Source organism: Phodopus roborovskii, unplaced genomic scaffold (assembly GCF_943737965.1).
Source record: "Phodopus roborovskii unplaced genomic scaffold, PHOROB, whole genome shotgun sequence".
NCBI lineage: Eukaryota > Metazoa > Chordata > Mammalia > Rodentia > Cricetidae > Phodopus > Phodopus roborovskii.
The window spans coordinates 7,267,463-7,844,178 of NW_026126408.1; the positions used below are offsets into that span (position 1 = coordinate 7,267,463).

The 576,716-nt window shown below is 43.1% G+C and overlaps 6 protein-coding genes across 6 annotated transcripts; 3 read left to right on the forward strand and 3 right to left on the reverse strand.

Moving 5' to 3' along the window:
• Nucleotides 1-88,933: 88,933 nt before the first annotated feature.
• Nucleotides 88,934-119,066, reverse strand: Hs1bp3 (HCLS1 binding protein 3). The gene is made up of 7 exons (XM_051181677.1): nt 118,990-119,066; nt 114,077-114,242; nt 110,637-110,844; nt 108,343-108,562; nt 96,866-97,020; nt 95,473-95,608; nt 88,934-91,023 (listed from the first exon to the last, which is right to left on the reverse strand). Exons 1-7 carry the CDS (start codon nt 119,019-119,021, stop codon nt 90,786-90,788), a joined length of 1,155 nt encoding a protein of 384 aa, XP_051037634.1. The 5' UTR covers nt 119,022-119,066; the 3' UTR covers nt 88,934-90,785.
• A 5,391-nt stretch (nt 119,067-124,457) lies between these two features.
• LOC127220023 (growth/differentiation factor 7-like) lies at nt 124,458-125,170 on the forward strand. The gene has a single exon (XM_051181683.1). The coding sequence runs from the start codon at nt 124,582-124,584 to the stop codon at nt 125,065-125,067; it is 486 nt and encodes a 161-aa protein (XP_051037640.1). The 5' UTR covers nt 124,458-124,581; the 3' UTR covers nt 125,068-125,170.
• A 40,871-nt stretch (nt 125,171-166,041) lies between these two features.
• Nucleotides 166,042-215,079, forward strand: Ldah (lipid droplet associated hydrolase). The gene is made up of 7 exons (XM_051181678.1): nt 166,042-166,087; nt 175,321-175,476; nt 180,988-181,128; nt 183,387-183,556; nt 201,837-202,071; nt 208,065-208,147; nt 213,955-215,079. The coding sequence occupies exons 2-7, from the start codon at nt 175,323-175,325 to the stop codon at nt 214,144-214,146; spliced, it is 975 nt and encodes a 324-aa protein (XP_051037635.1). The 5' UTR covers nt 166,042-166,087; nt 175,321-175,322; the 3' UTR covers nt 214,147-215,079.
• Nucleotides 215,080-225,387: 10,308 nt separating this feature from the next.
• On the forward strand, nt 225,388-229,272 carry LOC127220025 (growth/differentiation factor 7-like). Its single transcript, XM_051181685.1, is given in 3 exon segments — nt 225,388-225,618; nt 225,620-225,887; nt 228,318-229,272. Coding segments are annotated over 3 exon segments (1,305 nt in total). The 5' UTR covers nt 225,388-225,522; the 3' UTR covers nt 229,259-229,272.
• Nucleotides 229,273-240,732: 11,460 nt separating this feature from the next.
• On the reverse strand, nt 240,733-412,528 carry LOC127220144 (lipid droplet-associated hydrolase-like). The gene is given in 6 exon segments (XM_051181876.1): nt 240,733-241,202; nt 256,382-256,458; nt 267,779-268,013; nt 300,618-300,787; nt 300,981-301,054; nt 412,290-412,528. Coding segments are annotated over 6 exon segments (987 nt in total). The 3' UTR covers nt 240,733-241,010.
• A 56,925-nt stretch (nt 412,529-469,453) lies between these two features.
• Apob (apolipoprotein B) lies at nt 469,454-507,324 on the reverse strand. Its single transcript, XM_051181687.1, has 29 exons — nt 507,125-507,324; nt 506,741-506,779; nt 505,706-505,821; nt 504,432-504,577; nt 502,351-502,504; nt 501,541-501,696; nt 500,045-500,169; nt 499,321-499,406; nt 497,760-497,979; nt 496,752-496,979; nt 496,413-496,530; nt 496,159-496,305; nt 495,253-495,464; nt 494,763-495,000; nt 494,110-494,286; nt 492,887-493,078; nt 491,183-491,350; nt 490,505-490,716; nt 487,601-487,783; nt 486,763-486,884; nt 484,554-484,764; nt 483,909-484,084; nt 483,609-483,796; nt 482,732-482,877; nt 480,950-481,323; nt 473,026-480,459; nt 472,406-472,520; nt 472,118-472,301; nt 469,454-471,253 (listed from the first exon to the last, which is right to left on the reverse strand). The coding sequence occupies exons 1-29, from the start codon at nt 507,252-507,254 to the stop codon at nt 469,673-469,675; spliced, it is 13,578 nt and encodes a 4,525-aa protein (XP_051037644.1). The 5' UTR covers nt 507,255-507,324; the 3' UTR covers nt 469,454-469,672.
• Nucleotides 507,325-576,716: the final 69,392 nt, after the last annotated feature.

Consider the following 576,716-nt stretch of genomic DNA (forward strand, 5'->3'; position numbering starts at 1 on the left):
AGCAGATGCAGAAATCCATACAACTAACCATGGTGTGGTTGGGACAATATATGAGGCCACTGGCAGTGGGTTCAAGATCTAGCACTAATGCACAAAGTGACTTAGCGCCCATTCTATATGGAAAGATACCTTGCTCAGCCTAGGCACAGGGGTGTGGGGTTGGAGAAGTGCCTTGGTCCTGCCTCAAGGATGGGACAGACTTAGTAGACTTCCTAGGGGAGGTCTTACCCTCTACAAGGAGCAGATGGGAGGTGGGAGTGGGGTGGAGGGAGAGGGAGGAGAAAAGGGAGGGGGAACTGGGATTGGAATGTAAAAAATAATTTTTTAAAAAAAATCTTCATCCATAGCAAGCGTCAATCACATGAACCTTATCAAAGTTCATCACTCTTGTGCCAGCAAAAGACCCTGTGGAACCCTGGTGTGGTGGGTCTATAATCCCAGAACTCAGAGAACTGAAGTAGGAGGATTACCACAAATTAGAGGTCAGCCTGATTTACACAGTGAGTTCCAGGGCAGGCTGGGCTACACAGTAAAACATATATACTTAAAGGGGGAGGTGGTGTTTTGCTGAGGGAGGACAAACCACACCCTGGAAGAAAGTATTTATGGGCCACAGGTGTAACCAAGGAATAAAATCTAGAAACTCATCTCACGTCCAAAGGTTTAAAATAAATAACAAGCAAACAGTCCAGTGGGTAAAAGATGCACCAGAGAAGACCCAGAATTGGGAGGTGGGTGTGCCAAAAGATGACCATAATCGTCCCAGGGAGAGTTGTATTAAATCACAGTGGGATATTATTACCTGCCTGTGGGAATGGCTAAAATGGTACAGAGTGATCTCAGGGATAAACTAGGCAGTGGTGGCACATGCTTTTAATCCCAGCACTTGGGAGGCAGAGGCAGGCAGATCTCAAGTTTGAGGCCAGTCTGGTCTATCAAGTGAGTTCCAGGACAGCTAGCACTACATAAACCACCTCAAAAAACAAAACAAAACAAAAACCTCAGAGCTAGAAACAGTAACTGGTTCCTGGCCAGTGCTGTTCTGAAGTTGACTGGGAGGACTCAGTCCCCACCATGGACTCATCCAGTGTTCACTACCTGCTGCCTCCAGCCTTGACCCTGGCTATCAACTGCCATCCACGGTGCAGGGCTGGCCAGGGTCAGGCTGCTCTTGCCCTGGTTAGGAAGCCAAGCCCTGCTCTACTCCTCTGGACAGCTCAGGACAAACTGTTACTAAAATCAATTATTTTGAACTTTCTGAGTCTGGAAAGTTAGTCTAGGGCTTTGAGTGATCAAAGTGGCCACTTTCTTTCCTCTGTTTATGCTATTTATGAAATAAACCAGGCAATCTGAAACAGATAAAAGTTTTTTAAAGAATTAATCTCCTAAACTGTTTTTAACTTAATGTAATAAGAGCAGTTACTATTTATATGCTTGACTCTGCGCCAGGCCCCATGCCAAGAACTTTGTGTGAATCACTTAGTTGAATTTTTCACAACCTTAAATGTGAGGTTACTCCTTTTTCATAGATGAGAAAACAGATTCAGGAAGGTTAAGTGATTTGTCTAAGATCACACATCTAGAAAATGGCGTGACTGATACAACAGCCACAGCCATGGCCTTGCCCATTGGCCTTCCAACAGAGTGAGTGTAGATTCTCGATTCACTCAGCAAAGTGCCAGGGTCACTGTTATTAATTCAGGACTGGCTTATTGCCAGAACCTCACATCTCAGTGAGTGACATTATTCCACTGGTCGGAACCTACTTGCATGTACTTCACTAAATGCAAAGGATGATGAGAAACGAAGTCCCACTGTGTGCCTGGGAAACAGAAAATGATTAACACATAGTAGTACCTCATCAAAGTCTACCTAAAGGGACATTAAAGCATACACACATACATACACACACACACATACCTGGTATAAGAGGGTGGGGGATGGGAGTGGGGCGTGCCATGACAGGTGTGTGGAAGTCAGAGAATTTGCAAGGCTTGGTTCTCTCCTTCTATTGTGTGGGTCTGAGTTTACCTCTTCCCAGGGCTAGCCAAGTACATTCAAGTTCAGCTGAGTGGAGGCCTCCACAGCCCAGACTTCTGACTGCTGCCACCTCTCTGGCCTCTGTCTTCCCGACCAGCCAAGGCAGCCCATCTTGTAGACAACTCACCAGCTCCAAAACAGCAGGAATTTGCACTGATTCAATTAAGCAATTAGCCTCGGAGCTGCAGGAGCTGCCTGGACTAACTCCCTTTGCACACAGCCTTGCCTTCCTGCCTTTGGCTCTTCCACAGGCAACCAGGACCTTGCCTACTGCTGTGGCCACCTCCTTTGTGACAGTGTGTGCCAGCAATGCTGTTCTGTCTCGGAGGACTGTACATTTTACCCTTGTTTCAAGAAGGAGGGTCACCATGAATCTGTCTTCAGCAATGCCACAGTGGCCCTTATGAGCAGTCAGTGGGCTCGGAGAGTTCTGGGGAGGATATACTCTGTGTTGTAAGGGGGGAAACTCAGTACACAGATTATCATGGAGATGGGCACCGACCTCTTCCTGGGGGACACGGGACAGCCTTAGCCATTCAGGAAGTTCTCCGTGCTCTCTTGCTCAGACAGAAACTTAAGCAGTGAAATGTGAAACTCCATAGAGAGACCCTCAGAGAGTAGGGGACAGGGCTGAGAGTCAACTAGAAGCCACGTCTGCTCTTTCCCCCAACCCCACCACACATGCAGTTTTCTGGAGAGCTCTCCAAGAGGATGACACCTAAGATTTCAAGCAAGGAACTCTTTGGTAGATGTAGGGCCCTGCCCTGATGCAGTGTGAGGTAAAGAAAGGCTTCTGGAAGACCATTTGTTGTTCTAAAGTAGTGGCTCTCAATCTGTGGGTCAAGACCTTTTTTGGGGGGGTCAAATAGCTCTTTCACAGGAATTACCTGAGACCATCAGAAATATCAGATGTTTACACTATGATTCATAACAGTAGCAAAATTACATTTATGAAGTAGCAAAAAAAAAAAAAACAAAACAAAACAATTTTATGGTTGGGAGGGTCACCACAACATGAGGAATTGTATTAAAGGGTCACAGCATTTGGAAGGTTGAGAACACTGTTCTAGCCAAGATGCCTTCTGCTGTTTCCCTTACCCAGGTCACGTGGTCTTGTCCCAAGACTCAGCAGCATCCCATAGGCTGCACTCCTTGATGGCAAGGACAGGAAGTCAGGCTCAAACCCTTTCCAACCCTTTCCTCACAGGTCACCTGACAGTTGGAGCAGATATCTGAGATACACAGGTACTAGGGTCACCTTTCAGTTGTGGAGATGAACTGGGCTGGGCAGAAGAAATCGTGTATGTAAGTATCCACAGGTCTTCTCTGGAACAGTAGAGAGAGGTAAAAAGATACCTGTCTCCCAGGAGGGCATCAGTGAGGTCTCCCCATCTTGAAACTGCCCAGTTAGGGGTCTCCTGAGCTTCTGGGTCCTGCTGGGAGCAGGGGTTCTGCAGGCTGCATGAGGGACAAGTCTCTGAAACATCAGACACTAACGAGGCAGAGACAGCTGGCCTGCTAAGCACGGAGGTACTTTGCAACTGGAAGGCTGATTCATCCCAGCAAGTATTGATTAAGCAGCTGCCATCTGCCCAGCATTGTGGTTTGTGGGGTGGTGGGGCGAGAGCAAGAGGAAGTGCCAGCACATCCCTACAAGGAGGACCAAACCCAACAGTGAGAGAAATGGCAAAAGGAGAGTCTTCTTGCTCCATAAAGGCTGTGCTGCTGGTCTCTAGCAGAAAAAGCAGCCAGCACAGCTAGCCCAAGATCATGGAATCTTAACTTGATCTTAGTAGATAGAACTAGGTCCTTCTGCTCGGTTGCTAAGCACAGTCCTGCCAGGAGGCAGAAGACTATGGGAAATGCCTGCAGTGTCCTTCCCTGGGGTGTTTGTGATTCAAAGGCACAAACAGCCTCAACCCCATTAGTCCTGTGTGCTACCAGTGGTCCCTTCATCTTCCTTGGACAAGGAGCTCTTGGAAGAATCTGGGGCTCACTTCTTAGCTGAAAATAATACAAAGAGGGTTTCTATTTTGGAAGGTAACTCTTACATAAGGTGGAACCTTTGAAAATGTTCAATTGGATCCTATTTAAGGAAATATCAAAGAACCCCACAGACACAGCTGGGAGGAGGCTGCTCTGTCCTCCTGGCCTCTGTGGGTTGCCATGGTCTGCACAGCTACCTCCCATCTGCTTAGATGGTCATCTCATTGTGGGTGGGCATCATAGCCAGCCCTTTGGGTGGGAGACACCTACTCTGGGCCACCACCTGCCTCTGGCTGAATGAGTCAGGATGCCTACTGGAACCTTGCCTGGGTGTTCCAAAGTTACTGCAGGTACCACCAGGCTCTAGTAATGTTTTGGGGTTTTGGTCCAGGTTGCCCAGCATCAGTCCTCTGTGCCTAATCTTTGCACCATGGTTTCTTGGGAACAGTGAGTGCATATGTTGAGAAGTGGGGAGGAGTAGTTCAGACTTTGCTAAATACCTGCTTATTTCTGCTTGCCTGATCTAACTTCGAAATCCCAGAAGGAAAAAGAAGGCATGAAGAAGAAAATGCCACTTTCATGTCTTTCTCACACTAACCAGTAGCAGAGTTTTAAAATCAATCTCCTCTCACCTTTGAGGGCATAGGCCTTGATTGCCTTGAGTGTGGATCTGATCTCCTCAGCTCCAAGAACCAGAAAAAATTAGCCAAGGAGCAGCTCTCCTTTACAGCTGGCTCCGAATATACAGAGATCCACCTGCCTCTGCCTCCTGAGTGCTGAGATTAAAGGTGTTTACCACCAACTCCCGGCTAGCAGAAATTCTTAAAGGATTTTAAAGGGAAAACGAAGACTTAGTTGGCAGAGTACAGGCTCACTCTACATGAAGGCCTGAGTTCAATCCCCAGCACCTCATTAACCTGGAGTAATAACACAAACCCATAATCTCAGGCATAAGAGGTGGAGACAGGAGGATCAGGAGTTCAAGGTCATCCTCAGCTACATAAAGAGTGTGAAGTCAGCCTGGGATATATGAGATCCAGTCTCAAAAAAAAAAAAAAATATTAAAGGGAAAATGAGCTCCTGAGATTGACATTTCACATGTAAGAACATTCCTACAACAGAATCCTTGCTCCATCTCAACTATGATTTCCTGCTGACCAAGGATGCCTTTTAATCTCAGTGGGGACTGTCCCTGCCCTGGCCTGGGACCCTGAAACAGATGCTGTTAGACACAGAGCCTTACCTGAACTCTTTGTGGCTGTGCCCCACCCACACCCCACCCCACACATCATCTTGGCGAAGGGATGCCTGAGGGTAATAGATAAAAGCAGAACCTTGAGGAGGGGAGGAGGGGAGAAAGAGATGGACCCATGGAGTTGATTTGGTCATGGACTCAGGCAGAGTTTGAACTCGGCCAGTAAGACAGCCAATGTGGAGAGAAGAGAAAGCAGAAAGTGGCCCTCGACATCCTTGAAGGGGTTTGAGGATCAGTCTCCTCTCTTGCTGCAGCCCCACCTCAGTGTGTGTCGACATCTTGGGCTCCTTCCTTAGACTGACTTCCAAGCCCCACATTAGCCCATAGTCCACACAGTTCCTGCCATGTGCCATTTCAGAGGCTGTTGCTGGTGCCACTTCAAGCTTTCTGGGGCCCAGCACCGAGTGGTCACAGACAGGGAATCAAGTACAAGTTAGCTGACCAACTAGATGGGAAGAACTCTTTCCTTCTCTGAGCTCCTGGTTCCTAAAACCTTTTGGGCCACAGGACACAGCTGAAGACTTAGTGGTTGGAAGTCTTTGTACCTCTTGTTACCTTGACTAGGAGCTACCTATTACCCCTCTCTCGGTCTCACTCCTGCACTATGATGCCTGCCTTCTTGTTTTCTTTCCCTTTCCCACTGCCAGAGCCTTCTCAGGTCTCATCAGAAAGAAGCCCTTCTGTCCCCTTCCACCGGACCCCGGATGAACCTTAAGGTCTAACCAGGCCTAGTCAAGGCCCATGCCTGTGCACTTCAGCTCTGTCCTGGGAGAACTAAGACCCTAGCAGAACTCTGTAGCCCCAGTCTCCTCCAAGGCTTGGAAACCACTTAGGTGGGTCATTATCCCCACTCCAGGACCAAGCCAGGTGTCCCTGACATTAGTGACTGCCTTCTCTTCGAGCAGGGTAAGCTCCTTCAGAAGCAGACAGCACAGGACATCTGAGTGGCAGAACTTTCAAGATCAAAGTGGCTCCTGTCTTTTGGAGGGGAGAAGAGGGAGATCACATTTCAAAAGAATTCAGAGAGGAAGGAATTAATCCATTTGCTGACATCAGGCCTTTCATTCTGGTACAGAGATTCCCAGTCCTTACTGGTGAAGCTACTCCCTAGCATAAAGAAAGTTTGGCTTGGTTTTCTTAATTAAACCCCACACTTTTTTTTTTTTTTTAAAGTCAAACCCTAAGTGGGATGAAACAACATATGGAAAGGGCTACTCCATGCCATCTCCATGGCCACTAGTCAACTACCCAATAGTGATGCTGTGACCACTGGCTTCCTATCCCAAGTACAGCCAACCCTGGCTTCTGTTACCTGGGGGAAGAACTCAAGGTCAAATTCTGACCCTCATATAATCTCTGGGAGCAAGAGTCAGCTGTTGACTCCACTCAGAGGATGCAGTGGTCTGGGACAATTCAAGGGACATATTGAGAAAACAGCAGACAGATAAACAATCGTAGAGACAGTAAGAGGACAGAGTGCATGGAAAGAAGAGCCTTGGGTACAATGATGGTTCTGCCACCTAAGGACCTGTATGACCTTGGGAAGACTCCTTCACTTCTCTGAGTCAACTCCTTATCACCTTTATAGTCATGTAGGTCATTCAATGAGTGTGTACAGTATGTCAAGCTCCTTTCTTATATCATTTAGCCCTTTTAACAATTCAGTTGAGTAAACATTATTCCTATTTTAATCATCAAGAAACTAATGTTTGGGGAGATTACCAAACTTTCGGAAGACCTGCTTGGCAAGTAATGGGGACAAGATTTCAACGGTGTTCCATGAGATTCCAAAGATTGTGGGTGTGTGGTAGAGTGGCAGCAGCCCTTAAGGAGACATGCCCCTGTTCTAGGTCCCACACCCTGTGAATGTGCCCTTACCTAGCAAAAGAGAACTTTGTGCGTGTTGGTGTAGCTCTTGAGAAGAGGTTGCTCGGGGTCATCCGCTATGAAAACAGACAGAAGGAAAAAGGCCAGGGAACATGGAGTCAGGGGAACACCTTGATTTGCACTTCTGGCCTCCAGAGCTATGAAAAGATGAATGACTATTGTGTCTGTCGGCCACTTTGTTTGTGGGCATTTGTGGAGACAGTCTTCAGAGGCTGCCAGCATGGAGGTGGGGTGGGGAGGAGGGAGCACGGACAATGGGTTCTGCTGCATTGTGATGCTGGCCCTTGGTCCTAGGAGACTTACACACTGGAACAGTGGTGGAAACAGATGTCATGATAGTTAGATTCTCCCAGGCTGGATCATACTGTTCAAAACCTTGGTCCTGGTTAGCACATCCAAGTGGCCTTGAGCCACCTCCCTTGGGAAGCCACTCTGAAAGGACAGTGTGAGATTCCCATAGACTAGGGTAGGGCGATAGGGTGGGGACAAATCTGCCTCCTCAGCTGGAGAAGCCTTCCTCTCTCCTTCTGGCAGCTGCCCTGCACACATTTGTGCTGTGTGTGGTGCCACTCAGGCTTCCCACCTGCTCCCATCCCAGGCCAGCTGGGCCAGGAGAACTGGTACAACCTTTGGGGAAAGACCAGAGGCTGGAAGTCCTATAAATGGAGTTGGCCCCTTATGCTGTCTGGGCTGGGTCTTGAACACAGTCACTGCCATGCTTGTCCTTCAGTGACCTTGAGAAGTGCTCAAGGCCACTGTAAAATGATGTAAAATGGTATGGGAAATGATAAGGCATGTTCACCATTCTTGCTGCTGTCTACCCAGGTGCGCTTTGAATATCTTCTGGAGGGACAAACAGACAAATGAGTCTGTTGGGTTCCTTACTAACAGTTCCTCACTATTTCCTGTTAGATTCCTGAATACATCTTTCTGGGAGAGGAGAGGGGCAGCAGCCATGACAATTCTTTCTCAAAGCCTTCTGGATATGATGGAATAGTACAAGAGCTGGGCCATGTCCAACATCAAGAGAAAAATAACTGAGAAACTTGGAGACTAAAGTGGAAGCGAGAGTGGGGACAGCCATGGGGCTAACAGCAGGGGAAGGGAGGGAGGCAAGAGAGATCTACTGTGTGACTTCAGAGAAGGGGCTCCTTGATGGGCATTGGTAACACACACCTTTAATCCCAGCACTCAGGAATCAGAGGCCAGCAGATCTCTGTAAGTTTGAGGCCAGTCTCCAAAGCAGTACAAAGAGACCCTGTCTTGAAAACCAAAAAACAAACAAACAAACAAGAATGAAAAGAAAGAAAAGGGGCTCCTGGCTCCTGAGATTGTGGCAGAGGAGGTCCTAATGTAGAATGTAGGTAGTCCATGGATCTATCTGGGTCCCCTAAAATCTGTGTGTGAAAGATCCTGTTCTGGGAGGGAGGCTGTCTCACGATGGGTAGGCAGTGAGCTCAGGGACGCTGAGACCAGGATCCACAGCAGCCTGATGATGTTTGGATGCAGCCATCAAACAACAAAGGCTCCGTAAGATCAGGACAGTGGTGGTTTAAATTTATCTTTTGCACTGTGTATGCCAGGAGAAGGGAGCTGTCATAGACTTCCAAGAGACACTCATACAGCCAGGCCAGGAGCCAGGCAGGAGGGCAGGGTCAGCAACAGTTTCTGATAATTTTAGCCTCATGGGGAAGAGGCCATTGTCTTGGTTTAAATGAGTCCAACCCAGGGAGGGTCCCTTCAGGAACAGGAAGGCCAGCAGAGGTGGGGTAGCTCAGGGGACAACAGCCTCTGGACCACTCTCCACCAGGAAGAAGTAGCCCAGGAAGAAGTAGCCCCAGGTCCAAGCAGGAAGACAATTCGACTACATCCCCTAAGGAGGCCCAGAGGCCCACTTTCTGATGGGGAAAGTAGGGGAAGGAGTGGGTGGGGACAACAGATCACGGGAATGGAAGGGCTGGGAACATGGCCAGAGTTAGGAGCATAGGTCCCTCTGGAGTCAGTTGCTCATCCATCCTACTGGGGACTTTCCACAGGACAAACAAATGTTCCCCGTCCAGGATAGGGGTCAAAGGCCCTTAGGACACAGAGAGTCTTCTGTTTCCCTGCTGCCCCTCTAGCCCTACTGTGTGACCTTGGAGGGGGCTAGGATGCCAACTCCTAGACAGTATTTTCTTGGGGAGGGGTACTACAGTGCTACCAGTGTTGAAAGGGTTGTGGCACAACATTAGGGGATGGTTTCCAGCAGTTGTGACCCCCCCCCAGAACCCAGTAACAAGGACATTGTCCCAGAGCATGGGTGCATTTTAATAAAGGCATTCTGACATAATAGGCTTGTCTGTTCTCAATTGTTGCTTGTATATCTTATGCTCTAATGCTCCTGCTTTGCCTGTTTTCTACTGGCTCTGACAACTCAAGGTTCTCATGAGACACCATGCACTATGACACTGAAAGCTCTATATACAGGACTTATTTGACTCTTCCAATATTCAGCTGAAAGCATGCCCAGGCAGGATTCTGGGACAAGATCCAGAATTGGAGTTTGGACCCAGCCAGCCTGGCTCCAACATCCATTCTCTACCCCTGGGGGTGACCTTATGGGACACTCTTAGGGGATGACCCTTGTTACCAGGGACTCCCCCTGGCTCCTCAAGCCTGCCACCTGAATAGTTCGGATACTGTTAAAACAAAGCCCGGAGGTTTTATGTGGATCTATGTCCTGATAAGGTAGCACAAAGCGTTTGATGAAGGCTGGTGTTCTGAGCCAGAGAAACCCAGGGTCACCATTTGCCAGGTGACCTCTGCCAGCTATTTGAACTACTTGAGGTTTGTTTTTCGCACTTGTTAAAAATGATAGTATCCGTTTCTGAAGTTTCCCAGAGAGTCACATGAAATATGTTTGGAAAGCTATTGGCGCAACCTCTGGTTGGTAATTTTTAAATTTTCTAAAAATATAGTTCTCATTCTGATATAGTGATATCTCTTGTTCCTCTGTTACTGGAGACAAATGTATTTAACTGGCTCCTTTGTGTGTGTGTGTGTGTGTGTGTGTGTACATGTGCATTTGTGCATACTCCTCAGTACCACTGAACCCTAACCACATGATTTGGTCTGTCTGCTAAAAAGAAACAAGCCCTTCATGCATGCATTCATCTGGTTACTTTGAAGAGTGTTAATAAATACACTCCACAAATTGGCAAACCCAGGTTGAAGAAGGGCAGGGCTTTTTCAAGATTGTACATCCAACTAGACACAGGGAGAGTAATTCGAGATTTTTAAAATTCATTATTATTATGATTACTATTATTTTTATTTTATGAGCATTGGTGTTTTGCCTGCATATATGTCAGACCCCCCTGGAACTAGAGTGGTGGGCAGGTGTGAGCTGTGTGTGGGTGCCTGGGAATGAACAGCAGTGCTTTTAACGACTGAGCCGTCTCTCCAGCCCAAGGGTGAGATCTTACATGGAGGCATGTCTGGAATTTTATAGGAACAAGGCTCTGGGCTCTGTTCCTAGAACTGCATAAACTGGGCACATGGGCACATGCCTGTAATTCCCGCATTGGAAAAGTAGAGGCAAGAGGGAGAGAAGTTCGAAGTCATCCTAGAATACATAGTGATATTGAGGTCAGCCTGGAATGCAATATGTATGTATGTATGTACTGATGAAACCAGGACATCTTTCCAATCTGACTTGACTATGGACCTCAGCAAAGCCTTCTTTCAGAAGGTTAGAAGTCCCTGTCTGGGCTTACTGGAATCCAGGACAGGGAATGTTGCACCACTAAGACAGAAAACCTATTATGGTACTGGCAGTCCTAGGCACTCCCGGGTACTATGTGAGGGGCTTTGAGATTCATGCTTAGGATGCTGGGTTTGGCCTGATAGGGTGGGGTTCCTGCCCCAGGCCTTACAAGGAAGCTGGACAGAGCCTTCACATTCATCAGGAGACTGCCAGGAACTCTTTTTCCTAGGACAGAGGGCCAGATCTGGGGTCAAATGTTGCTTTTTTTTTTTTTTTTTTTTTTTAACCTCAAACCTGATCTCAGCTGAGCCTCACAGGTTTCAGGGATTGGCTCATGTGGCCTGAGGAAACATGCCCAGAGCATTTAAGATTCTGGATTTTTACTTTGTGTTGTATTATGTCCCTGTTTCTCTGTATTACCAATAGAGTAATGATAGGTAGCAGACTTTCCTTAGCTTATGTAAATGAGTTCCAAGCTGGGCACAAGGATTGACTAACTCACTTAAGCTTCTCAGTGGTTGCGTGTTCCTTATTGTGATGGTTTGAATGAAATGGACTACACAGGCCCATAGGGAGTGGCACTATTAGGAGGTCTGACTTTGTTGGAGGAAGTGTGTCATTGGGGATGGGTTTTGAGGTTCCAGATGCTCAAGCCAGGGCCAATGTCCGTCTCTTCTCTTCCTGCTGCCTGCAGATCAAGATGTAGAAGTCTTAGCTACCTCTCCAGAACCAAGTCTGCCTGCATGCCGCCATGCTTCCCATACTTATCAATCTGTTTTCCAGCTAAGGAAACAGGAAGTTCAATGGGTCACACAAGAATACTTAGCTAGGAAGTGGTAGTACTTGGTTCCAAAGCCACCCTTAGGCTCTGGGTAAGTGCTTGCCATACCAGACTAAGTGGGGAGTGGGAAGTTAGTGGATAGACTCCTGCCAATGACCATGTACACTGGTGCCATTGTTTTCATCCTCACTGTACCCTTGGGGAAACTGAGGCTGGAGAAGGGTTTTCATATCCATCTGTAGTCATACAGCTAAACAGCATCAATAAGAGCCGATGTACTTCTTTCTTCCAAGACCCGGAGAACAGCACCAACAGATAACAGAGCAGCCAGACACTAGAAAAAAAAATGTCTGCCTTATCATTAGAGAACAAGCTACCAGGCTCAGACCCTCAAGCCCTGTGGAGAGGAGTGTCCAGGAAAGCCATGGCTACTGGCTCTGCTAAGGCTAAACAATCGGACTGGGGAAGCTGTGCTTCCTGCATCCCTCCCACAGCACAACCAAAAGTGGCCTGCATCTAGGATTTGGATTGCAACCCTGGCCTCACCTGGGGACATGCTGGACTAGACAGCTTGACCTGACACTTCTCCAGGGTCACATTGCAGCCTTGACATCCTTGGCTTGAATCCACAGGACTCGGTCCCACTCTGGTAATGTTCCTGAGGTAAAGATGAATCAGGAAGCACATAGAGCTCTGCCCCAAGGCAGCTAGCACATCTGTGGGTCTTGTTTCTTCTCCTATGAGAAAGCTGCAGATAAACACCCAGGATTGATGGTATTCTCTCAAAGTATGTTCCAAGAAATATGGCAATATTACACCAGGGCTTCTGTAGTCAGGTAAGTCTGAGAAACACTGTCTACCATGGTCCCCCACTGCCCCTAGAGAGCCACACCCAAGTCAGCATGTGCTTGGAGAAGCTCCTCTCTGAAGGTCCACACTCAGTTTTGTTTTACCTGGTATTGCCCATATTTGCTCACCCTAAGAATGTCCTAAAAAGCTTTCCATAGTGAGCTTGTACAGAAACTCTGGCCTCCTGTTCCGTGCCCTTCTTACTGGAGCCAGGTCCAAGGCAAACCACTGTGGGTACCTAGGACCCCCTACCTTCCTGCCACCCCTGCCTCCCACAGTGTGGTTTGTGCAAAGCTCCAAGCAGGAGCAAGTTCTGGACTAGCCTACTCCCTTGGCAGCGCTGCTAGCCTTTCCCCCCTGAACCCTGCAGAAGAGACAGCTGTGATCCGAAGCAGCAGTGGAAGCCTGAGGGGTGGGGTCCCCTCTGCCAAGGGAATCAGGAATCTGAGAGGAGACACTTGTAACCAGGTACCTGAGAAGGTTTCTTGGAGGAGGTAGTCGGGAAGCTAGGCCTGATGACCTGATGGAATTGCATGGGGTGAGGGCTGGCCATGGGAAGCCAGGCCTGGCAGCCTGGGGACCGCGTGGGTATGGGAAAGATAGAGAGGGCACTGTGTCTCGTCTATGGCTAGAGAGTCTACACCAGTAACTGCACAGTCCACTGGGGACAGCAAAAGCCTTCTGGCTAGGTAACTCCACTCCCAGGGGGCAAGGAAAGATGAGACACTTCCTGTCTGTCCTCAGTCTACAAGGGGCTATCAGTTTTGAGCTTACACATCCAAATATCTCACTGCAGTATTCCCAACAACCAACTGCATGCCCTTTTATACTTTAAGAGGCTCTGGTGTGGGTGGAGTGCCCTCTTGTGTGTCCCCTTTCACACCAGTGATAGCTTAGCCCTGCACACTGGTACCTGTGTGTTACTGGCATAGCTGTGGTGGGGCAAAAGGTGACCCCTGAGGTTTCAAGTGTAGAGATCTGTTTATTTTGTTTTTTTCCTATCAACAAACACCAAGCACTTGTCTGGCCAGACTTTGGTGTCGCACACACGGGAGGCAGAGGCAGACAGATCTCAGTGAGCTTGAGGAGCTTGAGTGCAGCCTGGTCTACAGAGTGAGTTCCAGGAGGAAAAAAAAAAAAAAAAAAAAAAAAAAAAGAAAGAAAGAAAGGAAGGAAGAAAGAAAGAAAGAAAAAAAAACAAAAAGCATTTGTCTGTTCCAGGGACCCGGAATGCCCTGTCACCCAGAGAATCCTACAAGTGTTAGCCTTAGGAACTCAGGAAGACATCACTCTTGCCATTTGCCTCCCCTCCAAAAAAAGCTTCCAGATGTCATGAATAAGATGCTTGAGGGGGGAGGTTGCTGTGTCAGGAGGTGGGACTGTATGTTTCCTAGTATTCTCCCCAGGAGTGTCAAAACACCATGTAGCCCCTGAGAGAGGTCCCTGGAGCAATCCCAGTGTTGGGAAACCTCCTGGGGAGACAAGGCATGCCTGGCTGAGGAAGAGTCATCCGCAGGCACTGTGGCACCAACCACACGGATCTGTGACTGACCCCCCCCCCCAGAACTGCAGGTCACAGTTGGAAGTGAACCATAAAGTACCACTCCTGCCATGCTGAAGGTCTGAACTATTTACTTGAGGGCTCTTAGAGGAGTTTGTGTCGCTAAGAAGTGCTCTTGCTTTTGCTGGGGGGAGAAGGGACAGAGGGCCTCATGTAGCCCAGGATGTCTTCAAAGGTTTTTGGTTGTTATTGGGTTTTGTTTGTTTGGTTTTTGTTTTCTGTTTTGAGACATGGTTTCTCTGTGTAGCCCTGGCTGTCCTGGAACTCACTCTGTAGACCAGGCTGGACTCCAACTCAGAGATGCATACGTTTCTGCCTCCCAAGTGCTAGGATTAGAGTGTGCCACCACTGCCAGGTGGCTTCAAACCTAAAATGCAGCCAGGAGGATCTGAATTTCTGATTCTCCTGTTTCCACCACTCAAGTGTTCAGATTCCGGGCATGTGCCACCACACCTGATTTTATATGGCACTGGGGTGTAAACCCAGAGCTCTGTGTATACAAGGTGAGTAGTCTGCCGTCTGAACTATATCCTCAGCCCCTTGAAAACTCCCCCACCTTATGGCTGGAGTGTAGAGGCCAGCAAGGCAAGCATTGCCAAAATACCCAGGCTTCCCCAGCTGGTGGGAGCCCAGCATAGCTGGGGACCATTTGGCTCCATGAGGTGGGGCAGACCACTGATGTGGGGGGAGGCTGTGGGTTTATCTCCAGAACAATTCCTCACCAGAATTCTCAGTTACTGGAGTGAGGGGCCCGAATGGAGATCTCACTCATCCTTCTGTTTACATTTTATGTTGCTTCGTGTTCTGAAGAGGGCAAAGAAGACAGCAGAAATAGAATGTGCCCTTCTAGGGCCTAGGCCAGTTGGTTTTGTTCCTTTTATTTCTGAGTGGTGGGGACAAGGAGGGATGGAGTAGCCTCTTGTCTGGAAGACCTGGAAGAAGCAGGTACCCTTAAGGTTGTGCATGGAAGCTTGTAACCACCAGGGATCTAAGAGCTCTGACCAACAACACCCCGGTCCAGCTTATTCTTTCAACCAATTGAGAGTCTTTACACTAGGGAAGAAAGCCTCTCCTTCCCTTGCCTCTCTAGAATAAGGGGAACACTCCTAAAAAGTAGTATTGCTGACCCTGGCTGGACTGCTGACCCTGGATGTATAACCTGAGGCAGGTCAGGCCTTCATTGATCTGGAGGTGGCAGAAGACAGTTGCATATTGCCTGATGGCTAAGAGGGGACACTAAGGACTGATACGGACTCATGCAAGGCTGCCATAGTCCCTGTCATGATGATAATGGACTGAACCTCTGAAACTATGCATGAACCACCCAATCAAATGATTTCCTTTATAAGAATTGCCATAGTCATGGTATCTCTTCACAGCAGTAGAAATCCTAATTAAGACAGCTCACTACTGTGTCAGCTTTCTCAGCTGCAAAGAGAGCCTGCCCCTTTTAACAAGGTCCCAGGGAAATGCCCAGGGCAGCTCTTTTAGCTGGCACACAGGCCTGCAGAAAATGAACAATGAACTTCTCGACCTGGCCCTGGGCTGAAGTGTGGTGGGGCCCCTGGAAGGTGAGGGCTTTGTTAGTAAGCTGGGCTCCAGGATTTATGCAACCTATACCTCCCCGGAATGGCAGGCAACAACCACTCTTATGCTTTGGTGGCTTTAGAATTTCAGATGGCACCCGTGGATCCCTGGAACCTGATGCATTAACAAACCCTAGAAGGAAGGACTGTCCAGCATGAGTTGAAGTTCTTGGGTCTGTTTCCTCTTTCTCTACATTTTGGCTTCCTCGTTTGTAAGATGGGGATGTTAGCACTGATCCCATAGGCTGAAGCAAGAGAAGAGTAAATGAGAGGACTTGGGGGCCTTGTTTACATTGCTCATCACTATATCCCTGATGCTTAGTTGGCCTTCATTAAATGTTTGTTGAACAAACCAAGCTAGCAAAGTACACATTTGAGTGACAGGCTCAGAATCCAAAGTGGGCAGTAGCGATATGCCAACTGTCACTAATTGGCCCGGAGTTGTGTGCTCATTGTCCCCAGTTCCAGACAACTCAGATGTTCCAGACTGGGATGTTCCACACACTCAAGAAGATAGGGCTACTGCCAGTTCTGGCCCAGCTTCATAGAGAGGGCCATCACTTCTGTGTGACCATGTGCTGCTCTCTGTAGTTCCCTGTCAGGAGCCTTCCCATTGTCTGTCCTGTCCGACGCTGAGACGCCCTATGAAAGGAAGTAGGATTTCTGGATACTCAAGAGGTCATCACCCACATCTGCCCTGTTCTGCTTTGTATTGTACTTCTAGCCCAAGACAGAGCTTGGTTCCTGCCTCCCATCTCCCCTCAGTGCCAGCCTGCCTGGCCTCACCCACTTTTCTTCCCCCCTCTGGCTGGGGACCAGAGTCCTGTTCTTGCATCTGTTTCTCGGCTTTCCTTTCACACCCACGCCATCTCCCAGAAGGCCCAGTTGCTGATTTAGGAATGCACAGGCCCACTCCTGACTCTGGCTGGCCATTCTGAAGTGTGAGAGCAATGGTCAGATTTCTTCCACTCACTCCACACTGGCTGTTTCAAAAATAGCTCCAAACCCACTGCTAAGAGCAGCCATCTGTAGCATGCGTTCATTGGGCACTTCCCACGGGTGAGGTCAGGCAGTGATGAACTGTTGATTGCTGGAAGCACAGAGCCCAGGCTAGGACTCTTGCTCCTGGGGTACTGTTACAATGGGGGCAACCAACCACCCCCGAGAAACTGATTCCTCCCTGTAAGACTGAAGACTGTCCTGGCTATTTCTATAATTGAATCACCCCTGCCTGGGAAGGTATCTATTGCAGAAGTTACCTGCAGAGCAAGGGTATGAGGAGGGCAGGGCCAGCGAAGCCAGCTGGAGGAGGCTGTATAGGATCAGAGCATGTATGGAGTACCTATTTTATGTAGGGGACAAAGCAGGCTGGCTGCACTCATTCCTGTTGCGGTCCCCCTCCCCGTTTAGCAAGAAGAGCACGATGGATGGTTTATCTTAATTGTCAAACTGACTTGACTGAGAAATACCTAGGAGATTAATATAGCACTGTTGCTGTGATAAAACACTATAACCAAAGACCACAGGGGGGAAAGGGTTTATTTCATCTCACAGTTCCAGAAAACAGATCAACACTAAGGGAAATCAGGGCAGAAACCTGGAGGCAGGAAGGGAAGCAGAGACAACAGAAGCATACTACTTTCTGACTTGTTCCCCTGCCTCAGCCTTCCTTATATACCCCAGGCTCTCCTGCCTAGGAACAGCACCACCCACAGTGGGCTGGGTCCTCTTCACAGACATGGCCATAGGCCAATGTGATCTGGGAAATTCTGCAGTTGCGGTCTCTTCTTCCCAGGTGATTAATTGATTGCGTATGCCCATGAGAGTAGGGTACAGTCATGTTATGTTACATGTGGGGGTGAAAGGATAACTTCTGGGGAGTCTGTTCTCTCCGTCTGCATTGTTTTGAGGCAGGGCCCCTTGTTCTGCTCTGTGATGTGCATGCTTGCAAGCTGCATATGTGAAATTCCCATTGCAGGATTACAGACGTGTATCACCACATCAGGCTTTCTACAAGGGCTACAGGTCATCAGGCTTGTTTGTTGCAAGCCCCTTTACCCACTGAGCCATCTCACCAGCCCCAGTTAGCTCTGTTTTTTGAAAATGGGGTGAGGCCAGGTGGTGTGGGTTCAGTCCTTTAATCCCAGAACTCTGGAGGCAGAGACAGGTGGATCTCTGAGTTCGAGACCAGCCTGGTCTACAGAGTGAGTTCCAGGACACGCTGGGCTACCCAGAGAAACCTTGTCTCAAAGGAAAAAGGATGTGTGTGTCAAATCCTTTGTTACAGGTTATATAACAGCAATAAATAACAGGTCTGAATGCTGTGGAATATTGCTATACAATGTGTAAATTATTCTCTGATTGGTTTAATAAAGAAGCTGACTGACCAATAGCCAGGCAGGATGAGATTAGGTGGAAAAACCAACTAAGGAAGGGAAGGAGAAGGGCAGAGTCAGGGGAGATGCCAGCCAGCCCTGGCAGTTCAGCTTTCTTAACCTGTGTTCCCATTGTGCATTGTAGGGACTGCTCAGGCAGGCAGGCAGGCAGGCAGGCAGGCAGGCCTCTGTGAGCCCTGTGGAATGAACAAGGGTACTGGGCCTGGCTGGGAGGAACCCTAGGGGTCTGGGCAGCCAGCAACCATTCTTAGTGGGGATTGACAGCATTGTATGCAGACCCTAGGATGGAGGAGGACCTTGCAGGGTAGAAAGGAAGCTCCATGGTGGATCAGGTAGTAAGTGCAATGTCTGGTAAGATTGAGCAAGAACAGGCCTGGGTTCCCCTTCACTCTTAACCTGCCCAAATTGCTTGTGGGATGAGCCAGGCACAAAAGGCTAATAGGCTGACTGGAGGAGGCTTGACCTGCAATAAGACACAGACAGTAGGGTGGGGGAGGAGTAGACAACAGGAAAGAGGCTGACCAGACATTTGGAGCCAGGGTTCGAGGGCGCAGTAGCAGCTGCGGTGAGTAGCAAGCATGTCCAGTTGGAGGGCATAAGTATCTAGACAGGTGGCTGGACACCAGTGACAAGACTCTGGCAACGGGCAATTGGATCCGGCATGCCCTGAATCTGTGGCATGGGAGACCTTGCAGATGGTAGTTCAAAGGCTGCTATTGTGGGGCAGGAAGCCAGGCACATTGATGTCTCATGCACAGCATGAGACCTTGGCACACATACCTGTCATAATGGCTGTTATCTATTCAATATGTCCTTGGCTGTTAGGGCCAGCCCGCTGAGGAGGGCAACCCAAAGCCAGGACTATAGCAGTGACACAATGTCATGTTGTTGCTACAGCCAAGGCTGAAGCTGATAAGGGGAGCGCCTCTGTTGGAATAGTTACCCACAAGGCCTACTGGGTCCATGAAGAAAAGGGCCAAGGCTGGTGCTTTGGGCTGCTGCCAGTGGCTATATTGAAAGAGGAGTTTCTACCATCTTTGTAAGAAAGCCTACGTGGAGGACTAGGAGATGGCTCAGTTGGTAAATTGATGACTTGCATGAACACTTAAGTTTGATCCCCCAAGTTAATGTGCAATAAGCCTGGCACAGTGGCATGTATGAGCCAGAGCCGAGAAGGAAGAAGTTAGATTTCTGGGGCTCACTGGTCAGAAACCCTAGCCTACTTGAAAAAACTCTAGACCAGTGAGAGGCTGTTCCAAAACAAAGCAACTTCACTAAAACCAAAACTCCAATCAAATAAACAAGGGCCCCCACAAAAACAAACTCAAGGTGGTTGGCATCTGAGGAATGGCAAAGAGTGTCTTCTGGCCTCCACCACACACACACACACACACACCTAACCAGAACAGTTCCCAGAGAAACAGGGCCCAGATGAAAATTCTGCGGTTCTTTACCTTAGAAACATGCATTCTGCTATCTATGGAATGTAAGTGTATAGCAGGGACTCCCACTGACGGTTGAGCCATGTGATACCCTGGACTGATTCTGGCCAGAAGTGAGCCCCTTCTCTCGGTTAGAAGGTCAGGGTGATGGCTCCTCCAAGTCTCTTCAAGAGACCTGGAAAGGAGAGGAAGGGAGGGTCATTGCTTAATGAGTATAGAGTTTCTTTGGGGATGATGAAACCATTTTGGAAATAGTGGTGTTGGTTGCACAACATTGTGAGAACAGTAGTGATGCCACCAAATTATTAGCAAAAGGTCAAAACAGCAAAGCTATGCTCTTCTAAGTCCCTCCCCCTTTAGTGGCTATGCATGTGCATTTTATACTATATACACATGCATTTTAAATAATAAAACAGGGAGACTGAGATTGTGGCCAGTTATCTAACATGCAGGAAGCAGCCTTGGGTTTGATTCCTAGCTCCGTATACACTGGGAATAGTGGTTTACGCCTGTGATTCCAGCACTTAGGACATAGAGTCAGGAGGCTCAGGATGTCAAGGTCAACTATAGCTACATTCAAAGTATGAGACCAGATTACAAGAGACTCTGAAAAGAAAGAAGGATCAGGGAGAGAGAATGGGCATTGCCAAGGTCAGGGGAAACAGGGAAGGACTGAGAAGGGGCTGTAAGATGATAACTAAGGGAATTGGAGCCTGAGCAGAGGAAGCAGCATTAAAATGTGCATTACAGGAAACCCGATGAAAGGCATGTGCTGTCTGCAGCTGAGGCGACAGTGTCATGCCAGTGTCACGCCAGTTGCACGCCTGTGTTCATTTCTAGCTTTGCCAAAAGTGCCTGCTTATGTAAGATGTTTGTATTAGCAGAAGGTGGGTGAAGGGTACCCGGGAACTCTTTGTGTTCTTTCCAACTTCTGTGCAAATCAAAGACAAGGGGGAGCTTGGACAGCTGGATACGGGCCTTAATGTGTGTATCTTTGCTCTTCCCAGGGCTGGCTCTTAGTCTCTGAGTGGGATCTGTTCCTAGGTCTGTGGAACCCAGTCCCCACTGGAGAGACAAAAGCTTGGAGGGGTGGGTGTTGGAGCATGGGTTGGGCATAGGGGAGCAGTGTTGAGCAATGCCTGTGGTCACCCTGGGGGCTCTGAGCTGGTCTGTGTTGCTCCCCTCTGGTTGGAAGGTTCTCTCTTCTCTAAAGGAGGGTCCCAATCATCCTTGTGATGGTGAAATAAATATATCAAGAGACCAAAGTTGTGGATCTGATTTGTGCTAGGTCCTGAGAGAGACACTGCAGCTAGAGAACTGTGGCTAACTTTGTGTGTGTGTGTTGGGGGAGGCAGGGATAATAATGAGTCAACAAACAGAGCTCTAGGGGATAGGGCTGACCAAGACTGTGAAAAAACTGACATAATATTGAAGAGGTAAGTCAAAACATAGGAAAAGAAAAACCCAAGTGTATGTGCAAAGGCATGGAGGAAGACTGCCAAGTCAGAGCCAGCTGGTGGTGGTGGCTCAAGCCTTTAATTCCAGCGGGAGGCAGGAGGCAGAGGCAGTCGGCCTTGGGCAGCCCCTACTGAGAGAGGTGAAGAGCAAAGCTTGCCACTCCCAGTAGGCTGGGAGTTGGGTAGAGTCAAACAGGACCCCCTGCAGTTTCTAATCATAGCACCTGTCTATATTTCTTAGCTTCCAGTTTTGCTGTGGTCCTACCCAGGGCCTTTTTCATCAACAGTGAAAACCTGGATAGAGAGATGAGCATCTGAGATGTGCTTTCTTGTCACAAAGTGGTCAGGCATTCAGCATTGACCTGGGCTCTGCAGGCAGCTTCAGCCAGAGGCTTCTACAGTGGAAACCACAGGAAGATGGAAAAGGGAACCCATCATTTAGTGAACATTGACTTCCTTGGCAGACTGATGGACAGGTAGGCTCCTGTGTCTCCTAATACTCTGTTGTTTTAAGACAGGATTTCACTGGGTGGTGGTGGCACACACCTTTAATCCCAGCACTCAGGAGGCAGAGGCAGGCGGATTTCTGTGAGTTTGAGGACAGCCTGGTTTATAGAGTGAATTCCAGGACAGCCAGGGTTACACAAAGAAACCCTGTCTTGGGGTGGGCGGGGGGGGGGGGGGGGAAGACAGGGGTCACTTTGTAGCCTGGTAGGTCTTTGAATTCCTGATCCTCCTGCCTCATCTTCCTGAGTGCTAGCATTACAAGGGTGTACCACCACACCTGGGTCCTTGAGTAGCCTCAAATCCTAGTAGCAGTTGCAAACTGTGCTCAGCTCCCTTCGAAATCAAGAGACTAGGCTGGGGCCTGGTAAGGAATGAACTGCCCAAATGTGTCATGTGGCTGGGACCCCATATTCTGCCTTCTTTTCTCTGTACTGGAACAGTCTCTGTGATGAATCTAAACCAATAGGCTGGGTCACTGCCTATGCTGAGTGATAGTCCGAGCTTCCTAGAAGATCAGGGCACAATTGATGGTGTCATTCCCAGTGGGGAAGGCTATGTGGTTAGATGGCCAGTGTTTTTATAGACTGGAGCAGGTCTGGCCCAGGAGAAGGCAATGCAGTATGTCATGCTTGGAATTGTGGGAACACAGCTGTGGGGTAAATAGACACCCTCTTCCCAATGCACCTACACTCTACCATGTGGGTCCCTTGCTTGTTGTATAGTCCTTGGAGAGGTCATAAGTGCCCTGAAGGAGGCCTGGAGGCATGTGCTTCTTTGCCTGTCTGTATCTCTCCATCCTTTCAGACCCTGCTCTAACAGCTTCCTCACCGTCACACTTCCAGGACTCTCCCCAGGCTCAACCTTCCTCACCACAGTGAACAATTCTCACTTCCAGGCAGTGTCCACAGCCTTAGAAGCTAGTCCCTTCTGTCAGATGGATGGCTGCTCTGCAGGTGCCACAAGCTCTCAGAGAACCCCATGGTCTCCATGTTCTTTGGTCCCCACCAAGGGTGGTATTCTGTGGGCTCTGAGTTTGAGACAGAGTCCAGGCAGCAAGGGACACCCCTGTTTTCCCTGATCTAGATCTGTGAAAGGTTCATTTTGCATTCAGTCTACATCCTGTGCTCTTCTGGGTACAGCATCTATACTGAGCTACAGTTTCCCAGGCCAGAAAGGAGGGTATGCCCAGAACATTCTGTGACTGCAAGCTGTGAGTGCTGGGTAGGATTGAACAAAAATACCCAGTGTGTCTAGTAAAACACAGTGACCTAAAAAGCCTAACTCCCCCCACTGACCTCAGAAATCCTAGCTGGCTGGCTTGCCCTTGGAAATGGCCTTGGCAGGGCACAGTGGGAAGGGGAGTAGAGTATTTCAACTGAAGCAATCCCTTGCTGGCTTCCAGGGAAGCTAGTGGAGTCTTCCCCAGCCTGGGACAACCTCCAGGATCTCTGGTTAGTGTGGAACACGGAGTTACAGTCATCCTCCTACAAGAAGCCCCCTTCCTGCTCCAGAGCCTTTTTGGGAGTGCCAGTCTAACTCTATACTCCCTTCCCATCTCAAGTAACTTCACCTGCCTTTCTCTGATGGTGTCTCCCTGTAGCCCCAGCCCTTAGTTTCTTGTCTTAGGTCTCAGAGAGGCACGGGCCAGAACACTGCTACTGTCTCCTATCCATTAGATATAGGTTCAGAGTGAGAAGTACCTAGGGACTGAAAGATTGACAGTGTTTGGTAGAGTAAGGTATGCAATAACTACAACTGTGGCCAGGAATGTGATGCAAAGGACTACATAATGGGGAAAGACAGGCCTGGCAGGCTTCCAGGATGAAAGGGCAGTTGCCACTCAAAGGACAGTTAAGACAACCATGCCTGGAGTTGGTGAGGAAAAAAGAACGGCTGTGGTTGTCATTCAATGACACTTTCCCAGCATGAGTGAGGATCTAGTCATACCCACAGCACTGGGATAAGGGGCTAGAGAGAAAAAGATGGAAGCTAGGCAATGTCCTTGGAGGAAGAACTGGCTACAGACTGAGTTGAAAAAGGTCCAATTCCTTGGAAGATAATGAGGCCAGTGAGGCCATCGTGCAATGAAACATGTAAAAGTGCCCAGCCCCATGTGGTACCCAGCATGGTGCTCAGGTCATGCTCACTTGTGGCTGAGTCTAGTGACGAGTTGGCATACAGTTATAGAGAACCAAATTCCATTGCTTTTCTGAGCATCTGTGAAGACAGGGACTTCTACACCTGGCTTAAGCTTGAAAGTATCACCCTGAGAAGAGATGGACACTGCTATACATCTTCTTCAGTGGGCAACCGGGCCTGCCTTTCACATGGCATAGGGCAGACTACTAACCAAGTCCAGAGAGCTCCCAGGAAAGGTCCTGTCCATAGGGGAGACTGTGCCCAAGGTTATGCTCCCCCATTCCACGTCTCCCCCCACTTCTTGAGAAGGATTCCTCCCAGACTTCACAGAAAGCTACACAGAGCCCACATGGACACCAGAAGGAATAATTTACAGAAGTTATATGCACATCTGTTTATTCTTTTCTTGGAGTTAATTGCTCAACCAAACCATCCTGCCAAAAGCAAGAAACATCAAAGTGTCCTGGGATGCTCACTCCTACACGGGCAGTCCTTTTTGCTGTCCCTGGTAACTAGGCCAACCCAGAATCGGCTATAGTTTGCAACAACTTCCAAGCAGAAAAACATACCGAGGCGTCCTCATCTGCCTCCTATTGCTGTGATAAACATCAAGAGCAAAAGCAACTTGGGGAGAAATGAGATTATTTTGTCTTACAGATTCCAATCCATCATGAAAGAAATCTGGACAGAAACTCAAGGCAGGAGCTGAAGCGAAGACCATTGGGGAATGCTGCATACTGACTTGCTCACTATAGCTTGCTCAATTTGCTTTTTTATGCAACCCAGGGGGTGGCTCCATCCACTGTGGGCTGGGCCTTTCTACATCAACCATTAATCAAGAAAACACCCCCACAGACTTGCGTACAGCCCAGTGTTATGGAGGCATTTTCTTAATTGAGGTTCTGTCTGCTAGGTTTGCTGACCAGTCTGGCCTCAAATTCATAATTCTACCTTAGCTTCCTGGATGCTCGAATTATAGGTGTGGAGCATCACTCTCTAACAGCAAATATTTGTCAAAGGAAAATAAACAAACACATACGAACTGGAGTTTGAGAAAAGGGGCCACCTTGGAGGTGGATGGCTGAGCTCAGGAGAAATGGCCAGGGAACAGTCACATAAGCATAGGCCCACTCTGGGGAGAGCAAGCCACAGGCTTCAGGCCAGACAAAGTGTGTGAGCCCGGTGACTTTTGAGCCTAGCAGAGGTGAGCATCCATTGGTAAGAGGTAGGATTTGGGAGGTGTTAGAGGGGGAACCCAAAGCCAGAGGGAGGGAGAAGCATAAGGAAGACCCTGAAACCTTCACCCTCAGTGACTGTTGAGTAGGAGTGAGAAGGCCAGGAGGGATGTTATCTACTTATGGCCCATGTGAAAAAGCTCTCGCTGTGACAGGACATGTCAGCCATGCAAGGCCAGTGGGCCCTGAGAGGGCCCTGTGTCAGCAGCTCTTTTCAGTTCCATAGGAAAAGATTAGACTCTGGGTCTGGATGCAGACAGGGAATCAAAAGCCCATGAGGGCATTTAATGCCGTTCAGGGCTGTGCTGCCTGCAGCTGGCTCAGGGGCCTGCACCTCTCCAAGCTATCTTCACCCTGACCCCAGAATAGTAAGATTCAAAAAGATGCAGTGTGTAGTGGGTACTGACAGCACTCCTAGCCCTGGGCAGGTGGCTGATGATACACAGGGTGGAGATGAAGCCTGGTTGGTAGTGAACTTACAGGAGAAGGGAGCTCAGTACAGTAACACAGGCCTGCAATTTGCATGCATGAATTTACCAGTGTCTGAGACAGACCAGCACAGTTAAGCTTCTCCCTACTTGCCAACGCTACTTTGCCAGATCTCCTGACTTGCTGAGACACCCTCCACATAGCCAAACCTCAGTCCTGCTTCTGCTGACTCCCTCCAACCCTCAATGTGTCTAACACGGCACTCAAAATGCCTTCCTGTGCAGGGCCCTGGGCACAGACATCAACCAGACACTGTCTAGCTCTTGAAGGGCCAAGTCTGACACAAAGACCAAGTGGCCAAGCCTTCCAGGTGGCATCTTTGGCCTGGCACTGTCAAGGACAAAGACACATTCATGCCTGGGCAGAGACACTGGCATACTTATGGTCATGCTCTGTAAGATCTGTTTCGAAATTTGTGTCCAATGTGAAAAAGCTAAATTGAACTCTGCTTTTTTCTTTCATTTTTATTTGTTGATTGACAGTGGGTTTTGAATCTGTGGTTTTGTGCGTTCTAGGCAAACACTTTGTCACTAAATTACCATCTCAGTCCCCTTGAGACACATGTTCTTAGGGTACTGAGGATACCTGCCCCTGACTCTGTGGCCTCCGAGAGGAATAGGGGAATGGACAAAGCCTGCTCAGGTCTCTGAAGCCAAGTTTCATCAATATCCCTGCTGGTGTCTGTGTTGGGTTGGATGCTGAGGAGAGCATGGGGAAAGGGTACACAGGAGATGAGTGCAGACAGACTCTCAGTCTGTCCCATGCTGTTCTTAGCTCAAGTTGGTAAAATGGGGCATCATCTCACAAGGCCAGCGAAGATTAGCCTTGTTTGTGCTGTGGCAGGCTGCTAGAAGGAGCTTCTAACACAGAGATGATGCAGAAGTGGACAGGATATTCTAGAACAGTATTTCTCAACCTTCCTGATGCTACACCTGTTAATATAATTCCTCATGTTGTGGTGACTGCTCCCCATGACCCATAAAATTAATTATTTGTACTTCATAACTATAATTTTGCTACTGTTACGAATTGTAATGTAAATACTTGATATATAGGATATCTGATATGTGATTTCTGTGAAAAGGTTATTTAATACCCCCAAGGGGTTGCAACCCACAGATTGAGAACCAATGTTCAAGAAGGAGCAGCTGTACCTCATACCTCTCAGATTTTGGGACTAGGAAAACAACAGCAGAGAAGGAAGAGCTGGGCCCAGGAGCTGAGGTGAGCACTTGATCTGGTCCATAAGGCCCATTTTACCTACATGACTGACTTAGCATCTCCTGGGCTCACAGGTAGTGGAGACAAAACCAGAGAAGGTAGGAATCCTGTCAGGGCTTATAGCCAGCAGCCAGAAGACCTCAGAATCTCAGCCCAGACCCCAGGTAAAAACTCGCTAGAGAAGACGAGAGTGAAGGCTGGGTTGCAGGGGCAGCTGCTGAACTCGGATGAGACAGTTCTCATGGTGGTGTTGGCTAAATGCTCCGATTTCTCACATGATGGGAACGTATTTCATGGAATGACTCTCTCAGGACCCTCCTTTTTGCTTTACTTCTAAAGGGCCTCAAGGAAACAGCTGAACATAATAGCTCAGGTTTCTCTCTGGGCCCTAACATGTCTTAAGATCCTTAGTTTCCTCAACACTGTAAGATTATTCTTGCTGTTGTTTGAGACAAAGTCTTACTATGTCCTGTAAACTCACAGTCCTCCTGCCTCAGCTTCCTGGGCACTGGATTACAGGCATGCACCACTACACCCCATTCACTGTAGGATGATCTAACAATATACTGCCAGTTGCTGCAAGGATTATCAGTGCTATATGCAAGGGACTAGACATATGAATGTGCATTGGACAAGGAGCTATTAATATTATGGCAGCTGGCAGCTGCAGCCACCTCCTCCTCTTCCGTGGTCCTGGCTTTACCCCGGCATGTGTTGTATGGAGGCAATCTCCCCAAGATGCAGGACATCCCCAAAGAAACCATGGACATAAGGAAATCACATGGCTTCTCTAATCCTGCATCCTACACTTTTTACATAGTCTCTGAAGGGAGCTGCTGATACAGACAGCTGGCCCTGCAGTGTTGCCTCTCACAGGGGTGATTAGCTGTGTCATGCATCCATTTGTAATGAAATAGAATCGTTTTGATTTCTCTAGGAAGCCAGATTTTCTCCCAAATCCTTGCTGCTTTCATCTTTGAACATGAAACAGCCCATTCTAATCTCATACCAGGCAGCCATTATCAGGGGCCCATGAAATCTGGTCACCCTACTTGTCTCCCTACTCCCCCACCCCCACCCCTGCAGCAGCTTTGATGGCTGGGAGTGAGCCAGTTATCCTCTGCCTGCTGCTAATAGCTCTATGCATTATTGAAGAGCTGTGTTTGCAGGGGCAGACCCATCAGGGAGACATCTCTAGTGAAGGTTGAGATTCAGCTGCCTCCCCTGCTCCTCATTGTGGAGTTTTGGGAGCTGGAAGAGCTACTAGAAGGAGGCACCTACAGTTAGGAGAGATGGCTCAGCAGTTAAGAGCACTGGCTGCTTTTCCAGAAGACCCAGGTTCCTTCCCTGCACCAACATGGGGTCTCATAACCACATACAACTCCAGTTCTGGGGGATCTGACGCCTATGCCCTCCCTGGGCACCAGGCACAAACATGGTGCATAGATGTGCAGACAGAACTCCCATACACATGCAAATGAAATGAAAGTAAAAAACAAGGGGAAAAAAAGAAAGGAAGAAAGAAAGAAAGAAAGAAAGAAAGGAAGAAAGAAAGAAAGGAAGAAAGAAAGAAAGGAAGAAAGAAATTGCCAGGCACAGTGGATTCCAGAGAATTCAACTCTGTCTCCTGGCTTCTATGGGCATGCATGTGATGCACAACACATGCAGGCAAAACGCACACACACGTAAATTTTTAAAAGGAGAAGAAAAAGAAGGTAAAAGATGGAATAATGGCTTGGCTGGTAAAGCAACCCTGACAACCTGGACTCAATCTCCAGGATTTACGTCATGGAAGTAAAGAACGAACTTCCACAAACCATCCTCTGATCTCCTCATGTATGCTGTGGAGTTTGTACACACACACACACACACACACACACACACACACACACACACACACAAAATACAATACAGAAATAAATAAAATACTTGTAAAAATAAAAGAGGTGAAACCAATAGTTACCAATTTGCTCAACTGTCCTAGACTCAAATGAAGAATTTCTTAAAAGTCTCCTTAGGAGGGGATGTACTCTTGAAGACATGACGTTTGCCCTCACCTGAGCAAGGCTGAAGCAGACAGTGTTTGCATAACCTGCTGAGCAGAATTCTGGCAAGAAGAGGGCTGGGACTTAGCTATCCCTGAGAATGTTCTGGGAATATGGACATTGTTTGCCCATATTTACTGTTTGAATTGAATAACCTAATCAAACTCCTTTCATTTGTTTTAAAATAATATCTCAACTGGAGCGATGGCCCAGTGGTTAAAAGCACTTCTTGTTTTTGAAGAGGACCTGAGTTCAATTCCCAGCAGCCACATGGTGACTCAACCATCTATAACTTCAGTTCCAGGGGATCCAATGCCCTCTTCTGGCTTCCATGGTACCAGGTGTGCATGGGGTGCACATACATATGAGTAAGCAAAATACTGATACATAAAAAAAGATACAATAAATAAATCTTTGAAAACAAACATAAGTTAGTTTTCAAATATCTGCAATGTGCCATGTACTGAGTGAAGGATGCACTGGGGATCTGATCATGAGAGAGGACAGAAATCAAGATGACCCATGACCCCTGCCCCCTTCTACTCATGCCCTTACACAGGGCATGTCTCTCACACTGAAGAGTGCTGACCTAGGTGGTAAGTAGACTATTCCATGGAACTAAAGAGATGGCTCTGAGGTTAAGGGCACACATTGCTCTGCCAGAGGACCCAGGTTAGATTCTCAGCACTCATGTAGGATGAGTCATGACTATTGTGATTCTAGCTCCAAGAGATCCAATGCCTTCTTTTGTCTTCCATGGGTACACATATCACATAACACACACACACACACACACACACACACACACACACACACATTCCCAAATGATGGACCCAGGGTAGGGGGTGGGAGTAGCAGGTGGGCTAATGTCCATGCCTTCCTTGAGTTTCTCAGAGAATTAGACATTGAACAGATATCACAACAATAGTTTAAATTTTTATAAATGTCTCTATTAGGAGGAAGGGACCTAGACACAGCAGTCGGGAAGGGAGAGCCATACTCAATCTGCCACTACAGAGTAGTGATGATTAAAGAGGGTAAAAAGGGCCTAAGGAGGGTAAAAAGGGACCGAATGGTGGTGGTGTAAGCCTTTAATCCCAGCACTCAGGAGGCAGATACAAGCAAATCTCTGTGAGTTCAAGACCAGCCTGGTCTACAGAGCAAGTTCCAGGACAGCCGGGCCATACATAGAAACCCTCTCTCGAAAAACCAAACCAAAACAAAATGAAAACAAATAAACAAAAAACCAAGAGAGTAAAAAGGTGATAAGAGAACTTAGCTCAGAAATGGAGTGAGCCAGAGGCTCAGGAGACCAAGAGTTAGAGAGCATGCTTGGTGTCCTAACTAAGCAAATGAGTCATGTGCTGAGGTCTATGTTTCCAAAGCTTCCTTTGGTTCCCATGGAGCATGGTTTGGAGAGACCCAATGCAGGCTGGTGACAGAAGCTCAAGGAAGAGAGAGATGGGTTGTTTAGAAAAAGCAGCAGAGGGGACAGATTTAGGTGTAGGAGGCTAGACAGATGACACGTAGTGAACAAAGATCCCTAGGGAGCCCTGAAAATGTCTTCGGAAGTCCTGAGGTTAAAACTATTTATATAAGAATATTAAGACAAAACAAACAAGCAAAAATCAGATGTGGTGGCACACATGTGTCATCCCAGCACTTGGCTCAGAAGTCTACTGTCATCCTTGGCTACACAATGAATCTAAGGCCAGCCTAGGTTACACGAGACCCTGTCTCCAAACAAACCAAACAAAACACAAAGACTAAGATAGTCTCTGCCTATTTTTCACTGTCATTCATTCAGTGGAATGTTGTAGGATCCAAGTGGAATGAGGTATTGCAGTAGACTGAAGGGGAGAACAGATATCAGAATCCATTCACTAAGGCTATTCTTCACACTGTCTACTTTTGTAGACATTTTCATAAACACATTTTACCCATACTAACATATAATGGGTACATTATTACTATTTTAAATAAGTTACTAGTAATGTGAAATATGCTCAGATTCAACTGCCAACATGGTAAATATTGAGAAATACAACCAATTGATTAAAAGAAAAGATCTTAGGGAAACTACTTACAGTGGTACACACCTGTAAATCCAACCCATGGAAGCTCATAAGTCCTGGGTTAAATGCTGGCTTCTCTTCTGTCACTTAAGGAATTTTGGCCACTCCAAGATCATACTCCCCTGTTGTTTAGAATATAAATAATGGAAGTAGGAGAAAGAGAAGGGAGGAAAGGAAAGCATGTGCGACTAGGAAGATTGAGTTGGGTAGGAATAGAAGACAGAAGAGAGAGAGAGAGAGAGAGAGAGAGAGAGAGAATGAGAGAGAGAGAATGAGAGAGAGAATGAGAGAGAGAGAGAGAGAATGAGAGAGAGAGAGAATGAGAGAGAGAGAGAACATAAAAGAGGGAGCCATTATTGGTTTGAAGAGAAAACTGAACCTAAAGAAAGGTCTAGAGACCTACATGCAAGACAGCCAGCAACTAACAATTTGAGCAACTGTGGAAAGGCTACCATAAATGCCCTTCCTGGATAGTGAGATCAACAACTAACTTATCCACCATCATGGAACCCTCATCTAGTACCTGTTGGAAACAGAAGCAAACACCCATACCTAAACACCGAGTCGAACTAGAATCTAGATGCAGAGGTAGAGGACAAGACCAGGATGCAGAAACACATAGAGACAGCTGACCTGAACAAGGAGGAGCTAAGGGCCACCAGACTGATAGCTGGGAAGCCAGCATGGGACTGACTCAGGCCCCCCTGAATATGGGTCTCAGCCAGAAGGACTGAGCAGTCTAAGGGACCTCAGACTGTGGAACCAGGATGTATCCCTGGTGCACAAAAGGACCTTGCAGACACATTCCCCCATGGAGGGATACTAGTCCTAGTCCCTACTTCAAATGACTTGACAGATTTACATGACCCCACCTGGATGGCATAGCCCTACATGTGGAATTGGGGTGGGGGGATGGGAAGGGAGGTGGTCAGGGTGCATGTGAGGGGGCAGAGAGGGTAAGAGAGAGGGAGGAAGGGAGGGAGGGAGGGGGAACTGGGATCAGCATGTAAAATAAAAAATAATTAAATAAATATTTTTTTTTAAAAAAGAAGATAAACAATGATCTTTCCAAAGAAAAACTAACTCCATCTCTTTCCGATTTGAAATCTTTCCACTTCCCCCAATCAATTGGAAATATTAAGGCTCCCATAAGGACTAAGGAATTGTCAGGTCCTCTGTGGCTTCCTAATGTCATTACTCCTGACCAGCCTCACCCAGCTACTAGAAGCTCCCTGGAGTCTAAGGGGCTCTCCCGCTGTGGGATTGTGTGTATGTGCCATCCAGAAAGCTCCCTGGTGAATTCTGAACTACCTTTCCCCTCCCCTCTGCAGCTCTGCTCCCACCGGATGCAGCCCAGAACCATCTCTTGTGAAGCTGCTGACAGCCCTCTCTCCAAGATTGCCAGAATGTGGCAGACTTTTGTGTTCCAAGGCTGCTTCTTCATGTCTGCTGTACGGCTGAGGTCACATCTCCACACATCGGAGTGTTTTGCCTCTGATTGGTTAGTTTCTCATTCCGACTGCTTGTTGCCCTGGTTGTTAAAATATTTTCAGATTCTCCCCTTCCAAAGTCCTTAAGAGAAAGCATTCAAATATTTGACAAATGACTCAATGAACTAAGTGCTCTGGGCTCCAAAGGGAACAGGGGAAACTGCCCTCAGAGCCTAGAAGCCTTGGCTTGTGATTAGGATGGCCTCTCTAGAGTTTGGGGTTGAACCTGGAACATCACACATCCTGAAGCTATGCCCCAGGACTGAACTTCCCTACCTCCTGTACTCCCCGGCCCTTGTTCACCAAAGGCCTTGCATGGAAGGCAGTTCTGAACACCTCAGTCAATCCTCGGCTTTCTCTGAACCACAACACAGGAAATTAGCAGGCTTAAAATCTCAACATTCTCTTTCCAGCCCCCTGGTTGATCACCCACCTCCACCAAAGAAGATGTATCCTACAGACTTGGGTCTGTCCAATATCCTTGGTTCAGAGGTATCCCTGCTGAGGCCTCAGTCACTACAATCCTGAATTACCAACTCATTGTATGTTAAGTTCCCAAGGGAGTAAGGGGCCAAATATTCCAACTACTTGAAACAATTACGCATTCGAGTCAATATCCATTTATTGCTGGAAAGAATTATATTCTAAATCGAATCCAATCATTCCCTCCATGGGTGGGATACTCAATACAGGCTGCGGTCAAGACTGTTTAACATGGTACCAAGTGCTGTTTGCTGGAACAGTAATGGCTGGAAGATAATAGGTGCATTTCAATACCATTTACTTCATTACAAATTTAGATTCTAAGTCTGCTAGTGTGTTAGGATTTGTGTGGATGCAGATTGAAGTTTATAACACAAGCACACACAGAGATACATAGACACAGACACAGACACACACAAACACAGATTCACATACTACTATTACTTAACATCAGGAAAAGTAGCATCACAGTTGTCAAACATTCAAAATTATCCAAGGAGGAATCAGAGAGAAACCTCACTCTACATTGTTCTGCAGGGACAATTAAGGTATAATAAATTCCAGGCCCACAGTGAATGGGGAGCTGGTACCATTGGGCATCTAAAGACTATGCTCAAGGGCAGGCTTCAGGACTTTCCCTGGCTGCTCTCTTCTGCTCCCAGCTATCATCATTGGCCAGGCTGTCTGGAGGCCACGGGACAGTGGGGATGCCCTGTTGGTAGCAGAGACTTTCCTGGGCTGAGATAGCTTAGGAGTAGCCATCTATAGCCCACCACAGGAAGACCTTTCTGCTTAGCTGATTTGTCCTGCGGCTGTCTAGAAAATAAATAAATAAATAATGAACCAGGGAGATCAGAGCCTGGGGTGATTGATGGGACTGTGTGTGGCTTTCTTTTGCTCCTGTGGAATTTTCCAATCAGGGAAGGAGAAGCTTATCTCTCATTTTTAATTGATTTTAATGCTGCTCAGCCAGGCTAGATCAAATCTTAGCATCTCCATGGCCTATGAGGAGTGGTGTGAGGAACTGCCTGAATGTTAATGAAGGCTAGAGAAAAGCCAGAGGAGGCATAGAGGCCCTTATAGGCTGCTGGGGCCTCTGCAGCCCAGCCTTGAGCTGGCCTGTACATTTCAGAGGTGGTATAGATATGGGAATGTGGTTGTCTGACCTCCGATATGTGGAGGTGATGCAGAGGAATGAAAATGTGTGGTTGTAATTACAATCTGAAGGACCTCAAACTAGGACAGGTTTTGGATTTGGACTGGTCAGCTTCATGTTACCGTAATGAAATGTATGAGGCAGTTAATACACAAGCAGGAAAGGTCTAATACAGTTAGCAGTTCTGCGGTTCCAGCCCAAGATTCCTTGGATCAGTGCATCACAGAGGAAGGAAACTGCTTACTTCGTGAGACTGAAAGACCAAAGAGACAAAACTAGCACTCCACAACTCCTGTCATTGGCATGCTGCAGTGACCTAAGGACCTTGCATAGGCCTCTCCACTCAAATACTTCACCATTTGCCACCCTGAACATCAAACCTTTACCATGTAGACTGTTGAGAAACATCAGTCTCAACCACAGCAGGACTCCAGTGAGCTGAGACACCCACTCTTTCCCCCAGTCTCCCTCACCTTCTAGAATATCTTCAGGTGCCTTTGTGGCTCTCCCTGGCACTGTCAACACCTTCTGGGACCAGGTTGCTCTTTCTACAAGCTGTTATCATTTCCCAGTCTCCACCCCAAGCCTCACCGGACTCTACCTCTACATCAACTTACATGGGTGGGGAAGTCCTGGTCCTCACTCTCTGCTTTCAAACTGGGATACTTGCATTGTTTGGGAAGTTAGAAAACAATGGAGCAGGCTGAGCACCCAGGGGCTGGTATAGCCCACCTCGGGGATGATGCTGACTCTTATTCCCACCCCATGGTGAGACATCCATCCAGTTTCCTTGAGTGAAAAGAGCCAGTGGGTATGCCATAAGATAGGATTTCAAATTCCTTTCCTAGAGAGGAGCAGTAAGAATTGGGCACTGGGATATTCTAGAAGGTGGTGAGATTGAGATGGGCTGGGAAAGAAAATTTCATTTCATAAAGCAGAAGCTTTCTACTTCTGGATTTTGATAGGCATTTTCCTGTGGTCACCATGGTCATCTTACCTTCAATCTAGTTCTAGACTCAACAGAGCATCCTGGGGCCTCACAAACCCAGACAGTGCGTAGATACATGGGGTGGAGGAGGGTATCTCCCAGATCCTCTTTCTTCTTTGGCATTTGATAAGGAGAGCTGGTTCTGTTTCTCATACAGACTCACACAAGCCAAAAGCAGATTTTCCCAATGTGTACCAACTCTGAAATACCTTCTCTCTAGATACCACTACTTACAATTGGTGCAGACACATACAAATGTGGTTAAAGATATGGCCACTGAAGATTCTTTTTCTTTCTTTCCTTTTTTTTTTTTTTTAACTAAAAAAAAAAATTGATCCTCTGTGTAAGAGACCTAATTACGTTCTTGTTTTGAGGATACTGTCAGAGGAGATGAGATTCCTGGCCCAGCGATGAAGGACAGTTTAACATTCATAGAAGTCTTAACAGCCACAGTGCCAGCACTCAGGGGCCAGTACTCCCATACAGTAATGTCAAGAGGGTTGAATGACAACTGAGTTACCATATACGGGAGGCACCAGAATATACCATTAAGCAGGAAGCAGGACTGTGCTTCATTTATAAGGGAGACAACTGGATCTACCAAGGCTGTTCATTGTCAATGTCCCTGAAAAGATAATCTAGTGCTTACTTTGCAAGATCTGAAAAAAAAATGCAAGAGATCTATAGAGAATTATCTATAGTTCACTCTGAGGAGACACACTTCCAATGCACACTAGTGTAGCATGTGAACACACCCAAGGTCTGTACAGAAATATCCATATTTAGATTCCTACTCCTTGAAGGTAGCCTGGGATCTGTTCCCTAGAAGCTAAGATTCTTACATTGAACTGCTTGGAATTTTACAAAGATACTTCAGGGCTGGGACTTTCAGATAAAGTCTTCCAACCAGGGCCACTCTTTCTTCTCGCTTTTTCTAGGACTCTTGATGGTGAAAGCAAGACTCCTTGTCCTGACTTTCTGTGGAGGGTCTTCACTACTAACCTCTGCTGGACCCCTTTTAGTCTACTGTTTCCCAGCTCTGCTCTAGCTACCAGTTCAGTCATTCCCCTTGTCCATGTACACCATGTTCTGAGATCCCCAGATGCCTTGAAGCCATTGATAGCACTGTTCCCTAGAAGACGCTGTTTTTTCCCTACACATGCATTCTTGTGATAAAATTAAATTATTGAGCAGACATGGTAAGAGATTAACAATTACTAGTAATGAAATGGATTACTGTGATATAATTTTATTTAGCAATTGTGAATTTTTTCTTGAAATTTTCATTTAATATTTTGAGACTGTAGTTGTATAGCAACAGAGGCCTGGCAGTGAAACTTCAGATAAGGGAATCCCTGCAGTCCTTTTCATTTTCCAAGAAACGTTATGAGGGGAGGTTTTGTTTTGTTTGTTTGCTTGCTTGCTTGTTTTGGTGTGTGTGTGTGTGTGTGTGTGTGTGGTTAGCCCTGGCTGTCCTGGAACTCACTCTGCATCTGCACATCAGGTTGGACTTAAACTCACAGAGGTCCACCTGCCTCTGCCTCCTGAGTGCTAGGACAAAATGTGTGGCCCACCATGACTCAGCTCCAGAGGATTTTACAGTGTAGTTGTGTAACTCAATTGTGAGATTTTTAAGCATTAACTTTGTAGATGGCAATGTTGTCTCTCAATGTCAAAAGGTTGGCCATGCCTGGGACAGCAACTATGTCAGCTCCATGGAGACCATTCAGAATCATTTGAAGTTTCTCTTATCTCTGTTTTGTCCATTTGGTGCCTGAGTTTCCTTGCTTCTCATTCACATAAAACTCTTATTATTGGGCTTCTTTGGAGTCAGGGGAATAGTTCATTGGTCTTGGCTCAGGCAGCAATGTTCTTTGCCACCCAGTGCCCCTCTTCAGAAACTCAAGTGAGGAGTAGGTAAATCAGTGGGGCAAGGGATTGTGAAGAGTCCTAAATTCTACCCTTTGAAGAGAAGGCAAATCCACAGGGACAGGAAAGACACAAGGGCAGGGCCCTGAAGCTCATAGCATGGGCCTCTGGAGCAGAGTCACTGACATGTCCTCTGGAGAGAGGCTGTCTGCAAGGAAAGAGCTTCCTTGCTGGAGAGCCCCTGGCTATTTTAGCAGTTGGCAGCTCAGGTCCACAGATAGGACTGACTTTGAGCAGAGTCAATGGGAGTGGTGTGTCCAGGGTGTCCTGGGAGTCAGAGAGTGAGCAGCTGGGACTTCCTAGGCTGAGAGGTAGATCTGAAGGCATCCTGGGCTCTTGGAGTGTAAGGAAAGGTGGAAAGAGCCAGAGTCATTAGATATCTGTTCCACTGTCACCCAGGCAGGTGCAGAGCAGAACTGGGGAGGAGCCATGCAGAAAGGACTCTTCTTAACAAGCTTGGGGCTTGTGTTATCTCATCTATTTCTTGATGTGGGAACTGGGTCACAAGTGGGAGCTGGAACTCACTCATCACAGCTTAGCCCGGTGTTTCTTCCAGAAGACCAGTTATCTGAAAGTCTCCTGCCCCAAGACCTACCCACTCACTATCTGCCTTCCTGAGCATGCTGGATTCAGCCCTGATTCCTCTACCAGCCCACATGCATGAGGCCTGAGCCTACATCCTTTGTCGCCTGGTCTGCCTTGCCTAAGCACTCAAAGGTAGAACCAGCTCCTGTCTTTGGTGTCTCTCTGGGCCTGCAAATGACTAAAGAACTGCACTGTTTTAGGTCTTTCTGCTTCTTCAAAGCTTTGCCCTGGTCCTATGCTGACTTCCTCCCCAGCCTGCAGCCTTCTACCTAGGAGGCTGCTCTGGTCTCTCTCAAACCTGAGTTCCACAGTGGTTTTAAACTGTGAATTAAGTCCTGGAAGCATCTTGGAGGTCATTTGAGGGAAGGAGAAACATCAGACCCTCAATCTCAGAGTTCTTGAAAGTGAGACTATGGAGGCTGGGGACTGGGGTGGGCCCCCATCTAAGTTCAGCTCATATTTGGAGAGCTGCCTGTGCCACAACACTGGCTTTTGCCTGGCAGCCTGGGGCTAGAAGGAGCCACCGAACCCACAGGCTTTGGTATCTGTGTCTCAAATATGAGTACAGGCCAGGAAAAGTAAGTAGAGTGGGTGGCTTCCAAGGTTTATCTCAGGCAAGTGTCCCAGGCCTTAGAGTCAGAGGATGACCAGTCTCCTGTCCCAGTGGAGGACAAGTAAGTGACAGGACTCAAGGCCACACACAGATCAGAAGATCTGTTCTCCTCTCCCTGTCCCAGTCTTGGTTTGCCTACAGTAGCCCCATCTCCTTGGTTACCCCAGGCAAGAATCTTGCGGAAGGGGAGGCTGGGTAAAGCCATAGGGTCCTGTCAGGTGGGATTCCTGAGGAGGTGAAAAGTAATTGCTTTGTTCTTGGTGAAATTCCCTTATGGCTGTGTCCAGCAGAAGTAATAACAATGCTGGTGTTTATCAAATGATTTGCCCTTTATTATGTTAACTGCAAGAGAGGCAGGGAAGTTTCATATACACATATATTTTGTTTTTGTTTTCTTTTCACTCTATAGCCCAGGGTGGCCTTGAACTCAGAGAGATCCACCTGCCTCTGTCTCTGCCTCCCAAATGTTGGGATTAAAGGCATGTGCCATCATCCCAGCTCATATTCTCTTGTTTGATGGCAGGAGAAGGGGAGGGCTTACTCAAGGTCACTGAGCAGGAAGTGCTGGTGTCTGGCTAAGCCCAGCTTCCTCCTGCATGTCTCATTGCGGTGCCCATGGCAGATAGCACAAGTCACCTCTTTCTCCTTCCTCACTGTTTTCCTGGGGACTGAATGCTGAAGAGCAGTGATGGCAAGTGATGGGCTGGGGAGAGGAAGTGGAGGCTAGAGTGTGGAGGCTGTGTGTGCTGGCAGGGTATGAGGACCTCTTCAGTCTCCATGGGATAGGCAGGGACCTATGCACTGCCTCCTCCAGGCCACCTGTATGGTCTCAGCTGCCTCTTGACACCATGTGTACTTGTACATAGCATTCTTAGTCACCTTCTCAGTTCTGCCACTCAAGGTCCCAAGGGCAGGCATTCATCTGGTTCATCTCAGGTCCCAGTACATGGCTCAGGGAACACACAGAGCAAGTACTGGATGTGCATTTGTAAGAGTGTTAAGTACATGGGCCTTGGGCTGAGGATGTAGTGATGTTAGATACGTACTTACCTGGGCCCTGGGATAGATGCTTAGCCCCTCATAAACCATGAATAGTGATGTTGCCTCTAATCTTAGTGCTCGGAAGGTAGGGAGGAAAGAGAATCTGAAGTTCAAAAATCATCCTTGGCTACAGAGCCAGCTAGACTATGAGACTCTGTCTCATAACATACTGCCTACGAATAGTAGGGAACAATAGGTACTTACTGGAATAGAGAAGAAAAAAAATATATCCCCAAACCTATTCATGATGTCCTCATGCCACCATTGGCTCCCTGTCTATTACGCATACATATATATACAAGAGCATCCTTCCAGAACACTTTAAGGAGATCCTGCCCTGTAACAGCCAAAGAGTCTCACCCAGCACACCAAGTACCTCACTCTGAGTGCACACTCCCGGACTTCCACTGTGACACTGTGATGTAAGAAGAACTAGATATGTTTTCGTCTCGTTCACTGATACCCAACTCAGAAAACCTTTAGCGTCTCCAGAGTGACAGAACATCTTTGTACAATAATGACATGACAGGTGACTGCTTCCTAGACAGAGTCAGAGTGGAAGCTGTCACCAGCCAAGACCCCAACCTCTGGGGAAGGACAGAGGAGCTGAAGGTCAAGTTGATCTCTGATGGTAATATTAAATTGGTTACACCAACTACCAAAGCCTCCAAGGGACCCAAATGAACTGGGTTCAGGAGGCTTCCAGATTGCTGGTCACAAGGAGGCATGGGGGCGAGGATGGGTGTCCAGGGAAGAGGTAGCAGCTCCCCACCCAGTGCTCAGCCATAATTGGACATGTGTATCACCCTCACTAAGGCTCAGGGAGAGACCACCGTGGAAGCAAGTGGGGAGGGGGGAGATGGTGGTGGAGGGGGACAATGATTTAAGAACCAGAGACTAAGCCGGGCGTTGGTGGTATATGCCTTTGATCCCAGAACTCGGGAGGCAGAGGCAGGTGGATCTCAGTGAGTTCGAGGCCAGCCTGGTCTACAGAGCAAGTTCCAAGACAGGCTCCAAAGAAATACAGAGAAACCCTGTCTCAGAATAAATAAATAAATAAATAAATAAATAAATAAATAAATAAAAGAACAAACCAGAGACTGGGGAACACCGGAGAGAAACTGTCTTCTGGACATGTCCAGACTGCTACACTCATGAGCTGAGCTGGTGGCACCTGTGGTAGCCTGCACCGGACATGCGTGTGTATGATCAAGCCAACACTCTACAGGAGGAGCCCATACCTGTCACTGATGAGCAATCCACAGTTGATCACTTCTGAGGGGTGAGACAGACAGTGTGTAGCTTCTGGAAAAGGTTGACCATGCACTGCAGTGGATGCCCCCATCCCCACATGAGCACTAACAAGGCTTGATGAGTTATAAAAATTAGAGGATTGATGGGGGAGGGGGGAGGGGAAGGGTGGATCTGGGAGGAATAAAGGGAAGGAAGCGGGGGTTGATATGATTAAAATACATTGTATGAAAATTTAAACTATATATATATATGTATATACATATATATCTTTTTAAGAAGATCCCTATTTCCAGTCTTGCCTTATTCATCTCTCTCATCCGGTTGTTCATTTGAATCTGTCATTTATCCTGTATAATAAATGAGCAAACCTAAGTGAAATGTTTCCCCGAGTTCTGTAAGCTGTCTTCGCAAATTAACTGAACACGAGGCAGGAGCTATGAGAATCCCTGATTTATAGTTTATTGGAAGAAGTACATGCTACCACCCTGGGGTTTAGGATTAGCACCTGGAGTGGGGGAAGTGTCATGGGATTGAACCCTCAGTCTGTGGTGAATGGACACTATCTGCAGGCAGAAGGCATCAGAACTGAATTGAGTTAGAGCACACCCCATTGCTACCCCCTAAGAACTGCTTAGTGTGTGTGTGTGTGTGTGTGTGTGTGTGTGTGTGTGTGTGTACAAGTCCCTGCTTATTGGCTGTTGGACATGCTGTGATGAATGAGAGCAGGAAGATACCTTTCCCTCTTTGACACCCCGCCCCCAGTGGCTTCCCGGTGAGCACACAGCAGTTCCAGATAAGAAACTCAGAGCACACAGCAGTTCCAGATAAGAAACTCAGAGCACACAGCAGTTCCAGATAAGAAACTCAGCTTTCCCACACCTTTGTCAGCTGTGTTAAGGAATCAACCTGGAAGGTGCCAAAGCTTCCTAAAAATACCCGAAAAGCCTTGTTGCAGAGCTGCAAGGGTAAGCTCAAAGTGCACATCCTCAGACAGCCTGCCTGACTCTGGCGATCCCCACACCCACTTCTGCTCCCTGGCCTACGCTTGTCTGCGTGAGCCTGGATCAGTGTATACAGACTCCAACGCTTAACACCTCCAGAGAGTATCTCCAATGTACCCAGACACAAAGATGGGGCAACTGGGGCCAGGAATGAGGCCAGCCAAGGCACCCTGGATACCACTAAGGGACTCTGTAGAGTGCTTGTCTGTGGTCAGAGGCAGACAGGAATGAGGAAGGAAGCAATTCCCTCTAGACCCCAGGGATGGAATGTTTTACCTCAAAGGCCTCCACAAAGGGGCAGCTTGATTGTGCCCCCTCCTTGCCATGTCATTTGAGATCTCTTTTATTTCTTTTCTAATTAAAGAGTTTAGTTTATTCTTTGAGACTGTCATTCGTGCATGTACACAATGTACTTTAATCATATCCACCCCCGTTTCCCCCAGGAGTAGCTATCTTGCATGCTGGGTGCTTGACATGCAATGCTGTTTGGGATGGGAGAGGGAGGAGAAGAGTGGATGGTATGATCTTTCCAGTTGGCTAATGAAGAAAGTTCCCAGAATGCCCCAAGTTTCAAACTAGAGAATGGCTCGTGTTCCCTGTGGGATCTCCAAGCTCCTAAGGCTGGATATGTTTGTTCCCAGGGCAGGGATGCTCTGACTATAGTCACCAGCTGTCTTATCTCCTGGTGACTGCTGACCACAAGTCCTATCCTTGGACTCTTGGTTGGTCCTGCAGGATGGTGTGCTGGTCAGAACTGTGTGAATTCTCTTCCTGGGAGACACATTCTCCCTATGGCTGGTACCAAGATTTCAGTTTTGCCCTTCCCTGTGGATCAAGCTCTTGGAGGCCCATCCTTTCAACAATCTGACAACCAAAAGGGAGCTGCAGGTGTCTCTTCTTAGGATATCTTTGCTCTTTCCAGGACCATCATAAAAGATGCTAAGGGTTTAGTAGCCGGCATGGGCGAGATTCAAACCAACATGGTTGACCCTAGGTTCAAGTTCTTTTCCAGGCCAGCATGCTGATTCTTGGAATGGGAGACAAATGCTGAAGGATCTTTAGCTTTGTTCTGAACTTCCTAGGCAGGGGGCTCTGTGCCTGCAGGGTAACCAGGGGACAGGGACCCCCGTGTCCCTCCCCCAATTACAGCCCCAGCTGGTCAGTTAGACTAGACAGGAAGAAGGCACATGGTGCTGGCAGCCAAACAAAGGGGTCTGTGGGTCAGTCAGATACTTCCTCTGCAGCACAAAGCCCTATCCCTCCCCCAGACTCAGACCTCAGCCTTCAGGACCCCAAAGAATGCCTGGAATGTAGTGGAGCCAGACAGCCCCTGGGCTCCTTAGGACAGAGGAGAGACCAACAGCCTTTGTGCTAGCAAGCCTGACCACAGCCTAGAAAGGTCACTCCCTGACCTGTAGCCCCCTCTTACCCAATTCCCTGGGAGTGACTGGGTTGCCCCTTTCCATAGGATCCCCAGTGCCTCTTGCTTGCCCCTAGTTTTACAACAGCTTCAGGAAAGAGAAGTGAGGTGTTCCAATTGATAATAGCCCCCCACACCACGGGTCTGCATTCGGCCTCCTCCCCCATACCTGTCTCTGAGCCCACAGGCCCCATGGCTCCCCAGAATTCACTTGAATGGCCAGCCCCCCTCCCCACTTTTAATGTGCTCCACTGGGCTCCACTGATCTGTGCCCCTGGACCTCTCAATATTGCTGAGTATCCCAACTGTCCTTAGGAATGGGGCTCTGTCAAAACATATGTGAATTCCATTATGTCAGGAGATGGGCAATAAACCTGAAGCTAAGACATAAGGTAATGAGGAGCACCGAGAAGAGAGTGGGGGTAGGGCTGGATCTAGACAGGGCTGAGGTCTGTGTGTGACCACTTGATGGTGGTGAGAAGTAAATTGTTTTTTTTTTTCCCCAGTGCACGGAAGGTGGAGAGCTACAGAAGTGTGCACACTGCTCATTCCAGGCCTGAGGAAACAGCAGGGTTGGAAAGAGAAGCCCTGGGAGCCAATGCCAGTTGAATGGAGACGGACAGTGAGCAGAGCTAAAGCCAGGGTAAATGATACAGCAGTGAGATTCAGCAACCTGGTCGTTTTGCTACTGTTCAGGTTAGAGAAGTGGACGAGGAGGAGGGAAGCATCTGAGCAGCAGTATAGCCATCCTGGAAGGAATAAAGACAGTTTGAAGCACTGGTTTTCAACCTTCCTAATGCCTCCACCCTTTAATATAGTTCCTCACAATATGGTGATACACACACACACACACACACACACACACACACACACACACACACCACAATAACATTATTTTCCTTGCTACTTCATAACTGTAATTTTGCTTCCATTGTAAATGGTAACATAACCATCTTTGTTTTCCAGTGGTCTTAGGTGACCCCTGTGAAAGGGTTCTTTGACCACCCTCACCCCCAAAGAGGTAGCAACCCACAGGTTAAGAACCACTGTTCTAGAGCCACTTGACTCTCCTCCTGTGGCTTTCAGGCTATTGAAACAATGGTCCTCAAGAAAGTGGAAGCCTGGTACAGCTTCCCATTGTGGCCACACTGAATATATTTGCTTTTCACTAGTCTGTGTCTGCTCAATGGGTATGTGGAGGACCAGCGGGCAAGCCTACCTTGTTAAGGCTATGTAAGGACTTCAACAAGAGGTTGCTGCTTCAGCCAGGCACCTCTGCCAGTCCCAGCAGTGGCTCCTCAGAGGGAGCAAGACCTAGGCTGGGCAGCATCTGTCACTGCCAGTTCATATTCAGTGGTATAGGACTGGTCCTGGGCAGGGTGGGGGACCAGGATGGACAGCATGAGACATGATGGTTTATACACAAATATATTCCCACCTAGTGGGGAGGTGGGAGGCTTAGCCTAAGGTGGTCATCCCCACACAGTGTCCCCAGGTCAGAGACCAGCAGCATTCTCTCTGCCTCTGCCTCAGAGCGGCCCTTGGTTCTTATTTAAACCTTGGCCTACCATCTGGACTGCGACTTAAGGCTTTCATGGGTTGGAGACCCTTGGAGGTCACTAGAGTATAACATCCATATCAGGTACCCATGGAGCTGGTGACAGAGTAGCTTGGTCAGCGGGGTTGATGATGAGCATAGCCCCAGGCTGGCTTACTCTCGAAAGCCAGAGAAACATGTTCAGCTTGACTGTGACTCATACTTCCTTAGAAGAAAACTTTGTTTTTTCCTTCAAAATCTCAGACTTCCACCTTCAGACAATAGCATGTTCTCAGGAAGTCGTGTATTTTGTTTTTCTGTAGAACAGGCTGGGGGTTGGTTTGTTTCAGATCAATTTACTGGAATTGGACCTACAGGCTACCTGTCTCTCAGACCAGGCTGATGCCCAAATAAGGTCCCCAAAGCTGCTAAACAGAAGTGCAGGGCCCCCCCAATGCCACACACACACACACACACACACACACACACACACACACACACACACGGCCTAACTATGTACTTTGAAATATCTAGGACATACTTAGACTGGGTGGAAAGTTATTTATCTGAAAATCAATTTTAATCTATAATCTACTTAGTAATCCTGCTCTGGCCTGAAGTTCACAAACAGCCAATCCTACTGTGTATCCATTCCTGGCCCTCTGCTTCCTAATGTCATTATCTGAAGCCACCACAGGATCCAGTGAGTCTCCTACTCATTGGTCCCCCTCTGTCTATGCCCTTACACTTCGGTCCCAAGTCAAAGGCCGTACCCGAGGCTGAGCTTTTAAGTTCCTTGGCCCTAAAACCCACTTTGCCTTGCACTTATCACCCCCTCTCCACTTTAAGGAAAGTAGTGTTCCCTGTCCTCTACTGTCACCCTCCCTGGGAGGAGTCCCCCTTACCTGGTCATTGTAGGAGAGGCTGTGCCCTTTCCTCCAGCTCTTTCCAGGGCTTTGTGTCTGTAGCGAGGAGATAGTATCATTGCCATCAGTCTGAGGAGTTCCCCTAGAATTAGAGGGGTGTTAACTCAGGCCAAGTCAGGATCTGACTTTGATGCTTAAATTCTTTATTATTTATTTTGTTTTCTCAAGACAGAGTTTCCCTGTGTAGCCCTGGATGTCCTAGAACTCCCTCTAGAGACCAGGCTGGCCTTGAACTCATAGAGATTCCCCTGCCTCTGCCTCTGGTATTAAAGGTGTGTGCCAACACCATCTGGCTGAGACTGGAAGTTCTTTGGGCATCTTAAGCAAATGCCTGGGTGAGGGGCTCTTCTCCCTCTCATGTCCCAGAACCTTCCCTGCCTTTTCTATCCTGCCTCACTCCACCATCACCTCAATCATCCACAGCCCTGCTCCCAGATGGCAGAGTCTCCCATGGCTGTGGACACCCAGAGCCAGCTCTTCTCACTCCCAACATCTGCTCCTCACAGCCATGTTTAGAAGTGGAGCTGAGCTGGGTGGTGGTGGAGGCAGCAGTGCACGCCTTTAATCCCAGCACTTGGGAGACAGAGGAGAGCAGATCTCTGAGTTTGAGGCCAGCCTGGACTACAAAGTGAGTTCCAGGACAGCCAGGGCTACACAGAGCAACCATGTCTGGAGTGGGTGGGGGTGAAGGATGAGTCTGACTTTCTCTTCAGTCTGAGTCACCAGGACACAGACTCTCACTTTAGTTTGAGAGCCTCATCTGCAGCTCTTTTCGGGACGTGTGTTTGTTCTGTTTGTTTCTAGTCCACGGCCTCAGAAGGTCATCTCCAGACTTGTCTCTTTGTTCCATTCATCTGACAGTTGCCCTCCGGGTATGTGTGTCGGGCATGGCCCCCGAATGTATATGGAAACATAAGAGGTTCTGCTGCGGTTTGGCAAGATAGGAGAAAGGTGGTGATGTCCAATGTTCACCCTGTGAAACTCTCGGGCATTGGGGCCACCAATGGCAGAAGCGCAGGGGCAGCTTCCTGAACAGCAAGGTCTGAACCAAAATTCCACAGGTGAGCAACGCTCTGCCGGGAAAACCCTTGGGAGAAGAAATTTGGGTTTCATAAAGTCAAATGATGGGTACGGATGGCCTGAGGCTTGGGAACAAGCACCTCTCTGCATGGAGGGGTGGCAGTGCCTGAGTCCCAGGACCACTGTACTCTTTTAGACTTCTGGAGCCATGGCTCCCTGTGACCTAGGACCCCAGCTGCCCTCCCTTCATGCTGAACACTCACCATATTGTTTGTTTTTTTGTCTGTTTTCCTGCACCCAGATTTATGTCTCCCTTAAGGGTTATGATGCCAAACTGGAGTTGGCACCATGCATTAGAGAACAGGCTTGAGAGCTGCTGGGTCCTAGGGGGAAGCCAGCAGCAAAGACCATCTCCTGTCTGTCTCCTTCCCTTAAGCCTGTTGGGCCTGGCAGAGCGTGGCCTGCCCATAACATGTCTGTGACCTTGCTCTGGACATGTGAGTGGAAGGGAGGTATGGCCCTGAACCCTTCCCTGAAGGGCAAGGCAATCCCTGGGGTAGATCTAGGGTATCCTGATGGAAGTCCTGTTGACATTCTTCCAGGTTTGGTTGCTTCCTTCTAATTCAGAGCACCAAGATTTGTATAAAACAGATAACAAGAACCTCCCATAACTCCCTGAGCTCCTGTTTTGTTTCCATCCCTTACTGGCTATGACAGATCGGGTGACTTGAACTCATCAAACACTTGTGTCTTTAGTTGTAAAATGATTAGAATAATTGGGAGGATTCAGTGTGATAATGAAGAAAAGACCTAAAGTCTCTAATACAGGGTTGTAATGGTTTCAACCCTCCCCCACCTTCTTCCCCGTCTCTTTAACAGAATCTCAAACCTGGGCTGGCTCTCAGCCTGTCTCATTAAGTCTTTCAGGGTGCTCGTGGACAGGCACAGGTAAGTAACCGCGACTATATGGCTTCAATCTCATGCTTGGCACTTCAGATATCTCTTTGTCTGCCGCAAGGGAGCAGAGAAGCTAGGGCAGCCCAACTGTGACTTGACATTCCCCTGGGCCAGAGCTTGGTGGGAGCCATCAAAGCACATGAGAGAATAATGGCTCCCTAAGAAGTCAGATCTGGTTCTTGGGACCTATGAATGTCCCTGCAGTACATTGAATGACATGCATCCAAAAAAGATAGCTTCCAGACCCCACCCTTGGTATTGGGAGATTGGACCTTACCTGGAAATAGAGTTACTTTGTCATTTACTTAAGACTCTTGAGATGAGACCATCCTGCATTTCAGAAGCCCTAAGTTGGATGAAGGACTCTTTATAAAAGAAAGGGGGGGAGACAACGTGAGGACAGATACCATGAGAAGGCAGAGAGGTTGGAGTGATGCTGCCAAGGCAAGGAACACTAGGAGACTGCAAAAGATAGATGTCGGAGAGGGAGGGACCATTCCAGAGTTTCCAGAGGAAGTGTAGCCCACAGCACTATGATGCTTTGCTTTAGGCCCACAGCAGTGTAAGACTGGATTTTTGTTGGGTTTTATGTATTTATTTAATAAGCTTTGGGGACTGGTAAAGGTTATGCACTAGATGAAGTTAACTCAAGACAACACAATGGTTCCTTCTGACCTGGGCTGGCTGGAATGGCTTTTCTCATTGTTGTTTCAATGGGAGGATGTGATAACTTGTTTGGGCCCCTTTCAGTCCAGAAGAGGGAAACAACCTAAGATTCTGTGTGAGGGGGAAGAGGAAGATGAGGCCTGCTCCGTTGGAGATAAACTTTAGCTTCTTGTGGGACACAGTACTTGTCATCAATCCCCAGCCCTGTGAGAATAGACAAGGGATTCCCTGCCCTGAATGCTGGCCTTGGTCACTACTGAAGCCATCTTCAGGAAGGCCAGCGTCAAAATATGAAAGCATATCACATACTTGACATGGTTTTGAAAGCTTCAAAAAATGCAGAATCAGGTCCTTCCCTCAAGATGTCCTCAGAAACCCCTGGGAAGTATCATGTTCACAGCAGGGGGAACAATCATACTGATTAATTGTGCTTCTGCTGATGTCTGCTGACTTCTGTATGTGTTGCAGTGATGTGGCCATCTGCCAGACAGAAGCTGGTACACACGGCATCTTGATGCAGAGTGTAAGGCCTGGAGACTGGAGCAAGCTTGGGAGAATTTCCATTTACTAACGACCATAATCACTAAGCAAGTCATTCATCATTTAGCAGTGTGCTTCGGAAATAGGCCAGTGTGTAGGCCAGAATCCACGAGTTCTGCTGAAGATGGTAGGACATATTCCAGCTTCCAAGGGACCCCACTAGTTGATAATTTTCTGCAAGCCTGTCATCTGTGGCTGCCTCCTTTCACCTCTGCAGAAAGTCCCACGCTTGGGTCACACTGGCTCCAGAAGGTGGTAAACAGCAGGAAGACATGAGAGCTGTACGGCCAGGGAAAAGGGATAAGTAAGTATCAAGTTTTATGGGCTAATAACCTGGCTAGCCAGGTTCTGTTGATATCCAACCTTCACCCAGCAGATCTAACAGGCATTGCTGGGCAAGCCTGACCTCCTGGTCTGCCTCTTTATCTAGCTGTTTCCATACTGCAAGGCTTAAGGGAACCAGGCCTCTCTTTGGATGAACCAAATTATTTCACCACACTGGCCTGGAAAAGAAAATAGAAGTCTGGATTCTAGTTCCAGCTCAGGACCTAGCTAATCTCAGGACCCAGCTAATCTCAGGACCCAGGGGAAGTCATGGTGGTCTTTGGGCCCTGGTTCCCTCGTTGGCACCTACAGTGGACCACAATGCCTGCTTTGCCTGAGTTTTGCTGCATGAGAATACAGAAGGGGAAGTGTTTGTTATTACTGGCATAAAAAGTACCCTTTCCCAGCTCATTAATGTGAATAATATAAACGGCTGGAAGCCTGAGACAAATACCAGGCCCTTCCTGCATTCCCCACTCACTCCCATATTGTGACTGGGAATTTGTTTTGGTTCCTCTGGTACTTTCAGAACTGAGGAGGTGGTGTGTGGGTGTGTGTGTGTGGGGGGTTGGTTAGTAGGCAGTTATCCACAGCCCCTCAGGAAGCATTTGCTGAACTCAAGGTCACATTCCAAGGGCCAGGAGCCAGGATGTTTACCTGGATCAGTGGATGCTTCAGGCAGTGGCATTGCTGGGGATAGGATGCCCAAAGATACCCACTAGCCTCTGGTCCAAAATTTCCCAGGCTCACTGAAGCAATCAGCTGACTGTCTGAGACTGGAAATGTAATCTCCCATCTCTCCTAGCTATTTGGTCTCAATGTTGACTCTAGTTCTCTGGCACCTCTTTGTGTAGGCTCCCAAGGGATGCTAAATGATTCTGTTTTTTGTTTTGTTTTGTTTTTTTGGTTTGTTTGTTTGTTTTGTATAACTCCTCAATGTCCTGGAGCTAGCTTTGTAGACCAGGCTGCCCTCAGAACTCAGAGATTAAAGGCATGAGCCATTGACACCAGCAGCACCCATAGAAGTCTCAGGATGGTGTCAGGTGAAAGGCTGGACATAACTGAGGGAGGAAGGCAAGGTTTACCCAATCCTGTGGTCTCAAAGTCTGAGCCTCAGCTACATGTTCAAATGCTTGGCCCTTCCACACAGAGCCTGGAAAATGACCCTTCTTTACCTTCTGGGATAGCCACTCCCTTTGGTCAGCAGAACTAAGGAAGGCAGGAGGCTCTGATATGAATTCATGTCCAAGGAGGGCATGCTTTTAGAAAGACAGAGGCTTATTTTCTTTATTTTATTTTATTTTATTTTATTTTATTTTATTTTTTGAGATAGAGTCTCATGTATCCCAGGCAGCTGGGCTTGGTTGCATTGGGAACTGAAGCCAGGGCTTCCAGAATGCAAATGAAACTCTCCATGCACTGAGACACCTCTCCAGTCCCAGAAAAGGCAGCTGTTATAAAGAGAGCTATTCAGGAAGTTTCTAGAAGTTGGTGGGGGGGCTGGCACTCAAAGAAAGGGAACTGAAACCTGCTTCATTTACACAGAATCTTTCTCCATGGTTTCCTCTGCTCCATTTTTGCTCCCATTACTACTGTATGAATTCTTCTCTTTACTTTGGAACTTTGTGGTGTGTGTGTGTGTGTGTGTGTGTCTGATTTTTGCTTGTTGAGACAGGGTCTCTCTCTGTAGCAGCTCAGACTAGTCTGGTGCTCACTATGTAGCCAGTACAAGCTGGCTTTGAACTTGTGGACAAACTGGAACCTCACCTCTTTTGAGGAAGCCTCCCAGACACTAGTCCAGCTTTCTATGCTGGATAGTTTTGTCTTTCAACTGCCTTGAAGCTTTGTTCAAACCCAGACTGGTTTTAGAGGCTGTTGACACTGCAGTGGAGCTGGGTTGGTGGCCAAGGGCTGCCACATTCTAGCTACATGGCCTCCTTCCGAGCTACACATTATGTCGTAGTGTTGGAAAGTGTTTGCTTCACAGCTGATGCCAATAAATAGCAATGACCCCAAAGTTCTTCAGAGGCCAATGCCTCAATAGTGCCTTCAGTTTGAGTGGGGTTTGTACCACTATCCAAGGTCTTTTATTCCACAACAGAAAAAGAAGCAGATCTGGCTCCAGCTTCTTGACTCTAGCCTGTTTTCTGGGAAGCAGAGTGTATTGTCAGAGGGACACTTGAAGCTGAAGTTGCAGTTTCTATTACTCAGAGCTTCTCTTTTCCAAGACTCAGAGGATACACAGTTACATATATCCTCTTGGTCATGGAAAACAAATGGCCAGGGGACCAAATTCCCCAGGAATGGATCTACTCAATTAGAAGTCTAGCCCGGGTGGCTCTCAGGAATTCCCTGGGGATTTCCCTGGGGTCATCAGTCTATGAACTGAAGTTTAACTCAAGATCTGAATGAACTACAGGGAAGGCCCTGCCTGGACTTACATAATAGGCAAATGTTGCCAGTCCTATGGTAGCACCTATCTTAGATGACTTTGCCACATGCTCCTGATTCACATCTAAGCAGGCAACAGAATACATGGCTCTGAAAATGTCATGAGATAAATGACCCACAGACATAATTATATGACATGCACTGAGATTGTAGACAGTCTAATTCTGTGGGATAATCCATCCACAGGAACGTGGGTGAATGTGTGATCATGGGTGCTGGGTAGGTTTTGAAGGAAAACCAGGTGACTGAGAACTAAGCTTGGCCTTGGAGACAACCAGGCCAGCAGTGTAGGAGAAGAAATTCAGCAAGCAGAAAAAGATCAGGCTGAAGACCTAGGTGACAGAAAAACAGGAATTGCCAAGAGGTCACTGAGAGTATGTGACAGGGAGGACAGACTGTGGGACAGACAGGTCACAAGGGCCTTCGGTGGGGATATGTCTGCCTTGGTCTGGGAAGCTGAGCAATGTCACAAGAAAAGCTAGGCTGGGGTAACCATTTGCCTGGCTGCTCCAGGGCTGGCTGATGTGTAGGTTGCCAGGAGGCCAGGGGTTCTTCATGGAGTGGATGGGGAGATGGTCTTGGGTAACGAGGCTAAGGAGGATGGAGGGTATGCCGACCTGGTGCCTGCAGTGTAGAAGAGTCTGTTGAGATGGGGCAGAGGGAACATTGGGGTCAGGACAGGTGTGAGTATGTCAGACAGTGATGGTGAACATGCCTATTCATGAGAAGAGAGGGCTTTGTGCCACACACATAGAATAGTTGTGTATATATATTTCTTTTAAAATGCTTAAAATAAGATTTATTAAATTTTAAATTCCATGTGTGAGTATTTTGCTGGTGTGTATGTATGTGTACCACTTGTGTGGTGCCTGATGCCCGAGGAAGTTAGAAGACAGTACCATCAGATCAGATCCACTGGGACTGGATTAGATAGTTGTGCTTGGAATCAAACCAGAGTCTCCTGGAAGAACAAAACCATCTCTTCAGCCCTATGTCACACATATTTCTTGCACATCCATCCTCAAGATGGGGAGGGAACCATGAACCGTGCCTGTAGTGTCTATAGCCAGCCGAGGAAATGGCCTCAGTGCCCCACATTCAGCAAACACTACTGCAGGAGGTAAGCGCTGTTCAAGCGATGGAGGCAGTGTTTATTTAGTGTTACTTTGTGCTGTGAGAAAGAGCTGCTAGGGTTGGGTGTACAGGAAGAGTAGGGCTTCCCTTTGAGCATGGATTGAGATATGGGGCCGTGCTTTTTTGAGGAGGTGGGGGGGGGGATGAAGAAGGCATGGAAGCCAGAGAAGCAGTGAGAAGGTCCTGAGTGTCAGAGTGCCAAGCTGAGATGGAGTGGACAGGGTACCCAATGTAGGAAAAGCACCGCACCAGGGACACATGGTTAGAGACAGCTTATTAAGAAGGAGAAAGGCAAGAATGGGAGTGGGCTAATGAGTGAGCTGAAGAGAGAGGCCCTGTGGTCCAGAACTCTTCATACAATGTTTACACGACACCCTCTCTGCTCATCTGTATTCCCCTGGCGTTTTCCACAAATGCTTTGTTCCCCAGATGGAACTTATATGGGGAAGGATTTCTAGTCTTCCCCTGGAAACTGACTTCTTGCACATTAATCTTGATGTTTCAGTCTTGGGTCCCTAGTCTCCTGTTACACGTAGGTGGGTACTTGAACTTCAGGCTAGATTGAGATCCTAGGGGAACAAGTCTTCCTGGTAGACTGAAGGTTGTAGTGTGAGGGGCTTTTTCCAAGTAAGACTCCACTCCCAACAATGGGCCAGGCTGAGTGTGTCATGCAGCTTGGTTACAGAGACACTGGTGTATTTGTGAAGGCAGACAGAGACCTGTCTATGTTTGCCCTAGGATGGCCTCTTCTCTCAAATTTCTTCATTGTGTCTGAAACTTCCTTCACAGCTGTGCTGTGTTGTAGCCAGAAGCAATCATGGATTTACACAAGCCAATAGGATAGGAATGTACCTGGTGTCTTATGATGATCCAGCAGGCCAGAAAGCTCGGTATAGAACACTCAGAACTGTGTCACTTCCCCTCAGGTAACTTTCTGGACCTCAGGTGTGGGCTAGAGTGTAGGCAGGACAAAGTTCCTGTTACAAATCAGGGCTCAGGAGGGAGGCTTGGCCCACAGGTGGGGGATGTGTGGAAATAAAGCTGGGCCCAGCTCGAAGTTGTATGCAACAGAAGCTATCCTATCATGCTGTACCTTGCCCTATGTGACTCCATCTTACAAAGCAAACACAGAGGCAGAATAAGTCTACCTCTCTGTGCACGTGGACAACATTACATGTACAAAATAAGCCATGGGCACAGACTGATAACATACATACAGCTAAAAACAAAAACTCCTTGGAACTTATTGAAGTAGATCATAGGGGCACATGGGTGTACTAAAGCCATACAATAAAACCCCAAACCAGACCACTTTAAGACACAACAATTTTTCCAAAAGGTGGCAATAATGGTGCCATCAACCTGTCCTATTCTCTTGTGTATGTGTCAGGGGACTGATGGGCAGAGAACTCACGGCTGTCTCTAGGGCTTAGCTTATACAGTCTCAAGTTGTCTGTCCAGTCATGTATTTGTTCAGTCAGACCCAATCTTATACCTTGCCCTGAGTGATGAAGGTCTTTTGTGTGGACCCATGGCTCAGGCTGAGCTCTGTGTGTTCTCACCTGGGTTCATTTGTATCCAACCTCACATAGCTACTTCCTTTGTATTTATATCAGGTCTCTGCATCAGCCTCTCTGAATTCTGTGGCCTCTTAAACCCTTTTGTAACCATGCTGTAACACACACACACACACACACACACACACACCCTTCCATGTGAAGTAGTGTTTGGTTTGAGAGTTAACAGTGATAGGACTAGAATAAAAGAATGATTACCAGTGACCATGCTATCAAGTAAAACCCAGACTATTCAGTAAATTGTAACTAATGAAACCAACATAGCTTGTGGATTTATTGTTCTTCAGTAAATTCGGACACTGTGTGGAGGGACACTAACATAACGTCTATGTTTCTGACATACAATTTCATGACATAATGGCTTCTCTTTACCAGTATTTGGTGACCTACCTACTCTGAGAGGTAAGACAGGATATAACTGAACAGAAAGGCCTTGGTTTCTGTGGGCTACAGGGCAAAGTCCCACAGCCTATTAGTTGGAACCCAGGGATCTAGACTTTCCCCATCCAGATCAAAGCTCTCTGGGATAAGATCTCATGGTCAGTAACTAATATAGGACCCCAGCCAACGCAGCTACTGCCCCATCCTTGATACTCAGACAACCAGGGCAACTCCCCAGATGTCTGGAGGTGTTCCTTAGCCCCTGTGTCCTGAGGAAACACGATATTCCTAAAGAACGTGTTCAGGAGGTGAAAGAGCTCTGATACATATACAACATAAGACCCTCAGTAAAGTTGTGGGAAAGGGAAAGGAGAGAGACCGTGGTTTACTGAGGACAGGCTGTGAACCATGTGCCTGGCCTACATAATCTTGTCCGTGTTTATTATTGTTCTCTGACCAGGACGGCTGTCATCATCCCTCAGGAGTGGAAACCGAGGCTCAAGAAGGGAAAGTAAGTTGCTTATGGCCGCCACAGGTGGTAGGTAGGTCCTGCTCTATGCTGACCAGTGGGATGAACACTCAAAGACAAACAATAGCAATGTCCATGTCCAAAGAATTCAAGTGGCCTTAATGCCCCCATCATATAGATCGTTGGGTCCCGTTCTCTTCCAAGCTGTCCAGACAAAGCCATGTCAGAGGCCAGCCTTTGGTTTCCTGTCACTCACAGGGACACTCCTAATTACACTGAGGGGGTGGTGTGGTGGTGGTGTGGTAACTTCACTTAAGTGCAGGAAACTCCACAGGACACAGCTGAAGCTGGGTGGCCACCAGATACAGGCTGGGTCCAGACAGAACAAAGGGGACTTTCCTTCCCAATCCAGCTGAAGCTTCTGAAGCTGCCCGGTGCCCAGCCCACCACCTCCAAGAGGAACTCTCTCAAGGCCAGGATCAGTGTCTGAGCTGATTGGAGGAGGAGGGTTTCCCTGGGGCTGAAGAGACAGGGTTTCCCCAGCCCCTGCCGATGAGGTCATCCTCTGTTTCAGGCTTGACTAAAAGATCTGCAGGCTTACAAAGCTGAGCCAGGAGATAGCCTGGCATGACTCATCAGTAGGCCAAGCACTGGGGGCTTCCGGGCCTCATAAAACATAGACACAGAAGCTATTGTTTGCTCCGGAAGACCCCATGCTACATCGAGCTCAATGGGTCATTTGTGTTTTCTCCCTAGTTTTCAGTCAGTGAGAGTCCTCTGGGCGCAGGGGCTCCCCTGGGAATACACCCCTCCCCAAACAGCAAATCAAGGCCTGGCCTGACAGGCAGAAGCTTGACTCTTAGCTAGTTTAAGATTTCAAGACTCGGGCTTGGGAGAAAGCTCACGGGGTGAAGGGTATACTGAGGAAGCCTGACAGCCCCGAGTTCAGATCCCTAGCACCCATGTAGAAACTAGGTGTGGTGGCCTGCTTCAGCAATCCCAACACTGGGAGTGGTGGGGAGCTGAGGCTCCCCAGCTAGCCAGTCCAGCCAAAATGTGAGCTTCAGTAACTTGTTTCAAAATACAAGGTGGAGAGCAATAGAGGAAAACATCCCATGTCAATCTCTGAACTTCACAGGTGCACAGGCACACATCCCCCCTCCACACACACACCCCACAATCTCTGAAACTCAAGTGTCTGCATCTTGCCAGTGGAGATAACTTTCAAAGACAAAGCTATTGTGAGGAAGATGGGCCAGAGCCAGCAAGGCACAGATGTGACCAGCCCAGGCCTTGAAGAAGCATGATATTTCCATACCTAGACTTCTTATCTCACTTCCCAACCTCCGAGCTTCAAAACAAAACAAAACAACAACAAACAAAAAAGCAAGGAATAAACTTCAGGCCAGGAGAGGAAGCAGCTGATCCACATCTGTGATGATATACAGATTGCTACCCAGAACTGAAACTCTCTGAACTCACAGACACTCTCTGTCTCCAAATTGGGCCTACCCTGGAGGACACGGCACAAAGGGGACAGACCACAGAGCCCAATGGTTGCAGCTGGGCCCACATGTGGGCATTAGGCAGGGTGACTGAGGTGCTGTCCCCCAGCTTTCAGACAAGTTAGAGGCTTGTCATATGGGAGGAGGGAGAAGAAACAACACATCTTAAAGAGTTAAAAGGAGCCGGGCAGCAGTACTTGGGAGGCAGAGGCAGGATCTCTGTGAGTTCGAGGCCAGCTTGATCTACAGAATGGGTTCCAGGACAGGCTCCAAAGCCACCCTGTCTTGAAAAACAAAACAAAAGGTAAATAGAGGGATGGGGAGACTGTCTGCTCAGTGGGTAATCTGCTGTACAAGCATGAGAACCTGAGTTAAAATTCCCAGAGCCTACATAAAATGCGAGGTATTCCGTGTGCCTCTATAATCCAGTGCTTAGGGGATGGGCAAGGGTGGGAAACACAAGAGAACTGTAGGTGCTTGCTGACCACAAACCCATCTCCTGCTTCAGTGCGAGACTCTGTCTCAAGCGAACAAAGTGGATGGCAACTGAGAAAAGAAGAAGGAGGAGGAGAAGAGAAACACAAGTGACTAACAATGTCAAAAACAGGTGACCAACTTAACTCATCACCAGACATCACAGCCCACCCATTGTCCAACTGCTGACTCTGTTTTGAGGAGAGCTTTGGGCCAAGGCCCAAGCCCTGGAGAAGATGAAGTACCTCAAGTCCCAGTATGACCTTGGGTAAGCCTTTCACCCTCACTCCCCCACCCCCACCCCTGGCCAGTGCTAGTCTTATACTGTGTCACTCCCTGCCTGTACTGGTGTTATATTGTGTTGCAAATTACCACAAATGTAGCAGCTCAGGACAACAGGTCTTTGTTTTCTCACAGTTCTCCCTCAGGGCCAGGAGCACCACACAATTTATCTGGATCCTGTTGCCCACTGACATACGAAAAGTGAAGCTATTTGCTGGCCTGTGATATGGTCTGGAGGCTCCTGTGGGGAAGGCTCCTATGTCCACATTCATGATTTTTTCTGCAGTGATGTGATGGGAAGGGGACTAGTTGAGGGGATGCTGTCTGTTCCTTGGAGTTTCTGATTTCTCCTCAAATTCAAAGCCTGCCTCGCAGACTCAGGTCCCATTATGTTTTAATCCTCTGGTCATATGGCCACTCCCTGAGCTATCAGATGAAGGGATTTCTTTTGTGATTGTAAGAGATTTGCTATTAAATTTCTTGGTGCAATCAAAAAAGGACAAAACTGTGTCCCTCAGAGGTCATGGGAGTTATAGCCCTATAGTGGTCAGCCTCTTGTTATTGGAGGGGGTCTTGGGGTGTCCCATGATGCAGTATCCAGGTACTTTATGTTTGGAACAAAGAATTGAGGAGGACACAAGTTACCAGGGAATCAGGGTTCCCAGTGCAGGTGTCTTAGCCTTGTTGATAAAATAATTTTAATATGGACTGGGAAGCAAACTTTAGGATCATTTTGAGTTTGAAAAAGCACACTACAGGCAAGCCTCTGGGAAGAGGGGGACAGAGGCCTGAAAGCAGCCATGTAGACAAGAGAAGAGGGTGTCTTCTTTGAATAAGAGTGAGATCCCTGAGTGTCAGGACAAGCACTGCTGGGATTGCCAGCCCTTTGCAAAGAAGCAATAGAAAGCGGGAAAGAAAAAGCACTTCTGAGTTAGAATTCTCAGAGTGGGCAAGCTTAACAGTGAAGTTCTGTAAGTAATTACCTGGGGGGAGGGGCTTCTGGGGTAAGTAAGTTCATTATCTCCTTAAGGAGATAATTACTCCCCCCCCCCCCATCTCAGCATGTCATCAGGGATGGTCTCTTGGCCAGCTGATGGACAGGTCTAGTTAGATTAACTGCAGAGAGGGGATAGTAATGGGTAATAGTGTCATCTTTGAAGCAGAACCGAATGTCATGCCTCCAACCCGGGGCCAGTGGAGGAATGTAGATGCTGTTTAACAACACCTTAATACCTTTTCACATGGCATTTTATTTATTTATGCACTATTAATTAATTAATTATCAAAACAGGGTCTTTCTATGTAACACTGGCTATGCTGGAACTCTATACAAATAGGCTGGCTGCAAACTCACAGAGATCAGCCAGCCTTTGCCTCCCAGCGGTGCTGGGATTAAAAGTGTATGCTACTGTGCCAAGTTTCATATGATGGTATTTTAAATCTTTTTTTTTTTTTTTTTTTTTTTTTTTTTTGAGACAGATTTCTTTGTAGCAGCCTTGGTTGTCCTGGAACTCACTCTGAAGACCAGGCTGGCCTTGAACTCACAGAGATCCACCTGCTTCTGCTGGGCTTAAAGGCGTGGGCCACCACTACCCTGCTGGTATTTTAAATCTTAAGGAGGTTTGATGCTTCCTTTTCTGCAAATGAGTATTGTTGTGGAAATGAGAGGAGTCATCATAATCTTATCATAAAGGATGGGTCTGTCGTTAATGGCCTTCATGCTTGCTAATGGGGCCTAGCTACCTACATGAAGGCAGACCTCATCCTGGAAGTTTCTGGGGCCTCAGAAGGCCTGGATGGCCTGGCTCAGGCAAGCTTACAGGGGAGAGATGGCTCCCAGCTCTAGATCAAGGGGCACCTGGTCTCTAGCTGTGCTCTCGGGCTGCCCAGGGAAGTCCTTGACTGACCAACCATCCCTACAACTATTTAGCTCTCAGTTCCTGCCCCTGTTGACTCAGCTTGTCTGCTCTATTCTCTGGAGCACTCAACCTGTTCTTAGAACTCCCTCATCTCTGCCTCCCCTCCCCAGCCCTTCCCACCCACACATCAGGCTGTAGAGTGTGTGGGGAAGGAGCAGAGGTAGGACACAGCAATCGCACAAAGCTGTCCTCCCGGGAAGCTGGGCCAAGGACAGTCATTGTTGCTTAGGGAAGCACAGGTCCCCTCTGGCTTCTTAGTTAGGCCAGCTGTGAGCTCACCTTTGAGTGAGGAATTCACCCCTGGGAAGGGAATCAGATGATTACACATTCCTGAGTCATGACTGGCTGGGGCTCCAGCTTCTGGATTGTATTTGGGCCACTGGGCTTCAGGGAAAACAAGGGCTTCTGCTTACTCTTTATCAGGTTCCCCCCAGGGCTCCTTTCAAGAAGGAGGGGTCTGGGCTGTGACCCTGAAGCCACTCAGACAGTGGTTCTCTCTACCTGTGGGCCGACACCCCCCCACACACACACAATTGAGTGCCCTTTTCACAGGGGTTGTACATCAGATATCCTGCATTATCTGTTATTTACGTTATGTTACGATTCAAACAGTAGCAAGTTTTGAAGTAGCATGGAAAATAATTGTATGGTGTGGGGAGGGTCACCACAACATGAGGAACTGTATTAAAGTGTCACAACATTAGGACTGGTAAGGATGGCTGCTCTAGGAAATTGTCACAAGACCTGTCTAAGGGAGGATCAGCCCAAGCTGCCACAAAGTTTCTGCCTTGTTTAGAGCTGGCTTTAATTGCTCATAGGACCAAGGATGAAGAGGAGTCAAGCCTATATATAGTAAAGGTAGCATTTCCCTCCCCTCCTTTCACAGGCTACCAGAGATGTGGTTTTGGCGAGGCCCTGGCAGCACTGGCTCTCCTCAGAACATTGCTGTTAAGTCTGAGTCCCCATCCCTACCACCTATCCCATCCAGGAATTTGCTGGTAAGTCCATGCTTTGTTTTAATTTATTTACTGTTATTTTATGTGCATTGCTGGTTTTTTGCCTGCATATATATCTCTGTGAGGCTGTCAGATCTTGGAGTTAACAGATAGTTGTGAGCTTCCATGTGGGTGCTGGGAATTGAACCTGGGTCCTTTGGAAGAGCAACCAGTGCTCTTAACCACCAAGCCATCTCTCCAGCCCAAGTCCATGGTTTTAAAGCTACATACAGCATTGGCCACTGCTGCTGGGGAAACACTCCCCCATGGCTGTCATCACTGACAAGTTGGGAAGGACTGATCCTTTCACAGAGTGGCCACATGCTCTGGCTTGCTGGGACAATTCTGGGCCACTAAGGTGTGTGGAGAAAAATGCAGCCCTCACCTTGAGGGAATAAGATTACTCTTAGTCAAACACCAATGGCCCAGGAATGTGGATTCAGGTTGCCCTAAATAGCATGTTCCCCAGCAGAATCAGTTACATGTGCATTTATAATCACAGAATGACAATAGTCATAAAGGAAAGCATTTTCCAAATATAGTTAAGAGAATTGCAGGTGGGTAGGTCACAGCAAAGTGAATCTCCTCCATTACTGGTTTCAGATCTATCTGGTAACATTCTTAGTGTTTAGGCTGGTGGAAGGTAGGATCTGTTAAATCAACACATTCCAAAGGTTTATCTGATAGTTGAAAGGATGTTGGATCAGACCAGAAGTAGGCAACAAATTGCTACTAGAACTTACAGACAGTCCATGATAACTTGGAATCTCTAACATTCCAATTCTCCACAATCAGGAAGTGCAAGTCAATCAGCCAGCCTTGTGGTCTTTTACATCGGTGTAGCTTTACTCTGGGAACTTCAGTTCATGGATGATTTTCACAGTGTTCCAACTAGAATGCAATTCTACACCTGCGTCTGTTTTATGGGCAGCCTTAAATTATTTTGTATTCAAGCCACACAGTACCTGACAAAGAGGGACATGAGAATGATCTCCCATTCACAAAGAAGAAACAGTCTATGTGAAGCGACTTGCCCAAGAGCACACAGTCAACAAGGGATACATCTGGAAGTGGTCGGGAACTCACTTCTTGACTTCAGAGTTGTTGCTAGCCAGGCAAGTGAACTTCCTAAGGTTTTTCACTTGATGCTTTGAAGGACCTAGAGCGGGTTTCTCCAAATGCTGGAAACATACGGTCCTGTAGTTAACTCTCTTCACAGCCCCAACCCTTGGCACTCAGGACAGCATGGGCAAAGGTGCTGCTTTGCTCAGCAGTGGCAGCATAACACAAGAGGCATCACTGTGCCCATCATGTGGCAGGTGCTGCACAAGGCCCCCTCGCCTCATCTCCACACCAACCCTGCAAGCTGGGTGTAAACAAACTCCTGGAAAGAGGCAGGACAGGACAGAGGCTGGCTTTCAAGACAGGGTTTTGTGTGTAACAGCCCTGGATATCCTGGAACTTACTCTGTAGATTAGGCTGTCCTTGAACTGCCTAGGGAGATCTCAGCTTTGAGTGGAGTGAACGCTGTGGAGATATGTAGAGTGATGCACTGTGGAGCTTGGCAATGGATCCTGTTTTGGCCCCAAGGGGTAAGGCTCTTCTGGCACCACAGCAGAGATACAAATGGCTTTATATACATGTATGGACCCCTAGGCTTCTTCTTCTACAGAGGAGCAGGGTCCTGTACCTTTTGAGCCCCTCTTCTTGGAGAAGAGGCTTGGATAGTGAAGGGTTCAGACGTCGTTCAGAATCTCCAAGCAGCTGTGGAAAGGGCAATCAATTTCTGAAGCCTAAACCCCCTGTGGTGGATCTACCCACCCCCCTCCTGCCGCAACATACAGGCCTCTAGGGAGGAGGATTAAGCAAGCACATTCCAGATGTTCCCAAGAAAACACATTTAGGAAAAGGATGTTTTCTCAAAAGTTACCAAAAATAGAGAAATGAAGAGGAAAAGACAACCTCTGACCCACTTAAAGAGCCATTTCCCAGTACAGATTTTCTAAGTCACAGACATGGCAGAGAAGGAAAAGGCCATAGCTTTGCTGTAAAAATGTAAATCTCTAGGACACCAAAAACTTTTGAACACAGAATGACAGTAACACATTAGTAAAACACAAATATAAGACTAATGACTAATAAGATGCCTCAGTGGGTAAAACCATGTGCTGCCAAGTTTGACATTCTGTTCTTTGGAACCCACACTGTGGGAGGAGAGAATTGACTGCTAGAAATTGTCCCCTGACCTCCACATGTATGCTGCGCATGTGCAAGTCCACACATACATACACACACATAGTAAATAAATATAAAAAGAATGATTGTAAACAAATATCAAAAATGGCAATGCATATCTTGGAAAATGATTTTTCAATAATTCCATTGACACCTGGCTAGAGGGGCTAGAATGATGGATGAGTCAATGATGTACATTCCTTACAAGCATGAGGACCTAAGTTCAGCCTCCAGCACCCACACTGGGGAGGTAGAGTCAAGTACATCACTGGGGACCAGCCTTGCCTGCTCAGCAAGGTCCAGGTCAATGAGAAACCCTGCCTTAAAAAGCAAGGTGGTTGGCTTCAGAGAAATGACAATGAAATTGACCTCTGCCCTTCACAATTACATGCACACACATGAACCCATACCTACATACCAAAAACCAGGTTAGACAAACAAGTAAGGTATGTCATCCACCCCCCATACTTCTTCACCCCCTCCCATATATGGCCTTAAGCATGTAAGACAAGGATTCTATCAGGGACTACAGCCCCAGGCCTGAAAAGTAGTGAGGGTTAGAGGATATTAAAAAAATGTGTGTGTGTGTGTGTGTGTGTGTGTGTGTGTGTGTGTGTGTGTGTGTGTACTTAATAATTACCCCCTGCCAGAGACAGGGTTTCTCTGTATTGCTTTGGAGCCTGTCCTGGAACTAGCAGTGTAGACCAGGCTGGCCCTGAACTCACAGAGATCTGCCTGCCTCTGCCTCCTGAGTGCTGGGATTAAAGGCATGTGCCACTAATGCCTGGCAATAATTATATTTTTATTTTGTTGTTGTTGCTTGTCACACAAATTATGGTTCTGAAATACTATTATTTGCTTTTTTTTTTTTCCTTCACTGATATTACCCTAAGCTGGGACAGATAACAATCCCCTCAAATGGAGGCATGCAAGCCAGGGGCAGCTCTGAGGAAACCATCTGACAAATGCATCTTAGGAAAATTTAACTAAAAAATACCTTGGAATTGTCTCTGAGGAAATAAGACTTTCAGACAAAAAAATCATGTTCAGATATGATCTATAAAGACAATGTTGAATACCAAAAAGGTAGAAACACAGATGTTCTAAAATATGTAATTACATGCATTATACATCTGCAGGATTACATTGCCATTTCAAATACTATTTTCTTTCTCCCTTCCTTCCTTCCTTCCTTCCTTCCTTCCTTCCTTCCTTCCTTCCTTTCTTTCTTTTTCAAGACAGTGTTTCTCTATATAGCTTTGGAGCCTGTTCCGGAACTCCCTCTGTAGACCAGTCTGGCCTCGAACTCACAGAGATCCGCCTGCCTCTGCCTCCCCAGTGCTGGGATTAAAGGTGTGCACCACCGACGCCTGGCATAATTATGGCAACTCTTATAAAAGAAAGCATTTTATTGGGGTTTGCTTACAGTTTCCAAGGATTAGATCATTGTCACCATGCCAGGAAGCTTGGTAGCAAGTAGGCATTGTGCTGGAGAAGGAGCTGAGAGTTCTGCATCCAGATCTAAAGGTATCAGGAAGAGAGAAACAATGGGCGTTGCTCGGGCTTCTGATACCCCAAAGCCCAGCTGCAGTGGCATATCATATGTCCTCCAACAAGGCCACACTTTGTAATCCCTCTCAAGTAGCACCACTCCCTAATGACCAAGTATTCAAATAGATGAGTTTGTGGGGGCTACTTCTATTCAAGCCACTTCAGGCATGCCATGCAGTTGAAGTATCTGGCCTCTCCACGGAGAGAAGCCAGACAGTCCATGGTTGTCTTGTGACTGACTGCTCATGGAGACCAGATGCTTGTCAAGCAAGCATGAGGTCTTGAGCTGAGACCCCCAGCATCCACATAACATCTGGTTGCAATAGCTTGGCTCCAACAGTTTGCAGCTGGTCATACAAGAGCCAGAATCAAAGAGGGTAATCTGTATCAGTGTCTAGTGCCTATGACGTCACTGGTGCCCTCCCTCCTAGGAGCTACCAGGTGAAGAGAGCTCTTTGTCACCTCCCTGGGGAAGCACCACTCAAGCTACATACTTCAAGCCTCTCCACCAGACAGGAGCAAATCTATCTTGGTACTGATGGGAGATGTCATTCTGTATATTTGTTTCTCTTATTGGTTAATGAACAAAGCCCTGTTGGCCAATAGGAAAGCAAGATAGGCAGGGCTAGGAGACAAGGAGGATTCTGGGAGATGTAGTAGAGGGGATTCAAGATATAGGGCTTGAGAAAAGAGGTCTGGACCCTCTCTCCGGTAAGATAAGACCATGTGGAAACACTTAAATTGATAAAAATGGGTTAATATTTAATACAGAGCTATCCAATAAGAAAAGCTAGTAACTGGCCAACAGTTTCATATTAATACATTGTCTCTGCATGTTATTTGGGGCTGACATGGTTCTCGGACCAGGCTGGTGAGAAAGTGCTCGTAACATGGTATCACTCATCACCAGGTATCATCAGGCTCCAAAAAGCCTCAGAGAAAGAGCATGCCTTCTCACCCATCACAGGAGCCACGGCCACTCAGAATCTGGACTCCTCAGGAGTTAGCAGCTGCCATGGTTTAAAAAAAAACCATGAGGCCTGTCACCTCTTTTTCTTTGAAGCCTTGTAAAATGCAACTGCAGTTACAGGCAGCCAGGTGGAGGAAGCTGTAAATCTGATTCCAGCTAGCAATTGCAGGGAACACATTTCCCATCATGTCCTTATATAGTCAAAGGACACAGGATCAGAAATTGATCCTGGAGGAAGCTTGCTTCCCTTTTACTACTCTGCTTAATGGAGGGTTAGCAGGTTTGTGGGAGAGCCCATGCTGTCCCAGGGTAACCCTGCTCTCACAGACCAGCAGATCTCTGGGTTCCCTTGGGTCTCAGGAAGTTGTTCTGCTGACCTCAGGCCTAGAACAAGTCTCCAGCAGGCATTGGAGGAATGCACACAGGCCAGGGACCTTATATCACTAATTGTAAAAGGACAACTCTCCTCTCCCCTGCTTAACAACCCAAAAGAGAACTAGTTTTAGAACATGTAAGATCACAGTGATAGTAGCATCTTGGGCCCCAAGGTAGAGGACACTGCTGATACCATATACTCACAATCTCTTTTCTAGTGCTGGCCTCCCATGAATAGAGGAGACATTCAATCAACAAGTGTCTCAGCAGCCTGAGAAGGAGAACCCCAATACTACTAGACCTTCTTTCCTATTGAAAGTGCAGGTCATGGGGTTGGAAGAGCAAGAGGAATCCAGGAAAGGAATAAGACCTATGCAGGTATGGGTATGATCTTCTCAAGGGTAGTCACAATAAGCAAGCTGTCTTAGCAGGAGACAAGCATACCATGTTGGTGGCTCACAAATGACATCTGAAAGGGTTGCTAGGAAACTCTCTATGACTTTCTAACAAGTGAGATTATGGGGTGGTTCACGAGGTGTGTTGGGTGGGACTGTAATCCATTCAGGTAAAACCAGGAGCCCGCAGGGTTGCACAAGGTGTTTAGGGTGTGTCTCTTTACTGTATAAGGGTTTTCGGGTGAGATTCCTACAAAATTGCAGGTGTTTATAGTTAGGGAAGGACAAAGGTTAATTGTGACTGAATCTTTGATTATCAGCAGGCAAAAAGCTTTAGCCACACTCTGGTGTGTGAGACCCCTTTCTTTTCTCATGCCCTTGAAATATTGCATCTTTCTCTCCAGCCTCAGCACCTCTGTCTAATTTACATAGCAATGACCCATGTATTACAGGTCTCCCTGGCTCCATACCACTACTCTCTCAAAGCCATCATTCTCCTTCTCTGCCTACTCCTCTCCCTCCTCCCTCCCATGGTCACTAGAGGCAGGTAAGCACAGAACAAGGAACAAAGACGGAGAAGGAAAGTTACGGCAACCACTGACTCTGTAGCTTGCCTGGGGGGCATGTGATCCTTCCTAGCATGGCTGCCCTCCTTCCCACATCTGAGCTTTCCATTCTCCCATTGCTCTGCAATGTACATGCAAATGAAACAGTACACTAACTTGAAAGCCAAAGAAGCTTCGGATAAACTGTCCTCGAAGTCCCCTGTCAGGTAGAAGGGTGACTTTATCCATAAGCCACAGTGCTCTTTTAGGCTTGGGCAGGTGAAGAAACCTGTGGCCAATACCTCAAACTGGCAAGGAGATGCCATTGCCTGGCTAAGGCATAGACAATTAACATGAACCCTGGCATGCTTACAGTTGCTTTTCCCAAGATGTACTTAATATCTTGATTCTGGAGTCTTCCTATGGGGAGCCTGGGATATTGAAACCTAGTATTCCTTTCCCCTTTGGGGCCTGTGGGAAGCCTTTGGGATCTTGAAGCACTTCTACCAATCCTAGACTTCATGAGTATCCGTACCCTTAAAACTGTGACCAGTTGCTGAGCTGGCTCAGCTGGTAAAGGCACTGCAAGCCTGACAACCCGAGTGAGGTTCAACCCCTGGAATCTATATAGTGGGAGGAGAGAATCAATTCCTGCATGTTGTCCTCTGATCTCCATCAATCACACACACACACACACACACACACACACACACACACACACACACACACACACAGTGCTACTGCCTGACTCTTTTTCTTTTTTTTTTCTTTTTGGTTATTCTTTCGAGACAGGGTCACTCTGTAGACCAGGCTGGCCTCAACCTTCCAGAGATCTGCCTGCCTCTGCCTCCCCAGTGCTGGGATTAAAGGCGTGCACCACCAACACCTATGGGGTGGCGGTGGTAGCAGAATGGTCACTTCCTTCCCTGCTTGTATATCCTTATCTCTCTAGATTTTCTCTTAAATAACTTTGGTGTTATTTTGGGTCCCAATGTCTTTTTTTCCTCCACAGTCCCTGGGATGGATCTCCATAGAGTCTCCTTTTGGGACCTTTGGTGGGATTTGGATCACATGAGTGTGTTTAGGACCCAGGTCTGGGCTTCCTTCAAGGCCACATCAAGAGGACTGAGCTGGAGTCATCTGTCATCAATTCCCTCCAGAGGCCCAGGACAGACTTGGGCCATCTCCATCCAGACTGTTACCATACCCTCATGGAGTCTACAGTCAGGAGCAGGGTGACGCTGTTGGCTACTGCCCAGCAAAACATAGGCATCTGCCTATTGACTGGAGTCAAAGGTCACTTCCTGGGTCCCCAGCAGCCCTACACAAGTAACATGTCCCCAGCAGTTCTAATTTGCCCCAACTTTATAGTTGATGGTTTGGAGACTGAGGAAGGTCTTGTGCAGGTTCAGTGGCCTGGATGGATTTCCATGTGACCCTGATCTACCACCCATTTTCCAGGTCACCACTATACTGCCAGCCTTTTTTTCCACGGTGCCAATGATGGGAGTTAATTTTAAAGAGAAGATGGAAGGAAGTGGCGGGAACCCTAAGGATTCTGTGGAACACGGATGTACTGCCAAGTGGAAGCCCTCTTAACGGATTTTATAGATCACAGATGTCAGAACTGTGGATAAGAACTGAAGCAGGGGAGACCAACTAACCAACCAACCAACCATCCCAAACCTGCTGGATATGATTTCTCTGCATTCGGGAATCTAGAGCATGTTTTGATATCTCAGTCTGTTCTGAGAGTAGGAGTGGGGGCATGTAAGAGCTGACTGGCTTTCTCTTTCCTAGAAGGCAAATCCTATCAGTGTCTCCAGGATTCTCCTGGTCTTCTATGACTATGCTCTGGCCCAAGGGCTGGGAGGGGAGCAGGCTGCCTCTTTAGCTAGCTCAGTGCCTGCCTAGTGCCAGGCCAAGACTGGGAGTGAGGCAGTGACCTAGCCAGGAAGTTCAGCAGCTTGTTTGAGGGTGTGGTAGTGATTTGCTGTGCCAGGGAAACCTTCTGTGACCTGTCAGAATTAATTCCATTAGGATTCATTTCTCTGACCATCATCATGGTCTTTAAATTATTCTTGGAAACGTTCCTCTTTGTCTTTCATGGGTTCGAAGATGGCCAACTGAGTGTCTCTCTGGTGAGGGGACAGAGGGATCAGGATGGAAGAGACAGACATTAGGAAAACAGTGTGTGTGGGAGGGGGAGAGTGGTCAGTTGGGCACAGTGAGTTTGTCTGGAACTAGTTATTATGCCTGGAACTGAAGGTGTCATCACTGTCCCAGGGGTTCTGAGGCTTGCTGGAGAGGCTGCTAAACCTAGAGAAGGCATTTCTGTTTATCTGTGCAAACTCCCGTCGTCCAGTCCAGGCAGAGGCTGTTGGGATTCTGAAACCACAACTAGGGCAAGAAGACTGAAGAACTGTCAGGGCTCCAGGCTGAGTGAGGACATGGCACAGGAGCTCCACACATCCCTCTCTCGTGGACACCCCTGGGGGCAGGGAAGGACATCCTTGCTGACAAAGCTGCTGACTCTGGGCAGCCAAAGCAACACCCACAACCCAATGAGCTGCCTGGGCTCAGACCCAGCTGGGGACATTAGATTTGCGTCACCCCAATCATCCAGGCCACTTGAGTCAAGCAAATGAGATTTAGGCATTTTAAAATCAGATTTGAACATGGTCCAAGCCAGGCTTCTGTCTGGAGAGGGAGGGTGCTGGGACTGTCAACAGAGGCCAACAAGTTTAGCCTTTCTCTTTCTTTCATTTTTTTTTCCAAAGGAAAATATACTTATGGACAATTTGTGCAATAGGACACACACACACACACACACACACACATTTTCCCCTTAAAGATCAGATTTAAAGAACTGCCAGTAAAAATACTAACTTCTTTTAAACAGATTCTAAACAAGGGCCTTTTCAGAAGAGTGAGTGAGAGAGAGAGAGAGAGAAAGAGAGAGAGAGAGTGTGTGTGTGTGTGGTGTGTGGTGTGTGTGTGGTGTGTATGTTGATGTGTGTGTGGTGTGGTGACTGTGTATGTGGTGTGTGTGTGTATGTGGTGTGGTGTGTGTGCGTGTGTTTGTGTGTGGGGGTGTGTGGTGTGTGTGGTGTGTGTGTGTGTGGTGTGTATGTTGATGTGTGTGTGGTGTGGTGACTGTATATGTGATGTGGTGTGTGTGTGTGTTGGTGTGTGTGTGGTGTGGTGTGTGTGTGTGTGTGTGTATGTGGTGTGGTGTGTGTGTGTGTGTTTGTGTGTGTGGGGGTGTGGTGTGTGTGGTGTGGTGACTGTATATGTGATGTGGTGTGTGTGTGTGTTGGTGTGTGTGTGATGTGGTGTGTGTGTGTGTTGGTGTGTGTGTGTGTTGGTGTGTGTGTGGTGTGTGTGTGTGTTTGTGTGGGGTGTGATGTATGTGATGTGGTGTGGTGTGTGTGTGTGTTGGTGTGTGTGGGGTGTGATGTATGTGATGTGGTGTGGTGTGTGTGTGCTGTGTGTGTGTGTGTATGTGGTGTGGTGTGGTGTGTGTGCGTGTGTTTGTGTGTGGGGGGGTGTGGTGTGGTGACTGTATATGTGATGTGGTGTGTGTGTGTGTTGGTGTGTGTGTGATGTGGTGTGTGTGTGTGTTGGTGTGTGTGGGGTGTGATGTATGTGATGTGGTGTGGTGTGTGTGTGTGTTGGTGTGTGTGTGTTGGTGTGTGTGGGGTGTGATGTATGTGATGTGGTGTGTGGTGTGCTGTGTGTGTGTGTGCCGTGTGTGCTGTGGTGTGTGTTGGTAGTGAAGGAAGAGTTCTGGATTCAGATTGTGCTTCTGAACTGCTGATTGGTTTGGAATCAACTCACTTGATGAGTCTTAGTTTCCCCATCTATACCATCTCCCTGAGAGACAGCAACAAAGAGCTTCACTGTATTCAATAATGAGTAGCTTGTCTTCCCAGGTTCCTTGTGAACGTCCACTGTGGGCATGAAAGAGCATCTCAGATACAGTGTCCTCTTAGATACTTGCTGGGTATGGGTATAGCTCCAGGGCTGTGGGCAATGGTGACGTCACACCCTTTTGTACTCTCCAGACAAAATCAGCTGTGCTTCCTTATAGGACAAGTTATTCTGGGCCCCACAGAGCTTCACCAGCCTCAGCCCTGTCAGACCCCATGCTGTCCCTACTGCTTGGATTGTCACACCAGCCACTGAGCAGCCATGGTCTGAGGGTATCATTAAGACAGAATTTGGTCTGGTTAGGGGATATTGGCCTAATGACCCTGCCCCCATCCTGCACTGATCACTATGACAACAGCTCAAATAGGCCCCAAGGGCTTAGGAATCCCACTTCCACAGAGGGTGAGGTTGGCTGAGGTCAGACAAAGAGGGATTAATAGAGCCCTGTTCTCATTAAGCCACAAAGTGCCATTATGACAAGCTACAAGGGCTCTACCAGAAGATGCATCATGCTTTCAAGTCACAGAGAACCTGGCAAACTAAAGAGAACGTTCCCAGCATGGTTCCCCAAGTCACCATGGTACCTAGAATCAGAAAAGGACAAAAACAAATAGAAATAACCTGAATACCAAACGAACAGCCGTCTCGTCAAAGCATAGGCTTTAAGTGAGTGTCGATTAGATTCGTTAAACTCTTCATACTCATGAAAACAAGTTCATGTATCATAAGATGACGGTTTGTAAAAAATACGTATACAGTAAAGTCTAAAACACTTCAAAGTTGTTAGCAGTAGTTGAGTCTGAAAACTGAGATGATGTATAATATTGTTCTTTATCTGTATTTTCTATAATGAACATGTATTTCTGTTTTTCTTGTGTGTGTGCTTATATATGCACGTAGAGGCCAGGTTGACATTAGGGATCTTCCTCGAATTATTCGCTATCTTATTTGTCAGATTTATTTTATAATTATATGTGAATGAGTGCATATGTGCACATGAGTAAAGGTGTCTGAGATCAGTGGCTTTGGATCACCCTAGAGCTGGAGTTACAGCAGTTGTGAGCTTCCTGATGTGGGAAGAACTCTCAACTTCGTTCTTCTGAAAGAGTAGTAAGCTGTCCTGACTCCTGAACCATCACTCCAGCCCCATCCTACCTTAGTTTTTGAGGCAGGGTCTCTCAGTAAAGCTAGAGCTCAGAATTTGGCTGGAGTGCCTGGTCAGCATGCCCCAAGGATCCTGTTGTTCTGTCTCCCCAGTACCCTGAGTCACACGAGTGTTTGGCCTTAGTCACAAGTGTTCTAGAGATCAAGCTCATACTTCCTCTATAAGCATTTACTGGCTGAGCTATGAGCTATCTCCTTGGTCCTTCTTATGCACGCGTGCATGTGTGTGCACATGTGTGTGCGCGCACGTGTGTGTGTGTGTGTGTGTGTGTGTGTGTGTGTGTGTGTGTGTATTTCAGAACATGGTTTCTCTATGTAGCCCTGGCTATCCTGGAACTAGTATTTGATCAGGCTGGCCTCAACCTCTGAGATCTACCTGCTTGTGCCTTTGAGTGCTGAAATCAAAGGCATACACCCACTGCCCAGCAGCTTCTCTTGTATTTTTACCAAAACTTAGTTCCTTACAAATTGGTGCAGAGAATTAAGAGGATGTCATTCACTTCCTCTGGAGTTTAGCTTCCATTAGTGAAACTCCACAAAAAGGTCCTGTTTGAAAAGTCAACATTTTGGTCTCAATTTTTATTGGATCAAGGACTAATACTTTAAAAATTATTTTCTTAGGTTGGCAAGATGGCTCGCTGGGTGAAAGTGCTTGCTGTGCAAGCCTGATCGCCTAAATCTGGAACCCAAATTGAAAAAGAGTCAGATATGATGGTGTGCACCTGTAATCCCAGCACTCCTACAGCAGGATAGAAGGCAGAGAAAGGATGATTTCTTAGGAGTTTATAGACCAGCCAGCCTAGAGTTTAAACAGCAAGAAAGACCCTGCCTCAAAAGCAAGTTGAAAGGCAAGAACCAATTCCTGAAAGTTGCCTTCTGACCTTTACATGTGTACACACAAGAATAATGTTCTAAAAATTAATGTTCACATTCATACAAAACAATTAATGGTATTTACAGAGAGATCCTGGAACTAACCCCCATGGATAATGAGGAATGACTATGTAAGCATATTACCCTAAACAGCTCTGCCAGCTTATGCCTGATAATAGCGTATTATAAAATAGTTCATCATAAGCTTTACCATGGTGAAGGACCCAATCCTGACTCTATCATAGAACATATGGGTCTCAAGGCTATTGGGTGACAAGAACAGTTTGTAACTACATTGAATGGCCTGGGATGACTTGACTCGCTGAGCTAGATCATGGAATACCATGTAAGTCATGTTACAGACATGAAATCCTATTGTGTTTTATCTTGACAGGAGCTGAGAAGTATTGAGAAATTTCAATAAGGGAAGCAAGGGAGCTCAGATTTGTGGGTTTTGTTTAATTAATGTTTAAGTCTTTGGTCCTGGGGAGCAAAGCTGAGCCCCACACATGCTAAGCATGTCTACTACCTGTCTATACCCTCAGCCCTTATTTCATTTTTTAAAAGATGACCAGAGACATCCATGGGAATGGGCTGTGAAATGATAAGTTATTGGGGGCCTTGCATGGATGCTCTCTTTCAGCTCGTAAACCCAAATGCATGTTCTATTTAAGAGGAGGTAGGGAGAAGAGGCTTTTCTGGCCTTGGTGCCAGAGAAAGTGATGACTCCTCTAAATTTTAGATTGATTTGTTTCTTTTCTTTCCTTTCCTTTCTTTCTTTTCTTTTTTTTTTTTTAGACAGGGTTTCTCTGTGGCTTTGGAGGCTGTCCTGGAACTAGCTCTTGTAGACCAGGCTGGTCTCAAACTCACAGAGCTCCACCTGCCTCTGCCTCCCGAGTGCTGGGACTAAAAGTGTGTGCCACCAACGCCTGGCTGGATTGATTTGTTTCTATGTCGTGGTCCTGTGGAATCTCTGTGTGTATAATTTTACTTTCTGCTCAAGATTATCTTAGATACATACTCTCGATGTGCCCAGGATTCTTCCTTGTTCTGGAGGCATGGTCTGGTATGCAGCCAAGGCTGGTCTTAGACTCAGTCCTCCTGCTCCAGTTTTGTGAGCATGAGGGATCACAGGTGTGAACCACTATGCCTAGTTCATAACTCTGTATTTGTGGTATTTTGTTTCTCCTAATGTTTTTTTTGTGGCACAAATTCTCTCTGGGATGAAGCAGAATATAATGAAAGGATGTTTGAAATGCCTGGGCTTGCAAAAGCAAGGGTTCTTGGCTAAGCACTCAAATCCTTCCAACTTCTCATTCAGTAATCTTTTTTTTTTTAATCCAATAATTGTTTCAATGTGAGTTTATGTCAAATATTACTTTAAAAATCTTGGAAGTCCATGATTCTAAAAGCAAAGCTTGTAAAGAAAGATGTATCAAAATTGAAAACATTTTGGACTGAGAAAAGTCCCTATTGAGTGCTGGACCCTAAACAGGACATCACTATCACCCCCTCCAAGAATTCAAGGACCAGAGACTGGGAAAGAGTGCCATGAAATGCTGTTTTCCAGAAGTGACATGTGACTCAAGAACCAAAGCAGATATGGTTAACTGCATAAGACCATGCAAGATTGGGCCATCAGCCTTCCATCAGTGGGAGGAGGGCCATAAGGTTTAATCTCTTTTTCTGGGCTACCTGTAGTAAATGGTTGTTTTGGGGTAGAGAGTAACTTTCTTTGGTGCTGTAATCATTGCTAAGTTGCCTTTGCTTTAAGTAAGAAAGCCCATATACATGATAATAAAATCAACCTTAATTAGAGTCACATACACACACACACACCCTGGGTGGCGGTGGCACATACCTTTAGTCCCAGCACTTGGGAGGCAGAGGCAGGCAGATCTCTGAGTTTGAGACTAGTCTGGTCTACAAGAGCTAGTTTCAGGACAGCCTCCAAAGCTACAGAGAAACTCTTTCTTGAAAAGCCAAAAAAAAAAAAAAAAAAAAAAAAAGGGGGGGGGCACTTGTTGGGGAAAAGAATGGATTCAATGGGAGTAGGAGAGGGGTGATCGAGGCTAATTTGGGGTGAACATGACCAAAATCTATTATATACATGTATGGAGTTGTCAAAGAATGATAAATGAAAAATTGTGAATGTATACATAAAAGCAATAAAAAGTTAAGTCTTTTGGTTTCAAAGGACACCATGAAGAAAGTGCAAAAATAGCCCACACAATGGGAACAAATATTTGCAAATCCTGATCAATGATTTATGTATAATATTTACAAGGAATGCCACAAGTCAAACTAAAAGGGCACATAATCCAATTGAAAAATGGGCACAAGATTTAAATAGAGGTTTCTTCAAACATGACTTGCAAGTATCTAGCAACGTTTACATGACAAGACAGTCAACATCATTAGCTCTTAGGGAGATGTCAACCAAAGCCACAATGAGATGCACTTCAATGGCTAAGATCAAAACACAGATCAAGTGCCAGAAGGGGATAGATAGGAACCTTTGGGGTTCTCTGGTGGGAATGTTAACTGGTGCACTTGAGAAAATGATGTGCCAGGTCCTTCCAACATTAAGCATGAAGTCACTGCATGCCCCAGGAAGTCTTCTTCCAGGCACATAAAATAAATGAAAGCATAAATGCATACAAAACCCATCAACAAGGTTATTTAAGAGTCAATAGGTGAAACAACCCAACAATTGAAGAATGGATAGAAGGAATAATATTTAGTCACAGAAAGGAATAAAGCACTTTACTCTGCAAAGATGAACCTTGTGATCTGTATGTGATGTGGAAGTGGCTGGGATTATCTAAGGCTGTGTGTAAACACCATTCTGTTTGCAGGAAACGTCCATCGGGGACAGAAAATGTCCACTTAGGGCTTTGAGGATGGGGGTTGAAGTGTGATAGGTCAGTATCGAGGATTCAATCTCTCTCCCTTCTCGCTCTCTTGTTCTCTCTGGCCCTTACTTTTCTCTTTCTTTTTGAGACAAGTTCTCAGCATGTAGCCCAGGCTGGCCTCAAACTCATTCATGTGCCCCATGATCCTGCCTCTGAGCATTGGGATTAGAGGTCTGTGTTAGCATACCTGACTTGGGGGTTTCTTTCTGAGGTGAGGGATGTTCTAAAATTGTGGTGTTGGTTGTGTATTCTGTGAATGTAATAAAACCCATTGAATTCACAAGGGTGTGCTATATGGTGTACAGATTATATCCTGATAAAGCTATTGAAAAGCATCTGGTAGATGGGTGTGATGGCACACACCTTTAATTCCTGTACTTGGTAGGCAGAGGCAGTCAGAGTTAAAGATCAGTCTGGTCTACAGAGTGAGTTCCAGGACAGCCAGGGCTACACACACACACACACACACACACACACACACACACACACACACACACACACACACACACACGAGAGAGAGAGAGAGAGAGAGAGAGAGAGAGAGAGAGAGAGAGAGAGAAATCACATGTTGGAAGGAAATCCAGTCTCCCAAATTTGGAGTTGGAGCCTTTGGGAGCTAGTTAAACACTAGGTCATGAGGGTGGTGCCACTATGATAATCTGAGTGGTTTTATGAGGAGGGGAAGAAAACTGAGCTGGCATGCTTGCTTTGTCTCACCATGTGATGCCCTGTGTCCTCCAGGTCAGATGCCTTGGAGATGACACAGCACATGCTCATATACTTCCCAGCCTCCAGAAGCATTTGCCAAATAAACATCTATTCTTTACAAACTACTCAGCCTCAAGTACTTGGTTATATAGCAACAGAACAGACTAAGACAAGTTGCTCTAAGGCTCCTGTCCTGGGAAAGTGTTTAAAATAAGTGGGGCTAGTAGATTCCCTTTATAGCAATAAACTACCATTGGTTTTGCTAATGTTTAAATATCAATGTAGGAGGCCTGAGAGATGGTTTATAGCTTGCTGGTAAGCCTGACCTCAATTCCCAGAATCCACGCTGTGGAAGGAGAGAACACTCTAGCAAGTTGTCCTCTGACCTTCACACACACACACACACACACACACACACACACACACACACACACACACCATTGGCATATGCACTCCTCTGACAAAAATCAAATAGCAATTCACAAAGTTTATGGGAGTAAGAACCTCAGAGAGGGAGGCAGGAGCTGCCCCTGTTGCACAGGAAGCCCATGAATGGTAGTGAGGCAGCTGTGCATACATCACTGTCCATGTGAGTGCTTGGGCTCTTAGCTGGAGTGGCAGTAGGTTTTTAGTCTACGCTCATGTTCTATTTTTCTGGGCCCTTGATTCAGCAACTGCATTAGTGCCTGACCAGATGGCCCTAAGTCTGGAGGCCTTAGTTATAGTTAGTGAGTCAATTCCAGGCCCCCTGATGACTGGAGATTAGAAGGCAGAGGACACAAGGTACTTGACTATGGTGGTCTCTCTAGGACACTCTTCTGGAGGCTCCAGGGAACTTTTCCCAAACCCATCCAGCACACTCAACTCTGTTCATATTTCCGGGTGTTCAACCCCTGAAGAAGATGTTTTCGTTTCTACACAGCGACTTCACATATGTTATTAAGACAGTGGCATGCTGGGAATCAAACCCAGTTTGTCTGAGCCAGAAGTCTACATGTACCCCAGCCCATCTCCAGCTCCCTCATTTCTGTACCCCAGCGCTGACTTCTCTGTAACTCAGTCTTCCTGCCTGTGACCCCTCTAATCTGAGGCTAGGGAGCTTCCGTTTAAAGTCCCACAACAGAAAAGGAGAAAAAAGCACGGCCCTCCCTACTTCCAAGCCCAGAGTCTGTCTCTCAGGATGCCTGTTGTTGCCAAGAAAGATGAAGCAGATGTCTTGGCAGTAGCTTCAAAAGCTTCCTGCCAAACCAGAGGAGAGCTTGTCTTCAGTCTAGCTGCAGCCAAGACAGACAAGTCCCAGCCCACATTAGTCACAGGAAATGCGTGCACACACGAGAGAGTCTCAAACCTGGGAGGCCTTTCTTCAGCAGGATTTCAACACTGCCTGCAGAAGTTGCTTGACAAGGCTGTGACAAGCTTCAAGTATCTCCTCCACTCCCCTAGTCCCTAGACTTCCCCATCAAGCATTACTCCATGGCATCCCGGCTTGGCAGAGAAGGAGACCTGGAAGAGAATACAACCATAACACTCTAGGTTTATACTTTGGGGGGGCATTTGGTAAAATGCATATTACATAAAGTTTACCATGCTAACCATTTCCAAGTGTCTAATTCAGTGGTATTTAGTACATTCCCCATGTCTTGCAAACATCACTACCACCCGTTTCCAGAACTTTGTGTTACAGCAGGAAGAAGCTTGTATCAATAAGAAATCTCTTCTCATTCCCCCCCCTCCCCACCAGCCTCTGGTAATTTAACCTCTCATCTCTCAGTCTGTGACTTTTCCATGTTTATGTAACTCATATAAACAATATTCTATAACATGTGGCCATTGTGAATGGCTCTTTCACTTGGTTTAGTGTTTCCAAAGTTCATTCATATTTTAGCTATACTTCATGTACTTTATGGCTAAATAATATTCTATTGTATGGATATATCACATTGTTTCTGTCACCATCATAGGCATTCACCCAAAATGGGCATTATGGTTGTTTCTACTATTAGTTTATTAAAAATAGTATTATGGCATTTTTTATATGTTTCATTTATTCAGACATGTGTCTTTGGACATCTTTCCTGTATATTTAGTTGTGGGATTGCCAGGTCATATAATTTCTATTTAAAAGTCTTGATGAATATTTTGAGAACCATCAAACCAAGCTAGGTAAGGTGGTGCATGTCTTTAATCCCAGCTCTCAGGAGGCAGAGACAGGTGGATCCCTGAATTCAAGGCCAGCCTGGTCTACAGAGCAAGTTCCAGGACAGGACAGCTAGGGCTACACAGAGAAACCCTCTCTCAGACAAAAAAAAAAAAAAAAAAAAAAAAAAAAAAAAAAAATCATCAACTGTTTCATTTCCTTTCCTAGGTTGTTTGCCATGCTTTCAATGAAGAACTTGGATGTCCAAATGTTTCTCTATTTGATTAAGTTTATGTTTTTTTCTCCTTTGAGTAGATTGTGCCTAGCATGCAATCAGGCATGGTGGTCCACACCTATAACCCCAGCACTTAGCAAAAACTCAGAGTCATGCTTGGCTACATAGTAAGTTTGAGGCCAGCCTGGGCTATATGAAGGCCTGCAGGGGGAAGGGGGAGAGAATCAAGTTCCATAGGTCTACAAACTTATATCTGAATTCTCATTTCCATTCCATGCATCTGCATGTCTAGCCTTGTGCCAACACCACAGGGTTGTTTTCATTAGTCTAAGTATGTAACAAGTCTTGAAATCAGGACGAATAAGGCCTCCAACTCTGCTCTTTTATCAAGGCTGCTCTGACTGTCAAAGAGTCCCTTCGCATTCTATATATTTTATTCCTTTGAGACAAGGTTTCCCTCTGTAGCCCAGGCTGGCCTGAAACTCACAGAGAATCTTATGCTTCAGCCCCAAAATACTAGGATTAAATATGAGGCTCCATGCCCAGCACAAATGCATTTTAATATTAGCTCTTATGTTTCCTCCTTTTTTATGCCACTGGGATTTAGATGTGGATGACATTGCCCTATACATCAAACTGGGGGTTATTGCCATCTAACAAAATGAAGCCTTAAGATAACTTAGATTTGTTTGTTTTACGTGTATAAGCCTTTAACTTGAATGCATGGATGTGTACCCTGTGCATGTAGTGTGCTCAGGGGCCAGAAGAGGCATAGGCATAGGAGCCCTTGAGACTAGAGTTAGAGATGGTTTGAGCTGCACTGTGGGTGCTGGGAATTGAACCTGGGTCCTCTTCAAAACAATAGTACTCTAAATGGCTGAGCCAAGTCATTAATCCCAGTTAATAAGACTTATGACCCAACGCGACTACAAGTGTTTTTTCACTCCCCTGGGTCTTTAATTTCTTCTTCCTTCCTTCCTTCCTTCCTTCCTTCCTTCCTTCCTTCCTTCCTTCCTTCCCTCCCTCCTTCTCTCTTGTTTTTTTTTTTTTTTCGAGACAGGGTTTCTCTGTGGCATTGGAGCCTGTCCTGAACTAGCTCTTTTAGACCAGGTTGGTCTCGAACTCACAGAGATCTGCCTGCCTCTGCCTCCCGAGTGCTGGAACTAAAGGAGTGTGCCGCCACCACATGGCTTCTTTTGGTTTCTCTGTGTTGCTATGGAGCCTGTTCTGAAACTCACTCTGTAGACCAGGCTGGCGTCGAACTCACAGAGATCCACCTGTGGCCTTCAAGGTGGCTCCCACCCCTGCTACCTCTCCAACTTCTGCCACATCTCTAGTCCCACTTCTGTCCATGATTTCCTCAGGAAAACCCCATTTTACACAGAAGAATGTTTTGAGGGGTTTCTGGGTCTAGTTCACATGGCTTCATCTAGTTAGTTAGGTCAGATAGTTAGTATGAGTTTTCTTGGGCCCTTCCTTACTACACTGAACATGCAAACTCAGGGGTATACCATAAGTGCTGGGGGACACGTGGGAAGGTTTTAGACTTTTTTTTTTTTGAGTCCAGGTTTGCTGTCTTAACATGCCTGGCACAGAAGAAATAAATCCCCAAACCTTTCAGCCTAGGCAGGAGAACTGATTGTTGCCTGTCACAGAATCACAGGTGTTCTAGGGCAGGTAGCACCTGCTAAGCTACAAAAAAAAAAAAAAAAAAAAAAAAAAAAAACAAAAACAAAAACAAAAACAAACAAACAAAAAAAAAACTGAAAGCATGTTCCTTTGATCTTGAGGAGGCCAGGAGTGTCCTATATGTGAGCCAAGTACCTCTGTGAATTAAATGGGTAGGAGGGATCTATATGCTAGGTTAGGGTAGGAGGGATCTATATGCTAGGTTAGAGCACAAAGCCAGAAGGAACCTAGGACCATGCTCACTGCTCTCCTGCTTCCTGCTGGAGGCCCATGGGAGGCACAACATAGATACATTGTCACAGAGGTCCTCAGTCCTGCTCAGGGATGAGGCCAGAGTCCTCCCCTCCGACCCTTAGTCAGACTGGCACCAAATGACACCCAGAAGCATTTGGCAAAATTACCACAGTGAGATATATTAATAACCTCTCTCAGAGATGGTGGGCCAAGTAATCCACAGCAAATTAGAATACAAAACCCTCAGAAGCATAACCAATAAATCTGAAATTATATAACATCTCCAAACAACGTATAATTCAGTGAAATTTAAAAAGAATTATCAAGGGATAGCAATACTAAGGAGAAAACCTGGGAAACAAGCACAAACACACAAAGGTTATGAGCATTTTAAATAGCTTTCTGTATTTTAACTAAGAAAGACAAGCTTTGAATTTATACTTGTTGAAAATCAACAAAAATGAGACATGCTAAAATGATAAAATGTATAGGATGTGGCATAATAGTGGGGGATGTCCTTCTGTATATATGTTTCTCTTATTGGTTGATTAGTAAAACACTGTTTGGCCAATGAGGCAGGAAATAGGCGGGACTAGGAAATGAAGAGAACTCTGGGAAAGGTAGGTGGAGGGAGCCTGCCAGAAGATTTGGCAGGTAGACCACAAAGGAGTAAGAGGTCCAGGCATTCTCTGGTAAGCCAAAACCATGTAGAAATACATAGATTAGTATTTATGGGTTAATAATTAAAAGAGAGCCAGCAACATTGTAAACTGCACTTTGATAGATTAGGTAGGAAATACTGGATGCTGAAGAGGTAGCTTCATAGTAAAGGCACACACACAAATAAATTAATATAATAAGAGTAGAAAAATGTAATATACACATTTAAAACCCAAACTGTTTTTTTTTAATTTTTGTTTTATTTATTTATTTGAGACAGGGTCTCACTATGTAGCTCTGGCTGACTTGAAACTCACTAAATAGACCAGCCTTATTATTGTTATATTTATTATTTATCTTGTTTTGTTTCTTCTTCTTCTTTTTTTTTTTTTTTGAAATAAGGTTTCTCTGTGTACAGTTCTGTCTGTCATGGATCTTGCTTTACAGATTAGGCTAGCATTGAACTGACAGGGATCTGCCTCCCTCTGCTCCCAAGTGCTAAGATTTAAGGCAAGATAAAAGATCAGTGTAAGGGCTGGAAGATGGCTCAGTTGGTAAAGTTTATAAATCTGGGCATAGCTGGGTACACTTCTAACCCCAGTGCTGGGTGGGGTGATACCAGAGAACTCCTGGAGTTCACTGGCCAGCTAGCCTAGCTGAAATGATGAATTTTAGCTTCTGTGAGAGACCCTGAGTCAAAAAATAAAGGTGGAGAATGATTGAGGACAGATATACAGTGTTGACCTCTGACCCCCACAAACACGTACACACATATATTAACAAGTCCATATACCACACACATCCATCACACTCACATAATGCACACTTAAGTACACACTCACACACACACACACACACACACACACCACCTCTATACACATTTAAAAAACAGAAAGAGTAGAGGCATTCATTTCTCACAGATACAAGTGCCAAAAGAAAGATAAACAAACAAACAAACCAAAATCCCAGACTGAAAACTGAATTGATTAATAGCACAAAGATAATTTTAGAGTTATAGGAGAAGAATGTGCACTTTTGAAATCTAAAGAGTAGGATGATGCTTTTCTAGAAAAAACATAAAGGATCAAAGTTAACTGGAAAAGAATTAGAAAAACATCCACAGAAGAAACAGATAAGGGCTCAGGAAGGTTAAGGCTGTGTGACAGACAGGTGAAGATGGGTGGGCCTGGGCAGCTTGTGTAGGGACCTTGTTAGTAGCTTATTATTTTTGCAAAGCTCTCTTTGCTGTCCTGATCCCTACAGGAGCCTGAGAACCCTATTCTTGAATTCAGGTTCTCACACTTGATCCTTAGACCCTTGAGCCTTAGGTCTAAGGGGTGTACTCAAGGCCATCTCAAAAACAACAGAGGGGAAATGATCTCAGGCAGGGGCAGTGGCAGGAGCCTTCCACTTATTTATTAGCAACAAGAACATCTCAGACTTAAAGTAGGGGGACAGGAGATGACAAGCTTAGCTTGCTTCTTGTAACCATGAGACAAAACAAAACAAAGCAAAGCGAAGCACCCACTTCTTGGTCACTGTCAGCAGCAGAGTGAGTACTGCCTTTGGGAGGGGGAGGCCCTGGGACTCACCAGGCACACCCCCCTTGTTGTTCTCATAGCAGTGGGCAGTGTGAAGTCCTTGTAGACAAAGTTATCACTCTTTGCTTCCCAAGAGTCACACAACAGCACTTCCTGGGTGCTAATAAGCAAAGGTCCAACTCTTTCTGAACCAAAATGGCTTCGTGGAGACCTTCAGCATGACAGGGCTTCACAGCTACTCCAGAGGGCTTCACTCCCAGGACAGCCTGTCTTCTCAACAGTCATGTGGCCCAGGCTCCTGGGACTTACTGAGGACATATTTTTCCCCCACCCTTGCCTGACCCTGGATAACTTCTGGAAGTGACAGAAAGCTGGAACACACACATACACACACACACACACACACACACACACACACACACACACACACACACACACACACACACACACACACACACACACACACACACACACCACACAAAGCTAGTTAGTGTCCAGGGTTTCCAGGTCTGCTGGGGATTTGTCCTCATATTTCTCCAGGGGGCTCTGGAAATTTTTTTTCTTCCACAGTTGCCCCCAGATCCTTCCTTCCATGACATTACCTGCTGGACCACCACAATCGGGACTATGTCTGCTATGCTTTATCTGAGATGTTAGAGAGCTAACATCTAGGTGTGGCCCGTATCTTCTGAGTTAAGAGACCTGTTCCTGGTGGTGCCTTTATGGATTTTTGTTTTCAAATAGACTGGTATATGCTTTATAGGTGTGTATACAGGCAGGTGTGTGTGCACTCATTGGGAGTGTGCATCTGGAGGTCAGAGGTCGATGCTGTTGGATGTCCCTCTCAATCATTCTCCACCTTAGTTTTTGAGACAGCATCTCTCGCTAAATCTAGAGCTCATCAATTTTCGTAGGCTCCTTGGCCTGTCTGTCTCTGCCTCTCCAGGGCTGAGACTATCACTGCCATACCTGCTTTTTTATAGGTGCTGGGGAATCTGAGCTCAAGCCCTTTGCTAATGGAATCATTTCTCCAGCCCCTGTTTTTAGATGGATTGTATATTTTAGAGCAGTTTTAGGTTTGTAGAAAAATAACAGGTAGTGAATAGTCCCCAAATTCTCCTGCCTTGCCCCCCCCCAATGCATAACTCCCCCACTGTGGATACTGTGCTCCAAAGAATGACCAGGGGTCCTATAGAAAGTCTAGATCTTACTATGCTCAATTGCAGTGTGTAGACTACATGTTTAGACAAATGCATGTATGTATCTGCCATAGCAGTGGCTCTCAACCTTCCTAACACTGCAGCCCTTTAATATAGTTCCTCTTGTAGTGATGCCCGACCATAAAATTATTTTTGTTGCTACTTCATAACTGTAATTTATGGCTATGAGTCATAATGTAAACATCTGATATTTCTGATGGTCTTTGGTAACCCTTGTGAAAGGGTTATTCAACCCTAAAGTGGTCTCGACCCATAGGTTGAGAAGCACTGCATGTAGAATTGAGTAACTTCCCTATCCTTGGTCCACTTATCCCTCCTTCCTCTTGAACCCTTGGCAGCTGGTGATGTTTTCACTAGCCCTGCACTGTGTTCCTGTCTGTGTTACTGCATCGGCGTGGTTCACTTCTGTCTTTCAGATTGCCTCTTTCATGTAGCAATATGCATGCCAGGCTCTCCCTAACCTTTCAAGACTTCCTAGTGCATCTCTTCACAGCACTGGTCCCCTGCCTGGGTTCCAGTCTTCATCTGTTCACTCACAGAAGGGCAGTTTGATTGCTTCCAGGTTTGAGCAAGTAGGAGTAAAGCTGCTACCGTGAACAGTAGGCTTGTATGAGGACTCCAAACTTTCAGCTCCTCTGGGTAAGTATCAATGTGCACAATTGCTGGACCTGCTGGGACAGGGTTGGTTTGGGACCGCGGTTCCTCTGTGAACAGCTTTACTGAGATAGGGTTGAAAAGCAGTCAAAGCTCTCCATGTAAGGCGATCAGTCTGGTGAATCTGAGTGACTGTTTATAGGCACACTCACGTATAGATCATTTCTCTACTCTGAAATGTAAATGTTTCCTCATTTTCCTCATGGCTGCTGGCAGCTGATTTTCTCCCCTACCCCTCAATCCCCCAACCACTATCATCTGCTTTCTGCCCCTACTACAGTTTTAGAACAAATGGGGCCCTGCAGTGCTTTTGGGTCTGGCTTCTTTGACTTAGCATGCTTTGGAGGTTCGCCCTGCCATAGTCACTGGAAGCTCTTCCTCTCCTGCTGAATGGTTTAAAACCATATATGGATACACCATGGTTTATTCACCCACCAACCTATGGATATTTGGGTTGTTTCCTGTGGACAGGAAGCTGTTGGGAGTAACCCGCTGTGAATATCCGTGCCTAGGTATTTGCATACGGCTTCTGGATAGAAGGGAGAATGATCGCTCTGCTACCCAGGGGGTGCAAGGCATGGAGGAGCTTAGAAGAGAATGAGGAAGACATGCTCTGTCCACAGGCTCTGTCCACAGCCTCCTTCCAGCGGCACCCAGCCTGCAGCTCTGAACAAAAGGTCAGGGGCTGGGAGAGAGAGGAAGATGTGTTTATTTCCTCATCTCCATGGTGCTGGGAAAACTCCTTTGTCTCCATTGTAGTGAACTGGGATGAGGTCTCTGCTCCCACTGACCTGCTGTTCCTAGTGAGTCTCATCAGAATGGCTGGTTTCCAGTGTGTTCCATCTCCTTCCCACATCCCTCATGGCCCACACCCACACAGCAGGGCAAGCTCTGGCCTCAGTGGGTCAGATGATTCTGTGCTGCTATCTTTCAAGGTCCTCAAGCCGCAGCAAGGGAGGGGAAGCATGTCACTACCCAACCCTGCAGACCAATAGTTAGGCTCAGGAGGGAAGCTGACAGGCATACAATGATACATCTAATGAGATGAGATTTTCAGGCCTGCGCTCTAAGCATCACTACAGCTTCTGTTTCCACCCAATACCTGCTGCTTCCTCTTAGGGATTTCATAGTCCAGAAGGCCTCGGTTCGAATCCTAGGGCCACTCAGACAACCATAAAGAAGTTCACTAGAGTTGTACATCAGGCTGGGGCAGGAAGCAAGGTTATTGTACGGTGGCTACCTAGCTTCTCTGAAGTTTTGGATGCTGGGGAAACAGGTGGCCAAGGAATGCTGTCCTACTTTCTAATGTAAAAACATAGCCCTCTGGGACCTGGTGCACTTGTCAGAGGAAGTCAGCAAAGTGGCCATTAAACCAAAAACGAAAAGAGAAGCAAACATGTGGAGATGCCAAGAGCCTGGGCCCTAGAGGCAGGAAACCAGTGTGGGCCAGCTAGTTCTGAGAGGCCAGCTCATGGCCTCCATGCTCCGCTAGGCGCTAGCTTCCATGGCCTCCTTAGAGCCTCTATTGACCTCCTCTGAGCTGAGTGAGAGGATCATGGGGAGATGTCAGGACAGATGCCCAGGAGCCAGCTGCCTGGGAAGGCTGGGTCATGCAGAGCCACACAAAGACAATGTTGAGGATGGCAGGTAAGGCTCCAGAGAAGGCTTCCTGTGGCCTGCCCTGGCCTGTAGGAAGGAAGGCAGTCATGTCACTGTCCCCACCATTAGCAGAGGCATCCTCGGGGGTCACCAAAGCTTAGTCAGGCAGGACACACAAAGAATAGATGCCAAACTATGGGCTCAGCATAGAACCCGATTCAGTACCAGGACCTAGTATGACAGGACAAGGAAAAGTGGATACAGTTGCCCAGTCACACCTGTGAATGCCAAATGTTCAAGGCAGGAAGTGGACATAATGGGTCAAAGAAAGTCTCCTCAAATTTCAAATCCTGTGGGTCACTACCCGTTGGGGTTGAATGACTCTTTCACAGGGGTCCAATATCAGATACCCTGCATATTAGATATTTACACTACGATTCATAACAAAATTATACTTATAAAGTAGCAACAGAAATACTTTTATGGTTGGGGAGGTCATCACGGCATGAGGAACTGTACTAAAGGGACACAGCACAGGGAATGTTAAGAACCACTGATTTAGAAGCCGTGAGGATGGTTTTTGAGGGAGAGATTATAAATATGATTAAGAGAGAATGATGAATATTATATACTATATGAGGCAACATAATCTCCTGGCTAGAGTTCTTATGAAGGGCAATTAGGGCACAGGGATGTGAGACTATGTGACGACAAGAGACACACAGGGCACTTGTCACATGAAGCTGAAGGCAGAGACCAGAGTGATGAGGTTATATGATGGTGAATGCCCAGGGCTGCTCAGCAGTTCCCAGGAGCCAGGAAGAGGGAGAAGGTAGTCCTTGGGGACTATAAATGCTCAAGCATTATGTTAAGGAGGGATTTTTGTTTAGATACACTTTGTTAGATACACTCAAAGGGACTAAATACCAGGGTCAGGCCTCACACAACATACTGTATGTGCTGGCAGGTGGCACAGAGGGGGCAACATTTTAGTGGTGTCAGATGTTGGGACATGAGCCTAAAGAATGGAACTGAACTAGATGGCTTCTGGGAGGACCAATTTGAATGACTCATTCTCCATCTTCAGGTCCATTTCCGTGCCTGGAGCAGGCCCTGCAGATAGTCGGTCAACAGGAATGTTCACTATCTACACTGCCTGTTCTTTCTGCCTGTCCACTGAGCCCCAGAGCTGTGCATGCCAAACTTCTGCCCCCATCTCCTCTGCTCACACTGTATGCTCTGTGCCCGGATGGCTTGTGTTCACTTTCCCAGCTCTACTACTGCATGTAGCCCTCCTGTAAAAGGACTGACTTGTTTCCCTAAGACACCTGATGCCTTGTAATTGATAGGACACAGTTCTGCACACAGTAGGCACCCACTAAACACTGTATGGATATGGGGAATTGGGCATGACTGGCCAGCTCTGCGGGAGGAATCTAGCCAATCCAGATTTACTGAAAGAAAGTGATGGGAGGCTGTACTATTTGCTGAGTTGGCAGAGAAGCATGTGGATTTTCAGATGAAAGTTATTAACAGAGGGAAAACCATTTGCTAAGCTCATGATGTCCACACTAGAGGCTATAACTTTATTTCAAGTATGACATGAGAAGCATGTTCTTTCTCTAGCCCCTCACCAGTTGCCAGAGCCAGGGAAATAAGAACCAAGGGTCAATAGATGGGGCAGGGACTGATGTTTGAATGTTGTGTTTACATACTCCACAATGCCCAGCGTGTATTCAATGGCCAGTGCTGATGATAGACTTCCTAAGGTGAATCCACAGGCCTCTGACCACCCTGCCTGGCCACTGTCCCTTAGTAGGCAGCTTGTTGAGAGCAGACGTCCCTCTATGACCAGACCCTGAAGCTTTAAGCACAGAGATAAGACTTTTTGGTCACGGGAGTCCAGCACTATGGAGTAAGGGTCATTCTAGAGCCTGGGTGGATGGACATTCAGATGCTTCCATGGCCCCAAGCTGACCACCTCCTCACCAAGGTATTGTGAGTCACAAGAGAACTGCTAGCTGTTCATGCCACTGCTCCACCAGTCCCAGGACACCTTTCCCTAGTCAAAGGTCTGCAGGGTACAGAGTGTGCTGGTGGTGGCTGCAGATAGCAGTCTACAGTCCTTGGGGCATCTAAGGCTAGAACTGAGAGTTCAGCCACCCCAAGGGGCCTGATGCATCTACCAGGTCTGCTCTGAGGAGTCATCCATCCGTGTGGAGACACAGCTGCACTAGGAAGTGCCTGCCATCTAGGCAGGAGACACACTGGTGGCTTTGGATGTGTATAGCTGGGCGGTGAGTGATCCAGAAAACTAAGCTCAACCTTCCACATCAGCCTCACACTGGACTTTAGAGCCACAGCAGTTTGTGGATACAGAGTCCAGGTGACTGCCTAGAATAGAAACCACAGGTCCTGAAGAGCAGCAAGACTTGGTTAGCATCTGATGCAAGGGTTCTGGACTCAGAGCACATGGGCATGCGCAGAGCTGGAGAAGTGGTCCATTTACTTGGTAGATGGGCACTCTCCAGCAGAGCCCAGGATGCAAGCCTGGCCAGGATTAGCCCTAGAACTGGGACTTTCCAGAACTGTCCCAAGTTCACGATGTTCTAAGAACAATGATGGGAGGAAGGGAGCAGCGGATGCAGCCACTGGCAACACATCCTGCCTACAGAGCCTATAATAGCCTTCAAAAACAAACACAAACTGCTGTTCAACCTTCAGTTTCTCTTGCATGGAGATATTTGGACAGAAGGCTCCTGAGTCTGTCTTCAGAACATCCAGATAGTTCCTCCTCAGGAACCAAAGTTCCAATTCAATCCTGACTAAGAATTCAAATCAAAGTGATAGGGGAGGAGAGGCTATGGGTGGCTCAGGCTGCTCTCAGCTCATGCCCAAGATGCCATTGGAAGCTGTTGGCTCTGCAGTGAATAGCAGCCTTCAGGGCTGTTTGGTGCAGAACCCCAGGCAAAGCAGCACCTTAGAGTGCTGGGGTATAAGGTCCGGCTTATGTATGCCCACCATACAGGGCATGCCTGAAATCATGACAATTCCAGCCCCATGTGGTACCCAAGATGAGGATCTGGAGAGAAGGGCTTCTCCTCTTACACAGGGCTTGGCTGAGTGATTACTGGCCAGAAGCTCCACAAGGCCTGGGCCTCTGGTCCCTCAGTTTATACAGTGGGAAAGACTAGAGCTCTTCCTTCCTCCCAGTTCCAGCTAAGAGACAGCAGACACAGAATACCTTCCCTGGTTACAAAGGACAATCCTAGCTCCCCACCACAGAGAGAGAGAGAGAGAGAGAGAGAGAGAGAGAGAGAGAGAGAGAGAGAGAGAGAGAAAGAGACAAAGACAGAGAGGTGGGGGAGAGAGAGAGAGTGGGGGAGAGAGGAGAGAGGGAGAGACAGAGAGATCACCACCACCACCACCACCACCAATTCTGTCCCATCAGCCCAGGCATGGAAAAGAACAACACTAAAATTTCAGCTTTGTTACACACAGACTTTACTGGATAACTGGAAGACATAGACTAGCTATGTAGGTCACTGACCTGTGATCAAAACAAGTCATGACTGGAAAACTGTTATCTGTGGAGCAAAACACCAGTGCCAGGGTATCCCAAAAGTTCCACAGCAGACAAAGCCCCACTAGTGGGCAAAACCACACTAGAGAATGGAGGTCAGGTCCTGTTAGGGATCCTAGCTGGATTGGCCCATGGTCATACTTCTCCTATGTCATCTATCACCCAGAGTGGGTGCAAGGTTTGTGTGTGTGTGTGTGTGTGTGTGTGTGTGTGTGTGTGTGTGTGTGTGTGATGAAAGAGAGGTAGAAAGCTGGCAGCCAAGGCACCGAGGAATGGATATAGAGGGAGAAGGGTTCAGTGAGACCCAGGGACACAGTTGGGTGGCTCTGCAGAAGATTGGCCCATGTGACCTCTCCCCACCTATTGAGTCTTCTTTTGCAGTTTGTGAGGAGAGGGCTTGGAGAGGGCTTCTGGGCACTGGGCAGGGTTCTGGGCACTAAGAGATGGGAGGGCATGAAGGCCTGCTGGTGAGAGAAAGAGTTGGGGTAAGGCTATCTAGAGTCAGTTCTAGGCTCTGGGGAGACCCTCAATCTGGCAAGGCAGAGGAGTATTCTGTCCTCTGCCTAGAACCATCTATGCCTTCTCATTCAGCACTGACAAGGGACATGGTAAGATGCAAGACAGGCCAGACCTGGTACTCCCAGCCTGGTCTTGTAGGTCTTACTACAAGGTAGGAGCTGGGGACCCCAGACATGGACAGCAGCCAACAACCGGATGGCGCTACTTGGGGGCTCCTGACAGTGGCTCTTGGACCCAGCTGGGCCCTTTTAATGCCTCTGGGCAAAGGGAAAAATGGCTGCATTATGTTAAAAAACATGTTTCTTAAAACAAAACAAAACAAAAACCCCCAAACAAAACAAAACAAAAAACCAAACTAGTTCCTAACACAAAGAATATACTCTAGTATTCTTAGCTCTAGGAGCCACCATCTACTGGAAGGCACAGGATCGTCCTGGTACACAGCTTCCTCTCCTTGGCTGGTGGCTCCACAGGAGAAAGGTTAATGAGTTTACATCCTGAGGTCAGATAAGGCCTCATACATACCCCATGGGTCAAGCTCTGGGAGATGCTAGGACCCACTTTATTGATAGCTGCATTAAAGGGGCCATGGGCTGGCCAGGCCCTTCCTGGGAAAGGAAATGGAAGACCTGGGCTCATGGAAGCCCTCCATGCCCTAGAGAGAGAACAAGGCTGGGCCTAAATTTTTCGTATTAGCATCGAAAGTCCAAGGAAACTCAGAAGGGACTTGGTTCTGGATAGCTGGGCTTTCTGCTCAGAACACGCCTTGGCTGTGGGGCCTCAGCAGCCATGCTAAGCAGAGACTCCAGAGCGGCCTGTCACAGGAACCCCCTTTAGCTCAGGTAAGCCTTCCTTCCCGCACAGAGCTGACAGAGACAGTGGACACAAGCATCATAAGGTGTCCCTTCCTTGGAAGACTCTGATCTTATTCCAAACTTGAGGTCAGGCTCCTGCTGAGCAAAGCACGCCCACACCTACTCTCCTCTTTCCAGCCAGCTGGGCTGGGATGATGCACTTTGATTCCTATGATACTCCCAAGTCTACATTCTGCAGAAAGTTCTTGTGCAACCCATAGCCCAGGAGAAAGGGAAACAGTGTGGTACTGGGGCTGGGGGTCCAGGCTTCCACTTCCATTAGTGTTCATCGCTTGGCAGGAAGAACCCACACACTCTCATACAGACCTCTTTCCTAGGAGCAAGTGCTGCTGTAGGCAGAGTATCAGTAGGGAGAGGGTAAGTCAGAAGAGGCTGGGGGAGGTTTGGGCGAGCATGTCTTGCTCTTGAATGTATTGCAAGATGTCCATTTCATCCATGGCTTGGATTTGCTGCTGCTTCTGTGGTCCAGCGCCGGTTTCAGATGGGCCCACAGAAGGGGGCACAGTGGGTTTCCTTGGCAGTGCTGGCTTAGCTGGGACTGGAGGCTTGGGCTTAGGTCCAGATCCTAGGTTCAGGATGTGGTCCAGGTCCTCTTCGACTCTAGGGAACCAAAGAGAGCAGTCCTGGACTATAACTACAGCCATAAAGGAACAAGAGCCTGGAGCAACATTGTTCCCCACATGGGCATTGAAACGCTCCCAGCTTGCCTCCTGTCCAGGCCTTGTTCACTGTACCATCCAGCCGGCACTGAGGAGAAGCCCAAGGGCAGGAGGGCAGGTCCACCTCCATGTCAGCCAGGGCAAAGCAGTCCCTTGGTGGTGACTTCAAACCTGCTGGTGTCTTCAGGGACTTCCCTCCCATCCCCTTAGAAATCACCACCTGTTTGCTGTCTGATACCAGACTCCTGACCTCCACTGAGCAATTTAGAATCACTCTTTCTTTTTCAAATTCCTATTTCCAGGAAGACATACATGTGTCTATTTTACAGACAGGAGCTATAGTCTGAGAGGCTGGGTAGCTCACTGAGAGGGCACTGGGTCACAGCTGTGCCTGAGACACATAAAGGATGCCTGACCTGGGAGGCACAATATGAAGCTAAGTCAGCTCCACCCAGACAAGCAGTAGACATGGATGTCGAGCTGCTGTGGGATGGGGTCTGCTGGCTGAGGTATACCTCTGTGAGAACCCTTTAAAGGCTGTGGTGGACTCAGCCAGGATTCATTAAGATTGGGCCATGGGAGTCTGGAGCAATGACTCAGCAGCTAAGAGCACTGGCTGTTCTTCCAGAGGACCCAGGTTTGATCCTCAGCACTCACTTGAAGGTTCACAACTACCTGTAACTCCAGTCTAAGGAAATCCAATCCCTCTTCTGGCCTCCGAGAGCACAACACATGTTGTATATAGATACAAATGCAGGTGAAACAGCCATTCACACAAAATAATAATAAAAAAGAATTAAAAAGGATTGGGTACAGCCTTTGGATTGCCCACTGGCTGATGGGCTGAAGCTTCCGTAGTGATCAGCTGGAGGAGAACATGCCTGGGTACTACTGAAAAGCTGGACTGATGGTGTGTGTGAGGGACCTTGGAGGATTCCATGGTGGGTTAGGTTGACAATTCTTAGCCTAGGAGAACTTGTTCTGTGAGTTCCCAGTGGAGGAACTCGAGGTCAGGTCCTGAGCGCAACACAAACCTCCATTAACCCACTCCACCCTCCAGCCCTCTCAGTGCTGTGGCAAATGCCACAGGCCAGACACTTCTGCATTCTTCAGTCCCTATGATGTGCTCTTAAAACACTGGGAGCAGAAACAAACCCATTTTACAGAGGCAAAAACTGAGCTATAAAGGAAGTGAAGGGCCTTGTCATAGGCTCCAGGGTTAGGGTGAGGACTAAAAATTACCTGACCCATAGGAGGCGGGCTCCCTACAGGGGTACCCTTCTCCAGTTTCATGGAGGAGCTTTTCCTAACTGCTGACAGTTATTTCCACAAGTGTCCTTCAACCATGTCAGGTTAGGTAAGCACAGCATAACGGGGAAAGCAGATGACCTGTGGGGGTGGTGGTGTAGCTACTCCATGCTCTACTTCACCTCCAGGAAGGGGAGCATTAGTGTTAAATAGCTGGCTTCTACTTCTTATCCTGTAGCCCCTCAGCAGGTGGCAGGTGGCCTTGGGCCCATCCACCTCTCTGGCTCTCTCAGTCTGCCCATCTGTAAAGGAGGGGTGATTCGTGTTCCCCTAACCTCACAAGGACCAAATAAAACAAGACACAGGAAGTGCTTCGCAAATCTAAGGTAATGCTGCACACACTGACTTCGACTGACAGCTACGGAATGTTAAACAGAGCAGGCATTGGCTATAATAGAACCATTCATTGCCTAGATCCTCCCGCAGGGCACCCCCAACTGAGCTGCTCAGAGAGGATCTGAATAATACAGGGGCCAAGACACTGATGGCTAGAGAAGGGTGTGGCCAGAGAAGATGGGGAAGGGTTCCTAAGGAAAGGAAGAAGAAAGGTGGCCCTGACATGAATTGGCAGGATCCCGGAGAAGGGAATGACAAATAGCAAAGGCTGGGAAGTGGGAATGAAAAGGATTCAGGCCAGTGTGATGGAGGCTCTCTGCCCTGGGTAGTGTGTCCTTGCAGAGGAACAGGAGTATCCCAGCACGACTGGGGTGGGGTAGGGGGACAGGAGTGGGCAGAGGAGCATTTGGTTGAACAGTGCCTTGGCCCTACAAGGCCTGGAAGAGGCCTGGGTGAGCTCAGAGCTTCACAGTGCAGGGTCCCAGAGAACTAACCACCTGTCAGGAACCAGCTGCTTGGGAGCTCAGGGTTCCCAGGCCTGCTTTCTGGACTGTTTAGGGCTTTCAGAGCCTGCTTCGGTGGCAGAGCAGTGAGGGAAAAGTCTAGCTAGACCCAGAGGGAATGGGTAGGCCAGTTCCTAGAAAGACCAGCTACTATGGGGAGATGTTGGGAGCTATCACCATCCATGGGAAGTCTGGTCCTGCCAGTCTCAGCTTCGTAATGTATCATCTTTCTCCTGGCAGCCATGGTGTCTTGACTCACTCTACCAGGAGCTGGCTTCTTTACATCCTCTAGAGGACATCAAGGGTGCCCACAAAGGCAGAACTATGTTCAGAGTTCTTTAGGAAAGCCAAACAACAGCTAAAGGCTTGAGACCGATTTCAAGCATAGCCAAGATTCCTTGGAACAAGTCACAGCTGGGTCTTCTAAGGTTGGGAGTGATGCCCTGGGTGGCCAGCATCACCACTCAGAGTATGGATGGTTGCATGGGCTCATCAGAACAGGCCTAACATGAGAATGAGCTCCTTTCTCTTCCAGACCCAGGTGGCTTGATATCCACCAGAGAGCAGTTGAAGGTTGTCCTCAAGAGTTCCATGCCCCAAAGCTGTAGCTTCCTCCTCCCTCCTAAGCTCCTACTGAGGGCAGAAGCCAGCTATAGTTCGACTTCTTGAACCCTTGCTTGGTTCTCTCAACAACTCTAACATTGCTGCCTCAGGAGAACTGAGACTGAGGTAAGTGGCTAGCAGAATGATGGAGGAGTGAAACCCTGCTATCAAGAAGAAGTCCAATTACTGCCTAAACAGGAACAAGGTAGGCACAAAGAATAATAAATTCTGGCTCCTGCTCTCAAGATGCCAATTCTACACCGCCAGATGTCTGTTAATGTAGGGAGGCAGGGATGCAAAGCCTACATTCTTTTTAAGCCGTGATTCCCAGGGGCTGTGCACGATTGGGAGGCACAATGAAAAGGAAGGGTCCCAGGGACCAATGAGGCTATGAAATGCTGCGTGGCCGTGTTTGCTTGTGCATGACAAGCCTGCTTAAAGCTGATGTCAGCTGGCCACGGAATCCTGTGAAAATTGCCTTGACACACCCACAGAACAGTGATCCGTGGAACATGCGGCAGGAAGTAAAGGATTTATAATATGCGGCGCTGGAAAGGCCCCATGGCATCTGTCCCACAGGCATATACCCTGCTGCCAGACTTCCCTGTGCCTCAGTTTCCTCCCTAATGGGATAACAATGATCCTGGCTCCTCCCAGACAGCAGGATGTCAGGATTGAGCCCACAGGATGAGAGTGAACAGATGCCAGGGGCCTCTGGGAGATGTAAATACAAGACGCCATGGAGGTGACTCAGGCTTGGCGGACACTTAGAGGGCTGTGTAATAGCCTGGGGCTGCTAACGAGGGGTGCAGATGACAGCCTCCAAGGACCACAGGCCTCGGTGCCATATCAACCATTCCTGGGAAGAGGCAGCTCTGCTCCATGAACATCACCCAGAAGATGCTGCATCCTGGGGGCATGGCTTGGGAGGTAGGGATGTCACAATGGAAGCAACTGGAAGCAGGTGGTTGCATGTAAAGTCAGGAGAACCCACAGCCTGAGGCAGGAAGGCAGGCTCCCAGCCTCTTCTCCAAGGGGCTTCCACTGGAGCACAGAGGTGGCGACAGAGGTTGACAGGTGTGGGTGGCTTGGGCAAGTGAGCTTTCCTATACTATTTTCTGTGAGTGCAGAGAACAGCACCCATCGTAGGGGCTGTGTGAAGGATAAGTTCATCTGTGGTGAGGCAAATCTACAATGCTGGACACCCAGCGAGCTCTAAGGAAGTAGCCGGTATGCTTTCACATCTGACATCAACCTGCAGGGAATAGATTAATCTTGACTTTCCCTTCCCTCTGACATGATCCTCCTGGTGGGCGGGCCATTGTTGTGCTCTGGTCTCTCTCTGAGCAGGTAGCATATCAAGGGTTAGTTTTATCTGTTCCAAAGCCCACTTATGCCAATTACACTTGCTCATGGATTATATAATTTAGTTATTTAATTCCCTTAAAGAAGCTATCAAAATAGAAGTGTGAAACCAGGGTGGCGGCCCTGGTTGCTGATAGCCTTCCCCCATGAGTGGGGTGGGCACTCATGGCTACAGGACTTGGCCAGGCCTGGATCCCTCCCTTGTGGGCTGAAGCTAGTGAAACACTCTCACATTTGGGTAAGAGCTACTGAAGTCTTCCTGGGGACAATAGTACCTGAACAGCTCCTTGGAGGCATCCCTGTATTCTTGGCTGGATGCGGGCACTCCGCTCTCATGGGCAGCTGGCAGCAGTAAAGGGTCACCCAGGGAGACGGCCCCACCAAGGTCAGGGTCATCAAACAGCTTCAAGGCTGTGGGAAGAGGGAGCAGATGGGAAAAATAAGTGCTGGTCTATCCTCAGAGGCCAGCGAGCAGGCCTGCTAAGCCTCCTGTTGCACCCAAGTGAGCAGGCAAGAAAAGCAGGGTGGTGGAAGCCCACAGGGCAGGAGGTTAAGAGTCTATCAGCTTTATAAAGGTGTGAGTTGCCTGTCCACCTTGGCCTGGCTCTGTTCCAGCCCTCAAGGGATTTTCACTGCTAGGGTAAGCGGCTTCTCGGTACATTGCACCAGCTCCAATCTCCCAGAAGTTCTGACTGAACTGGACCCCTGAGCTTGCCCACAGGTACAAATGAGCAGGTACAGAGCGGCATCTACAAGATGCAGATCTTGCCAAGGTGGTGAATGAGGAGCAGAGGCAACAGACATGAGCTGACCATAGGGCCACCCCCAGTAAGCCCAAGTCCTCCCAACCTTCTCCCACTTGAGCCACTCACTGCTGCGCTTTGGGAGTATCAATCATGTCTCTACTTGAAAGCATCTTTCCCCAGTGGAGCTAGCTAGGCCTCCTGGCCTTTTGGGGTCCACTACTGCATTCCCTCCTAGGATACCTGCTGGCCTATGGGAACCCCTGTTTCTGCTCAGCCCTGAATGAGATTTGTACTGTGTTAAATTTTCCAGTGATGCTATCTACGTATCTCTAGCCCCTTGTGGGCTCTAGATTTAAGGCTGAGGATCTGAGCTTGACCTTCCCTTGGTGGACCCTCACCAAGCACAGGATGAATCAGTAAGTTACCATCCTCCTGGGGAGGAGGACCTGGGAAGGCATGAGGAAAGGTCAGAGAGACATGTGGAGGAGTGCCAAAGCTAGTGAGCATTCCCTGTGAACCTTGTAGCACACCTTGCAGTAGCATATGTGTGGGTGGCATGCAATCATTTAAATTAAAAATTGTACAGAGTTGTATACACACCCAAGGTGGACCAGCATCTTTTCCATTAAACAGTTCCAGGGAGCTCTAGTGCCCATGTTGCTACAGATATAACCAGGGAACTTGGTCTCTAAGCAACAAAAAAGGTTCACTCCCTTCCTGTATAAGACAGTCAGAGTTAAGTGTATAATGCCAAAAATGTTCCAGCAGGTATGAGGCTCCACACAAATTTTTGCCCAACAGAAAATATCCACATACCTAATCTGTATTCTGTCTAAACAGGACAAGGATGAGACCCACTCACTCAGGGTCACAGGTAGTCACCAAGCTCTAGGCCAACACCAGGAATATCACCGGAACTTACAGTCCTGTGTTGTCTCCAGAGGTCTCCTGGGAGATGCTTTCTTGCCTGGGTTGAAGAGTCCTGCGTCAGGATCTACCTCCTCATCAAAGATGGTGAGCCGAGGTGAGGGCTTGGGCCTCACTGCCACTTCTTGGGGTTTCTTGGGCTTCTTGGAGCTGGAGATAAAACACAAGGTGCACAGGTGGCCTGTTGGTCACCCAGTTCCTAGCTCAGCTGAGGCCTTCTGGATGCCAAGAGCCATGGAAGAGCAGGTCAAAAGAGGACCACACGAAGGTCTGGGACAGCTCAACCAGAGCGATCTTAGCAGGTGGAGCAACCTCAGTGATCCTCAAATCTCTAACTCACAGGTCTTCCTGACCCAAGGGGATCAAGCAGGCAAGAGGAGGGAGATGGGGGGAGGAGAAGGAGAAGGATGTGAGCATGTACTAGCAATGAGCTTCGTCACAACTTGACAACAGAGTGGAGAGATGCCAGCTACTGAAGCAGTCACATACTGTACTCAGGTGTGATGGGCATTGGGAAGGGCAGGGAGAAGCAACGGGCTATTTGGACTAGGCACTGAGGCCAGGCAGGTCCTAACCCAAACAGTCTACTCAAGTGTCGTGCCATCACATGACCATGGGCCTGATAACATGCCTTTCTTCTCAAGGTGGGGGGTACTCGGTACCCCTGGGGCCTGAGCTCAGAAAGCTGCACTTCATAGTCACTTGGACATGGGGCCAATGTGGTCTATGGCTCAAAGTTCAAGGGGCAGGGCCCAGAAGAGAAGGGGGAAGCCCATTAGTGACTTTTCTTCTTTCTGTAACGAATACACAATGACAACAACACAACACAAAACAACTCTAGGAAGGTAGGGAATATTTGGGTTTATGGTTTGAGGGGACAGTCCACCAAGGCGGCAAGATCAGGGTGACAGGAGTATGAGGCAGCTGGTCACACCACAGTCTTAGCCAGGAAGCCGAGAGAGATCAATGTGGGTGCTCAGCTTTCTTTGTCCCTTTTATGAAGTGAGGGGCACTAGATCATGGAATGGTGCCACCATATTTAGGACTGGTTTTCCAACTCAGTTAATCTAATCCAGAAAATCCTTCACAAGTATACCCACATTGTCTTCTAGTTAATTCTAGATCCCATCAAAAACTGACAATAGTAACCATCACACAGCCTAAGCCTTTGTTCCCCCACACATTCCTCTCCTCTGAGTAGTGTACCTGCCAAACCCCGTGGGTCCCCAGGGTAGCCTACTCCTCTGTTCCACCCGTCCACTAATTGGTGAGCTCTTGTCCTGGGAAGCTTGCAGCAGGGAATTGGGGGTCACTGGGAGGCCTCTGGGTTGTGCCACAGTTTTATTTCTTGATCAAGGTGGGCAAGGCATCCTCCATGTAGCTAGATCACAAGACCTGTCTTTGTGACACTGTCTCCAGATCACAAATTGATTTTAACAAGCTGACCTCATGCCTGGGGGCTGCTGCCCACCATTAGCCATTATAAGATTCCTGCAAACAGCAAGTTGCTTTTTTTTTTTTTTTTTTTTTTTTTTTTTAAACTGGAAACAGGGATTGTTTTTGCCTGAATGCCTGGCAGCCAGTTCCACTGAACTGAGGTCATCTCTGAGCTCATGTTGGCAACACTGTGGCAAACTGCACAGAGGCTGGCCATTGCCAAAAACTGTGGCAGTAGCAGGTCCTTGGGTGCTGCAAGGCCAGGGACTCTGAGCTCACTATTCCCTGTGTCTGGAGGCACAGAGAGAGGCCCCCAAAGAACAAGGGAAGCATGAGAGAATACACAGAAAGCCAGTCGAGGTTTCAACGTTTCCCTACGTCTACCCAGTTTGGCCTTGACAGCACAAATGACACTTGCTTGTCCCGGGCAAGTTTCCCTCTCAAATTAGACTCACATAGTTATCCTCCTTGGTGATCTCTGTGATTTTGCTGAACTGAAGAAAAGCAGGAGTGCTCAGACAGGCACTGTATGCACTCTGCCCACACCATCGAGCTGGCCTGTCACCACTTCTTCAGACCTCCCAAGGGAAGACAAGGAACATCAGGAGATACAGAGCTTTGGGACCGGGAAATCCCTGGGTCTTGTCTGATCAGTCCTAAACTGAAGAAAGGTGTTCAGCAAATACTAGAAGAAAGGAGGCAGGTAGGCAGGCAGGCATGCATGCAGGCAGGCATGAAGGCAAGCAGGCAGGCAGGCAGGCATGCACACATACAGGCATTTGTTCTCTGTGTAGCTGGATAGTCATCAGATACAAGGGGGGCAGACTGGCTGAGTGGATAGGAGGGAAGGAGGAACAGGCATGCAGGCAGAAAGATAGGCAGAGAGTTATAACACATCTCTAATTCAGATTTTTCTACTTGTCCAGGGAGGAGATGGGATCAGGGTGTCACAGCATCAGTTTCGGTTCTCATCTTTATGAAACCCTTTCTCTATCCCATCACTGATAACCCAACAATGTCCCCTGCCAGTCTTTCAGCTACACGCTTCATTCCTTCAGAGAACCTCTTATGACCAGCCCTCACCAAGTGCCTCCCACACAAAGGTGCCTGCGCTAGGTGATGTAGGCAGACATGCCTGAGATATGCCTCTGTTCCCAGAGGCTGTGAGCAGAGCAGTCAGTCATAGGCACCGGCCATTCCAGAGAGGAAAGGACAGGGTGGCATCAATGAGGGCTGGGGAGGAATCCCCGGAGGGGGCAATGGAAACGGGCTGACCTACTGCCCTGAGGCTACAAGAGTGTCTCTGGCAGGCCAACACCAGGAGCATATACCCTCTAGATGATGGTGAGGAAATGAAGGGGAAGAGGTTCCTCATGGAACTTTGCTCATAGACCATGGTCTGGCTTGAGGAACAAAGCAGCTGAGTGGCAGGCAAGGCCAGCATAAAGACCAGAGGAAGCTAGCTATATGACACCATCACAAGATCTGTAACCTAAGTGATAGATAGATGTGATCAATCACTTCATCTGGGATTTGAGTCACTGGAGCTCTGAGTGTCCCTCCCTCCTATGCTTCCCTAAGCTAACCCCTCTACCCAGCTGTACACACACACACACACACACACACACACACACACACACACACACACACACACACAGAGCTCACCCTCAGCACTGACAGGAGACAAAGCTTCTAACTGACAGGAGGTTCATTCTCTTCTCATCACCAGGGACTAGGCAGGGTCAGCAGTTCCTAACTTCCTGGTGAACCTATCCAGAACCCGAGGGCTACCTAAAGAGAATCTTGCCCAGCATAGGCCGTGTGAGGTGGGCAGGGGCCCCGGGATGGCTGCAGCCATGTGTAAGCATGTTCATGCCAGTGTACAGACTTCAGTGATTCTGCTGCGTGCCTGACAGGAGACAGATGCACAGCCGGGCCATGTTCTGAGGCAGGCATGAAGCACACACTGGGATATGCGGCAGCTGCTGTTGACAGCTCCAAAGCGCTGCCTGGCCAAGAAGTGTCTCACTCCCTGTGGCTCAGGCACTTCTGGTGACAGTGATTGACACGTGAGAGCAGCCTCCCCTCTGGCCACCCAGGGGCCTTGTGGAGCTGTTCCAGATTCATCCACCTCCCACAGCAACCAGTGATGGGCACCAGCTGCCCTGGACTGGAGAGCAAGGGAGTGACAGAGAGGGTCTCTAGACATAGCCAGCCCGCCTGGGTCTGGACAGAAGGCTGAGAGTCCACAGCCAAGAACATGGACCACCTTCAAAGCCGGAGCGATGCTTCACCAAATATGGCAACAAACCTCTTTTCCAATGAGGCAACTCTTCTGCTTCAAAATGAAACATGTTTCCTATTTTCACCTGAAATTTGGCTATTCATTCCAATTGTAGAAAATCCTCAGGATTCCACTACATGATCTTTTCCTGTGTGTGAAGGTACACACGTGTGCATGCCTGTGCATGTGTGTGGAGGCCGGAAGAGAACTTCGACTGTCATTTCCCTGGCACTGGCCATCTTGTTTTTTGAATCAGGATCTCTAGCTGATCTGGAGCTCAAATAGGATGGGCTGGCTGGCCACTGGACTCCAGGGATCCACCTGTGTCCACCACCCTCCTCCCAGGATTATAAACATGTACCTGCACTTCAGGCTTCTTTATGTGGGTTCTGGGTTTATTTGAGCAATCTCCCCAGTCCAATAAAGACTTTCTGAACGCCATCCCCCGACAGCTTTACCTGCAACAGCTCTACACAGGGCTTCCCCAGTGCAGCAATTGCCAGGAGAGGTGACTCTGAGGGTCAGGTAGCCTCACGGAATAGAGGCAGAGGCCTCAGGAAGTGCAGGGCTGAGACAACTTGGTACACCTGGGTCAGCAGCACTGCCTCTGAGCCCATTGTCTTAACTGGGTAAATGAGGATTAGGAGGGAGATCTATGAAAACACTCGGTAGGTAGCCCGTGTGCAGACAGCAGTGGGGGAGGCCAGGGACTTGATGCTGTTCCATGATGTCAGGCTTATGATTATGAATTTAACAAAGGCACAGGTCCCAGGGTGAGGAGCCACAGTGGACAGCCCTCATTGCTATGGATCCCAATGTTATCCTCACAAAAGAAACAGCCTAACTCTCCAGGTTTCCCAGCACCAACCCCTACCCCAGGGACCAGTACCTCAGCATGATCCCTCGTCTTAGATTATGGGTGACACTTTCATTTTCCGTTATGTACCCACCATGTACCACCAGGACACCATGTGGTGTTGCCTGCAGTTGTGTACACACACACACACACACACACACACACACACACACACACACACACACGAACTCTCTGCCCTGAGGTGAATATCCAGCCCTGCTCATGCTGCAATTATTCTAAGAGATATAATCTGCACAAGGGGACAAGGGCCACCTTACATGGATATTGACCAGAGCCTGCAGCAAACAGCCCAGGAAGCCAAACCAGCAAACAGCTTCTGCAACAGTCAGTCCGCAATGGTGAACCATGACCAGTACTTGCCAGGTTGTCTAATTCCAATTTAGTGGGACCAGTCAGAGAAAGCAAGCCAACACACACCCTTAATGGATTCCCCAAGATCCAAGATGTCCTGCTTTTACATGCCCATGCTGACAAACCCCCAATGACAGTCCAACCTTTACATCCCTTTTGCCTACTGTGAGGCTTCTCCTCGCCTGCCTGCCTGTCTGCCTGCCTCTGGCAAGTGCAGGTGCTGATGGTCAGTTCCACCCTGGCCATTGCAGAATGAGAAGCAGCCTTTGTTTGCTCTTATTTGAGTACACTGTCTTTCTGTCCCTATCAGCATTCCACAGCATCCTAGCCACTAGCATGACTGAGGAAGGTGGCTGTCACTGTTGAAGACTGTCCATCACCAGCATCATCCAAGCAGATAAAAACAGAGAAGTCAGCCAAGCAGCTGTGGTGCAAGATGTTAATCCCAACATCCAGGAGGCAGAGGCAAAGGTAGGAAGATCTCTCAGTTTGAGGCCAGCCTGGTCTACAGAGCAAGTTGTAGGACAGCCAGGGCTACACAGAGAAACCCTGTTTCGACAAGCAAGCAAGCAAGCAAGCAAGCAAGCAAGCAAGCAAGCAAGCAAGCAAGCAAGCAAGCAAGCAAGCAAAAAAACGGGAAGTTCAGGCCTGGTACAAGCAGTGGTCTCAGTTGGCCATGATGAGAAAAGTCCTGTACTAGCCATCAGGTTGCTGAAGTGCCTACTCTCTGGATGCTCCTGGTTTCTTTCAAATGTTTCTCAACTCTATTACCCAGAACACCTGGTCCAACCTCCTACTGGACATAGGCTGTCATGCTATGAATGTCTGATGTTGGGAGCAGCTTTAACCAGGAGAATGGTAGCTATGGCCCCTCATGATTCTTTCCCTAAGGAATCAGGGAAACATTAGTTCCATCAAGAGCTAAGCCTAGCCAGCGTTTTTCTTCCTAGGGACAGAGCTGTGGAAGGCAAGCCTGCCACCTCCAGGTGTACAGGTGCACCTGGCAGGAGGTACAAGCTCTGCATGCACACAAACTATTACCTGGTGCTGAGATTTGCATAACAAAAGTAAGCAGGTCCACAGCCTTCCATAGTCCAGTCGATGTCACACACACACACACACACACACACACACAGAGGCACACACACAGAGGCACGCACACACGCACGCATGCACACACTCGCACGCAGGAAGGCCTTAGGAGGAATACAAACTGGTTACAACATTTTACAAAGAACTTTCCTTTCTTGGTTCTGGACTCTTGGGCCTAGACCCTTGTGGGCTTTGGTGGGAGTGGTGAAAGCTGCTTGAAGGCTAGACAGCCCTCCCTCCATGCCACTGGAGACCCCTTTGCTTTCGAAGCCCTAACTGTTTCACAACTGAAGAAGCCACAGCTTGAAGTCCAGCAAACGCCCTGTAGCCTGCTTCAAAGGTAGGATTTGAAGGCTGAACCCGACTTTGGGGGCAACCATTCATTTTGGAGTCCCAGCTTTCCCACTGGCGTTCAAACTGTGCTATAAGAGGCCCTACCTAGCCTTTTCCGGAGCCATCTAGGACTAATTTAGAGGAGAAAGATCTAGTTCCCATGTCTGTTTGAATGAAAGTAATTCTACTTGGGTCTGTGTTTTACATTCAGGGTCTGTGTGAGGCTTTTCTCTTTGTTACTGAAATAAAGAGGGCAGAAACCACTGTGCTACTCATAGTCCTTGGAGCCCTTCACTGAGGCTGGGCCAGGAGCAATGCGTACTTGCATGGGAAACACAGTTGCAGGGGATAGCCGTGCCCTTGGGGAAGGGTGGCCAAATGTTTTGTTCTGCATCCTTCACTACTTCCGGGCCAGCTATGGCCTGGAACCAAGAAGGCACTGCTGGGGGTGTCTCTACTGCTCTCAGAGAGCCTGTTTAGTAGGGCGTTGACAGCAGAGAGAGTTCAGAGGAGCAGCAGGATTAGGAGAAGTGGTGTTATGGACAGGGTGCCCTGTTCACCCCTCCCCTCTGCACTATGCAGGGACATCTCTCTGACTTCTGCATACATTGGTGCCTGGGCTGCTGCAGCGTGATTATGAGTAGGACTCACACACAGGGGCTGGTGACAGAGTCTGTGGCTACATGGAAGGGTGGAGGGGTCTGGGAATCTGTATCCTCACTTGGTGAATCAGGCAGAAATATCCCCTAACTGTGCTCTGCTGTTATTCAACAGAGGCCTGGGTCTCCTGGCTCAAAGTCCCCAGGATAGGAGTGATGCTAGTGCTATTTATTTAGCAAGAGGCACCCAGGGAAGGGCATTCTAGGGTTACTGGGGGGGGGCAGCATCAAGGCTAACCCCCCCCCAGCTCCTGCCATGGATTCTATATGCAGGGAGAGCAAATCTAGGAGCACTAGCAGAGGTTCTACGGACATTCAAAAATAGATGGATCATCCCAGAGCAGAAATTTCAGCCAACTACAAAGTGAAGTATTATTTTTATACCCAACTGTAGCAGTTATCTCGTGGAAGATGAAGCAAAATCTATATAAAAATAATGATAAAACATAGTCTCCAAGGAAAAAGACCTTCACTTGAGTCCTAGGCCCTCTCCTTTGAGAATCTGAGAGGCCAGCCTCACAGACAGGCAGAGGCAGGAGCCAGCTGTGTCCTCTGTCACTAGGAAGCAGGCTGGAGAACAAGAGGCAGGCAGTGATGTTTTGATGGGCAGGGTGGAAGAGAAGAGGGGTCTCCTGCAGGGCAAAGGTGTAGACTCCAAGGAACCTTATCAGCCGGAGCCCCTGCAGAACCTTCAGAGACCTTGCCCTGGGGCTATTACTTAGATGAAAAGTTACAGAATGAAAACACTGTATTCACAGTTCCTCCCATTACTGCCTGTGATAGCAAAAGCTGGGGCCTGACAGTTGCCACTTCCAGTGGCTGGACCCAAAGGGCTGGCTCAGAGTCTGGGGGAGATGCAGTATTGATCCGGAGAGAGATCTAGCAAAGACGTGGAAAACCCACACTGTGGAATCATAGATATGAAATAATCCCATTGTTAGGGAGATGTGAAGGTTAGAAACTATCTGTATTCCTGGGGGGAAGACTTTTGCCCATGTTTCAGACTGTTTAACTGTTCCCAAATGACCGACCAGGCTTCTTCTTTTTTTTTTTTTTTTTTTTTTTTTGAGTCAGGATGAAAAATATCTCTAGCACAAAGCACAATTTTCTCAGAGCCACAAAGACACTAAAATGAGTTAAATATGGAAAGTCTGCATGACAGAGAAACACGCCCAGGATAGAACGTTAATTGGAAGAGCCGAGTGTGAAACAGTATGTACACTATGTCTAGAGTCCAGATGGCACGGGCCAGGGTCTGAGAAAACCCCCAGAAAAGACAAGGATCGATGCTATTTGAATGAGCTAGGGTGTGGGCTTTTCTCTGCTCCCTAACAGTGTGCCGAAGCTGACTTTTCCCTAGTCAGAGGCAGGTTGAAGAGACAAAGAAAAGCCAGGCCAGTCGGGCTCCGGCTTTGTGCCAATTGCTCCCACCCTTCCAGACAGTCCTGAAATGGAGTCTGAGCGCCTCCCTGTGGCCACAGTAGGGAATATCTGAGGTTGAGCACAAGGAAGGCTGCTCTGGGTTGGGCTGGGGGATCAGAGCTTGGGAGGCAGGGGTGCTCTGTGTGTGGAGAAGCAAAGGAATGCAGAATATAAATCTAGAGGATAACAAGACTACTTCACCAAAGGGTGAGGGGGGGGTCCTTTGGGGGAAACCTGACCCCTCAAGTCTCTGTTGTGTCAAGTATCACCTTGACACAAACTAGAATTACCTGAGTAGAGGAAACTCAGTTGCCTTTGGAGAAGTATGTAGGGTATTTTCTTGAATAAAGACTGATGGGGGACAGCCCAGTCCTCGGGGCAGTGCCACCTCTGGGTACTTTGGGAAGGTGGGCCTTGGATATTATAAGAAAGCAAACCGAGCAAGCCCGGGGTATGCAGCCCAGTGAGCAACGTCCCACCACGTCCCTGCTCCTGTCTCACATCCCTCAGTGACAGACTGTGACCTGGGAGTTTGAGCCACGTAAACCCTGTCCTTCCCTCCTGAGTGGCTTTTGGCCACAGTCTCTATCACAGCATAGAAACGAAACTAAAACACCAAGCTTTGGCCAAGTTCCTACTCAGATGAGTCTTGGTTTCTCTGTGTGTAAAAGACCTCACTAGCTCATGGCCAAAAAATGACTGCAGGTATCCTCAAGCCCTGCTCCTGCCATCTGGGGCCGTATGAATGAGCTCAAGCCACCTGACTCTAAACTCCAATGTCCCACCACAGAAAACGAAATCAGCCACCTCCCTTGCCCCCCCCCCCCAGGACTTTGTTCCCACGCGGCACCGGCAATGGTCCCAGAAAGCAGTTCGGCATCTTATGGATCATTTCCCAAAAAAGCTATCACCACAGAACCACAGAGCACTCTTAGCAAGGTTTCCTATGTTCTTGTGCCTTACTTGGTATCATAGGAAGCATATACACATGTGGTCTGATGTGCAACACATTTACTGCATGCGGGTCCAGGCCAGTTTCAGAAGTCCTGTCTCAGAGGTAACATGAGCTCCAGCAAGCAAATGCCAATCAGCTCAGTTTCTGGCAGTGAAAAAGCTCACAGAAAACATTACTTATTATTCCTGACAGAGCCGATAATACCAACTGGTGTCACATGGGTCCTTTAAAGAAAATCTGGCAGGAAGGGGAGTCCTCATGGTGCTGTTTCCCCAGAATCCAGGAGCCAGGCCCCCACAAGGGCACAGAGCTCCCTGAAGGTGGTCCCAGGCTGGCTGCCATGCTGCCCAACACTGGCCCCCCAACTCTGCTACTAGACTAAGAATTCAAGGCAGCTCTTGCCAACCCACGAGCATTTTCCTACCCAAAAAAGGAGCCACTTTGCTAACTATGTTGTTCAGCCAAAGGCTGGTGCAGCCTCACAAGTCCATCTCAGTCTGGCACTGCTTGTGGCTACTTAGGACAGCAGACGGCGTGAGTTCCAACAATGCTTTATCCTCAACAAAATAAAGCCCAGGCAGGGCCCTAGGGCTAGGTGGGTATTACAGGCTTTTCCCCTTGTCACCCTGATATCCTTACTGCCTGTCCCTTGTGGACCAGACAACTCCCCCCTCTCCCCCCACACTGACTGAAGGTTACTGGGAGGACAATGATTCCCCTGTCTGGGTATCTTTGCCCAGTGTGAGGCCTCATCTCCTGTGTGGTGGGCTCACAGTCCTGCAGCATGTCTCACCTACCACAGCTGGGGAGGAAAGCCTGTGCAGGGTGGGGGGCATTTGGTGGACCTCATTTTGTATGCCATCACACTGAACACACCTCTGTCCAATTCCTTGGTGGTTCTTCTCTTGTTTCAGGCAGGCCTCCCTTGTCTGTATACTGAGGATGGCCCATTTGTCACAGTGTGGAGAAGGCTGCCCGGGCCCATGGTCTGCATTCTTCTGAAAGTGGAGTCTATGATGACAGCTAATGTGATGTCTATGCATTCTAGATAATCTTCCCCAGAGCTCCAGGCATGAAGTAACTGTCTAGAGCTCATTTTTACTGAGGAAAACGAAAGAGGCAGATAGCCAGGAAGTAGCCTTAGCTACTGAAGGATGGAGCTGGAATTCAGGCCCCAGCAGGCCTTCAGATTCAAGGGTCAGCCCAGCACCACTTTGTACCTTCGGCGGCTGCTGCATGCAAGGCAAGGAACAGATGAGACACATAATGTGAAGTACAGAGTACTATGATAAGAACAGAAAATATTAGTTGGTCTCTGCTTGAGCCAAGAAGGAGAAAAAGTATTTTGGGATGGCTGAGTAGCTAGTTTCCATTAGAAAAGCCATGCATTCTCAGCCCATGTCCACTGCGGGAGTGGGGGTGGAGGGTGGGGGGTGGGGAAGAGGGATATGGCAGGAGGTATCTGGCTGTGCATCTTTCTCCAGTCTGTGCCCTGTCTCTGTCTCCAGCTGAGGGTGGTCCATGTAGCCAGGGCCCAGGAGCAGCTCGCTGATTGGCTGAATGTATCAGAGAGGAGTGAAGCAAAAGGGGAACACCTAGCTGGTTTGCCTCTTCATCTTCGTTTGGAGCGTGTGTGAGCATGTGAAGGGGACACTGTCCAGTCATTGCAGTCAGCACCTGTTGGTCACAGGTGACTTACACCCACATATCCATGGAGGCTTCCAATAGTCCTGGAGGAGCTGAAGGAAGTCCTGCCTTATAGATGGAGAGGCATGCTCAGGGGCAAACAAGTCGCATTGCCACTCACTCAGCAGAAAGGGAACCCAGGTCCCAGTGCCAGTAGACTGGGTCCAGCAGGCTATACTGAGCTACTGTGGGGCTAACTCTGTAGAGTTAGCCACAGATGGGGGCTATGACTAGGGATGGGCAGGTAATTCTGAGCCCAGCCACAAACACAGGAGATACCGAGGTGGAGCAGAGCGAACTCTCTTGAGCACACCAAGTCAGAGACCCGAGGTCCAGACCCCTTTGAGCAAATGACCTAGAAGTAGTGGAGACCTACCGCATGATGCCCAGGGGATCCAGCGCCTCTTCCTCCTCCTCTTCCTCCTCCTGGGACTTCTCCACATCATTGTGGCTCAGGCCCAGTGTGGGTGGCTGCACTTGATCCTGCTGGTCAAAGAAGTCAAAAGCCTCGTCACTGTGCCCTGGCTGGCTGGCTGTGTCATCCAGGACAAAGGGATCTCTAGCAGCAAGACCTGCAGTCCCTGGGGATCTGGTGCCTATGCAAGAAGAAGAAAATAAGAGCTTGATGTCTACTTTCAAGGAGACATCACCACACCCACCCTCCCAAGTCAGGTTCTGAGGATGATAGCTTCCTGTGACTTCCTGGGACCCCAATTCTGCTTCATCCTGAATGGAGAGTCTGGGAAAGGACCAGGTCCTATGGTACCCTCTCAGTGATGCTGGTACCATGGAAGCCTGGGGTGGCCTAGTCATGGGAAATGTCAGAACAAGCAGAAGGCAGGATTTTCAGAATTTCTGTGGGCCAGTGATGTGTGAACTTTCCCCAGGGAGTCATGGACAACTCCCTATTCACCCCAGATAGAGGACCAACTGCCGAACAAAGGGAAGATTCCACTTATGTCTAGCTTATCTATCCGTCCTTCCATCCATCCATCCATCCATCCATCCATCCATCCATCCATCCATCCACCCATCCACCTATCTATCAGTCTCTCTGTCCCTCCATCTCCCTATCTGTCCCCTGGGGAGAGGTGAGGTCTTGTGAATCCCTCCAAAATTCATGAGGAAAGGTTAATGGATCCAATCTGTGTGGTTCACATTCATGTAAGTGATCGTAGCTGCTAAGATTTCAAGAGACCAACAGCCGTGCCATGCCAGAGGACAGCATGCTACAAAACCCGGAGTTATCTCTACCACAGTGACAGCCAAGCCAGTGCCCAGGAACCCAGTGGTGAAGTATCCTAGCCAGTGTGCAATGGGGCTTAAGCAGGACTGTCCCTTTCTGAATGTTTCACAATAGTAAGTCCCCATAAGGGACTCTGCTGACCTAACCATAGGCAGACAACTCCAGGAGCTTGCATTATCAGAGGCAGGTGTTTGTGATAAGTTCTGTTCAGAAATGTGCATAGAGGCTTGGCATCTAAGCACACAATATTTTCTAGCATATCTGTCTGTGAGAGGCTGGGAATAAATAGCTAGTCCTCCTCCACGGACAGTTTGAGAAGTGTAGGCTTGGATTGTTTGTTCATCTCTATGCGAGCAGTGACTGGGTAGTTACCCTTTAAAATAGTCACTTTAAAAAACCATTCAACCAAGCAGCACACACCTTTAATCCCAACACTCGGGAAGCAGAGGCAGGTGGATCTCTGTGAGTTTGAGGGTAGCCTGGTCTATGTAGTGAGTTTCAAGACAGCTTGGATACGTAGAGAAACCTGGTCTCGAATCAATGAACATCATCCAGAACTACATATAGAAGTTCTTTCTCAATGAACAAACATCACTCAGCAGTTAAAGCCTTAAACAGTGTTCTTCCTTCACATCTGGTTTAAGGGAATTATGCCCTGGCCTGTAGAACTGGAGATCTACCGGATCAGAAAAAAGCAAAGTTAAATGGCTGACTGGAAAGGGAAAGTGGTGAGGAGAGAGAGGTACCATCCCCAGGTGTGGCCAGGCCGCATCATCCAGGGCATGAAGGGCAGATGCTTGCCCAGGGGGATTTAAGTAGACAGGAATGCTGGGGGGGGGGTGTTGGTCTTTTAATCCCCACCTCCTGCATAACCAGCTGTCTGGAGTACTTCAGCGTGTTAGTTCATGCCCAATCTCCATCAGTAAATTACTTCTCTTATGGAGAACATCAATGACAGAAAGAAGGCGGGGGGGGGGGGGAGCTTTTTATAAAGAAGAGCTCGAGGTCCCCAGAGTGGGCTGTAAGGGTGCCAGATCACACTCATACTCTATGGGCTGAGTGTGATACCCACAAGGGACCCAGCTAGAAGGCTGGATGTGGAACCCAGTGTCACAGGCTGCCAGGTCGGGTTGTCAGGAGGCAGAGGGATAATGTGCACACACAAGTGTATGAGTGAAGGGAGATATATAAGGCCATGGCAAGGTCAGTCTGAATACCCGCTGGCATCCAGAGGTTAGTCCCTTGAGTGCTGGGTCTCCTACATACCAACCAGCCCAGAAGGTCACTGAAGCCCAACTACCTCAACAGCTCTGCTAAAGCTTGCAGGCCATGGAGGGTGGCGATGGCCCTCCCACTAAGTCACAGTGGTGAGGGAGGTTCTGGGCTGCAGAGACCTCAGGGACATGGGACAAAGCCTTGGGTACCTAGGAATTCTAGCAGCTCCGGGCTGCCCGCCAACTGGGCATCTTTGGAGACACATCGCAGAATTTCATCAAACATGGCTCTCCTTTCCCGAATGTCAGACTCCCCGACAACCAGAACCTTCCTAGGCAGCGGGGGCAAGCTGGCTGCTGGGTAACGACTGCTCAGTTTCTGGTAAAACTCCTCGATCTCGCTGTATTTTTTGGAGACCTGGAATGAGAGGAGTGTGTAGTTTCCTGAGAGAAGAGCCAAGGGTAAGAAGCTTCCTCACCCCGACCAGATTATGTGCCTGCCTGCTGCCCCGCTGCCTACTCTCTAACCTCAATCTCTGATCCCCAGAGAAGTCTCAAAGTCCCAAAGAAAGGATGCAATAATGAAGAGACCTAAAGGACCACCGCAGGTTTGTGGAAAGACCTTTAACAGGGACCCACCTGGCCTGCAAATGACCATGCACCCACCTATTCTGAGCTTTCTGAACCCTAGCAGAGTGAGTTTGGCACCTGGCAGGTGACGGGCCATCTTGTGACTTCACTGTGAGTCACCTTTTCACAGCACAGACATCTTGATCATTCTGACTTGAACTGGTCTTTTGTAAGGGCCTGTCCTGACATGTGACAGTGTTGTTAGGGAGGAGTCTGGGTGAGGCAGGCCGTAGCTCCTGCTGCTGCCACAGGATGTGCCTTGAGTCTCTAAAGGTAGCATTGGCTTACTGTAGATCACAAGCTAACTGCCACAATCCATTATAGTCACCACCTCCAACTTCTGAACCTCCCACAGCTCAGTCACCACTGTTTCATATACTATACTCTTGCTATGCTCATATACTATACTCTTGCTATGCATTTGCTGACACAGAATTCCCCAGCTGGCTCTGGGCCTTGTACATTGAGTAGCCATAGCCCTGTGGGCTTGGTGCAATTGCTGGGACCTGTATAATCCATGTGATCTCAGACAACACCTTCACGGACACCCTGTATCTCCTGAACTCAATGGTACTTCCCTGGAGGCTAGGCTCAGTAAATATGTGGCACCATTGAGGATGAAGGCATGGACGACCTGCACCCCCCAGGCCTGGCACCATCTTAAGTGTGTATGCTGGTGCGTGACTGGACTGTGGGTGTCCCCATCACTGGGGCTCTGGAAGGCCTGGCGGTTGCCTGACAGGGTGTGGTCCATAGCTCATTAATCAGCATATCACCCAGCTTCAAGGTTCTAGACACAAGGAGGTAGCTGTGCAGTGAGGGTGGGGTGGGAGCTCAGAACCCTCCAAAATGTGAGTTCCCTGAGATAGGAAGCTGCTGCCCAGAGGTCCAGCCTGGCCCTGGAACTTTCCTGGGAAGAACTCTCGAGGAAAGGGTAAAGGAGGATCTCCAGTGCACCAGTTACTCAGGCTCCCCCTGGAATCCTCCAGCTGTTCTGAGGCCCTGGCAGCTGCAGCCAGGCCACAGTGAGGAGTGAGCACTCCCTGCTGGCCTAACTGCTCCTTGCAGGCTCAGGCTACAGACCCATAGCTGAGGCAGCCTGAGTTTTAACTTCTGGGAAGGGCTCGCTCACTATCCAGGGCTCTCACCCATTTGTGTTCTAGGCAGAACATCAAGCAGCTGCCAGCAAATGTGACAAGAGCAACAGGGAGCTGAGGCATGAACACAAAAATACCAGGTGCCTCTGTGTGGCAGGCGCTGCAGAGCACAGGGCCGACAGTAATGCTACTTCATGGTTCTCTGGCATGTGTACATGCCTGTGCAATGTGGATTTACAGGGTGGCTGCCAGACCTCGGATACAGTGTTCCTCCCTGGGGCCCTGCTTTACCACAAGGCTAGCAACCAAATGCTTGCTTTTACTAAAACATATATATCCTTTTAAGGAACAGACACAAACTGCTAATTCTTTTAGCTAACTCATGAAATTCCAGGGGGATTTTAGAGCTGGGGTCATAACTCTGGGCTATACCCCTGGATACCATGGTGTGTGTGGGAGCCAATGAGTTTTCCTTTGCCCTCTTAGGTACTTCAAGGTCTGTGACACACCAGCATGTATGCCCATGCACACACTGTGTACACACCCCAGCATGCTTTCCCCAGGGCGTGGCCATCACTGTTCAGGTATCACTAGCAGCAATAGTGTGGCCTGTGGAAGCATCACAGGTGACCTTTCATTCACCCTGCTCTGACATCCAGTCCTCTGTACAGGACGGAGCGGGCTGCACTGGATCCCAAGTGTTCCCAAGATGCTGCCTCTGCCTCAGGTCTCACTCATTCCCTTTCTCCTGCTCTCTGAATGCATGGGTGCTGAGTTTGGGCAATCTGAGGTCAGGTCAGATTACCAGAAGATACACAGATTAATAGAAATGGGTTAATAATTAAGAGAGAGCTATACAATAAGAAGCCTGAGCCATTGGCCAAACAATTTATAATTGATACAAGCTTCTGTGTGTTTATTTGGGACTAAATGGCTGTGGGACAGGCAGGATAGAAACTTCCATCCTTAGTCGATCTTGGCCAATGAGAACTGCACACTGTAAGCACCTCCCTCTCCCCTTGTCCCACATACTGTCTGTGTGTATTTCCAGCCTGGTGACTTACTGTGCTGTCCCCAGAACCAGGCTCCCTGTCTCCTGATCCCAATGCCTGTCTCCTGATCCCAATGCCTTGCTGTTGCTAGACTCTGGTTAAAGGCAGATGGGACAGTCACTTCCCTGCTTAAAACTACTTGTCTGCAAGACAAGTCCAGGTCCAACTGTGTCCTGCATGACCCCCCACCCCAAATGTGTCCTCCCATGTCATCCCAAGACCAGACTCAACCACTCAGAAGCTCCCAATTCCCAACCCCTTCCCAGCTCCTGTGCCTTCTTTCTGGAACAGTCTTCTTCACTGCTGCTTAGGACCATGTATATCTTCTCCCCTTCCTACCTTCCTTCCTTCCTTCCTTCCTTCCTTCCTTCCTTCCTTCCTTCCTTCCTTCCTCTCTCCCTCCCTCCAAGACAGAGTTTCTCTGTGTAGTCCTGGCTGCCCTAGAACTCACTCTTTAGACCATGCTGGCTTCAAACTCAGAGATTTTCCTGCCTCAGCCTCTGAGTGCTGAGATTGAAGGCATGCGCCACCACCACCTGGTAACAGTAACAGCATCTACTCTTTAAGTCATTGTCATGCCTTCACCTCCTCCAGGAAGTTTCCAGAATCTTTTCTCCAAGGTGTATAGGTTGCCCTCTCTACACATGCCCAGCCTCCCATGTGCTCCTGTCACCATCTATGTCTCTTTCCAAGTCTGCCTTCCTGTGGATTCTAAGCATGGATCTAGGCTGGTGTTCCTGTCATCCCACGCAGTCTAGTGCTCCAGACCCTAGGCACATGGTTGTATAGGGAAGTGTCAGCACTCTGGTGCTACTGCATCCTGAGCGGCTGACGCCTTGCCTGGGCATCATGGCTAGAGTCCTCTGCTCACCAAGAACTGGACCACATCTTCGGGCCGGTGCTTGGCAGACTTGAACACAGCCAAACGGGTCACCACTAGGATCTGGTATTCCACATGGCCAGACATCATCTTGCCCCGTACTTCCTGGTGCTGTGGCACTGTCAAGTCAAGGCCTGTGTGGACATTCTGAACTTGCCTGTAAAGCGAAGAAAAGCAGGTCCAGATCAGGGTCAAGTCAGCAGGCTTTGCCAGTGAGGCGCAGGCAAGTCAGTGGGGCCCGGTCACTGGGTTCTGGGCCACTCAGTTGTGTGACCCTGTCAGTCTGTCCTTGGATTCTTGGGGGTGGTGGTGGTATGCAGACTAAGATTGGCACCTGAGTCTGTGGAGATGGAGAAGGATTGAAGTACTCCAGGGAATCTGGACAGACACACCTCCTCAGCTCCAAAAAGGACAAGGGGACAGCCAATAGATTTGTTGAAGCTGGGGAACTAGAATGACATCCAAGGCTGCAGGGAAATAGTGGCTTCCTCCTCTGGATAACCTAGGGGACAGCCACCCCTGTCTGGGTGCAGTTAGAATATCCTCTCTGCCTCTAAGAATGTGCTGGCTCTTAGAGAGCTGTGCGTTCCACCAAAGCCTATGGAGTATTGGAGTATTTTTTCGGTGTGTGTGTGTGTGTGTGTGTGTGTGTGTGTGTGTGTGTGTGTTCCAAGACAGGGTTTCTCTGTGGCTTTGGAGCCTGTCCTGGAACTAGCTCTTGTAGACAAAGCTAGCCTCGAACTCACAGAGATTTGCCTGCCTCTGTCTCCCAAGTGCTGGGACTAAAGGTGTGCACCACTACTGCTCAGTGTATTGGAGTATTTTTAATACGCACACACACATACACACACATGCACACACTCATGTATACTAAGCTAGACTTCTTTACCAATGGCCAAACGACAGTGTTCTCTGTCTGATGCTGGATGAAGACCATGTGCCGCTGTCACAAGGACAGGAGGGAGACTAGAGGCTATGGTACCGGGAATCATCTGGTACTCCCAGCAGGTGGAACACATGAAATTGTGAAATTGCTTCATCTGCTCAGTCCCACCTGAAAGACAGGAACAGACATCCCAAAAGGGAGTAGCTTGTCTTTGGTGTCAGAGCTCCACAGAGTAATTCAGGCAGCCTGAAAGGAAAATGAGGAATCTTTTCTGTGGTGATATACTGTTTATGATCTAATAAAGATCAAAATGCAAAGCCAGCCACAACCATAGAGGCCAGGCAGTGGTGGCATACACCTTTAGTCCCAGCAGCCACTCGAGTTAGCCACAGAAGCTGGGTGGTATTGGTGCAGGCCTTTAATCCCAGCACTAGAGAGGTACATAAGAGCTCAGGATATTCATTCGGCATTCAGTCTCCAGTCACGGTAAGGACAGGATCACTTCAGCCTTGTTAAGAACTTTCTAGTGGTTGGCTACTTTCCTTCTCTGATCTTCAGGCAAGCTTTCTTAGACCATAAACAATATGTCACCACACTTTTCCATACGGCTGTAAAGACTGGAAATGGGGCAGTGGGAAGTAACAACAAGGAAGGCTGTTTGCCCTGAATGGCAGAATGGGAGAGGATGATTAAGTCCCTACTGGAACCTCCCATGTACCCTGCTCCCTGGAGGTGTCCCACAGCCACCCACACCAGAAACTGAGCCCTATCCTATCTATCTCCTGTGGCATTGATCCTAGCAGCTGAGTGTACCCTACAACAGGAATCTCTACATCTCAGGCTTGGTTCTCTTGTCTTCATGCCTAGGGCAGAGCTGGATTAGAGAAGCTCACTTCTGCAGCTCATTGCTTCCATTGCCCCTGTGCCAGGCAGCTCTGCCTGATTGGCACAATCACGCTCCTCTGCCCCTCCCGGAAACTCCTGACCACCAACTTTAGGCAAGGCAGAACACGACCTCATCCACATGTAGTTTGAAAGATGTGGTCCCTGGACAGCATAAGCATTATCTGGGAACTTGCTGGGTGGTGGTGGCGCATGCCTTTAATCTCAGTGCTCGGGAGGCAGAGGCAGGAGGATCTCTGTCAGCCTGGTCTACAGAGTGAGCTCCAGGACAGCCTCCAAAGCTACAGAGCGTCTCAAAAAACAAAAGGAAAAAAAGATGACACACTTGGGTCACTGAATTGGAAGGTTGAGGTTGATAAGAACCTCACTTCTTTGCACTCTATTTTACTTCATTTGCATCTGTTCAGCTCTGCCTGTAGACACAAAGGGAAAGCAGCTATAGACAACACCTGCATGGACTGGATGTGCTCTTATACAACTGGAATTGCTAGTTCCCACCACGGAGGCAGTTATAGCATCACCGGTCGCCAGGTGCCTTCCCACGGACAGCTAAGAGACACATGCACCCTATATAAAGTGTCCACCAGGCATAGCTCGATCTCTTTCTTGTCTCTCAATTCTCTTCTTGCCTGTTCTCTGTCTGTCTGCCTCTTTCATGCTCCCACTCCAAGATGGCCTTTCGCTCTTTCACCCTCTTCTTCCCCAATAAACCTCTTGAACTAACTCTTTCTTCCTCCCTCCCTTCCTTCCTCCCTTCCTTCCTTTCTCTCTTTTCTTTATCTTTTCAGGAATGGCAGAAGCAAGTCGTTGGCAGGATATGGCTCAGGGTTATAGTACAATCACCGTGCCCTAAACCAAGCTGCTCAGTTTCAGTGTGGGAACAGGTCTCTTAGGGTACTATTAACTTCATTCCCAAGGCTCACGCCATCTTCCACAGGTTTCACCCAGACCCAAGGCCTCCCATGACACCCCGGGCCAAAGGTGCTCCAGTTCCTGCCTGTGATCCAGACTCTTCACTCCAGGCCATCCCACCTCTTACTGTCAATCATGTTTTCAAATGAACTCATCTGAACAAATGCTGATTTCCCTGTCCCAAGAAGCAGTAAGCTCTGGTCAGTAACTCTACCTCCAATCTCCATGTTTCGCCATCACCCACAACCTCACCATTCACAGACCTCAGAGCTCTCATTCACAACACACAAAACCTAAACAGGCCTCAGCCCTTCTTCCCCTTGGTCGGGCCACTCCACTATGGCTCCACATGGATTCCAGCCAGTGCCTGCAGAATGGGGAGCAGCAGCCGTAGGGGGCTGTACCCCTGGTCACATGGTCTCTGTCTATGCTTCCCATTACACTCATAAGGTAACCGCATGGTTTTTCTCTATTGCAGGCTCTCCAGGGTACCTCACACTCTGTGTCCATGCCCCCTCGACTTCAGTACACTGGCCTCTGGACTGTGGCTGTTGCTGTCTTCTCTGCTGAGCACATGTGCCAAGATTTCCTTCCTATAGTTCTCTCCCCCAGGGGACTTCTCAAGTGCCTGGTCACCTGCCATCTCTCAAAAAGATGTCCCTCAACTACATTGTATAAAACTCAGGTCTAAGCGGAGAAGTGGTGGTGCACGTCTTTAATTCCATCACTAGGGGGGCAGAGGCAGGCGGATTTCAGTGAGTTCAAGGTCAGACTGGTCTATAGAGTGAGTTCCAGGACAAGATTCCAAAGCTACACAGAGAAACCCTGTCTCGATAAACCCCAAAACAAACAAACAAACGAGCTCAAGTCTATCACCAGATCTCCCATCGTTTCACCTTCTTCCTCAGCATTTACTATCCAGTTGCCATCATCGCCTCAGTGCCGTACTCAAAACCCTGGATCTGGCACAGGGGCACAGAAGATGCCCCTGAGAAAACACCTGGGGCTGGACGCATGCATGAAGCTGGGGAGATGGCCAGTAGGGGCAGGCTGGAAACATCAGTTGGTCCTGGGTCCAATGCCACCTCAGTGCTCGCAAAGGCATCGGCATTCTTTGAAGGCAAAGCTCCCTGGTCCACTGTGACTGCCAGAATGGACAGGCCACCACTCCTCTGCCCTCCTCATCATCATCAATGCCTGTAACACCCATGCACATGCTGTCACTGAGTGAGGTCACCACTCCCCTAACTAGGCACCAGCACCAAATTTCACAGCCAGGAGTCTGCTTGGCGTGACCAACAGGGGCATTCACTGCTCGTCTATATAGAACGTCCATCTACAGAAAGGGAAACCGAGGCTCAGTGAAAGGAAACAACTCACAGGGCACTGGGACATCTCAGATGGGACCTGCAGCCTCAGTCACCAAACCAAGGACAGCAAGCAGCTTCCAACACCGCGGTTTTACATAAACAGAACCACACTTTTCTAGACAGGGAGCTGAGAGGACAGCTGGGTGTTGTGTCCATTTACACAATAAGCTGGCATCTTGGCTAGAGTTTGTGTAGGGTGAGCAAAGGCGGGGTATACGAATATCCTTGAAGTTCGCCATTTTAGAGTTAGTTAAAACTCGAGGAACGAGTAGGACCACTCCCCTCCCAGCCATTCCAAGTTCCATCCGGGCTGGGTCTCTTAGGTTTGGCTCTGGGTGGGTGCACACTGCCGCTGACCCTTTGTGGAAGCTCCTGAACTCGGGCCAGCGCCAACTGCCAGGGTCTCAGCTCTACCTCGTGGCGCCCAACAGCAGCAGTGAGTTGTGTACCAGGGCAACTGTCCCCTCCCTCCCGCAGCACTAGTCACCCCCTGCAGGACCAGCTTGTTTGATTCACCTCGCCCCTGGTGCTTAGCATCGGGCGGGTACACACAGAGCTAGCGTTGAAAGGTTTGGAGGTTCGGAAGAAATGATCCCCAAGTACACAAGGGCAAGGATCCGGCCGGCCTCTGTACCAGACCGATTTCGCCAACCCCAGGTCTTTCTAGAGTCTTGGGTGAGTGCTTTATCCTCTAGGGGGCCTCAGTTTCCTCATCTGTAAAACCGGGGACGCTAGATGGCGCGCCACCACACCCGCGGGGTAGTGGGGTGCAGCGGGATAAATCTTCAGGCAGCTAGGGTGCCGGGGACAGAAGGGTCGGGGTTCTGGCTCACCTGGAGGTGACAAGCACAGCCGGGGACTGCATGTCGGCTGCAGACGGGCGGACAGTCACGGGACCGGGCGACGCGGGCGTCGCGGGCGTCGCTGCGTCCTGGCCCCGCCCAGCCAGGGCGAAGCGCCATCTCCCTGGCTCTGGCCCGGCCCCTGGTGGCGGGCCTTGTACCTTGCAGGCACCATGGTCTCGGGGTAGTGGGGGGTTTTGTTTCTCAACCCTTTCAGACCCCCCCCCCCCATAGACACTTCATAAACCTGGCACTTGATGCCATCTAATCCCAGTACAAGCTTAGGCTCCTGAGGCGAAAGAACCGAGCCAGCCGTTTTTGCACTCTTCACTTCCTGGGGCCATTTTCATTTATGCAGTCTCTCTGCCCCCCCCCCTCTCTCTCTCTCTCTCTCTGTGTGTGTGTGTGTGTGTGTGTGTGTGTGTGTAATTAACACTGCATTTGTGAGGTCAAGGACAGCTTTTAGGAGTTGGTTTTCTCCTTCCCCCATGGATTCTGGCACAGAAAGTGCTTTTTCTCATAGGCAGGAACAGATTTTAATGCACTCGCCTCTCCTGTCCCATCCCAAACCCCCTCTCCTTTTCCCACCCTTGCCTCCCATCCCTTTTCTTCTTCCTGCCCATTGCAGAAACAGAACACCATCTTGTTTGTCATCCAGCCAATGCTGGATGTCACTGAATCTATGGTCAGGACATGGGAACCTAAGACTGTGGGGTGGTGGTTAGAAAGGAGACTATTAAGGCTAAAAAGGGTCCAGGTGATACCCTCCCCCATGAGAGAGCCCTGGGAGGGTCTAGGAAAGCAGAGACCATAATGGGGAGTCCCCCTGAGGCCCTAGGCTGCTAGTATGCCTACCGCCAATACCATGTGAGCTTAATGGGCTGGGCTTCCCTGTGACTTGGACTTGTCTTGTGTGCTACAGGAATCTTAGCACCTGGTGCTTGCTAAGGTTACCACAGGACTCTGGGGAAAGTGGCCTGCTCTTGCTTGATAGCAAATCCATTTTCTGCTTCCGTGGGACCGACAGGCTCCAGCGCATAGCCGTGTACAATGCCTGAAATATGGGATCTAAATCTGATATTGTGTGCTTCTGCTCAGCAGCATGGCTGAGGCAGTGGTAACAAAGTCTGTGTTGCACAAGACTTTCCTCCCTTCTGGCTCCATGTGCACTTCTCCCAGAGGGAATCAGCTTCCAGTGTTGTGCATACAGTGAGATTAGCAGGGGCATGTCTGAACTCTGGTCTGCCATGTCCTAGCATCCCCTTTGTTTTGAGTGGAGTAGGTTGTCTGAGGACCTGCTCATTTTCTCTGTCCCTTAATTGGTGCTCCAGAGGTCTGCCCACCTACATGTGAAGTGGGAGGGACTTGTTAGCCGATGCTCACAAGTACAGCTTGGGCCTGGGACTGCAGAAGAGGATTCAGTTTTGTCTAATGGTGTTTACTGATCACTTGGGGCTAGTCAGTGAAGAGTTCAAGAAGGATGCAGGCTCTGGGGACATGAGAACATCCTGGAGATGAAGAGCTCATGAGGAACAGCCTGGGTAGGGAGGCGGTGTACAAAGAACTCTTCCAGGAGGAGGTTGTACCAGACCCCAGTAATGAAAAAGTAAGTGCTCTCGTTCTGGTTTCCTCCTTGGAGATGGGGGTGGGGTGGGCAACAGAACCACACAATGCTGAGAGTGATCATAGCAACCTAGTGAGATGAAATGTATGGGAAGCATGATGGATCAAAAGCCACCACCAACAGCCTTCCTTCTGCTTTGGCTGCTACGAGGGCTAGAAAAGTAAAAAAACAAACAAACAAATAAACAAAAACATTCACATTTCCTTGTGGCTCAGAGTCATAGGGCTTACTTCTGGAATACATAGGGAAGTTTCTGCTGCTCTTCCAGAGGACCTGAGTTCTATTCTGAGCATCCAAAAAAGTTCGTTCACAATCACCTGCAACTCCAGAGGATCTGATGCCCTCTTCTGGTCTCTGCAGGCAACAGCACACACACACACACACACACACACACACACACACACACACACACACACACCTTATTTATTTATTTATTTATTTGCTGAGACAGGGTTTCTTTCTGAAACAATCCTGGCTCTCCTGGAACTCGTTCTGTACACCAGGCTAGTCTCAGACTCACAGAGATCCACCTGCTTCTGACTCCCGAATGCTGGGACTGAAGGCATGCACCACCACTGCCTGACTTCACAAGTCAGTTTTACTGAATCAATTCCTCAGTTGAGGTCCTCTTCTCAGGTGTCAATAGTTTGTGTCAAGCTGACAGACACTAGCCAGCGCTGCACCCTTCATTGTTGTGTGTCTAATACAGAAACCCTGAGTTCTTTGACTAAGGTTGGAAGACTGGACCTTCCAAATCATCACACAATGGCAGCTTTAATTCCAAAAATCCTTGTTGACTTTTAATTATGCATGCTGTCTTAGTTACTGTTGTATTGCTGTGGAGAGACACCATGACCAAGGTAACTCATATAAGAAAACACTTAATCTGGAGCTTGCTTACCATTTTAGAGGGTTAGTTCCTTGCCATCATGTCAGGAAGCAGACAGGCATGGTACTGGTGTAGTAGCTGAGAGCTTTCTATCCTGATCTGTAGGCAGCAGGCAGAGGGAGAGAGAGACTGGATTTGGCATGGCTTTTGAAACCTCAAAGCTCACCCGCAGTGACACCCCCTCCTCCAACACCCACACACTATTCCCAAATAAAGAGGCAGAGAATGTTAAACTTTGCATGTTTGGAGAGACAGTGTGTCATTATTCAGCCCAGGCTGGCTCGAAAGTCAAAATTACTTTGCTTCCTGAATGTGGGATTATGGGTAGAGGTCAACTCTATCAGGGTCACAAAGGAAGACCAGAGTAATGGTGGTTTGATGGTCAGGTCCTCCCCCACACTGCAGTGTCTCTCTGGGCTGCACTGGATGTGGTCATCTCTTCTCCCAGGACACCTCCCAAAAGGGGAGTTTAGAGGCACCGGCTTAATGAGCCAGGTGCTGTTACACACTCTTGCCAGCAGATGGCACTATCCACCAGCCCGCTGCAGTGTGTCCCAAACAGGAGGCACTAAGATGCACCCTAGGGAAGGCCTCTGGGAAAGAAGGCCCATCACCTCTCCTCCCCTCCCCCACAGGATGGTCTGGGCCACAGAGCAGACCACGCCCAGAGGCCAGAGGCCAGGGCTTTGAGGACCCCAGTGTGAATGCCAGAGCTGTTGCTTGGGGCAACCTGGGCAGCCTAGTTATAGGTTAAGCATGGGGAATTCCTGCAGCTTGAGGAGGCCTGGCCCAGGGTAGAGACTGGTGCTGTGAGGGAACCTGCTGGAATCTTTATTTCTGCTGTGGCAGGTATTTCCGGGAGAGACTCCTGAAGCCTTCCTAGGGGCTGAGTAGAGGGGCCAGTGCCATGGGAAGAGAGGGAAGAGGGAAGCAGATGCTTTCCCTCCATCTCCCCTCAGGGGGACCTAAGCCAGTGCCCCCCCACCCCATCAGAGGTCAGAGGTCATGGTGGGTCCACACAGAGGACACACTCCTAGTCCCACTGTCCTGGTTCCTTTCACTGTTCACTGTTAGTGGACAAAGCCAGATCTGGAACCAGGACAATGACAGCCTAGGGCTCTCAGTGTTTTCCAACATGGAATTGACTTGTGAAACACATAGTCTGGACACAACTGACTACTGTAGAAAGAAGGGCAGCAAGGCACCAGGATCCATTGTCTCTCTGAGCAGACCCTTGACTGATTGGCCATTGTGCAGGTAGGTGGGAAGAAGCCAGTTCCTCAGGGCACCCAAAGGAGGAAACCTGCAATTAATTAGGACTTTTTCATCTGCTCCCCAACCTGGGCACTAAAGGCAGGTTGTCATCCCAGCTGTGCACCATCCTGGCAACAGCTGGAAGACCCTGAGTAGGCAGGCAGCACAGACCTTGGTCCAGGTGCACACTTGCCTGCCTGCTACAGGCTGAGCTAGGGCCTGGCACATCCCTGTAACTCTGCAAGTATTGACCTTGGTTAGGACTCTCCTTCCTGCTCCCAAACATCCATGTGGCCCCAGACTGAGCTCTGCCCCTGGCTCCCAGGTGGTCCAGATGGAGGAGGAATTGCTTGGGAAGAATCAGTGAGTGCAACCTCTTCCCTCCTCACCCTTCCCCTTTACTCCCCTTCCTTCTCCTCTCCTCTCCCCTCCCCTTCCTCCTTCCCTCCCTCTCCTCTGTGTGTGTGTGTGTGTGTGTGTGTGTGTGTGTGTCCTGTAGTCCATCTCAAGTGTAGGATGGGGGTGTACTAGTCTGGAGCCTGGGCCACAGTTGATCTGGAAGAGGCTTTTGGATAACTGTTTGACCTGCAAACTCTCAGACCCAGTTAAGATGTTCAGTTTGGTAACCAATGCAATTTTAAAGTAAAGGGAGGGGGTGTAGTCCAGGCCCTCAAAGCTGCTTGACAATTGGCCGTCTATTTTCTGGACATTTTCGCACTGGGGTTTGTCAGAACTGAATTGACACAGGCTGTCGACCTCCACCATCTGTGCAGTCTGCTCTTTAGCTCTGGTGTCTGAATGCTCAAGTGTCCCCTACTGATGGGGCAAAGTTGGAAACATTTTCCACCGTTGCTCTAAGAGCAACAGTGGCAGTAGAGCGCTACTCTAGGGATCTGCTGCCCACAGTCCAAGCTGTGGTTGCATGAAAACAAATCAGTAGCCTGTTGCCTTTTGCCCTCCAGACCTTGACGGTAGAGGTCACCACGTTGGTTACACATTCGAACCCTGGGCCCTTATTCTGGGCTAGTCTCCGCCTAGTTGCTTTCCTAATCCATCAAGCCCTTAAGAGTTTGGTTCTTGCTTAGGCGCAAGATCCCGTCCAGATCTTTCCCTATCCACAGTAGTTGCCTATCCATCTGTCTCATTCTGCTCTGTCCCTCCAGCCACTCGTCCTCCGCTTTAGATCCTCTCCCTTGCTCTGGCCTCTCACTGCTACCACCAGAGGGCTGTGGCTCCGAGAAGACGCCAATCAAACAGGTACAGTAAACATGCCCCTGTGGCTTCCTAGTGAGCGGCCATCAAGGGCGCTTAAGGTGAGAAAGCCGGTGGGAGGAGTCTTGGTCTGTCAACCCTAGCAGTCCCAAAATACCTGGGAGGGCGGTGTTTTTTGGTAGAGGAGTGGGGAGGAAGCTGGGAGGAAGCTGGGAAGCCACGCCTCATCCTCCAGCCAAGGAGAGCGCTCAGGTTTTGGGACGCGGACGGGGGGGGGTGGGGGCTCAATGCCTGAAGATGGGGAGGCTGGAGCCTCCGGTGGCCCTCTTCTGGCAAGGACAGGGTCACGGCCCACGCAGATAGGCGAGGCGGAACTTGCCCTGCTTCGCGCGCCAGGCCTGAGTTGGGGGGCTCAGAGCTGCAGGTCGAGCGTTCAGCAGGGGGCGCTGCTCCGGGCGCTGGACGGGGGTGGGGTAGGAGAGGAGGGGGGCAGCGGCTTGCTGCGCACACTTCCCCCATTATTAAACACTATGTCCAAAAGGCGTCGGGGGACTTCCCGGAGCCACGGAGCCCGTGTCGCGCGGCCGACCGGCCCACGGAGCCCATGGACCTGAGCGCCGCCGCCGCGCTGTGTCTCTGGCTGCTGAGCGCCTGCCGTCCCCGCGACGGGCTGGAAGCGGCAGCGGTGCTCGGAGCGGCGGGGGCAGGACCAGCCTGGAGCCCCGGGGGCGGCGGCGGAGTCGGACGGACCCTCGTCCCTGCTCGGGGCCCTTCGGCTCTCCAGGCCTCCGCAGTTCCTGGGCCCCGCGCTGTGCGCCGCGCTGCGGGCTCTGGCTTCAGGAACGGCTCCGTGGTGCCACACCACTTCAAGATGTCACTTTACCAGAGCCTGGCTGGGAGGGCTCCGTCACCCTCGGGGCAGGGCCATGCGGACACGATCACTGGCTTCATAGACCGAGCGACTCAAGGTACTTTGCCTTCTGTGCCAAGACATCTTGCCTGCTCCTGGCCTGAGATGAGCGAGGAAGGCAAGTTTCTGCTCCACTGGGTTCTGAGCCATGGCCCCATGAATACCATCTTCAGGTGTTAGAGAGAAACTTGGAAGACAGTGCATCGGAACCTGGACTATGGTGCCATTCAAGGTTTGGTTTCCGAGAGAAGAGGGGGTGGGGTCTCTCTGTGGAACTGTCAGGTCTCCCTGAAACTGGTGAGCAGAGTTCAAGATCCTCTTTTTTGGGGGAAGGGTTTAGAGTGGCCTCTCTATGTATCAGGAGGGCCCTCCCAGCAGGCGGCATTGGTGGATAGTAACTTGTGTGTGGGAGTATGGGCACCTGTGTACTGTGGCAGCCAGGCCCTCGTGGCCAGAGTGCAGGATTTCGGTTGTGTGGGGAGGACAGGGATGCCTGGAGCTCAAGTGTCCCATCCTACCCTGTAGGATGTGTGGGTGGGGTTGTGGGGTTGTTTTCTATCATCTGTTTTTTTATTAATCTCTATTAAAGCCATTAAAGTAGACAGATAGGGAAAATGTAACTAATTCAGGAGGAAATGCAAGTACTTTGGGCCTTAATTCTACTCAGCCAAAGACCTAGCTTGAAAATCTGGAGGGAAAGGAAGGCAAATAGGCCAGGAAAATAAAGTTGGGCAGCCATGGGCAGTCTGCAAGCCATTGATACCAGCATGGGAAAACAGGCAGAGACCACTGTGCAGTAATCACCCATCTCAGAAACACACACAGTACCTATGAGCAGACATCGTTCTTTTCAGTACATAGAAATCCTGGGCTCAAATGGCCCTTCTTCAGACCAGTGCATCTTCAGAAGGTCTGTCTCAGAATTCTATACTGAATCAGGGAAAACTCCAGACCCATTCAGCCTAGAGCATGGGAAGGGCCCTAAAGTAGCAGAAGCATCAGACTTGGTTAGGGCTGGCTGAGTTCTCTGGTGGAGTTCTGCTTGACCAGCAAGACCTAGAGGCCAGGTATCTTTCCTCCCTCCCTCCCTCCCTCCCTCCCTCCCTCCCTCCCTCCCTCCCTCCCTCCCTCCCTCCCTGGAGAAGCTGGTTGAAGTGGAGCTGCAGAGAAAGCTCTGGCTGAGGACACAGCCCAGCACCTCTGTCTAGCTTGCTAGCACCAGCTTCAGTAGAACAGAGTAGCTTGAAGCGATACACCAAGGCTGTAGACAAGGCATGAAGACCCAGAATCCACCGTTGGTTACAAATCCAGAAAGGGGGGGGGGTGGTCTGCATGGTCTCTCTGGGATGGGGTAAAATGAAACTATATGACTCCTTCAAAGGCCTTATCTGCTCTATGGTGGAACCCCCCCCACTAAAGAAAAAGGGCCCCTGTCCAGAAATAAAACCCCAAGTCTGAAATAAATCACACAGAGCAAAAGATTAAGCAGGGCTCACAGCAGAATCTAATCTTCCCAGGAAGTTTTTTTTTTTTTGTACCCCACAGCATTTCCCCTTCCAATTGGTGGCTGTGGAACACCCGGAGGAGCCAGGAATGGGGTTAAGGAGAGCAACCAACAATGAAAGCTCATCTCAGACAGGCATGGTAGGACTTGTTGCTAACCTGGGCTTTTCATTTCCATTCCGCTGAAGGGACAGGGTGGGCTGGAGGGAGAGGGTTATGTGCTGTTGTGTTTCGTTTCTGGACTATTCTCAGAGCCCAATTTGCATGGGAACCCAGGGTCAGTGAGGATGCCCAGTAAGCTGGGTTGTGAGAAGAGAAGGAACAAAATGGGAAAATGTATTTAGGGTATGAGAATTTTTCATTATTGCAAAACCAGCAGCAAGGGACAATTGTCATAGAGAACAAGTCTCTAAGAAAGCATGAGCCTTCTTTTGATCACTTAGCTTTTAGGTCATTTCTAACCATTTCTGACCTGCCTTGCAGGGAAAGGCAAGGTGCTGGTGCAGGCAGCAGAACTAAAGAGACCTTAGGGTTTGGTGCCTTAGGGTGTGGTTTGGTCCTGGTCCACATCGTAGCGATTAGGTGTGTATCTGTGGTTGTAGCATGGCTCAAGAACCAAAGCTTCAGTTGTAGCCAAGAAAAAAGGAGCCCTTTCCCCGGGGCCAGATTAGCAGCATTTGCTGTGGAGCCCATATGTGGGTGGGGATGAATTCTTGCTCCTGTGGACCTTCCTGGGGTGTATGTATCAAAGACAGAAAAGCGAAATCAAGCTGCCCCCACGGCTCCAAGTACCGGCTGTACTCACTCTCCTCTGTTTCTGCCAGTGGCCGAACCCGGCCAGAGCTTTTTATTCGAAGTATTCGGCATTCCTAAAGTGCCGAGTTGCACATTCTGTGCCGCCGGAGGTCTCCAGAGCCAGACCTGGAAGATGAGATCCTCCCTCCGCTGCTAAGCTGTCCTCGTACCCCGACATGATACTGCACTCGTGGGCTGGGGCATCCGAGCCACTGGAAAGCGCTCTGGGAAGCATTCGATGTGACGGACGTGGTGTAGAGCCACCATCGCAAGCGGCGAGCCTCTCCCAACTTATGCCTCGAAGAGAGCAGTGGCCAGCTTAACTGGGCTTCGGCTGGCCAGGAGGTGGCAGCTGTGACACCACTTCTGAGGAGCGCGCTCTACTGGTGACCTCCTGTACACAGAGGAGTGAGAGTCTGTTGATCCACGCCCAGGCCCACTTGCTCCAGGACCAGGCTCTGGGTCTCAGAAAGCAACCCCTGGGGAGGGCGCAGGCAGTGGCAGGTACCTGGGAGATGCAGGACAGCAGTGGAGGGGAAAGGGGAGTGATTAGCACCGAGCCGCTGCAACTGGAAGCATCTGCACAGGGACTTTAAGGAGTTGGACTGGCGACTCTGGATGGATCTACTGATCTACAAGCAGTACAAACACATGGTGATGGAGGCCTGTGGCTGCAGGTAGTATGCAGTCTGGAGAGGGCCTTACTGAAGAGCAGGCCAGGACCCCAGCTGAAGAGCAGCAGCCTCAGCCTCAGCCTGGCCTGTCACCAGGTCAGAGGACTGTGGACTATGATCTCTGCCTACACAAAGGAGAGCACAATCCATAATCACATTTACACAATCCTTTGCTCAGGCACACATTTATTGTGGACAATAGGCACTGAAAACCTTGTCCAGATGCTAACACTAGATGTCACAGCCATGCTTATTTGCTAACATCGATATAAACTGAGGTCTCTTAGGAGGAGGGTGTCTGTGTTTATGTTGCAGTAATTGACACTAAATCCAAGTTGGGAGCTGGGTGGCAGATTTTCTGAAGGTGTGCATAGGGAGTATTAAAAAAGTAAGGAACCATAGGAAAAGCACCCATCCCCTAAACAAGCCGGATCTGGTGCTGTGTCGGTTTGGAAAAGAAAGCTTTATCTAAAAGAACGTGTTGTATTACATATGTCAATACCGACTTAAAAAAAAAGCAATTAGAATGACTTGGGAAGTAGACAGAATCTTTTTCTTTGGGTGTGTGCAGAATAGGACAGAATAGGTTTAGAAGCATCTAGAGGGCTGTAGCAGGAGGAAGTTAAAGCAATGGTTGTACATGGGTAGCAGAGGCAGCTGAGGTGTGCCAAGAAGGTTCCTAAGAGGCTGCAAAGGAGGCTTTCAGGGCTTGAGTGTCCTGGGGTCAGCTACTGCAGGGGATTCAAGCCCATTGGCCAGGTAGGCATAGCCCCCTCCAAAAGGCTATGTGTGCTTATGCTTTCCCTTCAAATCTGTGCTGGCCTGTGTGTGTCTTTCACTGTGTTTGTCGGTATTATTTTTGGCAGTGTGACAGTGACTGGAAGTGAAGACACACACATGATTTGTCAGACTTGAACATACAGCCTGGACCTGCAGTGCAGGAGGAAATCGGTCCTTGCTCCTATACCAGTAGCCCTGGCCTTGGTGTGGGATGAGCAGGATGCAAGCCTGTGTCCCATCTCCAGAATTTCTGCTCTACAGGGGTGTTTGGTTTGATTTCTTGGTGCCTGTCCATCCTTTGGGACTTCTTGTCAGTGGCTGGGGAAGAGAAATAATCTGGGTTGCACCTGTTGGAGGGCTTCCAGGACAGTGTTGACACTATGCTGTGTGTCCTTTAGGCTGTGGGGGAAGTATCAATTCTGACCTTGTCTTGGATGCCAAGGACCAGGACAGTTTATAGGTATTTTAGTTCTTAGTGGTTACACTACACTCCCTGGAGACAATAAAGATGAAAGTTTAGATCCAGTTAGTTTATTTAAGAACTCCATCTGAGTTCTTTTCATTTTTTAAAATTTCCCCCAAGGGGAAAATGACTCATTATAATTTATTCCAAAGACAAAGATTATTCTTCCTTTAGTACGTGAACTTGCATGGCAATGAATAGCTGTAACCAGAAAATGCAGCAATTTCAGCTTTTTTTTTCTTTAATCACTAAGTGGCTACTCTTGATAGACTTCTATCTGTTTTTGGTGACTGGGCAGAGGTGTCTGTGTAGATTTCTGGATACTGCAAGGGAAGTCTCCTTCTTCTGTTTTAAATGATGATTCTAATAGTGACTGAGGTCATAATGGAGAATAAAAATGGCACTAAAGATTGTATTAGAAAGTTAGTAAAAATTATACTTGATTGTTAATTTTGAGAAAAATTTAAGTTATTTACTGCTTTTGGACAGAAAAACATTTTGTTGCCCCTCACACCATTCCTTATGACTAGGCCAAATGACTTTTGCATAAAAATATCTTGATTTGCTCTGAGCTGGAACTCACAGGTGACAGGATTTAAGGCTTGTGCCACCACTGACTAGCTGGTTCTTAAGAGGGCCAGATCCGAGGCTGCAGTGAGACTGGAAGTTGGACTCGAGTCAGTAGGCAAAACCCAGAGCTGTCATTGAAAACAAACAAACAAACAGACACAACAGACAAAACAAAACAAAACAACCCAAACCAGCCTGAATTTCAAGACTTTCTCTGGCTACTGTTGATATCCAGTGCACCTTCCTAGCAGCACAGGACTGGTTTCTTTCCCATGCATCCCTTTCAATGACAAGAGGGCTGTGGAAACTACAGAAACTTCCTGAGACCAATTTCTGTATTTGGTATAAAGGTTTGAGAAGCACATTGGGTTTATCAGAGGGACTTTAACTCAGAGGAAAGAGAGAGTTCGTAGTCCAGATACTTTTATCCTTTTCAGGGGCTGCTGAAATAAACAAAAGCGTCAGAAAAGACTGAGGATCAAAGGCAGACACACAGGTGCTATGCTACAGGCCTTCAGTACCAGGCCAGGTAATTTGCTTTTGCATCATTTGAGATGCTGTGTTCTGCATTTAGTGCCCCCCAGACTCTGGGCTGTCAGTATCAGAAAGATGTCTGGTTATGAGCACATTGTGGACATTGAGAAAGCTGTTGCAGAAGACTAGCTGAATTAGAAGCAAAAGTGAACAGATCCACCAACGGCACACAATGTCAACTCCCTTATGGGAGTGCCTGTGACCCTATGCCTGCAAGTTACTTGCTCAGAGAAATTGCATGCAAGCTGTCTGCGCTTTGACAATCAGTATTTTCAGACCCCTGATAGCCAGGCTCTTTTCAGATAACTCATGTGGACTATAGGTGGCCATTGCCTGGGTTCTCTGTGAGTCAAGCCTGCTAGGCAGTGATAAGATGTTCTGGGGGCCTTTCCCTGATGCAGGAGTGAGGCCCCTGATGTCTCCCAGGGTACAGTAACAATTTGCTTTGAGGATTATGGGATGGCTTGAGCAACAGGAGCCAGCCTGTCAGAGTCATACAGAGTCAACCAATCTGCACTCTGTTTAGGAAGGATGATCCAGTTTGGTGAGGAAGTCCAGCATGGAACATGCTTCCTGGCTGGGAAACTGATGTCCCAAGCTGGGAACTGAGATCCTGCAGAGAGGAGTTTCTGTGGCAACTCCACTTCAGATAAACCACAGACTAAACATGAGCACCCTTAGTGTAATTTTATTTTTGCATTTCGCATTGCACAGTGGGACAAACAGCTTTTGTCTTTGGTTCTTTGATAGAGTGTCATGATCAGGTCTTTCAGCTGGAAGATTTTCCATTCCAAATGAATAGTACATGCATTAAAAACAAAAACCAGATTTAACACACTGTCTGTGACTTCCCCTTATAGCGGACAATGTAAGCGGTCCTGGAAAGTCTGGAATTGTTTTTGTTCTGTCCTCTCACTGTGAAGGTTGTTGCTGAATCTTGACTCTGTTTATGGCATGGTGCTGTGTAAGTGGGTGCTGGGTGGGCAGTGGAATGCGGGACGCAGTGAGTGGCCCGCAGTGAGTGGCCTGCAGCTTACAAAGTAATTTTAATCTGAATCTGATACTGTTACTTTAAGGAAATGGCAAAACGTGAAGCGATGGTAATGCCACCAAGGCTCAAGTCCATGCTGTTCCCTCAGCAGCTAAGAACAGAATTAATTAGTTTTAGGGGAAGTAGCTTTCATTTTGCAGTGACACCTACTGTTCCTCAGCTTGGCTTCCTAAGAAAATGGAGGCAGGAGAGGTTTTGAAAAGTGAAATGTCCTTGTTGGTGGTTTTCCAGCTCCTCAGAGGCTGATTCTGAGGAGGCCAAGCTGGACTTCTCTTCCCTCCCTGGCTCTGCTGTGCACAGGTTGCCCTTGGTGCTGTTCATTTCCGAGCAGACTGGGGTGAAGGTGTCCTGCTGCTGTTCCACTGAGGATGGCGACTGCTGTGGTCACAGATGTGCGGAGCTCATGTATCCTTGGAACCCACACTCATCTGGCCAGAAAGAGCAGCGATCTGGGGAGAGTCTTTTCCGCAGGGATATGTCACCAGTGCTGACTTCGGTGGGGCTGTGGGTGACTGCCGAGTCCTAATCACATGCAGGTGTACAGTGATGGCCAGTATGAGGAAGCCCAGATGTGCTGGAGAGCCTGAGCTGGGTGGATTTGCAGAGGTGGGATTCTAGTTCCTCTGTGAGGGAGCGAGACCCTGCAGGTGCACCCACACTCTGTGGCTCTAATGGACACCCAGTCAGGGGGTCACATTCCTGTCCCAGAGAGGAGGGATTTTCCCATAGACATACCCAGGAAGGAAATCCACCCCCACTGTGGGGAGGTCAGCACAAGCTCCTTTACCAGAATGTTTGAGGAATGCAATACAAAATGGGAAGGCTCTACTGGGCCCGGCCACTGTCTTGTGTATTGTTCCTGTAATTCCCATTTGGGGTACTCTGTAGGGTTAAGGCTCAGTAGTTAATAAGCCACATATTTGGTAGTTGCCAACCTGTAAGCCTCAAAGGTTTTGTAATTATAGGAGAAAAGAAGTAACCATTGTAGTCATACCAGACGAGATGGGCCACAAGAGGCAGTGGCCTTGTTTTGCAGTTCCTTGGTGTCAGGAAGTTGCCTTTGAATCTATTCTGATTGGGAAATGAAGACATGTCTCTGTCCAAAACTCCCTGGCATGCCTAGATTGAGGATGCAGAGGGTCTCAAATGGGACTTTCTGATAGTGTGACCCACTGAGAACCTGCATTATGTGGGAGCTTGCCTGCTAGGTATGGAAAAAAACATGCTAATTACACAACATAGTTTATACTGAAATCTAGTGGCAGGTCCTGTCTCTGGCAAGCACAGAGATGATTACAACTCAAGCCCACCTTCTAGGACTCTCCTTTAAAGGACAAGGAGGGATGACAGTAGGGATCGGAAGGAGTTGGTCAGCAAAGCAGCTGTCCCTGCAGTCATGATGCTGAGAGATCCAACAGTGTTATGACCAGCTCTCCTGGGTGGGCTGGCAAGGGAGAGTTCAATGGGTGCCCAGGAGGTTGAAGCAGTTGGTGTTTGGGACTGGTCTCAGAGGCTTGTCATGATGGAGTCTGGAAGCAGTGTTTCTCAAGGATTAAGAGCAAACACACATGCAGAAGAACAGGCACTTACAAGGCTTGGCAGAGCGCATCCTTGATAGACACCAGCATGTGGGCTTTTCTCCTCCCCAAATATTCTGTAGTAGTTTTTGCCTGTGAAAACTGGACGGTTACAGCTTTGAGTTCTACAAGCCTCACTTGTTACCAACCACCTCCTTTTACTTCTGCCTGTGTGTGTTTGTGTGTCTGGGGTGGGGGTCTCACTGCCCTTTATGTGATTCTCTTTCCCATCCTTCCACTCCTGCAGGGTTTGCCGCCTGTGGCCTCCAGGAGGCAGCATGGTGTAGTAGAAAGAAGGGGACAAAGCCATTCCTTTAGAGCACTGGCCTGAACTAGGATCTCAGCTCCTGTCACCTGCTGGCTAAAAAATATTTTAAAGTTTATTTTAATTATGTGCATTTGCATGCGTGCATGCATGCGCGTGTGCGTGCGTGCGTATGTGTGTGTGTGCATCTGAGTGCAGGTTCCCATGGAGACCAGAGGCATCAGATCTCCCTGGAGCTGGAGTTGTGAGCATCCCCACAAGGGTCCTTGGAACTGAGCTCAGGTTGCCTAAGAGTGGTCTGAGCACTTATTCCTGTGCTGTGTTTCCAGCCCCAGCAGCTATGAAATCTTGAGTGAGGCAGGGCACTTTGTGAACACTGGGTGGGTCAGAGCCTCCAAGGACTGAGAAGCTTGTATATGAGATGGTGACAGCATAGGACATGCCTTACCTGGACCTGTTCTTCTCTAATCCAAACTGGTCCAATTCTGCCTGGTTTTAAGATTAAAGAAAGCCTCTCCCACTCTTCCCAAAACCCCCCTCTTTACAGGCTATAGCAATGCCATATTCTCTATGGCCCTTGCCATGCTGCCAGGGTGTCACCGGAGCTACAACAGGTATCATGTTCACTGACACCAGTTCCTTGGTGTCAGGAAGTGCACAGTTGCCTTTGAATCTATTCTGATTGGGAAATGAAGACATGTCTCTGTCCAACACTTCCTGGAAACTTACTAATGGTTCATAGCTGTTCCCTGCCTGGACCAATGTGATCACTTACCGCCATCCATGTGGGGCCCAGATAGGAGTGACAACCTGTGAGAAAGCAACAAGGAACAGTTAGGAACTTTTTTCCTCATCAGGAGAGCTTTGCTCACATCCTTGGAGATGTATTTGTTCACAGAGCATACTTAGCTGTAGCCTTTGACCTCTTCTTAATCCCCAACCCCAAGTGGAGGAGCCCAAGTATATCCTATCCTCTCCTTTGTGCCCAGTGGGAGACCAGGAACAGTGATGCATCATGTTTTCTGAGAAATGCAGTTTTCTGTATCCTTTCTAAGACCACTGTGGAGCATCCTAGGCTGTGTGTGTGGAGGCTGCATGGCTCAAGTCTAGAAAGCTGAGGTAGGCCAGCATCCCATTCCTGCTAAGAGCAAGGTCCAGGAACCTGGAGACCACAAGCCTTGGTGACTTACAACCAGTATAGGCACCTGCACTGCACTCAAGAGACTGAAGGCATTTGCCATTTTCTCCCTTTAGGTGCCTGTTACAGCAGGCTGACCAGGCTCCAACATGCATGACCTCATCAATTTCTAACAAAAGAAACAAACAAAACAATGAAACAAAACATCTGTGACCCCACCAACCATAACACAAACAAACAACAAAACCCAACCAGACAAGTGCTAATATTATCCCAGCTTCACAGGTGAGAAGTTAGGTGGCTTTAGCATTGATGAAATCTTATGTAGCATCGTGATGCTATGAATAAAAGATCTGGGATTTAAACTTCATCCTCCCTATGCTGTACAAAGAAATCTAATGCAGATGCTGTAGAGAGCTTTCTGATTTTGAAAATATTTTATACATCTCAAAATTATCATAAAGCTCTACAATATTGGTAGACACAGAGGAAAACATTTTCTCTTACAGTATTCATGAGTATATTGGCACGATATACCTCAGTCCCTCAATACATCATTGTATAACGTAGGTGTGGTGGTTTGAAAGAAAATGGCCCTCAAAGGAAGTGGCAATATTAGGAAGTGTGACATTGTTGGAGTAGATGTGGTCTTGTTGGAGGAAGTGTGTAATTGTGGAGGCAAGATTTGAGGTATCATCTGTGCTCAAGCCATGCCCAGTGAGGCAGCCTACTTCCAGTTGCCTTATGATCAAGATGAAGGCAGCACCATGTCTGTCTGCACAGTGCCATGTTCCACCATGATAATAGTGGACTAAACCTCTGAAGTATAAGCTACCACAACTGAAGATTTTCTTTTTAAGGGTTGTCATGGTCATGATGTCTCTATACAGCAACAGAAACTCTAAGACAAAGCAGAAACTTATTCCATAAGCATGCTAGCTCCACTGCATGGAGAGACCAATTTTCATGTGCTCACTGCTGACTACATCACCTAATACCATGCCCACTGGATGGCTCCAGTTCCCTGAGGTGCCTCTTTACTATCCTATGCCAGGACACTAATTGCATGGGGGAAAGCAGGGATGGGGGGGTGGGAGGTGGGGGAGGTGGGGGTGGTGTGTGTGTGTGTGTGTTAAAATCAAACATGAGACCTACTTAATTTCAAACAGAAAAGGAAAGAGGTAAAGAAAAGAGAGAACAAAGGAGGGAAATGTGTTTTATCTATAAAAAACCCTTAGTGTAGAGTTAGCAGAAATACAGGTACTTTTAGTTTTCCCAGCAAGTGAACTGAAATATTACAATAACTAAAAACAAATCCTCTCCCTTCAAGGACTCATGTGGCTCCTGAGATAGTGATAGCCAACATCTGTTGGCTCTTTCCTGTGCCTGCATTTGTCATTGCACAAATGATTTAACTTGTGTTGCTCAATTTAGTTCTCACCTTAAATCTTTGATGAAATGGATGAATGGAGAAGTGGGGAAACTTGCTCAATGGTACTTGCGTGCCAGGGTTCTTGCAACATTAGTCATGATAGTCAAAATATAGAGACCTGTCTATCAGTGGATAAACAAATAAACCAAGCATGAAATATACACACAGTGGAAATGTGAATCAGCCACATAAGAAAATAAGCCAGCACCAAGAGAAAAATGTCATATGATTCCACTTACATTTAATATGTAGAATGGGCAAATTCTATTTTTTTGTTTGTATTATTTATTCACGTGGCCCAGAATTCAAAGGTATAAACATTAATACTCTACTGGGGAGCTGGCTCATTGGGTAAGACATGAGAACCTGAGTTCAAATCCTCAGCATCCACATAAAAAGTGAGACAAGGCCTTGTGTGATTGTAACCCCAAAACTGGGAGGTGGAGACAGGCAGATCCTGGGAGTTCACTGGCCAGCCAATCTAGGCAAGATGAGACTCAGTGAGAGTCCCTGTCTCAAGAGCATAAGGCAGAGAGCAATAGAGTGGACATTGTGTGCTGGCACACCCCGCACATATGTACACACACACACACACACACACACACACACACACACACCAGTTAACATCCCAAAGCAACTTTATCCCATCTCTAGTCTCTATCCATTTGGAGTATCTACCCTTCTTCCAGGTAAAGAATAGGTTCTTTTCTTTTCTTTCTTTGGTGTTAGGGATCAAATGTAGGACCTTATGCACACAAGGCAAATGATCCACCACACTGTGGATATAACTCATATCCACTAACTGTATACGTCAAATGATAACAGAAATTTCAATAATTGAGCACACTCTTTTTTAAATTCTGGAATCATAACAAAGGGAACTTTGCAAAGTTCACAGTATTGTGCAGGCTTCAGGTCCAGGCATTTCATCTCAAGGTTTTCTTGACAAGCATGTTCTGCTGTCCAGAGGTGCCCTGACCCATGGGGCAAGATATACAAAGAATGGACAGCAAGACAGTATTCTGGTCAAGCTGATAAATTTTATTTTCTCGGTGGAGGCTTATATAGGACTGTGGACAAGATGTGAGCGGGGTTTGAGTAGCCAGGGCATGGGCACTGGCACATAGGCAGAGTGATAAGGTCAGTAGAAGGGATGCCCTAAATAGTTTAGCTAATTTGTAATTGGCTGTAAATTGCAGCAGGAGAGATAGCCCTGAGCTATTTTTTAGCTGGCTGTGAAACTGCAAGCCTGAACCTTGGAATGTTCTTCTGAACATGCTGTTTATTTCTTTAAGAGATATCCCTGGTGCACAAAAGGACTTTGCGAACATATCCCCCATGGAGGGATAACTGCCTTAACCTAGAGACAGGAGAGAAGCCCTAGTCCCTACTTCACATGACCTGTCAGATCTACATGACCCCAACTGGATGGTATTCCCCTACATATGGAATTGGGGTGGGGGGATGGGAGGGGAGGGTGTTTAGAGTGCATGTGAGAGGGCAGAGAGGGTAAAAGGGAGGGAAGGAAGGAGGGAGAGGGAACTGGGATCGACATGTAAAATAATAAATTAAATTTAAAAAAATGCTTTGCCTCCAAAATTTAAGTTGAAGGACAAGTTACTGGGGAAAAGGATTTCTATTTTTGTTTCCACAGAAAATGAAAAGATGTGGATTCCTTCCAGACTAATGTGGTTTGATCACGTCAGACCGCCTGAAACAGAGTACAAGGTGATCCTACATTCAAAACAGCTGGACAGCCTTACAGACTACAACCAGGATTTCTGAATCTTCTTCGAATATCCCATGACAGCGTCCCTTACCAGCAGGAAGTAGTTTGGAAAGAACAACGCCCAAATTCCCAAATATTGTGTATAAATGTTTGTTTTCATTTAATTGGACTTTGTTATATAAAATAAATTAAAAAAAAAAAGATCCGAGATTGTGAGGATGGTGATGGTCCCCAACACAGAGGACATCAGCATCATTTCTGGGGATTTTCCAACAGGCCTGCAGGTTCAGACCCTGAGATCATGGTATCCTCAGCCCACACACCTCTTTCTCACAGATGGAATAAACCACAGCACCTCTCTATCACCATAACAAAGAAGTCAACCCTCAAACAAAATACATGCCAGTGGTTCTCAGCCAATTTTGACCCTGGAAATGAAAGGGAACATGGTAAGGCATGAGGATGGAACCCTTTAGCCTGGCAGTGTGCATACAAAGACAGACATTTTGTAGACACTGCACTGTTCCTGGGTTCAGAGCAACAGAACAAAATGTCTCCATGGGTAGGAGATCCTCTCAAAAGTTAAGAGGAAAATGCATGATCCCAAGGAGAGGAGCCCACACTGCACAGCACAGATCACGAGGATGGATGAGAACAGGGGGAACGAGACTTGCCTGCCTACCACCATTCTCTCCTCCACTCTCAAAGGACCCTCATCCCATTCAGGCTTTCATTCTGATAGTTGCTCAAAATGGGTTCCCGTTTGGTTCATGGAGTCAGCTTTTGATGGTGCCCACAACTGTTGCTAGTCTGGAGGCAGTTATATTACCTGGGCTAGATCTATTAGACTTGGGGAAATGCTTTATATCCAGTCCATTTTTTTTGTACATTAAAAAAAAAAAAAAAGATTTATTTACAATATAGTATCCTGTCTGCATATATACTTGCATGCCAGAAGAGGGTGCCAGATCTCATTACAGATGGTTGTGAGCCACCATGTGGTTGCTGGGAATTGAACTCAGGACCTCTGGAAGAGCAGCTCTTAACCTCTGAACCATCTCTCCAGTCCTGTAATTCATGTTTTAAGGTCTGTCCTCTAGATAGATAGATACATAGATAGATCTGTCTGAAAAAGAAGCAATGGCCAAGAGCATCATCCAATGGATTCGAAGATGGTTCTATTGCAGTGACACATTTCTGTACCTCTACTCATAAAATGTACATCATTATTCCTTCACTACACTGGTATTTTCATACACTTGTCCAATGTTTTATATTATCACAACTGTTCTGATTCTTTGTACAATTGAAAGAGATTAAAAGGACAGAGAAAAGAAAGATTATAATAAAAATGGCATAACACACAGAAATACACACACACACACACACACACACACACACACACACACACACACACACACCAGGCTCCAAAACCAGCAGTTTATCCTGGTATTCTGTTGGAGCTAAAGTGGGCCACAAACTAAGAACTAAGTGGCCTGCCAGAAAAAGAGTTCAGGCTTTACTGTGCAGAGGGAAGATGGATTGCAGGTGTTGAACACAGCTTCCACAGAACAATATAGAACTTGAGGAATTCTATACAAGTCTTTTACAGATTGGGAAATACACTTACACTCACATTTAGCAAGAAACTCATTTGGTACCAACACAGACTGTCACATGCCAGGTTGCCACTTGAGGGCACACATATGTTTTCTATGTCTTCATGGGTTTGCCACCTTGAAAAAGAGGCAGAGATAGTCTTAGCCCTGATGACATATCACAAAGTTTAAGTTCATCCAACAAGAGCAACCTTGATTGTAGCTACTGTCCCAGAGCCCTGGGTCACTGGTTTTGTAAGGTGTCATGTCTTGCAATTGGAATTAACTTTTAAAAGGAGTCAGGTTCCACACTGGTGTCCCCTTTCTCTTGTCTGTGGCAATCATGGGTCTGGCTCACATTTTCAGGATATGACTGTTTGACTTATCCTTCTTAATTCTCACAGTGGACAGGGGATAAGGGTAGCAGACCCTATCACTACTGATATTATTCACTACCCTCTGAATTTTACTCTTTCTGCTTCAGGGTGATGGGGGGGGGTTAAGATGAGTACCAAGAGCACATAATGGGTTTTCAAAATATAGGTGTGTGGCATGTGAAGGCTCAAGGGCAACTCTCTAAAGCCAAGTGCCTTAAGGACACCATGGATGAGAAGCTGGCTGAGAGCCTACATGTGTTCTCCTCTACCTGTTTATTGTCACACCTGTTCTAGTTCAGTTTCCAGGTAGGTGTCTCCTAACATAAGAACAGATGCTAACTTCTAGCCTACAGCCACTCCTACACCAGCTGATGATCACCTACACTAATATTTCCCTGCCAGTTAACTGGGGCAGAGGCAGGAATGGGGAGGTAGGAGCTGAGGACCAGGCACAATGCCCAAGATTCATCTCAGTCACAACCTCCAGGAAAATTCTATGATAGAAGAGCCAGTTAGAGCCACATGCGACTTCTACCCTTTTCTCTTTCTTTTTGTTTTTTTTTTTCCTGTGCTTGTAAGTTTGTTGTTGTTGACCCTCAGCATGGCAAGCAGCAATTGCCACCCTTAGGAGACATCCAGTGCTGTCTCTTTGAGTCTTCAGGAAGCTGTTCTACAGACTGCTGGTCAAGGGTCAGACTGGAAAGGAAGTTCTCTTAGACAGTTCCCAGACTTGCTCATGCAACCTCTTTCTACAGCCTGGGCCTTCTTTGGACCTGACTGGTCTTCTCAGCCTTCACATGCAGGAGGAGACAGGACCAGATGCAGGGGGCTGGAGGTGGGAACTGACACATTCCCTTTGATGAAAGAATGCAAAAGTGTTTGACAAATACTGGGTACCCAGGAAAGAGTGTGTGTGGATGAAATCTGATGGCATGTTCTTTACCATACTCTAAAATACATCTGTGTCAACTAAACTACATGACTCAGTTGTAGATCAAGCTGTCATTCTGGGCTGAAGAGATGCCTTGAGAAGAACATGCCATTGAGAATTAAGTGCTCTTATCAAAAATGCATATATGTATCTAATAAGAAAGCAATGGGACACATTCAAATTGGAAAACATTCTGCAAAATACCTGATCAGGTTCTTCAAAAATGTCTCTACATTATGAGGCAAACACCAGGGGACTTAGGGATTGCTTTAGATTACAGGATACTCAAGAGATATGTGGGAACTTAACACTATTTGTGATATTCAAGAAATTCCAGATTTGATACTATCATCCATAGCAGACAAGAGGAAGAAAAGTGTTGAGTGTATCCTTTCTTCCCTGGGGTGGAGTAGTATTCCACAAATTCCAGATGGTTTTACAAATGGTAACCCTGGTCTAGACCCATGGCTCTCAGCTTGAAAGCACCTTTGTTTGGGGTTATCTTTTGTACTTTATCATTTTGATAAAGTCTGAACAGTGAGTAGAAATAGTCTAAACATCCAGCCAGAGTCATGCACTTGTGAATAAGAAAGATGCTCACATCCCTGCCCATTCCCTGTCAATCTACAAAAACATGTGAATGCTAGTACTTATGGACATTCCCAGAACTTTGATAATCAAGTTCAACAAGACCACTTTTCTTTTTTTCATTTATTTATTTATTTTTATTTTACATGTCGATCCCAGTTCCCTCTCCCTCCCTCCCTCTTACAGTCTCTGCCCCCTCACATGCACCCTGACCACCCTCCCCTCTCATCCCCCCACCCCAATTTCACATGTAGGGCAATGCCATTCAGGTGGGGTCATGTAAATCTGTCAAGTCATTTGAAGTAGGGACTAGGACTTCTCTCCTGTCTCTAGGTTAAGGCAGTATCCCTCCATGGGGGATGTGTTCGCAAGGTCCTTTTGTGCACAAGGAATACATCCTGGCTCCACTGTCTGAGGTCCCTTAGACTGCTCAGGCCTTCTGGCTGAGACCCATATTCAGGGGGGCCTGAGTCAGTCCCATGCTGGATTCCCAGCTATCAGTCTGGGGGCCCGTTAGCTCCTCCTTGTTCGGGTTAGCTGTCTCTATGTGTTTCTGCAACCTGGTAACAAGACCACTTTTCATTCCAGGGTTATAACTAACTCAGTCTAAATCTGGCATGAGGTGATCACTGGAGAGGGGTTGTCAAGACCCTGCCATTTCCCAAACATTTTTTTTAAACCAAAAAGACTTTCTGTAAAAAACAATAAGAATACTCTCAGATCTTGTGTCTCAGAGTTTAAAGGAGACATTTGCATTTCCAGATATTTGTGTAAAGTTAAGAAAACTGAGATGATTGCATTGTATTTTTAAAAAAGTAAAACACAGAAGCAGCTTTCTTCCATTTCAAGGTTCTAGTGAGACAAAATGAAAGGGTGGGAGCATGTTTCACAGTCCATCCAATGCATCTGGATCCAAGTGGTAGAGACAAGCACACCCTCCCAATTATGATCAAGACTATGAACTGAGAATGATGAACTGCTTGCTGACTTAAACTACACAGGGTTCTGATGAGGAATAAGAGTTAAAACACTGGATGATGACAAATACCCAAGAACCACACATTATTATTATCTGAAACAACTGCTACATCTATTCCTGTGTGATCGAGTATTATTATTGAAAGTCCTGCAAGAAAATCTGATCTTCAGAGAGTTCAGCTTGGTTCTCAGAACAAAGCAACAAGAGTATCGTTTATCCTGGAGCTGTGGACAGAGGCGTGGAGAATATATGGACAGTGAGGAAGCGTTTTTCTTGTTTGCCCAACTCAAAGGAACATTGTATTTACTGGCATAACCCAAAAAGCAATATGGTACTTTGGGAGATGAAATAAAATACAAAAGATTTACATTCTAGAGTAAGGAGAGGGAAAATGGAACCTACCCAACATTTTCAGTTGAGATGAAAAACCCTCCTGGCTATTTGAGTACATTGCTCTTTAAGTAATTAAAACCCTAACCTATGCCCTTTAAGTAAATTTTGGTAATTTCTCTAAACTTGGTTTCAAGTACTTTCTGGCTGGTGTCTTTCCAAAGACTACACCTGTGTGTTAGTTGAACAATGTCTTACTCAAAGATGAAGTGAACTGATTTTTTTTTTTTTTTAAAATTTGGACCTTGGTTAAAATTCTGAGGTTAGATATTTATACACAGAGTCGCAGAGAATACTAGCTTAAATGATTCCACAGGGGACTGGAACAAGATTTCCATTGAGCTGACAGAACATTAGAATATGCTTAGCTAATGAAAATTATTCATCTCTGCTTTTCTATCACGCACAGTGGTGGGGAGGGGGCGCTCTGTTATTTTAGGTAAAGATTTGTAGTTATTTGAATTTTCTTCTCTTTAACACTGTGCCTTTTTAAATATGTTTGCTTTCTGTTTCTGAATTTTAAAAATGGTCTATTTTAATTATAAAAACTCAGTAAAACATTGTCTTGACTTTAAATTATTGGTCTTTAATGCTTTGATCCCCTTTCCTATGTAAAACAAAAGCCTAATGATTCTAATTAAATGAGAGGAATTAAGTTTTTCACAATGGCCATTTTCATTTTATGATGACAATTCAAGGTTTTGCTTTTATTATTAATTATATTAATTATATATATACAAAACAGATAAGATTTGTTTCCAATTTTTATTTAAACTGTGGTTATGTTTTTGTACAGAATTCTTATGTACCACTTACCTTCTGCACCCTTAATAGTACAGGCATATTCAGCAAGAATCTAACATCATTCACTGTGGTGGTACAGTGTCTAAACAAGCATGCTTACCATGGAGTTTGTGACAGAATGGCCTCTGATGAGCTCCCCATCTTGTTGTCACATGTGTCTTAGTTGTTAAACATGTGGGACTCAATATGGGTTTGATGGAAAGAATAGTGCTGGCTAGCCCGGTTGTGACCTGTGGGGCTCCAAACAATGACCGAGTCCAAGGCTGAAAGAGAAGTCACAGTTTAAAAAAGGAGGCTTTGGAGTGCATTCTTCAGAGTCCCCTTAGATGCTTCTCAAATATTTTGCCAACTGCCTCAAGGAAACAAATGTTTATGCTTGTTTAGAAGATTATTAAACCCTACAATAGTAATAAAAATCAGAGAAACACCCAAATTAGGATAGGCGAAGAAAAGAAATATCTTGTAATAAACAGACAATATAGATCATATGTGTGCCCAAAATGGGTAGGAATGGATAGGAGAACGAAGGAAGCATGGACCGTACATGGGACATGAAATGTATCACAAGTTCATGAGCAGTGAATACCACTTAAACTCACCTTGCCTTAACTCACTACTTGGTTTGAAGTGCTTGGGGTTGGCAATGGGGGCAGGCTCCCACTATATAATTCATACTGCCCTTAAACTGTTCATCCTCCTGCCTCACCTTTCTGACAACTGAGATTGTAGATATGTACTACAATGCCCAGTGTAGAGGGCTTTTGATTTGATGATAGTATTCATAGGACATTGCAATCCTAAGGACACTCATGCACCACAGAGCTGATGCCCAATGAACAAAGTAGTCTCTGGAACTGAAGGCCATATGTCTCTCTAGTTTATAAAACTTGAAACACAGACGTGCAATGAAGGACTAACTGTTAAGAAGAGTACAACTAGAGTTCCTTGGCATAGTTCTATAACTCTCACAAGCTAATCAAATAGATTTCTAGGCATCCATAAGAATGTCTTAGAGATGTCAAACCATCCAGTTATATTCTATGAACCTTCTCATACTCCATCCAATCCTCGAATCAGTGAAGTCTCTGATGTAAAAGGTCCATAGTCCTGAAGCCATAGTGTTTCATTCCACAAATTACAAAAAAATAAAGCACTCTATGTCTGAGTTATCCTTTATCAATAGACACCACAGACATCAGTAGCCATTAGAGTGAATAACTCTAGATGGGGAATTCTGTTATGGTCTCAACTAAAGATAGTAAGTTAGTTATCAAGGGACCCAAAGGACTAATGTTATCACAGAATAGTGAGAAATGACCTATGGAGGCTTATACTACTCTATCCCCATAATTTCCTTCTCCATTCTTTTCCTACCTCAAGTCTTAACTGACAGCTTGATCACTCAAAGGTGGGGCCGATCAGCATGAGATCACCTGGGAGCTTGTTAGGCATGGAGACTTTCCATTCCACACTGACGGATTTTGCCAGAATGTGCATTCTAGCAAGTTCCTTGCCTTACTCCTATGTCCACTAAAGCTGGGGAAGCACCACTAACAGAGCAGAATTTGTGGACTCTCCCACCCAGTTTTACACTCCCACAGTTGCTTTTAGTTGGCAAGCCTGGGAAGCAATGATCTATTGTTGCTCCCTCTCTGTCCTTCTGCATTAGACTTTCCTTTGTATCAAACTCTCCTGGGCAGCATTTGACTCCTGTGTCCATATTTTTCCATTTCTGTAACCCTGTCATGTGATCCTTGCTGCTTTCTTCCTGTTGACAATGTTTGCACAGGCTCCTGGGCTCTGATTATCCTCCTCTTAGGCAGTCTGGAAATGCACCCCAAGGATTGGCTGTAGCTGCTTGATGGGCTCTGTCCACCAGTCTCTTCTTGCACCAGATGTAATCATTCCCAGAGTGCAGAAGTTTATGGCTTGTTTCTTGTATTTCCAAATTTGCGGTCAATGTTCAACTGGCAGGACTAATTCCTTAACTATTTTTCCAGCTCTGCTTTTTCAGACCACTCCTTCCATGTTGATAACTATCAGTTGTATGAGAATGTGAATGTCATGAAATATGGGGATTACAGTCTACATCTGCAGGTAGAGTTGATTTTGCTATTTAGATATGTCCAGAAATAGTATCTGAAGTTCAAAAAAAGGCAGAGATAACTTTTGGTAATGCTGTGGCGGAAAAGGAATGCTCATTCCTTGTGAGCTGGAGCACACCTTGTGAGCAGTGCCACCGCTCTAGAAAATGGCTTGGTGGTTCCCCCACACTGTAAATACAGAATTACCACACTGTTTAGGAAAGTCCACTTGTAGGAAGCTGATGGAAAGAACTAAAAACAGACGGAGATACTTCCATACCATTGTGTATAGTACAATATTAGAGTCAGTCACAACAGACCAAAGGGGATGTTCTGTGTGTTCCCTGTAAGTCAATGGGTGTTTAATGTGGTTTATATACACACATTGCAATATTCATTGAAAAGAACCAAGTTGTGATGCATGCAACAACATGGATGAACCTTGTAAATTTTACACTCAGTGAAATCATCCAGGTTTCCCTTGAAGGACAATGTCATATGTCTACCCTCAAGAAATACCTAAAGCAGAGAAATGTATAGATTCATTGAGTAGATTAAAGGCCACCAGGAGGTGGAGACAGGGGAAAGAGTTACTGCTGATGGATCAGGCTTCCATTTGTAATAATGAAAACGTTTAAGGCATACAGGGCACTGACAGGTGCTCCTTTGAGACACTGGTGCATTTTCAAAAGGTTCGTTAAGTCAGCTTAAATTCGAACCATTTGTTGGCTGTGTGGTCATGTGTTTCTGAACTTCTCTGAGAATCAGATTCTTAATGCTGTATTCAGACTTTTAAAGTTTACTATGAGTACATTTAACCCACTCTGTCACACTTAAATCTCTTGAGTGTGTGACAGGGTCCCTCACTTAGAGAGCCACTATGAATGTTTATGTATAGCTGGCCTGTCTAATATACTTTTATAATTAATTGTTATAATTTAAGAAGTAATTGGATTGTTAATAACTAAAATTATTTCCTGATGAGTCAGGAAAGAAAAGTCAAGTAAAGGTGGCAGTGACCAAACAGTTTATGCTTGTGTATTGTGACTCAGGGACAGACAATAAGCAAATACACAAATGAAGAAATAACTCAGGATGAGATTAGTAATATCAGAAAAAACAAGGTGGGCTGAGGATCAAGGGAAGATGGGGAAAGCATCTTCTTTTGGGTGTGGTCTTGTCTCTCAGAAGTGTGTGTTGAAAGCTGACTACTGATGCAATGGTTTGAAAGGTGGGGCAGCTAACAGAGATTAATTTTTCTTTGCTGTATCTTTGGGCGATGAAACATGATCCACCAAACCCAACAAACTCACATGGAGTTTATTGGGAAAAGGCATGAAGGGAGGGATAGGTGTTAACCAATTGGGAGCAGAAATAGAAAGAAAGAAAGAAAGAGAGAAAGGAAGGAGGGAAGAAAGGAAGGAAGGAAAGAGGGAGGGAAGAAAGGAAGGAAGGAAGAAAGGAAGGAAGGAAGAAAGGGAGGAAGGAAGGAGGGAAGGAAGGAGGGAAGAAAGGAAGGAAGGAGGGAAGAAAGGAAGGAAGGAAGAAAGGAAGGAAGGAGGGAAGAAAGGAAGGAAGGAGGGAAGTAAGAGAGGAAGGAAGGAAGGAAGGAGGGAAGGAAGGAAGGGACAGGCAGGAGTGGGGCCCGCTGAAACTGGAGTCATGGAACTGCTGTTGGCCGAGCTCCACACAGCCCCAGTTCCACATGGTTTCTGCATGCAGAGTCCTTATGCAGCCACCTAGAGCATGCACGATGCAGCCGTGCCACCTTTGACAGCTGTCAATGGGGAGTGATCACCTGTCAAAGATGGAACCCTAGGTGAGGGAAGGTGGCCTGGAGAAGAGTGATCCTGGAGAAGGAAGGGAGCCCAAGAATTAGAGAGGCCCTGGACCAGAAAAGTCTCCCTAAGCAGAAGACATAGGCCCAGAACAGGTCTGGCATGGAGCGACAGGTGGGTGCTGAGGAGAAACCATGGAGGTGGGAGAAGGAGAGGGGTCAGAAGCAGGAACAGGGCCAGGTTGCCCAGGACCCGGGGAGAGGGAGAAGCCAGGTTGCTCTAGAGGCAAGATTCACCCTTAAGGGGGTGAACCCATTTCTATAAAATGGGCGAGCCCTTTCTCTCTCCCTTCTGTAGGTTCTGTTTTCCCTTTGGGTTTCCACTACCCATGGCGTGGTGACATGGGTTCCTCATAGAAGCTAAGCAAATTGTGGTGCCATACTTTTGCAATTCCAAGAGTTAAATAAACCCCACTTTGCTATAAAGTATTCCTCATACCAAAGAAAAGCAGACCAATATAGTGTGTCCCCTAAGCCATCCACCATACTGCAATGTTATCAGGAGCCATCTGTTCAGGAGGACATCCAGAATTAACTGTCTGTCAATATTGCCTTACTTAATTTCTTGTATTTGTGTTCATTCCTTTTCCCCTTCTCAAAACTAATCTTTTAATTCTATAATCAACAAAGGGGTGAAGTTCTCTAAGAGAACACACTAAATTCAGCCAATCAATCCCTCTGAAGCCAATTTGCATATAACCAACTTGCTAATACAGTCTATCGACTGTACTGTATTGTCACTGACTTTTCTTATGACAGTTTACCATTATAGCTGTTCTCATGGGGTAGGGCTGTTTATTTTTTTAAGTTTTATGTTTTCTATGTGCTATACTCTGTTTTAGACACGGGCTACAGGTATTTCTCATCTCCCTGTTTCTAATAAGGATTTATGCCCATCCACACACGAGTCATCAAATTGACTGAGTCTCAGTTTTTATCTCTTTTTTTCATTTTATATCTATCCATCTCTATGGGTTCATTGACAGAAATCAGTTCAGTCTGGTTGATGTGATTCTCAATGTGTTAGGAGAAACTACAGGAAGCTTCCTGGCAGCAGTTTCTTTACTAAGTATTGCTAGTTTCATAGACACGAATATAAAACTACCTTCCTCATAGCTAAAGACTACAGAACCATGTTACAGTCATTTAGAGGCTCAGAGAGGTTGTAGCCGCATAGACACACATGCAGACAGACCTCATGACAGGTTCTCTGACTCAGATATCATTGTTGCAGTCATAACACACAGTTTTTCTTCCTTTTGCACCAATGCTGACTGATTTGACACCCAAATTGTCTGTTTTTGTTACCGTTAACTTCAATGAGGAAGAAGCTTGTTAAATGAATAAATAGGTCACTTATGTAAAGGTTCTGGACCTTTACATAATAAATAATAATAATAAATAAGGAAATAGCTGAGCAAAATAACAAAGAAACACCCTCCCAAGAACATAAGTCAGTACCTCTCCATTAAAGTAGGTTTTATAATCTCACTGGACAGATTTCAATGTCTAGAAACATTCTTGGTCACCACACCTGGGGAAAGGGTGCTACTAGCACCTGATGGGGAATGGCCAGAGAGGCTATCAAATGATCTACAAGAAGAACTGACTACCTGGGCCCCAAATGTCAATTTTATTGAGGTTGAAAATCCCTTTTTTCCAAAGCTGCTTATGTGAGGAGGTAGAACACGGTGTGCTTTGAAGATGGCACCGACCTTGGAGAGTCCTGTCTTCATTGAAAGTCACCATGTGCTTCCTCACAAGGCATCCCACGTTTCCCCATTCATAACCACACATCTGTTTCAGAAATGAGTCGAAGTTCTTATGTTTGTTTGCTGGCCCAATCCTTGGATGGGGCTCTGTTTTTCCGTCTGTTTTTTTTTTCAGGCAGCCTCTCCAAGGACTCTCTTTATGAGGCTGACTATGGTTCTCCATGGAAAGGAAAGCCATATCCTCTTGAATTCTGTGTGTGATCCCAACCCCTTCCCTGGACCAGGCAGTGATCGAGCTTCTGGCCCATGCAGTGTCTGAACCAATTTTCCCTTAACCCCATTCTCAGAAACGGTCACTTGGGAAAGACCCATAAAGCTAATGACTGACAGGTTTGCCATTAGATGCATTCATAGAAAGAGCTGCCTTTCACCAGTGACCCTCAGAAGCTGTGCTTATGGTCAGCTCTGGGCTGTGCTACACAAAACACTCTTATTCTTTTTCCATATAGCTTTCCAAGATCCCTAACAGGGAAAACAGGAGCTTCGTAGAAGCTGTGGGAACACTGGCGAAGTGTGCACAGAGCTGTGGGCTCCAGCTGCTTGTGTCTGCACACCCTCTCAGCAAAGGGTCCTGCTTGCTGGAAAAGGGATTGGATCCCTGGTAGTGTATCCTGCTGTTTGCCCCCAGAGGAGTGAGGGCCCCTGCCTTTAGGGGAAGGTACCGCCCTGCTCTTCCCCTGTCTCCTGGCTTTTATAGACACAGGGTTTGAGGTGATTCCAGAACAGTAACCCCTGAGAAACCCTGTCTTACAATCATTCAGTCACACCTCCCTTCCTCAGACAGATCCTCAGTAGATACCTGCCCTACTAGAAAGTACTGTCAGTTTCTATTCCTGTGATCTCTACTTCTCTCACTCCTTTGTGGAATAGGGATACTTCAGAGCAAACAGCTCTCAGCTTTGTCTGAAATCTGCTGTTTGCTCATTAAGTTATGGCAGTCATAAAAAGACTAAACAAGCTTTACATTTTATTATTGGACAAAAGATATCAAAGCACTTAAGAAATGGTCTGAAGATCTTTCAGAAACACTTGGCCTGTTCCAGAAACAAAGACAAGTGTAATCTGAATCATTGCAATTAATAAAAACTCAGAAGAATATAGGAGTACAGTGGGAGGGAGAAGCTACCTGAGCAGGAGTAGGTAGAGATGCTGTACAGAGTACCTGTCACCTGATTTTATCACAAGATAACATGCTCAGGTGACAAACACATGCTTGTTACAATAGTATACTAAATGACCTCATCTGACCTAGAAATGCTAATGTCGTCTCCAGAAAGTTCTGCTTTATACAAGGATCATTTCCAAATTATTGTCATTTATAACAGCAATGACAAACAGACTATTTCTTAACATTCTCCCCTCAAAGGGTATGGAGGGTATTTAGGGAGCTGCTTTGATGTTATTATGCTACAGTTGTTGCATTCTTTAAACATTTTTTTTAAGCCCAATTAGCTGCCTCTTTCCCCTTCCTCTTAAACTCCTCCAATGATACCACCATGCCATGCTGAGCACAAAATGTGGTTCAGTTTTACTTACGTGAGGCATTTATATATTCTGAAAAGCTTTCTCCAGTTTAGCCAAAGCAGGCAATGAAGCTGTCTTGTTGGTTGTTAGTTCTCTACCCACAGATTTAGGGTCTAAGCCAAGGTCATAGAGCTTATGATAACCAATTGCCCATTTGAAATTATGTTCATAACCAGAAAGACTGGCTGTAGACAGAGCCTGCCTCCTCATCACATACATTTATTTGGATGATTATTATCACCACACAATAAAGCCCTCTGGACATAGGGGAGAGGGAACTATTACTATAGTGCAAAGAGATCTGAGAGGAAGGGAGGCTGAGGGAGGCAGAACAGAACTACCCTTCAAAAAGATCAATACCTCAAGTAAAATATCATAACAGAATAAGATTGGGGCCCATCATAAAAAGATGTATTGCTGGATCTGTACAAGTTAGGGCATGGAAGGAACAAGCTCAGCAAAGTGTGTAGAACTTCCAATGGCATACTGAGACAATTCTGCAGGGGAAAAGCCACTCAACTCCTAAAAGTATACCAAGAGAACGAAGAAAATATGGTATCACAAGAGGAAGCAAGAAAATGGTAATCTGGATACTAAGCAGGAGAGAGAGAGTTGGAGAACTCCATACTACTTAAAAGGTTGAAGTCAGGTTGCATGCCAAGAAGTGACAGCAAAGAAATAATGATGGTGATGATGATGAAGAAAAAGAAGAAACAATAACAGACAATGTATGACAAAATATCCTCACAGTTCAAGTTCCAGGTTGAGCTCTGAGCAAACCCCTTATAGTTGATGGTTTCAGGACTTGGGGTCCACGTATAAATAATATCTAAATAAATAGGGATAGGAAAATTACTATTAGAGGGATATAATGGAGGGAGATTTTGATATGTTACATAGAAGCACTGGAGAGGCATCTGGGGGAGATGGTTAAATGGTGTAAGATGGACATATCCGGAGATCAAGTCAATATCTGGGATAGAAGTAAATCCACCAGTTTTTACAGCATAAAGGAAGCCATACAAGTGAGTGTGTTCTTCCAAGAAGAAAGTGCAGAAGCTAGAGACACAATGGATCCTGGGAAGCATTGGTGTTCAATGCTGGGCAGTATGTTTTGTGTAGGCAACTCACTGTGCCTATGTTATTTCTGTTGTTCTTGAACCTAGCATGGGCCTGGTAAGGGGCAGATACTTTAAAATATTCTTTAGTAATAGAATGAATGAATAAATAAATGTATAGATAAAGATATTCACCAGAGTGAACAGACAAGCGATCTAATCTTTTCTCAGTGTTCACTATCTTCCCTGGTGTCCAACTGACTAGAAGTTTCTCCTTTAAGAAAATAAAATGGTGCTACCTAAACAGTTATAAAGCTTAAAGCAGACTCAACTATTACAGTGGCCACAGTTCCCATGCCTCCTTAATAACTCTTCCCTACTTTCAACGCTTTTGTATTTAATTTTCTTTTTGAGAGTCAGGGCAGCTGGGAGTTGGTGGTGCATGCCTTTGATCCCAGCACTTGGGAGGCAGAGGCAGGCGGATCTCTGTGAGTTCAAGGTCAGCCTGGTCTACAGAGCTAGTTCCAGGACAGGCTCCAAAGCAATACAGAGAAACCCTGTCTCAAAAAATCAAACCAAGCCAAACCAAACCAAACCAAACCAAACCAAACCAACCAAAAAAAAAAAAAAAAAAAAAAAAAAAAAAAAAAAACCAAAAACCAAAAACAAAAGAGTCATGGCAAAATGAGAAACTCTTTAAACTTGGGACATTTTATGAAAACTGTGGTTTTACAAGGACTGTTCCATTTGTTCACTGATTTAATTAATTTATCATTTTCAAAAAGAAGATGTGGAAAAAAAAGACATGGTTTAGGCCTTAAGATGCTCAAAATATCTTGAAATTGCATGCTCATAGAAACATAGAAACAAAGGAATGGCTGAGTTTTTAACTATCTGAAAGGTGGGACACTCCCCAAGCAGTGTTCCAGAAGAGTCATGAATACATGTGCCACGAACAGATTTATGTTTGGAGAAGATTATCCTACAGCTGGTGGAGACTCTGGATCAAATCCAGAAGACACTTGAGCAGAGAGCTTTGAGATAAAACTCCTCTTCTCACTCCTTCAGTGACCTCAAAAAATTGCTCAGATTCCAGAGAACATGCAGAAACTGACTGACCAGATAGACAAGGTTGCACGAGGGATAAATGATGCAGCCAACAGAGGAAGAGTACAGCTAGGGAAAGTAGGGACCAAAAGGAATCTTCTAGAAAGCATCCCAAACAGTATGTCTAATGTGCACTATCATCTGTCTGACCACATGTACACAAGAAGTTTACCCAACAGTTAACCTTGACCCTGGTTTCATCCTCAGACCCAGGGAAAATGAAAATTCTTCTAATGTGGAAGAACTTGGAGAAAGGCTCTCAACTTGGCACATTATCTGTTTCCAAGATTATATCATAATTTACATTTTAACTATTATGTCATCTTAGACAGAACATCATGCAAGCACACTCAAGTGGGATATGCAAACAACTCTACGATTTTAAGTAATCTCTCAATCATGTGTTGCAAAAGAAGTTAACTATCTTATTAAGATTGAAGTGTCTTAGTGGGACAGTGGTGGCACATGCCCTTAATCCCAGGATTTGGGAGGCAGAGACAGGTGGGACTCTTGTGAGTTGAGGCTAGCCTGTTCTACAGAGTGATTTCCAGGAAAACTAAGGGTATACAAAGAAACCCTGTCTCAAAAAACAACAGCAGCAACAACAAAATGATTCAAGTGTAATAAAAGAGGTGTGGTAACACATACCCGTAATCACCCAGACTCTAAAGCAGGGGGATGATTACAGGTTTGAAATTAAAGTGAGACTCTGTCTCAAACATAGCAGATTCACGAGTCATCATACACTATTCAAGAAGCTATGTTTTAGGAAATGGGTGCAATTGCTGGTGGGTTGACCAGACTTTCACAAGTGTGCTTTAAGCATTTTATAAAGGTCCAAGTGATTGAATTTCTAATTTCTTAGAAGACAAGAAAAATAGATTTCATCCTGCACTTCAAGGGACACAGAGCAAGCATGCCTTGCAACAAATAGAACAGCCACAAAAATGACAGTCATTAGGATTCCTGGGAAGCTCTGATGCTTGTCCACTCTCAGGTATGTATGAAGCAATGTTAGTTAGATCTGGCCTTGAACTTGACTTCTTCCCTACAGAGGATGATGCTGTTGGACCAGACTCTGCATTAGGAAACCTTACAATAACAATGTCCAACAACAGTTTGCCTTCTGAGTTCAGTCTATGTCTTCCTTCATCCTGGGTTCCCCCTGTTCCCAGTGCACAGACTGACACTTAGAAGAGAGGATTCTCACAAAGCAGGAACTTGCACTGGCTATCAAGAGCACTACCATCCATCTGTGAGGAATCAGAAAGGAAGAAATCTCCAACAGAAAACTTCCAGAAGAACCAAGAATGACCCCATGACTTGCTGCACATGGGAGTGAATCACTGACATTTAGTATTTGTTCCCATACAAGTTTATCATTATTTCACAATGCTAATGTTTTCCTCGTATCCAGACTTAAAAATTCAACCCATTTGCACACTCCCAAGAAAAGTGTTCTTCATGTTAATTTTTAAAAATAGTCTCAATTCTATCATTTGTAACTACCTATAAAATTTAACTTTTTTCATTTTTTTATTTTCTTACTCTTTGGGGTTTTTTCTCCTGATGTTTTAATGAGAAATAGTATCAGTTATGAGCTAGAAAATTTGAACTTGAACTCTGCATATAACTCCAGAAAACATTAGAAGGTTGACTTATTCCTTGTAAATTCAACATCCTTACCATGCATTTAAAAGACAATGTTTCTCTGAGACTCCTGCCCAAAATGAGAGTAGTGAGTGTATATCCACAAATGCAATCTAAAACCCAGCACAAGGCAGGGTTCATAGAGGGAAGTTGCAAAGTTTCCATCGATATCTTCTATTAGACAGCATGACGCTCCAGTATGCTTGGTTTATTCTGGTCATGATTCATAACCTTAGCCTTCAGATATGTCACATTGCTAGATGCAATTTCCAAACAACCTGGCACCATTGCCTACACCTTCAATAATATTTTCAACTAGGACCAAAGATTACAACTCTCCCACCAGAGGATCAAAGACATAATTGCCAATGCTCTATATTGAAATCTACTCAAATTAAAAAGTTTATGGCAATTGACCATCATCTAAACCATTTTAGTTCAATGAGATTTGCCAGTGTGTTAAAGGCTGTAGAGATGTTGTGTATTAAGGCCACAGAGACTTGCTGACAAATATGCTATCTACCTCTAGACTGTGCCTCTAAGGACATTGCTGGTTCTATTACCAAAACAGGATTGTAGATGACAGGATAATAAAACCATTGTATGAGGTTCACTTGTGAAGGTGACAAATACACTGCTGTTATATAAGAGGACAGCCACACAATGAAAGAGACAATAGAGACAGACTGGAGTGGTGTGTCTATAAATCGAAGATGACGTGAAGTAGGAAACTAAAGAAAGATTGGTATGGTCTCTTCCAGAGTCTCCAAAGACGTGTCTGGTGAGACGGCTCTGTGGCTAAGAGTGCTTGCTTCATAACCACGAGGCCCTGATCTGGATTCTCTCCATACAATAAGGAATGACCTCGTGAGCACCTGCAACCTCACCGGAGACAGCAGAGACAGGAGGGGGAAGGCATTCAATATACAAAGAGAGCCATATCGTGTGAGAGGATGACAGCTTAAGTGGAGGTTTTTTACTCCACCCACACAGTTGAACATTTGAGCTGTATGCTATCAAGCAGAAGCAAACCATTCCCAGGGAATTTTAAACAACTTGCAAATTGGTGAGCAGAACAAATGGCTGTAAGCACTAAATCTTAGAATTGTTTGTTATATAACAATGAGATAATGAGACAAAAACACATTAGTCAGAGTTCCCAAGAAACTGAATAAATAGCAGCAACAGCAGTGTGTGTGTGTGTGTGTGTGTGTGTGTGTGTGTGTGTGAGAGAGAGAGAGAGAGAGAGAGAGAGAGAGTTCATCTGTGTGTTTTTTCAGGTGGCAAATAAAACTGGATGCTCAGTTAAATTGAGTCCCCCAACCCCTCTCTTCCCTCCCTCTCTGTCTTCTCTGAAAAACCCCATTCCAACCAAGTTAACACAAAATGCGAAACACCACAGACATTAGACTCCTGAAGGTGAAGATTTATCTAAACTAGAATTTGACTTTTGGCCCCTGAGAAAGTTTTGACCCCTGCTATGAGAATGATAGCATTAGCTGCTACTTGATAAGGATAATGTATCACTGATAGACCTTGATGCAGAGTTCCTGAATTAGAAATTCCAGGGCCACCATTCAGTTGGAACATAGAACTGTTATGAGCAGTTTTCCCACCAGCCTGGTCCTACAGCCGTGTCTGTCCCAAATAACAAACAGAGATGCTGTATTAGATATAAAGCTGTTTGCCTGTTACTAGTATTTCTTATTGGCTAGCTCTGTCTTAAACATTAACCCACTTCTATTAATCTAAGTGTTTCCACATAGTCTTATCTTACCGGACCTTCTTCTCTCAAGTCCCTATATCTTGATTTTCCTCTACCTCTCCCAGAATCCTCCTTGTCTCCTAGTCCCCCGCCTGTCTCACTTTCCTATTGGCCAACAGGGCTTTATTCATTAACCAATAAGAGAAACATACTTACATAATGACATCTCCCAATACAGAACTGTGTTCTGAAGCACATTACAAGAAACTAATCTAAGCACAGGAATCTTTTCCAGAACCCCAAGGCAAATGGGGAGAGGGACTATGACATCCTTGATCAAAGGTACGCATATTTTAACACTCTGACACTAACTAGCAGAGATGAGAATGGAGAAGGGGTTGATTTGCACTTCTATCTCTCCCCAGCCCATGGAGAATAGAGAAACACACTCAGCACTGGCCCAGCAGTGTTTCTGGAGGTTCTGCATGGGATGGCCATTGCAAGAAGTGTTTCTTACCATCTTGTGAGGACAGAGTTTATCTTGTACACAGCTTTCCCATATTCATGTCAACCCATGCTCAAGGCTAAAATCTTATTCTTCGCTTGCTATAGTTTAGAAGTGGGTTGTATCCCAAAGTTTGGTCTTCATTTTGGTGAGGGTGAGACAGAGCCCTGAAAAGGTGGAACCTAGTTCAAGTCAATTAGGTCAAGGAAGCATGGCCTTGGGAAGAGATTAATGTAGTTCTTATAGGAGCCTTAGTTCTCAATAGATCGTATCATTGTACATCGAGTTCCTTTTCTGTTATGTTGTAAATGGAAGGTGGTGGTGGGGTTCTGTCAGAGGCAAGATAGATAGGCTTCTGTAATCAAAACCTGAAGATGGTCCTTAGATCTAGTATGTATTATAGGAAGAGAGAGGTAGATATGTAGCCACTCTTCTGTTTTAAAATGTGTCCTTGTTGTGCTGTGAAATAGCCCATCAGAGTCTATAATCTCTATAACTATAGCAACATTAAAGGACTGCAATAGTAAAGTGCATTGTTCTCTTAAAAACTCCAGAATAGAATGAGACAGTGCAGTAAGTCAAGTCCTTGTCTGAGGAGCTGAATATGCTCTGCATAACAGACCATGTTAAAGGTATTTGCTAGTTTATGAGATAGGAAAATGGCATTGTTTTTAAGTCTTTATCTGTTAAAGGTTCATCTTGAAGCACTTGAGGCTAAAGTATTATGATGAATGAAATTGTTTGTAAATGTTACAGCAAACAAACAAACTATTGTGTTAGAGCACATGACTACCATGTGGTAGATTAGTTCTCAGATCCCAAGAGCTCAAAATCCTTCATTGACCTAGGCAAATTAATGCAATGGTATTGAATATTCAGATGTGTAGGAATTTTCTAGGTTATCAAGGAAGGAAATACTATTTTATGAAGAAAGGACTGTGAGAACCAAGATGTTTAGAAAAGCATCCTAAAATAGTTAGGAAATAGCTTGGGACAATTCTGCTGAAGAAGCTGCATAAAACCCAGTGAAAACATCTGAGGACAAAATAGAACATTCAGTTATATCATCATCATGATCACATTTGATTTTTTTTGTTTTGTGTGTGGTTTTGCTTTCTGTTTGCTTGGTTTAGTTTAATTTTAGCAAGAGTCTTGCTACGTAGTCTAAGCTAGTCTTGAATTCATGGCTGTCCTGTTTCAGTCTGCTAAATACTGGTATTACAAGTGTTTGACACCATTCAGGGCAAAAGGACATTAGTCTTTACTGTATAGAGTTGACAACAAGAGTCACTGGACCATGCCATTTCAAACCCCTTTATATGTTGTGTTGAATTAACCACTTTGACCACAATGCAACCTTCAGTCACCTCCACACAAAAAATACCCTTCCAGGTGATACAAAGAACTGTCTTCAGTCAGAGACCTCATTATCTAATCCATAGCTTTCTGAACTTCTCCTTCTTTGTAAGAGCACAGGGCTCAACCTGTCCATGAGGTCATTGACAACATAGGTATAATTTCATACAGAATAATTTCATCTCTTTGACCAGAAGGAGGCTTCCCAAATCAGGCCTTAGAATGTAATGGGATATTCTCCAAACAGAGAATTTTAGATGTGGGCTGCCAAAAAGTTTACATATACTCCTGATTTCAACATACTTTGAGACTGATGTCTCAGTTTCACATGTAGAGGGGGGAAATTAAAAAGAGAGAGGAGAAAAGAGAAAAGGAAAGGAGGAAATAAAAGAAAGGGAGGAATGGGGAGGACATGCTTTTTTAAATTTTGTGAAGTATTACAAATGAATGGTTCTGGAAGCAGAAGTTGGGAGAGTTTAAATATACCAGAATCTACCACTTCTTTTGAAACTTGGTTTCACTTTTAAATTTCAGTTAAGAATTCCACAGATAGCTGACTGGTAGTGCACCTCTTTAATCCCAGCACTTGGGAGGCAGAGGCATGCATATCTCTGTGAGTTCAAGGCCAGTGTGGTCTACAAAAGTTGAGTTTCAGGGCAGCCAGCCCACACTGAGAAACTTTGTTTCAAAAAAACAAATAAAAACAAACAAACAAACAAACAGCAACAACAAAAACAAACAAACAAAAAAACACCTCATAGATAACCATAAATGAAATGGAATCCTGGGATGGATTTGAACTCTCTACTTACAACATTACTACAGTCCTTGATTGGGAGCCCATCATAAGATTTTTAAATGTTTCCACAGCTAAGAAGGCAAAGGTGCAGTAGTGAGACCGTAAGAGCGCAAGGACAGTAATGAGCACGTGGCATCGTATCCAGCTAATACCATCCACTTATGTTTAAAGCAGAAATGGTCTGGACATCTGTTCCATGATCTTTTAGTCTGTTTTAACTTCTGAAACACATGCAGTCCCTTAAAACAACATCTGTTTTGGAGGTCAGAACTTCAAAGTTGTTTCAATGACCTGAAATTAAGGTGTTGGCTAGCCTATCCCCCTCAGATTCTTTTTTTTTTTTTTTCCCCTCTTGCTTCTCCCCAGCATTCCTCGCTTTGTGGCGTCCATCTTCTATCTATAGGGCAGCAATGCAGAATCTTTCACTGTGTAAGTGTTTGTACCATCACATCCCTTTCTCTCTCCATTGCTTTCTATGTCACAGTGTCTCCTATGACTCTGGTCCTCCTCCTTCCTAGTCAGTCTGTGATTTCTTTGGTTCTGTCTGAAGAACCCAAGATAATTTTCTCCATATCACAATCTTCAGCACATTGGCAATGTCCCTTTAACCATGAAATGTAGTATAGAGCAATTCCCAAGGTTAGTACATTAGCATCTCCAAAGAGCCATCATTGTGTTTCCCACATTTGGATAGATGATTTCACGGAAAGGTATTTGGATCTATGAAAACCCTGATCTTCATTTTACTGGAGAATATGAAGTCTCCATTAAAAAATTAAAAGGAATGATTTGTAAAAGTCCTAAAGTACTGTTACTAGCCCACAAAACCTCAGTGAATGGTGCAATGAGCTTCTGAGGACCTCAATAAAATGGGAACACCCTGTACTTCTTTATGGTGTGGACTCATTGAAACAGACCACTGGACACAGTGTGGATTAAGACAAAACATTTGGAGTCACAATGGGATTATATGTGGTGAATTATGTTGAAAGTCTTAAACTACTATTTTACTGTCTTCTCTAAAATATCTCACATATGTACATACATAGGTTAATATATTGTGTATATTGTATAATTTTTATGACACAGATATCTAAATGTTGCTATTTGTCAGATTCTTGTTCAGTTCTTTTAAATGCCTTTGCAAAGGAAATTAAAAAAGAACAGTTCTTTTTTTAACAATCCTCAACTTTTACAGATGAAGTTGTTTGCTTTTGCACTATTTATCTGACTGCCTTCTATTTCATTAACTATCACATAGAACACTCCAGTTATATTAATGCATTTGACAATCTGTAACTATTGTCTCTGTTTTTTCAATTGCTTGTTAAAATTAAAATAGCACACTTGTACTTTTCTCTTGTGGCAGCCTGTATAGCACCTTATAGTACAGAGAGCTAGTCCTTTCAGGCCAGCTCCAGCTTCATTCCTATAAAGCCTGTGTTCAAAGTGTTGTCTTACCAAGAGGGTCTACCTTTAAGTTCTGGAGGGCAAGCAAGGATAATGGCATTAACCTATATTGTCTGGGGAGTCTGTTAGACACAAGACTCCTTGACCAACAACTTCAAAGGATGTTTTCCATGCCTGGCAGTCACATTTTTTAAAAAAATGGTCTATTGCTCCTGGAGTTATGCCATGTAGGACAACCCTACTTAATCTCGCTCGCTCTCTCCCTCTCCCTCTCTCTGCTCTGTTTGTATGTGTGTGTGTGTGTGTGTGTGTGTGTGTGTGTGTGTGTGCGCGCAGTACCTTTATATATATATAATGCATATGTATTTTTAGGTAAATTTGTAAGTATGTTTTCCTATGGCTTTTTGAAACATCCTTGGTGTGTTATTCATTTAATTCCTTCCTCTCCTGGATTACCCCCCTTACCTCCCCCAGTCTCCACATACCCGTTTGTTTTCTCCTTTGGCCTAGTAATATATCCCTGTCTTAGCTATGGTTTTATTGCTGAAAAGAGACACCATGGCCATGGCAATTCCTATAAAGAAAAACATTTAATTGGGGCTGGCTTATAGTTCAGAGGTTTAGTTCATTATCATCAGGGTAGCAAACATGGCAGCAGGCAGGCAGACATGGTGCTGGAGAGGCAGCTGAGCATTCTCCAGATAGATTAATAGTCAGTAGGAAGTAAACTGCAAGCCACTAGGTGTGGTTTGAGTTTCTGAGACTTCAAAGCCCCCCAAGTCACTTACATCCTCCCACAAAATCACACCTACTCCCCAATAGTCACACCTCCTGATAGTGCCACTCCCTGTGAACCTACGTGGGGGGGCATTTTTGTTCACACCACCACAATCCCCAATGGTACAATAGTAGCACTATTATCTTGGGAGTAACCAATCACCATCCAACTGGACTTAAGCTATTGTAATTAGAGGAAACTCATGCCTAATACTATAAACCTAGACAGCTTTTCATGGATGAAGAGTTCAAAGATCCTAAAGAAGAAGCTATTGCCTCTGTTTTCCTAACCAATATAATTTCTAGCTGTATTATAAATACCCATCCTTTTAACCACAGGTAAGGGTAGCTGTCACACCTCTCCAAAGAATCTCAGGGAACATTATGGAAGAGGGGGTGGAAATATTGAAAGAGAAAAGAGGGTGGGGACAACTGCCGCTAGGTAACATTTTCTAGATATGACAAGGAGCTGTATTCATAAAATCTCAACATATGGTTGCCCAAACAAACCCTTTGTGGTTACAATACCATCCACCATGTCAAGACAAATAAGGGAAATTTCACAAGGTCTCACTGCTAGACAACGAGTTAGAAATACCCAATGGTTACTGAGACAGGGAAACTCAGCCTACTCCAGGGATGACTTCTCTGTCAGGTTATCTAGTCCCAAGTGGTCAGCCTTAGACACATGTACATGACTGAAAAACAAAATGTGCTCAGTAAGTTTTTCATGTGAGGTAGAGGGAGTAGAAACAATTACAGAAGAAGGGGTCATAAACATGAGAAGGTATGGTAGACGTTGGAGTTCTAGAGAGGGAGGAGTGGAAATGATGAAAACACAACATTCAAGTGAGAAATTCTCAGAAAACAAAAAGATTAAGTTAAGAAAAAGAAAACAGGGCTCATATATTATAAAAATTTAAATAATCCAATATCTGTACAAAAAAGCATTCTAACTTAATATTTTATACATTCTGTGTGAATTGGATTTAAAATGAGCCATTTTTCAAGAATATATTATAAATATATTTATTGAAAATAGGATATTTCATATAATATATTCTGATCATGGTTCCTCTCCCCAGCCTCCTTGATCCTCCCCACTGATCCAACTCCACATCTTCTTTATGTCTCTAATATATATATATATATATATATTATACACACACACACACACATATATATATATATATATATATATTATTTTTACATATTATGTATACAGTGTTCTGTCTGCAAGCATGCTTACAAGCCAGAAGAGGGCACCAGATCTTATTACATATGGTTGTGAACCACAATATGGTTGCTGGGAATTTAACTCAGGATCTCTGGGAGAACAGCCAGTGCTCTTAACCTCTGAGCCATCTCTCCAGCCCTACAAAAATATTTTTGGAACATACTTGTACTTTCTCTTACACTAACATTATATATTAATTTGTTTATTGTGGGTCTATAATATGCAGAGCTTTTCTTTGAATCCCCTTGTAGCCCTGACCTTGAGCGGTGCTTAGGATATAATAAGTAGTCAATAAATATAAAAGAAACTGGGGTTCTAGTCTTTTCTGTACAAGGTAAAAGCATGACACTAAAATTAGTATACAGTGATCTAATTTTATGGCCACCTATGCTTCTAGTAGACTTCATTATGAAATGTTTGTCCCATTCACTAGGATCCTTTACTTACATGGCCATTAGCACTTGTCATTGGTGACTGGACAATTGTTGGGCACCAGACCTAAGGTGGGCCAATCATAAATTCTCCCACTAGCCTACTCCAGGGATAAGTTTCCTGACAGGTTACCTACTCCCAAGTGGTCAGCCTTAGACACATGTACATAACTGAAAAAACAAAATGGGCTCAGTAGATTTTCCATGTGAGGTAGAGGGGGTAGAAACAATTACAGAAGAAGAGGCCATAAACTTGAGAAGAGTATGGCAGAAGTTGGAGTTCTAGAGAGGGAGAAGTAGAAATGATGTAAATACGACATTTAAGTGAGAAATTCTCAGAAAAGACAATAGGATTAAATTAAGAAAAATAAAACTGAATCCATATGTTATGATAATTTAAATAATCCAATATCTCTACAAAAAGTATTTTAACTTAATTTTTATATTTTTTGATGCTGAGTGAATTGGATCTAAAATGAGCTATTTTTTTAAAAGAATATATGTGCTAAATCTTTTATTGAAAATAATATATTTCCTACAATATACTCTGATCATGGTTCCTCTTCCCACCTCCTCCTTGATCTTCCCCACCAAGCTAGCTCCACATCTTCTTTCTCTCTACAAAAATATTTTTGAAACATACTTAAGCCGGGCAGTGGTGACACATGCCTTTAATCCCAGCACTAGGGAGGCAGAGGCAGGCAAATCTCTGTGAGTTCGAGGCCAGTATGGTCTACAAGAACTAGTTTCAGGACAGCTTCCAACGCTTCAGAGAAACCCTGTCTCAAAACACCAACAATAAAGAAAAAAAAAACTTGTACTTTCTCTTACACTATCATTATATATTAATTTGTATATTGTGGACCTATAATATGCAGAGATTTTCTTTGGATCCCCTTTTAACCCTGACCTTGAGGGAAGCTTAGGATGCAATAAGTAGTCAATAAAGGTGAAAGAACACTGGGGCTCTAGTCTTTTCTGTACAAGATAAAAGCATGGCAGTAAAATCAATATACAGTGATCTAATTTTATGGACACCTATGCTTCTAGTAGACTCCTTTATGGGATGTTTGCCCCATTCACTAGGATCCTTCACTTATGCTGGCAGAGGAACAACATGGCCATTAGCACTTGTCATTGGTTACTGGACAATTGTTGGACACCAGACCCAAGATGGGCCAATTATAAATTCTCCCACTAGGTTTTGGGATTAAAATCAAAGAGAAAGACAAATCTGATGTGACCATCCCTCACAATAACCTTGATGGTGAACACTGTGTTCCAGTAACCAACAAGAATATTAGAAACAAACCACAAATATAGCAGCAACTACTCAAGGATGCAGGCTGTTGGCACAGACACCATCTTTAATGTTGCCATCACCTTGCCCAGTATGAAGTTTCAGAGAACCTCACACTGGAAAAGAACTGTTCAACCAAAGGCCACTTTTCATCTTCTCTATAAGTCCATGGTCAGACAGTCTCCCACATCACCCACTCCTCCCCCCTCCACACACCTCCCTTTAGTCAAACAATGACAAAATAGATGTCCAAAGCAACTCAAAGTCAAGATATGAAAAATTAATCATGTCAGGTCCGTACTGTTTTTCAGGTTCTATTTTTATTTTATATCGGGGAACATCTATATCTGACTGTTGGACTTCCAATCAACCATTGTGCATGAACAACACTAACAATAGCCCTTTGTCTTTCAAATGGAGACGTTTGATGGACCAATTGATGACAAGCTTGGAGCTCATGGGAAAGTTCTGGGTTGTCAGTGTGGACCTGAGATTTATCTGCTTACTGATAACAATTAAATACATGGAACTGGATGAACTCACCCAGAGAGAGATTTTAGACAAAAGTGGGGGGCAAGGAGATTGCTGCATGATACCAGGTGGTCAGAGAATGAGAAGGAATCTGGAAGTGTTTCCCATTACATCATCAGGACTGAGATTCCATGATTTTCTAGTGGTCCCACTTAATTTTTCTTATGTCATCCCAGGATTGCCTGCTTGCCCACAAGAGAACAAAGATCTACCTCTCTTGTTCCTGGTATTCAGAACAGTATCTACATGGATGGTAGGTCCACCCATGACCTACCAAATAATCCATATTCTTATGACACTAAAATTTAAGAAGTACTAATAAATAATACAAGAGGGGGGCTTCATTCCAAAAATCTCTAGACCTTCAAATAAGTGAATGATACATATGGAGTTGAACATTACTTAAATTTGTAAAAGGCTGATTTACATGGAATCTCATTTTAATGGGAGCTGGAAATTGATGTTAAACAAAAAAAGCATCCAAACAAAAAAAGAGGTACATATATTCATTGTATCATTCACTTTTCATGTCTGTGCCAAAATACATAAATAAATTTTAGGTAGGCATGGTGATATACACCTTTAATCCCAGCACTTGAGAGGCAGAGACAAGCAGACCTCTGTGAGTTTGGGGCCAGCTTAGAGTGCAAAAATAAACAACAACAACTACAACAACTTATTCTGCCTCACAGATTGAGAGATCTTTGTCCACTTCTTCTGCCTGAGTGAGGTACAGGTCTGTCCTAAAAGTAGAAGGCCCAGAGAAGACATGAGGAACAACTGAGGAGTCGCTGCCAGCAACCTGAGCCTGGCTGTCCCAACTGACGTTGAGCCTGTTACTCAGTTTCTCCACATCTCATTTTACCGTGTGGGTGAATAGACATAATCCTGAGTATCTATAAGGTCAGAAGAGATGTAGTCAATTTAAAGGCTGACCTCTCAGTTATTCCTGGCACAAGTTCAGTGACATCAGAGACATAAATCACCAGAGATAATGCACTACAGTGCATGTGCAAAAATTAAAAGAAATTTTACATTAATGTGTCAATGCTTTCTGTTACATGGCCTGTGGATGGGAGAAGGATGGTACAGATTCCCAAAGAGATTTGAAGCCGGGAGATGGAGAGACTTGTACCCGGGCTTCCTCTTTATTTTGTGTTGACTTTGGATGCATCCGGTTGGAGAGGAGAGGTAGGTCAGTAGACCTGAGCGGCTTCATATAAATATAGCTTGGCAGTTTATATTCCACAGCTGGCTGGAATACAAGGATAAAGCTTTGTGTCCACGTGTAGATGATAATTATTTTTTTTTGTTTGTTTGTTTTGTCTCTAAGTTCCAAGTTACTTCTGGATTTAATACTGCCATATAGGCGACGCTGCTTTTTCAGAGTAGAAATACACTGATCGCCTACAATGTACCCAGCGCCGAGGATAATATGGTCTTGGAGTTTGTTTGTATTAAGTTGAAAGAGCCTCTTGGACAGTCGCGTTGTCCTAAAGTGCAGAGCATCTGAAGCGGAATACTACCGCTAAGGTTAACTGAGAGTCAGCTTTCCTGAGTTCATGAGGAAGGGAAGGAACGCAACTGGTAATGGAAGAAAGGAAAGGGGAGCAGATGTGGAGAACAAACAAAAAGATGTCGGGGGAGAGGAAAATCTAGTTTATCAAAAAGCGACAAAGAACAGAAAGCGGGGTAAAGTTCAAATGAAATAAGGTAAACTTTTCATGTGCTCCCAGCGGCCTCGCTGGGCAGGAACCACCTAACCAAGCTGTTATTAAAATTCCCACTCGCGAGCCTCGCTCACAAAGCATTTTATGGGGGCCAACTTCCGGACAGGAGCGGCGCAGTGTTGTGACGTCGCGTCAGGCCGGGACTTCCGGTTTTGACGAAGTCTTGCCAGGCACTTGCGGACAGGCGCGCACACCTTGCCAGGGGACAGGTGAGGTGCTGCTACCCGCCGCGTGGGTTTTTTTTTTTTTTTTTTTGCCCGAGGAAGGTCAGGCGTACTGGCGGGGGGCGGTTCCAGGATAACGGAGCTGCCATCATCCGTGTGCAGAGCCGGCGAGCTGGGCCGAGAGGAAGGCGATGGAAATGAACGCAACCCACTGCGGCAAGGTCGCCAGCGGCTCCCCGCGAAAGGATGAGCCCATGTGTCCTTAGCCAGCCCGCTAGAAATGAGTCATTGTGCCCTGGGGCTGCCCACGCATCTGAGGTCCACCACAGTGCTTTTCATGAACTCTTCCTGCCTTAGTTGCAAACTCACTTTCGGCCCCCTACCACTCACCCCTCACAGAATACAGGTTGAGACACTTCTTTCATGACTTCTAATTTATCTCTTCCCTTCCAAGTTTTTACTCATTATCTGTTTTCTGCCCTGTATGCTACACAGTGGGAGAAATTACAGTCTACCGTTGAGCCCACCCTCCTTCTTTGCCTTTTTAAAAGCATAGCTGGGGTGGCGCCGCAACCAAAGAGACCTGGGGAAGTAGAAAAATCTCTAGTGTTTAGTCACAAAGGTTTGTTTAAAACAAAAGTTTGGAACCGTGAGCGGGAGTGTTTGGTGTCTGTTGAATGCTTTCTTGTTTTCATATGAAGTTGAAAGGCCTTCCCGTCCCTGTGGTTTCTCCTGAGAAATCCACATGATGTGTTGTTGTTCTCTGGATGATTTTAAGATTTTTTTTTGTTTTTAGTTTTCCAAAATGCATCTTTGGCACGCCTTGCATTTCTGTCCATTTTTCCAGTCTGAGGTTTGCTTGGCTTCTTGAATCTGTAGATCTATGTCTTTCTCAAATTTGGGGAGTTTCTAGGTACTGTTTCTTCAAGTGGCTCTATCAGCCCCACACTGTCACCTGTGGAAATGTGACTGTGAATTTTAGGTTGTCACTGTAGTACCAGTCCCTGATCTATTGCTGTTTTTGGACTATTTCCCACCACTTCAAGTCCATTAACTCTGTCACTCTAGCCAAGTTCTCTCATCTTGTCCGTTGGTTCTGCTCTGCAGTTGATCCCACCATGCAGTTAATTGTTACTTCTCAACCCCTTGCTCTTGTTTCTTACATAGCATTCTTTTGGTAGCTTCCAAACTTCAGTTTTCTCTTTCATTTTTCTGTTCTGTCTTCTTGTAAGAATACTTTAATCAACTCCTTTCTCACTTTTGGAAACTGTTATGTTCCTGGTGCCTTCAACACTTTCACAAACTGCTTTGATGAAGGTGGGATGTTAGTAGGTAGGAGAGACTGGTAAGATCACTTTCTGAGATGTGCTATGGTATACTTGTCTCTTAAAGGTTCAAAACGTTTATTGGTATGTTGTGAACTAATGCTGCATGACTAGTGAGGTGAGGTCCTAAGAGGTGAGACAACTTTAATCTTGTCCTCAGGAGACACTTGGGTTTGGATATCAGCCTACTTGCATTGCAAAAGCTTATTAAAGTATATCATGTGGAAAGCTTAGATAGGGATGATATGTTCTGGTCTTCCAAATCAACAACTTATTTATTGTTTTGGAGCAACCATTGTAAGTTACTTCCTGATGACTCCTGTTCCAGGGAGCAAGTCAATGCCATCTGTTGATTATCTTAGTTAATTGGACAAGACTGACCTTGCTCTACCTTTTTAGAACTACTAACCCACAATATCTGTTAGGATATTAGCTATTGTGTGGGAAATAAGATTTTGAGACACAATATAGGATGATTGATGTTTAGGGAGAAATCACTTACACCAGACAGATGACCGCTGGTTACTGCTCCAGGGATGCCCCGGATGCTGTCTGTCTCCGACCAGTAAGTAAGAGAGCAAGTTGGGGTCTGGGACCCATAGGTCATGTCTGGAACTGTCCCCATGCCCCAATGGATGTGGTCAGTGCAGCAGATGTAGGTGGGGTGGATATCTTACTACATATGGTATGTTGCCTAAAGTGTTAGCATGGTATGCCATGTAGCAAGAATACATGGGGTACCCTGTATTTCCTCGGAACATTTTGTTTTTCAAACTATTAACTACAGTCAGTGCCTGTTTCTTTCAAGATAATGCCTGGAACTTCTGATTTCTTAAATCATTAACCTGATAATCAAGACCTTCATTGTTTGGAGCAGGATAATCCCAGTTCTGATCCAAATGTGTGCCTGTGTGTTTCTGCACATCTGTCTCCTGTAGTCTGCATTATACTTTATAGAGGCTTTTTTTTCTTTTGTTTTTGTTTTGTTTTGTATTTTTTTGAGGCAGGGGTTTCTGTAATCCAGGTTGACCTTGAACTCCTGATCTTATTTATTTCCCTATTGATAGAAGAATAGGCATTAGCCAAGACACCTGGGGTTTTCAGTTTTGAGTTTGTTTTTTAGACAATTTTATACCATGTAGTGCTAGCTGTTCTCAAACTCACAACATTACTGCCTCAGACTCCCAAATTCTGGGATTCTGGGTGTGTACCAGCATGCCCAGATGATAGTTTCCATATTTTTGACTCTTCTAGAAAGCTCTTATGATTATTAACTATCTGCTTTTGGCCATTCTCTTTTATAAAGTGCTCTTCTGATAATTTGCTTGTATTTTAATTGGATTATCTCTTTCTTGCTAATTTGGAGTTGTTCTTTGCACATTCTGGATAATGTGCATGTTGAGAAAAACTATTTTTATGTATAGATACTACACATAGGTAATACAAAACATATGGCTGAAGATGTAGCTCAGTGATAAAGCAATTACCTAACATATGCAAGGTTCAACCTCTAACCCCACAAAATAGTAATTATCTGTTCATAGAGATAGTGTACAGAGAGATTAAGAGAATGAGAAGACAGTCACAGAGTAGGAGAAAACTGGAAACCTGTACACACCTATGCACACACAGACATGCACAATGACACATGCGTAGCATTCAAGATTCAAACCTGTTGCTGGAGAATATCCTATCAGCAGTCTTATAACTTCAAGACTATACATATGTGTGTGCACCTTCTCCTACTCTGTTTTCTGACTATACTCTCACTGTCAATGTCTATTGATCAATGTATGTCCTTAATCTAAAGGATGCATTTTAGAACTCCTTTGCAGTTAAGGTGTACTATACCTTGTTTAAGTTACCTTTGACTGACCAGAGGTCAGGTATAAGGGAAACATGAGTCTCTGGGAAGCTTTATTGTTCTCTTTTCCTTTTAAGCTGTATGTGGCACTCTGTGTTATGGTTCATTGATTTCCTTATTGATAATATAGTTGGCTTGTGTTTTGTTTAAAAGACCATTTTTCCCTTCTGTTCCTATATAGCTTGATTTTTTTTTCTTCACATTTTCCTTTGTGTTTTCTCCATGCAGACATCCAGTTTGACCAGTACCATTTGTTGAAGATGCTTTCTATTTTTTGATTGTGTATTTCTGGCGTCTTTGTCAGACATCAGGTGACCACGGGTGTGTGGATTTATGTCTGTGTCTTCACTTTGATTCCAGTGATCATCATGTCTTTTTATGTCAATACCATGTGGTTTTTATTACTGTGGTTCTGTGGTATGACTTGAAATCGAGGATGATAATACCTCTTGCAGCCCTAATCTTTCACTGTGTCTTTTTATCAGGGCATTGGGAGCATTGACATTAGGAGATATCTGTGACTAATGATGGTTAACTTATATTTGGGTGAAGGGATGTGTGCTTTGTGTGTGCTTGTTGTGTGTACTTGTTTTTCTGGCTTTCCTTAAGGAATGTATTAACTTGCTCTTTAAGGACCTCTATCATCTTCATACAGTTGGTTTTCATGTCTATTTTCTGTACTTCAGCTCTGTTGGAATATCCGGGGCCTGCTGTGATAGGATAGCTGTGCTCTAGTGGAGACATACGGTACTGGCTGTTACCATGTTCTCACGCTGGCCTCTAGGCATCTGGGTTTCAGGTGATTACAGGTCTAGATGCTCTGATTGCTGGGATTTTCTTTCTTGGGTGGTTATTTTGTTTCTTGGTTTGTTTCCTCTCTGGATTTTCATGGTGTGATGGCTGTGTGTTCCTGTTTTCCTGGCCTGCTCAGCTGATGTGGTCATGGGGAAAAGCCTGCTGGTGCTGGAGGCTGGGATTAAGTGATGAGTTAGGAGGAGGTAGGAAAGGATGGTGCCTGAGATCAGGAGACATGGGCAGCTGCAGCAGGCAAGGAGCCCTCAGCTGGTGATTTGTTGCAGAGCTAGGGAGGAGACAGGGATTGGATCTTGGGGAACAGAGAAGTCTTTGGCCAGCCTACCTGGTTTTCTGGCAGGCATGACCTGCATTTGAGCAGGGGGCATCTTCTTGCCTTGGGGGCTGGAATATAGCAATGAGTGGGGGAAGGGAAGCCAGGAGAGAATGGTCTGTGGGATCCATAGGAGATATGTGGGCATGGGGAAGGGAGGCTGCAGCTGGTGTTCTTTGCAGCACTAGGGATGGCCTGAGGCATTGGGTTTGGGGGAACAGAGATAGTGGAGGAGGTCTGTGGGCAGGCTCTGTATCCTATATTTTTATGTTACATTTTAAATCTATTCTTTGCTTTTTTCTCAAATATCACATTTTTTTTTTCTGTTGTACAAATTTGTTACGCATTCTTGGACAATTCTTTTGGTGGTTACTGGTATTTTTTAATAGGCAGAAGAAAATTTTTTCCCTGCTTTTTAAATTGTCATCAGTGGAAGATGTTTGGAAGCAAGCTGGTCTGCTTTTGCAAAATCAGATTCATTACAATTTAAACTTAAAAGAAACCTCAAATGGTTGGTAATATTGTTAAATAGTAAAACATTGGCCTACCACTTACAAGGCCCTGGGTTCAAGCCCCAGCACCACGTAAAAAAACAAAAACAAAAACAAAACAAAAAAATCCTCTAATCAATACCAACTTCCAGTTTCTCTTCTGTGGTTTAACACATATAGGTAGCCAGTGTGTTAGTGTTTGAAATAGAGCTTTTGCTATTTTCCATATTTCCTTCTCATATCACCTTTCTGTAGGAATTACAAACTTGGTGTGTCTGGCACAAACCTTTCAGAAGTCAATCTGTGCATGTCCACTCACCAAATATTTCACATATTAGTTAATCACTGGTTCCCAGGATCCACTCGAATTTATTTCCATTCAAGAATCAGACATAAAGTGTGTGTGCTCTGCTGTGTTTCATGGTGAGACAGTAAGCGGTGAATGTGTTCGTTGATTCACATGAAGATTGGCTTTTGAGGAAGTCTTAGAAGTTTCTTAGACACCTGATGTGTGTAGTAGGTGACACAAGTTATTATTTGACATAGTTGGTAATTTAACCCCTGCAAACTGGAGGATGGCTTGGGGGGAAAGTGCTTGCTGTGCAAACAGAAGGACCTGAGTTTGAATATCAAGTATTCACTTTAGAGCGTTATTGAGACCTGGCACAGTGAGATTCGGAGGGGTCCTGAAAGCTTGCTGGCCAGCCCGTCAGTTCAGTGAGAACCTGTCCGAAAAATTAAGGTCCCTGAGAGCAGTAGGCAAAGGAACAAAGCAGTACCTAAAGTTGAGCTCTGTGCTTCATTCATACCCACAACAGGTGAGGACACACATACCAAAAGAAAAACGGGAAATCTGAACAACTCCCCTGCTGTCTTTTTGATGTGATTGAAAACACACTGACTCAAGCTTTTTAAAAGTTATCATTGCCAGTTCCTACATGATTGTGGGAATTCTGGGTAGCTAAAATAAACAGCAGACATTTTATTCTAAAACCAAATAAGATACACATGCAACTCTACTTTGAATATTTTTGTTTAGTAGTTTAGCTTTATTGTTCTTATTGGCTTTATACAATATAAGTAGTTTATATATGTGCATTTATAAATATTACATAAATATAATGAAAATATTATAGGTTTGATCTTCAAAGATTTGTTCTGGTCAAATGCTCTTTTTTTGTTTAACATATTGCCTGGGTTTATATAAGATTAAATTGGGAAAAAATATGTTGCTACATAAAATTCCAAAATTGTTAGTACAGGTAAGCACCTGCATTTAGAAAAACAGGTTTGTGTACGTTGCACAAGTCATAGTCACAGTTAGTTGTCATCCAGCCCGACTCTTGGCTCTTAATCAAATTGATATAATTCAGGCCTGCTCATAGGCTGAGGCCCAGGCTAAGGGTGGAGCTGCCACCCTTCAACACCCTATAATTGTCATAACCTTGTGTTTTGTTAATCTGTCTCTTGCAGAACTGAGTTCCCACAGACTCTTAGGTAAGAGTTTCTTTCCTTCTCACTGCTCGGTGAAGGGAAGTGAAAGCTACCCAGGGAACAGGCATGGGAACCCCGCACCTCTCCATCCAGGTCTATTTTGCTTGGAGTGTCTTAGAACTGCAGTTGTGGCTTTTGTTTTCTGATTTTTATAGACTGAGTTTCTTATCTATACGAACTCTCACAACTCTTGAGATTACCCAAACTCCCAAGGTGTCATTTACTTGGAATTAAGTAGTTTAGAGTCAGATGTGTTTAATGACTGAATTCCCTTCTGGTGAAAGTGTTAAGTATGGCTAGCTAGTGGCTTTGAAGTCAGTGCCCTAATTTCATATTTTGTGTAAACCTCCATCGTATTTTGTTTCAGATGCATTGCAAATGTCACAAAACCTTCACAAATGTACTTACTGCGTTATGATTGTTCTGGAGAAGAGGGTATAGTGACATTTATTAATGATTTAAAATCAGTCTGTATAAAGAGATGAGAGACTAATTTAGTCAGTGTATTTTGTATCTGGAGTGTTCCCCATATCTTAAAGGTTTTTCACTTTTGTAAGCATTCTTGCTTAAGAAAAATCAAATAAGACTTTTGGCTAAATATAAAAGTTTAAATACTTGTGTTTATTCCTACCTAAATTCATAAAAATGACAGTAAAAGCTATATAGACATAAACAAAGGGAATGAAGGGATAACAGATCCCAAGACTAGACAAATAAAATCATAGAAGTTTTATGGGGAAAAGGGAGAGTTACAGGAAATTAGCAAAGCTTTCTTGATGGGGCTTGTGTGATCAGAACTGTAGTTTATCACTCCCTAATGCTGAGCCATTGTATAAGTGACTGCACAATGCTCCATCACAATTTGCTTTTAACTCCATTAATGGCCATGTGGGTCCTTCAGCACTTTGGCTACTGTAAACATACTCCTTGCATCAGTCTTATGGGAACATTTGTGTAATTTTTTGTTGTTGTTTATTTTAGAATTAATTCCTCAAAGTGCTGCAAAGTGGTTGCCTATTTAAGTATAGGTCCACGCTGTCAGATAATTTCCAGATGTGTGGAATTTCCCATTACACTGCCTCCTAACCAGTGTTGAATTTGCCTTAATTGAGATGGACTGCCTGGGGAAAGACCATTGAGTGCTTGTACTAAGTTTATAGCTTAGCCAGCTTCCTAATCAATGTCCACTCTACTGAAAGACTGTGGGCAGGGGAAGTGTGTGTGTGTGTGTGTGTGTGTGTGTGTGTGTGTGTGTGTGTGTGTGTGTGTCCTGTGCAGACATGAGGATCTGGGTTCAAATCTTCAACACCCACATCAGGTATAGCCAGAGTGCATATGTACAGCTTGCGACAGACAGTTCAGGGCCACGATGGAGAACAAAAGTCAAGCAGTTGGCTGTCTAGAGGAGGAAATGCAGAGCGGTCACTTGGGGTATTGCCCCAGTGCTGCTGGTACTGTATGAGGAGAGCTTAGATTAAAGGACATTAGTCAGTCCTCTGCTGGTGTAAGATGCACTCTGGAGACACCCAGCACCAGAGCAGTGCTTTCTGTTCTGAGCATCCTGGACCTTTTGGCTTTATTGTGGAGACTCGATGTTTAACAACATACCTGGTCTCTCTAATCACTCTATGCCAGGAGTTCTCGGTTCTACTAGTGAAAAATAGCTCCAGGTTTTGCTCCGTATCTTTTGGTGACAAAAATTCTCTCCTGTTGGAAAGCAGCTGCATCTGGGGGATTTCTCAGGCCTGAACGGCACAGGGGGAAAGAAGTGTGAGCTAGGGAGAGCCTGTAGGGGAAGCTTCCAGCTGGCTCTCCAGACACCTCCACCAAGGACTCAACATTGCCTCCCCTGACAAAGCAAACCATTCCAAAGATCAGGGTCAGAGCTGTGAATTCAGTGATGAGTGTGGAGCTAGAATTCAGAGGTGAGAGGCAACAAATGGGGTCTTGGATGGCAGCGGGAAGGCATCTCAGAAGTAATTGAAGATAACATGGTGCCCAGGGTGATAGAGAAGCAGTGGGTGCTAAGGACAGGACAGGGTAGCCTGGAGGATGGAGAGGGGCAGGCTGGCATGAAGGGACTAGAAGGACTGACACCTGGTGCCTATAGACAGGGAGAGTAGGGACAGCAAAGGCCTCGGGGTGGGGGTTGCATAAAGATTTCAGGGCCACCAGTTTGTATGAAGTTATTCAGAGAATCATGCACACTTGCTAACTTGTGTCCTAGGTGTTCTCTCTCTACTGCTCTCATAAATCAGTGCCACAGTGCTTCCATTACGCAAAGCAGTGTGCTTATAGAATTTGGACAGAAGAGAGTGACTAGAATGAGCGTAAAGGAACTCAGTGATTTTCCATCCTAGGAGAGCTGACCTTTTCCCCAGCCATTGCCGGGTGAAGGTTGAAGGTTGAGGGCCGTTCTCAGGTGAGGTAGTGAGCCATTAGGAAGCACCACACTTGGGGAGGGGGAAGTCATCCAGGGGCACCGAGGTTTCTAACTGAGGCAGCCACAGGGGGTGGGGGGTGGGGGTGGGAAGGGTGGGGGGTGCTAGTTTGTCTTTGACTCCTGCTCTATTTAGCCTTTTCCTTATTGACCATGTGACTGCCCTTTTCTCAGGAAACCCCTTGTGTTTGGTTTTACTATCCCCACTCAATCTTTCAATGCCCATAGCTGAGTATTCTTGTATCTCTGATGTGCCCTGTGGCATTCTCTTCTGAGCGTTTTTTGAAACACCCCCTTTTTATTCTCCAGTGCTGTCTTTGGTTCAAGGTCTTATATTTTACTGCCTGTTGTGGGGGATGGGAGGGGAAGGTTGAGACAGGGTCTCCTGTAATCCATGCTGGCCTCTATATAGCTGAAGAGGCTAGCCTTGAACTCATACCTCTGCCTTCTGAGGGCTGAGACCAGTCTGCACACCACCACTCCTGCCTTTTGCTTGCTTTTTGTTTTGTTTCTCACCACCCTTTACCTTTGTATTTAGAGATGGACTCAAAAGTTCAGGAAGAAATCCCTGTGCATGAGGAATTCTTTCTCTGTGGTGGAGTTGAAACCCAGATTATAAAATGTGGGCCCTGGACTAACCTCTTTGATGAACAAAGTATCACCAAGCCAAAACTACTTATCTTCATTATTCCTGGTAAGTGTAAAAGTCACAGACACTTAGAACCTCTGATTTCATAATTATTGTTGGCAAACTATGAAGGACCAGAGGGAAATTAAATTACTGCTTGTAGCAGCCACTGTTACTACTATGGGTGTGTGGCTTTTTCTTTACATCGGTATCTTTCATATTCACTATTATACAGAGATGCCTTGTACCACATGCAGTTTTATAATTTCTCTTGTAAATGTTTTTATATTTATACCTTTATCAAAGTTTAAAGGATTTTTTTTTTTTTTTGTTCTTGTTTGTTTTTTGTTTTTTTGAGACAGGGTTTCTCTGTGTAGCTTTGGAGCCTGTCCTGGAACTCGCTCTGTTGACCAGGCTGACTTTGAACTCACAGAGATCCATCTGCCTCTGCCTCCTAAGCGCTGGAACTAAAGACGTGTGCTGCCACCACCACCACCTGGCTCAAAGTTTAAATTTTTAACAACATTCTTTTACTTTATTTTAAGATGATTATTTGCTTAATACAGAGTTTTATTCTGGGGTTTTCTTCCTGGCCATTTGTGACTTTTTTCTGTCACTGTCAGAGATATATCTGATTGGGTGAAAGCAATAAACTTTGAAATTCTTCCTGGCGCACATGGCAAGACTCCCTGTTGGTAAGTCTTTGACATTATCTTTGCATTTATTTGGTTGCGCAAAAATGTTCACCATCATGAAACTGGTCAAAACTGTCTTTTCCCTTAAGATTATAAAAACTGCTCTGTGTGCTGTGTGCTTTCACTGTGCTGTTGAGAAGAACCCTTTAGGTTGGATGATGCCTGTCCCCCCTCTGTCCTTAGATGTTCCCTAAGTGGCTCAGACCACTCATTAGATTGGCACTGCTGTCTTTGCTCTTCTGGTCTACAGTGCTGTTTTTACAGAAAGCAGATTCTTCTGCAGCTGAGTCTGTGTCCTCTGCCTCTGTGTGCTTTTCCTCTGTCTTCCTGTTTGTAGAACACCTTGACAGCTAGGACTCGTCCTTGTCACTGTTTCTTATCCAGGGTACCTTTTGCCATTTCTTCATTTGCCTTTATAGTATTTTTTTCTATTAAAACAAATTATTTCTTTTAAAAAGTTTTTCACTTTTATTTAATTTAGAAGCAGTCTTATTTTACATGTCAAGCCCAGTTCCCTCTCTTTCCCATCCTCCCATGCTCCCCACCAACCCCCCCATCCCCACTCTCCAGAAAGCGTGAGTCCTTCCATGGGGGGATCATCAAAGTCTATCACATCATTTGGGGCAGGCCCTAGGCCCTCCCCTGTGTATCTGGGCTGAGAGGTAACCCTCCATGGGAAATGGGCTCCCAGAGTCCATTTGTGCACTAGGGATAGATACTGGCTCCACTGTTACAGGTCCCATAGATTGCCCAGGCCTCCTAACTGACACCCACATTCAGGAGGCTTGGTTCGGTCCAATGCTGGTTCCCCAGTCTGTGAGCTCCCCCTTGGTCTGGTCAGCTGTTTCTCTGTACCTGGTCTGCACTGACTGTGCTCCAGGCTCCTCCTCCATTGACCTTTGAATTTCTGTTCCTCTCTGCCAGGTTAGATCCCATGTTGCACTCTCTTGCTTTTGGTGAAGCATGTTATTTCGTTATTTCTTGAGTAGTGAAGGGGAAGTGACCTTGTAAATGATGCAGCCCATTAGAAACTTCTATAAGGCTGGGTGTAGGTGTGGTGTTTGGAGTATGTACAAGGCCCTGGGCTTGATCCTATCACTGAAAAAGGAAGAAAGAAGAGTCACTGTCCTAGACTTCTAGCTTGGAAATAATTTTTTCCTTGGAATTCAGAGCCAATGATCCCCCTTTTTAAAATTAATTAATTAATTATGCTTTTTCCAAGATGTGGTTTCACTGTGTGGCCTTGGCTGTCCTGGAACTCACAAAGCTTCTCCTGCTTCTTCGTCCTAAGTGCTGGGATCAAAGGCATGCTTCTCCCATCCCCAGGGTTTGCAGTTGCCTGTGAGAAATTCTGGTGTCACTCTGATCTCATCTCTTGTGTATGTCAAGTGTCCCCCACATCACATCTTGGAGACTTCTTCATTTTATTCTAAGAATTTGGAATTTTACATTGAAGTATGGTTGGCATTTTGTACATTGCATGTGGGTTAAGACAGAGACTGTTCTGCCTAAGGCCTTGTATGATTGCCAAGCACTACCACTAAGCCTTTGGTTTGGTGTGTAATTTGAGCTGGCTTCAAATTCCGCTGTGCTCGTCTAACCTCTCGTCTAACCTCTTCCCAGGGTGGAACTTCCATGCTCTTCTGTGTTAAGATTCCTGACCTAACACTCCTCTTCAGCTTAACCTTTTCTAGAAATAAACTTACACTCTTCCAGGATTTAATATTCTTCTTGAAAATCGGTCTGGGAACATGAGTTAAAATGAAAAGTAGACATATTCTGCCTGTAGTGAGAGTTTGAACTTGTAGGCATAGTGGGTGCTACTCTATGTAGCTGGGATCTGGTGGGGATGGGATATAGAAAATAAGTAGACTAGTAGCCTGCACTGGAGGCAGGGTATAGTCCCGCAGCTGGAAGGAAGGAAAGAAGGAAACTAAACTAAAATGCACAAGTGCGAAAGGATTTAAGAAGAGAGTGAAAATGTCCCTGCCTGGCCCCTGTGGCTGTCTCTGTTAGAGGTCACAGTCCTTTTCTTAGGGAGCCGCCAGTGGAGGAAGAGGAGGAGACTCCTTGAGGACAACAGATGACCCGTCATCAGAATTGTTGTACCTAAATAGTGTTGTTATTATTTTTAGAGTTTGTTTAGCATTGATTGTAACAGTAATTGTAATAGCTACCATTTACTAAGTGCCCACTATATGCCAAGTGCTGTATAAATGGCTCTTTATTTACTTAAGCTCTGCCTCCATTATAGATGTTTTGTAAGACTAACTATAACCAGGCACACAGAGGATCCTACAGTAGGATGTTGCCTTAGTTAGTTTCTGTTGCTGTGATAAAACACCATGGCTAAAAACAAGTTGGGGGGGGGTTGTCATTTCATCTCATAGCTTTATCTTCCATCATCCAGGGAAGTTGAGGTAGGAACTCAAGGCAGGAACTGATGCAGAGGCTGTGGAGGAGTGCTGCATACTTGCTTGACCCCCTTTGCTTGTTCAGACTGCTTTCTTATAGCACCCAGAACCACCATCCCAGCGGTGGCACCGCCCTCATTGAGCTAGTCCCTCCCATATCCATCACCAATCAAGAAAATATATCACAGGTGTGACCACAGGCCTGTCTGGTGGGAGCATTTTCTCAATTTTGATTCCCTCTTCCCATATAACTGTAAAAGTTGCACAACCTATTTTTCTCATTGCTGCATCAAATGAAGACTAAGCACGATAGAATGTGTAAGGCGCTGACAGCAGGAAAGAACTTAAGATATTCCGAGGGCTTCCTAGTGATGCTTCCAGCTATATGTTAAATGACATAAAGATGTGACTGTGGCATAGAAAGTACTCCAGGAAGGCTATTGTCTCAGTTACGGTTTCTAGTATTGTGAAGAGACACCATGACCACAGCAACTCTTACAAAGAAAACATTTAATTGGGACTGACCTCATTTTTGGAGGTTTAATCCATTATCATCATGACAGGACATGGTGGCCTGCAGGCAGACATGGTGCTGGAGAAGGAGTTGAGAGTGTTGCATCTTCATATGCAGGCAACAGGAATTGAACTCTCTGTTACACTGAGCATAGCTTGAGCGAAGGAGACCTCAAGGCCCACACCCACAGTGACATACTTCCTTCTACAGGGACACACCTTCCCTAGCAAAGCCACACCTTCAATAGTGCCCCTCTCTATGGAAGCATTTTCTTTCAAAACACCACAGCTATACTCAGCAAAATCTCAGATCTTTCTAAAGTAATATATAAATTAATTATAATTTCAATCATAATCCCAGGGAAATTTTTAGGAGTGAAACTAAGTTTGAGACCACTCTAGAAAGTTTTAAATAAAGAGAAAGGATTTTCCCTACTAGTTACTAAAACATGATCATGCACACCTGTCTCTCTCTCTCTCTCTCTCTTTGTGTAAGTGCTTAAGTGTGTAAGATGGGATCTTTTAGCAAAAAAAAAAAAAAAGTTAAATAAGCTGAATTATTTGATTAAAAAATAACAAGTTGTAGAAAGTTAGTGTTGAATCAGAAGACACTTGAGATTAGTATGTGTGTGGGGGGTAGTGCTTTCCATAATTGATGGTTTCATGGACCAGCCTGTTTGAATCTGAATGTATATGCTGTTTTGTGCTTAATGCTTAGCATTCACATTCTGTAGATTTGCATTTATAAAATGAGGAAGATCCATTCACAGGCACTATGGATTCTCATCTTCTGTTGCTATCCCCACCTCCCTTCCCTCTTCTTCAAGAGCACATCACTGCCCTTGAGAAAGTTTTCATGTCACTCAGCAAAGTTGTCAGTTAGCGCCACCATAAGATGGCTTAGAGCTTAAAGCCCTTGGTCAGAATGCTGCAGGAGCAAGATAACAGTATGGATGATAAGCCATTACAAGGTACCATGATGGGTTCAAGGCTGTGCGTATGGAATAGTTAACATCTACATACCTATTACTGTGTTTCAAGTAGTGTTGAAATATGCTATACTTCTATAAATTCACTTAGCGCCATGTACATTTGTATATTATCCCATTTCATGGACAAGAAGTCAAATCACAGAGAGAATTAATAACTTGGCAAACCTCATAGTTCATAGGGAAAGTCAGGGGTACAGCCCAGGCAGCCTACATTCTCAGCCACTTTACTGTGCTACCTGTTTAGGGAACTGTAAGATGTGGACATTATGTGAATGACAATCGTGATTTATATACCAGTGCCACAGACCATGGTCAGCTAGAGAAAAATCTTACAGCATGAGGAAATAAATAAATTTAAAAAAATGGGTATTGGGAAAAGTAGATATCTGCAGAAAGGACTACAATGAAGAATGTATACAGATGACTTTAAGCTAAAACCCTCAACATTATTGTCTTTCCCCCTACAGATGTATCATATTGATTGTTCTGTTTCTCTTTACCAAATCCATGTCAAAAATGCCTTCTGTATACACACAAGAAAAATCATTTGTAATATATATGCCCATCAATTATTGATTTCACACACACACACACACAGGCACACACACATGCACACACAAATACTTGAGATGGCAAGATAACACCAAGTTTCCTAAGACTTTAATATTGTTTGTTTGTTTGTTGTTATTCTTTTGTTTGAGTTTTAGTACAGCTTAATAACTGTTGTGGTCAGACCTTGAAATGCCATAGAGACATATTAGTGGTTTGGGGTTTTATCCTGGTAACAATGAGAAGTCACATAAGGGTGATTTAAAAAAGATACTTCTATATTTTTGTTTGTAGCTTGAAGATCTTCTTATGACACCTAAATGTTACTGGATTTGTAGAGAATGCTGTAAGAAAACTCAGAGACACCTTGCATGGGTCTGTTGTCTTTCTAATCTAAAGTCTTTCTTCTCTTAGGTAACCCAGGCTTTTCTCCCTTTTACTTGCCATTTGCAAAGAGCTTATATTCTTTGACGAAAGGCCGCTTCCCAGTCTGGATGATCTCTCATGCTGGGTTTGCCATGGCACCCAAAGATAAGATTCTTGCAGCACCAGATGGTATGTCCTTGGTAATTAAACTTGTTTTGATTGACAGTAAAGTGGTCATCATGTTTCTAGAAAACCTACTGGCATTCATATTTCATAAGTAATCACTTCTGTTTGTGGTTTTAGACCTCAGGTGCCATATTTGTTTAATTTTAGAGATAGTTTGTCTGTTACTAAAATAGGTCAACCCTGAGTTGCTGATTCAGTAGATGTGGGACACCACATGGGAATCTGTATTTCTAACAGTTGCCAGCAGTGTTCATGTTGCTGGTCCTTGGACCCTTCAAGAGCTTGCTTGACCATGGAATTTTCCGCACTACATACTAGTGCCGCAAACCAGTGAAAGGTGTATGTCGTGAGTCAGAATCTCTAGAAAGTGTGTTTAATTTGTGTCTTAAATTGATGTTTGCTTATTTATGACTTTACTTGAGTGCTTTTTGTTTGGATTGCTTCTAGACTTACTAATGTGTTAATAACTTAGCAATTAGACTGAGCTCTTTGTTACCTAATGAGAACAGTGCCATCTAGAGGCATTAGCCCAGGGTCAACTGACTCTGGTAGAGGGATCAAAGGGCAGTTTATCATCCCCAAGGATTTGTGATCAACTAGACAATGATATGTAGTACTGAAGGAGAATTAAATAGAGATGCCCACCTCTGCCTTCTGAGTCCAAAAGTTCCTCTTTCTCTTCTGCAAGATTCCCTGAGCTCCAAGGGGAGGGAACTGATGGAGTCCTCCAACCTGTGCTTTCTCTCCACCTAATGTTTGATTGTGGGTCTCTGCATCCACTCTGAACAGCTGCCAGAGCAGTCTTTCTAGTGATGACTGGACCTGGCACTGGTAGCATGTCATTAGGGATCATTTCATTGATTTTTTTTTTTCTCTCCTGCCATTTGTGTTCAGTTCTACCCTAGGTCTCTGGGCTATTCAGCCTCTCTGGTTCCTGTCCTGGTCATCCAGACATGTACTCCCCTTCTCATCATGGGCTTCAAATTAAATAAGTCTAATCACTGGTTGGCCAGTTCCACAAATTCTGAGTCACCATTGCCCCAATATACTTTGCAGACAGGACAGATTATAGGATAAAGGTTTTGTGACTGGGTTGCTGTCCCAGTCCCACCCTTGGAAGCCTTGAATGTTTACAGAAGATACATTCAGGCTCCAGATCCTCATTACCAGGAGCACTAGCTAGGGGCACCATCATAGATTCCAAGGAGTTTCCACTGTACTAGGTCTCCATATTGCCCCCAACTAACTTCCATTTCCAGCCATCTCTCCCAATATTATCTCCCTGCATCCCCCTCTACCTGACCTGATCTCTCCTGTTCCCTTTGTCACCTGCCCCTAGTCCACCTGCAAGATCTATTGTACTTCCCCTCCCCAGGGAGATCCATGTGTCTGCCCTGCCCCCCCCCCCCAGAGCCCTTCTTGATACTTAGCATCTATGGGTCTGTGGGTTGTAGCATGATTTTCCTTTATTTAACAGCTAATGTCCACTTACTAGTGAGTACATACCTTGTTTGTGTTTTTGGGTCATTGAGCTTAAGCAAGTGTAGTTTTTAATTAGGTCTTGAAGAGGCTAGAAAAAGAGTTGGGACAGAAAAGCCTATTCAGGTCATGACTGTATGAGTTAAAATTGAGGTTTACATAAGTCATTAAGTTCTTTAAATATACACAGATTATTCAACATAGTCAAGCAGTATCATGTGTTTTCTTAGTTCACTGGATATGAGTCAGCTTAACACAATGGTTCCCAGTATGTACTCCTAGACTCAGCAGGTCTGCAACTCCTGGAAACTTAGAGAGGAGAACTCTTGGACCTCTACCCAGATGTACTATGTCAGGAACTCTGGGGTCAGGGCCCAGCTGTCTTTTAACAGGCCCTCCTGGGTATTCATTACATGGTCAAGTTCAAGAACCACCAGCCTCAACTAATAGGAGTTCATGGAATAGTTGAAAGTTCGTGGGCTTTGAGAATGGACCTGCATCTGAATCTCTGCTCCCCTACTTCATAAGTCTACAGCTGCCAGTCTTCTCATAAAATCTATGAGTTGTGATGTTTCAGATAATGCGGCCATCCACTTCTGTGGTGAGGGTGGATTTCTGTAATTTAAGTGTCTAATACTGCAGCTAGTGTGTTACAGGCTTAGGGAAATGGTAAGGTTTAACTCTTATTGCTTTAAGTCTGGGCATTTTTTTTTGTAGGTATTATTTGACTTAAATAAGCTTTTTTAGTTATTAATTACAGCATATTCATACTTTCTATTTAGAGACAAATGCTCAGGAAATTGAGGACGTCTATGGTCTGAATGGTCAAATAGAACACAAACTGGCCTTTCTGAGAGCTCATGTTCCAAAGGATGTGAAGCTGATACTCATTGGCCATTCCATAGGCTGCTATATTTCTCTTCGGCTCATGAAGCATGTTCCTGAGCTGCCCGTGAGTATGCCTTAGAAGATGACGATGGGTACCTGATTGTGCACTTGCAGAAACCCTCCTGTTTCCTTTGCTGTTTTGTAGGCAGAGGGAGGAGTGCAGGTGGCTGCCTTTTTCTTTGTGTTTTTATTTCCAAAGACCTGTGCCTAAGAAATTCTGTAATGTTCCAGTGAATAACAGTGGGAGAGATAGAGATTTTTCCAAATGCATGACTTGGGATCTAGGGTTCTCTGGCACTCTAGAGTTATTTTTGACTTGCTCTCACTTATAAAACAATATTTAAGAACAGTTACTGACAGTGGCATGGAACAGACTCTGTCTTTATTGAGAGAGTGTTTTGATAGTATCAGTGTACTGGAGAGATGGCTCAGGGGTTAAGAGCACTGACTGCTTTTCTAGAGGAGCTAAGTGTGAGTCTCATCACCCAAGGTGGTTCACACCCTCCTGTAAGTACAGTTAGGGATCCTATGCCCTTGCAAGCCTCCACAGGCCCTGCATGCAGATGGTACACTGATAGACTGCAGACAAACACCCAGAAAACAAAGTCAGAATGCATACATCTCCCAAAGATTGAAATAAGATTTTCCTGTCTCTTTTAAGAAGCAAAAGAGTGTGTCCTTGTCATCGTCATTGAGAGGTAAATGCATCTTTGTGGAACATGCTGAGTGATCATAGGTTTCTATTCTTGTATGGTGTGTAGTTGGCTGGTCCTTCTGAGACACAGATGCATCCTTTCTTCACAAATACTTTCTGTTTGTCTGTCTTTATGTTTGTTGTTATGGTGTTGGGGATGGATTCAGGACCTAGTGCATGATAGACCAGCACTATTCCACTGAGCTGGACCCACAGCCTCATAAACTAGACACATAGTGAGGCGTTGAAGTCACAGAGTCCAACTTAAAGTGACCACAAAAGGGAGCAAACTCTTTAAGAGCCTAAAGAGTGAGCTTGAACTCATGGATCAAGAAATGACCTGTGGAGTGGGTAGGATTTACAAGATAATTTATGTCTTCATTTGGTACACATGTGTACAAAACCACTTTTGTGCATCTCAAGGACAAACCAGGGGACAACACATGTTTCTGAGCTAAGGGCCTGGAGTCTCATGGATGAGACAGCTAAACAAGAGGAAGCACTATCCCTTCCCAGCAGCCCTGTCCATGAATTTGTTCCCTCCATGTGAGAAAATATCTCCAGCAGGGTCTTGGACCCACTAGGAATTTGACTCCTTTCCTGCCAGCTTGCTACATTCAGTGCTCAAACCAGCACTTGGAAAGAGTAAAACTATAGTCTCCCTGTTTTTAATACCAAAATGATTTTAATTTTCTCCTCTTGGAAATAAGAAAATACATTTTTATGTCTAAGTGTGAACTCAATAAATAGAAGATTATACTCTATTCATTGACTTCCTATTCTACTCAGCTATGGTTTTATCCTCCTAGATAAGGCATTTAGTTTGGAATGCAGCTTTCCCTTTGATGCCAGCCTTGGTGTGACTGACAACATCTTTCCTGTCCTTGAGATTCCTCTCACAATATATGTGGCTGCCATCTTTCTAGTGCACAGCCTACATGTAAGCTTCTAGTCACAGTCCCTGTGGGTTCTGGCTCTCACTGGTCACTTAGGCTTAAATATGTTTGGTTATTTTTCTGTCATTGAGTCTGGCCTCCATCAACAAATTGGAAGTAATTATATGTTCTTCAAGGATTTTGTGAGGAATTATGCAAACTATTAAGAGTGTTGCCTGGTATTCTAAAGTTCTGAGTACACATTACCTATTATTGTTGTTATGGAAATAACACTAGACTCATCTCAATCATTAGGTTAACTACTGTATTGGTTACCTACTGCTATGTATCAAATTCCCCAGACTAGTAGTGTAAAACAGTATTTATTTAGCATCTCAGTTTCTGGGCAGAAATCTGATCACAGCTTAACTAGGTCACAGACTGCAGAGCTTTCACTAGGTAGCAATCTTGTTTCTTCCCAGGATTGCAGTCTCCTGTGAACACTTGAATTAGGATGGAGAGATGGGAAAGGGTGGAAAGAGCTGGAGGAGGAAGTCAGAACCAGGAGCATAAGACAATGCATTTGTAAAGATAATGGTTAGAGTTTCAGAGAGCTGTGAAACTGTAGTTCCTCTTCTTTATGGGGCTGGAGAGATGGCTCATTGAATTAAGTGCCTGCTCCACAGGCATGAAGACCTTAGTTTGGATCTTCCATACCTACATAAAGCCCCAGCAGAGAAGGTAGATTACTGGAGCTTGCTATCACACCAACCTCAACAAATCATTGAGCTCCAGACTCAATGACAGTGTCTCAGAACCTAAGATGGAACACAGTTGAGGAAGACACCAACATCAATGTTTGTCCTCAACATGTACTTGTATACACATGCACACACATACATGCCCATATCTACACATACTTATGCTGCATACATGCAGTAGAAGAGACACACATGCTAGAGAATAATGTGTGTGACTGTACATACAAGGCACCTTTGGGGGAGGAAAAGGAGTCGTGTCTGCAGTTTTGTGTTTTCATTATTTAAGGACTTTATCTGAGGCTAGAATGCTTGTAGTTCTTGCAGAGGATTTGGGTTCAATTCCCAGAACTTCCATGGTAGATTCAGCAATCTGCACTTGGTAGGCACCAGGCAAATGTGTGGTATACATACATACCTATAGGCAGGCAAGCACTCATACAAATAAATAGACTTCTTTTTTTTTTTTTTTTTTTTTTTTTTTTAAGCTTTAGTTTCAATTATCTGCATTGTTGAAATTCCCTAGCACTCACTACATCCTGCCTCCCAACCATTAAACACCTGGGCCTGTTAATCTGGTGGTGTGATCCATGCTGACATGTTGAAATTTCACTGTCTCTAAGACAGCACAAAGCTTGCATGCCTGAAGTTCACATGACATGCTCCATTTGAGATGCACTTGACAATGGAGTGAATTTGTGGAAGCCAGAGTGTTGCAATCCTAATCATTTTGCCAAAAATAAGTGAGCTGTTATGTTTTTATAACATATGAAGTGTGATAATAAGAAACTTGTGTTTCCATCTCCTCTGTTACTTTTACTGGAAATTTTGATCCCATTAAGAGTTTGAGGGCATATTTGCAGTGGACTAGCTGGTTTGTTTGGTTTGCTTTGATTGAGCTCTCTGAAATATTTTTAATTATCGACAACTTTGTTTTTAAATCATTTGAAGAGACTTACTGCATAATGCCATATAATACTGTGTGACTTGTAATTTCATAAATTGCAAAATAATTGCCACTTTTAAAATCTGGAATCAAATTTTTCTGATTGCGTTTCTTGTATAGAAATATAGAAATAGTAGCTGATCAGATATTTTGAAAATGTTATTCAGAATGGTTATTTTTTTCTTTAAAGAATTAATGGAAGACTGATAAGTAGTGGTTTCCCTGACTTACCATGATAAACACAATTGTTTTTATTTATATTTTTTACACACAATTGTTTTTATATCCATAAGATCTTAGAGTGGAGATGAGCTTAATTAACAGTCATCTTCATTTTATATGTGATAAGTAAGAGAAACGGACCTGGTGAGGACTCAGCCTCATTTGGAGCGGAATCTTCAAATGGCATGCCCTTCTGTTGGCTATGTTTATAGAGAGGGTCCTTCAGCCTTTGGGTGATGGACTGTGGTGTGGGCCTACAGTGTGCATGACTACATTGATGGTAGCTAAAGGGATGGAGGCCTGCAGGTGCTCTGGAAGTTATGGGTAGCAATTTTTCCCTATTACCTAGACCTTGCTTTCTCAGGAGCAGCCCATTGCATGTTATGATGTTGCTTTCCAGTTGGACATCTCCATAAAGTCAAGATTAGGACCTGACCAGTCTATAGATGGAATTTTGAGGTGTTTTTAAGTAATTTCATATTTGGTGGTAGCATCCTCTGGGATGTAGCAGAAACTTCACAAATTTGTCTTGTGATATTTGCATTCCCTGGGGAAAGTGCATGATAGCTGACATCTGGCTTTTTCTGAACAGAATAAGTCTCTTTTAGAGCAGATAGCTTCAAATACATGATGTACAACATGCTTGGACTGGCCCTGTCAAGTCAGGAAAGCAGTGAGAACCACAGGGGCTGTGTTGTGTTCTGTTCATTAGTTAGGCTAACACAGGGACGGAAGAGGAGATGAGTCGTGTGTTTTAGGAGCTGTCGCAAAAACCCTGTCCCCAGATCTACTGATCACAAGTAAAGGAGGAAAGAACTGTATGGAAGGTAGAGCATTCTTCCTTTCCAGAACATCAAAACTGGAGTTTCTGAACAGAGCTCTCTCCCATGGCAGAGATTTGAACATGCATCTAGAAGAATTTCTCCCATGAGATTGAAAATGGGCATCACTGTGCAAGGTATGCAGTGAAACATGGTGGAAAAGAAAGAATTTGTGTTTGTCTCTGGGCCCCTGAAGACAGTAATAGCAGGCAGAATGTCCACTTGGCTTTGCAGTGTGATGCACTAAAGAGGTTGTTAGCTCCTGGACTAGTAGTGGGGGATAGACAAATATAGGTTGTCTAGAAGCCACTGAGGGCTCATGGGTCATGTCATACCTCATTTCTCAGTGACAGATAGGAAACAGGAAAGAAAATGCAGTGAAAGGCAAGCGAGCAGGGGATAGGCCTGTTTCCCAGTCCCAGATAACAACACTAAGTGCACTATACAGAGTATAATTCTTGGTGGAGATTAAAATAAAGAGGGTATGTATGTGTGTATACCAGAGGAATTGCTTCATTTGTTGTAGAAGGAAGAAAGATTGAAAGATGCAGAAAATACATTTGTCTCCAAGAGTGTCTCCCACAGTCCATAGGCATACCCTGTGATGTTGCAGTGGGTTGCTATTGTGGATGGGTAAAGCTCTAGGCTGTGCCAGTTGCACAGGCATAGGGCAGAAGCCCAAGTAAGAAGGCTTGTTTTCTGATTGTAATTCAATCCTCTGAGGATGGGCTGTCCCTATGTGGTTCTCTGAACAGTCTAACTCCAGATTGCACACTAATGGGTAGGCTGCTGACATGTTCTGGCATCATGGAGAGGATAGAAGTGGGTGGGCTGCATCATAAAGTGTCTTTTTTGAAGATGATACACTTCTCACTATCTAGGGCAAGTCACATGACCAGTGTTTGGTCTATGAGGCTGGGATGGCTAATGCTGTCCAGAGAGAAATGCCTTTATGAATGATAAAGCAGCACCTTAAAAAATAGAACAGTATTTATATTATAATATTGGTATTTATTATGTGACATTTGTTTCTCATTTTACACATGTGTGCAGCTATCTCAGATTGCATTCTGGAATGTATATCTAATTGTGAGTTAAGGTAAGAGTTTTGAAAAGGATTCATCCATACTAGCATAGCACAGAAGCTTCAAGAAGAGAAAGGAGGTCAGGAAAGGTGCAGTGATGTTGAGGTCTGAAGAGCCCTGGCTCCCTGTCAGTCATCCCTCAAAATGGAGTTGGTTTCCCTCTCCCCTTTGCATTTAGGCTGGACACCTGGCCTACTTTCAGCAAGGCACTGCAGTGACTTGAGTGAGGTTCTGGCACTTCCAAGGGCAGACCTCCAGGGTCTGGGAGCTTCTATTCCCTCCGTCTCAGTAGCCACTGCCATATAAAGGTGTAGCTACCCCGGTATTGCTTGGCACATGAGAGGGTCCCAAGGAACTTGGCAAAGCAGCCGTTTAGACCACTGAGTGCTGCATCAGTGGCCCAGCTGATACAGGAGCCACCCAGCCACCCAGCTGAGCCCTGCTGGAATTTCTCGACTGCAGAGTCCTGAGACAGAGAAGTATTCTACAGTACCAGATAGCTGAAATAACCTGGCAGTGGCTGATAGAAGGACACAGAAAGCTTCCCATTGCTGGAGTTAACAGTTGGAGGTTATCCTGGAGACTACATTGTTGGTGCAATAAGAGAAGGGAGCTGCGGAATGCGGAGTGGTAGATATTCATCTAGAAGCCGACCAATGAGGAGAAAAATTCAATTAGGAAATAAGGAACTGGTCGAGGGAACATACTTTTTAATTTTCCCTGTTTTGTTTTTACACACATGGGTGTTTTGCCGGCATGTGCATCTGTGTATCAAGTGCATGTAGTATTAGGGGACCAGAAGAGGCAGGCGTCATTTCTGCTAGGACTGCAGTGACAGTCCCGTGTGAGCCTCCATATGTGCTGGCAGTCTAACCCAGGTCCTCTGCAAGAGCAGCTAGCACTCTTAACCACCGAGCCCTCTCCCCAGCTCCTTTTACTTAACTAAGATGTTGACTGCTGTTTCTTAAATACTTGAGTTCTTCAAGGACATAGGGAGGTTTAAAGGGAAGGTGGACATTTGCTCTGCAGGGAGTTTGGGGAGAATCTGGAGGGTTCGGAGCGTGTGTGAATTTGTCAAGTAGAAGGTATAAGAAGGTGGCAGTGAGGCACAGCTAAGGGCAAACATTAAACTACAAACAGGATCAGACTTGTAGAATTGAGATGGGCCTGTGGGACAGTACAGTGCAGCATACCGAATTCTACAGAAGCAGTGCTGTCATTGACACTTTTCTCCATGTGACTCACTAGTGAATCCTGGTGTGTCAAAACACAGCGGTCAGGTATTCAACCATGAATACTCTGCTTGGGAAAGACTTCCGTGCTAGAAAACAGTAAATCTCTCCTGGGGAAAGTCTGTATTAAATATACTATACTGCTGTTTTCCAGTGGCTTAACTATGCTCTCCCTCATTATATATCTGTCTTTGAATATTTTTACATTTTAATTCATGTCATGTATGTGAATGTGTGTGGTTTCACATGCCAGCACTGCACACATGTGGCCGTCAGAGGGCAGCCTGGGATCGATACACTGCTTGCACTGCGTGGGTCTCAGGGATAGAACTTGGGTCCTCATGCTGGGCAGCAGGTGCCTTTTACTCACTGAGGAAACTTGCCAGATCCAGTATGGATTTGTTTATGTTGTGCAAACACATTGTCTTCTCTGAATCTCTCAGACTACTTCCTTGACAACTGGACACATGGAAAATTTCAACTTTTCAACTTCAGCCATTGTTAGCTATCTGCATATTTTTGCAAATCCCAAAACTGCTTTCAAAGTGGAAAGTTTATGTGGTCTTTTTTTTTCTTCATCTTTTTTTAACTCAAAAGTATTTAATATATTTTTCTCAAATTTTGCAAAAATAATCACCTTTGGGCTAAAACTAAGCATGGAAAATTTTACCACAAAGGCTAATTGTTTGGAAAGCTGCAAGAAAGTGAAATGGGGTTTATAGTAGAATATTCTTGAAGTGTGTCAGCACCCAGTGCTCTTTCTAATATTCGTCAACCAGGGCTTCTGAGCTCACAGATCTTAGCATACACTGTCAAGTGTAGATAGTTTCCCTCATCCCTCCAGCACTTGGTGAGCTGTGCTTTAAAGGACAGAAAGGACACGAGAAGTGGCTTCTGGCTGAGCACATCTACTGTTTACCAACTGTTTGTGATGCCACTTTCTGGTCCAGGAATAATAATTTTTATTTCTGAAAACATCTAGTACCTTGAATTTTACCTTTAGAATCTTTGAAGTTTTGAAATGTTTCATTATAAGAAAGTACAATTAGCACTTGGTAATGGAGGCCCACACTTTTAATCCCAGTACTTGGAAGGCAAAGATAGGCGAATCCTTGTGGATTTAAGGCCAACCTGGTCTACAGAGCAAATTTCCGGACATGTAGAGCCACATAGAGAAACCATGTCTCAAGAAAATAAAAGAAGAAAAATAAGTAAAATTAGCAATTAACAAAAGAAGTTTCTTTTTCTCTTTCACTCAATGTTAGGTTACTGTATGTTTCACTGAGATAGCGTAGTGCTGAATATCCTTGGTCTTTGTGTGTGTGTGTGTGTGTGTGTGTGTGTGTGTGTGTGTGTGTGTGTGTATCTTAGGACAGAGTCTTAATCTAAAGTCCAGGCTTCCTGGAACTCACTATATAACTCAGCTTGGCCTCACACTGACACTCACAGCAGTCCTCCTGCCTCAATACCCTGAATATGGAAATTACAATATGATCTTCTCAATCTAGTTCTGAATCTACCTTTAAGGTCCTTAAATTTCCTCAGCCAATGCCTAATTTCCTTTCTTACACAAAGGTAATTGGATCCTGTGTAGCAGATGGCTGACTTCATTACCACACCTGAGAATCTTAGTGCTTTGAGGCAAGAGGAACCCTGTTAGTGTGAGCTAACATAGTGATGAGTTCCAGGCAACCTGAGCTTTAGAGTGAGACCCTGTTTCAAAACAAAATAAACAGGCATATTCATCTGCAAACCATCTCAGCTAATAGCAGTATATGTGCTTGTAGAGGCCAAGGAATAAATGAAAAACTTTTCTTCATTGATAATTGTACATTTTTATTATGAAAATTTTGAAAGTCATATTTATAGAAATTAAGGTACTTGAAAGTTTCAGAAATAAAATAATTATGTAATGAATCTATGAAACTCATCTGTAGTAGTATAGCTACTAATATTTAGTTGTTTTCATGAGTATCAAGTTAATTTTTTAGTGTTTATGGTGGTTCATCCTTTTATTCATTTTTTGTCTATATTAATAAATGGATAAAATCTTGTGTGTTGATTGTCGTTATATACAGAATTTCTTCTTTTTAATTCATTTTTTAGTGTAAATTAGAACAGAATCTTATTTTACATACCAATTTCAGTTCCTTCCCCTCTCGTCCTCCCATTCCCTCCTCCCCCCATCACCCCATTCTACCTACTGTGCACTCCTCAGGGAGGGTGAGACCTCCCATGGGGGGTCATCGAAGTCTCACATCATTTGGGGTAGGCTCTCCCCCTTGTATCTAGGCTGGGAGAGTATCCCTCTATGTGGAGTGGGCTCCCAAAGCCCATTCATGCACTAGGGATAAATACTGGTTCCACTGCCAGTGGCCTCATAAACTGCCCAAGATCCCAACTGACACCCAAGGTCAGGGGTCCTGGTTCAGTCTTATGCTGGTTCCCCAGCTCTCATATGGGTCCCTGAGCTCCCATTTGCTCAGATCAGGTGTTTCTGGGTGTTTCCCCAGCATGGTCTTGATCCCTTTGCTCATCACTCCTCCCTCTCTACAACTGATTTCCAGGAGTTTCAGCTCAGTGTTTAACTGTGGGTGTCTGCTTCTGCTTCCCTTAGCCACTGGATGAAGGTCCTAGGATTGTGTTTAAGGTAGTTATTAGTCTAATTATCAGGGAAAGGCAGTTAAGGTAGCCTCTCCATATTGCTTAGCTTCTTAGTTGGGGTCACCCTTGTGGATCCCTGGAGATTTCCCTTGTGCCAGATTTCTTGTTAAGCCCATAATGGCTCCCTCTATTAAGGTATCTCTTTTCTTCTATGTTCTTCCTGCCACCTGACCTTCCTGATCCCTCATGAAGTTAATGGTTCTCCACAGGCAGAACATGCCTGTGCCATCTACCAAGTACTGGTGGTGACAAATGGGCTTTGGTCTTATCATGTTTTTGCGAGGCAATGGGACATTCAGAGCAAATATTAGAACTTCCTTCTTGTTTTGGTCCATTCCTATGATTTCAGAGTGCACTTCAATTCTCAATTTGTTTCGATATAGATCAACCAAATATAACCCTGTGGTTGCTCGTGTGTGTTTAGTTTCCCTTGCTGCATGAAGTTTTCTTTTAACATGGGTCACAGTAAAGGACCATTTGTAAAAATAATGGATTGCTTCCTGTTTCTGCCAGCTGATTTGATCAGCCCAGAGTTCCTTAAGGACTGTGGGTTACACAACTAGTGTGGAATCTGTGATGCTTTCAGTTTGGTAGTGACTGAATTAACCATTTCTAGTCTCTTCTCTCTGAGGACGATGTAGTGAACATAGGCCTCTGATTGTGAAGTCAATGAACTTGAAACTGAAATGAGCAATGAGTTTCCAAACAAGACTCAGTTATCAGATATCTTGGAAACCAGATTGTTTTCATTAATTGATTGCACTGGTTAGCTAAAGGCTTACCAGGAAAGGTAAAAGAATCATTTCCAGTGTCACCATTTGCAATGCTTGTGGTGTGTGCTGTCTTGTCTACCTGTGTTCAGAATACAGTGGGGTATGCTTTGGTTTTACTCTTCTAAATAAGAAGAGCAATGGTGTGAATGCAGGTAGGTAGTCCTCTACATGCTTAGTTTATAAAGATTTATTTCATTGTTTATTATGTGTGAATGTGCCTGTGTGGTTATGTGCATGTGGGTACAGGTGCCTGTTGAGGTCAGACGAAGGTATCAGATCCCCTGGAGCTGGAATTAGAAACAGTTGTGAGCCACCTGATGTGGGCGCTGGAAATTAAACTCAGGTCCTTCTGAGAAAGCAACAAGTGTTCTTTTCACTGCCAGTCCATCTCTCTACCCCCTCTTCTCATTTCTTAATCAAATTACTTGTTTTCTTGTTTTGATTCCTCACCTGCTTTGGATATTTATCACCGGTAAGAAATACGATTCATAAATATTATCTCCTGCTCTATAGATCATCTCTCCACTTATCAGCTGTTCCCCTTACTACACAGAGCTCGTTTTTCTATGTCAATACAATGAGATTTTATTGCTCTTGTGCTATAATATAATGTTAAATAAGAATGATAATACACCTCTCCAATAGTTCTTTTATTATTCAGGTTTGTTTAAATTAATCTGGGTTTCTTAATTTTTGGTATAAAATTGAAAATTGTCTTTTTAATGTCTATAAAGAATTGTATTGGAATTTTGATGGGAATTGCCTTGAATTTCTATGTTGCTTTTTCATAGAATGGTAATATTTCCTATGTTAATCCTACCTACCCATGAGCATGAGGGATCTTTACATCTTCTGATGTTTTCTTTAATTTATTCAAAAATGAAGTTTTTGGTCATACAAGTCTTTCAGGTGCTTGGCTAGAGTTACCTGAAGACATTTTATATTACTTGTGGTTATTGTGAAGGGTGGCATTTCCCTGATTTATTTCTCAGTTCATTTCTTATTTGTATATTGGAATGCCACTAAATTTTTTTTTTCCCCACAGAGCTCTTGAGTTAGATATAATCCTATGACTTTGTGTTTTGCTTTGGTTGCCTGTGCCTTTAGAATCATATCTGAGAACTCCTTGTGCAGATCAACTTCGTGGAGATTTTTCCCTCACTTTTTCTTCTAATAGTTTTGTTGTTTTAGGTCTTACAGTTAAACCTTCAATGCGTTTTTTGATTTTTTAGTTTCCAATGCGATGAGGATTTAATTTTATTGCTCTGCATATGGGTTTGCAGTTGTCCCAACTCCATTTACTAAAGCGTCTCTGTCCTTTCCACAGAGTGTGTTCTTGATATCTGTCTTTTAAAAATCAAGTATGTGGAGGGATCTTTTTTTTAGTTTTCATTGTACATGATGTTAAATTTCATAAGGACATTTTCATACAAGTGCATACTGTACACTGGCCATACTATAATTGGCCGATTATCCTCTATGCCATTATCATCCTGTTTTGATTACTATAGTCTTGTAGTGTATTTTGAAGTCAATTGATGCGATGCCTCCATCTTTGTTATTTTTCTTAAAAATTGGTTTGAATATTTGATGTCTTCGGTGACTCTGTACACAGTTCAGCTTTTTTAACAGTGAAAAACACCTTTGTAACCTTGGTGGAAATTGCATTGAGTCTGTAATTGGCCCTAGGTAGTGTGGACATCTTCATGGTACTCTTCTAATTCTTGGTCATGGGATAGCTTTTAATCATTCATGTCTTCAGTTTCTTCAGCATTTCACACATCTGAGTATACATGTCTTTGGATAAATTACTTCTCTTAAAAAATACTGTTTGAAATTATGTTATGTGATGGGGTAGGGGAGGAGTTACACATGTTTGCAGAACCAGCAGAGACCAGAAGACATTGTATATCTCTTGAGGGTTGAGTTGCTTGTAAGGCACCTGACATGGATGCTGGGAGCTGAACTCTGGTTCTCTGGAAGAGTAGTACATTCTTTAAACTGCTGTACCATGTCTCCAGCCCTATTGAATAAACTCATTCTTAAATAAAAAGTGGAATTGTTTCCCTGATATCCTTTAGGGAAAAGTTTGTTGCTGCGATATAGAAACATTATCAATTTTCGTTAGTGTTGATTTTCTTATCCTGCAACTTTATAAAGCAGTGTTTTAGTTCTGAAAGATTTTCAGTGTGCCATTAGGATTTCCCTTAAGCATCGTACTGTCCACAATAGAAAACACCATCCTTCTGATTTATATACCTTCTATCTCTTGAACCTAATTGCTTTAGTAAGGATCCTGAGTACTGTTGTCTTCTTCCTGATGGGGAAAGCTTCCAACTCCCTGTCATGGACTGTTATGTTAGCATCAGGGATATCATATACAGCTGTGTTGAGGTACATTCCTTCTACCTAATTCATTGTGAAATTTTATTATGAAAGGATATTACATTTTTGTTAGATGATTTTTTTCTGCACTATTGCCATGACTGTATAGTTTTTAGTTTCCACTCTTGGAGTGTGATCTGTTGCATTTATAGATTCACATTACCTTTATTATTACCTATTAAAATGTGATGAGAAAGATAAAGAAATATGGAGAAAGCTGAAAGGGGACAGGGAAAACGGATTTGGGTACCTGGGGTTCATACCTAAAATATTAACTGTAACTTTAGATGAAAATGTATTCTAACTAAATTATGACATTGTATATAGGAAAATTCCAACCATATCTTGTATAGAAATATATAAGATAAAAGAATAGGAAAAGTCTTATCATAAAATTCTTGCCAGGAAAAGGCTGTTCTAGCTGTGTAATGCTATACAAAATAAGCCCAAGTGAAAAAAATTAACTGAAAATGAAGTGACTAGCTTTATAGGTAAAAGGCTATAAGAGAAATATGAGTTGTGACATTATTACTAGTAGTACAGAGATTTGAGTATAATAACAAGATGCTATAAATAACCTTATGCAAATGAATGTGGAGATTCACATGAAATGGACTCCAGCCCAGGGCAGGAAATACAGGAAAGTAAATTCAAGAAGAAATATCCTGGTTAAGCTTGAATGAACTAGTCAAAAAATTGAATAAATCAATAGTTCATCCTTTTTGGGAAAATAAAAACCCAGATCTAGATAGTTTTCACTGATGACATCTATTCAATATTCAGAGCATAAATAATTGTGTTATTTTACTAACCCTTCTAGATAGCGGGGAAGGGTCTGTGCTTTCAACTCAGTAAAGTCTTTATATACAAATGAGCATAGACTCAAATGAGAAAAGAAAGTGACAGACCAGTCTTACCAGCATACCAAAGTCTACCCAAATATTACTGAAGAATACTGACTGTCTAAGAAGATCCTAGTGGCCATAACTGTGGCCAGCCTGGCTTCTTGACCACATTATCAGCAACACTGAGACTTTGGTTTCTACATCTTTCTATTACTCCCTCAGCTGCTACCAAGCAGCCTGCTCCTTGGTCCGGAGGGGAGCTGTTCTTGCAAGATGGGGAAGGGAGGACACTCTTCACCTGGGAAACTTCAACAGGACATAGAAGAAGCCCTACATGTCTCAATGTGAGTTGCTACTTAGCACAGATGCACACATTTGGAATCAGTTAAGTCTCCTTAAGTCTAACATGGCATCTCTATCGCTTTCTGGAATGACAGTTACTCGTGCCATTAGGATTACCTAAAAGATAGAACTCTGAATTGGGAGGTGGAAAGTCATTGGTTAATAAGATACAACTCTGATTCCTCAAAGATTTTTCTTAGTTTTACCCCCAGATTCCTATAGCATGCTTTTTTAGTGTTGAAGTAACATGACAGATATCTATTGTACAGGATTAGAAAGTGTACAAAACATTCTTTCTGGTTGAGATCAGAATCTCTCTTTATATTGTGGCTGAAAAGCTGCATTTTGTCTAAGAAGCATCTTGTGGCATTTGCAATGCACTGCTACCAAGTTCAAGTTGTGTGAAAAAGCTCCTCCCCCCAAAGGAATTTTTACTCATCATAGGCTGTGCAGGGACTCCAGGAACAATACTTTCTTACTGGACAAAGGAGGAAACCCAGAGAAGCTCAAATTATTGTGACCCAAACGGAAACAAAATACCTCAACTATTATGCAAGAAAAAGTCTACAGGAAATAGCTGAATACTTAGCTGAATGATAGGACCAAGAAAAAACAAGGTCTGACTAGAAAGAAATAGCCCTCCTCAGTTTTCACTCTCAAATCCCTGTTCCATATTATCGAGAAACACAAAGGGAGAATTCCAGCAGACACCTTACCAAATTTGTCATTTGGGCAATATCATCAAACCATGAGAAAGGAACTGCCCACACAGGAGATAAAAAAAGAGACAGAAAGCCACACATGGGAAAAGTTCATCGGATTCACTCAGAAAGAGACATAGAAGTACGTGAAGGAAATGGTCAAACATTCGTTTATATCTGAAATCAGAGGATGGCCCCACAAGTGATGTAATACAGCCAAAGGCTTGGGACTGCATTGTAGAGAAGATAAGGGCCAATATATCTAATTTAGTATAAGACATTTGAATGAGAAAACAAATTCTTGATTAGCAATTAGAGAAGAATTTCTTAAAAAAAAAAAAAAAAAGAAAAAAACAAAACAAAACACAAAGAACAGTTACTGGAAAAGAAAAGAATGGGTGAGCACCTTGGCTTCTTGAGTAAAGGCTGTTACCCACAGTCTAACTACTTGAGTTAGATCCCCGTTAGTGGAAGGAAACAACTGACTCCCTCCCACATTTTGTAACCGACATGTGTGCACTTTGTGTGTATGCATGCCTCCCCCACAGACACAATAACTAAATATTATAATATAAAAAAATTTTTTTAAAACAGAGTAGACCAAACCCAATATAGAAATGGTAAAAACTTGATTAGATAGGTCTTCAAAAAGATGTATAATTGGCAGTATATATCGGAAAATGTGTTCATCGTCACAGATCACCAGGGACATATAAATCAAAGGCACAAAGTTGTGTCCCTGAGGATATGTCAGGATAACTGTTGTTGTGGCACACTGTCCCTTAGGCATGATTTGGCCATTGCCCTGTTAAACAGTGTGCAGCTATAATTCCTGGAGGATACTTGTACAGAAGTGAGTTCATTAATTTTCCCTCATTGGGCATAAAAGGGGCTCATAAAGCCCCATGAATATTAACAATTAAGAATTGCTGGGAAAGACAGATTTTTCTGTATAACACCCATAAGATGCTGACAGTCCTCAGAATAACTCCAGGTAAACTCACTGGATAGAATCTTTTGTTACTGTCATTGACGCCCTACATGTGTGAGCAGATGTTGATTCCTATTTCTTCAGGGAAAAAAAAAAACTTCACACAACAGGTATTTAAAAGAAAGAAGAGTCTGGCAAAGCAGGCAAAACACTCGCCATGCATGCATCAACCAAGTTCAAATGCCTGGATCCCATGTAAAGCCAAGCAGGCTTGATGGCCACCAACAGTCAGAGGCAAAGATGGGGTCACACAAAGTGTTACAGTTTACCAGAGTCCACGTTGATAGTGTAATACACGGAGATAGTGTAATGGAGGGAGAGCCTGCATACTGAAGGTTCAGAGTAGAGAACCCTGAAGTTTAAAAGTTCCAGGAGGTTCCAGACGTGATGGAACTATATAATTTTGAGATTTGTCGCCCTAGAGTTCAACCCAGTTCTCAGTAGATATTGTAAAATTATCCCCCTGTATGTTTGGCAAAAAGCAGAGACAAAGATTTCACTCTGAAGTACAGAAGAACACTTTGTTTCTAACACCATACTTGAGCAGCTAATTATCCCTAGTGCATTTTTGTCTAGCAAGAAAAATATTACAAGATATACTAAGTAGCAAAAGGCACAACTTGAGAAGTAGAGTAAGCAACAGACTCATATATGTGTGGACGTGCAGATGAGACGGCCAGGATTTTGGAGCAGCTGTGATGAACACATGAAAAATTCCAATAGAACAGGTGGCCAACATGAAGTGATATGGGATTCCTATGAGGTGTGGGCATGCTGCCATCAAAACTTGCCATCAAAACTACTGTAACAGAAATGAAGATGGCTGTGTTGAGTGTGTGAGGAACTTCATCTTGGTGAGTAAAGGATTTCTGAACTTGAAGACATCTCAAAAGAAACCCCTAAAGTCAAAAAAGCAAAGAGAACCAGGAAAATTAATCTCAGAAGACTATAGGATTCTACAAAAGATGGGACAAGGGTAACAGGAATACTGCAGGAGAGAAAGAAACAGAAAGTGACTGTAAAGGATAACGACTAAGTTCATGTCAGACACCATACAAGAGACACAGCGACCTGAGAAGACACCACACTGGATTAACACCTCCCTAAAGCATGCTACAGTTAGGTGTGAGCTTATAAACTACAGGAAGACGAAATAAAGAAATCATGAGAGACAGGGAGAAAAAACAGGATCTCTGCTTACAGAGAAGCAAAGGCAGGAATCATTTCCAACTTCTCAGAATCCACACTAACAGGAAGAGAGAGGATGTGCCATGGTTAGTGTGCTGGAGAAGAAAAGAAAAACACTAATCTGGAATTCTCTACCCTGTGAGATCATCCTTCAGAGGTAAAGAAAGAGTAACAACCCTTGAGATGAGAACAGCTGAAGAGAGTGGTCGTCAGTGCCCACCCTGCATGAACTGTGTTACTTTCTTCAGACAGAAAACACTGGATCAGAAAGTAAGATCTGACTAAAGATTGAAAACAACTCAAATATCTATCAGTAAGATGAATACTGTTTGTATATTCATATAGTGGAAAATTAGCAAAGATGAAGGAAGACAACAGAGATGAGGTTTGTAAACATGAGGTTGGTAAACAGTTAAACTGAAGTGCGCTGTGTGACATACAGTTCGTTAACAAAGATGATCTCAGATGTGAGGGACCATGAGCACTGATGTAGGCCAGAAACAACTGCCATTGTGGGGTGATGGATGCTGACATGAAGCCTCATGACTGGAGACTCACAAGCAGGCTCTGCTCTCTGCATCTTCTCGTGCCTCGTGATTGGTTTATAGTGACTTGCTGTGTGGCATGTGTATATTTGACAAGCCTCACTGTGTGTGTGTTGTGTTGAACCAAAATATTTAAGAATAAAGCCAGGACTGGTGCCCAGCCTGACATCCTCAGTTCACACTGGAAGGAATGAATTGACTCCCATAAATTATCTATGATTTCTACATGTACACCCTGGCATACATGTGCTCAAGCATGTGCAGGGATGTGCATACACATTAAATAAATGTTCAACTGTATTTAAGAAAAATTAAGGGGATGGGTTTGGAGAGATAGCTCAGTGGTTAAGAGTACCTGTTGCTTTTTAAGAGGATCTAAATTTGATCCCTAACACCCACATAATGGCTTTCAACTGTCTCTAATTCTAGTCGGAGAGGGATTCACAAGTCTCTTCCTGCTTCTACAAATACATGGTGCACAGCCATGCATGCAAGAAAACACGCATTCATATAAAATAAAAATAACCTCTGTTCTCACTTTCTGTTCTGTGATAATTTAATATTATTGAGGTATTCCATTTATATTCCTATTAATAGATTATACATACCTATCTTGGCTTTTCTGATCTCGTAAAGAGACCATTTTCACATAGTTCATTAATAACCATGTGGTAAATACTGATTGACCTAAAATGGTTTGTGGAACACTCATATTCACTGCAGCAGTATTTAAATATATTTCTCTGTTTCTTATTGAGCTATATTGATGCCTTTATCCTTCAACACTGCAATAAAGTTAAGAGAAACCCACATTGCAATATACCTGGTACAACCCATTGTTGGGAACATATGCGGTTCTGTTGGTGAGTGTCATTGTCTGTCCTTAGAAATTGAAGAACCTTTTGAAAAGGGAACTATGTCGAAGTCTAATCAACAGAGCCATGCTGATAGCAATGGAGCCCTGCATGTGGCGCTACTCTCTTGGGTACCATCAAAGTCAAGTCTATGTAGTAGTTCCTACTTCAGTAATCGTTCAAGGGAATGGTGAATTACCATCATGATCTAGGAAGTGTCTACCATTCCTCCTCCTTCCAGCAGTTAGCCACAATGCCCCCAGGAATGAGCTCAGGTCCTCTCCAAACTAGTTTAGTTTGGTCTGACCTCGTCTCCAGTGGTGTTCTAGTCCTGGTCACAGTCAGCACAGTGTAGGAAGAACAGCCATCCTGGGGGTTCATGTGTAAGAGAACCTCTCATCCAAGCATCTGTCTTTCTTGTAGGTCATCCACACCTTCCTGCTGTTTCCCACTATTGAGCGGATGTCTGAGACGCCCAACGGCAGGATTGCTACTCCACTTTTGTGCTGGTTTCGATATGTGCTCTATGCTGCCAGCTACTTAGTCTTTAAGCCCTGTCCTGAAATAATAAAGTCCTTCATAGCCACAAAAGCCCTTGAAAGACTGAACTTTACCTGTGAAATTCCTGTGAACAGTGCTCTTCAACCGTTCTGCCTGGGTAAGCATGTTTTTAAAAGGTGTGTGTCTACTGTTGTCTAGGGAATGTTTACAGATAGTTATGTCTGACTTTTTCTACCCCAAGCTTAACGTGAGAGTAGAGCTGGACACTGAGTGAAGGGAGTTTGCATGAGAAACCTCAGGGAGCGCCAGTGATCCCTTCTGGTTCTGTACTGTGACTACAGTGAGGAGATGTGCCAAGCAAAGTCACAGCATGGGTGCAGTCCTGCCAGGAATCCAGAGGTGACTGTAGTTTAGTGTCTACAACAGTGGCCCAGAGAGTGGGCAGGTTACACCTTGGCACTCATCTTTAAGTCAGTTTAGAAGAGTTTAAGTTATGACAGTAAATATCACCATGCTAATATATTATAGTACTGGCTATACATACTTTCAGATTATACCGGTGATTAGTTTTGCTAATCTGTACTTTTGCATAGTAATAATTCAATAGAATTATTAATGACTTCAGTATTTTTTTTTTTAATGTGTTGGTGTTTTGCCCACACATCCGTCTGTGCACCATGTCAGCACCATGCTGACTGGTGACCAGAAGAGGGTGTCAGATCAAGATGTGGAACATAATGAATGTTTGTTTTTCAGTTATGTATGTAAAGTCTAAGTATAATAATTAAATGACAGCTATGTGTTAAGTGAATATATATTGCCTACCCAATCACTTAAGTTTGTGTTTAAGCAAGTGCTTCTGTAAAGATATTTCTTAGACTTTTCTACACAAGAGTCATAAATATCTTCATGTAGAAACATCCCCCTTAAGTCACTAGTAAGGAAGGAACCTGCCTTGCAGTTGTAGCGATTGGTGCTCCAGGAGCCTGGGTTGCAAGACAGTTCAACCATAGTATGCATTCCCTTTGTCATCAAGGACAATCAGCACCTTCCAGTCACATTGTTACAGCTTTCCCCCATAACCATAGTAGACTCAATATCTTCAAAATAGAGCCTATAACCAGAATGTACATTGGTCATCTCTTTTAATGACCAACTCACAAACAGATGTATTTGTGTTCATGGCCCTCTTGTTGCTGGTGCCTGCGAATTCTAGTCTCCTGATTCCTCAGCTCTGGGTCTGAACTAACAACACCCAAGTGATCAGTACTTCACTAGTCTCAGTATTTCCCAGTCAGTGCAACTTGTGTTACAGAGAAAGTAAGAATGACTTCTTATCCTTTCTAGTCCTTGGCTCAACTCTGCCTGGATGATCAGTTTACCCTTGTAACCCTGAGCAGAACATTAACCAAGTATGTCAAGCATCCCAACCAGCTCATCCCTTTGTTCCCTGGCTCTCGGTACCTACTGAGTCCTTTGCCAACACTCACCATGGAAGCTAGCACTGTCCAGCCACCTGGTCATGCCTTTGGTGACTTCCTGAAAGGACAATGCATTAAGAGATGGCCTTGACTGAGGGTAGTTAGTGGGCCCTGCCACATCTCAGGCCCTGTAGGCAGTATTCATAGCAGCTACCCCAGTGGTGTGGTTTAAGAAAAGTTAGCAAATGATCAGGTGAGAAGCCAACCCCAGGACTCCTTTCGGTCTAGCTCCATCCTCCCCATGCTGACCTGCTCCGTGTCTCACTGCCCTTCAGAGGATGACCTTTAACTTGCTGCTTGGACCTGCAGGCTACCCTGTAGTGTTTGTGTATCACTTAATGTCTGTGCTCTAGGCGAAATCTAAAGGAAACAAATGGAGGAAGTTTGCTGGTCAGTGTGTAGATTATAAACCCTGTCCTGTCTAGATAGGGTACCCTTCAGTGTCCTATAGTTTGTGCATGTTTGTTGTTGTAGGCTCTGAACCTTCATAGACCAAAAGAGTCCACCATTTCAGGTGCCGCCACACCATGGCAAAGACAGTACACCAAACCCTCTACTCCGTCATCATTTCCCCCACCCCCCTTCTAGCAGGCAAAGTTCTGTGACATTAGAATGAGAGAAATGTCACTTCCCAGCTAGAGAGTGGCCCTAACTCAGTTAGCACATAGTATAAGCATTACCTCTACATCCACCAGAGCAATGAGATTGTAACTAGATTGTCTGAAGTGTTTGTAAAGACTATACATGGTTTCCCCCCTTCATTTCAACTCTGGAAATTTGCTACGACATATGTTCCCTGGAGCATATGCGTTTCCATCTCATGTAACATGGTCTTCCCATGAAGACAGCTAAAGTAGGTTTCCTGATCAAAGCTAAAAGAAAACATATTTTAGCTCAGCCATGTCAAGGACACAGTCACGTGTTTAAATGAATGTCTTTTTGTTAGGCTTCCCTGATGTCTTCATTCCTTTCCATTACCTTAGGAGAGAATCATAGCCCAAGACTTGAGGAAGCCCTGCCAGGTTAGAAGATTTATCAAATAATTCTTTTGAAAGAAACTGTCATAATATTTCTTCCTTCTTAATAAACGTGTAAATAACTTTTTAAACTGTTTAATAGCAAGCTTCACAACAGATCACAGATTTCTTTTCAGAATAATTTTTTTGCTATAAAGAAACCAGATATGCTTGTAACCTACTCTGTCATTCAGGCGAGCCTGTGAAAGTCTGTTCCTAAACCCATCTGAGGGCCTAGGCAGTGGAGGAAGCTGAGCTTAAAACCCAAGGGAAAAAAAGAGCAGAAAGAGTTTGTCTGTGCTAGATTAGTTCAAGAGTAATTATATGGCTCTAGGACCTTATCTATTTTCTAAAGGTAAATATTCTTATCTATGTTTCCTGGTTCTCTAAATAGTTTTAACTTCCCTTCAAATTATCGTCCAGTCTAACATGTGTAGTTTTAATAATCATAAACTGTGGACCACCTTTTATGTCTTTCACTATGGTAAATACACTATTCAGAAGGTTTTCTTGCATCTCTTTAGGACCTTGCATTTTTTTATTATTATGGCTTTTACTCCCCTTGCATCATCCCTGGGAGTTACAAGTATATGGCAGATGTCAACAGAAACACTTACACCCCCTGTTACCTGTGCTGACTCATCCCTCTTGCCTACCTGCTTAGCTGTCAGTGTGCCTCCAAATTTGGCCTCCATAGCGATGTCAGATCCTGGACCACCCCTCCAGCAGTACCATCTCCCTCAGCCCCTTCCCACTCGTCACTTAATCCTTCTTTTTATACACCTGTCGTAAGCAAAACACATGATAGACTAAAGGATAAAGCACAGCCCCTGCCTGTAAGTTAACAGTGGAGCAGGAGAGACAGCTGTGGTTAATTTTAGTGTGTGGCAGTGTCTGCTGTTCGAAAAACAGATACACGACTTGAGTGGTACTTAGAGAAAATCACACCTAGGTCAGTTCCAGAACAGAGGTGACTGTGACTGGCCATGTGGATGGCATCCAGGACAGGCTACAGGTTATACTTAAGGTAGCCTGTGTTGAAGACTGTGAGCAATTAGAAAACCCAGTAATACTATGCTATGATGTCAGTGCCCTATCGCTCCTTGGCCATCAGCCCTCTCTCTGCTTCCCTGAACACTTCAGCCTCTCTCCCGGACATCTATGGTGATACGTGAAGTTCGAATGTTTCAGAAGGTGGTGGTAGCAAAGGAAATGGAGCATCGAGTCCTTGTGAACCATTGTGCACCTCTATTTACGCTTTAATGAAGCCTAAGTAAAGAAATGTTTTCATTTCCATTCTCCTTGTACTAGACATTTCCTTCTCAACAGTGCTGGAACTCAGAAATTTGCTGAGTTTCCAAGCATGCTGTTGACAGTCATTGCCAAGAGCAGTGTGTTTTCCACTTAGGAATTTACACCTCCGACCACTGTGTTATATTGGGGCCATTGCTGAGGGATGACAAGGATGGCTTCCTCAGAGCAGTTACTAGAGATGAAATGGGAGGTCTCATTTAAAAGAAAAGAAAAAAGTATACTTAGATCGAAAATGGCAAGAAAAAAATAAATAAAAGAGTAGCTTGGAGTTTATTCTCAATGAAAACATTATTTTCACAATTTGTGAGCTTTTTCTTCAAGTGTGTACCCATTTCGATGTATGTTCGTCTGCCTCTTTCTTGTTGATTTCTAGAAATTTTCAAATGTATCCAGGTGTCAGTCCTTTTGCTTTATGGTGCAATCTTCTCCATTCTACATATGCTCTCTTAATGCTGAGAATAGGCAGCTTCTCTCGTATTCTGAAGACCCATTTGTCCATGTCCCAGCTCTCCTGTATAAAGTGACCATTGCTGAGTGTAGCATGGCTAAGCTAGCCACAGTTGAGCATCTGGCTCATGACTTGGTGTTCCAAAGGTCACCCTGCATCCTCTAGTTACTGTGTTGTTCATCAAGAGGCTCTTCCCCAGGCTGGCAGAAGCAATCATGGTATCCAGATCAATGATTGTTCCTACAACCCCTTCTGGAGTTTTTTGTTCTCTCAATTCTATTTTTCATATGACAATGCTGGTCAGTGGTCAGGTAACCCTCGAGGATGACCCCTTTTGGATCTCTGTCCTCTCTGCAGCTCTGCTCTACCAAAGCCATTGCAATCACCTTCCCTGGTGCTGTCTCCTTGGTGCAGAATGCAGTTAGAATTGTTTCAGTTGGATATGGTAGATGATAGACATCAAACAGTTGCCTTTGAAGGAGAGGTTATTGCTTACATCTCCCTGTAGTGGAGGACATGCCACACCACACCTATTAGGTCAGGAGGCAGAAGGGTCAGGTGCCCCATAGCCTGTATTGCAGATTCCATGGAAGGATGAGTTGAGACAGGCTGGGCAACTGGGTGGGGAGATCTAGGATTGGCTGTTATAATTTCTGAAGTCTCTGGGTGGTCTCCTATCTGGTACCTAGCCTTGGAGAGATTTCAAGTTGGGGAGGGTAGGATGGTGGGTTGCTCTGTCAGAGCTTCCACAGTGTAAATAGCTGGTTTGAGACTTTGGTGGGTGGCTTGCATAGGAAGGTTGTGTTGGATAGAATCTCTGTCCCTGACCTACAAAATTGATTACTGGGAACAGGAGCTTTGATTCGATATCCTCCGTCTTAATGACACTCCAGCCTGTAAAGACGGGAGGAAGGCTACCTGGAAATACTGTGTGGGCTGGGAGAAGGCCTAACCAATGCATGGCAGCCATGGAGGGGCCTCCCAAGCTCCCACATGTGTGACTTGAATTCTGCCTTTCTGTAGCACTAAATGTGTGACTGTGTGCCTTGTGTTTTATTATTTTGATAATAAAACCTTGTCGCTAAGAAATATCTAAACAGTGGCTAGCATTAGTAAAAGTGATTTCGGCATATAATATGTGAACAGAACCACAAAGTCTTCCTCATGAAATCTGAGTTTGTGTCATGTTTCTAGATGCTTCAAGAGACAAAGTGTAATCTCTTAATGAAGGCTTCAGAATGTAAACGTAGCAGCCAAAGTGTTTAAATTGCTTGTTTCCAGTATCTCGTCTGGGAAAATCCCAAGTGGATTTTCATATCAAATGTAAATAACTTCACATAGCTCCTCTATTTTTGAGGTGAAAAAAAAGAAAAAGGTCTTCATTTGCCCTCTTGCCAAAAGCAAGTGTAAAAACAAAAAAATATGTGAAATTAACATTTTAAAGACACTGGATGTTGGCCTGTGAAGCAGAGATTCTGAGAAAAGGGAATTATAAAATAAATTTTATAATTATTTTCTTTTATTGGTTGATATTTCCAGGCTGTTATTCAGTAACTAAGAATACCAGTGGATCTCTTTCACTTGCCCAAAGGGTGTTGGGCATGATCTTATCCCCTAGGATGTATTGGTATGTTGGGGCCTTGGTGGCCAGGGTAGGCTATGTCTCTGCGGGATGGTTAAACCCTTGAGACATAGTCCTCTGTAAATAACACCTTGCCTTTGCAAGCCTGCTAGGGAGCTCACTGTGTCTTTGGGATCCACCGTATCTAATTTCAAATAGCACTTGGCCTCTAGGAAAAGGAATCATATGAATTTGCTGAAATTAATTTGACATTTGTATTTCTCCTGTGTATTCCATGTGTATAACTGTTCATTCATTTTTTTAATGAAGCTAATGCTGCTTACCTCGGGAGTCAAGAAATGGTACAGGTGCGGAAGAGAGATGATGAAATCATAAGGGAACATTTACCTAAGGTAACCACTTACTGAGGACATGAGGTTAGAATTGGCCAAGAACTGAAGACATTAAGCCTATGTAGATTCACATGGAGTTGTGTTTTGCTTGAAAGTTTTATGGAGTAAGTAGAGCTGATTACAGCTACATAAGTATAATCTGCCACTTGTTTTGTTAAATTGTCTTTAAAAAAAAAAAAAAAATCAGTGATTCCCTGGTGACTGAAGTGGAGCTTTTCTATTCTGACTGCCTGGCCCCACATAAACACACACACAAAAAATATATTAATTACAGAATGTTCAGGCTTATTTCTGACTAGCTCTTACATTTACATTAGCCCATTTCTGTTAATCTATGTATTGTCATGTAGCTCATGGCTTTGCCTGTGTTCTAGAATCTTGTTTCTTGGGCATTTCCCTCAAGTCTCTCCCAACTCTGCCCTTCTTCATCCCTGTCTTCAGTTTGATTGTTCCACCTAACTTTATTCTGCCTTCGTATAGGCCAAATGGCTTTTTTAAAAAAACCACTGAGTGTAATACATATTTTTTGCGTACAGCACTTTCCTTTTTAAAAAAATGTATTAATCTGTGATGTCTAAGTAGCATCTGTAGAATAAATGAGTTATGTAGAAATGTAAAAATGAAAACAGAGGAAAAGAGCTAACACTGCTTATGACCTACTGAACTCCTGTCTTCTTCTCACATAAAGAACAGCTTTCTGAGATACCAGGAGATGTGTTACTGCTAACAGGAGACTCATACAATTTGGAAGTGCCAATCTCCAAAGCTATAAAGCCACCGTATGTCCCAATGTTCTAATGTGTGTCTAACTGTGACACTTCTGGGACATTCATCGTGCCTGTGTCATCCTGAAGAGGGTAGATCTGCCCTGTTATTTTAATGTATTTATCTGTTTTATGTGCATTGATGTTTGCCCTGCATGTATGTCTGTGTGAGGGTGTTGGATCCCCTGAAAATGGAGGTACAGATATATGGGTGTCGGGAATTGAACCAGGGCCATCTGGGAGAGCAGCCAGTGCTCTTAACCTCTGCTCCATCTCTCCAGCTCCAATCTGCACTGTTTTTTGTTTTTTTGTTGTTGCTTTGTTTTTTTTCTGTTGCTTTGAGGGCCTTGCACGTGCTAAGCGACATGACCTGCTGCTGAACTTTGCCCACGGCCCACAGCTGCACTGTCAAACGTCAGCACCCACACACCAGAAGTGCTATGTGTGGGTAGTTTGAATTGAGATGTTCTATAAGTGTAAATGCATTTTGGCTTTTTTTTTTTTAACTTGGTACTCAGGATGTAGATTTGGTAGAGTTTGCCTGTTACTGTACAAGACCTGAGTTCAACCTCACCACAGGCAGGATATAGTATAACATATTTCATTGATATATTGATTCCATTGAAATATTCAGACATATTGTAGTAAACCTATTTAAAACACATCTAAGATAATTTTTATGTCATCATATTTATGTCATCATATCACCTTTATATTAGTAATCATCATATTTCCTAAGCACCAGTTGTCAAAAGAGAAATTTCGAATCAATATAAACTGTTCCTAGCTGGCTGAAAAAGATTGGGCAAGGAGGACCCACTAATCTCCAGGGCTGTGCAATACTTCCAACCTTGAGGTTATGAAATGACCAGAGAACAGCACTTTATTTGTAGTTAAGTTATAATCAGCCAGTCTGTTTCCAAACTGCAATTTAGTTCTCCAGGTTGGAAGTTTGTAAAAGCAATTCAAGTCCTGCTTTATAGTAAGATTGGCAAACGCTTCTAAAATTCACACTTTGGACTGACCGGGCCTGACATGTTAGGCCAGTCCTACCACCTGGGGAAGCCAGCTGCTGCAAAATCCAACTCAGTCCAGATCCTGTTTGTACATTGTGCTGAGAAAGAGGTCAAAGAAGGTGCCATGGTAGTCATTCCCAGGTAGAGGTGTGCTCATGCACTGTGGCAGGGCTGGAATTTTGACACCTTCTCGGGAGAAAACTGGGAGTGTGCTGGTACACGGTCAACCCTTGAATGTTAATATTAGCATAGGCTTGGGAAAAAGCCTTCCACCTCCAGGGGATAATAGTGTTTCTAAGATGACATCAAATGCATGGTAGAATTTAAGGCATGTCTGGTGCTGTTCATCATGCTGGGGTGCAACTCTATTTCTGCCTCACGGTAACTCCTTAAGTCGGTTCACTGAATCACCTTCTAGCAGCCAAAGAGCATCTCTCCACTCAGATAGGGCTGTCCCTGTTCCTCAGCATTCCTGAGTGAGCACAGAGTGACAGGAAGTGATGGCATCTTCATGTTATGTAATGAAACAGGAGGAAATATGTTGCAACTTAATTTTGATAAAGCTGACTTAATATAATTTGTCCCCATCAGGAAAACAAGGGAAGTTAACTGGACTCCTCTTCGGGAGATCAGTTCTTCCTAATGCTGTGACCACTCACAGTTCTCATGTTGTGGTGACCCCCCCAACCCTAAAATTATTTCCATTGCTACTTCATAACTGTAATGTAAATATCTGTATTGCAGATGGTCCTAGGAACCTCTGTGAAAGGTTCTTTGACCTGCAAAGGTGTGGTGATCCACAGGTTGAGAAAGGTTGAGAACTGCTGTTTTTGTCAAAGCTGAAAGCCCAGTTCCTGAGCCTGCAAATGCCTCTGCTCAGATGCTGTATTCAAGGATGCCCTGGTCCATTTCCACCGAGGCAGAGGTGTGCAGAATAATCCTGCCTATTCACACCGCCCACTGTGATGTTTCTGACACATATCTGATGCAAACACTTTTCACTGTATCTCATTCAACTCAAAACTGTTATATAGAGAGTATTTTTGTACCACTACCCAAGAAGCCATGTGAAAACTAGTCTAAAATAATCTTTCTAGCACATCATGTCTTACTTCCTGGACCCTTCTTCCTGGATGTTCTCCAGGCTTGGACTTTTGCCACATTCAGGTTTTCTGCCATTGGTCTCCACTGTTCACACAAAGAGAGGTTTTAATATTCCTTAGGGAAACTGACCAATGTAGTTCTGTAAGTCTTAGCCAGCTGTCTTCTTTGCAAGATCTGGAGAATGTATGCCCACTAATGGACAGCTGTATTGATTTACAGTCTCCAATAGTAAATAATTGCTTCCCCTTCCATATGAAAACACGGCACCACAGTCGTTTCTAAAGGAGTGTAGCATGACAGTGATGTCAGAAGTAAAACTGTCTCTTCATTTGGCTCAATCCCACTTTTTCTTAAACTTTGGCTCCCACTCTCATCTCCAGGAGGTGTTCCAGCTGCAATTGTGGCTCTCATAGCTCCCCATTTAGAGTTAGAATATCACATTTGTCATACATTGTGTCTGGTAAACCATCAGTGAATATGTGCTGGACACGTGGGTTGATAGACAGGTCAGTCAGGATGCTTTTATAGAGTATAGACTATATTGAAACAGTCAGCAAAACACATTAAAAATTAATTTGTGACACAGTTCTTTGTGCATATTTATTGACACATTGAAGAACAATAGGTAGTAGCAGGTGCTGGAGAGATGGTGCAGTGTTTAACAATGAACGCTGCTCTGGCAGAGAGCCCAAGTTCAGTTCATACATCCACATCAGTATTTCACATTCATTGTACTCCAGGTGAAGGGGCGTCTGATGCCTCAGGCCTCTAGTGCACCTGCATTCATGTGTATACACATACAGACAGGTGTATACACAAATATGATTAAAACTTAAATAAAAGATATAACAGCCATAGTTGCTACTGTGAGTTTGTAGAAATCAATGTAATTCAGATGTTAGTCATATAGAGTAAGTTTACTATGATTTGAATATATACGTATTATTAATATGGTGGCTTATTGTCTATTTATAATTGAACAAACTATTGAATTATAATTAGGGTTAAATAACAAGGGTATACTTCAACTTTGGATCTATGTGGTACTGTAGACTCCAAGTTAAAAGCCCCACATTAGGGAAAGAGAGGCTGGGTAGCATGATGTGTTGGTTTGGACACTGATTAAGTCATAAATAAAGGACAGCATCAAGAGCAGCCATTATCAACCTGTGTGTCATGATGCATTTTCAGGTTGAAGCACCCCTTCACAGAGGTGGCCTCTGTGGAAAACACAGATAGTTATACTAAGATTTTTAACAGCAAATTTACACTTACTAAGTAACATTAATAATAATTTTATGATTGTGGTCACTACACATGAGTGACTGTATAAAAGATCATGACATTAGGAAGGCTGATAAATATTGAACTAGTGGATATTACAAATATATGGCAACCACAAGATATAGCCAAAGACCAATCAGAACATATAGAAGCTGCCAACAGCCGGTTCAGATTCCCATAATGTATCAGTTATCTCTAACAATGTGGTGAGTATACCACTGGAGGGATAACTTTGGAGAAAGTATTAGAGTATTGAGAAACAGTTGCATTTTTGGGTGGCATGTCTCTTTAAGGGTTTTGGAAGGATGGATGCAGTGGGGTTGGGGAAAAAAGGATTCAGGAGGAAGAATCAAAGACCCTTCATGCAGGTGGGATTAGCAGATGGGTGAAGGAATCTGAGACTTTGGTTGCACTTTGGTCTAGATGTGGTGTGAGGGAGGATGGGGAAGTAACCCCAAGTTGTGGGAGGTGGTGGGTACTTGTGTGAGACTCCTGTGGCATATCATGCCCAGATGCATGCTATGAATCCTAAAAGGAGGAGGCTGTGCTCAGTTTTGGTTTTGGCATGATAGGCCTATAGTTGGAGCTGTGAGCATGGGTAGGGTTCACCCATGGAAGTCTGTAATATAAAGAAAGAAGCCGTCTGAGGTTGATGCTTGGCCATTTCAAGTTGAAGGTTGGGGGACGAGGAGCCAGTGAACATAATGGGAGTAGGCAGGGAGGGGCACTAAGTGAGCTGTGTTCTAGAGTAGCCAAGAGAAGGAACTCAACTGTACATGTCACCACTCTGCTTTGTGTGGGAGCCTCCGGGCTCTGTTATCCTTTATCAGATACCTGGTGTGTCTGGAGTAACAAGAAGGTCCGCGTTCCCTGTTCTGTCAGTCTCCTAAACTATAAGGAGATACATGTCCACTTACTTCATAGAAAAGCGAATTTGTGTTTTATTATAAACTGAAGTTTTCATTAATACTCACTTAGGAGGGAAACTTTAAACTGCCGTGACCATCTTTGGCCCAGGCTTTGGAAACATCTGTTGTGTGCTGCTTCTGAACTAAATCTGAGCATCACCCTGGTCTGCAGGAGCCTTCAGTTGTTCACAGAAAAGGCACATTGGCTGCAGCCCTGGGAAGGAGGTGGGAAGCTGTGGCAGGCAGGTGGTACTGAAGCTGCCCCAGGTCAGGGCTACTGTGTGGCTTAAAAAAGGGTAGAATGCACTCAGGGAAGGAGCTGTCTGCCCTAGCTCTGTGTCTGTCCTCTACTTAGGTTATCCTAGCCAGAGGTGCCTATGTCTTCGGAACAGCCCTGTATCTACCAAAGGGCTGTATGAAAACAGTTGTGTGTGGGCACTAGTGTTGCAATGATTCTGTCTACTTAACTGTCTCACCCACCTTCACCTCCTTCTGTCCTATATCTACTCCAGCCTTAGTACACATGACCTGTCCAGGTCTCCTTTAGTGAGTTAGAGGAATCTGCCACACAAAGTCTCCAGGTGGGTTTTATGCCATCATGCTCCTTAATGCATCCTGTGGTTCCTAAGGGCTCTGATGGGACCTTAGCACAGAGAACAGAATTGGGCACAGTCCTCTGGTGTGTGTTGACATTGGGAGCTGAGTATAAAATGCTTTTCCTTGTTTTTCAGCTGACATTTTACTATGGTAAAACAGATAGCTGGTGTCCAGTAAAGTACTATGAAGACATGAAGAAAGATTTTCCCGAAGGCGATATCCGACTCTGTGAGAAAGGAATATCACATGCTTTTGTCCTTGGCTTTAACCAGGAGGTGGCTACCATAGTTGCTGACTGGATGAATAATAAGCTGCCCAAAATATAAACACTGGCTCAGGGAAAATGCACCTGCAGCCAGTTCATGGAGGCTGTAGGTGTGCTCTGCTTAGGGGTGGATGTTTAATCCTAAAGCTTGAAAAGGAAACGTGAGACCCTCTTGGCTGACAGACCACCAGCTCCCATCTCCCTGTGCTTAGACTAAAGTGATCACAGTTGACTCTTTCCACGTGTTCCCTGACTCGGGAAACAGTCATCTCCACAGAGATTCCTCTTTTTACAAGAAGCCCAACAGCACTGTACAGTGAAGTTTGCCCAACAGGATCCTTACAAGCTGAAGATATTTGAAATATGGGTGATTCTCATTGAATTATTACCTTAGAGTAGATTGTCCTGGGTGCAATTATGAAACATATACTAGAAAATGAAAACCCACCCATGAATGTCAAGTGTGCAGTCAGGTGTGTGAAATGTGAAGACAGACAAGCACCCCTCCCCCTTCTAGTTGCAGGGAGGAGTGATCAGGGGATGCTGACCGTGGACTTGGGGTCCCCTTCAGATACTGGCAGAAATCAATGCAGACTTTGTACAGATTTGGCTGAGGTCACCAGTATGTCTTCCTGATCCTGCTGCAGTAAACCAAGAATCAAGGCTGCCTGACATTATCAACTAACTAGACAGTGGCTGCAGGATCCTGACTCTGACCTGTCCCAGGATGGCCAGCAAGCTCCTTCTGACCCTTAAAAATGCCAGTTCCCTGCAGGCTCCTCTAGAGCAAGAAGGGAGGGATGGACTGTCCACATCTGATATGTAAGGCCATGGAGTGGCTCATCGGCGGGATTCCTCCAATGAAGCTCCATGGACAGAAAGCAGTGAAGCATTGATGCCATTCATGATGCCATTTGGTCCTTCCCATCTGAAATTCTCCTAGGATATAATCTTTGGAAAGGTTTTAAATTGTTGAATAAAACATTAACATAAATTCTTTCCCCATTTTACTAAACTCTGTTGATTTGGAAGAAATTTTGTGAATGTATAGAAGTAGTCTATTAAATTTCTTATTTCTTCACCTCTGAAAACATATTCCAGGCTGAGAAGGGGAGGAACGGCTGTGCTGCCTTCCCTTAATTGACTCAATCCTAAGATCCCATACCCAAAGACCCCATTGTCTGTTGGGATGGTTGATGCACAATTGGAGCCATTCCATTTTCTTCTAGAGAAGAGCTCTCGTGGCAGCATCCTTCCTCAGGACAGTGAGGTGGTCCTTCCTCTCAAAAACCTAAGATGCTGGGGGAGATTTGGTTTGAAGTGCTGCCAGCTCCATAATGAGTTATGGATCAGTTCTCATCCTCTGAGTGGCTTCCGTATCAGAGCTCTGACTTCTCAGAGGGGAAATCCAAACTCCAGACAAGAAGACCGTTAGCTACACAGTGAGGGTCAATGCACACACGAATCCTTACTGGCATCTGCACATGGAGGCCTTCTGAAGAGCTAACCTGGGAAGCCAGGAGTCATGCTCTGAGTTCTTTCTTATAAGACAGGCCCAATCAGTGGTGAAAAATCAATGCATAGAAACAAGTTATGGTGATCAGACCTAGTGGACCAAAATGACATTCATAGATTGCTTTCAGAAATTACTCTCCATGACTCTGTGTTTTCCAGACTCTTCGTATAAAGACCCTGGTGTTTCATCCTTATTCCTCATCTAGAACCTAATGGTATTTACAATAAATGTTTTGCCTGTAGTTACCACTGTCTGGTCTGATCTGATCTCTGTGTGCTGTTGGCACGGATACAGTGTAAGCAGATGGTCTAAGCTAACGTCACTGTTAAAGGCAAACAGTACTTTGGCTCTGCACTTTTGAATGTGGGAAGAATCAGGTTTCAGGAGACTGACTCCTTAAGGAAACAGGCCTCAGTGGTTAAGAGCACTTCCAACAAGTGACATAGATTTTGGGGCGTCATTTTCTTTCAAACCACCTCATTCCACTTCCTGGTCTCCAAACTTTTGTAGCCATATCATAATGGAAAAATGCTTTTGGTCTAACTTCAAAATTTGCTATAGTTGGCTAGAGAGATGGCCAAGTGGTTAAGAGCACTGCCTACTCTACCAAAGGTCCTGACTTCGATTCCCAGCAACTAAATGGAGACTCACAATCATCTGCAATGAGATAAGGTGCCCTCTCTGGCCTGCAGGCATACATGCAGACAACACTATACATAAATAAATGAATCTTAAAAAGAAAGTCCTCATAGTCTATAGCAGTATCAAACTTATTTAAAAATGCAAAGTTCAAGGTCTCTTCTTAGATTCATGCAATCTCTTATTGGAATCCTTTGTAAAATCAAAATAATGCACTTCACATACTTCCAACATAAAATGCCACAGGATATACATTACCATTCTAAAATGTAGGGAGGGGAGCATAGTGAGGAAATACTGGACTAAAGTAAGACTGAAAACCAGCTGTGCAAACCCCAAACTCTCCATCTCCTTGTCTGATGTCAAAATGTTCTTCACATCTCTAAGTCCTTTCAGCTTTGTTGACTGTAACACACTTCACTTTCTTGGGATGATTCCATTCCCTGTTAGCAGCTCTCTTAGGTAGGTAAATCCCAGGTCTGCCATCTCGAACATGTTGAGGATTTCCCAGGCAATCCACGCTTCAACTGACAACTTCACACATGACCTCTCTAGGCCTTCATTCAAGTACACCCCTGACAGATGCCTGGCCTCAGTGACTTTCCTTAGTCTCTGGGAAAGGCTCTACAATGCCTTTCTTCTTTCCTTCACTCTGAAGCCAGACCATGTGGCTGAAGATGCCATGTTCTCCTGCTTGCTGGGGCTGGAACATGGCCCCCTCATTCTTGTACATCTTCACCATCTTTCTTTCCTTCACTGCCCAAGCTTGGCTGTTTTTGAATTTGCTCTGTAAAGCAGTGTGGCCTCAAAATCTGAATTCAAATGCTGGAATTAAAGGTGTGCCCCACCACACCCAGCTTTCATCTTTTCTTTAATTCCTTTTCACAAGTTGGAAACTGAGCTGGCCGGGATCCTGCCCTGAAATCACCACTTCGTGTCTCCTAATTCTTTATCTGTTTATTTCCTTGAACACAGGGTTTAGCTTTATTCCACTTCCTAGTGCCCCCTTTCTCAATCTGTACATCTTGTTTTATTTTCTCAGTTTGTTCCCATTCATTATAAATCTTCAAAGTTACTACTAATAATAACATGACAGGGTTCATACTAGGCTGTTTGAGATTTCCTCTGCCAAGGGAATTAATGAAAAAACTCTTCACTTTAGCCTTAGGCAGACTCCCTGGACGAGGGCAAAAAGCAGTCACTAAAATATTACAAGGGTCTTTAGACCATGTGATAACATATTATCCTCTGAAACCTCTTGAGCCAAGCCCTGAAGTTCAAAGAACTCTTAGCATCAATGTCTTCCATTCTCCTAGTATGGCCCATTAAGCAGTGCTTAAAGCATTCCATTTCTTTCCTAACCTAAACTTCCAAAGTCCATTATTCCAAACAAAAACATGCTCCAATCTATCACAGCAATACTCCAGTCCCTGGCACCAACTTCAGTCTTAGTTAGACTTTCTGTTGCTGTGGAGAGACACCATGACAACGGCAACTCTTACAAAGAAAATATTTAATTGTGGTGGCTTACAGTTCAGAAATTCATGGTGGGACATGGCAATGTGTAGGCAGATAAGGTGCCAGAGAAGTAGCTTTGAGTCCTACATATTGCAGGCAACAAGAAGTGATCTGAGATACTGGGAGTTATCTTAAGCATATATGAGACCTCAAAGCTGCCTCCACACTGACATGACACACTTCCTCCAACAAGACCACATCTCCTAATAGTGCCACTTCCTTTGGAGGCCATTTTCTTTCAAATCACCACAACGATGATGATAAGAGTATACATGACACTTGTTTAATACTTAGAGACACATCTTGGAGATGCATTCAGAAAATGCACAGGCTAAGATGTATTGTTTACATTTGTGAGACCAAGAGAAACAACATTAACTAGCTCTGTAATGACTTTAATTGTAAATAAGAGGCTCATGACAACCCTTCTACAGTCAATATCCAAGAGTTAGTTACAATGTGGGATCTGGCAACTTTTTAGTAAACTATTTCGTAGTGTTTCATGAAGACCCCCTGGCCTTTAAAGCCTTGCCCTGTTCATAGAATTTTTACCCATATGATTTTGTGACATAATACATTGGTCTCTTTGAAAGCATGTACCCTGGTTTATGTGGATCTTCCAAATGTAGACAAGAGCATTTCCTTAGGCAATATCAGGTGCAGCCACATCTGCTAATAACTGCTGCCCACCCTTCCAAGCTCACAGATTTTTTTTCCAGAAAGACACAATGCCATCTGTTACATATAATACCAATTAAAGATACATATGCATTCTATAGTGAATACGAATGCTGCCACAGGAAAGATAACTGGTATCTTGGTATTGTCGTAAAAACAGTCCTTTAAAGGGATATCTCCATACTTTGGGAACAAATGGGACAGAAGTGAGGACCAAACTCCAATGTTTTGGCTTCAGCTGCTCAGCTCATATGAAAGAAATACAAAAGCTGGACCTGTATATTTCGAGAATAATATACACCTTAATTAATTTTGGACACATTGGATCCTGTGTTACGGCCATGCACCAGGCCCTCTCTTTTGAGAGCTGATTTCAAAGATGGTTTTGGTTAGTGGCGTATCTACACATTCCATTGAAGTGAAACACCAAAGCAGAGAGGCAGACAGATGTCCATCAGCACCATTGCCAGATCAGCTGATAGCTCATGGGTCAGTGGGAAGTATTGTCTAAGATTGGCAATGTTGAGGTTGACCATTTGGTTAAAGTCAATTCTGTGTTTAGAATATTTTATATTCATGTTTCCACATGTTGTTTTCTATTAAGTGCCAGTTGTGACTATGACTCTTGATGGTTTTAACAGTGTAATTGTACTTAGAAAAGAATTTCCTCCAGAAGTCAGTATGCACAAATTCCCTGTAAATATGCTCATTTACTTCTTTACATTTGATTTGCTTGAATCAGTGTGGGCTTACAAGAAATGAGTCTGATAGGTGCAACATCCTCCGTGAAGCAGCCTCAGGGAGTACCTTCTACAGAGAGATGTCTACTGCTTGCCTATCCCATGGATTTGTTGCAGGAATCAGGAGACTGTTTTCATCTGAGACTGGCAGCCCACCTTCTAGTGTCTCTATCCCTGCGCTGGCTTTTCCAGCCACAGCTGCCCAGATGAAAATTAACTTTGTATTGATTTGCTTCTCTGTTACCATGGTAAACACCATTACTAAAAGCAACTTGGGGAGGAGAGGGTTTATTCTACCTTTCAGATTACAGTCATCATTGAGGGAAGCCGGGGCAGGAACTCAAGGTAGGAACTGAAGGAGATCATGGCTTGATTCTCATGCTTTGCCCTGCTTGCTTTCTTATACAATCCAGGACCACCTGTCCAGGGGTATCACCCCCCACCTTGATCATTAATAAAGAAAATATCCTTCAGACATGCTTACCAGCCAATTTTATGGAGGCAATTCTTCCATAAAATTGAGGTCCCCTTCCAAGGTGACAATAGTTTGTGTCAAGCTGACAGATACTAACTAGTCAGCACTGCAACCTTCATCGTTGTGTGTTTAATACAGAAACCCTGGGTTCTTTGACTAAGGTTGGAAGACTGGACCTTCCAAATTATCACACAATGGCAGCTGTGATTACAAAAATCTTGTTGACTTTTGACTTTGGGTGCTGTCTTAGTTACTGTTGTATTGCTGTGAAGAGACACCATGACCAAGGTAACTCATACAAGAAAACAATCTGGAGCTTGCTTACCATTTTAGAGGGTTAGTTCCTTGCCATCGTGTCAGGAAGCAGACAGGTACTGGTGTAGTAGCTGAGAGCTTTGCATCGTGATCTGCAGGTAGCAGGCAGAGGGAGAGAGAGACTGGACTTGGCATGGCTTTTGAAACCTCAAAGCTCACCCGCAGTGACACCCCCTCCTCCAACACCCACACACTATTCCCAAATAAAGAGGCAAAGGATGTTAGACTTTGCATGTTTGGAGAGACAGTGTGTCATTATTCAGCCTGGCTCGAAAGTCAAAATTACTTTGCTTCCTGAATGTGGGATTATGGGTAGAGGTCAACTCTATCAGGGTCACAAAGGAAGTCCAGAGTAATGGTGGTTTGATGGTCAGGTCCTCCCCCACACTGCAGTGTCTCTCTGGGCTGCACTGGATGTGGTCATCTCTTCTCCCAGGACACCTCCCAAAAGGGAAGTTTAGAGGCACCGGCTTAATGAGCCAGGTGCTGTTACACACTCTTGCCAGCAGATGGCACTATCCACCAGCCCGCTGCAGTTTGTCCCAAACAGGAGGCACTGAGATGCACCCTAGGGAAGGCCTCTGGGAAAGAAGGCCCATCACCTCTCCTCCCCTCCCCCACAGGGTGGTCTGGGCCACAGAGCAGACCACGCCCAGAGGCCGGAGGCCAGGGCTTTGAGGACCCCAGTGTGAATGCCAGAGCTGTTGCTTGGGGCAACCTGGGCAGCCTAGTTATAGGTTAAGCATGGGAAATTCCTGCAGCTTGAGGAGGCCTGGCCCAGGGTAGAGACTGGTGCTGTGAGGGAACCTGCTGGAATCTTTATTTCTGCTGTGGCAGGTATTTCCGGGAGAGACTCCTGAAGCCTTCCTAGGGGCTGAGTAGAGGGGCCAGTGCCATGGGAAGAGAGGGAAGAGGGAAGCAGATGCTTTCCCTCCATCTCCCCATAGGGGGACCTAAGCCAGTGCCCCCCCACCCCATCAGAGGTCAGAGGTCATGGTGGGTCCACACAGAGGACACACTCCGGTCCCACTGTCCTGGTTCCTTTCACTGTCCTCAGCTGACCTGTGATTGTCAGTCTTACTAGAGCTGACAGGAGGTAAGGCCAAGAAGGGTGAGGGACTTGCAGCTAGAAGTTAAAGGGGAGACTTAAGTTTGGTGCCTTGGCTTTCTGGAGGACACATTGAGTGCTTTAAGTTTGTGTGGCTGCAGAGACCCAGAGTCCCAGACAGTGGCCAGGACAGAGACCTTCATCTCACTTCTCACTTCTTTCATTGTGGCCTTAGCAGAGCAGAAGGGATAGGCTCAGGGCTGCAGTGGAGAGCAAGGCGTCAGATAGTCTCAGAAAGGGCTTGTGGGCCAGATGGCTGTGATGGCAAATGACAGACTGAGTCACACTTCCTCTGGTGGATAATGTGAGCTGCACAGCAGGTTGCTTCTAAGGGACTTCTAGTCCCCTTGTCAGCTCAGAGGAGGGCCAGGTATCTGGGTGTGAGTAGGAGGACCATCAAGGCCATGCCCATTGCCCGCAGCTGGGAGGGGGGAGGGCTTCTTTAAGTTCCAGGACCCAGAAGCCACCACCACAACTCTTGTGATAGGATCTAAGACCACATTCCATAGCAAACTCCCTATAGGTCAGGTGTCTTTGAAAGCCATGGCTCTCATGGGTGTAGCCTATAGAACTGCTTCCCATTCAGCTGTGAGAAGGCTGCTTGGGATGTGCAAACGTGGCTTGGGCAGCCTCTTGTTAGACTGAGGCTTGGCATGGGAACTTAGCCTAAATAACCAAGAAGGTCTGTGACTGAAATAAGGGTTCCTGGCTTCTATGGGTAACCAGTATGGGTTGCTTTGCTACTTTGATCTCCAGTGGCTGTAATAAATCACAAACTATATTTCACACATCAGAGTGAACCAATAGTTTCTGCAGGGGTGATATGCAATTCATCCCCTGGGAGAGAACTTGGGGGTGAGGATGAAGACCTTCCCCACACTCCTGACTATGCTGGGAATTGATTACCACTAAGAAGGCAAAAAAAAAAAAAAAAAAAAAAAAAAAAAAAGTGATGACTTCCTGTCTGGTTTGCTGAACCATCGCTGAACTCTGCCATCTGCCACTAGAATGCTGTAGCCACTTTCCAGTGAGTCCCTAGGCAAAGCCCAGGGTAGGCATTTCCTTCCAGTGTGCTTAGACAGCAGCAGTGCACATCCAACAGCTTCTGGGCTAGGTTTGTGATTGTGGGTTCAAGAGGGATCTTCTCCTCAACAGGAGGACTTGAGCTATGTACGGTGGCTAGGGGATCTCTTGACTTCGTTTTTCTCTGTCTTTATTTTCACCCTAGATAGGAATTCATTCATGGGCCTTGGAAGGCCTGGGCAAAGGAGTCAGGGATGACAGATGAGCCCTGCTGTTGGTCCCACAGGCTGTTTCTCAGCACAGTGAGTTCCCAGCTCATGGCAGAGAAGAGAGTCCACTGGGGAATACTCTCATGATCCTCACCTGGACCTTAGAGTCATTAGAGAAGCTTCCAGATGGCTAGAGAGAGTCATGGAGGGAGTTAGCAGACCAAAGCCCCTCACAGTCTCCCCTCTTTTAGGCAGTGGAAGCCAAAAGCTGGGCCAAGACAGCTTGACACTACAGACTCAGCTACTTCCCACTTGACCCTGGGCAAAGCGTTAACACTTCCCTGACTCAACATTCTAGAAAATGACAGGCTAATCTCTACTACCAGATAGAACAGCTGTAGGGAGGAAATGCATGGGGCATATAAAGTTATGGACAGGTGACAAATGGATAGCATCATCTTAAGCAGAAGTAAGGGGAAGGAGCCAGGCATGCTTCCAACACCCCTGTGCTTTCCTCTTTTGGGGCTCTGCCTTAGTGTGTTCTCCACTGATCAAAAAGGTCTCTCCCATCATCATGGTACCCAGAGCATCCTTGACAGTATGTTAGGCATTGTGTGTTGCTGTTCTTGTTTCTTCTGCCCACCCTGGCTCTCAGTGAATCTGTCTTGCAGTATTGATGAATTCATAACACATGGAAGGGTGCCTAGCAATAAGAAGTTGCTGCAAGAAAGAACAAGCAGAGATGGATGGATGAATGGATCTACAAACAAAGAGGTTATACCCTGCTTTACATACGGCTGGTAGGTTGTGCAGAGCCCCACATGCCTTCCATTCTCTCCCAAAGCCTTCCAGTGAGCTCACAAACCCTACTTCTCTAGGGTCACTGTTAGCAGTCATAATATTCTGGGGAAAGGGGACACAGTTACCAAGCTGCTTCTGTTCTGGTCTGTGTCTTAGCTACACAGAGACTAAGAGACCAGGACAATCAGTCTCAAAGTAGCTATGTGGCTTACTTGAACTGCACTGCAGGAAGAATCATCTATCCATCCCAACTTCCTGAGTCCTAAAGTAGCCTAAGGCCAGAGGTATCATGTAGTGCCAAGATAGTGTCAGATCTCTTCCACTCTCCCCTATATACAGCCGGAGAAACTGAAGCCAAGACAAGTGAGGGGCTTGCCAAGATGGTTAATGGGCAAAGCCAGATCTGGAACCAAGACAATGACAGCCCAGGGCTCTCAGTGTTTTCCAACATGGAATTGACTTGTGAAACACAAGGTCTGGGCATGAATACCTACTGTAGAAATAAGGCCAGCAAGGAACCAGGACCCAGTGTCCCTCAGAACAAAGAGACCCCTGGCTGGCTTTGGTGTACAAGGGCAGGATGTGGGGAGTTACAGTAGGCTCTGTTCTGCCAGAGCCACTTCCTCAGGGCACCCAAAGGAGGAATCCCATACAGGGCTTTTTCATCTGCTCCCCAATCTGGGCACTAAAGGCAGGTTGTCATTCCAGCTGTGCACCATCCTGGCAACAGCTGGAAGACCCTGAGTAGGCAGGCAGCACAGACCTTGGTCCAGGTGCACACGTGCCTGCCTGCTACAGGCTGAGCTAGGGCCTGGCACCTCCCTGTAACTCTGCAAGTATTGACCCTGGTTAGGATTCTCCTTCCTGCTCCCAAACATCCATGTGGCCCCAGACTGAGCTCTGCCCTGGCTCCCAGGTGGTCCAGATGGAGGAGGAATTGTTTGGAAGAATCAGCAGAGTGCAACTTCTCCCCTCCCCTCCTTCCCTCCCCTCCCGTGTGTGTGTGTGTGTGTGTGTGTGTGTGTGTGTGTGTGTGTGTGTGTCCTGCTCTGACTCCACAGCCTGGCCCATAGTTAATCCCGAGGCATCTTTTAGATACTATCTCGACCTGCAAACTCGCAGGCCCGTTTTAGATGTTCGATTTGGTATCCAATGCAATACAATTTTAAGGTAAAGGGAAGCAGGTATAGTCCAGATCCTGAGAGCCACCTGACAGTTGGTCATCTTTTTCTAGACATTCTCTCTCTGGGTTTTGTCTGAACGGGCTGGAGACCTCCCCAGCCCTCTCAGTCCTCTCTTTAGAACCAGGGCTAGCCAAATACAATTTCTGAATGCTCAGGTGTCCCCTACTGATAGGGCGGAGGTTGAAACACTTTCCATCAGAGCACTACTCCAGGGATCTGCTGCTCATCCTCCGGTCTTGTAGCTATGTGTGAAAGTACCTGCAGCATGTTGCCTTTTGCGCCCCCCCCCCCAACTTGAAGAATTGTGGTTGCCTGTCTCCCAGACCATGGAGAGGTCACCATGTTGGTTGCACATTCGAACACTGAGACCTTACTCTGCATGGGAATTGGCTAGCCTCTGCCCAGCTACCTTCCTAATTCATCAAGCCCTTTAATAGTTTGGCTCCTGCTTTGGTCCAAGATCCCTGCCTAAATCTTTTCCTTTCCGACAGTCGCTTCGATCCATCTGCCTCCTTTTGCCCTGTCCCTCCAGCCACTCGTCCATTGCCATAGATCCTCTCTTCGCTGGCCTCCCACTGCGATCCTCAGAGGGCTGTGGTTCCAAGATGATGCCAATCAAACATGCACAGTAAACATCCCCATGTAGCTGCTCCCTGTGACTTCCTAGTGAGCGGTCCACCAAAGGGGGCTGAAAGCTAGAAAGCTGGGTGGGAGGGGCCCAGTCTTGCCTTGGCCTGGGTCTGGCAACCATAGTACTTGCAAAATAGCTGGGAGGGTGGTGTTTTTCGTTAGAGGAGTAGAGGGGGGGGGGGGAGCTGGGCGGGTATGCGCTACGCCTCAATCTCCAGCCAAGGAAAGCGCTCTCAGGTCTTGGGGCGGGGAGAAGGGTTTGCAGTGCCTTGGGGTGGGGTGGGGCGGGACACTGTGCTGTAGCGGGAGCCTCGGGCGGGTGGCCCTCACTTGGCAAGGACAGCGCAGCACTGAAGCTAGGGGAGGTGGCTCTTGTCCTGTATTGCGCGCCAGGCCTGAGTTGGGGGGCTCAGAGCTGCAGGTCGAGCGTTCAGCAGGGGGCGCTGCTCCGGGCGCTGGACGGGGGTGGGGTAGGAGAGGAGGGGGGCAGCGGCTTGCTGCGCACACTTCCCCCATTATTAAACACTATGTTCAAAAGGCGTCGGGGGACTTCCCGGAGCCACGGAGCCCGTGTCGCGCGGCCGACCGGCCCACGGAGCCCATGGACCTGAGCGCCGCCGCCGCGCTGTGTCTCTGGCTGCTGAGCGCCTGCCGTCCCCGCGACGGGCTGGAAGCGGCAGCGGTGCTCGGAGCGGCGGGGGGCAGGACCAGCCTGGAGCCCCGGGGGCGGCGGCGGAGTCGGACGGACCCTCGTCCCTGCTCGGGGCCCTTCGGCTCTCCAGGCCTCCGCAGTTCCTGGGCCCCGCGCTGTGCGCCGCGCTGCGGGCTCTGGCTTCAGGAACGGCTCCGTGGTGCCACACCACTTCATGATGTCACTTTACCAGAGCCTGGCTGGGAGGGCTCCGTCACCCTCGGGGCAGGGCCATGCGGACACGATCACTGGCTTCATAGACCAAGCGACTCAAGGTACTTTGCTTGTCTTCTGTGCCAAGACATCCTGCCTGCTTCTGGCCTGAGACGAACGGGGGAGGCAAGCTTCTGAGCCATGACCCCATGAATACCATCTTCAGGTGTTAAAAACTTCGTCTCCGAAGTCAGTGCATCCAAATCCGCTAAGTCTGGGCTGTAATGCCAGTCAAGGCTTGGTTTCTGAGGGCTGAGGGAATGGGGGTGAGATCCCTCTTTGGAATTGTCAGGTGTCCCTGAAACTGGTGAGCAGAGTACAAGATCCTCTTCTTTGGGGGAAGGGTTTAGAGTGGCCTTGGGCCTGGAGCCCTTGGAGAAGAAAGGACAGGACTGGGGACCTTAGAGTTCCCGCTGAGAGTGACTAGCATTGATGGTAACTCCCTGTTTCCAGGGAAGGATGCACAAATAGAAGGTGTTAAGAAGACATTAGGGTAGAGAAACAGGCCTCCTTCTATCAGGAGGGCCCTCCCAGCAGGCGGCATTGGTGGATAGTAACGTGTGGGAAGTGAGTATGGGCGCCTGTGTACTGTGGCAGCCAGGCCCTGGTGGCCAGAGTGCAGGATTTCGGTTGTGTGGGGAGAACAGGGATGCCTGGAGCTCAAGTGTCCCATCCTACCCTGTGCTGGAGCCTCCAAAGGTAGGGTGGGGTTGTGGGGTAGTTGCTGTGTGTCATCTGGCTTTTATTAATCTCCATTGAAGTCATTAAAGTAGACAGATAGGGAAAATGTAACTAATTTCAGGCGGAAATGCAAGTAATTTGGGCCTTAATTCTACCCAGCCAAAGTTCTAGCTTGGAAGCCAGGAGGGAAAGGAAGGCAAATAGGCCAGGAAAGTAAAGTCAGGCAGCAGACAGTCTGCAAGCCATTGATACCAGCGTGGGGAAACAGGCAGAGGCTGCTGTGCAGTAATCACCCATCTCAGAAACACACACAGTACCTATGAGCAGACATGGTTCTTTTTGGTACATAGAAATCCTGGGCTCAAATGCCCCTTTGGACCAGTGCATCTTCAGAAGGTCTGTCTCAGCATTCCATACTGAATCAGGGAAAACTCCAGACCCATCCAGCCTAGAGCATGGGAAGGGCCCTAAAGTAGCAGAAGCATCAGACTTGGTTAGGGCTGGCTGGGTGTATTGTGTTATAGAACCAGCTGAGTTCTTCTGGTGGAGTTCTGCTTGACCAGCAAGACCTGGAGGCCAGGTACCTTTCCTCCCTCCCTCCCTGGAGAAGCTGGTTGAAGTGGAGCTGCAGAGAAAGCTCTGGCTGAGGATACAGCCCAGCACCTCTGTCTAGCTTGCCAACACCAGCTTCAGTAGAACAGAGTAGCTTGAAGCGATACACCAAGACTGTAGACAAGGCATGAAGGCCTGGAGTCCACGGTTGGTGAACAAATCCCGAAAGGGGTGGGGGGGAGTCTGCATGGTCTCTCTGGGATGGGGTAAAACGAAACCATATGACCCCTTCAAAGGCCTTATCTGTTCTATGGTGGAATTTAAACTTTTTCCCCCAGTCCACCCCTAAAGAAAAAGGGCCCCTGTCCAGAAATAAAACCCCAGCCTGAAATAAATCACACAGAGCAAAAGATTAGGCAGCACTCACTGAGGCGGCCATCGTGGCCTCCAATCTGTCCAGGAAGGTTCCTTGCACCCCACAGCCTTTTCCCTTCATGTTGGTTGCTGCAGGAGCACGAGCGGAGCCAAGAACAGGGTTGAAGAGGGAGACCAACAATGAAAGCTTGGGGCAGACACGGGAGAACCTGTTGCTAATCTGGGCCTTCATTTCCATTCTAAGGGATAGGGTGGGCTGGAGGGGAGGAGGTTTGTGTGTGGTGCTGTTGTGTTTCATTTCTGGACTATTCTCAGGGTTTAATTTGTCCAGTAGCCTGGGTTAGGAAAAGAGAGGACACCAAAGGGGGAAGTGTTTTTAGGGAATGGGAATTTTTTGTTTACCTACAGCCAGGGCGAGCTTGGAGCTCTCTGTGGGCGCTCAACCCAGCAGTAAGGGTCAATTGCCATACAAAGCCTGGGGAAAATGTGCCTGACCAGAAGTCTGACCAACCGATTAGGCATAGGCAAGGCGTTGGTGCAGGCAGTAGGACTGTAGAGACCTTAAGGTTTGGTTCTGGGTGAGGTGGTGCACTTCTGGTCCCACAGTTCAGATATTAGGTGTGTAAATATGTGACCATCACCAGTGGCAGGAGAACCAGAGGTTCAGGTTAGGAGACAAGAAAGGATTCCTTTGCCCAGGGCCAGGTTAGCAGTGTTCTTTCTGGAGCCCAGATGTGGGAACCACTACCTGCCCCTTTGTGGGCTTTCCAGAGCTATGCGTGTTTCCAGACCAGCCAAGCCAAACCCAGCTGCCCCCATGGCTGTGTGTACCGCCTATACTCTCACTCTCCTCTGTTTCTGTCCTTGCCTTGTAGAGGAGTCAGGAGCCGAGCCGAGCCAGAACTTTCTATTCGATGTATCCGGCCTCCCAGACACCGACGAGGTGGTGAGTGCCCAGCTACGCGTGCTACGCCAGAGGTCTCCTGAGCCAGACCTGGAAGGTGCGACCCTCCCTCCGCTGCTGCAGCTGTCCTCATGCCCGGACACCGCCCGCACATCTTACCTGCTACACTCGCGGTCTGCCGAGCCCCTTGAAATGGCGCGATGGGAAGCGTTTGACGTGACGGACGCGGTGCAGAGCCACCGTCGCGATCCGCGTATCTCCGGCAAGTTCTGCCTGGTTCTGCGCGCGGTGACCGGCTCCGGGAGCAGCCCGCTGGCCCTGCGGCGACTGGGCTTCGGCTGGCCGGGCGGCGGCACCGCGGAGGAGCGCGCGCTCTTAGTGATCTCCTCCCGAACACAGAGGAAGGACAGTCTGTTTCGGGAGATCCGTGCCCAGGCCCGTGCGCTCCGGGCCGCCGCAGAGCCGCCACCGGATCCCGGACCAGGCCCTGGCTCTCGGAAAGCAACCCCGGGCGGACACAGGCGGCGGCGGACGGCGCTGGCGGGGACGCGGGGAGCGCAGGGCAGCGGTGGAGGCGGCGGCAAGGGCCATGGGCGCAGGGGTCGGAGCCGCTGCAGCCGCAAGCCTTTGCATGTGGACTTTAAGGAGCTGGGCTGGGACGACTGGATCATCGCGCCTTTAGACTATGAGGCATATCATTGTGAGGGCGTTTGTGATTTTCCCCTGCGCTCGCACCTCGAGCCCACCAACCATGCTATCATTCAGACACTACTCAACTCCATGGCACCCGACGCGGCGCCAGCCTCCTGCTGCGTGCCCGCACGCCTCAGCCCCATCAGCATCCTCTACATCGATGCCGCCAACAACGTGGTCTACAAGCAGTACGAGGACATGGTGGTGGAGGCCTGTGGCTGCAGGTAGCATGCGGTCTTGGGAGGGCCTTGCCACTGAGGACTCCCGCTGAAGGAAGAACAGCCGCAGCGTGGCCTATTACCAGGTCAGAGGGACTGTGGACTGGCCTCCGCCAGCATAAAGGAGATTGCACAGTTCACACTCACATTTACACACTCCTTTATTCACGCACACATTTACCGTGGACAGCAGGCGTTGAAAACCTTTTGTAGATGCAACGACTGGATGTCACACCCATGCTTATTTGCTAACATCGATACAAACTGTGGTCTCTTAGGAGAACGGTGTCTGTGTTTATGTTGCGGCAATTGGCACTAAATCCAAGCAGAAACGGGTTAGCATTGGATTCTTCTTTTAGTTGGAGGTTGGGTGGCTGGGTTCCTGGCATTGGACACCGAGTCCCACTGCAGGGCTGTAATGCCCACATTTTCTGGAGGTGTGCCTTGGCAGTCTTCAAAAAGTAAGGAACTACAGGAAGAAAAAAAAAAAAAAAGCACCCATCCCCTAAACAAGCCTGATCTGGTGCGGTCTCTGTTTTGAAAAGGAAGCTTTATCCAAAAGAATGTGTTGTGTTGCAAATGCCAATACCGACCTAAAGAAGATCAATTCCAGTTAGAATGACCTGGGAAGTAGACAGAATCTTTTTCTTTGGGTGTGTGCAGAATAGGACAGAATAGGTTTAGAAGCATCTAGAGGGCTGTAGCAGGAGGAAGTTAAAGCAATGGCTGTACATGGGTAGCAGAGGCAGCTGAGGTGTGCCAAGAAGTTTCCTAAGAGGCTGCAAAGGAGGCTTTCAGGGCTTGAGTGTCTTGGGGTCAGCTACTGCAGGGGATTCAAGCCCATTGGCCAGGTAGGCATAGCCCCCTCCAAAAGGCTATGTGTGCTTATGCTATCCCTTCAAATCTGTGCTGGCCTGTGTGTGTCTTTCACTGTGTTTGTCGGTATTATTTTTGGCAGTGTGACAGTGACTGGAAGTGAAGACACACACAAATGCTTTGTCAGACTTGAACATACAGCCTGGACCTGCAGTGCAGGAGGAAGTCGGTCCTTGCTCCTATACCAGTAGCCCTGGCCTTGGTGTGGGATGAGCAGGATGCAAGCCTGTGTCCCATCTCCAGAATTTCTGCTCTACAGGGGTGTTTGGTTTGATTTCTTGGTGCCTGTCCATCATTTGGGACTTCTTGTCAGTGGCTGGGGAAGAGAAATAATCTGGGTTGCACCTGTTGGAGGGCTTCCAGGACAGTGTTGACACTATGCTGTGTGTCCTTTAGGCTGTGGGGGAAGTATTAATTCTGCCCTTGTCTTGGATGCCAAGGACCAGGACAGTTTATAGGTATTTTAGTTTTTAGTGGTTACGCTACACTCCCTGGAGACAATAAAGATGAAAGTTTAGATCCAGTTAGTTTATTTAAGAACTCCATCTGAGTTCTTTTTATTTTTTAAAATTTCCCCCAAGGGAAAAATAACTCATGTGTAATTTATTCCAACAATGATTGTTGTTCTTTTTGAATATGATCTTGAATGGCTGTGAATAGCTGTAACCAGAAAACACAACAATTTCAGCTTTTTTTTTTTTTAAATTAAATGGCAAAGTGGCTACTCTTGATAGACTTCTATCTGTTTTTTGGTGACTGGGTAGACGTGTCAGTGCAGATTTCTGGATTCTGCAAGGGAGGTCTCCTTCTGTTTTAAAGGATGATTTAAATAGCAATTGCTCTGAGGTCATAATGGAGAATGAAAATGGCACTAAAGGTTATAGTAGAAAGTTTCAAAAAGTTAATGAAAATTACAGCTTACTATTAATTTTGAGAAAACTTAGGGTATTTACTACTTTTAAATAGAAGCAAACATTTTGATACCTCCCCCTCCTTCTATTTTTTGGTGACTAGGCCAAACAACCTTTTTGTAAAGACATCTTGATTTAGCCTGGACAGTAGAGAAATGTTCATCCCCAATTTTCAAGGTGATGACCTCTGTCCAACAGGATATGTTCCAGGTGATGTTTGAGAGCTGTTAATTCCCTGTATTGAGACTGAACCACAGACAGGTGTTGTCGTTAGAGTGGTCACCTTTGTTTACTGAATGAAAGGAACTTTTCCCAGGTTTCCCTTGGACCTTTGTGAAACCATCACTAGCAAAAGAGTTCTTCTTCCTGTTCTGCTTCTGATGGCCATTTTCTGGAGGATGTGTTTTATGACCACAAAAGTGCCACCTCATACGGGACAGATGGGATGTGGTTAAATTAGCTTTGCCAAGAGGCAGAGAAAGGCCTCTGTCTGCACAGATGGGAACACTCTTTGCCTGTCATCTAGGGTCTAGGAGCATTGGATGACCAGGACTGAAATCCCTTGGCTAGAAGCTGCAGTCAACACTGTGCTGGCTGATCAGGGACTGTGGCTGTCAGGAGACCCCTTCTCCCCAGTCTGAGATCATTAAAGTATCCCTGCTGAGGTAAAGAAAATTTTCTGCTTAGTTAAGGGAAGAGTGTGCTACTACTTGAGATAATTTGAGCCACTATTTCAAGTGAGCTAAGTCCCTGCTCAGGAAGCAGGGGCAGGCCGCTGGGCCCAGTGGCCTGCCAGACACCAAGCTGGTCTGGTGTGCTGCTTGAAGCCATAATTTATGGATTAAGGTAAACCCCTCCTTTGGCAGAAAGGCATTTTCAGGATTCCTAGACTCTGGCCTTGTGGGATTTGGGGTTACCAAGCAGCTGGGCTGGGACTTGCAGAGAGGGTGGTCAGCGTCTTAATCTTATTGTGGGGAAGTATGGCTGGAGCTGTGCTTGGCCTTTGTCTACTTCCCTGGCATTTTTATGCTCAAGTGGCATGGGAGTAACAGGCTTGTGCATTGTGTGGGAGTGCTGCCAAAGGCTACTGGATTTCTCTGTCCCATGCTGGTCTTCCCTGACAACCATCACGGTGTCAGGAGGGACAGAAATTGGCAGCGAGTCCTGAAGACAGCCTGGGCACACTATGGATGGAACAGGAAACAGCCAATCCCACATGTCCTCATCCCACCAGTTGCTCCCAATCAGGGCCAACACAAACGAGGCTGTAGGTCGCACTCCTTCTTAGAGCAGGGTGTCGAGTCATGTTCTTCCCAAGAGAGCATCTGATGCCTCCAAAGGCCAGCTCTTCCCTTGTCTGTCCTGAAAAGTAGAGAATACAGTCATGACATTGTTGCTTCTCCAGAGGGTTCTCTTGGGGTTCAGGGAAGCAGGGCCCTCTTCTCAGTACACTCATTGTCAGTGGTCTCAGCATGCAGGTTGGGAGGAAGGAGGCTCTGAAAGAAACTTTCTGTCAGGGAGCCATGGGCCTGCATTTCCCTCTTGGAAGTGTTTGGAGTGGGAAAGGAAGAAGCTGTAAAATTTGGGGAGTGGGTGAGAGATTACTAGGTATCCATAGGGTGGGCAACTGATGTATCTGAGGAGTCTCAGAGCTTCTGTACACGAAGGGGTCAGCTCTCTTCATAGTGTGACCAAGGCCTGCCTCGAAGGAGGCAACTTGGGAGTATTGGTTCCACAGGGCATCTCTTGAGAGACATGTGAGGCAAGTCAGTGATGAGTAGTCACCTCCCTGCCTACACCTCTTATCTCTTAAATGAGAATTGATCCTGTTCTAAGGTTTCAAGATTCTTCTAGAAAACTGTTTGGACATTCCAAGGCAAAGTGAACCACAGCCACATCACCAGAGTTCTGTGACCCTCCCTCCCTTCGTTGTTTTTTTCTGAGTAAGTTTCAATATGTAGCCCTGGCTGTCCTGGAACTCGATTGGTAGACCAGGCTGGCCTCAAACTCAGAGACTAACCTGCCACTGCCTTCCGAGTGCTGGGATTAAACGTGTGCACTACTAACCACTACTTCCAGGCTTTGATTTTTTTTTTGTCATCTTATTTCAACACCTGCCTCTAATGGAGTTTCGCAAATGTTGCTTCAGTTTCTACATGGGGTCAGGCAGGTGCAGGAGAGACCAGGGCCTGAGCATAGGATTTGGCTTCCCCAATAGCTAAGAGCTATCCTGTGTCCCCTGGTTGGAGAGTGTGGCTACTCTGTCTCAAGATGTGCTTGTATTCACAATCAGGCACATCCTGGCTGAGCCTTCCAGGTGACTGAATGCTGGACAAGGGCTCCTAACTGCTGTGAGTTCTCTCTGGTGACCACAGAAGGTGAAAGTTGTGCTCTGGTGACAGCCCAGGGGCCCAAAGGGAAGGAAGAGAGCCTGGCTAAGGTAGGCTGCCCCCTGGGGTCTAGTCTCTATGCATGGCAAGGGTCTAAAGCTTACTACCAGAGTGATTTGGTGGCATGGCTCAGAAAAGTCTTCTTTTTCTACAACCTGGAAGATGGTGGCAGCATTAAGTATTAAGAAACACTAGAATAGAGAAGTTCAAAAGATGTTTATTTAGATTCCTCTCTCCTCAGCTCTGTTTTTTGTAGCAGAGACCTCTGTAGCTTTAGACTGAAACCAAGTTGTTTGCTTCTTTCATTTTGTGCCAGAGCTCAGGACAGCACAAAGGGCTACTGATTGACCCCCCCCCCCAGTGAATCAGTAGTGAGGAAACCCTGTTCTGAAGAGGGCCACATCTCAGACTGCCATGGAAGTTGGTCTTTTGAGGCAGTAGGCAAAGCCCAGGGCTGTGAGCACTAAGAATCATTCAGGTACCATGGATGCTCTGCATCTGATGTGCACACATCCACTTTAACCTAGCCCTGCCCATGCTGTGCTTGCAGGCAGCTTACATCTTGACTCTAGAGCAGCAGTCCTCACCCCTCCTAATGCCTTGTTCCTTTAATTCGGTTCCTCATGTTGTGGTGACTCTCCCCCACAACCATAAAATTGTTTTTGTTGATGCTTCATAACTGTAATTTTGCTACGTGTATGAATCCTAATGCAAATACTTTATATTTTCTGCTGGTCTTAGGTGACCCCCATGAAAGGGTCACTCTACCCCTAAAGGGGTTGTGACCTATAGGTTGAGAACTGCTGTTGTAGGCCTTCAGCCAGGCAGACATAGACACACAAGTGCTGTGCTACAGGCCCAGGCCCAGGCCAGCTATTTTAAATTTGCATTTCTGTTTTACTATCCTTTGAGTGGTGGTGGCTGGGGATGTGGCCAGGCAGGAGATGGGCATGTAGTTGTCTTTTGTAGTTATGTAGTCTGAGCATCCCTGGAATCTACCATCCACAGTTCCAATATGTACAGATGGTGTGAGATGCTGTGTTTGGCTTGTAATGCCCCAGACTCATGGCTGTCAGTATCTAGAACTATGTCTTGCCCTCCTGGTTATGAGCATACTATGGACAAAAACAAGAGTTCTGGGAAAGCTGTTGCAGAAGTCCAGCTGAATTAGAAGTAAATGTGATTCAATTCACCAGCAGCATACAATGTCAACTCCCTTATGGGAGTGCCTGTAGCCCTATGCCTGCAAGTTACTTGCTCAGAGAAATTTCATATAACCTGTGTGTGCTTTGACAGTCAGTATTTTCAGATCCCTGACAGACAGGCTCCTTTCAGATAACTCATGTGGACTATAGGTGGCCATTGCCTGGGTTCTCTGTGAGTCAAGCCTGCTAGGCAGTGATAAGATGTTCTGGGGGCCTTTCCCTGATGCAGGAGTGAGGCCCCTGATGTCTCCCAGGGTACAGTAACAATATGCTTTGAGGATTATGGGATGGCTTGAGCAACAGGAGCCAGCCTGTCAGAGTCATACAGAGTCAACCAATCTGCACTCTGTTTAGGAAGGATGATCCAGTTTGGTGAGGAAGTCCAGCATGGAACATGCTTCCTGGCTGGGAAACTGATGTCCCAAGCTGGGAACTGAGATCCTGCAGAGAGGAGTTTCTGTGGCAACTCCACTTCAGATAAACCACAGACTAAACATGAACATCCTTAGTGTAATTTTATTTTTGCATTTCACTTTGCACAGTGGGACAAACAGCTTTTGTCTTTGGTTCTTTGATAGAGTGTCATGATCAGGTCTTTCACCTGGAAGATTTTCCACTCCAAATGAATAGTACATGCATTAAAAGCAAAAACCAGGTTTAACACACTGTCTGTGACTTCCCCTTATAGTGGACAATGTAAGCGGTCCTGGAAAGTCTGGAATTGTTTTTGTTCTGTCTTCTTACTGTGAAGGTTGTTGCTGAATCTTGACTCTGTTTATGGCATGGTGCTGTGTAAGTGGGTGCTGGGTGGCCAGTGGAATGCGGACGCAGTGAGTGGCCCGCAGCTTACAAAGTAATTTTAATCTGAATCTGATACTGTTACTTTAAGGAAATGGCAAAATGTGAATGCCACCAAGGCTCAAGTCCATGCTGTTCCCTCAGCAGCTAAAGACAGAATTAATTAGTTTTAGGGGAAGTAGCTTTCATTTTGCAGTGACACCTACTGTTCCTCAGCTTGGCTTCCTAAGAAGAAGGGAGTAGGCGCTGGGCGGGAGAGGATTTGAAAACTGAAATCTCCTTATTGGCGGTCTTCCAGAGCTCCAAGGCTTGCAGACTGCAATTGAGTATCTGCCTGCTGCCCAGCCTGGCCACTTGGGCAGCTGTCGATGACATTGTGCAATGCTGTTGTGACAAGGCCAGCTAGCAGAGAACCCGTAGAGGACAGGCATGACTCAGAGTGTGTATATGTACTCCTAAATTTAGGTAGGTTGTACATATTGAAATGTAAATGACCTGTAAAACAGAAACTATTTTCTCAACCATTACATAGCAGTATATATTTGTTAAACAGCTTGTATGCTCAACATTCACTCTTTTGATATTTTGTACAGATAAATTGATTAAATATTTTATTCACAAAAAAGCTTCTGGATGGTGTTTGAGGATGAAGGTCTTGACCTCTGTTGTTTATCCTTTCTGTGTTAGTCTAATTGTATTCTGCTTTAGAGAGTGTATCAAATGCATAGCTACACAGTAGGCCTGGCCTTTCTAGTCTGTGCTGAGCATGGTCTCCTAAGATACCAGGGTCTCAATGTGGTCAGAAGACCCAAGCATAGGGTTGTTGTACCTGGGTCCTTGTGACGACCATGAAACTGCACAGGATCCTATGTACAGCCATGCACTACATATGGTCAATGAGTAGAACTGAGTTCGAGGGAGAAGAGGCCACATGCTATGGAAAAGGTTTTTCTCTCTGGGACATGAGCACTACAGCTTGTAAATAGTGAACAGCTGTTCAGAAATATAATTGCAAGGGATAACCCTCAGACTGCTGAGGAAGACCTATTTCACCACAGAAAGCATGGGGCCTCTGCTCTGGAGACTGCATGGCCTTCCCTCTGAAGTCTCCAGGCATAAGAACTATTGAGTGGCTTCTTTGAGACCAATGACATATTCCAGAGACCCAAGCCTTAGAGCAAGTGTTCCAGGCCATTCTGGCTTGGTCCTCCAGACAGTACCTCCTTGGCTGTTTTAGCTCCTCCCGACAGAATGTAGCATGCTCCTGGCTTGTCCACCCCCTTCTTCCTACATCGGAAGTAGACTACTGCATTTGTTGTTTCTGGTCACTGAGAGATGCAGTTGTGACAGGGACCTTGCCCTCACAAAGTACATGTGACCCATGTGAGTGTGACCCACCTTTGTGTGAGTGATTTCAGCACCTGCCCAGTTTGGATGCAATGTTCCTGTAGTATGTTAATGAAAGTCTCTGCTGTCATTTTTCTCTCCTATCAGAGATTCATCTCCAGACTTTCTTTGTGCTCTTAACTTCATTATTAAATGAACATTTATTTTCTTGGGTGAAAATCTATCTTCCCAGCTAAAGACTCTGGCAGGTGCAATAATCGTGGAAGCCATAGGACCCTTCCATAGAGGTGCAAAGTCTTGTCATGCACTGTTCATTACGTTCCTAAGTTAGAATTTCATTGATTTTCATTGTTCACATGACCTACTCCAGCATGCTGTGTGGGGGCTTACACATTCACAAGAGAAGACTCATTTGTGGGTGAGAAAGTCAGAGGATTTGAAATTGTATACTACTTCCCCCAACATAGTTGTGAAAGGTCTAAAAGGCTCCTCAGAGGCTGATTCTGAGGAGGCCAAGCTGGACTTCTGTTCCCTCCCTGGCTCTGCTGTGCACAGGTTGCCCTTGGTGCTGTTCATTTCCGAGCAGACTGGGGTGAAGGTGTCCTGCTGCTGTTCCACTGAGGATGGCGACTGCTGTGGTCACAGATGTGCGGAGCTCATGTATCCTTGGAACCCACACTCATCTGGCCAGAAAGAGCAGCGATCTGGGGAGAGTCTTTTCCGCAGGGATATGTCACCAGTGCTGACTTCGGTGGGGCTGTGGGTGACTGCCGAGTCCTAATCACATGCAGGTGTACAGTGATGGCCAGTATGAGGAAGCCCAGATGTGCTGGAGAGCCTGAGCTGGGTGGATTTGCAGAGGTGGGATTCTAGTTCCTCTGTGAGGGAGCGAGACCCTGCAGGTGCACCCACACTCTGTGGCTCTAATGGACACCCAGTCAGGGGGTCACATTCCTGTCCCAGAGAGGAGGGATTTTCCCATAGACATACCCAGGAAGGAAATCCACCCCACTGTGGGGAGGTCAGCACAAGCTCCTTTACCAGAATGTTTGAGGAATGCAATACAAAATGGGAAGGCTCTACTGGGCCCGGCCACTGTCTTGTGTATTGTTCCTGTAATTCCCATTTGGGGTACTCTGTAGGGTTAAGGCTCAGTAGTTAATAAGCCACATATTTGGTAGTTGCCAACCTGTAAGCCTCAAAGGTTTTGTATTATAGGAGAAGAGAAGTAACCATTGTAGTCATACCAGACGAGATGGGCCACAAGAGGCAGTGGCCTTGTTTTGCAGTTCCTTGGTGTCAGGAAGTGCACAGTTGCCTTTGAATCTATTCTGATTGGGAAATGAAGACATGTCTCTGTCCAAAACTCCCTGGCATGCCTAGATTGAGGATGCAGAGGGTCTCAAATGGGACTTTCTGATAGTGTGACCCACTGAGAACCTGCATTATGTGGGAGCTTGCCTGCGAGGTATGGAAAAAACATGCTAATTACACAACATAGTTTATACTGAAATCTAGTGGCAGGTCCTGTCTCTGGCAAGCACAGAGATGATTACAACTCAAGCCCACCTTCTAGGACTCTCCTTTAAAGGACAAGGAGGGATGACAGTAGGGATCGGAAGGAGTTGGTCAGCAAAGCAGCTGTCCCTGCAGTCATGATGCTGAGAGATCCAACAGTGTTATGACCAGCTCTCCTGGGTGGGCTGGCAAGGGAGAGTTCAATGGGTGTGCAGGAGGTAGAAGCAGTTGGTGTTTGGGACAGGTCTCAGAGGCTTGTCATGATGGAGTCTGGAAGCAGTGTTTCTCAAGGATTAAGAGCAAACACACATGCAGAAGAGCAGGCACTTACAAGGCTTGGCAGAGCGCATCCTTGATAGACACCAGCATGTGGGCTTATCTCCTCCCCAAATATTCTGTAGTAGTTTTTGCCTGTGAAAACTGGACGGTTACAGCTTTGAGTTCTACAAGCCTCACTTGTTACCAACCACCTCCTTTTACTTCTGCCTGTGTGTGTTTGTGTGTCTGGGGTGGGGGTCTCACTGCCCTTTATGTGATTCTCTTTCCCATCCTTCCACTCCTGCAGGGTTTGCCGCCTGTGGCCTCCAGGAGGCAGCATGGTGTAGTAGAAAGAAGGGGACAAAGCCATTCCTTTAGAGCACTGGCCTGAACTAGGATCTCAGCTCCTGTCACCTGCTGGCTAAAAAATATTTTAAAGTTTATTTTAATTATGTGTATTTGTGTGCATGCGTGCGTGTATGCGTGTGTGCATGTGTGCTTCTGAGTGCAGGTTCCCATGGAGACCAGAAGCATCAGATCTCCCTGGAGCTGGAGTTGTGAGCATCTCCACAAGGGTCCTTGGAACTGGGCTCAGATTGCCTAAGAGTGGTCTGAGCACTTATTCCCTGAGCTGTGTTTCCAGCCCCAGCAGCTAGAAATCTTGAGGGAGGCAGGGCACTTTGTGAACACTGGGTGGGTCAGAGCCTCTAAGGACTTGAGAAGCTTCTATGTGAAACTGTGACAGTGCAGGGGATACCTTATCTGGACCTGTTCTTCTCTAAGCCAAACTGGTTCAATTCTGCATTTTTGTTTTAAATTACTCTCCCCCAGAAATCCCCTCATCACAGAACTGTAGCAACGCTATGCACTCTGTGTCTCTTGCCATGCTGCCAGGGTGTCACCTGTCTAACTCACCAGCATTTGTTTCTGTGCATTGATTGCTCACCACTGACTGGACCTGTCCCATAAGAAAGGAACTCAGAGCATGACTCCTGGCTTCCCAGGTCAGCTCCGTGTGCAGATGCCAGTGAGGACTTGTGTGCACCATTGACCCTCACTGTGTAGCTAACGGTCTTCTCCATGGACTAAGACTCTCTTTGTCTGGTGTGTGGTTTTTCCCCTTTGAGAAGTCAGAGCTCCGATACAGAAGCCACACAGAGGATGAGAACTGATCCATCACTCATTATGGAGCCGGCAGCACTTCAAACCAAATCTTCCCCAGCATCTTAGGTTTTTGAGAGGAAGGACCACCTCACTGTCCTGAGGAAGGATGCTGCCACGAGAGCTCTTCTCTAGAAGAAAATGGAATGGTTCCAATTGTGCATCAACCATCCCAACAGACAATGGGGTCTTTGGGTATGGGATCTTAGGATTGAGTCAATTAAGGGAAGGCAGCACAGCCGTTCCTCCCCTTCTCAGCCTGGAATATGTTTTCAGAGGTGAAGAAATAAGAAATTTAATAGACTACTTCTATACATTCACAAAATTTCTTCCAAATCAACAGAGTTTAGTAAAATGGGGAAAGAATTTATGTTAATGTTTTATTCAACAATTTAAAACCTTTCCAAAGATTATATCCTAGGAGAATTTCAGATGGGAAGGACCAAATGGCATCATGAATGGCATCGATGCTTCACTGCTTTCTGTCCATGGAGCTTCATTGGAGGAATCCCGCCGATGAGCCACTCCATGGCCTTACATATCAGATGTGGACAGTCCATCCCTCCCTTCTTGCTCTAGAGGAGCCTGCAGGGAACTGGCATTTTTAAGGGTCAGAAGGAGCTTGCTGGCCATCCTGGGACAGGTCAGAGTCAGGATCCTGCAGCCACTGTCTAGTTAGTTGATAATGTCAGGCAGCCTTGATTCTTGGTTTACTGCAGCAGGATCAGGAAGACATACTGGTGACCTCAGCCAAATCTGTACAAAGCCTGCATTGATTTCTGCCAGTATCTGAAGGGGACCCCAAGTTCACGGTCAGCATCCCCTGATCACTCCTCCCTGCAACTAGAAGGGGGAGGGGTGTTTGTCTGTCTTCACATTTCACACACCTGACTGCACACTTGACATTCATGGGTGGGTTTTCATTTTCTAGTATATGTTTCATAATTGCACCCAGGACAATCTACTCTAAGGTAATAATTCAATGAGAATCACCCATATTTCAAATATCTTCAGCTTGTAAGGATCCGTTGGGCAAACTTCACTGTACAGTGCTGTTGGGCTTCTTGTAAAAAGAGGAATCTCTGTGGAGATGACTGTTTCCCGAGTCAGGGAACACGTGGAAAGAGTCAACTGTGATCACTTTAGTCTAAGCACAGGGAGATGGGAGCTGGTGGTCTGTCAGCCAAGAGGGTCTCACGTTTCCTTTTCAAGCTTTAGGATTAAACATCCACCCCTAAGCAGAGCACACCTACAGCCTCCATGAACTGGCTGCAGGTGCATTTTCCCTGAGCCAGTGCTTATATTTTGGGCAGCTTATTATTCATCCAGTCAGCAACTATGGTAGCCACCTCCTGGTTAAAGCTAAGGACAAAAGCATGTGATATTCCTTTCTCACAGAGTCGGATATCGCCTTCGGGAAAATCTTTCTTCATGTCTTCATAGTACTTTACTGGACACCAGCTATCTGTTTTACCATAGTAAAATGTCAGCTGAAAAACAAGGAACAGCATTTTATACTCAGCTCCCAATGTCAACACACACCAGAGGACTGTGCCCAACTCTGTTCTCTGTGCTAAGGTCCCATCAGAGCCCTTAGGGACCACAGGATGCATTAAGGAGCGTGATGGCATGAAACCCACCTGGAGACTTTGTGTGGCAGATTCCTCTAACTCACTAAAGGAGACCTGGACAGGTCATGTGTACTGTGGTTGGAGTGGACATAGATGAGAAGGAGGTTAAGGTGAGCGAGACCGTTGTATAGACAGAATCATTGCAAGGCTAGTGGCCACACACTGTGTTCACACAGCCCTTTGGTACACACAGGGATAGGTTTGCTGAAATGATGCATGGGTATGCAAAGAAGTCAGGTTGTCTCTGGGTTCTGGATGTGGCTGATATATGTGATTTGCATTCTAAGAGACTCTGGGCTACTTTAAGAAGGCTCAGTCTGACAGGAGAGCATGCCCAATTCATCGAGAACACCTTGAGCATCCCTAGGGTCACACCAACCAGGCTGAGTGGTAACAGAGCCTCCTTTGAAGTGTTACTAAAATCTTTTCTGGAGATTTATCTGTATTTGCATATGAAACAGATGTGTGTACCACACAGGTAATAGATTATAAGCTGCTTGTCCCACTGAAAAATTTTATGTATGCTATATATCTTTACAAAAAGCAATGGAAGTAACATGATATTCAGAATGTTACACAGTGCTGGTTAAAAAATTTTAAAGTTTGTGTGTGTGTGGTAGTCAAAACAGGTTATTAGACCTTCATAGTAAAATACCATAGTGACAATTTTTATTAAAAAACAGAGTCAATTTTTAGGGACGTTAGGACATATTACAAAACTGAAGTTAGACCCAGTGAGCTCTGGCCCCTATGTAATCTGAAATAGTTACTGGTAGTTTCCCTAACACCAAATTGGCTCATTCACATACAGTCATTTATGCATTAGTCTTTTTAGAAAATATGACTTGAGCACTTCTTTTGTGTCAGTAACCAGTCTTGGAGGAAAGAGGAAACACCGAACAAAGCATAACATCATTTCCCAGAATCTCTCAGTGATTTCTCTGGTGCCACATTCCTTTTGAAAAATCTGCTGTAAGCACAAACTATCTGCAGGGATTAATACCTGACAATAACAGCTAGTTACTTTAGGTTCTCTCTGGACTTCCGCATTTGTTACTGAGAATCTAACAAACAATTCAGGACTATCCAGTGACTTGAACAGTCACTACCTCGGGTTGTCCTGCATTTTCATAGAGCAGGAGCCAGTGACGAGAAAGCTAGACATCCAGGCTTGATTTTATGCCCAGCACCAACCATTTGTTTGTTGTACTTTGCTCTGCTGTGTTCTGCTATCTGAGGGTATCACAGCAGTCGGGGGTCCTCCGACTAGTACAGACTATGGTGGTGAATCTTGTGAAAACTACTACGAATGAGCCAATCAGAGGGGAGCAAGGCTTCTGGGAAGGTCTCTGCTCACAAAGCTGTGTCGACAAGATTGTCTGTCACTGGACTTGGCGTTGCTCTCTGCCTGACACTTCAAGAACAATTTATATGGCTATCTTGACTTCTGCTTCTCAGTGAGGTGATAAAAACTTGAAATGTTTCCAATGAGCAGCCCAGTGTGATGTGCCCTTAGCATCGGGAGATGCCATCGCTGACTCATACATGAAGACATTTGGTGGACAGGGGCATCAGCATGGATTTAGGGACCCTGAAGCTCTCTTAGGGTATCAGGACAGATCATGTCCAGGAAATTAGAGCACACACTGAACTCTCACTGACATGTGCCAGGAATCTGAACAAAAAATGATGTGAGTTCAGTATGTCATTAACAATAAGGACTGCTTTTCTCTCTGCAGCTGAGTTCACTTCTCATTTCCAACTGCAACTGTTGGGGGTGGACCTCATTTGTTTAAAATCCCCACTGATGGTGGGGTCAGGGTTAGAAAGGTTCTGTTTTGCTTTATTTAGAAGTTCTTGGTGATACACTGAAGGGCTCTCTGTGAAAATCTTGGCTTACAAAACAATGGCTATCTAATGCCTTTACAAACACCAGCTTGACATACTTCCTGCTCCCCAGGTTACTGCTCGTGGACAACAGACCTGACCAGAGAGGACTCTGTACATCTGTAACCCCAAGAGAAAAATGGAAATGTATGGGGTATGTGAAAGCAGAGGATGTGTGCGGCAGAAAGCATGGACCTCTACACATGGGATTAAGTGTGCTTGTTACTTCTATCCAGACAGTGACAAAAAGCTGAATGGAAGGTTGTGAGCTGATGGGAACTGAGCTGTATGGTGAGTTCTGTGCTCTGCACACTCCACACACCTTCACTGTATTCATGCAAGAAGACCGAAGATGGAGTTTTAATTCCTGTTTGACAGAGAAGGAAACTGGCAGCCTTACTGAAAGTAACTTGCTAGGTCCAAGCACTGCGTGAGCCAAAAAGCTAGGCTGTGCAGCCAGGAGCTACTTTTTACTAGACTGTTAACAATCAACTGCACAAAGACTTGAGTTGTGAACAGAGAACCTGAAGACTAGGATAAGAAAAATCACAGCTGTGCTAAATGCTGATAAGGAGAGACTCAACTAACTACCTGTATTGAAACCCTTCTCACAGCCTGTGTGTTTGGGCATAGAAGGTGCTGCATGAATGCTACAGTTGCTAACTGAGAGTTCAGGCTGTCAGCAGGGTGTTATAATCAAAGGCTTAGAAGAAAAGAAACATGAAACATTTCCTGTAGTTTATTTCTCCTTAGCACTCCTTAGCACTGGTTTTTGTTTTGTTTTATTTTTTGATACCCATGAGAGTTTATTATAATGCACCCAGAGGTGAAATGGAAAATTGTATTTCCAAATTGTTGTCATGATAAGTAAGTAACTCATTTTTCCTATTAAACACATTTTATTTTTTCCCTAGATTTTGGTTGCCCGGGACTGCCACTTGCTGTTTCTCTTGTGTTTTCTACAGGTGAGATTATGCTACTGAAGTACTGCTCACAGATAGATTTCTGCCCCCAATGCCCCCTTAACACCCCCTAAAATATCCGCATAAACTGTTACAGCTTGTCTTCCACACAGAAACTCTTTTTTCGTGTATCCACTCCTAACCCCAACTTTTTGTTTTTGTTTCTGTCTATGAACAAGGCCTCTCATGTAGTCCTTTATCTCATGCTATGGTAATCGGATTCGTGACCTATGCAAGGCACGGATCTAGCCTGGCCTCGTTGGAGTGACAGCAGAGACAACGAGTCACTCCATCAGGAGCTGCCTCTCCTCTGCCCAACCATTAGAGATCAAGGAAAAAGATGCTGCTCCTAACCCTCAACTTTTCTTTCCCTTGTCTGGAAAAACTGAACCATAGCAGAGCTTTTGTCTAAGGGAAGAAGCAAGAGTTCAGATATGGAACATCAGATATGGATGGGGGATCAAATCAATACCCACATACGAATGCCTTCCTGTTAGTCACCTGTTCTTTATACCCAAATTCCTGCCTTATGGGCAGAAAGGTTTATTTTGGCTTTTAATTTTACATCAGACTGTGTGATCAATTAGCCCTACTACTCTGGGTGTCAGGGGAGGTGATCCGTCATAGGAGAGGGCATTAAGCTATTCACTTAAAGATGGCTGGATAGTGAAGGGAGAGACAGGAAGGCTCTGGACTTCCACTGTCTCCTTGGAGGGAATGCCCATATCATCACCTAATAGCACCACATTGGAACCAAGCCTTCAACACATTGCTTTAGGAGAATTGTCCAGATACAAACTAAGGCACCTCCCTCTTTTGCACCTGAACCTCATTGCTCTGTATCCATCATCTTTCAGGTTTCTCAGGAACATGGTACCAGCTTTAGGTTCTCTACCGAATCTGAATGCCACAGGCTTGATACCACCCCATCCCCCTCTCCCCCAGCGACCAAAACCCTTAGGTCTTAACCCTGGGAAACTAAAGGGAATCAACCGCATCTCCTCTCCGTTACTCAAGTCTGCCCCCAGTGGATACACGGTGCAGCCACAATGCTTTAAAATCCCACTGTGGTCTTTGTGCACCCCCTTCTCCCCTCCCCCCAGTGAGGCTTCCTGGGAGGTGGAGGTGGGTCAGGACTTTTGGCTGCAGCTTACCTTGTTTCCTTCTCTTTATCTCTGCCTGCCCACCCATTCTTGACGGAATGAGGATGAAGATCTCCTGAGGACAGAGGAGAAAATACAATACTTCCTAGCTACAGAACATTGCTTCCCGTTATAGGCGCCAGAGGAGCTATGGGAGTGGAGGTGCATGTCACGGATCCACCAGATGCACCCTCTTCTGGCTGAGCAGCTATGCATCCAAAGATATGCATGGCTAACATGCAAAAGGCCAGAATTTCTTTCTCCCTTGTGGAAGTTTGTACAAAGCCATCTAGAAATTAATTCCATCTAAACTATATGGGGCTGCAGTGAGGAGCTGAGCCAGGGTTTGATGGCAGTTGTCCTTCTGTATATATGTTTCTCTCATTGACTGATGAATAAAACACTGATTGGCTGCTAGCCAGGCAGGAAGTATAGGTGAAGCGATGAGATGAGGAGAATTCTGGGTAAAGGAATGTAGGGAGCCATGAGGAAGAGATGCCATGTAGAGACTGGGAAGATAGGATGCGCAGTAGTTCTCTGGCAAGATAAGGCCATGTAGAAATACACAGATAGTAGTTATGGGTTAATAAGACAGAGCTAGCCAGTAACAGTTTTATAATTAATATAGCGTCCCTGTGTCTATTTGGGGCGGAAGGGCGGTGGGACCTGGTGGAACAGTAACCTCCATCTTCAAGAGTATATTCTCCTTTGCCAAGGCAGCTGAGTAGAAGGCACTGGAAGCTATTTATCCTCCTGTGTTTCTGCTGCTCCCTGGGTCATATGTCTCAGAAAAGTCGCTGAGAGTCTTGAGTTGTCAAACTAAACTGAAAAATGACAGAGTCCAGCTCTTCGGAACCCCTGCACATGAGTATTGAGCCCAGACCTGGGAAAAATTCAGCCACACCATTTCCCCCATCACAGATCCTGAAGAACAGGTCCCTTAGGCATCTTGTGTGGAGCAGTGCCTGTGATTAGCAGGACTGTGCATTCCAGGGCCTCAGCCACACACTCAACATCAGCAACACCTTTCATTACAGAAGAAGCTTGCAGAAGGGAATGCATATGGGGAGGAAAGTAGCCAGTCTTAAACAAATACTCAGAGGCCTATCTAGGCTGTGGCTAATTTTATAGTAGTAACAACAAGAGCTTGAATGCTTAAAATTGGACACTCTTGGTGAGGTCTGAATTATTAGATAGGAATTATAACAACCATCTTACAACTACCTGAGAATATATATTAATATGAAATGATTTTATCGACGGAGAAATTATATGATTAAGCAAGCGGTAGAGCTGGAGTTTGAACCTGGGTTGTGGCATGGAGGACTCTGACCTCTTTTCAGTCAGACTCCAAGAGAACTGAATAGCCAATGCAACCCCCTTCACTGAAGCTCTTGAGGTCAAAATGATGGAGTTAAAAACAAGCCTATCCACTTCCAAGACGATCATGACATTCTGGACAGGCTTCAAATTAAACAGGCAGAACTAACACAATCTGTTTCAGAGTGGGGCTTGGCGGAAAGGCAGCTCTGTATGGTGAGCTAGTTCAGGGAGCACTTTCCTATGCTCTGCCAAGTGGGACGTGTGCATGTCTGAAGGATTTGCATGGCCTTTCTGCAAATGTCAGCACTAGATGAAAGGCTGTTCCTCACAGGCAGCAGGCACCTCTGGCTAGGACAGGGTAAGCAGAGCATGGGGACAGAGCTAGGGCAGTCAGCTCCTTCCCTGAGGGCATTCTGCCCTTTTTTAAGCCACATGGTAGCCCTGTCTGGGGCAGCTTCAGTATCACCTGCCTGCCACAGCTTCCCAAAGCCAATGTGCCTTTTCTGTGAACAACTGAAGGCTCCTGCGGACCAGGGTGATGCTCAGATTTAGTCCAGAAGCAGCACACAACAGATGTTTCCAAAGCCTGGGCCAAAGATGGTCATGGCAGTTTAAAGTTTCCCTCCTAAGTGAGTATTAATGAAAACTTCAGTTTATAATCAAATGCTAATTCACTTTTCTATGAAGTAAGTGGACATGTATCTCCTTATAGTTTAGGAGACTGACAGAACAGGGAACGCGGACCTTCTTGTTACTCCAGACACACCAGGTATCTGATAAAGGATAACAGAGCCCAGAGGCTCCCACACAAAGCAGAGTGGTGACATGTACAGTTGAGTTCCTTCTCTTGGCTACTCTAGAACACAGCTCACTTAGTGCCCCTCCCCGCCTACTCCCATTATGTTCACTGGCTCCTCGTCCCCCAACCTTCAACTTGAAATGGCCAAGCATCAACCTCAGACGGCTTCTTTCTTTATATTACAGACTTCCATGGGTGAACCCTACCCATGCTCACAGCTCCAACTATAGGCCTATCATGCCAAAACCAAAACTGAGCACAGCCTCCTCCTTTTAGGATTCATAGCATGCATCTGGGCATGATATGCCACAGGAGTCTCACACAAGCACCTACCACCTCCCACAACTTGGGGTTACTTCCCCATCCTCCCTCACACCACATCTAGACCAAAGTGCAACCAAAGTCTCAGATTCCTTCACCCATCTGCTAATCCCACCTGCATGAAGGGTCTTTGATTCTTCCTCCTGAATCCTTTTTTCCCCAACCTCATTGCATCCATCCTTCCAAAACCCTTAAAGAGACATGCCACCCAAAAATGCAACTGTTTCTCAATACTCTAATGCTTTCTCCAAAGTTATCCCTCCAGTGGTATACTCACCACATTGTTAGAGATAACTGATACATTCTGGGAATCTGAAGCGGCTGTTGGCAGCTGCTATGTGTTCTGATTGGGCACTGGCTATATCTGTGGTTGCTAAATATTTGTTATATTATACTGTGGTTCTTAGCCTTCCTAATGCTGTGACCCTTTGATATAGTTCCTCATGTTGTGGTGAACCCCAACCAAAAAATTATTTTCATTGCTGCTATATAACTGTAATTTTGCTGTTAAAAATCTTAATGTAACTATCTGTGTTTTCCAGTGGTCTTAAGCTACCCTTATGAAGGGGTGGTTCAGCCCGAAAATAAGTTGCAACCCACAGGTTGATAATGACTGTTCTTGATGCTGTCCCTTGTTTATGACTTAATCAGTAGTGTCCATGTCAACACATCATGCTACCCAGCCTCTCTTTCCCTAATGTGGGGATTTTAACTTGGAGTCTATAGGCCCACATAGATCCAGTGTTTTGGAGTATAAACTTGTTATTTAACCCTAATTATAATTTAATATTTTGTTAAATTATAAGTAGACAATGAGCCACCACATCATTAATACATATATATTCAAATCATAGTAAACTTACTGTAGATGACCAAACACCAAATTACACTCATTTCTACAAACTCACAGTAGCAACAATGACACTTATATCTTTAATTTTATCTAAGTTTTAATCATATGTGTGTGTGCATGTGTCTCTGTGTGTGTGTATATACATAAGTCGAGGCCTGAGGCATCAGATCCCCCTGGACCTGGAGTACTGATGGGAGATGTCATTCTGTATATACGTTTGTCTTATTGGTTAATGAATAAAGCCCTGTTGGCCAATAGGAAAGCAAAACAGGGGGGTTAGGAGACAAAGAGGATTCTGTGAAACCTAGGAGGGTTGCGATGTGATCTCTAGGAGAGAAACGAGTCTGGTGTTCTCGGTAAGATAAGACACATAGAAATACATATATTAGTGATTATGGGTTAATATTTAAGACCGAGCTAGCCAATAAGAAATGTTAGTAACAGGTCAACAGCTTTATATCTAATACAGCATCTCTGTGTGTTATTTGGGGCTGATGCGACTTTGGGTCCAGGCTGGCAGGAACCTGCTTGTAGCAAAATAGCACATACAACATGGGTACTAAGATCTTCCACTTAAAACTTGACAAGAGCTTAAAAAGGGATTTTAGAAACAAAAAAACAGGGACAAGTAAGGATGGAAAAATACAGCCTAACTCTCCAAAGACCCCAGGAAGATAGAAGTTTAAAAATACTATCTAAAAAGCCCTAAATACCTAAATTCCAGATCCTGTCCTTTGCCAGTAAGTAGACGAAAGGTCCAGTAGCCTGCGCAAATGCAGACCTCCTGGGCTATAGAAAACTGATGGGTCTATAAAGCGTGGGCTTAGATGTTTTAAAATAATTGGTTTAAAAAGTATACAATGGTTTAAATTGATTGGCCTGCACCAGACGGGCTCCTGATGCTATGAGATAATTGGTTTACGATGCAAGGGCTTTGTTGTAAACCATATAAAAGCTGTCTCAATTCTGCACTCGGAGTCCTCAGTCCTCTACCCCTGTATGGCATATGACTGTAGACCCCAGTGTACTTGGAATAAATAAGTCCTCTTGCAGTTTGCATCAAGACCACTTCTCATGAGTGATTTGGGGTGTCGTCTTTCCTGAGTTGGAGAGTGAAGGTCCATGCCCTGGGGGTCTTTCAGTAGCAACATTTTTCTTGGGCAGGCTCTGTTTTGCTAGAGACAAACAGAGACTTGCTCTTTGCTCCTTTAAGGGAGGTTTCCTGACTCAGCATAAGCAGGAAAAAACAAAAAAACAAAAACTGCCGGGCTCTTTTTTTTTTTTTTTTTTTTTTTTTTTTTGAGACAGGGCTTCTCTGTATTGCTTTGGAGCTTGTCCTGGAACTATCTCTGTAGATCAGGCTGGCCTCGAACTCACAGAAATCTGCCTGCCTCTGCCTCCTGAGTGCTGGGATTAAAGGCCTGTGCCACCAATGCCCGGCCTACTGCAGGGCTCTTTAAAGAGGCCCTGATAACAACTACATGGTGTGTACAAGCAGCTGGCAGTGGCAGTGACCACATCTCCAAGCCACCAGCATGCTGCTTGATGGCAGCATAGATCAAGGTAGTAAGCTTGCAGTACTGGTGATATTGGATATCTGCCATATTGGATAGACTGTGGCTGCCGTGGCTTTCATTTTAGAATGTTGTTGTTTAGCAGATAAAAGACCCGTGGCCAGAAAAGATAAAGATTTACAGTAAAGATAGACTGAGATAAAGAAAAACCTCCAAAGGTTTACAGTGTGTTTAAAAATATACATACGCTTGGGAGAGAAAAAGAAGCAGGATAGTGGTTTAAAAAAAAAAAAAAAAGAAAAAAGAAACAAAAGAAAGAGAGTAGTTGTGTGTGGTGGCAGACATCTTTAATTCTAGCATTCAGGAAGCAGAGGCAAGCAGATCTCTGTGATTTCAAGGCCAGCCTGCTGTACAGAGTGAATTTCAGGACAGCCAAAGTTACACAGAGAAACCCTGCCTGAAAAAATGAAAAATAGAAGTAAAACAAATAGAGTAATAAAAAAAGCCATGTGAAGATGGAAAATACACAGAGAGTCTGGATACTGTATGCTATTGTATTGTCTTTGAATTGCTCAATTGCTAAGGAAGGAATAACTGCTAAAATTCACTTGATTATCAATGCTGCTGAATTAATCCAATTAACATATTTTAAAAATGCATTGAATTCAAAATTTAAGTCTAAGGACAGGTTACTGGGGAAAAGAATTCCTATTTTTGTTTCTGCAGAAAATGAAAAGCTGTGGACTCCTTCCAGACTAACATGGTTTGATCATGCAAGACCCCCTGAAACAGTGTCCTAGGTGATCCAACATTCAAAACAGCTGGTACAAGGCAGCCTTAAAGACTACAGCCAGGATTTCTGTGTCTTCTTAGGATTCCCATAGTATTACAGCATCCCTAATCAGCAGGAAGCACTTTGGAAAGAACGAAGCCCAAATTCCCAAATACTGTCTATAAATATTTGCTTTCATTTAAATGGGGTTGGTTATAAATGGTTAACGATCACAATCAATCTCTTCTTAAAAGTAAAAAGGGGATTATGGTATAGAAACCAATACTTTGTTTTGGAATGATTTTCATTTATGGATACAATTTAAGGTCAATTTTGTGATGATATGTATCTTTCTCCTCTTGTTTAGGTATTGTGTTTATATTTAAAAATGTAATGTATAATTTAGTCAGATTATGAATAGTTACCTATAATAGTCAAAACTTATAGTTATGTTAGTTTGGATTTCTAGATATTACAGAGATACATTTGAGATGGATAAATATTCTTCAAACCTTTCAAAGACCTAGAGAATATTGCATTTAAAAAGTTTAGGGTTTTGATAGTGAGACATAACTGCTCCTGGCAACACCACCTGCATCACAAAGGAAGATGGACATTGAAGAAACTGGTTATGGAGTTTGCTTCCAATATGGCAAGACTAGCCATTTGGGTAAAATACTGCTGTCTAGACTGCTTAACTATATGCTTTATAAAGTAAACATGCAGGACCCACAGAAAAGTGACTGCTGATACAAGATGGACTTTGCTACAGGATTGTTGCTTCATGGAAGAGTCTGCCAGACAGTCTGCAGGACACAGAGAAAAGTGACTGACAAACTGCCAATGCAGATAGACAGTTTAAAGTTTCCTGCTTTGCTGAGGAGTCTGCCAGATACACTATGGCCTATAGGTTGAAGATGAAACATTACAGAAGAACTTCAGGTGACTGACCAGGTATCAAGATGTCTCTGTCATTTCTAGACTATATATATATTATTCTTCTGTGATCTTTGATGGAATTGAAGACAGATAGTTATGGTTATAGTTTTCCTTAGGATTAAAAATAAGTTAAATATAAGACTTTAGACTCACAAAGATAGGATAGGTGATGGAATATTTCCATCTTGCTAAATGTTAATGGACTAAATATTGTCAACTATAGTTCTTATTTGATAATTGTTTTGTTATATATTTTACTATGTTAAAGTTAAAACCCTTCTTTTTATTTTAGACGGAAAAGAGGAGATGATGGGAGATGTCAGTCAGTAAATATGTTTCTCTTATTGGTTAATGAATAAAGCACTGTTGGCTGAAAGCAAGAAAGGTGGAACTAGGAGACAAGGAAAAGTCTGGGAGATGTAGTAGAGAAAAGTCAAGATGTAGGCCATGAGAGGATAAGAGGTCTGAACTCTTTCTCTGGAAAGATTATATGGAAACACTTAGATTGGTGAAAATGGGTTAATATTTCAGACATAGCTATCAAATAAGAAATGCTAGTAACAGGCCAACAGCTTTATATCTAATACAGTGTCTCTGTGTGTTATTTGGAGCTGATGCAGCAGTGGGACCAGACTGGTGAGAAACTGCTTGTAACAGAGTACAATGAGTGTGAGATGCTGATGTGGATGTATGAACTGAACTTGGGTTCTCTGCAAGAGCAGCATTCATTGTTAATCACTGTGACATCTCTCCAGTACCTGCTACTACCTATTATTCTTCAATGTGTCAATAAATATGCAAAAAGTACTGTGTCACAAATTAATTTTTAATGAGTTTTGCTGACTGTATTTCAATATAGTCTATATTCTATAAAAGTGTCCTGACTGACCTGTCTTTCTACCCACCTGTCCAGCACACATTCATTGATGGTTGACCAGAGAACATGAATTGTGCTGGACCCTCAGATGAAAATGCCAGTTCCTCTGTGGGATGGGTAAGTAGAAGGCTGTTCATTTAACACTGTGTGTGACATATGTGATATTCTAACTCTAAACATGGAGCAATGAGAGCCCTTGGGACGATTGCAGCTGGGGAAACTTCCTGAAGATGAGAGTGGGAGCCAAGTTTAAGGAAAAGTGGGATTGAGCCAGGTGAGGAGACAGTGTGACCTCTGACGTCACTGTCATGCTACACACCTTTGGAAATGGCTTCCCTTTCATCTGGAAAGGGAAGCAATTATTTACTATTGGAGACTGTAAATCAATACAGCTGTCCATTAGTGGGCATACATTCTCCAGATCTTGCAAAGAAGACAGCTGGCTAAGACTTACAGAACTACATTGGTCAGTTTCCCTAAGGAATATTAAAACCTCTCTTTGTGTGAACAGTGGAGATCAATGGCAGAAAACCTGAATGTGGCAAAAGTCCAAGCCTGGAGAACATCCAGGAAGAAGGGTCCAGGAAGTAAGACATGATGTGCTAGAAAGATTATTTTAGACTAGTTTTCACATGGTTTCTTGGGTAGTGGTACAAAAATACTCTCTATATAACAGTTTTGAGTTGAATGAGATACAGTGAAAAGTGTTTGCATCAGATATGTGTCAGAAACGTCACAGTGGGCGGTGTGAATAGGCAGGATTATTCTGCACACCTCTGCCTCGGTGGAAATGGACCAGGGCATCCTTGAATACAGCATCTGAGCAGAGGCATTTGCAGGCTCAGCTTTCAGCTTTGACAAAAACAGCAGTTCTCAACCTTTCTCAACCTGTGGATCACCACACTTTTGCAGGTCAAAGAACCTTTCACAGAGGTTCCTAGGACCATCTGCAATACAGATATTTACATTACAGTTATGAAGTAGCAATGGAAATAATTTTAGGGTTGGGGGGGTCACCACAACATGAGAACTGTGAGTGGTCACAGCATTAGGAAGAACTGATCTCCCGAAGAGGAGTCCAGTTAACTTCCCTTGTTTTCCTGATGGGGACAAATTATATTAAGTCAGCTTTATCAAAATTAAGTTGCAGCATATTTCCTCCTGTTTCATTACATAACATGAAGATGCCATCACTTCCTGCCACTCTGTGCTCACTCAGGAATGCTGAGGAACAGGGACAGCCCTATCTGAGTGGAGAGATGCTCTTTGGCTGCTAGAAGGTGATTCAGTGAACCGACTTAAGGAGTTACCGTGAGGCAGAAATAGAGTTGCACCCCAGCATGATGAACAGCACCAGACATGCCTTAAATTCTACCATGCATTTGATGTCATCTTAGAAACACTATTATCCCCTGGAGGTGGAAGGCTTTTTCCCAAGCCTATGCTAATATTAACATTCAAGAGTTGACCGTGTACCAGCACACTCCCAGTTTTCTCCCGAGAAGGTGTCAAAATTCCAGCCCTGCCACAATGCATGAGCACACCTCTACCTGGGAATGACTACATGTGTACATGGTTTAACTAAGCACAGGTTGAAGTTAACACCTTCTTTGACCTCTTTCTCAGCACAATGTACAAACAGGATCTGGACTGAGTTGGATTTTGCAGCAGCTGGCTTCCCCAGGTGGTAGGACTGGCCTAACATGTCAGGCCCTCAGTCCAAAGTGTGAATTTTGGAAGCAAGTGTTTGCCAATCTTACTACAAAGCAGGACTTGAATTGTTTTTACAAACTTCCAACCTGGAGAACTAAATTGCAGTTTGGAAACAGACTGGCTTATAACTTAACTACAAATAAAGTGCTGTTCTCTGGTCATTTCATAACCTCAAGGTTGGAAGTATTGCACAGCCCTGGAGATTAGTGGGTCCTCCTTGCCCAATCTTTTTCAGCCAGCTAGGAACAGTTTATATTGATTCGAAATTTCTCTTTTGACAACTGGTGCTTAGGAAATATGATGATTACTAATATAAAGGTAATATGATGACATAAATATGATGACATAAAACAAACAGATACTGGCATTTGCTCATATCCTGCTAAAGTAAATATTTTTAATATAATGAAATCTTTTCTACGCAACATTATATAATGCTTACTTTCAGAAGACTGTACTGGGGGGTTACAAAAACTATGAACCACCACTGTGGACAAGCTTTTATCTAATTTCTAACAGTTAAGAAGAAGTTCTCAATGCAGTGCCGTCTCTAGGATTTGACACACAGGCCCTATCAGAGTCAGTCATCTATCAGGGATCATTCTACCATACCCAGCAGATGTCAGTGTTCCACACCAACTGTACAGTTCAGCTGGTCAGTGTTGTCTACAGAAGCATGAACCAGGGCACATATGTGCTTGATGAAATTTCTAGTAACAGTGTTAAAGAGAATGCAGGAATAAGTAAAATTATCTTACATGTATTTTAAATATGTTTACTACAGCATGTCTAAGTATTTCAACATGGAACCAATATATTAATGAAACATTTTTTCCTAAAATACTAATGTTTTTCTTCCTGTACTTAGGTTGAATTCAGGTCTTGTACAATACTAGGCAACCTCTCTACTACTGATCTATATCTGAGCACCAGATACTAACGTCTTGAGAGTCAACATGCATTTACACTTATAAAACATCTCAATTCAAACTATTTGACGTTTGACAGTGCAGCTGTGGGATGTAGGCAAAGTTCAGCAGCAGGTCATGTCACTTAGCATATGCAAGGCCCTCAAAGCAACAGAATAAAACAAAACAAAACAAAACAACAACAACAACAATGACGACAACAACAAAACCCCAAAACAACAGTGCAGATTAGAGCTGGAGAGATGGAGCAGATGTTAAGAGCACTGGCTGCTCTTCCAGATGGCCCTGGTTCAATTCTTGACACCCATATGCCAGTTCACAACTGTCTATAACTCCATTTTCAGGGGATCTAACACCCTCACATAGATATACATACAGAGCAAACACCAATGCACATAAAACAGATAAATATTTAAAAATAACAGGACAGATCTACTCTCTTCAGAACGTCCCAGACATGGTGTTCCAATAGTGCCACAGCTATTCATAAATTAGGACATTTGGGCATATGGTGGTTTTATAGCTTTGGAGATTGGCACTTCCAAATGTATTTGTGTGATCCTGCTTTTGCAGGTACCACATACCTTTTGGTATCTCAGAAAGCTGCTCGTTATGTGAGAAGAAGACAGCCATTTGTGTTGGAGAATGAGAAAGATAGGCTTCCTGTTCAGTAGGTCATAAGCAGTGTTAGCTCTTTTACTTTGTTTTCAATGTTACATTTCCACATAACTCATTTATTCTACAGATGCTGCTGAGACTTCTCAGATTAATACATTGTTAAAATAGGAGAGCACTGATTTTTAAAAGTCAATTTAACAAAACAAGTGACAAAATATATGTATGTAGCTGTAATCAGCTCTACTTACTCTATGAAACTTTCAAGTATACAGAACTCCATCTGAATCTATACAGGCTCAATGTCTTCAGTTCTTGGCCCAATCTAACCTTATGTCCTCAGTAATATTTCTACCCATCAACTGGCATGCTGGCAGCCTCAAAGTAGTTACCTTAGTTAATGTTCCTTTACGATTTTATCATAGTCTCTTCTGTACCATTTCTTGACTCCTAAGGTAGGCAGCATTAGCTTCATTAAAAAAACAAAATAAAACAAACAACAAACAAACAAAACAAACAAACTAACAGCTAAAAACATAGAATATACAGAAGAAATACAAATGTCAACTTAATTTTAGAGAATTCATAAGATTCTTTTTTCTAGAGGTCCAGTGCTTTTTGATATTAGATACTGTGGATCCCAAAGACACAATGAGCTCCCTGGCAGGATTGCAAAGCAAGGTGTTTATAGAGGACTATGTCTCAAGGGTTTAGCCAGCCCTGGGAGGAGCAGCCTACCCTGGCCAGCAAGGCCTCAACATACCAATGTATCCTGGGGATAGGAATATGACCAACACCCCTTGGGCAAGTGAAAGAGCTCCACTGGTATTCTTAGTGCCTGCATGACAGCCTGTAAATATCAACCAATAAAAGGAGATAATTATAAATTTTACTTCATTGGTTTCTCTTTTCTCAGAATCTCTGATTCACTGTCCAACATCCAGTGTCTTAAAAATGTTGCTTTCCTAATTTATTTGTTTTTTTCAGTTGCTTTTGGAAAGGGAATAATGAAGTTCCTCTTAGTCAACTCAGAGGAGCTACACAAAGTTATTTCCATTAGAAATGAAAATCTACTTGGGATTTTCCCAAGTGAGATATTTGGAAGCAAGCAATTTAAACACTTTGGCTGCTACTTTTACATTCTGAAGCCTTCATTAAGAGATTACACTTTGTCTCTTGAAGCATCTAGAAACATGACACAAACTCAGATTTCATGAGGAAGACTTTGTGGTTCTGTTCACATATTATATGCCGAAATCACTTTTACTAATGCTAGCCACTGTTTAGATATTTCTTAGCGACAAGGTTTTATTATCAAAATAATAAAACACAAGGCACACAGTCACACATTTAGTGCTACAGAAAGGCAGAATTCAAGTCACACATGTGGGAGCTTGGGAGGCCCCTCCATGGCTGCCATGCATTGGTTAGGCCTTCTCCCAGCCCACACAGTATTTCCAGGTAGCCCTCCTCCCGTCTTTACAGGCTGGAGTGTCATTAAGACGGAGGATATAGAATCAAAGCTCCTGTTCCCAGTAATCAGTTTTGTAGGTCAGGGACAGAGATTCTATCCAACACAACCTTCCTATGCAAGCCACCCACCAAAGTCTCAAACACCAGCTATTTACTCTGTGGAAGCTCTGACAGAGCAACCCACCATCCTACCCTCCCCAACTTGAAATCTCTCCAAGGCTAGGTACCAGATAGGAGACCACCCAGAGACTTCAGAAATTATAACAGCCAATCCTAGATCTCCCCACCCAGTTGCCCAGCCTGTCTCAACTCATCCTTCCATGGAATCTGCAATACAGGCTATGGGGCACCTGACCCTTCTGCCTCCTGACCTAATAGGTGTGGTGTGGCATGTCCTCCACTACAGGGAGATGTAAGCAATAACCTCTCCTTCAAAGGCAACTGTTTGATGTCTATCATCTACCATATCCAACTGAAACAATTCTAACTGCATTCTGCACCAAGGAGACAGTACCAGGGAAGGTGATTGCAGTGGCTTTGGTAGAGCAGAGCTGCGGAGAGGACAGAGCTCCAGAGATCCAAAAGGGGTCATCCTTGAGGGTTACCTGACCACTGACCAGCATTGTCATATGAAAAATAGAATTGAGAGAACAAAAAACTCCAGAAGGGGTTGTAGGAACAATCATTGATCTGGATACCATGACTGCTTCTGCCAGCCTGGGGAAGAGCCTCTTGATGAACAACACAGTAACTAGAGGATGCAGGGTGGCCTTTGGAACACCAAGTCATGAGCCAGATGCTCAACTGTGGCTAGCTTAGCCATGCTACACTCAGCAATGGTCACTTTATACAGGAGAGCTGGGACATGGACAAACAGGTCTTCAGAATACGAGAGAAGCTGCCTATTCTCAGCATTAAGAGAGCATATGTAGAATGGAGAAGATTGCACCATAAAGCAAAAGGACTGACACCTGGATACATTTGAAAATTTCTAGAAATCAACAAGAAAGAGGCAGACGAACATACATCGAAATGGGTACACACTTGAAGAAAAAGCTCACAAATTGTGAAAATAATGTTTTCATTGAGAATAAACTCCAAGCTACTCTTTTATTTATTTTTTTCTTGCCATTTTCGATCTAAGTATACTTTTTTCTTTTCTTTTAAATGAGACCTCCCATTTCATCTCTAGTAACTGCTCTGAGGAAGCCATCCTTGTCATCCCTCAGCAATGGCCCCAATATAACACAGTGGTCGGAGGTGTAAATTCCTAAGTGGAAAACACACTGCTCTTGGCAATGACTGTCAACAGCATGCTTGGAAACTCAGCAAATTTCTGAGTTCCAGCACTGTTGAGAAGGAAATGTCTAGTACAAGGAGAATGGAAATGAAAACATTTCTTTACTTAGGCTTCATTAAAGCGTAAATAGAGGTGCACAATGGTTCACAAGGACTCGATGCTCCATTTCCTTTGCTACCACCACCTTCTGAAACATTCGAACTTCACGTATCACCATAGATGTCCGGGAGAGAGGCTGAAGTGTCCAGGGCAGCAGAGAGAGGGCTGATGGCCAAGGAGCAATAGGGCACTGACATCATAGCATAGTATCACTGGGTTTTCTAATTGCTCACAGTCTTCAACACAGGCTACCTTAAGTATAACCTGTAGCCTGTCCTGGATGCCATCCACATGGCCAGTCACAGTCACCTCTGTTCTGGAACTGACCTAGGTGTGATTTTCTCTAAGTACCACTCAAGTCGTGTATCTGTTTTTCGAACAGCAGACACTGCCACACACTAAAATTAACCACAGCTGTCTCTCCTGCTCCACTGTTAACTTACAGGCAGGGGCTGTGCTTTATCCTTTAGTCTATCATGTGTTTTGCTTACGACAGGTGTATAAAAAGAAGGATTAAGTGACGAGTGGGAAGGGGCTGAGGGAGATGGTACTGCTGGAGGGGTGGTCCAGGATCTGACATCACTATGGAGGCCAAATTTGGAGGCTGAAGCACACTGACAGCTAAGCAGGTAGGCAAGAGGGATGAGTCAGCACAGGTAACAGGGGGTGTTGACATTTGCCATATACTTGTAACTCCCCGGGATGATGTAAGGGAAGTGAAAGCCATAATAAATAAAACAATGCAAGGTCCTAAAGAGATTTAGGAAGAACATTTTGAAGCAGAATATGGGGATGGAAATAGGCTGTGCAGCTCTTTGGAGGTATGTGCTCCTACTGCGTTTACAATACAATGTCCTGGAGTTTTTGGGTTTGCAATCATTCTGGAGGATAAAGCTTGTTGATACTGAATCAAAGGAGTTACTGAATATGGACACAGCTTAATTACAATTAGTGAACTTTGAGGGTAGAACGTTTACTGTATGCAGGCATATTTACTGTTCTGCACAATGTGATCATTCCAGCCCAGCATGGTGGTACAGAGCTGCCATTCCAGCATTTAGGAGGCTGAGATAAAAGATAGTGAGTTTGGGGCTAACATAGACTACTTGACAGTCCTTGTTTCCTAAAACAAAAACACACAAAGCCTTTGCCAAGCATTGCCATCACCAGCAACATGAGGGTTCTTCATGGTTTCTTGCAACTGTGTTACTACTCTAGCTACTTTGACCATCTTTAAAAGGCAAATAGATCCAATATGTTCAAAACCACTCATCCTAACAGGGGATAATTCTCTAGTGTTTCTCACAGGGCAGAAAAGAATTCATATGTTCTACTCCTCCTTAGGAGAAGGGTGACTGGGGTGCTATTGGGATTAATATAAAGAAAAGAGTAAAAACTTTCATTTTAAACTTTCTTAAAAATATAAATTATCACAATAATGGGGACAGAGGGGCTCTGCTACAGACAGGTGCATCAAAGTTGGTTTTCAAGAGGTTTGGACTGATCAAACAGGTGACCCTAGTTGAGGCTATTACACTAGGATGGATCAGCTGTGGTTGAGAGGATTGGTGTTAACTGGCTTAGTGATGCTTCATGAAGGTGTTACCTCCATGGAAGACCAGTCCCAGGATCAGCTCAGGGTAGGGATGTGGCAGGTGAGATGTAATCATCCTAAGACTGTCTTCATTTCCCTTTAATTTTCCTGGAACTAAAAGTCAAAAGCAATGACTCTCAACTTCCTTGCATGGAGGGATGCAGCTTCTAGTCAACAGAAAGAAGATTGTGGGAGACACTTTTCTTTCTAGACAGCAGTCAGTCTTTTGTTTTTTTCCCATTGTTCTCCTTCTTTCTGTCAGTGCTTGAGAGGAGGTTGTAGGAGCTGACACATGGTCATGGGATATATATGAACATGAGAAAAGCCTGTCCAGGTCAGGAGAATGAGCATGCTGGAAGACCCCACATCTGATGGGAGATGTCATTCTGTGAATATGTTTCTCATACTGGTTAATGAATAAAGCCCTGTTGGCCAATAGGGAAGCAAGATAGGCGGGACTAGGAGACAAGGAGGAAAGAGGAAGTAGGAGTCAAGATGGAGAGTCTGGAGAAAGCAGGACGTGGAAGTACTTAGATTAACAGAAATGGGTTAATAAGAAACTAGTACCTGGCCAACAGAATTATATCAAATACAGAGTCTCTGAGCGTTATTTGGGGCTGGCGCGGCAGCTGGACAGGACCATCCCTGACAGAGGTGGAGAAGGGTGAGGTTATTTCTACCTGGCATGTTTGCAGCTCTTACTTGGTGAGTGAATAAAACTGATTCCTATCTTCAGTGGCCACTGGGATTGAACTTTCTGTCAACTACAGTTTATCTCATTCCAATATATAAAAAATGGAAGCTGGGACTACTGAATTTTCTGGGTATTTTTGGTCAGAGCAAAGGGGATGTGGGCCTTAACTCTAGCAGGGGAGAAGGGAGGCTCTAGTCTTCATTTATATGCATTGGAGGTTTCCCTGAAAGGAGGTACAATCATGGACTAGAAAGAGCCTTTCCAGGGAAGGCTCCTCCCTGCAATGTTTTGATAATTCCTGAGACTGGCAGGATTTGCAGGGTGTAGCAGGGCTTCAGGGCATAGCCACTGAGCTGAAGATAGAGTGGGGAACAAGAGGGTCCTGGAGACAAGAGCTTCAGTTAGAACAGAGGCCCAACACAAACAGAGCTGTGGTACAGCAAGGCAGTGTAAACCAGGAGGCCCAGAGAAAAACTATACAGATTTGACATGCACAGAAACCCAGACGAAGACACTTAATAGGGGGGAACTTACTTAGCTTTTCTTGTTTGCATTGTTTTTCATTTTTGCCAGTGGTGTGAAAATGTATATAACAGCACAGAAACTAAGCCTAGAGAATAAATTCCCCCATTCTAAAATTATCCCATAATTTAAAAAAATGATTCTTGCTTGTGCAACTCACTATGTTTCTTAATAAGCCAGTGCTTCAGTTACTATGAGACTGACAAATTGCCTACAGCACTAAGAAGGCCTAGTCATTACAGCCATCTACTTAGTGTGCAAAAATGTGTACAATCTTATCTAAGTAACAGTATGTTTATCACAGTGAAAGGCATAACCAATGACCCACAGTGTACGATTATTAAAACTATCACATTTTAGACTGGAAGATAATTTAAAGGGAAGTAAAAATATATGGAGAAACAGGAAACATTCCTAGGAACATTAAACTTTAGATGAGATGAGGTCCTAGAGCCATGTAATTACCCTTGACTTAATCTAGCACAGACAAACCAGTTCTTTCTGCTCTTTTCTTGGATTTTAGGCTCAAGCTTCCTCCGCTAACTAGGCCTTTAGATGGGTTTATGAACAGACTTTCACAGGCTTGCCAGAGTGAGAGTGTAGATTACATGCATGTCTGGTTTCTTTGTAGCAAAAATAAATAAATAAATAAATAAATAAATAAATAAATAAATAAATAAAATTCTGGGACAAACTGATTATATTCTGAGAAGAAATTTGTGATCTGTTGTGAAGCTTGCTATTGTTAGCTCTTTAAACAGTTTAAAAAGTTACTTACACGTTTATTAAGGAGGGGGAAAGATTATGACAGTTTCTTTCACAAGAATTATTTGATAAATCTTCTAACCTGGCAGGGCTTCCTCAAGTCTTGGGCTATGATTCTCTCCTAAGGTAATGGAAAGGAATGAAGACATCAGGGGAGCCTAACAAAAAGACATTCATTTAAACACGTGACTGTGTCCTTGACATGGCTGAGCTAAAATATGTTTTCTTTTAGCTTTGATCAGGAAACCTACTTTAGCATCTTCGTGGGAAGACCATGTTACATGAGATGGAAACACATATGCTCCAGGGAACATATGTCGTAGCAAATTTCCAGAGTTGAAATGAAGGGGGGAAACCATGTATAGTCTTTACAAACACTTCAGACAATCTAGTCACAATCTCATTGCTCTGGTGGATGTAGAGGTAATGCTTATACTATGTGCTAACTGAGTTAGGGCCACTCTCTAGCTGGGAAGTGACATTTCTCTCATTCTAATGTCACAGAACTTTGCCTGCTAGAAGGGGGGTGGGGGAAATGATGATGGAGTAGAGGGTTTGGTGTACTGTCTTTGCCATGGTGTGGCGGCACCTGAAATGGTGGACTCTTTTGGTCTATGAAGGTTCAGAGCCTACAACAACAAACATGCACAAACTATAGGACACTGAAGGGTACCCTATCTAGACAGGACAGGGTTTATAATCTACACACTGACCAGCAAACTTCCTCCATTTGTTTCCTTAAGATTTCGCCTGGAGCACAGACATTAAGTGATGCACAAACACTGCAAGGCGGCCTGCAGGTCCAAGCAGCAAGTTAAAGGTCATCCTCTGAAGGGCAGTGAGACACGGAGCAGGTCAGCATGGGGAGGATGGAGCTAGACCGAAAGGAGTCCTGGGGTTGGCTTCTTACCTGATCATTTGCTAACTTTTCTTAAACCACACCACTGGGGTAGCTGCTATGAATACTGCCTACAGGGCCTGAGATGTGGCAGGGTTCACTAACTATCCCCAGTCAAGGCCATCTCTTAATGCATTGTCCTTTCAGGAAGTCACCAAAGGCATGACCAGGTGGCTGGACAGTGCTAGCTTCCATGGTGAGTGTTGGCAAAGGACTCAGTAGGTACCGAGAGCCAGGGAACAAAGGGATGAGCTGGTTGGGATGCTTGACACATTTGGTTAATGTTCTGCTCAGGGTTATAAGGGTGAACTGATCATCCAGGCAGAGTTGAGCCAAGGACTAGAAAGGATAAGAAGTCATTCTTACTCACTTTCTCTGTAACCCAAGTCGCACTGACTGAGAAATACTGAGACTAGTGATCACTTGGGTGTTGTTAGTTCAGACTCAGAGCTGAGGAATCAGGAGATCAGATGATGGAGGCATCAACAGCAAGAGGGCCATGAACACAAATACATCTGTTTGTGAGTTGGTCATTAAAAGAGATGACCAATGTTCATTCTGGTTTTAGCCTCTATTTTGAAGATGGTGGGGGAAAACCTGCAACAATGTAGCTGGAAGGCGCTGATTGTCCTTGAAGACAAAGGAATGCATACTATGGTTGAACTGTCTTGCATCCCAGGCTCCTGGAACACTCATTGCTACAACTGCAAGGCATGTTCCTTCCTTACTAGTGACTTAAGGGGGATGTTTCTACATGAAGATATTTATGACTCTTATGTAGAAAAGTCTAAGAAATATCTTTACATAAGCACTTGCTTAAATAAAAACTCAACTTAAACTTGTCATTTAATTATTGTACTTAGACTTTCCATACATAACTGAAAGACAAACATTTCTTATGTTCCACATCCTGATCTGACACCCTCTTCTGGTCACCAGTCAGCATGGTGTTGACATGGTGCACACACATATGTGTGGGTGAAACACCAACACATTAAAAAAAATACTTAGATGATGGGAGATGTCATTCTGTAAATATGTTTCTCTTATTGGTTAATGAATAGAACACTGTTGGCCAACAGGAAAGCAAGATAGGCAGAACTAGGAGACTAGGAGGATTCTGGAAATAGTAGGAAGGAGATCCAAGATGGAGGACTGAGAGAGAAGCATGCCAGGGTCTCTCCCTGGTAAGATAAGACCATGTGGAAGTACTTAGATTAATAGAAATGGGTTAATATTTAAGACAGAGTCAGCCAATAAGAAACTAGTAACTGGCCTACAGAATTATATGTGATACAGCATCTCTCTGTATTGTTTGGGGCTGGCGCAGCAGTGGGACCAAAACAGACTGGCAGGAAAAACATACTCTTAACATATTGGCGTCCACAATGTGGCTAATAAGATCTTCCACTTAAAACTTAATAAAAGCTTAAAAAAAAGGTTTTAGAAACCAAAGAACAGAGCTAATCAAGGCTTCTTTCTAACATCATTTTTCTCTCTTGGACTTTGTTTTGCTAGAGACAGCAGAAATTTGCACAGCTCCTTTAAGGGAGGTTTCCTGACTCAGCATAAGTGGCAAAAAAAAAAAAAAAAAAAAACCCACAAGGCTTTTAAAGAGCTCTGCTAACAACTGAATGTTGTGTAGGAGAGCTGGCAATGGCAGTAACCACATCTCCAAGCCAGCAGCATGCTGCTGGATGGCAGTGTAGACCAAGGCAGTGAGCACAGCTCTTAAGTTTTGGCAATAAAAGTACTGGCAGCCATCTTGGATAGATAGCGGCTGAAACAACTGTAGCTTTCATTTTAGCAATTTTGTTGTTTACCAGATAAAAGACTCATGGCCAGAAAAAAGATAAAGATTTACAGTAAAGACAGATTCAGATGAAGATAAACGTCTAAAGGTTTACAGTGTGTTTTAAAATATATGTAGGATCAGGAGAGAAAAAGAATAAAATGGTTTTAAAAAAAAAAAAGGACAATTGAATTAGAGTGGCTGGGTGTGGTGGCACACACCTTAAATTCTAGCGCTTGGGAGGCAGAGGCTCCCAAGTAAATCTGCTGTACAGAGTTAACACTGGGACAGATAAAAGTTACACAGAGAAACTCAAAAAATGAAAAAAAAAAAGAAGTAAAAGAAATAGAGTAATAAAAAATCCATGTAAAGATGGAAAGCACAGAGAAACTTTGGATACTATATGCTGTTCTGTTATCTTTAAATTATTTGACTGCTGAGGAAATAACAACTGTTAAAAGAAATGCTGTTGGATTAATTAAATTTATATATTTTAAAAATGCTTTGACTCCAAAATTTAAGTCTAAGAACAGATTACTGGGGAAAAGGATTTCTACTTTTGTTTCCACAGAAAACTTCCAGACTAACATGGTTTGATCAAGCAAGATCCCCTGAAACAGTGTCCCAGGTGATCCAACATTCAAAACAATTGGGACAAGCCAGCCTTGCAGACTATGCCAGGATTTCTTCATCTTTTTAGGATTCTCCCAAGACAGCGCCCCCTACCAGCAAGAAGCTGTTTGGAAAGAACGAGGCCCAAATTTCCAGATACTGTCTATAAATGTTTGTTTTCATTTAAATGGTGTTGGTTACAAATGGTTAATGATCACAACCACTCTCTTTTTAAGGTAAAAAGGGGATTATGGTATAGATATGAATACTTTGTTTTGGAATGGATTTTCATTTATTGATACAATTTAAGGTCAATTTTGTGATATGTATATTTCTCCTCTTGTTTAGGTATTGTGTTTAATAGTCAAAACTTTAGTTAGTTGAGTTAGGTTTTCTAGATATACAGAGTTGTATTTGAGTGAATAGGCATTCTTCAAACCTTTAAAAGACCTACAGAATATGGCATTTAAAATGGTTTAGGGTTTTTCTTAACAGTGAGGCACAACTGCTCCTGGCAACACCACCTGTCAGAAAGGAAGATGGACAGCAAAGAAATATGTTATGGAGTTTACTTTCAATATGACAAGACTAGCCATTTGGGTAAGATACTGGTCTTGTCTGGACTGTTTAACTTTATGCTATATAAACTGGACATGCAGGACCCACAGGAAAGTGACTGCTGATACAAGATGGACAATGCTATAGGGTCCTGATTCATGAAAGAGTCTGCCAGACAGTCTGCAGGATACAGAGAAAAGTGACTGATAAACAGCCAATACAAGAAGACAGTTTAAAGTTTCCTGCTTTGCTGAGGAGTCTGCCAGACACACTATGGCCTATGGGCTGAAGGTGGAACATTACAGAAGAACTTTGGGTGACTGACCAGGCAGTGAGTTGTCTCTGTCATTTCTAGAGTATATATTATCCTTCTGTGGTCTTTGAGGGAGTTGAAGACAGATAGTTATGGTTATAGTTTTCCTTAGTATTAAAGATAAGTCACATATAAGACTTTAGACTCACAAAGATAGGATAGATGATAGAATGTTTTCTTTAAATCTTGCTAAATGTTAATGGACTGAACATTGTCAATTATGGTTCTTATTTGATAACTGTTATGTTATATATTTTATTATGTTAAGGTTAAAACCCTTTTTATTTTAGACAGAAAAGAGGAGATGATGGGAGATGTCATTCTGTAAATATGTTTCTCTTATTGGTTAATGAATAAAACACTGTTGGCCAATAGGAAAGCAAGATAGGAGGGACTAGGAGACTAGGAGGAGAGAGGAAGGAGTAGGGAGGAGATCCAAGATGGATGATGGAGAGAGAAGAATGCCAGCCCCTCTCTTCGGTAAGATAAGACCATGTGGCTGTACTTAGATTAATAGAAATAGGTTAATAATTAAGACAGAGTTAGCTGATAAGAAACTAGTAACTGGCCTACAGCATTATATCAAATACAGTGTCTCTGTGTATTATTTGGGGCTTGCACAGCTGTGGGTCCAGGCTGGCAGGGGAAAACCTTACTCATAACACTTAAGTCATTAATAATTCTAGTGAATTATTACTATGCAAAAGTACAGATTAGAAAAACTAATCACCGGTATAATCTGATAGTATGTATAGCAAAGCAGCCAGTACTAAAATATATTAGCATGGTGATATTTACTGTCATAACTTAAACTCTTCTAAACTGACTTAAAGATGAGCGCCAAGGTGTAACCCGCCCACTCTCTGGGCCACTGTTGTAGACACTGAACTATAGTCACTCCTGGATTCCTGGCAGGACTGCACCCATGCTGTGACTTTGATTGGCACATCTCCTCACTGTAGCCACAGTGCAGAACCAGAAGGGATCACTGGTGCTCCCTGAGGTTTCTCATGCAAACTCCCTTCACTCAGTCTCCAGCTCTACTCTCATGTTAAGCTTGGGGTAGAAAGTCAGAAAGATAACTGCCTGATGTTCCTGAACTCTTCAAGATTTTTCTGTAAACATTCCCTAGTCAACAGTAAACATACACCTTTTAAAAACATGCTTACCCAGGCAGAATGGTTGAAGAGCACTCTTCACAGGAATTTCACAGGTAAAGTTCAGTCTTTCAAGGGCTTTTGTGGCTATGAAGGACTTTATTATTTCAGGACAGGGCTTAAAGACTAAGTAGCTGGCAGCATAGAGCACATATCGAAGCCAGCACAAAAGTGGAGTGGCAATCCTGCCTTTGGGTGTCTCAGACATCTGCTCAATAGTGGGAAGCAGCAGGAAGGTGTGGATGACCTACAAGAAAGACAGATGCTTGGATGAGTGGTTCTCATGAACCCCCTGGTGGGTGTTCTTCCTACACTGTGCTAACTGGGACCAGGCCTAGAACACTACTAGAGATGATATCAGACCAAACTAAAGCCAACTATATTCTTACCCCATGACCACTCTGGATAGGACCTGAGCTCATTCCTAGGGGCATTGTGGCTAACTGTTGGAAGGAGGAGGAATGCTAGACACTTCCTAGATCATGATGGTAATTCACCATTCCCTTAAATGATTACTGAAGTAGGAAGCACTACATGAACTTGACTTTGATGGTACCACACGGATGCTTCCATTGCTATCAGCAAGCCTCTGTTGATTAGACTTGGACATAGTTCCCTTTTCAAAAGGCTCTTCAATTCCTAAGGATAACAGACAATGACACTCACCAACAGATCTGGATATGTTCCCAGGGTTGTACCAGGTATATTGCAATGTGGGTTTCTCTTAACTTCATTGCAGTGTTGAAGGATAAAACCATTAGTACAACTCAATCAAAGAAACAGAGATATATCCAAATACTTTTGTGGGTGAAAATGAGCATCCCTCAAACAGTTTTAAGTCAAAGGGTATTTACCACATGGTTATTGCTGAACTGAACATAATCTGTACAGGAGATCAGAAAAGCCAAAAAAGTTATGTACAATTCAGTAACAGGAATATAAATAGTGCACCTCAAGAATATTAAAAGACCATAGAACAGAAAATAACAGATGCTATCCATGTAAGTTCCTTGATCTTTATTTTTATATTATATGTATGAGTGTTTTCTTGCATGCTTGCCTGTGCACCATGTATGTGTATGTAGAAGCAGGAAGAGGCTGGTGGATCCCCCTGGGACTAGAATTACAGACAGTTCAAAGCCATTATGTGAGTATTAGGGATCAAAGTTAGGTTCTCTTAAAGTGCAACAGATACTCTTAACCACTGAGCTATCTCTCCAAACCCATCCCCTTAATTTTCCTTAAATACAGTTGAGCATTTCATGTGTGTGTGTGTGTGCACATATATGCACATCCCTGCATGTGCTTGAATACATGTATGCCAGGATGTACATGTGGAAATCACAGATAATTTGTGGGAGTTAATTCATTCCTTCCAGTGTGAACTGAGGATGTCAGGCTGGGCACCAGTCCTGGCTTTATTCTTAAATATTTTGGTTCAACACAATACACACAGTGAGGCTTGTCAAGTATACATATGCCACACAGCAAGTCACTATAAACCAATCACGAGGCACGAGAAGATGCAGAGAGCAGAGCCTGCTTGTGAGTCTCCAGTCATGAGGCTTCATGTCAGCATCCATCACCCCACAATGGCAGTTGTTTCTGGCCTACATCAGTGTTCACGGTCCCTCACATCTGAGATCATCTTTGTTAACGAACTGTATGTCACACAGCGCACTTCAGTTTAAATGTTTACCAACCTCGTGTTTACAAACCTCATCTCTGTTGTCTTCCTTCATCTTTGCTAATTTTCCACTATATGAATATACAAACAGTATTCATCTTACTGATAGATATTTGAGTTGTTTTCAATCTTTAGTCAGATCTTACTTTCTGATCCAGTGTTTTCTGTCTGAAGAAAGTAACACAGTTCATGCAGGGTGGGCACTGACGACCACTCTCTTCAGCTGTTCTCATCTCAAGGGTTGTTACTCTTTCTTTACCTCTGAAGGATGATCTCACAGGATAGAGAATTCCAGATTAGTGTTTTTCTTTTCTTCTCCAGCACACTAACCATGGCACATCCTCTCTCTTCCTGTTAGTGTGGATTCTGAGAAGTTGGAAATGATTCCTGCCTTTGCTTCTCTGTAAGCAGAGATCCTGTTTTTTTCTCCCTGTCTCTCATGATTTCTTTATTTCGTCTTCCTGTAGTTTATAAGCTCACACCTAACTGTAGCATGCTTTAGGGAGGTGTTAATCCAGTGTGGTGTCTTCTCAGGTCGCTGTGTCTCTTGTATGGTGTCTGACATGAACTTAGTCGTTATCCTTTACAGTCACTTTCTGTTTCTTTCTCTCCTGCAGTATTCCTGTTACCCTTGTCCCATCTTTTGTAGAGTCCTATAGTCTTCTGAGATTAATTTTCCTGGTTCTCTTTGCTTTTTTGACTTTAGGGGTTTCTTTTGAGATGTCTTCAAGTTCAGAAATCCTTTATTCACCAAGATGAAGTTCCTCACACACTCAACACAGCCATCTTCATTTCTGTTACAGTAGTTTTGATGGCAGCATGCCCACACCTCATAGGAATCCCATATCACTTCATGTTGGCCACCTGTTCTATTGGAACTTTTCATGTGTTCATCATAGCTGCTCAGAAGTCCTGGTCGTCTCATCTGCACGTCCCACATATATGAGTCTGTTGCTTACTCTACTTCTCAAGTTGTGCCTTTTGCTACTTAGCATGTCTTGTAATATTTTTCCTACTATCTATACAAAATGTACCAGGGATGATTAGCTGTTCAAGTATGTTATTAGAAACACAGTGCTCTTGTGTAGTTCACAGGTATCTTTGTCTGTGCTTTTTGCCAAAAGTACAGGGGAATAATTCTACAATAGCTACTGAGAGCCAGATTGAGCTCTTGGGAGACAAATCTCAAAATTATATAGTTCCCGCAATGTCTGGGACCTCCTGGAATTTTTAAACTTCAGAGTCCTCTACTCTGAGCCTTCAGAATAAATCAACCACTTTCCACCAGGGTTTCAACTTGTGATAAACTCTGATAAACTGTCATACTTTGTATGACCCTGTCTTTCCCTCTGACCTTTGGTACCCATCAAGCCTGCTTGGCTTTACATGGGATCTGGGCATTTGAACTTGGGTCATGTATGTATGGTGAATGATTTGCCTGCTGAGTCATCTCCCCAGACTCTTCTTTCTTTTAAATACATGTTGTGTGATTCTTTTTCCTGAAGGAATAGGAATCATCGTCTGCTCAAGCATAAGGGGCATCGATGACAGGAACAAAGGAATGATTCTATCCAGTGAGTTTACCTGGAGTTGCTTTCAGGACTGTAAGCAACTTATGAATGCTACACAGTTAGAAGAACTGTCTTTCCCAGTTATTGTTAGTTAATATTCCTGGGGAGGGAGTGGGGGCTTTGTGAGCCCCTCCTCTGCCCTATGAAGGAAAATTAATGAACTCACTTCTGTACAAATATCCTTCCAGGAATTACAGCTGCATACTGTTTAAGAGGACAATGGTCAAATAATGCCTAAGGGACAGTGTGCCACAACAGTTATCCTGACATATTCTCAAGGACACAACTTTGTGCCTTTGATTTATATGTCCCTGGTGATCCATGATGATGAACACATTTTCAGACATATATTGTTAATGATATTTTCTTTTGAAGACATATCTAATTGTGTTTTGATCATTTATAGAATGTGTTTGGCCTTCTATTTAAAAAAATTATATTAACATTTAGATATGTATATGCGGGAATATGTGTATATATGTATATACACACACACACAAAATGCACATAGATTACAACATGTGGGAATCAGTTGTTTCCTTCCCCCATCTGGGATCTAACTCAGGTAGTTAGGCTGTGGGTAACAGCCTTTACTCAAGAAGCCATAGTGATTACCTGGTCTTCTCTTTCCAGTTACTGTTCTTTGTGGGTTTTTTTTTTTTTTAATTCTTCTCTAACTGCTAATAAAGAATTTGTTTTTTTCATTCAAAATGTTTCTTTATACTAAATTAGATATGCTGGCCCTTATCTTCTTTACAATGCAGTCCCAAGCCTTTGGATGTATGACATCACTTGTGGGGCTGTTCTCTGATTTTAGATATCAAGGAATGTTTGACCATTTCCTTCATTTATTTCTATGTTTCTTTCTGAGTGAAACCAATGCATTTTCCCCATTCTTTCTGTCTCTTTTTCATCTCTTGTGTGGGAAGTTCCTTTCTCATTGTCACCTGTTTTATGATATTGCCCAAATGCCAAATTTGGTCAGGTGTCCCCGGGAATTTTCCTTTTGTGTTTCTTGATAATATGGAACAGGGATTTGAGAGTGAAAACTGAGGAGGGCTATTTCTTTCTAGTCAGACCTTGTTTTTTCTTGGTCCTATCTTTCAGCTAAGTATTCAGCTATTTCCTGTAGACTTTTTCTTCTACAATAGTTGAGATATTTTGTTTCCATTTTGATCACAATAGTTTGAACTTCTCTGTGTTTCCTCCTCTGTCCAGTAAGTTATTATTGTTCTTGAGTCCATGCATGGCCTATGATGAGTGAAAATCCTTTGGAGGAGGGGCTTTTTCACACAACTTGAACTGCTGCTTTGGTCGCAGTGCATTGCAAATGCCACAAGATGCTTCTTAGACAAAATGCAGCTTTTCAGCCACAATATAAAGAGAGATTCTGATCTCAACCAGAAAGTATGTTTTGTACACATTCTAATCCTGTAAAGTAGGTATTTGTCATGTTACTTCAACACTAAAAAAGCATGCTATAGGACTCTGGGGGTAAAGCTAAGAAAAATATTTGAGGAATCAGAGTTGTATCATATTAACCAATGGCTTTCCACCTCCCAATTCAGAGTTCTATCTTTTAGGTAATCCTAATGGCATGAGTAACTGTCATTCCAGAAAGCGATAGAGATGCCATGTTAGACTTAAGGAGACTTAACTGATTTCAAATGTGTGCATCTGTGCTAAGTAGCGACTCATATTGAGACAGGTAGGGTTTCTTCTATGTCCTGTTGTGTAAGGAATATGGTTTTTCCTCCCGCTGCCAGTCTGGTCCTGCCACCGGGCCAGCCCCAATTAACACACAGAGACTCTGTATATGATATAATTTTGTTGGCCAGTTACAAGTTTTTTTTTTATCGGCTAGCTCTGTCTTAATTATTAACCCATTTTTATGTATTTTTACGTGTTCTTACTAGCAATAGACGGCTGGCGGTTTTATTCTCTCCAGATTCTCCATCTTGACTCCTTACTACTTCCCATTTCCTCCTTATCTCCTAGCCCCTCCTATCTTCATTTTCCTATTGGCCAACAGTGCTTTATTCATTAAACAGCATGAGAAACATTTACAGAATGACATCTCCCATCACTGTTAAAGTTTCCCAGGTGAAGAGTGTCCTCCCTTCCCCATCTTGCAAGAACAGCTCCCCTCCAGACCAAGGAGCAGGCTGCTTGGTAGCAGCCGAGGGAGTAATAGAAAGATGTAGAAAGTGTTGCTGAAAGTCTCAGTGTTGCTGATAATGTGATCAGGAAGCCAGGTTGGCCACAGTTAATGGCCACTAGGATTGTATTTTTTCCTTCTGTTCCTCCGACATTTATTTTGGAATATATATATATATATATATATATATATATATATATATATATATCAAGTTCATTTAAATGAAGACAAACATTTATAGACAATATTTGGGAATTTGGGCATGGTAAGGGGCGCTATCATGGGGGATTCAAAGAAGATTCAGAAATCCTGGCTGTAGTCTGTCAGGCTGCTTTGTCCAGCTGTTTTGAATGTAGGATCACCTGGTACTCTGTTTCAGGTGGTCTGGCTTGAATGAACCACATTAGTCTGGAAGGAATCCACATCTTTTCATTTTCTGTGGAAACAAAAATAGAAATCCTTTTCCCCAGTAACTTGTCCTTGAACTTAAATTTTGGAGTCAAAGCATTTTTTTTTAAATTTAATTTATTATTTTACATGTTGATCCCAGTTCCCTCTCCCTCGCTTCCTCCTTCCCTCCCTCCCTTCCTCCCTCCCTCCTTCCCTTCCTTTTACCCTCTCTGCCCTCTCACATGCACTCTAACCACCCTCCCCTCCCATCCCCCCACCCCAATTCCATATGTAGGGGAATGCCATCTAGTTGGGGTCAGGTAGGTCTGACAGGTTATGTGAAGTAGGGACTAGGGCTTCTCTCCTGTCTCTAGATTAAGGCAGTTATCCCTCCATGGGGGATGTGTTCGCAAAGTCCTTTTGTGCACCAGGGATACATCCTGGCTCCACTGTCTGAGGTCCCTTAGACTGCTCAGCCCTTCTGGCTGAGACCCATATTCAGGGGGGCCTGAGTCAGTCCCATGCTGGCTTCCCAGCTATCAGTCTGGTGGCCCGTTAGCTCCTCCTTGTTCAGGTAAGCTGTCTCTATGTGTTTCTGCTGCCTGGTCTTGTCCTCTCCCTCTGCATCTGAGTTCTACTTCGACTCAGTGTTTATGTATGGGTTTTTGCTACACAGGCATTAGTTGAGGGCTCCATGAATAAGTTAGTTGTTGATCTCACTCTCCGGGAAGGGCATTTATGGTAGCCTTTCCACGGAAGCTCAAATTGTTATTTGGCAGCAGTCTTGTAGTTCTCTAGACCTTTCTTTGTGTTCAATTTTATCTTCAAACCAATATTGGCTCCCTCTTTTATGTTATCTCTCTCTCTCTCTCTCTCTCTGTCTGTCTGTCTGTCTCTTTCTTTCCTGTCTTCTATTCCTAACCAGGCTAAATCTTCCTGGTCACACATGTTTTCCTTTCCTCCCCCTCGTTTTCTCCTACTTCTCTCTCCATTTGCTGCCCCCCCCCCCACTTCCCCTGAGCTCTGGGGGACTTGTCCATTACCAGTTCTGTGAGGGACTTTATATGAATCTCTTAGAATATACCTTGTATCCTAGTTCCTCTGGTGGTGTGAGTTATAGGCTGGTGATCCTTTGATCTAGGTCTAAAATCCATATATGAGTGAGTACATACTGTGTTCCTCTTTTTGTGACTGGGTTACCTCATTCAGGATGGTTTCTTCAAGTGCCATCCACTTGCCTGCGAATTTCAATATACCATTATTTTTTTCTGCAGAGTAGTATTCCATTGTGTAGATGTGCCACATCTTCATTAACCATTCTTCAATTGAGGGGCATCTAGGTTGCTTCCAGGTTATTGCTATTACAAATAGTGCTGCTATGAACATAGTTGAACAGATGTCTTTGTTACATGGATGTGAATCCTTTGGGTATATGCCTAAGAGGGGCATTGCCGGGTCCTGTGGTAAACTAATTCCCATTTTCCTGAGGAACTGCCATACTGATCTCCAAAATGGCTGTATGAGTTTGCACTCCCACCAGCAGTGGAGGAGGGTTCCCCTTTCTCCACATCCTCTCCAACATGAGTCATCATTGGTGTTTCTAATTTTAGCCATTCTGGCAGGAGTAGGATGGTATCTCAAAGTTGTTTTGATTTGCATTTCCCTGATAGCTAAGGATGTGGAGCACTTTCTTAAGTGTCTTTCAGCCTTTTTTATTTCCTCTATTGAGAATTCTTTCTTCAGCTCTGTACCCCATTTTTTAATTGGGTTATTTGGTGTTTTGTTGACTAGTTTCTTGAGTTCTTTGTGTATTTTGGAGATCAGCCCTTTGTCGGATATAGGATTGGTGAAAATCTTTTCCCAGTCGGTGTGCTGCCGTTTGGTCTTGTCTACTGTGTCCTTTGCCTTACAGAAGCTTCTAAGTTTGAAGAGGTCCCATTTATTAATTGTTTCTCTCAGTGTCTGTGCCCCTGGAGTTATGTTCAGGAAGCGATCTCCTATACCAATTTGTTCAAGGGTACCTCCTACTTTCTCTTCTAAGAGGTTCAATGTGGCTGCATTGATGTTGAGGTCTTTGATCCATTTGGACTTGAGTTTTGTGCATGGCGACAGACATGGGTCTATCTGCAGTCTTCTACACACCCTCATCCAATTGTGCCAGCACCATTTGTTGAAGATGCTGTCTTTGCCCCATTGTATAATTTTAGCTGTTTTGTCAAAAATCATGTGTTATTAGGTGTGTGGGTTAATAGCAGGATTTTCAATTTGATTCCATTGGTCTTCCTTTCTATTTTTATGCCAATACCAGGCTGGTTTCAGAACTATGGCTCTGTAGTAGAGCTTAAAGTCAGGAAGGTGATGCCTCCTGAAGTTCTTTTATTGTATAGGGTTGTTTTGGCTATCCTGGGTCTTTTGTTTTTCCATATAAAGTTGATTATTATCTTTTCAAGGTCGGTGAAGAATTGTGGTGGGATTTTAAGGGGGATTGCATTGAATCTGTAGATTGCTTTTGGCAAGATTGCCATTTTTACTATGTTTATCCTACCTATCCAAGAGCATGGGAGATCTTTCCATTTTCTGGTATCTTCTTTAATTTCTTTCTTTAGAGTCACAAAGTTCTTATTATATAGGTCTTTTACTTATTTGGTAAGCGTTACACCAAGATACTTTATGTTGCTTGTGGCTATTGTAAAGGGTGATGTTTCCTCGATTTCTTTCTCTGTCTCTTTGTCTTCTGAAAAAAAGTAGGGCTACTGATTTTTTTGAGTTTATCTTGTATCCTGCTAGTTTGCTGAAGGTGTTTATCAGCTGTAGGAGTTCCCTGGTAGAGTTTATTGGGTCGCTTATGTAAACTATCATATCATCTGCAAATAGAGACAGTTTGACTTCTTCCTTTCCAATTTGGATGCCCTTGATCTCCTTTTGTTGTCTTATAGCATTAGCTAGAACTTCTAGTACCATATTGAAGAGATATGGAGAGAGAGGGAAGCCTTGTCTTGTTCCTGATTTTAGAGGAATTGGCTTAAGTTTCTCTCCATTCAGTTTGATGTTGGCAGTTGGTTTGCTTATTATGTTTAGGTATGTTCCTGTTATCCCTGACCTCTCCAAGACCTTTATCATGAAAGGGTGTTGAATTTTGTCGAAGGCTTTTTCTGCATCTAGGGAGATAATGATATGGTTTTTCTTTTTCTGTTTGTTTATATGGTGGGTCACGTTGATAGATTTTCGTATGTTAAACCATCCCTGCATTCCAGGGATGAAGCCTACTTGGTCATGGTGGATGATTTCTCTGATGTATTCTTGAATTCGGTTTGCCAGTATTTTATTGAGTATTTTTGCATCGATGTTCATCAGGGATATTGGTCTGTAGTTTTCTTTCTTAGTTGTGTCTTTGTGAGACTTGGGTACCAAGGTTATTGTGGCCTCATAAATAGAGTTTTGCAATGAACCTTCTGTTTCTATCTTGTAGAACAGTTTGAGGAGTAGTGGTATTAGGTCTTCCTTGAATGTGTGGTAGAATTCTGCATTGAATCCATCTGGCCCTGGACATTTTTTGGTTGGAAGGCTTTCGATGACTGCTTCTATTTCATTGTGGGCTATAGGTCTATTTAAGTTGTTTGTCTGTTCTTGATTTAATTTTGGTGAGTGATAGTTATCCAGAAATTTGTCCATTTCCTTTGAATTTTCAATTTTTGTGGAATACAGATTTTCAAAGTATGATCTGAAAATTGTCTGGATTTCCTCTGTGTCTGTTGTTATGTTCCCCTTTTCATTTCTGATTTTGTTTATTTGCATGTTCTCTCTCTGCTTTTTCGTTAATTTGGATAAAGGTTTGTCTATCTTGTTGATTTTCTCAAAAAGCCAACTCTTCATTGCATTGATTTTTTGTATTGTTTTCCTGGTTTCTATTTTGTTGATTTCAGCCCTCAAGTTGATTATTTCCTGGCGTCTACTCCTATGGGGTGAATTCGCTTCTCTCTGTTCTAAGGCTTTCAATTGCGCTGTTAATTCTCTTATGTGAGTATCCTCTGTTTTCTTCATATGGGCATTTAGTGCAATGAACTTCCCTCATAGCACTGCTTTCAAGGTGTCCCATAAGTTCAGGTATGTTGTGTCCTCATTCTCGTTGAATATTAGAAAGTCCTTAATTTCTTTCTTTATTTCTTCTTTGACCCAGGAGTGGTGCAATTGCACATTGTTCAGTTTCCATGAGTTTGCAGGTTTTCTGCTATTTGTGTTTTTGAATTCCAATTTTAAAGCATGGTGGTCCGATATGATACAGGGGACTATTCCTAATCTCTTGTATCTGTTGAGGCTTGTTATGCCACCTAGTATGTGGTTATTTTAGAGAAGGTTCCATGTGGAGCAGAAAAGAAGGTATATTCTTTTGTCTTTTGAATGTTCTATAGATGTCTGTTAACCCCAGTTGAGACATAACTTCTGTTAGTTCTTTTGTTTCATTGTTGAGTTTCTGATTTGTGGTCCTGTCTAGTGTTGAGAGTGAAGTATTGAAGTCTCCCATTATAAGTGTGTGAGGTTTTATATGAGCTTTGAGTTTTAGTAGTGTTTCTTTTACGAATGTGGGTGACTTTGTATTGGGGGCATAAATGTTCAGAACTGAGACTTTTTGTTGATGGATTTCTCCTGCGATGAATATGAAATGACAGTCTTCATCTCTTTTGATTAATTTTGGTTTGAAGTCTAACTTGTTAGATATTAGGATAGCTACACCTGCTTGCTTCTTATTTCCCTTTGATTGGAATATCTTTTACCAACCCTTTACCCTGAGATAATGTCTATCTTTGAAGCTTAGATGTGTTTCTTGTATGCAGCAGAAGGATGGATTCTGTCTTCATATCCATTTTGTGTCTTTTTGTAGGTGAGTTAAAACCATTAATGCTGAGGGTGAATAAGGACCATTGATTGTTGATGCTTGTTTGATTTAGGTTTGTTGTTGGCAGTGGTATTGTGAATATATTAGTTCTGCTTTACCCTTGGTTTCTGGTGTAGTTGGATTATCTGTTGCCTACATTTTTTGTGGGCGTAGTTACCTTCCTTGGGTTGGAGTTTCCTTCCAAAAATTTCAGTAGGGCCGTATTTGTAGATATGTATTGGGAAAATTTGGTTTTGTCATTAAATATCTTGTTTTCTCCATCTATAGTGATTGAGAGTTTTGCTGGATATAGTAGCCTAGGCTGGCATCCGTGTTCTCTTAATATTTTTAGAACATCTATCCAGGACCTTCTGGCCTTGAGGATTTCCATGGAGAAGTCAGGTGTAATTTTGATAGGTCTGCCTTTATATGTTACCTGTCCTTTTTCCTTCGCTGCTCTTAATATTCTTTCTTTATTCTTTATGCTAGGTGTTTTGATTATTATATGTCGAGGGGTCTTTTTTCTTTGGTCAAGCCTATTTGGGGTTTGGTATGCTTTTTGTACTTTCATGGGCATGTCCTTCTCCAGATTTGGAAAATTTTCCTCGATGATTTTGTTGAATATGTTTTCGGCACATTTGAGCTGGACTTCCTCACCTTCCTCTATGCCTATTATTCTTAGGTTTGGCCTTTTCATGGTGTCCCACATTTCCTGGATGTTTTGTGTTAAGGATTTGTTGGATTTATGATTTTCTTTGGTCGATGAATCTATTTCTTCTAGTTTATCTTCTGCGCCTGAGATTCTGTCTTCCATCTCTTGAATTATGTTGGTTATGCTTATGTCTGTAGTTCCTGTTTTTTTTTTGCCCAGTTTTTCTAATTGCAGCATTCCTTCGGTTTGTGTTACCTTTATTTTCTCTATTTCAGTTTTCAAGTCTTGAGCCGTTTCCTTCACCTGCATAATTGTTTTTTTCTTGGCTTTCTGTACTTTCCTTAAGGAATTTGTTCATTTCTTCCACTTTTTTGTTTGTTTTTTCCTCCATTTCTTTAAGGGATTTTCTCACATCTTCTTTGAAGGCCTCTATTATTTTTATGTCGTTCCCTTCTGCTTCCTCTGCTTTGTTGTTGTGTTCCGTTCTAGTTGGTTTAGATTCCCTAGATTCTGGTGGTGTCATGCTTGTCTTTCTGTTGTTAGGTGTTTTCTTGTATTGGTGCCTTCCCATAGCTTCTTCCAGTAGGTGTTGGTGGTGTCTCCCCTTCTCTCTGTGGTACTTCCCCGGTGGGCTTATGTGGGTCAGAGATTCAATATCTGTAGCTCTGTGTGGTCCAAGCTCTCTAGGAGGTCTCTCTGCAGACAGGGACCCAGGGATGGGTTCAAGGATGAGGATCCAGTAGAGGATGCCAGCAGGAACTCACAGTGGTCCCGCAGAGATAGGCGATCTCTGGGAGGGGCCAGGGACTCCAGCAGAGGACTGGAGGTGGGGTCAGAGACCAAGCAGGTGGAAATTATGGGTGGTCCCATGTGGATAGGCAGGTCTCCTTTGTTCAGAGTTGCTTTGAGAAGTCTCCGAAGTAGGGTGGACTGTTGGCTCCACCCTCTGTCCCAATGCTCAACCAGAGCGGCAGGACCGTGGGTAGGGTGGGGGGGGCAGGCTCGCAGTGGGGATGGGTGGGGTTGTATCAGAGCTCCAAGGGTGCTCTTGATGGGGACTGGACACAGGAGCAGAAGGTCAGGGGTCAACCCAGGGAGCCACTAGGATCTTCTTGGATAGTCAGTATTCTTCAGTAATATTTGGGTAGACTTTTGTATGTTGGTAAGACTGGTCTGTCACTTTCTTTTCTCATTTGAGTCTATGCTCATTTGTATATAAAGACTTTGCTGAGTTGAAAGCATAGACCCTTCCCCACTATCTAGAAGGTTTAATAAAATAACACAATTATTTATACTCTCAATATTTAATAGACATCATCTGTGAAACTATCTAGGTCTGGGTTTTTATTCTCCCCAAAGGGATGAACTATTGATTTATTCAGTCTATTGACTATTCTTTCAAGCTTAACCAGGATATTTCTTCTTGAATTTACTTTCCTGGATTTCCTGCCCTGGGCTAGAGTCCATTTCATGTGAATCTCCACATTCATTTGCATAAGGTTATTTATAGCATCTTGTTATTATACTCCAATCCCTGTACTACTATTAATGATGTCACGACTCATATTTCTCTTATTGCCTGTAGTGTCTGAAAGAGCAAATTTTTACCACTATAAAGCAACTCACTTCATTTTCAGTTAATTTTTTTCTCTTGGGGCTTATTTTGTATAGCATTACACAGCTAGAACAGCCTTTTCCTGGCAAGAATTTTACGATAAGACTTTTCCAATTCTTTTATCTTATATATTTCTATACAGGATATGGTTGGAATTTTCCTCTATTCAATGTCATAATTTAGTTAGAATACATTTTCATCTAAAGTTACGGTTAATATTTTAGGTATGAACCCCAGGTACCCAAATCCGTTTTCCCTGTCCCCTTTCAGCTTTCTCCATATTTCTTTATCTTTCTCATCACATTTTAATAGGTAATAATAAAAGTAATGTGAATCTATAAATGCAACAGATCACACTCCAAGAGTGGAAACCAAAAACTATACAGTCATGGCAACAGTGCAGAAAAAAAATCATCTGACAAAAATATAATATCCTTTCATAATAAAATTTCACAATGAATTAGGTAGAAGGAATGTACCTCAACACAGCTGTATATGATATCCCTGATGCTAACATCACAGTCCATGACAGGGAGTTGGAAGCTTTCCCCATCAGGAAGAAGACAACAGTACTCAGGATCCTTACTAAAGCAATTAGGTTCAAGAGATAGAAGGTATATAAATCAGAAGGATGGTGTTTTCTATTGTGGACAGTACGATGCTTAAGGGAAATCCTAATGGCACACTGAAAATCTTTCAGAACTAAAACACTGCTTTATAAAGTTGCAGGATAAGAAAATCAACACTAACGAAAATTGATAATGTTTCTATATCACAGCAACAAACTTTTCCCTAAAGGATATCAGGGAAACAATTCCACTTTTTATTTAAGAATGAGTTTATTCAATAGGGCTGAAGACATGGTACAGCAGTTTAAAGCATGTACTGCTCTTCCAGAGAACCAGAGTTCAGCTCCCAGCATCCATGTCAGGTGCCTTACAAACAACTCCACCCTTAAGAGATATGACAATGTCTTCTGGCATCTGCTGGTTCTGAAAACATGTGTAACTCCTCCCCTACCCCATCACATAACATAATTTTAAACAGTATTTCTTAAAAGAAGTAATTTATCCAAAGATATGTATACTCAGATGTGTGAAATGCTGAAGAAACTGAAGACATGAATGATTAAAAGCTATCCCATGACCAAGAATTAGAAGAGTACCATGAAGATGTCCACACTACCTAGGGCCAATTACAGACCCAGTGTAATTTCCACCAAGGTTACAAAGGTGTTTCTCACCGTTAAAAAGTTGAACTATGTACAGAGTCACTGAAGATACCAAATATTCAAACCAATCTTTAAGAAACAGAACACAGATGGAGGCATCACATCAATTGACTTCAAAATACAATACAAGGCTATAGTAACCAAACAGGATGAAAATGGCATAGAGGATAATTGGCCAATTACACAAAGTGTGGCCAGTGTACAATATGAAAATGTCCTTATGAAATTTAACATCATGTACAATGAAAACTAAAAAAAAAAAGATCCTTCCACATGTTTGATTTTCAAAAGATAGATGTCAAGAACACACACTGTGGAAAGGACAGAGACTCTTTAGTATATGGAGTTGGGACAAATTCAAACCCATATGCAGAGCAATAAAATTAAATCCTCATCGCATTGGAAATTAAAAAAAAAGAAAAGGATTGAAGGTTTAACTGTAAGACCTAAAACAACAAAACTAAGGGGAACTATAGAGCAGGAGGTAATATTTACGAATTATATTTCTTACCTGTGATAAATATCCAAAGCAGGTGAGGAATCAAAACAAGAAAACAAGTAATTTGATTAAGAAATGAGAAGAGGGGGTAGAGAGATGGACTGGCAGTGAAAAGAACACTTGTTGCTTTCTCAGAAGGACCTGAGTTTAATTTCCAGCGCCCACATCAGGTGGCTCACAACTGTTTCTAATTCCAGCTCCAGGGGATCTGATACCTTCGTCTGACCTCAACAGGCACCTGTACCCACATGCACATAACCACACAGGCACATTCACACATAATAAACAATGAAATAAATCTTTATAAACTAAGCATGTAGAGGACTACCTACCTGCATTCACACCATTGCTCTTCTTATTTAGAAGAGTAAAACCAAAGCATACCCCACTGTATTCTGAACACAGGTAGACAAGACAGCACACACCACAAGCATTGCAAATGGTGACACTGGAAATGATTCTTTTACCTTTCCTGGTAAGCCTTTAGCTAACCAGTGCAATCAATTAATGAAAACAATCTGGTTTCCAAGATATCTGATAACTGAGTCTTGTTTGGAAACTCATTGCTCATTTCAGTTTCAAGTTCATTGACTTCACAATCAGAGGCCTATGTTCACTACATCGTCCTCAGAGAGGAGAGACTAGAAATGGTTAATTCAGTCACTACCAAACTGAAAGTATCACAGATTCCACACAAGTTGTGTAACCCACAGTCCTTAAGGAACTCTGGGCTGATCAAATCAGCTGGCAGAAACAGGAAGCAATCCATTATTTTTACAAATGGTCCTTTACTGTGACCCATGTTAAAAGAAAACTGCATGCAGCAAGGGAAACTAAACACACACGAGCAACCACAGGGTTATATTTGGTTGATCTATATCAAAACAAATTGAGAATTGAAGTGCACTCTGAAATCATGGGAATGGACCAAAACAAGAAGGAAGTTCTAATATTTGCTCTGAATGCCCCATTGCCTCGCAAAAACATGAGAAGCCTGGAGACTGTTTGTTACCGCCAGTACTCTGTAGATGGTATAGACTCTCCCTTCTGCCCATGGAGAACAATTAACCTCTGCTCAATTGAAACATACTTGCCTCAGACATCATAACATAATTTCAGTGACATTTATAGTTTACATTTGGTAGGAAAAGCTACTGCTGAGATTTATTTTATTCTTCATTTAGAAACCTACTTTCAAAGGAAAAAATCCACCCAGGCCAAGGTAGTGGACTTGATTTTCTAACACTGCTGTGCAGAGCAGCTTTCCATATTTCTGACATGACAAAAGCTCTTTTCTTATGTTACTTCTGCATTACATAAAGCACTTCCCCACTGGCCAGCTCAGTCTCTTTCATGGAAACATTTTCATCTGAAAAAAAAAAGTTTTACATTTAATGTGTGTGTTTGTTCACATGTATGTAGGCATGGACACACATGTATGTCAGAGAACAACTCCTGGTAGTGGGTTCTCTCCTACCATGTATGTTCTGAGGACCATACTTGAGTCATCCTTGAGGCTTAGTGGCAAGAGCTCCTACTCACTGCGCCATCTCACTGCCCTTTGAGTTTTTGTTTTTTCTTAATTTTAAGACAGGGTTTCATTAGGCAGCCCTGGATCATCTCGAACTATGTGGTAGGCTGGCCTCCAACTCACAGAGATCATCCTCCCTCTGACTACCCAGTGCTAGGAGTAAATCGTGTACCACTATGTCTAGCTCAGTGTCAAGTTCTGATAATCAAGTTTTCTTGAACATTTCAAAAAATAAGTATGCATAGGAATTTGTATATTGGCTACATTTGGGGTCAGTGGCAGTATACTGGTGTTTATTTTTCTTGTTTTATATTATTAATCATTCTAGAACAGAAGTCAAGAAACATTCTGAGATGTGGCTATGGGGAAAGAGCATGTGCCTTTTGTGTAACATTTCACTAAGTAATATTTAGTTAATTTTCATGGCATCTGGAAATCAAAAATGAAATAGAATTTAACATAAAAGTAAAGTGACTTGTAGTGAGAGATAGATTTTATATATTGATATAATTTGGATTTTTTTTATCATGTTGCACTATACAGTTCTACTGGTAGTGAAGACATTTCAATTCTACCTCTGTTTTAGAGATTTACATATATAGCCTGGTGTTTCTGTCTTCGCTGAACCCTTTGGAAGCTGCTTGCCTTCACTTCCTGTCTACCCTAGTATTGTTATCTTCCTCCTTAATTCTTGATGAGGTTGAAGATTAGACAGTCACAATTATTGTTCCCTCTTCCTAGCTAGAAATATTAGGCACAAGACTTAAACTTTCCAGCTTAGGACAACTCCATAGTAATCTCTGTTATGCCTTCACCCTAGGACTGAATATGTAATTCTTGCCATTTACTCTTATTACCTCACTAGCAATAGGTCTTAAGTGTCTGTGTTCTTAATTTTTCCTTTTCTAGAGCATACTTGATATTTACTATCTTTGTATATAGTTTTGAATCAAGCCTACATTTTTTTTCTTTACACTAAAGGGGAATTGTAGTGAGATATCCACCCTGCCTGCACCTGTTGCACTGATCACACCCACTGGGGCATGGGGACAGGTGCAGGGCATGACCAGGGGGTACTAGGTCTGGGGTTCCAGACCCCAGCTTGTTCTCTTACTTCCTGGCCAGAGACAGAGAGCATCTGGAGGGATCCTTGGGACAGAAACCTGTGGCCATCATCTTTTTCTGGTGTAAGTGATTTCTCCCAAAACAAACATCCATCAGACAACAGTATTTTGCCCTAGAACCTTATTTTTCATACTTTAGTAACTCTTAAATGCATGTCATGCAGTTCAACATTTTGTTAGTTTACTACACAAGCATCCATTGTCCCTCAAGAGCAACAGTGATGCCTGCATGTTGTGACTAAGGGAAACCAGGACAATAATACTTTGACATGGTCAAGAGAACAGCATCACACCCTTGCTATTATTCATTAGGGTGCATTCTTGGCACAGTAATGGTTGCTCCCTTTCCTCACCTGCTCCCACACACCAGCTTCACGAGGCAGCTCTTATACCAGGAGTGCCTCATCTCCAGGCCTACACAATTCAGCTGAATTCTGTCCATGGCTCCCTGACTTTGAGGGTTCTCATAGTCCCTGAAGAACTCATAGAAAGGACTCCTGACTCTAGGAAGGCCCTCATATCCTCTGAAAGGACGGGACAGCATTCTTGCCTACTTCTTAGTTCAAGAATGCATGGCCTATAGACACAGGTCACTAATTTATCTGTCAAAAATGCCCATGGTATCAAAAACAATACTGTATGGGGGAACTATACAGTTAACAATTCAACTTTCAGCCAGAAACTATAAAATTAAGATAATTCAGAGGCCCTGAATAGCTGTTCATTAAACATGGCTAATATTTCTAATTGATTTAATTCATATTTTAAGTAAATACAAAGTAGTCCTTGTTAAACACATTTTGCCACAATTATCACAGTCAACTCTTTTTGGTATGATTCTAAGTAATTCTATGATATTCTCAGTTAATCCCATCTGTCTTTTTAAAGAGAAAAAGCACCTCCTTTATCTTCAACATCACACAACTTCTATGAAGTCTTCTCTGGATTGTAATTTCCACAGGTAGAAAACAGTTACTACATGAAAAGTGTGTTTGTTAGGAAAAGTACCCAGAGATCAAATGCCCCTAGCAAGTACTCATTTCCAGACTTTATTCTGGGTGAAAGTATTCCCCTTTCTCCTTTGAAAAGCCATATGGAACAACAATGAAGCCATGAAACAAGCAATTTACAATTCAACAAGAAAGTCATATCTGCAGCAATAAGTCATGATAATTTGTTTAACCTCACGAGGGTAAATGCCTCTGACGTGCTCTTGCATGCAGGATATTCTTATGTCTTCAAAATTACCATGCATTAGTTTATGCCAGTGGCTGTGGGTAGTGGAAACTGTACATACCTTAAATTCCAAATTGTACCAAAGCAGACACAACTACTTCAGAAACTAACAATCCTCATGGTTGGATTACAGCTTTTATGAGTGTCTTGTAAGTGTTATGTGTGTGTGCACACACCATCAAGAACAGTAACTTAGCATGCAAGAATTCACTCTGCAGCACTGGGGAGGCAGAGGCAGGTGGATCTCTGTGAGATTGAGGCCAGCCTGATCTACAGAGCTAGTTCCAGGACAGGATCCAAAGCAATACAGAGAAACCCTGTCTCAAAAACCAAAAAAAAAAAATCACTCTGTTGTTATAAATGGAACTTCAAATCAATAATCATTTTAAAGAAGCCTGGTTTGGCTACTATACTGACATTTGGGGGTCCTTGACAAAAAGGTAACTTGAATCTAATCATGTCTTAGGGAAGGCCAGAAGTCTACGTGTTCACAAGTTCAGCCAACACAAAAACAGACAGCCTCCAAATAACTCATTTTCACTCTTAAATGCAAAAAGAAATAACAAACTGACAGATATTAGCTAAAGCTAAAGAACAAAATTAATTTCAAAAGGAGCTCAAAGAAAGACAATAAAGGACCAGAAGAAAGGACAGCTTGTTTAAATGCTAAGACAGTATTACAAAATGAAGGCAGAAGTATAAAAGGGACTAGATTAGAAGCAACCCTGCTGGAAGCAGAGATTAGCAGGCAGGGTCATCATGAGAGCAGGAGAAGAAACCATGTAAGAGGCAGAGGCTATAGGTGTCCACAAGGAAACAATGACTTTGGGAAACAGCAAAGCAGCTGCAATATGAACTCATAGGTATTCGGACAACATGAATAAGACTTGGGCAAGCTCAAGCCAGACCAAATCACAGCATGGAGAGGGGATCTGGGCATGAAATCTCACTCTTAGCCATGGAGCTGTTGGCGATTGCTAGCTTTTGGGAGAGGGTGAGTCAGTTTCTCCAACAGTGTTCCAGTGGAAGACAACACATCCAAGAATAATTGGCCATCACATATTGATCTTGATTCTGTGTTTTAAAGGATAAAAATCTGGAAGAGTAGTGAAGGGAGTAATCTAGCAAGACTTAGGGGGTAAGGAGTCAATATGATCAAAATGCACTGTATGAAATTCTCAAGAACTAATAAAATTATGTGTATCTCCAATCCAAGAAAAATAAATTTCTATTCAATGAAATCAAGAAAGATATGATACACACTCACAACAAAACAAAACAAATAAAACAACAACAAAATAAAACAAAAAGAAAAGAAAAAAATAAAAAGGGAAGGGAACCTAACAGGAATGAAGCATGCAAGTTTCCCCAAGTCTCTGTTTAGTCTCATGGACTAAAGGAATGAATGGTCAATTGAGAGGCAGTCAGTCCTCCAAAACGCCAGCCTCATCTAGTGTCTGCATATAAAGGCTCTCTCTGCAAGCCAAACACAGCCTGCTCATTTACTCTGTCCACAGACAGAAAAACAAAGTGTGATGGCACAACTGTGTCAGCCTAGCACTTGGAAAACACAGGTAGGAGGATCACCACAAATTAAAGGTCAGCCTCAGCTACATAGCAAGTTCTAGGCAAGCTAAGGCTACATAGTAAGGTCTTGTTTTTAAATAAAGAAAAGAGAAAAACTTCTGAATCTTGGTACATGACATAGTAAAGCAAAAGCTCCAGCCTGGATTCCAGGACTCTCTCAGTCAACACTAGCCCTTTGGACTGATTGCTTCTAGGACACTGCATTCAGACAAGGGGGTTGGAGATTCTCCCTCTCCCAGGGAAACAGTGGCTCTAGATAATAAAAAAGCCATACACAGGGGATAGGAGGGAGTAAGAGACTAAGATGTCAGTGCTCCTGCTTCACTCTGACCAGCTAATAAAACACTCTCCCACACAGAGCCTCTTAGCGTTTCAGTGCCTCACTCTTCACTATGAAGAAATGACAAAGGAGCATCAGACAGTTGAGGAAAGCCTTGATTATAACAGATCAGGATACATAAAGCATGAAAAAGTTAATTTGGAGTGGAGACAACACAGGACAAAACTCCCCAGATCTGTTTTCCCGAGGTCCATGAAATGAAAAATATTACAAAAAGAACAGAGAACAAGACATTCCTTAGAAAACTATTAGCCTGCATGTTGGAATCAAAAGTTTCATTAGATGAAGTGGAAGATAAAGTTTAGGGAAATTAGTTCTCTTCATGTAGAACTAGAAAGCAGGAGATGTACAGGGCAAAAAATAAATGAATGGAATCTTTATTGAAAGTGGAACATGAATAATGAGAAATCAAGGAGACAGTTCTCAGTATGTGAGTATGCCAGTGTCCACAGGAAAAGGGGTAAATAGTTCATGAATATAGTCATTCATGGGGATAAAGTGGAGATTCTAAACTTCCCCCAGAAAAACCTAATTGTTCAATGTGTCCTCCTACAGATTGCTAGAACCCAAAGCCCGACAATAGCTGGCATAGCTGGGGATGGGGCAGTGGACACTTGCTACACAATCTCCCTGCCAAGAGCAATTCACAAATCAGGGAAACTACTATCTAGAAGCCCTTTCCCGCAAACAAAACAAAACAAAACAAAAAACAAAACAAAACAAACAACAACAACAAAAAAACCAAACACACACACACACACACATACACACACACACACACACACAAAAAGAAAACAGTGCAGAGGATAGCCAAAGGGCAAAATCCCAGGAATGGGGGAAACTTAGAGAGGAGTGCCAAAGAGTTGAAAAGTTTCTGGAAATCTGATGGGCTCAAGAAACTAAAGTTAGAAGCTAAAGACAAGGTCCCTAGGCTTCCAACGGTCTGCCACCAGACTTAGGTGTCTTACACAGCCATGGGCATTCCTTCCTGGAACTTGGTGATCTTGCTTCTTGCCTGTGCACTATAAGAAAGCTGCTTTGGAATGTTTGATTTCAAGGTAACCACATATTATTCTTGTGAGATATCCTTCACTTGGTATCTCCTAGGCTTTTTCCACTTCAGGGAACTGTTTGTGGTCCCTGCTGCATACTGTCCACAGGTTTTCCATACAAGTAAGAAGCAAGTACAAAGCAACTTCCAGTGCTGCTAGCTGTGGCAGAGGCCTCTCCCTCAGAGGCCTCATTCATATTTCCTATCTCTATGAAGAGCTACAGAAAGAAGCTTCTGGAGGGTATGAACACCAGAAGACAGTTTCACGGAGTTCTGTGCCTCTGTTTCTGATCTCTTTCTCTTTATCTCTGTATTGACAGTTAGGTTCCATCCACTGAGAATCCATAAGCTGAGCCTCTATGGAGTGCAAGTTGTACTTTTCATGTCTATAACTATCTGATTGCAAAAGAATTCACATCGATTGTATTCTGCCTTATCACAGGCCACTCATTCATCTCCCAGGGTCTCTTACTATTCTAGCACTATGACTCTCATGATAGAGCGAGATATGAATATGGCTATCTGTTTTTCAAACAATGCCTGTGTTAACTCAGCTGAACAAATGATGCCAATCTCTACTTGTGGCTTTGTTAGGACTTCAAAAGCCAATGATGAGGCAGGACCACTGGAAGGCATACTTCCCAACCATTCCAGGCATCTGAAGGCAGGGGAGGCAGCGCTAGCACACTAACATAAAGTAGCAGGGAAGGATGCTAAGAGGAGGCTAGACAGGGCAGAGGTGTGAAAAGTGGCAGGGTGAGAAGCAGGGGAAGCTGCTATTAACAAAGATGTTGATACACTTGCCATGATTGGTCTTAGAAATGGGGCTCTCTGCAGAGAAATCATGCAATATAATGACTACAGTAAAGAGACTTACTAACATTACTATAAATAGCCACAAGGAATTTCACACTTGAAACAATTTTGTATATGTTAAAAGTAAGAATGTTAAAAGAGCTTAAGTTTTCCTTTATATCGCCATTAACTAACTAAAACTAAACAGAGGGTACTGCATTATTTTCTCTGTTCTGAGCACAGGGATATGTTAGTGTGAGAGTAATTATTTATTTATTTGTGTGTTTGCATGTGTGTGTGTGTGTGTGTGTGTGTGTGTGTGTGTGTGTGTGTGTATGCCACAGAGCATGTGTAGAGGTCAGAGCACAACTTGTGGAAGTCCTCTCCTTCTGTCATGTGGTTTCCAAACTTTAGCTTAGATTGCCAGGACTGGTGGCCTTTACCCACTCACCCATCTTGCTGGCCCAAGTTAGTTTTAACAAGTGAATTAGTAACTCTACTGCAGACATCTCAGAATAAACAACACACAGCTCTAGTTAGTTTCCATGTTGTTTTCAGGAGCTACTTGCTGCATTAGAAAAGCAGCCAGCTGTGTACAGCATGTGACTTTTGCTGCCTTTTAAAATTATGTAAGGATGTGTTACATTTGTTTGTACTGCATTTGTTTAATTATGTAAAGATGTGTTGCATTTGCACCTTGACTGCCTAAGGTACCTAATTGGTTTAATTAAAAGCTAATTGGCTAATAGCTAGGCAGGAGAGGGATAGGCTGGGCTGGCAGGTAGGGAGAATAACTAGGAGGAGAGATCTAGGCTCAGGAAAGAAGAGAGAAGAGAACAGGGAGAAAGAGGAACACTCGAGGGACAAGAAGTCAGGAAGGTGCCAGGCAGACATGGAGACAGCAGGAAAGTAAAATATACAGAAGGAAAGAAAGGTAAAAAGCTCTGAGGCAAAACATTGATAAAGAGATTAAAATAAGACTCAGCATTCATAGATAATAAAAAGTCTCCTTATCCTGATTTGGGATCTGGTTGGAGACCTAAAAGAAAAAGCCTGCTTCAAACAAAAACCAACCAAGCATATTCAGGAGTACACCATTTCAGTGAAATGTATGGTAAGCTAATGTAGAAGGAAAGAGAAAAATATGAAGCTTCTTTTTTGCTAATTGCTATTTTTTTTTACTTTTTTTATTATGAAACAATTCTTTAGAATTTTTGAAAATTAAAAACTTAAGGTATTGAGATAATTTCAGAAATAAAAATGATTCTTTCTGGATCAGAAAGTGACATCACAAACAGTTGGTAAACAGCAGATGTGCTCAGCCAGTAGCCACTTCTCGTGTCCTTTCTGTCCTTTAAAGCACAGCTCACCAAGTGCTGGAGGGATGAGGGAAACTATCTACACTTGACAGTGTATGCTAAGATCTGTGAGCTCAGAAGCCCTGGTTGACGAATATTAGAAAGAGCACTGGGTGCTGACACACTTCAAGAATATTCTACTATAAACCCCATTTCACTTTCTTGCAGCTTTCCAAAAAATTAGCCTTTGTGGTGAAATTTTCCATGCTTAGTTTCAGCCCAAAGGTGATTATTTTTGCAAAGTTTGAGAAAAATATATTAAATAGCTTTGAGTTAAAAAAAGATGAAGAAAAAAAAGACCACATAAACTTTCCACTTTGAAAGCAGTTTTGGGATTTGCAAAAATATGCAGATAGCTAACAATGGCTGAAGTTGAAAAGTTGAAATTTTCCATGTGTCCAGTTGTCAAGGAAGTAGTCTGAGAGATTCAGAGAAGACAATGTGTTTGCACAACATAAACAAATCCATACTGGATCTGGCAAGTTTCCTCAGTGAGTAAAAGGCACCTGCTGCCCAGCATGAGGACCCAAGTTCTATCCCTGAGACCCACGCAATGCAAGCAGTGTATCGATCCCAGGCTGCCCTCTGACGGCCACATGTGTGCAGTGCTGGCATGTGAAACCACACACATTCATATACATGACATGAATTAAAATGTAAAAATATTCAAAGACAGATATATAATGAGGGAGAGCATAGTTAAGCCACTGGAAAACAGCAGTATAGTATATTTAATACGGACTTTCCCCAGGAGAGATTTACTGTTTTCTAGCACGGAAGTCTTTCCCAAGCAGAGTATTCATGGTTGAATACCTGACCGCTGTGTTTTGACACACCAGGATTCACTAGTGAGTCACATGGAGAAAAGTGTCAATGACAGCACTGCTTCTGTAGAATTCGGTATGCTGCACTGTACTGTCCCACAGGCCCATCTCAATTCTACAAGTCTGATCCTGTTTGTAGTTTAATGTTTGCCCTTAGCTGTGCCTCACTGCCACCTTCTTATACCTTCTACTTGACAAATTCACACACGCTCCGAACCCTCCAGATTCTCCCCAAACTCCCTGCAGAGCAAATGTCCACCTACTTCCCTTTAAACCTCCCTATGTCCTTGAAGAACTCAAGTATTTAAGAAACAGCAGTCAACATCTTAGTTAAGTAAAAGGAGCTGGGGAGAGGGCTCGGTGGTTAAGAGTGCTAGCTGCTCTTGCAGAGGACCTGGGTTAGACTGCCAGCACACATGGAGGCTCACACGGGACTGTCACTGCAGTCCTAGCAGAAATGACGCCTGCCTCTTCTGGTCCCCTAATACTACATGCACTTGATACACAGATGCACATGCCAGCAAAACACCCATGTGTGTAAAAACAAAACAGGGAAAATTAAAAAATATGTTCCCTCGACCAGTTCCTTATTTCCTAATTGAATTTTTCTCCTCATTGGTCGGCTTCTAGATGAATATCTACCACTCCGCATTCCGCAGCTCCCTTCTCTTATTGCACCAACAATGTAGTCTCCAGGATAACCTCCAACTGTTAACTTCAGCAATGGGAAGCTTTCTGCGTCCTTCTATCAGCCACTGCCAGGTTATTTCAGCTATCTGGTACTGTAGAATACTTCTCTGTCTCAGGACTCTGCAGTCGAGAAATTCCAGCAGGGCTCAGCTGGGTGGCTGGGTGGCTCCTGTATCAGCTGGGCCACTGATGCAGCACTCAGTGGTCTAAACGGCTGCTTTGCCAAGTTCCTTGGGACCCTCTCATGTGCCAAGCAATACCGGGGTAGCTACACCTTTATATGGCAGTGGCTACTGAGACGGAGGAAATAGAAGCTCCCAGACCCTGGAGGTCTGCCCTTGGAAGTGCCAGAACCTCACTCAAGTCACTGCAGTGCCTTGCTGAAAGTAGGCCAGGTGTCCAGCCTAAATGCAAAGGGGAGAGGAAACCAACTCCATTTTGAGGGATGACTGACAGGGAGCCAGGGCTCTTCAGACCTCAACATCACTGCACCTTTCCTGACCTCCTTTCTCTTCTTGAAGCTTCTGTGCTATGCTAGTATGGATGAATCCTTTTCAAAACTCTTACCTTAACTCACAATTAGATATACATTCCAGAATGCAATCTGAGATAGCTGCACACACGTGTAAAATGAGAAACAAATGTCACATAATAAATACCAATATTACAATATAAATACTGTTCTATTTTTTAAGGTGCTGTTTTATCATTCATAAAGGCTTTTCTTTCTGGAGAGCATTAACCATCCAAGCCTCATAGACCAAACACTGGTCATGTGACTTGCCCTGGATTGAGAAGAGAGGTATCATCTTCAGAAAGACTTTAGGATGCAGCCCACCCACTTCTTTCCTCTGCATGACACTAGACTATTTCAGAAAGCAGCCACCCCATTAGTATGCAATCTGGAGTTAGACTGTTCAGAGCATCACAAAGGGGAAGCCCATCCTCAAAGGATTTGTATTACAAGTAGGAAACAAGCCATTTTGCTCAGGCTTCTGCCCTGTGCCTGTGCAACTGTGGCACAGCCTAGAACTTTACCCATTCATGCATGCTGGCAACCCACTGCAACATCACAGGGTATGCCTATGGACTGTGGGAGACACTCTGGGACACCATTGTATTTTCTGCATCTTTCACTGTTTCTTCTTCTTACACCAAATGAAGCAATTCCTATGATATACACATGTCTATCCCTCTTTATTTTAATCTCTACAGAGAATTATACTCTGTATAGTGCACTTAGTGTTGTTCACTGGGGCTGGGAAACAGGCCTATCCCCTCCCCTGCTCACTTGCCTTTCACTGCATTTTCTTTCCTGTTTCATTTCTGTCACTGAGAAATGAGGTATGACATGACCCATGAGCCCTCAGTGGCTTCTAGACAACCTATATTTGTCTGTCCCCCACTACTAGTCCAGGAGCTAACAACCTCTTTAGGTGCACCAAACTACAAACCAAGTGGACATTTTCCTGTGATTACTGTCTTCAGGCGGCCAGGGACAAAAGCGAATTCTTACCATGTTTCACTGCATATTGTGCACAGTGACTCTTATTTCTTCTTTTTTGATAATTTTTTAAATTTAAATTTGAAACAAGCTTTTTTTTACATGTCAATCCCAATTCCAGTACTCTCCCTTCCTCCCCTGTCTGCCTCCCAACCCCCATCCCATCCCTTTTCTGTTCCTCAGGGAGAGTGAGGCCTTCCATGGGGCTCTTCAAAGTCTGTCATATCATTCCTAGGCTGAGGGAGTGTCCCTTTGTGTGGGATGGGCTCCCAAAGTCGGTTCCTGTACTAGGGATAAATACTGACCCACTACCAGAGGCCCCATAGAGTGCATAGTCTTCCTAACTAACACCTATGTTCAGAGGTTCTTTGTCGACTCTATGCTGGTTTCCCAGCTATCAGAATGGAGTTCATGCGCTCTCCCTTGTTCAGGTCAGCTTTTTCTGTGGGTTACTCCAGCCTTTGCTCATCACTCCTCCCTTTCTGCAACTGGATTCCAGGAGTTCAGCTCAGTATTTTGCTGTGGATCTCTGATTCTGCTTCCATCAGCCACTAGATGAAGACTCTAGGATGGCATATAAGGTAGTCATCAATCTCATTATCAGGGAAGGGCATTTAAGGTATCCTCTCCACTATTGTTTAGATTGTTAGTTGTGGTCATCCTCATAGCTCTCTCTGGACATTTCCCTAGTGCCAGATTTTTCTTTAAACCTGTAATGACTCCCTCTATTATGGTATCTCTTTTCTTGCTCTCCTCTATTCTTTCCCTGACTCAATATTCTTACTCTCTCATGCCCTCCTCTCCCCTTCTCTTCTCCTCTCCTCTTCTAATTTCCTCTCTCCTACATCCCATGTTCCCAATTTGCTCAGGAGTTCTTGTCCCTTTCCCCTTCTCTGTGAGACCATGTATGTCTCCCTTAGGGTCTTCCTTGTTTCCTAGCCTTTCTGGCGGTGTGGATTGTAGGCTTGTGATCCTTTGCTGTATGTTTAAAAGCCATATATGAGTGAGTACATACCATGTTTGTCTTTTTGTGACTGGGTTACCTCACTCAGGATGGTTTCTTCTAGTTCTATCCATTTGCCTTCGAATTTCAAGATCCCATTTTCTTTTTCCACTGAGTAGTACTCCATTGTGTAAATGTACCACATTTTCTCCATCCATTCTTCAGTTGAGGGGCATTTTGGTTGTTTCCAAGTTATGGCTATTACAAATAATGCTGCTATGAACATAGTTGAACAGATGTTCTTGTTGTATGAATGTTCATCTTTTGGGTATATGCCTAAGAGTGGAATTGCTGGATCTTGAGGTAGACTGAGTCCCATTTTCCCGAGGAACCAGATTTCCAAAGTGGCTGTATGAGTTGCCCTCCCACCAGCAGTGGAGGAGTGTACCCCTTTCTGCACATCCTCTCCAGCATAAACTGTCTTTGGTGTTGACAATTAATAAATGGGACCTCCTGAGATTGAAAAGCTTCTGTAAGGCAAAGGACACAGTCAACAAGATAAAACCACAGCCCACAGAATGGGAAAATATATTCACCAAACCCAAAATATGACAGAGGGCTGATCTCCAAAATATACTAGTTACCAAAACATCAAATAACCCTATTAAAAAGTAGAGTACAGAACTAAATAGAGAATTTTCAATAGAGGAATCCAAAATGGCTGAAAGACACTTAAGAAAGTGCTCAACATCCTTAGCCATCAGGGAATGTAAATCAAAACAACTCTGAGATATCATCTTAACTCCTGTCAGAATGTCTAAAATCATTGTCTCCTACTTCCTTTCTCGAGGAAGGAATACTTCTAGAATCCTGTTCAAATATCCCTGCTATGGAGAAGAGCTCAGTTCAGAAACTCCAACTTATGAAGCTGGTTTTGATCTTCTGGAATGGCGGAAGGTTTTACCTTTAACACAGTTCTTTCATCTTTTATTTGTGATCAGTAGTCTGGGGACAGGGTTCTGGAAACAGCTGCTAAAACACACAGCTCATCTTCTCTTCCCTCCCTATGTTAGCCTAACTACTGAACAGAACACAACACAGCTCCATGTGGTTCTCACTGCCTGCCTGACTTGGACAGGGTCAGCCCAAGCATGCTGTACATCACGGAGTTGAAGCTATGTGGTTTAAAAGAAGAGACTTATGCTGTTCAGAAAAAGCCAGATGTCAGCTACCATGCACTTTCCCCAGGGAATGCAAATATCACAAGACAAATTTGTGAAATTTCTGCTACATCCCAGAGGATGGTATTACCAAATATGAAATTACTTGAAATCACCTCACAATTCCATCTACAGACTGGTCAGATCCTAATCTTGACTTTATGGGAAGGCACCTTGATAACATGTAGAGGCGGATGCTGAGAAAGCAGGGTATGTAATACAGAAAAATTGCTACCTATAGCTGCTAGCGCACCTGCAGGCCTCCACCCCTTTAGCTACCATTAATGTAGTCATGCACACTGTAGACCCACACCATAGTCCATCACCCAAAGACTGAAGGACCCTCTCTATAAACACAACCAACTTGAAGATTTAGCTCCAGATGAGGCTGAGTCCTGACCAGTCCCCTGTCTCTTACTTCTCACATATAAAATGAAGATGACTGTTAAAAATTAAGCTCATCTTAGCTCTTAAGATCTTATGGATCTAAAAACAATTGTGTTTATCATGACATGTCAGGGAAACCACTATTTATCAGTCTTCCATTAACTTTTTTAAAGAAAAAAAATTGCTATTTTGTATACTACTTTCAAAATATCTGATTAACTTCAATTTCTGTATTTCTATACCTCAAACTCAATTATAAAAAAATAATTCCAGATTTCAAAAGTGGCAATTATTTTGCACTGTGTGAAACTACAGGTCAGGCCATATTATCTGGCATTATGCAGTAAGTCTCTTCAAATTATTTAAAAACAAAGTTGTCAATAATTAAACAAAAATATTGCAGAGATCTGAATCAAAGCAAATCAAACAAACCAGTTAGTCCACAGCAAATGTGTCCTCACACTCTTAATGGAGTAAAAAATTCCAGTAAAAATAACAGAGGAGATGGAAACACAAGTTTCTTATTATCACACTTCATATGTTATAAAACATAACAGCCCACTTATTTTTTGGCAAAATGATTAGGATTGCAACACTCTGGCTTTCACAAATTCACTTGATTGTCAAGTGCATCTCAAATGGAGCGTGTCATGTGAACTTCAGGCATGCAGGCTTTGTGCTGTCTTAGAGACAGTGAAATTTCAACAAGTCAGCATGGATCACACCACCAGATTAACAGGCCCAGGTGTTTAATTGTTTAATAGTTGGGAGGCAGGATGTAGTGAGTGGTGGGGAATTTCAACAATGCAGATAATTGAAAACAGATAATTTTTTTTCTTTTAGATCTATTTATTTATGTGAGTGTTTGCTTGCCTATTTGTTTGTATGTATACCATGTGCATGCTTGGTGCCTGCAAAGGTCAGAAGGAATCACGTCCCCTGGATCTAGAGTTACAGGTAGTGGGAGTTAACATGTGGGTTCTGGGAATTGAACCCAAATTCTCTGCAAGAACTACAAGCGTTCTTAACTGCTGAACAATCTCTCTAACCTCAGATAAAACCCTTGAATAATGAAACCACAAAACTGCAGAGACAACTCCTTTTCCTCCCCAAAGGTGCCTTGTATGTACAGTCACACATATTATTCTCTAGCATGTGTGTCTCTTCTACTGCATGTATGCAGCATAAGTATGTGTATATATGGGCATGTATGTGTGTGCATGTGTATGCAAGTACATGTTGAGGGAAAACTTGATGTTGGTGTCTTTCTCAACTGTGTTCCATCTTAGGTTCTGAGACACTGTCATTGAGTCTGGAGCTCAATGATTTGTTGAAGCTGGCTGGATAGCAAGCTCCAGCAATCTACCTTCTCTGCTCCCATAGATCTAGGGTTTACATGGGGCTTTATGTAGGTATAGAAGATCCAAACTAAGGTCTTCATGCCTGTGGAGCAGGCACTTTATTCACTGAGCCATCTCTCCAGCCCCATAAAGAAGAGGAAATACAGTTTCACAGCTCTCTGAAACTCTAACCATTATCTTTACATGCATTGTGTTAAGCTCCTGGTTCTGACTCCCCCTCCAGCTCTTTCCATCCTTTCCCATCTCTCCATCCTAATTCAAGTGTTCACAGGAGACTGCAATCCTGGGAAGAAACAAGATTGCTACCTAGTGAAAGCTCTGCAGTCTGTGACCTAGTTAAGCCATCAGATTTCTGCCCAGAAACTGAGATGCTAAATACATACTGTTTTACATTACTAGTCTGGGGAATTTGATACATAGCAGTAGTGTTATTTCCACAACAACAATAATAGGTAACACGTACTTAGAACTTTAGAATACCAGGCAACACTCTTAATATTATGCATAATTCCTCACAACATCCTTGAAGAATACATTATTATTTCCAATTTGTTGAGGCCAGAGACTCAATGACTTGTCCAAGTTCACACAAACAAACAAGCAAACAAAGTGACAAAACATATTTGAGTCTAAGTGACCAGTGAGAGCCAGAGTGTGCAGAAACTGTGTCACTTGTAGGCTGTGCACTAGAAAGATGGCAGCCACATATATTGTGAGAGGAATCTCAAGGACAGGAAAGAGGTTGTCAGTCACACCAAGGCCCGCATCAAAGGGAAAGCTGTGTTCTAAACTAAATGCCTTATCTAGGAGGATAAAACCACAGCTGAGTAGAATAGGAATTCAATGAATAGAGTATAATCTTCTATTTATTGAGTTCAAACTTAGACATAAAAATGTATTTTCTTATTTCCAAGAGGAGAAAATTAAAATCAATTTAGTATTAAAAACAGGGAGACTATAGTTTTACTCTTTCCAAGTGCTGGTTTGAGCACTGAATGTAGCAAGCTGGCAGGAAAGGAGTCAAATTCCTAGTGGGATCCAAGACCCTGCTGGAGATATTTTCTCACATGCAGAGAACGAATTCATGGACAGGGCTGCTGTGAAGGGATAGTGCTCCCTCTTGTTTAGCTGTCTCATCCATGAGACTCCAGGCCCTTAGCTCAGAAACATGTGTTGTCCCCTGGTGTGTCCTTGAGATGCACAAAAGTGGTTTTGTACACATGTGTACCAAATGAAGACATAAATTATCTTGTAAATCCTACCCACTCCATAGGTCAGTTTTAAGGCTCTTAAAGAGTTTGCTCCCTTTTGTGGTCACTTTAAGTTGGACTCTGTGACTTCAACGCCTCACTATGTGTCTAGTTTATGAGGCTGTGGGTCCAGCTCAGTGGAATAGTGCTGGTCTATCATGCACTAGGTCCTGAATCCATCCCCAACACCGTAACAACAAACATAAAGCAGACAAACAGAAAGTATTTGTGAAGAAATTGATGCATCTGTGTCTCAGAAGGACCAGCCAACTACCCACCATACAAGAATGGAAACCTATGATCACTGAGCATGTTCCACAAAGTTGCACTTACCTCTCAATGATGATGACAAGGACACATTCTTTTGCTTCTTAAAAGAGACAGGAAAATTTACTTATTTCACTTTTTTTTTGGGAGAGTTATGCATTTTGACTTTGTTTTCTGGGTGTTTGTCTGCAGTCTATTAGTGCACCATCTGCATGCAGGGCCTGCGGAGGCCTACCAGGGCATAGGATCCCTAACTGTACTTACAGGAGGGCAAGAACCACGTTGGGTGATGGGACTCACACTTAGCTCCTCTAGAAGAGCAGTCAGTGCTCTTAACCCCTGAGCCATCTCTCCAGTCCACTGATACCGTCAAAACATTCTCTCAATAAAGACAGAGTCTGTTCCATGCCACTGTCAGTAACTGTTCTTAAATATTGTTTTATAAGTGAGAGCAAGTCAAAAATAACTCTAGAGTGCCAGAGAACCCTAGATCCCAAGTCATGCATTTGGAAAAATCTCTATCTCTCCCACTGTTATTCACTGGAACATTACGGAATTTCTTAGGCACAGGTCTTTGGAAATAAAGACACAAAGAAAAAGGCAGCCACCTGCACTCCTCCCTCTGCCTACAAAACAGCAAAGGAAACAGGAGGGTTTCTGCAAGTGCACAATCAGGTACCCATCGTCATCTTCTAAGGTATACTCACAGGCAGCTCAGGAACATGCTTCATGAGCCGAAGAGAAATATAGCAGCCTATGGAATGGCCAGTGAGTATCTGCTTTACATCTTTTGGCACATGAGCTCTCAGAAAGGCCACTTTGTGTTGTATTTGACCATTCAGACCATAGACATCAACAATTTCTGGAACATTTGTCTCTAAATAAAAAGCATGAACATACTGTAATTAATAACTAATCAAGCTTATTCAAGGAGGAAAAGTACCTACAAAAGTTCCCAGACTCAAAGCAGTAACTTAGAGTTAAGTCTTAACCATTTGTCCTAAACCTGTAACACACTAGCTGCTTAATTACACTTAAATTACACTTAAATTACAGAAATCCACCCTCACCACAGAAGTGGATGGCAGCATTATCTGAAACATCACAACTCATAGATATTATGAGAAGACTGGCAGCTGTAGACCTATGAAGTAGGAGAGCAGAGATTCAGATGCAGGTCCATTCTCAAAGCCCATGAACTTTCAACTATTCCATGAACTCCTGTTAGTTGAGGCTGGTGGTTTTTGAACTTGACCATGTAATGAATACCCAGGAAGGTCTGCTACAAGATAGCTGGGCCCTGACCCCAGAGTTCCTGACATAGTACATCTGGGTAGAGGTCCAAGAGTTCTCCTCTCTAAGTTTCCAGGAGTTGCAGACCTGCTGAGTCTAGGAGTACACACTGGGAACCATTGTGTTAAGCTGACTCATATCCAGTGAACTAAGAAAACACATGATACTGCTTGACTATGTTGAATAATCTGTATATATTTAAAGAACTTCAAGACTTAAATAGAAACCTTAATATTAACTCATGTAGTAGTTCCCTGAAATAGGCTTCTCTGTCCCAACTCTTTTTTTTTTTTCCTCTTAAGACCTAATTAAACTACCCTTGCACCCTAAGAGAGACATACATGGTCCTCCGGAGAAGGGGAAAGGGACAAAATCTCCCAAGCAAATTGGGAACATGGGGGGAGGGGAGAGGGAGTTAGGAGAGAAAGGGAGAAGAGGATGGGAGAAGAGGACATGAGGGAACAGGAAGATTGAGTCAGGGAAAGAATAGAGGAGAGCAAGAAAAGAGATACCACAATAGAGGGAGCCTTTTCACATAGAGGGATACTCTCTCAGCCTAGAGACATAGGGGAGGGCCTAGGTAATGCTCCAAATGACATAACAGATTTTGAAGACTCCCCATTTCAGGCCTCTCCCTCCCTGGGGAGCAGAAAGGGGATGGGATGGGGCTTTGGATGGTAGGGGAGGAGGGGAGGGAGAGGAACCTAGGATTCACATGTAAAACAAGCTTGTTTCAAATTTAAATAAAAAAAAAACAAACAAAAACACACAAAAAAAGACCTTGCTTAAGCTCAATGATCCAGAAATGCAAACATGGTATGTACTCACTTATAAGTGGACATTAGCTGTTAAGTAAAGGAAAATCATGCTACAATCCAAAGACTCACTGAGGCTCAGTAACAAGGAGGGCTCTTGGAGGCATGGTGCATGGATTTCCCTGTGAAGGGAAAGTACAATAGATCTTGCAGGAGGACTAGGGGCAGGCAAGGAAGGGAACAGGAGGGATCAGGTCAGGTAGGGGGGATGGAGGGAGATAATATGGGGAGAGATGACTGGAACTGGAGGGTATTTTGGGGGGCAATATGAAAACCTAGAACAGTGGAAACTCCTTGGAATCTATGATGGTGCCCCTAGCTAGAGCTCCTGGTAATGAGGATCTGGATCCTGAACTATCTATCTTTTGTAACCATTCAAGGCTTCCAGGGGTGGGACTGGGACAGCAACCCAGTCACAATACCCTACTTATACCTCCCAGATGTGTTGGGGCAATGGTGGCATAGAACTTGTGGGGACTGGCCAACCAGTGACTGCTCTAATTTGAGGCACATGTCATGAAAAGAATCCCATTCCTGACACTGCCTAGATGACCAGGAACCAGAGACTGGATATCCCAGACACCTAGGCTAGAACTGAACACCACTGGCAGAAAAAAAATCAATGGAATAATACATAACAGCAATATGCTATATTCATAGACCAGTGCCAAGTCCAGTCATCACTAGAGAGATTGCCTCTGGCAGCTGTTCAGAGTGGATACAGAGATCCACAGCCAAACATTAGAATGAGAACAAGCTCAGGTTGGAGGAGTCCACCAGATCTCTCCCTCTGGAGCTCGGGGAACCGTGTTGAAGAGGAGGAGGGTCCTTCGGACCCAGAGCAATCAAAGATACATTGAGAACATGGCTGGCAGAACCAACTAAGTGGGCTTATGGGAGTTCACAGAGATTGAAGCAACATTGGAGGAGCCTGCGTGGGTCTGTTCTAGGTCCTCTGCATAAATGTTATGCTTGTTTTCTTGCAGTTTTTGGGCACTCCTGACAGTATGACTGGAGGTGTCTCAGGTTCTTTTGTCTGCTCTTGGAACCCTTTTCAACCTCCTGAGTTTCTTTGCCCAGCCTTCATTTGGGGGTTTGTGCCTGATCTTATAATATTGTGTTGTGCTGTGTTCAGCTGATGTCCATGGAAGGCCTACTCTTTTCTCAGGGGAACAGGGAGGGGAGGTGGGAGGAGGGATGAAAGAAGCAGACAGAGGGGAAGCTACTGTTGAAATGGATTGTATGAGAGAAAAAATAAACAAGCAAACAAAAATCAAAATTACACTTGCCTTCAAGGAGAGTATGGACTAGATAGAGGAAATATAGATTTTATTCATTTGCATATGTACATGTTTGTGTGGTGTGCATGTGTGCACATGCTTGTGGAGGCCTGAGGTTGATGGTGGGTGTCTTCTTGATTACACTTCACCTTGTGTATTGAGGCAGGGTTTCCCACTGAACCCAGAGTTTGCTGTTTTGGTTGACATGGGTAGCCAGCTTTCCCTGGGGATCCTGTCTCTGCCTCCTGCTTGCTGAGAATATAGGAGGGCCATTATGCCTACTTGGGGTCCTAGGGTTCCAAACTCTGGTCTTCAGGCTTCTGCTACAAGCACTTCATGGAGGTATTTCCCCAGCCCTCCAAGTATATTAAAAATGTAATTAAGCATCTCTCGAGAAATATCTCAAGGAGAAAAGTACCTCAAGGAGAAAGAACAGCATTTATTGAGTCATGGTAAACAGCACTGAGCCTCTGTACTCAGAAGTGCTGCACCCTTCTCCTACTTACTTAAGGGAAACACTATGGGAACACTAGAAATACTACCTGAACACTACCATGGATGCACTACATATTTGAATGTGAGCATACCAGTCTGTATATATTTCCCTATATGTCTGTATAAGTATGTTTAGCTACAAATCAAATAGTAAATGTATAAATTTAACTATGTATTTTTGCTCAAACTGTATTTATAAAACTTTAATGACCATAAGATTAGAGGCAAGACTTGAAATTAGTGCTTGTGCTGGGATTTAGTGTCCAGATGGTAACCTCTCACATCTCATACAAGAATTTTCAAATCTATGGAATTCTTCCATCTTGCCCCACTGTTATTCCAAAATGGAACCCTAATAATTTTGATCAAATGACTTAAATGTAGGAATAAAATGACTGAAGTCACAACTTTATATTTGAAATTCTTTGAGCAAGATGAATGTACCATATATTCCTTAGCCAGACTCTGTTTTTTAAACTCTTATGTGCTTTTTGTATATAAATTTATTATTTTTTCTTACTTTACAAATGGATCCCGGTTCCCTCTCCCTCCCTCCCTCCTATGCCTTCCCTCCTGTCTCTAGACTAAGGGAGGATCCCTCCATGGGGAATGTGCTCCCAAAGTCCTTTCGTGTACCAGAGATACATCCTGGTTCCACTGTCAGAGGTCCCTTAGACTGCCCAGACCTTCCAACTAAGACCCATGTTCAGGGGGTCTGAGTCAGTCCAATGCTGGTTTCCCAGCTATTAGTCTGGGGGTTCATGAACTCCCCCTTGTTCAGGTCAGCTGTCTCTGTGGGTTTCTGTAGCCTGGTCTTGATCCCCTTTCTTATCACTCCTCCCTCTCTACAACTGGTTTCCAGGATTTTGGCTCAGTGTTTAGCTGTGGGCATCTGCTTCTGTTTCTATCAGCTACTAGATGAGGGCTCTATGATGGCATATAAGAGCATATATGATGGCATATAATCTCATTAACAGGGAAGGGCATTTAAGATAGCCTCTCCACTGTTGCTCAGATTGTTACTTAGGGTTATCTTTGTAGGTTTCTGGACATTTCTGTAGTGTCAGTTTTCTTTTCAAACCTATAATGGCTCCCTCTATTATGGTATCTCTTTTTTTTTTTTGCTCTTCTCTATTCATCCCCCAACTCAATCTTCCTGGTCCCACATGTTTTCCTCTCCTCCTCTTCTCTTTCCTCTAATTCCCTCTCCACTCACTGCCTCCCCACCCCCCACTCCCAATATGCTCAGGAGATCTTGTTCCTTTCCCCTTTTGTGAGGGACCTTGTATGAATCTCTTAGGTTTTTCCTAGTATCCTAGTTTCTCTGGCAGGGTGAATTACAGGTTGGTGATCTTTTGCTTTATCCCTTAAACAGACTCTAAAAACCAATGTTTATCATATATGTATATACACAAATAATCAAAATATCTAAAAAGTCATGAAAATTTTAGTCTGAATTCAAAGTAGAACCAGAGATGGGATGCAAGAAAACTTCATATGTATTTATTTATAATGTTAAAATGAGTCTGGCAATGCTAGCCATCATGTAATAATAGAACTTGAACTATTAAATAAGTATGAATATTGAAATTTGTTTGAAAAAAGAGAAGGTTTGACATGCAGTCCCCAGGTATCTTCATCTATTTTACAGGAAAACAATCATTTCATTGTTACTCAAATGTGACAGAGAAAGCTCAAAGGACTTTGTAAGTTCGTGCTAAAGATCAGAGAAGCAACTGGGTAAGAACTGTGGCCCCTCATTCTTTATGCTTTCTTTCTTCAGAGATTATCCCTAGATTTACTATCTGTGATGAAGGGTCACTCTCACAGTTTGGGATCATCTGTTCCTAGCTTTCTCACTGTTCTGTAAGGTATTTGCATGGGAATATTGATGAGACTTTGCTAGCTCTGAAAGTGTTTGACACAATGAAGGGATGAGAGATGGGCATCTACAACCATTTACCAATGCTATTTTACTTAAAAATAAACAAAAACCTATGATCCCCAAAATGTCTTATAAAATAATTTTGTTATCCTCCACACAGATGACATAATGATATAATCAAGTCATCAAATCATACATTCCACTTGAAGACCTCATAGAACTTTTATCTGCTAAAGCAAAAGCAGTATAATTTCTACCTTGTGTTTCATATGTTTTGAACAAAAGACTTGAAGTAATTGATAATAAATTTGTCACCAAGTAAGTTGACTCTTATAAGTCAAAGCCAGAAAACAATTTAAACTCCCAATTTGTTAAATGTTTTCATTTGTATTGAATCATCCCTTTGTGGTATCAGAGAACAGCTGTTCTGTCATTATATCCACTCTGATTCTATCAATGTGCTATAACAAGAACATCATTGCTAAGTGTTCATAATTTTAACGCATGCTTATATGAAGCAAAGTGTACTGCCAACCTTTGATGTGCTGCTGTAGCTTTCACTCTCATTATGTATTTTTCTTTTTTTCCTTCCTTCCTTTTTTTCTTTCTTTTCTTTTCTTTCTTTATTTACTTTATATAACCAAGTCTATTTAAATGAAAACAAACATTTATAGACAATATTTGGGAATTTGGGCATCATTCTTTCCAAACTACTTCCTGCTGGTAAGGGGCGCTGTCATGGGGAATTCGAAGAAGATTCAGAAATCCTGGCTGTAGTGTGTAAGGCTGCTTTGTCCAGCTGTTTTGAATGTAGGATCACCTGGTACTCTGTTTCAGGTGGTCTGGCTTGATCAAACCACATTAGTCTGGAAGGAATCCACATCTTTTCATTTTCTGTGGAAACAAAAATAGAAATCCTTTTCCCCAGTAACTTGTCCTTGAACTTAAATTTTGGAGTCAAAACATTTTTTAAATTTAATTTATTATTTTACATGTCGATCTCAGTTCCCTCTCCCTCTCTCTCTCCCTCCCTCCCTCCCTCCCCCCTTTCCTCCCTTTTACCCTCTCTGCTCTCTCACATGCACTCTAACCACCCTCCCCTCCCATCCCCCCCCACTCCAATTCCATATGTAGGGGAATGCCATCCAATTGGGGTCATGTAGATCTGACAGGTCATGTGAAGTAGGGACTAGGGCTTCTCTCCTGTCTCTAGATTAAGGCAGTTATCCCTCCATGGGGGATGTGTTCATTATGTATTTTTCAAACCACACTTTGCACAACAGTCAACCTGTACTTAGAGTGATAATCTTGGATGGGGAACAATGTCTCTGTCCTGTCTTCACTAACCCATCTTATGGCACACACTCATACACATAGCCTCTAATAGGTAATGTAGGTTGGTAAGGCCTATGGTTATACTGGGCCTAATAGAATTTTTGGGTACTTAAGGTACAGATGGATATAGTCACCTCAAAAGGCACAGATGGGTATCTCTAATTCTCCTGCAGTACTATATATCATTGCTTAGGCGATCACAAATCCTTGGGGATGATAAACTGCCCTTTGGTCCTCTCTACCAGAGTCTGTTGGCCTCTGGGATAATGCTTCTCGAAGGCACTGTTCTCATTAGGTAGCAAAGAGCTCAGTCTAATTTCTAAATTATTAACACATTAGTAGGGCTAGAAGCAATCCAAACAATAAGCACTCAAGTAAAGTCATAACTAAGCAAATATCAATTTAAGATACAAATTAAACACATTTCCTAGAAAATTCTGACTCATCACATATACCTTTCACTGGTTTTGGGCACTATTGTGCAGTATGGAAAAATCCATGCCCAAGCTCTTGAAGGGTCCAAGGACCAGCAGCTGGAGACTTGTTAGAAATACAAATTCTTAAGTGGTGTCCCACATCTACTGAATCAGTGACTCAGGGTTGACCCCTTATTTTAATAAACCTCTTGGGTAACTCTGATGCATGTCAGAGTTTGAGAACCCTGATCTTGGGTTATCCTTCACATCTTTTTTCACTTTCAAAGTTGCTACCCGCATTCTGTTCATTTGCTTCTGATTTTGGTACAACTTTGGATGGCTACTATAACAGTTGCTTTTGTTATAATTAAGAATTCTCTTTATACTATATGCCTTCCCCTCCAAGATAAGAGTGTAAGAATAAGACATGACAGCTGCATATTACTTATATTGCTTAGAAGTTTGAGAAAAAGGACAGGATAATTCATCTTCATTAGGGACTCACTAGTTTCTCATATTTAAGAGTTTCTTGTAGATAGAAGATAGTTGGACCTTATTTTTATATATTGTGAGAGACTATATTTTTCAGACTGATTACTAATATAATAGATAAACAATTATATACAATTTTGCAAGTGCTTTTTCAAATCAATTATGTGTACATGGGAATGTCTATGTGAGGGTATGTGTAAGTGAGTGCACATCCCTGGGGAGTCCAGAAAGGTGTATTGGCTTCCTTGGAGCTGGAGTTACAGGTGATTGGAGCTGCCCAAGTCGGATCCTCTGCAAGAGGAGTTCTTAACTGCTGAGCTACCATTTCAGCTCCTCTCAGTGCTTTCTATTTGACACATTTGTCCTTCTCCTGTTTCTTTTTTCTAGTTATTATTGAACATTATTTAATCATCCTATTTTCTCATTTTTGTCATAGTAGCTATATTTCTTTATTATTATTATTATTTTTTGTGGTTGACCTAGAATTTGCAGTACTTAATCTAAGTTGAAAAAAAGTAACAGTGTATCACTTTTCCCTTTAGTTCAGGGGCGTTATATAACAGAATTCTCATTTGTTCTTGTTCATCCTTTATGCCATTGTCAATACTCATCCCATTTTCCCACATGTCATCACTAATTCATTTGAGCAGTTATTAGGTAAAGTTAGAATAAAGAACTTTTAAATTTTTATTTATTTATTGTTTTAAATTTCATTTTACATTCCAACCACAGTCCTCCCTTCCCACCCCACCTTTGCCTCCCCTCCAGTCCACCCCCAGTCCACCCCTCCTCACAGGTACGGGCTCCCATGAGGAGTCAACATAATCTGACACAAAAGCTTGGGGCAGGACCTTGGGGAGTCGGCTCCAATAAGCTAGCTCATGTACCAGTTTTGCACCGTGGTCCTGCTGCCAGGGAAAGGGGACAGGGGATGAGAACATGAAGGAATGGGATGGTAGCGGGGTGGGGTGGGAGGAACGCAGTGGAAGAGCAATGAAAGAGATGTATTAATAGAGAGAGCCACTATGGGGTTATGGACAAACTTGGTGCTAGGCTAATTTCCAAGAATCCACAAGGATGACCCCCGCCAAGACTCCTAGCAATAGTGGAAAGGATGCCTGAACTGGCCTACTCCTGTAATCAGATCAATGACTACCCCAACTATCATTATAGAGCCTTCATCCAGTAATTGATGGAACTGGATGCAGAATAAAGAACTTTTAAAATTTTCACTCACTTTTTTTCTTGCTTTTCTATGTTTTGTTAATTTATTTATGTGTGCGTGTTATGTATGTACATGCCTATGTGTGTACATGTACGAACACATATATGCACCAGTGTCCACAAAGACCAGAGGTGGTGTTGGATGATGTGGAAGAGGGTGGTTTCAACCTGTGGATATAGATGCTAGGGACAGAGCTCTGGGCATCTGAAGGCCATCAGGTCCTCTTAACCAGTTAGCCATCCCTCTACCATGCCTTTCTCTAACCACGCCTTTCCTGTCTTGTTACAGAGTTTTGTGTGGAGAGTCTTTACTTATCCTTTACTTTCCATGGGTAACTTTATTAGACACAGGATTCTAGGCCTGTGATATTTTCTTTCAGAACTAAGCATTTTTCTTCATTCTGCTTTTTATATCTGACAAGAATGTTCTCAGAAGTCTTATTGCTGTCTTCCTTTAGGGTTCGATTTGCTTTTGGCTTCCTGTAATATCAACATGCGACACATAGGCAGTATTTATCCCACAGAGTGTTCTCCACACTTTCTGAATCCGAGTTTTGTTATCTGACTTAAGTGCTTCAGTTGTTTTGGCTCCCTTCTCCATTCTCTGGTACTGCAATTGTGCAGATGTCACACCTTTGAAACTGTCCATAGCTCTTGGATATTCTGTTCTTTAAAAAAACATTTTTCTTTTCTATTTGAATTTCAGTTTGGAAAGTTTCTGTTGACCTATTTTCAATTTCACAGATCTTTTCCTTAGCTGCATGAGGTCTAATGGCAAAGCCTAGTAACCCATTCTTCATTTTTGCTGCAGTATTTTTATTATTTCCTTTTGATTCCTTCTTAAAGAGTTTCCAGCTGTCTGGGAAACCAGCATAGGCCTGACCCAGATTCCCTGAGTGTGGTGTTAGCTGGGAGGATTGGGCAGTCTATGGGGCCTCCGGTAGTGGATCAGTGTTTATCCCTAGTATACGAATGGACTTTGGGAGCACATCCCACACAGAGGGATACTCCAACTTAGACACATGGCAGAGGGCCTAAGCCTTGCTCCAAATGATATGGCAGACTTGGAAGACTCCCATAGAAGGCCTCACCCTCCCTGGGGAGCAGAAGTGGGATGGGATAGGGGTTGGTGGTGGGAACAGGGGAGGATGGAAGGGTGCGGGAACTGGGATCGGCATATAAAACAAGCTTGTTTCAAATTTAAATAAAATATTATATATTAAAGAAAGAGTTTCCAGCTGTCACTGGTTTCAATTCTTTTGCAGGATGTCATAGTTGATTGTCATATTTATTTTTAACTTCTCTGTCTGATAGTCTGAAGATCAATAATAGGAGGCACATCTGAGTTTGGTTATGATTCACAATTTGTTTAGTCTTATTTTTTCTTGCCTTTTACAAAACCTTGTAACCTTTTTGACTGAAGTTTGGTATGATGTACCAGCTCTAGGAACTGAAATAAACAGATCCTTGTATAAAGCTTTGTATCAGGGTGGCCAGGACCCTAGCTATCTGTCAGAGGCTTTGATTTCCTCCTGCCTTTGTTTTTTCACCCTTCTTGCAGTTAGATTTCCATAAGACCTGTCTAATAGGCCCTGTGTCTTGCAGTGCACACAGACCTTTGTCGCCTTCGAAGCCAATTGTTACAGTGGAAAATATAGGAGGAAGCATTCTAAAACCTTATACTTAATATCCTCAGAGGGCCTGAAACTCTATGCTGCAATCTTGAAAAATACTTCTCAAATTACTTTCTTCTTTATGAGAGGCAGGAAGGCCAGGAGGCCCTTCTCTTGGGTTAGACAAGGTCTGGTACAGTCTCATCCCTAGGAGAGTAGGCCTTTGCTATTGAGAATTCTTTGCTGCAAAATCATTTTTCTCATCTCCCCTCAGGAAGACCCTTGGGGATGTGCTCAGATAGTCACTCAGATAATCACTGCCATGACAAAGCTCTCACAGAGATTGGTTCAAGTTTTCAGAGGTTTCAGCCCACAGCTATCTAGCCCTGTGGTTTTGGAGATTTGTGGAACAGACCATTAGGTAAGGAGTGACATAGCAAAGCTCCTGGCTTTCTGGTGATCAGGAAGTAAAAAGAAAAAAGAGGATAGGAAAAAATATCCTCCAAGGTTATTACCCAAATGACCTATGTACTCCAAAATGGTTTACAACCTCCCAAGACCCCATTATGTTATGAATCCCTAAATGGAGTAACTTACCCATGACATCAGAGCCCTCTTGACATAATCACCTCCTAAGGCCACACCCTAACCTCTGAGAACTACTGCACTGAAGACCGATCTCTCAGCAGAACATTCTGGGGACATTTAAAATCTAAACTGTAGTTGGACATGGTGGTACACTCCTACAACCTCACCATTAGAGAGCAGGAGGCTTAAGGATTGTGAGTTTAAGGACAGCCTGAGCTACTTAGTGAGACCCTGACATAAAATATAAACAGACAGGGTTGGAGAGATGGCTCACAGGTTAAGAGCACTTTGTTGATCTTGCAGAGGACCTGAGTTCAGTTCCTATTACCTGCATGGTGTCTCACAACTGCCTGTGACTCCAATTCCATCTCTTCTGACCTCCTCATATTTAAAGCATGCATGGGATGTGCATACATACATACAGGCACTACACCACACACAATAATACCAAAATAATAAGTCTAAACAAAAACAAAAACCAAAGCCACAACACTGACTAACAACTGCAATGGGAGTCCTGGAGGTAATGCTCAAGAGAGAGTGGGAAGACCCTAAGAGTTTCCATCTCACTCTCAAAACTGTGCATTTCACTTGTGGCCAGTATTCATGACAGCCTCCATTGAGTACTGCTGCCTTATGCTTCCCTAAGTTCTTTCAAGTGAGCTGCTCCTTCCCAGTGCTGGAGGCTCTCCAGGTTGGACATGGCTTTTGTTCTGACTGACATATCTAAGGAAAATCACTGATTTTCAGTTTGTCCAGTTTTTTTTCTTGTTGTGAGGATAGGGGCAGTAGATTCTAAGCCCTACATGTCAGAGTTGAAGCCTACTACTTAGTTTGGAAAAATTCTACATTAGAGACTTTCTTGATGCATACTATATGAAACCATACTTTCTGAACAGTAATAAGCAGTAAATAAATGCGGAAAAGTGCCTTTATGAAAAAGTATGGTACTCAGATTTAAGACACACAATTCATCATAATATTTTTACAAAGGGCAAAACAAAAACAAAAACAAAAGACAAAAGTGCCCACCACCCTGTAGCAGTCACAGGTTAATTCAATCTAAGTGGGAATCCTGGGCTACTATCCATAGCATTAAAGTACTACAGAGTCTCTTCTCTCAGTGCTAAAGTGCCAATATTAACAATTTTTAGCATAATTAAAACAAGGCATTGTAAGTTATAATATTCTTTCAATTTTAAATTATAAAACAGAAAATTTAAAACATTTTACTTAGCTTATGTATTATCTAAAATTTACACAAGAGGCACATATAATTTCAATTTGAAAAAGATAGTATTTATTTAAAAAGGAATAAAACCATGTATTAGTCACTGGATGGCATATAAACTGTAAAGTTATAAACAAGATAAATTGGTATTGTTTATCTACTTTTAACACTTACCAAAAACTAGATGAACACACTAAACTTCAGAGAGTAGTCACAAAAGTTCACATACATAATCATAACCACAATCATTTTAAAATAGACAACAGCTATATCAGATATGATGGATGGCGGCCAGAGTACACATTTAAAAAGAAACATAATCAAAACTAGCCTTGAATATCATGTAGATCATGCATAGAGTAAGGTTTGTGTAGTGAAATTTGAACATTAATATCTAAAAGAATTAGGAACAGGTAATCATAAAGAAAACAAAGGAAAAGTATTACTGTATTTTAAAACAGAAAGAGAAATCTGTAAGAATCTATATGTGAAATATTTGGTGACTGGATATGCAGAGATTGACTTCTGAAAGGTTTGTGGCAGACACACCAAATTTGTAGTTCACATGGAAAGACAATATGAGAAGGAAATATGAAAAATATCAGAAGCTCTATTTCAAACACTAACATGCTGATTGTCTTTGTGTTCAGCCACAGAGGAGGGACTGGCAATTGGTATTTATTTATTTATTTATTTATTTATTTATTTATTTATTGAGTAGTGTTGGGGATTGAACCCAGGGCCTTGTATGTGTTAGGAAAGTGTTCTACTATTTAATGATGTTATCAGTCATTTGAGATTTGTTTTAGGTTTAAATTATAGTGAATCTGATTTTGTAATAGCAAACCAGCTTGCTTCCAAAATAATCTTCCACTGATGACAATTAGAAAAGCCAGGGAAAAGTTTTTTCTGCCTGTTTTTTTTTTTTTTTTTTAAATACCAGTAACCACTAAAAGAATTGTCCAAGAATGCGTAACAAATTTGTACAACAGGAAAAACAAAATGTGATATTTGAGTGAGAAGAAAGCAGAGAACAGATTTAAAATGTAACATAAAAATATAGAATAAAGAGCTTGCCCACAGACCTCCTCCACTCTTTGTTTCCCCAGATCCAATGCCACAGGCCATCCCTAGTGCTACAAAGAACACCAGCTGCAGCCTCCCTTCCCCATGCCCACATCTCCTATGGATCCCACAGACCATTCTCTCCTGGCTTCCCTTCCCCCACTCATTGCTATATTCCAGCCCCCAAGGCAAGAAGATGTCCCCTGCTCAACTGCCAGAAAACCAGGTAGGCTGGCCAAAGACTTCTCTGTTCCCCAAGATCCAATCCCTGTCTCCTCCCTAGCTCTGCAACAAATCACCAGCTGAGGGCTCCCTGCCTGCCACAATTGCCCATGTCTCCTGATCTCAGGCACCATCCTTTCCTACCTCCTCCTAACTCATCACTTAATCCCAGCCTCCAGCACCAGCAGGCTTTTCCCCATGACCACATCAGCTGAGCAGGCCAGGAAAACAGGAACACACAGCCATCACACCATGAAAATCCAGAGAGGAAACAAACCAAGAAACAAAATAACCACCCAAGAAAGAAAATCCCAGCAATCAGAGCATCTAGACCTGTAATCACCGGAAAGCCAGATGCCTAGAGGCCAGCGTGAGAACATGGTAACAGCCAGTACCGTATGTCTCCACTAGAGCACAGCTATCCTATCACAGCAGGCCCCGGATATTCCAACAGAGCTGAAGCACAGAAAATAGACATGAGAACCAACTATATGAAGATGATAGAGGTCCTTAAAGAGCAAGTTAATACATTCCTTAAGGAAAGCCAGAAACGCAAGCACACACAACAAGCACACACCCCTCCACCCAAATACCATAAGTTAACCATCATTAGTCACAGATATCTCCTAATGTCAATGCTCTCAATTCCCTGATAAAAAGACACAGTGAAAGATTAGGGCTGCAAGAGGTATTATCATCCTCGATTTCAAGTCATACCACAGAACCACAGTAATAAAAACCACATGGTATTGACATAAAAAGACATGATGATCACTGGAATCAAAGTGAAGACACAGACATAAATCCACACATCCATGGTCACCTGATGTCTGACAAAGATGCCAGAAATACACAATCAAAAAATAGAAAGCATCTTCAACAAACAGTGCTGGTCAAACTGGATGTCTGCATGGAGAAAACACAAAGGAAAATGTGAAGAAAAAAAAAATCAAGCTATATAGAACAGAAGGGAAAAATGGTCTTTTAAACAAAACACAAGCCAACTAGATTATCAATAAGGAAATCAATGAACCATAACACAGAGTGCCACATACAGCTTAAAAGGAAAAGAGAACAATAAAGTTTCCCAGAGACTCATGTTTCCCTTATACCTGACCTCTGGTCAGTCAAAGGTCACTTAAACAAGGTATAGTACACCTTAACTGCAAAGGAGTTCTAAAATGCATCCTTTAGATTAAGGACATACATTGATCAATAGACATTGACAGTGAGAGTATAGTCAGAAAATAGAGTAGGAGAAGGTGCACACACATATGTATAGTCTTGAGGTTATAAGATTGTTGCTAGGATATTCTCCAGCAACAAGTTTGAATCTTGAAAGCTACGCATGTGTCATTATGCATGTCTGTCTGTGCATGGGTGTATACAGGTTTCCAGTTACTCTGTGACTGTCTTCTCATTCTCTTAATCTCTCTGTATGCTATCTTTGTGAACAGATAAATTACTATTTTGTGGGGTTAGGGGTTGAACCTTGCATATGTTAGGTAATTGCTTTATCACTGAGCTACATCTTCAGCCCATATGTTTTGTATTATCTATATGTAGCATCTACACATACAAAATAGATTTTCTCCACATGCACACATCTAGAATGTGCAAAGAACACCTCCAAATCAGCAAGAAATAGACAATCCAATTATAATACAGGCAAAATATCAGAAGAGCACTTTATAAAAGAGAATGTTCAAAAACAGATGGTTAATAAACATAAGGGCTTTCTAGAAGAGTCAAAGAATACCAATATGGAAATTGGTATGTTGGTGCATGCCTAGAATCTCAGAATTTGGGAGCTTAAGGCAGAAACTGCATGGTTGAGACCAGTCATGGCTGCATTTTATAAAACTGTCTAAAAAACAAACAAACAACCCTTACCCCCATTAAAATGAGATTCCCTGTAAATCATCCTTTTACAATTTTAAGTAGTGTTAAACTCCATGTGTATTATTCACTTATTTGTAGGTCTAGAGATTTTTGAAATGAAGTACCCTTTTGTATTATTTATTAGTACTTCTTAAATTTTAGTGTAAGTAAGAATCACCTGGGTTGATAAGACAAAGGATAATTTGGTAGGTCATGGATGGAGTCTAGGATTTGGATTTTAAACAAGTTACCACGTGCTTCTGCTTCTGGTGAGTGTTAGGCTATGTGTTGACTGACTCCTCTCAACAATATTAATAGGAACCATTCTCATGGGTAAGGTGACATTATTTATTATATTAGTAGTTATGAAAATGTTGGTAATTATTATGTTTTAAAATATATGTCTTACAACTGATGTTTCAGAATATTCCTGGGGAAATATATCTGTACTGCATCATGTACCACAATATGTAGATACTGTTCTGAATACCAGGAACAAGAGAGGTAGATCTTTGTTCTCTTATGGGTAAGCAGGCAATCCTGGGATGACATAAGAAAAATTAAGTGGGACCACTAGAAAATCATGGAATCTCAGTCCTGATGATGTAATGGGAGATAATTCCAGATTCCTTCTCATCCTCTGTCTCCTTTAGTCTGACCACCTGGTATCATGCAGCAATCTCCTTGCCCTCCACTTTTGTCTAAAATCTCTTTTTAGGTGAGTTCATCCAGTTCCATGTATTTAATTGTTATCAGTAAGCAGATAAATCTCAGGTCCACACTGACAACCCAGAACTTTCCCATGAGCTCCAAGCTTGTCATCAATTGGTCCATCAAACATCTCCATTTGAAAGACAAAGGGCTATTGTTAGTGTTGTTCATGCACAATGGTTGATTGGAAGTCCAACAGTCAGATATAGATGTTCCCCGATATAAAATAAAAATAGAACCTGAAAAACAGTACGGACCTGACATGATTAATTTTTCATATCTTGACTTTGAGTTGCTTTGGACATCTATTTTGTCATTGTTTGACTAAAGGGAGGTGTGTGGGAGGGGGAGGAGTGGGTGATGTGGGAGACTGTCTGACCATGGACTTATAGAGAAGATGAAAAGTGGCCTTTGGTTGAACAGTTCTTTTCCAGTGTGAGGTTCTCTGAAACTTCATACTGGGCAAGGTGATGGCAACATTAAAGATGGTGTCTGTGCCAACAGCCTGCATCCTTGAGTAGTTGCTGCTATATTTGTGGTTTGTTTCTAATATTCTTGTTGGTTACTGGAACACAGTGTTCACCATCAAGGTTATTGTGAGGGATGGTCACATCAGATTTGTCTTTCTCTTTGATTTTAATCCCAAAACCTAGTGGGAGAATTTATAATTGGCCCATCTTGGGTCTGGTGTCCAACAATTGTCCAGTAACCAATGACAAGTGCTAATGGCCATGTTGTTCCTCTGCCAGCATAAGTGAAGGATCCTAGTGAATGGGGCAAACATCCCATAAAGGAGTCTACTAGAAGCATAGGTGTCCATAAAATTAGATCACTGTATATTGATTTTACTGCCATGCTTTTATCTTGTACAGAAAAGACTAGAGCCCCAGTGTTCTTTCACCTTTATTGACTACTTATTGCATCCTAAGCTTCCCTCAAGGTCAGGGTTAAAAGGGGATCCAAAGAAAATCTCTGCATATTATAGGTCCACAATATACAAATTAATATATAATGATAATGTAAGAGAAAGTACAAGTTTTTTTTTCTTTATTGTTGGTGTTTTGAGACAGGGTTTCTCTGAAGCGTTGGAAGCTGTCCTGAAACTAGTTCTTGTAGACCATACTGGCCTCGAACTCACAGAGATTTGCCTGCCTCTGCCTCCCTAGTGCTGGGATTAAAGGCATGTGTCACCACTGCCCGGCTTAAGTATGTTTCAAAAATATTTTTGTAGAGAGAAAGAAGATGTGGAGCTAGCTTGGTGGGGAAGATCAAGGAGGAGGTGGGAAGAGGAACCATGATCAGAGTATATTGTAGGAAATATATTATTTTCAATAAAAGATTTAGCACATATATTCTTTTAAAAAATAGCTCATTTTAGATCCAATTCACTCAGCATCAAAAAATATAAAAATTAAGTTAAAATACTTTTTTGTAGAGATATTGGATTATTTAAATTATCATAACATATGGATTCAGTTTTATTTTTCTTAATTTAATCCTATTGTCTTTTCTGAGAATTTCTCACTTAAATGTCGTATTTACATCATTTCTACTTCTCCCTCTCTAGAACTCCAACTTCTGCCATACTCTTCTCAAGTTTATGGCCTCTTCTTCTGTAATTGTTTCTACCCCCTCTACCTCACATGGAAAATCTACTGAGCCCATTTTGTTTTTTCAGTTATGTACATGTGTCTAAGGCTGACCACTTGGGAGTAGGTAACCTGTCAGGAAACTTATCCCTGGAGTAGGCTGGCTGGCCTTCCTTGTCTCAGGAACCATTGGGTATTTCTAACTCTTTGTCTAGCAGTGAGACTTTGTGAAATTTCCCTTATTCATCTTGACATGTTGGATGGTATTGTAATCACAAAGGGCTTCTTTAGGCAGCCATATTTTGAGATTTCATGAATGAAGCTCCTTGTCATGTCTAGGAAACATCACTTCTTTCTCCTACAATATTTCTACCCCCTCTTTCATAATGTTCCCTGAGCTTCTTTGATGAGGTGTGACAGCTACTATTATCTATGGTTACAAGGATAGATATTTATAATACAGCTAGAAATTATATTGTTTAGGAAAATGGAGGCAGTAGCTTCTTTCGGGTCTATGAACTCTTTCATCCATAAAAAGCTGTCTAGGTTTACAGTATTAGGCATGAATTTCCTCCAAGTTACTTCCAAGATAATAGTGCTACTATTGGGGATTGTGATGGTGTGAAAAACAATTGGCCCCAGAGGCTCACAGGGAGTGGCACTATCAGCAAGTGTGACCATTTTGGAGTAGATGTGGCATTATTGGCAGAAGTGAGTCACTTGGTGGGCTTTGAGTTCTCAGAAGTTCAAACCAGGCCTAGTGGCTCACAATTCTCTTCCTCTCAGGTACTTCTCCAGCAGCATGTCTACCTACACGATGCCCTGAATCCTGTCATGATGATAATGGGCTAAACCTCTGAACTGTAAGCCAGCCCAATTAAATGTTTTCCTATGTAAGAGTAGCAAGGATGATGGTGTCTCTTCCCAGCAATAAAACAGTAATGAAGGCAGGGTTATATTGCTGGGCCATTGTTAAGAAAAGTGAAAACAAGGGGGTGGATGGAGCCTGGAGGAGGGAAAGGAGGGTAATCTAAAAAAAGAGAAGGGAAATAAACAGCATACTAAGGATGTTTCAAAAGCTATAGGGAAACATGTTTACAAATTTACCTAAAAATACATATGCATTATATATAAAGGTACTGTACACACAGGCACGCACACACTCATGTATGCACACACACACACACACATAGTTGAAGTAGAGTTGCACTACATGGGATAACTCCAGGAGCAATAAACCATCTTAGAAAAAATGTGACTGCTAGGCATGGAAAACATCCTTGGAAATTGTTGGTCAAAGAGGCTGGTGTCTCAGAGACTCCCCAGACAATATAGATTACCGCCATCTTCCTTGCTTGCCCTCCAGAACTTGAAGGTATACCTTCTTGGAAAGACAACACTTTGTATACAGGCCTTATAGGGATGAAGCTGGAGGTGGCCTGATTGTATTGTCCTCAAGGACTAGCTCTCCACACTGGAAGGTGCTATACAGGCTGCTACACAAGAAAAGTACAAGTGTGCTATTTTAATTTTAACAAGTAAATGGAAATATAGAAGTAATAGTTACAGACTGTCAAATGCATTAATATAACTGCAATGTTCTATGTGATAGTTAATGAAGGCAGTCAGATAGTGCTAAAGTAAACAACTTCATCTGTAAAAGTTGGAGATTGTTACTAGTGAACTTTTTTTTTAAATTGCTTTTGCAAAGGCATTTAAAAGAATTGAACAAAAGTCTGACAAATAACATTAGATGTCTTTGACATAAAAAGTATACAACATACCTAATATATTTACCTATGTATTTACATGTGTGAGTATATTTTAGAGAGATAATAAATAGTAGTTTAACACTTCCAAAGTAAATCACACATATAATCTCACTGTGATTCCAAATGTTTTGCCTTAATCCATGCTGTGTCCATGTGTTCATTGAGTCTACACCATAAAGAAGCTTTTAGTGACAGGGTAGGCTAGAGTGAGGATAAGAAAAATATGGATGTTGTAGTTCAAAAGTCTCTATAAACTCAAAACAAACAGGTCAACATTAGCTACAGATGGACACCACTTTACAGTACAGGGTGTTCCCATTTTATTGAAGTCCTCAGAAGCTCATTGCACCATTCAGTGAGGTTTTGTGGGCTAGTAACAGTACTTTAGGACTTTACAAATCATTCCTTTTAATTTTTTAATGGAGACTTCATATTCTCCAGTAAAATGAAGATCAGGGTTTTCATAGATCCAAATACCTTTCCACACAATCATCTATCCAAATGTGGGAAACACAATGATGGATTTTTGGAGATGCTAATGTCCTAACATTGGGAGTTGCTTTATACTACATTTCATGGTTAAAGGGACATTGCTAATATGCTGAAGATTGTGATATGGAGAAAATTATCTTGGGTTCTTCAGACAGAACCAAAGAAATCACAGATTGACTAGGAAGGAGGAGGGCCAGAGTCATAGGAGACACTGTGACATAGAAAGCAATGGAGAGAGAAAGGGATGTGATGGTACAAACACTTACACAGTGAAAGATTCTGCTCTGCTGCCCTGTAGATAGAAGATGGACGCCACAAAGGGAGGAATGCTGGGGAGAAGCAAGAGGGAAAAAAAAAAAAAAAAGAATCTGAGGGGGATAGGCTAGCCAACACCTTGATTTCAGCCCATTGAAACAACTTTGAAGTTCTGACCTCCAAAACAGATGTTGTTTTAAGGGACTGACTGCATGTGTTTCTGAAGTCACAACAGACTAATAGATCATGGAACAGATGTCCAGACCATTTCTGCTTTAAACATGAGTGGATGGTATTAGCTGGATAGATGTCACACTTCTGAGTGCTTGTTACTGTCCTTGCACTCATAAAGTATCTCTATTGCACTTTTGACTTCTTAGATGTGGAAATATTTAAGTCTTATGATGTCCTATGTTTTACCAGATGGGCTCCCATTCAAGTGCAGTAGCCATGTTGTTAGTAGAGAGTTCAAATCCATCCCAGGATCCTATATCATGTATGGTCTTCTATGGGGTTCTTACCTGATATTGTTCAGGTGAAACCAAGTTTTAAAAGAATTGGTGAATTCTGATTATCTTTAAATTCTCCAAACTTCTGGTTCTCGAACCATTTATTTTTACTGTTTCCAGAAGCCAAGGAAATCGTGCTGTGTCTTCCCTCCCCTCCCTCCCCCTTCCTTTCCACCCTCAACTCCTTTCTTTTATTTCTTCCTTTCCTTTTCTCTTTTCTCCTCTCTCTTTTTAATTTCTCCCTCTAGATGTGAAACTGAGATGCCAATCTCAAAGTATGTTGAAATCAAGAGGATGTGTGAACTTTGTGTTTGGAGAATGTCCCATTACATTCTAAGGCCTGATTTGGGAAGCCTCCTTCTGGTCAAAGAGATGAAATTATTCTATATGAAACTATGCCTATACTGCCAATGACCTCATAGAAAGGTTGAGCCCTGTGCTCTTACAAAGAAGGAGAAGTTCAGAAAGCTATGGATTAGATAATGAGGTCTCTGACTGAAGACAGTTCTTTGTCTCACCTGTGTGGAGGTGACTGAAGGTTGCATTGTGGTCAAGGTGGTTAATTCAACACAACATATAAAGGGGTTTGAAATAATGGCATGGTCCACTGACTCTACTATTGTCAACTCTATACAGTAAAGACTAATGTTCCTTTTTCTCTGAATGGTGGCAAACACTTTTAATCCAAGTACTTAGCAGACTGAAACAGGACAGCCATGAATTCAAGACTAGCTTAGAATATATAGCAAGACTCTTGTAAGGAGTATGGTTTTTCCGCCCCCTACCTGGTCTTGTCCAGCCGCCGCACCAGCCCCAAATAACACACAGAGATTCTGTATTTGATATAATGCTGTTGGCCTGTTTCTTGTTTCTCATCAGCTAGCTCTGTCTTAATTATTAACCCATCTCTATGTATTTCCATGTGGTTTCACCTACCGGGGAGTGGGGCAGGCATCTGGTCTCCCCGGTCTCTCCATGCTGACCCCTCCTTACTACTTCCTCTTTCCTCTTTGTCTCCTAGTCCCTCCTATTTTACTTTCCTATTGGCCAACAGTGCTTTATTCATTAACCAGTATGAGAAACAGAATGGCATCTCCCATCATCTCCTCTTTTCTGTCTAAAATAAAAAGAAGGGTTTTAACCTTAACATAGCAAAATATATCACACAACAGTTATAAAATAAGAATCACAGTTAACAATATTTAGTCCATTAACATTTAGCAATATTAAAAGAAACTATTCTATCATCTATCCTATATTTGTGAGTCTAAAGTCCTATATGTAACTTATCTTTAAGCTTAACTAAGGAAAACTATAACTATCTGTCTTCAACTCCATCAAAGACCACAGAAGGATAATATATATACTCTAGAAATGACAGAGAAAACTCACTGCCTGGTCAGTCACCCAAAGTTCTTTTGTAATCTTCCATCTTCAGCCCATAGGCCATAGTGTGTCTGGCAGACTCTTCAGCAAAGCAGGAAACTTTAAACTGTCCACCTGTATTGGCAGTTTGTCAGTCACTTTTCTCTGTGTCCTGCAGACTGTCTGGCAGACTCTTCCATGAAGCAGGAACGCTGTAACAATGTCCATCTTGAATCAGCAGTCGCTTTTCTGTGGGTTCTGCATGTCCAGTTTATACAGCATAAAGTCAAACAGTCCAGACAAGAGCAGTATCTTGTCCAAATAGCTAGTCTTGCCATATTAGAAGTAAACTTCATAATGAGTTTCTTCAATGTTCATCTTCATCTTCCTTTCTAACTCAGGTGGTGTTGCCAGGAGCATTTATGTCTCACTGTCAAGAAAAACCGTAAACCATTTTAAATGCCATATTCTGTAGGTCTTTGAAAGGTTTGAAGAATTCCTATCTATCTCAAATACATCTCTACATATCTAGAAAACCTAACTCACCTAGCTATAAGTTTTTACTATTATAGGTAACTATCTAAAATCTGTACTAAATTATACATTACATTTTTAAATGAGCTATATAAACACAATACCTAAACAAGAGGAGAAATATATATATGACAAAATTGAACCTAAATTTGTATCAATAAATGAAAATCCATTCCAAAACAAGTATTCATATCTATATCATAATTCCCTTTTTTACCTTTAAAAAGATATTGGTTGTGATCATTAACCATTTATAACCAAGCCCATTTAAATGAAAACAAACATTTATAAACAATATTTGGGAATTTGGGCATCGTTCTTTCCAAACTACTTCCTGCTGATAGGGGGCGCTGTCACGGGGGAATCCTAAAAAGATGAAATCCTGGCTGTAGTCTGCAAGGCTGCTTTGTCTAAGCTGTTTTGAATGTTGGATCATCTGGTACTCTGTTTCTGGGGGTCTGGCTTGATCAAACCACATTAGTCTGGAAGGAATCCATAGCTTTTTATTTTCTGTGGAAACAAAAATAGAAATTCTTTCCCCCAGTAACTTGTCCTTAGACTTAAATTTTTGAGTCAAAGTATTTTTAAAATATATAAATTGAATTAATTCAGTAGTATTTTCTTTAACAGTTGTTGTTTCCTCAGTAGTCAAACAATACAAAGACAATATCATACTGTACAGCATACAAATTCTCTCTGAGTATTTCATCTGTAAGTGGCTTTATTATTACTCTCTTTTTTATTTTTTGAAACAGAGTATTTTTGTGTAACTTTTATCTGTCCTGGATTTATTCTGTAAACCAGGTTTACTTTGAAATCATAAGATCTGTTTGCCTCTGTCTCTCAAGTGCTGGGATTAAAGGTGTGTGCTGCCATACCCAGTTGTTTTTTGTCTTTTTAAAACCATTTTTTTAAGTCTACGTATTTTTAAAAACACCTTGTAAACCTTTAGAGGTTTTTTTTTTTTTTAAATATGAATCTGTCTTTACTGTAAATCTTTATCTTTTTCTGGCCACGAGTCTTTTATCTGGTAAACAACATTGTTAAAATGAAAATCATAGTTGTGTTAGCTGTGGTTTACTGCCAGCAGTGAGAGCTGTGTTCACCACCTTGGTCTAAGCTGCCACCCACCAGCATGCCGTAGGCCTGGAGATGTGGTCACTGCCATCATCAGCTCTCATATACACCAAGAAATTGTTAGCAGTGCTTTCTAAAAGCCATGCAGTTTTTTGTCGCTTATGCTGAGTCAGGAATCCTCCCTTAAAGGAGCCATGGGAATATCTGCTTGTCTCTCGCAAAGCAGAGTCCAACCGAGAAAAATGCTGCTACCAAGAAACCTTGCTTGTCTCTGTTCTTTTGTTTCTAAAACCTTTTTTAAGCTTTTGTTAAATTTTAAGTGGAAGTTCTTATTAGCCACGTGGGCACCATATGTAAGGTGTACGGTTTTTCCTCCCGCCGCTGGTCTGGTCCCGCTGCCGTGCCAGCCCCAATTAACACACTGAGACTCTGTATTTGATATAATTCTGTTGGCCCATTACTTGTTTCTTATAGGCTAGCTCTGTCTTAAGTATTAACCCATTTCTGTTAATCTAATATTTCCACGTGGTCTCCTTACTGGGGAAAGGGGTCAGCGCCTCGTCTCCCCAGTCTCTCCATGCTGACCCCTCCTTATTATTTCCTCTTTCCTCCTTGTCTCCTAGTCCCTCCTATCTTCCTTTCCTATTGGCCAATTTTATTTATTAACCAGTATGAGAAATATTTACAGAATGGCATCTCCCATCAGACTCTTGCTTAGAAAAAAACAACTAAAACAACAAACCAAACAACAACAAAAACAGAACTACATAACATACACAAACACCACAAAAAACTAAATGGTATGATGATGATGGTGGTTATAGCCGAGTGTTCTATTTTATCCTTAGATGTTTTCACTGATGGTACAGCTGTTTCTGTAGAATTGTCCCAAGCTGTTTCCTGACTATTTCCGGATGCTTTACTGAACATCTTGGACCTCACTGTTAAGCTCCCTTCATAAATACTATTTACTTCCCTGATAACCCAAAATCTCTTACACATTGGAATACTCAATACCTGTCCTCTAATTTTCCTAGGTCAATGAAAGCTCCTGAACTCTTGGGGTCTTACAAGTAATCTACAACATGGTAGTCGTGTGCTCTAACACAATAGCTTGTTTGTTTGCTGTAACATTTACAAACAGTTTCATTCATCATAATACTTTAGCCTCAAGTGCTTCAGATGAACCTCTAAGAGACAAAGACTTTAAAATAATGCCGTTTTCCTATCTCATAAACTAGGAAATACCTTTAACATGGTCTGTTATGCAGAACATTTCAGCTTCTCAGATATGGACTTGAGTTACTGTTACTATCTAGTGCTATTCTGGAGTTTTTAGTCGAACAATGCATTTTTATTATTAGAGTACTTTAATGTGATAACTATAGTTATAGAGATTATATACTTTGAAGAGCTTTCTTACATATCACAACAAGGACTCACTTTAAAACAGAAGGAAGTTTGGCTACATAAGTCTACCTCTCACCCTGTAACACATACTAGAGTTTAAGGACCTTCTTCCTGCTTTGGATTCAGAAGCCCTATCTATTTGATCTTTAGAAGACGCCCCCCCCCCCACCTCACTTTCCATTATAACTTGGCAGAGAAGCAACTCAGTGTACAGGACATGATCTGTCGAGAACTAAGGATCCTGTAATAACTACATAAATCTCCAAGGCCATGCTTCCATGACCTAATTGTCTTGAACTAGGTTCTAATTTTTAAAGGTTCTGTCCTACCCTCAGTAAAGCTTTTGGGCCCAAACCACTTCTGAACTATAGCAACAAAGAATATGATTCCAGCCTTGAGCTCTGCATAGTCTTAGAGTTATTAAATGATGCATTATCTTGATTCCAAGCTTCTGGGGGAAATATCCATCTTACATATCAGTGGTCCCCAAATGATAACCAAATATCAGTTGCTGATGTAATATCCTCTTGTGAGGTAGAAGCAAGATTCTCCTAATAGTTGTATCTCTTTAGGGACACACATTACAGGCTAATGATTAAACCTAATGAATTAAAAATGAAACAACTCTAACAGAACTAGAATATATTTTCCACTTTCAGTGTTTCTGTGAGAATGACCTTAATTAGTATAACATTCTTGACATCTCTTAATCTTCTGTTTACTGTGCCACAGGAAAAGCACAATAACTTGGTAAATAGATAAATTTTAGAAGACTTCGCTATGACTGATGAATTACTTGCTTTCTTTGCTTTGAAGTTGGCTTCCCAAATGGAGGGGGAATGTCTAGTCTTTTCTATGATACAATAGTCTGGACAGCTGTCCATCACAACCAAACCCTGCCTATGACAGCATGGATAAGTCTTTCTAATTCTGGGAGTCACTTTTGTCTTTTTTAACTATAGATCCTAACATGACCTTTCTTAGAAAAGAGGTAACACTTTGGTGTTTCTATGTTTTATTTCTAGTTGTATTTCTCATTGTTTTCTAGAATCCAGTGAAGATAAAGGATATCAATCTAAGGGGTTGGTGGGTTGTCCTTTCAAAGAGAGAAGTATAGTACTTTTTTAACAGAATGTTATAATCACTAATATTTTAAATGGAATTTTAAAGGAGAAATTTGTATTTTTCACTTAGGGTCTTATTCAAATTTCACCAATATGATACTAAAATATGATTCATAAAAAGAATTCAGGTATTTTCTGGTTTTTTTTTTTTTTTTTGCTGTTGAACTATCAGTAGTTTCTATTTGCATAAAGATTACCATTTAGTTCAATTTCTTTCTTTTGCTTGCTTGCAGCTGAGTAAAGTAGACACCCATGAATCTTTAAAGTTCCTCTCAATTTGTGGTTATTTTGTTCTCATTTTCAAATTTTGTGCTTTTTCGGTACTTTTTCAGATGACCCAGGGAATCAATGCTTAAAATAAATTTTAATTTTATCTCAGTAGAAGAGGGTTTGTATTTAGATATTAGTGGTATAGGGCATCTCTTTTATTTATTTATTTATTTATTTATTTATTTATTTAATATAACCAAGTCCATTTAAATGAAAACAAACATTTATAGACAATATTTGGGAATTTGGGCGTCATTCTTTCCAAACTACTTCCTGCTGGTAAGGGGCAATGTCATGGGGGATTTGAAGAAGATTCAGAAATCCTGGCTGTAGTGTGTAAGGCTGCTTTGTCCAGCTGTTTTGAATGTAGGATCACCTGATACTCTGTTTCAGGTGGTCTGGCTTGATCAAACCACATTAGTCTGGAAGGAATCCATATCTTTTCATTTTCTGTGGAAACAAAAATAGAAATCCTTTTCCCCAGTAACTTGTCCTTCAACTTAAATTTTGGAGTCAAAGCATTTTTTTAATTTAATTTATTACTTTACATGTCGATCTCAGTTCCCTCTCTCTCTCTCCCTCCTTCCCAACCTCCTTCCTTCCCTTCCTTCCTTCCTCCCTCCCTCCCTTTTACCCTCTCTGCCCTCTCACATGCACTCTAACCACCCTCCCATCCCCCCACCCCAATTCCATATGTAGGGGAATGTCATCCAGTAGGGGTCATGTAGGTCTGACAGGTCATGTGAAGTAGGGACTAGGGCTTCTCTCCTGTCTCTAGATTAAGGCAGTTATCCCTCCATGGGGGATGTGTTCGCAAAGTCCTTTTGTGCTCCAGGGATACATCCTGGCTCCACTGTCTGGGGCCCCTTAGACTGCTCAGTCCTTCTGGCTGAGACCCATATTCAGGGGGGCCTGAGTCAGTCCCATGCTGGCTTCCCAGCTATCAGTCTGGTGGCCCATTAGCTCCTTCTTGTTCAGGTAAGCTGTCTCTATATGTTTCTGCCTCGTGGTCTTGTCTTCTCCCTCTGCATCTGAGTTCTACTTCGACTCAGTGTTTATGTATGGGTGTTTGCTCCTGTTTCCAACAGGTATTAGTTGAGGGCTCCATGAATAAGTTAGTTGTTGATCTCACTCTCCGGGAAGGGCATTTATGGTAGCATTTCCATGGAAGCTCAAATTGTTATTTGGCAGCAGTCTTGTAGTTCTCTAGACCTTTCTTTGTGTTCAATTTTATCTTCAAACCGATATTGGCTCCCTATTTTATGTTCTCTCTCTCTCTCTCTCTCTCTCTCTCTCTCTCTCTCTCTCTCTCTCTCTCTCTCTCTGTGTGTGTGTGTGTGTGTGTGTGTGTGTGTGTGTCTCTCTTTCTTTCCTGTCTTCTATTCCTAACCAGGCTAAATCTTCCTGGTCACACATGTTTTCCTTTCCTCCCCCTCATTTTCTCCTACTTCTCTCTCCATTTGCTGCCCCCCCCACTTCCCCTGAGCTCTGGGGGACTTGTCCATTACCAATTCTGTGAGGGACTTTATATGAATCTCTTAGAATACACCTTGTATCCTAGTTCCTCTGTGAATTATAGGCTGGTGATCCTTTGATCTAGGTCTAAAATCCATATATGAGTGAGTACATATTGTATTCCTCTTTTTGTGACTGGGTTACCTCATTCAGGATGGTTTCTTCAAGTGCCATCCACTTGCCTGCGAATTTCAAGATACCATTATTTTTTTCTGCAGAGTAGTATTCCATTGTGTAGATGTAGGGCATCTCTTTTAAAATTATTTATTGACTGCTGTTTGTTTACCATTCTTTTCTTCTGCCTCTGTTGGCACTCTGTGACTTGACTCTTCATAAAGTTATTCCAGCTATGAATTTTCCTCCACTTAGTCTCAGATTTCTGATGTTACCATAAACACATAGTTGCTTGGTAGGGAAGCAGGGTTTTCTTGTTAAAGTGATCAATATCCTGTGAATCTGTTCTTTGTGTAAGAATCTTTTCATGAAGTCTTTCTCTGTCCCCCTCTCTTCCTCCATCTTTTCCTCCTTCCCTCTCTTCCCCCCAATACATTTACACAGACAGACAGACGTACACACACACACACACACAAACACACACAAACACACACAAACACACACACAGAGCATCTCACTATGTAAATGTGGCTGGCCTGGATCTTACTATGTAGATCAGGCTGACCTTGAATTTAGAGATTTAGAGATATCTTCCTGTCTCTGCTTCCAGAGTGCCAGGATTACAGGTGTGTGCCACCCAGTTTTTAGGAAGTCTCTTTAACAATAAATTTATTCCCAATTTTCTGTCCTTCCCTGTGAAGGGTTGTATTTTGTTTTCCATTGACATCTTGTAGTCATGGGGCTTATTTTGGAATGTTGATATATTTATTGTGGGATTTTACCATTGTGGGAGTTCTGAGATTCTTTTGCTCTTCCCTAAAATCCTCATGTTCCAGATTGGGTTTCTTTGTCCTGTGTCACAAAGGAAGAAATTGAGGGAAGATGTAACCAAACATTGATGTATAATGTAGCAAGAAGTAAATCTTTGTTGTTGTAAACTACTGAGATTTGGGGGTTGTTTGTTGTTGCAGGAAATGTTAGCAAAACTGTTACATAATACCTTTTGAATGTATAGCTATGTATTCATTATATTTATTTTTATACTATATAATATATTTATGTATAGCAATATAATGCTATGCTTATATATATTTATTTATAGCAGTATAATATTTATTTAAATGCTATTTTGGTATAAATTATAAGTAAACTTTATAAAACATAGCTTTTATGTTTAAATTATAATTGTAAATATATAAGTGTATAATTATAAAAATATAAGTATGTTTAAGTCTTTATCTTAATTTTTAGAATTTATTTATTTAAATGAGTATGTGTATGTTTTCCCTGTATGAATGTCTGTGTACCACATGCATGCTTGGTGCCTGAAGAGTTCAGAAGTAGTTATCAGCTCTTCTGGGACTGGAGTCACAGTTGGTTGTGAGTGAGCATGTGGATGCTGGTTATCAAACCTTGCATTTCTGGGAGAGCAACCAGTGTTCTTAACTTCTGAGCCATATCTTCAGCTCCAAGTATTTGCTTTTTAAACAAGGTCTATTTATTTTAATTTTATATGTGTGTTTTGCTTGTATGTCCATACACCATGCATCTGCCTGATGACTAAAAAGGTCAGAAGATGTGTCAAATCCCTCAGAACTGGAGTAATGGGTGGTGTGAGCTACCATCTCTGTGCTAGCACCCAAACCTGGGTCCTATGCAAGAGCAGCAAGTGCTCTCAACCATTGAGCTATCCCTCCAGCTCTGGAGTCTTTGTTTTTATGGTAAACATGCAGCCTCAGTTATGATTTCCTTGAATCCAAGTGTTTAATGAGACAAGTTCCTTCTTTTAGTCTTGTTATATCAACCCAGGGACATAATATTAGAAATTCAATCATATGGAAAAGGACACCATCTCCAGTTTGCAGTTTTAATTATACCCCCAAAACAAGTAGAAATAACTTTCAGTCAAAATGACATCACGTACCATTCCAAATGGATAGAGTTCCTATGACCATCAGAAATGTAAACAGGTGAAAGTATCATCTAGAAGTTAGGCAATATTTAAAGATTTCAAAGTGAACATTGTACTTTGATAGCACACATATTTTAAAAATTTATTTATTAATTATGTGTGTATAAAGGGGGCAAGTGTGCCATGATGTGTGTGTTGTATGTGTGTGTGTGTTGTGTGTGCTGTGTGTATGTTGTTTGTGTATGTGTGTGTGTGGTTGTTTGTGTTATTTGTATATGCGTGTGTGTTGTATGTATGTGTATATGTGTGTGTGCTGTATGTGTATGTTTGTGTGTATGTGTGCTTGTGTGTGTGTTGTGTGTGTGCATGTATGTGTGTGTGTAGGTGTGAGAACAACTATATCAATTTGATTCTCTCCTTCCATGTTTATATGGGTTCCTGGGATTGAGCTCATATCACCAGGCTTGTACAGTGAGGACTTTTATCCACAGAGCCATGTCTGTGGCTCTCATGTCACATGATTGTTTTAACATTATGTCTCATAGACAGATCTAAGAAAAATATAACAGGTGCTAAAAATACTTGAAAATACTGTTTTGTCTTGTGTTTGTCTACTGCTTTGCACACCAGGTTGTTTTATGTGGGAAAACGGGCACAAGTGAAACTTGGTTAATTTTTTGATTTTTTCCTTAGAAATCCAAATTCTCTCTGTAGTAGTGCAAATATGAGTTTTAGTAGGCGAATCTCTAAGGAATCAGATATGCCTCGGGAAAATAATCTCCAGAGGAACTGAAGCTGAGGACCATATGATTCGCATTATTAGTACTTTCCATGTAATAATTCTACACATTGTTATCATTAGCAACACTGTTTCAATCACAGATATCAGCAAGTTCAGAAGAGATCATGTCTGAATTGTCTCTAGTAGACTGGGATCAAGAGGAAATAGTACTAGTCTGGGTTTTCCTTTAGTGTTGCCTCTGACGTTTTCAAATAGACTCATTTTCTGTGGTTTCGTGTGACCTGTTACATGTGTCACTGGATGGCAAGGAGGCCTGTCTCTCATTAGCACTTCCTATAGTACTTGAGAAAAATCCCCTTTCCCTGAATTTGAGAGCATTTGATTTTTTTTTTTTTTTTTTTTTTTTTTGAGAATTTTGGTGAACACAGTCTATAATTTTGGCTGTATACTCCCCACAGATGATACAATGAACACTCTATCTGACTAAAAAAATGTTTCTCTTTGATCCTAAAAATGGTTTTTGATTAAAAAATTGGCTCTTTATTATGTTTAGGGTGAGATAGGATTAGCCACATGTGAGGGAAGGAAGCGGATCTATAAACGACAGAACAAAAGAGTAGGCTTGAGATAAATCTGTTACTTGAAAGAACTGTATTTTGCTTTTGAGGACCATTTATTAATTGTCCATATACTCCAGTCGATCAGCTTATGCTGTTTACATGTTCTGAAAATAGCATATTGAAATCCATTACTCATTTTTCTACATTTTTAAAATGATGGTGATGATGATGATTTACTTCCCAGCTGCAGTTTCCCCTCCTTCCTTTCCTCCCAGTCCCTCCCCAACACCTCCACTCTGCCCCACCCCACCCCACCCCCATAACCATCCCTCTGTTTCTATTCAGAAAAGGGCAGACCTCCCATGGATTTCAACCAAACATGGCATATCAAATTGCAGTAAGACAAAGCACTGCTCCTTATATAAAGGCTGAACAAGGCAACCCAGTATGTAGAGTAGGGACACAAAAGCCAGCAAAAGAGTCAGAGATGGCCCCTGTTCCCACTTCTGGGAGTCTCACAAACTATGTAACTCACATATGTGCAGAGGGCCTAGGTCAGTTCCATGCTGCCTGGTTGTCAGTTCAGTCTCTGTGAGCCCCTATGAGCCCAGATTGATTCTGTGTATTTTCTTGATGTCCTTGACTATTCTGGCTCCTAAAATCCTTCCTCCTTCCCTTCTCCAGGATTCCCTGAGCTTTGCCTAATGTTTGGCTCTGGGTCTCTGCATCTGTTTCCATCAGTTGCTGGATGAAGCCTCTCTGCTGACAGTTGGGGTTGGCACCTATCTACGAGTAGTAGACTATCACCAGGAATCATTTTATTGACTTTTTTTTCAGTAATATTTGGTTCTATCCTACGTCTCTGGGCTATCCAAACTGTGGGTCTTTGTACTCCTGGCAATGTCAGGGGTGGGATCCTTCTCGTGGCATGAATCTCAAAAGGAATCAGGCATTGGTTGGCTACTCCCATTATAGGGAGGACAAATTGTAGGTAAAAGGTTATGTGCTGGGTTGGTGTCCTAATCCCTTCATTGGAAGTCTTGCCTGGTTACAGGTGATGGCCAGTTCAAGCTCCATAGCCCTCACTGCTAAGAATCTTAGCTAGCGTCACCCTTGTAGATCCCTGGGACTTTCCATTATACTAGGTTTCTTGCTTGTCCCTGAGGAGAACCACCCCCAAATTACAGCTGTCTCTTTGAGTACTCTCCCTCCACCACTACCCCTGCCTGATCCCCCACTGTCCATCCACTTGGCATGTCTATTGTCATTCCACTTCCTAGGCGGGTTCATACATCCCCCTTGGGCCTTCCCCCATTAATCACTAATTAAGAAAATGCCTTACAGCTGGATCTTATGGACACATTTTCTCCACTGTGGTTCCCTCCTTTCAGATAACTCTAGCTGTGTCATTTTGACATCCATTGGTGACTTTCTGCTAGGGTGAATCATTAGGGGTAAGATAGTTATTTTCATAACACTTGCTGAGGGACAGCCATTCTAGAGCAGGTGCTAAAAGATATTTCATCTATGAAATTCAGCATCACTCTCAGGCTTAAAATTGCTCACCAAGCCAGGCATAGTGATGTGAACCTACAATCTCACCACTTGGGAGGTTGAGTCAGGAATAATGAATGAGATTAATGAGAAGTCTAGCTGGTCTACTATCCTGGCTCATCTCTGTGTAGTGAAGTGAACATAACGCATTTCCTGCTACAGTGTATGAAGACATATTAGAAACAGGAGATATGTAGTCCTTGTATTTACTTTGAAGGTGAAACCAGTGAAAGGAGAGGAAATTAAGTGACTAATTTATCAGCTTAGAAGACTATCGTGAGAGAACATTTATGGGTCTTCCATACTAGGAGAGTAGTGGCAAACAACAGGAGAAGATACCATTTGCTGAGAGTCAAGGGGAGACTTGGTGGGATTAGAACTGACCATGGGAAAGGAAAAGAGAGCATGGGTAGTTACTAAGGATCCTACTTGAGTGAGCAGCTGGGGTGTATTCCTGTAGGGTATGGAATCAGCCTAGACATTCATCAACAGATGAATGAAGCCAGAATGTGCTGTATATACACAGTGGAGTGTTGTTCAGCTACAGGGAGGACAAAATTATATGATTTTTTTTTTCAGGAAAGTGATGGAACATGTTAAGTGAAATAAGTTGAACTCAAAAAGACAAACATTAATTCTTTCATTTGTAGAATTAGAAATGAAAGTAGAGAGAGGGGAAAGAGAATGAGCAACTGGAGGAGGGGATCTAGAGAAGGCAGTAGGGGCAGGATACAAATACACCACACACACACACACACACACACACACACACACACACACGAAAACTAAACAGCATAACAAATCTTGTTACTTGTATAATTAATAAAAATTGGATTTCAAGAGAAAATTTGTAAGGATTTCTCCATTGTTCTAAATTGTTCTAAGTTGTTAAAAGGTTACATGTGAATGGAGAGGGGCCCCTGTGACTGACTGTTGCAAGTCCTAGTTGTAGCCACATTTCTGTTCAATAAAAGCTTCTGTCCTTTTTGGCTTAGCACTGGGGATAAGGTGTACTTATAAATCTGATCAAGCATTTCCCCAGGTCCATGTGTTCAGAGAGGCTGGACCTGAACATCTGATGGAAATAGCTTTATTATGGGAACAACAACAAAAAGAACCCCTTCACTTCCTTCTAATGATTATCTGTGTGCTGAGCACTGTAAACCACATTAGAGTCTTTATTAGGAAGGGATAAAACACAAGGACTGTCCTTGGTAGAAAAGCTGTATAAGGGAAAGAATACAGGTTATGAAACCCTGGAATGATCAAAAGTGGGGCAAGACTTTACTGCCTGGGCAGAAATCCCAAGGAAAAGTAGTGGAAGACAGGATTGGATGGGTTAGACAAAGGCCATTGAAATTTACCGGACAAGAAAGTGAGGCAGTATGAGTCATTCAGGAGTCAAAGAATGGCTTAGAAGATCCATTAGGACAGCAGTGTCAGCATCACATTTGCAGTGACCAGCTCTGGGACAGGGGAAGTTTAAGGTAGGGTTGAGAATTTTTCTATAGAGAACAAAAAAAAGATTTTCTGAAGGGCTAATGACCTTTATAATGGAAAGTGTAAAATGGAGATGAGAATAATGGCTTGAGGATATGAAAAAGTGGATAGGTAAAGCCATTAAAGGCAAGGACAGACCACATCTCTGTTTTGAGAACTTTTTTTTTTAAACTTTAGGTTATCTGTCAGTATAATATTTTGTATCATATGGATTTCTCTCTCTCTTTTTTCAACTTTGAAGACATTACTCCCAAGTTGTCTCCCTTGGTAGTCAAAACAATCCATGAGCTAGGCATGGATTAATGACTATTAAATAACTATTACTCTTAATCAAGAAGAAGCTGAAGTTCAGTGACCTTAAGTGGTTCAATTATTCAGTGACCCCACTGAGGCTGATAGTGTTGTTGATCAAAGAAATGAGAAGACACTGAACAAGTATCATGGGGATACAGAGGTATGAGAGGGTTCAGCTAGGGAAATGAGAGGACTACATTCATACTATGTGTAAGAAGAGGTGGGCTTTATGGTACCACCAGTCCTGGCCTACCCGCAAGAGGTGAGTACCATGGACATGAGTAATTAGGTATCACTGGATGTGACTCCAGTGTTAGAGTCTTCCCCAGTAGAGATGGATGTGCTCTTCAGTGTAATATTTGTCATTCTTTGCTCAAATTATTTTGGGACGTAGTTTGTTATCTACAATATTGAGTCCCACCCTTTCCCTTTAATATGGGGAAGTTAATTTGTATGAGCAAGATGAAAGATGGGGTCTTGCATAAGGTACAAATGTCGAGATGATTGTGGGAAAGCTGTGTGAAAGATAAACTCTGTCCTCACAAGATACGAAGAGATGCTTCTTGCAATGGCCATCCCATGCAGTACTCTCCAGAAACACTGCTGGGGCAGTGCTGAATGTATTCCTTTATTCTCCATGGGATGGGAGAAGGTAGAAGTGCAAATCAACCCCTTCTCCATTCTCATCTCCGTTAATTAGTGTTAGAGTGTTAAAGTATGTATACCTTTGATCAAGAACGTCATAGTCCTTCTCCCTATTTGCCTTGGGGTTCTGGAAAAGATTCCTATAATTAGATTCATTTTTATATGGAATGTGTTTCAGAACATTGTTTTGTGAGAATAGTGAATGTCATGGTGCCATAATTACAACCCAGGAACTCTGCATCAAGGGAGATTAGTAGCAAAGAGCATCCAGTGCTATCATTTTCCTCGCAGGGGTCAAAACTTTCACAGGGGCCAGAAGTGAAGTTTCAGTGTACATATATCTTCACCTTCAAGAGTCTAATGTCTGTGGTATTTCACATTATGTGTTAACTTTGTTGGAATAATCATCTTCAAGGAAGACAGAGAAGGAGAGAGAAGAAAAGGGTGGAAGAATTCATATTTAGTTGAATATCCAGTTTTATTTGGCAACTGAACACACACATACAGATAATTCTCTCTCTCTCTCTCTCTCTCTCTCTCTGTCACACACACACACACACACACACACACACACACACACAACACTGTTGCTGCTATTTGTTCAGTTTCTTGGGAACTCTGACTAATGTGTTTTTGTTTTTGTTTCATTATCTCATTGTTATATAACAAACAATTCTAAGATTTAGTGCTTACAACCATTTGTTTTGCTCACAGATTTGAAAATTGTTTACACTTCCCTGGGAATGGCTTGCTTCTGCTTGATGGGATATAGCTCAAATGTTCAGCTGTGTGGGTGGAGTAAAAAACCTCTTTTTAAGCTGGCTTCCACTCACACAGTATGGCTGTCTTTGTATATTAAATGCTTGCCCCCTCTGTTCAGGTCCATATGGAAGTCTTGGTCCCCAGCTTGTGGTACTTCTGAAACTGAGAGCCATAGCCAATCCTCCCTCACCCCTGTTACATCCTATACTTTATTATAGCAGCTAAAAGCAGTTTTGTTGAAAGCTGTTTTACACAGTTGGCCAGTAGGTGTGGCCAGAGCTTTGGGGAAGGAGCTGTGTAGTGATATCTTGTTTATACTCAAGGGAAATATTCAGATTATGATTAAGACATCATCTGCAGTTCTCTGGACATTTCTCTAGAGTCAGTTTTATCTTCAAACCTATAATGGCACCCTCTTTTATGGTCTCTCTCTCTCTTTCTCTCTCTCTCCCTCTCCCTCTTCTCTCATCTATTCCTCCCCTGACTCAATCTTCCTAGTCCCATGTGCTTTTCTCTCCTTCCCCTCTCTTTCTCCTAGCTCCCTTTCCACTCACTGCCCCCCCCACTCCCAATATGCTCAGGAGAACTTGTCCCTTTGCCCTTCTGTGAGGGACCTTATATGAATCTCTTAGAATCCCCCTTGTATCCTAGTTTCTCTGGCAGTGTGAATTATAGGCTAGTGATCCTTTGCTCTATGTCTAAAGTCCATATATGAGTGAGTACATACTATGTTCCTCTATTTGTGACTGGGTTACCACATTCAGGATGGTTTCTTCAAGTTCTATCCATTTGCCTGCAAATTTCAAGATTCCATTGTTTTTTTTTTCCACAGAGTAGTATTCTGTAAGGAGTAGGTTTTTCTTCCTGCCGCTAGTCTTATCCTGCCATGCCAGCCCCAAATAATACACCGAGACTCTGTATTAGATATAATGCTGTTGGCCAGGTACTTGTTTCTTATCGGCTAGCTCTGTCTTAATTATTAACCCATTTCTTTTCATCTAAGTACTTCCATGTGGTCTTATCTTACTGGAGAGTCTGGCTGGCATTCTGCTCTCTCCAGACTCTCCATCTTGACTCCTCCTAATTACTTCCTCTTTCCTCCTTGTCTCCTAGTCCTGCCCATCTTGCTTTCCCATTGGCCAACAGTGCTTTATTCATTAACCAGTATAAGAACCATATTTACCGAATGACATCTCCTATCATCTCCTCTTTTCTGTTTAAAATAAAATGAAGAGTTTTAACCTTAACATAGCAAAACATATCACACAACAGTTATCAAATAAGAATCAGAGTTAACAATATTTAGTCCATTAACATTTACCAAGATTTAAGAAAATATTCCATCATCTATCCTATCTTTGTGTGTCTAAAGTCTATGTAACTTATCTTTAATCCTAACTAAGGAAAACTATAAACATAACTATTTGTCTTCAACTTCCTCAAAGACCACAGAAGGATAATATATAAACTCTAGAAATGACTGAGCCAATTCACTGCCTGGTCAGTCACCCGAAGTTCTTTTGTAATCTTCCATCTTCAGCCCATAGGCCATAGTGTGTCTGGCAGACTCTTCAGCAAAGCAGGAAACTTTAAACTGTCCACCTGTATTGGCAGTTTGTCAGTCACTTTTCTCTGTGTCCTGCAGACTGTCTGGCAGACTCTTCCATGAAGCAGGAACGCTGTAGCAATGTCCATCTTGAATCACCAGCCACCTTTCTGTGGGTCCTGCATGTCCAGTTTATACAGCATAAAGTCAAACAGTCCAGACAAGAGCAGTATCTTGTCCAAATGGTTAGTCTTGCCATATTGGAAGTAAGCTTCATAACGCATTTCTTCAATGTCCATCTTCCTTTCTGATGCAGGTGGTGTTGCCAAGAGCATTTATGTCTCACTGTCAAGAAAAAACCCTAAACCATTTTAAATGCCATATTCTGTATGTCTTTGAAAGGTCTGAAGAATGCCTATTCATCTCAAATACATCTCTGTATATCTAGAAAACCTAGCTCATCTAACTATAAGTTTTGACTATTATAAGTAACTATAATCTGTACTAAATTATACATTACATTTCTAAATGAGCTATGCAAACAATATCTAAACAAGAGGAGAAATATACATATTACAAAATTGACATTAAATTTGTATCAATAAATGAAAATCCATTCCAATAATTCCCTTTTTACCATTAAAAAGATATTGGTTGTGGTCATTAACCATTTATAACCAAGCCCATTTAAATGAAAACAAACATTTATAAACAGTATTTGGGAATTTGGGCGTTGTTCTTTCCAAACTACTTCCTGCTGATAGGGGGCACTGTCATTGAGAATCCTAAGAAGATGCAGAAATCCTGGCTGTAGTCTGCAAGGCTGCCTTGTTCAAGATGTTTTGAATGTTGGATCATCTGGTACTCTGTTTCAGGGGGTCTGGCTTGATCAAACCACATTAGTCTGGAAGGAATCCATAGCTTTTTATTTTCTGTGGAAACAAAAATAGAAATCCTTTCCCCCAGTAACTTGTCCTTAGACTTAAATTTTGAAGTCAAAGCATTTTTAAAATAGATAAATTGGATTGATCCAGCAGCATTTGTTTTAACAGTTGTTGTTATTTCCTCAGCAGTCAAAAGATAAAAAGACAATATAACACCATACAGTATCCAGATTCTCTCCATCCTGGCTTTTTTATTACTGTGTTTCTTTTACTTTATTTTTTTTTTTTTTTTTTTAAATTTTTTGAGACAGGGTTTCTCTGTGTAACTTTTATCTATCCTGGAATTCACTCCGCATACCAGGTTTACTTTGAAATCACAAGAAATCTGCTTGCTTCTGTCTCCCGAGTGCTGGGATTAAAGGTGTGTGCCACCACACCCAGCTCCTCACTGTATTTTTAAAACCATTTTATTCCTTTTCTCTCCCAAGGCTACATATATTTTAGAACACACTGTAAACCTTAGGACCTTTTCTTAATGTGAATCTGTCTTTATTGTAAATCTGTATCTTTTACTGACCACGAGTCTTTTATCAGGTAAACAGCAACATTGCTAAAATGAAAGTCATAGTTGTTTCTGCCATGGTTTATCAAAGATGGCAGCGGCTATTTTACTGCCAGCACTGAGAGCTGTGGTCACTGTCTTGGTGTATGCTTCCATCCAGCCGCATGTTGCCAGCTTGGAGATGTGGTCACTGCCATTGCCAGCTCTCGTACATATCAATAAATTGTTAGCAGTGCTTTTTTAAAGCTGTGCAGTTTTTTGCCGTTTATGCTGAGTCAGGAAACCTCCCTTAAAGGAGCCTCACAAATATCTGCTTGTCTCTCGCAAAGCAGAGTCCAACCGAGAAAAGTGCTGCTACCAAGAAACCTTGCTTGTCTCTGTTTTTTTTTTTTTTTTTTTTTGTTTCTAAAACCCCTTTTTAAGGTTTTTTAAAATTTTAAGTGGAAGTTATTAGCCACGTGGGTGCCTTATGAAAGGAGGAGGTTTTTCCCGCTGCTGGTCTGGTCCTGCCGCCGCACCAGCCCCAATTAACACACAGAGACTGTGATATATATATATATATATATATATATATATATATATATATATATATATATATATTGCTGTGGGCCAGGTACTTGTTTCTTATCGGCTTATTTATTAACCCATTTCTTTTCATCTAAGTACTTCCATGTGGTCTTATCTTACCGGAGAGTCTGGCTGGCATTCTGCTCTCTCCAGACTCTCCATCTTGACTCCTCCTAACTACTTCCTCTTTCTTCCTTGTCTCCTAGTCCTGCCCATCTTACTTTCCCATTGGCCAACAGTGCTTTATTCATTAACCGGTATGAGAACCATATTTACAGAATGACATCTCCCATCAGTATTCCATTATGTAAATGTGCTACATCTTTATCCTTTCTTCAGTTGAGGGGCATCTAGGTTGCTTCTAGGTTCTTGCTATTACAAACAATGCTGCTACAAACATAGTTGAACACATGTAACTAACAATTTGAGCAACAGTGGAAAGGCTACAATAAACGCCATTCCCTGATGAGATTGATGACTAACTTATCTACCATCATAGAGCCATCATCTAGTAGCTGTTGGAAACAGAAGCAAACACCCACAACTAAACACTGAACCATACTAGAATCCAGATGCAGAGAGGGAGGACAAGACCAGGCTACAGAAACACACACAGCTGACTTGAACAAGGAGGAGCTAATGGGCCCCCAGACTGATAGCTGGGAATCCATCATGGGACTAATTCAGACCCCCTGAACATGGATCTCAATTAGAAGGCCTGGGCAGTGTAAGGGACCTCTGACAGTAGAACCAGGATGTATCCCTGGTTCACAAAAGGACTTAGGGAACCCATTCCCGATGGAGGGATACTCCCTTAATAGATGCAGGAAGGAGGTCCTAGTCCCTACTCCAAATGACTTGACAAATTTAGATGACCCCTCCTGGAAGGCATCACCCTACATATGGAGTGGGGGTGGGTGGGATGGGATGGTGGTCAAGAGGCATAGGAGGGTGGGAGAGAGGGAGGGAGGAGGAAGAGGGAACTGTGATCAATATGTAAAATAAGAGAAAATAAAAAATATTAAAAAAAAGACATTATCGGCAATATTTGGATCATGTTTATGCTAGCAAGTTTGGTGAGTCATAGCTTCTTGAGTTTTATTTGCTACATCTGTATTAATCTCCCTCTACCAATGGGAGAAATGTCAAAATCATAATATAGCAAGAGCATGTGGCCTGACAGTACTGTGCCTATATTTGGAAACCACTCTTCCATGGCGTCTGATTCATCCCATGTGTAAAATATTTTCAGGGTCAGCAACAGAAAGTCAAGTCTCTTTTCTATAGGAATTGATTTGAAGTTTAGAATCCCATCCTCTCAATTAGGTCCAAGGGTAGGTGAAGGTCTTGATGTGCTTACTGTTCCTTCAGTACAACTCCCTTTTACTTTTCAGACTTCCATTCCTAAGTAGAAAGAATAGCAGTGACTTATCTGGGATGGTTCTGGAATTCTGCTAGGTGAATATTGTAGGTTCCTGGCTTGTGTCTCAACACTTTTTCCCAGGGATGGGTCCTTAGGGCTCTTGGCTGTGTCTAGGCTTTAGATCTTTCTGCCAAGGCACCTTCTATAAAAGTGGCCTGTATTGGAGCTGATTAGTAGTTTGGCAATTCAAAGGTCTCTTTTCCTTTTCCTTTGTTCTATTTCTTGTTTCCCATCTAAGTTTACATCATTCCTTTACAAAATACTATGATATTGTATAACAATTTGTAATCCTCCCTGTTAATTTATGAGGCATTCACATGTTTCTCTGTAAGATTGTCTCCACCTTGAATCCTAGAAAATGTCAAGGTACAATAATGAAGCTGGTCTGTTGCTTTATTATTGTATCTTGTCTCTGTCTTCAAGGTTACAGAATGCTGTGCAAAGCTCACTTCTATCCCTTTATCCCAGATTTGCCTTTTACACATGTTTCCTGGGGTTGGGTACCAAATCATCACAACCTAGGTGGCTTAAAACAAAGGTTATTTAACAATTCTGGAGATGAGTCAAGGTATCGATCAGACTTTGCCTCCCTTTTTATAACAGACTCTATAATTTTTTTTAGCTTTATTTGAATGTAAATGTGTGTGTGTGTGTGTGTGTGTGTGTGTGTGTGTGATGTTCATGTGTGTGTTATAGAAGCACATGTTCATATGGTTTGTCCACCTTTGTGTATGTGCCTGGAAGCCAGAGGAGTACATGGATGTCCTTTTTAAAATCACTCTCCACCTTATTCCTTTGAGGCAATGTCTCTCCCTGAACCCAGAGCTTGCACTGTAGAAAGCCCCAGGAACCTCCTGTCTCTGCTGTCTCCACTGAGGTTGCAGGTGCTCATGAGGTCATTCCTCATTGTATAGAGAGAATCCAGATCAGGACCTCATAGTTATGAAGCAAGCACTCTTAACCACAGAGCTGTCTCACCAGACACATCTTTGGAGGCTCTGGAGGAGACCTTGCCAATCTTTTTTTGGTTTCCCACTTAACATCATCTTTGATTTATAGACACACCACTCTAGTATGTCTCTATTGTCTCTTTCATTGTGTGTCTGTCTTCTTATATAATAGCAGTGTACTTGTCACCTCCACAAGTGAACTTCATACATCGGTTTTATTATGCTGTTGTTTGCAATCCAGTTTTGGTAACAAAGCCAACAATGTCTTTAGAGTACTTTTATAATTGTAGGCACAGTCTAGAGGTAGCTATCATATTCATCTGCTAGTGTCTGTGGCCTTAATACACAACATCTCTACAGTCTTTCTGTACTTTGGATTGCATTGACATTTTGGAGATAATAAATGGATCCTCTGACTTTTTAAACTAATACTCTCCTTACTTTAATGTTTGTATGTCTCTAATTAATGTGAGGTTAACAGTTTCAGCTAGAAAGACAAGATAAGTGTTGTGTCTGTATTCAAGTATCATTGCTAGAGATTTATAGTATGATGTTCCTTACTGATGGCATTAACTTGGATCATTTGGGTAACACATTGCTCAACTTTATAGTAATTTAAATATTATCTATTTCTTTCAGCCGATAAGCATTTTATCTGTAGAGTGATTCAAACATCTTTTTTTCTTATGAAAATTCCTCCTGAAGGAATTCCATCCATTGATGATTACCATGGTGGTTGTAAAATAATCCTCAACTACCCTGACAGTTATAAGTCCCAACATATTGGTGTGAGCAAGAGACCTCCTTCTCCTTCATCTTTTTGCTTATGAATTACAATGAATGCATGGCATGTGAGCCAGACTTTTTGTTGCCGTGACAAAATATCTGCCAGTGAAAACTTAAGAGAATAACCTTATTTCAACATTTGCATTCAGAGGTTGCAGTCTGCAGTTGACTGACTCCACTGGGCCTATGGTGAGGCAGAGAACCATGGTAAGAGGGCACTGTAAAACAAAATCGCCTACTTTAGGGTGGGGAAGAAAACAGAAAGGGAGAGGGGATGGAAGAAAGGGAAGAAGAGAGACAACAGAGCAGGCATATCTCTCAAAGGTCTATCCTGAGCTATTCATTCTGTCAATCAGACCCTACCTCCTAATAGCCCATTCAATATGAGCTCATCACTGGGGTTGTGAAGTTAATGCTCAGGTTATGCAGTTGTGTTTAAGCGTTTGGATTCACTAGTTGTGGACAAAGCCATCAGCATGTGATGAGTTTTTTTTTCCCCATGAAGGTTCTTACCACCTAAAACATAACATACAGAATCATTTATTAATAGCTCAGAATTGATGTGATTACATGGCTAGTAAGTTCATTTGGTTAGAGAGTCTCTTCAAGTTGTTAAAGCTGACTTCTATATTCTTGTGACAGCCTTTCATAGTGTTTCCTAACACATTGTAACTTTCTGACTTATTAGCCAGCAATCAGGAGGCAGAGGCAGGTGTATCTCTGTGAGTTTGAGACCAGCCTGGTTTACAAGAGCTAGTTTCAGGACAGGCTCCAAAGCCACAGAGAATCCCTGTTTCAAAAAACAAAACAAAACAAACACACAAAAAGAGAAAAAAAAAACATTCTGATATCAATTATTTCATGCCTACCATTTCTTTTGATGCTGGCTCAAATGCAGTGCTCATGTGTGGGTGACAGGCACTCTACCAACTGAGCCCTATCTCCATCCAGTCCCTCAGGATTGTTTTTTCCCTGCTCTAGAATCAGCCTTGATTTTCAAAATGGAGATGACTGCAGTAGACCAAGGTGTTTATACTGAAAATATACTGCAAGGGTATTTTCGTTTATTTGGACCTTGCAGTGAACAGAGCTAGGAAATACGTGCTCATTTGTACACATATGAAATACACAAAAGTAAACTTGCTTATAAATTTACATATAGATATTTTAAAGCATTTTATTTATACAACATTGTGCATATTTATTAAGTCCAAACTTATACATTAATTATAATGGGATCAAGTTTTTTCTTCCCCCACTGTTTAGTATTTGACAGTTTTTCCTTTATAATACGAACCCTGTTTCACAATAATAGCGACATTTAATTCATTTGCTTAACTCAGTTATACATTTAGGATGACTTCAAAGTTGTTTCATTTAAACTACTGCCAAAAGTAAGTGTTCTGCAGAGTTAAGGATTTTGTTGGTTCTTGGATGGCATGTGGCAGAATTTACTAATAGCTGAAAACAAATCTCACCAAAAACAAAACAAAACAAAAACAAACAAACAAACAAAAACACCCTAATTTTCATTACAATAGATACATCCTGGTTGGACCTGATATAGTGCTGTTGTAGTTTTTGGCATTTGGAGATTAGACGCTAATGCCACAGACATGGAGCCGGTCTATACATCAGCATAAACATTTTATACAGCTTTCTTAAGACATACGGCGTCCTAACAGCTGATTTGGAATCTTAAACCCTCCAAACACCATTTAAATTCTGTTATATTATGGATACAGTTTTAAAAAGTTTTAGGTGAGTAGAAAGGCTACCATAAATGCCCTTCCATGATAGTGAGATATACAACTAACTTATCCACCATCATGGAGCCCTCATCTAGTACCTGTTGGAAACAGAAACAAACACCCATAACTAAACACTGAGTTGAACTAGAATCCAGATGCAAAGAGAGATGACAAGACCAGGTTGCAGAACACATAGAGACAGCTGACCTGAACAAGGAGGAGCTAATGGGCCCCCAGACTGATAGCTGGGAATCCAGCATGGTACTGACTCAGACCCCCTGAATATGGGTCTTAGTTAGAAGATCTGAGAAGTCTAAGGGACCTCAGACAGTAGAACCAGGATGTATTCCTGGTGCACAAAAGGACCTTGTGGATACATCCTCCATGGAGGGACACTCCCTTAACCTAGACGCAGGAGAGAAGTCCTAGGTACTACTCCAAATGACTTGACAGATTTACATGACCCCACCTGGATGGCATAGCCCTACATGTGGAATTGGGGTGGGGGGATGGGAGGGGAGGGTAGTCAGGGTGCATGTGAGAGGGGAGAGAGAGAGTAAGAGGGAGGGAGGGAAGGAGGGAAGGAGAGGGAACTGGGATCGGCATGTAAAAAAAATTAAAGTAAAAAGCAGACATTAAGACAGGGTGTTAAAATGAAAATAAATAAATAAATAAATAAATAAATAACAAATACAGAATTCTAAGGACTGGTTGATTCTTCAATATGCTGAGCATTTAGCTGCTCCTGTACCAGCTCTTTTTTGTTTGTTTGTTTGTTTTCGTTTTTTTGAGACAGGGTTTCTCTGTAGCTTTGGAGCCTGGAACTAGCTCTGTAGACCAGGCTGGCATCGAACTGGCAAAGATCCACCTGCTTCTGCCTCCCAAGTGCTGGGACTAAAGGCATGCGCCACCAATGCCCAACATGTACCAGCTCTTCTAAAACCTACAGTTTCTCTGTTGTTAAAGACCACTGCTCAACCCATATAGATTTGTTTGTCAACCATTTTATGTTTTTGGTTGTGAGCCTAGCCTTTAATGGCTGAGCCATCTCTCCAGCCCTGTCAACCATTTTAAAGGTAGAGCTGTTGGTGCCTTTGACATTTGACAGTCAGGAGCTATTGTGCCCTGTTCTTGTAAAACCTGAATGGTCGTTGACTGTTCTTTATAATACCTTCTAATATTTTTTCTGAGAAATATATTTCAATTTATGGTTTGTTTCTGAGATTGGAGGAATGTTAATCTGAGTATTCCATTACTGTAACAAATTACATCCCAATAAATTCACTGCTGTGTTACCACACACACAAAAAAAAGTTTTAGAGCTTTTGTTTAAAAGAGATCTGATTTGGGACATGGGATAAGAGGGACTCTTAAGAAGGGGGGAGAGTTGTAAATAAATAAGGGGAGAGGATGGTCAAATAGCACTAAGGATGGCTGAAAAGTCACAAGGAAGCATATTAAACTATTTATCTAAAATACTTTATAATACATGTAATTCTATGTATAAATATGCACCTATACATGAAAATTTCTCACCTTTGCTGACAATATCTCTTCCAAGAGCCAAAATCCACCTAACAAAATTGCCAACACTAGGCATGAGAAGCCCACTTTTGACTTGTTGGTAAGAGCTGTCCCCGAGACTTCCAAAACATACAGCTTATTGCAGTTACCCTTAGTTGCCCTCTAGATGTGGAAGGTAAGTCCCTGTTGTTAACGATGCCATGTACTTCAGCAACAGCCGCATAAGCCCTTGATTTGGAACTGACCTGAATGTCTCCCTGAGGGCCAGCTTTCATGGATCCAGAAGGTGACATGAAAGGTTCCAAACGAGGGTAGCAACCAACAGTTCTACCTACTATGGCACAATAGTGACCAACATGGCACAATAACCCTGAGAGTGCATGCAGCTGGGGCACACATACCTTAGGAGTAACCAACAGCTCTCTTATTGGACTGAAAAATCTGACCAGCATGAAGGAAAACACGGCTGGTATTAGAAACATTGTCAACTACTTAGGGTGGGTGAAGTCATGGGTCTTGGAGGAGAACCTACAACTACCACTAAACCAACATGATCCCTCACCACATTCTAAACATTTGTCCTATTGCTCACAGATAAGTATACTCCTCACCCCCTCATCAAGGAATCTTTTCTTTGCAACAGATGGAGACCATCACAGAAAACCCCATCCAATAAAAATTTGAGTTGTGGAGTCCAGTCCCAGTGAGTACATCTACAACACTTCTACTCCTAGGGCTCAGGGAACATTGCAGAAGAGAGGTTGGAACAATTATAAGAGCCAGAAGATCAGGGAATTTTCTGTAAGACTCTGTCTACTAGTAATATCAGAAGCTACACCCACCAAGTCTCAACAGCACGACTAATTAAACATGAGCTGAACAAGGACATTAACAATAGACATGCTGAAGTGGATGGGGAAAGCCCACAAGGTCTCAGGCCTATCCAAAGAACTACAGGTAGCTGAGGAATGCTGGAGAATGGGAAGAGCACAGAGTGGTTATCCAATAGCAAATAGTCATCCCTGGGAAGGTACCATATGAGTAACATTATATAGACAGAGCAGGTTATACCTAGAAGTGTGTGTGTGTGTGTGTGTGTGTGTGCGTGTGTGTATGTATGTATGTAACAATAATTAATCAAAAGAGGGAACATGAATTTGAAAGAGAGCAAAAAGGGGTTTATAGGAAGGTTTAGAAGGAGGAAGGGGAAGTAAGAAATGATGCTACTGTATATTATCTAAAAAAAACAGAGAATACTGGATGGATATGATGGCAAATGCCTTTAGTCCTAGCATTTATGAATCAGTGCCAGATGGATCTCTTTGAGTTGGCTGCAAGCTTGGTCTACATAATGAGTTCCAGGTCACTCAGGTCTATGTAGTGAGACCCTGTCTCAGAAAAAAAAAAACCCTGAGAATATTCATGGAGCTTTTTATCAGAGTAAGTAATCTTTACTGCCAATGATACATCTTATAAATTGCTATAATTTTAAATGACTAGTTATAGAATGTTGAGAATAGGAAAAATGGGGGCCAGGGCAATGGCTGAGCCCCTAAAGTGTTTACTACAGAGCTCAGAGACCTGACTTTGGTTCTCCTCACCCTCATGAACAGCTGGGTACTGTAGCATACACTTGTAATCCCAGTCGGGAGGGGATTCTCTCATTAAGCCAGAATAGCTTAATCACACAGGCTTTAGTGAGATACTGTGCTCCATAAACAATATGGGTGCTAGCAAGATGGCTCATTTGGCAAACTATATGTGGTACAAGCATTAGGATCAGATTTGAATACCTGGTGCCCTCATAAGTGCCAGTAGGCATTACATCCCATCCATAATTGAAGGGTTTGGAAGGCAGTGACAGGATCCCAGGGAAAGCTGCCTAGTAAGACTAACTGAATTAGGAACTTCTGAGATCAGAGAGAGACCCTGCCAGAATATATATGATGGAGATTTATTGAGAAAGACATCTGACTTCAACCTCAGGCAATTTTGCAGAATATTATTTAAAGATGTGTTACATTTGTTTATGCTGTGGAACATTTGTTTAATGATGCAAAGAAGTGTTGCATTCTTTTATGTTGCATTTGTTTAACCCTGTGAAACTATATTACTTTGCCTGTCTAAAACACCTGATTAGTCTAATAAAGAGCTGAACAGCCAATAGTAAGGCAGGAGAAAAGATAAGCAGAATGGTTGGCAGAGAGAACAAAAGAGGAGGAGAAATCTGGGAAGAGGAGATCTGGAAGTACAAGCCATGGAGTAAGAAGTAAAGAAAGGCATATAGGATAAAGATAAAAGCCCAGAGGCAAAGGTAGATGCAATAATTTAAGAAAAGCTGGCTAGATATAAGCCAAGCTAAGGCTGGGAATTTATAAATAAGAAAAAGTTTCTGTGTGTGATTATTTGGGAGGTGGGTGGCAGACCCCTAAAAGTCAAAGAACAAAGAGTAATAAAACACAAACAACAATACACACACATGGGAGAAACAAAACGCCAAAATGGACAGTTCCTGAGGAATACATACACCCATGTACCTATAGATGTAGGATCTACACACACACACACACACACACACACACACACACCACACAGGTGTGTGTGCACATATCCACAAATAAAAGTAAACCTAGGGACAGTGTTCCCAAAGAATTACCCTAAAATTAAGTCTATAAATATGTTCTTCAGTTTTCTCTTGAAATGACTTCTTGGCTCCCGAAGCTGTGTGGGTCTTTGTAATTGGCATTCTGCAGGAGGATTTGCTTAATACATATTTGTGGGTGGAAAGACTAGTCAGTAGGAAACAATGTATGAAGACATGTTGGCAAATCTCTTTGATCTAAATGGTTTAGATGATGGTCACTTACCATAAAATTTATAATTTGATTAGATTTCAATATGGAGCAATGGGCATTAAGACTTTGGTCCTCTAGTAGGGAAACTGTCATCTTTGGAGCTGGTTGGAAATATTATTGAAGGCATAGGCAATGGTGCCAGGTTGTTTTGAAATTGCATCTAGCCATGTAAAATAAATATGTGAAGGCTAAGGTTATGAATTATAACCAGAATAATCCAAGCATACTGTAGCTCCATGTTGTCTGATAGGAAATATCTATGGAAACTTTGCAACTTCCTTCCATGAACCCTGTCTTGTGCTGGGTTTTAGATTGCATTCATGGATGTGGTTCCTGTCTCAGACTCACTACTCTCATGTTGGGCAGGACTCTCAGAGAAACACTGTCTTTTAAATGCATGGTAAGGACTTTGAACTTATGAGAATAAGTCAACGTTCTAGTGTTTTCTGGAGTTATATGCAGAGTTCAAGTTCAATTTCCTGGCTCATCACTGATACTATTTCTCATTAAGACACGAGGAGGAAAAAAAAAACAAAAAAACAAATCAATCAATCAAACAAACAACAACAACAACAACAACAAAAAAAAACCCACCAGAGCACAAGAAAATAAAAAGTGAAAAAAATTAAAATTTATAGGCAGTCACAAATGGTAGAATCAAGACTATTTTTAAAAATTAACATGGAGAACACTTTTCTTGGGAGTGGGCAAATGGGTTGAATTTTTAAGTCTGGATACGAGGAAAACATTAGCATTGTGAAATAATTATAAACTCCTATGGGAATAAATACTAAATGTCAGTGATTCACTCCCATGTGCAGCAAGTCATGGGTCATTCTCAATTCTTCTGTAAGTTTTCTGCTAGAGATTCCTTCCTTTCTGATTCAACACAGAGGGTTGGTAGTGCTCTCAATAGCCAGTGCAAGTTCCTGTTTTGTGAGAATCCTTTCTTCTAAGTGTCAGTCTGTGCACTGGGAACAGGGGGAACCCAGGATGAAGGAAGACATAGGCTGAACTCAGAAGGCAAACTGTTGTTGGACATTGTTATTGTAAGGTTTCCTAATGCAGGGTCTGGTCCAACAGCATCATCCTCTGTAGGGAAGAAGTCAAGTTCAAGGCCAGATCTAACTAACATTGCTTCATACATACCTGAGAGTGGACATGCAGCAGAGCTTCCCAGGAATCCTAATGACTGTCCTTTTTGTGGCTGTTCTTCTATCTATTGAAAGGCATGCTTGGCTTGTGCCCCTTCAAGTACAAGATGAAATCTATTTGTCTTGTCTGCTGAAAAATTAGAAACTCAATCTCTAGTTCACTTGAACCTTTACAAAATGTTTAAGCACACTTGTGAAAGTCTGGTCAACCCACCAGCAGTTGCATCCAACTCTTAAAGCATAGCTTCCTGAATAGTGATGACTCTTGAATCTTTCATATTTGAAACATGGTCTCACTTTGTTGCTGAGTTCTAGCTTCAGACCTGTGACCATCCTCCTGCTTTGGCCTCTGGAATACTGGGATTACAGGTGTGTATTACCATACATATCTTAAGACACTTGAATCTTCATGAGATAACTCCTTTTCCAACACATGATTGAGAGATTTCTTAATGTCATAGATTTGTTTGCATATCCTATTTGAGCTTTCTAGCATAACTTTCTGTCTAAGCTGACATAATGGATAAATGTAAATTATGGAATAGTCTTGGAAACAGATAATGTGCCAAGTTGAGAACCTTTCTCCAAGTTCTTCCACATTAGAAGACTTTGCATTCTTCCCAGGGTCTGAGGATGAAGTCAGGGTCAAGGTTAACTGTTGGGTAAACTTGTGTAAATTTGGACAGATGATAATAGTGCACATTAGACATACTGTTTAGGCTACTTTCTAGAAGATTCCTTTTTGTCCCTGTTTGCCGTAGTTGTACTCTTCGTTTGTTGGCTGCACCATTCATCCCTCATCCCTTGTCTATCTGGTCAGTCAGTTTCTGCATGTTCTCTGGAACCTGGGCAATTTTGTGAAATCACTGAAGGAGTAAGAAGAGGAGTCTTATCTCAAAGCTCCCTGCTCAAGTTTCTTCTGGATTTGATCCAGATTCTCCACCAGCTGTAGGATAATCTTCTCCAAACATAAGTTTGTTCATGTCACATGTACTCATGATTCTTCTAGAAAGCAACTTTGGGAGTGTCCCACCTTTCAGATAGTTAACTCTCAGGCCTTCCTTTGTTACTATGTTTTTATTCATGTGACTCCCTTCTGCCAATAAGAGCAAACCTGCAGCCAAACAAACAAAAACACAAGCAAACAAGCAAGCAAACCAGTTTGCTAAACTTCAAGGCTCTGTTCTCATGCCTTTTTTTCTTGGAGAAGATATTCTGCCCTTTATCTACTCATTCTTCTCAGTATAGCTACAGAACACATTATTTGTGTAGAACTTATATCTTGATATTCATACACATGAGCATGTACTTGTAAGATGCTTTGAGCATCTTGTGACCTGAATCATGTCTTTTTTCTACATGTGTAGTATTAGCTTTTAGAAACTGACAAATTGATCAAACAAATGAACAAATTCAATAGTTCCAGAAGAACCACAGTGTTTTCTGGCAACCCAAAAGCTATCTGTATGGAAGAGAACGTCAAAAGTCCTAAGATCAAAGAGTTTCATTAAATACAAAAATGTTGAAAATAGTGGAGAGTTATTGAGGAGGCATAGGAACTGTGGCCACTGTAATATTTGAGTCTGCTTTAAGCTTTGTAACTGTTTAGTTAGCACCATTTTATTCTCTTAAAGGACAAACTTCTAGTCAGTTGGATACCAGGGAAGATAGTGGATGCCAAGAAAAAGTTAGATCTCTCATCTGTCCACTCTAGTGAAGTGGTCTACCAGAAATGAATATTTATGAGTATCTGCCACTTACCATGTCAGGCTCAAGAAATACAATAGAAATAACATAGGTGCAGTGAGTTGCCTACACAAACCATACTGTCCAGTATTGAACACCAATGCTTTCCAGGATCCGTCTCTAGTGTCTGCACTTTCTTCTTGGAAGAACACACTCACTTTTGTGGTGTCCTTTATGCTACAAGCATGGTTGATTTTACTTACATCACAGATATTGACTTGATCTCCAGGTATGACCATCATATGCCATTTAACTATCTCCCCTGAATGCCTCTCAAGCAATTCAATGCAACATATCAAAACCATCCTCCATTATGTCCCTCTAATCATAAATATTCCTTTAACTATTCATGTAGATATAATTTATACTTGGACCCCAAATCCTGAAAACATCAGCTATGAGAGGTATATGTTCAGTGCCTACCTGGACTTTGGACTGTGAGTGAGAATATTTTGGTATACATTGTTTGGTATTTGTTTGTTTCTTCTTCTCCTCATCCTTCTTTTACCTCTCACTTTCAAGTGTCCAACATGATTTCAATCTGTTTAACTGTTATGAAATTCGCCAATGTTCTCTCCGGTTAGTATCCAGATTAAATTTTTCTCACTACCTCATGATATCTTGCTTTCTGCATTCCTTTCCCCTGAAGAATAGTCTGTGTGCCATTAGATATCCTACACAGTCTGCCTAAACTTGTTTCCTTCCATGCCCTGACTTGTGCAGATCCAGCAATGCATCTTTTAATGATGGGCTCCAATCTTAATCTGCTATGATATTTTGCTTGAGGTGTTGATCTTTTTGGAGGGTAATTCTCCAGTTTTGCCTCCCTCAGCCACCCTTCCTCTCAGATCTCTTTGCACTATAGTAATAGTTCCCTCTCCATCCAGAAGGCTTTCTTTGCAGTATGACAATGACAATCATCTAGATAAATGTATGTGATGAGGAGGTAGGCTGTGTCTACAGCCAGTCTTTCTGGTTATGTACATAATTTCAAAAAGGGGTATTGATTATAAGCTCTATGACCTTGGCTTAGACCCTAAATCTGTGGGTAGAGTACACTCAGAATTAATAACCAACAAGATAGCTTCATTGCCTGCTTTGGCTAAAAAGGAGAAAGCTAATTAGAATATATAAATGCCTCATGTAAGTAAAACTGGACCTCATTTTGTGCTCAGCATGGCATGATGGTATCATTGGAGGAGTTTAAGAGGAAAGGGAAAGAGGCAGCTAATTGGGCTAAAAAATGTTTAAAGAATGCAACAACTGTATCATGATAACATCAAAGCAGCTCCCTAAATACACTCCATGCCCTTTGAGGGGAGCATGTTAGGAAATAGCTTGCTTGTCATTGCTGTTATAAATGACAATAATTTGGAAATGATCCTTGAACAAAGCGGACAAAGCTAAGAGCTGTTTGCTCTGAAGTATCCCTATTCCAGAAAGGAATGAGAGGGATATAGAGATCACAGGAATGGAAACTGATAGTACTTTCCAGGAGGGCAGGTATCTACATAGGATCCATCCGAGAAAGGAAGGTATGACTGGATGATTGTAAGACAGGGTTTCTCATGGGTTACTGTTCTGGAATAATCTCAAACCCTGTGTCTATACAGGCCAGGAGACGGGGGAGAGAAGGGCAGTACCTTCCCCTAAAGGCAGGGGCCCTCATTCCTCTGGGGGCAAATAGCAGGATACACTACCAGGGATGCAGTCCCTTTTCCAACAAGCAGGGCCCTTTGCTGAGAGGGTGGGCAGACACAAGCAGCTGGAGCCCACAGCTCTGTACATACTTCGCCAGTGTTCCCACTGCTGCTGCGAAGTTCTCGTTTTCCCTGTCAGGGAGCTTGGAAAGCCATACAGGAAAAGAATAAGAGTGTTTTGTGTAGTACAGCCCAGGGATGACCATAAGCACAGATTCTGAGGGTCACTGGTGAATGGCAGCTCTTTCCATGAGTGCACCTAATGGCAAACCTGTCAGTCATTAGCTTTATGGGTCTTTCCCAAGTGACTGTTTCTGAGAATGGAGTTAAGGGAAAATTGGAAGAAATAGATTCGTGGTTCAGACACTGCATGGGGTAGGTTTGACCCAGCAGCTTGGGCTAAGATAGGCCCTGGTCCTCTGAAGAGAGAACAGAGAAGGGAAGAGGAAAAGGCGATAAAGACTAGGTGACCTAGTGATGGAAAGAAAAATGGGAAGGAACAGGAACTCTTCCCTGGACTCAGTGGGTAGCTGGCCAGAAGCACGAACATTCTGCCTGGTCCAGGGAAGGGATTAGGATCACACACAGAATTCAAGAGAATATGGCTTTTCTCTCCATGGAGAACCATAAAGAGAGTCCTTGGATAGGCTGCCAGAGAAAACAGATAGACAAACAGAGCCCCACCTAAGGGTTGGCCCAGCAAATGGACACAGGAACCTAGACTCATTTCTGAAACAGGCATGCAGGTATCAATGGGAAAATGTGGGATGCCTTGTGAAGAAGTATATGGTGCCTTTCAGTGAAGACAGGACTCTCCAAGGTTGGTGCCATCTTCAAAGCACACTATGTTCTACCTCATCACATAAGCAGCTTTGGAAAACAGATTTTCAACTTCAACACAAATGGCAATTGGAGCCCAGATAATCAGTCCTTCTTGTAGAACAATTGGTAGCCTCCCCATTAGGTGTCAATAACATCCTTTCTCCAGGGTGTGGTGACCAAGAATGTTTCTAGCCATTGAAATCTGTCCAGTGAGTTTATCAAACCTTCTCCAATGGAGAGGTACTGACTTATATTCTTAGGGAGGGTGTTAGTTTGCTAAATTATTTCCTCGTCTATGTTTTTAATCAGTATTTTTCTTAAACCTGAACCTAGTTTAATTTTATTTTATTTTTCTTGGTGCTGAGTTAAACTCATGGACAGGGGTCCAGAACCTTTACATAAGTGACCTGTTCATTCATTCAACAAGTTTCTTACTCATTGAAGTTAACGGTAACAAGAACAGACAATTTGGGTGTCAAATCAGACAGCACTGGTGCAAAAGGAAGAAAAACTGTGTGTTATGACTGCAACATTGATATCGGAGTCAGAGAACCTGTCCTGAGGTCTGTCTGCATGTGTGTCTATGTGGCCACAACCTCTCTGAGCCTCTAAATGACTGTAACATGGTTCTGTAGTCCTTATTTATGAGGAAGATAGTTTTATATTCTCATGTCTATGAAACTAGCAGTGCCTAGTAAAGAAACTGCTTCCAGGAAGCTTCCTGTAGTTTCTCCTAATGCATTGAGAATCACATCAACCAGACTGAAATGATTTTTGTCAATGAAAACATAGAGATGAATAGATATGAATTAAAAAGATAAAAACTGTGACTCAGTCAATTTGATGACTCATGTGTGGATGGGCATAAATCCTTATTACAAACAGGGAGGTGAGACATACATGTAGCCCATGTCTAAAACAGAATATAGCACATAGAAAAGGTAAAACTTAAGATAAACCCTACCTCATGATAAGCCCTACCTCATGAGAATCACTATAATGGTAAAATGTCATAAGAAGACTCAGTGGGAGTACAATATAGTTGATATTAGCAATTTGGTTGTATGCAAATTGGCTTCAGAGGGGTTGATTTTGTATTGGCTTGATTTAATGTGTTCTCTTAGAGAAATTCACCCCTTTTTTGTCCAGTACTTTATAAAGAAATGGGGTATATTTTGCTCTTGGAATTGCCAAAGCATGGCACCACATGCTTTGTGAGGACTCCATGTCACCCCCAAAGTTAGTGGAAAAGTCAAAGGGAAAACTGGACTTACAGAAGGGAGAGAGAAAGGGGCTCACCCATTTTATAGAAATAGGTCACAAGGAAGACTAAACCACCACAAGGATGAATCTTGCCTCTAGAGAGATCATTAATCTCTGTTAACTGTCCCAACTTTGAAACCATTGCATCAGTAGTGAGCTTTATGAATATGATTCTATGGAGCCAGACCACACCCAAATCAATTCAGATGCTTTCCCTGTCTTCCCTTGGTCCTCATCCCACCTTTCTTTTTCTGATATTACTAATCTCATCCTGTGTTATTTCTTTATTTGTGTATTTGCTTATTGTCTGTCCCTGAGACACAATACACAAGCATAAACTGTTTGGTCACTGCCATCTTCTACTTGACTTTTCTTTCCTGACTCATCAGGAAATAAATTTAGTTATTAACAATGCAATTATTTCTTTTTTTACTTTTATTATTTTTTCTTATTTTAATTATTTTTTAAATTATAATAATTAATTATAAAAGTATATTAGACAGGCCAGCTATACATAAACATTCATAGTGGCTCTCTAAGTGAGGGACCCTGTCACACACTCAAGAAATTTAGGTGTGACAGAGTGGGTTAAGTGTATTCATAGTAAACTTTAAAAGTCTGAATACAGCATTAAGAATCTGATTCTCAGAGAAGTTCAGAAACACATGACCACACAGCCAACAAGTGGTTCGAATTTAAGCTGACTTAACAAACCTTTTGAAAATGCACCAGTGTCTCAAAGGAGCACCTGTCAGTGCCCTGTATGCCTTAAACGTTTTCATTATTACAAATGGAAGCCTGATCCATCAGCAGTAACTCTTTCCCCTGTCTCCACCTCTTGGTGGCCTTTAATCTGCTCAATGAATCTATACATTTCTCTGCTTTAGGTATTTCTTGAGGCGTAGACATATGACATTGTCCTTCAAGGGAAACCTGGATGATTTCACTGAGTGTAAAATTTATAAGGTTCATCCATGTTGTTGCATGCATCACAACTTGGTTCTTTTCAATGAGTAATATTACAATGTGTGTGTATAAACAACATTAAATATCCATTGACTTACAGGTGAAAACACAAAACACCTCCTTTGGTCTGTTGTGACTGACTCTAATATTGTACTATACACAATGGTATGGAAGTATCTCCGTCTGTTTTTAGTTCTTTCCATCAGCTTCCTACAAGTGGACTTTCCTAAACAGTGTGGTAATTCTGTATTTACAGTGTGGGGGAACCACCAAGCCATTTTCTAGAGCGGTGGCACCATTGTGTGCTCCAGTTCACAAGGAATGAGCATTCCTTTTTCACCACAGCATTACCAAAAGTTTTCTAGACATATCTATAGTGCAAAGCATACTCCCAGAGTGCCTCCAGCTACCTATAAGAAGATATGAGGAACAGGTTCCATCTACTCTTGGTACAATAAATTAACCATTATAAAACTTTACCTACAAATGTAATGGCTATGATTCCCATATTTCACAACATTCATTTTATCATAGAAGTGATATCTAGCAACATGGAAGGAGTGGTCTGAAAAAGCAGAGCTGGAAAAATAGTTAAGGAATTAGTCCTGCCAATTGAACACCAGGGCATCTTGACCGCAAATTTGGAAATACAAGAAACAAACTATAAACTTCTGCACTCTGGGAATGATTACATCTGGCACAAAAAGAGACTGGTGGACAGAGCCCATCAAGCAGCTACAGCCAATCCTTGGGGTGCATTTCCAGACTGCCTAAGAGGAGGATAATCAGAGCCCAGGAGCCTGCAAACATTGTCAACAGGAAGAAAGCAGCAAGGATCACATGACAGGGTTACAGAAATGGAAAAGGATGGACACAGGAGTCAAATGCTGCCCAGGAGAGTTTGGTACAAAGGAAGGTCTAATGCAGAAGGACAGAGAGGGAGGAACAATAGATCATTGCTTCCCAGGCTTGCCAACTAAAAGCGACTGTGGGTATGTAAAACTGGGTGGGAGAGTCCACAAATTCTTCTCTGTTAGTGGTGCTTCCCCAGCTTTAGTGGACATGGAGTAAGGCAAGGAACTTGCTAGAATGCACATTCTGGCAAAATCTGTCAGTGTGGAATGGAAAGTCTCCATGCCTAACAAGGTCCCGGGTGATCTCATGCTGATCGGCCCCACCTTTGAGTGATCAAGCTGTCAGTTAAGACTTGAGGTAGGAAAAGAATGGAGAAGGAAATTATGGGGATAGAGTAGTATAAGCCTCCATAGGTCATTTCTCACTATTCTGTGATAATATTAGTTCTTTGGGTCCATTGATAACTAACTTACTATCTTTAGTTGAGACCATAACAGAATTCCCCATCTAGAGTTATTCACTCTAATGGCTACTGATGTCTGTGGTGTCTATTGATAATGCAGATGTAGAATGGTTTATTTATTCTAATTTGTGAAATGGAACACCATGACTTCAGAGCTGTGGACCTTTTACAGTCACGACATTACCACTTCAAGGATAGGGATGGAGTAGGAGAAGCTTCATAGATTATAAGTGGATGGTTTGATATCTCTAAGACATTCTTATGGATGCCTAGAAATCTATTTGGTCAGCTTGTGAAAGTTAATGAACGATGTCAAGGAACTCTACTTGTACTGTTCATAATAGTCCTTCATTGCATTCTGTGTTTCAAGTTTTATAAACTAGAGAGACATATGGCCTTCAGTTACAGAGACTACTTTGTTCATTGGGCATCATCTCTGTTGTGCATGAGTGTCCTTAGGATTGTAATGTCCTATGAATAATATCATCAGATCAAAAGCACTCTAAATTGGGCATTTTAGTACATGTCTACAATCTCAGCTGTCCTGCCTCAGATGAACAGTTTAAAGGCAGTATGAATTATATAGTGGGAGCCTGCCCCCACTTGCCACCCCCAAGCACTTCAAACCAAGTAGTGAGTTAAGGCAAGGTGAGTTTAAGTGGTATTCACTGCTCATGAACTCATGATGCATCTCATATCTTATGTAGAGTCCATGTTTCCTTCGTTCTCCTGTCCATTCCCACTCACTTTGAACACACATATGTTCTCCTTTTTGTTTATTACACTATATATATTTCTGTTTTCACCTATCCTAATTTGTGTTTCTCTATTTTTTATTACTATTGTAGGATTTAATTATCTTTTAACAATCACAAATATCCATTTGCTTTTTTGAGGCAGTTTGCAAAATATATGAGAAACAACTAAGGGGGACTCTGAAAGCAATCCAAAGCCTTCTTTTTTAAACTGTGACTTCTCTTTCAGTCTTGGACTTGGTCATTGTTTGGAGCTCCACAGATCACAACCAGGCTAGCCAACACTATTCTTTTCCATCAAACCCATGTTGAATCCCACATGTTGAACAGCTAAGACACATGTGACAAAATGGGGAGCTCATCAGAGGCCATTCTGTCACAAACTCCATGGTAAGCATGCTTGTTTAGACACTGTATCATGACAGTGAATGACGTTAGATTCTTGCTGTACTATTACGGGTATAGAAGGAAAGTGGTACATAAGAATTCTGCACAAAACATAACCATGGTTGAAATGAAAATTGGAAACAAATCTTGTCTTTTTGTATTTAAGACCCTCCCCATTTAATTAATGGGTGAAAGCAAAACCTTGAGTTGTTCTCATAAAATGAAAATGGTCATTGTGAAAACGTAATTTCTCTCATTTAATAAGAATCATTAGGCTTTTGTTTTACATGGGAAAGGGGATCAAAGGCATTAAAGACCAATAACTTAGAGTCAAAACAATGTTTTACTGAGTTTTTATAATTAAAATAGATCAAGGACTTTTTAAAGTTCAGAAACAGAAAGCAAACATATTTAAGAAGGCACAGTGTTAAAGAGATTAAAATTCAAATAATTACAAATCTTTACCTAAAATAACAGAGCTCCTCCTCCCCACCACTGTGCTTGGTAGAAAAGCAGAGATGAATAATTTTCATTAGCTAAGCATATTCTGTCGGCTCAATGGAAATCTTGTTCAGTCCCCCGTGGAATCATTTAAGCTAGTATTCTCTATGTGACTCTGTGTATAAATATCTAACCTCAGAATTTTAACCAAGATCCAAATCAAACAAAATTAGTTCATTTCATCTTTGAGTAAGACACTGTTCAACTAACGCACAGGTGTACTCTTTGGAAAGATGCCAGCCAGAAAGTACTTGAAACCGAGTATGGAGAAATTACCAGTGTTTAGTAAAGAGCATAGGTTAGGATTTTAATTACTTAAAGAGCAATGTATTCAAATAGCCAGGAGGGTTTTTCATCTCAACTGAAAATGTTGGGTAGGTTCCATTTTCCCTTTCCTTACTCTAGAATGTAAATCTTTTGTGTTTTATTTCCTATCCCAAAGTACCATATTGCTTTTTTTGGTTATGCCAATAAATACAATGTTCCTTTGAGTTGAAATATTGGCAAACAAGAAAAACACTCCCTCACTGTCCAGATACTCTCCACGCCTCTGTCCACAGCTCCAGGATAAACGATACTCTTGTTGCTTTGTTCTGAGAACCAAGCTGAACTCTCTGAAGATCAGATTTTCTTGCAGGACTTTCAATAATAATACTCGATCACACAGGAATAGATGTAGCAGTTGTTTCAGATAATAATAATGTGTGGTTCTTGGGCATTTGTCATCATCCAGTGTTTTAACTCTTATTCCTCATCAGAACTCTGTGTAGTTTAAGTCAGCAAGCAGTTCATCATTCTCAGTTCATAGTCTTGATCATAATTGGGAGGGTGTGCTTGTCTCTACCACTTGAATCCAGATGCATTGGATGGATTGTGAAACATGCCCCCACCCTTTCATTTTGTCTCACTAGAACCTTGAAATGGAAGAAAGCTGCTTCTGTGTTTTACTTTTTTAAAAATACAATGCAATCATCTCAGTTTTCTTAACTTTACAAAATATCTTGGAATGCCAATCTTCCTTTAATTCAGGGACAGGAGATCTAGGAGCATTCTTATTGGTTACTACAGAAAATATTTTTGATAAAACTATTGCTTATGAAGAAGAGTGAAATTATGTTACTTTCAGGGAAATGGATGCAAATGGACATAATTATCTGAAATGAAATTAGCCAGACTCAGAAATGCATATGCTGCATGTTTTCTCTCATGTAGTTTGATAGGTAAAATCACATATGTGCATAGAATGTGACAGAACTGTGATTGTAGGGATCATTGAGAATATTGAGAGGGAGAGGAATGAGAAAGGAGCAGTTAGGGGATGAATATGGTAAATGTACAGGAAACACAAGTACAAGAATGTCTTTATGAATCATATATATATATATATATATATATATATATATATATATATATGTCAATCAAAAGATAGGTGTAAAGCACTGCCTTTACAAGCACAAGGACCTGAGTTTAATCCTCAGAACTCAGATACAAATGCTAATCATTACATAATGCCATTGTAAGTGTAACCCTGGGGAGGCAGAAACAGAGAAGTTCAAGACAGAAGGGCATGATAGCCAGCAGATCTAGCCTAATTGGTGAGTTCCAGGCCAATGAGAGACTGTGTCTCAAAAAAAGGTGGGGGGATGGTATTCTTGAAGATGTCATCTGTGCTTGTTTTCCAGCTTCTTTGTATGTACACATATACAAATGTGCACATACATGAATATGTACACGTCCACATAAAAGATGGCTCAGAACCATGACAGGCTTTGAATATTTAAAACTAAAGATTAAAGGATTTGAAATCTTTTTTCTAGATTTAAGATGATACACAAAGTATTTGAAATGATATTAAAAGCTATTACTTGATTGAAAGGAATAATAGAATACAATCATCTTCCCTGCCCTTGTCTCTGAAAATAAAGCTCTAGTTACTCTTTTATTTAGAGGATGCTATGGTATCCAAGTCAGCCAGTATTGGAAGGGTTTCAGTGATAATAAAACATCCACTTCTTGCCTGGGGAAAGGCTTCCCCATTCCTCTGCCCTTCCACTTTGCATTAACCAAGGGATGACTAGGAGAGGGGCCTCTGGTCCCAAGTTCCATCTGATGGATGTCTCAGTACATTTTAGATCTCTTTTTATCGTACTCCACACCTTAATGCAGAAGCCAGGAACACACCTCTGTTCTTCTGGGATATGAATTGAAAGTGGTATTTTTAACCAGAGTCCATTGTGCAGAAGCAAGTCAAAAGAGAGGTAAATAGTATGATGAGTGCTATTGCCTCAGCTGTAATCACTTGATTTTTATACTCCTTGCTATTTACATGACATTATATGTATATGATATATATGTATGAATAATGCACGAGGTAGCCACTATAGTTTTATATATAGAGAGAGCTTTTTCCATGAGCATTAATCTTACTTTAGTTATACTTGTTAAAACTGAAAATAGAATAAAAATGTACATTTCTTTTTTTGAATTCATGATTATTTTAGAGATAAAAATCCCACTGGGACTCCATTTGCTATACTAGATAATACCAAGGACAGCACAGCAAAGTACTGATCTTAATATTTCCTCTGTGGAACACTGTGCCTTAAACCCCATGAGCTTACTGAATGAGAGCTTATCACCTGCTCCTTGCAAGTTCACTGAGAATCTCCATTGCACACTGTGACTCAAGTCCTGGTACTTTATACATTTCCATGCATCACATACTTTCCATTGGTGTACATCCATTGTCACCATCATCCTGTCTTTGGATCACTGACATCTGCTCGGCACTCATTCCCCTTCACTAAAACTACTCTAACTGAATTCCCGCACAGGCGCCTTGCCTTAGTCTTTGTATCTTATGTAACTGAACTGAAGCAATAAAGGAAGATCTGGGGGATTTTGGTAACTGACAGCACAGACCCAGAGATCAGTGAGTTGTAAAGTTCTTATGGAGTGATGAAGAAAGCTCCAACTAATACCAGATAAAACAGATGGCCTGCATATGTGGGGCAGTACATTGTCCTCTCATCTTCCTAGCATCCTCCAAACCCTTCTGACTCCTGCATGGGAAACCTCAGCTTTCCAGATGTCAGCCTTGTAGTCCTCTATGTTACAAGTCAGGAAGGGGACTGTCTTGCTAAAGAAGCATGGTGTGAGTAACAACTTTCAGCACTCTAGGGGAGAAAGAGAGGAGGCTTAAGCATGGGTGTGGACAAGTGTATGGGCTGGTGAAAGGCCACTAGAAACCCACTCAATCCTTTTATAAATTGAACAAGAGCTGACATTCAGCACAGCATGAAGGGAAATACACAAATCCAGTTTCACACTGAGTATTCAGAGATACTTCTTGGATGAGGTGGCCAGGCCTCAGAGTTTACTTCCCTATGATTGGCTGACTCTGAGCCTGGAGCTTGCTAGCAACAGCAGCTACACTGCAAAATATGACAAAATTCTATGACTGTAATTACCCAAATTCTGGCAGTAACTGTTGGCATCTTGAGAGGATCTTGAAAGTTTTTATATATAACTGTTTATAATCAGGTTCCACATGCAATGGGAAAACCAAAGTGCACAGAAACATTTGACTGATGACCCTAGCTCTGAAGTCTGTTTAACTTTGGTCACTCCCCTGAAGTTTTCTATTCTCTAGAATGTCTTTCTAATCCTGGAAGACTACATCTTACAGTTCCTTCTTGGTGCAACATATCCATCATTTTGTATGTGTGTGCGTGCACACGCGCACGTGCACACATACACACACACACACATGGAGGCTGGGGCTTGAAGTTCTATTCCTTCTTCTATGGCTGTCCACTTAGTTTTTGAGACAGCGTCTCTCTCACTAAATTTTGAGTTTCACTGGTTTTGGTAGTTTGGCTGACCAGTAAACCTTAAGGATCCCTAATCTCTGCCTTTCCAGGACTGAGATCACAGGCACAGGTTGTCACATGTAGCTTTTATTTGTGTGGGTACAAAGGTATCTGAACTCCAGCCCTCGTGTTTATGTAGCAAACACTTTCCTAACTGAGCAGTCTCTCTAAGTCACACATTTTCTTTTATATCTGTCCTTATCATCTGTTAGCTGAGTCTGGCAAATAGGAAACTCTTAGCAGATTTTGGATAAATTAATGGAATGAATGATGAATGAATAAGAATTTGAAGTTCTCTGGTTCAGTCAAGGAAGTAAGTTCTTAACAACAGACATTCTTGGCTTGTGTGAAGCTAGAGATGTTGAGAAACATCAGGAAGAGACAAGCCAAGGGCCTGTATATGAGGACTTCAAGAGTGAATACATGTTGTTTTACCAGATGCTCCATTTTACATACCGGGATGATACAAAATACAGCATCTTTCTCAGTAATGCATGGGCAGATAGACTGAAGCATTGACATTTTCTGAATAATTTCACTATTATTTCTACCTAAGAAATAATAATTGTTTTTATGCCTTTTATGAAGAACAGTCTCAATAAAACATCTTTTGTAGTTAAATGAAATCACCATATGTAATGGTTGGCTTTTGTTGTCAACTTGGCATAACCTAGAATTACTGGGAAGTCTCACTGAAGGACTGTCTGCATTGGGTTGGGCTGAGGGTATGTCTGTGGGCAATTGTCTTAATTAAGTTAAATGATGAAGAGCCAAAACCACTGTGGGCACAACATTCCCTAGGCAGGGGTCATGTTCACTATAAGAGTAAAGAGATTGAGTTGTGCACAGCAAGCAAGTGTACAAGCACACAGGCATTCATTTCTCTGCTATTGATGGTGTGGGATGTGACCGTTTAAGGTTCCTGCCTTGACATCCCTGCAATGATAGTGCTATATTCACAGTGTTGTGAGGTAAAATAAACCCTTTGTTTCTTACTTGATTTTTGTCATGGTATTTTTTTTTTAACGCAACAAAAACAAGACCAGAAGAGCAGAAAACACTTTAGAAAACGATGACAAGTCTTTGTTTGTCCAAGATCAGAGCATTACTACTACTCTATCTAAATAGAACTCAGGATTTATGACATTCCCTGTCTCCAGCCCACAGTACCCAAGGGTCAGCATATGGGTTCATGGATAGAATAAACAGTAAACCTTTAAGTTGTTATTAAACCAGTTGTGCCCTTTGTTTTGTTTTCTTGTGTTCTGTCTTAAAGTTTTATTTTTTTATTTCTTTCTCCTCCTTATTGCCACCCCCCGTGTGTGTGTGTGTGTGTGTGTGTGTGTACATTTATGTCATGTATGTGTGGGAATCCACAGAGGCCAGAATAGGGTCTTAGAGCTTCTGAGTTGGCCTTACAGGCAACAGTGAGCTGTTTGACGTAGATGCTGGGAATTGAATTTGGATCCCCTGGAAGAACATAAAACACCATTAACCTCTGAGCTATCTCTCTAGCCCCAAACCTATTGTTCTGGTACTTTAAAAGCTCTTTTCCCACAATCCTTACAGTAACAGGGAGTTTGTCTCTGGTTCTTTTTACATAAAAGAAAAAGGTCCCAGTATAGGAGAGAAGACATTAAAGTAAGTTTGTGTGTGTGTGTGTGTGTGTGTGTACATTGGATGAAACCAAGGGAAGGATGGAAAGAAATATGCTCCAGCTCCCTCAAGCTTAGCACCCCAAGTCGGCAGTTCCAGGGCCGCTCTTGCCTTATTTCATTAGGCTGTTGACAAATAAACACATGGAAACCATCCGCAGCTGGGCACTGATTGCATCTTCCTTCAAAGGCGCAGCAGACCAGTGTCTTCTGTGAAAAATTATCTTAATCCCCCATTGACATATAACCCACCTTCACATTTTCCAAAATTTCTTAGTCATGATCTTCAGAAGGTTTTGATTGCTGTTCTTTCAACATGACTTTGCACTCAGTATTTATTTCTCTTTTCCCTTAAATCCTGTGGTAACCAAAGGCAGAATGGCAGCTAAGCAGGCCTCCAGCTACATCATATTAAGATACAAGCTGAGTCTTCTTGATTCTACCATCTAGCTCCACCATCCAGGAGACATTTCTGCAGGGTGGAGCTAGTCCTTCTCAATAATGTGCATAAGAGGAGAACCGTCTCATTGAGATTGTAAATGTTCAAGGTGTCTGTGTTTGTAGGTCTTCCATCTTCCCTAACTCTCTGATGGCTACATAATGGGTCTCAACCTACTATCTTCCTCTTATTGATTTAGAGTCTAGCAGCCTCAGTTGTCTACAACACAATGGACTATTATCTTTCCCACATCTTTAGAATCTTACTAATTACAGATTTTCCTTAGAAGAATGGGAAAATGATGACTCAAGTAATTTCTATTGTTTTCTGGCTTAGATAAGCAACATTGGCTGAGAAACACTAGAAGAATCCAGGATTCACAGAAGCAAGATGAGGACTGAATCATCCAGTGCTACCCTATCTCCCATAGGCATGTCTGTATACCCTACACCCTATACAACTGATGATTTATCAGGAGGACAATGAACTGTACCCATCATGGTCCTTCACTTGCCTAAGAAGAGAGGCATGACACTCTAACAGAGAGATTCTCAACAAAGACACCATAACCACTCATCTAAGTCTCTGTAAAGTCTTAGAAAATACTGGCGGTCTTTGTCAGTGACTGAGATCCTGCACATACTCTTATATTTCTAACTGCTATTAAAAGGCCATCCCTCTTCTATCTGAGAAGTCTTCAAATATCACTATATACTAGACATCATTTACATGAAACATTGCTGACAATATGGGAGATGTGGCAACAAGTATACAGGAAAGTGTTCTTTGCTTTGAAGAGCATATGCTTTAAGGAAATAACCACAAACAATAAAGGAATATATATATATATATATGTGTGTGTGTGTGTGTGTATAATGTATATATATGTATATACATATATATGTGTGTATTTCTCTCTCTCCTCTCTCTCTCTCTCTCTCTCTCTCTCTCTCTCTCTGTGTGTGTGTGTGTGTGTGTGTGACAAGAGAAAGACATATTGAGAAAGTGAATGACAATAGACCAAAAGGAAACTGGTAACATCTGAGGACGAGGATTCCCCAAAGAAAAAAGGCAAATACAAAAGCCACTGAGCAGGAATGTAACTGTTTTTTGGAGAAATAAGAGAGATCTATAAAATTTGTGAAACTGGTTTGCAGGATATTCACAAACTTATTTAACCATCACTACTATCCAATCACCAGACATCTTCTTTACCCAAGAGGAAACCTTGTAGAAGCATTATTCATTAGAGCTAAAAGTGGAGACTGCTCACATACTCAGGAAACAATGAATGGATAAATTAAATGTTGTGCTTATGTAGTGGGTGCTATTTAGCAATATAAAGAAAAGGAGTGTTGATTTTTTGGATTGTCATAAGTAAATCTGGAAGACATTACTCTGAGTACAAGAAACTAATCAGAAAGGAACACATGTTGCACAATCCCATTTATACAAAATTCCCTGAAGGTATAAATATATGGAGGCAAAAGGTATCTTAGTGGTTGCTTAGGGGCATGGTAGAAGATGCTAGAAGGCCATGAATAAAGAGTATAGGGCATTTGTTTAGAATAGTAAAAAACTCTAAAATTATGGTGATGGATACACAATTCTTTTTTATAAAAAAATTGTGTGTGAGGCTGTATCTCTCTCTCTCTCTGTCTCTCTCTCTCTGTGTGTGTGTGTGTGTATGTGTGTGTGTGAGAGAGAGAGAGAGTTGTATGAGTGTGTGTGAGTGAGTGTGTATGTATGTACATGAGTATAGGTGCTTGCAGAGGTGAGAGGCATTGGATCCATGGAACTGGGACTACAGGTGGTTGTGAACCACCTGGCATTGTGCTAGGAACCAAATTTGGGTTCTCTGTAAGAGCAGCTCTTATGGAACCATCTCTCCAGTTCTCAAGTGCACAGTTCTACAAACACACTAAAGGCCATCGTGATTTGTACACACCAAAGGTCTGTGGTGTACTATGGAAATTGTTGTGACACTATAAAATTGTTAGAGACAAAAGGAAGACTCTCCATTCGTCATTACCCACTCACTGTCTCGTCTTCCTCTCTGTCCCAACCTCTGATGACCACTTGTCTGCTCTTTAAGCAGAAGTTTTTATTTTAATCAAGCCCAAAGTGAGCTTCACAAATAGGGCTGAGTAGCATCAGTAGGTTTTGAAGGAGCTGTTATTAGCAGGCACTTCTTGTGGAGGCAAGGCTAATATTTTAATTTTTTGTTTGTTTGATTTTTTTTTCAGTGTATGACTTTACGCTGTCAGTTTTCCAAGTGACCTTGGAGTGAAGCATGTGTGATAAGAAGGATGGAAGTTAAAATAACTATAGGTTCCTTGTTCCCAAACCTCAGCCTTTTGGAACCAAGAAGCACACACTGATTGTTGCAAGGCTTTGATTTATCTCCAGCACTCTTAAGAACACGACTCCAATTAATAGTGGTAGTTTCTGCATTGCTTTTTTTCTTTTTTCTTTAAATTTGAAACAAGCTTGGTTTACATGTCAATCCCAGTTCCCTTACTCCCCATCCTCCCCTATCACTCCCACCAAATCCCAGCCCATCCCCTTTCTGCTCCCCAGGGAGGGTGAGGCCTTCCATGGGGAATCTTCAAAGTTTGTTATATCATTTGGAGTGGGCCTAGTCCCTCCCCCATGTGTCTAGTCTGAGAAAACATCCCTCTATGTGGGATGTGCTTCTAAAGTTCATTAGTATACTAGGGATAAATACTGATCCATTACTAGAGGCCCCATAGACTGCCTGCCCAGTCCTCTTAAGTAACACTCTCATACAGGGGGTCTGGGTCAGTCCTATGCTGGTTTCCCATCAGTCTGAGGTCCATGAGCTCCCACTTGCTCAGGTCAGCTGTCTCTTTGGGTTTCTCCAGCCTGGTCTTGACCCCTTTGCTCATCACTTGTCCCTCTCTGTAATTGGATTCCATGAGATTGGCTAGTGTTTAGCTGTGGGTGTCTGTTTTTGCTTCTATCAGCTACTAAATGAAGGCTCTAGGATGGCATATAAGGTAGTCGTTAATCTCATTGTCGTGGAAGGGTGTTAAAGGAAGCCTCTCCACTATTGCTTAGATTGTTAGTTGGGTTCATCCTTGTAGTTTTCTGGGCATTTCCCAAGTGTCAGATTTCTCCTTAAATCTGTAATGGCTCCTATTATGGCATCTCTTTTCTTTTTCTCCTCTATCCTTTCCCTGTTTCAATCTTCCTGTTCCCTCATGCTCACCTCTCCCCTCATCTTCTCCCCTTCTCTTTCTCCTAACTCCTTCTCCTCTCCCTCCATGCTCCCAATTTGCTCAGGAGAGCTTGTCCCTTTCCTCTTCTCCAGGGGCTGTGTATGTCTCTCTTAGGGTCCTCCTTGTTTCCTAACTTTTCTGGTGGTGTGAATTGTAGGCTGGTATCCTTTGCTCTATATCTAAAATCCATAGATGAGTGAGTACATACCATGTTTGCCTTTTTGTGACTGGGTTACCTCACTCAGGATGGTTTCTTCTAGTTCCATCCATTTCCCTGCAAATTTCAGGATTCCATTGTGTTTTCCTCCATTGTGTAAATGTACCATATTTTCTCTATTCATTCTTCAGTTGAGGGACATCTAGGTTGCTTCCAGGTTCTGGCTATTACAAATAATGCTGCTATAGACACAGTTGAACAGATGTACTTGTCTTGCTTTTAAGGCAGAGAATTTTATAGTAGTTCTCTGCTTGGCTACTTTTGCTGATACCTCTTCTCTCCATGAGCAATATGGCTAGGACAGAGCCAGAACGCTGAGATCTGTGTGTGTGTGTGTGTGTGTGTGTGTGTGTGTGTGTGTGTGTGTGTGCATGTGTGTGTGTGTGTGTGTGTGTGTGTGTGTGTGTGTGTGTGTGTGTGTGTATTGGTGGGAGGTTAAGGGGAGAACATAGCATTAAGGAATACCTTCAAGCCATTGGAAAGTATCTAGATTTTATTCTGATACAAGGATTTAGGGAGGATTTTGAAGTGGGTGATGAACATGAAAGCTTTGGTTGAAACTGAGCAACTCCATTAAACTCCACTGTGTAGAGAGTGTGACAGGGTAACCTAGGAGGGAGAGAACAGACCCAGATGACCTCAGGGAAATCCAAGTTGTTTCTCTTACTCACTGGGCCTTTCTTGATGTCTGTCTGCAAGCTCTGTCCATGTTCTTTGCTGCTTTGTAACTTTTAAAATGTGTCCTCAGATTATGTCCCTGTCTCAGAGACTTTGAGCCTCCTGTTTCCCTTGCAGATTATCATGGCTCAGTTCATATAATCTTTGTTCAAGTGTCCTTTTGCTTAGTATGAAATGGTAACTCTCTCCCTGCCACTCACCATTCCCTTATCCTATTTAGTGTTTTTGGCATCCCTATTATCACTTGAAATTACTTGTTATCTTCATGTGTGCTTAGCATGTGTGACAAGCAATCTCAATGAGGAAGCTGAGAATAACAGGGGGAATCAAGATTTGGGGGAAAACTGCATTATGTGAAATACCAAGTCTGTTGTCTTTTCTCCTTGAGCTACAGTTTAACAGCCTGAGAACCTACAGAGCCGGAGGGTCCTCGAAAAGCCAAGCATGATGAAGGGCTTGGCAGGACATTCAGTCCAGGTCCTGTGAGCAAAAGGTGTCCTATAAGATGACACATAGCAAAAAGATGCAGACCAGGACCGAAGAACAGAGCTGGCAAGCAGAAAAAGGGCTACATTCCAGGTCAACAAGCTTCCTTTAAAGCACACATGAGCTGCAGGGGCCCAGGTGGGAACCTGGCTGCTTTTCAATTCCACACCAAGTTGTTGTTTAGATGGAGAGTACAAAGGGACCTCCAGGAGGGCACATCTCCATAATCAATAACACTGTGTTACAGACCCCAGATCCCAAACACCGAGGCAATCAGATATTGGCTCAGGTTCTCAGAACCTAGGATGTGTTTGCTGTTTTGGTTGAAGATGCTTCTACCTCTCAGGTGATGAGCCAAAACTTAAGAATGAAACCTTCAAAATTTTGGACCTTTACTTTCTGCTCTGAATGGGTTTCATGAACTAGTGAATCTCTTCTTTTGTTCTTGACTGTGTATGTGTTTATGTGTTTAGCTGACACATGCATAAGTTCATGTGCATATGTATGAATCTGGTGGCCAGAGGTTGACACTGGGTATCTTCCTGTCACTCTGCTTCATTTACCTAGGCAGAGTGTCTTACTTTTCTATTGTGCGACACATGGAAACTTACAGAAGAATGTGGTTAATGGGGCTTTACAGTTTCAGAAAGTGAATCCATGACAATGTCAGGGAGCATGGTGGCAGGCAGGCAGGCAAGCAGGCAAGCAGGCAGGCATAGAGCTGGAGTGGTAGAGGAGAACATGAGGCAGAGACAATGGGCTAACTGGGAATGGTGAGTTTTTAAAAATGCAAAGCCTACCCCCCACTGATACACCACCTCCAACAAGGCCACATGTACCTTCTACTCCTCCCCAAACAGTTCTACCAACTAGAGACCAAGCATTCATATATATGAGCCTCACATAGGGTCTCTTGTTGGATTTAGAACTCTCCAATTAAGCCAGTGTAGTTAGCCAGCTTGGTCTGGGGAGCCAACATATCTGCCTAACTTTCTTTGTAGATGCTGAGAATCTGAACTCTGGTTCTCATAAATAGGAAGAACTCTATGGACCTAGGTTCTCTGATTTTCTTTCTAAAAATATTTCTATTTAGCATACAAAGTCATGGGTTTAATTGTGACATTTTTGTACACACCCACACCCACACCTACATACACACACCACTGTACCTTGTTCTTACTTAGCTCTCCCTCCCTACTTTACCCCACCTTTTGCTGACCTCTCCTGACCAAGTAGTTTCCATTCTGCCATACCACATCTACTTCATGAATGTTTCACATATACTCTACCATCTACTTTCAATGTAAATGCCACGGGATTCTCTGGGGAGCACACCATTAGAACTCACCCCACAAAGTTAAAGATTTGATTGACAGGAGCAGGGAAAAGAATCAAGAAGTTAAGTAAGCCCCGAAGACGCCCAGTTTTCTGGTAACATAGATCCTATCGAAGCCAAAGCTGCTTCTAATCAGAGGTGGCTGTCTCACTGGTGTAATACTTTCCACATTGGCTGCTTTGACTAGAGCACAGTGAATCAGGGGCCTGTCTGTATATGCACACATTGTCAGGTTGGGGAATATTGTTCTCCCAAAGGGAAACCTATGCAAGCACATATGGAATAAGAAGCCTTGAGGAAACACCTCCTGCCTCTGCTCATAATGGCCCAGTATAGGTCATGAGAATTCTCAAGTTCTGCAGTCTAGAGTTCTATGGAATGAGTTGCTCCAATGGTTGAACTTTCCATTAACTTCTAGAGGCACTGTTGACATGGTTCTAGGCCTGTAATCATTATGGAGAAAATACTGTGAGAAAATACTGTGATCTTGAGGGGGTCTTTTGTGTGAACCTCTCCAGAATTCCTAAGTTGGAGTGATCATTTGCTTTTAGAGAAGTTAAAAGGATGGATAGCTTAGTTAGTACAATGCTTGCCTCACATAATAAGAGTCTGAGTCCAATCACTAGGCCCCATGGAGGAAGCCACATGTGGTTGTGTAACCTTGGAATACCTGTGCTTGGGAGGGATGGGAGGGTCCTAGGAACTCACCAGCAAGATGAAATTGATAAGCCATTGTCTTAAAAGAGGTGGGAAGAGTTACTGAGGATGACATCTGGCCTTCATGTACACATGCACCCATGGTGCACACACACTAACACATGTACTTATGCATTATAAAAAGACTCATCAAATCCATATCATATTGTGTTCAAGGAATAAACTTGAAATGTCATGAACATCTGAATGTATAAGCTTTATTAGCAAAGTTACTTGTGCAAATACAACAACTTTCCCAGATTACTGTGTCTAAAGCCAACTATCCCTTCTTTGCTCTGGTTCTTTTATTGCACTTTTCATCTTCCCCCAAAATAGTAGATAGCATAGTGGTCTGATTTTTGGCAGATCTGGATGTATGGAACCCCTAACCCATCCCGAACCTGATAGGACATAAAACAAATCCTATATCCTCAAGAGCTACTGCCCCACACACATAAAGAGAAAGTCACATCTCAAAGGTCTTACTCTGGAATGAGGGATGTCTTACTGAGGGATTTTGTTAAAAGAAAATTGAGGAGCAGATGGGATATGGCATGCTTTATTAATGGCCACATGGGCACAATGTCACCTCCACCCCTTCCCTCAGCACTATAGTGAGCATTCCAGAATGTAGACACAATCCTTTTGAAGACACAGGTATGGATGGAGAATGCTTGAGCTTAATCTCCTACCATCACAAAGAGTGGGACTCAGTTGTAAAGTTAAAGAATGGCTGGAGAATTGTGTACACAATGGTAAAATGGGAATTTGGGGGTATTTATCCCCCTTTCACAGGGGAAGTTCAAAGAGTATTCTTGCCTTTACTTTTGATTCCAGCCCACCTCTTCCTTTCGTTCTCCTTCTGTGGATCGATCATGTGCCCAAATTGTAAGAAAAGCCAGTAGAGGGGAAAAGTATTTCTATTTTTGTTTCCACAGAAAATGAAAAGATGTGGATTCCTTCCAGACTAATGTGGTTTGATCACACCAGACTGCCTGAAACAGAGTACAAACTGATCCTACATTCCAGACAGCTGGACAAAACAGCCCTACAGACTACAGCTAGGATATCTGAATCTTCTTCGAATCCCCCAAGACAGCGCCCCTTACCAGCAGGAAGTAGTTTGGAAAGAACGATGCCCAAATTCCCAAATATTGTGTATAAATGTTTGTTTTAATTTAATTGGACTTTGTTATATAAAATTAAATAAAAAAAAATAAAAAAAAAAAAAAAAAAAAGAAAGGAAAATGTCTACCCACAAGAGTCATCCTACTTTGCTATGGACTTAAACCCAGGACCAATTTATAAACTAAGCAATTGCCCAGGTTAAAAGCCACGAATGGGCTTTGGGAGCTATTCACTATAGAGGAATACTTTCTCAGTCTAGATATACAGGGGGAGGGCCTTGGTCCTGCTCCAAAAGATGCGACAGACTTTGATGATCGCCCACAGGAGGCCACACTTTCCCTGGGGAGTGTTTAGGCGGTTTGGATGGGGATTGGTGGGGGAATGGGGGATGGGAGAGAGAGGGAACTGGGATTGGTATGTAAAATAAGATTGTTTTCAATTTATATAAAAATTAAATATTTTTTTTTCAAAATGAAATTATATACATACTCAAGAATGTGTCTGTGCAAGCATGTCTTTTCTTTGTGCGAGTTTCAATTGATAAATTTTAGTTCAAATAAATTCAGCCCATTCATCAAGATTGCTGAAGGTAAAATGGTAAGTTTTTTTTTTTAATTTGTATATAAATATTTCCCAGGGAAACTCAGGTTGTGATCTTACCTGGCCTTGTTAACTAAAGAGGATTAGTATTAGTCAGTACTTGGCTTTAGATTAAACAATCAAGGTTTATTGAGCTGAAAGGGAACAACTTTCACTTTGAGTTGGGGCACAGTTATTAGTCTAACATGGATCTATGGATCTTTCTACAATCTAAACATCACCTACAAGTCATAGACCAAATTTGACCCTATGAAGCCCATGGACAAAGTACCTCAAGAGACCAGAATACTATCCCAGTATTCATGAGGAAATATTTTTTTCCACTGTGCTTCTCTGCTCTAACCCCCCACCATTAGTTTCTCAAATCTGAGATTGGTAGTACACCAAATAAAGAATCCAATTCACCTTTAGGTCCTGACTAAAGTCAAATGAAGGAATGTATTGGGAAAAGTCAGTCTTATCATTCAATTTTATTTGGCTCATTAAAGATCTCTAAAGCATCTGCATTTTCTAAAAACTTGGTATCAAGAGCTTACCTGAACAAGGAGGAGCTAACGGCCAGTAGACTGATAGCTGGGAAGCCAGCATGGGACTGACTCAGGCCCCCCTGAATATGGGTCTCAGCCAGAAGGACTGAGCAGTCTAAGAGACCTCAGACAGTGAAGCCAGGATGTATCCCTGGTGCATAAAAGGACTTTGCGAACATAACCCCCATGGAGTGATAACTGCCTTAATCTAGAGACAGGAGAGAAGTCCTAGTCCCTACTTCACATGACCTGTCAGATCTACATGACCCCAACTGGAGGGCATTCCCCTACATATGGTATTGTGGTGGGGGGTTGGGAGGGGAGGGTGTTTAGAGTGCATGGGAGAGGGTAGAGAGGGCAAAAGGGAGGGAAGGAGGGAGGGAGGGCTGGAGGGGAGGGAGGGAGGGAGAGGGAACTGGGATCGACATGTAAAATAATAAATTAAAAAAAAAAAAAAAAAAACGCTTTGACTCCAAAATTTAAGTTGAAGAACAAGTTACTGGGGAAAAGGATTTCTATTTTTGTTTCCACAGAAAATGAAAAGATGTGGATTCCTTCCAGACGAATGTGGTTTGATCACGCCAGACTGCCTGAAACAGAATACAAGGTGATCGTACATTCAAAAGAGCTGGACAAAGCAGCCTTATAGACTACAGCCAGGATTTCTGAATCTTCTTCAAATCCCCCATGACAGCGCCCTTACCAGCAGGAAGTAGTTTGGAAAGAACGATGCCCAAATTCCCAAATATTGTGTATAAATGTTTGTTTTCATTTAATTGGACTTTGTTATATAAAATAAAATAAAAAGAAAGAAGAAAAAAAAAAAAAAAAGAAAAGAAAAGCCAGTAGATGTTGGGAGACTACTGAATGGAGGTAGGAAAGGGATTGTGAAGCTGAGTCCAAAGTCACTGAATGTCAAACTAATTAGAGAAAAAAACACCTCAGAGGGCTAGTCTGGTTCATGTCTTCAAAGTCCCTTTCCTTCTATGGTCAGAGCCATGTGGATTCTACTTTAACCCAAAGCAAGGATTTTTTTTGCCCCATCATCTTTGGTTTCTCTGCCACATAGAAATTTTGGCTCATCTCTGGAATTTGGACAAAAGATTATTTTTGCTCCTGGATGCAGATCACTCCTTTGGCGTCTTAATGAAGTTTGCTTTCATCCAATACAGACTGGTGCTTTCTACTCAGTAAAAACAATGCTTCCCAGGACAACAACTTAAAGCACTGTTTGCACATTGGCTCCAAGGTTTGAGACCTGCTTCATAGATACCCTGCCTTCCAATCTATTTACTTTTTTTTTTTTTTTTTTTTTTTTTTTGAGACAGGGTTTCTCTGTATAATAGTCCTGGCTATCCTGGAACTCACTTTGTAGATCAGGCTGGCCTTGAACTCACAAACCCACCTGCCTCTGCCTCCCAAGTCTTGGAATTAAAGGCATATATCACCACCACTGGGCACTTTCCTGTTTATTTCTTTTGGTTCAAAGGTTCTCTCTCTCTCCTCTTATTTTTAGAGAAATGGTTGACAATATGTTGTCCATGTTAGTCTCAAATCTCTGGGCTCAAGCAACCCTCCACTTCAGCTCCCCAAGTTTGTTGGCGTATATCTCTATATCTATCTATCTATCTATCTATCTATCTATCTATCTATCTATCTGGATATAGATATCTCAGCTTATCTGGAAACAGAGTTTTCCCAGGGCCATTTCCTGCTCCTGCTGAATAAGACCACCTTCTCGGGGTTTTCTTATACATACAGCAGTGATATCTGTAGGATAAAAAAGTGACTTTGACCTCACTCAAAACTATACTCCATACCTCCACCCACATATGAAGAACTACTATCCTGATTACAAATGCCACATGTTTATACAAAAGGTAGGTGTATTTGAAAGCTTCTCATCAGTAGGTAGAATACTTACCATCTAAAAAGAAGCACTGTTAAGGGTTGACACACAGTCTGCCAGATTTTCAGCATAGAGATGCCAGTCATTTTCTTTTCTCTTTATGCCTAATGCCTCTTAAGCTTCAAAAATTAATTAGTTATTTTTTATGTACTCAACTTAAGCAGGGCAAAGATTCAATTTGTAATAGAGTACAGGGGCAAGCTACCTCAAAATTAATGTCTTTTACCTGCCTTTTAGTAGATTTTGCTTTCTCTGTCTCTCTCCTCCACTGTCTTCAATGCCTGAAGCTGTACTATTGGCTCATTACGTTGCCTGGGAGTTAGAGACCAGCCGAGGCCTGTCTCTGGACTGCACGAAATCGAAACTTAGTGGCCACGTAGTAGCAGTAGTAACGCATGGAAGGATTCAATATCACACTGAGGTAATAGAGGAGAAGGCATGGAGAATATAGCTCCCAAGAAGAGACAAGATGAATTTTCATCTTTGAGAAATGATAGGGCCCTCTCTCCTTTCATCACCCCATGCTGGATTCAGACTGAGCCAGTAAGAGCCCTGGAATTGAAAGTAAAGCATTAGCTAGAGAGCCATCAGAATTTCTTGTGTGTTTCTGGTCTTCATGAACTTGTTTCCTTCAACGTTATGGGAATGTCCATGAGTCCTGGCATTCACGTGTTTTTGTAGCTTGACAGGGGGCAGTCAGGGATGTGGGCATCTGTCTTATTTACAAGTGTGTGACTCTGATTGGATGTTTAGAGTTTTTTATATTCACTTCATCAAACTAATGAAGTATAGAGGACGACCTTAAACAAAGGTATTATCAAGCTGAGAGCCATGGTCTAGAACAAGGTTACCATTTGTAAAACTATCTAGAATTTGTGAAATGCCACTCCACCCCAGAGAAGAAAGAACACACTTTTACTCCTCTTGTCTGCTATGAATGAATGGTAGTGGCAGATCTAAAATTTCTTGAATCTCACAAATAGTATTAAGTTGCCACATATCTTTTGAGTCTCTTGTAGTCTAAAGCAATCCTTAAGTCCTCCGTTTTTTTTTCCTTGTAGTGTAGAGGCATTTTTGAAGAGAAATTTACAGATTTTTTTCCAATTTCAGTGTGTCTGATTATTTTCTTATTAGATGCATGTATGCATTTTTGTAAGAATATTTAATTTTCAATGGCACATTCCTATCAAGGCATCTCTTCAGCACAGAATGACAGCTTGATCAACAACTGCATCACATAGTTTAGGTGATGCAGATGTATTTCTAGAGTATGTTAAATAACATGCCATAAGATTTCATCCACATACATTCTTTCCTGGGCACCCAGTATTTGTCAAACACATTTGCATTAATTCATCAAAGGGAATGGGTCAGTTCCCACCTCCAGCCCCCTGCATCTGGTCCTGTCTCCTCCTGCATGTGAAGGCTGAGAAGAACAGTCAGGTGCAAAGAAGGCCCAGGCTATAGAATGAGGTTGTATGAACAAGGCTAGGAACTGTCTAACAGAACTCCCCTTCCAGTCTGACCCTTGACCGGCAGTCTGTAGAACAGCTTCCTGAAGACGCAAAGAGACAGCCTCCTGGCCAGTTTCCCACCCATGGTGTCCTTAGGGTATCTGGTTATGGAGAGTTGCTCTTGAGCCTTCACATACCATGCACTTCCATTTCACTCATCACCTGCTCTTAGTACTCATCTGAACCCCCCATCACCCTGATGTTGAAAGGGTAAAATCCAGAGGGTAGTGAATGATATCAGTGGTGATAGGGGGCTTGCTAACCTTGTCCCCTGTTTACTGTGAGAAATAAGTAGGATAAGATAAGTCAAACAGTTACATCCCTGAGAATGTGAGCCAGACCAATGATTGCCACAGACAAGAGAAAAGGAACAGCAGGGTGGAACCTGGTTTCCTTTCAAGGTTAATTCCAATTGCAAGACATGACACCCTGTAAAACCAATGACCCAGGGTACTGGGACACTGGCTGTAATCAAGGTTGCTCTTTTTGGATGAACTTAAACTTTATGACAGGTCATCAGGGTTAGGACTTTTTCTGCCTACTTTTCAAGGTGGTGAACCCATAAAAACATAGAAAACATTATATGTGTATCCTCAAGGTAGCAACCTGTCATGTGGTGGTCTGTGTTATTGTCAAATGAGTGTCTTGCCTAATTTTAAGTATAAGTGTACTTCCCAATCTCTAAGAGAGTTGTATGGAATTTCCCAAGTTCTGTAGTGTTGTGTGAAGGCTGTCTTCAACATCTGCAACCCTTCTTTCCCCTATGCCAAAGTCTGAATTCTTTTTCTGTGAGGCTGACAGCTCTAACAGAATACCATGATCAACTGCTTGTTCAGAGACTGATGTCTCTCTCTCTCTCTCTCTCTGTGTGTGTGTGTGTGTCTGTGCCTTAGGCTGTTTTTATTAAGATCTCTTTCTTCCTTTTTAACATCTTTCAACCATACCAAGAACAAGGATAGCTATTATAATGTGGAGCATAGGACAAGCGTATAAAAAGCAGTGTAGTGAAGGAATTATGATGTACATTTTATGGGTAGAGGTACAGAAATGTGTTACTGCAGTGGAACTATCTTTGAGTTCATAGAATGATGTTCTTGGCCATTGGTTCATCTTCAGACAGACTCCCTCCTCATATCTGTCTGTCTGTCTGTCTGTCTATCTATCTATCTATCTTTCTATCTATCTATCTATCTATCTATCTATCTATCTATCTATCATCAATCATGGACTAGATATTTCCCCGAGTCTAATAGATCTAGCCCAGGTAATATAACTGCCTCCAGACTAGCAACAGTTGTGGGCACCATCAAAAGCTGATGCCATCAACCAAATGGGAACCCATTTCGAGCAACTATCAGAATGAAAGCCTGAATGGGATGAGGGTCCTTTGAGAGTGGAGGAGAGAATGGTGGTAGGCAGGCAAGTCTCCCTCCTCCTGTTCTCATCCATCCTCTTGATCTGTGTTGTGCAGTGTGGCCTCCTCTCCTTGGGATCATGCATTTTCCTTTTAACGTTTGAGAGGATCTCCTACCCATGGAGACATTTTGTTCTGTTGCTCTGAACCGAGGAACAGTGCAGTGTCTACAAAATGCCTGTCTTTGTATACACACTGCCAGGCTAAAAGATTCCAGCCTCATGCCTTACCATGTTCCCTTTCATTTCCAGGGTCAAAAAAGGCTTAGACCCACTGACATATATTTTGTTTGAGGGTTGACAGTTTCCTTTATAGTTGTAGGGAGATGCTGTGGCTTTATTCTATCTGTGATAAAGAGGTGTGTGGGCTAGGGTCTGATACTGCAGACCTGTTGGAAAATCCTCAGAAATGATGCTGACGTCCTCTGGACAACAGAACATGCTTGTCATGAAAACTCTGTGAGCTAAAACTGCTGGACCTGAAGCCTGCAAAGTGCTGTGAACTTTGCAAAGTTCCCTTTGTTGTGATTCCAGAAAAAAAAAAGAATGTGGTAAAATACATAAAATTTCTGTTGTCATTTGAAGTATACAGTTAGTGGATATGAGTTACTTCCACAATGTTGTGCAACCTTTACCACTATTTTCAGAAGATTTCCATCACCTCAAACAGAATCTTGGTACTCACTAAATAATGACCTCTCATTCTTTTCTTTCCAAAGTCCCTAGTGACCTCTAGTTTACTTCTTGTCTTTAAGAATTTGCCTGTAAGTTTCAAGATCTATCACACAGAAAAGGAACAAGTAAAGAGAACGATATATTGACAACTGCTATATGCATAAAATATCTTGGAGCCTAAAGAGAAATGGATAAGGGCTGGGGTTTGTATCTCAGTGGTGGAGCACATACCTTGCACATAAAAGGTCCTATATTTGATCTCCAATGTGAAAGGAAGGAAGGAAGGAAGGAGGAAATATCGCGGTTTAATAAGGATCAGGATAAACAATTGGGCCGAACAGATGTTTATTTAGGGAGAAATAACTCACAACATAGACAGGTGAACACCAACAGCTTCCTGCTTCCAAGAATTCCTCTGGAAGTCCTCCTGTCCCAAGTAGCCTGCAAGAGAGCACTCTCCTGTGCCTCCTTAGACTTAGTTCCCCAGGTTACTTCTGTCCCTGGCTCCACCCCCCAATGGGTGTTGTCAGTGCCACAGAAGGAGACAAAGTGAATATCCCACTACAAGGAAGGTAGGAAGGAAGGAAGGGAGAAAGAAAGAAAGAAAGAAAGAAAGAAAGAAAGGAAGGAAGGAAGGAAGAAAGAAAGCACTAGGTAATATTCTTTACCTGCAGGAAGGGTAGAGACTCCAAATGGATAGAGACCGAGATGGGACAAAGCTGCTTCAGGACATTAACTGGTGTGTGTGTGTGTGTGTGTGTGTGTGTGTGTCTGTGTGTGTGCGCACACACACAGACACACACACACACACACACGTGTGGGGGTGCCAGCACACAATTCCCACTGTTTTCTCTATTGCTGTCTTCCTTATGCCCTTGAGACAGAGAATCTCATTGATCCTGAAGCATCCCATCTTGCCTAGGTTGTCTGGCCAGTGAGTTCCCAGGATCTACCCTCATCTACCTCCAAGGTCTGGGGTTAAAAATCACATAAAGCCATGTTTGGCTTTTTACGTGGGTGCTGAGGGTTTGAACTCAGGTTCTCATGCCTTATCCATTGAGCCACCTTCCCAGTAGGGTATTAACTTCTTTACCTTTGAATTCTGGGCCATGTGAATAATACTACAAACAACAAAAAAATAACTTGCTTATTCTCGACATTAAATGTAAGTAGAATCATATGGTATTTATCTCTTGGTGCTGGCTTATTTCCTTGTTTGGCTGATTAACATTTCATTATATTTGTATGTGAATTTTACATTTGGTTCATTTGTTTATACACTGATGGACAGGTCTCTATATTTTGACTATCATGACTAATAATACAAGAATCCTGGCATGCAAGTATGATTGAGCAAGTCTCTCCACTTCTCCATTCATCCATTTCATAGAGTTTAAGGTGAGAATTATATGAAGCAATGCAAGTTAAATCTTTAGTGCAGTGACAAGTGCAGGCATAGGAAAGATCCAACAGATATTGGCGAATATTATCCCAGGAGCCACATGAGTCCTTGAGGGGGCAGGATTTGCTTTTAGTTCTTGTAATTTTTCAATTCACTTGCTGGTAAAACTAGAAATACCTGTATTTCTGCTCTCTCTACATTAAGAGTTTTCATAGACAAAACACATTTTTCTCCTTTCCTCTGCCTTTTACCTCTACCCTTTTCTGTTTGAAATGAAGTAGGTCATGTGTTGGATTTTACTTCCCCTGTGATTAGCATTCTGGGTAGGATTGTAGAGAGGCACCTCAGGGAGCTGGAGCCATCCATTAGATGTGAGATTGGGTGATGTAGTCAGTGGTAGGCACATGAAAATGGATCTTTCTGTGCAGTGGACCTAACCTGTTTATTGAATAAGTTTCTGCTTTGGCCATGAGGATGATGATGATGATAAAGAGTATATGGCAATTATTTAATACTTAGAATTGCATGTCTTAAAGACATTTTCGCCTTCATTCATAAAATGTGTGGGATAGGGTATATTGTTGACATTTGCCAGGTGAAGGAAGTGAGACCAAGAGAGGCCACCTTAAACGATGCTGCAGTGACTTTAATTGTAAGTAAGAGGATCATGGCAATGTGGGATCTGGCAACTTATTAGTAAACTATTTTGTGCTGTTACACAAAAGCCCATTGTCTTCTAATGCCCTGTTTATAGAAATTTTACCCCCATATGTTTTTGCGACATAGTATGTTGGTCACTTTGAAAGCACTGGTCCACTGGGTTATGTGGATCTTCCAAATATAGATCAGAACATTTTTCTAAACAGTATGAGATATGGCTACATCTGCTAATACTGCTTCCTGCCCTTCCAAGCTTATAGTGACAGACACAAATTTTCCAGACTTTAGTTTTTCAGTTAAAGATACATACCATCTATTCTACAATCAATACAAATGTCACCAGAGAAACAGACAACTGGTATCTTGGTATTATCGTGAAAACAGTCCTTTAAAGGGATATGAGAACTTCATGTCTCCATGAACTGTACTTTGGGAACCAATGGGACAGAAGTGAGGATTGAACTCCAATGTCTTGGCTCCAGCTGCTCATATGAAAGAAACACAAAAGCTGGGCCTGTATATTTCGAGAATAATGTACACCTTAATTAATTTTGGGCACATTAGAGCCGGAGTTATGGCCATGACCCTGAAGAGAAAAGAAAAATGAGCCAGACCCTTTCTTTTGAGAGCTGATTTCAAAGATGGTTTTGTTTAGTGGCATATCTGTACATCCCATTGAAGGGAAACACCACAGAGCTGGTCAAGTGACTCAGGAAATGATTATGAACTCCCACATCAAAGCAGAGAGGCAGACAGATGTCCATCAGCACCATTGCCAGATCAGCCGATAGCTCATGGGTCAGTGGAAAGTGTCGTCTGCGGGATGTGTGGGCCATGTGGCTGGGACAGAAGGATGGCAGCTGACTGAGCCTGGAGAGCCTGGATGGGAGCCCAAGATCTCCTTTGATCAAAGTGCAACTATTCTCTACTTCCTCCAGCCACAGGAAGTCCTTGCCTCTGTTTCCATGAGAATACAACACAGGGGCAGCCACAGTTGCTACACATTCTGCAGTTGCCTGGAACCATTGCAATTTCTTAACTATAATCCTGTTGGATTTCCCATCCAATTGTGAGAGTCAAGGTGGGCTGGCTGTGTTCTTATCAATTAGGAAATAGAAGCTCTGAAGAGAAAGGTCTTTTCTGGGCTGTACAATTAGCCTTTCTAGTAATTTGTCAGAGACCACAGATAGTGATAGGTGTGGGGCCAGACTTAAGACTTCATCCAGATTCCAAGTGTCACGGGCTTTCCCCATCATACCTGGTATTTGTGCTCGCAGGCTTCTTCAAGCCACCATTGCTGTGGTGGTGGTGAGAGGGCAGCCTGGTTCACAAATGATGGACAGAAGCAGAGAGACTCCCTTGGGTCTTGGAGTCCACCTAGATCAGGATTCATCTTGCCTTGTCTGCAAGAGGGCCATGGAGACCAGGGACTACTGATTTCTGACTGGCAGACTTGAAGGAAAAGCTGGCGTCTGTTTGTGGATATGTCAGGTTCACCGTCATCCCTTGTTTTAGCATGGTGATATAATTGTTCAGCATAATCTCCGTCCCATAATGCAGATAAGGGTGCAGTGGTTATTCTTGCTCATTGCAGTCCTATTCTTCTAGAAGTTTTGGGGAAAGTCCCAACATCCAGAGACTTCCTGGTTAACCCCTCCCCCCCCACTATGTTTTATTAGGTGGGCAATGATGTAGTTCTTTATCAACTCTGGTGGGTAACAGTACCATTTTGATCAGAGACTGTATCTGTAAGTGGAAAGAAAATGAATTCTGATCCACTCAGCAGGCTGCCTGATCCTGCTTGCTGAGGCTCTGCTCTCTCACACCAAGCAGCCTGCCTTACCACCCAATCCGCTGAGCTCAGCCATTAAACTCTGTTTGAAGTTTTATTTCCTTCTATTCTTGCTATCTCAGTGGGCAATCGCTCCCAGGGCGTTTTTGTAACAAATAGCATTTTCTGTCCTGGAGAACACAGACCCTTGGCTTGCAGCCTGTTGGTCTTTGACAGCCTAGCCCTCCTGAGCCTAGTTATTTTCTCTTTCTGTTCCTTCAAATTGCTATGATATACCTCTGAGAAACTCAGGTATACAACCCCCAGCCTCAGCTGCACTGGCATCAAGACCTCTTTCTGCCTTATTTTCCCAGATTTTATCCCATTTACTTCCACTGAAGGGGATTGCTTATTCTACCAAGTCTGAAATTCCATCTGTTGCATTTACAGTTTTGAGTACCCCAAAGGCTTAGTCCTGAATTAGACTGCCTGGGAGATGTGGACCTTCGGCACAGTACAGTGGAGCTTGTGCCTGGCTTCCCAGAGCCTGAGTGGCCAGTGTACTTCCTTGGGTCTTCCTGCAGAACGCTTCCTAAATGCTGTGTCTGGCAGGTGGCAGGTGCCACAGATTCCATGTTGGCTGGAGCTTCTGCTCTGCTCTCTTTTCCCAAACACCTGTTGCTATACTGAGTCCTGTATAGCATTCTATTTTCAAACACAAATCCAAACACACATCCCTAACATCTAAGCCCTTCCTTGCTTAGCTCCTCACTTTAACCCTGTTCAAAACCCTCTTACTGTGTCCACCCACCCACTCCCACCTCCCCTCTGAATGGCTCCGTTGGCTTGGGACGTTTTCATACCTCTTCAGGGCAATGCTGGTGCATGAGTGCCCGTGATCTCTTGTGTCAGCTTCTCTGGCATCTGGAATACACAATGAGTGGTGCCCTCCACTGGGCTGTCAGAACAGGTGAGCCTGAGAGCCAAGGTAAGTCATTGGCTCAGAGGAGAAAAAGGAGACAAGAAAGTTGGTCGGAAAAAATATTGGGAAGGTTTGAGCCCCGCGTGCTGTTCCGGAAGGCTGGATGGTAAGGTGTATGTGGTGTATACTAGGTGGGGGTGGCCAGAAATGATATTAAAGAGCTAGGCAGGGAGGGGCCTTGGGAAGTGTGGCCTGCTCCCTGGTGATGGCCTGCTCCAAGTAGGTAGTTCAGCAGGAAGCTGCCTTGGCCGCTCCTAGTTGGGTTCATCAGTCTGGTGGGGGAGGGGGACACTGGTTTTCTCTGTGGTAACAATGTTGGAACCTTTCCCCACAATCCTCTAGTCATGTGAACTCCCATTTAATTTAGGTAGCTCCTGGAAACCACCCTCTTTGTTCGTAGTTTTGCCTCTAGGATCCTGGGACTTTTGGTTCAAGGGTAGCTGTAGACAGACAGGCCCTGAATACATTGCTGAGGCTCCAGCCCATTTTACTACTGTCCTTGCCTAACCCAAACAGCCTCTGAGTTCAAGAAGTGGACACCATGACCACCAAGGGCAACAGGAAGCTCGGCAGGGACGGTGACAGTGCATCCTTGGACTGTGTGGCTCAAATGGCTTCACAGCCCAGACTGTAAGCATAAGGAAGGAGGTGCCAGCCAGCTAGGAGAGGACAGTACCCCAGAGGGAAGAGCTGATGGTGGGGCCCACAGAAGCCTGTGTTTTCATTACTAAGCAACTTTAGGAGCAGTATGTTTGGAGGAAAGAGGCGGTGGGGTAATAAGTCTGTAATAATGGGTGCCATGTGGAGGGGAGGCAGTGTTACCCAGCGCAGAAACCAAAAACATGGTTTATATTTTCAACAGTTGGGGGAAAAAAATGAAAACTGAATATTTGCTGCACCTGTGAAAACATATTTGATCATGATGGCAAGTTGAGCATTCTTAATGCAGGATTCATATTTCATAACTCGTGTTCAAACAAGAAAAATGATTATAATGTTAAGTATTTCCTGAGTTTATTTTGATGGATGACAGAATAAGTACTGTATCTTTCACTCATTAAAATACAGATTGGTGTAATTTAATAAATGAACTTAATACACAGATGTTCCAGGCTGTTTTAGCAGGGTGTATATTAATCAACTTCTTTATATATGATCCTCTTTTATATTTTTTAAAGAAACTTGCAGGAGCCAAGAATTTATTAGATTTGCATGCTCTAGGACGAGTATCAGGTATCAGGTCCATGCAGGAGTGTATTAAGATGAAACGAAGCCAGTGTCTGCAGAGTGGCCAGGCCCCCACCAGGGCTGTCCCTGGACTCATGGCTAGTTCTTGGGGTCGACTCTCTGAGCCCTGATCCTGCACCAGGTCTTAGGTCCCCGCTGAGCTTGCCTGCCACAGTAAATTCATTCAGAGGTGTTTCTAGAGAACCAGGTGGGAGGTGGTGGCCTTGTGTACTTTGGGGGCATAAACTGGTTAGTTTCTCTGCCCTAAGAACATGGCTGTAGTCTGTTAGGGAGATCTGAGGTCTTCTCAGGTACCTGATCTGACCCCTCACTCCACCAATTCTCAGGTCACTGCCACCACCCTTTCCCTCCTCCCCTCTCAGCCGCACACTTGGAATGGACGCTTTGTTCTGTTTGAGCTTGTTTCCTATGTGGGAAGCTTGTCTTGCTCACTAGACCACAGATCTCTGAAAGCAGGGCTGCACCTTCTCCATCCTCTACAACCCCTACTTTGTGGATTTGCTGGGATGCACTTAACCCATGCATCAGAGAACAGAAGACAGGCTCCCACAGGACCTGACTTCAGAAGGGAAAAAAATGCATTCTGGAGGGTGCAGGATAGGAGGGCCCAGCAGTATGAGGATGCATTGGTAACAACTTCCTTGACCATGTGCTGGCTCTGGGAAGGAGAGAGAAAGCACAGGAGAAGGCTCTTTGCTTCATCCGCTCTCTCCTTCCTTTGCTTTCCTCATTGAAAAGAGATGTAGGGTCTGTGTGAGGTTGGCTCTGGCTGGCATTGGTGGTGGGGGAAGGCTGGAAGAGTGTGTCAGGCCAGGTTAATACATTTTTGCAAGTTCCTTTCTCCATAAATATCACATAATCTGTCCTTTAGAGGACCTTATATGCTTGCAATTCTAAAATGTAGATCCACATTGAGTGCACCCTGCTGGACCCCTGCAGGGCCCATTGCTATGTCAGCACTTTGCTGCTTTTTAGTCCTTTGCTTTCTCCCACTCTACTCCGTGTAAGTTGCCTCCTATGACATTTGTGACACAGCTGTGACCCAGAACACAGGCAATGAGCATCTCCCCAGCTCTCCATAAGAATGAGTGCTCACTGATGTCACAGCCTGGGCTGGCCCATTCCCCCTGCAGACCTTCTGCATCAGTTGATGGCTCATCAATCACACAGGCAGGTCCTGCGAGTGGGTAGTGGCTCTGTTGTCACATGCCTGTTTGCAATAAGCTCTGGCCAGAATCATTAATCATTCATCGTGGCTGTGGTTAGCGGCTCTCCGTCAAGAGCATGGTTTCAGGTTTTCCAGACTAAGTAGCTCTCCAGCGGGCATCCTCCTCAGCCCTTTCATGTCATTTGATGTTCAGTACATACCAAGCTGGCCACCGCAGTGGAGCTTTGTTCTAAAGGGGTTACTCTAAATGCTGCCCTCGGGGCCGGTGGAAGAGAGTTCTGAGCCCCAGCTCCACATCTGCACAGAAGGCAGAGAGAGAGAGAGAGAGAGAGAGAGAGAGAGAGAGAGAGAGAGAGAGAGAGAGAGAGAGAGAGAGAGAGCTTGGGGCCAAGCTGCTCTTGAGTTCTTCTTGAGTGCTCACTGTTCTACCTTGCCATAGGATCTGAGAAGAGGTTCACTCAGTCATTGGCTCCCTGCATAGGGACAGTGCTCCTACAACACAGGTGGCTGGCAAGGTTGTACTTATTAGGATTAGGAGGATCGGAAGAGTCCCTTTGTTGTGTAGTTCTCATATAGAAACTCATATAGATACATGGAGGCTGCATGGCACAGAAAAAACACAAATAATCACAGGAACAGAGGATGAGGGCACTGGGGGCACAGGCCTGCTGTGTGGACCTGCTGTAAGGTTCTAACTAAACTTGAGTGCAGAATTAAACCACTAGATAATGACCTGGAAACATAAGTGGCAGGGAAAATTCTTTTTGCTTGGAGGGATCTGAGAAAAGCTCACTTTATATTTGATCTGGTGATGACTTTTCTGCAAAGTGTGGACATGGTCGTGGGAGGGTGTTCCATGGAGAGACACCATACCTCTTTGCAGTCTCCCCTGACTGCCACAGCCTGCATGGCTCAGCCCTCTCAGTAGACTCCCACACTAAAGGGCTTCTGATGTTGCTGTTACTAATTCCTTTGCAAAGGCAGAGGGTGAAAACAGAGAGAGCCACTCACTCTGTAAAACTGCCTCCATCTCTTCTATAAGAGAGAGAAAATAATGAAAAGAATTGTTGACTGGCAATAAATGGAGTAAGAAAGGTGGAGTGTGACTCTGCAGACTGGGGCATAGGCCAGGCTCAGGCAAAGTTAGGCTCTTTCCCTAACCTCATTTTGCCTACCTCATCGTTGGACACTGAGAGATACATTTCCACCACCCAGGAAGAGATCATGTAGTAGTCCACATTCGTAGTCCTCTTGACATTGTGCATGCTAAGTAGCACAGGGATGCCCTCTGACCACCAGGTCTGGTGTAGATGGCTCTGCAGGGCCCTTTTACTGGGAGAAAGAGCGAAGTTGTCTAGGGCGATTTTAGCTGTGGGAATCAAGTTTGTTTGCTTGTTTTTTTTTTTTCTTATGAACGTTATACTTCCTGAAGTTATACAAGTCTGCTATCCCCAGAGAAGGATTTGAATATAATATCCTCTTGCTGGAAGGAAAATTGGAGATAATTAGTGTAGGGGTTTCAAACTTTGTAAGGAACTGGAACTGTTTTCCAAATGAAATTTTATATGGTGCCTTATGCAGCAAAAGCAGCCTGAGAATTCTTATAGGAATAGATGCATATTTATCATTGATTAATGATTAATTAATGAAATGTGGTTGGCAAAGGTATATTATAACCTCAAACTTACAATAAATAAATAAAATTAATTTCTTTAAAAGTGTGTATTTATAATCTTAAGATTCTTAACATATTTGTTTCTGGTCTCAAGATTATAACAGACATATGAAAGACAAGAAGGCCAGTTTGATTAGCACAAAAAATGTTGAAAAGTTGGCATCATAATGACCCTTGTCTTATTCAGTTTCAGAAGTCAGTTCATTTTTGTATTTTATTTTGGATTTACCAGAGAAAAATCATCATTTCTGTGGTTTCCTTTGCATAGCCCCAAATTTCATGTTTTAGAAACTGTATCCATAAATCTATGTACTAATGACATGTAAAGGTTGGGTATTTGGAAGGTAATTAGGTAATACCATGAGGGTAGAAATCCTCTCATGGATTTCCTTGACTTTGTAAGAAGAAGAAGAAGAAGAAGAGAACAGAGTTAACATCTCTGCCCTATCTGACCACATGATGCCTTTTGCTATGTTATGACATGACACGAGGCCCCACAAGATGCCAAGCAGATGTGGGTGCCGTGCTCTGGGACTTCGTGGTCTCCAAAATCCTGAGCCAGATAAGCTTCTATGTTTCATGTCATGTGATCTCAGATATTCTATTATAGGAATGGAAAATAGACCCAGACACTGGTTCATAACCCTCAGTAGGTACAACTGGCTGCTTTGTGGTATTTTATGGTCTCGCTCACTGCCTTTTAATTAATAAGACAAATGGCAGAAAGAGCTCCTGAATGAAAACTAAAGTTAGTAAACTTGGGCATGTCAATTGTCAGTTGATCGAGTTTGAGGATGGTGTAAATGGTAGTGTTAACTGTCCAATTAATGGGATCATCAGGGAGACAAGCCTTAGGGGAGTCTCTTGATTAATTTTTCCCCCAGCTGGAATAATTCATTGACTTAACCTGTAGAAGAGGTTATAGGAAGGCAAAAGGCAGGGATTTTTCTCTTCATCCCTGTACATCTCTTTGCATACAGCAAAGAGACAGTGGGAAGAGACCATTCTCTGGCTGGGATCCTGTACTGTATAAGTGGATAAAGGGCTAGGCAGCTGCCTTCCTTGGTTTCTCTTTGTCCTGTGACTGGCTGCTTCAGGCTTCTGTTTTCCTGCATGATGGAGTGTACCTTGAACTGTGAGGCAAACTCAACTTTTCCTTCTGTAAGATGCCTGTATTAGGGTTTTTCCATAGCACAGGAAACTGAGATGGCAATCCAACCACTATGCTTTTAAACCACAGTGTTATCAATGACATAAACACTTTGAGAGAGACAGTCTTGTACTCAGTAACATCTAAAATACATAAAATAATATCTTAAGTATATAGAGTTTAAAACACATGGTATTAAACCACTAATGAAGTTTAGCCATGTACAGCATGATTAAACTGAAGGACATGCCAAAGCCATACAGAGAATGGATGGGCTGGGTGAGAATTTAGGCTTTCTCATGCTATAGCCTATTCTTGGCCTCTCTCATTCATATTTTCTTGACTTCTGTTTTCTATTTGCATTAGGAAAAATTCAATTTGTCGCTATTGCATTTATTTTTTTAATGGTGGAAACCCCAGCTCCACAGTTTTGTTTATGTCCCCAGCCTTTCATTCCAGCAAGGGACATGAAACAGACTTAACCAGAATTTCAAGGATAACCTGGAAATGTCTATCAGTATCTTTGAATCCCACGAAGAGAATTCTTCTCTTGTGATAAACAATAGGGATGGATTTGGCCAGCAGAATTTATATAGGAATGCAGACTCCGTGTATGTTCATTTGTGAGCAGAGCCAGTGATTTGTGTTAACTAAGCACCCTCATTATAAGAACTCAAGGGAAAGGGTGTGGACCCAAGCATTTCTCCACACAGCTGTCTCGGGTTCTCGGGATGACGTGTGCTGTTAGGAGATGTTCACATCAGGTTGAGCGTATGGAAAAGTTTAAGGCAAAGATGATGGGTCACTTTCTAAGAGCTCAGGTTGAATTTTTAAGAGCCACATAGCATCCCTTTCCAATTCTCACTTTTCCAGCTGGCCTGACTTAAGGTGCCTCTCACTGGCTGCTGGAGTAAATGTCGCAGGTTACCATCTAAGAGATGGCACCACTCCAGTGAGCCATCATCAGGGTGTCTGCAATCCTTGCTAAAGATGATGGGTAATTCCGCAACTTGTACTTGCCCACTCTTCACCTGACAAGGTAAGGAAGTACCTTGTTATTGAGCCTGTTGGGTGTTCATTTGTGGCTCTTGTCTTCAAACTCTCAGCCCTGTTTGTCAGGGGCTCTGCCCCTGAATCTAGGCAGTATTTTAGGGGGCCCTCTTGTCTAAAGGTGGGTGGTCTCCACCCAGTATTCTCCAGTTCCAGGCACTTCCCCTCCCAGTTCACCTGAGTTTTGAAGCCTCTTTCCAGAGCAGAAAGCCTGTTCAATCCATCTGGAGCATTGTCAGGGTTCTGCTAATGGTCTCAGTCACACAGAGGCTGGTGGTTTGCAGCTCTTCCTTGCAAACAGGTGTTTCCCTAAGGCAAAGAGACTGGCCTTGTAGGTAAGAAGCCAAAGAGGAGAGGAAGGTCTCAGAAAGGCTGCCTGACCTAGTGCATCCTGCAGAAAGAGAGGTGATGAGAGTCCCAGTGCACAGGTTATTTTGCAATGAGGCCATTTGTTTCCTCTTGGGACAAGGGAAGTCCTTGCCTGACAGTTCTTGCTAACAATGATGGATGATTCTCTAGCTTGCAGCAGAGATTCTTACTGCATAAAATCCGGGGATCTGTGCTTCCCAAATGAGCCAATTTCAAACAGGATTTGACTCCTATCACTGAAAATCCTCGCACCTCCAAGAACACATCCATTATACAAAGTAGCGTTCTAATTGGGTCTCAGAGGCACTGAGACAAAAACAAGGAGATTATTTGTTCCCTGTTGGTGAATATGGTGTTCCTGCCAAGCAAATGATCTTTGCAAGCCCAGAATGATGCGTGTAACTCCTTGTAGATGGAAGGACCTGCAGAGGAGGAGGGAGAGAGGCATATGAACTCTTGCTTGTGAGCTTTCTGAGTATCGCCTATGGCCCACGAGTGGAACAACCATGGCTAAAATTACATTACGGAACGGTATACTGTAACCATGCTCAAAACCGTCATCTTTTGGGACCAGCACACGCATCAGCACAGCTGCTCCTGAGCACAGCTGTGGATGATGAGCCTATCCCTCACCCTGCTGCAATTTCCATGGCTGATTACCACCATCTTCCCTGTACGGCCATGTCTTTTCGGCACTCAGGAATGAGGGCACAGCTGAGTGGCTCTCCCTTTGTGAGATGAGAAGCCTCTCTCCCAGGACTGTGCAAACTGAGAGGTAAACACAAGCCTGACAAAACACACAGGTCCAGACGTTTACCAATGAGTCTCTTTTCATTTTTAAAAATGCTCTTTATTTGGGAGCCTTGGTTGACCTTTATGTGCGAGGGGGTGGAAATGTCCCCCAGGAGATCTTTAAAACCTCAGAGGAAGCTTTTGACTAAGTTCCAGAGAAGTGACTTTCTGTTTGTATTCTGCAGGCAGGGAATAACAGATGGCTTTCCACATACTGGAGACAGAGGAGTGTAATCTTGAATATTTTGCAACATTATTTGTTTGATGTGTGTGTGCATGCATGTCCCTGTGAACAGGTGGAGGTCAGAGCAGAGGACACCTTGTGGGAGTCTGTCCTCTCTTTCCAAATTGTGGGTCCTGGGATTGAACTCAGGTCATCATGCTTAGTAGCAGGTTCCTTTACCAACCAGGCAACCTTGCCAGCTCAAGATGATTGTAACCTTGAACATATTCATTTCTTCGTTTTTGGAGGGCATATTTTCACTGGTAGTGCTACAAAACTAGGCTACAGTGTCACTATGTTGGGGGTCCTGATAATTGTACTCTCTCTCTTTCTCTTTCTTGTGTGTGTGTGTGTGTGTGTGTGTGTATGCATGTGCATGTAGAAACCAGAGTACAATCTTTGTTATTGTTCCTCAGGTGCTATCTACCTTGTGGTTTTTTGAGACAAGGTCTCTCACTAGTTTGGAACTCACCAAGTAAGTTAGATTGCCTTACTAGTCATTCCCAGGAGTCTGCCTGACTGTCTCTTCAGTACTGGGACTACAAGTGTGCACCACTATACCTGGCTTATTTTATGTGTGTTCTGAGGATCAAACTCAGGCCCTTGTGTTTGCAAGGCAAGCACTTTAATGACTTATCTCTCTCCCCAGCCTTTGGATAGCAGTTTTAAAGACATTATACAGTCACCTGAAGCAGAAGTAATGAGGCAGGCCTTGTAAGATATTGTGCATAGTTTTCTCATTTTTAAGTTGGGACTCTGAAAAGCCCTCAGTTGCACCTCTAAGAGCTAGAGAAGGCACCAGCAAATGTGCCACACTCTGTAGTAAAGCAGAAGCCTATGATCACTCAGAATCAGGCACATACATAGCAGGACAGAGTCAGAAGGAGTACACAGGGAGTAGGCTAGATAGGAGAGTGAAAGAGCATGGCTCCAGGAGAATCTGAGTTAATGCCTGAGCAAAAGACACACACAAAATCTTCACTCGGAGATTTGGAACTTCAGGCCGTGTGGCTATTCTAGACTGAAGGATGAGGGTCCGACAGGAATGGCAAGCAGCTGCTGAGAATGACTCAGTATCTTCATCTTACTGAAGGCCCCAGCCTATGACCATGCTCTGGCATATATTCAAAAGAAAAGTGATGAAGGGCTACAGTTTGGCTTCAGCCTCCAAATTCTTGAAGTTCTTGCTTCCCAGTTCTGTGGGAAGGCCAGAGGAAGGCTGAGCATTCACAAGTAGTACAGCAAGAGGAACCTCAAACTCGTAGGCTACAGGAGCCAGGACAGCTGGGGCATATTTTGCAGGTGGATGAGATCATGATAGCTTGTGAGGTCTGGGCTCAGCATCCTTGGGAGTCCTAGTCCCTGGTATTAAACTGGTTTGGCCATGACTCAGGACCACCTAAGCAGAGACTGTGCTGACATGGGGCCACATAGAGTTTTCAGGTCCTGAGATCATTGTGTTGGGGATGTAGCTAATGGAGGGCTCAATGTCTATTGGTTCCTCCTTCCACCACTCAGAACTGTTTAACTCCCCAACAGAGGTCAGAGCTGGAGCTCTCCAAGGTGCTGATGTCCTAGGCCAACTCCCCTAGAGGGCATAATATATTGCTAGTGTTCCTTGAAGCTCACTTAGGCCAGTTGGGGAAACTTTTCTCCATCCCTCCCTCCATTCTGTGAGTATATTGTCTATAAGAGACCACATGAGAGAGACAGCAAAATCACTGAATGTGGAGGGGAGATGGTCAGACAGTTATATAGATATATGATAAATACCAATCAACTTTGGCTTTTAAGTTAATGACCTGGAGAATCAGATAGATCATAATATTCACCAGGAGAATTATCAGGTGGGGGGGCGGGTGAGAAAATTAGCTTATACAAGCTGAGTGTGAGTAAGGTGCCAGGATACTTCCAGACTTAGAGCTAAGATGATAGCCAGCAACCACCAGCAGTCCCCCTGTCTCCACTATCCTACAGCACTGGGGTAATGGGTGTGCAAGGTCATGCCTAACTTTTTACCTTTGTGCTAGGGATTGCAATCAAATCATATACCTGCCAAGTGTTTTGGTTTTATTTCTATTTCAATGACAAACACCATGACCAAAAACAACTTTGAGGAGGAAGGTGTTTATATACACATAATTACCAGTTGTAGTCCATAACTTTGTAGAAGCCAAGGGAGGAACTCAAGCAACTAGTCACACCACACCCACAGTTGAGAGCAAAGGGAGAACATAGACTGCTTAGCCAGCTCATTTGTTTTCACTCAGCTAGCTTCCTTTACTCCCACACATTTCAGGGTCCAGCAAAGAAATGGTGCCACCCATGTTCAAGGCAATTCCCCACAGATATGAGCACAAGCCAACTTGAACTACAGTTTTCATTTGAGACTCTCTCCCCAGGTTATTTAGGTTTTGTCAAGTTGACAATTAAAACTTATCAGTACACACAGCTGTAATGGGATATTACTTTAATTAGGCAAAGATGTGCTACTTTTGTTTATGTTGCAGAATTTGACTTTAACTATGTAAAGGTGTATTACTTTTGTCTATGTTACATTTGTTTAATTATGTAAAGATGTGTTGCATCTGTTTCACCTTGCCTGCCTAAAGCACCTGATTGGTTTAATAAAGAGCTGAATGGCCAATATCTAGACAGTGAAAGGATGGCATGTCTGATAGTCAGAGAGAATAATTAGGATGAGGAATCCAGGCTCAAACAGAATGAGAGGGAGAGGAGAGAATGATGTAGAAAGAGAGCAGTCAGCTGCCAGTCAGACATGAGAAGAAATGAAAGTAAGATATATAGAAGGAAAGGGTAAAAATTCCTGACGCAAAATGTAGACAAAGAGAAACATTAAAATAAGAACTAAGATAAAGCTGAGCATTCATAATTAAAAAGAAGTCTCCATGTTATGATCTGGGAGCTGGTTGGTGTCCCCCTCCACCAAAAAACCAGGTACACAACACACAGCAGGGGTTCTGACCCAATCAGTCACCTTCCAGCCTCTGCATTTACTCCTTTTACACTGTCCTTTGGCCACAGAGACCTTTCTCTAAGTGGCCAAGCTTATTTCTCATTCATGGTTTTTGCAAATGCTACTTCTTCTGCCAAAAAACTTCATACTGTTGATGGCATTCCCATTACCCATGTGCCTGCTCAAATACAGTCTTTACAAGAGAAGCCCTCCCTGATGTCTGTATGTAGTATCATTTTAGGTTTTTCCCCATCACATCAACCCTGTTTTACTTTCCTGGTAGCATTTATTATTGATAAAAATTCACATTCTACCTTTAAGGACTTTTTGCCTTTGGGCTTCTTCAACCCAACTGCTTTGAGGATAGGAGTTTCATCTGTCTTACTTGCTGATGGCTGTGGGCCTTGGATAGGGTCTTATAGCTTACTGTCTTGAAGTTCTTTTTAGCAAGGATGCTTCTTTGTCTCCTGGTAGGAGAGCCTATCTCAGGTAGATGTTTAAGAGCCAAGGTTCTTCAGCAGGAAGAAACAAACCAATAAAAAGAATGTCTAGCTCTCCACCTCCACCTCTTTCTGCTTCTCTATAGATTTGCTTATTTTGTTGAATTGGGTTATGTTTGTAGAATGGGGTAGGGCCAAATTTCAGGGTCATTCAAAATGCTGGAGACCAAGAGAAGAGCTGATATTTTAGCTATAGCCCAAAGATATTCTGGAGGCAGAGTTCCCTCTTTTCTAGGAATGACTAGTCTTTTTTTTTTTTTTTTTAACTCTTGAGACTTTTATTTCACTGGACGAGTTTACTTCCTACACTAAAACAACAATCAACTCCACCGATTAAGATTGATTACATTAAAAAAAACAAATACCCTCAGGGGCTGAAGAGATAGCACAGTGGCAAGAGCACTGGCTGCTCTTCCAGAGGGACCAGGGTTCAATTCCAAACACCATAACTGTCTGTTACTTCAGTTCCAGCAGATCTGATAGCTTCACACCAATGCACATAAAATAAAGTTAAGTAAATTTAAAAAATCCTCACATGCACATATAGACAAGTGTATGGCCAGTTATCTATCTGATTACTATGGCCTAACCATTTGACACATAAAATTAATCACCCTGCTGTGATCCTGCTCACATCCAGGTCAGCCATGGGTAAGTGGATGCTGTTCCTCCTTTAGTGGCGCAGGTGTCTTCTTTTGCATCTGCTTCCCATGTACACACACTTGGGGTTGGGGAGTCAGACTGTTGAAACATTTTCAGGAATTTGACTATGTTCCTGTCCAATTGTATCTACTCTCCCAACCTGGTCTTTTCAGATTCTACAGCTGACTTCTCACCTCAAGCTTCCTTCCTGTGATCCCCCATTATAGATACTGTTTGCTCTTTGTGCATTCTCTCACACTTTATCATGCTGGTGATCACACCGTCCTCTCCCTTGAGCAACCTAGGCTTCAGCTCCCCTTCTGTTTCTTCAGTCTCATAGGTATGGGGAAATTATGACAGAAAGAGCCTCACTTCTGTTTCAGAATGGCAGAGGGAGAGTAGTTAACACTGCTTGCCTGAAGGGTCTTTTGGACAGCCCAGTGTGGCAGGTTTCCTGCATCACGCCACATTCCCCATATGTGTCCAAATTCTTGGTGCATTTTTCAAGCTTAGTGTTCAAGGCATCTCCAACCTAATAAGAATAAAGTGCCCTGGCTGATTCTCAGCCAGGAGGGAAAGAGCAGATCCACATTCCTTTGAAGCCAGTTTCAGATTCTGGAATGCTTTGTTGGAAACCACACCATCTCTGGAGAGATCCATCACCTCTTAAGGCTGCATTTGCACTAGGTCAGGACAGGGGCTCTGGAGTCCTAAATAACAGTGTCTGCCCTGGTGAGCAACTTCCTTTGTGTGGGCTCTAGGCTGATTCAGAGTTAGCCTGGCATATCTGATATTCAGCATTCCCCACCTGCATTAGTTACTTTTCTTGACATGATGGAAATTACTTAGGAGGGATGGGATTTATTTTAGTTCATAATTTCATGGCAAAGAAGGAGTAGCGGCATTCATGAGGGTGAGAGTGGTTCTTGTTTGTGGCCATGTGAGTGTGAGAAGCTTGCTCACATCTCAGCTAAACAGGAAATATAAAGCTCAGTGGAAGAGGAACTTGGCTTCAGTCACCAAGCCCGGTCTCAACAGCCCTGTATTAGCCAGCTGAATTCCATGTCCAAAAGATTTCTAAAACCTCCCCCAAACAGCACCAACAGTTGGGAACCGAGTGTTCAAGCATGTGAGCTCATGGAAGATGTGCTGCCTAGTTGTATAACAGCTTGACACAGAGTGGCCACTGGAAACTATAGGAAAGCAGCCCGAGCAAGCATGAGAAGTGAGCAGAAAAGTCACACTCTTCCATGCACTCTGTTCCACTTTCTGCCTCCAGATTCCTGCCCTGTTTCCTTTGGATGATATACTGAAAACTTTGAGGTGAAATAAACAGTTTCCTCCACAAATTGCTTTTAAGCATGGGCTTTATCATAGCAACCCATATCAACTGCCTACCTCATCTCTGCCCTCCTCTCCCCTCCATTCCCTCATTCTCATAAGTAACTGGTGTGTCTTGTGGCAAAGAGCTGCTCTAAGCAAGCGGGTAAGGATTCAGTCCTTGTATATGGGACAGTAGTCTTGGGGCTATGAACATAAGCAGAGGGGCTCTCCTGTCTAAGAGCTGGCAAGTTTGGCCATCTCATGGGAGCACCAAATGAAGATCCAGGTGCCTTCAATTCTTGTTCTGGTTCTGTCATTGTTCCCTTCCTGTTGTAGGCAGACTAGCCACAGAGTCAGAGTGTGGTGATATCAGATGTGTTCCTGAGGTTTATCTTCCTATTTCTCATACAGAGAGAGAGAGAGAGAGAGAGAGAGAGAGAGAGAGAGAGAGAGAGAGAGAGAGAGAGAGAGAGAGAGAGAGAGAGAGGAGAGAGAAGTGGTGGGCAGAGGAAATCCAAGAAATCACAGCACTGGCTTAATGTCTGACCTTAAGGTGGTGTGAGAACTGTAAGTAGAAATAAACTCTTCTGATGAACATATACTTCCTTTCATTTCCTCCACCCCTTCTTCATGGCTCTGGACTTCTGATTTCCCTAGCTTTAAATGGAGCTCAGGGATGTCTACTTTTCAAGATCATTATAAGAATAAAATGCAATCATGGTTAGAAAGGTTACTAAAATGGAGATAGTATTGATGATTAGTGAGGCTCAAAGACCCTAGAAGTGACACCTCATTACATAAGTTGGGGCTGATTGCAGACTTCTGTTCTACATGTGTAAGACCCTCAGAATGAGGAGTCTTCCAGGTTCGGTCGATACCCCCAAGAACTCAATGTCCAGTCCAGTTGCTGCAAAAATGCAAGAGGCTTTAATGAACAGGAAACGTATGCGCAAACGGGCTCCTCCAGCACGCAGGCTAGAGAGAAGCCCCCTCCCCTGGGCCCAGGTGTTTTTAAAGGCAAACCCACAAGCTTAGGGAGGGGTGGGACCCTCTGTCCATTGAGTACGTGACCCTTGGAGGCCGGATGGTCTGCTATTAGGGTCAACGGACCTTAGGGCCTCAGGGTGTACTAATTAATTTTGTCTGGGCAAACCTGAGTTGCAGCTATCTCTTTGTTTCTTAAGGACCCTATTTACCACCTGTTGACTCACAGGAAAGGAGGGGCAGTGTGAATTCTTCTTATCTCAAGGCCTGGTGAGAGGAAGCTAGCAAATTCCAAGGAACAGATATTGGTTAGCTTTCCAGGTCAGACCGTCCTTCATTTAACTTCACTTTTTGGTCTTTCAATGATATTTAACCCCACAAATATGAAGGCATGAATTCCAGGCTCTCCTTTCCCCCATATCCATATCCCTCCTCATCCCTCCCTCCCTGTCTGTTTCTGTCTCCTCCTCCCTCTCCCACCTCTCTCTGTGTGTGTAGAAATGGAAGCTAGGCAGGGATGATGCCCAACTGGTTATTATGAGTACATTTGTATCTGCTGTTAAAATACTGAATGCTTGCCACAGTTTCTCTGAGTACCCTTCTGTTACCTTGGCTACCCTCCTAGTGGTTGCAGGATATTTTTACAGTTGAGAGATTAGAGGATGGTAATCTGGCATATCAGGTGATCCCTAAGAACTCTGCTCCAATCCTATACCCAAGCAAGACTCATTCTTATTAGTCAGTGTCTTGCACCATACCCTATATTTTGAATATCATCAATTTAGTTATCTTCTGATATGCAACAAACCACACTGAGACATTATCATTATCTCCCCAAGCTCTGTGAGTTGACCACATTCAGCCAGATGTTTCTCTCCTGGGAATTTCTCATTATGAATCAGATGATGCTTGGAGACTCAAGTTATTTGCAGGTTAACATTCACGATAACTCACTGGCTGACCATCACTTGGGAGTTTAGTAGGGATGTTAATGGAAGTTCCCACTTTTGTACACAGACTTTTCAATAGTAGCTGATTGCCTCCTGAGAACAACCTATGAACTTGTGTGCTAAAAGCTGTAGAGAAGATTGGCCTTATGCCAACTCTAAAAATTCTACTCCTTAAAGAGATCAAGGGTCCTTCTAGATTCAATGTTGTAGGAGAATATGAACTTTATATTGAAGAAGAGCAGGTGGGATGGAAGTCACTGCTTTTTAGAAAATATGGTCCATTCCAATCATTGTGGATAAGGCTCTGCCTGCAATCCCTTCTGCTCATCTTTCTTAATCCTTTCTCCCCTTCACAGATGGTTTTCCATCTGCTAGGATGGCTCAATCTCTGCTTCTCCCCAGGGTTCTCCTTTCCATTTCCTAGCCTCTTTGTTGCTAAAAGGAACCACCATTATTATGCACTTTTGCATATGTATAATAGGGAACTGAAAACAACTCTTCTTTTAGATTCCCTAATTTGCAGTCTTTGGAAGTGCAAGAGAGACCAATGGGAAATTCCTCCCATATGTGTGCCAGCAAGAGGAGAGAAGTTCTACAGGAAGCACCACTGTCAGAGGTTCTTAGTTATTTTCTGTTGCTGTGACAAAACACCATGACCGAGGAACCTTATGAAAGAAAGCATTAAATTGGGCTTACAGTTTCAGAGGGTAGAGGCCATGGTGGTGGAGTAAAGTTATGGCAGCACAAGCAGATGAGAGATTACACCTTGATCTACACGTGGGAGGCAGAGAGGGTACATTGGGAATGATGTGACTATTTTGAAACCTCAAAGCCTGCTATCAGTGATATGTTTCCTCCAGTAAAGCCACACCTTCTTTCCCAAGCAATTCTATCCACTGGGGAGTAAGTATTCAAACATATGAACCTATGGAGGTCCATTCTCATTCAAGTAAACATATTCCACTTCCTGAGCCCCACAGGCTCAAGGCTATATCATAATGTAAAATGAATTTAGTCCAACTTCAAAAGTCACCATAGGTTTTTCAGTCTCATAACTGTTTAAAAGTCCAGTCTAAAGTCTCATCTGAGTCTCAAGACAATATCTTAGTTGCAACCCCCTGTAAAATCTAAATGGAAATTGCATACTTCCAATATACTATGGGATAATGCATACATTACCATTCTGAAAGAGAAGAATGGACCATAGTGAAGACATACTGGACCAAAGCAAGATGGAAACCAAAGTGAGTAAACTCCAAATATTGTAACTTCATGTCCAATGTTAGAGGACTTGGAATGCTGTACTCTTCTGGTTTTGCTTACTACAACATACTTTTCTTTTCCAGGCTGGTTCTACTCCCTGCATACACCTGAGAGGGCTGTCCTGTGGCTATGGCATCTTTAACATCTTGGAGTCTCCAATACAATCAAGACTTCACTTTTATAGCTTCAGACAATGGCCAAAAGAGATTTCCCTGCCACATGCTTGGCCTCAAGAGACTTTTCTTTACCATGGAGGAATATTCCACAATTTCATTGCTCATACATCCTACATGACTAAAGCCATAACAATGTAGAAGACACTGCCAAGTTTGTCTACCAACTTGGGATGAACCCTGACCCCCTTGAATCACATTTCCAGTGGCTTTGATTTATTGTTGCTTTTAATAAGCAAACATTTCTTAGGCATTTTTATTTCACACATTAGAAGCTTAGATATATGGGGTCTTGTGTTGATAGCACTTCCTCCTTTATTCAGTTTGGATCAGGCCTTTCCTTAATTTCTTTATCTCTTTCATCACGAGCCTTGGCTCTAACATTAATTTTCCTGGTGCCGTTTTTCTCTTCAAATTGCATATTTTGTATTTTTTGTTCCACTTGCTCTTTTTCATTGTAGACTTGCATAAGAGTGATAATTGATAACCATACAACAGAGTCAGTCTTAAACTAATCTCCACAAAAGAAAGTACTCCATTATTTAAAAAAAAAAATATCAGCTCAGGCAAATTCTTAGGACAAGGGCAGAAAGCAGTTGAAACCTCTTGAGCTGGGCCTCTGTGTTCTACATTGCTCTTAAATTTACTGTCTTTCAAGATCCTACTAGGATTGCCCAATAAGCTTTGTTTATATGATCCAACTACATTTGTTGTGCAAAGTCATAACCTCTTCCACATTCTTCCTGAAAGCAATATGGCCAGGTTATTCATAGCAATAACCTACTCCCTGGTACCAAATTCTGTCTTGTTTTCCTTTCTATTGCTGAGATAAAACAAATTGACCAAGGTAACTTGTAAAGGAAAGTGTTTAATTGGGCTATGGTTTCAGAGGGTTAGAGTCCACAGTGATGGAGCAAAGGCATAGCAGCAATAGCCACTGAGAGCTCACATCATGGTCACTATGGCTATTCCTGGACAAATTTGGGCTCTACCTAGAAAAGTTAAGTTTTGAGATGATGGTTGAATGCAGCATGTGTCCCCAAAGTGTTTCACTTTCCTAGACAAGTAAAAGTGTCACACCTTTGGCAATGAATACATACTCACTTTTGCATAAAGGCTCCTGTCCATGTAAGCTGTTCTGGTTCTGGGTGGCATCTGAACAACTTTTGTTTCTGTCCAGGAAGGCTTATGCCTCATATTCCATTGCCAGGGCTTGAGATTGTCCATCAGTCACTGACTTCTAGAACTGCATTGAGCTGTTGTTGCCTCATTCCCTTTCTCAGTGTGGTGTAACTGTGTCTGCCATCCATGACTTGTCATGTCCTTTCTCAATACCTGCCTTGCCTCCTGCCGCTACCCCTTGCCAAGCTGCTGTATGGAAAAGAACGTGTATGCCCTTCTGTTCAACTGAAGAAAAATTAAATGACTCTTGGTCTCTCTCTCATCCATCCAGCCCTCCTATGTGCTTTTTGAACTAAGGGAAAAAAATCTGTTATTCATAAAGAAAAACAAAGGATGATAAATTATAGGAGCTTGTAAAATACATTCACATGAATCACACTTTCTTCTAGATAATTGAATTTAGAGTGACATTGTCCAGCATCTGCTACTGACGCAGGAATGCCAGCCTCCCTCAGTTGTCTTTCATATTTTAAGTGTGATCCCACAAAGGCTGAGCTCAATCCAGGGTCTTGGCTGTCTCCAGGCCAGCAGCACGTGCGTTGTGATCTTGTGCACAATTTCATTACTCGGCCCAAATTAGGAGCTTCATTAAAATGATATGTCTCTCTTAGAGTCGTAAATGACAAGTGACATTCCAGCAAAATGTGGCCTCATTAGATGACAGGAAGAAATGTCGGTGTGTAGGATGGTAAGGTTTTGATATTTATGAAGGTCAAAGCAGGGGTGAGTAATGTAACAGAGGATTTCACTTAACATCAGACCAGTGTTCCTGGGTCCTACTGTGGCTGCTGCTGCTTGGTACAGTGAGACATGGGCTTTCCATAGTTGACTTGTAATATAAGCTTGTGAGTTGTTTATGGTTTGTGTGAAACTACCACCATATTTTAATTATAATTGGATGGCTGGATAGGGGAACAAAGCTGAAAAATGACCAGAAATAACTCTTTTCTTTCTTCATCTTCCCCTCCAACTAATTATTCATTGGTTAATAGGCATATTGCCCAAAAGGAAAAGGCCCCAGGAGACAGGCAGCTTTGCTCATTTCAGAAGCCTGCAATTTGGCTCTGTTGGATTTCCTGTCTTCACAGACCTTCTCCTTATCTCTTCATGTAACAGAAAGCTCTAGCTTTCCAGGCTGGGTTCAGTGCAATTTGCAAATTTGGGCTTACTCAGTCTCATGGGAGATGACTTTGGTCTGTAGGACTAGCCTTCTGATTACACAACTCCAGGATGAATAGTGGATAAAGGATGCTGAGACTCACTGGGTTTTCCATCCTAGGTCTGAAGACATTGTCCTTTTTGGTCACTGGTAACTTGGGTGCTTGAGGGCAGGATTACCACCATAGATAGGGCTGTGTGATTTACATACAAGAGTATTCCAGTCTAAGGGGTGGACAAGGACAAGGACGAGCTTTAAGCCTGTGGTCAAAGGCTAGCCTTGGCTCTGCCTCTTTTCAAAGCAGTGGTCGCTAATCTATGGTCGAGGAGACCAATCAGGTCTGCCAGCTCAGCAGATAAAGCCATTTTGTAACATGCTATGCCAATTTGTTGAGTGTTGTTTGTGGCTGACTTTGTGTTTCAATGGCACAATCGAGTTGTTGTGCAAGGGACCACATTGTCTGCAAAGCCTATTTGACACTTGACAGAAGAGGTTTTGAAGACAAATGATGTGGAGGTAGGGGCACCTTTTTCTAATTTTCAGAAGGCATTGACTTCCTGCCAATTGCAGTCTCACCCTAGTGATGATAAGTGCACCTTTTTCTCATTTGTACAGAGGTACCTTCTGGGTTGACAGGGCCCTGAGGAGGCAACTCTAGTCCTGCCTCTATGGATGGGGTCCTTACCCCAGCCTACTGCAGGCAGTTGCTGGTCTCCAGGGCCACTTCTAGGAGGTAGAACCATAGGCTTATTGCTGGGAGAGCCTGTTCAGGGAGTCAGGGACTAGCTGTTGCAGCTCCCAGAGGGAAAACAAAAGCTCTCCTTGTTCCTTTTCCAAATAGCCGTGAAAGAGAAGGTTTGGTTTTGGATCTTTGTCATTGGCCACTCCACAAAAAAATGTGAACTGTCTCATGACTTACCATTAGCCACTTGTTTACACAGCAGGCCTGATTGACACGGTTTATTTTACTGTGGTTTTTCTTCTAATCTAAAGTGAAACATGAACTGTAGAATTCGTACAGTTTTGTTCACCTTTTCGCAACCCAGAACCTGCAAAGGAAGTGCTATTGGTCCTCTCTGTTGCCCACCCTGTGAGTGTGTGCACATGGATGAATGCTTTACATCCTACTTAGGCCCCGGGGAGCCCTCATAAAAGGACTGCCAGGCTGTATTTGAAGACCCAAAGTATACTTCACATTTTCCAGGGAATCATTGGCCACAGCAAGATCAACAGGTTATAGAATGTGAGGCGCAAAGTAATCAGAAGTAGCTTTACTTTTGTCAGCTCTGGAATCCTCCACCAGGCAGGTGGGTATCAGCTCCAGTAAGGGAGGTGTGACAGTTTTCTCAGGGTTCCATAGGGTTGGTGCACCCTTCCCCCAGCAGCCTTCTTTAGACAGGATTTGCATATCAAGAAAGGGTATTGCCCTGTGTGATTCAGATCACAGGGACTGGGTTCTGGTAAGACCCATCATATCACTTTCAGCTCACCCAACATGTGACTTTTACAAAGGTCTTCTCATTAATGATCTCATTGTGTCCCCACTGTCCTCTGAGGACATTATTCTCCACATCCCATTAATTGCTGTAAATTATTCAATGATAATTAAGAAAGGTCTGTGTGGATGGAGTGATGAATCTGATGGTCTGAACATAGTCAAAGAGATAATGTAATAGGTGCTTTGGAAATTTTGGAAAAAAGGAAGTAAGCTAAAGTAGAATCTTACAGTCTTGTTAAACTGTGCCACAAACAGCTTTTTAAAAGTTAACTACACAGAACAGGTCATGATCACACACCCTGGCATCTGGTAGGCTTCTGATCCCTAGATGAGGAACTACTCTTAGAAGACAGTGCTACTACCATGGTTGCATTGCTTGGAATACTGGACTTTTTAGAGGACACAGACATCCAGATGGTTGGGCCTGTGTAGGACAAAGTATTGCTAGGTCACTTCTAGGGAGCTTTGGGCTATTTATCCAGCTCCAGAAGGACATACGTCTTGTTCTTGGTCTTACATACCAACCTCTAAAACATGGCCTGAGTAAATCACACAGAATATATCTGATCTTGTGATGTTTGAAGCCTGCTTTTTTTTTTTTTTGATAGTTCCAGCCACGATACCTATTCTATATATATATATGTTCCCTAGATATATCATCATCATCACCACCACCACCATCACCACTCATGGAGACCCTGCATAGGCTATCAGATTCTTTTTGTGGGAAAACACTTAGTTTTAAGAATGATGCCAATGAAAAGAGCTAAGATCCATAAACTAGCTCCACTCAGCAAGAGAATCAATTCTCCTACAGAAGTTGGAGGACTCTAATTGTTATTAGGACACACTGAACTGAGTGGTGTGTGTATGTAGGGGGGACACCTATGTGCATGTCCTCCTCTTCTGAGCCTCTGGGTCTTCCTGACTAGATGAGCATGTAGCCAGCATCATACAACAAAACAATCTAAACAAAGAAAGTTTACAGGCTTGAAAGGGAGGAATTCTACCTCCAAGAAGCATTTTTTATTCTGAGTCCCAATGTATCAGTGACTTTTTTTGTTCCGGTGACAGATGCCTACCTATCATAAACAATTTAAAAGGAAGGAAGATTTATTTTGATTGAGTTTCAGAGGTTTTAGTCCATCACAGTTGGGGATGGGTGGAGCTTAACAGCTCACAACATGAAGAGTAGACAAAGAGAAAGAGAGAGAGGGAGGGACAGAGAGGGGGGAGGGAGGGAGGGAGAAAGAGAAGGAGAGGGAGAGAGAGAGAGAGAGAGAGAGAGAGAGAGAGAGAGAGAGAGAGAGAGAGAGAGAATACCTGAACATGGCTCCCTTCTTTGCCCACTTTAATGCCATATGGATTCTCAGCCACTGAATCTTTTCTGAAACACAGACACACTCAGAGGTGTGGCTCACTGATCTCCCAGGCTGGTAAATGCAAACAGTGGCAATCAAATCAAGATTAACCATCACAAACAGCATTGAGGAAGCCTCTTCCTTATCTGAGGAGGGTGGGTTGGGTTTTTACTTACTTGTAGAGATAGGTTCTTGCTCAGTAGGTTATGATTTGGAGCCAGGTAGAAAAGAGTGAAGTTTCTAACACTGGAGGGGGAGAGGGAGAATGAGAGCAATTTCTTTCTTTTCAGAAGGAAGGGGCCAGGCCTTGCATTGTGCATCTAGAAGAAGTCTTCCTGGGTCCATCTCACTTGAAGTCAGAGCCAAGGATTCTGAGAGTGCTGCCTAGGATGGGAGGACCATGTGTGAACATGGTGCATTCTGGGAGAGAAAAGCAGTGGTCCTTTTAGATGGCTGTGACTGGTTCTTAGGTATGGAGCCCAGCATTGTGGAAATTAGCCTAACCATGGAAAGTCTAGGTCTCTTGCCATGTGCCAAATCTTTTGCAAAGCCCCAACAGTTTGACACAGTGCATCTGTGCTTCTTCTCTGCAAATATGCTGCTGATAGATGAACAAAGGATTCTCAGATCCCTCTTTTCCTACTGCCCATGCTGCACCTCTCTATTCTCCTTTGTTTCTTAGACAACCTTTTTATTTTGGAGTCATCTTTGTCCATTGGAAGTGACAGTAGGCACTTTTTGATCTAGTATCTCCTTGGTTTTGCCTGGAATGACGTTCAATATAGGAAATAACCCAGATATGTTCCCAGACTTCTCCTGTAGAGGCCTGCTCTCTCTCTCTCTCTCTTCCTCTCTCTCTCTCTCTCTCTCTCTCTCTCTCTCACACACACACACACACACACACACACATCTCCTATATAGCCCTGCTGGCCTGATACTCAAAAAGATCCACTTGTTCTCTCTCTGGAGTATCTAGATTAAAAGTGTATGCCACGACTCTCAGTCTAGAGGCCTCCCCTCTTTCAGCAATTACAGTCTATAAGCTGGTCAATTTTAAACACATGATCTTAATCATGTGGGTGGAATCATATGGAGGCAATGTTGTATATATATATCAGGACATCTTCTGGGCAATGTAATACTGACTTGATTCCCTGGGTGCCTCAAAGTGTGATAAGACCCTGTCCACAGCTGCATGCTGGGTAAATCTTGTATCATCTTGGATAAAATGGGAACTCTTAGTTTCTAGGTTTACATCTTTGCTACAATCTTTAGTATTTGAAAGAAGTTATTTATGCCAACAACTGCACATCTTTTCTCTTAAGTGTCCTGAAACTCTTAAATGACCATAGTTGCCTTTAGTCTTACTTTCTTTTGCTATGTTGGGTTTTAGAAGCTGGCCAGAATTTCTTCACAACCAGAGAGACTTTGAGAACCAATGGCAATGGAAAGGGCCAAGGCTTATGGAGAATAAAGTGTCAGGGAGGGTACTTACCTTACCACACCCTATATAAATTATTTTAAATCTTCAATCACTGAGTCATATTCTCTCACACTTTTGCATATCACCAAACCACTTTGAGATCAAGAGCAAGATAAATTCCCATTTATTGTTGCTTTGTATAAAAGAGTCTCCTTTCTTTGGTTTCAACATCTTCAGATAATGTCTGTGCAACTGAAAGACATATGACTGATAGGTATTTTTTAATGACACCCAGCCATGTAAGCTCAAAGGTTGTCTTGTGTGTACATGATATATGTACACACATGTTTGTGTGTGAGCGCGTATGTACATGTGTGCATGGAGGCTAGAGGTTGATATCAGATTCCCTCCCCAATTAGTCTCCATTTTTTTTTTTTTTTTTTTTTTTTTTTTGAGATATGGTCTCTCCCTGAACTCAGAACTCAGAACTCAGAACTAGGCTGGTTGGCCAATGAGCTCAAGGCATCCTACTACCTCTATCCCACCACCAGCCCTGCTCCTATCTTCTCTATGGGTCTTTGAGTGCCAAACCCTGATCTTCCTGTTTACAAGCAAGCGTTTTATAACTGAGCCATCTCCCCAGACCCAAGATATTCTTTTAGGAGAATAAAAGTGTTTAGTGGCTGGTATGTTGGACAAGCACCATTAAGTATTGGTTTTACTGACCGAGAAGGCATCACTTCAGTTAAGATGAAGAAGATGAATATGTAACTTGCAAACATTTATCTGGATTCTTACACAGCAACTGTGGAAAAAAATGGTTTGTGGAACCAGTCCTGACCTTTCAAACCTCATGAGTAAGCAGGGTGTGTGGCTCCATAAGTGTAGCAGTAGCCCTGTTAAAAGATTTAAAGAGAGCCCAAGAGATAGCAGAACTTTCTAACAATCAAAGAGTAGGTAGTGTTATCTCCAGATAATAGGCTAGCGAAATATTTATCAGTTTTGGTATAGAAGAAATTTCCTATAATGCACGAGACTTAAGAGTTAATTGTGCAATGGAGATATTCAGTTTGATAGCCTTTAATAAATTGGCTCACACCTGTTCACATTCACATGTATGTATACACATATGAACCTGATGAAGGCCTACTCTTAAAATTTAATGAGATTTTTTTCATCTTTAGTATAAAAATAATGGAAAATATGGTTAGAGAAAAGAATGGGACAGAGTTAGATTTACCAAGACCTTTGATTACCAGATATCTAACAAAAGAAGAGATGTTAGTTCATTTGACATAAGAATTGTACTGGAAACCCTGATTAGAATTTGATTCTCCTTTTCAGCTCAAAGACAAGCTCCTTCCTGAGTGAAGCCAGGGTGGTTCCCTCTAGAAGAGAAGAATTCACAGGATAGGTTTCTCTGGAAGTTTCAGAAGGCTGGTTCAGGGCTTCTTTGTTCTTGTCATTTATACATGTCTCCCTCCAGATGTGCATGGTGGACCAGCAAAAGGAAGCTTCAAGTACCTCACTGAATAGCAAGCTTTAGAGACTCCAGTAGACTCCATCACTCCTACCCCCATCTGTACACAGCCTCCTCATCTCTTGGAGATAACATTGGTTGCCAGGTTACAGAACCACCCTTTTGCTGCTACACAAAGGGCACACTCAGGCAACTCAACAATGAAAACAACTTGAAGGGAGACCAGCTGTACTTATAAATAAACATCCCAAAGCACATTAATCTGCTGCAAGACTTTATGAGGGGAAGCATAAAATTTCAAATAAAGGGCTAATGGGAAATATGTTCAAAATTTTGGAATTAGTGATGCTCTACAGTAGGGAACTGCCTGGCTAGAGCCATCAAACAAAACGTTACTAGCGACTGATTTGAGTTTTAAGACCCCCAGCCCTTCACTCCCACACCTGAGTTGTATATTTTATCTGAGGAGCTGTTTCATGTTCCGGACTCAGCTCTGTTTGCAGGAGAGCTGTCACAGTTTTATGGCCTCAACTTTAAAGAGCAGGACATTTCTTTCCTGGAGAAGAAGGCTAATAGGAGGTAAAATGCAGGGATTATGGGCTCTCCCACAAATCCAGGCAAGCAGATGCTCCTCTTTCTGTAATCAAATGAATGTTTTCTTTGGACCCAGATAGCTAGGAAGAGGCCCTTTTAAAATAGCCCTGGGAACAGGAGACATGTGCCAGGCCAGATTGCAGATGGAAGAAAAGGGTAAGGAAAACAGGTGTTTAGCTCCTAAGAGTACCTGCCCTACTCCCCCTTCAGGGTATGTCCTTGTAGACAATGGCAAGGCAATTTTTGTTTTAAAGTGAGAACTGGCATATGATTAGCCTCACTTCCCATGCTGCCCTTCACCCCTCTTAATGATCTACTTTCTCCTTCACTGCTCTAGGGATGCTGAGCTCTGCTTTGCATTCCCTTCTCAGCTTTGCACTAGTTTAGTCTGAGTTGAAGAAGACTACCACCCCCCACAACTTTTACTTCTCATGTTCCCTTGGAACAATGGGAAAGAGCTTGAAATGGGGGAATAGAACAGTCTCAAATCCTTACTCTATACTCACCAGCTCTGTTTGGCCCTAAGAAAGCCACTTAGTGTATTAGTTATGGTTCACTAAAGGGATGGAATTGATAGAAAGAATATATGATAAATAAATCATTCATATATATATATATATATATATATATATATATATATATATATTCCTACAAAGTTGCTGATTTTCAGGCTATATTGGAACCCAGCCTCAGCAACAGCAGAGATGAATTTGCCAACAAGAGCGAGAATGATCAGGCCAAACACAAAGTCTTCTTTCCTCAATGTTGTGCTAGTAGCAACTACTACTATTTTGGCTATTGCTAGAAGCTGTAGCTCAGCTCAACTAAATGAAATGATTAAGACAATCCCTAGCAGGAGTGGCCAGCAGCTTTGTTTTTTGTTGATTAGGTTAGAGGCAAGTTGACAATCAAGATTAGCAAATCACACTTAGCCTTATTTACTCCTGGGGAAGAAAGAAAGTACACCAGCACCACAGGCTCACTGTTATCTGTTGCAGGATATTTGATCACACTGTGAAACCTGAGACACATTATTTACTGGAAAATCTTGCCTCTAGCTGTGGTGTGGCCCAGCCCTACTTCACACCCTTAATACAAGAGCTTTCTATTTATTGTAAACAGGAATAAACAAAATGAGCCATAGGTCAAGAGGTGGAGCAAGCAAGCAGGGGACAGGAAGTAGCAGTAGAGAGCAAGAAGGAGTTAAAAAAGACAGATGGACAGGAAGTAGTAGGGAGGGACTTTGAGTTTGGTGGTTGTAATTTAAGAAAAGTGGCATGAGAGAGAAATAGGCCATGTGACAGGGTTCAAGCAGAGGGGTTTCTTATTAGGCAAAGGGATTATTTAAAAAGGGAGAGGGGGCCTGGCCTCTGGGGATAGGAGCAGCAGGAGAGAGGAAAGGGGGGAGAAAGGGAAGGGAGGGAGGGGGAGGGAGGAGGGAGGGAGGGAGGGAGGGAGAGAGGGAGAGAGGGAGAGAGGGAGAGAGGGAGAGAGGGAGAGAGAGAGAGAGAGAGAGAGAGAGAGAGAGAGCAAGAGGAGGATGGGAGGTGGGCAGGCCCTTTTAAAGGGGAACATAGTGAATATACACAGGTGGTGCTCTTAGTGACTGCAGCTGAGGATGTATCCTGTCAGAACCCCAGTACAGATGCATGATTATTAACAGTGGTCCTTTTCAGTTTGGGGAGGTGGAAGAGAAGCTGTTTCTGTTAATGTTGGCAAAGGAGGAAGGTCGGCTGGCTGTTTTCCCTGCCTCTCTGAGCTAGCAGGTTTTCACCCCAGCATCTGGCTCCTAAGTCTCTATTGGTAAATTAAAGGGGTAGAGACTTATTTAACACAACATTGTCTCTCTACATGGAGGTGGTTGAGGTGGTAGTGGCTGGACTCCAAAGATTCCCTGGGTGCGACTTCAACAGTGAGGCAGCAGCTTCCGAGACAACAATAGGATTTGGTGTAGCTGCAGTGCAGCAGATATAAAACAGCAGTGACCCTCACATGGAGTGCCTTCGGGAACTGCTGCTCATCTCCATCACTTGATTGTTGACTATAAGCACACTGTTGTTTCTGATGCTCATCCCCATCACTTTATTGTTAACTGTGAGCACATTGTTGTTTCTGCTGCTCATCCCCATCACTTGATTGTTGACTGTGAGCACATTGTTGTTTCTGCTGCTCATCTCCATCACTTGATTGTTGACTGTGAGCACACTGTTGTTTCTGCTGCTCATCTCCATCACTTCATTATTGACTAATGAGCACACTGTTGTTTCTCAGCTTCCCTTTCCCCATCTATAAAATGAGGCCAAGAACCCCTTGCAGGGATCTTAAGAGAATTAAGAGAAACATGCACAGAAAATGCTCAACACAGTGGTTAACACATGGTAGGTACCACATAATCTTTCCTGGGATTACCACTATTTAGGCAGAAATCAATTTTGATTTCAAACACATGGTTGGAGTCCAATGAAGGCTGAGCACTTCATATCTTCCTCATGGTGCTCTTGATGGAATATTTGCTTGATTCTAATTCTAACTCCATATGACCTTGGTTTACTTCTTAGCTTGGGGCCAGCTCATGTGCTTTGGTCTTCTTGGGTGAGCTTAGGTTCATTCTCTCTCTTTCTCTCTCTCTCTCTCTCTCTCTCTCTCTCTCTCTCTCTCTCTCTCTCTCTCTCTTTCTCTCTCTCTCTCCTTTGAGACAGGGGTTCTTTGTGGCTTTGGAGGCTGTCCAGGAACTAGCTCTTGTAGACCAGGATCAAACTCACAGAGATCTGCCTGTCTCTGCCTCCCGAGTGCTGGGATGAAAGGTGTTTGCCACCACTACCCGGCCAAGGTTAGATTCTCTTAGACGGCTCATAATAAGTGTGTGTGTGTGTGTGTGTGTGTGTGTGTGCACGTGTATATATGTGTATATTTATTTATCCATGGCCCTATCAGCCCCTGGATATCTTCAAAGCATGCCTGTGCTGGTTCTATACCCTGTATGCCAAATACAGAGTGGCTGGCCTGCTCAGCCACTCCTAAAATCAAATTTGAGCTTCCATGGGAAGAACAAATATTTAACAGGGGAAGGGGAAGCTAGTTCACCCTGATATTCCCTGTCTGTTTATGCTCTGAGCTCCTCATACCACTTTCATCACCTGCTTTTCTTCAGTTTGGCATCATGGGAGAATAGAACAAACAGTGACAAAATGAGCCCCTTATTGGCAGAGCCATGGAAGAACAGTGGCTCTGAAGCTGGCACCAGCACAACCAAGTTCAGGCCTGTAGGAGCTGTCGTTGTCTACTCTCTGTACTGAAATGGACTCAAGCCCTCCCTCTTTTCTCCTCCTGCTAGCTCCTATTTTGGAGCACAGTTTATTGAGTGAGACCATACTGGGGGGACATGGGACACAATCACCTCTCCAGTCTTGTGTATCCCAACATAGAGCATAACCTTAATAATGACCAAAGAAAGGAAGCCTGGTCCACACATAGAGAGGGGATGTTGGGAGGTGCTTGGGATAGGCACAAGTAAAGGCCCCAGGTCCTTTAACCAGTGGACACATGAGGAAGTTTCAGGATATCCCCTGTCTTAGTCACTGCCTACCTGTAGGGACTAGAAGGAGAACTGTCTGACGGAGCTCAGCCAATACCTAGATTCATAAGAATTAATTGTAGCCATCTGATTGGAGTAACTTCTTGAATAGAAGTAGATACCTGGCTATCTGATCACTTCTGATCACTTGGCTTAATATGGTCCTAATTAATCTCATTGGAGAGACTGAGTGCCACCAGACATTTTTGTCCAGTCTGGGTACCTATACTTAGGACTGACAGGGATCCAGGGCTACAGGATTCCTCTGGCTGCAATCCTTTGGTTGTGGTCCTTGTGGAATGGCTCTCCCTTTTTCTCCGGCAGAGCTGGGAAGACATCCAGGGCCAGCTGTGTGCTTTGTGAAGCAGCTTCTCTAGTTTCTGAGCCCTCTGTCTCTCTAGTGCAGGAGGATGGGATTAACTTTCAGTTTCACACCCTGGAGCTCCAAGTACCAAACAAGTTCAGTGTTTCTCAGGTTCAAGACACTGACTTGGCTTTTAGCAAATGAATACAATAACAAGCTAGAATATGTAGGTCCTCAGTGGGTGAACCTGGGAACCACAGGAGCAAAGAGTTTCCAGTTACCCTCTGGCTTGCGCTCAAAGTCTCACTCTCCCCAAAGAATGGGTGTGAAGGCTCAGGCTACGCAATGGTCTGGGAATGGAGACTTGGAAGAGAGAATTGAGGTTCCCCAGAATTACAGAGCAAGCCTTTAGCCAGCAAGCAGGTGGCCAGAGAGAAAGGAAGGGAAGTTGTCCTGAGCGGGTGTGATAAGCATGGGATGCTGCTTCAAGATGCCGTGTCCAGCAGCTGGTGGGCTGTATTCCTCTCTCAGTGCTGTTTCAGACTGAATGTGTTCTCCCAGAGTTCAAATGGTGAAGCTCCATTTCTTCTGTACCATGATATTTAGGGGTAACTAGGCTTAAACGAAGCCATGAAGGTGAAGCCTCTAAGGTAGGAAGAAGAGACTAGAGTCTCCCTATGCTTCCATCAGTGTGAAGATACAGCAGGAAGGTTACAATCTATAAACCAGGAAAAGGCCATCAATGCCTCACCAGACACAGAATTTGCTGGTGCCTCAGTCGATCCTGGAGTTCTCAGCCTCAGAACTGTGATCAATGTTCGTTGTGTAAGCCATGCATGTATAGTTCATGCATTCTGTTATAACAATCCCACTGTCTGAGTCAGGCCTTGATATTCTGTTTTTTTTTTTTTTTGTTTGTTTGTTTGTTTTGTTTTGTTTTTTTCAGTAGGCATTGTAGGACCAGAGGAGCCCAAATGATTGTCTTCTGTAGTCTAATCCTACTCTAAGCAATGACCTCATGCCTTAGGGACTTTGCCCAAGTCAGGCCAAAGTCTTGGCTGTAAAATCAGAAAGACATTGGCTTTCATTGCTCACTGTGTCCATCTGCATGGAGAAAAGCAGAGGACAGAGTTGTTACTCAGATAATCACCAAGCCAGCCCTGTGGGGAAAACAAAGCATTTATTCACAGGGACTCACTGTCTAGAGGGATGTGGCATCCTTGAACACAAGTAGGGATTTCTTGCTTACTTTGTAGAGACACATCCAGGGCTATTATTGACCATACCCTTATATAACAGAGCTGGTTCCCTTGTAGCCTTTGAATCCACAAACTGTCTATTTTAGTACTAGCCTATGAACAAACTCAGTTAATTATCTCTCTGACTCGTACTTCTTACAAGCATGAAGTTGGAGAAGCTACTCAGCAACATCTCTATGCATATGTTTCTTCACATAAAGTGCAGGATAGCATTATCTTCCTGAAATGGTTGCAAAGTCTCTTGCTTTCCCTTCCTCCTCTCTCCAGAGAATTCTGTAGTTATTAACTATTGTGATATGAAGCTATTGTTTCCGTTCTAGTCTTCTGAACTTTACTATCCATTTTAACCAGCCCTGCTGAACTCAGAGCCTGCAGAGTATACATGTGGTATGCTTTATTTTGTCAGCATAGTGTTTATTACAAATCTGAGCTTGAGTGTGTTTGATGGCCACACACTCTCTAGTTGCTAGTCCCCAGAGCCGCATGCTTGAAACATTCATGATACTTGTCATGGCCCCTGTAAACTCTGTTTTGCAGGTTTATAACTACTTGTAGTGCAGAGATAAATGGGACAGAGTGGGAGAGACCACATGTGTGCAAGAAGGTCTGATAGTGGAAGTGAGGACATAAGTCTGGAAGGAGTCACTGTGAAAGTGTACTAAGACAGGAGTATGTCACTTCCCTGCTTCTTCTCTCTGACTGCACCCCATGCTCCTGGAAGCAATGTCAGGAGCCAGACAAGCCCAAAGCAGTGATTACTCATGTGTAGGTTGTCACATGTATATGTCCATATACACATTCATTCGTGTATGCCCACATAGATGAACCTTCCATCCAGAGCCATGAAGTGGCTGCCTTTGTGGTTGCCATACACTTTGTGATTTCTTTCAGTGGCCCCTTCTGATTCTCAGGTAGTGACTGATGCTCCTATCTCTGCCAGCGTCTTGCATTCTGCTACTTTCTTTTCCAAGACAGCTTGAGGTCTCCAGTGTGGGCCTCTGGAACCAAGGCTTCCCATTAATAGATGGTCAGTTCCAGCAGTTTCATTATGGTTTATTTTCTTTACAGGTCAATTTCTACCAATTCTACTTGGGTGGAAGGATGGTTTCAACACTAGCCACAACAGCTAGACATGAGCTGTCAGGGGGCCATGGACTCAGGGGTCCTTCACATTGGAGCTTTGAAACCGATGCTCTGACCATTAAGACATGCAAATTCTTCCCTCAGCTTTCTGATTGACTCTACATTATAAGAGTGTTGCAGGACATTCATTCAACAAGGACATCTGTTCAACTATGTTCATACCAGTGTTGTTTGTAATAGCCAGAACCTGGAAGCAACCTAGATGCCCTTCAACTGAAGAATGGACGGAGAAAATATGGTACATTTACACAATAGAGTATTAATCAGTGGGGAAAAAAAACCCAATGGAATCTTGAAATTTACAGGCAAATGGATGAAACTGGAAGAGACCATCCTGAGTGAGGTAACCCAGTCACAGAAAGACAAGTATGGTATATACTTACTCATATATGGATATTAGACATAGAGCAAAGGATCACCAGCCTACAATCCACACTACCAGAGAAGCCAGGAAATAAGGAGGACCCTAAGAGAGAAATACATGGTCCCTTGAAGAAGGGGAAAGAGACAAGAATTCCTGAACAAATTGGGAACACGGGGGGGGGGGGGGAAAGGGAGGGAGGTAAGAAAAAGAAGGTGAGAAGAGGAGGGGAGAACAAGAGGAATCAGGAAGACTGAGTCAGGGGAGGAATAGAGGAGAGCAAGAAAAAAGATAACCTTAATAGAGGGAGCCAGTATAGGTTTAAAGAGAAATCTGGCACTAGGAAAATGTTCAGAGATTCATAAAAATGACCCCAACTAAGAATCTAAGTAGTAGTGGAGAGGCTATCTTAAATGCCCTTCCCCTATAATGAGATCCATGACTACCTTATATGCCATCCTAGAGCCTTCAACTAATAGCTGATGGAAGCAGAAGCAGGCACCCACAGATAAGCACTGAGCAGAACTCTTGGAATCCAGTAGTAGAGAGGGAGGAGCGATGAGCAAAGGAGTCAAGACTATGCTAGAGAAACCTACAGAAACAGCTGACCTGACCTAGGAAGAGCACAGGGACCCCAGTCATAAAGCTGGGGAACCAGCATTGAACCAAACCAAGACCTTTGAATGTGGGTGCCAGTTAGGAGGGAAGTCTATGGGATCTCTGACAGTGGAGCCAGTATTTTTCCCTAGTGCACAAATGGACTTTGGGAGCCCATTCCCTATGGAGGGATACTATTTCAGCCTAGATACAGTAGGAGGGTCTAGGCCCTCCTCCAAATGATGTGACAAACTTTGATGACCCCCCCCCCATGGATGGCTTCATTATCCTTGGGGATTGGATGGGGGGTTGGGTGGGTCAGTGGGGGGCATGGGAAGGATGGGAGGGAGAGGGGAGGAGGATTGATATGTAAAATAAGATTGTTTCAGAGAGAGAGAGAGGTCTTGTTCTGTAGTTGGCCAGCCAGTCTCATCCCTGCCTTAGATCTCTCTTTGCACTTGTTTTAATGTGTTTATTTTGGAGTCTGGGTACTCAGATCCATCATTTTGATGGCCCACAAGGCTTTCTCTCTATGAAGTGTTTCAGTTCTAAAAATAGTCCTTTCCCAAACCAACCTCCACATCTTCTGTTCCTTTAGAGCAACGGGATCCCACCACACATTTAGTTCAAAAATTCCACACTGAGTGAGGGAAGGAGGGACAGGTGATCTACCTGGCTTATCCTCATGGCCCTTACAGGCCTTTATAGTGCACTAGATTTCCAGTTGGGCAGTTTTTTGTATTTTTTGTTTGTTTTTTGTTTTTGGTAGCAGAACTAAGTAAAAGGAAGAAACTGGGGTGGATGAAGGAAGTATGTGGAGCCCATATTCACAACTGCCTTGAGATACTTTCTAGCATCTTTTAGAACATTGAGGTTACTCATCTGAGGTGATAGTTAATTTTAACACAATCTAGAATCCACCTGGAAAGAAAGCCTAAAGGATGGGTTATCTTGATCAGGTTGGTTTGTAGGTGCATCTCTAGGGATTGCCCTAACTGATGTGGGAAGAGCCACCCTAAATGTGGGCATCACCCCTGGTAGATACTCAGATAAAATAATATGGAAGAATGACAACTTTTTAAAAATTTTTGTTTGCTTGGTTTCACTCTCACTCTTAAACCCATCTACTCTGTTGCTACTTGCTTATTCCTCTACCAATATTGGAGCTGACTTATTCATGTTTTCAATTTGGAATGAAGACCAGTGGCTTCTAGAAATCCTCCAGGCCCTCAGTATCAGATTGGAACTACTGAGGTAGTGGACCTCATGGACTGAACAGAGACTGGGATCTTGGTATGACTTGGATGAGACAGTCAGGGAATATTGTATAAGCCAAACTACTAACATTCTTTTAAAAATAAATTTATTCTATTGGTTTTGTTCCTCTAGAGCACTGAGTGGTTCTCAATCTTCCTAATACTTCAACCCTTTAATACAGTTCCTCATGTTGCAGTGACCCCCAACCATGAAATTATTTTGTTGCTACTTCATAACTGTAATTTTGAAAGTTATGAATTGTAATATAAATATCTGATGTGCAGGATACCTTATATGTGACCCCTGTGAAAGGGTCATTTGACTCCCAAAGAAGCTATGACCCACTGCTAGAAAACAGCTGGTCTAGAGAACCCTGACTAATACACATAACAACCCAGCTTTGCCCATTTTTTTTTTCTCTTCTGCATGGATGACTTCTCTGGGTAGGGCTGGGCTAGCTTCATGGGAGAAAACTGGCTGTTGCACTATCAGGAAAATGCCTAGCCACAGTTACACACCCTGTTTCTGAAAGGATGCAAGAGCCTTCTCCCATTTCCCTCATCCACCTGGGGCAAGTCAGAACCAGTGAAGACAAAGATCTGTTTCATTCAACCTAGACACAGGGCAGCTAGATTTACGCTTGATTGGTGGATGGAGGGAGCTGTGGATGGTCTAGGTCTTATAAGTGTAAGCTTTGACCCGCCCCCCACCCCAGGATTCTGAAGCCTACCTGACTAAATCAGAATCAGACTTTAGTTTTATTAATGAATATACATTACACAAAATCTAAAGGGCACAGAAAGCCATGCTATGCAGTGAAAAGTTCCCCACTGCTATTCCATGTCCACTCTCCCAGTTTCTTTCTCCAAAGGCAATTCAGTGTTACCAATGTCTTATTTGAATCTCTGAAAGGAGCCTGTGCATTTCTCAATGTATAATCTATTTCTTCAAGGTTATGCTAGCATTCTATATGGAAAATTTGTGTCACATTTTCTATTGCACATCTTGAGGATCATTCCATATTTGGATACACAGAGCTGCCTAAATATAGTAACAGTTCTGTAACTTGTCATTGTACCATGAATTTTTTTAAATTATTGAAAATAGATTCTTCTTTCATACAATACATCTGGACCACAGTTTCACCTCCCTCCACTCCTCTCCCTATCTTCCCTGTTCTCTAGCTTCACCCCTTTCCATTTCCCTTCAGAAAGGAGCAGGCCTCCAAGAGACAACAACCAAACACAACAAAACAAGATACAATAAAACAAGGCAAAATCCCTCTTATCCAAACTGGAAAAGACAACCCAAGAGGAAAAGAGTCCCAAGAGAGGGCAAAAGATTCAGGGACACACTCACTCCCTCAGTTAGGAGTCCCACAAGAACACCAAACTAACAGCCATAACATACTCAGAGGCTATGGTATAGACCTGTACATGCTGCTTCAGTCTCTGTGAGCCCATATAGGGCATGCTTAGTTGATTCAGTGGCCCATGTTCTCCTGGTGTCTTCCATCCCCTCTGACTCCTACAATCTTTCCTTCTCATCTTCTTTGGTGTCCCCTGAGGGGAGGGATCAGATGGAGACCTCTAATTTAGACACACTCTCGGCACAATGTCTGGCTGTGGGGACTGAAGAGATGGCTCAGTGGTTAAGAGCACTTGAAAAGGACCTGGGTTCAATTCTCAGAACCCATATTGTGGCTCACACTCATCTAGTATCCTTTCCCAGTCTCTGGGCTCCATTTATGTATGTGATACACAGGCATACATTCAAGGAAACACTGATACACATAAAAGAAAAATAAATGAATACTGTCTGACTGTGTATCTCTGTACCCACCCTCATCTACTACCAAAGGAAGCCTCTCTGATGATGACTGGACAGGCACAAATCTACGAGTATAGCAAAATACCAGTAGAAATAATTTACTTGAATTTTTTTGCCAGTTTTATTTTATTTATTTGGTTCTTACCTAGGTCTCTGTACCATGCTTTAATTTAGGTCATCTCTTTATTGATGTCCCTTTGGGGGTGATGTTAGTCTTTTGCTTTTGGAAGAGCAATGTTGCCTTAGGTATTCCAGATAATAATTTGAAGGCTACAGAGTCTTGATACCTGTTGCTTCATTGTCCTTCATAAAATCTGAGTTGTCTTCCAGGCAGTGCATAAAAATGCCCACATCTGCACCAGCAGTATGGAAGCAAGATTGTTGACTCTTGCCAGCCAGCTGAGTGATGATATTTCATTGTGGCATTAATTTAGATTCTTATGTAATGAGGCTCTTTGAATCTTTCATGTGTATATATGCATTGCATGTGTGTTTTTTAATCTCTTTCTCCATGAGTCTATTCATCTCCTCTCCCCAGTATTGTATTGCATTGTTGCTCTCTTTTTCCCCCTGTGGATTTCTTGGTACTTCTTTGACAGGGCATTTTCCTTCTCTGTGTTTTTTATTGCTCAGTGACAACACATCATTGGTTGATGTCTTTGTGTCACCATGACTCCCTTCCACTCATTCTCCCCACTCGTGTGAAGATGTCAATTATCTAGTGGATAATTTTGCTAGTGAGATGTATGCATATCCAGCTCAGCCATTTCTCTGTTCCTCCCTGTTTTTGAAATTGTTCTACAGGTAACATGCCCTTCAGATAGCCCTCAGCTACACTCTAAGCTAAGTAACAAAGGTCTGACCCCTGCCAGGCGACCTCTCAAATGCTAATGAGCTTCAGCAGTATTACAGAGACTAATCTAATCTTCCTGTGCTCTAAATCTTGAGTCTGTCTTTTCAAAGATTTTGCTTTAAATATATATATATATATATATACATACATACATACATACATATATATATATATATATATAACCAATGGGGGTATATTTTTCTTCTTTATACGGAAATGTAATGAATTGAACTATCTCATATTTTCTGGATATTGAGGCTTTGTGTTATGCTTCGAAAGTCCTTTCATACTGCTATATTAAAGAAAAACATACTCCTGTGTTTCCTTCAATTAAGTTCCTGTTTCATCTTTGTATGTTCAAACCCTGTGAAGTCCCTTCCTGGAATGCTGAGGGAGGACTCTAGCTCTAAGCTCACGGTTTGTTTCTACACTCACTAGAATTCGAGTCCAGCTTGCTTCCAGTAGACCAAGAGCCTAGGAAACAGCGTGTCCCTTTCTGAAACAGATGGGCCTCATAGTGGATCATAGAAGGCTTGCTGATGCTCTAAGCCTGGATGCTTTGGGCCTCTGCCTTTCTGGAGATGATCAGGAACCCTAGGCAAGCCTGTAGCTGTGGCCTTGAAGGCAGAGAGTTTGTAGTATTTTGCCTCCCTTTTTCTGATCAAAATCAACCCCAGGCTGCAAACGTGGGATCACTTAGAGACCAAAGTCTTCCTGCATCAGGTCCTTGTTATTGTGTAAGTTCCTTTCCCATGTTATAAGGGAACATGCCTTCTGGGGAGCATAGCAGGCCACGTGCTTCTTTCCATTAGCCCCGCTGGGCTCAGCAGGCTAGGGACCACATCAGTTTCTTCCCACCTATTTGTTCACACACAGCTCCTCCTTCTGCCTACCAGCCCAACCCAAGATAATCAAACAACCTTGAGCTTTCTGTTTTTCATAAACATAATTAAACACCAAGACCTTTATTGGTATTTCTGTGATTCCTTATGGAAATTAGTGTGGATGGGAATGAATGTCGAGGTGCATTTTATAGCTATTTGTATACTATTTGTTTATTTATATTTTATATATTATACCACACACTGTCCTTTCCTACAACCAATATCAATTCTGTGTGATTTTTTTTACTTATTGTTTCTTTCTAGCCATCTTCCTTCCCTACTCAGATGTCCTTGAACAGCCTCATATGTAGTTGCACAGTCAGTATACTGAAAAAAAAAAAAAAAACCTACCCAGATACTACCATTGAGTTTATTGTTTATATAGATGTAGATGTAGTCAAGGACTGTGGCAGCATTGTGACCATCCATCCTGTGGTCACAATTTACATAGGCAATTCGAATTCTTTTGTATAATTAATGACTCATATGTTATATCCTGGAGCCACATGGAAAGATTTTTCAGGTTACCTGCTGTTCTGTATTATCCATGCTTAAGTCCTACACCAATGCATATGATTAAGAGTTACCCCCACTTTCTCAGTTGAACCAAATCGAGAGGGTCAGAGGGAAATGTCAGTTCCCCACTCAGGGTGTGTGTGTGTGTGTGTGTGTGTGTGTGTGTGTGTGTGTGTGTGTGTGATTGAGATGCCATTGGGGCTGAGGAGATCAGGGAGATCTCGAATGATTCTGAGAGGAATCTACTCACTTAAAAGATTTTAGCTGTAAAGTTATTGCCATGTGGATGAGCTGCAGAGAAAACTTTTGTGCTTGTGGGAAAAATATTTGAGAGAGGAGGCTTTTGTTTTCATTCCAGGGCCCATCAGCTCTGTAGGCAGCAGACTTGAGTTGAGTTTTTCCTGTAATGAGGCTTTCAGTACTTTGTCAGTTCAGGACAATCAGAAGTGTTCTCAGCCTTCTGCTAGAGAGGAAAGACAACAGAGTTATTTTCTGTGATGCTAACTACTGGGGATTACAGGCCTGTGACTTAAAGCCTGTCAGTCAAAGGTTTCTCTCCAGAACTGGGTCAAGGGAGGCCAAGAAGGAAGAATGACTTGGGATTTTCTCTGACTAAAGAGGGGTATGCTGAGAGGGTCATGTGCCTGATGGTAGTGGATCTGAGGTGTCTACTGGATGGTGCTGGATTCTGTGGTGTCTTCTGCCTTGCTGCCTTGGGCTCAAGCCTATTTCATGATTCTATCTCTACAGACTTCTTGTGGGTTCTGTATACTATCCATGGACTACTTTTCCTAACAGTCCATCTCTGCTTAGGCCTATCAATATAGACTTATGTCCTATGTAACTAGGAGTCCTGAGAGGACTTCTTGCTGGCAAGCTACTAGACCATTTCCCTGGTGGAGGGGGTAGAGAAAGCCTTTATTTGTGGTTCTTGTTTGCCAATTTCCTTGGAATAAATATATTCACCCACAGGCAATCTTGAAATACCAGCTTTAAAGGCCTGACAACATTCCTGAATATATATTCATCAGCTATTAGAATCTACTGAAGCCAGCTCTAGCACAGTGCTACTGAGTCCTGGAACCTGGGGATCATCACAGGACAAGAAGGATGTTGTCAGCATGGGCCTTTTACAGTCAGAGTTACAGCTTTACCAAACTGATTGTATGGAGTCCAAAGAGAGGAGGTGAACAAAGTATAGTTGGTGAACTGGGGCATTAGAGTTGAGGTCAAGGCCCAACACCAGGCAACAGATTTGACCAGCAAGCACCCCTTTCCTCTGTTGGAAGTGGATGTATTAGTTTCACTGTTATAACCACATACCTATCAGAAACAACTTGGAAGAGAGAGAACTTGTTTTGGCTTATGGTTTCAAATAGTTCCATCCATCCATCCATCTACCCATCCATCCATCCGTCCAGATTTGATTGGTCCCATGTACCTGGGCAGCACATTACAGTCATGGGAATATGTAGTGGAAAATAGCCGCCCACTTCATGGCCAACCAGAAGGGCATGCTGCTGCTTGGCTGGCTTTCTCCTGTCCTCCTATTATTCCTTCTGGACTTTAGCCCCTGAGATGGCATCACCCACATTCAGGGCATGTCTCCTGTGGAAGCACTCTGATAGACAAACTAGTAATGTGCCTCATCATCCTTTTAGGTGATTTCAAATCTAGTCAAGTTGGCAGCAAAGATTACACATCACAGGGAGAAATCTTTGTTTTGACCCTATACCTTGATCATTAGAGTGGGTTCTGCTATGCTAATATCACAAAGTCCTTTTAGTATCAGACCTTCTTTGTGGAAGACATGGCAAGGTAGCTCTGCAGGGAAAGCCAGGGCTGAGGGACTGAGTCTCAGGAGAGAGTCTCACAGTGCATGCTCTGGGGCATTGGCACAAGGAGTGCCTGCTATGTGTCTATGTGGTGTGCTTGCTGTGCTGGAATGGGACCCCAGGGACATTCAGCTCTGTGTGGCTCCAGGCATGTGTCTTGGATTACCGGGCCTCAGCGGGTGAGCAGACAGCAGAACCCCGTGTTAGAGGATGTGACGAGGATTTGAATGTTTAATAAGAAAAGGATGGTCAAAACATGCTACAAGAAATCCACAAAATGTCACTGGCATCAGCTGTCCTGTTCCCTCTGGCGTGTGTTGACAGAGTTTTGTAAATAGTCTGATTAATCCATGGCCTCTTATGACCTAGAAATTCACAATTGGGATTTGATTTGTTCCTGGGACTTAACATGTTGGCCATTCAGAGAGAGAAACAAAGGGGACACTTGATGATTTTCTGGCCTAACATCAGAAAGACCTTGAAAATAGCTCATGGGCTTCCAAGAGCCACTGGCCTCCACACACCAACAAAGGTCACCCTCCATGGAGGTCTGAGACACCTGGTGTTTAATGACCTATGGGTTCTCAGCCATTCTGTTGATTCTGGTTGAATAATCTATAATTAATTAGGGCTGAGAAGCATGAAGCTCTAATGTCCATAGGTGATGTTACCTGACCACTCAAGGGACTCAAATATACCCTCCAAATTCTTTCCCTTCTTGGACTCTAAATGTTGGCATTAAACCAAAAATCACTGGTGCAGGAACAGAGGTCCCACCAGCTTTTTATGGATGAACCCCATTAATCTCCCCCACCTCCCAATTTAACTGTTTTCAACAAATGACATGGCTTAGTTAACTTTGGTTAGTTCCACAAGGTTTCTCAGGACTCTGGGTTCACACTCATTCCTCAACCCCCTCACATAAGCCTCACTGGCATCTATCAGTTATAGAAGCAGAACAGAATATAGCATGAGGTCCAAAGTGTCCAAGGGTAGCTGATACTATCTGATCATCCCAAGCAGCTGAGTAAAGCCCACACGAGAGTCTTTCTCAGTGCTCAAACCTCTCCCAGGGACTCAGGTACAGATATTGAGAGAGAAGTGACCTCCATTCAGCTTTACCACCTATTTTCCCCAGGCCCTTTGACTGAGAACTGCAAGTATCCTAATGAGATAGGCCAGCAAAGTTTAGCAACTTTGGACTTGGCTTGAGCTAAACACGTCCTCGCTGAGACTCTTACCTGCAAGTACTGTTTGCAAACAGCCCTGTCCTAACAATGTGTCTAGCAATTTGCTGGCAATACCTGAACCCCACGTTGAGATAAACATATACCAGCTTTTAAAAGTAGAAGCAAATCACCCAGTAATGGGTTGGTGCAGCTTGAACTGAATTCGGGTATATGGGAAATAATGGCAAAACTGAATACTCATGTGAAACTTTTGGGAGAGTACCTTATTTATCATCTTATGCTTATGCATAATTGAGTGTGTGTATGATTAAAGTCAGATGCATTATGGGAAGAGCATACATAGTAAAGAAATGAGTTAATCTGTCAATCAAAGAATGATCCAAACCCTAGTAGCCAAGATCCTTCTGTTGAACCCTATAAAAGGAAGCCACCAAGACTAATCCTTGAGTATTTTTAATGTGTCTTGTTGTTTTCTGATTCCAATCTTTTCTATTGCTTTGTTTTATATATAATTTCCCTGCTACTTTGCAGCCTGTGTGGACTTTTATCTCATTGAATAAGAGGCCAAGATCCTGGAATGCCCGGTACAGATCCTGACCACTGGAAACACAGAGGGGGACTCAAACAGAACATCCTGACCTACTCTCTTTGAATAAGTGACAAAATGTCATTTGGTTACAAAGATTAAAGAGAAGATATGTACTCAGAGGCACTTTTGGGGGGATAAGAATTTCCCAGATTATTCATTTTTCATCATTTAAAGCATACTAAAGTAGTAGTCTAGCAATTCACTTAGCCTTGAATCACTGTGCTCCAAATCAATACAAAGTTATTATCAGCCTATGTTTTCAACTTTCACAGCCTAGAAGGTAATCCCCTCCTCCCAAAGTGACACTATTCATTATTAGCTGTAGATGTGTAAGACCATGTGGTTAGGGACTGGAAGGCTTTTCTTTTCTTTTTTATAATTTTTTTAAAATTTGAATTTCAAACAAGCCTGTTTTACATTCAATCCCAGGTCTCTCTCCCTCCCCTGTCCCCCACCAACCCCCATCTCATGCTCTTTCTGCTCCCCAGGGAGGGTGAGGCCTTCCATTGGGAGTCTCTGGAAGGCATTTCAAAGATAACTTTCCACTGAAGAAACTTGCACTCACCCCATAATGTGTTGGAGACAAAAGGCAGGATCAAGAGTCCCTGGGCCTCACATTATTATAGGGTCCTCTCATTATATGGTAGCAGGCTATTCCCTTACAAAACAGTCCAATGAGGTGGGGTTCATGGTACTGCTCTGAATAAAACATATGTTTGGACAATGAGTAGCAGGGTGGGTGCTGAGAGGATACCTGGATATTTTTTTCTTTCAATTTCTGTGCCGCTCAGAGCACTGAAAGTAATTGTTAGCAGTTGTGCTAGGGAAAATCAGGCTAAGCTAAGGACCCAAGTTAAGACAGGTCCTACTTGAAGTGAAAACCTCGGTAAATTTCTGCTTTGTGAGCCTTTGTGGCTACAGCCTGCAAGTACTGTGGTACTTGAGATGTAGCATGTGGCTACTGTTGGGATTAGTGAAGTGCTCATGAAAAAGGATTAAGGTGTGGCATTCCTCCTTGGATTTGACTAACCCTTTAATGTGAATGCTCTTGAGTGTATGTATATGGATGTGCATGTGTGTGTGCACACGTGTGTGTGTGTGTGTGTGTGTGTGTGTGTGTGTATGTGTGTGTGTGTGTGTGTGTTGGGGCAGGATTAGAGGCCTCCCTCTTGTGATGGAGAGAACCCATTTGATGGAATCATTTGACATAGTGATATGTTGATGTGGCATTAAGAAGACATACCAAGAAATTCAGAGTCTTCACTTTTTGTTGAATGTGAACTGAGGTGGCCATCAGCAGGTAGGCTCAAATATAGGAGGGACTTGGGGGCTAGGTGACAGAGACATGATGAGTTCTATATGATACTTGATGGAAGAAAGCAAGGAAGATGAGAAAAAGTAGCAACAATGGGCCTTTGATAGACTGGGGAGGGCTCCATAAAACCTCCTCAATAACAAATGGCTGCACCCAAATCCTGGTCCTCAGATCACCTACAGCTATGGTGGAACCCAGTTGGGAGGCTGTAGTCCACCTCTTGGCTAATAGTAAACACTCCAAAGATGTTGCACATACTCACTGCCACCTATGGCTCCCATAGGCCCTTACCCCTCCTCCATAGGGCTCTTCACTAGGGAGATGAAGGAGACCCAAGGCTAGTGTGGGAAGTTGGGAGGAGTCTGGGCAGGCATCCCAGTCTGGGTCTCCGAGGCCACTAGGTATGGGCAGCCTCACCTTCTGCTAACTTTTGGGCCCCACCTGTTCTTGCTTCTGTCTGGACTTACAGTGTACATTGGCTTGCTTCAGGATCCTAAAAAGTCTTGCAGCAAAGGTATTCCTGCTTGGTCACAGGACACTAGATGCTAGGTTGCTGGTATCTATTGCACAGGGCATAGCAATGGGCTTATTTTGACAATCTTACCCCCCCCCCCCAGTATAAAACCCAGACAAATGAATAGAGTTTCACTGTCTTGAAACTTGCCCCAAACTCAAGGCTCTCGCAGTCTCGACACCACCTAGCTCTCTTACTTTTTCTCTGTATCCCATATGTAGTGCCACGATAAAACACCATGATCAAGATGACTTATAGAAGGAAGAACTTATTTGTACTTATTGTTACAGAGGGCTAGAGTCTATGAGGACCAAGCAGAAGCCACGGCACCGAACAGCTGAGAGCTCATATCCCAAGCCACAAATAGGAAGCAGAGGCAGCTAACTCAAAATAGCACAAATCTTTTGAAACCTCAAAACCCACCTTCCAGCAAGGCCTAATCCTCCCCAAACAGCCACCAACTGGAGACCACGTATTCAAATGCAGGAGACTTAATTGGGGGATGTCTCATTCAAAACACTATGCCATACATCTCCTTCTTTGGACTTGCTGGGTGTTCCTGAGCAAATTGCACCTCCTCTCAGCCAATTTATATGTGAGGCCCCCAACCCCTTTTCTACAGAATGACATCCTATTTGAAGATAAATTACTTTGAAGAAGTAATTCATTTAAAATGGAGATATTAGTATTGGTAGACTCTAATCCAACCTAGCTGCTACTCTTTTAGGGGAAAGAGATTGAGGTACACATGGAAGAACAAAGATTTGTAAGACAAAGGCAAAGCCTCTGCAGGAGCCAGCCCTGCCAATGTCTTGGTCTTGGACTTCGAATTTCTGAATCCTGAGAAATAAGCTTGTGCTGGTTAAGATGCCTGCTGTGGTTCTCTGTAATGTCATGATGATAGCGGGGGCTGTACTACCCTCTGCTCCCCAGGCAGACTCCGGAACTGCCCCACTATGATGTACTTATGCTCCCTAAATCCTGAGATCTTGCTCGATTTCTGGAACAAAGTTATCAGAATAAACAATTCTGTTTATTTCCTGGGTTGCTCACATCCAGCTGCTGTGAGTCCCTGTTGTGTGTGTTCACAGAAACCCCAGGTCAGCTTTTTCTCCCCTTGCTTCTGTTATAATCAGCTGTGTGTTCATGCACGCACGCGTGTGTGTGTGTGCTTACTCTTTTACCTTCATGTTGGGCCTTCAATTTTGAGTAGAAACTTGTTCCATGATCCATATGTGTAGCACAATGGCAGACATTTAAGAGATGCCCAGTAATTACTTTCTAGGTGGAATGAAACATTGCCCCTGTGTTCACCCAGTGGAGAGTAAAGCTGAGTCTCAGAGGTAGCCTGGAATTTGTTTGGGATACTGGGCATCCCACTTTCATCTCTGAGTCTGGGTTGGGGTGGGGGTGGCTGTGAGGACTGGTTTTTGAGAAGGCCCTTGAAAGATGGTTGGAGGTCAAGTCACACGGCGGTGAGAGCAAGGGTTCAGAGAGCCACCTGATAAGTTTCTGAGCAATTGTCCATATTGATTGACTGGTTTTCCAGGACCCTCAGGGTTTTGCTTGCCGAGCAGACCCAGCAATCACAGGAAGACAAGGGTGGGTGACATGCAAATTCCCTGGACTGTGGGGCTCAGCTCCCTGGCAAAATTCCTTCCAGTGACCCCAGTAGAGCCAGAAGGCACAGGTGATTGGAAAGCAGCCAAATCTTGGGCCAACTTTGGGTCCCTAGATGGGTCATTGTGAGTGTCAGGTCACCAGCACCAAACTGGTGGGCTACACGTGCAACTTGTCATGCGTGGTAGCCACACACCAGTCTAAGTGATGCATGCTGGGTCAGCCACCCTCTGGAACGGCACTCTGACACTCTCCACTCTGATCTAAACACAGGTTTTTGATTTCCCAGTGCTCTGCCCTTTCTCCCTCTTGCTGGTTGGCTTTTCTGTTACTTCATTTCCTGCTATGCTCTCATCTTACAACAAAGGTGAACAGAGCTGACCTCTCCTTGCCCCAAAGCAGAATAAAATACAGAACAGATTTTTGTGAATAAAAATAGACCTGAGTATCACCAGCCAGTCACTGTAGTGCTCCATGAGGTCCATCTGGTCTACTTCATACTGGCCCTATGGTTTCAACCCCGGGGCAGAGAAGCAGAGGCAGGGCCAAGCCCTGGGGCAGGCAGTCGACAGAGGCCAGCTCTGAGCCACAGTGAGGCTAAACCAGGTGGTATTGGACAACTCTTTCCTGTGGAGGGCAGCTGGGAACATGGTGACCTCCTTTCAGGTTGCCCTTATCAGGGGACCAAGTAGGAAAAATTGAAATGCTAACACCTTATGGGGGAAATATTTGCAACATTGGGGATAATTATAGAAGTGTGCAATCACTTAGAGTAGTAACAGTGACTGGTAGAATCAGATAGACCTTCGCTCTTTTGCAACAGGCTGTGTTATGTTAGGCAAGATATGGCATCTCAGTGTTGTCATCTGTGAAATGGATGCCGAGAGGCAGATTTAGGGTGAGCTTGGAGTTAAATAAGACACCACAGGGGAAGTGATCATCATGGCATCTGTGAAGTTTGCTTTTACCATTTGGCTGTTAGCTTAACTATCAGTGGGGTCATTTGAGACCTCATACCCCCCCCCCCCCCAGGACTATCTTGACATTTTTTCTGTCAATTCTCTGTACAGACTAATGTTCCTTTTGTCTCTGTTTGTGGCAGTTGTCTAGCTTCAGAGCAGGTTCTCTGCTCCTGTATCTGCCATTGGGACACAGCTCTCACCCATGCTGGCTAGTAGGTATGCTTATTAATGCTTTATTAAATAACTAGATGTACAAATGATTGCTATTTCAAGAAAACATGTCAAGATAATTTTAAGATGCAAATTTAGGCTGTATCCCTCCATGTATTTTCTTTTCCCATTGAAGCATAAGTGGGGCTATGCTTTCTGGGCTTCCCTGGTCTTCAGAGAGCTGTTGCTAGGTTCAGAAGTAGAAACTGCCTGTAAGACACTTCCTATGCTGACTTTTGTCTTTAAAAGTTTTGAAAATATTAAAAAGAGTATAATAGATGCATGGAAGGTGAGTAGAGGGAGAGTCTGAGAAGGAGGAAGAGAGAGTGTAAACATGAAGGAAGGGGCATCCCTTGTTATTTTCTTGCTCCCAAGTTCCAGGGAAATTCCTAGGAGCATGTGGGACATGAGGGGCCCTGGAGCTTCTATGGACAGCTATGGTTGCCTACATGTTTTGGAGGTAACATCTTTAGAGGAGCAGTCAGCACCTGGAGAATGGGAGAGAACTGGTCCTAGGGTTCCCTAGGGATGAAGGGAGCCCTAGGACCAGCAGAGTGGACTGAGATAATGGATATCTGTGCACAACTATCTAGGACTGATGGTTGATGAACACAAAGGTCCTCCTGGTACCCAAATAGTATTTACAAGTGTAAAAAGGTATAGGCCCTGGAGTGGCAGAAGTCAAGCAAGGGAATTAGGGCCAGAGTACAACGTTTATCTTTTGTGCTATCTAAGCACCACATCTTTTTGCAGACTATATCAGAAGTACCCTTGGTCTGTGTTTGGAGAAAGGGCACATCTGGGTACAAGCAACATCCTTCCTGGTCCTAGATGCTTTAGCAGTGTGATGCACTTGGCAATGTTCTCACTCCTGGGTTTGGCTCTGTTGAGCACAGGATGTTGTACCTGTGTACCATAGGTACACCATAGGAACCTGTGTATTGGGGTGCATCTTCCCATGAGCAAGAAAGTCCTTTATCTTTTTCTGTACAAAGGACTCTTTGTACTCTAGCTGATGTCTAATGCCTGTGGCTTTCCAGGGCTTCCTCTCCCTCACTGTGCCATTCCCAAGGTCCAGGAAGCCCTTTGAAAAGCCCAGGCCCTCAGATGTAAACAGTGAGGTTGGGCCAACTCCACACCTGCTTTGCCAGAGAGCCTCTGGTTGGTTGGCCCTGGGTTTACTGACTCACATCTCCATAGAATACCACATGACAGGTTCTCATCCTCCTCAGCTCAGCATGAGAATGTGATAGGGTTCCCTCCCCAATCTGCCCTTGGCATTTCTCTCTCTGATGGCAAGATGCTCTCATTTGCATCTTAAAGAACTAGTTTCTGATGTGATGCTGGGGGCATTGGTGGTGCAAGCCTTTGATCCCAGCACTTGGGAGGCAGAGACAGGTGGATCTCTGTGAGTTGAAGTCCAGCCTGGTTATAGAGCTAGTTCTAGGACAGGCTCCAAAGCAATACAGAGAAACCCTGTCTCAAAAATCAACCAATCAATCAAACAAACAAACAATCAAACAACAAAAAGAACCAGCTTCCAATGCCTAGCTTAGGAAGACAAAAGTAGGTGCCATCTTTTTAAACACATTCTTCCATGTGAACATTCCATCTTGCTTGGCGATATTGCCTCCTGTATAACTCATTTTATTCATCTTGGTGTTCAGGCTGCTTTGCTTCTGTCACATACCATGAACCAGTTATCTATTCTTAAGTCACCTTTCTCTTTGGGGGCCACAATCATTCACCAGGAACTGTGACCAGTTCGGGGACCATCTTCAGAACAGAGCTCTTGCCTTGGGGCTTTGTTGGTTTTCTTTACAGTTATATATTTTTTCTCATTCATGATAGCTGTTTCTCTATAGAATAACATGCTGGAAGGAAGTGTTGAAGCTGACAGGGTCAGGAAGAAAGGCCTAGGAGGAGATCTATAAACTGTGCCGGGTAGTAGCCAGAGTCTGCTGCATGGGTTGGGAAATAAATACCTTGCTGAATGCTGCAGGGTGCCATGGAGGCTCTTTTTGGGCATCATCACTGAGATTCTGCCCTCTGATCAAAACCTTATGTTTGAAGCTTCTATCAGTAAGTCCCTAGGCTGGCTGAAAACATTGTTGGGCTTTCTGATATCATGTTTATGTGTTCCTCTATCTCACACGAGGTCAGGAATCCACACAAGTCCTGAGCATGCAAGGGGAGGCTTATCACAACTTAACTGAAGGCAGAGGTCATCTCATAGAGCAAAACTCCCAGAGGTAAGTTAGTATTGGCAGAGTGAGAACATGAAGGAATGAATGACAGACAAAATGAAGCAAAGTGGCCCCTGGAGGCTGCTGTGGGGAAATCCCTGGGTCATTATTTCCCCTTTGCGATTATGGATACTATTTACCAGTGGATCCTCTGAGACTCCTGTAGGGCCTGGCTTCCATGGTGAGTGGAGATGAGACATTCTATGTCCCTTGGGGGAACTGACCTTCAGGTCATCATTCAAACTGGGATCAGTTACTAGATTGTGAACTTTAGGCAGTGGATATTTTCCAACAAGAAAGAAGAACCGAATAAGTGTGTGCGTGCGTGCGTGCGTGTGTGTGTGTGTGTGTGTGTGTGTGTGTGTGTGTGTCTGTCTGTCTGCTGTCTGTCTGTCTGTCTGTCTTAGATGTGGATTTCAGTGTGAGATGTATTTCTAAGTGTGGGTTAAGGTAAAGTGGTAAGAGCACCTATGAGTCTCTATGGAATTCCAAGCTTGGTGGTCGTGGTGGTGGTGGTGGTGATGTGATGGTGTGATGCTGAGCTCTTGCCAGGCAGCTTTTTCAATTGCAGAATAAAACTATACAAACCACTCACAAAATCCCTTTCCTGAGATCCTGGAGGCAAATGGAGGAGTCTCAGCAAGGAGCTGGAGGCTGGAATTCTGAGCTGTGCTGTGTTCCGTTCTTACTGAGAGCCTTGGACACAATGCTATCTTGCTTCCACCTACAGCTTTCTGAATGGTGGAAACGATGGTGTCCGTGTGCCCTGCTGCCCTCTGGTGGTGGTCTCTGTAACTGGCTGCAGCTTTGACTCCTAGCTACCAGCTCTAGCTTTCCAGAATCTGTTGTATCCTTGTCAGAATGATCAAGGTGTGGTTGACTTCCAGGTGATTTTGTGGATCCCCACATGTGTGTTGTGAGGTCTCTGCCAAGGCACTTCCCATTAAAATAACCACCCTGTGGGGAGCGGGAGATAGCTCAGTGGGTACGAAAACTTACCATGAAAGCAAGAGGTTCTGAGTTCAGATCCTAGGTATGGCTGCTCATGCTGGCAACCTTATCTTTAGGTGGATACAGTAGATCCCAAGAGCTGATGGTGAACCAGCCTAGTCAAGCAGCACACTTCAGCTACAGTGAGACCTTGTCCCCCAAATTAGAGAGAGAGCAATAAAAGAAAATACTTAATGTCCTCTGGCCTGTGTGTGTGTGTGTGTGTGTGTGTGTGTGTGTGTGTGTGTGCATATACACATACTTGTGGGTGCACACATACACATGAACGCACATACACTGACTCTCCTCCCACCCCCCTGCCTGCCAGATAGGGGCCTATGGAATAGGGTAATGGGAAGAGCTAATGGAGACTTACTTTAGAGTCAAAGGTTTGATGAGGCCTACTTGCTTCAGGGAACTTAGCTGTGTGCCACACACTCTGACATATTACAGAGTGGGACCTGATGTCAGAAAACTGGGCTAAAATGGTCTTTTCAACTTTCCTTCCATTTCCTTTTCTGATGGTCTTTGTGCAACTTTGTACACATTTAGACTTCCCATTAAGGACCTAATCAAATTCCATTCTGTCTCTGACCTTTTATAGGAGGAATGGTTTCACAGAAGATTTTCTTCCTTTAGTCTCAGGCAGCATTACTCAGAGGCAAATGTATAGTAAATTAAAAGGAGACTGGTTGCATTTCAGCCTTGTCCCTGGTTTGACAAAAGTCAATTGTGTGCAGAGCTACCTCTGAAGTCTAAGACAGGGGCTTTCCATTCATGATGGATGCATCTTCAAACACTGGGAATCAAATAGTTTGGATGTTTGCATGCAGCAGATGTTTAATCATTTTATCTTAGACATTTAATCAATGAATAAGTAGGTGGTTCTCAAGTGTGGTACTTGAGCTGTAGTTATAAAACATAAAAGATGACTCAGTGGACTCCATCATTACATGGCAGGAGCCATCAATTCAGAGTCAAATCATGATATTTCAACAATGACCCTGAAAACTCTAAGTATACATTCGGCAAAATTAGTACCAAAACATGTTTAAAAATAATTATGTAGGTCACCAGGCCATGGTTTTATGGAGAACATGGGTGTAAAGCAGAGAATTCTTAAATTTTAGAAAAATTTCACTTTGCTTATGACTTATGACTATGGCTTGGGAATGTGGCAGTTTGAATGTAATTATCTCCCATAAGCTCATATGGAGTGGCACTATTAGGAGGTGTGACTTTGTTGGAGTGGGTATGGCCTTGTTAGGGGAAGTGTGCTACCATGGGGACAGTGTCTCAGTTGACTTCTTGTTGCCTGAATACCACCATGCTCCCTGCCATCTGTAAGGAGTAAGGTTTTTCCGCCCACCACCGGTCTGGTCCCGCTGCTGCGCCAGCCCCAATTTAACACACCAAGACTCTGTATTTGATATAATACTGTTGGCCAGTTACTTGTTTTTCATCGGCTAGCTCTGTCTTAATTATTAACCCATTTCTGTTAATCTAATATTTCCACATGGTCTTCTTACCAGGCAGTGGGGCCGGCGTCTAGTCTCCCCAGTCTCTCCATCTTGACTCCTCCTTACTCCTTCCTCTTTCCTCCTTCTCTCCTAGTCCCGCCTATCTTGCTTTCCTATCGGCCAACAGTGCTTTATTCATTAACCAGTATGATAAACATATTCACAGAATGACATCTCCCATCAGCCATGATGATAATAGACTGGACTTCTAAAACTATAAGTGAGTCCCCTCAGTTTTCCTTATAAGAGTTGCTGTGGTCATGGTGTCTCTTCACAGCAATAAAACCCCCAGCTAAGATAGAAGTTGGGACCAGGAGTGAGGTTGAAACCCATGCAGACATATCTAGTCAACTACAGCCAAGACATTATGAGCAAATATCTACTCCAGAGACTCAAGTCTGACTTGATTTCTGGAGTTCAAAGCAGGGTCCTAAGCTTTAAAATGCTGAGATTATTTCTTTTGAAACTTCCCATGCTGGAAACATTTTGAGCAGAAGATAGAGATAGTCCTGGAGTTTCAGGGACTTTAATGACGATGCGGAGGAAGTGTTAATACATATTTGAGTTCTTGTCTACACCTTCTCATAATGAATCATAGAAAAAAATGTCTCTCTTATTCTCTTGGTTGGAAATGGCCATTATTTCTACTGGAAGAGAACAAAACATGGCCTTAATATCTCCCCAACCAGAGAATTTGCTTGAGTGGCTTCACTGGTCACAGAAACATGGACACAGAGTGCAATAGCCATGCATAACAGGGATTGAAGTGTCATTTAAAGGATTAATACAGTTAAATGATATGATTACAGATTTAAAAGGAATATTGGCATGTTACAGAATAATTCACAGCAACATTTACAAATGCAGTTGACATACAGGATGATCTTAACAGCAATGTGGGTAAATATTTGTTTTAATGGCTATATCTTAATTTCAGCACATTAATACATAGTTCATAAAACTTACCTGCAATCTTGTGACTCATTTTGTGACTAGTTCTGCTTAGGAAAAGCCTGAAGTAGAAGCAAAGCAACCCAAAAGATGCAGAAGGGAAGATATGTTAAGGAAAACTAATACTAACATGTAGTTAAAATCATGGGGTGAGCACCCAAGCATTGAAAATCGAGGGATACATGCCAAAGAAGTATTTTTTTTCCTATGCAGTGTTGGTAATTGAACTCAGGGCCTTGAATATATCAGACACATGCTCTTACCCCCAAGCTGCTGCCTCAGCCCTGAACATTAAGTTTGTACCTTTAAGTACTTTTAGGGACAATTCTGGAGTTCATTTGGAACAAAAACAAATACTCAGAAACTACCAGCAAGTCTGAATAAGGTGTGGGTATTGTGGTTGTGTTTGCTGAAGTCTTGGGGATGTGGCCACCCTTTCGTTACACAAGACCTTGTAAATCTCTGTCACTGTTACTCCACCAGTGAGTGAAGTTTACTATCAGGCAGGAATGAGTATGCCCAGGGCCTCCTTCCAGGTGGCTAGACATTCTCCTAAAATGGAGCCCAGAAATCCTCCCAGGGAACCAGAGAGTTCCAGAACCTTCCCTCTGGCCTTCTAGTATATAACTTCTCCCTAGCACCATCATACCCAACAGAGCATCATAGTAAAGGGCAGGATGACAGGTGAGGTTCCTCTCTGCCACGGGAAGTGTCACCATGTGAAAACTCAAATTGTATCCTTTGAATGAAAATGAGGGGATGGGCTCCCCTTTTGGTCATATTCTGAGGCTTTAGAGACAGAGAAACAGCTAGGGAGGGCAAATTAGAGAACATATAGGCTATCCAAGGTCTTTTCCAAGGGCTTTCCTCATAAATGTTCTGAAGTAGAGAATCCATTCTGCAGCTGGATTTATTCCAGATTTCTGGGTCAGGGGTGGGGGGTGGAAGCATGCATCAAGGTGGGATGTGGGATGCTGGTACTGGATAAGGTACAAGGAGGACTCATCTTGCTGATTGCTCTCCTGGAGCAGGTACACAAAATACCCAGAGTTGGTGCTGGGGAATGCCATTTGGTGGTCTGGGAGTTGCTGATTGCTTTCTCTGTCACAAAGCCTTTGATTTCTACTGGCTCATGTGTACACATGTGGGTATTCCTGGTGGCCTGACCATTGAGCATAATTAAAAGAAATGATTGGCTTTCTCTTGATGCAAACATCTGGTTTTACTTGAAACAAGATGACTTAGCTGTTTCAGAAACATTCTTGTAACCCTGGATTCACATTTTCTTCTTAAAATATATATTTTCTCTGTTCGGGCAGCATGGTAATGTAAACACTCCGTGTAACTGACAACCGACACTTTCAGAAGTATGTGGGGCTCCGAGCACCGGAGGAACCGCAGAATGATTGCATTTTTGATTTGATCACTGGAAATCTGTTTCAACAGTCACTCTGATTTAAACAATTACTCTGATTTATACTCCAAACGCTGTAATTTGCAGAAAATGTAACCATGTGAGGACATTTTTGTAGAGTATGTCTTGGCAAGTCTGTTTTGTTGTGATGTCATTCCCCTTGGCTTCAAGGAAGCAGAGAGGGAACAGAAGGAGGGAAACAGGATTTTCTTTTGATGTGCTTTCTTGACTGCCATGGAAAACATTCCCAAGTCTTCCTGGCATACCCCGCCTTACTTCCCGCCCCCCAGGGCTACCTCTACAGGGCTACAGATGGCATTCAGAATGGACGCAATATCAAACTCTGCTATAAGTCAAATAATCGAGCCTAGAGGATGAGCTAGGTGATTTTATTAAGGTCCCAACTCCCATTCCTACAGTCTGGACAGGATAGGTGGGATGTCTACCCTTACATGACCTACACACAAATCCATAATCATGAGGTTCAGTCTCTTTATTAACCAGGAAAGAAAGGCTCGGCTAGTTTAAAGAACACAGAGAGTGTTCTAGAGCAAGCTAGTATCAAAGGTAGGAAAAGGAGCATTCTGCAGACACCTATAGATGTAGTTAATTGCACATTGATCTTGTTTTGTGTGTGGAGAATTCATCTCAACAAAATGAGAAATATGTTTGTTGGATGCTTCATTGTGATAAAATAAATGACAAAAGCAACTTAAGGAAGATAATGTATCATGGCAAGATGTGGCATCAGTCTGGACACATTGTGCCCACAATTAAGAAATAGAGAGTGATGAGTGAGTGCTTGTCCTTACTTTTTGTCTCCTTTGTAGTCGTTCCAGGTACCATTCTCCTGGGAATGGTATTGTCCATGTTTAGGGTGGGTCTTTTTGCTCCAGTTAGCTTAATATAGAAAATCCCTTATGTGCATGTTCAGAGATTTGTTTCCATGGTGATTCTAAATCCTATCTAGTTGGCAGTAAAGGTTAACAAAAATCATTAAAAGAAGTTGGTGGCCCATGTTTTGTAGGGTTCATCTTGTTGGAATTAATATTCAATATTAGCTTTATTTGAACCTGCAACCTTCCTACTTCACCTGACTGTCCTCCTTGTGCTGCTGGGGAGAAGGGATTGAATGTGAACTGACCCCACAGATTCACATGCTTGAATATCTGGTACTACGTAGTGGCACCAGGGAAGGCTGCAGAATGTTACAGAGGTACTGGGGGTGGTCCTTGGGACTTCATACTTGGGCCTTCCTTCCTCTTCACTCTTTGCTTCCTGGGTATGGAGGAACATGAATACCCTGCCTCCCGAATTAACTGACATTCATGCCTGCCATCATGTTTTCTTCACTATTATAGACTGTGGCCCTCTTGAACCATAATCTAAAAATAAGCTTCTTTTTTCTCTGTTAAGTTTTTTTTTTTTTTTTGGTCAGGATATTTCATTATAGCAACTAGAAACTAAGACAGCCTCCCTGGCTGACTCAGAATTTACCACATCCCCAGATATCAATGATGTAATAAGTCCACTCATGTATCTGTTCCAAGGACACCTAGTCCCTGGGTATGGTGGCTCCCTGGAATGGCCCATAGAAATACCTAGATCTCAGATGTGCTACAGGAAAGCTGAAAATACCTCATAAAAATTAGCAATAGTATCTAGACTCTCCTCTGCCTTGGCATGTTTCACAGTTAGATTTACTGTGGTGTTGCAGTCATGTTAGTCAAAGACCACAAGACACTTACCTTGGTGTCTCAGTGGGTAGCAAGGTGAAATGCTTTTCTTCCTGGATCCTCCCATTTTTCTACATTATGGAGCCTGCTAGTGTCACCCCCCCCCCCAGATTTCTTGCATGTCACCTCTACTGTTCCACTTTTTCCTCCCTCTGCTTTCTTTTCAGTTGGGCAGCAGGTAGCATAGACTGTACTGCAGAAGAGTTAATGTGACTTGAGTTTCTGCAAATGTTTCCCCCAAAGTTACACTTGTCTCCTAACTGAACCTCTCTCTAGAACTCTACCTAAATGTCTGATTGTCTTCTCAATTTAGGTACCTAACCATAATATTCCCAAACCAATAACATTTTCTGCCTCCTTTTTCCAGCATTTCACCTCCTTACTAGCTTTGCAATCTTGGTGAATGCTATTATCATCTGCTCAATTGATTAGGTGAAAAATGTGAGTGTCACCTTTGAGTTCCCTTTTTCTCTCACATTTAGTTTATCAGCAAATCACATAGGCTCTAACTTCAAAATGTGTCTTGCACCATAAGCACTTCTCATAATATTCATGGTACTTTATTCTGAGCTACACTCTGACTCACATGGGCCACAGTGACATCCTCTGCATTGGGGTCCCTATCTCTACTTTTGTACAGCTGACATTCTCATCCTGTGGTTCTTTTTAATTCTCCAGGTGACATTTGACCATATCTGGAAATATGTCTGGTTGTAACTGCTGTAACCATGGAGGAGAAAGGCAACTGGTATCTAGGCGATAGAAACCATGGCTGACAATGAAAATTCTACTTTGTATAAGATATAACCCCCCCAAACAAATTTCACCTTTCTCCAAAAGGTGAAAGGTACCAAGATAGAGAAGCCCTTCCCAACACCCAACACCCAATTAGCAGCCAGTAGCCAAGCTAATCTTTCTAAAGCATAAATTTCAATGTCTTATTTCCCATTAATAGCAACAACACTTTGTTTAAATTATTTACTGGTTTATAAGACTCTACAAAACCAATTGCCCATAACCAACTTCACCTATTTCTCACTTCTCCATTTTGTCGATTTACAGTAAGAGCCAACAGCACCAATTTTTCCTCTTGTCTTTGCTCCCCTAAACTTGCTTTTGGCTCAGCATCTTTCTCCTTCTTTCCCCTTGCTGTCACTTCTGTTTGGAGCGCTATACATAATTGATCTATGCTTAGTATGTATACATTGCTCAGCTACTGTCTCCAAACTGACATCTCAGGTTATATGTCACTGTCACTTCTCCAGTGAGTCTTCGTCAACCTTTGTACACATCCACCATGTTACTTGGTTTCATCTTCTTCACCAAAAAATCATTTTTCCTACTTTTTTTTTTTTGCAATTTCTTTCTATGCTAAGCTTCTTGAGGATAAGAATATTTTAGAATGGTATCAAGAAATAGATCTATATGAATTGCTGACTACTTAACTGTTTGATTACTGATGTGTTGGATAGAAGTGAAAATGACTTTGTCTATCCCTCTCTTGCTAATGCCTGGCTTTGGGGTCTATTATTTTACTGTTAATGGTATTTCAAAATACAAGCCAAACATTAACTTTTGTTGTAACAGTGCTAAGTTCCCTGTCCACATTCCACCCACACATATCTTTGCTGGCTAGAAAACAGAGGATACAAAAGAAAATATATATGTATATTATACATATTTGTATATACTTAAATTGATATTTTAAACATAGCCTCCTGTTGTAAGTGGAGGTATACAAAGTGTCCATTTGTTATTTAAAATGATGCACCACTTTCTCTTTGCTCTCCACAGCGGGGGAAAGGACTTTTCTTTGCTGGCTGGCCATTTTCACTGAGTGCTGGTCAGCTGCTGTTCACATCCTTGCAGCATAAGCACAGAGGACTGGATTCCTAGCACTGCAAGTTACAGACAGAGAGGTTCTGTATTCTCAGACATTATTGGAACATTGGCTGCTCTTTGCCAGTACAGATGTGGCTTAAGATTACACAGTTCTGGGTGAGTGTGTCTCATGGATGGGAGTGTGACTTGTGACTGAGTGAGTGCTCACTCATCTGCCAGCAAGATGTGTGTGCATGTTTGTGCCCACACACAGTACTTCAGAGGCCGAAGACTGACCACGGAAAATAACACTCTGAGCATTAACCCTGGGAAGGAGTGTCAGGAGGGGCATTTGAAAGGACAGCAACAGTTTTGCTTACTTGTAAGAATATGACCCAGCTCCAAAATGCTCCTTAGTTGGTTTTAGAAATGTTTCTTAGTTTTTTTCTGGACCACTTTGACTTCCTGACCTAAAAGCCAATCACTGATAATTGACTTATGCTCCTCCAAATACCAAACAGGCAGCACTAAGCATGACAGGATGCCTCACCCTGCCATCCTCTCTTGGCTAGGAACTATATGTCTTATCTGATAGTCCTGAAGTCTTTGTTACTCAGGCTAGTAGGTGGGGGAGAGGGAAACACATAGAGGTTTGAGGTCTTTTGTTGCAAATGGAAGGTCTTCTGGCCAACAGGACATAGCTAGAGTAGGTACAGGGAGGGGAAATGGATCCAGGGAAGTTTCAGTTGGAGGCCAGTTTTCTTATTCACTGAAGAAGAAGAATGGGTGAAGACTGCCAATCACAGGAGACCAAAGGAGGAGGGAGTGGAGAAAGATGATCTTTAAAAGGGTCTCCATGGGTTGTGTTGGTCATGCTGTTTCGGGATTTCCTCCTGGGACCATGGCACTGATGGGTGCTGTTCTCAGTGACTGTGATGGCCAGACTGCAGATTCTTTTCTGAGTCAAGCTTCTTAAGAGAACATCCAGGAAACTAGACATTGTTCAGGTGAGACCCAATTTACATGGTTATCGTGAAGACTAAATACGGATTGTGTGTAAACCTTTGGCATAAAATCTGGTAAACATTAGGGACTAAATAAAATCCCACTGATCCACATTGTGTGCTGATCCACAATGAGGATGACAATCTCTCCCTGCTTTCTCAAAATATTGAGTCTCAAGTATACACATCCTATGTATTTAGCACTTGCTGTTTGCCACTTATGTAGTAACTGCTTTTACTGCTGTAGATTTTCCCCCAGGATCTTCCACCCCAGACTCGTGAGTATGGATCTTAGACCAGCTGCACACTGTTGCATTGAGAGCTACAGTTATAGCTATAAGTACATTAAATACTTTTCCCTAGATCCCAAGGATATGTCTTGTTGAAATCAGAAGAGGGATAATTCTAATGAGATGTAGATCAATTATAGATCTACTTCTTTATAGTAGATAACATCTGGGTTATTGCTATGCAGCGTGGTGAGGGTAAGGGGTCCCAAGAATCCTTCCTTCCAACAGGTCTGCCTTGATCCTACCCTGTGTCAGTTTTGTATAAGCCCAACTCATGCTCTTTGGTTCTGAGAGCAGTTCTTTACTACTGCAAGCTCAGGGCAACTTAGTTACCACATCTTGTGTGAAGAAATCAGGACAAGGTGTGAGCCAGGCATAGGCACTTAGAGCTCACAAGAACCTGGGACTTGGCACAGTTTCCAGATCAGCAGAAAGGCTTCCTCTAACACTTGTCCATGCTTCCTATCACAGCCTTTGCTAGAGAGATGCTTCCTCTAGTTGGTCAGGGTTGTCTCTGTCTTTCCCCGAGAAGCAAGCCAGACTCAGAAGATTCTGGAGGAGAAGGTGGCCATTTTGGCATATCTTTAGGCATACCCATGGCCCCCTGTGGGAAGGAATACTGGAGAAAATCTATATTCATGCTGCAGAGAGCAGAACTGGGCAGCACCTAGCATTTCATGTGATCCTGAATCGATGCAGATAACAACAGTTATTGATACCTAAGGGATTCTTCCCTTTGACCACAAATGCTCATTTCTTCCTTGGAATGAACTGCTCATGTTGCTGGGAGAATTTTTAAAATCTCTATCTAAGTATTTGGTCATCATGGGAAGTGCGTTGGACATGAAAAGCTTCTTACGACAAGGTTCCATACCCCAAGGATGACAATCAAATACAGCATGCCAGGTTTCTAGGATTCCTTTGGAAGTAAATTTTAAGAGGTTTTTTTCTTTCTTTCCTTCTTTCTTTCTTTTTTCTATGCTCAATATTCTGCACCAGGCAGAGGTCGGGTCTTTCTGGGGATGAATTGGTGAGATGAAAAGAGCTGGAAATCCGATGTATGAAACTTGTTTGCCCAGAGCTGTTTGAGTTCTAAACTGCAGTAAATTTCATCTACAGTTTCATTTCTACTTTTAATCCTTTCTCTCCCTCAATAGTATGGGTTCCATACTCAAAGATTTATTGAATGCACAATGACATCACGAGGCAAAAATGTCTTTGGAACAGTTAGAAAAGATGGTACTAGAATAAGACACATCCTGGAGGCTGAGAACTGTAGAGAGAAGCTGTGCCTTTCCCCAGGATGGCTGTTTTCCAGTTTTCACCCCTCCTGCAAAGCTTGCCAGAGATGATCTGAAACCATCAATAATGTGAGTGCACAACTCTCATGGGCATTTCTTACCAACTTGGTGGAAAAGTTCATACATGCTGTGTTGATCCTCACTCTCTCCAGGAACCTGAGACACCCCCACCCCCACCATGCTCAGGTGACTCTAAATACTTTATTCACAGTTGCATTAGGGCCTGTGATTTCTTTGGGAAGCATCTGAGGTTTGCTCAATGGAATGGTATGGGCAAATCCTCATAAGGGGCTTAGGATAATAAAGCCAGGAAGGCCAAAGAATATATATGGGAGAGGGAGGGGTTGAAGGTTATTGTTCTGAAACAATGGTTCCAATGTGATTAGCTCATATGTAGCTTTGAGTCGTTAGATGGCCAACACAGAGGAGATGTCTAATATTTAAGTTGTGTAGCCGTTTTCTCAAATATCAGGTGTTGTCCCCTTAGCAAGTGTGTAGAAGGTCATGGTTACCTGAACTCAAAAATACAATGTTCCCAGATGGGACAGAACCTCACACACAAGCTGCTCTCTCAAGAGTTTCAAAGATTTTAAAGAGTATTAGGTTATTAGTTTTTATCAGTCTTGCTTACATGTTATTCAGTGGTGGCAACAGTCTGTGTATACACTGAGGAATACTTGTAAGTGTCCAGAAGACATTTACAAGATAAGGTGAGAATTTGAAAAAGGAAGAATAGAAGCAGAAGTTATTTATTGCATTCATGATTCTGTAGGTAAGCATTTGGGGCTGGGTTCACCTGTATTGGTCAGGCTCTGCTACTTTTGGTTAGGATGCCTCATCTGTCTGTGGTCATCAACTGGGTGGACCAGGAGGATGGTTGGCTGAAAAGAACTCACTGATGTGGCTCATCTCTAACCCATGTCACCTGTTATCTTCCAGGTCTAGACTTTAGCCCATGATGGTGATGGCACAATCCCAAGGTCATGTAGAAGCATGCAAATTCACTTGAGGCTCAATGTTGGGACTCATATAATGTTCTGGTCTCTGCATTCCATTATTTAAACCAAACCACAAGGTCAAGAATGGAGTCCACCTCTTAATGGTAGAAGCTGCAAAGAATTGTGGCAATTTTTGCAATTGACCACAGGTGTCCCCTGTGCTTTTGTTAGCTTTTGGGATTTGCTTCCAATCTTTTGAAGTCCCTAAAGTCATCCAGGAAAGTGAAATCTGAGAAGAGTGCTGGTGTTTGAGAGATTATAAGGATTCATTTTTAATGTCAAAAAATTTCCTAAGCGCTGTAGAATAGTTCAAGGACCTTTCAAATGAATGTTTGAAAAAAAATTACTTAATAACTAAATGTTACTGTGAATTTGAGAAAATCTTGAAGAAAATTTGTATCTTTAATCATGCTGACATTTATATGCATTAAAAAGCATTTAAAGTTCATATGAAATAAGATGTATTAAGGTTATGGGCATTGCTCAGTGTACAAAAAGCTTCACAAAGCTCCTCAGAGTATCTCTGGGACATGATAAAGATTTGGGGATCCTAGTACAGGGACCATTGTTCTAGACCAAATGAAAAACTTGTTAAATGCTTTAGGACTGTGTCTTCCCCATCTCCTTTGCCCATAGGGAGTATGCAATTACATCTACTGGTGCTGTCCTTACTGAGAGGCTGCCCTGGAAACTACCCCACATCCTTTCCATCCTCTCCTCTCACTCTCAAACTACTTACCTCTTGAGTCAACCATCCAGGTAGGAAATTCCAGCATGAAAAATTCAACCACCAAGTTTGTAGTTTCTAGGGTAAACAAGCGATTCTGCCAGTGGGACTCAATGTGTGGCTGCCACTGATGGCTTCCACTGCTGCTCTCTGATGAGAAGGGATGGCAGATAGGAACTTCTTTGCTCAGCCCCTGACAGTGGAGAGATAGTGGAAACTCTTTCTGCTCCTCTGGACTCTGAATTTCTTCTGGAATAAGGAATTGAAACAGATATTAGGAGCCTGGAATGGTAGTCCATACCAGTAATCTCAGCACTTGGGTAGTTATGGGAGACATTCTCAAGATTGAGTACAGCCTAGGTTGAATGGGGGAGATCCTGCACATGTGTGTGCATGTACACACACACACACACACACACACACACACACACACACACACTGTAAAGGATGCCTTCTTCTCTCACCTTCCTGCTTGTCCTTATTTCTTTGGTGTCCCAGCAACCAGGTAGTCAGACCCTTCCCTGTTTGCTGAATCTTTGTTGTGTAGCTGGAACTTTGACAATGGGCTCAACACATGGGATCCAAGTAGCTCTAGTACAGGCTGTTTTGTTAAGGGGTCAAGCACTATTACTAGCTGGCTATAGCTTCCCCCAGTCACTTATGGAGAAGCAAAGGCAAGGGACCACAAGGAAGGAGGGGGAAAAAGCAGGAGAGAGCTGGTCCTTTGGTTCGTGAGCATTCTTTTTTGGGTGGGTTTCTTGGAGGCCTGGCTACTGTTGTGCTTTTGATGCTAGAAGATACCTTATTGCCTTCCTACATATCTCCATTCTGACATACAGCAGATCCAGGGCAAGTGGAGCTCTTCCTGGCCATGTTGACAGTAGTGATTTAACAAGCATGGCCATCTGCTCTTGTCTGTGCTGAATTCTTGCAGCTGCCATCTTGGCCATGAACCCTGCTGTCCTCACTAAAGTCTGGAGCAGGAAACTGATTTAGTTAATTATAGTGTTGTGGTCAAAAGAGTCACCTCACATGTGCATATGGAAGTCATGGATTAATGAAGAAAAGAGCCAACGTGACCACAGAAAGAAGTGTCACCAAAGCTGAGATTTGAAGGATTGTTAGAAGCACAACTGAAACAGGTAAGTAAAGTAGGTTTTAAGGTCTGAGTGTTGATGGGGTTTAGTATAAAGGCACTAAGGATGAGTGAAAGTGCCAAGTGGTAGCAGGCTGCTAAAGATTTCTTTCTAGTTTGCTCTTGGCTATTGAGTTATGAAGGTATGGGCAGGTATAAAATCATTTCCTATGATTTTATGAATCATGAAATCGAGTACTGAAGTTATCTGTTCTGATGAAAGCCCATAATCAAAAATATAAAACAGCATCCTGTAAGAAAACAAAAAAATTACTATCAAATGCTCCCAATTTTGAACAGAGAGGTTTCAGAGCCAGGACAAGGTGGAAACAGGTCCACCTAACAAACACTTTCCATCCTTGCATAATTTCCATGCCACAGCATATTCCTTGCTTCATAGGCAGACATAAATGTTTGGAAATTAAAACGGAACATGGTACAAATGTTCCTATGTTGGAACATAATATTACAGTCTAGCTTAGGGACTTGTGTGTGTGGCTTGTTGTCACATGTTAGGGACAGTAGGTCTATGATACAGATCTTCCCAGCTAAGGAATAACCTTTCAAAGATGGTAGAAACCCACACAGATCTGAGGGTAGCAAATCCAATCAGCTCCCTCAGAGTCCCACATCTAAAGTCATTATTGTCATCTGACCTCCTATAAATGGCATCTGACCTCCTGTGAATGTCACCTGCCTTGTGACTGCTAGCAGCCCCAGAACAATCCAGAGCAGTGATCACTCTTATTTTCCCCCTTTAACTAGAATGTTAAAAGAGGATTTGCCATTTCCTACAACAGTGCTTTTCAGGGTTCAAGTGTCCTCCTGAGAGGAAGTTCTGGATAAAAACTCCTCATTTGAAGCCCGATGTCAGTCAGGAAGTATCTGGGAATTAGGCAAGAGCAGTAAGACCAGCAAACTAAACATTTCTGCATATCTTAGCTACTGTCTCCCTGGTGCACTTAGGAGGTCAGTCTTCAGGTGCTGAATGTTCCCTTCTTGCCAGCTTCCTCATTGTCCCTGCTGCCACTGTGACTACTTATATCATCATTCCCATCCTTCCAAAAATGTTGACATGACACTAAGGTTTGCACTCCATGGACTTGCGCTAACACTCAGTGTGGAACTTGGCCCCTCTCTGGAGAACCAACATGGAGGGTTCATTTGCTGAAGGTTATTCTCATCTCCCTTCTTTTCATGTTGCAGAGAGAGGTAACTTAGTTGGTCTAGTGATTCCCTGTGGTAGCAGATAGATGAGAGTCCAGAACTGTCTGTCTGGGAGGAGCTACAGGTCAGGAAGCTACAGAGACACTGACTTGTACTTCCAACCCTTGAGTCCAGAAGCTCCTAGTATGTTGTGCATGCCAAAAGTATAGAAAACATCTCTCAAGGCTCAATAATGTGGTGATGTTTAATCATCAATGGGGCCAGTGGGACAGAGGTTTTGGAATTTCTACCTTTTTGGATGTTAGCCTGTGTAGGAGGGCCAGGAAGAATGAAATCTGCTCCCAGGAGATTGTGGTGCTTGAAACCCAATATATGACTTCTCAGCTTTGAGACCTGGATAGGTAAGTGACAACAGAATGTCATTTGTGTCCTTCCAGAATCCATACATTGATGCACAGCCCATGAAATGAAGCAATTATGAAATGGAGGACTGGAAAATGATTAGGTGACAAGGGCTCTTCCATGAATGGGACTGGTGCATTTATAAAGGAGGGCTGGAATGGATCTTGTAGGCCCCTTCCATCACCTGATGAAAATAGAAGGTACCGTGCATGGGGGGGGGCCTCACTAAACAAACTAGATTTTGAAATTTGAGACCACAAAAGAAATTTCTGTTGTTAATAAAGTACTTAGCCAAAGGTGTGCTGTTGGGGTAGCCCAAATCGACAAAGAAACAGATGCTTCCAGATGGCAGAGAGGGAGCAGCAAGGTGACTCCTTCTGTTCTGTTGGAACAAAACTTTCCTTCCCATGAAGCTGATTCCTCCCAGGACACGAAAAGCTTATCCCTCTATCTCACAGCTATTATAGTCAGATGAAAGCTGACATCCCCACATTGTGATTTCCCTGAGTGTGTCTGGGTAACTTCCTTAACCCCACAAATCCTTAGTTTTCCCCAGCTGTAAAATGGAGATAATTATAATATCAACTTCAGAGTGAAGGTTAAATGAGAGAGAAAGAGAGAGAGAGAGAGAGAGAGAGAGAGAGAGAGAGAGAGGGAGGGAGGGAGAGAGAGAGGAAGAGAGAGAGAGAGAGAGAGAGAGAGAGAGAGAGAGAGAGAGAAACACTTCCCTCACTGGGACAAAGTATGTATGCAATAGAGTGGCTTTAAGGACAGACCCCTAGTGCTACCTTCTGACCTATGTTCAAGGTTGGCAGTTAGCAGCACAGGGAGCCAGGGAAGCCACCAGCAGCCTGCTTTAAATGGTATTAGGGAAGATTCTGTCATGTCATGTATTGGAGATGCCAGCCAAAGAACATTGGACTTCCAGCCAACCACTGTGTTTGTTCAACTACCAAGAGTGGTGTAGTTATCAAGTTATCACAGGCAAAGCCACTACAGCCACAACAGCTACATCTTTTGTGGGTGTTTTTCTCCTCTCTCTCTCTCTCTCTCTCTCTCTCTCTCTCTCTCTCTCTCTCTCTGTTGTTGTTGTTCTCAGGAAATTCAGCCAGAGGAAGAAATTTGAGTCATGGTTTGGTTGCAACCCAAGATGCAGACATTTTCCTTTTTGATAGGCGCATCCACCGCCCTCTCAATGGCCCCAAGAAGCATGCAGGAACTGAGAATCTCAAGTCAGTGGTCAGCCCAAGAATTAATACCATGTGAAAGAGTATGCAGAATAATGCAACTGTCATGTGACCAGCGCTTTACACACTCCCTTGTAGGAGGAACAAACCAATTAACTAATGGAATGTAGAGCACCTCTGGGATCTGCAGGGATTCTGAGCAGCCCAGAAAGGTCCCAGTGTGAATAGGAGTTTGCTACTGGTGCCAAGTCTGACCAGAACTGAAGCTTTAAATGGGCTCTGGACATTCACTTGAATTATTTTCATTTCCTTCCTCACATGCAGACAGTAAATATCCCTCTTCGAATGGGTGAGATTCTGTATCAGGGCTGAACAGCAAACCTGTTTCTTCCCCTGCCAGAATCTCAAATCATCAGTCCCTAAGCACTAGCGACTCTCATGTTACCTTCTGATCCGTCTTCTCTGGTGACTCTTGTCTGTTGAAGCTGAAGATGCCATTATCTCTGTCTCTCTGTCTATCTTTCTCTGTCTCTATCTCTCTGTCTGTCTGCCTGTCTCTCTCTGTATCCACACTTGCACACACCCATGCATGTGCTTTTACAGATCAGAGATACACATTGGTTATGCTTTTCTTCCACTATCTACTTTAGCTTTTCAAGACAGGGGCTTTCTACTAAACCTGGAGCTTTCCCTTTCAATGAGACTTACTGACTAACAAGCCTCCAGGATTTGCTGTCTCTGTCTGCCTCCCAATATTGGGTTAGGCTGGCTTTTGCATGGCTTTTGCATGGGTGCTGGGAATCTGAACTCAGGTTCACATGCCTTCACAATAAGCACTTCATCCACAAAGTCATCTTCCCAAATACCAAGAATGCCAAGTCTTTTTTTTTTTATGCATATAGAGTATTTTTTATTTAATTTTATATAACAAAGTCCAATTAAATGAAAACAAACATTTATACACAATATTTGGGAATTTGGGCGTCGTTCTTTCCAAACTACTTCCTGCTGGTAAGGGGCGCTGTCTTGGGGGATTCGAAGAAGATTCAGATATCCTAGCTGTAGTCTGTAGGGCTGTTTTGTCCAGCTGTTTGGAATGTAGGATCAGCTTGTACTCTGTTTCAGGCGGTCTGGTGTGATCAAACCACATTAGTCTGGAAGGAATCCACATCTTTTCATTTTCTGTGGAAACAAAAATAGAAATACTTTTCCCCAGTAACTTGTTCTTCAACTTAAATTTTGGAGTCAAAGCGTTTTTTTTTTTTTTTTTTTGTTTGTTTTTTTTTATTATTTTACATGTCGATCCCAGTTCCCTCTCCCTCCCTCCCTCCCTCCCCCCAAGCCCTCCCTCCCTCCTTCCCTCCCTTTTGCCCTCTCTACCCTCTCCCATGCACTCTAAACACCCTCCCCTCCCAACCCCCCACCACAATACAATATGTAGGGGAATGCCATCCAGTTGGGGTCATGTAGATCTGACAGGTCCTGTGAAGTAGGGACTAGGGCTTCTCTCCTATCTCTAGAATAAGGCAGTTATCCCTCCATGGGGGATATGTTTGCAAAGTCCTTTTGTGCACCAGGGATACATCCTGGCTCCACTGTCTGAGGTCTCTTAGACTGCTCAGACCTTCTGGCTGAGACCCATATTCAGGGGGGTCCGAGTCAGACCCCTGTTGGCTTCCCAGCTATCAGTCTAGTGGCCCTTAGCTCCTCCTTGTTCAGGTAAGCTGTCTCTATGTACTTCTTTTTTTTTTTTTTTTTTTTTTTTGCATATAGAGTATTTTTTATTTAATTTTATATAACAAAGTCCAATTAAATGAAAACAAACATTTATACACAATATTTGGGAATTTGGGCGTCGTTCTTTCCAAACTACTTCCTGCTGGTAAGGGGCGCTGTCTTGGGGGATTCGAAGAAGATTCAGATATCCTAGCTGTAGTCTGTAGGGCTGTTTTGTCCAGCTGTTTGGAATGTAGGATCAGCTTGTACTCTGTTTCAGGCGGTCTGGTGTGATCAAACCACATTAGTCTGGAAGGAATCCACATCTTTTCATTTTCTGTGGAAACAAAAATAGAAATACTTTTCCCCAGTAACTTGTTCTTCAACTTAAATTTTGGAGTCAAAGCGTTTTTTTTTTATTATTATTTTACATGTCGATCCCAGTTCCCTCTCCCTCCCTCCCTCCCCCCAAGCCCTCCCTCCCTCCTTCCCTCCCTTTTGCCCTCTCTACCCTCTCCCATGCACTCTAAACACCCTCCCCTCCCAACCCCCCACCACAATACAATATGTAGGGGAATGCCATCCAGTTGGGGTCATGTAGATCTGACAGGTCCTGTGAAGTAGGGACTAGGGCTTCTCTCCTATCTCTAGAATAAGGCAGTTATCCCTCCATGGGGGATATGTTTGCAAAGTCCTTTTGTGCACCAGGGATACATCCTGGCTCCACTGTCTGAGGTCTCTTAGACTGCTCAGACCTTCTGGCTGAGACCCATATTCAGGGGAGTCCGAGTCAGACCCCTGTTGGCTTCCCAGCTATCAGTCTAGTGGCCCTTAGCTCCTCCTTGTTCAGGTAAGCTGTCTCTATGTACTTCTACCGCATGGTCTTGTCCTCTCCATCTGCTTCTGGGTTCTAGTTTGACTCAGTGTTTATGTATGGGTGTTTGCTCCTGTTTTCAACAGGCATTAGTTGAGGACTCCATGGAGAAGTTAGTTGTTGATCTCACTCTCCGGGAAGGGCATTTATGATAGCCTTTCCACGGAAGCTGAGATTGTTAGTTGGGAGCAGTCTTGTAGTTCCTTCGACCTTTCTTTGTGTTCAACTTTATCTTCAAACCAATATTGGCTCCCTCTTTTATGTTCTCTCTCTCTGTCTCTCTCTCTCTTTCCTATTTTCCATTCCTAACCAGGCTCAATCCTCCTAGTCGCACATGCCTTCCTCTCCTCCCTCTCATTTTCTCCTACTTCTCTCTCCATTAGCTGTCCTCCCCCACTATACCTGAGGTCTGGGGGACTTGTCCCTTCCCAGTTCTGTGAGGGACTTTATATGAATCTCTTAGAATACAACTCTTGCTATGACTTGACTCCCAGAGACAGAGCTTTTCTGTGGGTACCCAGAGAGCTAAGTTAAGGATCTGGAGCAAAGTGTACAGAGATCAACTAATGATGTCTGTCATGAACAGAGACACATAGGCTAAGTAGGAATGAGCATTCAGTGAGTGATGTAGAAGTGTTTGAAAGTTTAAGAAATTGTTGGGGTTTAAGAAGCTATATCTTTGGATATATCTGTAAGAATATTTCTTGAGAGGTCTAACTAAACATGAGGGATGTGGCTGATACCGTCACACAAGCTGGTTTTGGACTAAATATGGTCACAATGTGGCCAGCACATCGAGCTCTTGCCAGCACCATAGTTTCTGTGATACAGCGGGACAGTATTCCTTCAGCCCAGGACATAAAACAAAGCCTTCTTCCCTTCAGTCACTACTTGTATTTGGTCACAACAAAGTGACTAATACATGGTGGTGTCTCTAACTACTTGAGAGGAAGTGTGGAGTGGAGTAAGAGGCTAAATTGGAGATGTGTACTGCTGGGGTGATCTGTTCTCTTTGTATATGCACAGGCATACATATATGCAGGTGTGTGTGTGTGTGTGTGTGTGTGTGTGTGTGTGTGTGTGTAGTTGTTTTAAAACATAAGTGTGTCTACATTTTTGTGTTCTACATGTGAAAGCATAGGGCAGGTGCCAATGTGACATGTGTACTTCTGTGCCCACATTTCTGCTTTGGTTATCATGTCAAGAGGTCATGCTTAGTCTGTTTGACACCTAGACTGCCAGGGCACTGACCCATCAGAGCAGACACTGTAAACAATCATGATGAGTCATTGTGCTCTAAAACATCCCATGGGAGGCACCAGCATGACAGGTGCTCTAGAGTTTTGGGGATCTAGGGCAGCAGCTAAAATTGTTCAGCATTTTGATAGCAGAGATGGCACATGTTAACTTCCATGATCTTCACAAGAAGACTTTGAGCTGAGACCAGTGACCTCTCCAGTTTTACACAGGAAGAAATGGGGAGTACCAGCCTTTCAGTAACTTCCAGGAAGGAGGGGAATTAGAACTCAGGGGAGGAGTCTGGGGTCTGTTCTTTCTGAGCCTCAGTTGGAGAATGGGATAGAGGGCAACACCTTTTCTTCCCCTTTGGTGAGATTTAGGCAGGATGCTGGGAAAGTGAGAGTGAAGGCATTGATGTAGGCAGAGGGAGGTTGTGGAGCTTTGAGGAGGGGCCGGCTGGGGCTCCCAAAGGGCAGCTGATGCCACATTCCAGGGCAGCCATGCACAGTTGCTTAGAGAACCTCAGGGGAATGTTGGGAGCATCATTAATCATGGGGACCCTTGTGGGGAATGTCTCTACTTTTCCCTGCCTCTCCCCTTTTACTTCTAGAATTCTCCATGAGGAAGGGCCCCAGTAAGAAGAACACTTCCAGGTATTCTAGGATGGGCTTCTGAATCACCGATGGCCTATGGCTGGGACCAGCTTTGCCCAATATGATTGACAAAACTTGCTTATCCCTCCTGGAGAGGCCTGAACCAGCATCAATAGCTACAGAAGGATCAAGGCTTGTTAAACCAAGGTCTGGCTATGGGAGTTCCCAAGCTGTGCCATCAGAAGGAGTGAGGGCTGATAGACAAGAGGAAAGAGACTTCTGGTAGGGAAGGGGTGGGGTGAGAGAAGGTTTACTGGAGAGAATAGTGTTGGGCGAGCACTTTGTAGGGGTAAAGAGGTGACACATCACTGGGAACGGGAGGTAAGTGGTTGAGGGCTACTGGCAGAGCCTTGTCACACATTTGGGAGCTCGTGTCCTTATGTGCCAGCAGGGTAGAGCAATCAATGGTCAAAGAGTCCTCATAAGGGCGTGTGCCAGTTTATCTGGTTCCTTCTATGAACACTATGGATTAGGGGCAGTCAAGGTAAATGGATTGTGGGAACAGAAGAACTAAAGACAGATAGCCAGGTGTCCCCCACCCTGCTGGAGAATCCCAGTTGAGTTCCCCTCAGGCAGAAGGGCCGGCCAAGCTCACTGGCCTTTCCCCAGCCCCTCAGATCTCTAGACCTGATATCTAAAATCCTGTTGAGAGACCCCCTCGTGGCTATTTTGTGGTACTGCACCATAGGCACATGCTCTTTTTCTCTGGTGTTTTACCTGCAGCCCTGTGACTACATTCTCCCATACTATATGCCCGAGAGAGATGCTTGAATGAACCAGGAGGAAGGCACAGCCCTAGTTAAGACCTGTTATGTTTAGATTTCAGAGTGGCAGCATCCCTGGCCCAGTCTTGGAGGAGCAAACTGACCCAGTGCCATGGCATTTCCTGGGAGATAGACTGTTGGCATTAGGAGGGCGCCATGTCTTTCTCCAGGGAAGCCCACAGAACATTCATATCCACTCTCTTCCCCCAATTCTCAGAGTCTAGGAGAGGAAGCCCACCAGACTTTAGGTTCATTTCTTAGCTGGTGGCTAGTTCATATCCCAACAGGCAATGGGTTCTTCTTTATCCCTGAGCAAGTCCGAGGCCAACACAATGCCCTCAGTGTCAATGGGGAGGGGAGAAAGGCGCAGTTCTCGGGGGTCTATGAGGCTTGGAGTCCATGTCTCTGGGGGCTGACACCTCCAGCTTTATGTTGGGTTCAAAGGCACTCATATTAGACTTTTGCAGTTACTTCAGCGCCCATAGAAAACATGTTCTTTTTACTTTTTGACCTAATATTATGTTGGTGCCAATTTCCTTTTAAAATAATTCATTACCTGTAGGCCACTGTCGTGAAACTTCAGCAGAGGCGACCCCACCGAGCTTCCCTCCTGTAATTCCAAGGTCTCCCCACTCTCCCCCTCCTCTAGGGGTCCTTGGCCTCTATGTGTATACACTCATGGTGGTTTTTTTTTTTTTTCTCACACATTCATTGTGCAACTTTCCTTAATTTGGTGTCCCGCCAGGTGCCAGTGGGGGACCACTCAAACACTATGTCAGTGATCTCAAAATTGAACCTCAGGCCCTTTTTTCCTGCCAGCGGCCAGAGCAGATGTGTGGCACACTTTATTAACTCAAGTACCCACGAGTTGAAAATTTCATTAGTTTGAGGGGAGGGCTAAGTCCCATCAAGGGACCTGGTCTGGACAGATTCTTTGTGTCACTCTGACCCCTAGCAAAAGGGATTATTGTTCTAAATGAGACAAGTGATCTAATGTTCTGCCTATTAGGCACCCACGGCCTGTAACCTTTCACTACACACAAGTGTGGGAAAACAGAGCGTCCTGCTGCATCCCTGACTGCACATTCCTGATAGGTGGCAGCTAGCATCTTAGCAACATCACAAGGGGTCCAGAATTATCCAGTGCTTCCCTAAGGCCAGGTATTGGGTGGGCTCAGGAAGCTACCTGCCCAGGATGAAGGGGACCAGAAAAGCAGAGATGAGTCTCCAATGCAACCCTGTGATAGGTTAGGGGACAACTGCAGCCAGGTTGTAAACTGGTGGGAGCATAGGGGTGGCCTGGCTTTGTTTATCCTGTGTCATCCTGGCTCTAGGCTTTGCAGTGTGACACAGAGAGGGGAGCCTGGCTGGTTTGCTGTACAAAGAGGCTGTCAGAGTTCTGGGATGGGCCTCTAGGGCAGCCTCATCCTCGAAGAGAACACCTTACAAAACTACCTCACCTGGGCAAAGGCAGCCATGCTTATTCTGATCAGCTTCCCAGGGGCCCCTCCAGCTCATGGGGGAGACAGTATAGCTCCACTGGGGCTCAGGTGCGTACAAAGGATGACAGTGGGAAAGAGATGGAGTGAGGCATGGTAGGGGATCATATTCCTGTGGAAGGTGGAGAGGGAGTGTGGCATTTTGTCCATGGGGCTGAGAGGGACTCCTAGGGGAGGAGGGTGGGTGTGATGCTGGAAAAACCAGAGTACTGGGGTGAGAAAGCGTCATAGGAAAGCCTGGGTCAAGGGACAGGAGAGAAAAGAGCTGCTGTGAGTGGCTTAGAGGCACCTGCGACTCTTCATAGCACACTCTCTCCCGATTAATATCAGGATCTAGACACAGGTGGCCCTCAGACAGAGAAAGAGTCCTGACAGAGTTTCTGGTGGCCCTCTAGTCTCCAGTGGGGCCTGTGATGAAGATCCAGCCTTTGACATACCCACTGCTTTCCGCGTGGAAGGCTGGAAGCCTTGGAATGCAGCCTGAGGGCCTGGGCTTGTACCTCTTAAGAGTTTCAGTGGCCTGGCCTCCTGGAGGGAGAGCAGAGGGTAGTGCTATCCTGGTCCCCACCTTCCAGCAGACAGAGAGCAGAGCTGGTTGTAAAAACTTAATTAAATGAAATATTTTAACAAGAAATTCCAAGAACAGAATGACCCACTTCATAAGCAAGCCATCACAAAAATAAAACCTGACAGGAAGTATGTGCACTGTTGAACAGGGGAAAGTTTCTACAAGGGGGAATAAGAAAGGGCCAAGGGTTGGGCTGCTTCACACAAGTGCAGAACAGCTGGTTCCTGGGAACAGAACCCCACTTGTCAGGGTCTGTGTGGGGCTAGAATCATCTGGCTTTGACAAGTGTGGGCTGCTCATCATAATCCACACATTTAGACCTTTTCTTAGCATCTGTAATGAGCCAGAAAGTGTGTGAGGCTGTGGGTGTACAATGGCATCAGCAGGTTGAGTGTGACAGGGCACCACGGAGGCAGAGCTGAGATTAGCACTAGGGACCATTGGATTTCCCCCACCCCCATCGCCAAAGTCCAGGTTCCTTTACAACTTGATTTACCTTTCCAGCCTTGCCACGCCCTGTAATTGAGTGTACAGGTCTACAAAATGCAGTCTCTAGGGATGGTATATGCCCTTCTGGAGAGAAAACAATAAACTTTGTTTACACAGAAGACTGAATATGGTCCCAGACCCTTATTCCCATACTGAGTTCTACAGACTAAAAGATCCAGGGACTCATTCCTTCTGGGATGCCAAGTGATGTGAGAGATGTCTCACTTGAAAGATGCGGGAGAAAACAGGGCAGGGGAGATAAACCATTGGACAAACAGTCAAAGCTGAATGAGCTCAGGCGAGGGTTAGACATTCTTGGATGTCTTCCAGGAGGAGGCAGGACTGGAGATGACCTGGAGAAGGCATCCATGGCGGGGGAAGAGAGGGAGTGAAACCCGAGATTGAGTAGCAGGGATGGCATGTAATCAAAGGACGAGAGAAGTTTGCTGTGGAAAGAGTGGAACCTGGGTCAAGAATTGACTCCTCAGGGAAGCCTTGCCCAAGGTGTGGGTCAGAGGATTAAGAGAGAGAGAGATCAGCTGTTCTAATCTCAGTCTGGGCCACAGTGAGGAAAGTATACTGCTCACACAAGTGGGGTAACTTGCCTAGTTTTTAAAAATTTTTTTCTTGGATTAGGTATCTCTGTGATAGCAGGAACAGGTCCGTTTTGCTATCAAATGTACTCAACACATTTTCCCAACTTCCTTAGCAGACCTAGTATCAATGAGCTTTATAAAACCTCGCAAACCTCTGAAATCTGCATCAAAGACATATTTTCTCCAGAGGGGTTCATAGAACAAGAGGCAACTTTGCTTTGTAAAAATATTTCCCATCTCACATTCCCCATGGAGGGATACCTCCCTTAGCTTAGAGACAGTAGGGAGGGCCTAGGCCCTACCCCAAATGACTTGACAGATTTTGATGATCCTTCCTGGAAGGCCTCACCCTCCCTAGGGAGTGGGTGGGGAATGGGATGGGAGGGAGATTTTAGGGGAGCATGAGAGGATGGGAGGGAGAAGGAACTGGGATTGATATGTAAAATAAGAGGAAAAAAAGAATATTTCCCATCATGTTGTCTCATATTCATTAAGTTTTAAGTACCCTTTGATTTCATCCATCTATCTTTTCCAGGATCTATCTAGTAAACACAAGGTGAAGCAGAATCAGGTCAAGTCAGGTCACAATACAGTGATTGTCTGTAAATTCTGTTCCCTGAGTGGCTCACTGAGCTTCTTCCTTTGGGGCCAAGAAGTACCTAACAGTTTGACTTTGCAGGTTGTCATCTACAAAGTTTATATTCAAGAACTGCACAATTGAGTTACCAAAAGAAAAACACATAATGTTTTAAGGAAGTTTGTGATTCTGTGTTGAACTGTATTTATAACTATCCTTGGTCCTACACATAGCCTGTGTGGCCCACAAGTTAGAACACCTGCTGGGCACAGGGCAGGAGAAAATGTTTTGTCAGGACTTGGAATCCACAAGTTCTCTCTCCTGGAAAGCTACAGACTTTATCAACCTGTACCTGTGTAAGACTCGCACCTCTGCTTTTGGGAGAAGACATGTGTAGGGGGTTTCTTTATTCATCCACCTTGTTCCAGTAAAATGATTTGAAAATCTTATTAAATAGAGTCTATAAAAATAATTGTAGGATGAAAAACATTGTTCTAATTTTATTTTAAAATGAGGAAGAATTGTTTTTAATGCTACCAGGAGTTAGAACTGGTTAAAGGGGAGGCAAATGTTTACAAATTTGAGAACAGCTTTGATTTTCTTTTTTCCTTTTCCTTCCTTCCTTCCTTCCTTCCTACCTTCCTTCCTTCCTTCCTTCCTTCCTTCCTTTCTTTTTGAGACAGGGTTTCTCTGTGTTTCTGTGTAGCCCTGGCTGTCCTGGAACTCACAAAGATCCGCCTGACTCTGCCCCCTGAGTGCTGGGATTACAGTTTAGCTTTGTTTTCCTGAAGGGCTACAGCTGCACTCAGACTATAGGATGTGAGGCTCTACCAATGCCCCATGCATAGTCCACATGAGGGTGCTGTGGCAACAGATTTAAACTCATTCCATAGTGATGGGGGCTTCTGCTGTGGGATGATCCTTCTATATGCTGTGAATATGTATTCCTCTCATTGGTTAACAAAGAAGTTTTTTGACCAATAGCCATGCAGGATAAAGTTAGGTGGAACAATCAAACTGAGAACTCAGATGAGGAGGGGCAAAGGAAGGGCATATGCCAGCCAGCCACTAGAAAAATAAGATGTACTAGACAACAGGTAAAGCCATGAGCTACATGCAATATAGAGATTTATAAATATGGGTTAACTTAAATGTAAGAGTTAGCTAGTAATAAGCCCGAGCTATTGGTTGAGCACATTAATAATTAATAAGCCTTTGAGTGATTATTTGGAAGTAGCTGTGGGACAGGGCTGGAGAGAGAAACCTCCATTTACAGGCTTCTTCTTCTTCTTTTTTTTTTTTTTTTTTTTTTTTTTTTTTTTGGCTGAACAGATGTTTATTTAGGGAGAAATAACTCACAACATAGACAGGTGAACACCAACAGGTTCCTGCTTCCAAGAATTCCTCTGGATCTCCTCCTGTCCCTGCATCTGGCAAGAGAGCACTCTCCCACGCCTCGCCTCCTCCCATCTAGTTCCCCAGGTCACTTCCACCCCTGGCTCCACCCCCCCAATGGGTGTTGTCAGTGCCACAGAAGGAGACAAAGTGAATATCCCAATACAGTAAATGAAGATCTCCAGGCAGCAAAATGGGGCAGCAGATAAAGAGTATATGCCAGGCAGACATGGCCACAGGCTTTCCATCCCCAGTACCTTCTGGGGAAAAGGAAAAGAAAGGTTCTGCAAGTTGTCCTCTGACTTTATATGCGTTCCATAGTGTGTATGTATGAGTATGCATACACACACATCAATCAATCAACCAGTCAATGTAATCAATGTGATAAAACACTACAAATGATGCTATTAAGGAATGATTATAAAATAAAATGATAGGAAATTTACCATACAAACTGTGCATGTTATAGTAAAATGTTTACAAAACAAACATTTACAGGCTTCTTATACTTGGTAGGAAAGATTGAATCTGGGGAGCTTGGGGTAAGTTGAAGGAGAATGAACAGAAAGTGATATAGAGATAGGAACAGATGGCTCACAAGGAATGGGATGTTGTAAGAATGACCGCAGAACTTCAGGAGGGTATGTGGGATGATCCATCCAGATGTTAAAGAGGACATGGCTCTGCAGACTCAGGCAGCCAGCATTTGGGAATAGCGACTTTTAGACTTGTAAATTCCTTCTTCCTTGGATTTGTTTAAAAGAGGGCATAGTATAATATAACTCATTTTGCAGAATGTCAATATTGGTCAGGCCCTAAGGATACTGATCTATAAATTGTGGTGTCAAAGGTCACACAGCCTGTTACAGCGGCATAGAGACTTGTTTATAGGACTCTACCAGCTCAGGATATAAAGCTTGTAAGGGATCAAATTTCCTCAGGGCTTTCTGTGTCAGGACCTAGAATCACCATGAAGAGCCTGGAAGAGCTGGACACCCCTGTAGGAGAGGAAGTTAAAAATTAGAAAGTCCTGTACTCATGTTATCCCCTGGGCCTGGTGTTAGTGGGCAGTTAGAGCTGTGCGTGCATTATGTCATAATATTGTGCCTTTGCTGTACCCAGGGCTGAGGGGAGATGTTATACCCTCACTTCACATCCTCTGCTGTCAGAGAAAAAGAGCTCTTGGGTCAAGGCCTCTGGGCATGTGTATGGACCAGGATGGTGGGGTAGAGTCAACATGCAATCTCATAGGGCAGGAAGGAGCAGCTGTCATGGGAAACACTTGCTCAGAGGTGCTAGCCTTGGACCATGGGGAGCAGCACTGAGTTGTTGTCAAACACCATGAATTTGGAAATACCCAGAGTAAATGAATCTAAGACAGTGCTTCTCAATCTGTGGGTCAGCATTCCTTCAAGGAGTCAAATGACCCTTCCACAGGAGTTGCATAGTAGATGTTTATATTATAATTCATAACAGAAAAATTATAGTTATGAAGTAACAATGAAATAATTTCATGGCCGGGGGTCACCACAACATGAGGAACTGTATTAAAGGGTCAAAGTGTTAAGAAGGTTGAGAACCGCTGGTCTCAGGCTTCAGAGAAAGGGAAAGTAGTGAGAAAAACTATGAAAGGTGGACCCAGTGGACTAAATCCTAATTCTATAAAACCCAAATTCCTATCTAGGTGTCACTTTAGGACAAAGAAAGTTGAGGTGGCTAAGGCTGGGGTCTGGGAAGGAAGCTGGGGAAGGGTGGGGCTAGAGGATTTTAGGAGAGAAGCAGGAAGGGCTGGTAGGGACAGGGCTAGCTCCATGGCTTGCATTTAGTATAAAGGGAAGAACAGAGGTGCTTTTCTGAGCAACCACTGCCAGCTCAGCTTCCTCAAAGGATAGGGACAGTATCTTAGGACTGCATCAGCCTCCCAGGACTCTGCCTTCCATCCCCCCCCCAGAGGAAACACTAAACTGTAGTGGCTTCAGAGACAGGCTAATCCTTCAGTAGCCACATAGCACATACTCCAGCTGAGTAAGGTATCATGGAAGAAACCAAGGAAGGACTGATTGTTTCAGTAAACTGAGGAAGCCTGCAACTACAAGCCTTTTAACCATCTGGTCCAGTAAAACACAGGAGACATCCAGCAGTGCCCTAGAGGGGGCCCTGGTAGAGACCCAGTTTGGTCTGGGCAGCAGCATGGGTCACAGTGACAGAGATTAATGCAGCATTTATTCGATGAGCCTCAGCAATGATGAGAGGTGGGGCACAAGGACCAAACAGTGCTTTATGTGGATCTTGTAGGGGTTTTCTAGAGCAGTGGTCTTTAATATCCCTAATGCTGTGACCTTTTAATACAGTTCCTCACATTGTGGTGACCTCTAACCATAAAATTATTTTTGTTGCTACTTTGTAACTGGGACTTTGCTACCACTATGAATTTTAAGTATCTGTTTTCTGATGATTTTAGGCAACCTCTGTGAAAGGGTCATTAAGCCCCAAAGGGATCACGACCCACAGGTTGAGAACCACTGTCCTAGTGACCTAGAAAGGAATCAGTTTTAGAAGTATAAGACTCTAGATAGCCCAGGAGAGCTCAGGCCCAACCGGCTCATATGGAACCCATTATTATTCTTTGAGTTATTGTTTTGCAATATCAATTTGCAAATCAAGTTCCTGAGGATAAAAGGGTTGACATACATCGTCCAGGGCACTCCAGCTACACAGATGGCAAACTCAGAACTCACAACCTGATCACCCACCTAGGGGTCACACACATCTTTTTGTTCCATTTGTCTCAGTGATCTTGGGATTGTTGTAAGTCCTCATCTGGACCTCTCCTGGGGTCAAAGGTCTCCCTCTGAAGGATTTACACATTTTTTTTTGAACCTGAGAGTTTAGGATAATGCCTGGCCCAGAAAAGAGGCTTGGTAAGTGCAATCAAAAGCATGAAACAATTGCCCCTTGAAATGGAGAGTTTGTCCATCAAAAAACCAAGGAGTCATGAAGAGGACAAGGCAACATAAACCAGCTTAGTACTTAATAAGGAACTTAAGTATTTTTCTGTTCCTCTTTGTGTATTAATTGGTCAGTTGATTAATATAATTTAATTAGTAGCATAATAGACACTCAAGGTATCCCCTCAGTAGCAAAATAAGACCATAGCAATAATGGTACCTCCCACCCAGCTGTGGGTTGTCATTATTCTTTCTCCTGTAACTCATCCTGAATTGTTCTCCAGTTTTAAAGCTGCACGTAGAAAAAAGCCTTTTGTTTTCATTGAGTTTGAATTCTATTTTGTCTTCTGAGACTTGCCATTTTATCCTGTATCATACGACTGCTCCACATCATCCTCATTGGACTTATATATCTCTAATTTTGACTCTTGCCACTGGGACATGGTCCATTTATCTCTGATCTGTGTACCAGAATTGACATATGTTATCTAATCTGCCCTTCCCAACAACTCTAACAAAAGGGAACTACCTTCATTTCCCAGCAAACCTATTTTGTCATGCTCTGAGGGTTAGAAAAACAGGTTACATAATTTATGAACCAACTGAAACTTGAATTTGGCACTGGATCTTTTTCCTGAGCAAGAAGGGTGGTACTGGCTTTTCATGTTTTTTTTTTTTGTTGTTGTTTTTGTTTAGTATATGATCATCAAAGCTATGAGACAGTACTCTGCCCTTCCTCTGCCAATCTTCCAGCAAGCTTGCAGTACATCACACCAGTGCCCCTGTGATGCCACACTGCTCAGACCAGTCCAGTTCTAATTCATGGGCTGTGGGTCTCCTGAAGTCATCTTGGTGTCTATTACTCTGTGATGACTTTGGCACCCTTCTTGATGGACCCACTTTGCTGGAGGAGAAAGGCATGAAGCCAAGAGGACATCTGGGGAGCCGAGGAATATTTATGGAGCTGGTTTCTTCACAGAGCTGCCCTCCTTCCAGGACAGGGTTTGGTTTAGTGGCTCCACCCCTGCAGGCCCTGTGCAGTGAAGCTTGGTGTTCCTGTTGCACAGCTGCCACCCAAAGTCTAAGCTTATAGATGAAGGTGGGACCCCAGACCTGCAGCCCAGATACCAAGTTATCCCCAAGGCTTGAAAGATTCCTTTACTCTAAGGCTGGACCAATCCAGGTGGGAAATGCAGAGCTTCATGCCCATTTCTTTGAGTATCACTGAAGTTCCTCTCAGTTCCGGAGAAGAAGGAACCACTTTGGAGGTTAAGAACAGGACTCTCAGCTCACAGAGGCACATGTACCTGCCCCAGCAATGTTTTATGAGGCTTTGGATGTTGTTTGTTGGTGACCACCCAGCCATCCCACCAACAAATGGAGCACCCCAAAGGGAGTTGTAGTGACCTCTTAATGTGAAACAGCATACACAGAGATGAGCTAAGAGGAAGGGTCTGTTTTTGCACATTTATCTCTGGTTATTAGACACTTTTAGAGGGAACATCTGTTTGTCTACTCTGGCTCCCATATTGTATGCCCCACTTGAAGGCTATTTTGGCCCCTTCTCTGACTGAATGGGGACTAAGCCATAAATTAGAACCAGAAGGGGGCCCGAGATTGGGATGTCAGAAGGGGATTTTTACCCATCTAACCAAGAAAGGAAGACTTGGGATCTTCAACTGGTCAGCTTTCAAAGGTAAGCCAAAGAAAATGGAGACCACAGGAAAGGTACAGGGTAAGCTCAGTTCACAATAACCCATTCAATACAGAGTTTATGCTGGGGACAGTGCTTGAGCTTGGGCTGGACCTGGGAGTCAAGTCAGAGCATGGTTTGATCCTGCTTACAAAGTTCCAGGGACCTGGGCAGGGTGCCATTACTTGATTCCTCCTCTGATGGGAACCTTGGATGTTTGTTTCATAAGAGGAAAATGTTTGTTTCATAAGAGGAAAATCTGTGATTATAGGAGGACTTCCTATGTCACCTGACAGTATGTTCTTAGGAGAGGTATGAGGCGATTCACTTGCTGGACAATAGGCCATTTAATTATACAAGGAGAAAACTATGTGTTTCTAATTAATTTTCTAAAGGCATGTGTGACCTGTGTCATGTTGTCCCCATTCTGTTGGCCGCAATTCTCCAGCACATATCTCTGTCTTAACCCAGTAGGAATTTTCCATCTGACTACAGCAGTGTAAATTGGCACCTATTGTGTGATATCAGGGGTCCATTGTGACTGTGACAGTCTCAGTTTATCACCTGCACCTGTAATCTCCTGCTCGTCTTTCTGGTTCTACTCATATAGGTTACACAGGTTCTGATGGGAGATGTCATTCTGAATGTGTTTCTCATACTGGTTAATAAATAAAGCACTGTTGGCCAATAGGAAAGGAAGATAGGAGGGACTAGGAGACAAGGAGGAAAGAGGAAGTAGGAAGGGGGAGCCAAGATGGAGAGCCTGGAGAGAACAGAACTGCCATTCCTCCACTCTCGGTAAGACCACGTGGAAATACATAGAAATGGGTTAATAATTAAGACAGAGCTAGCCAATAAGAAACTAGTACCTGGCTAACAGCATTGTATCAAATACAGAGTCTCTGTGTGTTAATTGGGGCAGGCGCAGCAGCGGGACAAGACTCGGCAGCGGGCAGGAAAAAACCTTACTCGTTACAAGGTTCAAAATGTCATAACTCTGAGATCTGCCTTGCTCTTGCTATGGCTTGAGAGCTTCCTTAAAGTCCTTGTCCTAGATCTCCAAAACAGCAGTATTATGACAAAGATACAGACCTTGTGAATGGATAAAGCCCCTTTATCAAGGGAGTTAGTTAATTATTATTATTTGCTTCTTTGAGAAAGGGTTTGTCTGTGGCTTTGGAGGCTGTCCTGGAACAAGTTCTTGTAGACCAGGCTGGTCTTGAACTCACAGAGATCTGCCTGCCTCTGCCTCTCAAGTACTGAGATTAAAGGCATGCTCCACCAATGCCCTGTGAGATGCTTAATTATCAAAAGAGAATTCTATACAATTTTCCTTCCTTCCTTCCTTCCTTCCTTCCTTCCTTCCTCCCTCCCTCCCTTCCTTCCTTCCTTCCTTCCTTCCTTCCTTCCTTCCTTCCTTCTGTCTCATGCCTCTCTTGTTCTTTCTTTGAGTTTGCTTTTCATTCTGCCATTTCATGGTTATTCTGGCTAGTTTTTATGTCAGTTTGACACAAGCTAGAATCATCTGAGAGGAGGGAACCTCAACTGAGTAAATGCTTCTATAAGATCTAGCTGAAGGCAAGAATGTAGTGCATTTTCTTAACTAGTGATTGATATTGAAGGGTCAGTGATTGACTGTGATATGAGGGTTATAGGTGAAATAAACCCATTTCTCCCTGAATTGCTTTTGGATATGATGTTTCATCACAGCAATAGAAGCTGTGACTAAGACAATGATGGGAGAGGAAAGTCCTCTCTAGACACTAGTGCTGCACTCGTGCATCCTGTCTTTTAGAACTATGAAAACAGTTCTCCCCTTATAACTTACCCATCCCATCACCTCCTCTTCCATTTCACTCACCAGTTCCTCCAGTTTCTGACCCTGAACTCTCTAAGCCACCTTTATTTATCACAGCCTCTGCTTTAAATGAGTCACTTAATCCTGTCAATTCTGCCTTTATGTTAGCTTTTATTTGAGCCCTGCTCACCATCCCCAACATTCATGACTTCTCCAGTCCATTTTTAAAAAATATGGACCCAGGCATAGCTTCATATTTCCAAGCTATTCCATTGTAAGTCATGCATATGTTACCACATTGATTTCTGTAATCACTGGTCAAGATGTTCCATTAGATGCCCTTCTTTAACTGTTCGAGTACCACCTTTCTTTCCAATGTTCACATACTCTGAAGTCTTGCCAGGCTGGCCCTTCCATGCAGTCTTCCTTTACCCTCCTTGTGCTCTAGCTAAAATAGGGAAATCAGTGTTCAGGTGACACATTCACATATCCTTTCCCACTCATGTTTCTCCTCTTCTTGAATTGCCCTTTCTTTTTTATTGTCTGCACATCACCAACATCCCTTCCAACCCTTCCCACAACAGATCTCTGGTCCTTGACCTCTTCCATTTATAATCATCACTGCCATCAGAAGACAAAACCCCTCATTTCAGTTAGACAGCTGGGCAGGTTATTTAATAATCTGTCTTATCATTAAAAGGGATGTTTAGTGGATGATCACTGAGGAGGACCAATTGCTCCATGCTTCCTTCCTCCCTCCCTCCCTTCCTCCCTCCCTTCCTTACTTCCTTCATTCCTTCCTTTAATATAAGCTTACCTTAAACAATCAACTCGTAATAATAGTCCTTTGATTTTAGATGACATTAAAAGTGACAAAACTATAGAGATATTATTACTTTTTGTTATGTAAGCCCTGGATGGCCTCTACTTTCCTCAGCCTTCTGAAGGTAGGAATTATAGGCATATAGCACTATTATCCCTGTTTTATATGTAACAGAAAGAGGCCTGTGTGCTTGAGGAGGATAATCTCTCTAGAGTTCAAGAGAAAGGAAACCAGCTATTATTTGAACCCAGGGAAACATCCTAAATCATGCAATCAATCCAAAGAAGAGAGCAGAGTGCAAACCTTTCTGAGGATCCATCTTTCTTCCAACATATTTCAACATGATGAAGGCAATCCAAGCCAATCACTGCACCTCATGCAAGGGATAGCATTGAGGGAGCTAAGCTGATGGAGCTGAGCAGGGTAGTGTGTGGTTGCATGGCCATAGAATTCATAGCTTTCTCTGTCCCTCATTTCAGCTCCAGATGTTGCTACCATCTCACAAGTACCCGGGACCTTCCTTGGGCTCCTCAGTTCCCTCTGAATGAAGTCATAACTACAGACTTCATCACAGTTTGAAGATTCAGTAGGTCATGGTATTGCTACTCTTAGCTCGTTATGGAAATTCTGCAAGTTGTGTATCACTCTGGGATTTGAGTCTACTTTCCCCACTGTTTTTCATACCTAGTGTAGTGTTTTAGGCTTCTAAGTTCTGCACAGAAGAGTCATGCTAAGGTAAACTGTGTTTCTACTTTAAAAGAATGCTTGTGAATTTTAACAGTGTGCTTCATCAAATAACACAAAGTGGGAAATGGTGGGGATTGAAATGGATCTTTCTTAAAGAGCCTTTATGTAGAACTTAGAAGTCATCAACCATTGATTTCTGTCTCTTCAAGGGTCAAACTCTCTCACTGTCTTCCAATGCCATTGATGTAATGTAGCATTTGATCACCATCCTCCCCACTTGTATCAGTGGAGCTTCTGTTCCCCAGGTTCTTTGTGGCTTTCCAAGAGCCTCACTTAGAGGCAGATAAACATTGCTCATTCCAAATCAGTCTTGGAAATGAGTGCTTCTGTCAGGAGTAACCCTAAGGCTTTGCTTATACTTGGGATTGTCAGATACTGTATTTACCATGTTTGCTTGCAGAAGCAGTTAGGGAGTCCATGTTGCTTTTCCACTTATACCAGTTTTTCTTTGAATGAATGAGTTCTGGCTGAGCTTTAGGGAGATGTCTGGGATGTCTAGTACCCTGAACCCCTTAAGTCTAGTACTCCCAAGTTATTCCCTCTCCATTGCTAGTAGGCCAAGTCAGATAAAAGTCTAGTTGACTGATTCTAGACTCTAAAAAAAGAAGAATCTTGCCCAACAAACACAGACGTGATGTCAAGGAAGAGTGTGTGGCACTTAAAGACATATGATGTATATGTGATGTTCTTTGGGTTAAATTTATGCAAAAAATCTATTCCTGCTCACTTAGTTAATGCAATTAGTGAATGTAGTCTGAATTTCTGTCCTGCCAAGTCCCACTGTCCTTTATCTCCAAATAAGCACACAGAGACATATTAATTATTAAATTGTTGGCTGATGGCTTATGCTTCTTATTTGCTTGCTTTGACACCCCCCATCAAGTGACATCAATTACCTACTTTTATAAGTAGAAAAATATTTTCCTCCATAGCTTCTGCTTTTCTTCTTTATTTTATCACTTAAATGCAAGTGTGTATCCTTGTGGAGGTTAGGAAGGCCAGAACCTTTGAGCAGATGTGCTTTGAGCAGTGTGTATACACTCATGTTTGAATAAAAACAAGACAAGTTCAAGAGTATGATATACAACAAAGAATACATGTATTTCTTCACCCTCCCAAGTTTAACAAAATAACTCAGATCTTTATTTTTCTCTAACTTGTAAAAAATATATCTTCCTGAGTTCTTGCTTCTCTTGCACTTAATGTTGACTTCAGGGCTGGCTCAGTTGGATGTTTTTTTTGTAGTAGTATGTTAAGTCTCCTACAGTGTGAAGGTTTGATTGGAGTAGATGAATCAGAAGGTGATAATCAGTTCTCCTGGGGCACGCTTTATGTAGGGGCTCACATTATTGGCTGTAGCCACCTGCAGCTCTTTCAGTAACTCAGTTATGTATCTTAGAAACATGTGATAGCTTTGAATGGACAGGTCAATCAATCTTGTGGACTCGGCAATGAATTTTTCATAGTAATCAGGGAGTTGGTCTGAAAAATCTTGCAGTTTGGAACTGAACTGCTGTTGGTAATCAGAAATGATTTCCTTCATTGCAGTGGCCCAGTCTTTAATTGCTTCCTTTGCCATTATAGAAAGCTCTTCAATCTTCTCCTTCCCCTTGCCATTTATATCAATAAGGATGCTGAGATATTCTTGCATATCCCTGGACAAGAATTGCTCAACTTGAGTTGTGATTTTGGAAGCAAACTCAGTAGCCCTGGAACTGTATTTAGAATGGAAATCTCTAAGGATAACTAAGAGGGATTTGATCAGGTCAACCATCTTTTCTTCTACTTCATAGTATTTTACTGTCCAGCCAATCATGCTTGGATCAAAATACTCTTCACGAAGAGCCTTTATGTACTGATGGACCTGCTGTAGCTTGTAGGACCCCTGCTGAAGTATGCTTTGACAAGAGTTGTTGAAATCATGGAAGACAGGATATAGGTCTTCTCCAAGGAATTGAAAAGCATTTGGGATGTTTATTTTAAAGACTGCATTGATAGAATCAGTGAAACAAGCATTGTCACTTTGGCATTGAATTTGTTCTACTATGATGTCTAAAATTCTACCCAAAAAGCCCTGAAGATCACTTAGTATTGCTGTAAATTTGTTATTCTGGAGGTCTTTAAAGTACTCTTGGATTAAGTTTGATGAAATGTTTATGAGTTCCCTGTACTTCAGAATTGCATCTTTTAGTGGCCTGGTTTTTGAAACAAAAGGAAATTTCAATTCTATGTCATTGATTAAGCCTGATTTCTCTACCAGGTCTTGGACATAGGAAAGCAGTTTTTCTAAGCTGTTATGGATAATTGAATATAACTGAGACAGAACCTTTGCCATCTTCCCTATGGCCAGTGTGAAGAGTTCATCAGTAGTATATATTCCAGCATTACCTGGGAGATGGAATGTATTATACTTCAAGAAATGAATGAATGAATCAGTGAGAAACATGACTGCAGTATGGTACTTCTTAGTAATATATACTAGGCTGTCTATTGCCTTCTCCTGGAGTCTCTCAGGGAAGCTTTGGCCCTCCTGAGCCAACATTTCCTCATACAGATTCTGGGTCTTGTCTTTCCACTCCTGGTAGGCACCATAGGTTGCCCTCTGGAAATCCATGTTTATTCCATCAATTGTCCTTATAGCACTCTCAACATTGTTCTGCAGACTTCTTTTTAGCTCCAAAGAAGCATTTCCCAGGTAGTTCTTATTGACATAATCATAAATAGCCTCTGTAGCCTTGGGCACATTGCTTTTTAGGGAGCCTAGAAATCTGGAAGCTGCCTCTTCTTCCCAATTAATTTTGATGTGCATTCCATCACCAGGCTTCCTGCACCTCCACTCAGTCTTGAATATGCTGAGTTTTCTATCTAGAGGGGACTAAAACCAGAAGAATAGAACATACTCTCAGTGACTCAGGTTACATAATATAGTACATTAAAACTTCATTACCACTTTAAAGTAAAAGCCAGAGGAGGGCGTTTCATATTCTGAAGGGGGATTTAGCCCTCCTTTGTTAGTTCATGTGTTTATTTATTTATTTTATTTATTTATTTTTTTTGCTAAATTAGGCCCTTTGATGTTAATTTCTCTTTATCACATGCTTCAGGGAGGATTAAAAGGTATGTGTGATATATACTTTGTAGCATTTAACACTAAGGATTTCTTGGGATGGAAAATGGGGAGAGGAGGGAGGAGGTAGCATTGGAGGAAGAAGGAGGAAAGAGGTAGGAAACAGACATTCTGGAATAGAGAAGAAGAGTCCAGTTCAAGAATTCCAGCTTCAGCCTTCGCTTGCCAAGCTAATGACTGGCTTTAGGCTTCTGTCTCTTCTTCCAACAATGTCATCTTTGATTTGTTCCCAGCAGAGCTTATAAATGACATGATATGACTTTGATGTGCCTCAATCAAACACTTTTACTATGGGGAAGAATTATGAAGCCTCAAAAAAGAAAAATCCAAGAAGTATGGTTTTAAAAAATGTGTATGTATGACTCTTGTTTTTGCCCAGAAAGCAGTAAAATCTTAGTGCTGCTGGGATATCATGAGTGTGTCTTAATAACTAAGCTAGGCAAAGATTTATTGTAATGTTTTCAGGATAGTAGTATCTCAGTGAAGACATTTGGCTGGTTCACCATTTGTTTTTCATCTAGTTTGCTCTCAGAGAACTTTCTAGAATGGAATGACTCATCTCTAGTTCTCTACTTGCTTTTGAGCATGTGATACTGCTAAGCTGGGACCCACCTGAGGATGGAAGTAGACATTCAGCTTCACACTCTGGTCGTCTGTGCTAGACTCCAGACCCATAGTGCCTATGGCTGTGGAGGCTACTGAGGCAGACATACTTGTCTCATCTTCTTTGTAGAGCAGACGGACTTCCAGCAATGGTAGGCTGGTGATGTCAAGGTGAGCCTCTCCCTGCCAGATCCTGAAATGAGAAAAAGCAGCTGAGTTATAATGAAACGGAGCCAGAGATGGTAAGCATCACAGCAGATTTTGAAAAGATATTAAGCGACAGTAAAACATTCATACCAAAATCCTTTAAATATGCCATCTTCATTGTACTCCACTTTGAAGTCACGGTGTTGAAGTGTTCCTTTGTTCTTGCAGATAAACATATGATCTTCAATTTTGTGTGTCCCCACAACTGTACAGGAAAGATTTTATATGTCATTGGCATTTCTGTGTCTGTGTCTGTGTGTGTCTGTGTGTGTGTGTATAGTGTATTTTAACCAAACACCTAACTTAAAAGTTTAAAACATACCATCTGCAGTCCATAGGTTTTCTGAAAAATTGTCATTTTTTTGTAGTAGTACTGGGGTTTGAACCCAGGGCCCCATACATGCTAAGCATGTTCTTTACCACAGAACTGTACTCCAAATCCCTATGATTTTTTTCAATTTGAAATAAACAGGAGGTATTATTGGTCTTTAAATATTATAAAAAATCTATTTTCTTTAAATTTTCAATGTCAGTAAGTTTTCTAGTTTTGTTTTAAAAATATATGGTGGCACATGCATATTCTCCTTTCATTCTATATTTTGCTACAGATAAGAATTGTACCTTTGATGTTAATTAAATACATAATTATTTAGTAAGAACTCAATTGACAGCATATAGTATCCAGGAGAGGCAGGAGAACATTTCCTTACCTTTTAGGTCATACTCCAGAAACTGCCAGATTGAACTGCATGTGGAATTCAGGAAGGTTTCAACATGATCAGCTTTGTTTTTCAAACCAGCACTCCAAGTGACATTATATACAGGGGAGGCCACCCCAACATGTGCAGTCAGTGCTCCAAAGAAAGGAATAAAAATTCCTGCAGGTATAGAGAACTTAAAGGGTGGGATCTCAATGATTTGCTCAGGCAGGGTGATGCTAGGCAGATCAACATCTGCAATCCTGTTGGCTATCTCATTCAGGTCAAAGCCAGTCTTTGGAAGTGTGAACTGGGACACAGTTAACTGAACTTTAGGTATAGTTATGTCAAAAGTAGGAGCAGAGGAGTCCTCTGGTTTGGAGTATTGTGTTAACACATCAACCCCAGGGAAATTTACCTTGGGGAGCACTGTTAGGTTGAGGGCAAATGGTGAAGTACTTAATTTCTTATAGATTTTCATTCCACTGAAGTAATTTAGTTTCAGCCCTGGTATAATGAATCGATCAGCCAGTTCTTGGACAGGAAGTGAGAAGAGATAGCCATTGGGGTTTTTGGTATATACAAGGGAACTTGAAGCCTGAAGATACTGTCTCTTTCCTTCCATCTGTAGGAGTTCCTGCAAGCTCTTGTCATATGCTGGTAGAAAGATAGTTTTAAGATCCCACAGCTGTCCATCTGTGGATCCCGTAATGTCAAGGCGTACTTCTTCTTGGTCATTGGAGAATTGCACATTGTGCTGAAGGACCTGTGAATGAATCTGGACTTCACTTTTCCAGTTGACCTTCTGGTTCTTAGTGTTGGCTTTCAGGGTCACTTCCTGGTCAAAGTGATGGAGATCAAGGAGGGAACTGGGTTGACTCACATGAACCTGCAGAAGGGTTGACATTGTCCATGGCGAGAGCTCTAGGGTGGCTCTGCATGTTTGCTTACCTTTTGTGACAAAGAAGCTGTCTACCTGAAAATGGTTTTTATTATTGTGCTCCCATGTGGCATAGATGCGTTGAAGAGTGGCTTCTCCGGCAAAATTTTCTCCTACTTCAAGGTTCCAGATCCCATCAACTTTGGAAGCTCCTTGTAGCCTTACTGAAGACCGAGTACCCTTGGAATTCAGGTATGTGTTGGCCTCACTGGCAATACTTCCTGAATATTCCTGAGAAAGGACAGATCCCTTGATGTTTCCTTTGGTGGATGACTCAATTGAAAAGTAGGAAGTGAGACTTTCTAAGCTAAACTTGTGGTCAACACCTCCTTTAGCAGTAGAGTGCAACTTTGAGGAATTAAGGTCATAGTTTAGTTCAATGGATGATGAGACCATGGGTTTTGCCTTGGTATTTCCATTAAGTTCCTGCTTGAAGTTCATTGTTAAGATGGGCACATGGAGGTTTGCAGTTGTTTTCACTGTTGCTTCTATGTTTTTATTGATTAAGCTGATGGTGCTGTCATGATTACCCTTTACAAATTTGTTAGTGAGAGAGACAGCTGTGGCTAGCTTCATTCCTTTTTTCTGCATCAGACGTGAAGTACCTTCTAATTTGTACTGCAGGGCATCCGTGACAAATGAAGAGGAAGAAAGGAAATGAGCAACAATGTCTGACCGGTTATAGAGTCCAGCATTGGTATTCAGTGTGATGACACTTGATTTAAAAGAAAAGTCATAGGTAAAATTGCCAAGAGCTGGAATATAAATATTGTCAGTGGTTCTCAATTCCTTGAAATCTGGGAGGGAAAACTTGAGGAGATTCCTAGGGGTATGAAGAACTGGCAGCTCCAGGGATGGCATCACTAACCTGTGTGAAGGCACAATGACATTAAGACCTGGAATGCTGACACTTGGGGTACTTACTGCTTTGGGGATCACATGGCTGGAGGCCAGTGTCTCTACAGTGAACGGTGACACTTCAATGTTGACAAATGAGATAGTGTACCCACGACTTTGAAAGATCCTGGGGGGCTGAATAAGGGAATTTTCAAACTTATTTTTTGCTTCATTATAGGATGCAGTAAGAAAGTCTAATGCACTGTCTCTGACTTTCTCAAACTTCCTGTTCCAGGAATTGACATTGTTGAGAATAAACTCATAAAACCCACTCAGAGGAATTACAATGGAATGCTTGTCTCTGTTCTTTTTATATTGAGCTTTTACACTTAAATCAAATGATTGCTTTGTTGTCTTCAAAAATTCTTTTAATCCTGTGTCTTCCCATATAGAGAAATCCTTCAGCAAGGGAGTTGTGAGCTCTATGTAAGGTAGACTCATTTCAGGAATTGTTAAAGGTATGTTTAAGAAATCCAGGTTGGCATCTCCATTCATTCCTACATGGGCTTCTATGTTGTGTTCATTATTTATAGCCGAAAAATTTTGGTTATATTTGTACTGATTGAATCTAGCACTTGCTTGCCAGCTTGTTTGCTGGGTATGAGGACTCAGAAATAGTGCATAGTTATTCAGGAAGTCTATTTTCCCAGTCAACTTTAGTGGAAAACTAATTTTCAAATTCCCATTATTGTTTGTGGATGCAGTAATGATAAATGGTTGTGCTGAAAAGGAAAGAAAGTTTTTCAAAGTCCCAATAACTTTTCCATTTAAGTCAGCGTTGTGCTCGCCAGTCATTTCTGCCTTCATCTCTCTGAACAGTATTGTTCCCTTGCCAGTTAAAATGCTGGAGCCCACGTGCTGAGATTCAACTTTTGATTCAACTTCAAACTTAGAATAGTTGAGGAAGCTGGATTCATAAGCCAGTTTTTGGATGACCCTAAGGTGTTTGCCATTGATGTTATTCGACAAACCAAAAGAAGCTATGGGTCCTTCCACAGTGAAGCTAATTTTGGATGAATGTGTGCCTTCATCTGAAAAGTTGGGACAGGCCCAATTCCATGACCCTGTCCCTGAAGAAGTCCAGGCCACATGTCCAGCTTCTAATAGCATCTTGATTTCATTGTTAAAGGAAGCCTTACTGGAGAAGTCCAGCCTGGGGACACTCAACTTGTGAAGGTACTTCGTGTGACTGTCCAGAGTGAGCTGATTGTTTATCTTGACAATCATACCATTATTAAACTCCACCATATTTTTCTCTGTGTGTAAACTTGCAACTGTGTCCGATTTTCCCTCAATGGACTGTCCAGAAAATAATATCTCACCCTCATGTTCCATTCTCACATGCTTGCTGGAGAAGTTCATGGATTCCTTTAGGACTGGAGGATTAGGGTTTAGCTCTAAGAATTGAGCTTGTGCTTGAAAATCAAAATTGAGAGCTTCAAATTTGGACTCTCCTGTGGCAGTGACAGAAGCCACAATCTCTGCTTTGTTCTTTGAAGTTGTTACATTCTGTATGTTGGCATTCGCGTCTAATATAAAGAGGGGAGACTTGATCTTCAGGACGCCACGAAGTTTGCCAAAAGCAGGTATTTCAATTGTGTGTGAGAGGCGAGGAAGCTGGAATTCTGGTATGTGAAGATCAGGAACTCCAAACTCTTTGAAACTGACGTTTGGGATTGTAAATTCTGGAATTGTCAGTTCTGGGAAATGGAAGTCTGGCAGAGTGAATCTTGCAAGAGGGATCTTTATCATCTCCAGATCTCCCAGGTACACTTCTGGAAGAGGCCACTGTAGCTCACTGCTCAGCATTTGGTCAATAGTTCTGATAATCTTTGCTTTTATTTCCAGCAAGTCTATTGTAAAGGAGCGGACATGGAAGGTGTTGAGGAGAGTGAATTCTGGTGTGGAAAATCTTGATGGGATTTTGACATTCTTCAACATTTTGATGTTAATGCGAATAGATGGGATCCTCAAATCTGTCAGGGGAACTATGAAGTCAGGAGTCTGAAAGTTGGCTTCTTGGAGAGCACGGAGACTGATCTCAAAGGCAGGCATGGTCCCCAGAAATGTTTGCATCTCAGGAACAGTGAACCCCTGTTCCACCAGCACTTTCACACTCTCAGCCCAGTTTTGGATAGAATATTGCTCTGCAAAATCTGCAATGTTCTTAGCAGTTAGAATCCACCAGTCAGAAATGTAGGTGACCAGTGTATTGTAAACTTGGCTTACCAGAGACAAGATGTGCTCAAGTTCCCACTGAATGTCCATTTGATAAAGTCGGTCTCGCACATCTTCTAGAGTATCTTGGAAATGGGCTTTTATGTGAACCAAAGCACCCTGCAACCAATCAATGAACACGGTTACTTTGGTGCCCTTGAGTCTTTCTAGATAGTTGGAGACTGTGGCTTGGAAGTCTTGTAATAACAGTTTTAATGCTTCAGTTTTCTGTGGAAGTTCAAGAGCTTGGATTTCAGCATTGATCCTCTGGGTCACCTCACGTATTTTGTTGTTGGTTTCATCAATGAACTGGTGATAATCAAATGCTTTTAACTTCCTGATCAACGTATCAAGAAATCTATTTAGTTCTTCAATGACATTTCTGAAAGATAATGCTTTAAGCCACTTGACACTATCATCAATAAACCCAACAAATTTCTCATAGTAATCCTTTATCTCAATTTGTTGTAGCATACTGCTTAGTTTCTGAAGAGTCTCACCCAGACTGTATCTGTGGACCAACTCTACTGATTTATCCATTAAAACTTGGATTTTTTGGTCTACTTCATATTTCTCAAGTAACTCATGAACTATAGCTCTAAAAGTATTGATTTTCTCAGTTACTTTAAAATCTTCAATCAGATTCATAACAAAGTATTTGACACGCTCAATAATGTCATTTACTCTTTGGTACAGAATTGCAGTTCTCAATTGATCTAAATGCATTGTGAAATCAATAGCTTCAATCTGTTGTTTTAACTCTGTGGCCAGCTGTTGAATGTCTATAGACTGAATTTGTGTCCTGAGCTCCTGCAGTTTTTCTTGTATCTGGATTCTGATTTGATATTTAGTATCCACATTTTGGATCCAAGAGGCTGTACTACTGCCAATTTTGTTCAGATCAACATTTTCAATAAATACATATAGATTATGGATTGATTTTTCTAGATTTACACGGATATGATATTGTTCATCAAGAATTTTTAACTTTGCAATGATGAGATCAATAATCTGAGCAATAGTTTTTTTTAAATCCTGTGGATTATAATTGTCTTTAATATACTGATCAAATTGTATCACGTATGTCTCAAGTTGAGAAAGTTTTTCATTGACGTTGATTTTGGCACTATCTAATGCAATTAGTACATCATTGTCTGTAATCCTATAATTTTCCATAAAAGCAGTCAGTTTTTCCTTGGCATTGGCTACTTGTCTCTTCCAGTCAGATGCCTTCAGATAATCATGAATTTGTTGTGGAAGTCTGCTCAAGACTGCTTTGTACTTCTGAACAAACTGATCAATATTGATGCGTTGCAATTCTCCCTGCATGGCTTCCAGTAGAGTTATAATTCCTCTTCGATTTCTCTCCAAGTACTCTGGCAGGCTTTTAAAGAATGGAAGGCTGATGGTGTGAACATCCTTGTTCTTATCATACTTCACAAAAGCAACAATTGTGAATTCTTGGGGCTTGTCCTCAGCATCATTTATCTGTAAGTCACTGAGGACATTGACAGGCTCGCTGTAGAAAAATGGCACTTTAAATGGCATGTATGACCCAGAGAGGTCAGCCCGTCCACTAAGCTCAACACCAATTTTGTCTTTAGTGTTGTAGGCTTCAAAGTCCTGGCTGTATTCCTTGTCATTCAGTCTGGTCTTGAATTTCCAGCTGCTTGTCTGCTCAGCTGGTGTGACCAAGGCACTGACTGTATGCTCAAGAGCGGTACTGATGCTGCTCTTGTATACAAGATCATGGTTTGTGGAGCCTTTGAAATCATGAGAGAAAGTGAGGGCCAGAGGCTCTGCTTTCAACAGAAACTTACTGTACAGCTGCCCAGTGTGTTCTCCCCAAAGAGACAGCTTCCCGTCACCACTCGTGTGTGTGTCAATGCCCAAGTTAAATGGTGCCAAAACGAAGTGGATAACATTGTTAAAGTGCAGTGGATCTGAGTTATAGTTGGTTGTGACATCAACAGAGGAAGCTAGCCCTTCAATGTCTGCATTGAACCGATGGCTGAATTCCATGCCCTGAACCTTAGCGACAGTGTCTGCTCTGTAACTTGCTACTACTAGGTCAGTATAGGAGATGGTGTAGATGTGTTTGAGCTCATTGCTTTGGTAGGTGCCTTTAAAGTTGCCACCCACATTCAACTTCAGTGGTTCCAACCGTAGCTTCCCACTGTTGGTCAAGTCTAGAGCGTTGTATCTCAAGTCATTGCTCAAAGTAGTTAGAAAAGAATAGGGCTGTAGCTCTATGTTAAAATTCTGCTTATAAAACTTGTCAGCACTGTAAATGTTGTCCATCTTTGAGGAGAAGTCCAGTGAAAGGCCTGTGAGGCTTAGACTGTGTGTGTGGTCAAGTTTCATTTCGGCATAGGACCCCATCATGTCATTGGACAGTTTCAGCCCTTCTCGGCTGAGTTTGAAGTTGAAGATGTTTTTGCTGTCTGCACCCAGAATCATGGCCTGGTAAATGCTTCCTAACGATACCTCTGTGAGGGCAGCTTTTCCATCCACACTGAATTTTGCATGGTGTTCCTTGAAGCGGCCATTTGTTGATAATTTCATGGAAGCCCCAGAGAGGCCAAGCTCTGCATTCAACTCATTCTCCAGCAGGAGGGGGCTGTACTTCAAGTTGGTGGTTGCGCTGGTAGAAAATCCGTCCCGTGCAATCTTTAGTGTCGCCTTATGAGCACCAGTATTGATTTTGTCAGTACCCATGATGTCAGCATTTAATTCCATACCCTGGGAAGTGAGTAATCCAGAAAGAAGGGTGACTAGTCTCAGGGACTTGTAACTGGCCTGGTGTTCAGAACGTAGTGATGCACTTTGCTTAGAGAATGTCATGTCCAGCTTGTTAGAAGCAGCAAAGTTCTCATATTGTCCATTGCTATCAGATTTCAGAGTCAGCTCATAGTTTTCATATTTCAGGGAAGCTGTGTTCTTGAATATGCCATCTTGCAGATCAGAGGTAGAGGTGAGAGAGAGGGTTCCATCCTGGTATATTCCCACTATTTGGTTGGTGCCCTGGAAGTAGGTGGAATTAAACCTCATGTTGGACTCCCCACTCAGCTGGCCGGTGGTAGGATCTCGCTCACAAGACAGGCTATATTTGCCTTGAGCATAAAATGAGGATGCTCTGAATTGTCCATCAACCTTGATGTCTTTGACATACAGATGTTGCTTCTTTTTGGAGTCCAGGTGAATAGCAGCAGACATCTGTGGTCCCAGGACACTAGATGCTTCAAATGTTAGTAAACCTTTTGAGACTGGGGTATTTCCATTTTTTTCTACATGGCTGACTTTGAATTTTGAATCTAGAAATTTGTGGTGTAGAGACCCATCACAGGACAATGTAAAGGTACTCCTACTGTCATATGTTGTTTCTCCAGAACCTAACAGAAAAAATTAAAGATACTGGTTAAATTAAGCAACAAATGTCCAGAATAACCTTTATGTTTATAGTTAACAGCAACCTTATATAGCTGTATCAATTTTAATAGTGACATTTGTAATATATACCTGAAATTTTATGTCAATAGGCTTTCCTCCAGGAAGCCATATGTTGGTTGTTGCAGACCTTGTTGGGTTCCTTTATCAAATGTTCCACTACAACTCAAACTGTACAATATGTACTGTATCATAGCATTTCTTAAACTGAATTACAATTGCTCAGATATATGGCTGCTTTATTGTTATTGCCTAACATAGTACTGAGTACTTACCATATACTTAATAAACATTTTCATTAGTTGAACGAATGAAAAGACTTCTAAGTAGCAAGAAAAATATCTATAGGAAAGCATAACTTCTTCCTTCTAGAGCTCTCCCATCAGAATGTGAGATATATTAGCCCTATAGACCCTTTACCTGAGCAGGCCTCACCTTGCATGCTGTAGGAAAACAGGTCAATTGCGGAGTCAGCCTTCATGCGGTACTGAGCCTGAAGGCTGAAGTGGTCTCTGCTGGTGTTGCCACCAGTATAGGAGGCTGACCAGTTGTACAAGTTGCTGTAGACATTTGTGGAAAGGTCTAGAACACCCAGAAGAGGCACTTGCAGTTGATGTGTCTTGGGGATTGTAAAAGTAGGGACCTGGACCACTTGAGATGGCATATGGAATCCCATTGACTTGAAGTTGAGGGATGGGGTCCTCACACTCTCTGGTATCTTTAGATCTCTTGAAGACTTGCCACCAAAAGGCAAAGGGATGTCAAGTTTTATACTGTTCTTGTTCAATGTATATTTGATCCGGCCATCGCTGAAGTGAACAAAACCAGTGGCCCCACAGTCAGACATTAAGAACTCAAAACATTTTATCTTGATTCCCTTCCTCCCCCAGCCTACTATGCTCTTTTCACCACTATATTTCTTATGCCTGGGTTCCTTTCTTTTTCATTCTACCTTCCAAACACTTCCAAAACCCTGCAGAGAGCCACCTCTATTATTGTTATGATCCCTTAAACCAGTTCAAAGAGCCCATCCTAATTCTGCTTATATGTCATGCATTGGTTCATTTGTTGGTGTGTGCAAAGCATCTTCCTAGCAGAAAGGACAAAACCTTACCCAGTTTCTGTTTTCTCACTGTTTCTGCTCTACTATTTTGCATATAGTGCATACTTGATAAGTACTACTTGCTAAACCTAATAGAAGCAACTTGACATGTAAAAGAACACAGTGGTAAAGTCACTAAAGGCAGATGGAAGTTTTAGCTTCCACTAATTGGGAATATTATCTTAGAATCAGCCTCTCCGAGTCCCAGTGATGTTATCTGCATAGTATCCTTTCTTTTGAACCCCAGAAATGGCCTTGGATATCAAATAGGCTTTGTAATCTTTGCAACCTTTTCAGTAAATACATGCAGCAGACTATGATGATGATCTATAAAAATAAAGTAGGTGACGTTTGTTATATTTGAATAATCATTCATTGTACTACTGTAAAATGGGCAGAATGCTGTCTGTTCAGACTCTCACATTCAGCAGGCAGATGAGTGATAACCACTATAGTCCTGTTTTGTTCTTATGTACTGAAATTTCAGTAGTAAGGAACACATTTTATCTTCAGCAATTTTGGTTTGTTTGAGGGCATGGGGAGACTTCAGCCTTGTCACAGTAGTCAGGCATGTTCACTTGTGCTACTCAGCTACAACCTACCAAGGGGCCCATACAACACAGGACATTTGGATTCTAAACTGTGAGGATTATATGGATCATCACCTTAGAAAAAACATTCTCTATTTATCTCATGCTCCATCATTTAAGTGTCATACACATTTGTTATCACAGAAATGGAATGAACAGTGTGGGTCTGAATTTCCTGTTGGGATTTAAGGTGTATTGCTGACTATCTCTCATTTAATATTCTGACCCTCCATAAATGAGTTTGAATGCCTGGCAAACTCAGGCTATTGATATGACATTAAGAAACAGGTTTTTTTCAGACTCTTTAATTACATTCTTAAGTTCTCCATACTGGGTTGGTGTTCACATGGGGACCTCATTTTTAATGATGCAAAACCACTGGCATTTATTCCATAGCTGTTTGTTGTCTCCAAGAACTTATGTAATTTATCTGATGTTTTTCAACAGAAAGGTCTACATCAGGCTAGGTAAATGTTCCCATTTCTTTGGACAGTACAAAGAGAATGTCCCATTTCCCCCTCCTACCTCTTTAGGAAGAGGTTGTCTGGGATATGGAAGTCAGGCAATCCCATTTTCTGGAGGTTCAATTCCGAGAGGCCACTGAGGTGATCCTGTAGTATCTGGGAGTAAGGAAGACCCCTGGATGCCATCTGAAGCCATGTGTTTGTTGCCTACGAAGCAACAGGAGAATTTAAGAACAAGAAATGGGTGTTAATGGGCCTCCAATTACAATTAATGTGAGCTGACAGTTCATGTTTGCAGGTCAGTCATCCAGCACGGTGATGCACTGATAGTTAAAGATAAGTTACTGGAAAGTATACATTTCCAAGGACTGATATCTCTGTATTTTATTTTTACTCATTTATTTGTGTGTGTGTGTGTGTGTGTGTGTGTGTGTGTGTAGTTGTGTGTCCATGTGTGTATGTATGCTCATGTTTACAAGTGTGCATGCAGGCCAAAGGCCAACCTCAGATGTCTTTCCTTCTCTAACACTATTTGTCCAGCTTGTTGTTTTTAGCCAAGTTCCCTCCCTGGGACCTAAGGCTCATCAGTTTTTCTTGTCACTGACAAATATATAATTTACAATATACATATACTATATAATATATTATATTATACATATATTATATATATGTATATAATATATATGTAATATATATATATATATATACATATATATATATATAAATATATAATTCCCTAGCCAGTATCCTGAAGGTTCTTTTAACACAGAAAAGTCTTCAGCTTAGAGGCATCTATTGAATATTTTTTCTATGCAGCTCTGTGTGCTTGGGAAACTGGCCATTCATGCTTTGATTATCATAATTCTGCACCAAATTCAGTTGCTGATGGAGTTAGCATCGACAGCCATGCATCTGTTCTGCTGCTTGATTATACTTACAACAATTAATTTGGAACCCATGTGCCGGAAAGTCAACTCTGTTTGAGGGACTCTATGATCCAGGAGACTATTGGCATATTTGTGCAAAGTTTCAGGGTAACTGGAAAGATCCACGGGGAAATTGGAGGCTACTTTTTTAGTATCCACGTTGGTTCCAGTGTTCCAGTCAAATTCAATTTTCTCATTGTCTGAAAATGCATATGTAACAAGGCTATCAGTGGTGTTCACTCAGCTTAAGTAGCTACTCTTAAGCTGCTTGGAAGCCTTGGAAAGATCTTACATGACGGAAGGGACACATACCATAACGCCATGCCACTCTCTTGGAAATTGTTGAGCCATAAGCTGTAGCAGATGAGTCCATTTGGAACAGCAGTTTAGTGGGAGACCAGTGGGTGTGGATCTCACTCCTGGCTTCTGCTTGCAAATGTGGTACGGAAACAACACCTTTGATCTTGCCATCTCCCTTTTTGTCATAACTATTGAAAAAGAAATCAGTTGGCATTAATGACTTTTGTACATTTCAAGGAGGTACAAAACATTCAATAATTAGGAGTTTCTTTCTTTTGTGATAAAAGCCAGACACGAATGAAGCAGTGATCTGAAATATTGAGCATGGAGTATTGATTTTGCAGGGAGGTAGATACACTTTAAAGAAAAACTATTTACATCTTTCTCTCTAGCCTTCGCCAAACAATTAAACCACTGTGAGCTATCAAGTCCTTGTCAGTAAACAGGGGCAAGGGACCGAGACAATTTTTAATGCACCCAGCATGGCACTTAATAGATTAAAAGTGTTTTTTGAATAGCAGTAATGTCTAACTGAATATATGCAAAGGGTGAACATGTTGAGAACTGTAGAGGTGGCCCTGGCTTGGCCAGATGTAAAGCTTGAAGAAGAAAGCAAAGAGCCACCAAGACCACCAGGTCACCTAAACCTTTCCTTACCTCACGTGGCCCACAAGAGAAACCTCAGTGATTTTTTTGTTCTGAATGTCCAGGATGAGCTTGTAAGCAGTTTTGTCCTTAGAAGATTCGTCATTAACTCTGAGGATTGTCCCAAAGTCAACATCAAACCCTGGAATTAGGACTTCACTAGATAAAATCCTGCTTCGCCGATTGTATTTGAACAATGCAGTAGCTTCAGTCTGCTGTACTCCTGAAAGAGTATATGGGAGAGTCAAGAGATGTGTGCCATGAGGTTATATAAAGGGAAAAAGAGGCACAGAAGAAAGCTTCAAACACCTGACTACCATGGGTTTAAATGAAGACACTGCTTAAGATTTTCCCATTGACCATGGTATTATCCATTCACTTAATTTTCAAGCTTATAATGAGCTAGGCACTGTTCTTGGCACTGGGGTACCTGGCCCCTGTGGGGTTATCTTCTAGTGGTCACTGGGGTATGCAGACAGCAACTCAGTTATCTGTGTCATAACATAAAGACATGGGAAACTGGCTGAGAAAAAAATAGAGAGGGACAAAGAGGGACTATTTCCTAAATGTTGGTCACAAAAATATCTCCCTGTTTAAAGGATATGTGGGCAAGACCACAGTGAAGTGAGGACTGAGCCATGCTGAGTTGTTCTGGGTGTGGTGGGGCATTCGGGCAAAGACCTAAGGTGCAGGTTGCTCAGATGTTCAATGAATGTAAGTGCTGAATCTTCAAAATATATCAAGAATATGATGACTTCTCACACCACACCACTACTCATTCTGTTTTGCATTACTACCTTCCAAACCCTCTCTTTCCACAGTCACTTGTCACATCCTGTATCCATCTCTGCTTCTTTCTCTCTTTTATTTTTTTAATTACTTACTTTTTATTTTACATGTCAATCTCAGTTCCCTCTCCCTCCCTCCTTCCCTCTCCCTCCCTCCTTTCCTCCCTCCCTCCCTCTTACCCTCTCTCCCCCCTCATGTACACCCAGACCACCCTACCCTCCCATCTCCCCACCCCAATTCCACATGTAGGGCAATGCCATCTAGGTGGGGTCATGTAAATCTGTCAAGTTATTTGAAGTAGGGACTAGGGCTTCTCTCCTGTCCCTAGGTTAAGGCAGTATCCCTCCTTGAGGGATGTGTCTTCAAGGTCCTTTTGTGCACCAGGAATACATCCTGGTTCTACTGTCTGAGGTCTCTTAGACTGCTCAGTCCTTCTAGCTGAGACCCATATTCAGGGGGGCCTGAGTCAGCCCATTAGCTCCTCCTTGTTCAGGTCAGCTGTGTTTCTGCAACCTGGTCTTGTCCTGTCCCTCTGCATCTGGATTCTAGTTAGACTCAATGTTTAGTTATGGGTGTTTGCTTCTGTTTCCAACAGGTACTAGATGAGGGCTCCATAATGATGGATAAGTTAGTTGTTGATCTCACTATCTGGGAAGGGCATTTATGGTAGCCTTTCCACGGTTGCTCATATTCCACTGCTGGTTTAGTAGCCTGAAATTTTACTCTAATTCAAACACCTCCATCTCTTGACTGGATTCCTGAAATCACTTGCATATTAGATTCTCAGTTCTGTCTCCTTCCTGTCTTTTCTCCACATGTCCCAACCTCAGAGTATTTACATGTTAGTCCTTTAGCCTGCAACTCTTTCCCTTATGGCTTATCTCCTCTCCATCCTGTCACATTTCCCTCTTTCTCTTTTTAAAAAGATTTTTAGGCAGTTGTGGCACATGCCTTTAATCCCAGCACTCAGGAGGCAGAAGCAGGTGGATCTCTGAGTTCGAGGCCAGCCTGGTCTACAGAGTGAGTTCCAGGACAGCCAGGGCTATATGGGAGAAACCCTGTCTTGAAAAACACGATGTAAACAAAAGACAAACAAAATTTGACTTTACCAGTGAAAGTTTCCCTCCTCCCCATCACTTTCCTGTTTCTACTATCCTCCTTTCTCCCACATGTATACTATTCCCTAAAGCCTTCCATACTCTGTTTCCACCCCACAACCCCCATCTAACATCTTGAATATATGCTTGGTTGTTTACTATAACTTCTATGAAGGTAAAGATTTCATTTCTAGTCTCAGTTATAAGAAAATGTCACCCACCTACTGGGAACTCAGGAAATATTCATTAAATACATCACCATAAACATGTCTTCCTCATGAGTCCTGAACCCAAGACCGAGGCAGAGATGGAACAGTCTTAGCTCGGGTACTCACCTTCTGCTTGCACTAGGAACTTCAGTGTGTCAACCAAAGACTTGTCCTCCTTTTGGAGTTCATAGGTTGCAGTGGCAGAATACTGCTCCACCTCTCCTGTGGGCTTTAGCTCCAGCTCATACCTAAAGACATCATGGCATGTCCAGTACATACTGCTAGCTGTTTTAGAGATGATAATAATACCCCTTGGCAATCCAGCCTCACATACCACAAAAATGCATGTATGGTTTTAATATCATTTCTTTCTCTTAGCAAGTGATAGTTCTTATGATTCCACTTAGTCTCCCTTAAAAGCCCTAGGCTAGGGAAGCTCCCAGGATATCCAGGACTTTCGGATGAGTTAAAAAGATGACTTGCACCCTCTCTGAGGAGCAGGTGAGAGGTGGGATGGGAGGAAGTGGGGGGATTGGGAGGACAGGAAGGAGGGGAAACTAGGATTTGAATGTCAAAATAAATTCATAAAAGAAGATGACTTGTGTCTTTCATACTGAGAACAAACAATGGGAATGGAGGGTAGGGGTGAAGATGTGCCCCAAAGCATGGCAAGGGCTTTTGAGTGCATTTGTCAGCTTCACAAAGCTTATATTAGTGAGTCATGAGACTGAGAAAGGAATTGACAGATTGGAATATGTTGTGATCAACTCATTCAATGCATAAAGAGCATTAAGGAGAGGGTGCGGACCCAAAATGTTTGACCAGAGTACTGCCATTTTAAGCTCCACATGATGATGTGAGATCTTAAGGTTGATAACATGGACCTGCAATCCTTGGCATTTTGTTTTTTGTCTCCCCAGGAAGAAGGTAAGGAGATGCTAGGCTAGCACTGAGCGTCTCTCACCTTGTGTCCCCTGTCAGTGGGTAGTAGGAAGCCGACTCTGTGGAGCTGGCATTGGAGTAAGCTCCCGTGGTGCAATAGTTCATGCCAGTGAAGAAAGGTTTGCAAGTTGACCAGGATTGCCTGTTTTCAATCAGAGGGGGGATCACTTCCGTTTTGGTGGTAGAGACCAAATGCAGTGTGTTGCTGTTAAAAAATGAGAAGTTGGAGTTACCTTTGTAACATGAACTGAAATGCCTGTTGCTGAATCCCACTATGCACATGCCCCACCCCCTGTCCTCCATCCCTCTCTTCTGTTCACAGCCACCTCACATTATGTGGTTTACTGAGGAACAAATATGAGTATAAAGAGCATCAGTAACATGATTGTAAGGACCCTTAGGTTTCAAATGTTACACTGCCTCCTCTGCCGGCCTCAGATTCCCATTTTACAGTGGAAGGAGAGGCTTGCAAAGAAGCTCATCATTTGGGTTGGACGAGGTTGGATATAAGAACTCTGCCCTTTCCCTTTGCAAGGTTTCTTACATTCTGAGTTCTTTCTACTAGCTTAAATTTTGGGACCTGTCCAATACCCTTCTCCCATCTGCATATCTATTTATTTCTTTCTTAGCCAAATTTTGTCTTATTTATAATTGAGAGAGATCTCTTTCCTTGTAGTGATCTCTCCAAACACTTTATACTGATGCCCCCCTTCTTATGCTCCTGAATATGCTTTCTTTGGTATTTCCAGTCCCTGCCTTGCTCCTCTATCCAATGATGATGGTGATGATGAGATGATGATGATGGTGTGTGTGTGTGTGTGTGTGTGTGTGTGTGTGTTATTTATCTCCCTTGGCCCCTCAGAAGTATTTTGTAGAGAAACTCTCTCATTTCCACATTAAGGTATTAGAGTCTAATCTCTGAGGACTTCACAACACCTTGGAGATGTACTTCAAAAATGAGAAAATAGAACCAAGTCTACCCATGCCCTAGTTTCTTTGGAAAATGTGCTTTCTTCAGGATCTCCTCCTCCTACTTTTGGTGGTGTCTTAAGCCAAGCTTTGCTGATGTGTCAGTAACTCTTGATGCCGGTACCATTCTGTCTCGGGAGTGTCTACTTAGCTCACCCCTTACCATTGTTTCCTCATTATTCCCCTTCTCCATCCACATGTTTGCTCTGGCTTCTCCAGTCTTGCTCTACCTTGACTGTTGTTTCATCTCACTTCTACATGCTGATCTCTTTCCTGGGCTCAGACTGCTAGGTCCATTTGATGTCTAGGTAGTTTAAAGTAGTTGTTTCATTTTAAAGGACACCAAAAGCAGCAATTTAGTGTCTTAATCCCTGCAGCTTTCTCTCTGTTTCCTATTTCAGTGAAGACCATGCCACTTCCTTTTCTTTCTTCTTTTTACTTCATGACCAGTCAATTTTTACACACTCATTTTTCTACTTCTATAAATCTCCAGAGCCTCTCAACTCCCCTTTACCCTTAAATGTTCCTCCAAAGCAAGCCACTGTCCCCTCTCACTCCTAGCTGAGCTCCATTCACATTTCCCTCCTCCAGTTTTTGGCTCCCCAGGGTTGAGTACTCGTTCTAAAACACCAGCTCATGATGGGGGTTGTCCTTTTGTATGTATGTTGCTCTTATTGGTTAATGAATATAACACTGTTTGGCCAGTGAGGCAGAAGATAGGCAGGAATAGAAGAAAAGGAAAATTCTGAAAAAGGTAAGCAGAGAGGGCCAGCCAGAAAAGTCGCCATGTGAGCCAGCCACCAAGGAGTTAGAGGACCAGACTCTTCTCCAGTAAAATAAGACTACGTGGAAATACTTAGATTAATAGGAGCAGGTTAATAATTAAGACAGAGCTAGCCGATAAGAAACTAGTACCTGGCCAACAGCATTATATCAAATACAGAGTCTCAGTGTGTTATTTGGGGCTGGTGCGGTGGCAGGACAAGACCAGTAGCAGGAGGAAAAACCTTACTCCTTACAATTTACCCCCCTTTTCTCAATTCCTTTGGCTTTAGAAGGGTCTACACTCTTTACGGGGCTTAGGAGGCTAGCCATGGCTGAAGACGGGCTACCCTTTTCTATCATAGCTGCCTGTGTTTCCTATGCACTTCACTAATTTAGCTCGTTTTAGTGTTTCCACTCATTTTTTTTTTTAATCATCCATGCCATTACACAGACTTTACTTATTGCAGGGACACATATGCCTTTCTCCTTTACTTGATTAACTCTGACATAGGTTCTTTAGCAGATCAAAAAATGGGTTCTTTAGAAAGGACTCTGACTCCCAAAGTCTTCATGATCTATGGTTTTACAGCATCTGATGCCTCTGACCTCGCCCTTGTTTCATTACTGCCAATTCCTTAATTGTGTGCCTTCCCTGGACAGTTAAAATGTACAAGACCAGGGTTCTTGTGTATCTCTTCCAATAAGCTTGACACAAACTAGGCAATTAAGTGCTATTTCTGAACAAGCAAACAAATGTGTCAAGGATACCATTGAAGCTGGAACTCTTAATGTGAGACTGGATCCCACAATGGCGTGATTAGGAGTATGGTGCATTCCTCATCCATAGTGTCAGTTACAACGAACTAGTGTGACTTCTGGTGTTTTTCTTTGGGAAGAAAGTTTATTTCCCAAGTAGGACTTCCACAACACTACTGTTTCTCTGCTCTTAAAGTGAATGAGAAACTAAACAGAACCCCACAGCCAAGTGACTCCTGATGAACCAGAAGATGTTAAGTGTTGACATAGAGAGACATAGGAAACTTTAGTAAAATATGCAAATTTGAAGCAAAGGCAACCCTCTCCCATTTCACTGGAACTTGAATTATGCCAGTTAGCTATCTGGCTAAATCTTTAGATGCATACTCCATTCTTTCTTTCAAACAGGCCAGGTAGACCTTGATGTTAGAATTACCTGCCACTGAACAGCTTGACCGGCCTCTTTGGAGCAGGAATGATGACCTTCAGCTGTCCAGCCTTCAGGGCCACCCGTGCCTCCAGGCCTGACTCATGGAAGAAGTTGGTGTTCATCTGGACACCGCTCTTAGCAAAGTCTGGGATGATGATGCCCATATTTGTCACAAACTCCATGGACATGGAAGGCTTTGCCACTAGTTCTGCCTGAATCTGGAAGTCAGAAGATGACCTATTCAGTTTCACTTAGCACCTCAGAACCCTGGTCCACTTCTCTTTCTGAGCCCTGGCAGATGCCTCTTCTAATTCATATCACAGGAAGCAAAGCTGACTTGAAGAAGAAAAGTGGAAGCATTCAGTTTCCCTAGAGCCAGTGTGAATTTCCCAGGGTTAGGAAGAGCTTGAACTAATTTTAAGCACCACTGGAGATGAAAATAACCAGGGTCTTCATTCACTGAGATAACAGCTAGGTTCTCTTTTCATTACTGCATTGGAGATGGTGAGAGATTTTTATACATGTTGGTGGAATCCTAAAATTCCTCATAAAAATTAGCAAGAAGATTGCAGTCATGATTTACTTTGCCTTAAGTTAGAGCATGGCTTAAGCAAGTATGCAAAAATCCCACCCATAAGGCCAAGAACAGTCATTGATTTGATTGTGATCAATGCAGAGTCTTACATTGGCTAATTCCATTCTCACTCCAGCCTTGGTCCCGGGGGTGATGACTCCAGATGAGGACACTTGCAGCTGTACTCCCACTCCAGTAGGGAGCTCAAAAGCATTGTCCATGAAGATATAGTGAAGAAAAAAGTCATTCTTTGACCCGTCTCTGATGGCTTGTGCAATCTGTAAATCCAACAAGGCACAACAATTTAAAGTAAGCGGGATGTGGTTGAGCTGTGTTAAATGTGATCTCCTAAATGCCACACAAGATGCCTCTTTATTCAGAGACAGAAGCCAGTACATTTTGATTAGCTAGGTGGTCTGATGAATGTAGATTCATGGTTACTGGCATCAATGCATTGGGGTATAAGCAGTTTCTCTGGCTTGAATGTCATGTCATTTTAAACTGCTGATTTAGAGGTCCCTAGCTGAACCTCATAGCTTTATGAACTTTAAGTATGATGTATGACATTATTTTGTTCTTATAAAAATCTGACTGCAAATGAGACTTTACCAGAAGTGTACTATATTATGGTAAAGTTAACATTTTATAAGTAAGTGGCTACTGTGGCAATATCTGCGTTAATATATATTGATCCTTGCTTTATTTTATACAATATTTTCATAAACTTGAGAATTGTTTCATTTTTCTTTCTTCCTTTCTCAGCACAAGGGATAGAACCTGGGCTTTGCAATGCTGGGTGACCTCTGGGTCAATGAGCTACACCTCCAGCTCTCGAGGTCTCTGTTCATAAAGCCTATTTATTTTATCATTGGGAACATATTTGTATTTTTTCTTCTTTTATGATAAATGGATAGAAATATAACACAAATGTGCATAGTGGGTTATAGTTTGCTAAAAACTTTTATAATTGTGTCATATCAGATTTTGAAAGAGATTAGAATTGTTTTCTAGAAAAGTGAACTAATGGCCTTGAAAGATACAACTGTCATGAATGGCTTTATTTCCAAATGCTATCATTTTTAAACTACTGCAAATAATATTTTAAATAATTTGTGCACACGTGGTGTGTGTGTTTGTGTGTGTGTGTGTACATGTATGCAGATGCACCTAACTATTCATACCTGTGCAGAGGCCAGATGTTAATGCTGGATGTTTCCCTTTATCATTCTCTGTTCTTTGACAGGTCTTTCACTGAAGTATTACTTTGTTGTCTAGGCTAGCTGGTCAATGAGTTCCCAGGATCTGTGTGTGTACATGTATATATGAATTGATTTGTTTGCACTTGTATGTGGGTATACATGTACATATGTACATGCACACACTCTTAAGTGTGCATGTATGTATGTATGTATGTATGTATGTATGTTTGCATGCATGCATGAATGCATGTATGTGTGTACCACATCAACCTCAGATGTCATTCCTTAGGATGCTGTTCACCTTGTTTTGTGAGACAGTCTCTCAGTTTTACCAAGAGCTCACTGATTTGGCTAGACTAGTCTGCCAGCAAATCCCAGGAATCTGTCCATCTCTGTCTCCCCCTTGCTAGATTATCAGGTGTCACCACACTCTGCTTTCTTATGTGGTTTCTGGGGTCAGAGTCTACTGACTAAGCCCCATTCTTTAGCCCTCTAGAAACCTGTTTCCTAAAATTCAAGGCAAACTTGTATTTTGAAGAATGCATAAAACACTTTCCCAGGTTTGTGAAGCTAGGGCTAGTCTATGAGTGCTCGTACAGGGCCTGGGTCACTCACCATCTGGGGTATTCCCCGCAAAGTTTGTGCACCATTCAGCAACAGCTTTCCCAGGACTTGGAGATCTTGGAGCTTGACAAAGCCAAGTTCTTCTCCTAAGATGCGGAGGTAGGCTCTGGCTTCAGGGATTTCTTTAGATTTCAATTCTCTGATCAACTTGTCTACCATGGGCATGATTCCATTCACCATGTCCTAGGATTTTAGTAGCAAAATATCTAGTGAAATGGCAACTCTGCTTGACACTTATAGATTTCCCTGGGACATATCTGTGCAGCTGTGATGTCCTCACTCTCAAGCCCTCCCTGCATGTGTGAAAAGGATATGGGACCAGCACTATAACCATGCCCTGCCTTTTAAGTGAGGGAGAATTCTTCCAGAGATGAAAAACCAGAAGCACTTGTCAGAGATAGGAGTGTTCTCACAGCAGTGTTTAAATCGAAGGAAAATTAGGAGAACTCGGAGAACTCCTGTTCTCCAGGATCCCCAGGGCTCCTCAAGATTAGGATGCTCTCTGTTCTCCTCCCTTGCTTAGCTTTCTTTTCCTCTACTAGAAATGAGTGACAGGTATTTCTTGAGAAAAAGGTGGCTATTATTATATAAATCAGATGGAAGTTTGAAAACAACATGACTACAGATCCATAATTAGAGAAAAATTCTACAGATTCACATAAGGCCCAGAATGGATCAACCTCAGGCAGAGATCAGAAAAAAGAAGTTAGGTATGAGACCACCAGTTAATATCTGAAAGCAAGCTATGACCCTACTTCTAAACCTTGAATGTGTATCCTGTACTCATTTCCTCCCTAGAGTCTCTGATTCAGCAAGTCTTGGCTGAGCCCAAGAGCCATCATGTCTAGCAAATGCTTTTATGGAGCCAATCACAAGATTATACTCTGAGTACAAACACGTAGAGGAATAAGAAACTCCCACTCCCACATATACAATCTAGCTTCTACTCCTTAAAGTAGGGGCTCATTGCCAGCTTCGAAATGCAATTTGTTCTCATTAGCCAGGGTACTGATGTGAGTGACAGCCAAGGGGCCCTTACCCATAGAGAATACTGTATTTTATTCCCACAAATGTATCTAATACATAGCCATATCGATCATTTTGGTAGATAGAACGTTCATGTCTTCTAAGCATAGAGACTAATGTCTGGCAGTGAGCCCCAAAGTTTCCTTTAAAAAAAAAAAAAAAAGGACACACACACACGAAATACATACCTGTTCATGCTTGTCATTGTTTGAATAGCCAAAATGGTCCACTAAGACCTTGGAGACACGATCAGGAACTTGTCCATTGACCCAATACAAAGCCTTGTTGACACTGTCTGGGAAGAATCCTTGTTTACCAAAGAGGGCTTCCAGCGTTGGCTCAAAGCCTTTCCCTTCTAGTCCAATCTGAGAAAGAAAACCAGGCAAAATATGTCATTGGGCTTTTGCTTATACAGCGAGCAGACCATGTCTTCCCTGCAGCAGACCATGTTTTCCCTGCACTTATGTTTATGCAATTAAAAGAGCAGCAGAGGAACATGACAGAAACACTTCAAGGAAGCTGTTTATTTACATCTTGTTAGACTCCTGAATGGTAGCACTCCTCTGGCCTTTCCTAGAAGACACAGCTAAGAGTCAGAGAGGATAAATAATTAAAATAGGGATTCTGAGCTGGGAGATCCAGGGTTTGGTGGGAGAAGAATCATGTATTTTGCTCAATGGAGAGCTCATGCATTTTCTAGGGCTTGGGGTCCAGGGTCTTCTCTGAGACATTTTTGATTCATTCTATGTAATCTAAGGAGTCATGCTTCAGATGGCCCCTGGTGGATGAAGATGGTGTTGTAAATGTAAATGATATTGAGATCCTTCAGTTTCACACCTACCTCAAAGAGATCAGTTGAAGCAAGTCCAAAGACTGTGAGGGTTGTTTTCAGCATACTTTCTTTGGGAAGATAACTGTTTGGATCAAACATAAGATTTCCTTCTATTTTGGCTGAGACTGGGTCAAATGATGGGAGAGAAACAGATTTGGAAATTTGATAGTTCCGGGAAAATTTCCTGAAGTCCATGATCGTTGGAAGTTGAGAGTACTCTAGCGCATCTTTGATCAAATTTTTCAGACTAAACGAAAGGAAAAAAATATATACTTCAGTCAAAATCCATGTTACTGGTTTGTTGTCTCCTCATATCCTACTCAGTTGTGAATTTCTAATCATAACTAGGGTATGTAGTTTTATATGTCCCAAAACTTTGGCTTAGGGTCTGTGCACATTCTCTTTAAGTATCCCTGAGGACAAGCAGTGCCACAATCAGGAATTAGTGTCCCAGCCCAGGGTTCTCAGTGGCCAATTGTGGAAAGTTATCCTCACTTACTCTTGGACATACAGTTCTTCTGAGTTCAAGATGTTGGCGATGTGAGATGCCACAAAGTTCTTCACCTGCTCATTCTGTTCCCATTGGAGAAGATGGATAATTTTGCTAATATCTGATGAGGCAGGGCTCTTCATCAGCAAGAGATAGGCAGCCAGTCTCTTCTCCACAGGAGCCACACCATTCATTAACGTATCAAAAAGGGTCTCTTTGACCTGCAGTCAGAAGAGAGAATTAAGATCGCTATCCTTTGGTCAAGACACGGAGCAAGCCTAGCTGATGCTGATGTGTCTGGTGTTTATAAGAAAGTCTATTCTCTGTCTAAAATGGCTGCAAATGCTGATACATCTTCTTTTCAGCATTCCGCAGGGCAACCAGCTCAAGGCATAACACCTAGAAGATGTGTATAGAATATGTGCTGAATTTAATTTCACTAAAGCACTCAAGTCTTGGCCAACTCATGACTTGCATGTAGACCTACTACTTAGTGAAGATAAAGTTATATTAATGTAGATTATTTTGATGTAAAAATAAAGATGGAAAATGATAGTGAGTTTGGATAAGGTGGTTTCTAATGCTCTGTGGTTTTTTCACCTAAGGTAGGACCCAAATCACTGTCCAGTTTAAAGAGATTTGGTAGTACCAATGTTTTCCCATGATGAAATAATGGTCAATTTGGTAGTAGGATACCATTTAAAAAAGTCTGTGTTCTACCTGCTGATGACTACAAAGTGGTGTGTCTTTCATGTCCACAGAGTACTAGAATGTCAATGGGCTAATTGAACTGACAATTAGATGGTAGTATGGGGAAGACCGGGTGGTGAAACAGATAATTGATCACCTTCATACTATCTGAACCTCATTGGTTAATATCACCTTTTACTTTCAGAACCCCATGGTGTACTTTACCTCATCTCCCAATCCCATCTTCCTCAGGGCCTGGATAGCAGCTTTCTGAATCAGTTGTGATGGTTTTTTACTTCTCACACAGTTCAGGACTGAAGACTTGAGTGCTGGCATTACCTGTTCCATGGTCCTGCCCATATTTCCAATGACCTTCATTGAAGAAATGAAACAAGAACTCATCACAGTGCAGAAGTAAGGGGTGTCCAGTATGACCAATTTTGAAATGATGTATATAATTCAAAAGACTAAAACAATACCCTCAGAATCAAGTAGGTGTGGTCTTCATCCCCCGTGCACTCATTGTCAATCTGTTTCAACAGGTAATCAGCAATATTTTGCAGATCCGGGCTCCTTGAAAGATCTGCATCATAATAGCTACCAAGTGAAAGAACAGAGATTGCAAATTAGCAAACAAAGTTAAGCTTCTCTTAAAAATCCAAACTTGTCTTTGCTGGTTCTTATTTCCAGCAATCAATAGAAAAATGGAAGAAAAAGCATTCAGATTTGAAGGTGGGGGAAAGTGCTGTGTGATTTGGTGTTTCCTTTGCTCCCAAGAGGAATGATGCAGGTTGGAGCAAGGCAAGGTAAAGACTCACTTGTTAACCACGTGGCTCAGTGCATACAGGGTGGCTCTGGTTGGCTGCTCCTTGGCGGTGTTAAAGATCTCCTGCAGCCTCTGTGTTGAAGGATTTGGGGTCAGAGCCACCAGGTAGGTAACAATGTCAACCAGGAGTGGGTGAGCCTTCTCGGTTTTCAGCCACTGGAGGATGTGAGTGTAGCACTGAGGTTGTCCACACTGAACCAAGGCTTGTAAAGTGATGGGGCTGAGGAGAGGTGTGCAGAAAGAGAGAGTTACACAGAGGACCTTCATGTCAAACCCAGTATCCGCAGCACCTTGCGGCGTTCCTTCTGCCAGGAGAGTGCTTACATCCTTTATTCACTTCCCAGAGCTAACCAGCTTTCACAATACAGCTCAGAGTCCAGGAACCATGATGGCTTTCTCCATGCCGTCTTTCCTAGGGATATTGCCACTATAGAGACACCATGGAGGGAAGCTGAGGGACCTTCAGACCTGAAGCCAGTGAGGACAGTTATCACTGTCCTTTTGTTGGGACATAGACCGTGCCTGGTTAGCATAAGCATGGAGTACTCCTCGCCTTAGTCCCTCCTGTGACCTTCTCAGCACTCAGAGAATGTACCATCTGTATTGCAGGTGGAGAAACTGTACTATTTTATTTGCCCAGAGTTCTCTTTCTACTAGCCCAAAAGCTTCAGGGGAGGTCCAGAATTTTTCTTGCCGGCTTTTCACAGGGCTCACAATAGAATTAAGAATTATAAAATACCCATAAAATGTGAGAGCCACTCAGTACTCTTCTATGTTTGCACATAGATACGTTTGCCTTCAATGGTGTGTGTGTGTGTGTGTATGTGTGTGTATGTCTTGCCTATGGAACTCTAAGCACCTTGGAGGATGATTTTCCATGTAGTAGGTATTAGCTGGGTAAGTGGTTGACAATTAAGTAGTTCCTAAGATTCTTGGGCTAAAGGTTCTGCAGCTTCTGCAGACCATTTGAGCATTTGATTTGTAAACATCAGAGACCTACCTGGACACTCCAATCAGCTGCGGCAAGAGGGATGTGATTGCTTCATCACTGAGACCTCTCAGCTCAGTAACCAGTTTATTGAAGAGATTTGCTCTCTGAGCATTCTGCTCCGAGACAGACAGACTTTTCAGTTCTTGGAGGGTATTCAAAACAGCATCAGCTTGCTTTGAGGGTGATGTGGACTTGGTGCTCTCGAAGGCCAGACCCACCCGCTTGGTACCTGGAAGAAGAGACATGTCAAGGGAGTTTAACTTCTGTTTGTTGCTCAACGTCTTTGTTAAATCTAGACTGGAAACATAGGTATCAATGGAGGGGGAAAGAGACAATGAGGACAATGAGTGAGTGCTTTCTCAACTCTTATTAGACATCAATCTCTGGGCTGGATGTTTCCACTCACTCATCACTGCCTTCCTGAAGGGAAATAAATATTCTACAGCTTAAAGAGAGGAGAAGGGAGATAAGGTGAGCAACTTAAGTTGATAATTCTTTAACAGCTTAATTTTTTTATTTATGTGTTTGTATGATTATGTGTGCCCAAATGCAGATAGCCACAAGGGGCAAAAGAAGGTGTCAGATCCCTTGGAGCTGGATTTTCAGGAAGTCTTGAGCCACCCAGTGGAGGTGTTAGGAACTGAAGTCAGGTCCTCTGGAAGAGCAGCATGTGCTCTTGGCTGCCCATCCAGCCACCTCTCCAGCCCCGTTCCTTTGAGAATTCTTGCCCAAGAAATCTCTAGATCAGTGAGATTCAAAACTGGAGCTGAATTCAAGCTTTCATGTATCTTGTGTCAGATCATCCTGTGCTTCATGGAATGGCAAGGAGGCACTTCTGCTGCCATGGCAACACTGAGGCCAAACTCAGTGGTCCTCACCCATCACTTCTTCCACTTGGACCTTCTAGCAGGGTATGGAGAGGGGAGACTCTTCTGCAGCCCCATCAGCTTATGGAAATGAGCTACAGTGTTGACTTGAATTAAAATTGAGCATTTATACTCTAATACAACCTCATAAAGCCTCACTGTGTGTCCTTCCCACATGTAAGCATATGCCTCCACCCTCTGAACTCACAAGCTCTACCAACAAGAAAACAATAAAAATAATGCCCAAATCCAAGTGTTGCCTGATCAGCATACAAAGCATTGCTGGCCTGGGGTTAGACTAGAATTTTCTAAGGTTCTTTTTAGCCTGAAGATCAATTCCTTAGATCACTACCTGGCTTGACCCCGAAGTTCCTCTCCTGCTGGCTCCACATCATCTGGCATGACTCTGAGTCTTCTGGTGTGTGATGTTGTCAGTACTACCAGAGTTATCACATTCAGCTTAGATTTCTAATTTCTTACTCATGAAATACCAGACAGTTGTGCATACTGTCTCCCTTCCCTTTATCTCACAACCCATCAACACCCTGAAATGCTTTCTTGATAGCTACAGTCCAGTGGCCAGAACACCAGAGTTTATATAACTCATTGATCTGCAGACATTTAACAGGGATCCACTAAGAGCTGAGCCATGAATGGTACCCCATAGGCAGATTTCCTTGTATCCAGGAGACATAAAGTCTTACCTTCACTGAAGAAGCGACTGTTGATCTTAGGTGTGTCTTCAAGACGCAGTGTCTGTGTAACATGTGTCATGATCCCATACTTATTCCTGGTAACACAGGGAGTACATGACATCATGCATTACAAGCTACCAGAAATGCTATCCTTTTCACATAGAAAGGTCCTTGTCTATTCTTGAGCTTCAATTCTACCCGCCTTTCAAAGGATGGTGAAGTTCATCCATCTTGATCCTCCAATGGATAGTGCTCCCCTCTTTCCTTATTATACTCTACACCAGTCTAGAATTCCCAGAGGGTTTGGACTACTGCTGAGCCTTGAAACTCATTTGTAGCTTTCACAGAACAGTCTCAAGGACACAGCAATTACCTAGTAAATGTTAATCAAATATAAGTTTTTAACATGGATTTGGATATGTAAGCCTCCATCCTAAATCCCTCATGAAGCTCTTTCTAATGAGGTTATTATACAATGCACAATTCACAACTTTTCTGGATCTATAAGCCCTTAAGGTCTGAGTCTGAGATGCCTTTTATTGGTCTCAAATTGTTTCAATGTTCAAGTCCTGGAAAGTTCCATGTTAACTTAAAAGCAGAACAGAGATAGACTTTGTCTTGTACCTTCCATGGCTTCCTCTAAGCCCAGCCTAGTCTGGAATTAGGCAGCCAGGAAGTGTTCAGCCTTACCACCCCATTCCATGATGAGTTCTGGAAGTAACAGGTGACCTACTTGTAGGAAAAAGGCAGAAAAAGGTGCTGCTCATTGCAGATGGCTTCAGAAACATGCTTCCTCTTGGGGTCCAGGGTGTACTGGCAAGATTGGCTGCTGCTGACCAAAGTTGACAAGGGGCGGACCTGTGAACAGGATCAGAGAAAAGCATTTTGGTCAGTCCCTGGGATTTCAAGCCAAGCCTTCTCCCATGGGGGTTGTCTTTAAGGAAGTAGAGGATGGAAGTCTTTAGCACAAGTGAACTCAGTGGAAGGAAGAGAACTGAACAGTTGACATGAGCTAAAGGGACACAAGACAACACACTCAAGAATGGAGACTCTTCTTGTTCCATACCAGTGGAGTGTCCATCATGTATAATATGTGTGCCTTGCATCCTACAAAATCTCCCATGCATATATGCACACCTCACATCTTCCATTTATACAAGCTTTGAAAATTTCAGGTTTGTTCCTGTTGACTCTGCCCAGGGCAATAGGTGAAGGGCAGATACTTGATCCTTCCTGGTCAGACCTAGGGATGCTTCTCTGGACAATTCAGTTTATTATTTTATCAACTGCAATACATAGTGTCCTTTACTGGCAGGTGTGTCAACTCTATGTCACATTAGTCTGGAAGTACCCTTTCTTCCCTCCCTCCTTCCCCCTCTCCCTCCCTCCCCCTCGCCCTCCCTCCCCCTCCCCCTCTCCCTTCCTCCCTCTCTCCCTTCTTCCCTCCATCCCTCCCTACCTCTCTCCTTCTTCCTCTCCTCTCCCTCTCTCCCTTTCCTTTTCCTTGTTCCCTCAGTGCTACCCAGAACAAGGATGAGAATAGAGCAGATTCTAAGAAAGACGCCAAGCCAGTGCATTGACCTTGTATGAGCTTGGTCGTCATGGTCATCAGACCATCTCTTTCTAGCTTCAAGGACAACATCCAGGAAAATTGTCAGGGATGGCAGGAATTGTTCAATAGTTCATGTTGACTGAGACAACATGTGACTCATATTCTGGAATATGTTACAGGGACTGGGCAAACTCAGGTAACATGTGCTAATAGGACTCTATGTGGCAGGGTGTCTTATGTAGGACCTAGAGGGCTTAGCTCTAGTTGGGTTCTACTTGGGATGGAAGAACAGGAAGCTGAGACACAATCATGTCACTTCCTAGGCTGAAGGAGATGAAAGAACATAGGTCTTAGAAGTTCTGTAGAGGCTACTCACTTAGGACAACCAGCTCTTCACTGGGGGAAGAGAAGTGACAAGTATGCCATATCAGGGATAGAGAGGTAGGCAGCATGGTACTTTGACAGTGGGACAACAGGAAGAACTGAGCTCTGGGTGGGAGTCTAGCCCAGAATAGTTCATAAGAGCCCTTCAACCAGGATAGTCTTCCAATGCCTGGTCATGGTATCTATATAGTGGATAAACTGAGCAGTCTCTTCTCTGATATCCCCACTAGCTGGAACATTCCAGAATTTTCCAGAGAAGGCTATTGTGTCTGATGATGTGGTGTGACACTCACCAGGCCTTTGATGAGGGCAAGAGGGCTAACACCCGTGCTGATGGGCTGGAACCCATCACACTGCTGCAGGTTTCTTTCTGTGGACATTTCTGTTGCCACGGTGCCCTTTCTTGAGTTCACAGTAACCTGAGTTGAGCAGTTTCCATACACAGTATCCTGTGGGAGCCCAAGATATGGACAGGTACACTCAGTATGGGAAAACAGCATCAGGTGCTTGAGAGGGGCTGGGAAAGACGTCTTGGTACAGAGGCAGGAGGGATATGGATTGTGGGAGGAAGGGGAATTTTTTTTGCTCCCAGGAAGAGGGTAGCATTGCTGTACATGGCCAGCTGGTGTTGGAGGATCAGACTAGGGCAGAGCCAGGCAGGACAAGTCTCTATTGTTCAAGCATAGTGGAGTTGAGAGCTCAGAACACAGCGAGGATTCATAAAGTACATTGAATCTTCTCTGAGGTTGATTTGAATTACAATATATTCCCACCTTTTTGGTGTCTAAAATACATAAGGCTTTCCTATGTTATAATATGAGCACAGGAAAAAGAGAAACCTTAGCCAGAGCATGTGGATTGGTTAAAAGTCTCTGGGAAAGGCTTTAAAATTAGACTCAGAATCATCAACCTGCTCAAGATCATCTATCAGTTAGCTCTAGGGACATGAGGGAACTATGAACCCTGGTATTCACACCAACCCTGAGTTCCCCATGTAGCCACTCTATAGCACATCAAGGGACAATGTATTTAAGGTGAGGATGTCCTCTGACATGTGAAGAGGACTTTGGAAGGCCACTGTCACCAGCTTTTAAAATTCTCACCAGGAACAACACTTGCTTGTCCTCTTCTGTCTCTGGAGGAACCAGGAGGGCAGAAATGATGCCCCTCTTGATGTTCAGGATGTGTTTAGGCTCATCCTTGTCCGGGTAAAGGACAACTTGTTTCCCTTCAGGAATGGCCAGCTTGAGTTCAAACCTGTCCAGGGGAAAGGAGATACATGCTCACAGAAAATCTTGCCTTCCACTGTGAGCCCACAGAGGGAGCCAGGAGTGTGAGCAACTCCTCAATTGGTCTTTGAACATATTTTCTTTATACGTATGTCCATCTTCCCCATATATTTCCCCAAAGTCTACAAACATGTGTCAGTTTTCTCTTTCTTTTTTCCCTTGCCCTTCTTCTTTTTTTGGCTTGGCTCATCCCTCCCTTCTCTGCTCCCCTGTCTTCTGTCTCTCCTGTTCTATGGACATCTCTCTGTATCCTTCGGTCTCACCACCCCATTAATACAATTCTGTACAGAATAGCGAGGATGCAAACACAGAGATTTTGTCATGTTTTACACAAGTGGCTTTGCATTATACATACTTCCTTCATCTTAATTTTCTCATTTAGTTATATTCTGGGAACACCTGAATCATTTAGTTTTTTAAAAGCCACAAAGCATTTCATTCTTTGGTTATTTGTAGTTCCTTAAACATTGCCCCATTTAAGGGTGCTGATTTTCTCTCTTCCTGGATTTCTTTTTGGTCACACAAATGATAGCGAAATAAGCATCTATATACATCAGTTTTCATATATGACTGTTTTATTTAGATGGGTGCAAGTAATATCAGTTAGACTAGGTATTGTCCAGTGGTATCATTTCTACCACTAGTGTATAGTAACAAGTACTAGGTCAAGTTTTGTAGCTCAGTGGGTGTGGGCTGGGACATCCTCTTGTAATACATCATTTGCATTTATTGACCCCTCACAAATGTGAGCCTCCTCCTACAATTGTTAGACATTCACTTTTTCATTCAACCTCAGGCCAAGATGGAAGTCTAGGTTAATTCGGTCTTAGGGACTGCCTTCCTGCTGGGGACTATTTGTGCTGCCAAGGGCCCGGCTGAACCTGCTCTAGTTAAGTCCCCAGTAAAAGAACACCAGGCCCATCTCCTATATCTCTGAACTTCTCAGAGCATTCTAGACATAGCCATGAAAGCCTGGCAATTCCTTGCAGTCAAAAGGAAGCGTCTCTTGTGTTTATAGATGGGAACCCAGGAATAACGGCCACTTCCTCCTGCTGCCACAGCTCTCCCCTCACACCAAGTCTATAATAAAGTAAGGTGTTTTGATAGAAGGCAGGACCATTTTTGCCTGTCTCTCAGAGAAAGGATGAGGTTTTAACATTTAGGAAAAAAAAAAACCCAAACCAAACAAGCAAGGGAAGAGTTTCCCTTGCTACCAAGTTAACATCACTCCAACTGCCTTTATTCCACACACGTAAGTCTTCCTAACCTAAATGGGTGCAAGGCAAGGGTGATGTTGAGATTGGGGCAGTAATGTCACTGTTGTGTTGGGGGAGATGTCAGCTCTAGATGGCAGCACTGGTCTCCAGTGCACAATGGCTACATAGCAGTCATAGGTAGGAGACTGCTCGTGCCTTGCCTGCCCTTTGTCCTGTGTTGACCAGATGTCACAGCCTCGTAAACACACTGGGATCCACACAGCATTTATGATCTCAGAGCAGCAAGTGCTGCTTGAGCTATTCTGAAGACCCCCCCCCCCCAGGCATCATCCCTGTTCAATTCTCTAAACAAGATCTTATTTGTTTAAACAAACCATCTCAGCTTTATAGTCTCAAAAGTGCTTCAACCATGATATCTGTTAGCAGAACAATTTAAATGATAATCAAGGGAACTTAACCAGAGGAGGGTCGATAATACTTCCCTCTTTTTCATAGGTGTGAAAAAGTCCACAGTACCATGACTTATGGTAGGCATGGAATGCTAATGCTAGCACTCAGAGGCACGCCTGACATGAGTTCACATACTCATATCTCCACAGACCCATGCATCTGTATCATGCTCAACTCATGTAGCACCCACAAAGCCCAGGCACTTCAGGACATAAACCCATGCCTTACCTGGACATGGCAGTTGCAAACTCATCAGAGTTCTTGGTTTTCTTCATCAAGGCCTTGCCCTCAGGGTTGAAGCCATATACCTCTTTAAGGGTACACTGGCTGGTCCTCATGATGAAACTGCAGAGCTGGGGGACCTCCAGCTCCACCTGAGAATGGGAAGTAGTAACACATTGAGGTTCTGCATCTGGAATGGGAGACAGCCATGCAGCCCAGTGTCCAATTAGCAAACCAAGGGAAAGCTGTTAAGAACATGGCCATGAAGTTCCCAGTACCACATGCTCTACACACATCTCATGTGTCTCCATGCCTAGGCTTTTCATCTTCCTGAGTTAAGAAGTCTATGTTTGTCCCTATGCATGGGAAGGAGAATATCCTTGTACTGCTTTTAAATATACCCACTTATAAAGAACTTAGGGTGACTGCTTAGAAGGAATGCAAAGTAGAGCGAGAGCTGAGAAAACAAAATGAAACAAACAAACTAACAACAACAACAACAAAAATAGCAAGCAGGAAAAGCAAATGTTTTTCCTGACATCATTTCCCCAAACTCTGTCTACAAGTGTCTGCTGAAAGCTTCAAACCTGGGCAGAACCAAAATTGGTCCATGGTTATTTTCTGGAACTATTCAAAAATCATTTCAGCATGATGGAGAAGCACTGTGTGTGTGTTGTCTAAAGTGGCAGCATTGTTGGCTATACTAAAAGATAGCTAGTGAGACTAAGAATTGAATTTTAGATTTTATTCAACTTCAACGGCCACCTGTGTTTGCCTGTACAGACCGGCACTGTGTCCCAAGAGGAAAAAGGGCAGCTCAGCAAAATGGGCTTCCCCTGCACACACACAGTAGCACCCCTTGGATATACTTCACAGACACAGACAGGAATCCCAAGTCTCTCAACAAGTAACATTTCATGTTAACAAACCAAGTGTTTTAATTGTTTCTCCATATTGTATTTGACATAACAAATCCTGTTGGCTCCCAACTCTCGTACAATGACCGCCTTTTATGTCCTCACTGGGCTTCTGTCATGGTCCCACCTGTAGGCCACTTCTGTTGGCCTCCTAGACCATGACCTCCAATTACCCTTTGGAAAAGTAAGGGGAGGATAATTTGTCTGGAATATTTTTCCATGGCAGCCTTCTCATTCAGGTGACTTATTGTAGTTTTGAGATTCCAGCACAGGTTGGGAATTGCTAGGAGGTTCTACAGGGGGCGCCTGCTGGGACAAGGCTAGGTTCCAGTTGCAGGTTCCTCCAAGCCTTGTCCTCCATACCTTACAGTTGATCTTGGTGGCGCTTCTGGAGTCAGCAGTGCCCCGGACGCCGCTGGAGCTCTCAGCCTCATAGTTGTATACATACTTCCGGAGGTGCTTGAATCTGGTTGCATCTTCTAAAGTGAGGAGAAAAATACATCAGCCGCGAAGCTGTAGTTACTTTTTTTTTTTTTTTTTTTAAGGCAGCTACTTCTGGGCAGAGAGGGTCAGTGGTTGATGAAATTGGTGACCAAGCTCAAGTTACTTGTGGTTGGCTGACTTTTCATTATGCTTAATTTGTCTTTATAGATTTAACATCAGCACTGTTTTTTGTTTTTTCTCCTGAGTCTGACGTTTAAGTTATTTGGGATTCCTTAGATCATCTAAAGTACATGGAAGGGAGGACGCCAAGCATCAATTAATGGAGCTACAAAAATCTGTAGGAAGACCCTTTGAAATATTAAGTTATCAAAGGGATAGGGCTTAGCATTTTCTCAGCGTGCAGACGCTATCGTAGTGTGACTATGAAGTGCCTGAGACAAAGTTAATTGTTAGGGCTATCTAGTTGACTTTAAGACACCCTCCAAGAAGAAACTTTTGGAAGATTCTTTCTATTGTGCTTAGTGGGAAACTTTGTGATTGATTTGAGAAAAATAATTGGCTTGGAACCCGGATGTAGTACTGCTAAACAACCACTAGATGACGGTGCTACCCCATCAAAGGAGAGGCCAACCCTGGCGCTCTCCCGAGAACACTGGGTATTGCTGCAAGGACTGATCCTCTGACCCGAAGGGTCAGGTAAATAGGAAGGGGTGGAGGGTCTGGAGTTCTGCACAAAGGTTAAAGTCAGCATTTCCTCATCCTCACATACTCGGAATCAATGATTAGTCAGTGATAAACAGCACAGTAATGTCCGCTTACAGGACCCACAGTCTTTGGGGCTCAGAGCAGTGCCCCTTATCTCAGGATGTTTCTGAAGGCCCTTAGGGACAGGTGCTGAGAAGGGTGGATGGGAAGGAGAGGAAGGGTGGGATGCGCTGTGGAGAAATGTCTTACTTGGACAGTTCAAGCTGAAGTTTTCCAGGACTTCATCTTCTGTAAGAGAAAAAGGAAACCTTGGTTCTCCCGTGTTTTCTAGAGGGTTCCAGGAGCTGACAGGAAGAACACCTCGGAGGCCTTAATCATTTCAGGGCTATCCAGAGACTTTTAACTCTACCATCCATGTCCTCACCTGGATCCCGGAGGAGCCACCTGCCAGCTCTGGTTCTCAACACCTCTTCCCTAGGACCCCTGCAGCTGCCCTCCCTCTAACCCGACCCAAGCTTCTTAGTGCTCACCCTTCCACCAGTTTCCACTCCCTGATGTAACGGATGGTTTGAAGCCACACTCAGGGCTCTGGTCCCCACCCTGACTTTCACCCAGCCTTCCACCCTCACTCACGAGCCCAGACGCTGGTGTCCAAGAACAGCAGCAGGAGCAGCAGCAGCAGCGGCGGTGGCCGTAGTGCAGGCCTCTGTGGGCCCATGGCCGATGGATGGGTCGGGTGGCTCCCTGGCTTTGGCCTGGCCATGGCCCAGCCCCGCTGCTGGTTCTGCAGGCTCCTCCGAGGCGACACCCAGTCAGGTACTTGATCCACTGCAGGAACTGATGGGAATGTCCGGCCACCTGAGGAGTGCTCCATTTATAGGAGGCCCTGGCTTAGGGAGAATTGCCAAAGTCCAAAGGGCATAACCTGGCCCTGTTTGCTTTTCCACACAAGCTTGTATCTGGGTAGCTAAGACTGAGTCTGATGGGGGTCCCACTGCTGGTTCAGCTACCACCACCTGAGACTTTTCTCAGAGCTGGTCTTTTGTCAAGGGGGGGGGTCTCAGACATGGATTGTGGGCTTATTGTCCTATAAGCCTGCCCTGGTTGCCATCAGATACAACCAGCCACAGGGACAATGACCCCACCCCTTCTCTGACTATGGAACCATTTAGAAAACTGTTCTTAATGCCTTGGTGGAGACTTCTTAAATTCTTTCCTGTTCTGGTGGACTTTGGGCTGGGTACTGACAGATTTAACCAATACAGATGGCTGTAGGGAGGGAGGAGAGATGGGGAAACCTGGGAAGTCTTCCATAAATCTCAGCGAAGAGGGGGCCCCTGGAGGAGACCAGGGTCCCCTGTGGGCAGTATCAGTCATAGAAGGTGGGCTAGAACTGTGATGGCCTGGAAAGGTGAATGTCTGAGCTGGGCCATATCCTCACAGAACCCCAATCAAATTGGGGGTGATAAACCTCTTAAAGAGGAAGCCTCAGGTAAAAAAAAAAAAAAAAAAAAAAAAAAAAGGAGGATGTAGAGAGGGTTAATCCTTGAGGGTGTTTGAAGATGGAGCAGTTATAAGTGGTGGCCTAGGGGCAATGCAGGGGAATTGAGGGGTCTGGAGTCCTGGAAATACAGTTGTAGAAGCCTGTATCTATCACTATAGTATGGTGTGTGTGTGTGTGTGTGTGTGTGTGTGTGTGTACACATGTGTAGATTCATGGGCACCCATGTATAGACGTGCATGCATCTGTGTGTTTGTGCATATAGAGGTCATGGGTCAAATTTTAGTATTTTTCAAAAATCACTCATTGCCTTAGTTTTTGAGGCAGGGTTCCTCACTGAACTGGGAACATACTGACTAGTCTGACCGGCTGGCTAACAAGTTCCAAGGATGCCACCACTGACTTCTTATCATTGGGTTATAGGAATATGCTGCCACCTCTTTCTTTAGTGGGTTCTGTACTCATGTCCTCTTGCTTGCATGACAAGCACTATGTTCCAGAACTCACAATGTGTCCATTGTCCTTGATGCATGATGCATCCACATTTGACAAGTAAGTGTCTTGTGAAGTTGTTTGGATGTTCTGATGCGTTCATCAGATGGTTCTAGACTCTAGAATCTAGAGCATCCGTTGTGGACCCATAACTAAGCATGTATAGCCTCCTGTTTCCTTAAAAGAGACTCTGTCCAATTTCCTCAAACTCTGCATCTGACCCTCTACCCCTCTCTCCATTTAGATGTTGTATATAACCACAAACTCCCCATGGGAAGTTAAAAACCCTTTAGTGATATGCTGCTTTGGGCTGTGCGTGGCCATATGGTTAAAGGTGGTGATATCAGAGGTCTCACCACAGGGCTAGCCAAGACCTACAGCACAAAAGGACTGGTAAAGTCATTGCTCTGAGTATGGGCTAGCCCTGTTGGTGTCTGCGGAGAGGGCTGTGCTTCTCCCACACATGATTGCTCCAAGGAGAAAGGGCAAAAATCCTTAGAAACAGAGAAATAAGAAGGAGGTGGATAGAGATGAAGCCTGCACCTATTGTCAGCATCAGTGGTGGATACAGTTTCTATGAACTGGGAGTCAGGGGTGGATCTAATCACCTGCATGTAGAGCAGATGTTGAGATACTTGGATGCCCAGAACCATCTCTGCAGGAGAAAGCCCGAGCCTCTAAAGTACTGAGTTCAGCTTTTCTTCTCTTTTCTTGTTGGCCTTTGGAAACTGTCCCCTGGGCTGGGGCTTAGCCTCTGTTCTTATCTTCAGACTGGGTCCAGTACACAGGCACTACACAGCAAGTGTCACAGTGCTGAGCTGACAAAGGACACTCAGAAAATGCTGAAAGGGTCACAAGCTGATTTTCCTTAAGTTACGAAATCTGCCTAGATGGTTGACTAAAAGCCATATGCAAGTATTTGTGGCCACCACCGTGACCCTCATCCATCTCCCTTAAGCAGAAATTGCCTCAGCTTATTGCAAAGAACAACTCAGAAGTTTCAAAGGCCATTTGCAGAGCAGCTTCAACTAGAGTGAAAGAGTCAAGGGATTTGGCAAGATAAGCAACTCATTGAGCAGAGGCTGTCCTGGTCCCTAGAGAGACTGGTTGCTGTAAAGGAAACCCATGTGGGTATTTGGCTCAGGAGGAGGTAGGGTTGGATTCTAGCCAGTTTCATGAGAGGATTGTAAGTGACACCAACCTCCCAATCTCTGTGAGGTAGCAAACTTAATAATATTTGCTTTGTAGGGATTTTACTATAAATTCAGGAAAATGAAGTGAAACACAAGCCATCTAGCAAGATGTCTGGTAAAGAAAAAGCATTTGATAAAGATGGTTACCCCTCCTTCTGTGTATGTGACAATGGACCTGTGTTTGCTGGGTACCTGTCTGAGTGCGGTAACCACCACACAGAAACAGAAGTTAACAGAGCACAGGTGGCAAATCAAGGCCAGGGGAAAGGAGTGTATGGGTAGGGCATCTGTGACGGATGGTGACCCCAACTAATCATCCATTTGGCACTTCAAATTTCTAAGTTCTGAAAATTGCTGCTTGTTCTAAAGAAAATAGAGGCCCTGCTAAAGCAAGCTGGTTAGCAACTGCCATTGTCATGACACACAGGCTAATCTCAGCTAGTCACTGTGACTTATCAACTCATGAATGCAAAGTCCTCTTGGTTAGACAGTCAATCCAGTAATCATAGGGCTCTGGGGTTTCTATTAGAAAGTCATGTGACCAGTGGAATTCCCAGGAACTAGATCATGTTAAATAGCCCAGTTTTAGGTTCCCGTCAGGCCACTATGCTGAACTCAGTCGGAGCTTGAGTGCTGGAATAGCAGCTCAGACATAATTCACTGAATATAATAAATGAATCTATGCCATTTAGTTATACCTCATTGCTTCCAGGGAATTTATGTACAGTGACCATAATGCTAAGTAAACATTTTCCATGATATAAGATGAAGAAATACATTTTGATATAAATTATTCCCAGCCAGGCTGTTACAAAAAACTCATGTGGTAAATAGGGACTGGTATCAACAATGATTAATTAGGCCATCTCTTTTCTGTCCATGACAGGATTATAATTGCAAGTGATGCCTAGAAGCTAGAAAGTAAATTTCAAGAATTATAGAGATTGTAGGTGGAACCATGCCCAGCAATTCAAAACATGCTTACAACAAAGCATGCATCCACATACACACACAAGACACATGCAAACACAAGCATAGATACATACATAGAAACACATACACACATTCTAAGATAGAAGTGATGTATTTGGCGAATGACTTCCGTGAAAGGCTCTAAGGTGGGTGAGTGTCAGCTGAATGGAGTCATTACAGGTGAATGATTAGTAGTCTCCCACGAGGAAGCAAAAACAAACAGTTTTATTCTGTCATTCTGCTACCCAAGAGATAAGGTCGGAATGCCGAGTGGCAGTTTTTTTTTTTTTTTTTTTTTTTTTTTTTTTTTTTTAACCAGGGAGAAGGGTCAGGGTCAGAGGACAGCAGCATCCAGTGTGTGGAGAGCTCCCTGGGGAGAGGTTATCTCTCCCTCAACTTCAGGTCATCCCTCCATGCCCTCCTCTTAGATTCTGAAAGGAGTCTCCCATTGAGACCATCCCAGGTAGACCTCATGGCTCCCAGCCCTAATTTCCTCTAAGTCAGTTTCAGTGTGGAACATGAATCATAAAGGGTCTTCATACACATGTGATGAATAAGGACAAGTGCTAACAAAAATGAATTATATTTTAGCTTGTAACGTTCTTTAATTTTTCACATATTATCCTACTGTGCAGAGCAATCAGCTTGGCAGGCAGAGACCAAGGTGCACACATTCTATGTCCTTCTCTTTACACAAGTACTTCATGCCAGGTGAGGTAGAGCACGGCAAAAGCATAAGGGTTGCATATCCCATGGTCCTTGGGAGACAGTTTTATTTCCCCATGCCTCCAGGATTACTCTTCAAAATGTTTAAGTGTGGCTTCTATTTGTATCTCCAATGTGTGGTGTGAACTTGAAGCTATGAGAAAAGAAGAAGCTGCAGCAGGGATCATGGGACAGCTATGGAGACTGGTGTCATCTCTTCCTGTGATGGAAGCACAGATTCAGATGATCTCCAAGGCTTATTCTATCTCTGATTATTGTGATTCTGTGGAAACTTTGGGACTGAGAAATTAATATATAGATAACACTGTTTCCAAATCAGTGGTTCGAAGCTCAGGCTCAGGCTTCAAGATTCCTGAACAGGATGGATTTCAGTTCTGCTAAGGGTGTACTTACACTGTCTACAAAGTAGAGGTTAGCAGATTTTTGAGTGAGGAGAAGACAGGCTCCGCTAAGGATAAGGCAATAGAGTGCATCAATCACAACCTTTGTAATTTTTCATTCAGTTGTAGGTTTCATCCTTGCCTTGACCTCATTCACCTGGAGTTTGTAAATCACTTTTTATTCTTAAAAAAAAAAAATTTGTGTGTGTGTGTGTGTTCATGTGTGTGTGTGTGTGTGTGTGTGTGTGTGTGTGTGTGTGTGTGTGTGTCTATGGGTGTGTGACAAGTGTATGGAGGACAGAGAACAATCTTGAGAGATCGTCCTTGCCTTCTGTCTGGGTTGGATGCTGTGTTATGTTCTCCAGGATAGCTGGTCCATTCGCTTTTGAGGGATTCTTTGCTCTTTATCTCCCACACTGCCAGAAGAGTGCTGGGGTCACACACACATGCACCACCATGTCCAGCTTCTTCCATGGATTCTGGCAAACTGTGAAGATGAAGTAATAAAAACACATTACTCTGTATTCTCATAGATTAAGGCTGGAAAGGCACTGTACTCAGAACAGATAGCTGGGGACACAAGTATGACCTCTGAGTCTTGGTCAGGGTTCGGGGCTCCCCCTGAACACTGTTCTCTGGGAGTTTACAGGGGAAGATCCCAAGTGTAGGCCAAGTGTTCAGTGTGACCAGTGCAGCTGGATCACAGAGGACCGGTGTGGTCCACAGGTCCAGAAGGATGAAACTGAGCAGCGGATGCTGGACAGGATTTGGGTCATTGGGTGAGTGGTGCTACTGAAAACACCAGCAAGTTAGGATTATGTTTGAAGGGCCTGACAATCTGGGATTCAACCAGCCAAGTGGAGTCCATGGAGAAGTTGGGGAAAGTGTAATCTGGGATCTGGAGGGAACACAATGTGCCAGGCTTGGGTCAGGGCCAGGGCCAGGGCCAGGACCAGGACTAGGCTAATTAAAGTCATCATTTTTTTATTGCAGGTTACTATAACAGCACATAATATACTTGACACTGTGTGTCTCATGGATGGCATTAAAATTTGATCAAAGAAAAGGCCATGAGCTGATGTACAGACAGGAATTAAGAGTTCCAGAGGTGGAGATTATCTTAGACATCATCCTGAGACCAATTGTATTATTTTAGACTAGAGAAACCGAGATCTGGACAACTATGTTTTTGTTGTTATTGCTATATATGTTTTTAAAAATATTTTTCACAATAATAACTAGACTGGGTTCACCTCATTTACAGTTTAGAATATTCATTCTGGGGTAATTGCACTATATTGACTTCATAAAACTGCTTAGAGATTGCTCTAAAAAAGATGACTCTTTAATTAATATTGGTATAGTTACTTATAATTTATTGCTTAATGAAAGTGGAAAAATGTAATTGAGTTTTGGGGGTTTGAATTTAGAATGAATATTACTCTGTAATTCATCACACAGAAATATAAAGGTCAGGGGTCTTAAAGGGCTGGAGGAAGTCCTTGAGTGTCTCTTTAGAATTTGCATGCTCATCAATCTGTGAATACCTGGGCAACATTAATAGTCTGACTGACTGTCTGATGGCATTTGAGGAGATTAACACTCCAGTTCTATAGCACTTAAAAGTCTTTAAAAGGGGAAGATCCTCAACTTACCTACTTATGGCTGGGTGGATCCCCTCTATACTCACATACATATATGTGTGTGTGTATGTGTGTGTGTGTGTGGGGTTTATGCATACCTCTCTGTGTATGTGTGCATGGATCTCTCTCTCTTTCTCTCTCTCTGTGCATGCATGCCTCTCTCTGTGTGTGCTTGTGCATGAATGTGCATGTGTGCATGCCCATGTGTGCCTGCAAAAGCTAGAAGAGGGTATTGGATCTCCCAGAGATGAAATTACAGGCAGTTGTGGGATGCCGGCTGTAGGTGGGTAGGGACTGCACTAGGGCCCCCTAGAAAAGCAGCGACTGATCTTCACTCTGTAGCTATTCTCCTTCAGCCCCCAAGATAAGCATTTTCGAGCATTAAATGAGTAAACATTATTTTACATGCTTATTGGCAATTTTACATCTCTGGAGATGTAAATCATCATCATCGTTATTATTTACTACTATTAATATCATTAGTAGTAGTATTTGGTCTCACTGTGATCCCCTAACATGAAAACCTCCTGCCTCAGCCTCTTGAGTTTTGACATTTTGCTTGGTTGCTTGGGCATTTTAATTGTTGTATCCTAAGAGCTTTCATGTTCTCCATCCAAGTCCATTAGCAGATGCAGGATCTGTTAATATTTTCTCTCAGTCTGAGTTGTCTTTTTTACTTGGTTTGCAGTCTACATTATTTAAATTTTGAGAAGCTCAATTTATTCTTCTCACCTGCTGCCTGTCCTTTTGGCACTGTCCCTGAGGAACCATTGTCTAAAACCAGGTCAAGGAAAACTGCCGCTCTCTTCCCTTCTGGTAAGTGGAGAGTTTTAGTCTTGCCTTAAGGGTCTATAGTACATTTCCAGTTGATTTTACATAGAGGTTTCCTTCTCAGCCTGGCTATTAGAAATGTCTAGGTTCTGTGAGCTGGTAAGAGGCTTTGAATTGATCTTTTTGCCTCCTTGCTCACAGGGTGTGACCCAGTCCCTAAGAAGATGACATCAGTCCTGTTACTAAATGAACAGGACAGTTAATTGTCAAGCTCTTCCTCACCCTGGTGCGTCTTGAAGCAATGGCTGGCTGGCTGGCTGGCTGGCCCCTGTCTTTTTTTTTTTTTTTTTTTTTTTTTTTTTTTTAGGAGGAATGAAGACTTGTTCTAGGTGTCCGAAACTGAAATCACAAGCTCTGCTGGAGTCCACGAAGCCTGACAATGACTTTTCCTTTTCTTTTTTTCCTGTGGAAATTCTGTGTGGTTAGAGAAATAAGTCACACAAAACCGATCAACATCTCATGGGAAGCATTAGTAACAGATGAGTAAGGCACAGTGATATTGAGCACCTTAAGATGATTTACTTTGGGTGAAAGGGAAGAGTAAATCTTGGAGTGGGACTGGAGATTGTGAGTGGGAAACAACTAGATCAAGAAAACAAGGTGGTCCTTCACCAAGGGGCCTCGAGGGCTCAGGAAGTGGGTGGTTGATTTCTCTACTCCAAGGCAGCATCAGAATATACTCTAGCATTGTAAACACATTAAAAATCCATAATATTTACCAAAGCCCCAACTTTGTGATGATCTCTTTTTGTAAGGGATTTATTTATGTTTTTATTAATTTCTAGTACTTATGTTTTTACTAATTTACTAGTTTCTGTACAAAGCAATAGAGTTTTCTTATGTGTCCAGCCTCCTCATTTTGTTCCCCTCCCCCAATAACCCTCCTGATACTCTCTTTTTATATGTGTGTATTTAAACCTAGATTGTGTGTATGAGAGAAAATGCCCAATGGTTTTGCTCCCTCATCCTCATTATTTTCTCTTCTTCTCTCCTAACCTTATGCCACTTTTCTCCCATAGTTCTCTTTTTTACTTCCATTTCCTATGTAGATATGCACAGAAACATGCATTTAAGTCTAGATTCTACATGTGAGAGAAACATAGATTTCCCCCCCCCACACACACACCCAATCTAGCTTATTTAATTCAACACACTAACCCTGGTTTCATCCATTTTTCTGGAAATGTCATGTTTTAATTACTTCATTAATCATTTCACATTTCTTTATGGATGACTAAAATTCCATTGTGTACATATAGCAGAATTTCTTGTTCTGTTTATTTGCTGATGGACATAAATGATCTCATTTAATAATCAAATGATAAAAACTATAAGATATTGTTAATTATCATTCTTAAAACTGAGAAAGCCAAGGCAAAATACCCTATATGAAATCAAATTCTACTGTGTTCACTTACAAGTATAGGCATTTAGAAAAGGTAATAATAAATATATATGTATGCAATATGAACAAAAACTGTGTTTCATTGCTGGGGCTGCCCTCTTTCTTGAAAATGAGCTATTGCCTTATTACAATACTGTACAAATTGCACAATCCATATTGGTTTTGGTGTTCATTAATCTCTTTAATCCTATTAATTGTGGATTTATGCTACATATTGTAGGTGAGGTATCTGGAGCTGCCTGCTTTTAAAGGATATGTCAGGATCACCTGACAGGTAAATAGATCCACTGGAACTCAAACTCGGGTGTCCTGAATTTATTTCATGAAGTTCATACTCTGCTATATTGAATCTCAGTAAGAAGGTGAGGAGAGCCAAGATTCTTTATGGCATTTGTTGGGAAATCAAGAAGGAATTCTGATTACTTACTGCAAGGGAGGGCACTTATGGAGAATTTGAAAAACACTGTGGTATTCTACAGTTGACAAAGGCTTAAGGGTATTTCCTAGGAAATAGGTTTGATAATATCAACAAGTGGAAACAACTGTGTTTGCCTTGGTGCATTCACAATGTAAACGCTGTTGATTGTGATGTTTCCCTTCTGAATGCCTTCCTAAGTTGTTTGTTTGTTTGTTTTTCCCCAAGCAGATGAACATATAAAAGCTGATGTGGTCAGCTCAGTTCCTCCTCCAAAGCTATCCAGCATTTGCTCCATCTTGCTTGGTACACAGTTAGTCCTTTTGAGTTAACAATCTGATGTGTGAGACACCGTGTCACACCCAGAAAAATCCCAGGCGTCTGAGTCAGGATAAGATGAGACATGTGCCTTCTTATCTGGACCAGGTCAGTCCTCTTAACTGGAGTCCATGGGGAGTGGCTGGCAGTACTTTGTCACTCTCTGGCCCTTTAGGCAAAGCTTGAGGCTGACCCTGTTACTTAATTTGGACAAACAGTACTCAAAACAGTAAAGCAGAGCAATTGATTTAAATCCATCTATTCTTTTGGACTCTATACCCTTTTGGCTTGGGCATCTTAGTTGGATGGATGAACCCTGAAATCCAGATAGGGGCTCCATTGTCACTTGATGAATAACATCGTTGTGCCTCTTGGTTGCTGGAAGGCTGATGAGCTGTTCATTACTTTACTCATCCCAGAAGCTGGAAGATTCCTTAAGAAGACAGTGACAGAGAGGGAGGTGAAGACAAATAAAGCATTGACAGTTTCCTGGCCCACCTCACTGATGACCTGTCCCCATCATTTTGACAGACCACTAGCTGCTACTCTCTGGGTTTTGATGCACTCTCCTGCTGTTCTTCTGTGGAAGGAGGAAAAACCCTCCCATGTGTATGTTCCTCCTCCTGCCACCCTCTTCTCTTATATCTGTCTCTTCCTCAGGGCATTTACTCTCCTGCCTCTGAAGCCAAAACCCATTTCCAAAATCTATGCTCTTTATGAAAGTGATCCGTACTGTTCTCCCCATAGCGTATTTCTCATCTAGAGCATCCCAAGGTCTCTGAATGATTTATTTTGAGTTTATGGGCTGTGATGCTAGCATACATGAATGTGCCTAAATGACACAGCCTGGGTATTAGTCATCTTGAGCTTATATATGAATGCATTACAGACTGGGAAGTCCAGACAGTAGAACAGTTGTTTCCCCTCAACTCCAGAAGTCTGAGATGAAGGTGTTTGCATCTTTGGTTTTTGTCTGAGTCTTTTCTCCCTGATGGCATCTTCTTCCTGCATTGTGTATGGCCATGCCCTGATCACCTCCTTATAGGGATGCTAGTCTTATTGGAATTAGGCCCATCCCAGTGACTCCATAACTTTTTACTGGAATGGGCTTTAGGACTTGCACACATGCTTAAGTGCACTTGAGGTTTGGCTTTTATTTTCTCAAGTCTGGAGATTGGCAGTATGAGGGCAGGATGCATGTTCTATTCATTGCTTGTAGATACCACCTTCTTGATTTTTTTTTAACATAGCAGCAGACTAAGGGGGGAGAGGCCTCTCTGGTATCTTGTCATAAAAAGGCATTTATTCCATTGTAAGGATCCTGTTCTCATTCCATAATTTAGATCTAATTACTTCCCAAAGGTACACCTCTCCATCACTTTGTTGGGGAGACTTTGTTGTATAAAGGGGGGCACTGCTGGATCCAAAATAACTTGAAAACAGACTTTACAACCTCCTTAAAGTGGGCAATGGCCTTGACCTAAATTTCCTGTTTTTTCCCAAGAATGGCATTGGAAGGCTTTTCAAGGATCTTGTCCATTCACTAGGTGACCAGGGGCTATGTTCTGAATGATCTTGTGATTGCTTCCCAAGTGTGGCCTCCCCCACATCCAAGTGCTTCCCGGGATGAGATGAGCTTCAGCTTTGGTGAATGCTATGCAGGGGGATACTGTTGGAGAATGCTGCTGTCACATCTTGCTGGTCAGCATGACTCCTCCACCCTGGGTGATATTCATTTTCCAGAGATGACAAACCCAGAAAACAACTGCTCAGAACAAAGATAGCTTGTTCACAGCTGCAAGCTAGCCCAGGGGGAAGTGTGATAAGGCTTGTTGACTTTGCCCTGTAGAGGGATCAAACAGAAACTTCCCAGAGAGCTACAGGCTCTCCTGCATCTTCAAATTAGCAGTCCCTTAGCTCAAGAGACAACACAAGTACAATGGTGTGCATCTGAAAATGCAGTAACGAGGCCAATTATTTTGTACATTGATTAAAAGAAATACTAAAAAGAGACCACACAGCCTCCAACTTTGCTCTAATCCAGGAGGGAAGATGAATGCTGCAGTACTGTGAATGGCTTGACTGGCAAATAAGAGACATAAAAGTGCCACTTTGTAAGAAAAGAGCAGACCCAAAACTATGAAATTAGAAAAGGTTCATTTTCATGTAATGCCAGGCTTCTTCCAAGAAGTGTTAGAGGGAACATTTTTGGCTTTTTCTATGTGATGTCTTTAAAGTGACTCTGAGGACATCAGCCAGTCTATGAACAAAAGGCATGTTAATGGAATATGATATCAAAATAATGTGAAAATATTATATTGCTTCTCTGAGCACAATAGTTTGGTTCCATTATGGTCAGAGCATTTACTCTGTATGATTCCAATTCTTTTAAGTTTGTTGAGATTTGTTTATGACCTAGAATATGGTTTCTATTGATGAATGTTCCACAGGTAATTGAAAAAGAATATGTTATGCTGAGAATTTTTTTCAATTCCTACAAATGCTAGTTTGATGGTACTCATTGCTGTTGCCATTGTTTTCACTTATATACTTGCAGGGTTTGTCTTTGCAGCTGTGTCTCAGAAAAAAACAGTAAAGCTTACTGGACCAGTGTTAAAGTATTTATCAATGACTCAGTGTCCCCAGCCCTCTACTGGGTGCTGAGAGAGAGAGGGTGGTTAAGAAAATGGGTGCTTCCATCATAGATGAAATAGATGTGCATATGTTCATGCTGACAGGCTCAAGCATTTCTAACTTCTGTTTATAAAGATTTTTGTTTGTGTTTGGTTAGTTTACCTTATTAACCACACTTGGTTCTAAGTGGCCACATGAAGCAACTAGAAGGAAGGTATGTTTTCTAAATGTTGGAAGGCCCTGTAGTAACTTGCTCTTACAGACCAAGGTGGTTCTTGACAGACCAAGAAAATTCTGTTTTCCAGAGCTACACCTTCATTCTCCTGCTGCCTTTATATGTCATTAAAAATGCCCCCTATAAGGTTCAGGTTCAGTCTATGTTGCATTCTCAAGGCATATTGATTGACAAAGATCTCATACATCATGGCAAGGATGCTAGATTTCCTATAAACAAGAACAATGTAGTGAGGAATTCTATATAAAGAAATGAGTGCTGAACAGGCTTAAGCATCTGTTCACAAGATGGGCTGGAGAAAAGGACCAGGGAATAGAGAGGTCAGAGGAACCAGCAATGGCACAGAATGGGGGGGGGGAGTGCCTGACCCATCCAAGGAAAGGATGAACACTAAAGACTGATTTCCAGGTCTTTGAGTCCCTGAGCCAAAGTCTCCTAGAAACCCTAGAGCCCCACCCTAAGATATAATCTTTATGTCTAGTCAGTAGTATAAACCAGTGGTTAAGATCCTGCTATCTAAACTGAGTCTGCCTGGGCTTGAACCTTTCTCTGGAACCCTGTGACCTCCAGAGAGTTTCTTGGTATCCTTATGCCTTAGTGTCCTCACTATAAAATTGGAGATCCATTTTAAATCCCTTTTAAAGATGCTCTTGCTATTTGGATTAAATGAGCTAATATAGGTTAACAGCATTTGGTAATAATAGTAAGCTACAATGTAAGTGTTGGCCATATACATTGTTATTGACAGGTGTGTTCAAGCCATGCTTTACCCTCTATATACACATGCTAGGGTTTTACCAGCTCATATTCTACCTGACCTTTGATGGCTACTCTTCTACTGCCCTTTGCTTCAAACAGGATGGGATTTCTCTGGAAATACCAACACCTATTTATCTATTAGTTTGAGCATTATCATCATTTTTGCAGTGTAAAAAGTATTAAATATTGAATATCTCCTATGATGCAACCTAACATAGAAATGTCCTTGAAATAAGGCCTGCACACCAGAAGGTTTCTTCTACGAATTTTGAGCTGGATATATCGCTTGAAGAATCCACCCTACAGCCCTGTCTGCCCTCCAAGTCCTAACAGTGGCCTGTTTTGATTTGTCATATCTTCCTCTATTGTCCTGTGGAATTAAGAAAAAAATGAATAGTAGCAATACAGGAACCTTTATATCTAAAATTGTATATAAGCCTTCTAAGAGAAAGCAGAAATTACAGCTTTAACTTGTATAGCCGATTCTTTATCCTCACATTAGGACATAGGTGTAAACATACAATATAGCCATGGGATAGTTTTGCCGTGATTCATTTGCTTCATGAGTGTCTCTAAGTTTGAAAAACTGACAATGGTTTGCAAGTGATAGGCGCTTTTGATTTGTAGTTTATGATTGATGTATGTATATATACCAAAAGACTATTTCTGAGATTAAACAGCGTTGATGATTATGGAGGGCTATCCTGTAACCCTAACAGAGACATGGGCAAAACATACAGACAGGACAATTTACAGTGAAGGACTCAGTTCTTCAACATGAAAAGATGTGCAATCTTTTAAGAAAAATACCATGGTAGATACTGTGAGTTATCACATGACAGACCTCCTAGGGGTTGGGAGGAGGCCTGGTGGGGTAGGGAGGTACACACTTCTGTTTTTTCATTTCTCTGGATCCTTCTACATTTGTTTTCATAGCCATGGTTTCTGGTTTGCAGGTCTTTGAGAGATGCCCCCCTCACAAAATGCAAGGTCATCTTGAGTTCCTGTGCTCTCTATTTGTTTTTTATAACTGTTATTCATCTTGTCTGCACTCCTGTCTTGTGCACTACCCCATACTCTGCATGTACTAGCCACATGGGAACGACATACACAACACTATTGTAACTCTCATAAAAACCAGAAAGTTAAGGAGAAAAGTGTAGAGTAAGCAGAAGAATATGCTGAGCTCCTGAGTTCTTTCTCACACTAATTCAGAACTTGTTTTATTCCCACTATTTGGGCAAGTGCCAGTCAGTCCAAGGCAATGCGCACAGGGTGTGGGAGGGGGATGTTGCTAAAGCTCTCTGGGTTTCCTAGGAATAAAGGCACAGTGAGATGCCACCTGTTACAGGTAGCTGCACTGAACACATTAGGCCTCATACCACTACCTCCTATCGTTTGGGTGGGGAGGATGCTGGGGTGTTTCTGTGTTCTGAGATCCTGCAGGGGGTGTGTGCAAGAGGAGATAAGAAGCCATTCTGTTGGGATGGGGAACTCTGGTGACAAGTGCAGATGAAACACACACACACACACACACAGAGAGAGAGAGAGAGAGAGAGAGAGAGAGAGAGAGAGAGAGAGAGAGGCTACACACACGTTCGTGATGAAACCATGGCTTATTTCCATTACTCTTTCCACCATTTCCTGGACTCTAAACCTCCCCAATTAGGCAGACACACTTTCCCCTGTCTGATTTTGCTAAGAAGGCATCATGGTGGACTCTAAGATAGTTTCCTTCCCTGTTCTGGGGCTTTGTACATCCCCAAGCCTGTTGGCGTGCTGAAGACAACAGGCTAAGCACTCTGCCTGTGTCCTCACCCTCTGTGCTTTCACAGTTCCTTGCGCCACCTGTCACACAGTCTCTTCTCCATCAGACCCTCAGCAACATGGCTGCTCCAAGCCTTGGGATTAGGTTTGGGTATTCATCCTGCTTCAGGAATCACTGGTCTTAGAGTAGGAAAATGGTTTCACAGCTTAAAAACAGCTCATCCATCTTCAAAAGGTCAACACAAATATCTTGGTACTGCCTGGAATTTGAGGTCAGACTATGTGCTGTGTCCAAGCTCTGTGTGCTTTAGAAATATCTTACCTTTCTGTGCCTTTTTTTTTAACCTGCAAAATGGGTGTGATAAGATTATCATGAAGGCCAAAGGAAGTAATAAATGTCAGTTAGAACAAGGCCAGGCACATGGTAGGTACTTAAAATTTTAAGTATTATCTCTTAGAGTGATTCTGAAGTTACTTGGGAAAGCATGTACACAAAGCACTAAAATGACACATATGAAATGTGTTATGCTGTTTGCATATAAAATATCTCCAGTTTATCAGCCATTTAAAAAAGTAGTTTGGAGCCTGGTCTCTACCCAGCATTCCCTGTTCTTGATTTCCGTGTAAATGTGTTCCCAGTATACTTCAACATATCATCTCCATCTCCTCGTTTCTATTTATTTCTCAGTTCAGTGCTATCTGATTCAGCCCTTCTTCTTGCTCAGAACTATAACACTGCTGAAGCTTATGGCATGGGTTCAGGGAAGCATCTCAATTATTTTTCTGCCTAGCCTGACTCCTAGCTGTTTTTGTTTAACTGAAAGGTGCCTAATGTATAAAAAATGCTCAACTTTACAGGTCACTAGGGAACTCTGGTGACAAATGCAGATCAAACACACACACACACACACACACACACACACACACACACACTAAACCACATCACCACATTGAGACATTATCTCATTATATAGATAATAGAATAGGTGTTATGAAAAAGACAAAAGTTGACAAACGTTTGTTAGGAAATAGAGACAGAGAAACTTTTATATGCTGGGGATAGGGAAGTATGTTAGTTAGCTAATAAGAAAACACTATGGCAGTTCCTCAGAAACAAGGAAACAAGCAAACTCGAGGGCTATTGGCACTGTGTGCATTCACATCTCAGAGCCCCATGTTCCTGCTGGCTCTAATGCTGTCATGTCCCACTGGTCCTCCTAGCTTGTGCATAGCGTATTTGTTGATTGCTTCATATCTACTGTTATGTCTCTTCTTTCTATGTCACTTTTCCGTTGGGCTCTATTTTTGCAACTCCTTAACTCATATCTATATATCAAAGGCTCTATATATGTGACCCCGGCTTCCTTATCTATTGAATATAATGGTCAACCAGATAAGCCTTGAAGATGTATCAGACACATATTCAAAAACAGATTATATCATTTCAAGCATCTTTTATGCCAAATATATCTATTCCTCATGTATGTTGCCTATTTTCCTAAGTGGTTCCCAAACCAGAAACCTAGTAGCTGCTATAGTCCCCTCTCTCACTTACTACTCCCACCCCATCAGTCATGAAAACTAGAAAGTTGACTTTCTAGGAATGTCCATCACACATCCCTCTGACCCGCTCTCTATTGCTAGGCATCTAAACAAGCCTCTTGTACTATTGCAAAAGATTCTTTGTTCTTTGGTTGCAATAGACACAAAACCAGTCCTTGATTTCCTAGCTAGTTCACAGTGTCTCATGACTCTGAGTCCTTGGTAATGACTGTCTCTCTTCTTGGCATACTCCCCTTACATTCCTTTGACAAAAAACCTTAAATTCCTCTCCAAGGCATTAAAAAACATCCTAGCAAATTTAGCTGTTATTTTCAATGCTGTCCATGAGCTTTGTATATATTTGCTTTGTAGAAATGCCCATTTTTACTGTAATTGTTCATTTGGCCAATCTTCCCTCTGTTTCTATGAACATTTGGTGGCTATGCACTTCGAATTTTGTCATCTGCCTGCCAGGCACAGCAGAATGTTTGTGACTGGCACAATGTCCTGCAGATATTTCAAATATGACACACTGGACGTGTGAATGAATTAATTCATTGACAACAATCTTTTCTCTCTTTTGTGTTGCTAACATGAGAAGAAAACATTTCCACCATCTTTACTGACAAATACTTGATCATATCTTGATAATCAGTTCACCCCTGTCAAATATAGTAGCCTTCTCCCAACCCTTAGTTGTCTATTTAAATGACAAGTACACAACCCCCCCTCCCTAGCAGGCAGTTTCTATTGTTCCATGAAAAACTTTCATTTGATTAAATCACAGCATTGATAGGAAAGCTTCCTGGATGCATGGTGTGATTTCTTAAAATGTAGTTTCCTTTTATATGACACGTAGTTTAAAAGATTAACAAATATAAAAGTGGAACCATTCCAATTCACTTTTTAAAGAATTATGTATGGATGGATGTACTTGATAAACCTAAAAGCAATGATCTCTGTATGTAGAGTCAGCTTACTTTTGAGCATTTATCATAAAGATTTGTTATCCAGGGTCTCAGGGAGACCTCTCATATCCTTTGTTCATTGTTGGATTATGCACAGTAGCAAAAGCATGGAAACAAAGCTTGTGTTCATCCACACATGAACAGAGAAAGAAAATGTGATTTTTGTGAACAATAGAATTCTGTTGAGTATTAAAAAGAAGGAAATTTTCACTATGCACCAATGTGGATGAATCTTAAAGGCAATATGCTAAATGAAATAAGCCAGTCACAGAAAGACAAATACTACATCCTTCCTTTTAGAATGAGTTATTTACAATAGTAGAGTCCAGAGATTGAATGGATGGTGATTGCCAAGGCTTAAGTAACTGACAGGCTAATGTTTTGGTCAAGTAGAATGAATTGAGTGTGAGGAAACCACTGTATGTACAGTTCACAACAACGTGTTACATACTTAGAATCCAGTGTGTGGGCAGAGCTCATGTAGTGTGTTATTACTATAATTCACTCCAATCCAGCACACTTCAATGTTTATTCTATTGAAGGGGAAACCCTCATACACTTTAGTGCAATATATAGTGATCTTTTCCAGCTTCTACTGCTTGGCGAGACAAAACAGAACATTCTTTCTTTGGGTCTTGAGAGACTCCTTGTAGCTCTGCTCTTTAAAATACATGGAAAGCAAAGACACACAGTGTACTTCATCATTCTTTATATGATTCAGTAATAAGCTACAAGTTTTATTTAGTGAAACTCTTTGAGATTTCAAAAAAAGAAAGTAGTTTACACCTGGAAATACAAACTCTTCCTTACAGGGATCATCAGACCAGTTCCTTAGCAAAAGGATGTACCAGTTAAGGATAATGAAACAGCTTTAATTATCTTTTCCACTATCATTTGAAATACCCTGCCATGCACTGAATGGGTATTTTTTTTTAGGATGCCTTTTTACTATTATTATTTTTTATAACCAAGTCCATTTAAATGAAAACAAACATTTGTAGACAGTATTTGGGAATTTGGGCGTCATTCTTTCCAAACTACTTCCTGCTGGTAAGGCTTGCTGTCATGGGGGATTCTAAGAAGATGCAGAAATCCTGGCTGTAATCTGCAAGGCTGCTTTGTCCAGCTGTTTTGAATGTAGGATCATCTGGTACTCTGTTTCAGGTAGTCTGGCTTGATCAAACCACATTAGTCTAGAAGGAATCCATCGCTTTTCATTTCCTGTGGAAACAAAACTAAAAATTCTTTTCCCCAGTAACTTGTCCTTGAACTTAAATTTTGGAGTCAAAGAATTTTTTTATTTAATTTATTATTTTACATGTCAATCCCAGTCCCCTCTCCCTCCCTCCCTCTCTCCCTCCCTCCCTCCCTCCCTTTTACCCTCTCTGCCCTCTCACATGCACCCTAACCACCCTCCCCTCCCATCGCCCCACCCCAATTCCATATGTAGGGGAATGCCATCCAGTTGGGGTCATGTAGATCACTTGTCACATTATAGTCTCACTTGTCCCAAAGCTGATATCATCTATTACCTGAGCAGCCAATGAAAATTCATTTTGTGCAAATCTTACACAACTACCCCAAATCAACATTACATAATTTAAGACACTTGATATGGTTAACTGTTAACCCTACCCTTTATTACTCTATGAGTAATGACCTAGTTCTGATAAAGATATTTATTAACAAAATAATTGAGAAGAAATTAAGGACAGATTATGTTTCTCAATAAAATCTAACTTTTCACCTGTCTTATCACAATTTCTAGTGAATAAATTAGTTATGCTAATATAAATTATCCATAAGATGCTTTCCACCATAAGTAGGACCACAACAAGGATAATTATTCATATGCAATTTCTTCTCAGCTCAAGTATAATCATAAAAGGAAAAATGTAAAATCCTGTTTTATAGGTATAGTTTTACATTGCTTAGAAAGCTCTTATCTGTGGAATTAGTCTGCAGTTCATCTTTTGACAAAACAGCTAGACTTCAGTTATATTTTTTTCTTTTCTTCCAGTTCCTCAACAGTAGGTACTGTTAAATTAGAAAATGACTTGTCTTCACCACCACAAAGGGATAAGAATAAAGTAGAGTTGCCTGAATCCAAATTTTTAAAAATCAGATTATATATACACACATGATCACATGAACAATTAAAGATGGGTAAGCAGTAAGCCAACTCAGACAGTCACAATATGGCAGACCTGGGATGAGGTCCACATGGTCTTTATGCATTTTTAATAGCAGTGGCAGAATCTGCCCTGGGGACATTCTTACATTTCTCTGATAATAGGATTGTGCTTCCCATGACAAATTGCACTGTTCTTTCTTGGTTCCGAACATGTTGCCCTGGTGGGACTAGAACTAGAGAGGCTGCATAGATGTAAGGGGCGGTGGCATGTCACACAGAATTTCTCGGAAAGGGCTGTCCCTTAGTTTTGGTGTTTCCTCATAATACATATACCATCAGTGCAGAGATAATTTGACTGCTAGAAGCTGCTATTTGAATTCTTGTTGAAAATGTTAGATGTTGAGGTAGATGACACATGGATGACAGTTTCTGCCAGTGTAAAGACTTTCTCCCTTGTTTTTTTTTTTGAATTTTTTTTATTTAATTTTATATAACAAAGTCCAATTAAATGAAAACAAACATTTATACACAATATTTGGGAATTTGGGCGTCGTTCTTTCCAAACTACTTCCTGCTGGTAGGGGGCGCTGTCTTGGGGGATTCGAAGAAGATTCAGATATCCTAGCTGTAGTCTGTAGGGCTGTTTTGTCCAGCTGTTTGGAATGAAGAATCAGCTTGTACTCTGTTTCAGGCGGTCTGGTGTGATCAAACCACATTAGTCTGGAAGGAATCCACATCTTTTCATTTTCTGTGGAAACAAAAATAGAAATCCTTTTCCCCAGTAACTTGTTCTTCAACTTAAATTTTGGAGTCAAAGCGTTTTTTTTTTTTTTTTAATTTATTATTTTACATGTCGATCCCAGTTCCCTTTCCCTCCCTCCCTTCCCTCCAGCCCTCCCTCCCTCCTTCCCTCCCTTTTGCCCTCTCTACCCTCTCCCATGCACTCTAAACACCCTCCCCTCCAACCCCCCACCACAATACCATATGTAGGGGAATGCCATCCAGTTGGGGACATGTAGATCTGACAGGTCCTGTGAAGTAGGGACTAGGGCTTCTCTCCTATCTCTAGAATAAGGCAGTTATCCCTCCATGGGGGATATGTTTGCAAAGTCCTTTTGTGCACCAGGGATACATCCTGGCTCCACTGTCTGAGGTCTCTTAGACTGCTCAGACCTTCTGGCTGAGACCCATATTCAGGGGGGGTCCGAGTCAGTCCCCTGTTGGCTTCCCAGCTATCAGTCTAGTGGCCCTTAGCTCCTCCTTGTTCAGGTAAGCTGTCTCTATGTACTTCTACTGCATGGTCTTGTCCTCTCCATCTGCTTCTGGGTTCTAGTTCGACTCGGTGTTTATGTATGGGTGTTTGCTCCTGTTTTCAACAGGCATTAGTTGAGGACTCCATGGAGAAGTTAGTTGTTGATCTCACCCTCCGGGAAGGGCATTTATGATAGCCTTTCCACGGAAGCTGAGATTGTTAGTTGGGAGCAGTCTTGTAGTTCCCTCGACCTTTCTTTGTGTTCAACTTTATCTTCAAACCAATATTGGCTCCCTCTTTTATGTTCTCTCTCTCTGTCTCTGTCTCTCTCTCTCTCTCTTTCCTATTTTCCATTCCTAACCAGGCTCAATCCTCCTGGTCGCACATGCCTTCCTCTCGTCCCTCTCATTTTCTCCTACTTCTCTCTCTATTAGCTGTCCTCCCCCCACTTTACCTGAGGTCTGGGGGACTTGTCCCTTCCCAGTTCTGTGAGGGACTTTATATGAATCTCTTAGAATACAACTTGTATCCTAGTTCCTCTGGTGATGTGAATTATAGGCTGGTGATCATTTGATCTAGTTCTAAAATCCATATATGAGTGAGTACATACTGTGTTTCTCTTTTTGTGACTGGGTTACCTCATTCAGGATGGTTTCTTCAAGTGCCATCCACTTGCCTGGGAATTTCAAGATACCATTATTTTTTTTCTGCAGAGTAGTATTCCATTGTATAGATGTGCCACATCTTCATTAACCATTCTTCAATTGAAGGGCATCTAGGTTGCTTCCAGGTTCTTGCTATTACAAATAGTGCTGCTATGAACATAGTTGAACAGATGTCTTTGTTGCATTGATGTGAATCCTTTGGGTATATGCCTAAGAGGGGGATTGCCGGGTCCTGTGGTAAACTAATTCCCATTTTCCTGAGGAACCGCCATACTGATCTCCAAAATGGCTGTATGAGTTTGCACTCCCACCAGCAGTGGAGGAGTGTTCCACTTTCTCCACATCCTCTGCAACATAAGTCATCACTGGTGTTTCTAATTTTAGCCATTCTGGCAGGGGTAAGATGGTATCTCAAAGTTGTTTTGATTTGCATTTCCCTGATAGCTAAGGATGTGGAGCATTTTCTTAAGTGTCTTTCAGCCTTTTTGATTTCCTTCATTGAGAATTCTTTCTTCAGTTCTGTACCCCATTTTTTAATAGGGTTATTTGGTGTTTTGTTGACTAGTTTCTTGAGTTCTTTGTATATTTTGGAGATCAGCCCTTTGTCGGATATAGGATTAGTGAAAATCTTTTCCCAGTCAGTGGGCTGCCATTTGGTCTTGTCAACTGTGTCCTTTGCCTTACAGAAGCTTCTAAGTTTGAAGAGGTCCCATTTATTAATTGTTTCTTTCAGTGTCTGTGCCCCTGGAGTTATGTTCAGGAAGCGGTCTCCTATACCAATTTGTTCAAGGGTACCTCCTACTTTCTCTTCTAAGAGGTCCAGTGTGGCTGGATTGATGTTGAGGTCTTTGATCCATTTGGACTTGAGTTTTGTGCATGGCGACAGACATGGGTCTATCTGCAGTCTTCTACACACCCTCATCCAATTGTGCCAGCACCATTTGTTGAAGATGCTGTCTTTGCCCCATTGTATAATGTTAGCTGTTTTGTCGAAAATCAGGTGTTCATAGGTGCGTGGATTAATATCAGGATTTTCAATTCAATTCCATTGGTCTACCTGTCTATTTTTATGCCAATACCAGGCTGTTTTCAGAACTATAGCTCTGTAATAGAGCTTAAAGTCAGGAATGGTGATGCCTCCTGATGTTCTTTTATTGTATAGGGTTGTTTTGGCTATCCTGGGTCTTTTGTTTTTCCATATAAAGTTGATTATTATCCTTTCAAGGTCGGTGAAGAATTGTGGTGGGATTTTAATGGGGATTGCATTGAATCTGTAGATTGCTTTTGGTAAGATTGCCATTTTTACTATGTTTATCCTACCTAACCAAGAGCATGGGAGGTCTTTCCATTTTCTGGTATCTTCTTTAATTTCTTTCTTTAGAGTCACAAAGTTCTTATTATATAGATCTTTTACTTGTTTGGCAAGCGTTACACCAAGATACTTTATGTTGCTTGTGGCTATTGTAAAGGGTGATGTCTCTCTGATTTCTTTCTCTGCCTCTTTGTCGTCTGAAAAAAATAGGGCTACTGATTTTTTTGAGTTTATCTTGTATCCTGCTAGTTTGCTGAAGGTGTTTATCAGCTATAGGAGTTCCCTTGTAGAGTTTATTGGGTCGCTTATGTAAACTATCATATCATCTGCAAATAGAGACAGTTTGACTTCTTCCTTTCCAATTTGGATGCCCTTGATCTCCTTTTGTTGTCTTATAGCATTAGCTAGAACTTCTAGTACGATATTGAAGAGATATGGAGAGAGAGGGAAGCCTTGTCTTGTTCCTGATTTTAGAGGAATTGGCTTAAGTTTCTCTCCATTCAGTTTGATGTTGGCAGTTGGTTTGCTGTATATTGCTCTTATTATGTTTAGGTATGTTCCTGTTATCCCTGACCTCTCTAATACCTTTATTATGAAAGGGTGTTGAATTTTATCGAAGGCTTTTTCTGCATCTAGGGAGATAATCATATGGTTTTTCTTTTTCAGTTTGTTTATATGGTGGATCACGTTGATAGATTTTTGTATGTTAAACCATCCCTGCAATCCAGGTATGAAGCCTATTTGATCATGGTGGATGATTTCTCTGATGTATTTTTTAATTCGATTTGCCATTATTTTATTGAGTATTTTTGCATCGATGTTCATCAGGGATATTGGTCTGTAGTTTTCTTTCTTAGTTGTGTCTTTGTGAGGTTTGGGTACCAAAGTTATTGTGGCCTCATAAAAAGAGTTTGGCAATAAACCTTCTGTTTCTATCTTTCGGAACAATTTGAGGAGTAGTGGTATTAGTTCTTCCTTGAATGTCTGGTAGAATTCTGCACTGAATCCATCTGGCCCTGGACTTTTTTTCGTTGGAAGGCTTTCGATGACTGCTTCTATTTCATTTCGGGTTATAGGTCTATTTAAGTTGTTTGTCTGTTCTTGATTTAATTTTGGTAAGTGATAGTTATCCAGAAACTTGTCCATTTCCTTTGAATTTTCAATTTTTGTGGAATACAGATTTTCGAAGTATGACCTGAAAATTGACTGGATTTCCTCTGTGTCTGTTGTTATGTTCCCCATTTCGTTTCTGATTTTGTTAATTTGCATGTTCTGTCTCTGCTTTTTTGTTAATTTGGATAAAGGTTTATCTATCTTGTTGATTTTCTCAAAAAACCAACTCTTTGTTGTATTGATTTTTGTATTGTTTTCCTGGTTTCTATTTTGTTGATTTCAGCCCTCAAGTTGATTATTTCCTGGCGTCTGCTCCTGCGGGGTGAATTTGCTTCTCTCTGTTCTAAGGCTTCCAGTTGGGCTGTTAATTCATTTATGTGACTATCCTCTGTTTTCTTCATATGGGCACTTAGTGCAATGAACTTCCCTCGTAGCACTGCTTTCAAGGTGTCCCATAAGTTCAGGTATGTTGTATCCTCATTCTCGTTGAATATTAGAAAGTCTTTAATTTCTTTCTTTATTTCTTCTTTGACCCAGGAGTGGTGCAATTGCACATTGTTAAGTTTCCATGAGTTTGCAGGTTTTCTGCTATTTGTGTTGTTGTTGAATTCCAATTTTAAAGCATGGTGGTCCGATAAGATACAGGGGACTATTCCTATTCTCTTGTATCTGTTGAGGTTTGTTATGTCTCCTAGTATGTGGTCAATTTTAGAGAAGGTTCCATGTGGAGCAGAGAAGAAGCTATATTCTTTTGTCTTTGGATGGAATGTTCTATAGATGTCTGTTAGCCCAGTTGAGACATAACTTCTGTTAATTCTTTTGTTTCTTTGTTGAGTTTCTGATTTGTGGTCCTGTCTAGTGTTGAGAGTGGTGTATTGAAGTCTCCCACTATAAGTGTGTGAGGTTTTATATGAGCTTTGAGTTTTAGTAGTGTTTCTTTTTACGAATGTGGGTGACTTTGTATTAGGGGCATAGATGTTCAGAATTGAGACTTTGTGTTGATGGATTTCTCCTGAGATGAATATGAAATGACCGTCTTCATCTCTTTTGACTAGTTTTGGTTTGAAGTCTAACTTGTTAGATATTAGGATAGCTACGCCTGCTTGCTTCTTATTTCCATTTGATTGGAAAATCTTTTCCCAACCCTTTACCCTGAGGTAATGTCTTTCTTTGGAGCTAAGATGTGGTTCTTGTATGCAGCAGAAGGATGGATTCTGTCTTCGTATCCATTCTGTTAGCCTGTGTCTTTTTATAGGTGAGTTAAGACCATTAATGTTGAGGGTGAGTAAGGTCCATTGATTGTTGATGCTTGTTTGGTTTAGGTTTGTTGTTGGCAGTGGTGTTGTGAATATATTTGTTCTGCCTCACCCTAGGTTTCTGGTGTAGTTGGATTATCTGTTGCCTACATTTTTGTGGGCGTAGTTACCTTGCTTGGGTTGGAATTTTCCTTCCAATACTTTCTGTAGGGCTGGATTTGTAGATACATATTGGGAAAATCTGGTTTTGTCATTGAATATCTTGTTCTCTCCATCTATATTGACTGAGAGTTTTGCAGGATATAGTAGCCTAGGCTGGCATCCGTGTTCTCTTAATACTTTTAGAACATCTATCCAGGACCTTCTGGCCTTGAGGGTTTCCATGGAGAAGTCAGGTGTAATTTTGATAGGTCTGCCTTTTTATGTTACCTGTCCTTTTTCCTTCGCTGCTCTTAATATTCTTTCTTTATTCTGTATGCTAGGTGTTTTGATTATTATATGTCGAGGGGTCTTTTTTCTTTGGTCCAGCCTATTTGGGGTTCGGTATGCTTCTTGTACTTTCATGGGCATGTCCTTCTTCAGATTTGGAAAGTTTTCCTCGATGATTTTGTTGAATATGTTTTCAGCACCTTTGAGCTGGGCTTCCTCACCTTCCTCTATGCCTATTATTCTTAGGTTTGGCCTTTTCATGGTGTCCCACATTTCCTGGATGTTGTGTGTTACTGATTTGTTGGATTTATGGTTTTCTTTGGTCGATGAATCTATTTCTTCTAGTTTATTTTCTGTGCCTGAGATTCTCTCTTCCATCTCTTGAATTCTATTGGTTATGCTTGTGTCCGTGGTTTCCGATTTTTTGCTCAGCTTTTCAATTTCCAGCTTTCCTTCCATTTGTGTTGCCTTTATTTTCTCAATTTCGGTTTTCAAATCTTGAACCATTTCCTTCACCTGGTTAATTGTTTTTTCTTGGCTTTCTGTACTTTCCTTAAGGAATTTGTTCATTTCTTCCACTTTTTTGTTTGTTTTTTCCTCCATTTCTTTAAGGGATTTTCTCATATCTTCTTTGAGGGCCTCTATCATTTTTATGATGGTGATTTTTAAGTTATACCCTTCTGCTTCCTCTGCTTTGTTGTTGTGTTCCATTCTAGTTGGTGTAGATTCCCTAGATTCTGGTGGTGTCATGTTTGTCTTTCTGTTGTTAGGTGTTCTCTTGTATTGCCTTCTTCCCATAGTTTCTTCCAGTAGGTGTTGGTGGTGTCTCTTCCCTCTCTCTATGGTCCTTCCCCGATGGGCTTATGTGGATCAAAGATTCAATGTCTGTAGCTCTGTGTGGTCCAAGCTCTCTAGGAGGTTTCTCTCTGGCCAATAGCCGGCAGAAGAGGACCAGGGCTGGGCTGGAACTTGAGAAGGTTTTGCAGGGTAGTGGGATCTCACTGGAAACTGGCGCTCTCCAGCTGAGACCTCGTTCTTTGGCAGGGGCCCGGATTTGGGGGTCAAGGATCTTGCCCGCAGGAACTCAGTTCAGAGGTTTAGTTCATTATCACTATGGCAGGAAGCATGGTGTCATGCAGCCACACATCGTGATGGAGAGACAGCCGAGAGTTCCACATCCCGATCCAAAGGTAGCAAGAGCAAGTCTCTCCCTTGTTTTTATCTAAGGTGTAAGGCCACCTTTCATATCATGCAAATATACAAAACTTATAGTTGAGAGAGGAAAGTATTGTTGTTTTTATTACATATCCCTTTGACTATCTGATACAAACTAATTTTCTTAAAGTCCACAATTGCTCAGAACTTTAAGGAATTTTGAAGTCTGTATTGAACTTTAAGAAATTGTGAGACCCATGACCCCCCACCTGTGTGGATCCTTACAAAGCCTAAGTAAAGATGTTTACTGAGATGAGTTCAGGATTGAGTGCACACCTTATTCATCTTTCATTTTTCTCCCACAGCAGAAAGTGGGATTTCAGCTACTTTGGGAATGAATGATTTCATGGGTCTGGACTATTCCCATCCACACAGATCTCTATTGCACATGTAGAAAACCTTCTGGACCTTCACTGCTCTGGAACCTTCTGTCTGTGGAGTGTGGATGTCCTCCAACAATGATGTATTGTCTGTGTTCGGGACAAGAAGATTCCAGGGTGATGAGAAGGCTGGTCCAGGCTCTCTGTTTCATTCCATGTGAGGGACAAACCCACAATGAGAAAGGCCTAAGTGAGATCACTGCTGTTTGGATGTGCCTCCTTGGAGTGCCTCTATCCACGAGAGTTGAATGGTAGATGTCAAAACATGATTCCTTAGGAGTTGGCAGTGAGCCTCTGGAATGAGATCAAGAAGTTGCATGCTGAGTCACATGTTCCAATGATTAGCCTTGATAGGGAATGAATACAGGAAATAACTTCAAATTTGTCTATGTTCCAGCCTTAGAAACTTCAGGGTGAGGAGGAGATGTGTGTGTGTGTGTGTGTGTGTGTGTGTGTGTGTGTGTGTGTATGTCTCTGTGTATTTATGTGTTTGTGTATATGTGTTTTTGTGTGTCTGCGTATGTGTATTTCTGTGTGTGGATGTGTATGAGTGTGTATGTTTCTCTGTGTGTCTGTGTATAAGTAAGTCTGTGTGTGTCTCTGTGTATGTGTTTTTGTGTGTCTGTCTGTGTGTGTATATCTTATTCTGTGTGTCTGTGTATTGTGTGTGTCTGTATATGTATGTGTCTGTGTTTGTCTCTGTGTGTGTATCTGTTTCTCTCTCTCTCTGTCTCTCTGTGTGTGTGTGTTTGTGTTTGTGTGTGTGTATGTGTGTGTTTGTGTGTGTGTATGTCTCTGTGTATTTGTGAGTTTGTGTATATGTGTTTTTGTGTGTCTGCGTATGTGTATTTCTGTGTGTGAATGTGTATGAGTGTGTATGTTTCTCTGTGTGTCTGTGTATAAGTAAGTCTATGTGTGTCTCTGTGTATGTATTTTTGTGTGTCTGTGTGTTTATGTCTTACTCTGTGTGTCTGTGTATTGTGTGTGTCTGTATATGTATGTGTCTGTGTTTGTCTCTCTGTGTGTGTCTGTTTCTCTCTCTCTCTCTGTCTCTGTGTGTTTGTGTTTGTGTGTGTGAGGGGACAATTTGAAGAGGAGGAGCTCCAAAAGCTTTGTGCCTTTCCATGTTCAGAGAGTATATATATGTCTTTTCATGTCTTCAAGTACACTTTCCTGCACTGATTTGTGACTTTTGCCCTAGGCTCAAACCCTCAGCAGCAACTCAGAGACTAACCTGAAAAGTGCATTAACAGTTCAGCCACTCCAAGTCACGCAGGTAGGATATGTCACTGATAACTCATCAGAGCACATATCAACACTGTGAGAATGTCCTGTGGGCAAAGGTCTCCTTCCAGTACAGTACATTGAGAGCAATGGTGGATCAAGATGCCAGGCTTTTTCCATTGTGCTATTTTCTACCTCTTGCCTCTCCTGGTTGGAAGGGTATATAGTAACTAGCCAGAGTTAGGGCAAAGAGAAGATAATGACGGGAAGGGAAGAACCAGATTCTATGTGGGTGTTCAGAGTTGGAGTGAACCAGGCAAGCAAAACTTCACAGGATGCAGGAAGTTGGCAAGAGATTATCCTTCTTGTATACTGCTTCTTTCCAAACTTATGCCAAGTGACCCCTTTCCTGTACCAGGGAGACTGCACAGATAGACCATGATTTTTTTGTTTTTTAGTCTAGGTCCTCCCCTTTTGTTTCTGTATGAGTTAGTTCTCATTTTACCCCCAAGGGATTGCACTAATTGGACATCTCAGGAATTCAATCTAATTTCTCTGATCTACCTTTTGTTTATAACATGTTGTTACTGAAGAATGCCCTGGTGTGACAGTTAAATATTCTTAATATTACCTAGTTGTTTCTTGACATTTGTCTGCCAGACGTAAGTCCTTGAGATAAAGATGTCTGGATAGAGCAAAAATGGAAATTAAGAAATGATGGGCTGTTAATATTTAAACTATAAAGTCATAAAAATGCAGTGAGGCTGAATCCAAATAATTTTATGACTCACCTCAGAAGTGGTGAGTGGTGGTAGTGCATGCCTTTAATCCTAGCACCCCCGAGGCAAAAGGCAGGCAGAATTCTGTGAGTTCAAGGCTAACCTGGTCGATAGAGTGAGTTCTAGGACAGCCAGGACTATACCACAGAAAAATCCTGGTTTAAAAAAACAAACAAACCCCCCCAAACCCAAAAAACATACATAAAAACAAAACAAAAACCAAAACCTTTTGAAATTAGTTAATACTAAAAAGTCATTTCCTCATCACAATACAAAACAGAGACAAAATTTACCTTAAGCAAAACTTACTCTTACTATGCATGATATACTGTTTCAGTATTTTTGAAGCATATATATACATATATATACATATGTATATATATACATATATGTATATGTATGTATATATGTATATATGTATATGTATATGTATATATATGCCATTTATAGTGATAGCAGTTATATTTTTATATAATATATACACATGGTACAATATAACAATATATAATATTGGAATGCCTTCATTGTACATGATACTGGGTTATGTATGAACACTTTCTGTAAGATATATTGCTTGCAAGGATTTTCTGGCATTATATTGGCTATCTTTTCATTTTGTTGTATTTTTCCTTGTCCATGCACAAGTTTTTGGGTTCATAATTTCTTACTTGTTAATTACTGTAATTGTTCCTAAGCAACTGGAGTTGTATTCAGGAAATACATGCTTAGACCTTGAAATATTTTCCTCACATTTCCTTCACAGTCTCAGAGCTTCATGTCTTGTGTTGAGGTCGTTGATTCATTTGGGCTTGAATTTTTTCAGAGTAGGAGACAGAGATGTAGTGTTTCTTATATGCAGATATCCAATTTTTCCAAATATCTTTCATTGAGGAGGGTGTAATTTCTCCAGTGTGTCCTTTTTATATCTTTGTCCAAATTGAGATGACCATATATATATATATGGGTTTATATCTGGATCCTCCATTAAATTCTCTGATCTGTATGGCTATTTTGTGCTGGTACCATATATTTTGTATTATAGTTCTGTAGTATACTTGAAATCGAGTATGGATATACTTGCAACAGCTCTAGCTGTTCAGAGTCTTTTGTTTTTCCATATGAGTTTTATTATTTTTTCCAATTATATGAAGAAAGACAATGGGGTTTTGATGGGAATTTAATTGAACCTGTACATCGCTTTCAATTGTATAGCCTTTTTTTCCACAGTATTGTGAATTAATTAATTCAGTTTTCCTGTGTCTTATTAACATCTTTCTTCAGTAATATGCTTTGTTTTCTGTTTCATTTCAGTAAAACCATATTCATCATTGTCCATTAGATTTACTTTCACATATTAAATAGCTACTTGTTTGGTAAATACTGTCTCACTCCAGTGTGGTAATGTTATACTTAATAAGGAATTTTACTCTCTTTGTACTTTTTTCTAAAACCCCCAAGACCTCTCCCTTCTTATTAATTTAAATACTATCTAAGGGAATCTGTACTACAGTTCTACCCTGAGATTTTACTAGGTCTTAAGGCTAACAAGTGATGAAACAGCTATAATTAGTCTCTAGATTCCAACTCCAAAGTTATTTCTACTTCTTGATGTTGCATCTAGTATCTAATGTGTAACCACCTAGACTTTTCAACCAAGTGATAATAACAAAAAGGCCAAGAATTCACCCAGTACCACACTGTGTATCTAGATAGTAATCCACAAATAGGTAAGAAACAGAATGGAAGAATATCTCTGGCCCCAGGTCCTAGTTTTGACATGGCATTTGAAGAGAGATTTCTGTTTAATTTTATTCTCATTCTAGGGTCTGTCACTTAATAGATGAACCTGTAGAAAAACTTTCCAAGTACTTAGCAAATTCTTCCTTGAATATTGGAGGTACTTACAACTGGATACTATTTGGTCCCATTTCAGAAAGACCAATAAAATTATGGTGCTGAAAAATCACAGAATAGTCAATGGATGAGTAATTAAGGGTTACATGGATAGAAATCAAAGGATGAGTGGGTTCTGTACACATACAGGTATCCAGTGCTTACAAATACTTTTAAGTTAGAATACAAAGTAATGGGTTTTACGGTGACATTTTCACACATATGTCATTTTATACTTTATTCTCCAGACTTTTTAGTGTATTTTTTTTTTTGTGAGTCTGTTTTTCTGGATAATCAATGTGGAGGTAGAGGGGGAAAGATCCAGTCTTGTGGGCACTTGGGAAAGAAAAGACAGGCAGAAAGAAGAGTTGTGGAAAGGAAGGAGAGGGGAAGGAGACCAGAAAAGCAATTATGGGAAATGTGTAACTGGAGCAGCAGGAAGAAGACCAACAGTTGTGTGGGTTGGTGGCAATCTTTGTTAGCTCTAGACTCAACTTTATCTTAGTTGTTGCTCTGTGGACTTTACTGAACTCAAAGTACAGGTTCCTGTGATGCCAGTCCCTTGTTGACTTGCTCTTCCTGACTCAGTGTTCCAAGGTTTGTGTAACTAGCTCAGCAGGTTTCTTGTAATTGATTCTTCAGAGCTGAGGTAAGGGCTAGGGTCCAGCAGTGCTATGGATTTCTAAACTCAGTTGGTGGGGAAGACTGGAGAGATAGAGGAAGGTTTCTGAGATGCCGAGTCAAATGGAAAAAGTGTGGGCAGGAGGAAAACAGGAGTGTTGCAATCATAGGATTCACCTTTCTCCCCCATGCTTGATAAGATTTGGAGAAAATAGCAACATTCTTTTCAAAACTGAGGTCAGCAATCTCTCTGGACTTTGGTTTCCCAATCCCACTTTGCAAAGGTAAATAAATTGAAGCTCTTGGCACAAAGGAAGTTATCAGCAAATATCTCTGCTCTCCTGAAGACTGTGTTCTACCAGAATCTTTGGAATTAGCATATTCCCCCTGGAAAAACAGCTTAATCTTTCAGGGAAGCATATGGTGGTAGACTTGAAGTCTGGGTTTTGGGCCTATCTACTCAGGTGCCTTGGACAAGCAGCAGGATCATGGACTTGGCTTCTACAGCCATATTTTGTGATTTGAGTTGCCCCTGCCACTGGGTATGTAAGTTACATCATCATTTTATGCTTCTTTTGTGGAAATAATAATAAAATGGTCTAATAGGAATAAATATGTTGATTCAAGTGAGTCCCCCAAACAGTATCTATATAGAGTGAAGAACTAAATACTATTACATGTTTTAGAAGCAGAGTTATTCTTGGTGTCTTGTTCCTTTGGTGTAATTATTAATGGTCTTAGGAATCTTATAATGTTTGATATGAAAAAAACTTTGATAATACAGATAGGTAATAGAGACACAGGCAGTGAAATTCTCTAGGGCTGTGAAGATACATAGTGGTGGGTTCAAGGTCAAAAGCCAAGATCCCTGGGTCTAGATCACTATTGGCTGTACCACACTTTTCTCCCAAAGGAACATATCTAGGTCCAAGAAGATGTGATTAGAAAAGGATGGCAACCAGAACAGATTGCACAGTGCACAGACAATCTTATGCTGATTCATTGACCCATTCATTCATTCATTCATTCATTCATTCATTCATTCATTCATTTAACACTGATACATGTTATACCCAGAAAGGGAAATTTCCAAAAGATATAATTTGAAATTAAAGAAAACATATGCAGAGATAAAATTATGCAACAGTGTGGTCATCTACATACAGTGAAACATGCTAGAGAGCTTAGGCATATGTTATATAGCCAAATAACCCCTATAAAAAGGCTGCGATAAAGCTAGCAAATTTATGAATGGCTAAAATGAATGGAACCAATTAAGAAAAAAGATGTGTGGACAGGTTAGAGAAAAAATTTCTTCTAGAAGGATCAGTAAAGTCTTCAGAGAGTAAGTGGCATTAGATATCAAACATGAATAGGTACAAAACAAAACCTAACTCTTGCCTTTCTCCTTCATGAATAATTGCCTTTCAAATACAAATACTTGAACACATACATGTACACATATGCATAAACAAGATGTAGCTCTCCATAAAGTTTCTCTAATCAGGAGATGATTTAATTAAAATTAAACGAATCTCAAAAAGCAGGAACTACAGGTACCTTGAGTCTAATTCAGAATATGGCAGCTGGGAAGAAGCATTACCATCTCAGTGAGTTAGTTACTTCATCTCTGACAGAGACAGGACAAACTGGTTCTCACAGGGAAGAATTATAGTGGCCTGATTTGAAAATGCAAGGCCAGAAGTTTGAGACCTCCTGCTATCCTTACCTTGTATATCAGGGGTGGTCCTAAGCACACTAATCAAACTGTGGTAGAGGGCCAGAGGCCATCACTGTGCTCTTGTAGCTGGAGAAGTGGGGCTAGAAATGCCGAGGGTGCTGGTTTCTAACTGCTGCCCTGCTGTGCCATTTTTCATTCCCATCAGCAATGAAAGAAGGCACTAGGCTTTTCCACACCTATGCTATGTGTCTTTTTGGTTAGAGCCATCTTAGTGGATTGTGGATGGTATGTTATTGTAGTCTCAGTTTAAGACTCTCCAGTGGTTGAATGATATTGGACATCTTTTCTGTGCTGACAAACCATTGACACTTGATTCTCAAGGTCTGTTCAGACCATTTGTCATTTTAAATGCCTTTCCATTATTTGAGTTATTTGTTTGTTTGTTTGTTTGGTTGGTTTTTTGAGACAGGGTTTCTTTGTATATAAAACCTTGGCTGTCCAGGTGCTAGTTCTGGAGAGCATGTTGGCCATGTTGGCCTCAAACTCACAGAAATCCAACTGCCTCTGACTCCTGAGTGCTGGGATTAAAAGCATGCACCACCATTGTCTGGCTTGAGGTATTTGTTTTTTAAGTTATCATTTAGAATATATAATTGTGGACATGAGTCCTTCATCTATGATTTGTAAATATGTATTTGCTCCTCCTCTTTGGTTTATCTCCTCACTTTTATGGTGCTGTTCTTTAAAGCACATTCTCAATGTTTTATGTAGTCCAAGCCTTGCCTGCCTTTCCCTTCTCACCTCTCATTCTATCATTGTTTCTAAGTGATGACCAAGAAACAAAAGTAACAATTTTAAGGGACTATCTTAGGGAAAGAAAGGAACTGACCAGAGGACAGGGGTAGTGGGTGTGGGTGGCACTAGGGAACAGCGGCATAAGAGCAGAGTATAAGGAAGCATGTGCACGATAAACCATGTTACATTGTGTGCAACTTAGAAACAATAAAATAAAGAAACCAAGCTCTCACAGATTGTGTGTGTGTGTGTGTGTGTGTGTGTGTGTGTGTGTGTGTGTGTGTGTGTGTGTTTATTACCTATACTAGCACTTTGGTATTGCATGGCCAGTTTATGATTAATTGTCGCATCTGATACACTGATTGCATCGTTGTATGCCATGAGGAAGGGGTCCAACTTGACTTCTTAAGATTTATTTCTTAGAACAGTTTCAGATTTACCAAAAGTATTAGGAAGGTAGTACAGAGTCCAGTACTCCTCTGCACCTAATTTCTTCCTTTGCTATAAAATACTTGCTGCAATAAATGAACAGAATGTGCAGAATGTGTTAATTAAGGTCCATCATTTATTTTGATTTCCTTACAATTTGCATGATACACTTTCATTTTTTCTTTTCCAAGATTCTGTCAAGGATGCCTTTACATCCAGTCTCCTTGTGTCCTTAAGGTTCCCTTTCTGTGGCAGTTTCAAAGACTTTTTTTCCTCTCTTTTGTTTGATGACCTTGACAGATTTGAGGAATAATGGTCAGGTACAATGACTCAAACTGTATCTTTCTGATGGGATTTAGCTGATATTTCTCTCATGATTCGGTTATGACTATAGGTCTTTTGACTGGGGCTTTTTTTTTCTTTTAAGAATGACCAGATGAGAAGCGACATTTTTATTACAGCACACTACATGCTCTATACCACAAACACACGCTATGTGCCTGTCAATGCTGACCTTGGTCACCTAGCTGAACTTGTATTTTTTGGGTTCCTGCACTGCAAAGATATCCTTTGTTCCTCCACATTCTGGGTGTGATTTAGAAGGGAGTGTTTCTCCATTTCCCCCAGAATGTGGAGTAGAATGTGGTAATAAATCTCCTGGAGCATGAAGTCTTCATAAATATTTGGGAATTTCTGTATGGGTTATTTGTCACTTCTCTATTATTAATATATTTACTTATTCAATCTATCATTTATTTAATCCTTCTATTCATGGATGTTTATCTTATTCTTTGTGGTTTTAGTCTGGGATGCTCAGTGCTGCTTGTCAACTTAACATAACCTAGAATCACCTTGGAAGAAAGTCAAAGTGAGGAATTATCCAGATCAGGTTGCCTTTGTGTAATCAATGGTGGGTTGTCTAAGTTAACTGATATTGGAAGACCTTGCTCACTTTGAGCAGCAACATTCCTTATGCAGGGGTTCCTAAACAATGAAAGTGGAGAAATCTATCTATCTATCTATCTATCTATCTATCTATCTATCTATCTATCTATCTATCATCTATCTATCTCTATATCTATCTATGCATAGTACAAGCAAGCAAACACATTCATTTTCTCTCTTTTCTTGACTGTGGATATAAGTGTCTGTCTCAGGTTCTTGGTGTTGTGAATTCCTTGTAGTGATAGGCTGTGACCTGGAATTGTGAACTAAAACAAATCCTTTCTCCCATAAATTGATTTTATTAGGGTACTTTGTCATGGCAATAGAAATGAAATTAGGGTAAATCTCATGCTACTTTCTACTTTTCTTTCTTAATTTGTTCTCTCTTTGGCCATTTGGGAATATTTTCCAGTTATATTCAGTGTGCCCATTGACACTACCTCCATTACTGTGTGTGTTTACCTCTGACACCATTCCCAGAATAAACCATTTGTTCAGGGAAGCCCAGTGATCCTGGTACTGGAAGATGGTATTAGAAATCAAGATGTGGATGGATGTGAGCTGCACTCATTGGTATTTGCCTATCATTGCATCAGATCCTTTTGATCTGATACAGTAAGAAAATTTGTGTATATGAGCACAGGTGCGTACACAGTTATATATTTACATATGCAACATTACATCTGAATTAAGCTAAGTATGAACTATAATATACCCCTCATACACCATAAATCATTCTGCTCTCCTCCCTTTGCTTTTTATAATTTCCCTCTTCAACAATGGAAAGCCAGACTCCCCCTGTTCTTTCAGTCCATGGATGAGGCATTATCAGAATTGTATTCACATGTATCATACACACACACACACACACACACACACTTTTAATTTATAGGTATAATTTATTTCCAAAGTTACTTAGAAGAACAATTCCTTTTACTCTCTTCAGTAATATTGTTCTATATAATTTTTGAAAGTTTTTAATTCATTCAACTTGAGGGCCTCCTTTACTTCCTAAATTATTTGTAAAAATTTGCATTCATAAAGATTTTTCTCCTGGTGCTGAAAAGTTTATTAGGTTTCAGCAAATACATAGCATCTTGGTCAATTCTAGTTTCATTCTCCTAAACATATTCCCTGCACTCACTTTACCTACTCCAATTATCGCCTTCTCGCTCCAAATTCCTAACAGACACAAATGATGCTATATAGCTATTCCCCTTTTAGAATGTCATATAATCAAAGTTATATAATTCCACATGCATGGCATCTTTTGAAATTGGTTTCTTTTATTTACCAATATGTACTCAAGGTTTATCTCTATTTTTTATTGCTGAATAACATTCCATTGTGCTGTTATATCACAGTTTACCTTGCAGTTATCACAATTTGCCAGATATATGAGTTGTTTTTAGTTCCTGGCAATTGCAACTATTCCTGCCATAAATATTTGTATGTGGGCTTTTGAATGGAAATACATTTTCAAGACAATTGATTGTCCTAGGGTATGGTTGTTAGTGTGCAAGCTTCACAAAGCTCTGACACAGCATGAGCATTCAACATGGATTTCTGCCTGCAGAAAGTAAGATTTGCTGCTTTGCATTGTCATTAGTAATTGGCCTTGCCAGTCTGCTGGACACGATAATAGGTGCAATAATACATTAATGTTGTTCTGATCTGCAGTGCTTTAATTATGCATCATGATAAGTGTCTTTTCGTGTGCTAATTTTGCCTTAGTTTTTTTTTTTTTCTCCTTTGGTGCAGTGTCTGTTTCGATCTTTGGTCCATTTTTAAACTGTGTTGTTTCTTGGTGTTAAATCTTAAGAATTCTTTGTAAATTTGGATACCTTCTTTTTATTCAACTTGTGTTCCATTTGCAAGATATTTTACACATATTTTCTCGTAGCTCATGGGTCGTTTTGTCATTATCTTAATGGTATATTTTCAAAGGAAGGAAAAATGAATTTTAATGAATGACAACTCATTTTCCCCTTGAAGAGTTTTGTTTTATGTTTGTATTTGTTTTATGTTTATATTTATGGTTAGTTTCACATTGCTTTAGTCTATTTTTTAGAAAAATATTTTAGATATAAAAGTCCAATTGTTCCAGTACCACTTGCTAAAATAACAATCCTTTCTCTACTGAAGTGTCTGCATTCTTTCCACAGATGATCAGTTGATTTCCTCTTTTAACAGTATTAAAGATGGATATGTCTATTTTTTCAATACTATGTAGTCTTAGTCATCATGATATTGTAAAGGGCCCTGAAATAAAGTACTTTTGGTGGTTCACACAATTCTCTTCCTCAGAGTTGTATGGAGTAGTCTAGCTCTTTAATTTTCAATTTAGAATTATTACTGATGTGCTAAAATAGCACCAAATGATAGTAATTATGATTAGTTTGTATTTATTCACATGACTGTGAATAAGTGATTTCTTAGTGATATTGGACTCACATCTACTGTTCATGTCATGTCTCTTCACTTATACTTTTATTTCTTTTATGACACTTTTGTGGTTTTCTTCTGACACATCTTGTGGACATTTTAGTAGATATATTTCATATTGAGGTACAATTTCAAGTAGTATTGGCTGTCATATTTAGGTTTTGTCAACTTGATACAAATTTAGACATATCAGGAAGAAAAAGAATCTCAACTGAGAAATCACCTCTATCAGATTAGTTGTGCTCACGATTGTGGGATATTTTCTTATTTATTTATTTATTTATTGATATGGAGAACTTGAACTTGTAAATTGTTGGAATGTGTTTTTTTTTTTTTTAAGACTAGGAGACTTTTAAAAGTAGGACTGTGATTTTTATTGTGATATTAATATGAGCTCCCAGGGGACAAGAAATGAAATCACGTTACTTAAAGATAATGTGTTTATATGTCAAAGTTGACAAAGGGTGGGATAGCATAGATTTTTATCAGCTTGGCACAAAACTAGACATTTCTGAGAAGAGAGAATCTCAACTAAAGGGTCTCTTGTATTAGACTGACCCGAGGACCTATCTGGAGTGATGATTGATGTTTGAGGGCCCACATAAATGTGGGCAGTGCCATCTTCAGGGAAATGGTCCTAAGTTGTATAAGAAAGGCAGGTGAACAAGCCAGGAGAAAGGGTCCAGTACACAGCATCCCTTCAGTTCCTGCCTGCAGGCTTCTATGTGAGTTCCTTCCCTGACTTCCCACAGTGATGGACTGTGATGTGGAAGTGTAAGCTCTTTCCCTCTAAGGTGCTTTGAGTCTCGGTGTTTATCATAGCAATGGAAAGCAAACAAAGACAATTTTTTAAAATCCAAATTCCAGTTGTTCATCATGGGTCTATAGAAAATTAACTTTTATATGTTTCTATAGCATTTACTAGTTTAAAGAGATTTTGTGGTAGATCAATTGGGAAGACTGGAAGAACAGTGGGGATGGAGCCAAGATTGACCCTGGGAAGTAGGCCTTAGAGTGCATGTTCAAGATATTTTGAAAGGGGGGTGGCTTTTCCCTGGTACTTACAGTGGTGAGATTTTTCTTGGGTTTCAGTATAAAAGTATATAAGGTTTCTGGAGGTAAAGCTCAAGAATAGGCAAGGCTCCCTCATATACCTGAGGCCCCAGGGTTTCCCTGTTCTAAGCTAGACCATACTCAACTACAACAATATGGCAAGAATCCCCTTTAAACATTCTTATTAATTTATGACTCTTGTTGTTTCTATTTTAAGTAACTCAATCTCTGATTCTCTGGATTCAAGTTTGCTCAGGTTTGTAACTGGCTGTTTACAACAATCATTGATTTTAATGTTATTTGCTTTTGTATCACTGTAAGATTATGAGTACAGATTTTCAATATTTTTGAATGTTGAGCTGGACCCTCATATTTCAACTTTTTGTTCATATTTGGATATGCAGTTGTACCAACACAATTTGCTAGTTTGTTTCCTCTATTGGCACTCTTGTGAAAACACTGATCCATTAATATGAGGGATTCTACCTGAGCTCTCAATCCTAGTCCATTGATCTGCCTACTCTATGGCAGGTATATAGCATCTTGATTAAAATGGAATGTAGTGATTTTAAAGTAGATTTTCCTCCAGTCCCATAATTGCTTTCCTAGACAAGCTGTTCTAATTTCAGTGTTTCCATATGAACTTTAAGATAACATGGTCAAGAAAACCAGAAGAGATTTTGAATATATCTTGACCAAATCTGGTGCTGAGGCAGAAAATCTTCCTGTTTCAACAGCATGAACACTTGAACTCTTTCTTTCATTTATTTTTCTTCAGGTGTTTCACTTCTAAATATTGTTTCAATACTGTAGTGAGTGAAATTGCCTTATTAGATTCATTTTTGACTGTTCTTTGTACTTTATAGGAATAAAATTAATCTTTATGTATTGATATTGTATTCAGCAATCCTATAGAACATTTATATTTCACTTATTGATCAAAATGCTTCTTATGATTTTCTGATGCTTCTTTTAAAGTGATCAGGTATAGTTTCTCTATGACTCAGAGACATTGGATTCAAGGTGTGCACAAGGTTGCTCAGTTAGATCCATTATTATAAGAGAAAGCTTTCCCTGCCAGTGTTAAGAAGTCCTAAGTATGTAGAAGGGGGTCACAGAATCAGGAAGGTGTGTTTTTGTTTGGGGCCTGATACCTGGGTGTTTCTAGGCAGAAGATGGGGGTTTTCATTTTGAAAAGAGGAGGTGGCTGATGAAGAAAATGTTAAAGGAGTCAGAATGAAGTAGGACAAAGTTGACATAAGTAGTTTTGAGAAACCTTACAGTTTCCCTTCACCAGGGGACAAGGGAGTAGCTAAAGGTGCACAAGCTAGAATACACTTGAAAGCTGTCCATGGAAAGCCAACATCTGCTTGAGGGAATCTGTGATGATTTTGATTTCTTGTGATGTTGAGAGTGAATGACTGAGGGAATGGGTTTTAAGAGAGTGGTAAAGTTTGAAGTAATTATTTGGGAAACTATTTGGAACTTGGGAATTAAAGGGAGTCTTTAACATGGAAACTCTGTAATAAAGACTCTCTGAAGCCATCTTTATACAAAGGATTCTATTTGAAAAGAATAGACAATTCTCAGAGGTCTCCTTACAGCAAATTCCCATTATTGCCGAGGCAACTGCAATCAGACCTGAATGAAGGCAGATGTTCATAAAGGTCCTTGGTGTGTTTCTACCTTCTGGTGAGTTGGCCAAGAAAGCCTAAAGAAAATTTTAATTAAGCTTTGCATGTACTAGTTTATATCCAAAGCCCATCTGATTTTGTGTCTCGGCAGCCCTTGTCCCTTCCTGAGCTCTTTGTCATCTCTGGAATGCATCAGTGAGAAAATGACTTCTCTCCAGACCCTTGATGGAGATAGTAAACCAGACTATGCACTTGATAGACTGATCATACTCCTGCCTCAGGGCCTAAAGTGGAAACCCTGTAATGGGTTCTTTGACTAAAAACTGAAATTTCAGCTTATACATGAAACCCTGGAATAGACTACTTAACATCTGTTTGGTAGAAATGAACTCTGGACAGATAAGGTTTAAGAGTTATGAACACAGAGAGGTTATGGTCTGTCACAACTGTATATTGAAACTCTGACCCTTATTGAGTTAGTTTAGGATTAGATATAGTCCTGAATGTGAGCATCACTATCTCTCTACACAAGGAGGTAACATGAGCACAGAGTAAATCACAAACTGCCCACAAGCCAAGAGGAGACTGCAAAATGAACTCATACTTGCTGTCACCTTGCTTTTGAACTTCTGCTTTCTATAATTGAGAAACTACCACTCTATTTTTAAAGTGATCTAGTTTATAGAATTCTGAAATGGCAAAATTGTCTGGAAGGTAACATTTGCTAAGTATCAGCTATGTGTTAGATGTTATTGGAGCAGTGCCAGGAGGTATTGTTTCCAGGTTCCTAATGAGGAAATAAACTCAGTATCTCATGGCTAGTAAGTGATTGGCAGTTACCACATTGCCTTCCATTCCAAAGAGGCTGCAGGGACTTACTCTCTTACCAGCAACCCAACACCCTTGATTACTAACCCCTAGACCATTGCAAGGTCCATAGAAAGCCTGTCTCATTGTAAAGTCTTTAGCTTATTAAGTCCTTTTTAAAGATACTGGTGAAAAATGATGGTAGCTTCTGAACTTGGCCAGGTATTGTTTCATAGGAATTTATTTTTTTAAATTATTTTACACACACATGTGCACACAAACACACACAAACACACACAAACACATGCACATGCGCGCACGCACGCACACACACACACACACACACACACACACACACACACACACACTAGTGTAGGTGCCTGTGGAAGATCACCCTGGAGGTAGAATTAAAGGCAATAGTTGTGCCCACCTGATAAGGGCACAACAAAAAACTACATAATCTACATTTTATCTAGGTACAGAATGATAGGAGTTTAGTTGTCTGCAATCTTGACTATTTTGAATAACTGTGCTTTCCTAAAAAGTGAATTGAAAGCTTGTAATGGAGATTCACCATAAGAAGACATCAGAGAATTCTCTATTCTTTTAAAATGGAATCCTTGTATAAAGATGGCTTTGGAGAGCTGTTATTTGATAGTTTCCATGTAAAAGATTTATTTTAATTTATCCCTTTCTCACTTGTGAGAGCAGAATATCAATGCTATTGTGTACTAGTCTTGATTGTTTTAGGTATTTGTCCAAGCTCTCTAAGCAAATGGGAATGTTCATAATATGCCTTTTGTATCTGTGTTGTCCAGGTTCTCTGCTTAGTCATCTCTGTCTCCGTTTTTGGCATACCTGAGTATTTACCCAGATGATTCCAAGGCAGTGTAGTGTATCACAGATACAGGATTTTCAGTGTTTCCTGGAGCACTTTGCAGTAGCTAAGTTACAGAACTAACCTAGGTCTATACAGAGAGGGATGGACAAAGACAATGTGGATCATATACACAGTGGGATCTCTCTCAGATATAAAGAACTAAGCAATATCATTTGCAAGAAAATGGAGGCAACTGGAGATTGCTGGCCAGTATATTATCAGTCTCAGAAAAACAAACATCATGTTTCTCTCATTTGTAGGTCCCAGACTTTACAGTAAAATCAGGACTATATAGAGGACATGACCTAGAAGTGAAACCAATTGGGAGGACAAAGGGAACTAGGAGGAGGGCTAGAAAAGGGTGGGCAATGAGGTGTGGAAGGAAGTATGCCCAGAGCAGATCACATCCTTCATGACAATGACCTTATGGAATTCAGCATAATAAGATAAATAGTTTGTGAATAACTGTTGTAATTTTATATATTTATTATTATTTTTTATTTTATTTTACATGTCAATCCCAGCCCCCTCTCCCTCTGTCCCTCCTTCCCTCCCTCATACCCTCTCTCCCCCCCTCACATGCACCCTGACCCCCCTCCCCTCCCGACCTTCCCACCCCAATTCCACATGTAGGGCTATGCAATCCAGGTGGGGTCATGTAAATCTGTCAAGTCATTTGAAGTAGGGACTAGGGCTTCTCCCCTGTCTCTAGGTTAAGGCAGTATCCCTCCATGGGGGATGTGACTGCAAGGTCCTTTTGTGAACCAGGGATACATCCTGGTTCCACTGTCTGAGGTCCCTTAGACTGCTCAGTCCTATTAGCTGAGACCCATATTCAGGGGGGCCTGAGTCAGTCCCATGCTGGATTCCCAGCTATCAGTCTGGGGGCCGTTAGCTCCTCCTTGTTCAGGTTGGCTGTCTCTATGTGTTTCTGCAACCTGGTCCTGTCCTCTCTGTTTGTATCTAGATACTAGTTTGACTCAGTGTTTAGTGATGGGTGTTTGCTTCTGTTTCCAACAGGTACTAGATGAGGGCTCCATGATGGTGGATAAGTTAGTTGTTGATCTCACTATCCGGGAAGGGCATTTATGGTAGCCTTTCCACGGTTGCTCAAATTGTTAGTTGGCAGCAGTCTTATAGGTCCCTAGTCCTTTCTTTTGGTTCAGTTTTCTCTTCAGACCAATAATGGCTCTATCTTTTATGATCTCTCTCTCTCTCTCTCTCTCTCTCTCTCTCTCTCTCTCTCTCTCTCTCTTTCTCATCTTCTATTCCTACCCTGACTCAATCTTCCTAGTCGCACGTGCTTTCCTCTCCTCCCCTTCACTTTCTCCTACTTCTCTCTCCATTCACTGCCCCCCCACTTCCCATGTGCTCTGGGGGACTTGTCCCTTCCCCCTTCTGTGAGGGACATTATATGAATCTCTTAGAATACACCTTGTATCCTAGTTCCTCCAGTGGTGTGAATTATAGGCTGGTGATCCTTTGCTCTAGGTCTAAAATCCATATATGAGTGAGTACATACTATGTTCCTCTTTTTATGACTGGGTTATCTCATTCAGGATGGTTTCTCCAAGTTCCACACCCTTGCCTGTGAATTTCAAGATTCTGCTTTTTTTTTTTCCTGCATTGTGTATTCCATTGTGTATTCCATTGTGTAGATGTACCACATCTTCTTTATCCATTCTTCAGTTGAGGGGCATCTAGGTTGCTTTCAGGTTCTTGCTATTACAAATAATGCTGCTATAAACATAGTTGAACACATGTCTTTGTTGCATGGACGTGGATCATTTGGGTTTATGCCTAAGAGTGGGATTCTGGGTCCTATTCTAGATTGATTCCCATTTTCCTGAGGAATCACCATACTGATCTCCAAAATTTCTGTACAAGTTTGCACTCCCACCAGCAGTGGATGAGCGTTCACCTTTCTCCACATCCTCTCCAGCATAAGTTGTCATTGGTGTTCCTAATTTTAGCCATTCTGGCAGGAGTAAGATGGTATCTCAAAGTTATTTTGATTTGCATTTCCCTGATAGCTAAGGATGCTAAATACTTTCTTAAGTGTCTTTCAGCCTTTTTGATTTCCTCTATTGAGAATTCTTTCTTCAGTTCTGTACCCCATTTTTAATAGGGTTATTTGGTGTTTTGTTGACTAGTTTCTTGTATTCTTTGTATTTTTTCTATATTTTGTCAGATGTAGGATTGGCGAAAATCTTTTCCCAGTCTGTGGGCTGCTGTTTGGTCTTGTCCACTGTGTCCTTTGCCTTACAGAAGCTTCTAAGTTTGAGGAGGTCCCATTTATTAATTGTTGATCTTAGTGTCTGTGCTCCTGGAATTATGTTCAGGAAGCAGTCTCCTATACCAATTTGTACAAAGGTACCTCCTACTTTCTCTTCTAAGAGATTCAGTGTGGCTGGATTGATGTTGAGGTCTTTGATCCATTTGGACTTGAGTTTTGTGCATGGCGACAGACATGGGTCTATCTGCAGTCTTCTACACACCATCATCCAATTGTGCCAGCACCATTTGTTGAAGCTGCTTTCCTCCCCTCTTTGTATTTTTTTAGCTGTTATGAAAAAAATCAGGTGTTCATAGGTGTGTGGGTTTATATCAGGATTTTCAATTCGATTCCATTGGTCTACCTGTTTATTTTTGTGCCAATACCAGGCTGTTTTCAGAACTATAGCTCTGTAATAGAGCTTAAAGTCAGGGATGGTGATTTTAAAAAGCAGCACATGAGAGAATGATGCTGTGTGTCAGAGCTTGGGTGGAGGGGTGTTTAGTGGGGAAAGTGAATGGGAAAAAGGGGGAGGGGAGAGGGGAAAATGGCCTCTGGGACAGGAGCAGCTGAAGAAAAGAAAGAGGCAGAGAGAGGTGGGGATAGCAAAAAAGAGAGACATAGGAAGAGAGACAGGCAGAATAGCAGAGAGAGGGGAGGGATAGAGGGAGGGAGATGGAGAGAGAGAGAGAGAGAGAGAGAGAGGGAGAGAGAGAGAGAGAGAGAGAGAGAGAGAGAGAGAGAGAGAGAGAGAGAGGAGATGGGCAGGGCCCTTTTAAAAGGGAACATAGTGACTATGCACAGGTGGTGCTGGGCATATCCTGTCAAAACCCAAAGACAGGCCAGTACAGATACCTGAATACTAACAAAAACAACATAAAATTTACCGTGTTAACCTACTCTAAATGTAGAGTCCAGTGGTGGTAAGTACAGTCACTCTGTTATATAATTATCACCACTACCCATATCTAGAATTGTTTCATCACCCCAAATATAAAAGTCTGTATTCAATAATCGCAACTAGTCCCTCACAACCACCATTTGATTCTGAGTCTGACTCCAAGTACCTAGTATAGAGGGAGTTACATGATCTTTGATTTTTTATGTTTGACTTATTTCACTTAGCATTGTGTTCTTAAGTTTTATACATTTTGTGGTGTATATTACTTTATTTATTTATTTACTAAAGCTGTATTTCTTCTCTCTCTTGCTAACTTGTTCTTCTGTCAATTAACCTTTGTGTTGTTTCTACCCATTAGCTATTGTGAACAATGCTACTATGGGTGTTGGTACGTGTCAAATAACAATATTCTTGGGGAGATGTGAATAACTGTTTAGTCACCTAGGTAGGGAACCAAGATCCCAAAGTAGGGATGTTACCAAAGTTCAACCAATGAGTTTCACTGGGATTATTTATGGGAATATGGGCAAGGGATTACTTCTAGGTGCAGAAGATGCAGACACAGACAGCTGTATTACCAAAAGCACAATCAGCATGGGTAACAATTCATGAAAGTTGGAAATCTTGAACTCATTTCACAGCCTGTAGGCAGCTTAGCAGGTTGAAGAATGTCCTTTCCAAATAGCTCAGAGGGTCTGAGTCTTTCTGAGGCAACCCCACTATTATCTCCTTCTCCCAGACAGCTCAGCCTGCATGACAGTGACTCCTTATTGCTCACATGTGCTTGGGGGAGGAAGGGGCCTAGCGAATATGGTTAGTTTCAGGGACTTCCTGAAGCCTTTTAAATTGTTTATTCTTGAGCTTTAATGAGCTTCCCTGTAGGATGGAATGCTCCAGCTCCCCTTAGAACAACCCAATATTTAACCACAATATGAATAAAGTATCCCATCCCTTATGGAGCTGCCCTTGAAGATGCAGGTTTTAATCTTTGAATAAACTTCTCTATAGTGTGCGAATATCTGAGTCCTTGATCTCAATTCTTTCTGATAGGTACTTAGAGGTGTAATTGATGGCTGGTATGATGACTCTGAATTTAAATCCTTTTAAGGAACTGCAACTTCGTTTCCTACAAATGTTGTACCATTATGCATCCCCATAAGCCATTGACAAACATTCAGATTTCTCTGTACTGTGCCAATACTTCACTATAATTTTTAAGAAATGATCTATACTACAGAAGAAATCAAAGTTCAAAAATAGTGTATCACTTGCTCAAAGTAATAGAGTGAATGTGTGTAAACAAGTGCTGTTGTTTCAAGTTGATTTTCTTTCAAAACAGAGTTTGTCTGTGTAGCCCTGCCTGTCCTAGAACTCAACTCTGTAGGCCAGGCTGGCCTCGAACTCAGAGATGTGCCTTCCTCTGCCTCTGCCTTTTACTGAGTGCTGGGATTAAAGGCATGTGCCTGCACTGTCCAGCTTAAGGTTGTTTTTATTTTTGGGAAGATTAAAGAATCTCTATTCTCTGAGAGTCTCTTCTGTATGTATTATTAATTCTGAGTTGCAGAAGAGTGTGGTTCATATATTGAGAAAATATTTCAGAAAGGGAGCCATGCTCATCTCTCAAGCTGCCCTAAACAAACAAACAAACAAACAAATAAATAAATATCACAAAGGATTTGGTCTAGATAATACCTGAGTGGCTGGTTGGCATTAGTAAGGTACTAGAAAGGATGTTTTGAAACAGTCCAGGGTCTGAAAGATGCTGTGTTTTGAATCCTATTCTAGCATAGTCTGAAAGCATGGGAATCCTGATGGGAGATGTCATTCTGTATATGTTTCTCATACTGGTTTAATGAATAAAGCACTGTTGGCCAATAGGAAAGCAAGATAGGCCGGACTAGGAGACAAGGAGGAAATAGGAAGTAGTAAGGAGGAGTCAAGATGGAGAGTCTGGAGAGAATAGAACCGCCAGCCGCCTCTCGCTGGTAAGACCACGTGGAAATACTAGATTAACAGAAATGGGTTAATAATTAAGACAGAGCTAGCCTATAAGAAACTAGTAACGAGTCAACAGAATTATATCTAATACAGAGTCTTTTTGTGTTAATTGGGGCTGGCGCGGCGGCAGGGCAAGACTAGGCAGCGGGAGAAAAAACAATACTCCTTACAGAATCCATTCAGAAAAATCTTTGTTGGTCACTTAAAATCAAGGGACAAACTGGATGATTTCATATAGCATGTTCAAACTCTCTGGTTCTACAAAGAACTTTCAAATGGACTTGTATCAATGAGGAAATTTATTCTTTTTGGCAATGAGTAGATCTTGGTTTTAAATCCCTTCATCCTTTATATATAGAGAATATAGATCTCCACACTCAATTCAATTTCTTACTTTCAGAGTCAACTAACATCTCAGAAAAGATGGCCAGCATGATCTGGTTGACTAGGGGTTTTGAGCCTCTTTTGGGAGGGGCAGGTAATTTTCTTTTAAAATAGGGTCTCATTTTGCAATACTTGTTGGTCTGGAGCTAACTATGCAGACAGGGCTGGCTTCAAACTCACAGAGATCTGCCTGCCTCTGCTTCCTGAGTGCTGGAGTTAAAGGTGTGTGCTACTACCCTCTGTTTTGAATGGACAACCTTTTGTAGCCTTGTTTAGTTGTTTTCCCTGTTTCTCTGTGAAGGTGTGAGGGAATTGTGATTTTGAACCAGTATTAAAGAAGACAATACCAGGAGTTGAAATTGATGCATTTTCTTTTATTTAAATAACATTTTGTTTTTTGCTTATTTTACATACTGACTGCCATTTCCTCTCCTCTCCTCTGGGTTGTTCCCCCCACTACTCTGCTTTCCATCTGTCTGCATCTCCATCCACTCCTCCTCTGTCTCCACTCAGAAAGGGGTAGGCCTCCCATGGGTTTGAACAAAGCATGGCTTATCAAGGCAGGACCGAGCTCCTCCCCTTGTCAAGACTGGGCAAGGTAATCCAGCATAAGGAACAGGTACCCAAAAGCCAGCTAAGTGCAAGGGACAGGTCCTGATTTCACTGCTAGGAGCCTTACAAAGAGACCAAGATATACAACTGCCACACACATGCAGAGGGCCTAGCTTGGTCGCATGGAGGCTTCCTAACTGTTGGTCTATTTTCAATGAAGAAATAAAGAGTGAGTATCATGTTTAAGGTATCCAGCCTAGAAGAAAGAGATTTGGTGGGTTGTTCATGTGTCTGCATTCTTATCTAGATTCATGTATCGCTTGTCTGTCTGGGGTGACCTGTAGGGACTGTTCCAGACTGTGTAACTTGATTTATGCTGATTCTTTCAGGGGTTGAAATCCATGCCTGGTTTCCTTGCTGGTAAAGGAGGAGTCAGAATTGTCACCTTAAATGTCATTAAAATCATCAGATGAAGCCAAGGCCAGCAGCACCAAAGCCATCTCTTACCTGGTACTCTCTTTTGTACTGCAATTAGGTATGGATGGAGTTTGGGTAAGAAAGAGTACCAGGTGTTCTCCCTTGTTTATAGAGGACATCCTACCAAGACTGGTCTCTACTTCTGCAGGGCAGCTCTAGAAGCTGTTGGCTACACTAGTCAGTGCAGGCTCAACAGTAGCCTACATACTTTCATCTTCCAATTTCCCTCCATAACTGCTTTCTCTCACTTTTAATTACCTGGATTTTAGTATCTGTGATAAGAACTCTGGGGTAATATAATATATCTCTAGAACCCACTTATTTCAAAGTGAGGCTACCAGAATCTGGCCTGATTTCACAATTTTCACACCTTGTTTCAAACAAAGTCCTTATCTAAGTATGCTTTAATGCCCTATCCAATTAGTGCAAAAAGTAGGGTTAAAAAATTCGAATCTGCAATTTTCATTTTCATTTTGTGACCTGTTATTGGATAAGTTGATATTTAATCACAAAAAGCCTGGGGGATAAAATAGGTTATATTAGGAATATGAAACACCAAACTTATAATCCTTTGAAAAAAAAAAACAAAAATAAAATACACTTAGATATATTTTAAGGTAACTCACCCAGTTTACTAACAATTGTTGGACTTTGGGACGTCATATCTTCATCACTCATTTCAGAATGAAGTGACACCCTGATATTGAAACTTTTGGCTATTTTAAGGTCATGTGATTCCATGAAATATTTAAACTCATCATCATCTTAAATGATGGGCTTTGGGATGATTTGGGGGTTCTAATTGTATCATTTAAAACTTTAAAACTGAAGGTTTTGAGTTTGAACTCTCCAAAAATCTCTACTCCAGGGGCCAAAACAGAAAACAGGGACAACCCTGGGACAGAGGCAAGTAGAGGCAAGTAGCTTGGACACTGGTTTCTACTGCTTCCTTTTTTTTTTCCTGTGTGACTAAGCAAAATGCTCTTTGTCCTGTGTTCAGAGTCAGAGACATCCCTGCCACGGAGCACACAGATTTATAACTCTGGCCAAAGGTCTCAGTAAATACAGATTTCTTCAGTCCAAAGTCTCCCTGTGTATGTGTTCTCTAAAACTAAAACAGAACATTTTTGTCCAATTTTCTCTCACTTCAGAACCTTGGGTAACAGGAGCAAGAGCTGCCAAAGGTCTTCTTATAGTTTTGGTGATAATGGCTGGTGTTATCCTGGAGATACCCACATGTTTTATCTATCAATCTCTTTTCAAAAGGCAATAATGTCAACACCGACCCAGCAAGACTGGAACAAAGGAATAGTATCTACTATAATGCTTACTGAGCATAAATGGAAAGATTATAACCAAAAGAATGGAAGAAAATGTGCTTCTTGACCAGAGCATCTATTATGTTACAGTTGGCAACCCTTTTCAGAGAAAGAATGAGTTAAAACAAAGACAAAATGGGAACAGATCCTGTGGACTCTCTGGATTTCATATCACAACTAGGTATGTGCTTGATACATTAATCATCATCTTCAGTGACTATATTGCCCTGTCTGTCCAGGCCAACCCCTCTCATGAAGATAGTGAACAGGGAAAGTATGTGACCTCTCTCTGGTCTCAGTGAGTATCCCTGAGACATTTGTTTTCTTTAACATTGACACAAAGACAGCTGGAATAATAGTTTATTCTCACCATTGCGTCAGTTAGCAGGGATCTGGTTGACTATATGAAGTCCATATGACAATATCATCTGAAAATCCTCTCACTGGAAGCCAATATAATGATACCATATCCACCAATATAATGACCAGATTTATTCAATATGAGGAGTTTGGTTTAGAGATTAGTCTCCAAAGTAGTGGGATTCAGTAATATAGGGCTCTCTGTTTGACCACAGAGTCTTGAGGCAGAGTTCAGGTACAGGGTTAATCTTCGAATAGCTTTGTCTGGGAAGGAGCCAATTGCTCTATGGAGCACTTGAAAATGAAACATCATCTACCCAGGATGAGAAAATATTCCTGCCCATTCCTATAAATTTTGATAAGACATCCTTGATAAGTGAAAGTCACATGAATGGCAGCAAGTTTCAATTCTTGGAAAGTTTGCAGTCTAGTGGGAAAGTACAAATAACAGAGCCTTAAAAAATAAGAGATGAAGGGCTAGGGATGGGCACATGCAGAGTGTTCCCAGAACTCCCAATACAAGCAGCCAGGGACAGTCAGGACCAACATCAGACGTCGAAGAAAGCCAGAGTGCTGTCAACACAGCTTTTTTGAAGATGAGGATGGCTTTCCAAATAAATCAAACTTGTCCCAGAGATTTTCCAAGTGTCTTAGCTTTCTTCCCATCCTCTCAGCATCCATCTGCATCCCGGCAAATAGAAGAAGGGCTAGAAATGTGGCTCCTCGATGCAGCTTGCTGCTTCAGTCTTGGCATTTTTAATTCTACACACTCATGGGAGATTAGTATGACCAGTCAATGCATGTATAATCTGCAATGATCCAGTCAGAGAAATTCACATTTCCATCTGCTTCTGACATGTCAATGGAAACCTTCCAACTTCTTTCTTCTCATGCTTTGGAAAATTCTTCAGAAGTTATTGTCAAGGATGGGATGGGTGTTGCTGTTTTAATCCCATGTAAAAATAAGCAACTCGCTGAACTGATGTTTTTCCGTCCTGTTCTTCTTTTACAAGTCAGTTCTTTTTTGCCTTCCAAATGGAACTTACACTTGTCTCAGACAATTTTAGCCTCTTGAACTTTTTAACTTCATGAGACATCTTTTATTTTTTTTATAAAATCATAGTTACTTTTTTTTTTTAAAGTCAAGGTCTCACTGTGTAGCTCTGCCTGACCTAAAACTCACTATGCAAGCTAGAGTGGTCTCAAACTTGCAAATCTACTGTCTCCACCTTGCCCTGTATTGGGGTTAAAGACATGTGTCACTACACCTGGCCTACAATGACTTTTGATACATTCTTTGGTTTACATGATGCTGGCTTTTCCTTCATTCAACATTTTCACCTGCCTTCTCCTTTCTGTACACTTGATGGTGTCCTGAACATCTATTAAGTACTGCAAGCCTGACTGTTATATCCATATAAGCCTTCACTTTATACATAAAATCCTAGAAATGTATTTATTTCTTGTAAAACTGGCCTGATTTGTGAGTGCTCTAGGACAGAGACTGGGCTCTGAGCTGTAGGGGGATCTCACTATCCTACAAGCACATACAACATCTAACCCTTTCCAGGTTGCTTATACTCCCCGACTCAATGTGGTTCTTATACCTAGGACAACCCTTGACCAGCTTGCCTTGTGACAGAATGAGGCTGGATGTTGGAAACATGTGACTGTATGATCATTTAATAGAAGAGGATTTGGGAGGGTGTATACATCATCCCTTAGCCTGTTATAGCTGGATGATTTTGTTGAATTAGGACTGACCTCAAGAGTTCTCAGTCCATAATTGGACAGAGGTAAGGGCCACATCAGTTTTTCTGTAATGAAGGAGGCGATGGATAGCAGCTATGTTATTTTAGAATAGTGTTTTCAAAATCCACTTCCAGGGCTAGGTCACTAGGTAGGTAAAATGCTTGCTATAGAAGTGTGAAGGCATGATCTCAGATCTGCAGAATTTGTGTACAAGCCAGGAATTGTAGTATATGTGCCTTGAATCCCAGAACTGGGTCGGGGAGGGGGCTTGTTGAGTAGCTACTGTAGCCAATTACTGAGCTCAATGACAGACTCTTTTTTTTTTTTTCTTTTTAGTAAGGTTGAGAATAGTTGAAGATGACACTAGGCATTGAACTCTGGCCTACACACACACACACACACACACACACACACACACACAAACGCACGCACACATGCATGCAAACAAAGTCCTTTTGTGCACCAGGGATACATCCTGGTTCCACTGTCATAGGTCCCTTAGACTGCCCAGACCTTCTAACTGAGACCCATGTTCAGGGGGTCTGAGTCAGTCCAATGCTAGAGTTCCAGCTAAGAGTCTGGGGACCCATTAACTCCTTATTCAGGTCAGCTGTCTCTATGTGTTTCTGCAGCGTGGTCTTCTCCTGTTTAGTTGTGGGTGTCTGCTTCTGTTTCCATCAACTACTAGATGAGGGCTCTATGATGGTGGATAAGTTAGTCATCAATCTCATCATCAGGGAAGGGCATTTATGGTAGCCTTTCTGCTGTTGCTCAAATTGTTAGCTGGGGTCAGTCTTGTAGGTTTCTGGACATTTCTCTAGAGTCAGTTTTCTCTTGAAACCTATAATGGCTCCCTCTTTTCTCTTTCATGATCTCTCTCTCTCTCCCCCTCTTCTGTTCCTCCCCTGACTGAATCTTCCTAGTCGCACGTGCTTTCCTCTCCTCCCCTTCTCTTTCTCCTAGACCCCCTACTCCTCTCCCAGTATGCTCAGGAGATCTTGTTCCTTTCCCTTTCTGTGAGGGACCTTGTATGAATTTCTTAGAATCCCCCGTGTATCCTAGTTTCTCTGGCGGTGTGAATTATAGGCTGGTGATCCTTTGCTCTAGGTCTAAGATCCATATACGAGTGAGTACATACCATATTCCCTTTTTGTGACTGGGTTCCCTCATTTAGGATGGTTTCTTCAAGTACCATCCATTAGCCTACAAATTTCCCTTTCCTATCCCCCCCACCCCCACAGAGTAGTATTCCATTGTGTAGATGTACCACATCTTCTTTATCCATTCTTCAGTTGAGGGGCATCTAGGTTGCTTCCAGGTTCTTGCTATTACAAATAATGCTGCTATGAACATAGTTGAACACATGTCCTTGTTGCATGGATGTGGTCATTTGGGTAGATGCCTAAGAGTGGGATTCTGGGTCCTATTCTAGATTGATTCCCATTTTCCTGAGGAATCACCATACTGATCTCCAAAATTTCTGTACAAGTTTGCACTCCCACCAGCAGTGGATGAGCGTTCACCTTTCTCCACATCCTCTCCAGCATAAGTTGTCATTGGTGTTCCTAATTTTAGCCATTCTGGCAGGAGTAAGATGGTATCTCAAAGTTATTTTGATTTGCATTTCCCTGATAGCTAAGGATGCTGAGTACCTTCTTAAGTGTCTTTCAGCCTTTTTGATTTCCTCTATTGAGAATTCTTTCTTCAGTTCTGTACCCCATTTTTCAATAGGGTTATTTGGTGTTTTGTTGACTAATTTCTTGAGTTCTTTGTATATTTTGGAGATCAGCCCTTTGTCGGATATAGGATTGGTGAAGATCTTTTCCCAGTCTGTGGGCCACTATTTGGTCTTGTCAACTGTGTCCTTTGCCTTAGAGAAGCTTCTCAGTTTGAGGAGGTCCCATTTATTAACTGTCAATCTCAGTGTCTGTGCTACTGGAGTTATGTTCAGAAAGTGGTCCCATGTACCAATTTGTTCAAGGGTACCACCCACTTTCTCTTCTAAGAGATTCAGTGTGGCTGGATTCATGTTGAGGTCTTTGATCCATTTGGATTTGAGTTTTCTGAGTGGTGATAGACATGGGTCTATCTGCAGTCTTCTACACACAATCATGCAGTTGTGCCAGAACCATTTGTTGAAGATGCTTTCCTCCTCCCATTGTATACTTTTAGCTGTTTTGACAAAACACAGGTATTCATAGGTGTGTGGGTTAATATCAGGATGTTCGATTACATTCCTTTGGTCTACCTGTAAATTTTTGTGCCAATACCAGACTATAGCTCTGTAGTAGAGCTTAAAGTTGGGGATGGTGATGCCTCCTGAAGTTCCTTTATTGAACGGGGTTGTTTTGGCTATCCTGGGTCTTTTGTTTTTCCATATAAAGTTGATTATTATCTTTTCAAGGTCAGTGAAGAATTGTGCTGGGATTTTGATGGGGATTGCATTAAATCTGTAGATTGCTTTTGGCTAGATTTCCCTTGTTACTATGTTATCCTACCTATCCAAGAGCATGGGAGATCTTTCCACTCTCTGGTATCTTCTTTAATTTCTTTCTTTAAAGACACAAAGTTCTTATTATATAGGTCTTTCACTTGTTTGGTGTTATCCCAAGATACTTTATGTTTTTTGTGGCTTTTGTAAAGGGTGATATTTCCCTGATTTCTTTTTCAGCCCATTTGTCATCTGTATATAGTAAGGTTACTGATTTTTTTTTCAGTTTATCTTTATCTTGCTAGTTTACTGAAGGTGTTCATCAGCTGTAGGAGTTCCAGGTATAGTTTTTTTTTTTTTTGATCATTTATGTAAACTATCATATCATCTGCAAATAAAGATAGTTTGACTTCTTCCTTTCCAATTTGGATCGTCTTGATCTCCTGTTGTTATCTTATTGCTTTAGCTAGAACTTCAAGTACAATATTGAAGAGATATGGAGAGAGTGGGCAGCCTTGTCTTGTTCCTGATTTTGGAGGAATCGCCTTAATCTTCTCTATATTCAGTTTGATGTTGGCTATTGGTTTACTGTATATTGCTGTTATTATGTTTAGGTATGTTCCTGTTATCCCTGATTTCTCCAATAGCTTTATCATGAAATGGTGTTGAATTTTGTCAAAGACTTTTTCAGCATCTAGGGAGATGATCAAGCGTTTTTTCCTTTTTTAGTTTGTTTATATGGTGGATCACATTGATAGATTTTCATATGTTGAACCATCCCTGCAACCCAGGGATTAAGCTTACTTGGTCATGGTGGATGATTTCTCTGATGTGTTCTTGGATTGGATTTGCCAGTATTTTATTGAGTATTTTTTTCACATCAATGTTCATGAGGGGTATTGGTCTGTTGTTCTCTTTCTTAGTTGTGCTTCTATGTGGCTTGGGTACCAAGGTAATATGACCTTGTAAAAAGAGTTTGGTAATGAACCTTCTGCTTCTATTGTGTGGAACAATTTGAGGAGTATTAGTATTAGCTCTTCCTTGAATTTCTGGTAGAATTATTCACTGAAGCCATCTTGCCCTGGGCTTTTTATGGTTGGGAGGCTTTTGATGACTGTCTCTACTTCATTAGGGGTTATAGGTCTATTTAAGTTGTTTATCTGTTCTTGATTTAATTTTGGTAAGTGATAGTTATTCAGAAAATTTTCCATTTCCTTTGAATTTTCAAATTTTGTGGAGTACAGGTTTTCAAGGGATGACCTGAAAATTGTCTGGATTTCCTCTGTGTCCATTGTTACGTTCCCCTTTTTGTTTCTGATTTTGTTAATTTGCATGTTCTCTCAATGCTTTTTGTTTAGTTTGGATATAGGTTTGTCTATCTTGTTGATTTTCTCGAAATACCAACTCTTTGTTGCATTTATTTATTTATTGTATAATTTTCCTAGTTTCTACTTTATTGATTTCAGCCCTGAAATTGATTATTTCCTGGTATCTACTCCTATGGGGTGAGTTTGCTTCTTTTTGGTCTAAGGCTTTCAGTTGTGCTGTCAATTCTCTAATGTGACTATCCTTCGTTTTCTTCATATGGGCACTTAGTGCAATGAATTTCCCTTTTAGCAGTGCTTTCAAGGTGTCCCATAAGTTTGGGTATGTTGTGTCCTCATTCTTGTTGAAATCTAGGAAGTCCTTAATTACTCTCTTTATTTCTTCTTTGACTCAGGTATGGTGCAATTGTGTATTGTTCAGTTTCCATGAGATTGTAGGGTTTCTGCTATTTGTGTTATTGTTGAATTCCAACTTTAAACCATGGTGGTCTGATAAGATACAGGGGACTATGCATTATTTCCTGTATATGTTGTGTTTTTTTTTTTATGTTGCCGAGTATGTAAACATTTTCTTATTGGGTCTGCTAATGTGATGGAGCTTACCAACAAATACCTTAGTTTGGATATAATTTATTTAACTTGAAATTTATGCAAATAAGGTAGGAGTATGTAGTTTTTTGTTGTTATTGCTTTTGTTTTTGTTTTGTTTTGTTTTGTTTTGCACAAGCACAGAATTATATAACTATCACCACCATTTAGCTTTAGAGTGTCTCTATATACCTCCAGGAGGAATCTTATATCTAGTAGCTATCATTACCACTTCCCCCTTTCCATTCCCCTCAGCCTTGGGCAACCATTAGTGTAGTTTCTGGTCTATGGAGTTTTCTATTCTGGGCACTTTAGGGAAACAGAAGCTGATTGTCTTTGTGACCAGTGTATTTCTCTTCACATCAATTTAAGGTTCTTCTGGGCTGTAGTGCATATTAGTTGTTTATTCTTTTAATTACCAAGAAATTTCCTATTATATACTATGTGTCTATAGTATATTGTGTTTATATGTTTTCCAGTAGAATGTCTGGTTTATTTCTGCCTTTGGGCTATTAACTATATTGCTACCAGCATTTGAATATGAGCATTTATGTGGATATGCTTTTGTTTCTCTTGAGTAAAAAGAAATGACATTCTGGATTATATGGTATCTATGTGTTTAATCTGCTAAGCATTGATTTTAAAATAAAAAGTGAACAAGACCACTGTGAAACTTTTCTCAAGAAATTGTTAAGGACTGACATTCAAAGGAGATTATTACCAGGACTGACACGAGGCTCCCCAGGCAGACTGTGTCAACTCTGACAGCCTGCATGTAGAAGATGGTTAACAAAACTGTTTCCAAGGCAACCTTTAGAAAACAAAAGTGCAAGCAGATCTCTCTTTGGTTCCAGCATCCTAAGGTTATTCTTTGAGGTAGGGGAAAGTAGAAAGATTTTCATATTTGTACATGGTAGTTTGACATGATGGATCTCAGAAGCACTTAGTAGGAAATTGTATGGGCTGTATTGTGTACAGACCTATCTGGGACAAATTTATTCTGTCTAATATAATGTCCACTAGTCACACATGACTTTAAAATTAAATTCATTGAAAATAAAATGAAACAAAATTTAGTGCTGGCCACATTTCAAGTGCTTAGTAGTCCCATGGTGTTTGTGGTAACAGCATGGGACAGAGCAGGAAAACACAGATAAAGCCACTTGTCTTCTGCAATGAGTGCCCTCAGACAACATTGTTCAAAATGGAAATTGTGTTATAACTGCTGGTAATTTTTATCCCCAAGGGGAATAAGGCAGGCATTGCCTGGGGACATCTTCCTATAGCTCAAACAAAATTAGTGCCTCTGAGTGGAGGCCAAAGATTGTGCTAAACTTCAAATGATACTTGGGATGCTTTCCATAACAATTGATCATCCCCAACAGCCAGTGGTGCCCAGAATAATGAATAATGTCTAAACAGGATGACATTAATCAAAAGCTCAGTTGGTAAAATGCTTACTTTGCAAGCATGAGGACTTAATTTGAGCACCAGAACCCATATAAACATGCTAGATATGCTGGTGTGTGCTTGTAATCCCAGTGCTGGGAAGGCAGAGCTAAAAGGATCACTAGGGCTCACTGTCAAGACAGCCTAGCCTACCATAATAAATGAGTTCCAGGATAATGAGGGTACCTGTCACAAGGGAGGTTGATGGTGTTCTTGAGCTTGACACTCATGTTTGTCCTCTGGCCTCAAAGTATGCTCTACATACTCCTGACCTTCCCTACCCCCAGATATAAAACACAAACATTGGAAGAATCAGTTGGCCATCTTTAAAAAAAATCCATATGTAGCTCTCACCTTGAAGGGTCTAGGGAATATGAACATATTTTAGGGATCTATGTAGTTTTTCCAAGTGTCTCTTAGGCTCAACCAGATTAAAGAACTATTGCATTAGACTGTGTCTCAGTTCTCAGTTCAGAGAGAAATTCACCTGGTAAACAGTGATGTTTCCAGAATAAGCTAATGATTCCAAGGCCATTACACCTTCTGTCTAATTTCTGCAATTACTTCTCTCTCAATTAATGGGGTCATTAAGCACTTAAGACTTGCATTAATTTCCCTCCTCTCTCTTTCACTTCTTTCATTCTGCATAAATCTATTTTGCAAATGATTAAATCTTGTTAAGTAGTGTACACTTTCTGTTTATAAACAGAACAAATGGCCTAGAAAATGTTTGGCAGCTGTCTTTGTTCATTGGTGTTTAACGAAAAGTAGCTGATGAGACAGGAACACTCGACCTGTAGGTGGCATGGCAAGACATACATGGCCCATTCATTTGCTACCAGATAACTCAGGACAGTTAGAGACAAGTAGAATTTACTTCAAGTGGCTTTAAGTTGCATATTCAAAAGTCTATATGATGCTATGGAACTTTGTAAGTATTTAAATGGATTACTTTTGTAATGAACATGATTTTCCTTCCCCTTTACTGATACCACTTCATAATGAGTTATGGAGAAGGAATATGCCATTCTCTTATGACACTTAAAATGTCTTATAGTACAGACACAGAAGTGAGGCATGAATGAAAGCAACTAGAAGGAAAGAGCTAAACACTCTCAGAGGAGCTGGAAGTTTGGGGAAAGTCATTCCAGATAGAGACCTGGGGGATGTCCACAGAAGTTGCTGCATTTTAATTTGTTCTCATAAAGTTCTACATGCTTGCCTGGACCTACTTTGTGCCAGGTCCACCACACCAGCAGTAGCCACCATCCCTCTGCTTATGGGGTCTAGTTTTTGGGTGTGTGTACCCAAAAAGTGGTACAGAAGGTCCTATGAAAATTCATTTTTCTCCCTGTGAAACTTCCATAGTAGACAGACTAATTTACATCTCCAGGGCTGTGTGTAAGGAGTCTTTTTCCTTAATTTTTACTATCATGCATTGCTGTTTATGTCATTAATTATAGGCATTCTGGGTGACATGAAATGGAACTGCAAGGTAGTTTTAATTTCCATCCCTTGATGATGGAAGGAGCATGGATATTTTTCACAGGTTTATTGGCCATTTGTGGTTCCTCTTTTATGAACTCTGTTCATTTCATTAGTCCACATATTGATTGGTTTGCTTGGATTTCTTGGGGTATTTAGGTTTTTTCATAATTCTATATATTTTCTAGATATTAATCCTCAGTGAGATGCACAACTAACAAATATTTTCTTGCATTTGGCAGGCTGTCCCTTCACTCTGGTGATTATTTCCTTTGCTATGCATCTCAAATTATTTTAAATGATAACTCATTTAAAATACATACTTCTATAACACACAGTATCTATACACATATAGATACTACTATATGTGTACTATATGTATATATACTACTATATGACAGACTTTCCTGGGAGAGATACAACACATACAGATTGGTTCTTACAGGGAACTCAAGACAAACCAATGTAACATTTGTACCAAGGTCCAGCTTGGTGAGCCAATGAGTTTTTATTGGCTAATAGAAGTATGGGTGAGGGGTGATGTAAATGAGTAGGGATGACTCAAAAGCAACTGCATTACCAGTAAGTCTATCCTGACAAGGGTGTCATAAACTGCATCCCTGGAGCTTACTGTACAAGTTGTAGGTCTCAGAATCTCTGCTCTGCTACTCAGCTGGTCAGTTTCCTCTTTAGCAGTTGTTTAACCCTTCTGTAAAAGTGCTATCTTAGGGTTTTTATTGCTATGAAGAGACACATGACCATGGCAACTCTTATAAAGAGTTTAATTTAATTGGGATGGCTCACTTATAGTTTCAGAGGTTCAGTCCATTAACATCACGACAGGGATCATGACAGCATGCATGCAGATGTGTGCCAGAGAAATATCTGAGAGTCCTACATCTTGTAGGCATCAGGAAGCTGACTGAGACACTGGCGTACCTTGATCATAGGAAACCTCAAAGCCAGCTCCCATAGTGACACACTTCCTCCAACAAGACCATACCTAGTTCAACAAAGCCATAAATCCTAATAGTGACACTCCCTATGATATTATAGAGGACAATTATGGGAGGCATCTTGCAAGTTTCAACCTTCCTCCTTTACAACTATCCTTGTCTCTTTCAATTTGGAGGGAATTGTTATCCAAAATATACCCACAGATACCTGTAGATAAGATTCAGCATTTTCTTGTATGGAAGAGACTATCTCACAGAAGGCCTCCTGTTCTGGATCTCACAATTTTTGTGTTTTCCTTTTTCCTGAGCCTCAGTAGTAGAAGTTGTATTGTAGGTGTGTCAACTGGTATTGAGCACCCCCTGCTCACTTGTGGTGGATCTCTGTAGTAGTCACCATCTGTTGCAAGAAGACTTTTTCCTGATGGGCATGACAGATGCATTTGTCTGCAGGTATACACATAAATGTTTAGAATACATTTTGAAATTATACTGATTTAGTCAATTGGCTGTAGTAGGTTCTCCTCTAGGGTGTATGACTGCTCCAGCTATGAGTAGTTGGTTAGGGTTATAGTACCAGATATGAATTCCCTCTATTGGGTGCACCTAAGTATAATTAGACAGTTGTTGGTTACCCTCAAGATAAAAGTGATACAGGCTGGGCAGTGGTGGCACATAACTTCAATACTAGCACTCAGGAGGCAGAGGCAGGTGGATGTCTGTGAGTCTGAGACCAGCATGGTCTACAGAGTGTGTTATAGGACATCCAAGGCTGCACAGAAATATTTGTATTGAAAACTCAAAAAAATTTAGTACCACTATCTCACTATTAGAATATTTTATATTTTGCTGGAGGCTTTTCATTTTAGATATGACTTGTAAAACACCTAAGAGTTTGAGAGGGTCATGGAGTACTGTTTCTTATTAGTAAAGAGTTGCTAACACAGACAGCATGTTTTTACTGTTCTGAAAAACAATCTATAAAAAGCAGACAGAACTTAACATGTTTACTTACTCAGGGCAATTGGTATAGAGGCCAACAGTTCTTCCTTGTACAGTACTGTGGAGGAAATTCACAATGAAGGCCACTTAATCCTTGACAGTTGTGGTTATGATGTATAAAATCCCTTGTTGCCAAAATTGATTTATATCAATAATACTAAACTCTCCATGTCTTGCTAGATGCTTACGTGTTTGCTTTTGGCTACTCACTGTACTTTAAGTTTTGTATTGCATCCAGTTTACCTTGACATTTTTAGAGGACATAGAGTCAGAGTAGCTGTTCTGCTTTATAATCTTGAATGGGTCAAAAGAGTGCTAAATGCTGCTTGCCTTTGTAAATGTGTTGCCTTTGCCTGGCTACTTCAAGGACGTCATTTAAGTTTTTGTACTCCATTACTATACATGCCACATATTAATGGCCACCTTTGTACTTCCATAATCCTTGAGAGAGGCTAAAGCTCTAGTGCAAATGGGCCGACAGTATATATTATTTATTACGGTTCCATTTCCAACTTCTAAAAGAATTCTTCTCTACACAGATCTCAAATGACTTTCAAATTGAATTAATTCTAATTAATTTTTAAATATGTTTATGTGTATTTTATCTTATTTCCTTCTATTTCCCCACAACTCTAAAACATAGATATTCTAGGAAATATTAGCTACTCTTTAATTTCCACTTGACAAGTTCACCAGGATGCATGAATTAAATCACTTCACTTCCTATATATTTTAGAAAGAGGCTGGCCTGCCATCTGTCTGTGACCATTATGGAAAGAAGACCATTTTTGTCCCATTGGAGAGGTAGAAATATATCTAGATGCCACTTAGGACTGTTTTTTAACTGAAGAAGTCTTGCTTGTAAAACCAAACAAATGACAAAACAATCAATCAAACAAACAAACATACAAACAAAAAAACCAAACACCAATTAGGAATGAGAAGGGTCACAAGAGGAGAAAATCTGAACTAGGAGAAGAACATAAAAGCACCAGCATAAAAATGAGAATATTTTTAGGTCTCAAGAAGTAAATGCATATTCGAATCCACTATACTTGGCCTGGGCATGGACACTATGAGACTTAGAGGACAATCAGGAAGACAAGAGATCAAGCTTTGGAGACCACATGTGTTTGAAATAATTCAGTAAGATTTTTGTTGTGTATTCATGCTAGAAAATGATGGGATAGAAAGATAGACTGGAGCTGAGGGGAAGGGCAAAGGTGGGAGTTGAAGATAAGGGCATGGAGGTGGCTTCACCACTGCCCTGCTCCCAGAGGTAGTGCTCACTGTTGGACGAGGAAGTGTTGTGAGAACAGGACATGGAGCAAAGCTGTGATGGAAGAAGAAAGCTGGGCCTTAGAGAGGGCCTGGGACAGGAGCTCATAGAGCACTGTGGAGACAAGGATCTGAGGATCTGGATCAAGTCTGTCCAAGAGGGATGGCACTCTGAGTCGTTATAGTTCTTTGTGGTGAAGAGATATAATGAAAAGGGAACAAATGCTGCTCATCCATGTACCTCATAGAATTGTCACCTGTGCCACATCTGGCAATAGCTGTTCGACATTTGGGGAAATTTTATTCCCAACAACTACATTTTCAGCAGCCCTGGGCTAATCTATTGCTTGATGCAAACATTCTTTTGTTGAGATTTGTGCAGTGTGTCTACTTAATGTTATAGCTACATTGTACTGACTGCTAACTCATTGTTTACAGTTTGAATAATTTCTTTAAGAGAAATTGCTGGGAGTGGGAGGAGACTAGGCACTGGAAAGGGGGATGCCAGAGCAAAGGATGTGACAACATGTTGGCTTCAGAGATTCTCTTGTTTTTAAAGGTACTGAGGAACACACTGCTACAGGTGTAGGAGGTCCATGCTTCCCCACAGCCTCATCAAAATGGAAATGATGAGATTTAACTGCATCATAAGTAGAAAGGACCTCCCCTTTTAAGAAGTGGCAAGGCAACTCTGCCCATTACAGTAAAATCATTGCTAACAAAGTCGTTGCTGCTAACAGGTGCAAAATAGTATCTTTAATTATCCTTTGAAAATTTCCTATGTATGCACATACAATGTATCTTGATCATATCCAACTCCTTTCCCATTCCAAGTCTCCCTGGGTTCCCCCAGCATGGCTCCCTTCATCATTCTTTTATTTTAGGCCAATTTTATTGAATCCAATTAATGTTGCCTATATGTCCATGGATGTGAGACCATCCACAATGGGCATGGACAATCTGCCAATAGGCATATATTCCCTGCAAAAATGTTATTCTCCCTCCCCCAACAGCTATCAACTGCCAATACCTTTTCAGCTGGGGGCAAAGTACCCTGTGACCCCTTCCCTATTCATGCTGGAATTTTAATTGGATTGTTTATATACAGACCTTGTACAGGTAATCACAGCTTCAGTAACTTCATGCATTCCACAACTGTGGCATGCCCAGAAGACTCCATTCCCTATCACTACTCCTCATTCTCTATCTTATATTCTTTCTGCCCCTCTTCCATGATATCTCAGAAAAAAAGAGACTTTTTTGTTTTTTATTTCTTCTTCTCTCATATATTCTGAGCACACTTTCCCCTCTCTCCTCACTTCCCAGTCGAATTTGCCTATATCCCCTCCACTCACCCAGGTCCACTCCTCTTCCTTTTCTTTCAGAAAAGGGCAGCCATCCTAGGGACATAAACCAAATGTAATACCTCAAGTCATAGTAAGACTAGGCACATTCTCTGAAGATACTTTCTTTTTATTGCTATTAATTGTGTGAAAAACTCATATGATGTATTTTGCTCATATCTAATACTGTCCCCTAATCACCCAATTTTCTATACTCATCTCTTTAGAAAAAACAAGCAAACATCCAACTTTTGTTGTTCATACACTTTAGGTGTGTGGGTATCTACTGGAGTGTGGTTGATCTATGAGGGACCACACACTTAAATAAAATTGATGCTCTGTCTCTCCCAGCAGCTATCAATTGCCAATAGATCTTCATCTAAGGGTGCAAATTGGTACCCACCTTCTCTTGATGGGATTTTGTCTGGCTTGAGCTTGTGCAGATTTTGTGTATGCTGTCACAACTACTGTGAGTTCATATGAACACTGACCCTTCTGTGTCTGAGAAGCACTATTTGCAAACACCAGCTGCCTCTGGATCTTACATTCTTTTTGCAGACTTTAACAACAAGCCATCAATCGATTTAGTCAGAACTAACATTTGAGAAGGTGGGTAGAAGAAACATTAAAAAAAAAATGGACTTGACATTAGGCTGTTAGAACACGAAAGTAGAGGAAATACCAAAGTATATGGCATGTTGGGTATGGAGCAGTTAGATGATTTCTTAAACTGATGAACAACAAAATGAAATTAATGTTTCAGTGGCTGGCTCTAAGAAGAGATGGACTGCCTGCTTGCTTCTCAGTGAGTATAAAGATGAAGGAACACTTGTAACAGCAATTACACACTCTGTGTCTTAGATTTAGTTTAGCAAATCAGGTTTATATTTATTTTTACTTTTGTAAAACATGCTCCCTGGGGGGAAAAGGAGAAAATGAAAATGAAGAAAGCCTGCAAATACAAAGGGCACCTGTTGTCTTAACTAAGCTGTCGGTTCACACTGTTTGCCAAGGTTCCATCCCTGCTCTGCTTCTAGGTAAACCAGAACTCCCAGGACTGCAGCTACAACCTGCACATGAATGCATTTGCCCATTCAATCACTCATTTAGATTCATGGAGGATAAACAATATGTTTAGTATTGTTTCCATGAGTCTTGCTTCTGGAGAAACAAACATCAAATAATACCTCCAATAAATATATATTTACCTATTATCACAGGTAAGAGACATTGGTGAGATTACTAAGAGAAAGCATGATCTAGTTTAGTAGTTCTTAAATTCTTTTATCTCTAGAGATTGATAGCTTGTCTAGATACTTGAGTCTTCTTTTAATTACTAAAATTAGACTATTTGCCTTGAAAAATAATTTTCTACTCAGACATTAGAGATATCTACTTTCTTAATTCTGAGAAGCTTGACAAAAATCCTCCTAAAAATTACCAAACTGCCTGTATCACTCTTTTACTTCAAATTCTTTATTTAGTTGATATATTCAGAACATACACTATGGTCTTCAACATGTTTTATCCAACCTTTTTTCTTTATTTCAGTGATATATGACATATACATGCTATAGAGAATCCATCTGCAACATACAGTTAGTGAACTTTTAGCATGTAGACACTGGCAAGAATCAGATCTTGTTTTTATAATCTGTTTAAACACTCTTAGTTTGTTACAAAATCTTCCAGTTGGGGTATATATCCTATATAAGATCAAGTACTTCTGCACTCAAACTTTTACCTACATTCTTAGGTTTTCTATAACAGTTTTCCCCCAGGCACATTCTATCTGCTTTAAAAAATGTCAAAGAGATGGATGAAAATAGTATCCTTACTTTTTCTAGAGTTGCCAGGTAAAACAAGAATTGTCAGTTAAATTTGGATCTCAGGAAAATAGCTTTCAGTGTTTTAATAGTTTATTTATACTAAATTATTGGCTACTTATCTGACACTCAAAATTTAATTGCATTCTGTATTTTTTCTTGCTAAATTAGGTGACTCTCCTCTTGCTTGACTGTATAGATGTCTATCAACAACTCAGGATGCACCAGGCTATGCTATTTCTAATGCTATATTTGCCTTTCACAGAGTACAAACAATATAGGGTAAGACACAAAGGGGTTACAAAAGTTTTGCTAATGCTAGTATTTTGAATGAGTGCCTATTGCATGCTTGAGGGAAATTTATACTCCAGGAAAATGAAAATGAACAATAGTACACAGAGATGGCAGAAACATATTTTGGTTTTTTTGTTTTGTTTTGTTTTTTGAACTGTGAATGGGGCAATGAGGGAAGGGAAGGAGAACATGAAATCCGGCCATATGTTTCTGGCCTGGAGTTGCCTTGGTTTCTTGGGTAGAGCATTATCATAAAGAGTACACACAAAAGGACAGAATCTATGGATTGAGTCCTTCACGTTATTCCGTACCCCCCTGGATGAGGCATTTCACTCAGACTCAGAAACCTTTTTGGTAGAGACAGCATTTACACTGACATTTGAAGTTGAGTTCAAGGCTGGTGACAATTTAGGGAGGCTTTGTTCTGAACTTCTTGGTGACTCCTGCCAGCAGATTTCAAGTAAGGAAAGAGTGATAGAGTAGGGTATCTGCTGGTCACAGAATGTATAATTCCCTTGTATTGTTTAAGATGAGGCTAAACATATTAGCTTTAGAATTTCTCAAAATTTTGCTTAAAATAAGAATCAATATTGTAGGGTGATGATGAAAAGGTAATAACTGAATGAATAACTTCCTAAGTGGAAAAATGTAAAAGGTATATGATGTGAGTAGTGGGGCAGAAAACAGTAGAAAAAATAAGATTGGAATCATTTTGAGAGAATGCATTGATGGGGCTAATGAGAGCACCCCAAGAAATAACAGCTATATGGAATATAAAAAAATGAGAAAGAGGAATAAAAAATAAGTAGTCACTATCATGATCAAAGGTTCACCCTGCAAGCTTCTCAGACTGAGTAGATGAGCAATGAGTTAGCAATGAAAGACATTAGAGTTCTATATTATCCATAATATATTGAAAAAACACACACAAAGTAACAACACAAAAAGATAACAGATGGACAGGTAGAAAATGATGCACCCAGTGGCTTACTTTCCTATTGCTGTGACTAAACACCATAACCAAGCCAACCTGTAAAATAAAGCTTTTAATTTCCCTTAAGATAGAGAAAGAGAACATTGGGATTCCTACCAGTTTTTCAAACCTCAAAGTCTCCTTCAGTGACCCAGGTCTTCCAGCCAGGCCATGCCTACAAAACCTTCCCAAACAGTTTTACCAACTGGGGAACAAGTGTTCAAATACACAAGCCTATGAGGCCACTCATTTAAACCACCACACCAAGGTAAGTACCAACTGAATGAAAACAACAAATTAAATAATAGGAATCAGAATATTTTGAACTGTGAATAACAAAGAAATCTGCATTAAAACTTAAATATATACAACTTAGTGTGTAAAAGGAAATTTGTTAAGTGTACTTTTTGAGAAAGAAAATTTAAAATGAAGACGATTAAAAATCTTATTGACGAAGACAAGAATAAACTATCCAACAAAATCAAAGAAATGAAAAGGGAAATAATATAGTTAAAGAAAGAAATGTGAAATGGAAAACAAAAAGAGATTGACCCAAGGAGATTTAAAAAAACAACAACAAAAAACCAAAACCAAAACCAAACTAAAACAAAACAAACAAACAAACAAAAAAAAACTTATCAATAAAAAAGGAAATGATCCAAACAAAACACAGAATAACATTGGAAATAGTCAAAAAAATATATATTTTAGAATAAATAACAGGGTTATCAAAACTCTTCTGATTAAAGTTGAAAACCTAGAGAAATGGTTGCACTAACCTGAACACTCACGGGAGCTTCCAGATTTCTATCAGGAATAGTCACTTACTTTGTTCTTAATCAACTCTTGGGCAAACAAAGAGCCGGAGTGACACCCCCTTCCATCCACACAGTGTGCCACACCCATACATGCTATGCCCAGACTGTACAAACTGCCAGTCTACCCGTGGCAACCCTCTGAGACACATCGATACAGGATGCCCATTTGGAGCCAAAATGGACTCAACTGGCTACCTGCAGCCTGCAGCTGGTGAGAGGCAAACTCCCTCGTGCAGCTTGGTCAGCTTCCTTTTGTGGGCGTGGTCTCAGGTTCAGCAACTGGGCATCCTGGGGTCACCAAGGGCACGAGCAGGCCCAGTGTTCGCTGCCATCTTGGTCCCTGGCGGTGGGCAATATTCCTGGAATAGGGGCCTGGACTGTGCTGAGGTTGTTGGTAAGATCAAACTCACTTACGGCCAGCCTGCTCAAGCCTACGTGTCTTGCCTCCTCTTTTTCTGCCCTGACCTCCAGTGGCTTTTAGCTTCCGGGGCAACGGCCTTCCACAGGCCTGAGATCTCCCCAGACCCCTATAGACCCTCACCCTTCCAGCTCCAACGGTGGGTGGTTGCGAAGCCTCTCTCTCGGGCCCATGCCCCAGCAATCCTACTGTCCAAGTATTCTTTCTTGAGGTGTAGGAATCAAAGACACAGGGAAAAATAGAGTGTATGGGGTACAGTTTTAAGTTTTTTGTTGAGTTACTTAATTGTAACTCATACATATTCCAGAAATGTTTTCTCCCTGACCCCTCCCTATTGGAGTTAAAAACTAACAAGCAAGCCCTTTGCAGCATGTCTGCAGGGAGTCAAGCGAGACTGCCTTCTGCTTTTCCATTAGTTTAGTGCTTCATACTACCTTGTGCACCCTTCTCTCTCTGCATTCAAATGGGTATTCCTATTATTTTACTGTTCTGTGTACGTTAACATGGCAGATTTTTTTTTCCAAACTAAATCCGATTCCTAAATTCTCTCCATCAGTCAGTAAAAATAATATGTATGTATGTATGTATGTATGTATGTATGTATATATATATGTATATGTATATGTATATGTATATGTATATGTATATGTATATGTATATGTATAGTAATTGGGACAAAAGACTGTCATTTTTCTGCTAGCCCACCATTAATAAACATTCAGGTTGCATTGCTCGTCTCATGTTCCCGTGTTTTATAACTGAGCCACTGCAAACTGCACATACTTGACATGTAAAATTTGATGACACTTGAAAACATATGCACACCCTTAAAAACGCTGTAATCAACAGAGTAATAAACTTATCCCCTAGCTGGGGTTTCCTTTGATGAGACACCATCCTACACAACCTTCTGCTAGTCAACCACTGGGAACTTTTTCCCTGGGTATTTACATTTTGTTTGTTTGTTTTGTAGAATTTTATGTATATGTGTGTGTTCTCTCTCTGCTGTTTTCATTCCACATATTTTCTGACTCATCTGTGTTGTGGTATATGTAACATTGCCTTTTTATGTTGTGAAGCATAGAATGCCAACTATTCCTTTTCAGGGTGCTCCTCCTGCTGTTTTGAATGACATTTGTATTATTCTCACTTTTGACATTTGTATTAATCTTTGTTTTGGCTTTTACAAATCTGCCACAGTCTCCTTACATGTTTTTACCTGTGACTGTTTTTTCTCATATAGGAGTGAACTGGCTGAGCCAAAGGAACACATATATCTATGTTTTGAAAGTAAAACTATC

Bases quoted from the DNA above. Each gene is read 5' to 3' on its own strand.
- LOC127220023 (XM_051181683.1), top strand. From the start codon at position 124,582: ATGGACCTGAGCGCCGCCGCCGCGCTGTGTCTCTGGCTGCTGAGCGCC.
- Ldah (XM_051181678.1), top strand. From the start codon at position 175,323: ATGGACTCAAAAGTTCAGGAAGAAATCCCTGTGCATGAGGAATTCTTT. The intron at 202,072-208,064 runs GTAAGCATGTTT...TTTTTAATGAAG, and splicing joins TCTTCAACCGTTCTGCCTGG to CTAATGCTGCTTACCTCGGG. The intron at 208,148-213,954 runs GTAACCACTTAC...CTTGTTTTTCAG, and splicing joins TAAGGGAACATTTACCTAAG to CTGACATTTTACTATGGTAA.
- Hs1bp3 (XM_051181677.1), bottom strand. From the start codon at position 119,021: ATGCAGTCCCCGGCTGTGCTTGTCACCTCCAG. The intron at 114,243-118,989 runs GTGAGCCAGAAC...TTCGCTTTACAG, and splicing joins GCTGTGCTTGTCACCTCCAG to GCAAGTTCAGAATGTCCACA. The intron at 91,024-95,472 runs GTACTATTGTCC...TTGGTTCCCTAG, and splicing joins GCCTCCAAGGAGCTGTTCAG to AGTCGAAGAGGACCTGGACC.
- Apob (XM_051181687.1), bottom strand. From the start codon at position 507,254: ATGGCCAGGCCAAAGCCAGGGAGCCACCCGACCCATCCATCGGCCATG. The intron at 484,765-486,762 runs GTGAGTACCCGA...ATACTCTTTCAG, and splicing joins GTTCCTAGTGCAAGCAGAAG to GAGTACAGCAGACTGAAGCT. The intron at 480,460-480,949 runs GTGAGGCCTGCT...TTTTTCTGTTAG, and splicing joins GTTTTCCTACAGCATGCAAG to GTTCTGGAGAAACAACATAT.